Source organism: Homo sapiens, chromosome 13, assembly GCF_000001405.40.
Source record: "Homo sapiens chromosome 13, GRCh38.p14 Primary Assembly".
Lineage (NCBI taxonomy): Eukaryota > Metazoa > Chordata > Mammalia > Primates > Hominidae > Homo > Homo sapiens.
Window position 1 is genome coordinate 94959341 of NC_000013.11, and position 457085 is coordinate 95416425.

Consider the following 457085-nt stretch of genomic DNA (forward strand, 5'->3'; position numbering starts at 1 on the left):
AAAATGGGGCAGTTCACTTTAATAGGAAGGAAAAAGAAACACATCAGAATCACATCACTTAACTATTCAGTGAATTTGCAGCACCTCTAACTTAAAGAATATCACACACATTCACTCGCACATACACAGATTACACAAAAACCAAAGAACTGAATCCGTTTTGTTTTGTTTTTTTCTGATTTTTAAAAGACAGATTGGTACTACTGGAACTGAGGAGTAAGAGGTAATAATTGCCCATCCTTGATATGCATTTTAATGAATGTTCAGCAGCTTTGTGTGTGTGTTTGAATCCATGTATTATTTCTCTCTATTTTCCTTTGATGTCTTTCACAGTTGTGATGTATACAGAGTGGCAGAAACAGCAGACAATGCAGTATTCGGAAGATGTTAACCTGCTCAAGAGTTTAGTGAGCTTTGCCGTCCTCCTTTTCCCCATTACCCCTCAAGTCTGAGTAACAAACATTACCCAGCGCCAGTGTGACTGCTGCCCGGAAATTCTCTGATGAGGCTGCCTGATTTGAATCCTAACTAGCAAAACCAAAGGACTCTAGCTCAGACTCCAAGGGAAGATGAATAACATAAATGGCCTTCTCTGCTGGAAAAAAAAATCTAATTATATGTTTATAGATTTTTTTAAAGGTTGGCATTGAATACTCAGAAATATATTAAGATCATATTTACCCTCAATAGGAACACTGAAAAGGAAATGATATTCTGAAACAAAAGGCCAACTCTAAACCTTGGGAGATGGTGACAGTTACAAAATGCAGGCCTGTGAAGGAAGTGTGTCCATAAAATGCTGACACCATCTTCTTTCTCATCAGATGGGTAGAGAGAGTTTAGAAGCTCAAAACCACCATCATCCTTTCACTGTTCCTTTCTGAGTGTCTTCTCAGTAAGTGGAAGATCCTTTTCTCACCTTGAGCTTAACATAAAATCTTTTTGAAAGTGACAATTTTTTGTTGTTGTTAGTGGTAGTTATGGATTTGCTATAAGAATACAGCAATTGCTAATATATTGCCATCAAAACAATTAATATAAATAATAATATAGGATGACAATATAGCATATAACTAACAGTGTGAACCTTGGATTCAGAAAAGCTTGGCTTTGAATCCTGGGTCCATTATTACTAGCTGTGTGCAAATTATTGAAACCCTCTCACCTCAATTTTGCATCCATAAAATGGGATCATAATAACGATTATTCAAATTCAACTTAAAGGGAAGTCTGAATTAAATGTGAAAATGTATGTATAAATCACACAAGTACTCAGTAAACAGTCACTATTAACATTGTCATAAATTTGTAGCTGTTGTTTCATAGTCACAGTGAGATGATAAGGAAAAATCCCTATATTCAAACTAGAATTGATTTCTAGTTCAATATTCTGAACAAATGTGTTATATACATTCTATCAAAATCACGAATCAGTTGTATGTTTTTAATTTGTTTGTAAATATTTGTCATGTTGTCATTTTTAGAGAATTTAAAAGGAAAAATAGTGTCTTGACTAATACCAAGCATTCCACTTACAAGCATGTTTTCCTTTTAGCACTGCCTCTTGTTGCATATGGGTCCAATGCCCTGATTTTCAAAATGTGGTAGGAAACTAGTGAACTGGTATCAATGAATATCTTGTAGTTTGTCCTGTTCTCATTCAACTTGTAAGTTCACTGGATACATGCATGAGTATTTTAATTGGCCAGAAAGGCAGTTATTGATCTGGGTCACATCTCCACAAGATTTTATAGAGATAGGTTTGAATAAAGTAGTCCTAAGGCTTAAATATCAGAGGCATAAAGGGAAGAAGACATTTTGCCACACACTGTAAAAACAAATAATCTTGATCATGCAGACTCCATATCTTACAATATTGTTAATTTACATTCCACATCTTAGAACACTTAGACTCCACCACCTACTATGGCAGGCAGAAAAGGTTCATAACAATAAAAAGGATTCCTAAAGATGTACAATTGGCGTTTGCATAATATTGAAAAAAAACTCTTGATCAATGATTATATTTTGATATCTGTTCTTGCTATATAACTCATCATACCAAAATTTAGCAGCTTAAAACAACAAATATTTCTGTTTCTGTGGGCAGAAATCTAGGAGCAGCTTGGGTAGGTGATTCTGACTCAAGGTCTCTCTTGAGGTTTAGTCAGACCTGGGCCACAGTTTCATCAGAAGGCTTGACTGGGAGATCTGCTTCCAAGCTCATTCATGTGGTTGTTGGTCAGCCTCAGGTGCCCATTGGCTGTTAACAGAGATTTCCATTTTCTGCTCTGTGGTCCTCTCCTAAGTTGCCTGAATGCCTTCATGACATGGCAGCTGGCTTCTCCAGTTCCTCGTGAAGTATTGGACTGAGGGCTTCTGTTCTTTGCCATGTGGGTCTCTCCATAAGGCAGTTTGCAACCTGGCAACTGGCTTCCCCTACAGCAAATGAAGACAGACAATATGAGCCTGTAGCCACAGTCTAGGATAACCTAATCTAGGAGGTGACATGCCACCACTTCTCTGTATTCTATTGATCATAAAGAAAATCTGGTACAGTGTGGGAGGGGACACCAAGGTTGTGAAGACAAGGAGGTGGGGATGGTTGCGGGCCATCTTGGGGGCTAGCTACCGCAACCCCCATGGTGGTTAACAGAAGAATGGGCCTCTTCTCTGCCATAAGACTGATAGGGTGCCGTGGGGGGTTTTCTGGCTGAAAGAATTAGACAGGTCTTGGCTAGACGAGGTGGCTCATGCCTGTAATCCCAGCAATTTGGGAAGCCGAGGCAGGAGGATCGCTTGAGCCCAGGAGTTGGAGACCAGCCTGGGCCACATAGTGAGAACCCATCTCTACAAAAAAATAAAAATTAGCCTGGCATGGTGGCAAGTGTCTGTGGTCCCTGCTATTCTGGAGGATGAGATGGCAGAATCACTTGAGCCCAGGAGATGGAGGCTGTAGTGAGCCATGATCATGCCACTGCACTTTAGCCTGGGTGGCAGAGTGAGACCTTGTCTCAAAAAAAAAAAAAAAGATAATTAGACACCCTCATGCCTCATGGTTGTGGGAAGGGTCTCAGAACAAAAAATCAAATGGAAAGACTTAGGTGCAGATATTTAAATGTGAAGCCACTTGTGATAGTTAAGTTTCTATAAAGAAAACATTTCTCTTATGACTTTTCCCCAAGGAATGAAAGAAGAGATGATTTGGGAAACTCTACTTTTCCCTTAGTTACTACAGTCTCCAAAATGTTTAGTTTGTGAACAAATCCAGTCAGGTGACAAATTTTCAAGAATGTCTTCAATTTATAAAATCTTGGAGGTAGAAGCCACCTAGAACCATGCCTTCATGTTACAGATGAGGGAGGGGGACCCTGGGGACACTGAGAGACAGAAAGAGAGATGGGAATGGAACTCCCAAAGGGATATCACTTAGCTTTTTTTTTTTTTTTTTTTTAAATCCAGGGACAGCTTAGGATAAGATTTTGCCATACAAGGCTTATATTTTAATTCATTCAACACATTGGGAGGTACCTCCTGTGCCCAGGAAAGGGAAAATAAGACAAGACTTAGTTCCTGTCTCCAAGGAGCACATCTTCTCAAAGGGAGGAGGGAGAGCGAAAAAAATACGAAGCAAAATGTCAAGACAACGTGGTCAGTGGAGCTCAAGCATCTGATGGGTATCAGTGGAAACTAACAGTGCTGGAAGGTGATCATTTGTGCTTTACTCAGTATCTAATCAAATGGGGAGCAAATTACTCATCTATGGCTCTGTCTTTTAAGTTGTTTAGGAGAATAATGAACTTTTAGATAGAGTATAGGTAGGAAATACTGAAAGCCCTGAAAATATTGACTTTTCACCATAATTTAAATATTCAAGTTCTGGACTTACTAATGACACTTAAAAATCAAAATGACCTGGCAGTTCTCAAACGTTTGCTGTATCTGTATATTCATTTAAGCACATAGTTACTATCTGCTGTGTGCCAGGCACTGTGCCTGGCATGAGTGATAGAGCAATCAGTAACTCAGATGTGTCTCCATGCAGGCTTTATGAAGCTCATTATCTATTCATTATGTCCACTCTGCAGAAATGGTCACTTCTCTCTTTGCATCATGGGTGGCTTTATTTTTTAGTTTTTACTGCCACAATTGTCCCCAAGGCTACAGGGAAGCAAAGTCTTCAAAACTTAACAACAACAACAAAAAAATCTGGCCTCTCGAGGTGAAAAAATTGATGGAAGTATTTGCACTGTTGTCACTGGGTCCAACAGAGCCACCATTTCTTGAGGAAACCCTTTTGGGATTTGTTTCCTTAATGCAAAATGTACTTGAGATGTGACTCAACTTAGCGATGTCCCAGAATAAACTTTCACTTCCAGAGTCAGAGATAAGTACATTTTCCTTCTTCTTCGGGTCATGACAGATTGGCTTGGAAGGAAAGCTTGGGTCACGTCTAGGAAGTAACTGCCAGTCATTTGTGTGTGTGGTTCACTGGAACATTCAGGCTCTTCCAGGGACTGGCTTGTTAATGGCTGAACAAGCTAAATGCCAATCAGGAGAAAACCATTTGTTTTCCATGAATACTTCTACTTCTTGTGATCTAGAGCCTTCCCTCAAATCTCATCTATTTAGGAAGGATTCGAGGACAATGGATTAATAGCATTAATATTTCCCTCTCCACCTCCTGGAGGGCTCACATTTTTCAGGAGAAGATGACATCAGTGTGAAACTTGCCCTTCTTAAGCTTTCAGAAACATGTCTCCTTATTTAAAGATTAGATTATCCTTCTCTACTGTTTTCCATTAGATTTGCTTCTTTTCTCCTTTTTGGAGAAGGCCAGCTCACTATTTTTAAAAGGTGATGGACCATGTCAGGATTTAGAAAGTGAAAGGAAAGAGATTGGTTTGGATTTTCTCAGTCTTTGTCTGCTCTAAAGCTCAATAAACTTCGAATGGTGACTGCAGGTATAAGGGTAGAGGAAGGCTTTTATATCCTTAGAAAACCTACGTTTCAGTTGGATTACAGAGGTAGTCAGAAGATAGGGAAAAAGTTCCAATAGCATTTTGACTACTTTCCATGTCAAAGGATATATATCAGCCGTATTCCATTGCTATGAGAATCAGCATGTTTAAGTATTGATAAAAAAAATTTTAGGGAACACAATACAAGTTATCAAAAAATTGGATGAGTTTGTTGTAATAAAGACAGGACTGTATGTAGTTTATATTCAAGTTTATGGATTCTTCTGAATACTGAATAAATTGTCAAAATGGTACTGAAACTCTATGTGAAAGGCTCAGCCTAAATTCTGTTAATCTGGCTGATACATCTTTCTGTGATTTTAAAAAAAGATTCGGGAGTGGGGAGGGATAGCTTTAGGAGATATACCTAATGCTAAATGACGAGTTAAGGGGTACAGCACACCAGCATGGCACATGTATACATATGTAACTAACCTGCACATTGTGCACATGTACCCTAAAACTTAAAGTATAATAATAATAAAATAAAAATAAATAAATTTAAAAAATAAAAATAAAAAATAAAAAGACTCTAAGCAAAAATTTTAAGCTTATTCCAGCACCATGATAAAGATTCCTTGGGACTCGATTATATTCATTTATTGTGTGGATCCCATGTAACCTGTCTTTACATTTTACAATGTACAATTTACAAAATAACACAGCATACAGAGCACATCTAAAGCAGGTGGTAAAATGGAGATGTGCCACTCTCATTGTGGGTTTATATAACACATAGGAATCTCCTTAGTCTATGCTTAAAATATGAAACTGAGCAAAAGTCATTGGTCAATATTTTTATGAGCATAGATTTCCTCTCCAGTTTCTTTATCAGTAATACATGCGATAAGATCAGAGTAGCCTGTGGCCACTCAATGGTTAACATATTAATTTATTAAAACTTTCCAATTTCAACCAGTTGGGTCGAACTGGAGAAGTTAGGGAATTTGAGGAAGTTGGGGATTTTTTTTTTTTTTTTTGTGGGACGCTGCCAATTACGGAATTGATAAACTTGAATTCACACCCAGTGGTGGAGCTCAGTCACCTTTTTCACAAAGTGAGTTTTCACTCTTTATTTCTGTGTACTTAGCCTAGGGCTCCCTTTCCCTTACCAGAGAGTTTTGCATATCAGAAATGATTGAGAAAAAAATAAAGTTATTATGTGCACTAGGAACTGAAGACAATGCCTGCAGCCAAGGTTAAGGAAAGATTGAATGAGGTATGGTACCATTACTTGTGTATTATGACTACTCTCCAATTTGGAGAAATAAATACTGTGTAATAATCTATTATCAGATAGCCAGTGCTGCCCATCACCCTTTCTTCAGTCCTTTTTATTTGGGTACACAGATGTATCAAGGGAGGATAAATTAATTAACTATGCATAATTACCAAATTCTCTAAACACACGCAGACTTTACACAGTGTCTTTGCTGGACAGTGCAGGTTGTTGGTATAGATGGTAGATAGCCATCATCTAATGTAAATCTATTCACACAGCAGGGTCAAGTGAATTCAAATTCAAATGATGCACCCATAATATGTTCTCTAACGTGAAGCATTGTAAATTTCCTCACTGCAGAATGCAATAATGCCTTCGATATAAGGTATTCATCCCGATTATACTAATCACCATGGTGCATTTAGATATCCAAAGATACTGTATTTTGAGCATATAGGATTTATATAACTTTAAAATTTTGTGATTCGGTATTTTTACTTGGCTAGAGGTATTAATTTGATTAAATGCACACGAAGACTTTCTCCCAATACCCAAAGAAAACTATTTGCATTTTTTAAAATTATCACAGCTTGTTATATAATTACAGCCTCTGGGGCTAGATTTCTTTAACAATGCCCCAGTCTCCTCTCTACTGCTTCTCTAATGACAATACACTTTCCCTTCAAAGTTTCCCAACCTATTGCTTTCTATAACTTACCTCTTCCTGTAAGAAGCAAGTTTGTTAGCTCATTAATACAGAACTTACAGAGAGGGTTCACTACATATCGATCTAATTAAAACGTTTTTGAGTCAGGACAACAATAATAATGGGATTAACTATTGTAATTTGTGCAGCCAAAGTATATACATAAATAGGTAATCTTTATTTTTCTATATTACTGGTGGAAAATGAATTTCAGACATTAGGACCTGGGAGAGTCGGGAGCTACAGCTGCTGAGCTAGTGCCCCTCCCATGGTTCTGGCCAGCAGCCCTGACATCCCTGCACAAAGTAATCACAGATCACAGCATTTAATCACTGAAAACAAGCACTCCAGAGGACAGCGGTGTCAATATCCCACTCTCTCATTATCTGTTTGGATTGCACATCCACACTGTCAGATAAACAGAGTGGAAAATTAAGATTAAAAATATGGTAATTTCATTTCAGGCAGCAGGCACCACTCACTGCCCCTATTATGCTATTGATTACCTCTGAATTCAATTTTTCTTTCAATGCAAACTTTAATCTGTTTGCTACCCAGCAATTCAAGTCCCCAAGGGCTATTTGAGAGTAAGTAACCATTTAATCTGATGCTAACTGAAAAATCACCGTCCTTAATGAATTGTGTAAATCATTCAGCTCTAAAGCACCTTTGACTTCTATTTCATTTTTTATTTTCCACTCAATATAGGAAAGGATCGGCGTGTGAATAATTACAAAGTAGCAAGTATTTTTACATACAGCAAATATGATAAAAACCCTATTATAGTGGGGCATGTGTAATGAACAGTACTTTTTAATTTCAAAATAGCTATTCATTAAAAAAGAATGGGAGATTAAAAAGAGAGGCTCAAAGCTCAAGGTAAAAGTTGATAGACATTGTAATTACATGGTTAATTTCAAAGATTTATATGCTGTTATTTAAAAGGAATTTTTATGACCTGACATTTTCATTTGAGAAGATTTTTTATTTAAAATTAATCTTCGAGCTCCTATTCTTAATTATTTCTTGGCAAGCGATAAATGGTAATACAAAAAAAAATGCCCTATATCAAATTTTAAGCGGAATAAATGCATGCGAATTTTCGAAAAGCAATAAAGTGGTTTTTACTTATTTGAATTGCGTTACATTGAAATCCCCTGTTGGGGGAATTTGTGGGCGAGAGCTGGAAATTATTGGCCCATTTAAGGGAGCAGCAATCTTACTGCAGTGCAGCGTTTATGACACTTGAAAACAGATTGGAGAGTGGGTTTTGCTCGGGCGACTTGATTGTCTTTCAAGTTGGCGTTAAGAGTTTTCAACAGGTCTCCTTCCCTGCCAGCCGGGACCCCGGGGGTCCCTCGGAGCAGGGCGGGTGGGACCGCTCGGCCTCCTTCTCTCGCCCGCACGGGCGCCGCCGCAGACCCGGAGCAGGCACCCGGCGGCCGCCGCGTGGGCTGCAGCTTAGCCTCCTCTGCGGGCGCCCGGCAGGGCTGCGCGGCCGAGACTCGGGGCGCCGGCGCCGGGGCGGCCGGGAGCTCTGTCATTTGGCAACTCCCTGCAGACTGATGACACGGCGCTTTCCATGGTCGAGCCCCACAAAGTGTAGGGCTGCGGGGCGCACCTGGCTGGGCTCCTAATTACCCGGCCTGGGACGCACGGGGCAGCCGCGGAGGGTGGCGCCTGGGGTCGGGCCGGGGTCCCCTTCGCCGCAGTCCCGCCCACCCGCAGCCTCCGAGGGGTCCCGGCCAGGGCGTTCTCCACACGCTCGGCTACCTGCAGGGGTTCGCCACTGCAAGCCGGGCCAGTAGAAGTTTGGGGGCGAAGGCAGAGAGCATTTCCTTCTCGGCTTTTGGCGCCTCCACGCTGCACAGAGGCAGGGGCGACTCTGCAGGCCCCGTTTCCCCCATCCTCCCCTCCACCCCAGTTCCCCGCAGGACGTAGGCGCCGTCCCTAGCTCCCCCTTCTGTCCTCGCCCTAACACCGCAGGGCCTCTCCTGGGGATGTGGGGTCCTGCGTGCTTTTGGGGGCTACAAAAAGTGGGGGCCGTCGCAGAGCAGAGGGAAGCTAGGAGCGGGCAACGAATTGAATCCTGGAGACCCGGGAGGAGCGAGGCTGCTGCCGTCCCCGGGGAAAGGGCGACTTCGGCGGGGATACCCCGTGCCAGGCCCTGCAACTCCCGGGCCCTCGGGAATGGGATGGGGGAGGCGCGGGGTGCGCGCAGCTCCCGGTGATGTTAAGGCGTCCGATGGAGACTTGGGTTATTTGCTTCGCGTATCCTCCCCTGTTCCTCTGCACCGAGCTCCTGGCTGCCGCTGCGGCCGCTGTGTGCCCGAGGGGCGGCTCTGTAACCCGGCTCCAGGCATTTCTTAGGTTTCCCATCCCCGCCCTCCAAGCTCCCGGGAGCGCCTGCTCCGCTGCCCGCAGACAGGCGTCGTTCAAACCTCAGCTCTGCTCGGTCTGCATTCATGGACCCCAGATCTTCACCCTAGGATTTCCATCTCAGCATTTCACGTTCCCGGGGAAAAAGGGAGAGGGAGAATGAGAGATAACCGTGAGCGCCTAAGCAAGGGATTCCTTGCAGCTCCATTACGGGAGATGCCCTTTTGCTCTAACTCCCTGTAACTTAAGAAGAGGCTGCACAAAGCTCTGATCTCGGGGAGGAGTCTTGGGGTGGAAAGTACAAAAGTCAGTTGTGCCGGGCAAAAACTGAAGTTGAAATCTTATCCTGCACCCAGCTCTTGTTTTGAATTTCTGAACTTGAGCTAGTGAGTGTTATTTCAGGTTAAGAATAGTTCTGGGAGGGCGTGGGGTAGTGGGGAGGGTGCAAACTTCTTGCTTGATCCATTTCCACTCTTCAACCTTAAGGACTACCCATTTTAGCTTACAGGATGGTAAGCCCCCAAATCAAAACCCTTTCATTTACTCTATGGATTTCCACTTGCTCAGAGGTGTAACAGCTCTGTAGGCTTGGTTTTATCATTAAAAAAGAAAGAAAGAAATCAACATTAGCAAATACTTATTTCATTCACTAAATATTTATTGAGCACCAGACACCGTGCTAGGCAGAAGCCGGTCACGGTTCAGGCAGTTTTATAAAACATTTTATTTTGTTGGAAGCAATGAATGGCTGCATAACAATACTTAATGTATTTTAAATGCATGCATTACTTCTCCAACTGGCTATAATAGCTTCCCTAGAACTCATCTGAGCTGTCCTGTCAATGACGGTTTAAAGACCGTGAATCCTACAGATTATCAACTACTAGGTACTGTCCAGAAGGTGATCATCCGCCCAGAACTTGGGGCTCTGACCTTTTAAAATACATTCAAAACTATAACCTTTATAGGTCATAATGCTGGAAATGTTGATGCATTCAATGAAGAGCATATTTTGACTACTTTCATTTCTATATTGCCTACATTTTAAAAATTTTTTTATTTGCTTGTTCCAAAATTTCCAAAGGCCACATTCTCAGTGTGGTCCATGAGGCAGCATATTTTTCAATTTTAAAATATTGAATTATGTGCAGACCTCAAAAGAAACAGTAAACGTTTGTTCTGATCTTTGCTTTAAAAACGCCTGGGCCAATTAATTTTTTAGCTGTTGATTTTTAAAGTAACACTTTCACCGAGAAGGAGGTGGAATGTCAAGAAGCTGAGCCCATTAGGTTTGCATTTTCTCAGTCTGAAAATGCATGCAAAACAGCGCATTTGTAAATGCAGACCTGTGACAGTATATGTAAATGGAATATTTAATAAATGCAAAGCCCCTTTAAAATAGTAACCAACAGTCTGACCTGTCAAATGTGACAAAAATACAGGTTTATGTTTATCCCTCTGTCTTCCCTTATGTCCAGTGAGTTGTATTGAAGTCTTATAATTTTGAAGATAGACTATTAGCACAGAAAAACTAAAACAGGCTTCCTACCATTACCCCCTATATTTTCTTGATTTTTTAAAAATTATGTTTTTGTTGTTTAAATGATCATTTCTTCTGGCTTGGAAATTGGGAAATTGGGTGGCAGGAATCAAGGAGCAGGTTATCAGGAATACTAAAACCTTCCACGGAGAGGTTGCTACTCTGGCTTAATTCTTTTAATAGCGGGTGTTTTCTTCCCTCTGTTCCTCAATTACATTTTAAAAACAATCATAGGCAGGAGCATATATAAGACATAAATATCACTTTCCCTTGAGTTTTAAAATCTGACATTGGGAAATAGAGAATGGCATTAAAGAAGCTGTCCCTTCCAGTGTAACTGTTAGAGTTCATTTAGAGGAACGGGCCCAAATGGCTCTCCTGGTGAAACACTTCTGAATCAAAAGCTAGTCTGACTGTCAACCACTTGGACCAGGAATCACTTAGGGTTTCCCTCGGGAAAGGACTATGTTGGTAGCATTGATGGGAAAAGTAGTGACGGGATGGGGGGTGCATATAAGGAGTCCATATGGAGAAGCTGAGGAGCTCTGTGGAGGAAATCCCATGTATCAAAGCTACTAAGAGCTGAGGAGAGCAGTGGTTATGCACTGGAAACATGTACTGAAAATTAAATGAAGAATCTGTTCAGTGTTAGTTTAGATGAGGGAGTTCTCTTGACCTTTGACAAGGAGATAGGAAAATCCAGGAGAAGTACATGAAAAAAATGTTTAAGATATGGGTATAAATTATACAAATGCTGGACATAAAGGGTAGGGAAGAGAAAAGAGATCAGGTATTGGGAGTCATTTATTCATGCATTTGTTCTGCAAATGTTTATTGAGCACCTACTAGCTCTAGCCACTGATCAAACCTTGGGAATGAAGACCGTTCCTGAATGGAGTTACATTGCATTTATTAAAATTAATGCCTCTCATTGGTTGCTACTGCTAGAGAAGAGAAAGAGTAATTCATAATTTACTAGGTGCTGACTCAATGCTTTCCTTTAGGACTGCAGTGTCCCTCTGGCCAATGGAATCAGAGATTCCAAATGGCATTTTGTCCATTGAGTCATTCAAATTCAGTTCCCAAAGGTGGTCCAAACTCACCAACTTTCACATAGTTGAGAGGAAAATTAATATTTTCAAGGACCTACCCCTAGGCTGGGGGTATTTGAAATGTTAGTCCACTTAATCCACAAAATGATACCCATGAGGCCGTCATGCTTACTTTATTACAGATGAGGAAACTGCTCTCCCAGCATGAGACTCCATCCAGCTAATGTGTAAAGTTACCTTACAAACTGCAAGCTGTTATGTAAATGTAAGGTATCTCTGTTAAACTTTAACTCAATTTATTTTTAAATATCAATTCTGACAATGGTGAAGTGACAAGACATGACCCTCATTTCATTATTGGCAATGAAATGATTTCTAAGCATCTTCCTCTTACTTTTTTTTCAGGTGAATTAATGTTATAGAGATTGTTCAAAATAATAATAATTTATCTATCTATAGATGTCTGTCCTGGTATAGGTTCCTGTCTCCAGATGGTCTGTGGGAAGAATTTGTGTTTTCAAGCTAGTATCTCTCATCCAGGCTCTGTGCGTGTTATTCTACTATGTTAAAGACTGGGGCTGGGGACGGTGGCTCATGCCTGTAATCTCAGCACTTTGGGAGGTGGAGGTGAGAGGATTGCTTGACCCCAGGAGTTGGAGACCAGTCTGAGCAAGAGAGTGAGAGCTTGTGTCTACAAAAATAAAAAATTACCTGGGTACGGTTGTGAGTGCCTGTAGTCCCAGCTACTTGGAAGGCTGAGGTAGGAGGATTGCTCGATCTCAGGAGTTTCAGGTTACAGTTAGCTGTGATCATGCCAGTGCACCCCACCCTAGACAACAGAGCAAGACCTCATCTCAAAAAAAAAAAAAAAAAAAGGATTTCTTCCAATTAAACATTCTTTTCAAAATAACTCAGTTTGAATGAGAACATCATCTGAATCATTTCCAGCTACTTACAGATTGCACCTTCTATACAACCCCACAGTTACAAACTAAATTTTCTTTATAATCACTTTCTGCAACTCTCAGAATAGTTAAGCATTACCTGAATATCAAAGAGCAACCTTGGGACAGAAAGGATTTTAGCTATTTAATTGCCAAACTCTAGAAAAATACAAACAAATCTTTGGAACCCAGCAAATGATATTGATGCATGGTTTCTCTGCTGGGCACGTCAATTTGCATGCAGTGACGTCACTGCCTAGAGCAAATTAATGATGAGCTCCTTGAGTGAACAAACGCTGAGCTTCTTCAAACTTATTCCATTGATACCCTTTTCTGAGGAGGTTGGAATCAACCCAATTGAAAGAATCAACTATGGACATTGCCAGTTTTGTAAAATGAAGTTTGTCGAGGAGAATCAAATATCTCATAGCTAGTTTGAAAGGAAGGCAGATGTAATCTTGAATGATTCACATACATTTATAAGGTGTTAAAGGCATGAAAATTAATTTTAAAATATTTTTCTTTTTTGAAGTTTTCTTGCTGATTACATTCCTCCACATGTACTTGCGGTATGAAGTGTCCATAGTAAAAGTTACTTTGCAGGTTGATCCTTTTTTCTTTTTTTTTTTCTTGAGATGGAGTCTCGCTCTGTTGCCCAGGCTGGAGTGTAGTGGCACGATCTCGGCTCACTGCAACCTCTGCCTCCTGGTTCAAGCAATTCCCCTGTCTCACCCTCCTGAGTAGCTGGGACTACAGGCGTGTGCCACCACGCCTGGCTAATTTTTGTATTTTTAGTAGAAACGGGGTTTCACCATATTGGTCAGGCTGGTCTTGAACTCCTGACCTCAGGGGATCCACCCGCCTCGGCCTCCCAAAGTGCTGGAATTACAGGCGTGAGCGACCGCACCTGGCTGCAGGTTGGTTCTTAATCAGTGTAGTTGAGCCTTAGTCTAACAAGTCAGTCTGCTTCCAAAACCACATTAATCCTTTCCAACAGCCATCTGAAGCTAGGAGTTTTCTGTCAACCCAACAATATGTTCTCATGAAAGCCTTTAGTTTGTACAGTGTGTTGCAATTTACAAAGCACATCCACAAACATTCTCTTGTTTTGGTCCTTACTATACCTACTACGAAGTTTGAAGGGCTGCTGGTGTTTTCTTCCATTTGCAAGTGGAGACAGAAAGCACCTAAAATTCAGAGAGATGCCATGACTATTTTGTAGTAAGACAGCTAGGGAGTGCTGGAGCCAGTACATCTCCTCCCAATTCCAGTCATCTCTCCACTAACCACCCTACCTCTGCAAGGAAATCAGTTGCAGTTCTACATTGAGCTGTCAACATTTCCATTTAAAAGTTCCAAGATCTGCCCGAACATATAAATGGTGGCATTATCAAGCTTTACTAACAGAAAGAGAAAAGTTCAACTCTCCATTTCCCCTGAGACCTTTTAAAGTGACCTTTAGTTCTTCAAGTCATCTTTTATTTCTGGCCAGATAGCGTAATATACAATCAGTGCCTGAAGAAGCCGTGTTTATTTTCAGTCAGCTTAAACGCCTCCTTTTACTCTCTGGGATATTTCAGGTTCATGCCCAAAAGCTGCTTAGCTGTCCAGCTGTTGGTCTATTGGTCAGTGGGGGTCAGTGAATTATGCTAAAATAGTGCCAGCTTAGCAGAATGTTAAGGAATTATTCACAGGAACAAAAATATTTAAAGCCTGGATTCCACTGGGCATATGTATCTGATGTTGGATGTTGATTTTTTTTTTTTACAGTTACTTAAAGAGATTCTCCTTTTTCCTTTTCTTAAATATGCAACTTTAGCTGGTCTGTCTCCATCAATTTAACACTTTTGAGGAATATCCCATATCCCTGCCATAAGATGATAGACACTGCTGATCCTGTATCCAGCTGCATCTGTAGCATCTCGGCCTCCACCCGGGGTGTTAACCAGATTATTTTTCTATCACTCTTGCCCACACTGAATATGCTGAATACTGTATCTCTCAACTGGCTAGCCCACTCTCACAGCCTGAGTCTCTATTATCGGCAGCCACAGCATGCATATGTTTATTTAGTTTCCATTCCTTAGGGAATCCTCTGTGCTCTTCCTTGAGTAACACAATATTTGGGTTTTCCCTTTTCTGTTACATCTCCTGAAATACTCATCTTTGAATGTATATTCAGAATGGTTACAGAAAGCTTTCCCACAACAGTAACATGCCCCTGCCTGCTTTGAATTCTGGCACACAACAATGCAATTATTTTATGCATGCTTGCCTTGTGTCTCCTGGCTGCTTTTAGTCTCAGTGCATCTCTTGCTGCAGTTTCCATAAGCACAGCGGCTCACAAGCTGTTCTAAAATGTGCACCCTTCTTCATTCCAAATCTTGCCCTGTTCACTTCGGATGTGCATTTTTAGAGCAATCCTTTGGTGAAGCCAATAGTTAACAATTCCTCAGCTGCCAATAATCAGGACAGTTCTGTAAACCATCTTCTATGAAGTGGCAGATTTATATTTGAACGCTGAATCCTTTAGTATAGACAATAACAGAGGAGCTAAAATGCCATCGAGAATTATGGCTTGGATGTGGCAGATGTGCAGTAAACAGATTGGCTTTTGTATAAACAGTGTGTCTCATTACAGGGGCAAACTCAGGATTAAGAAAGACAGGCAGGAACTGGGGGTACCTCCTCTTAGCCCAAAATACCCCCAAAATGGTGCAATACATCTTTTCTTTCCAATGGAATCTGTAAGATTACAAACTTATTCCAGTGTTGTTTAAAAATAACTATTCTCTATTCCTATTTGTGTTTTTCAGACCCCTGTAAAATTGTTGTAGGCCCATGCAGGCTCGACTCTATTCACCCTGTTGATTAGGCTCCTTTGAAAGAGAGGAGTTGATGAGGTAGAGAGCTGAGATATGATTTTGTTGACTTTCTAGCTAAAGTTTCTTAGGAACAAGTGGGGCTTTTGCCAGCTGTGATCTACCCAGGAGAAGGCAGGACAAAAAATATCTGAAGCACAGGAAGCTTTCTCTGACTAAACACTCCAAACAGGGAACAGGGTTGCCTTCCCCAGCAGCAGATTCCTGCAAGGAGCTCAGCTTATTCTCTTAATTAGGGATAATTTGTACGTAGGCTTGGGAAGAGGCATGTCAAAGCCTTTGACAAGTCATTTTCAGGATTCCCATGTTAGAGGCAGAGTAAAGGAGGCACCAAAAGGTCAAGCGATTTGCCTAAGGTCATGGATGAAGTATATCTTTTCATCCGTGTTTTCACAGCACCTGGAACTGCAGGAACAATGATGTGTTCCCACAGAGCTAGGAGAAGGAGGAGAGGGTAAAAGGAAGAGACTGGTGGACACATTGCTAAGACCAGAGATAAAATAGCCAGGGCAGCTTGATACCAGAAAAAAGAGGTCCACATACAACCTGCTTTTAAGTGGGCAGTGACTCAGAGAAAGGAAATAACAGAATATTCACTGAATTATTCAATATATGTTTTACCAAATGACTGCTATGTAAATGGCATTGAACTAGGCATCTTGTGGAGAAGTGCAAAAAAAATATTAAATTGGTCTTCTAGGAGCTTTCCACATAAGTGGGAAAACAAGGCATATAAGCATAACCAAATAAGTGTATAGCACCCAACCATGAAGCCCCACTGCTGAGTGTAATTACTGGGGCATAGTAGATGCTCAATAAATGTTCCCTGAATTAATAGTTATTCACTCACTACCAAGCTTGAAATTAAACTCTGCCAAGGTATTTTTGTGTTTGATTTGATTGCCTAAAGTTTATATAGGCAGGTTTTAAGGAGAGGTAAAACTGACTTTTAGAGTAAGTTTTAAACACTTTTTTTACCTTTAATTTTCAAATAATTTCTGAGATTCAAAAAAGTTGCAAATACACTAAGACAATTCCTATATATCTGTCATCTTCAGATGTTAATATCTTACATAACCACAGAACTATTATCAAAGTGAGGAAATGAACATTGTTACAATACTATTAACCTATCCACAGATCTTTTTCAAATTCTACCAGTTGTCCCATGAATAAGATACAATTCAGGATCACACGTGGCAATTAGTCAGTTAGTAGTCACACTGTCACACTTTCTTACCCCTTTGCAGTCTGGTTCAGGCTTTCCTTTTCTTTCTTGTCCTTGATACTTTGAGGACTGGCCTGCTATTTTGTAGAATGCCCCTCAATTTAGATTTGTCTGATGTATCCTTTTAAATAAGTGTGTGTCTTTTTTGGCAAGAATGCCACAGAAGTGATGTTGTACCCTTCTCAGTACATCATATCAGGAGGCACATGATATCACTATGTCTCATAACAAGGTACAGTGGTATCTGCCAGGTTTCTCCACTAAAAAGTTACTATTTTTCCCTTGTAATTAGTAAGTTTCCTATGGGGATATTCTTTGAGACTATTCAAATATCCTGTTTCCTATTTTACTTTCACCCACTAATTTATCATCCACCTATATGATTCTTGAATGCAACAATTATTATGGTGTTTGTCAATGGTAATTTTCTATTTCCTCCCACATTCATTAATCAGAATTCTGCTGTAAAAAAAAAAAAGCTTTCTCTCACCCCATTTATTGAATGATTTTTAAAGAGTGGGATTTATGAAGGCACGGTGCATGGGGAGGAGAGAGTGAGCACCATGAGAGTCATGATGACAAGGTTGTTTGGGTGCAACAAAGAAAAGAGACAGGGCTGGGCATAGTGGCTCACACCTGTAATCTCAGCACTTTGGGAGGCCGAGGCGGGCAGATCACCAGGTCAGGAGTTCAAGACCAGCCTGGCCAACAACATCGGTGAAACCCTGTCTCTACTAAAAATACAAAAATTAGCCAAATGTGGTGGCGCGCGCCTGTAGTCCCAGCTACAGGGGAGGCTGAGGAAGGAGAATTGCTTGAACCCAAGAGGTGAAGGTTGCAGTGAGCCAAGATCACACCACTGCACTCCAGCCTGAGCAACAGAGCAAGACTCAATCTCAAAAAAAAAAAAAAAAAAAAAAAAAGAAGCGAGAGAGAGAGAGAGAAAGAAGCTGGGCCTGGGATCAGAAGAGTTATTTCTGAGAGTAGAAAATGAGAGAGAGAGAGAGAGAGAGAGAGAGAGAGAAGATGGGCCTGGGATCAAAAGTGTTATTTCTGAGAGTAGAAAATGAAAACCTTTTAACAGTTTCTGAGCATGCAAGAACACAATCAAAGGGATGGTCAAATACGGGCACATTAGGTAAAATGGATGAGAGAACCCTGGCAACTAGTACAAGGTACTTGAGGACAGGTGGAACTGGAGAAGAATGAGTTAGTTCATAAAAGGAGGAAAGGATTATTCTTGTAGCCCAATGACAATTTGTGCAAGAAGAATGGTGCCTGGTGGTGACTAGACAGGTGGAAAATGCTGAGGATTTTGTGGGAAAATACAAAGAATACCCCTTGAGTTAGAATTTGCTCAACCTGGTAAAGCACCCATGAGATGTTCTGGAATCTGAGAAATGAAGGAGAGTCAGCAGAGTGTTGGCAGGCAGGGCCTTCCTAAAATCAATCTTGGGGGACATTGACTATTTCTTGATGCTTCCTGAGCCAGAGTGAACCATGGTGTCATGACCAGGTAACGTTGGGTAGGCCAAAACTACTCCTGAGAGCGTTTAGTGATTTACCTAACTTTCTGCACTATTGTAAAAGAAGAAAGAAAATGTCCAGGTCTACTGCAATATGCTGCTTCCCCGACCCCACTGTCCTAATGAGCCTAGCACCTGGGCATCTACTGTGTGTGCAATCATCCCTGCAGTGAGCAGGGAACATGGTGAGTTGGAGGCTGATTCTCATTTAATCTTCTCCTCTGGCCTCTCCCCAGAAATCTGGTTTGATCAGCCCTTGTGTCTCTCTCCCAGTATCTTGGCAGGGCCAGTCCTAGTTCCCCATGAAAATATTTTTGAAATAATGGCTTGCGGGACAAAGTGAAACCACTTTCTGTTCTTTCTTTGGTTGATGAGGGTAGTGATCACTTCATTAAATCCCTGTCCTGAGCCTTGGAATGTCACCAGAGCATTAGCCCGTTTTCACCTTGAGCTAATGGGCAGTGGTGGCCTGAAGTGGCATCTCTCTCCTTTCTCTAATCCTTAATCAAGGGCTGTCCCTAATGAAGTGGCCGTAGAAGAACAGGTCTCTCAAACTGGCATCCTAGCAGCAGTGAGATCACCAGAGAAAACCTCCCAGAATCTTGAGTCATCAGCTCTGGGGGTACCAGGGTACTGGCCTGAGACCTGAAGCAGAAGAGAGAAACAGCTGCCTGACCACTGTACAGAGATTGAATTTTCTCTTCCAGAGATTGAATTTTCACTTTCTTACTGAGGGAAGGTACAATGCTATTGGTGAGCAACAAGTTTCCAGATTCAGCCCTACCTGTGTTCAAATCACAGCTCCACCATGGTGACCTCAGACAAGTCATGTATTCTACACCCCTTTTTTCCCAACAACAAAACAGCACTTGGGTAGCACTCGATGAATGGTGGGAATGACCAATATTATTGGTGAAACCGGACATTCCATGACAGTGTTTCGATGCTCCTTGGAGTATAGTCCAGTAATCTGTTTTCTTTTCTCATGATTACTCATCTTACCTTCTTGTACTACTGAAATTGACTTTAATTCTGTTATTCTCAGGAAATCAGATAATGTCTCTTAGCAAGAATATTAGGCATATAGGTACAGATTATTAAGATGACATCTATTTAAAATGTCACAATAGTGTATTTAGGTATTAGCAAATAAAAACCAAACTTCAACAAGCCAAAACCACTCACAACAGGCAAGTGAAACTGTGCTTGACTGCTGTTTCTCATTATACTCATTTGACCCTTGCCTAATTCAACCGGTGTCTTGGTGAATCATTCTGGAGGGCCACACTACAATATGTACTTTGTTCCTTTATTCTTACAAATGCAGTTTAGTTTTAACTGTTTGTGATAGTTCTTAATAGCATATATTATCTAAATAATGATGACCTAGTATGATGAGACCTTACTGAAGATCATTGTTAAGTCTTGCTGAGAAGTAGGATATGACTGCCAAACTTTTTATAAGACTTGTAGAGTTATGCGGCTAAAAGTAAGGTGTGCCAAGACTCGGTAGTTCAAGACAAATATGTAAGACTGTTAGAGACGGTGGATACTGGAGGAAGATCTGAGGAAAGAAGTCAGTGGACTGAAAGTGTTGTTGAGGGCACCAGTGCTAAGAATCTCACAGAATTTTCGTGAAAAGAAGCACTTGCATTAATCATGTACTGTGATTCCCTTAAACTAAGGGTAAAAGTTTTGTCTAACCCAAATATATGCCTCAACTGAAGGAGTGTGTGTGTTTATGGTTATTCTAATTACACACGGATGATCAGAGCAAAAACAGAAGGTGTAAGGACTGCTCCTAAGAACCTTCACCAATAAGCAAGACTCGAAAAAGCCCAAGCATGTACGGAGTTTGGAACCTTGCCCTGAATATTTTTCAGGATTCGATTGAAATATCCTCCTTGACAGCGGGTTTCTCTTACAGCCTAGAGAAGGAATTTATTGGCTTGGTTAATAGGACAGTTAATATCCAGAATGGCTCTGGGTGAAGAATGAGATATGCTCATCTCTTGAGTTTCTCCCTAAAAAATAATTTGTGGTGAGGTACTCTTGCTCGGCTTCTGAACATGTGCCCACTAAGCCCTTGGAGAGTAATAACTTAGGCCAGGCAGGTTGAAAACAATATTGTTTTCACTATTTTATTACATGTGAATGTCCTGGTGGGTGGCAGAGTGATTAAAACTTTCTATGGTCTAATTTATTTTCATAGCCATTTGCAAGGCTGCTCTGGCATCTCTACATTCCTTATAATTTGGGCGTTTATTCCATACTTTACAAGGCACTTGAGTAATATGAGATCAAACTTAAAAGTGGTATTGTATATATAGAAACTCTATTAATAAAAATTACTAAGTAGTGCTATTTGTTTGTTTATAGTAAAAGGAAACCAGCTTATAAGCAAGACGGAAGATTCCTCTGTGCATAATGACTTAATTAGCAATTTAGAGGTTAGTTTTTCTTGTTTAGGTATCTGAGTGACTGATTTCTACCAAATTCACTGGGCAAACCTCTCTCAATTAGTAATCTGTCCTCCACTGCCCCAACTCAGGTATTTTTGATTTGGACACATAAGTCTCTATATAAGTTTTGTAAAACCTATGTTAAGATAGGTTTTCAAATCACTGTCCTATAGAATGTTGATCTGGTCAATGCAAGCACCGTGTTGACAGTGACGACTGTATTGCAGCTATATCTCTCACCCCTTTGATAAAACAAGTGGATTAAGCTGAGCCCCAGTTGTCTCTCTGTGCATGTCTCTTTATTTTATTTTATTTATTTATTTATTTATTTATTTATTTATTTATTTATTTGAGATGGAGTCTCGCTGTGTCGCCCAGGCTGGAGTGCAGTGGCGTGATATCGGCTCACTGCAAGCTTCGCCTCCTGGGTTCACGCCATTCTCCTGCCTCAGCGTCCCGAGTAGCTGGGACTACAGGTGCTCGCCACCACGCCTGGCTAATTTTTTGTATTTTTAGTAGAGATGGGGTTTCACCGTGGTCTCGATCTCCTGACCTCGTGATCCGCCCGCCTCGGCCTCCAACAGTGCTGGGATTACAGGCATGAGCCACTGCACCCAGTCTGTGCAAACCTCTTAAAGCTTCATGTTCCATCAAATAACGTTTACTATTCCTCTCAAATACTGAACCTGGTAAAATAACTGGAATCTAGAGTGATCTCTTCATTTGACACGATTCACAAGCAATCAGCATTGCCATCCTTCCAATCTCATCACCTTTGCAAAAACTAAATGCACAAGTAATGCTGAGTGGACACTACCACAGCCAGTGGGGTGACTAGGAACAGATACAACCTGGGTTTGAAGTCCAGAGCCATTTATTTAGTGCACAATTGTTAAGTCCTCCTTGCAAAAGATTTAAAACAAACTGGTTCTCAAAGTGTGGTGCTCAAACCAGCAGCATCAGAACCACGTTAGAAATGCAAGATGCATGTCCCATCCTGGATCTACAGACTACAGAGCCCCTGGGATTGGGGCTCCACAGCCTCTGTGTGATTCTGGTTCACACTGAAGTCAAACTACTGATTTAGAGGAATATTTCCCCATAAGGTGCTAGAAGTAAATCTGTTCCTCGTTTGGACCTTTTCTAATGGCTTCTCTTGTTAGGGAGTATTTTGTCACTAAGATTTCTTTTTAATAGCAAACTAACCCTGTGTCCAAAAGCTAAGACCCTAGGATTAAAAAAAATTCACGTGAGATTTTGTCCACTTCTACGTGTTTTCTTAATACGCAGCTTATTGTACCCAATTCAAATTTATAATGAATTCATCTTGGCCAATTCCCATTTCTAGACTTTAAACACTTTCCAGAGAAATGTTGACCTAACCCATTGTTTTTTCTTCACAGATAGTTAAACATTCACCCATTAATTCTGTGACTAAGCCAACTCATTTTCCATCCTCAAAGGAAATTTAAAAAACAAAATTTAATTAAAGAAATAAATGGCAGAAAAATGTCACAGACCACATACATATTATATACTAACAGTCTAAGAATCAGAAAAATTTATCTAGGATCTTTCATGGAATTTCTCATCATCCTGTCAGTTTTACATGTTTATGTGTAACGTACAAAACCAAACATTTAGTTATTATACAGCTCAGTCTCGATGAGAGGTTATTTGAAGAAACACAGAACCTCATCAATGAGATCAGTAATCCCATTTCCTAGATGAGAAAAATTAAGGCACTCTAAGGTTCTTTGGACATAAACATTAGCCAAAATTCTCCCTTGGTTAACTCCAAATGAAAATCCCTTTAAGCCATATTTCTAACTCATGTACATGTGTACATCAGATAAATTATAAGAGACTCTATCTCTAATGTTTATGAAAAACTTCAGATTATTCATGTGCATGGTTTGAGATTTGAATGTAATCATTATTACTTATCAGTATTTATTAAGCAGCTAGACAGGACAAAACACTGACCTTTAGTTTATGGGAGTGACGAAAGAAGCAAAAGTTTTGATCTGTGGTCTGAAGAGTCTAGAGGAAATGGGGGCAAATGTAAATGAAATCTATATATAAAATATACATGCGACCTGTATACACACAAGTGATAATGCAAATAAGCATAGATGCATAGACTTGAGTGGCAGAGAGAGACAGTGCTCACCAATATTCTATTTCTGTGATGGTTAATATTGAGTGTCAACTTGATTGGACTGAAGGATGCAAAGTATTGTTCCTGGGTGCATCTGTGAGGGTGTTGCCAAAGGAGATCAACATTTGAGTCAGTGGACGGGAAGAGGCAGACCCACCCTCAGTCTGGGTGGGCACCATCTAATCAGCTGCCAGCTCGTCTGAAATAAAGCAGGCAGGAGAAAATGGAAGAGCAGGCTTGCTGAGTCTTCCTGCCTTCATCTTTCTCCCATACTGGATAATTCCTGCTCTTGAACATCAGGCTCCAAGTTCTTTAGGTTTTGGACTCTTGGGCCTACACCAGCGGTTTGCCAGGGGCTTTCAGGCCTTCAGCCACTGACAGAAGGCTGCACTGTCAATTTTCCTACTTTTGAGATTTGGGGACTTTGACGGGCTTCCTTCTCCTCAGCTTGCAGATGGCCTATTGTGGGACTTCATCTTGTGATCATGTGAGTCAATATTCCTTAATAAACTCCCCTTTATATATACATCTATCCTATCAGTGCTGTCCCTCTAGAGAACCCTGACTAATACAATGTCCTTCCCACATTCTCCAGGATTCCTTGCAGTTACACTGGCCACGTGATTGATTCTGAGTAGCTGTGGGCACGGACCAAGGCAGCTGAGATACAGGGTGGCTTCTCTATCTCCCTTTCCCTGTGCTTTGGTAGCTTTGGAGGCCACATATTACATGTGGTATATTTGCAAAATGCCCTCCCCTGAGCTGCCCAACCCACCTAGGATGAAACATTATTGTATTAAATCTGTGAGATGTGGGGATCTGTCTATTGCAGCACCTGGTGTTAATTACCTTGGCTAATTCAACCTGGAAGTGAGATGCAGTGCTGCACATTTGTGCTTACCTTCCAGTTCACACATCCCTCATTAGGAATGCCCTCCACCTCCTCCCTTGTTCATGTAACTGAATCCTAATCTTTTAGGACCTAAGGCAAATGCCAAGTCATTCATTCATTTATTCATTCATTCATTCAGCAAATATTTTTGCACATCTAGTATGTGTCAGGTATGCATTCATTCTTAAGAATTCAACTAAGACACACAGACTTATGCCGATTTCACAGAGCTTACACTGCAGCAGGGAAGAAGGAAAATCTAACAAGTAATTCTAATTCAGGCCCCAAGAAGTAATTTCTTTCTTCCCTGAGCTTTGGCAGGCAGTCTGACACACCCAACACGTTCTAACCCTGTTACTATTATTGTTTGTGGGCATTGTCTCTTTCCCACCAAGTGGTGAACTCTTTAATGGTAGGGATTTTATCTTCATTTTCTAAGACTCATCCACAGCTTTTTGTACACAATTACTGATGATATATATGGAGGGATATGTTACATGTATGAAAGCAATTGCTAGAATTATTTCTGAGAATTAAAATTAGTTGGGGGTATATCAAAGAAGGCTTTATGGTGACTTTTATGACGGTGCTCTAACAATTCATAATTAAGTATTTTTCTCTTGTGTACTTGGCACATAGGAAGCACTCTATAAATGTGTTGAATGGATAGACTGAATGAATGGGCTTCCCTGCTTTCTTATTGATTGATAGCTCTCCTGAGTGAATGAATTTCTACCGTAAGGTAACTTCAGTAATTGAATGAGGAGACATGCCATGCATTTTTGTGGCAAATAGAGACATTTCCAAGTCCATAGAACAGCAGGAATATTTGACTTTTTTTTCAACATCTTGAAAAATCAATAGGTTTATATTGTTTCTGGCCATTTAAATCAACTCAAATGTAATTTTCTTTATAAATTTGAACTCATTTGGCAAAGTTAAAAGGGATCCGGTTTAAAGTTAGTGAACTTATATAAAGTATAAATGGAGGTCTTCTTAAGATTCTGCTAACTTAAAAATCTTTTCCTAGATTGAAAGAATGTGTTGACTTTCATAGTGATTTAATAAGTTCAATTTTCCAAAGCTTCTATCTTTCATAAAGAGTAAACTAAAAACTAAAAGAGAATGAGATTGTTGTATTTTTACACTAAATTTAATTCCATTTCAGTTTACTAAAATGCTTTACTAAAATGATAAAACAATTGGGAAAAAATGTATTTTTACTTTGATTTTTTCCCACCACCTCTTAATTTCTGTTGAGGACCACCAAAGACATGCCATCATTTGGTATATTTTCTTATTCTGTTTTGTCATTGTTGTTTTAACCATGCTGTGATATTCTACATGAAATTTCTAACCATTAGGTAGTATCACATGGGGTATTGGTTAAATAGCCATTTGCATATATTGATTTATATTCCTAACACTAATGTTTTTGCTTTTGAAGCATTATTTACCCTGGATCTTAAATTTCTGTAAGTAGTGATTATGCTACTAAGATTGGATTTGTTCTTATATAGAGATTACCCTTATTCTCTAATAACACTATTTAATAAATATCAAATAGAAACTGCTGTTTAAAAAATAAATAAAAAGCTCAGATGAAGCAGAAAGTATAACCTGGCAAGATGAAGCAAATGTAAGTTAAAGAGATAATTAAAGAGAAATAAAAGAGAATACAAAGAGTATCCACTCATACTTCCATGAATATTTAAGTTGTTTCCATGTCTTGGCTATTATGAAACACGCTGCAATGAGCATGGAAATGCAGATATGTTTATGAGGTGGTGATTTCCTCTCCATTCGGTATGTGCCCAGAAGGCTCACTGGGTGGTATGGCAGTTCTGTTTTTCATTTCCTTAGGAACATCCATACTGTTTCCCATAACGGATGCAGCAATCTATGTTCCCCTCAACAGTGTATTAGGGTTCCCTTTTCTCCAGACCCTCACCATTTGTTATCTCTTGTCTTTTTGAGAATAGCCATCTGTATAGATGCGAAGATTTTTAAATGTGGTATATATGCACAATGGAATATTATTCAGCTTCAAAAAAGGAGAGTCTGCCATTTGCCACCACATGGATGGATCTGGAGGACATTATGTTAAGTGAAATAAATCAGACACAGAAAGAAAAATATTGCATTATCTCACTTATATGTGGAATATATATATTTTTTAAAGCACTCAAATGCACAGAGAGAGAGAGAGTTGTTATCATGAGAGGGGTGTCAGGTAGGGACAGGAAGGAAATGAGAGATCTAGTTTAAAGGATACAAAATAGCAGATATGTAAGATAAACAAGTTTAGAAGCCTAATGTACCACATCAGCACTAAAGTTAATACAGTTATATTGTATTATATTTCTAACACTAACGTTTTTGCTTTTGAAGCATTATTTACCCTGGATCTTAAATTTCTATAAGTTGTGATTATGCTATTAAGATTGGATTTGTTCTTATATAGAGATTACCCTTATTCTCTAATAACACTATTCAATAAATATCAAATAGAAACTACTGTTTAAAAAAATAAACAAAAAGCTCAGATGAAGCAGAAAGTATAACCTGGCAAGATGAAGCCAGGTTATACAATTATATTGTGTTAGGGATTTTTGTTAAATAAGTATATTTTAACATCATGTTCTAAACCTCAAATATATACAATATTTGTTAAAAAATTAAAAATAAAAAGATAGGGCTGGGCATGGTGGCTCACACCTGTAATCCTAGCACTTTGGGAGGCCAAGATGGGTGGATAACCTGAGGTCAGGGGTTCGAGACCAGCCTGGCCAACGTGGTAAAACCCTGTCTCTACTAAAACTACAAAAATTAGCTGGACATGGTGGTGGGGGCCTGTAATCCCAGCTACCTGGGAGGCTGAGGCAGGAGAATCACTTGAACCCGGGAGGCAGAGGTTGCAGTGAGCCGAGATGGGGCACTGCACTCCAGCCTGGGTGAGAGAGTGAGACCCTGTCGCAAATAAATAAATAAATAAAAATTTTAAAAAGATAGAATAGGAAGTAATAGTAATAATGCATGCTAATTACCTACACCTTTTAATTAATGGAGTTGTTTATCAGGCTTCCAATATCCAGGCAGGAGTCTCTTCTATTCTTTTTGGAGGCGTACTATCTTGCAAATTTAGTGTTAAGTGTGGAATGAACCCAGTGATCTCCACGTAATTCATAGGAGCCCTCCTAAGCCTAAAGATTCAGTTTAATTGAAGATGTTAATAAGATGTATATTTTGCCAGTGTCGGGCTCTGTCACCCAGACAGGAGGGCTGGAGTGCAGTGGTGTGATCACAGCTCACTGCAGCCTCAATCTCCTGGGCTCCAGCAATCCTCTCACCTTAGCCTCCCAAAACAAACAGCTGGGACTACAGGTGCATGCACTACATCCAGCTTTTTTTTTTTTATTTTTATTTTTTTTAGAGACAGGGTCTTGCTATGTTGTTCAGGCTGGTCTCAAACTCCTAGCCTCAAGCAATCTGCCCGCCTCAGCCTCCCAAAGTGCTGAGATTATAAGCAAGAGCCACCACACCTGGCCAACCTGGTCTTTGATGTTGCTTGATCTTTTCACAGAACTTGCTGTCTTGACTTTGGCCGTTTTCAACGGTGTGACATGGAATGAATTAAAACTATCTTGGGTGAATGTGCAGGAAACAAGTCAGATCTTTCTAAACACTTACTTCTATAAATACAGGAATTAAATTGTTTTCCTCCTGAAGAGGTCTACTGAAAGAGGCTCAATTTAATTCAGATTATTTCTATTCAAATCAATATAAAATAACTTTTGGCCGGGCGCAGTGGCTTATGCCTGTAATCTCAGCACTCTGGGAGGCCAAGGCAGGTAGATGTGCTGAGAGAGGGCAGTCCTCTCCTGTATGAATGATTGAGTCCCAGAAACTTTGAATGGAGGCTTGCCAAGAGATTCCGCACTGTAACTCTGTCCATTCCGCACTGTAACTCTGTCCTCAAATGCCCACCAGGTAGAGGGTGTGGCCTGGAAAAACGTTTGCACATAATCATTTTCCATTCAGTCATCATAATAAGTACAGTTCCCACAGTTGGTTGATTAGGGTTGTTTGGGCCACTGCAAAAGGGTTCTGCTTCTGCCTGAAAATGATCCCTAAGCTTCCTTTCTGGTCTTCCCCTTCTGTCCTGATCATGAAGCAAGCTAGCAGTCCTGGAACACTTTATGAGTTTCCTAAGGGTACTGTAACAATTGATCATGAATCTGATGGCTTGAAACAACGGAAATTTATTCTCTCACATTTCTGGCCAACATGGCGAAACCCCATCTCTGCTAAAATACAAAATTAGCCAGGTGTGGTGGTGCATGCCTGTAATCGCAGCTACTTGGGAAGCTGAGACAGGAGAATTGCTTGAACCTGGGAGGTGGAGGTTGCAGCAAGCCGAGATCGCGCCATAGCACTCCAGCCTGGGCAACAAGGGTGAAACTCTGTCTCAAATAAATAAATAAATAAATAACTTTTTAGGTACATACTATTTTTCAGGTGTTTGAGGAATGAATGGATTCATTAAAAGCCTAGATGGCCAAATCAGGCACTTCAGTTTAGTAGATCATAGAATCCCAGACTTTAAAAGCTGGAAGGAACAGTAAACAGCTAACTAGATCTGTGATTTATAGGTGAGTAAGCAGAGGCCATAGTTAAGCAATGACACATGTTAAAAGTCAACAGCTAGTAAGTCAGCTTGAACCAAAATCTCAGGCCCACACCAAGTCCAGGGATCTTTCCATAGGTCAGTCCTCCTTTTATATCTTGAGTAAAATCTGTCTTGTGTGAAGTCACCCTTCTAACTGTGTTTTAAACTCTCTGCTAATAGGGCCATGATTAACAATGACATATCCACTCAATGGAGTATTACGCAGCCATTAAAGATAATATTTATGAAGCTTGTGTAATAACATAGAAGAGTGGCCAGGGAGTAACAATACGGGAAGAAGCAGGAAATAAAGCTGCATGTATAGCTTAATGGCAATGCTATTAAAAGCCTTTACATAGAAACAAAAAGTGGAAAAAAATTAGAAAGTTATTTGCACTTATATTTGAATGGTGAGGCTAGCAAAAATTGTTTCCCCTATTCCTACTCTCCAATATTTTAAAACCTTTAGAGATATACACACTTTTAAGGTGGAAAAGTGAAAACAACTCTTCTGCCATATTCAAAGATAGTTAAGCCAAAGCCCTTTTGCTGTGGGTCTGAAGATGTTTCTAGAGCAGAATAAACACTCAAAACCAGAGACAAGCAAACCATCCACTGGAGGAGTTGGAGTGAGGGCACGAGTGGTGCTCTCCTGAGCTTTCTTTTGCAGGGAGACTGGGAGGGTATGAAGTAGTCGGGTCATTGGAGGCAGGAGGGCTTTCTCCACCCAGTGTTCAGTCTGAGCCATGGAAAAGAAGAGTGATTAAAAGGCACAACAGAGAGAAGCTCTCCCTAACACCAACCAACAAAGATCCTCTCCCAGCACCAGGGAGCAGACTTGAGCAACAAGCTCACTTGTGCGTGCACAGTACAAGAAGGCTCCTGACCCTAAGAAATGAAAGAGCCTAATTAAAATGGGGAAACCCTATGCTTCACTGCACCACTCAGCTACTCATTTAAATCACTATTATGAAATATGTATGAACTCTATTTCTCTGCAAATGCTGATCTAGAACACCTTTCCTGGATCACCCCTTTCAGTAAATACAGCATATTCCCACTAGAATCTACCTTAACAACTATGTTGAGGCATAAATGAAATAAACTGCACATATTTAAAATATGCATTTTGAAACATGCATTTTGAAGTTTTGATTTGTTTATACACCCATGAAACCACAGCCACTATTAAGATACCAACATTTTCGTCATTCCAAGTTTCCTTGTGCCCTTTCCCTTCAACTCTGTCTAAACCCTTCCACCACCCCCAGGCAACCATTCATCTGCTTTCTGTCACTATAGATTCTTTTTCATTTTCTAAATATGTATACAAGTGGAATTACATAGTATGTATTCTATGTCTGGTTTCTTTAACTCAGAATAATGGCTTTGATATTCATTCAAGTTGTTAAGGGTATCAGTTGGTGGTTTCTTCTGATTGATCATCAGCATTCCGTTGATCAGTATTCCATTGATCCATTAATTAATGATCTATAATATTTTGAAGGTATTACAAATTAAGCTGCTGTAACAATTCATTACAAGTCTTTGTGTGGACAAATGTTTTTATTTATCTTGGGTAAATAGCTAGGAGTGGAATAGCTGAGTTCCATACCTGTTAGGTGTATGTTTAACTTTTTAACTAAATACCAAACTGTTTTCCATTTTACATAGGCACAGCAGTGGTTGAGAGTTCCGGTTGCTCCACATCCCTGCCATCACTGGGTATATTCAGTCTTTAGCCACTCTGGGGGGGTACCTATGGATATTTTATTGTGGATCACACTTCTACATCCCATCCCAGTCTCTCTATAACAGAAAGCCCAGAGGAAGCCTTCTAGCACCCCCACTCCAACTTCTTGAGTGGACGGTTTGCTCTTCTCTGTGTTTGAGTGTTCATTCCGCTGCAGACACATCTTTAGACCCACCACAAAAGGGCTCTGCTTCTGCCTGAAAATGATCCCTAAGCTTCCTTTCTGGGCTTCCTCTTCTGTCTTGATCATGAAGCACGCTAGCAGTCATGGAACACTTTGAGTTTCCTAAGGCTGCTGTAACAATTGATCATGAATCTGATGGCTTGAAACAATGGAAATGTATTCTCTCACATTTCTGGATTTCAAAAGTATGAGATCAAGGGGTCAGTAGGGTTGGTTCCTTCTGGAGGAGAATCTGCCATGCCTTTTCTAGATTCTGGTGTTCCATGGCTTGTGGATACATCACTCCAATCTTGCCTCTGTCTTCTCAGAGGCTTCTTCTGTGTGTCTGTGTCAAATCTCTCTCTGCCTCTCTTATAAGGACACTTATAAGAGTCATTGGATTTAGGGTCTACCATATAATCCAGGATTACCTCGTTTTCTCAAGATCTTTAATCACATCTGCAAAGACCCTTTTTCCAGATAAGGTAACATTCACAGATTCCAGGAATTTGACACGGATATCTTTTGGAGGGTCATTTTCAACCTACTACGCTTGCTAAGAACTAGGTATGATGCTAGACATGGTAGTTGACTATCTGATTTCCTCATAAAAACCCTGTGTCATTATTCCTATTTTTCATGTAATCCAGGCTTAAAGAAATATCCTTTCAAAGTCTAGTGCCAGTTGGGGGTGAAATCAGTAATCAAACCCAGTTTTTCCAGCTTCCTATGGTGCTGTTTGCTTCTCTGTCACTGAGATTTTTAAACTTCCAGAATGCAGAAAATTCCACATGAAACATGTTTATTGAGTGGATTCATAGCATTAGAGCTATCAGTTTTGCTTCATTATTGGAAGCTCTAAAGTGGTCTTTGGGTCAGTGATTGTTAATTAACACTGGTTTTTATCAGATCACTTAGAGAGCTTTAAAAAAAATGCTCAGTTCACTCCTTGCCAATATTTTGGGGGTCTCAGATTTTTACAAAACTCCTCAAGTAAACCTTTTGTGCAGCCAGGATTGGGAAACTCTGGGATTCTCTACTCAACCTGTGGTTTCCATGCTGCCGACCATTTCCCTCAGACGTCCCTGGAAGTACTCTGAGGTAGGTTAATTCCATTCAATGATCAGAAATGACCTTCAATATCTTCCATTGTCAAAGCCCAACCCCTGTTCTAGACCTACCCACCAAGTCTCTGGAAATTGCAAGATGTCTGATTTAGATTCTATCAGCCCATTTGTTCATCAAGTTAAATTCTATAGGTCTGAAGAAATGAATGAGATTATTTTATGGTGCTGCCCAGTCTCTGGTTCTTTTTGTCAGTCACCATCCAGGTGCTTCCTGAAGAAATCGATCTTCCAGACCCTTATCTGTGGAAAGTAACATCTCAAAAATACATCACCAAAAACTTCACACACAGAGACATAGTGAAGGACATTGTTTCCATCAAAGGGATATGCAGTCAATTGTAATTTTTCTTTTTTATATTAAGCAGAGCATATTGTTTCCTTCCTTTGCATAATTAGAAGTGGCTGAATGGATTTCATCTGATTTTCTTTCTCTAAAAATTGCCTAAGTATTAAAAGCAAACATGGAAAGATTTATCCCCAAAGTAAATATTTGGGAGACAGTTATGGCACCTTAATCTTTGTTCCCTTGAATGCAATAATTAAGGAATTTAGATACCTATGTTCATATACTTCAATGTTCACTTAAAATATCTTAGTGTTCTGTGTTTTTCAGCACATTCTAACAAGCCATGTGCTATTGAATATGTCTATGATGTTTCCTTTTTTTTTCAATTTTTGTGGGTACATAGTAGGTGAATATATTTATGGGGTACATTAGATGTTTTGATAGAGGCATGTAATGAGTAAATAATCACATCATGATAAATGGGGTATAGATCCCCACAAGTATTCATCTTTTGTGTTATAATCCAATTATACTTTCTCTTATTTTTAAATGTACAATTAAATTATTGACTATAATCACCCTGTTGTGCTATCAAATCTATTGTGTTTCTTTGTATTTGATGTTTCATTATGATTTCTCTTACCTGACTCATTTGGTTGAGAAATTCCCAGTTTTCAGGTCTTTCTGTGAAAAGTGTATTATGTACAATGTTTATTGTTTTGCTTTCTTGTATTATATTAGAGTCTGTTTGCACATTTTCCATAGAGAACTAGGAGCTACTCAAAGCTGTTCTTGGAATTCAATTTTTATCTGTGCGATCTACACTCTTTAAGAAAACATAGGAAGAGATATTTGGCCCGACTGCCAAGTAATCTCTAAGACGCTTCCCAAAGTCTCTTTCTCAGAATACTCAACTAAAAGTAATAAGTTGTAATCAAATCAAATGCCTGAGTTTTGGGTCCTGCCAAATGGAAGAAAGGGTTTTGGGGAGTGTCCCTCTGCAGAATAAAAAGCCCCGAGTTTAAGAATGTGTCCTGGATTAATTCTGTTCTTGACCTCACAGCAAAATGAGCTGAGTTGTCTCATGTGGCATCATACAACCTTATTCCCTCACGCAGCTCCAAAAAATGTGAGTGGGTTTCCGAGAACAATAGCTCCCTGGGGGAGCTATTATCCGAAAGAATTGTGCAACTTCTATTTTCCACAAAGGACTCAGCAGGGAAATTTTTAAAATTTCTCCTCTAGATGTGCTGAGAGAGGGCAGTCCTCTCCTGTCTGAATGATTGAGTCCCAGAAACTTTGAATGGAGGCTTGCCAGGAGATTCCGCACTGTAACTCTGTCCTCAAATGCCCACCAGGTAGAGGGTGTGGCCTGGAAAAAAGTCTGCACATATTCATTTTCCATTCAGTCATCATAGTAAGTGCAGTTCCCACAGTCGGTTGACTGGGGTTGTTTGTTGTTTGGGCCATTGCAGAACTGACTGAAATGCCAGGCACTTGACCTGATCTGGTTGTTATGAAGTCCAAATGCAAGGGAAAGCCACTGACATTTTAGAGACCAGTGATTCAGGCCATATTTATCACTGATTCAGATGTCTATGAAGGATTCCGAGTGACCATTAGGACACCAGACTTTCTAATGCCCAGAAGTTGCTGATCAACCGGGAATATTAGTACAGTTACAGCCTTAATTGATCACAAACTATGGATATTTTTTCCACTTTATTTGACTTTTGAGAGTGTCAGCCAACAGCTATTGACACCCATTTTGGTGAAATACATTGCTTCCAGGGAGCAATGACTATTTGAAAAATGTGGTCTTTGCCCTAGGGGATTTCACAGCCTCCATGAGGGAAACGTTATTGGCTCACTGGCGGTGTTCAAATAAAGAAGAAAATGTAAGGCAGGAAGATCTTCCTTTGGGGGTCCCAAAAGGAAGCAATTGGAGAGCAAGCCTCCGTGTTCCCAGCCTCCAGAAAGCCATCAGTTGGATGTCATGGATGGATGGAGGGATCAGAGACACACAGAGTTTCAAAGCAGGAGGTAGGATTATGGCATATGGAAAGTACTATCTACATGTTTGCCAGATAATCATAACATCAAGCCATGTAGTATGACTCTTTCACTGTCAAAACCCCCACTTAAACATATTTAAACAAAAAAAGAGGGGAGGTAGGAAATTCATTAATATTCCTAAAAAGCTCAGAATTACATGCACGCTTTGCTGTATACAGGTATTCACATGATAGACTCAGGTTGCTGTCTTTCATCCTTTAAAGTTGAATATGACTTTGAGTAGCCCGTGTTGGGTGTTCTGTGATGCAGACTCTTAAGAGTTGAAAGAGACTGTAGAGATTACTTGGCAACCACTCCAAATTCCTCTTCATCTGTTTCCCCTAAAAAGTGTAAGCTAAACATGGCTCATTGGATCAACTTTGGGTCATGTCTCCATTCCGGTGCCAAGAATGGTGAGTGGGAGAGGTGAAATATTTTGACTGGTCGGGATTGATGACATGCTATCCCCCACCCCATACCCAGGGTGGTTATGCATGAAAAATACCATCTGTGGCCAGAAGATGAGGCAATGGATCCAAAGCCAGAATAAAAAAAAAAAATCTTCACTAAAAATATGATGCATTCTGTATTTACTATGTGTTAGGAAGTGTGCAAAAAACTTTATAAACGGTAAACCATTTCATCTGTCCAAACATCCTATGAAAGTGGAATGATATTCAAAATATTAACATAGGCATCTATGTATCAGAACATATGTTGGAGAATCCCTGTGCACCTGGCAGGATCCTGGAGGCCCAGAATGCACCAAGCATTAACCCTTTATTTCCTGGATCATGGGCACTTTGGGGGGAAAAGAGTTCTTATGGGAGAGGCCAGGGAAGTTGAATGGTGAAAAAGCACATGGGGGGGCTCAAGGCAAGAGAGCTGTGTGAACTCTTTCAGAAGTAATTTAGCATTTTCTAATGGCTGGGAGAGCCATGCTCATGCATATCAGCTGTATGATAGCCATAGAATTAAGGACTATCTCCAGTCTACAAATGAGGAAACTTTATCTCACAGAGTATAACTTGCTCAAGGCCACATTAGTAAACTGTGGAAATAAAGTCAACGCTAGTTCTGTCTCATTCTAAAGTCCATGCCATACAAAAAAAAAAAATTGATTCAGACATTTCCCCCATTTATTTTAATGTGTTTTTGCATACCCATGTCTTGCCCTTGAATGAAAAACAGGAGGCTTTCCTGAAGACTGCTGTGGCCTCAGTGCTTCCAGAGTGACTTTTATTGGTAAGACAGAACTCACAAAGATGCCCAGGATTTCAAACCGCCACCTTCGCGTCACTCACTCCATTACCATAATTACTATTCCCTCAAATGCTAATGGAGTGTCTAACATATTCAATATTTGCTCCTGAGAACAATAAGACATAAAAGCAATGGTATAAGCATGGATCTTTTCTTGTATCATTTAGATTACAACCTAAACTTTGCTGCAAAAACTCAAAGAAATTTTTTACTAGAAAGGTAAAATGTTTTTGGACATATTTTAGGAGTGATTAAGACTCACTTTTAATATTTTGTAAAAGTTGATTCTGGAATGTCAGCCACTCCCACCCCTCACCTAATTGTGAATTCCTCCATAGCAAGTATAAGCACTGGGGAATACTGCACTAGTCTTTTTGCTGCTTTTGACATTGAGAATGATTTTATTCCTCCCCTAATAACATTGTAGTAGTCACTGGAGAAGCATAGATGAGTCAAATAATGTCCTTAGACTATAATTATGTGGAGGAAACAGGTACAAAAAACCCCAAGAATTGTAATAAGTTGTTATTATTTGCTAAATATAAAGGAGTTTTGCATGATGGTCTTTGAAGTTGCATTGCTTGGGTTAGAATCCCAGCTCTAACTTGGGAGGCTGAGGTGGGAGGATCACTTGAGCCAGGAGGTTGAGGCTGCCACTGCACTCAGCCTGGGTGACAAAATGAGACCCTGTCCAAAAAAAAAGAAAAAACTAAATCCCAGCTTCAGCTCCACCACTGAAACACACTGAGGCTCAGTTTCCTAATCTGTGATAAGGGGACATAAAAATATCTCCTTCATATAGCTGTTGTGAGGATTATTAAAATGACCCTACCAGGAGCAGTGGCTCATGTCTGTAATCCCAGTACTTTGGGAAGCCAAGGCAGGCAGATCACGAGGTCAGGAGTTCAAGACCAGCCTAGCCAATATGGTGAAATCCCGTCTCTACTAAAAATACAAAAATTAGCCTGGTGTGGTGGCATGCGCCTGTAGTCCCAGCTACTGGGGAGGCTGAGGCAGGAGAATGGCATGAACCTGGGAGGCGGAGCTTGCAGTGAGCAGAGATCGCACCACTGCACTCCAGCCTGGGCAACAGAGCAAGACTCCATCTCAAACACACAAACAAAAAAAAAAACCACATTAAGTGCTTAGCATAATATCTGGTATATTCTATACCAAATACTCTGAGAAGAATCACAGAATAGGGACATGTCAATCAGACCACTGAATTAGAGGTAGCTTCCTGGAGGAAATATTACTTTAATAAATTCTGGAGGATAAATAAAAATTGGAGTAAGATGAAGGAAGTGGAAAAGTTATTGAGATAAGGAATGTTAGGTATTAAAGCAAGGTAAGAAATATTAAGATAAGAAGGCAGTGGACGCCATGTTATCAGGGTGTTAGAATGGAGTGAGGAGCTAGAGAAACAGATTATGCCATGATGTGTGGGCCTATGTGTCACATGTTTTGTGTTTATCACAGGGTCTGTAGCAGTATCTTGCACAGTGTTGTGTATATGAATGAATTCGTGAGTAAATGCGTAAATGAAAATACATCTTAGGTTCCTAGAGCTCTGGAAGTGGGGAGTGGAGAAAACCTTTGCTACTGAGCCACCTACATTTTCATCATAAAAAGGCAGATACTACAAAGATACTGGAGTGAAACCAGCATCTTTAATCTCTAAGAGTGAAACCTAGAAACTAGCAACAATGGAAAGTTGTCACAAGCATTAGACTGAAGTGACAAAGAGGAGAGATGGTGTCTGTTGCCTGGTGAAAGCTAGAGTGAGAAGGAAGAGGTGTAGCCACAAGGGGTCTGGAGGGGCACACAGTTGCTGCCAAAGATGCTTCCCTGAAGCAGGGAAGGAAAAGGAAGCCATGCCTCCACTTCCCACTTTTCCAGCCCACCAATCTCCTGCTGATGTCTTCTGTTGTGGAAGTCAGCCCTCAAAGCAGTTCCAGCAGGTTTCTCTCCTAGCAGGAGAGAAAACAGACAATGGATCGGGATGGGTCAAATGAGGGAATAACCACCACAGATGTTAAGGTCATTAACACATCTTAAGATGTGCTTGGTCCATTTTAAAGACTACTCACTGGGATTTAACTCCATGTGACTTCTTATTGTCTGAGGCAATCCAGAGGTGTTCAGCTTTGGTTCAAAAGTGGGCAGAGATGGGCCCATGTGAGACAATGGATGGGGCCAATCTAACTGCTTGAAACTGGGAATAAGTCAGTCAGAGTTCTGGAAGCTGAGAAGTCTAAGATCAAGGTGCTGGCTGATTTGATTCCTGGTGTGGGTCCTTTTCCTGGCTTGTAAACAGACATCTTCTGGATGTGTCCTCTCCTAGAGGCGGGGGTGGGGGTGGGGGTGGAGGTGGAGGTGAAGGTGGAGAGGGAGGTGGAGGTGGAGAGGGAGGTGGAGAGGGAGAGGGAGAGGGCATTCTGGTATTTTTTTTTATAAGGGCACTAATCCCACTGTGATGACAACCCCATCCTGATGACCTCATCTAACCCTCCCAAAGTCCCTACTTCCTCATACCATCATACTGGGGGTTAAGTCTTCAACATATGAACCTTGGAGGACACAAACCTTCAGTCCTTAACACTACCCTATGTCCTCAATAAAGTAACATAAGTACTTTACAGGAAGAAAGCCAAATCCAGGATAAAGAAATGAGGCAAGAAACAGTGATGAAGTCCAGAAATTGGGTAATGCATATTGTTAGAAGTTGGTAAATACTTACACTGATAAATTTAATTTCTGTAAAATAAAAAGCAACCAGTGCATTGTGTTTTTCTAAAAGGTGGAGTGTTTAATGAGACAACAATGAAAAGTCTTTATATCTAATTGATGTTAAAATTTAATTGGCCATTGCCTGATTTTTTTTTTCATGGTAGCTATAATTTCTTACAGCCTCAAGCATTACACAATAAACACTCATTTTCATGACCAGTTTTTTAAATAAATCTTTTATTTTAGAATAGTTTTAGATTTACAGAAAGTTGCATAGACCCAGTTCCCTCCATTGTTAACATCTTACCTTACTACCGTACATTTATTATAACCAAGGGACCAATGTTTGCACACTATTAACTGAACTCTATTGTTTATTTGGATGTCAGTAGTTTGTTGCTAATTCCCCTTTTCTGTTCCAGGATCCATCCAGTTTAACCTATTAAATTTAGCCATCATCTTTCCCTAACTGCAATAGATTCTCAGGTTGTCCTTGTTTTTGCTGACTTTGAGGGTTTTGAGAAACACTGGTCAGGTATTTTGTAGAACATTCCTCAGTGTTGGTTTGTCTGATACTCTCTGGTTGGACTGGGGTTCTATGTTTTGAGAAGAAGATCACAGGAGGCTCTAGGAAAGAGTCTGTTTCCAAGTTCTTTCAGGTGGTTGGCAGAATCCAGTTTCTTGCTGTTTGCAGACCAAGGCCCCTCTTTCCTTGTTGGCTGTCAGTGAGGCTGCTCTCAACTCCTAGAGGCCACCCACATCAAAGGCCGCATGGCTCCTGCCATTTTCCTCACATTCAGCCTGTCTCATACTTCACGTTTCTCTGGCTTCCAGGTTTCTCACTTCTAGACCCAGAGATCGAGCATACAAGCATCTCCCCATCTTAAGGCCAACTGATTTGGAACCTTAATTACATCTGTAAAATATTTTTACAGCAACACCTAGTTAGCGTATGATTGAATAACTATGAAAGGTATGTGCATATCAGAGCCAGGAATGTGAGAACATCTTAAATTCTGTCTAACAGAGAGAGAGAGAGAGGAAGGAGTGGGTGTGTTGAGAGAGAGAATGAATATCATGAAGCAGCATCATTTTGTGTTTGTCTCTCTGTTTGCTCTGGCTTTATTTCTACTTCTATATTTCTTTCTCCCAATCTCTCCCCTAACAAAAATTATGTGCATGGGTTTTACATTGTAGTAAAATTGAATTATAACATTAAAATACTGGCCAGGCACAGTGGCTCACACCTGTAATCCTAGCACTTTGAGAGGCCAAGGATGAAGGATTGCTTGAAGCCAGGAGTTCAATATCAGCATGGGCAATATAGTGGAATCACATCTCTACAAAAAACTAAAAAATTAGCCAGGTGTAGTGGTTCATGCCTCTGGTCCCAGCTACTTGGGAGGCTGAGGTGAGAGGATTGCTTGAGCCCAGGAGGCTGAGGCTGCAGCGGGCCATGATTGTGCCACTGCACTCCATCCTGGGCAACAGAGTGAGACCCTGTCTCAAACAAACAAACAAAACCCTAAATTAAATTAAAAATCAAATTTAAAAATTGAAATACCCTTACATTCATCTTGTCTGCAGATTTTCCAACTTTGTGAATAGTGGGTTTTTTAATGTTCCTAAAGAATGTGAATCTGCCTGACAAAAGGATTCTCAGACTGTCACCTTCATAGGTAGCTATTTTTTCTTAATTTGTATGCAAGGATATACAGTGGGGCCCTTTGTATCCACGCATTCCACATCCAGTTTCAACCCACCTTGGATAGAAAATATTTTAAAATACAATAAAAATAATACAACAATAACAATACTATACAATTTAATAAAAATACAGTATAATGATACTATAAAATAACAAATACAATAAAAATAATAAAATTCAAAAAATTCAGTATAACAACTATTTACATAACATTTACATTGTATTATATTGGGTCTTGTAAGTAATCTAGAGATGATTTAAAGTATGAGAGGACTGTATAGATTATATGCAAATACTATATCATTTTATATCAGGGACTTGAGCATCCATATATTTTGCTATCTACGAGGGGTCCTAAAACCAATCCCTCCATTGGATACTGAGGGGCGACTGTATCTTCTTCTAAAATGTATTTTTAAATTACATATGTAATACAGATCAATATTAAATATATTAATACAGAGAATACTATTAAAATATAATTAGGTCCCTTTTAAAAATGGTAGTGTACACCTGGGGAAGCCAGGCGGTCACCTGATGCGTGACTGCATGGTGCCTGTGGATATGCCAGCAACATTTGTCAGTTCATGGTGGTATGCTGTCTATTAGATAACTACCAGCCTGTCATTTCAGCACATATTTGTAGTAGTATTCAATATTCATTATATGTTAAAACATGTATTCTACTCAACTTTCCACATGGAGCTTTCTGAAAGATGGCAGTTTAAAATCAAAAGCCAACTTTGTGGCTCTGAACAAGCACAAAGTTGAACAGTTCAGAATGAAGAAGAATAATTTCAGCCCCAGATCCTGAAAAACTGGAAGGTGAGCTATCCAAGATGAAATAATTAATGATTTTTGGAGCACCCCATTGCAAGGGTACCCAAATATTGCAAAACACGCCATTTGTGTTCTCCTTCCCTTTGCTACAACACCCTCTGTGCGCCAACAAAAACAAAATGAATAGACTTGATGTTGCAGCTGATATGAAGTTCTGACTCAGTCCCATTGTTCCAGACATTAATACATGATAGAGATGTAAGATAGAGTTCACTAAATACCTATTCAATATGTTTGTGTTTCCTAATAAAAAGCATAAACCAAAAGATTATTTTATCTTTGATATAGTTCATTCTCAATCAAATCAAATCAAATCTGTTATTAATTTTCCACTATAATGTGTATTAAAAGCATATAAATTATCAATAATAAACATACAACTCACAAATTAAGCAAAAGGTTTGAACAGACCTTTCACTAAAAAAGAATCTACAAGGCCAGGCACAGCTATCACATGTTCCCACTCATATGTGGGAGCTAAAAAAATTGATCACCTGGAGGTAAAGAGTGAAGCGACAGACACCGGGGACTAGGAAAGGCGTGTGAGTGGAAGAGACGGATGAAGAGAAGTCAGCTATTGGGTACAAACAGATAGAAAACTAAGTTCTAATCATGGAAGAGTACTATAGTTAACAACAATGTATTATACTTTTAAAAAAGCTAGAAAAAAGGACTTGAAATATGCCCAACACATAGAAATGGCAAATAACTGGGGTGACAAATACCCTAAATACAAATTCCTGATTTGATCATTACACATTCTATGCATGTGATGAAATTTTACATGTACTCCATAAATATGTGCAAATATAATGTATCAAAAATAAATCCCTGGCCAGTCACGGTGGCTCACGCCTTTAATCCCAGTACTTTGGGAGGCTGAGGAGGGTGAATTACCTGAGGTCAGAAGTTCGAGATCAGCCTAGCCAACCTGGCAAAACCCCGTCTCTACTAAAAAGACAAAAGTTAGCCGGGCGTGGTGGCGCACGCCTGTAGTCCCAGCTACTCAAGAGGCTGAGGCAGAAGAATCACTTGAACCCGGGATGCAGAGGTTGCAGTGAGCCGAGATCGTGCCATTGCACTCTAGCCTGAACATTGAAAGTTGGTGAATTTCATTTTATATAACACATGCCTTAATAATCCCGAGTAGCTGGGATTGCAGGCATGCGCCACCACGCCCAGCTAATTTTGTATTTTTAGTAGAGATGGGGTTTCTCCGTGTTGGTCAGGCTGGTCTCGAACTCCCAACCTCAGGTGATCCACCCGCCTCGGCCTCCCAAAGTGCTGGGATTACAGATAGCAGCCACTGGTGCCCGGCCATTTTCTCCCCTTTTTTTGTCTCTCCTCCTTAGAATTTGTCATCAGCCACTATGAAAGGCTAAAATAATAATTCTACACCAAGACCATATTTGTCCAACTGACATGGCAGTCCTGGTTTTGGAAAGTCTGTAACTCCCTAGTCCTACAGAATTTTGTCCCCATGCCCATTGCCTCCATCTCTTAACTAGTGTCTGGCCCCCATCTCTCCCCATTTAGATCCATTCTCCATACATGCCAACATTACCTTTCTAAAAACCAAGTCTGATCATGTCAATTTTAGGTTTAAAAGTTAAACCTTTTGCTTGATTTCCCCCACTGTTAAAGATAAAGTTGTGTGTTGTGCCAGTTAGAATTCTTAACAAAAATTCTTAATTCTGTCTTCTAGCCTCATCTGCCGCCTTCCATCATGGACCCTCTGTTCCTTAACAGTGCATTGCCTGTTTCTAGGTTTTTGCCGTGTTCTTCCTCCTTTCCAATATGCCCTCCCTGCCATTCCCTTCCTTCCCATGTGCTGTCTGGCTTGGGCCCCTACTGCTCCTCTCTGAGCAAGGGGATGAGATTCCTCTGATGGTTTGGGTCAGTAGTTCTCAACTCTGATCAGAATCACCCCTTATTCCAGAGATCCCAAGTCAATAGATACAGGAGTGGCTGCACGTGAGAGAATTTCTTGAAGTTCCCAGCTGATTCTAATGTGCAGCCAGGTTTGTGAACCACTGGCCTCAGCCCATTCAAGACAAGTTGCAGCCACTGGTTGGGAGAGCAAGGGGTGGATGGATGTTGGAAAGGCAGACACAGTTCCCTCCACTAGTACCAGGATGCCTGTACCACTGGGCTTTATTAATAGGGCAAATGCCCCTGGAGGAGAGCCGCCCTGAATTCGTTAATATTTTAAAGTGAAATTGTAGTCTATGAATCCCATTTCCTATGTGAATTTGAAAAACAACACTACATGTTTTCTAGACATTCCATTTGGTTTAGTCTACAGGTGATGCCTGGTGAGCATATTTATCGAGGGGATGCTTCCGTCTCCACAGTTCTTTGCGGCTTTTGTCCACTAGATGGGAACCAACTGCCAATCTCCCTTGGCCTCCTGTAGAGATAAGGGATGGACCATCATAGTAGGTAAATGAGTGATCAGTCCACCTTCCTTGCAGCGCCCAGAGTCCCAGAAGGTTACCTGTGATTTTATGTGTGCACACACACACATGTACACACACAGGGCTGCCCTGGGTGCCTGCGGCTAACACGAGGGAAGGCGCTCAGGAGCCCACGAACCGCACGAGTGGGGAGTGGCGGCCAGGAGGGAACCAGGCAGCATCAGGCCCACTTTTGTGGGAGGACTGGATCCCTTTAAACTCTATCCAGGCCTGCCTTGCCACCTATTCCCTGCGCGCTTCATTTTCTTTTCTTGCGATCGGTGAACTAACAGGGTGCAGATGCAAAAAAAAAAAAAAAAAAAAAAAAAAAAAAAAAAAAAAAAAAAAGAAAAAGAAAAAAAAATTCTAGAAAATCCCACCCAGGCACGTCCCTGGTCAGGACTTTAGACCCGGTGGCTACCACGTGGCCATGGCTAGCTGTGTCCACACGGCCCCTCCGAAGCGCCTTGGCCCCAGCTGCACTCTCCTCGCCCCCTTCCTCCCAGTGGGAACGAGCCAGCCAGCGAGCCCTCTCCCCACGGGTGGCGCCCGCACCCCTCCTTGCCCCCGGGCCCCGGCCTGTGATCGCTTTCCAGGGGGCAGGCGAGCTCCCGGGCCGGCGGCAGAGGGCGGGCGCCTGTGATCCGTGGCCAGGGAGCGCGTGCGCGCCGAGCATCTGGGGGCGCCCTCCTGTGATCCCCCGCCAGGCCCAGCTCTGTGGCAGAGGCCGTACACTCGGCCTCCCGCCCGGCCCGGGGCCCGACGCTCCCGCGGAAAGCGGCCCGGGGCAGAGGATCGGGGAACCGGGCTCAGCCCGGTGACTGTGGCCCGGCGAAGTCCCCCCGGAAGCCTCGCGCGTCCACCTGCACCCAGCCCCTGACCTTCCCAGCGGGGAGCTTCAATGACCACTCGCTTCCCACGGAACCAGGGGGCACTGGGCCGCATGCCACAGAACAATCCCCTTGGGGCTGCTCGTCATATGCCCAAGAAAAAAAAGACATGTGTGGTATCTTTTCCTTGCGGAGCATGCGCCCCCTTGGAGTGGAAGACCTCTCTGGCATGGTATTTTAGTTCAGCAAAGGGTGGTTATCAAGACAGGTGTGAACAGTTTAGCAAGAAAGACACATTTGTCCCTTAAATGGCTCCCTGTGCAATCTGAAAGCAGACAAAAGCCTCACATTAGCATAGGTTGTGCAAAGCCACCTGTTCAAATAACTCAGGCCAATAGTGAAAAACAGCCTTGGAAAGAAGAAAAGAACTCAAAAGCAGTGCAAATACTTGAACACAAGTTGAAGGATTAAGCTTCATCACAGAAACAGGCAGGGAGGGGAGAGGCGTTTCCCGCTGGTAATAAAAACTTGTAGGGTTTATTTTTAGCAGCTGGTTTGATTCCTTCAGATAATGAAATAGCAGCTTTCATAATAGCCTTGTCAAAATAAAAATATGGGAGCAAAACCCAGTCCGCTCAAATCCAGCAAATATTTGTGTTTGGAAATCCTGATTTTGAGCCATGGGTGAGCAGATATGATTTTGTCCACAAACAACAGCAAGGCCCTGGAGAGGCTGTGTCTGCAAGTATTGTTACTGCTTGCTGACGGTCCAAGAAAACACAAACATGGTTTCATCAGCATTCACTTTTAATATTTTTGAAATGCTATTGTACATTTGATTTCTGGCGTAAGAGAAAAGCGGGGGAAGGAGGGGGGAGAAGGCGGAGAAAGGAGCCAAGAGAAACTTGACTTGGGGAGAGTGAGTGGGAGATCAAAGCTTGGCGGTGGCAAAGTGATGGGGAGGACCAGGGCACAGCAGTGTGGGAACAGAGTGCATTGATGCAATGGGGATGTGAGCAAAGGAGTGGCAAGAGGCCTCTGCCCTGGGACCCACAGGGTAGAGGACGCCCTTCTAGCTCTCCCCGAACCTTTTGGTCCCCATGGGGTGAAGTATCTGAGCGCCTGGAGAATATATCCAGCTAGAGACCATTCCTTCTAGGCACTTGCTGCCAAAAGTGAGGTCCACGAACAAGCAGCATCAGTATCACCCGGAGTTTGCTGGAAATGCCCTGACCCAGATTTACAGCATTTTGGTAAGATTTCCAGGTGGGTTATATGCACATTAAAGAAGCAATGATCTAGGCTCTGTAGTGTAGCAAGGATCCCAGAATGGCCTGCACAAAGGCCTCAGCCCACTTCAAGAACCTGTGTGGGCCTGTTGCCTGAGTCCATCCTCAAAAGGGTGACAGCACCAGGCAACACGCCCAGTGTGAGTAGCTCTGGGCCTGAGAGGGCTCATTAGTGAGGCTAGGGAAGAGTGGCAGAATTGCTTGTGTCTTCCGGATGTCTTTACTTGCATACATGAGGCCCTTCCACGTGGGGGCTGTGGGCATGGACAGTTCTCCCCATGCCTCCATAGTTCAGCACAAAACTTAGAGTCCAAGAATTCTAAATTCAATTTGAGCCTGCCAGGCAATTAGGAAGGATTGTCAAGGTAGGAGGCTAACACATATTTTATTCAACACTTTGTTAGCTTGGTTTATAGTTTTACTTATAGTTTATTTAGACATGTGATGTGTGGGCCTCCATTCCTGCTCTTGCCTTGGGCCAGAAAATAGGAGTGGGCCCTACCTATAGTAGACCCTTTCTACATTAAAGCAGAGAAAACGCAGAGAGAAAAAAATCAGCACACTTAGCACATAAATGCATAGTCTCTAATCAGTTGTCTAAAAGTTTAAACTACACCTTAATTTTTTGATGTTGAGATGTGACACTTGTTTGCCTGAAACAAGGATTAACACCAAGAACAAACAGAATTCAACTTGTTCAGCTAACACTCAGTATGAAAGCCATTCATTTTTTCAACCAACACTGATTATTCTTCCATTATGGTTCAGACACCATGTTTAGCCAGGCTCTGAGGAATGAGACCTGACTGCCCTCAAAAACTCCCTCAGCCACTTAAGCAGGTTAAACTTCTCTTTACCAAGCAGGTCTACTTCTTCAACTTCCTTCTCCCAAAAATGTTGAACTCCAAGTCAAATATTTCAAGATCCCTCAACCAACTTTTACCCAGAGAGGACCTGAGGGATAATTTGGCTTACTAAGCAAAATTGGCAGGTGGATAGTGTTCAAATTTGTGTATCTGGCTGCACAAAGTTGAATGGTTAAAAGACAAATTCAATGTTTTACCTATTGTTCACCTTTTTTCAGGATTTGGGAGATTTACTTATTATGATTTGATATTACTATGCAACCTGATTGTTGAAATATCTTTACTGATGAAGATTCTGTCATGTTTACCAAGGATGAGTTATTCCCTTCCAAAGAGATCAAAAACACCCACTCCCCCAAACCATGTATGGTATCATATTGCTTCTTCTGTTAGGGAGAAAGCAACTGATAAACTGACTCTCAGTGAAGTGTTGGTGACTTCATGTTTTGCATCTTTATAAAAATGCCGTATCTTATTTTTAAGAGGACCTCAAGAAAAGAGCACAAGATATCTGCATGAATAAATTACAAATGATGGCCCCTCAAGCATCAATAGGGAACATATTTTGCATCAAGGATTTTCCTAGGGCTCCTTAAAGCACAGTACCTGAGCAGCTACCTAATCAAAAGCCTAGCCTTTAAGAAGAGGCTCCTGGCACTGATGAAATCAATAGTGATATTAATCATGTATTCATTGCCACAATACAGAACTTGTTCTCAAAAATGCTATCTTCATTCCAAAAACCAGTAGTCAGGAATCCTATCTATTAAGCTGGAGTCATGTTCTAGGGGTAGGAGAGAGAACAAAAGTGAGGAAGCAAGGAAGAGAACAAAAATCTACCTATAGACAACTCACCTGTCCTCCTCCATGGGCTGGTAGCTCGGAGGCTGGGCTGGATTGTTGATACAGTCTACCTACCAGTCCTCACCCTGCAGGTGCTTGAGAAAGACTTGGAAGTCACAATTCCACCAAAATGAGTTCTTGTTTTGTTCCTAATTGTCATCTGCATTTCTGCCCCCACACATGTAAATCAGAAGCTCAAACATCATTACAATCTGGAGAAACACCGAATGTCTCAGGAAAATTTGCCTAACCATTTCTCATTGCCTGATAACTGATTTCAGGTGCCTCCCAAAAAAACATGTGGCAGCAAATCTAGACCCACGGTGCAATTTAGGAGCCATAATTGTAGTAAAAACTAAATCTGATCCAGAGTAGACCTTTATTGCGGCACTTTAGAAGTTGCATTGACACAAAGTAGGTTGTGTTCAACGCTGCTAACTCTTTGGCAGTGATATTTATGTATTTATTTTAAAATATTTCAAAGGTTTAGAAATTAAGAGTTATTTGTCCTAAAAGTGCCATTCAAAAATGGTTTTTGTATGTAGAGTGCCTAACTAAATCCAGTTCGCACATGGCCTGTCTTTTTAACGGGAATACATTGAGATTTGCCAGATACTGCTAGAGAACAGGAACAATGAAAAGATCATTCAAACCATGATACCAAACTTTTCTGAACAACCATTCAACTCATGTGCTAAGGGAGTGTCTGCAGTAAAGATATTGAAGCTAGGAGCTTCTTTGTGGACAGATAAGCCATTATTCATAAATACAATATAAATTTACATGTTCATTCTAACTGAAAGAGGCACTGTAACTTCTCCATAATTTCAGGACTTTATAATTAACCCATGCTCATTAATTTGGAAAATTTTAAAAACTTACAAAAATAAAAGCCAGTGATAATCACACTACTCAGAAATAACTATTGTTAACATTTTGATTATTAATTTCAGAATTTTAAAGATACAAATGTGCTTATAAAATACAATTTTTGGTAGTTTTTCTTATAAAAAATGGGTATTTACTTACCTCATGTATTAGTTCATTTTCACACTGCTATAAAGAAATACCCAAGACTGGGTAATTTATAAAGGAAAGAGCTTTAATTGACTCACAGTTTCTCATGGCTGGGGAGGCCTCAGAAAACCGACAATCATGGCGGCAGGCGAGAGACACCGAGCAAGAGCAGGGAAAACTGCCTTACAAAACCATCAGCTCTCGTGAGAACTCACTCACCATTATGAGACCAGCGTGGAGGAAACCGCCCCCATGATCCAATCATCACCTCCCACCTGGTTCCTCCGTCGACACGTGGGGATTATGGGGATTACAATTCGAGATGAGATGTGGGTGGGAAGCCGCTCCAATGATCCAATCATCACTTCCACCTGGTTCCTCCCTCAACACATGGGGATTGTTGGGATTAGAATTGGAGATGAGATTTGGGTGGGAGCACAGAGCTAAACCATATCACCCCACATCATTACATTATCTTTGGAAAAATTGTTTTATTGGTTATGTAATACTTTATTGCATGAACATAGCAAATTTTGACTGTGGAATTTAGCTTGTTCCCATTTTTGATATTATAAATTATATTGCAAAATATCTATTAATGTATAGTTTTGTTGGAATTTATATCCATAGGGTAGATCCCTAGAAGATAACTTTTTGAGTCAAAATATAGGAACATTTTAAGAACCTTGACATATGTACCAAACTTCAGAAAGTTTGTATCATTCACACTTTTGCCAGCATGTTTGATGGTGATTGTTTTGCTGTATTCTTGCTAATAGTGAATAGTGCCCGTTGGCAAGAACCCTTGCAAATTGGAGAATACAGTGTTCCCTCATTTTCACTGTATTCGCTATAAAACAACAAAGAAAAACAGGATATATTTAGCAAATGAAATTCGCAGATTTCAGTAGAACTTTAAAATGACCAGAAATGTTAACTTCTGTTTTGTGAAATCAGACATCCCCCATTTCTCAACATTTCTCAACATTATTTCAAATTGCCAAGGTGATTTTTTTTTTTTTTTGAAACTGTTTCCCATTTGGAGGTGAGGAAATGTAGTCAATATCCTTCACCTGGTTGCTTGTATGCTTGATTACTACATTTACAAGTAACAACGTCAGGTGCAGTGGCTCAGGCCTATAATCCCAGCACTTTGAGAGGCCGAGGCAGGAGGATGGCTGGAGCCCAGGAGTTTGACACCAGCCTGGAAAACATCGTAAGACCGTTTAAAAAAAAAAATTGGGGCATGTTGGTGGCATGCACCTATAATCCCAGCTACTTGGGAGGCTGAGGCAGGAGGATTGCTTGAGCCCGGGAGGTCAAGGCTGCAGTGGGCCATGATTGCACCACTGCATCCCAGCCTGGGCAAGAGTGAGACTGTGCCTAAAAAAAAAACAAATGAATAAATAAATAAAAGGTAGCAACTATGATGTTACTTTCTTAAAAAGTTCACTACTGGCAGAGTCAGATGAGTTAAACCAGGTCTTTAAGAAAACTGATGAAAAGGAGTTAGCTATTTTCATATTAGGAAAGTGCACAGCAGAATAAAATTGACGGGCACAACGCCAGGTGGGAACATCTGCTTATCATGGAAAAAAGAGAGCCTCCTGTATAAAATCAATTTCTACCAAAATACAGAATTCGGGATCATCCATATGGTTTCTGTTGAGCGGCAAGAGGCAGCGCTTTGCGCTTCAACTGTTGGTGAAGACACAAGGCATCTACTCCTAACTGCTCTATTATCGCTAGAACAGCATCATCCAGATCCCTTCTGTTAATAAAATTATTTTTGTCCATCTAGGCAAGATATGGCATCATGTGATTTTCCAAAGCATAGTAATGCCAAATGCAGAATCACTGATGAGCCAGATTTCCAGGATGGTATTATTCACTCCATTGTTGTTGAAGGGAGTGGCCACATGGATCTACCTGCATTCTGGGTCCAGGTTCTGCGCAGCGCTTGACTCCACATGCATTCTCCACAGAAGTATGCATATTTCTGTGCTTTGCCTAAAGCTAGATTCGAGCCCTTCAGCTTGGAGGGAGCTGTGCAAACCATACTCACAAAGTTAAAACTTGTCTGATGATTTTTATAACACCACCTATAGTCAACTCTTGCTTATCTAGATGTGAATTCTTTACTCTGTGGGCTGAGCTGTGGCAGACTAATGTTTGTCTTTAACTTTTTATTTTGAGAAAACTTTTAAATCTATACAAAACTTGCAGTAATAATACAATAAACTCCTGTGGAGTTTGCATTTAGGTTCACTCAGCATTTTTTCCTACATTTGCCTTCTCTCAGATAAATAGATGGTAGTTTTCTGATCCAGGATCATATATAAGTTATATATGTATATATGCGTTTATAATGTGCATATTGTTATATATAATGTGTGTACGTATATATGATGTGTGTGCATGTATACATATATATATAAAATCATTTTTGCTGAACCATTTGAAACCAAGTTGCAGACATCATAGCCCTTCTACCCTAAATACATCAATGTGTATTTCCTGAGAATAAGGACCTTCACTTACATAGTAGAATGAGTAAATTCAGGAAATTCAACATTGATACAACTTATGATCAACTACACAGTTATTCAAATTTCACTAATTGTCTCGGTTCTGTCCTTATTGCATGCTTTTGGATCCAGGATCACACAATGCATTTAATTATCATGTCTTTTAAGTTTCCATTTAATCTGAAACACTTTCTAAACCTTTAATGGTCATTGTCATTTTCAAAGCATACAGGCAAGTTGTTTTATAGAGTGCCCTTAATTTGGGCTTTTCTGTTGATTTGATCCAGGTTTGGCTTTTTTGGGGGGTGAGGCCAGAAAGAAAAACACAGAAATGGTGTCATTGTCATTGCCTTATACATCAAGAGACAAGGGTGTCTACTGGTCCTATTATTGATGTTAACTCTGGTCACCTGGTTAGGGTGATGTCTGCCAGATTCTTCTACTATAAAGATACAATTCCTCTCTTTTTTAATTAATACAAGAAGATACTTTCTGTCCATGCAAATACATTGTTCCCACCCAAACACTCACCCTATATTCATTTAGGAGCCAATGTTGAATTTTGTCTGAATTATTTATGACAATGATGGCTTCCGCATGCTGCTCTTTGTGTCAATCCTTCTATATTTATTAGTTGAAATTCTAAAAGACCTTTCCCTTCCATATGTCCGTCTATCCATCCATCTACTTAGCTACATATCTACCTATCTACCTAACTATCTATCATCTTATCTTATCTTCCTATCTATCTTCATCTGTCTTATTAGAATCAGTATGAACTCATGGGTTATTTTTAATTAATTATGTTATAAGATGTAATTTAAAAATCTTCAGTCTGGGCCAGGAGCCGTGGTTCATGCTTCTAATCTTAGCACTTTGGGAGGCTGAGAGGGGAGGATTGCTTGATCCCAGGAGTTTGAGACCAGCCAGCCTAGGCAACATAGTGAGACCCTGTCTCCACAAAAAATTTAAAAATAAAATTAGCCAGGCATGGTAGCATGTGCCTGTAGTCCCAGCTACTCAGGAGGCAGAGGTGGGAGGATCACCTGAGCCCAGGAGGTTGAGGCTACAGTAAGCCATGATTGTGCCACTGCATTCCAGACGGGGAGAGAGAGTGAGACCTTATCTTGAAAAAAAAAAAAAACAAAACCAAAAACCAAAAAGAAAAAAAAAACCACCTCAATCCTTTGTTGATTCTTCTTTTTACTGAAAATAATGTGATATAAACTCTGTTTCATAGAGACTCATTTTATTTTACTAATTTAATTTTTCAGACAGTCTTGCTTTGTTGCCCAGACTGGAGCGCAGTAGCACAGTCTTGGCTCACTGCAACTTCTGCCTCCCGGGTTCAAGCGATTCTCTCACCTCAGCCTCTGGAGTAGGAGTAGTAGCTGGGATTACAGGTGTGTGCTACCACACCTGGCTAAGTTTTGTATTTTTAGTAGAGACGGGGTTTCACCATATTGCCCAGGCTGGTCTCAAACTCCTGACCTCAGGTGATCCGCCCACCTCGGCCTCCCAAAGTGTTGGGATTACAAGCATGAACCCCTGCACCCAGCCTTGACTCATTTTAATTTTTCTCTAAGTAGTCTGCAAAATTTTATTTTCAAAAGGTTTCTCGTAATGCCCTCCAAAATCAAATATGAGTAACTTTTGGATCAAACGCCGTTTTGCAATACCCAAGGCTTTCCATCTATTGCTACGGATAATGGTGCATTGGTTGTTTTATGAGCATGCTTGCTGAGCAAAATACTGAATTTAGCCAGAACTTTCCAGTGTAAGCTTTCTGTAAAGTATCTGTATTTTATCTAAGTTTTTATCTTGGTCCTTCTTGAAAAACCATATAATCCCTATGTGGACCCCCCCCCTGTGATAAGTGAGATAAACCTGGAGTGTAAGTGAAGGTCTTTTAGGGCCAGGGTATGTTATCCTTTTATTATTTTTTAGTTCTAAGTTCAAATAAATATGTTTCTCTCAGCCTTCAATCTACACTGCTGCTTTATTTTTGAAAAGATGAGGTTATTTTCTTTAGAACATTACATTTAAAAAGCAAAACCTCAGTTAACCCACATTCTTTCTGTTTTTAAAGGAAAGTCAATACCCTGCATATCAACCCGTGTTCCCCCCCACTTTTCTTTTTTGAGACAGAGTTTCGCTCTTGTTGCCCTGGCTGGAGTGCAATGGTGCGATCTTGGCTCACTGCAACCTCCGCCTCCCTGGTTCAAGCAATTCTCCTGCCTCAGCCTCCCAAGTAGCTGGGATTACAGGCGCAGGACCCCATGCCTGGCTAATTTTGTATTTTTAGTAGAGACGGGGTTTCTCCATGTTGGTCAGGCTGGTCTCGAATTCCCGACCTCAGGTGATCTGTCTGCCTCGGTCTCCCAAAGTGCTGGGATTACAGGCATGAGCCACCGCACCCGGCCCCATGTTCCCCACTTTTACAAGTGGCCTGATGTGTACCCAGCTACCACCTTCAACATCAAGATCATGCTGTTAATTCAAGAATAGACTTGGTGTAAACATATGCATAGCATCGTTTTTAAAATACTTTTAGACTTTACACATCCCTAATTAACAATGAGCAGGATTTTGGCTTTTAATGCTATTTTAGAATATTGCTAATGTATAGTAGAGCATTTGGAAAGTCTGTGTAGCCTAATTTTAAACATGTAAGTCATGGTATAATTTTTCCCTGATTAATAAAGAGGCTTGTGTTTACTGAGAGCTAATTGCACACCAGGCATTGTTCTAAAATGGTGCTTCTCAATTATCTGGGGTTAAGAATAGGTTTTATTTAATTATTTTAAATTTTCAATCCATTGCAAACTAATAAGTAGTTCTACTGTGCATGGCTAATGTGCTACTCACACCACACATGCCTCATTATCCAGGTTCAACAAACTCTTGGCTGCTCCACAAGGAGTCCCCCAATCATGAGTTTGGATGTCATGGCAAAGTCAAAAGCCTATAAAGGTTTCTAATGGCTTTCCTGAAATTCCTGTACTTATTGTGGCCTGAGGTTACGAACAGTTCATGGCCTGGCACTAGCCCACAGACCATGCTTTGAGCGTCACTGTTGTAGAGTACGTCCTTCATATTTCATCCTCCCAACAGCCCTCTGAGAAAAGTACCACCCCAACCTCAATTTTACAGAAAAAGAAATGGAAGCATAGTGTGCTTCCCAACACAAGGGCCAACAATTAACAGGTAGTAGAACTTGGACTCAAACCCAGGCAGCCACTCCCACTGCACAGAGGAGCCAGCATTCGGACCCAGGAAGGTGGACTCCAGAGCTTGGGCTCCTTCTCGTGTGTGCTTGTTTCATTTTAACTCTATGTAAAGTAAGAACAGTTCGGTTTAGGCCATGGTGAGGACCTCCTGAAATACACCTTCTACAGTTTACAAACCTACCTTCATCCACATTTATCTTACTCTCCTCTCATGATGGAAGAAGGGACCTTCTTACTATACAAACTCAATGCATTTCCCTCTAGGTCCTAACCTTTCTGTTCTGTTGGATGCTCTTGGTCCACCAATCATCCCAACCAAAGCAACTGTGCAAGTTCAGGAACTATGTCCATTTTACAGATGAAGCAGTTGAGGTTCATAGAGACAGAAACTTATCCAAGCATGTAACCAAGGATACATGGCTATAGGGTGGCCATATCCCCATTTGTCAAGGACAGTCCCAATTTATTGCCCTGGCACCATGGCTGGTTAGTGCTTTCTTTTCACTCTCAAAAGTCTCCGACATCGGACAGCATATACTTTGATCACCCAACATTGCTAGGGAGTAGCTAAGACAGAATTGGCTGCCAGATATATGGGATTGACCCCCAAACTAGGGATCTTTCTACTACCCCAGGATACTCCCTTAAATCTCAGAATTACAGTTTAAAGGAAGGCTTCTTCCCAGTCATTATCCATTCACTCAGCAAACATTTATGAGCACCCACGATGTGACAGACATTGTGCTAGAAGATGCAGATTTTAAAATCAACAGGGCATGGTCCAAGTCCTCAGAAGCTCATGGTTTAGAGAGGAAACAGAACCACAAATACTCAGGGCAGCATATATAATTTATAGATCCCAGTGCAAAATACAAAAGCAGGGCCCTTTGTTTAAAACTTCAGAATATCTAGATGGCGAAAACAGGGCATTAAACTAAGTGCTGGGTCCTTCTAAGCAGGAGTCCTGCACACTGCAGACCCCAGCTATGATTCATTGTAATGAGGGGTGCTCAGGGTATTATCGACATACATAGGAGTTAGCCAATCCGAAGACTGCTCGTAAGATCACTTCCTGGAATAAATGAACACGGCTGATTTTAGAGAATAAAGACAACGAGGATATTTCCCCTGCATGGACCTTCTCTTCTCTTTTTCAGGTCATAGGTTGTTGAAGACAATCACTTCATCAGCCATCTCCTGTCAACTGGCAATTCATTTTGACTTAAATGCCAATCACCAGGAGTCTTCTGCCACTGAACACCTCAATAATCTCCCTCCAGAGCTGGAACATACACTGTGGTGGACATGGAGATGTGCCACCCATCACCCCCTTCAAGGACTTGTCCCAGCTTCTGGAGGTGTAGTTGCTGGGCAACCTTCTGCTGTCACCCCTTTTGGGGACAGCCCTCATGCAATGACTAATCAAGGTGGAGGGAGAAAGCCCTGGCCATTGGCACACAGGACGACCCTCATGGACCATTTTAGCTCCAGGGTTCCTGGTGGGATCAGCTGGTCTCTCTGGCTAGCACTCCAGCTCAATTTCTCCATCCACCCAATCCTGCTTCTTCCCTCTTCATTCCACAAGGATTAATTCCAAGGGTAACTCTGTAATAAACATCCGGAACACCAAACTCCATCTCAGAGTCTGCATCCCAGATAATCAAACTGCAGCACAGACCAAAGAAGCTTCTAGGGCTTGGGGAGGATTTTTACTTGAAAACTGTTAGTTATATTCGTAAGACTTATTTCTTCCCAACCCCCATCTAGCTTCTGCAGAATCATAACACTTATTTCTAAATCCTGAAATCCGATATAAAATAGTGGAAACAAGGACTCTGTATGTGAATGAATTACCCTCTGGGTTGAAAACTTCCATTTGATAAGGATCAACATATCCATTAAAACACATATAACATATTTTGTGGAAATTAAACCATGAGTTTATTACAATTTTTGAGGAAAACTATTTGTTTTTCAATCTATATTTGGGGAATAATGTAGTCCATAACTATACTATTTATCAAGTAGGGTGGAAGTATTTCATTGACACACATTTACTCAATTTTCAAAGAATGAGGATTTGAGAATTAGACCAGTTGGTGAATAAGTTGGGTTGAGCATAGACATGGCTTTTAGGATGAGCATTACTTGTTGAACATTCTTAGTTTTCTTTATTTCAGGTGATAGATTTCTCTCTTTGCTTTTAGTAAAATAAGTCCATTAGTAATGCATATCACATTTGTGGAATTATAAAGACATTATTTTGAGCTGTGATGGCCAGAATGTCATACAGTCTTCTAGGTAAAGGCAGATCTTGAAAACGCTCTAAAACAGAATTGGTTGTGGGAAGTGACTTACACATTCATTCAGGTGCAAAATCTAACATACTTCAGGGCATACATTAATCTTTTGAGAACAGGATTTGAAACAAATACCGAGATTTGAGAAGACAGGCTTCTAAAATCTCCACAGTCAAACCCTCTGAAAGAAAAACACGAATTTTCATTGCAGTACATAAGGACAAGTTAATCAGCTGATAAATTAATATTAACTCAACTCACTAAATTGAACAATACTACATAATAAATCTAATTCACTGACTCATTGAATTGATTAAAGTTGTTTCTTCACAAGACATCAACCACTTATAGTGTTATTAATAAAAGCACTTAGCATTATTTCTTCTATTGATACATAGTATATATTTTTAAAATTACATATTTATGGGATACATGTATTTGTTACATGCATAGAATGTGTAATTATCAAGCCAGGGCATTTGAGGGTATCTATCACCTTCAGTATTTATCATTTCTATGTGCTGGTAACATTTCAAGTCCTCTCTTCTAGTTACTTTGAAATATATAATGTATTGTTGCTAACTATAGTCACCCTAGGCTGCTATTAAACATTAGAACTTCTTTCTTCTACTTGTGTTCATACCCATTAACCAGCCTCCCTCTCTCACCCACCCACCCTTCCCAGCCTCTGGTATCTATGATTCTATTCTCTATTTCCAAGAGATTAAATGTTTTAGCTCCAATATGAGAGAATATGTGGTATTTGTCTTTTTGTTCCTGCCTTATTTCACTTAACAGAATGACCTCTAGTTCCATCCACATTGCTGCAAATGACATGGTTCCATTCTTTTTTTTATGGCTGAATAGTATTGCATGGTACATATATGTACATCATATAAAAAATTATTTCATCCATTGATGGACACTTAGGTTGATGCCATATTTTTGCTATTGTGAATAGTGCTATGATAAACGTAAGAGTGCAGGTATCCCTTTGATATACTGATGAAAGAAATATATGTTTCTTTTCCTTTGGGTAAATACACAGTTAGTGAGATTGCTGGTTTGTATGGTACATCTTTTTTTTTTTTTTTTAAGACAGAGTCTTATTCTGTTATCCAGGCTGGAGTGCAGTGGCATGACCTCGGCTCACTGCAGCCTCTGTCTCTCAGGTTCAAGCAATTCTCCTGCCTCAGCCTGCCGAGTAGCTAGGATTACAGATTACAGGCATGTGCCACGATGTCTGGCTAATTTTTATATTTTTAATAGGGATGGGGTTTCACCATACTGGCCAGGCTGGTCTCGGACTCCTGACCTCAGGTGATTTGTCTGCCTCAGCCTCCCAAAGAGCTCAGATTACAGGCGTGAGCCACCGCGCCCAGCCGTAAGGACTTCTATTTTTAGGTTTGTTTTTTTAGAAATCTCTATACCAGGCTGGTCATGGTGGCTCACGCCTGTAATCCCATCACTTTGGGAGGCCAAGGCAGGTGAATCACCTGAGGTCAGGAGTTTGAGACCAGCCTGGTCAACATGGTGAAACCTCATCTCTACTAAAAATACAAAAATTAGCTGGGCATGGTGGTGGGTGCCTATAATCCCAGCTACTTGGGAGGCTGAGGCAGGAGAATCGCTTGAATCCAGGAGGCGGAGGTCGCAGTGGGCCGAGATCATGCCACTGCACTCCAGCCTGGGAAACAGAGTGAGACTCCATCTCAAAAAAAAAAAAAAAAAAAAAAAAAGAAATCTCCATACTATTTTCCATAGGATTCTATTAATTTACATTCCCACTAACAGTATGTAAAAGTTCCCTCTTTTCTGCATTTTCACTAGGATCCGTTATTTATTCTCATTTTAATAATAGCCATTCTAACCAGGGGAAGGTGATATCTCATTGTGGTGATATCTCACTGTGGTTTTGATTTGAGTTTCCTGGATGGTTAGTGATGTTGAGCATTTCTCATATATTTGTTGGACATTTGTATGTCCTCTTTTAAGAAATGCCTGTTCATGTCATTTCCCCACTTTTTAATGGAATTATGTGGGTCTTTTACTATTCAGTTGTTGCAGTTCCTCGTATATTCTAGGTATTAGTCCCTTGTTGGATGAATACTTTGAGAATATTTTCTCCCATTCAACAGGTTGTCTCTTCACTCTGTTGACTGCTTCCTTTGCTGTGCAGAAGCTTTTTAGTTTAATATAGTCCCATTTGTCTATTTAAATTGCCTGTCCTTGAAGTCTTAGCCATACATCTTTGCCGAGACCAAGTCCCTGAAATTATTTTATTTATGTACCTCATCTCCTCTAATGGAGATTAAAAAATAGAAAATGAGCAGGTGGAAACTTTGAGGTGATGGACATGTTTATGACATAGAATGTGGTGATGGTTTCATAGGTGATATTTGTCTCCAAACACAAAGCATACACATTAAATATGTATAACTTTCTATATGCCAGTCATACCTCAGTAGAGTGGTTAAACAAATAGAATCCAGAAAAACCTTAGAGTTCCTTATTTTTGTACTTATCCTAAAATTGAAGAGGAAGTGAGATTTATTTTATTTATTGGTTAGAGAAAATATAGACCTTGGCTTCTCAGGTACCAAAACCATCAGACGCATCAGCTGTGATGGACCACAAAAGACAACCGTCAAAGAGCTTCTTATTTTAAGAACTCAGCAGAAGTAATTTCCTACGTGTAAATTATTCCCTTTTTGAAGACTGAAGCACTGAATCTGAGATTCTAAAGGAAAAACAAGACCAACTTTTTAAAAAGTTAACTCAGTGTGAAGTATGACACATAAAAGTGTTCAATTAATAACGATCTAATCACCACCCAGCCAAACAAAAATTTTTTTTTTTTTTTTTTGAGATGGAGTCTCGCTGTGTCGCCCAGGTTGGAGTGTAGTGGCTCGATCTCGGCTCACTGCAAGCTCCGCCTCCCAGGTTCACGCCATTCTCCTGCCTCAGGCTCCCGAGTAGCTGGGACTACAGGCGCCCGCCACCATGCCCGGCTAATATTTTGTATTTTTAGTAGAGACGGGGTTTCGCCGTGTTAGCCAGGATGGTCTCGATCTCCTGACCTCATGATCTGCCCGCCTCGGCCTCCCAAAGTGCTGGGATTACAGGCATGAGCCACCATGCCCAGCCACAAAAAGTATTTTAAGTATCGTAGAAGATTCATGTGTATTTCCCCTAATTACCAACACCTTCCATCTCCCCAAAGTTATGAACTGTTCTGGTGTTGCACTCCTTTGTTCAGCTGTAACATTTTTGAATTTTATATAAATGGGATCATAAATAATCTTTTGGGCCAGGTTTCTTTGGAATAAATATCATGTCTGTGAAACTCATGAGTTCTTCATGTAGTCAATTGCTTTCATTGCTGTAGAAGTATTTTAATACCTCATAATTTGTTTTCCTTCTGCTGCTGATGAGTATTTGGATTATCTCGTTTGGGCTGTTAGGAATTATGTTTCTAGGAACATCCTTGACAACATCTCTTGGTGCACATGTGTACACATTTGGAGTGCTACAGACAGATCGCAGAGTGTGCAGTTTGAGTCAATGCTGTCAAATTGTTTTCCGAAGATGGTTTTTCAATGTACTTACATGGCAGTACCTGAGAATTCCTGTTGCTTCATTGGCACTGGGTTGGTATTCTCAGTCTGTTACATTTTACACATTCTAGTGGGTGTCTAGTGGTATCTCATGGTGCTTTTAATTTGCATTTCCCTGGTAACTAATAAAGAGTGAGCACTTTTCCAGTTATTGGCCATTTGGATATTCTCTTTTGTGAAATACCCATTCAAATCTCTTGTCCATTTCTCTAATTGGGCTTTCTGTGTTTTTCTTAATGAGTTTTAAGAGTTCTTTAAGTTTATGGTACTGGTTCTCAGACTTTAGCCTGCATCAGAATCACACTTAGGGCGCTCGCTTCAGTAGCACATATACTAAAATTGTAATGATACAGAGATTAGCATGGCCCCTTAAAAAAAGTCACCCTATGGCTTGTTAAAACACACATTCCTGGCCCCCACCACCAGAGTTTCTGATTCAGTAGATCTGCGGTGAGGCACAAAAAGGTGCATTTCTAACGAGTTCCCAGGTGATGCGGTATGCTGCTGGTCCAGGGACCACACTTTGAGAATCATTATTTAATAGTGATTTCAGCGTAACAGCGGTAGATGTTTCTTGTTAGTTTTGGACAAAGTCACCTTAAAAACCAAAACCAAAAGCAAAAACCTCAACCATTTAATACTGCTCAAGCCTGAGGCATAAGCTAATACTCTTTCTTCCTAGAATGGTGCAAATGGACTTGCTTAAATAGCAACTGCTTCAAACTGTCTGAAACCCACTGAAATCTACCCGTTAGAATACTTGGTACACCTAATTTGCCAAGAGAACCGGTTGATGATAGAAGGTATCCTTTGATACTGTATTTTTCGATCTCAGGAAAACTCACTGGCATTCATCAGCAAGAACATGAGTCAGGAATCCCTTGAAGCACAGAAATACAGATCTCTGAATGGAGATGAAAACTATCATTTATTTCAATTGAATTTAGTTTCATTAAAAAATTCTATGATAACATTAAAACAGAAACAGGACGTTTATATGACTGTCTTTAACCTCAAAAGTCCAAATAAACATATAGACATTTTGAATATAGCTATCGTTTTAACAAACCTCATTATGATCACTGATGCAATTTCAGTCACCTAAAATACGAACCATGACTATTAATAAACATTTACTGTGTGTGGTTTGTTGGACTGAACATTAACCATACGTGTATTTCTAAGTACTAGGAGTTGAACAGCTACTACGGTCAATGTATTTTGGCAGTTAGCTGTGTGTGGTGTGTGCTTTTTAAGGCTTCACTCAATAAAACATCTGTTGCTCTCTGCTGATGAGCAAAAAACTTGCTATACGAAGGACAAATATATGTATACAAACAAATGCACACGTGTGCATGTCTATATACATATATGCAATTTCAGGGAGGTGACACCTTATTCTGAGAGGTCATGAGACTCCACTTCAAACCATAATAGTAAAACCTTTAGTAAACTGAACTCAACATATTACAGCCACCATCATCAGGAAAAATTAAAGACTCATAGTTCAAATAAAGTACAAAAGGTCCCAGGAAGTATTGTGGTTTGTTGATTCATTCAACAGAAAGCCCAAATGACAATGCTATTAGTGGTCAGGAGTAAACTAACCTGGACAGGCTCATGAAAATGAACCCCTGGATGCATCCTGAGAACGTACTGCATAATTATAGTCAATGCTTGCAATAATTTTCAGTTTGTCTCATCACGTTAGCAGAGCCTATTCATGCAATTTAGAAAGGATTTCAATACAGCCCAAACCAAAAGGCTTACAGTCAACAGAGGGTTAGCCTTCCATAAATGAGAAATCCAAAAAAGAATAATGCCACGTATTTCAGGAATGTCGGTTAGAGGTTTGGCCTTCTTGGGAAGTGTCACAATGCTGAGTCTAAAACTGCAACAGTTACCGTGTCCAAGTCATGCAACTCTAAAGGAGGATGGACGGTCACATTTGTGTCCTTCAGTATCAAAGCACCTTTAAGGGCTTCCATTTTGAGAAAGTAGTATTTTCTCTTCCTTCTCTTTTAGAACATATGATAAAATATTGCCCTTCTATCCTTTAACCATGTATCCATTTTTTTTTTTGATGGGGAGTAAGGGGTACACACTCCCTACTACAATGTCACAAACTTTTTCTTTTTGTTGTTCCTATTGGTTGTAACTGTACTATTTTCTAACAAGAAGCCTTCAGGGGAAATAATGGATCCTAGTTATGTCAAAGAAAACAATGAGACAAAATGGCAACTTCACAGTCTTCAAGTAAATAGAATCCCTGATATAAATGGAAATTAACATGTAATTTTGGGGGCAATAAAAACAACAACAAAAACCTGTGACAACTTTGTCCTACTCCTTTAAAAATGAGCTTTGACTCTGTAGTCTCTTAAGGCACAAAACCTGATAGACGGCATTTAACTGGTGGCCTGCACCTCTGATTTGGATTTTAAAAAACAACTATTGACATTTAAATAAAAATAAACCATTTTGTTAGAGCTGGAGATCCTTGGATAAGTTGGGAGAAATATTCAAATGAACTAGCATCTTGTATGTATAAATATTTGTTGCCAAAGTAAAAAAAAGTACAATGTGGTTTACATAGTCCAAAAACTAGTGGAAAATGCCTTCGGAACGGACTTGACATTTTGGTTGGATTCACAGTGCTGTCTCGAAAATAGTTAAGGTCGAGGGCTGTCCATTGGAAGTGTTTGTAACCATGTGGTCAGTGTGACCAATATGTGGATAATTTCTTTTGAAGTATACCTAGAAAAAAAAAAGGTAAGCATAAAAAGAATGTTTCAAAATTTTAAAGTCTCCTCCCTGAAACAATGCACTTCTGTGTCTACTTCTTCATGTGAAGCAAATCATATCCCTCACTGAGGCACAATTTAAGAACAGGGATGAATCTACTGTACAGAGAAATTAGCCCCACTAAAACCCTCAGCAGGGCTGGGCTGAATGCCAAACAACCTGTAGATCCATTTTAGTTCCGATCACTCTGATTCATAGATATGTTTTATCTCTGTATTAAATTGATAAGCGGAATCATTTTACTGACTCAAAACCTGGAGATAAATTAAAAACAGGGTGACAAAGAGGCTGGGAAATCTAGCGTCTGCATGAGGGTTTCTCATTTTCACACGTAAAATGAGCACAATAGATTTGGATGTTAATATCAAGTTGTAATCCCTATATTTTATAAACTCTGATTGACAAGCATTGAAATGCTGGCATATACGTATGAAACATCCCGGCGTTTAATTTGTGCGGCAAAGCAGTTATAGGGCCTATAGAAATGTGGTCTGTGGATAGTGGCCCACAATAATGAAAAGAGAAGCAAAAGCTTTAACAATGACTCAACCAAGCAACTTCTCTAAAATGTAAGATGATACCAAATAATAGGACAGTTCTTTGCCAAGCCTTTGAGTTCCTGAATTCTACCAATTTCTAGCTGAACTAGAAGAGATACAGGTTTTCTGATAAACGTATAATCAGAACATAAAGGAAATGAAATGCTGTCAAGTTTCTCTGTTCCACAATCATCAGTTTTTAGTAGCTGTATCGTATCTTGGTTCCTTGACAGATGCGCATAACAAAATGAAATAATGTCAAGACTTGTGAGCTCTTATCTCAAAACGTGTTTGGGTGAAAAAGGACTTCAAATGTAATTTTTTTTCCCCAAAGAAGAATGTGAAAAGTTTTGTTTGAATCTTTAAAACAGAAAATGTAGCAACTATCTGAGGCTGACACGTGTCACCTGGGTCTCTTAGTCATACGATTCTGGATCTATTTTATAAAACCTTGCTCTGAATATATTGGTGGGTGCTGTCAACAAAGTTATCACTGGAGATAATGGGATTCACGTACAAAAAAGAAAGTGCTGAGACACCTGCCTACATATTAAGTGTACTTTCTTTTTCTCTCACTTCTTGCACACTTGTTACTCCAGAAATATCATTACATATAACACACAATGTACTAAAATGTCACTTAAGGAGAAAATAAATTGTCCAATAATGCTGGAATGCCACCAGAAGAAATCTGAGGCTATTTCCATTATAATGCAAGTGTTCAAAAGTAAGACTTTTCAGGGGATAATTTCATATCATCTCCCTCTCCCACTTTTTTAAGCTAGCCATATTTTGTGTGGTTATAGATTTATGTACTCCAAAAAGGCTATTCTGTAGTGAAACTAAAAACAGCCAAAAGAACAAATAGACATTCACATCACTTTCTACTGCTTGATAGCCTTCCCCAAATAGGCTGCTTCCTTCTGTGTAACCCTCTTGATGTATTTTTTTAAATATATATAAAGAAAGTGTTGTTATTAGCAACTTTAAACCCAAATGGTCTTAGCTTCATGGTCTGAAATACTTAGTCAAAAACAAACTTCCTGTGTATATATTCTTTGATTTGACCTTTCTTTTTCTCTTCTGCTACCAGGTTTTATAACACACTATGGGTAACAGCACAGGTGAGATGAAACATCTTTTTTACAGTGCAGGTGATGAAGGGAGTTGAGATTACTGAACTACTTTTAGCAAAGCCCTCATGTTGTAAGCTATGTCTGGGATAGACAGGTCCAGTCTCAGCTCTCTCCTGGATTCACTGCTGATTCTGGAAAAATTACCTAACCACTCTCTCTACCAGCTGCCTCATCTGTAACATGAGATAACAATAGCTTACGTCACAGGAACTGATTAATGGCTACAAACTACAGGTTGAAAACCTGCTGCATTAGTGTTGGGTGTCATGATGAATGCTGCTCAGAGAAGTGGCCCCTAAGCACACAGAACGTGGAGGTATCGCCCAGCTCGAAGGATGAAGACAAAGCATTTAGGAATCCCTCTGGTGCATCTTTTATCTTTACAGAATCCCAAAGCTGTGGCTGAGACAATTTCAACTGAATGAATATGGTAACCTGGGAGGCAGAAAGGTAGAACTGAAAGATCATAGAAGATGGAGTATGAACACTTTTGAACTGGTGGCTTTGAAAACTTACTCAGGCTGGGCGTGGTGGCTCACACCTGTAATCTCAGCAGTTTGGGAGGCCAAGGCAGGTGGATCACTTGAGGTCAGGAGTTTGAGACCAGCCTGGCCAACATGGTGAAACCCCATCTCTACGAAAAATACAAAAATTAGCCAGGCATGGTGGTGCACGCTTGTAGTCCCAGCTACTCGGGAGGCTGAGGCAGGAGAATCACTTGAACCCAGGAGGCAGAGATTGCAGTGAGCCGAGACTGCAACACTACACTCCAGCCTGGGTGACAGAGTGAGAGACTGTCTCAAAAAAAAAAAAAAAAAAAAAAGTTACTCAGCTTCTTGTACTTTAGCATTTTCATGTGTCAAAAGGGGATAATAACAGCAGTTCAGAAGGACTGTGAAGCTTAAGGGAGACAATGCCATAAGCGTTCACGTTTGCGGCAAGAAGAGTATCAGGTCAGTGAGTATGGGAAACCTTGTCCCTCTTTTCCTTCTTCTCTTGAGTTTGCTCCATTATAGTTCCTCTAATGTAGGTTGAAACTAAGTTCATATTTAAACTCTAACTCATCAGTAAAGCCACCGTAACAGAGCTAGATTTTACTAAAATCAACAGAGCAATACAAGCTCCCGCACGTGGACAAAGGAGAGCAACTGGGCTTTGATTGACATTGCATTCCTAAGATACCATCTGATGTGTTGAATTCAGGCTCAAGACCCTGTCAGTTCATTTTTACTGATGTGTATGGCCCTAATTCAATCACAGTAACTCTCAAGGCCTCAAGTTCATCATTTTTAAAGCCAGTCTAATTTTGGTGTACATAATTGGCATGCATATTGTCAAAGAGTAATGGAGACTTAGAAAGGACTTCTGCTTTTAATATAATGGAGTAATGAATTTCCTCTCCTTTTCCTTTCAGAAACCACTCTGAACATCAAAGATATTCATTAATAAAAAATAAGCTAAATCTTTGTGAAATCAGGAGAGCCTGAATGGTAAAATATCATGAAGGGCTGCCATATGCAACTGGAACCAATGGGGCTGTGGCAAGGCTGAGAAGATGTCTATGAAGAGCAAGCCTCAACAATCATAGGAATTCTCCAGTTAATTGGAGGAGCGCTAAGGTATGTCAATAAAGAATCAATTAGAAACATCTTTGACTGACCTATGTACATTGGTGAGGTCCTGACAGAAGACAGATTGCAATTGCCCAATTCTGTAAGCTAAGGAGGAAGAAAGGCAAAACATGCACTCTCAATTTCACATACACACACACACCCACACACACCCACACCACACACCCCCACACCCCCCACACACCCCCACACACACCCATACACACACACCCACACACACACACACCCCCACACCCCCACACACACCCCCACACACACCCACATACGCCCACCCCCCACACACACCCACACCCACACACCCATACACACACCCACACCCCCACACACACCCACACCCCACACACACCCTCCCACCCCCACACACATACCCCCACCACACACCCATACACACCCACATCCCCTGACACCCACACACACACCCACACACCCACACACCCATACACATACACACTCACATCCCTCCCTGCATCCCCCCCACCACACACGCAGCCTCTCTGGGTCATAAAGTACTTCTACATTAAGCACAGAAAATTCCCTTTAGCCAGAAACAAGGCCCTAGCCACAACTATCCTGTAACTATCTGGTCTAGGAAGAGTTCGTTTTAGTCATAGGTGAGGAGTAGGAATAATAAAAATTATTATTATAATTTTAAGAGTAGTACAGGGCCTGGAGATTATACAAATAAGAAATGAAGTAAGATAAACACATGACAAATGTTGAGCACATAGAGTTTATGAATATAATTCATTCAAAGAAAATGCAGCAGAATGATCAGGCTGTGCATAACAGAGATACAAAAATACAGGAAAACATGGCAGAGCAACAGAAGATGCTGAAACATGAGTTGACAGTGGTCAAAAGTGAAGTGGAAAAGAAAAGTGAAAATATCAAAGAAATGGGCTAGGTGCAATGGCTCACACCTGTAATCCCAGCACTTTGGGAGGCTGAGGTGGGAGGATCACTTGAGGGCCAGGAGTTCGAGGCCAGCCTGGCCAACATAATGAAAACTTGTATCATATAATGAACATAATGAAATCTTGTAAAACTACAAGAATTAGCCAATTGTGATGGCGCACACCTGTAATCCCAGCTACTTGGGAGGCTGAAGCATGAGAATTGCTTGAACCGGGAGTTGGAGGGTGCAGTGAGCCAAGAGCACGCCACTGCACTCCAGTTTGTGGAATAGACGGAGACTCTGTCTCAAAAAAGGGAAAATAAAAAATAAAAAAATAAGTGGCATTTCTACTGAAGGCAGCACAAAGATTAGCCAATGCTGAAAAAACAGTGTGAGACACAGGATAGGATTGAGCAAACAAACAAAATAACTAAAAGTTAATAAAGAACTAAAAAGGATTAAGGAGAAAATAGCTTTACAAAATAGACAAAGGACATAAAACATATACATGATAGATATTTGTAAAGAAGAGAATATAATCAAATAAAAAAATTCAAGGATATAATTCAAGTAAACTTCCAGAAAAAAAAGAAAACTTGAATCAAAGTCTGAAAGACTGCACAATAATGTCCTAGGAAAACTAATGACCCTTTCAGCATACAAGAAAAAAGATCTGGCTGGGCATAGTGGCACACATCTGTAATCCCAGCACTTTGGGAGGCCAAGGTGGGATGATGGTTTAAGCCCAGGAGTTCAAGACCAGCATGGAAAACACAGTGAGACCTTGTCTCTATGGGGGGAAAAAAAATTAGCCAGGTATGGTGGCATGTGCCTCTAGTTCCAGCTTTAAGGGAGGCTGAGAAGGGAGCATTGCTTGAGCCTGGGAGGTTAAGGCTCCAGTGAGCTATGATTGTGCCACTGCACTCCAGCCTGGACAACAGAGCAAGACCCTGTCTCAAAAAAAAAAAAGAAAAAGAAAGAAAGAAAGAAAAAAGGCTGAGTTATGTCAAACATGGTCATAGATGTCTCCATATGAACAGACAACACGAGAAGACCTTAGAGCAAAGGCTGCAACATACTAAGTGAAAGAAGGTGTGACCCAATAATTTTATATCCACAACTTTTTAAAATTTTTATTTTTATGTTAAATTCCAGGATAACATGTGCAGAACGTGCAGGTTTGTCACATAGGTAAATGTGTGCCATGGTACAGCCACCACATTTAAATCAGAGGGGTAACAAAGATTTCAGACATGCAATAAGTCAGGGATTCTAAATTCCAAGGAACCTTTCCCTTTGAGATGGTATAGAGCATTGTTTTGCAACTTTTTTTTTTTAAACTGCCACCCACAATAATGGGTGGCACATTTCACTGTACACAGGGACTTGGTACGCATCCACTACCTATATCTGTATCTATACTGAAAAGCATTTCAAAAAATATTACCATTACTATGAAAGATACATGTTATTTTTCTTCTATTCCATTGTATTCTATTTTACATCTTAAAACACACTAGTCATGATGGACCAAATTGATTCCACAGCACCACTAGTGGGTTGTAGCCTGAGGTTTAAAAAGCACTGAAGGATAAACTTTAGCTAACTAAAAGATGGAGAAAGTATCATTTAAAGAAAAGCCAAATAACAGAGGCTTAAGTATATTTGGGGTTTGAAGGCAAATAGAAGAAAAACTAAGCTAAAATTTGGTGGTAGGATGGAGACAGAAGTGTATTTATATTGTTATTGTTTATAATGGGGAGTCAAGAAACAGCATTTAGAGGAAACAAAAGGAACACATGCAAAACAATATTCAAAGAAACAAAAATTATCTACTACAAATTAAAAGGTAAAAAGGAATACTAAAAACTGAAAGCATAACATGACAGAACTAAGACAAAACATACTTATAATCTCAATAAATGTAAATGTACTAAAATCATCTATTAAAAACAAAGGCTAAGATTAAACCTCAGAGTAAAACCTAACCACGCCATATACAGGAGACACACCTTTGGATATTCAAAGACAATCCCATATATAGCAGACAAAGAAAGCAAAGTAAAAGCACGCGACCCAGTCTAGTTTTGAACCAGTGTGGATTTAGGACCAAAACCATTACACGAATCAAAGAAAGGTGTGTTAAAATGGCAGGAAATATAATTCATAGTGGAAACCCAAGTTATGAACATCTGTGGACTGAAAACCATAGCATCAAAGTTACCAAAACAAAAATGACAGGTACTACAAAGAGAAATATGTACAGTGTGAAACTAATTCACCTCTAGATCCAAGTCACAGAAAATAGACCAATATAAATAAGGATTAATAAGAATGTAATTAACAAAGTAGAACTAATTAAACCTTATTAAACTCTATACCTTAAACAGATAACACCATCTTTTCAATGCCCAAAGAACATCTAGAAAAACTAGGACACAAAGAAAATTCCAAATGGATAGAAAGGATATGGATGACATGCAATGAAAATGAAACTGATGCGTAAAACAGAAAAGAAATGAACAGAAAAAACAAACCGCTACCACCAAAAAGTTTTAAAAACTTCCCTCTTCAATAATTTCTGGGCCAGAGAAAATTAAAATCCAAAATTGCAGAATGTATAAATAAAAAATAAACTATGAGTGAAAGCACTACATATCAAAACCAACAGAATACGAAAATTCACAGCGCTAAAATACTAAGGAAGAAAGAATGGACACAAATGCATTCAAGAAGAAGCAACGAGAAAAACCAAAAAACAAAGGTAATAAAGATAAAAGCAGAAACTGATCAACTGGAAAACAGAATATAAACTAGTAAATAAATCTGGTAAGTCATTCACCAGGAAAAAAACAAAAATAGCTAACTTAATTGGAAGTTAATTGGGAAAAGTGAAAAGTACAGAGTGGAAAAAGTATAAATACTAGGTAGCCATTAAAAAATGAGGTAACTGGCCGGTCATGGTGGCTCACGCCTGTAATCCCAGCACTTTGGGAGGCCAAGGTGGGTGGGTTACCTGAGGTCAGAAGTTCAAGACCAGCCTGGCCAACATGGTAAAAACCCATCTCTACTAAAAATACAAAAAAATTAGCCAGGCATGGTGGTGGGCGCCTGTAATCCCAGCTACTCAGGAGGCTGAGGCAGGAGAATCACTTGATGGAGACTGCAGTGAGCTGAGATTGCACCATAGAGGTCCAGCCTGGGCAACAGGAGTGAAACTGCTTTAAAAAAAATACATATATATATATATATATATATATATATATATATATATATATATATAGAGAGAGAGAGAGAGAGAGAGAGAGAGAGAGAGAGAGAGAAAGAGAGAGAGAGAGAGAGAGAGAACGCTAATAAAAAATACACATATAAAATAAAATGAGGTAACTATATGTATTGATATAATATGGAATATAATATTAAGTGAAAAACCGTAAAGAATAGCTATTATTTGTGCTCAAAAACCAGAAAAGCTATATATGCACAGATGCTTGTTTATGCACAGAATACATCAACAAAGTGGAGAAGAAGGTGCCAGGGCTGAAACCTGGCAGAGGAACTGCGTGATGAAGGGCAGGTGTGGCAGAGTGACTTACTTTTTACTTATTAAAGTTTTTTGCAAAACTATCAATGCTTTGAATTTTGTAACATGAGCATATATCATTTGGTAAGCTGATTCTTAAAAATAATTTGTAATTATTTAGTCTATAAAGCTACAAAACTTTGGATACTTCTTTTGCTATTATTGGGAGCTAAGAGTTCAGTCTACAGTCTTAAAAAAGTACTGAGCTTTTATAACCAATAGCTAGAATTCGCTTATATTTGTAAAACACCTTATATTCTTTGACTCACTTAAACATACACTATCTCATTTAATACATGTTAACAGTGAAGAAACCGGAGCAGTACTGCAATCCTGGCATGACAGGTGAGGCCTCTGAGGCTCACAGGCCTTGGGTGACTTCTGTAAGGCCATTGGCTGCTAAGTGTCTCCTCCACCTATTCAAACAGGCCCCAGGCTCCTAGGATCCAGGATGTCAGGACTTCTTGTCTATCTATCCATCCATCCATCCATCCATCCATCCATCCATCCATCCATATTTTTTTGAGACGGAGTCTTGCTCTGCCGCCCAGGCTAGAGTGCAGTCGTGTGACGTAGGCTCACTGCAACCTCCATCTCCTGGGTTCAAGTGATTCTCCAGCCTCAGCCTCCCGAGTAGCTGAGATTACAAGCATGCGCCACCATGCCTGGCTAATTTTTTTATTTTTAGTAGAGACAGGGTTTCACCATGTTGGCCAGGCTGGTCTCGAACTCCTGACTTCAAGTGATATACCCGCCTCAACTTCCTAAAGTGCTGGGATTACAGGTGTGAACCACCACACCTGGCCAGGATTTCATAACTTTTGAGTTGTATCTGGCAATTTCATGAGTGCATAAAATGGCACCTCTGTTACTCACTGGGAACCTCAAATTAGGTCGGCTTCATCAGGGAAGACAATGATTGAATTTACCCTGTGTTATGGGCTGATTTGCATCCCCCTAAATTCCTATGTTGAAGTCCTAACCCCCAAGTACATCAGAATGTGACTGTATTTGGAGAAAGTCTTTAAAGGTGTAATTAAGTTAAAATGAGGCCTTTAGGGTGGGCCCTGATCCAATATGACTGGTGTCCTTAGAGAAAGAGGTGATCAGGACACAGACATACACAGAGAAAAGACCCCGTGAACAGACCCCGTGAACATATAGCCATCTGCAAGCCAAGGAGAGAGGCCTCAGAAGAAAGCAGCTCTGCTGACACCCTGATCTCAGACTCCAGCACGGAAGTGTGAGAACATAATCTGCTGTGGGTTAAGCCAGCTAGTCTGTGCTACTTTGCTATGGCAGCCTGAGCAAACCAGTGCACCCTTCAGCTTTATGTACCTGAAATGTAATTATGCAATTTAAATTTACTTTAAAATATTAAAATACTGAGTCATCTGCAAAGGTCAGTCAAAAGAGAGACTCAGCTTTGCCTGCACCAGCATTTTCAGGAAAGCAACTCCGTGGTCAAGAATACGTGACTTGGAAGTACCTTTTCCCAGATGTTGAGTTTTCCTTCCAACAAATGAATTCTAATCTGTGAGAGCGAAAAGCTTGTTGATTTAGACTAATCCTCATGGTGTTACAGTTGTGAATGATGCATTGATATTTGATGCTTGCACATTTAAAAGGTTGACAATCTGACAGCTTGTTCTCCTAAGAGGACCAAGTGTATGCAGAAATGTCAAGAAAATATTCAACTTGGATGAGAATCAAGCTGTGTATTTCCTTATGTCTTTCTGTAGAGGAGGTGACCTGAGCCAGTGGTTAGGCAGGACTAAAATCCAGGAAGGAAATTCTGCCACTGTGTGAATTTGGGCGACTAGCTGCATCTTGGATACCAAATGAGACAAGGAGCAGCGTTTTCAGGCTTGACACAGAACGCTACTTAGGGGAAGACATCGGCCTCCCCCAGCAATCTACCTTCTGTTCTCCACGGACCAGCTCTGTGTCCACATGAAGACACATGACCCAACATCCTCATCAATACAGTAAGACTTACAGACTGCTGTGAGGATTAAGTAGAATCATACATGTAAGAACTATGTAAACAATGTAAAATAAATTATAAAGAACTATACGAACGTAAGTTACGATTAATATTGTTGAATTAGATGGAAGATTACTGGACCAGTAATTGAGATTTCAATTCTATGACCAATGTCCCTTTCTATATGTATGTTATACTTGCATTAAACATTGATTTAAAAAAAGATTCCTAATTCTGTCTCTGCTATAAATTAGTCAGGGCCCACTTACTTCTTGGGGCCTTAGTTTCCTCATCTGTAAAACAAAGGTGAACTATATTATCTTATGTTAGTTGGAACATGCTAAAATTCTATGACCTATTTCTTATTACTCCATGCCTTGATAATATATAACATATTTTTTAAATAGGTATTTTGATATATAGATAGGGACACATCTCTTTGATGTGAAATGCCTGAGGTACCAAAGAACAAAAAGGGTTTTTGAGGTTCCTGGCTCTTTTGTGACTAGATTATACAGGGAATCCCAAATGATTGATCGGGTTTTATGAGGGAAGCTTTGGCTGGGAGACACGCTAGAAGATAAAAGTATTCTGTAAATTTCAAGTATAAAAGAAATACAGTGCTTCAAGTACAGCTTCCCTCTTTATTCATACACAATGTGATTCTTATGAAAATTCAGAACACAGATTTTTGTCGATCCTAAAGCCAGGCTTGAATCCGGACTCTGCCTATAATTCTGCTAGCTATGAGATCATGGGCAATTTCCTTCCCTCTCTATGCCTCAGCCTCTTAAACAGGCATAATGAGAAGTGCACAGTGCACATCTGACACATATCATCATCATCATCATTGCCATCAGGGCTCACCACATCAATCAAATCTCTGCTCTGCTCTATTCTTTGGCTTATATTGTCAATGACTAGGGGCATGTTTAATGTATTTGTTAGTGCCCAGCGTAATACTGTGCACACAAAGGCATTTATAGAATCGTTTTGAGGATAAATGCAGGATTCAAAGAAATATCCTACAGACAGTGGCAAGGATAGTTCCTCACTTCTGTGGAGAATGAGATGAAATAGGAGCTGAAGGCAACCTAGGTTTTATTTGGATAAATCTTTAATACAGAAATACCATTAGATATGGGAACATATTTTCTTTTTCTTTTTTCTTTTTTTTTTTTGAGACGCAGTTTCGCTCTGTTGCCAGGCTGGAGTGCAGTGGCGCCATCTCAGCTCACTGCAACCTCCGCCTCCCAGGTTCAAGCTATTCTCCTGCCTCAGTCTCCCTGAGTAGCTGGGACTACAGATGTGTGCCACCACGCCCAGCTAATTTTTGTATTTTTAGTAGAGATGGATTTCACCATGTTGGCCAGGATGGTCTTTATCTCTTGACCTTGTGATCCACCCGCCTCGGCCTCCCAAACAAAGTGCTGGGGTTACAGGTGTGAGCCATCACGCCTGGTCTTTTTTTTTTTTTTTTTTTTTTGAGATGGTGTCTCGCTCTGTCGCCCAGGCTGGAGTGCAGTGTCATGATCTTGGCTCACTGCAACCTCCACCTCCCAGGTTCAAGTGATTTTCCTGCCTCAGTCTCCCGAGTAGCTGGGATTACAGGCAATCGCCACTTCACCCAGCTGATTTTTATATTTTTAGTAGAAATGGGGTTTCACCATGTTGGCCCCTATTTTCTTATTCTGTTGTCTGTAATAGATATTTAAAATATTACACACAAACAAGCAATTTTATTCTACCTACAGTGATGAAAACCTGAAAAATACAGAAAACAATGAAGGAAAATTATACCCATATTATACTGCCTATGGATGAACAGTTTTGATGGGAGCCTCACCATGTACTGCTAGAAGTCTCCTTCCACCCTAAGCCAAGAACATTGGATGTTCCTTCCCTCCCTCCATCAATACAACTCTCACCTCACAGAATTTTAAGGAAGAATTACAGGTGACCATGTGACATCTGGCTAAGTCCCTTAAATCAAACTGCAGTTATCACATCTGTAGAATGAGATACTTCCACATCACCATTGTTGGAAAGAGATCACGTAGCCTGCGTGTCTTTAATGCCTTATAAACATACTTCAAGGATTATTCAGGCTATAGCTATAACATATTATAAATTCTTGATTTGTCCTGATGGCAATTACATCTTTTTTTTTTTTTTTTTGAGACGGAGTTTCGCTCTTACTGCCCAGGCTGGAGTGCAGTGGCGTGATCTTGGCCCACCGCAACCTCCGCCTCCTCGGTTCAAGTGATTCTTCTGCCTAGCCTCCTGAGTAGCTGGGGTTACAGGCATGTGCTACCACTCCCAGCTAATTTTTGTATTTTTAGTAGAGACGGGGTTTCTCCGTGTTGGTCAGGCTGGTCTCAGACTCCCAACCTCAGGTGATCTGCCTGCTTGGCCTCCCAAAGTGCTGGGATTACAGGCATGAACCACCACGCCCAGCCTGACAACTGCCTCTTATAGAAGGTGGAGGAAGCATATGGGCTATATGGGCCTAATTCTAAACAACAAAGAATGAGGGGAAAACCCAGGTCAACAGTGAGAGTATTATGTAACAGTTTTCTTTACAAATAATAAAACAGAAACCAAAAGCAATCTAGGTAGATCTAGGTAGAACATTTTCTAGGTAGATCATTCTAGAACAATAAACAATATCCCACACTTTTTGCCCAAACTCTTAAATCTCCTGTATGTACCTCAACAGCATTTGCCTATCAATAAGAATGAAATGCAATGGGTTTGCAGAATATGAGTACTATGTGCTCTATGCCTTTTTCTATGAGAATCTGAACCCACAGAGTCTAAATGTGTAAAAAGTCTGGTCTAACACCTCTCCGCTTCTTGGGCACACGGCATGCACACATGTGTGCACACACTCGACCCCCCAACCCCTACCCGCTTCTGCCAACTCTTTGCAGACCTTACTTCAACCCGGGACGTGCCGTTAAGACCCACTCATGAAGCTTTGTCTCTGCAGGCTTATAATTGAAAAGGGTACACAGTGCTTGTTACCATACCCATGGTGCCAAATTGTGCGGAGGGAGCCGCTGAGACAAACTTTAATTACAACTCCTTGGAGCACGCTCACCTGTTTTGCTGTTTCAGTGAGGGCAGCGGCTTCTGCCTTGCCCAGTTGTTGCACCATCTTGTAAAATAGGCTCTCTTTATTTTGCAGCAAAACATACGGCTCATCATATTCTTTCAGTCTTCCTGAATCTAAAACCTGTTAATCAGCAGAAAGAAACCCATTGAAACACAATGTTTTGCAGTAACATATTATAACAGAGACAATATTTCGGAAAGGGGCAGGAGAGGGAGAGAATCTGTTTGGGTGGTAGGCCTGGATAGTATTTAAATGGTTTGATTACCCTGTTTTACGAAGCAAACAAAGGCCTAACCTGACCTTTTATTACTATAATGTTATAGGAAAGGAAGAAAATGAAAGTTCTAGACTATTATTCTGGGCACTCAGCAGTCCTGTGGCATTTTATATTCTGCCAAAGGCATTTTGGGTTCTTATCATTACTTAGTGCTTTTAACTCTCAGACTCTCAGCCTTGAGGGGTATTTATACATATGATCAGAGTTGGGAAACTTCTTGATTTAAGAAAGTCAAATTAAATTTATCTAAAAGGTAGGGTAATGTCATAAAAATCAGATGGGAGAGACCTGACAGTAAATTAATTGCCGAGCCAGTTTCATAGACTCTAAGCAATGGAAAAGAAGTAAATGCTTCTGGAATTTCTTTAAGGTTCTAGAACATGTCAGCTGCCAAGAGGGGCTAAACTCTGGATGGTGAGGTTAAGGTGCATTCTGAAATCGGCTCTGGGTGTACTTTATTATTCCGAGAGAGAAAGGCTAGCCGAAAAAGCTGTTACCTAAGCAGCTTTAGCATAATTGCTCTCTGCACAGAAGAAATCTCTAGAAATCCAATTTTCTCTTTGGATAAGACTAAAGAACCAATTAAGAAATTGAGCTCCAAATTCCTGTGATCACAGCCCACATGGCACACGGGGCAGCCCAGTCTGCATTGCTGAGGGCTGAATATCTGTTTTCCCAATCACCTTTCTTTGCTTCTTTCTCTTTCTTGAGCTGCTTGCCTTTTAGCTGCTTTATTGCTCATTAATATGTCCACTGGAAATTGAAAGAGGGAGGAAGGGGCTCTTAACTCTGCATTTCTACTTATTAGTGGCTTTGGTTAATGGTTTCAGAGGGAAGAAAGAGTCTGAACAATTGGCCCAAATGACGTACCTAGGAAAACAGTTCTGAGGTTAAGTGGCACTTAGTTCTTCAGTTAGGCCATATTTAGAGTAAATTTATCTTAAGAGAATATGCTGAACCTCCAAGCAGGACACAGGTTGTTTTTCTACATGTAGATATTGCAGTTAATTCCGTCCCATGGTATTTAATCGGACACATTTATTAAGCCTCATAAAGGGCATTTTCCTGTTAATCTTTTGTTTACTACTGTGAATCACTGCTAAGGGCAGCTTTCTCAAAAGAGTTCAAGAATAATTGAATCTGTCACATCCACATAACAATTAAAATGTCCTATAATTTGGCATGCCAATTTAGATACCCCAAATGTGTAATTTTACTTAAGCATAGCATTACAGAACATAACCACTCCTCCTGACGAGGAAGGAAAAAATCTGCAATTTAAAAATACAGGTCTCTCTAATGCTAAAGACTAAGTAAATAAGTGAACCAAATTACTTGCTAAAATGATGAAGTTTTAGTCTGCAAAAGCAACAAGTAAACTTTTAAAAATTATTCCCACAGAGTTGAGAGTGAGTGAGTTCTCTGTAAAGACTTTACATAATGTTTAATGGAAAGGAAGTCCTACTACTATTTGGTCCTTGTCCAAATTCCTACTAAATTTATTCACATTTGAGTGACTAGTAAATCTTTCCAGATTCCCTCTCATTGTCTGAAAACACATGAATGCCACTGAGACCAGGAGTTCTCAAAATTGACCAGAATCTAAAAAGGCAGAGCCAGAAAAAAAAAAATAATGTTCTCAAAAAGCATTATTATTATTAGATTAATAATAAAAATGACAGAAAGATCATTTGGTCAAAATACTTTAAGCCTTATAAATATCAACAACTTAGCAACTGCATTTTATTTGTTAGGAGAGTTTTTGAGTTTAGGGGTGATAGAACCATGACCTTAATAATTTACTAGAACTTAAAATTTTAACTTCTATAAGGTTTCACACTTAAAAAATATAAAATAAAACCGACCTCTTTAATATTTTTTTGATATGCATTAAAACAAAATATAGGCCAGGTTCAGTGGCTCACGCCTATAATCCTAGCACTTTGGGAGGCCAAGGCAGGTGGATCACTTGAGGCCAGGAGTTTGAAACCAGCCTGGCCAACATGACAAAACCCCACCTTTACTAAAAATACAAAAATTAGCTGGGCATGGTGGTGTGCAACTGTAGTCCCAGCTACCCAGGAGGCTAAGGCACGAGAATCACTTGAACCCAGGAGGTGGAGGATGCAGTGAGCCAAGATCATGCCACTGCACTCCAGCCTGGGCAACAGAGTGAGACTCTGTGTCCAAAAAAAAAAAAAAAAAACCCCAAAATCCCAAATAACCCCCCAAATATAGTATCTTATAATGAACTGGATTATTATAGCTGCAGATGAATCTGCAAGATTTGAGACAAGGCATCCTTGGCATATAAATATGACCTAACAAAGAGTATGGCTACCATAAAAATCAATGAAAGCACCCCATAACTAAAATATCAGTTTGTGAACTTGAAAAGGAAAATAAAATGGGTTGAACATGCTCTGCTTTTACAGTCATCCCAGAAAACTCCCAAAATAGAATGGATAAGGTAATTTCCTTCCTTCCATCCATTCATCCAATATTGAGTGAATGTCTATTTCCAAAGTATCATTTTAGGAATGGGAGATTCAAAGATGAGCAAGAAACAGTCTATCAAGATGCTGACAGCCAGAGATAAAGATGGAAGTGCAAATAAGTTAAACAACTTAGCCTAGGCTGCACAAATCGGAAGATGGCAGAGCTGGGATTTGAACCCGGGTGTAAACCTGTCTTCTTTCCTCTTCATGTGAGTTCCCAGAGGTACATTATTATTTACTTTCAGTTTCTTTGTTTTCAGAAGTAAAATATGGGCAATGAGAACTGTAAACAGCTAATTTTCTAAGACACCTTTTCATTTGGATAATAACTGCATATTTTAAGAAAAATATGCCTGTAAGCATAAAAAAGTTCACCTATTCACTTTCCACTACAATTTGAGTCCTATTACACCCAGGACTCAAAATTATTTACTGTGTGCCTGGCATATACTCACAGAAAAAGAAGACAAATTTTTTGTTGTTGTTGTTGAAATAGAGTCTCACTCTGTTACCCAGACTGGAGTGCAGTGGTGTGGTCTCGGTTCACTGCAACCTCCACCTCCTGGACTCAAGCCTCAGCCTCCCAAGTAGCTGGGACTACAGGTGCACGCCGCCAAAGCCTGGCTAATTTTTGTTTCTTTGTAGAGATGGGGTTTCGCTATGTTGCCCATGCTGGTTTTAAACTCCTGAGCTCAAAGCGATCCTCCCACCTTGGCTTCCCAAAGTGCTGGGATTACAGGCATGAGCCCCCACATATGGCCCAAGAAAACAAACTTCATTAAAGTTTCAGGATTAATAATGAGCAAGTGACACTCTGCCAAAACACATTGGAGGAAAATGGAAGTGAACCTTCATGAATTCCTGAATTTATTCAGCACACATTTATTGCACACTTACTGCATTCATGTCATTATGCTAGATGCTGTGGAAGAGGCAAAGATGGGTAAGTCCCAGCCCCTGCTTTTAGGAAGCCCATACTCAAAAAAAAAAAAAAAAAAAAAGACAGAAGAAAACACTCAAGTGACTAGAATGCCAGAAAAAAGGCAAAACAAGCGGGAGTTTAGCAGCAGCAGAAGTCACCTCTGGCCAAAATTTCTGAGGAGGAGCTTCAGGGAGGAGAAAATAGCAAACTGGGCCTTGAGGAATGGACAGACTTAGACACGTAGAAATGGTGGTGGAGGTGAGGGGTGGGAGGACCGTGGTCATTCCAGATGCCGAGAGGTCTGACAGCTCACCTATCACTTCCTCAAGGGCAGGGTTATGTGCTTGCTCTTGTTCACTGTTGCATCTCCATGGCCTGGCATTGCACATGACGTGTGAGCAGGCACCCCATGCACACTGCCTAAAAGTTAAATACAAAGGAAGGGAAATTCAGGGCACAATTGGGTGACTGACCAGTGGTGCAGTCTGGTAAGACCACAGAGTGAGATCCAGCAGAGAAAGAGTCTAGCTGGCCCTGGAAAACAGATATGGAAGGAGGTATAGGGATGCTAGGATTCAGGCTATAGCCTTGGAGGACCACATGCCTCAAGTTGATGGCTATAGACAAGAGAGAGAAAAAGCAAAAAGGAGACACAGCAGGAATGAGGGCAGAGGCTTGACTCACAAATTAAATATTGGAAAAGAGAAAATAAGGAACAATCTGATGCTACAAGGGCCAAGTTAGGATGCACATGAAAAAATGCTAAGAATAGAACTTTACCCACTTAGCCTTTATGCATGTTGAGTATACTTAGGAAATGCCTGGGACCAGAAGTGTTTCAGATTTCAGATACTTTTGAATTTTGCAATGTTTGCATTATACATACTTACAGATTCAGCATACTTAATCCGAAAATCCAAAATCTGAAATGCCCCAATGAGTGTCTCCTACAAGCTTCACATCAGAGCTCAAAAAGTTTCAGATTTAGGAGCATTTCAGATTTCAGATTAGGGGACTCAATCTGTATTTACTGATTTGACCAAAGATTCTAGATCTTTTACAACAAAATAAAGTGACTCTGAATTTTCTTTTTGTACAGAAAAAAGGGCATAATCTTGAATTTGTATCTTCATATCTTCTGTAGCTACATGAAAACAGTCCTGAAATCTCCTGCTTGGTCCTCACCTTTCCTCTACCCAAGTAAAACTGTAAACTAAGCCATGCATTGATGTTGGTCCCGTGGCCCCAGGATCTCTCCAGCAATGCAAACCTCAAATCACTTGCTGCTCTCTAGAAGGTCAAGGAAAAACACATTATACTGGAATGCATTAGTCAGTTACTCAGTTACATAAGCTCAATGAAGATGTGTTTATCAGGCCTAAATATCTGCAGATATTCCAGGTAGCTGTCCTAGATATAAAAATTAAGTGAACAAACTGCAAAACAATTTAATCCATTTAATTGGCAGGATGCCATCGCTGATAGTGGGGTGATCTCAGGAACAGGGGAAGGGCAGGGCAGGGTGAAGGATAAAGCCTGACCATAGGAAAAGAAAAGCTCGGAACAGCTTTCACTATGGCAGCAAGCAATACAGAGAAACCCCACTTAGCAACAGGCAGAGTGAGGGTGGGAGGGTTTCCATTTCAGAAGTCGTTTCTGGGCCACCATGATGAAAGGGGTGTACGGAGAGTCATCTGACGTTGGAGATTGGTTCCCTCACTGGTAAAATGGGTGCCTGTGACTCTTCTCTGGGACAAGATACTATGGCATGTGGCAAAGATTACTTAAAATCCTGCCTCAGGTCTTGAAACAGTAAATGATTCTTCTCACCTGGGGAAGATGAAGGGTAGGTCCCAGTGACCCACTCAGCCACTTCCCCAAAGCTCTGCAATTGTGTGTATTTATTCTCCCAGTGTGTTCATTTTTTATTTTTTGAGATGGATCTCACTCTGTCGCCCAGGCTGGAGTGCAGTGGCGCGATCTCGGCTCACTGCAACCTCCGCCTCCCAGGTTCAAAAGCGTCTCCTGCCTCAGCCTCCCGAGTAGCTGGGATTACAGGCACACGGCACCACGCCCAGCTAATTTTTCTGTATTTTTAGTAGAGACAGGGTTTCACCATGTTGGCCAGGCTGGTCTCAAACTTCTGACCTCTCAGGTGATCTGCCCTTCTCGGCCTCCCAAAGTGCTGGGATTACAGGCATGAGCCACCGCGCCCAGCCCCAGTTTGTGCTTTCTACCTTCACATTAGTTCTTTGTCCCCCTGAACACTTTAATTAAATGTCTCAGCATATTTTTCAAGAAGTAATTTTTCCTCTTCTGAAATGTTCTAATTGTGGCCGTTGTCGGTTTCTTAAAGAGAAGTTCCATGAAGATGAAACATAGAATTTAAATAAAACTCAGGTTAGCTTTGAGTTGTGTTTCTCCAGCTGGTTCTGCTAGAACGATTTCTAGTTTGTTTTCTCTGAGGAAACGCTACTAAAAAGAGATTTGGGTTTAGAAAGAAAGATATACATTATACACCCATAAGATTGCCTACAAAGAAAAGAGCTACAATCTGAATTTCTCAGGCCTGGTTTTGCTTCTCTGTAATTCACTCCCGAAGAATTCTCTAACTGCAGATTCGCTTATTCCTCGTTCACTCACACTACCAGGGAGAATCCAGAGCGTTGTAAGGACGGGTGTGCAGGGACTGGAGGAAAAGGCTGTGCTATTGGCTGAAAGGAAAACAGGTCACAAGTAACCAGCTAATCCTAAAAACTACAGGGAGGAAGCTGTCTTTAATGTGGAGATAGTGGTGCGTATTAGAAAAAAGAGGATTTCTAATTTGTCTGTCTTGCTCTACTGTTTTGTGGCAACTGAGCAAATGAAGATTAAATTAGCTGTCATTAAGACTACACCATGTTTAATAAAGTTAAAACTGGGAGAACATCTTCATAAAATAAAATTCTAAGCTTAACACATTGATGGCGCTTAATGAACCAAAACTGGGTAAATCCCTTTGGAGAGTCAACACATAAACAAAGCTATTAATTAGGTCGCAGTTGTTTCCCAACAAGCTTTTTGTTTGATTTACTTACAGTAAACAAAACTATATCTATCCGTCTTTGTGGAGAAGTATTCACCAATGCAACAAAACGTAATTATTACACCTTAAGCACTTGCAATTACAGGACTGCATGATGACAATAGTGTTGGTTATGTCCTTCATTAACATCTGTCACTTCCCCAGCCACTCCCTGAGCCTGCCTTTTGGAGTGCTGAGCTTTGCAGCTGATTCACTTGTCTCTATGTTTTCACAGCTTTCAGAATAACAGAACAGAACATGTGTTTTCTGGAACGGTATCTCTAAAGCAAACAAGGGGAAAAAACAAACAAACAAAAAAAACAAAACACCTCCAAAATCAAAGATCTGAGGAAGAATGGTATTTATGGTGTTCCCCCGAATTGAAAGCTGGCTGATGATCAGAAGCTCTAGAATACAGGAGATGCTTTCAGCTAGGGGTTGAGGGAACATAGAGGCCAGTTCCCAATCTCAAGCTACAGAATGCATGTCTCCTGGGTTCCCTGAGGCTGAATCCTGCCACTGCCTGTTAAGAAAAATTGGAAAATAGTTCTCACAAAGAATTCAGAGCTTGTAATAAGACTCCTTACTTAAATTTATACCTCCTGGTAGGACCTCCTGTGATGCCACTGATGACCTCGTGGCCAGGGAGCCCTAAATGGAAGCTCTCCCAATATCATTGGAGAGATCGCCATAGATGGAGACACTAATGGAGTTGGGAGTGAGAAGGAAAGCTCCATGTTGAAATGCAAGGTCATCTCAACAGTTACATCCTCCAAGGGAATGCTTGCCTTTCCCTCCTCCAAGTTTACTTCTTCCGGGTCTTCCTCATTCATCCAGATAGTCAGGTCCCAAACAGAGAAACCAGGACTGACTACCCCTGTCTTCCCTCAAATCTCACATTCAATCCATCACAGTCCAGTTGCTTTACTTTGCTATTTACTCCAAATCTATCCATTGCACCATCTTCACTGCTCACACCATAGTCTAAGCCGCCATTGTGCATGGTGTAGAGAGGGCATGACCGCAACAGTGAATGCTGCGTTTGATGAACTGAAGGACAATAACTAAAGGACTGTGGCTTTTACTGCAAAGGAAAGAGAGAGAACAGAGGGAGGAAAGGCTAGAAAGGTAGGGAGGGGCCAACTGTAAATTGCTTTGTAGAACCATGTTCAGAGTTTAGATAAAGACATTACTCAAGAGAGAAAAAAATTAAGGTTCTCAAAATCTACCTAGAGGGACTGGTATATAAAGCAATAAACTAATGGGCACACTTCAATAATGGTAACAGCGCTGATGGATCAAGAAGATGCTTGTGAACTAGACATTTATGTGGTCAGAAGCTGATTGATCAGATTTAGGAGTGACCAACTGACTTGTCTGCCAAGTTCTGTCCTTGCTTGCTGTCTCTCTAACTAATCAGACCTTCTAAGTTGACAGCACTTCCAAGCATTAGATAATAAAAGGAGTAGCTATCACCAATGCGGTAACAGCAAATCCCAACAAGAAGTCTATATGATACATTTAGACTACAGGCGCCTGCCACCACATCCAGGTAATCTTTGTATTATTAGTAGAGACAGGGTTTCCCCACGTTGGCCAGGCTGGTCTCGAACTCCTGACCTCAAGTAATCTGCCTGCCTCGGCCTCCTAAAGTGCTGAGATTACAGGCATGAGCCACCGTGCCTGGCCTTGCTTCCTAAAATTATCACTGTTTCCCTTCATTTTCTAAGCCCTCCAATTCTTATGTAACAAATTTCCTATGTTAAATCCTTTCTGTTGGAATCATTTGTTTTTCTGGCTAGGCCCTCTCTGAAAATAATTTGTGATGGATCTTCTCATCTCTTCCCCTGTGACACGTATCTTGTGAACGTCCCAACAGCATAGAAGTTCTGCAACCTTACCCAACAAGCCCCTTGCAGTATATAAAAACCTAAATCTTTCATTAAGGGGATCAAGCATGCTGAAACAACTGTGACAGTGACAATGACTGTGATCTTCTATTGGATACTACTCCGTAGTATGACAGTTAGCATCACAAGCTGAATCTTAGATTTGGAATATTTTCATGGTAAACTTTTAACATATGATTTTTGCATATGATTATATGCAAAGAGATACATTGGATATATTGTTAGTAGCACTGAGGGTGTAGTTAAGCATATGAATTACTGCTGGGAAGAGAGCCAAAATTAACAGAAAATTAACTTACTAGGGGTTTCTATCAAGTTTTACAAGGAAGGAATAAACTGAAAAAGTGAACATAATTGGGAGCAACAGGAATTCCGCAGGTGAAGGACTCACCATTATCTTGTCGCTGTCAATAATGGTGTTCAATCTGTGTGCAATGGTTAGCACGGTGCAGTGGGCAAATTTCTCCCGGATTTTTTTTTGTATTAACTCATCAGTTCTGCAATCAAAGAAGTTAAGTTTAATTTCGTAAAGATGCAAAAAGTAGACTTAAGACTTAAAAAGCTCTACTTCACAATAGAGATTTAAAAAAAAAAGATCATATCTATTTAATGTTTTAAAAATCATGTTAAAATGTTTTAGGACAATCTTATTCTTTAAAAACAAGTATAAAAATCTATGTAGTAATTTACTAATTTTCATAAAACAACGAAAAATGTCTTCCCTCCAAATTGCTTAAAGCTGATTATTGGGAGTGGATTTTAGGAATCTAGCTCTCCTGGGATACTGAATAATATCTCTGACACTGGAAAACACGTTTGGGTTTCTTCTTTTTTTTTCAGAATGAATTTATCCATGTTAAAATGTTATGTCTGGGGCAAACAGAGCACTTAGAAATATTTCTCAGAATCATTCCATGTTTCCCATTTACACACTTAAAATGTGGACTCAAGGTTACATGGACCTCAGCTTTATACCTTGGATCCACATTTGCCGTCGCTTCATCAATAATCAATATCTGATTTTTCCTGAGAATTGCCCTGGCAAGGCACACCAGTTGTCTTTGTCCAACACTAAAATTGGATCCTGATTCTGCTAATTCAGTATCCATTTTACCAGGAAGATCTTCAATGGTTTCTTTAAGTTGTACCTGTAGATGTACAAAGAAGAATGACTGCTATCATTCAAGCCGCTATGGAAGTAGTCAAGCCTCATAGACATTAGAACCTTCAAGTCCCTTCTCTCGAGAGATATAACTTAAGTGGACACACACATGAGGCTGAATTACCTCTAGTTAATGTTCAATGAGAAAGATGGTAGAGTCAACACAAAACGGAAATATTCTGACTTAAGAGAACAAACAATGGAACCCAAGATGCTCCTTTATCACCATCAGCAAACACAGTCTGTTCATGCAGGGTCACGTGTTAATACTGCCTGGGCCAATTTCATTAAGAAAAACACAGTATGATCAATAAAAGTATTCTGTAGGTAAAATACAGAAAGATAAAAAAAATTCCCTTCTTTTTAGTTAAAAGATTACAGAAATTTAGAGAGACAATAAGAGTGATGGTTGCCAAGGGGCTGGAGGATTAACTGTAAATGGACACAAGGAAATTTCTTGGGGTAAGAGAGATGTTTTAAAACTGGATTCCTGCAATGACTGCACAACTCTATAAATTTACCAAAATCACTGAATCACTTCTAAGGGGAGCATTTTCTGCTATGCAAATTAGACCTCAATAGAGTTGTTGGAAAAAAATCATATCAGTGTCCCCCAGCACCTGAACTCCCTTACCAATAACCAACATGACAGCCAACAAGAACCCCTCTTCCAGGTAGGGAAGGAAGTTTCTCAAAAAATGAAGCTCATGCTCCCAATATAGAGTCTGAAGAAAAGGTGAAAGGATCTTTCTGGTTGAGTCAAGTTTCCCAAAGCACATTTTGGAGACGAGTGAGTATAACTCAAGGGAAAATTTAAAAAGAAAATTACTGCAGGAAGTATGGTCCTCCAAAGATATCATCTTATAGGCACTTTACCATTTTGGAAGGTTTTTTAATCAACTGGAAAAGTTAAAAAAATACAAATGCAAACAATGGGAAACTGTGCCTCATTTGTTAGGAAATCAGGAGCTTATTCTTGGGCTGGTCCTTTCCCAAGTTTAAGCCCCTATGGCTATAAAGTAGGTCAGTACATTTTCTACAGTCTAATAAATGTTTTGCAGTGAATGAAAACTCACAAAAAAACAGGACACAATATAACATCTTGCCCCAGACGACGGGGATAGATGATGTTGATATTAATGTATCTTTATAAAATTGTAGCTATAAGATGATCTGATACTACATTGGGTGGTGGTTCAGTTCACTGATGTTTGTTTTGGAGAAATTTTATAGAACAAGAGCCAAACTCAGGTGACATTTGAGAGCTATAGAGGAACCAAGAGTCAATACATCTCCAATTAAGAGATCAGCAAGCAGATAGATGAGTGATGGCCAATAAGCAGGTGTACAGAACTACAATGCCCAACAACAAAAAGCCAAGAGTAAACGGGTAACATTGTCATGTACCTTAAACACGGAAGCACACTTCTATGAATGTGATCTTGAGTTGTACTCATGATGGAAGTCCAACTCCAAGAAACAGGAATTTTGAGTTAAGATTAAATATGGTATTGATATTTGGCATTAGCATGCAAGGTAGGAAATTAAAATCCGAAGTGTAAGATTTGGCTCGTGGTGCAAAATGTTACCCTGAAAATTATAGGATGGAATATGTCAGCTTAGTCAAACCCTCTCCATTACAAAGAAGAGGACTTGCTGAGTAATCTTTTTATGAAACATACTCACAGACCTATACCCCATGTGATGGAACTGATCAAAAGTAGATGTTAGCAAAGTTTTTATTAGCTTTTCCTTCTGAGTTGATTTTGATAATACTGGTAAGTGCAAAAAGGTCTTTTCTAAGACCGGCAGCCAGATTTGAAGAAATAATCTCACACTTGCCCTTGATTAAGGGGCCAACCCATCATTCTTCTGGGTTTTGACCCTCCTTGAGGTTATCCACATTGACTTGATGAAGAATAGGGTTGTGAGGTGAAGAATAATGAACACATTTCCCAGATAACAGTGTCTTCTGAGACTCTGTCATCATGATTGAATCGGGGATGGTTATGAGAATGATATGAATGTATGGCCAAGTACAGTGGCTCATGCCTGTAATCCCAGCACTTTGGGAGGCTGGGGCAGGCAGATCATCTGAGGTCAGGAGTTCGAGACCAGCCTGGCCAACATGGTGAAATCCCATCTCTACTAATAATACAAAAAAAATTAGCTGGGCATGGTGGCGGGCACTTGTAATCCCATTAGGAGGCTGAGGCAGGAGAATTGCTTGAACCAGGGAGGCGGAGGTTGCAATAAGCCAAGATCGCGCCACTGCACTCTAGCCTGAGTGACAGAGTAAGACTCTGTCTCAATTAAAAAAAAAAGATATGAATGTGAAGGCCCTCTGTAGTGTTATCATACATTCAAGTTATGGTTAAGTATTAGCACTGAGAAAAAGACAATGGAGGCAGTGGAACACAGTGACTAAGAGTGACAACTGGGGAAATTGAAAATATATTAAACAATGGTATTACATTACTCTTCAATTTCTTCAGTGAGGTAAATAACTGTATTATGTCATGTAGTTGAATGTTCTTGTTCTTAGGAGGTACACATACATATTTAAGGATGAACTGCAACTTCATGGAAATGTCTGCAACTTACTTTCAAGGGCTATAAGAGAGGAAGCAAATGTAGCAAAATACCGTATTAACAAATGGTGAATCTTGGAGAAGGGTATGTGTATGTTCATAATACTATTCATTTGACTGTTCTGTGATTTGGACATTTTAAAATAAAAAAATGGAGCCTTGAAGACACACAGCATGGGTATGAGTCCTGCCTGGCTCTGCCAACTGGGCAAGTTCCTGAACTTTCTCTATCTTAGCTTCCTAATTAACTTGTAAATAAGACCATACTAAGATTATTTTGAAGATGTTTATCTCCTAAAATTGTTGGAGTATAAAATCAGTCAGTATGTGTAGCATTTACAATAGTGCTTGGTACCAAGTAAGAGATCAATAGATAATATCTATTCTTTTTGTTTATTTTGCTCCTTCCTGGACAATGAAATACTGCCTATTCTTTTTTTTTTTTTTTTTTTTTGAGGTGGATTCTTGCTCTGTCACCCAGGTTGGAGTGCAGTGGTGCGATCTCAGCTCACTGCAATCTCTGCCTCCCAGGTTCAAGCGATTCTCCTGCCTCAGCCTCCCGAGTAGCTGGGACTACAGGTGCATACCACCACACCTGGCTAATTTTGTTTTTGTATTTTTAGTATAGATGGGGTTTCACCATATTGGCCAGGATGGTCTCGATCTCCTGACCTCGTGATCCACCCGCCTCGGCCTCCCAAAGTGCTGGGATTACAGGCGTGAGCCACTACGCCCAGCCGCCTATTTTTAATAATGCAGTCAGCTAGTTCTTTTCATGCACTGCTGTAGTTTTCTTCACTGCATTTACCAGTACCTAATATTATATTACATATGCATTTTCTTATTTTCTATCTTCCATACAAGAATTTGTGCCCTAAGAGGGTAGGGATTTTATCTCTCTTGATGACTGCTATAGCTCCAGAGTCTACAATGCCTATGTAAAAACCTCCCCACACATAATCTGTTGAATGTATGAAGTCACAAGGATACCTCATTTTGTGACATGTCTATTCTTATAAATTACAAAGTAAATCCACAAAGAAATAGAATTTACATACAATTTTCTTACTAAATGTCATTGTAAAAGAAACAGTCCTTATAAAATTAATTGGCTCCAAGATATCATAACATTATACTTTAAAATATAGAAAACTTAATGTTTTCTACATTTAATAAAGGTTGTAATTTCAGGAAAACAAAATCAAATCATACTATTTGAAACTATACATTTCAAACACAATGTATCAGGTTATTTTGAAGCTTAGAAAAAATAGGAAACTACAGGAAAAGTGAAAATAATGAACTGAACTTTCTAAGACAGCCCATTTCTATCATCATAAATGTTTTCAAAGCCTCAAAGAGACTCATGTGGATGTCAGATTCTGTTTCCATGTTTCTTTGAACTTTCTGACTTTTCATAAAGGAAGTCTCTGATGCCAGAGACTGAAATGTGATAAACAGCAACTCAACAGATGGGAACAACCTTTAACAAGAACACAGCTAAGTGTGAACGAAGCGAGCGGAAGCCCATTCTGGGCAATACAGGCCTGGGAAAAATGGAGGTGCAAGGTGTGGGGAATAGAAGGCCCAGAGGATGTGGACACTGCTGATGTGCAGATTTCTGTCTTATGGTGTCCTGAATACAAGACATCCTTGTATTCTAACAGCAATTCTATCAATGTTGAACATGATTAGATAATTTCTCCACTATTCCAACATGATATAACCTAGTCTTAATTGTAGATCCCAGTATTAAAGTCGTTTTTTAATTAACAGAAATAACGTGCTGCTGATTCATTTTCTTAGTTGTACCTACTGTGTGATCTTTTGACTTTTTTCTCATAAACGACTTCCATCTTTAATCATTACTTACGTTATATTTACAGAGTTGCTCTTATTTAGGGGCCCGAAGTGGCACTAATTCTAGTAAACTTTCTTCCATTTACAGCTGACTATTTTTCAGTATTTACGATAACTTTCAGCATTAGAAAAGAAACCCCAAAAAACGAGCAGGGTGTGGTGGCTCACGCCTGTAATCCCAGCACTCTGGGAGGCCGAGACAGGCAGATCACTTGAGGTCAGGAGTTTGAGACCAGTGTGGCCAACATGGCAAAACCCTGTCTCTACTAAAAATACAAAAATTAGCCAGGCATGGTGGGGCTTGCCTTTAATCCTAGCTACCTGGGAGGCTGAGGCAGGAGAATCACTTGAACCCAGGAGGTAGAGTTTGCAGTGAGCTGAGATTGCACCACTGCACTCCAGCCTGGGCGACAGAGCAAGACTCTGTCTAAAAAAATAAATAAATAAATAAAAATAGGCCAGGCGCGGTGGCTCACGCCTGTAATCCCAGCACTTTGGGAGGCTGAAGCAGGTGGATCACGAGGTCAGGGGTTTGAGACCAGCCTGGCCAACATGGTGAAACCCCGTCTCTACTAAAAATACAAAAAGAGTAGCCGGCATGGTGGCAGGCACCTGTAATCACAGCTACTCGGGAGGCTGAGGCAGGAGAATCGCTTGGACCCGGGAGGCGGAGGTTGCAGTGAGCCGAGACTGTGCCACCGCATTCCAACCTGGATGACAGAGTGAGACTCTGTCTCAAATAAATAAATAAATAAATAAAAATAAATAAATAAAAAAATAACCAAGATGACACAACCACATCCATAGGACTGTCTCCCTCCAGATGCCCGAACTTCTTTTGCATGTCAGGTATTACCCTTTCCAAGGGATCATGGGTAAGAAGAAATAAAAAAAACTTCCAAGAAATAAAAGGCATCTTTCCTTTTTATGTGGTTAAACCACCTTTTAAGTGGTTAAAGAGGAAAAAACTGACAGTGCTGTCCTAATCTCAAGCCAACCCTCTGAGTTTGGGTTCCCATTTCCAGTTTGGCCTCATTTATAAACCAAGTGACTATGTTTTTTGTCTGCTTTAAAGGGGGTTTCCAAATGACACCAGGTTTCCTACTAAAGAGCAAGATGAGTTATCCAGTTCTGAACTGGATATCAATGAAAGATGAAAACCATGGAGACAGCAGAGAGACAGAATGTGACAGAGAAGTCCAGAGAAACTTGAATGGCACCAGAGTCGTGGTGCTGAATCCCTTGTGTGGTATCTCTCAAGATAAACACACACACATAACTTCACGTTTACAATCACCAGGAAGTAAGATTTGGAATTCTCTACGAGAAGACCCTCAGACTCCACGGACCCCAGGGGAAGAATTCCTGACCTATCAGAATGCCCCCAGCCTCCATCAACTTGTAGTCATGAAACTTGTTGTGAAAAACTCACAATGCTTCATTTGTTAGGAGTGCTCAGCCTTTCCCCTGACCATCTAGAAGGTAAAAAGAATACAAGCACCCAGAAGGAAATTTGGAAAATCCAGGAAAACTGTAGAGAAAAGAAAACACTCTCCTCCAGTCTTTGTCTCATTACCCCCAAACGAGCAATGTAAATGCTCTGGTGTCTTTCTTAGGTCAGGTGTCAGAATATAAGAATGATTAAAAACAGCTGGAATCACACTGGAAATACAATGTTGTACCCTAATTTTTAGTAACTCTTCCAAATCATTCACAGAAAAACCTACAATGCCATAAAGAAGTAGTTCCCAGAGAAAGACAATGATGGGATAATTTTTCACTTCTGAGGGGGACCTACCACGTCTTCCACCTCATCATTTCTAGAATTCTTGAGAGGCTACTAAATTTTATTTTAATTTTGGCTATAACAAATGAAATAAGTATGAGTTACAGTCAAGTTCCATGATGGTTTTTGATAGGATCATCTCCCAATTAACATTTCTTCACTGTTCATAGAGAAATGTGTTTCTAAAAAGTACTTTTGCTCTCTGAGAATCTGTGACAAGGAATCTCAAGCTCTGAAACAAATAGAAAAACACTTTATGAGTAATTCTTGTTCTTTTAGGGTGTGTCACAATTTCACTATTAAACCTGTCCTGAGAGTTTAGGGGCACAGGATTGCCTTATCTTTCTTTACATTTGACAGTTAACTGTACCCACCTCTTCTCTCCTAGAATTTCACTGTACAGAGATTCACAAATTTAAATGAAATCAGAGGTCAATTGCTTATCAAGTATCAGGAGGTGAAGTAATCGACCTAATTTAGAAAAAGAAAATCCCCACAGTTGCTGGAAAGCAGGGTGGGTGTGTAAGGACTCGGCAATGACATGCCTTCAGAAACAAGAATTACTGGCAGGAAACTGTCAGGCCTCCAAGTCTACTTGCTCACAGTCAAAACCCATCTATAAATTAAAGATTTCAGAGCTATCCCTGGAAGGGCAACAATGACAAATGCACCAATTCAAAACAACAACAATAACAATGGAGGGAAATTAATCTCTGTCACTCAGGCTGGAGTGCAGTGGTGCAATCATGGCTCACTGCAGCCTCGACCTCCAGGGCTCACAAGATCCTCCCACCTCAACTCCCTGAGTAGCTGGGACTACAGGTGCATGCCACCACATCTGGCTAATTCTTTTTTTTTTTTTATTTTTAGTAGAGACAAAGTCCACCATGTTGTCCAGGCTCCACACTTCTTTGAAATGAAGAGATCAAACATATTAATACATACTTATTAAATGCTTACTTTTTTTTAACTTTTAATATTTATTATTTATTTTGGGATGGAGTTTCACTCTTGTTGCCTAGGCTGGAGTGCAGTGGCACAATGTTGGCTCACCACAACCTCCGCCTCCCAGGTTCAAGCAATTCTCCTGCCTCAGCCTCCTGAGTAGCTGGGGCTACAGATGCGCACCACCACGTCTGGCTAATTTTGGTATTTTTAGTAGACACAGGGTTTCACCAAGTTGGCCAGGCTGGTCTGGAACTCCTGACCTCGTGATCCATCCGCCTCAGCCTCCCAAAGTGCTGGGATTACAGGCATGAGCCACCGGGCCTGGCCAATTTTTATTTTTATTTATTTATTTATTTATTTTGAGACGGAGTCTTGCTCTGTCGCCCAGATGGGAGTGCAGTGGCACGATCTCGGCTCACTGCAACCTTGGCCTCCCAGGTTCAAGCAATTCTCTTGTCTCAGCCTCCTGAGTAGCTGGGACTACAGGCGCACACCACCATACCCAGCTAATCTCTGTATTTTTAGTAGAAATGGGGTTTCACCATGTTGGTCAGGCTGGTCTCAAACTTCTGACCTCCAGTGATTCACCCACCTCAGACTTCCAAAGTGCTGGGATTACAGGCATCAACCGCTGCACCCAGCCTTAAATGCTTACTTTTTAAAAGCAAAAGACTAAACTAGGTCCTGTGAGGGATTACCAGTTTTATGATATGGTTTCTGCCATCAAGTAGACTGGCACAAATTTGCAGAACTAGACTGAACACAGAAAATCAGTGTTAAAATACACAAACCAACAGCACCTTAATAGTCAAAGTCCTTTTTTCATGCAAGGGTGAGAAAATTTCAAGAAGTGGCCCAACAGGAACCACATAAATAATAGAAAAATCCTCTAGAAATCAACATATTAGTATAAAACCTTAGCAGAGGCTGCAGGGTTCTGTTATCTGCATTAAAATTACACGTTTGCCAATAAATAATTATTATCCCATTCCAACTGTATAATTTACCTTTATAAACACTTTCTTATAAAACTTAAAGCATTTCATAAATATGATCTATCTTTTAGTTAATGAAAAACGACTATGGTCTTCCCTTACTAGAAATTCCCTAAGAACAGAGCAGTAAAATAAATGGTGCAGAGTAACTTAGTCACTAATAGGATCTCAACTCATAAATACAACTTCTAGTTTAACGCATTGCTAAAGACAAATAAAACAACACCAAACTGTTTTGGACAACAGGAAGAAAATTAAAATGAGAACCAGGGAAATTTTATTTTTGGTTTTCATCATCATCAGTATACACATTATAGCATATCCACATCCTCAATGATCTCCTGGGTGGTGAACAAAGTTAGTTAAACCGCTAAGCTCCTCTTAATTTCCTGCAATGCTGTAAAGGTACATATACACATACTGAGGCTAACAGACTAAAGATAATTACATTTTATCAATTACCTCTTGTAAGGCATTCCACAGTTCCTCATCCGTGTGCTCATTAAAGGGATCCAGGTTTTTCCTCATTGTTCCAGTGAACAAAACAGGTTCCTAAGTGCCCAAAATAGTCACGGTCATTACCACAGACTCTTTTTTCATTTTATTCCAATGCTAACATCAACAATAGAATTAAGATACCAAAAAATAAAATTCATGATAATAATTATAGCGTTACAAATGCCTGTTTACAAAACAACATATCTATTAATGTTCCACTGTACAAAGCGTGCTCCAAAATACCTTCCAGACCACTGAACACTAACAAAACTGTTGCAATGTGCTATCTTAAGAAGAAAATGAAAAATACAGGCCTGATGTTTAAAACTGTTTTCCTCATATTATTAGCTTAACATGAAATATAAGGATATAATTATTCGAGGGTCTACATGAATAGAGCTATAGAAATTAACTATCAATCATGTAATACTGGAAAATACCGACAGCATGATTAAAGTTTGTGCTTCAAAGCCAAATTATTAAGCATTTTCCAATTTGCACTAAAGAATAAATTAGGATTATTTTCTCCGTTGGCAAAACAGTTTTCCAAGATTAAGAATCTCTCACCGGGCGCAGTGGCTCACGCATGTAATCTTAGTATTTTGGGAGGTCGAGGCGGGTGGATCACCTGAGGTCAGGAGTTCTAGACCAGCCCGACCAACATAGTGAAACCCTGTCTCTACTAAAAATACAAAAATTAGCTGGGCATGGTGGCACATGCCTGTAATCCCAGCTACTTAGGAGGCTGAGGCAAGAGAATCGCTTGAATCCAGGAGGTGGAGGTTGCAGTGAGCCGAGATCGTGCCATTGCACTCCAGCCTGGGCAACAAGAGCAAAACTCCTTCTCAAAAAAAAAAAAAAAAATCTCTCCAATGTCAGAATGGGACATCCTTTTTTTTTTTTTTTTTTTTTTTTTTTTTTTTTTTTTTTTTTGGCCAAAGGAGATCTAAACAACTGGGGCCAGAGGCACCTCTACTTATGAAAGGATTGCCTCTGATTTTGCATCAGTGAATCCCCACATTATCTCATCTGTGCATCAAGGTTACCTGGGTCACAGAACCTCATTATTAACTAAGAAAGCAGGGTTACCTGAAAACCACTGTGAAGGAGGTCATAATAAAATTACATCAATTTAAATAGCTGTTCCTATTCATCTGCTTCAGGAGGATCCCACAATTAAATCACTCTTGGAATATCAGCCTCTTCCTGGATTTCAAGAGAGACTCTTGAACATAAGCTTAGGTAGGCTGTGTGAAAGTTTTCTTCTGGTAGCTGGGTGCGGTGGCGGGCACCTGTAGTCCCAGCTACTTGGGAGGCTGAGGCAGGAGAATCACTTTGACCTGGGAGGCAGAGGTTGCAGTGAGCCAAGATTCCGTCACTGCACTCCAGCCTGGGCCACAGAGCAAGTCTCCATCTTAAAAAAAAAAACAACAAAAAAACAAAAACACAAACTTTTCTTCTGGAAGGCTCTAATAAGCCAGGCCATAAGGATATAGGAGCCCCATCAACTGCTTTCAAGGATAGGGGCAGAACAAGGGGATGCACAGATGTGGGAACAAGAGAAGGTGAGACTCTTCCACAGGTACTGGAGAAATGCTCAAGGGAACCACTGGCCTCAAATCTCACCTGGCTTTGGGGCAGGACTGTTCCTCCTCACTTCCCAAAAGCCTGAGAAGAGAGATAAAGGTGGTAGACTTCTTTTTTCTCCAGCCATAAAGAAAAATGATATCCAGGGAGGCTCTCATCCCTTTCCCTATCGTCTCCGTTTTAAGGCTGGTGAGGAAGAAATGGATGTAGAAGGCAGACAGGGTGCCACCAAAAACATAAGTCCTCAGCAAAATGCAAAAATGGAAACGACGGTAAAATGGGCACTTTGTGTGTATAAAGCTGATAAAGTGGCCAATATCCTTCCAAAAGCACTGAAAAGTCACTGGTCACATGATGTTTCTGAATTACCAAATGGAACTGAAAAATTCCAAGAGTCACAGGTAAGGTCTGTCTTAAAAGTACCCAACTGAAGACCAAAACCTGAACAACCATCTAAACAATGGTGGGAATTTCTTGTGAGGGGAATAACCATCATTCTGGTTATTTCAGATTAAAAGATAAAAACTTGACTTACTCTTTGTAATTATCAACTCTAAAATTCCAACCTCTGCAGGCAGAACATTTCAGAGTAGAGATTTATGGTAAACATACAATCTTCATGTAAAATGTAAAAGATTTAGTAGCCTAAGTACATATTTATTGATGGTATATATTTTAAAATGTCATTTAGTACGAGTTTTAACCTCCATTGTTAGCAAAACCAATGTTCTGTTCAACGTATTATTTTAAATGAAGCACCAGATCAAACCTGTTTTTCATTAGGGTTTAAAGGTCATACTTTTTAAAAATCTTTGCGCCATACTGAGTAGTAATTTTGTCCTCATTACTCACATAAGACAAGCTGATATTAAACATGTGACCAGGCTGGGTGTGGTGGCTCATGCCTGTAATCCCAGCACTTTGGGAGGCCGAGGCAGGTGGTTCACTGGTGGTCAGAAGTTCAAGACCAGCCTGGCCAACATGGTGAAATCCCATCTCTACTAAAAATACAAAAAGTAGCCAGGCAGGGTGGGGTGCGCCTGTAATTCCAGCTACTCGGGAGGCTGAGACAGGAGAATCACTTGAACCCAGGAGGTGGAGGTTGAAGTGAGCCAAGATAGCACCACTGCACTGCAGCCTGGGAGACAGAGCAAGACTGTCTCAAAACAACAGCAACAACAGCAAAAAAAAAACCCACCACGTGACCTAAAAATGGCCGCTCTGAATCAAAGCATTTAGTGCAGTAAATTGATAATCCCTCAGCAGGACTGCAAGACTGAAAATTACAGTCTTCCTAGAGCTTTCATATAAACTTCTGGAAGACAAGCCTCTCATTATCTCAAGAAGAAACTCTATCCACCAACCTTCAGACACTTAAAACGACCTGGGACCAAGACAAAAATCGCATGGGGAGTTACAAACCAGCAGGACAAAGCACAATACTTTACCCTAATCTTGTCCCAAACCAGGAAACTTCGCTCTCTTAAAATATACACTGCACAGTAGCTAGCCACAACTGCTGCTGCCTGATGTCCTCAGAGCTATGTGTGCATTTCAAATCCTGAAGACCTTGATTCAGGGCAGCTCATCTCCCTGTGTCAAGAATCAGGGAATCACCTGAAGTCACTTTAAATCTTGGTTTCCCTTCTTTTTTAAAAAAACCCTGTAGCCTCTGAATGAACTGATCATCATCCATTTTCAGAAGAAAAGAACATTGTTCACCAACAAAGGAAAAAGAATTTAAGTCGTGTAAAGTCTTCTTTAGATACAAAAAGGTCACCAGCTCCAGGGAGCAGTTCCATGGCCTTAATGAAGACTTCAGTGTGCAGAAACAAAGGACTGACTGCATTAGGCCAGAATCCAATTGTATTTCTTTACTAGTAACTGCATACCTACCTCTTTTCCCTTTGAATTTTGTTCTCAAAAAGAAGAAAAAAAAAAAAAAAGGAAAGAAAATCAGGTAATAAAAAAAGAAGTCTTAAAGAGACACACTCTGGTTAACCTTTTCAACTTACTGAAGAAAATTCAGGGAGTAGAAATACCAAGATAGCAGAAGTCTGAGCAGTGGGCTGCTTAAAAACTACTTAGCTTTTGCTTTGATAGAAAAACAAAAAAGTCCATCAAATATGAAAAATGAATCTGTTTAATCCTAACAAAGATTATAGCTGTTGATGTATGCCAACCGTTAGGGTGCTATCATAAATGTTGAATTTGCATGAAGTTACTCTTTAGTTGAAAACATTTATTTGTGCCAGTAGGATTGGAGGAGTAAATAATCCATCCTAAAAAAAGTTTTGAAATCCATTTTTCCAGATCCTTCAGTTAAGCAAACTCTTGTCTGAGTTATAGTATCACCTTGGTGTTCTCCTTGGGAAGTGCACTTAACTACCCTGTGTCATGAACACAAAAGAAGCATACATTTCAGCTAACTATTCTGTTTAGGGAAATTATTTAGGAAGTACTTTCACTGTTCGCTTCTTCCTGAAATTTTGAATACAAATTGAGGGGTACTTTCTTAAGAATTCAGTATTTTTTTTTTTTGAGACAGAGTCTCCCTCTGTCGCCAGGCTGGAGTGCAGTGGCACAATCTCAGCTCATGGCAACCTCTGCCTCTGGGGTTCAAGCAATTCTCCTGCTTCGGCCTCCCGAGCAGCTGGGACTACAGATGCGCACCACCACGTCCGGCTAATTTTTGTATTTTTAGTAGAGACGGGGTTTTACCATGTTGGCCATAATGGTCTTGATCTCTTGACCTCGTGATCCACCCTCCTTGGCCTCCCAAAGTGCTGGGATTACAGGCGTGAGCCACCGTGCCCGGCCCAGTATTTGTTTCTTAAAGTGACTCCAGGACTGGCCCCTGACTATGTATGTCATCATTTCTGTGCCCCAGTTCTTTCCCAGGTCCTTGCTGCTTAATCCTAACCACGAATTTGAGTTGCTAATGGTGTGGTCAAGAGTGACAGAGGACCCTGAACCATAAATGAAAGGGATAAGCCAGGAAGAGAGAGAACACAGAAACTCGTGCTCCACACAACCCCAGGAAGCCATGCAGGCTAGACTTGCCCAAACATGGCCATTCGAAGAAACAGCACTTGGTTCTGCTTTTGCTGTGTTTGCTCCCAAACTTCCTAGATTCCCTACATCAGTGTGTGGTGACACAAGCCATTTGGCTTTCCACTCACTTCTGAGGAAGAGGGGTGTATGCTTTCTGCACTGCAGACCAGTAACCTTCATGCAACCTCAAGTCTCCAGCCTTCTCCACCCTCTGCAGCCAGCGAGGCCTCGGAAGAAAAAGGGCTCTGAGCTCCCACAAGGTAAGGCTTGGAGGATCTTCTGACGCTCACTAGCCCACGACACATAAGTGAATACACTCTGTTTCCAAAATGATTTTCTTTTAGTGCTTAGTGTCACTTAAGGTTTTGGAAAAAATAAAAATAAAAATAAAAATAAATCACAAATGATTCAGTCTTTCAAAATGACCTAACTGTCCAAATGACAGATAAAGTTCAAAGAAAAGATACCTTTTGACTTTGCTGTATATTTGCTCTCTTTGGTTATGGCTTCTGGGAACCTTTTGTAAGTTGGGTAGACAGAAAAACAAACAGTACTTTGGGAGGCTGAGGCAGGCGGATCACAAGGTCAGGAGATCGAGACCATCCTGGCCAACATGGTGAAACTCTGTCTCTACTAAAAATACAAAGATTAGCTGGGTGTGGTGGCACGCACCTGTAATCCCAGCTACTCGGGAGGCAGAGGCAGGAGAATCGCTTGAACCCAGGAGGCAGATATTGCAGTGAGCTGAGATGGCGTCACTGCAGTCCAGCCTGGCAACAGAGCAAGACTCCATCTCAAAAAAAAAAAAAAAAAAAAAAAAAGAAAAGAAAAAGAAAAAGAAAAGAAAAACAATGAGTAAAATGTCTGATGAGATATCATGCTGTCCAACAAATACTTACTGAAAAAAAATTGAGCTGGATAGTTCTGAGTTCTGATTCTACTACTTATTAGCTGTTCATCTCCAGGTAAGTTATTAATCTCCCTGAGCCTTAGTTTCCTTCCTGGAGAATGGGGCTAACTTGACACACCCTGCAGGGCTGCAGTGACAATCACTGTGTCATAAGGCTCCTTGCACGGTGCTGCCAGGCAGCAGGAGCCCGGCCAAGCAGGGCAGCACAGTGAGGCACGCTGTTCTTCAAATGGCAGGTGCAACCAATGGATCATGAAATCACTTTTGTGACTCATGACCATCCTTATGTCTTTTATATGAACCAGAATAGAATGGATATAATAGAAAATATCAGGGCGCAGAAGCATGGAGTAATATCGTGTTGTGAGACTTTTGTTTCTGTGCGTGTGTGCGCACCTGCACAAGCCCACACTAAATCATGTTGCAAAGCAGAGTTCTGATCGGGGACTGCGCCAGCCAACATGGGTTTAAAGTCCCTAGGAGAGGGTTCAGGAACTCAGGATCTGGCATTGAGATTCGCCGTAAATTCCATTTGAATCCTGACTCTGCTGTTTACTTGTTAAGTGGGTTAAGCTCTCTGTGCCTCAGTTTGAAAATGTGTCAAATGAGGATGACACAGAATTGCTGTGAGGACGAAGTGGGAGATGGCAAGGAAAGAAGATAACCATGTTAAGGATTCTGCAAATGTTAGGAATTCTCACTACTTGTGTAACTTGTCTGGGACGCAACAATCACTAAAGCACTGGATCTAAGAGGGACAAGCCCCTGTTCTCACGCAGGGCTGAGAACCAGTGTCGGCTGCCTGCTCGCGAAATGCAAAGCATTAGAGGGGTACTGAGAGTGGTGAGGAATGCCGCTAAGACCGGGGTGGGGGAAAGCCAGAAAACAAAGTGATAGCCTCACCTTTTGTTCCTTGTGAGAAAAACATTAGATTTCTCTCTTAGGCTTTTATTGTGCACATTTTTTTTTGTTTGTTGCTGCTTCACTATTTAAATTTACATAAACAATTTGGTTAAAGGAATTCACCAAGGATCACAAAAATAGAAACAGAAGTTAATGAGCCAAGTCCTTCTAGAATAGCGAGTAGCAATAATGCCCTAAAGGCCTGCACCCCAATCCTTAATTAGAAATAGTTACTATTGAGCATTCCTCAGAACCCAGAGTAGGGCCACAAACATGTTCTCATCTAGTAAAATCTTCACAACAAATCTGTAAGTTAGTAATTACTAGGTTTGGTTTAAGGATGAGGAAACTGAAGCTTGGAGGCTAAGTGACTTCATTGAGGTCACACTTCTATCAGGCAGTGCTGGAATAAAAATGTGGGTCGTGTTGACGCTTAGAAGATGCTCTGAAAGATTCTATCCCAGGCAGTCTGCTGAATGATTTCCTGGGTCGCATTAAGTATTGCACAGTCCCTCTAGACTATGTTTCTTTTTTTCAACCAACATTGAGCCTTGGAGACAAAGCCATACAAAGTTAAAAAGGAAAGTCTCTCTGTTTACAATGCTTGGAGATCAGGATCTACATGGATACAAAGCTTAGCAGTGTTTTGTAAGCATGCTCCCTGGACTACATACATAGAGCATTTGCTCAAAAGTAGGGTGGAAACTTATGGAACTGAACCAAAACCTGGTGATGTCAAGGTATATTTAGTCTTTGCTCAGATGTGCTTCCAAAACATTACTGGCAGAGCCAAGAATCATCTAATGTTACTTCTTTATTTAGAGTTCTTTTATGTACACAAGCACACAACTATTTCTTATTAAGAATTCATTCAAAGTAATGCAGGGCACGTTCCTAGAACCTTTCATCCAAGGATATAAAAGCACTTTACAGACATGCCCATTATCTCTGCTAAGTAAACCTCATTTGGCCCATTTTTGAGATGGGCATAACCAAAATATAAAACTTGAGAATTTATACTCTCATTTTCTACTGTAAGCACTAAGTCATGCTTCTAATAGCCAGAGGGAATCTAACGTGCTAAACATTTCTTCCCATTTTATCCTGAAAGGGATACTTTTTTTTCTTTAAACTAAAAATAAAAATTGTGGTACAATACACATAGCATAAAATTTACTGCTTTTGCCATTTCAAAGTCAACATTTCAGTGGTCTTAAGGACATTCACACTGTTTTGCAGCCATCACCACCATCCATTCACAAGACGCTTTTCATCTGACAAAACTGAAGTCCTATGTGAAATAATGTAACTCCCAACCCCCCACCTTCCCTCAGCCCCTGGTGACGACGCTTCTCCTTTGTGTCTCTGTGAATTTGACTAGTCTAGGTATCTCATATTAGGGGAACCATCTAGTGTCTGTCCTTTTGTGACTGGCTTATTTCACTTAGCATAATGTCTTTAGGGTATATCTGCATTATAGACTGTCAGGATTTCCTTCCATTTTAAAGCTGAATAATTTCCCATTGTATGGATAGACCACGTTTTATTCATCTGCTCATCTGGCGATGGACACGAGCTATTTCCACCTTTTGGGTACTGTGATGATCATGGATGTACAAAACTCTGAGATCCTGCTTTTAATTCTTTCTGGAAGTGGAACTGCTGGATCACATTAGCTCTCATTTTTTGAGGAATCTCTACAGTGTTTTCCAAAGTGGCTGCACCATTTTACATTCCCACCAACAGTGCACAGGGTTCCAATTTCTTCACATCCTCCAAATTACTTAAGCGTGATTCCAATTGTTTTAGAGGTCAGTGCTAGGATAGCCATAACTGTACTTGGTCTAAGATAAAAATCACATTCTCCTTCCCTTCCGGTGGCACGTTCTCTATGCTTCCTACTAAACAGGCATTGAAGAGTTGTTTATATCCACATGCCCAGAAAGCTCATTACTGCCTGGGTTTTGCTCTTGTCTCCTCTCTGTGTTTCTCTTCTCCAGAATATGTGTTTGTGTGTGTGTGTGTGTGTGTGTGTGTGTGTGTGTGTGTGTGTTCCTCAGCTCCCCTCAATGACTATAGAGTGTTAAAAAAAAAAAAAACCCACATTAAAAGAAAACAAACAAAAAACCCAGCCATGTCTGGAGTTGAATATGTGGAGGTGTTAAAGTGAAGGACAGGATGGAACTGTGAGGTCCGATGGAAGCCATGAGGCCCCACAGCTGCAGACCCCATGCCGGTGGGGACAAGGTCTATGTTGCTCATGACTATACACCTGGAGAATAGTAATTACTCAATGAATACTTTCTGAATTTATGTTAAATATGAACCAAAGCAATGACAGGAGCTCTTATTGTACAAATAATCCAATCTCTAGAACACTCCTTGAGAGTCACTTCTGCAAAGGAGAAGAAAAGAAAATAGAATCAGAGTCCGGGAAAGGATGGCCAATTTAACCCTCCACCATCAGAGCAAACACTCACTGGGTCTGTGTGAAATACACCACACACTCTCACAATGGTGATCGTAAGGAAGATGAAGCAGAAGTGCAGAGAGATGGAATTCCGTCTCTCATGTTCTTCCTTGCTATTCTTTAACAACCTCCTGGTTAAAATCATTCACCAAGAGCTAGATTCTAAAAGTCACCACAAAGCCAACTATAAGTTTTTTAACTCTCACAGCCCACAGTTTCACAGAAAGCCCTTCATGGAGGTAATCACCTTTGAGAAGGTAGCTTTAGTTCCTACAGCAAAATTCCAACATTAAGACACTTAAAATCCACATCTCCCCATAGAAACCTCCCCAGTGCTAAACAAACAATGCATCATTTTGTTCTTTATGGTTATCAGTGGATAAAACTGTGGCATCTTAGTACAGAAATCTATCTGCGTAAGTTATTAAATATCACACACACACACACACACACAGAGAGAGAGAGAAATGAACAAAGCTGGATATCTGATGAAAATACCTGTTGAAAATATCTGCTCATAAAAACATGCTCTATTGGGTGAAAAAAAAAACAATCCTTTCATCCAATTAAAAAAAGCAATAAGAGTAAAAGCAATTAAACATAGTAGCTCTTATAAAAGGGGCAGGTAAGGACGCTATGACTTGCATACCTGAGGTATGATTGACATCTTCTTCCTTAAATCGTGAAGTCCAATTTCAGTTGTCAAGATCTTATCAATCCAAATTTTACCTTCGGGTTCTGACAATCTAAAAAGGGCTGAGATGAGGGAACTTTTTCCAGCTCCGGTTCTTCCCACAATGCCAACCTACAGAGAGATCCAGGCGGCAGGATTAAAAAAAAAAAGAAAAAAATCACAGGATGCAGCAAAACTAGGAGAAAACTTTCGGTTTTTGAAGAAGAATTAAGGACATTCTATATTGAGTGTAGTCTAAGAGTTTCCCAACCTCAGCACTGATGACCTTCTGAGCTGGATACTTCTTCATTTTGGAAGCTGCCCCAGGCATTGTGGGAGGTTCGCTAGCATCCCTGGACCCTACTGCATAGATACCAGGAGCACACTCCCAAAATGATACCACCAAAAATGTCACTGACAAACGTCCTCTGGGGCAAAACTGCCCCTGGTTGAGATCCACTGTTCTAAAAAAGAGTTGAAAATAACAGAATCTGTTTACTGGCATTGAAAAGTCAACAGTCTCCTAAGTGGCCCATGAAAAGGCAACTTTTAAATTAGCTTTGCTTGCAGGATCTGAGTAATCTGAATTTCTGAGATAATTTCACAGGGATATTAATTCAAGACAGAGGTGTCAGAAGTGACATAAACGAGTATTCATTTTTCTAGAGTTCTATTATTTAAGATAACATATTCTTTGGTAGAGAAACTTCCAAATATTAAATATCTGCCTATATTTTGTCTCAAAATGTTTCAAAATTCTGAAGTGAAGATTGCAATGTCTTAAAAGACAGTAGTAACCAGTAGCCAAAAAACACATAATGAGATCAACAACAACGCAAGTAACATTTGCTATTTACGTAAGGCCTTTCATCTGCACAGTTCAAAAGGCATGCTGCAAACTAATTAATACTTACAATTGCCCCTTGAGAAACATTTGTGTCAAGTATCACTCCTCTATTAAAGCCAAGACAGAGAGAAATGAAGTGCACTGCCAATACGATCAAAGAATCAATAAAATGCTGGTAAAAAGGTGGGGGCAATACGTCTATATTGTAAAAACTGGCTTTCACATGTGTGCATATAAATCTGTATGCAGAAACTGGCCTCTGCACCAATGACCTTGCACAACTGCAAATTTCCTGGTGGGAACTTCCCAAGAAATGACATCCTCCTTATTTAGAAATCTGGAGTCAACGAAGGACATAAAACATGCCTTCAATCATTTGTCCATTATTTAATAAATTTTAAAACTCACTGCAAAACTTTACTGGGCACTGGGTATGTGTTGGAAATGTGACATATTACCTCATTTGAACACCTCCATATCTGTAAAGTCAATAATGGCATTTCCACAAGGAATTTTATCTTTAAAGAGATACATGTACAAAATATAAAAATGTAAATGTTTAAAAAGTGGCTTTAGCTAATTTTATTAACTTTGGAGTCATATTCTACCTTATGGTAAATCCTAGTTTATACTTTATAGGTGGGCCATTTTCTGCACATAGGTACATCCGGGTGTGTGTGTGTGTGTATATATATATATATATATATATATATATATATATATACACACACACACACCAATTGAATTTCTGAGATAATTTCACAGGGATATTAATTCAAGACAGAGGTGTCACAAGTGACATAAACAGGTATTCATTTTTCCAGACTTCTATCATTTAAGATGACACATTCTTTGGTAGAGAAACTTCCAAATATTAAATACCTGACTATATTTTGTCTCTCTCACACACATACACACACACACACGTGTATGTGTGTATGTGTGTGTGTGTGTGTGTGGGGCTTATGTGTGTTTCTCAGTAAATCAGCACGTATCTAGACATAGACAAATGCTGTGTTTTTGAGAATGTGTGGACACTCATGTTATCAGCTCTATGGGAAACTGATCCATCTGTGCAAACCTGGACATTTGTAGGCCATTATTAGTAGATGGCCAGGATGGACCCCCTCAAAGGTAGGGAACACTGAGGGCTGCCTACAACCATAAGACTAGGCACTCCAAACTCAGGTGAGGATATAATCAGCAAAAGGCAACCAAAGAAAACCTGGCTCTGGTTAGTTCTCTTCAAAGTCATCAAAATTACAGTCTCCAAGTCTTTCATAAGTCACCAATGGGTTTCACCAAATCCTCTGGAGAATATCACTAATATCAGTAAGTTTACATTCATAACACGAAAGAGACACTTAGTTTTATTTTAATTGCTTTACAATTGACCCTTTTTGTTTCCCCAACTGGGCCAAGAGTGGTCTCTTTGGCCAAACATTAGACATTTGTACTTGGATCTCTCTTCATATATGAAACTCAACATGATTAATACCCAACAGCCCCCCTCCAAACAGCTGCTGCTTCTAACTCCTCCATTTTAATCTAATAAATTCTTCCCCAAGTTCACAGGCTCAAAACACCCATCTCCCAGGTTTTCTCAACTCCAAGCACTAAAAATATTACTTGTTCTGTTTCTTGACTCAATACCCTCACTTTAATTTCTGCAGCCATTACCTCAGTGCAAGGCTGCATTAACATTTGAAAAACAAAAACTCTTTTGCTAGTTATAATCAGTGCAAGTGAATTCGAAAAATAAATAAATGCTGGCCACAACCCCAGCAATCTGACAGAATCCTTGTCACATGTTAATACCTTTTCTTTCTGAACTTGAGTGTGAGTTATCTGTGTTCCTAAAGATATAATCTCATATATTTAGGCAAAATGAGAATATGCACAGAATATTATAATCTATTATTTAATAAAAGTATTTACTTCAGTAGCTACATAATATTACAGTATATATGATTATTTATTCAACAAATCCCCTATTTGTGGATGTTTAGGCTCCAATATTTTGCTATTGTAAATAATACCATGTTAAATATCCTTGAAGCTACATCTTTGCAAGCAATCTTAATTGGTTTCTTAAAATAAATTCTTAGATGTGGAATTGCTGAGGAACAGGTATGAACATTTTCAAAGGAGGCTGTTAAGTGATGCCAAACTACCCTCCAGAAATATGATACCAATTTCTACTCCCACCTGTATCCCTGCAAATTCACTAACCAGGGTATTATAACTTTGTTTTAATCAACATTAGTTTGATTCTACAAAGTGGAATCACTTGCCCCATCACATCTTGCCAGCAGTACATAAAATCAATTGGCTTCAGGCCTTCAGCGTCTTCCCCGTGCACTCATTTCTCAGATTAAACTTCCGAAGTACAGCTCTCTGCCTGGCACTCCACACTGGGAAACCTCCTCTACAAAACAGTCCCAACTAACCTTTCCATCCTTAGCTCCATGAGCAGGATTGAGTTTGCGGGGTGGCTGTGAGGACTAAGTGTGCACATGTGTGTTATTCACCTGGTAGTTCATGCCCTTGTATGCTCAGAGATGCCTAATTCTTCATATCAAATCACGGCATCGAGCCTTGGCATATGCCATCGTGCCTTTCACATGCATTTCGACCTGCTGAAATCCTAACCACCTTCTAAAGTCTGTTTCAAATGTGTAATTGCCTTAAAATCCTCCACTTGTCCCCTCGTGTGGATTTCTCCCACACTTAATGGCTGTCGTAACATCTTTTCTAAACAGCCATAAAATCTGCGAATTCCTTCTATCTTACGGAGCAGGCATTTATATACTACTTTGTTTCTTCTACTAGGCGACAGGTGCTGTGGGCAGGGCCTATATTGGAATTAGCTTTGTATTATTTGTATCACCTGTGGTGTCCTGCAAAAAAAACCAGAAATCCCCCAGAGAGTTAAGCATTTAACTCAGGCTTGAAACATTTATGGGAAATCTATTGCCATATTGTTCAGGTATACAATAAGCTAGGTGTTTTACACCTCTTATCTTGTTTAAGTTATAAAACTCTAATGGCTAGGCCCTATCACTTGCATTTTGCAAAAGAGAAAAATCGAGGCTTAGTAAGATTGATTAAACTGTTGAAATGACTGAGCCCCTAAGTGATGGAATGGGACGGAAACCCAAGTCTGCCTGCCTCTTGCCCATTCTGCCGATGGCCTCCCAATCACTTGGATAGCCTGGCTCTGTATTCCCTTGGTGTAGCTAGAAGGGAGACAGCGGGGAGAAGTGTGGTTGTCTTTAAAGGCACTGGCCTGCCATACTGGTCCTATTGTCATACATTTAATGCATGCTGTGGACATGCGTGAGTATAAGAAGGTGGCTAGGACAAGAAGCTGACTACTGTGAGCCAAGACAGTACCTGTATTAGGGTGGATTACAGCTGTTGACAGGAAGAACTGGCACCCACAGAAGAGGCTGGGAGAGAAGCCTGCAGCTACGTTGGACATGGGGCAACTGGGAAACAGGCCAGACAGACCTAGTGTACTGTGGGGCAGTGAGACCCATTTTGATCCCATCAGTAGTGAACGGAACTCAAATACATCGCTGTGCTGAGCTGGTATGAGGACAGAGACTGCTATTCATGGAAGGCTGTATGGTGGGATGAAAACTGTGATAGAAGACAGAGATGACCGGAAAGGTGCAAATGAATGCATAAATGGGGAATCACACAGAATTAAATTGTAATGTAAATTCATAATTTGCAGAATATAAAAGTAAAAAAACAAAAAACCTGTAGGGTGGCACTTGGCCCAGGACTATCCAGAGTCTCATGTTTAGTCACAAGAGGGGCTGGGGCAATCCACGAGCTCCACTTCAAGTTGTCAAAGGAAGTTTCTTGGAAATCACAGATTATTAGTCATCCAAAATTGCTTACCGGAGAGCAACGGCTTTAATGCAGGGGCAGGAGTGGGGGTGGTTCTTGTCCCAGTGCAATTTTAATCAAAAGGGTGGGGTGGGCCTGACAGTCTGCATTTCTAACATGTTTCCAAGCAGAGGCAGGTGATGCTGATCCCAGCCCCTGAGATGAGCAAGCAGGCAGGGCAAGTGGGACAATCTGGCTGTGAGAGGAGGGGTTTCTCAGCAAACATTAATGTAAAAAAGGAGAGAATATAAGAAACTAATATTTTTGCACACTATAGCAAGGTCTAGTACACATCTGTAAAAAGGTATTATCCAAGTAATAGCTTTGAGCAAGGAAAAAAAAATAACAAACCAAAATCAATCTACCTCTAGAGCTGAAAAATGCTTTAAAATGGCCCAGTACTCTCTAAAATGATTAAATCAACCACAAAACCATCTAAATGAAAAATGCAGCCAGTGTTTGGAATCTAACCAGGAAGGCTAGGGTGGTATATACCTCATTTTGGTTCATTCTTTTTTACTTGCTATTTCTTCTGTGAATTAGAAACCTACTTAGCGCCTATTACTTTTTCCTATTTGTTATAATGTCCAGGAAATCTGAGCAGATGAAGCAATTGAAAGAGAATGAAGCCCTGTTTCTGCTGTGTGGACACATTCCTACATCTCCACTGGAAACAATGCCCCTCTCCATCAGCTCCAACAGCAAAGGGACTGCCTGAGATCCTGGGGCTGCAGGCAGGTGTGGAGGAGACGAACCCTGAATATACACACAAAAAGTGGAACCAACTCACCACGATGTTGCCTGAATACACAAATGAAGCTAAAGGTGACACTGTGAGTGAACCAGGACACAAATCAAAAGCCAAGTGGGGCTCAGCGCAGTGGCTCATGCCTGTAATCCCAGCACTTTGGGAGGTCGAGGCAGGTGGATTGCTTGAGGTCGGGGTTCAAGACCAGCCTGACCAACATGGTGAAACCCCGGATCCACTAAATATACAAAAATTAGCCAGGCATGGCAGCGGGTGCCTGTAATTGCAGCTACTCGGGAGGCTGAGGCAGGAGAATCGCTTGAACCTGAGAGGCAGAATGAGCCAAGATTGCGCCACTGCACTCCAGCCTAGATGACACAGCGAGACTCTGTCTCAAAAGCCAAGTGGTTGTAGCTATAATTCAGTCTTCAAATTCAATTTACCCTCCCACATTTCAGATCTCAGGTAATCCTATGATTTGGGGGGGTTTTAAGATGGAACGATATCAATGTGGGGATATAGGTTGTTTTCTAATGTGTACAACAGAGGTTTGTAGATAATTCATATTTTATGGCTACAAGAGAAATTTACAACGTGGCCAAACTAACAGAATGATGTTGATCAGGTAGGACCTAATAACACATTGTCTGAGAGTAAGCAAACATCCCCCTGGCCCCATCAGGAACAGAATCTGAGAAACCTTGCTTTCAGCAAGAGCTACAGCTGATGCTGCCTGCAGAGTGGTCTCCACCTTCTTCACACTCACAAGGATGCTGGGTAGATAATGAGGAATCAGCTTTTGCTGGTTCCCTGGGTATCTTCTGGGCATGAAGCTGTATATTTATTTTTCATGGCACAAGGGTATCATTCATTCAATTGTGACTATAGCCCATTAAATGGGTCTGTGGTGGGAAGAGCTGAAAAGAGCAGTTCCGAAAGTATCTAACACTGACACCCAGAGAACGGGCTGTTGCGGGAGCTGTCGTGTGTGTTTTGTTACCGATTTCTTTGTATGTGCATATCCCTCACTCTCACAGGCACCCACCATGTGCCCTGCAGCATGCCATTTTCTGGGGGTACAGAGACGAATATAAAATGCTCCCTGACTTTAAGAGGCTCAGGGTACTGTGAGATGCTGACCCAGAATTATAAATCATGCCATCGTGCTATCTTCTTTAAAAAAAAATTGTGGTAAAATACACAAAAGGTACTTTATGTACTTTTCAAATTGTGGTAAAGTAACATAAAATTGATCATTGTAATCACTTGAAAATGTTCAGTTCAATTATATTAAATACATTCATGTTGTTGGGCAACCGTCACCATCATCCATCTCTAAAACTCCATTTATCTTGTAAAACTGAAACTCTGTACCCATTAAACACTAATGCCCATTCCCCTACCCCTGCCGCCCACCATCCTACTTTCTGTCTCCATGACTAACTACTCCAGGTACCCACATGTAAGTGGAACCTTATAGCACCGTCCTTAGGTGTCTGGCCTAATTCACTCAGCATAATGTCCTCAGGGCTCATCCATGTCAGAATCACACATGTCAGCATGTGTCAGAATCACCTTCTTTTTAAGTCTGGATAATATTCCATTATGCGTGCGTATCACATTTTGTTTTTCCATTCCTCAGTCAATGGACACTTGGGCTGCTTCCACCTACTGCTCACTGCAAATAATGCTGTTATGAACACGGGTGGGCCACAGATGTTACATTAAAGAATCTGGCCAGGCATGGTGGCTCATGCCTGTAATCCCAGGCATGATTTGGGAGGTTAAGGTGGGCGGATCACTTTAGCTCAGGAGTTCGAGACCAGCCATGGCCAACATGGCAAAACCTGGTCTCTACTAAAAATTCAAAAATGAGTTGGGTATGGTGGTGCACACCTATAATCCCAGCTACGGGGGAGGTTGAAGCAGGAAAATCGCTTGAACCTGGGAGGTGGAGGTTGCAGTGTGCCGGGAATGTGACATTGCACTCCAGCCTGGGCGACAGAGCAAGACTCTGTCTCGAAAAAAGAATCTATAAGATGATGTGGAGAATATAGTTTCAAAGAGGCAGAGATGCTTGAACTGACTGAAAAGGGTGCACACTAAGAGCAAGGCAGACAGGTGCTTGGGGAGAAGGAGGGCACCCTGAGTGCAGGGGATGTGTGTCCATATTGGGAGTTGTGAGGAGAGGGGTGGGAAGGGGAAGAGATTCTACTGTCTTGTTTGTTCTGGTTTAGTTCCTTCAAGAGGCTGTCCTAGTCCTAGCCAAGGGCCCCAGGACACATGTGAAAGGGACATTGCTGGCAGACTTAGATACCTGCAAAACCAGCTCACAAAACTCCACACAGCCTCCCAAGTCCCTCCTTGTTTTCCTTTCACTGACTTTGAGTGAGTCTCTGGTGCCTTTACTGCCTCCAGCTTGGGGGTCTGATTTCTGAGCACTGATGGGGTCATGGGATCTGGGTCTTCCCTTGGGGGCTGAGAGCCAGACAGGTCCTGTCAGGGTGGGCCTGGGGCTCATTAAGGTTGCAGCAGCTGCTCACCCAGGCAAGGAGCTGGCCACGTAAGGATCAGATCTGTGATCAAACTGTTTCAGAAAGAAAGAGTTTGCAGTGAAAGGGATGGGGAGGGAAAGCAAAGCACAGGTTAAAGGAAGGCAAGAAAGACTAAGGAAAGGGCCTGATAATGTTTGGCTGTGTCCCCACCCAAATCTCATCTTAAATTCCCACATGTTGTGGGAGGGACCCGGTGGGAGGTAATTGAATCATGGGGGCAGGTCTTTCCTGTGGTGTTCTCATGATAGTGAATAAGTATCATGAGATCTGATGGTTTTATAAGGGGAAGTTTCCCTGCACAAACTCTCTTTGCCTGCTGCCATCCATATAAGATGTGACTTGCTCCTCCTTGCCTGCCATCATGAGTCTGAGGCCTCCCCATCCATGTGGAACTTTAAGTCCATTAAACCTCTCTTTCTTCTGTAAATTGCCTAGTCTTGGGTATACCTTTATCAGCAGTGTGAAAACAGACTAATACAGGACCAAAGGATGGAGGAGGAGAAAGGCTGGAACAGAAGCTGCAGCAGTGGAGGGGAAGAGAAGGACTTGAGAAATGCAACAAAGTAAAAATCGACAGAATTAGACATAGGAGTGTTGGTGACACAAAGCCAGAGTTGACTTCCTGGAAAAATCCATGAGTAATTAGGTATCAAACAGAGTATCCTGGGTCACGTTAAGCTCCAGCCCTGAGGCCCGGGGCCCACCAACCACAGTAAAGCAGTTCACAGCAGGAAGAATGTTGGTATCCACATTCCATGGTTAGTTTCCAAGACAGGTTAACCTACGTATCACTGATCCCCTTCACACATCCACAAGGAAGACAACAAGCAGACATAGCACTAAATCTTCTGAAATTGAGAAGAGGCAAGATGCTTTAAACAAACCTTTTCTTGTGATTTAATGAGTGCTGTCAGATGCTTCAGTACCAGAGGCCCACCTGGACTGTACATGAAGTTCACATTGTCAAAGATTATCACTCCTTCATGGGGCCAGGCTGGTGGTGGGCGTTTCTGATATTCCCAAGGTGCTTCTTTTTCAAGGTCTGTGTATTCAATGACCCTTTCTACTGAGATCATCTGAAAGAAATATGACATCCCGAGGGGTTAGGAATGGAGGGTGTCATTTATGGATGTTAAGAGACTGTCAATGAAATGTTCTTCTTTCATACATAGTTGGTTAAGGAGAGAAGCAGGAGACAGACGAGGATGTTGATGACTTACAAATTTGGTTCATCATTGTGTAACACCTTCACTTACAACCACTTCCTTCAACATTAGGTTAAAAGAATGAGAGAAATGAATGCTTAGATTTTATTTATCCACTTCTCACACCTGTATTAAAGGCAAGAAAATTTTGTAAAGGAAAGGAATACTTAGAGCCACCAATCAAGAATCTTTTGCTGGCTGGGCGCGGTGGCTCATGCCTATAATCCCAGCACTTTGGGAGGCCGGGGCAGGTGGATCACCTAAGGTCAGGTGTTTGACACCAGCCTGGTCAACATGGTGAAACCCCATTTCTACTAAAAATACAAAAATTAGCTGGGCGTGGTGCTGCATGCCTGTAATCCCAGCTACTCAGGAGGCTGAGGCAGGAAAATCGCTTGAACCCGGGAGGCGGAGGTTGCAGTGAGCCAAGATCGCACTATTGCACTCCAGCCTGGGGTACAAGAGCAAAACTCTGTCCCCTCACCCCTACCCCCCAAAAAAGAATCTTTTGCTATAGAAGGATCACCTGATATAGGTCAGTTAAACTGGATGATCGTGAAACCTCACTGTAATAATTACTCAACTTTTGCTCTATGAGAAGAATGAAAAGATTTTTATGTTTATTGCTTTTCTCTCTTTAGGGGAAGGTGCAAATATTTAAAACATTGATTAAAGCCTCCTATACCACCATAAACTAATACCCTTTGACTAGCACATTCCAAGAGGAGGCTTTCTGTACCAAGAAGGCACACCAGCAAAGTTAAGGCCTTCCTCCCTTCTGTTCTTCACATAAGAGAGTAAACGCTAGAACTGGGAGAGGAGGAGACCTATTAATTAAATGTAAACAACCTCAAAATACTGAAGTCTTCTTTTAACAGGAATGAGGAATTACCCGTTAAGAAACAAAATTAAACAGGCTTCTAAGAAATTAGCTTATATCCTCTCTAGAATTTCAGAACCTCCCTCCTACAGAGACATTTATTACATCTGAAAAAGCTTGTGATGAATATAAAACCTGCTGACAGAGCAACCATAAGACTCAGAAAAAGATGTATATATTTTATTTTACATTAACTTTAAACAGATGGAGGAAGGATCTTAAAAAAAATCTGTTACCAAAGATGTAAAAATAACAGTTTTAATATTTCACATAAGAATGGCTTTTATACCATTTAATGGCAAGGAGATTGAAAAGGCAAAGAACGTGAAGGTAAATATTACCATATTCTCAACTTCAGCACTTTGTCGAACACACCACTGAAACATCCCCATGAGCGTGAGGGCATAGGACAGTGCCAAACCAACCTGCCCGGCATCCAGAGCTACGTAAGGAGGAAGAAGGGAATAAAGTCAGTCTCACTTCAAACCTAAGCCTGGCTCCTTCTGCCACTTACCAAGAGGAACCCTTCATAATGTTGAAACAATTCACATTTAATGACATTAATAGCTATACTTTTACCATTTGTTGCTTGAGATCAAGATACAATGGGGAAAACAACACTGTATATTTAGAAAAATTTTTAGATGATTTTATGAATTCCAACAGGATCGACATAGATTTAATTAACAGTATTACAAACGCAAGAAATAATGTCATTATTCAGACATTCATTATTATGGTTTCAAAGCTCATTACATTATTCCACTTTCTACGTGCAATGCAACCACAGCTGGAAACCACTAAAAACAAAGCAATAGGTTGTAAGTGCCAATGCTTTTGAGACTAAAATACTACTCTCCTTGTTCCATTATTAAGTATTGTAATGCACTGTTGTTACTGGGGTGGTGAACTCATGCCCTGCTTGTCTGGTACCCATGTGGCATTGAAGATAATACTCTCCTGCTGAGAATTTTTCTCAACCTCATGCACCAGGCAACTACAAACAATAGATTCAAGTAGTTGGAAGGCTAACACCCTAAGTTGGACAAAATGCTTCAGAATAAATTGGTTTTCTCTTCACAACTACCAGACACTAACAGGAATGTTCAGAATCTCAACTGCGCATATCTCAACCCATTCAAAGAAAGATAAACCCATCAAGACCCAAATGACTCCTTAAATGAGTCACACTGCTGAATCCTACCCAACCTGACACATCGTAAATGATTTAATACACTTCATTAGGACCAAACAGTATGTAGTAGTAGACAAGGTGGCAAGAGTTTAATAAATGTAAACACAGCTATAAATTGTAATCATACCATACATAGTTATTCACATCTGTACTTACTTTTTGCCAGAATCAGGGACCCAAAGGCAACGATGATGACAAACATGGCACAGATGGCATCCAGACGGACGGCAAACCAGCGGGACGTTGTCAAAAACAAGAACCAAGCCTCTGAATTTGAGAACGGTAATAAGCATGATGAATAAGTAGATGAATGTGCGAGTGTGTTTTGCTCAGTTGAGCTACAGAAGATTTTTACGTGGAGTAGGGCACCAAAGTTGCACACCCAAGGAACCTTTAGATTCCAGAAAGCTAAGTGATACAGGCAATATACGATACACATACACAATGGTACCGTGGCTTTCTGTGAGGATGCATGCGAATATGAAACCCAGAAATATGATCCTAATAAAGAACTGAGAAAAGTAGTCTCATAAGGACATCTCGTACAGTGCTGAGAAATACTTATGTGAAGTGCATCTCATGTGAAGTCCACCCACACACATGGTTGACTGGTCCAGTTCTCCAACAGCAGAGTGCAGCTCCCATTTTACTTCTCCCACCTTCCATACTTACCAGAAGGCCCACACACACTGACTATTGCTTAGGGGCTATATAAAAATGACCTCACTAACAGGATTTGCATGTGGTTTTTTGTTTGTTTGTTTGCTACTTCTTTTTTCCTTTTAGCATGTGGTTTTTAAAGTGCCATTTAATCAGCAAGATAAAATAAAGATTGGAATGACGGATCTGAATTTTGTAGATTTGGTGGAAATTCTGAAATTTCCATATTGAAAAAATCTTCACTGATGCAAGGGGTCAGCAAACTACAGCACGTGAGCCAGCACCTATTTTTGTAAATAAAGTTTTATTGAAACATAGTCACAGCCATTTGCCAATGTATTGACATCTGCTTTTGTGCTACAATGGCAAAGGTGATTCATCACAACAGAGACAATAATGGCACACAATGCCTAAAACACTTACTAGGTGGCCTTTTGCAGAAAACGTTTGCTGACAGAGCCACAGGCCATGCATGGTGAGAGAAAGACCCCACAAGCCAGTCAGGGGGCACAAAGAGGGAACGTGCAGCAGCGATTCCGAGAGGAGTCCAAGCCCAGAAGAAGGGGATGGGGAAGGAGACGAAGATGCGCAAAAAAAGCAGGATGTGGGGCTGGGCCCTGAGGTGCCTGCCAACAAGCTCATCTGACCAGGGAGGTTAAGCCAGAAAAAGCAGCAGATCCTGTCCTTTGAAACCATTTCCAGAAATAGACAGACCTGAATGTAAATCCTGGTGTGCATCAAACAGTTCCTGACACCTCTCTTCTGCTTTGTATGCCCGGATGGTCCAGAGCCCCTGGAGAGAAGATGATAAGTGGGAAAACACTGGACTCCGAGCTGGGGAAACAGACAGAGAAAACAGCTCAGTGAGGCTGGGTGCAGAAAAACCTGCGGCCTCCCAAGCTCCATGGTCACGTATCCACCAAACAGCACACGCAGGCCTCCTAGGAGGCTTCATGTTTCAAGGAAAAATAAATGTTCCCAATAGCCTGAGGGGACCCTGCCACTGGAATCTCAAGCTCCTGCTCAAACCACACCTCACATAAGGGGCCTGGAAATAAACGTCCTATTTTTGACCACATTCAAATCTAGTTATAATTCTTTCCTTCCTAACTCAGCCTTCCAGGTCTTCCTCCTCTCCATATTCTTCCCTGACATCTCTTTGGGCAGAAATGATATTTTTCTGATTTTTGAGCCAGTAGGATTTTAAAAAACAATTCTCTGTTAAGAGTACTCACCATACTGAATTACAATTAGCCATCTATGTGTCTGTCCCCACCTTAAATTGCTAATTTCTCAAGGGTCAGCTATAGCCATTGCACCCTGGTAACTGGATGGTACCTGGCACAGGACATGTACTCAGTAAGTGAGCTGAACAGACAGACTGTCACTTCCCTGCATCCTGGGGAATCTTCTGTGCCCACTCATGCTGGAAGAATCCTTTGTGATCTCCATGGACCTGGGTGCTGCAATGCCCTTGTGCCGTGCCCAAGGAACCTGCCCAGCCAAGATGTCTCTGAATGGTCTTAACATTGGCTCCAGGAACCGGACAGATGTTTTTATGACTGCCCCACTGCAAACTTGTCCTGATCTCTGGAGGTCTCTATGGCATGTGCCATTGCTTTTTTCAGAATCTGACTGTGGTCTCAGTGGGTTCTTCATCTCTACAGAATTTTAAGAAGTGAATTCTTTTTTGTGTGACTTCTTTTTTCTTTGGGAGCTGTATATCCCATGAGGTTCCCTGACCAGCTGCTCCTCCTTGAGCCATTGTGTTTTTGTTTGTGTGGTGTAGGTTTTTTTTTTTTTTTTTAAGAGGGAGTTGCCGCCCTGCCCCGACCTGCCCCCGTTCAAGCGATTCTCCTGCCTCAGCCCCCTAAGTAGCTGGGATTACAGATGTCCACCACCACGGCCGGCTAATTTTTGAATTTTTAGTAGAGACATGGTTTTGCCATCTTGGCCAGGCTGGTCTTGAACTCCTGACTTCAGGTGATCTGCCCACCTCGGCCTCCCAAAGTGCTGGGATTACAAGTGTGAGCCACCGCACCTGGCCTGTTGGGTTTTTTAGAAACAGGATTTCACTCTGTCACCGAGGCTGGGTGCAGTGGTGTGATCATAGCTCACTGCCACCTTGAATTCCAAGGCTCAAGGGATCCTCCCACCTCAGGCTCCCAAGTAGCTGGGACTAGACATGCACACCACCGTGCCTGGATAATTTTTGAGTTTTTCATAGAGATGAGGGTCCTCCTCCTGCCTTGGCCTCCCAAAGTGCTGGGATTACAGGCAGGTGTGAGCCACCATTTCCAGCAGGCCACTGTGTTTCAAGCACACCATTTGATGACTACCAGGACATACCTCCCTCCTGCATAGCAGCGGACATGAGGGCTAGCTACTTTTGGGCAGGGAGGAATTCCTGAGAGTTTCAATTGTCTACCATGAATGAGGCCATACTGGGGCAGGTGCATATTGGGGACACGTGACCTAGCACAATGTCTTTAGCATTCTTTTCTGAGATAAATGATTTGTGCTTTGCAATTAGCAAACACTGACTTTGCTACCTGTGTAGCTCCAGAGAAGACCCTGTTAGTAAAACATGGGGTGTCCGGGAGAAGTTAAGATAACTTTTTATTTATTTATTTTTTTCTGAGACAGGGTCTCACTCTGTCACCCAGGCTTGAGTGCAATGGCATGATCTTGGCTCACTGCAGCCTCAACCTCCCAGGCTCAAGTGATCCTCCCACCTCAGCCTCCTGAGTAGCTGGAACTACAGGTGTGCCACCACACTCAGCTAATTTTTATATATTTTTGTAGACACTGGGTTTCGTCACATTGCTCAGGCTGGTCTCGAACTCCTGGGCTCCAGCAATCAGGCTGCCTCAGCCACCCAAAGTGCTAGGATTACAGGTGTGAGCCACCGTGCGTGGCCAATCTATCTTACAGGCGATGGCTACATATGTTTTATAAAATGATGAGGGGGTAGGGTGGGGGTAAGGGGCGGAGGGAGTGGAAAATTTAAGAGAAAAATTCTAACTCATTTTCTGGGTCGGACTCTTAGTACAGCATCCCCATGCCGATCTGTGCTACAGCTGACTCAATACTGGTGTGCCCACTGTACACACAGACACTGCACATTTGGGGGTGCTGGGGTACCAGTGTGCCAAGACATGGAGGTTCCACATATATCAGAGTCCAGAGTCCACAGTTCCGTAAGTGAAGGAGGAGGCCGCCAGGTATGAGACACTGGGGTTCTGAGAAAGTGGGAAGCCCTGGGTTGGGGAAAGGCAGATGGAGCTGCAGGTTACTGACTGTCCACCCATCCTTGGGGCTCTTTCCTGACTGATACATCTGACTGGGGGCACTAACTTTTAGGGGCCCTCTCCTGTGATAGTGCTTTAAGAAACCAGACCTTCCCTGAGCATAGATTCTCCACCAGAATGTGATCTGGCACTTCCCTTATGTCTAATTCAGGCAGAGAGCCTCCCACGAGTCCACAGGGTTCTCTCTATTCTCTATCTCTGGCATCCACAATGTCTCTACTAAAAATACAAAAATTAGCCAGGTGTGGTGGCGGGCGCCTGTAGTCCCAACTACTCAGGAAGCTGAGACGGGAGAATTGCTTGAACTCGGGAGGTGGAAGTTGCAGTAAGCCAAGATTACGGCCACTGCACTCCAGCCTGGGTGACAGAGCGAGACTATGTCTCAAAAAAACAAAAACAAAAGCAAGAAAACAAAAAGATGACTCTTCAACACACAGAGTAACCTTTTACTCGTTATTTGTGTCAGCTCTCTATAACCTGTAACTTTGCACTGGGAAGGTGGCAGGTGACATGACCGTAAGAGGACTGAGCTGGTGCTTCTGTGAGAAAGGCTGGATGTTCTGCACAGGTCTTTTCTGCACGCCCCAGATGTTCTAGCCTGCACCCTGGAACTTGGTCAATCTGGAAACAGGGTGATATTAGGAATAACACAAGAGAATTCCAGGCCCCATTACCCTACAAAGAGTTTGGCTCCCAGTAGTTCAGAGAAATCACTAGAACCATGCTCTTACCTCCAGAGCAAGGGAGTGTTGTGACTGAACGCGTCCATCATATAGAGAATGCCACTGAGAAGGAAGGAGATGTGGCAGTCATGGGGACAGAGTCCTGGAATGAAATTCTTCAACATAGCTATTGTCATTTGCTTTCCTCATCAGGAGATCCAAGTCGCCACTGTTTTATCTCCAACTGGGTTTCAGGGCAGGGTCAACTTGAGAAATTAGGTACCATCCCAGTTTTGGAACACCCGGGAATATCATGAAGATCAAGCTACACACTTTAATTCACACCAAATTACCAAGGTATAGCAGGAATTTGTAACCTTTGAAAAGATAGTCCTTTCTCTTTCACACCCCACTTAGGGCTGAGAGGGCTGCCAGTGAGGGTGAGCTGGGAGGTCTGCAAAGACAACTAACTAGTACCGAGGGAGAGCGTATGTCAAGCCTCAGCTCTAACGTACTAGTCAGCAGTTTCCAGCTGACACAACCTGCCATTTGACAAGATCAATAGCTGTGTTTTCCACAACACAGAGAACTCTTTAGGATACACTCTACAGAGATTTTCTGTCTTCTCTGAAAAGAACATGAAAAGGAACTGCATGCAAAGATCTGGTCTACCAGTCTTGCTGCGGGGTACTGACGCTGTGTAGGACCTCTCAGGGTTATTACGGTTTTAATTCTCAAGGCTATAGTGCCTCTGGTAGTTCCCGTATGTTCAAGGTTTCCAAGCAGTCTCAGGCAACCCTCATAAGTATTATATCCTTGACAGAGGGAAAAACAGACTTGAGGCATTAAGAACACTGCCCAAAGCTGGGTGCGATGGCTCACGCCTGTAATCCCAGCACTTTGGGAGGCTGAGGCGGGTGGATCATCTGAGGTCAGGAGTTCGAGACCAGCCTGATCAATATGGTGAATCCCTGTCTCTACTAAAAATACAAAAATTAGCCAGGTGTGGTGGCGGGTGCCTGCAGTCCTAGCTATTCAGGAAGCTGAGACAGGAGAATTTCTTGAACTCGGGAGGTGGAAGTTGCAGTGACCCAAGATCACGGCCACTGCACTCTAGCCTGGGCAACAGAGTGAGACTATGTCTCAAAAAAACAAAAACAAGAAAACAAAAAAAACACTGCCCAAGGTTAAGTAAAGTAAGCCATGCAAGTGGTAGACTTGGGCATGGACTCATATCTGTTTTATTTCCAAGGCTGTGCTTTTAATCTGAGCCACAGTATCAGAGAGAGAGAATAATCAGAGTTAAAGGTTCTCATGCATCCTGAGGGCATTTTTCTCCAGACTTTGTAGCCCACGCTTTAAAAATCCCCTAATCTTACTTAGCTAATATCCAACAGCCTTCCCTATTCCTGTGCCGCTTATTAACCACCTTGCATTGAACAAAGTCCCTGGGAATCTAGGATGAACGAACATGGGACACATGGGTTCACACTCATGGCAGACATTGCTAGTGGATCACAATATCTTTACAAACAGAAATTGGATACGGCTTCACATTTCAGGCATTGCCAAATGAGTGGAGGTGGCTAGAGAAATGCAGCCAAATGCCATTCCGGTTTTTATGTACTTCTCTATGACTGACTGTTGATGTGGTGACTCTTGCAAACATAAAATGATCAACTGCAGATTTGTTTTTGTTTTTTGTTTTGTTTTGTTTTGTTTTGTTTTTTCAGTTTCACTCTTGTTGCCCAGGCTGGAGTGCAATGGTGCAATCTCGGCTCACCTCAACCTCTGCCTCCTGGGTTCAAGTGATTCTCCTGCCTCAGCCTGCCAAGTGCAATGGCACAATCTCAGCTCACTGCAACCTCCACCTCCTGGGTTCAAGAGATTCTCATGTCTCAGCCTCCCAAGTAGCTGGGATTACAGGCATGCACCATCACGCCCAGCTAATTTTGTATTTTTAGCAGAGATGGGGTTTCTCCATGTTGGTCAGGCTGGTCTCGAACTCTCGACCTCAAGTGATCCACCCACCTCGGCCTCCCAAAGTGCCAGGATTACAGGTGTGAGCCAATGCGCCCGGCCCAGATTTGTTATTAAGATTCATTAAATGCCGGCTATGACTCCAGGGGCAGTGAGGCAGTCCAACAGAGGCTTTGGAAATCCTTGAGGGCACAAGGATGAAGCTGGATTATGCCTCCCTGCCACGGCAGTCAGGCATCCTGCTTTCAGCTGGTGACTCCAGCAGTGGTCTCAAAAACCACGATCCACTGCTGCTGAGAAGAAACAGTGGAATTGTGACTTATGGCAGAGACCCACCACCCTGGACGAATAACAGTAAATAGTTCCAACCAACCAGCCCCCGTGGTTGGTGATCTGAGCGCATGGAGAAAGAATCCTGCATATTTAACTCATTGTTACAGCCAATCAGGGTACAGGAACACCCAAATATGCCTCAGGGGCCATGATAAGGTTGTCAGAATCTCCACATGAAAATGTTTTCAAGCTTTAAGGTACATGCTGAAATTCAAGAGAGAAAATCCTACACTGCTTCCCAAAAAGCCTTCCTAAGTCCCCCTTTTCTCCACATCCACATGGATCGGATGTGGCTGTTGACACAGACAGTCTACGTCAAGATGTTCCTTCTGGAACGGCTGCTTCCTTCAACATACCACAGACTCCCTTAAAACAAGACTCTCGAATAACTTCATTTCATGAGCGGGCCCAAACCATAAAATGCCTGCACAGCCTTGCTGTCCACACACAACACTGGCTAGGGCCAGTCATCTGCACAAGGAAGGTCTCCCAGCAATTATACTCTACCTTCCCTAGCAAGTCCTATTGGCCAAGTGTTACTCACATGTGGACTCCACTGCTCGGCCTGCCCACTGAAAACCTTACAAGACTAGACCTCATGGTAGCTTAGCTGGTTTTCTTGATGACTGAAAAGTTTTTCTACAACTTTTATGGACTGTCACCCCTTCTACTTCATGCAGACACTTAGGATAAATGCCTCTTAGAGTTCACTGTTGGCCAGGTGCAGCAGTACACACCTGTAGTTCCAGCACTTTGGGAGGCTGAGGCAGGTGGGTCACTTGAGGTCAGGAGTTCAAGACCAGCCTGGCCAACATGGTGAAACCCCATCTCTACTAATAATATGAAAATAGTGAGGTGTGGTGGTGCACACTTGTAATCCCAGCTACTTGGGAGGCTGAGGCATGAGAATCACTTGAACCCAGGAGGTGGAGGCTGCAGTAAGCTGAGATTGCGCCACTGCACTCCAGCCTGGGTGACAGCAAGACTCCATCTCAAAATAAATAAATAAATAAATAAATGTTCATTGTTAAAAGAGAAACATATATATGTCACAACCAAAAACTGCTTTGTCCTAATAAACTTCTATTTACCACTCAGTAGAAGATACTGAAAATGATGGGACTCAATGCTTCTCTTCTAGGCGTGGCTTCCAGAGAGCTGAGTTGGCATTCAGCTTTTCTGATACAAATATCTTCCTTCTTTATTTTTTGGCTATTATCCTTATACCTTTTATTAAAAAGTAAAGCAATTCTACTCTCCTTATGAGTTTGTGTTTAACAATGATGAAATATGTTAATTTGTGCATGCATAATGAGATGAACTCTGGATTATTTCATCTCTGCGATTACATGTGGAATAGAGTGATTAATCATAAAATGTCTTCCTCATGATTCCAAAACTAGGAAATTGAAGAGAGCAACAGACTATATGTTTTCTAAACTGATATATCTCCTTGTGATCTAAGGGGATTATTTTCAGTGTCCATATATATATAAACAGCCTGAGGGGGAAAAACCTCAAACTGTGACATTAGAACAAGCACCGCTGGTAACAAATGGAAAACTGAAAATAACAATGCTTATCTTTTCAAAACGTTTAAAACTGCAACTTCCTAGCCATTTTGTGAGTTTGCAAAAGTCATAAATTTACCAAATACATTGCTTCTGACACCTCTTTTCCTTTCTCCATCCTTCTCATTTCCTTGTCATTTTTAGTATCTTCGGGGAAAGATACTAAAATACCCTAATTATTTTCCTTCTATATTAGTTTCACCATGATCAAATATTTTATTTCTAAGAAAAATGTTTAATTAAGTGCCGGCTTTGTGTAAGAAAGTATGTCATAAACAAGACACGGAGAGTCCCTGTCTTCACAGTGCTGACATTCCTGTAGAATATTACTCCCCATATGGCCTTCACTCCTTCCTTATTCCAAATGCAAAGTTGCACGTTGCAGGCTATCAATTCCACATGCTCTAAGGGACACAATGATTCATAATGGCCAATACGTTCAATTACCTAATGTTAGAGAAATTCTGGAAGACAGAGTCTGCCGAATTTCAGGGGGTCTCTGTAATTTATGGCATAAATGGAAACTAGCTAGCATGTCTATACCAACCCGAGTTTCCATACTCACTTGTAGATTCCAGGCGCTTCACATCTCTTGACGTTTCCAAAAAATATCGCCGAAGAAAAATGAAAATGATTCCAAGGGGAACCAAGGGTATTGCGATCCAAGGAATCACGGCCACAGCCACAGAGACCACACCAACCACTTGTAGCAATGTCTGAAATAGCAGAAGTAGATGCAGGTTTTCCTTATCAAGTATTCTTTTCAAAAATACTTGCATGAGTTGTTGTTAGGATTACACTCCTTTCTCTGAAAGACTTATTGTAGTACCAGGGACTGCTTTTCCATACAAAGGAATAACAAAAGTATAGGTGGTCCTGATGATATCTATTACATGCCTGCCATGTGCCAAACACTATGATATAAACTTATCCATTAGGTTTTTTTTTCCTTTTTCTTTTTTTTTTTTTTGAGATGGAGTCTTGCTCTGTCACCCAGGCTGGAGTGAAGTGGTGCCATCTCCTCTCACTGCAGCCTCCCACTCCCGTGTTCAAGTGATTCTCCTGCCTCAGTTTCCTGAGTAGCTGGGACTACAGGTGCATGTCACCATGCCTAATTTTTGTATTTTTAGTAGAGATGGTGTTTCACCATATTGGCCAGGCTGGTCTCGAACTCCCGATCTCAAGTGATCTGCCCACCTCTGCCTCCCAAAGTGCTGGAATTATGAGCGTGAGCCACCACACCAGGCCCCCATTAGTTCTTTTGAAACACTCACCAGCCTCATGAGTCAGGCATTATTACTTTCCCTATTTAATGGATGAGAAAACTGAGATTTAGAGTAGGACTTGAATCCCAAACTATCATGAGTCAGTTGATGTTATGCGGGAAATGAGCAAGCAGGCATCATAGACAAGGAACCCAGAAGCCTCAGCTATGCACGGGATAAGGAAGTGACTAATTGCAAATTCAGTGCTCAGAAAAAAAGGAAATAATTTAAATCTTCACCTTTGGAAGTGGGGAGTCATCTCTCTTGGTATCTATCCTTTGCTAACATTTACTGAATGCTGATTGTATATCTGGCTGTATATTAAATACACATGTATCAACTCACTTAAATCTCACAATATCCCTATGAAGTAGTATTACTACACCATTTTACAGATGGAGACACTGAGGCACAGGGAGAAAAAAGTAACTTGATCAAGAACACACAGCACCAGTCACAGAGCTGAGGAGCATGCATTGTCAGCCACTACATTTTAGCTTGTCCCCAGCATACGGCTAGCTTTTTATTGGTCAGGATAAAATCCCTGAATTTTTCTCTAATTTTTCCCCTAAACACACTTACATAAGAAATTAGAGTTCATTAACATGCCCAATAAAGAATAGATAAGAGAAATGTAATTAAATTTTACATGTTTTAAAAGACCTGAGACTTTTTTCTTTTTATTACAATATATTGAATTTTATATTGTCAGAAATTTTTGTCTTCTATTTCTCTTACATTTAGTAGCACTGAGGAAGAGGTTTGATAACAAGAAAACAAGTCAAAATGTCTAACAGGGTTTTTTTTTTAGCTTTAACACTTGGATATGCATTAAATTTTCCACGATTAGGAGAGTATTTCAAACGTCTATTTCAGAGGCACATGATAACAATAGCAAATGACATGTATGAGCACGTGCAAGGCACTGTGCTAACGGGTCTGTGAATGTTCACTTACCCATCACCTCACCCAGCAAGGTGACATTATCTTTGGAAATTACCTTGGTCTAAAAGGTGAAATATAAAAACAAAAGCAAGAAGCATAAAAACCCAAGACACTGGATGATGCTCATTTCAGTATTCATCTTTATTAGGAAACATGTGATATCACGGTCTATGGCTTCGGGAAATATGAGTGCAACTCAAGTTAGTCCCTACCTACTCTGAAACCACAACGCTTGCTTCTTGAGAAGGATAGAACAGTGGGGGACGTGCAGATTCACGTTATACATGCTCTGAGGCCTCCAAAGTTCACTGTCTTACATAAAAGTACATGACTTCAGCAGAAAGTACAGAGTGCTATAGAAATATAAGGAGAGGCCAGTTGTGGTGGCTCACACCTGTAATCCCAGCACTTTGGGAGGCAGAGGCGGGTGGATCACCTGAGGTCAGGAGTTGGAGACCAGCCTGGCCAACGTGGTGAAACCCTATCTCTACTGAGAAAAAAAAAAAATAGCCGGGTGTGGTGCCGCATATTTGTAACCCCAGCTACTCGAGAGGCTGAGGGAGGACAACTGCCTGAACCTGGGAGCTGGAGGTTGCAGTGATCCGAGATGGTGCCACTGCACTCCAGCCTGGACGAGAAAGTGAGACTACATCTCAAAAAACAAAACAAACAAACAAACAAAAAGAAATATAAGGAGGAATACATGCACACTTTGTAGAGGTTTCTAAGGAAGACTTACAACTGATTTTCACAGGCAGGTTTAACAGACAACCAGAAAGTACAGCATAAATAATCACTTGCGGGTCGCAATCACAGTTTGCTTGCTGCGGGAACACAGGCAGTTCTGTGTGTGTCTTCTCAGCACCACCACCTGCATCTTGACCCACCAGCCCAGCATCTGGCCTACTAGGCCACCCACAATTTTCTGTACCTAGCTGACAGCCAAAGAAAGGTACAATTGCCCTGCCCTCCCAAAAACCAAGAAGAGGCAACATGTCATAAGCCTTGCTTATATCCAAACCTTAGTACATATGTATTTCGCATCCATTATCTAACTTCACTCTCATATCTAAATAGGAGGGATTATCATCTCCATTTACACAGGAGGAAACTGAGTCTCAGAGAGGTTCAGTAACTTCCTCAAAGACAGAAAATTCAGTCATACTGACCTTACACCTGTTCTCTTAATCACTGCAAGATACTATATCCTACACACGATTCATATTTTTAAAGCATTTAATACCGAAATATATCTGTATTTTTTATATTTTTGTTTTCTGAATTCTCTAGTTTTTAAGGTTATTGTGTGTGTGTGTGTGTGTGTGTGTGTGTGTGGTTATATCTGGTCTCTCAGTGAGGTGACCAATCCCAGCTCCCAGCTAATTAGGAAATAACAGACTTCTCAGCTCAAAAAGAAGAGCTGATCTTTAAAAAGTCTTAAAATATTTGCTAATAGAACATGGCAACACATATTGATTTAAGAATTATTGTTTACATCTAAAAGTCTTACAAAAAGATGAGTTCTAGACCCAGAAAACAAAATGACTTAAGAAAAAAAGAAGAACCACATTTTAATAAATATATAAAACCTCAGGACACAAAATGAAGGTTGAATACATTTCATATTCAATATCTATATTTGAATGGTAGTGAAAAATATAAAATTTCCCCCGGCAGACTCTTCTAGAATTAATTTTGTATCCGAACATTACAGAATGGAACATATTCTTTTAACAAGCATAATTTTAACTACAATGCCTGTTTGGCATTTAACCACCAAACTGCTTTGAGTCCTGGAGAAATTTTTAGGTATCTATCCACTATTTACTTTAAACTTCATTTTGTGGGATTCTGTTCCTGCTAGTCTTTGTGAAGCTTGTGCCAACGAACATGTTTTCTATAAACAGCAGTAAAAATGTATTCCTATTTTCTGCAAATAAAAATGCCATCCATCCTTCTGGCTCATTCTATTCCTCATTTGAACTCTCCCTCTCTCTGTCAACCTTCTATTAGGTACAAGATGAAATATGTATTTAATCATGAGGTCACTTAATCAGTAGATGGTATTTTCATGATTTGTTTATGGTATTAAAACATAAAATCAGGATCATTAAGGTTGCTAACACCTCACAGAAAGTGGAAAGCTTTTAATTCTGCTGTAAGCCACTGAAGAATTGTGTTCTAAGCTGTGATAAGTACAAATCATCCAGATTGCTTTAAACGATTACTGACTTCGCAGAAGACAAATCTTAGGTGTAATAAACAAAGCAGGGTTCACTTCTTGGTGAGAGACTATGGCAAGATTTTCTTCTGATTTAGAGAGAAAAAAATTGCCCACTAGTTTTTGATCAGTAAGGTGTTTACTGATAGGGTGGCAGAAGAAATTCTTCTACTTATTTATTTTGGGAACACATGAGACTAAAACAAAAAACAAACAAACAACAAACAAACAAAAAACTGGCAGGGTGCGGTGGCTCACGCCTATAATCCTAACACTTTGGGAGGTCAAGGCAGGCAGATTGCCTGAGCTCAACACCAGCCTGGGCAACATGGCGAAACCCCGTCTCTACTAAAAACACAAAAACTTAGCTGGGCGTGGTGGTGCATGCCTGCAATCCCAGCTACTTGGGAGGCTGAGGCTTGCAGTGAGCCGAGATCATGCCACTGCACTCCAGACTGGGTGACAGAGCAAGACTCTGTCTCAAAAAAAAATAAAACCTACTTCTCAATGAAATGACTAACATAACAGGTTGTGCTCCTGGCTAATACAGGATTTCTTCTGGAGCCACTAAAATTATGAACAGGGTATACAAACCGACAGGAATATTAAGAAATAAAAATGTAATTCTGTCAAATCATTATCATTACCTTCAATTACAGGATGAATAGAAGCAAAAGGGACAATATGGAAGACACTTAAATGTAAGCTCCTAAGCCCAAATACTGACAGCATCAGCACTAAGTCAGCAGATGTAAATTATGTGCTACTGTAGCATCTCACCTGCCTCAGGGAGTTCAGAGGTCAACTCTGGTTCCCAGGTCCCACCTGGGGAGATCTCTACTTTACATCTGTTTTTTTTGTTACCTCATCCAACCCAGTGAATGCCTTTAAATCAGAACTTTATGGAGTGTTGGTATGTCTTCTGTGTATGACAAGATCTAAACAAACATTCTCTAAGCTTTTCTAAACTTGTCCTTCCCTTGGGATACATTAATCACTCCTTTCATCCCTCATATGCTAATCTGATCTTTTGACATCCAGCGCTGGTACCTGTGTTGGACTTCGGTTAGTGCTTAATCCTGAGTCCCAGCTAACTCCAATGAAGAGTGAATGGTGTAAGGCATTAGAGCAATGTGGTGCACCTCTCCCTTCCTTTGTGGTCAGCATATCTCACTGACAGATGGTTTCCTTTGTACATTTTTTCCATGTTAATGTTTATTATGAAATTCAAGGCTGAAGTCCGTCTATATGCTACCTTAAAAATACACATCTTAGAAAAGGCATATAAAAGTGGAAATAAAAGATAAGTTTTAACCCACTTATCTTAATAACTGATATAACAAGCACATAAAAATCGACAGAGAAAATTTGAAAACATGATTAATAAACTTGACTTAATGATGACCTAAAGGCTACAATACTATAGCCAATAACTGCATAAACACACTTTTCAAGTGCATCTTTATTATGCCATAAAGCAAGTATCATCAAACTTCAAGAGACAGATATTATACAGAATATATTCTGACATAAGTGGATTTAACATGAAATCAATGTAATTAGAAATGTAACTAGAAATGTTAGGAATTCAGCAATATATTTCTATATAACACCTGTTTCAAATAAATTACAATAAAATTAGAAACTTTTCAAATAAAAGAAAATGAAAACCTAATAATATTAAAATTTCAGGACTGCAACTAATGCTGTTTACAAGTAAAATTATTCCTTCAAACTTTTTTTTAAAGACAGGTTAAAAGTAAAGGATCTAAAAATATACCTTACAAAGATAGAAAAATGAGTAGCATATTAAATTAAAATCTGAGAAAAATGGAAATTAGAAAAAAGGAGAAAATGATTAAATAGAAAACTAATTTGAAGGAGAAAAATCAACAAACCCAAAGCCTCATTATATAAAAAAACTGATGAAATCAATAAACTTCAAAAAGACTAATCAAGAAAAAAAGAGAGGAAAATTATCATTATCATGAATTAACAGGGAATAACAGAAGAGATACTACAGGCATTAAAAAGAATATATAATAAACACCGTTCCAATAAATTAAAAATTTTGATGCAAAAGGCAAATTTCTGGAAAAATGATGGGCAAAGACTGACATAATAAAAAACCTAAATCTGAATAATTCTATTATTGAATTTAAGAATATGAATTCATGACACAAAAATTTCCCATAGAAAAAACAAAGATGGGTCACAAGATGATTTTGCAGAAGTTTTATCAAATTCTTCTAGAGAATTGGAATCCAGCATTATCCTGATATAAAAACCAAAGAAAGGAAAATTATAAACCAAACTGTGTTAAGAACACTAAGTCCGGGCCCGGTGACTCACACCTGTAATCCCAGCACTTTGGGAGGCCAAGGAGGGCGGATCACAAGGTCAGGAGTTTGAGACCAGCCTGGCCAACATGGTGAAACCCCGTCTCTACTAAAAATACAAAATTTAGCTAGGCGTGGTCACGGGCACCTGTAATCCCAGCTACTTGGGAGGCTGAGGCAGGAGAAACACTTGCAACCGGAAGCTGAGATCACGCCACTGCACTCCAGCTTGGGTGAAAAAGCAAACAACAACAAAAAAGAACACTAAATAACATACTAAATACACTGAATCTAAGAACATAAAAAATAATTATACTTTATAAACTGTTTACACCAGTAATACAAGCCTGATTTAAGATCTGACAATTAATCAATCAATGCTATTTATCAGGTTAACGAAACAGGAAGAACCACATGATCATATAAATAGTGGCAAGAAAACACCAGGGCTTGAACCCAGGAGATGAAAGTTGCAGTGAGCCGAAATCATGCCACTGCACTCCAGCCTAGGTGACAGTGAGACTCTGTCAAAAAAAGAAAAAAAAAAAGAAGCCAATCCCAAGAGGTGGGATCATGGCAGACGAGAGGCAGGACTAGATTGCAGCTCTGACTCGGACTAACAGAGCAGTGTGCAGAGGCTTGCATGTGAACTTTAGCTCTGGATCGACTTCAAGAACAAACCAGCAATCCCAAGAGGAGCCACAGACCCTTTGAAGGAAGTGGACTGCTACTGCAGGACCTAGGAGACACCCCAAATACTCTGCAGCAAGACCCACCCAAGGAGAGTCTGAGCTCAGACATGCCTAGCCCTGCCCCCACCTGATGGTCCTTCCCTACGCACTGTGGTAGTGGAAGACAAAGGGCATATAATCCAGGGAGTCCTAGGGTCCTGTGCACTGCTAGTTCCTCTTCATGCTACCACAGCTAATGCTCTCTGCAAAGTGCCACCTTCCAACAGGAGGCCAACCAGTACAAAAATAGAGCATTAAACCAAAGCTAAGAACCGTCACAGGGTCCATTGCACCCCCCGACCACCTCCACCGGAACAGGTGCTGGTATCCATGGCTGAGAGACCCAAAGAGATCTCTGTGAGGTTCACATCACAGGACTCTCTGCAGACAACCGCCAGTGCCAACCGGGAACCAGGCAGACTCACTGGGTGGCTAGACCCAGAAGAGAGACAATAATCACCGCGGTTCGGCTCACAGGAAGCCGTATCCACACCAAAAGGGAGAGAGTACTATATCAAGGGAACACCCTGTGGGACAAAAGAATCTGAACAACAGCCTTCAGCTCAAGACCTTCCCTCTGACAGAGCCTACCCAAATGAGAAAAGGAACTAGAAAACCCACTCTGATAATGTGACAAAATAAGGCTCTTTACCAGCCTCACAAAATCACACTAGTTCACCAGCAATGGATCCAAACTGAGAAGAAATCCCTGATTTACCTGAAAAAGAATTTAGGAGGTTAGTTATTAAGCTAATCAGGGGGGCACCAGAGAAAGGCAAAGCACAATGCAAGGAAATCCAACAAATAATACAAGACATAAAGGGAGAAATAGTCAAAGAAACAGATAGCTTAAAAAAAATCAAAAATTCGAGAGACATTGGACACACTTACAGAAATGCAAAATGCTCTGGAAAGTCTCAGCAATAGAACTGAATAAGTAGAAGAAAGAAGAAGAAACAAGTAGTAGAAGAAAGAACTCAAAGACAAGGTCTTCTAATTAACCCAATCCAACAAATACAAATGGAAAAAGAATAAGAAAATATGAACAAAACCTCCAAGAAGTCTGGGATTATGTTAAACGACCAAGCCTAAGAATAATCAGTGTTCCTGAGGAAGAAGAGAATTCTAAAAGCTTGGAAAACATATTTGGGCAAATAATCGAGGAAAACTTCTTCAGCCTTGCTAGAGACCTAGACATCCAAATACAAGAAGCACAAAGAACACCTGGGAAATTCATTGAAAAAAATCATCACCTAGGTGCACTGTCATCAGGTTACCCAAAGGTAAGACCAAAGAAAGAATCTTAAGAGCTGTGAGACAGAAGCACCAGGTAACCTATAAAGGAAAACCTATCAGATTAACAGCAGATTTCTCAGCAGAAACCCTATAAGCTAGAAGGGATTGGGGCCCTATCTTCAGCCTCCTCAAACAAAACAATGATCAGCCAAGAATTTTGCATCCAGTGAAACTATGCTCCACATATGAAAGAAAGATACAGTTTTTTTCAAACAAACAAATGCTAAGAGAATTCACTACTACCAAACCACCACTGTAAGAAACTGCTAAAAGGAGCTCTAAATCTTGAAACAAATCCTGGAAACGCATCAAAACAGAAACTCTTTAAAGCATAAATCATACAGGACCTATAAAACAAAAATACAAGTTAAAAAGCAAAAACAAACAAAAAAAACACAAAGTACACAGACAACAAACAGCGCGATGAATACAACAGTACCTCACATCTCAACACTAATATTGAATGTAAATTGCCTAAATGCTCCACTTAAAAGATACAGAAGTGCAGAATGGATAAAAACTCACCAACCAATCTGCTGCCTTCTGGAGACTCACCTAACACATAAGCACTCACAGAAACTTAAAGGGGTGGAAAAAGGATTTCATGCAAATCGACATGAAACACAGCAGGGGCAGCTATTCTTATATCAGACAAAACAAACTTTAAAGCAACAGCAGTTAAAAGAGACAAAGAGGGACATTATCTAACAGTAAAAGGCCTTGTCCAAAAGGAAAATATCACAGTCCTAAACATATATGCACCCAACACTACAGCTCTCAAATTTATAAAACAATTACTAATAGAATTAAGAAATAAGAGAGACAGCAACACAATAACAGTGGGGGACTTCAATACTTCACTGACAGCACTAGACAGATCATTAAGACAAAAAGTCAACAAAGAAACAATGGATTTAAACTATACCTTGGAACAAATGGACTTAACATACATAAATAGAACATTTCATCCAACAACTGCAGAATACACATTCTATTCGACAGTGCATGGAACTTTTTCCAAGATAGACCATATGATTCAACTCCAAAAGGAATCTTCAAAACCATGCAAATACATGGAAATTAAATAATCTGCTCCTGAATGAGCATTGGGTCAAAAATGAAATCAAGATGGAAATTAAAAAATATTTCAAACTGAATGACAATAATGACACAACCTATCAAAACCTCTGGGATACAGCAAAGGCAGTACTAAGAGGAAAGTTCATAGCCTTAAACACCTGCATTGAAAAAGCTGAAAGAGCACAAACTGACATTCCAAGGTCACACCTCAAGGAACTAGAGAAACAAGAACAAACCAAACCCAAACCCAGCAGAAGAAAGGAAATAACTAAGATCAGAGCAGAACTAAATGAAATGAAACAACAACAACAAAACACAAAAGATAAATAAAACAAAAAGCTGGTTTTTTGAAAAGGTAAATAAAATTGATAGGCCATTAGCAAGATTAACCAAGAAAAGAAGAGAGAAAAATTAACTGACACCACTGAAATACAAAAGATCATTCAAGGCTACTATGAACATCTTTACACACATAAACTAGAAAACCTAGAAGAGATGGATAAATTCCTGGAAAAATACAACCCTCCTAGCTTAAATCAGGAAGAATTAGATACCCTGAACAGACCAATAACAAGCAGCAAGACTGAAATGGTAATTTAAAAATTACCAACAAAAAAAAGTCCAAGACCAGACAGATTCACAGCAGAATTTTACCAGACATTCAAAGAAGAATTGGTACCAATCCTTTGGACACTATTCCATAAGACAGAGAAAGAAGGAACCCTCCCTAATTCATTCTATAAAGCCAGCATCACCATAATACCAAAACGAGGAAAGGACATAACCAAAAAGAACACTGCAAACCGATATCCTTGATGAACATAGATGCTAAAATCCTTAACAAAATACTTGTTAACTGAATCCAACAACATATCAAAAAGATAAGCCACCATGATCAAGTGGGTTTCATACCAGGGATGTAGAGATGGTTTAACATATGCAAGTCAATAAATGTGATACACCACATAAACAAAATTAAAACCAAAAAATCACATAATCATCTCAATAGATGCAGAAAAAGCATTCGACAAAATCCAGCATCCCTTTAAGATTAAAACTCTCAGCAAAATCGGCATACAAGAGACATACCTCAATGTAATAAAAGCCATCTATGACAAACCCACAGCCAACATGATACTGAATGGGGAAAAGTTGAAAGCATTTCCTCGGAGAACTGGAACAAGACAAGGATGCCCACTCTTACCACTCCTCTTCAACATAGTACTGGAAGTCCTGGCCAGATCAATCAGACAAAAGAAAGAAATAAAGGGCATCCAAATTGGTAAAGAGGAAGTCAAACTGTCGTTTACCTTGGAAAGCCTAAAGACTCCTCCAGAAAGCTCCTAGAACTGATAAAATAATTGAGCAAAGTTTCCAGATATAAGATTAATGTACACAAATCAGTAGCTCTTCTATACGCCAACAGGAACCAAGTAGAGAATCAAATCAAGAACTAAACCCCTTTTACAATAGCTGCAAAAATTAAAATAAAATAAAATACTTAGGAATATACCTAACCAAGGAATCAAAAGACCTCTACAAGGAAAACTACAAAACACTGCTGGAAGAAATCATAGACAACACAAATAAATGGAAATACATCTCATGCTCATGGATGGATAGAATCAATATTGTGAAAATGACCATACTGCCAAAAGCAATCTACAAATTCAATGCAATTCCCATCAAAATACCACCATCATTCTGCACAGAATTAAAAAAAAAAATTCTAAAATTCACATGGAACCAAAAAAGAGCCCGCAGAGCCAAAGCAAGACTAATCAAACAGAACAAATCTGGAGGCATCACACTACTTGATTTCAAACTGTACTATAAGGCCATAGTCACCAAAACAGCATGGTACTGGTATAAAAATAGGCACACAGACCAATGGAACAGAATAGAGAACCCAAATACTTAACCGCCAACTGATATTTGACAAAGCAAACAAAATCATAAAGTGGGGAAAGGACACCCTTTTCAACAAATGGTGCTGGGATAACTGGCTAGCCACATGTAGGAGAATGAAACTGGATCCTTATCTCTGACCTTATACAAAAATCAACTCAAGATGGATCAGAGACTTAAATCTAAGACCTGGAAACTATAAAAATTCTAGAAGATAACATTGGAAAAACCCTTCTAGACATTGGTTTAGGCAAGGATTTCATGACTAAGAACCCAAAAGCAAATGCAATAAAAACAAAGATAAATAGTAGGGACTTAATTAAACTAAGGAGCTTTTGCACCGCAAAAGGCACATTCAGCAGAGTGAAGAGACAACACACAGAGTGGGAGTAAATCTTCACAATCTATACACATTTGACAAAGGAGTAATATCCAGAGTCTACAATGAATTAGAACAAATCAGTAAGAAAAAAAAATCTCATCAGAAAGTGGACTTAGGACATGAAGAGAAAATTCTGGAAAGAAGATATACAATGCTCACTATCACTAATGACTAGGGAAATGCAAATCAAAAACACAATGTGATACCACCTTACTCCTGCAAGAATGGCCATAATAAAAAAATCAGAAAACAGTAGATGTTGGCATGGATGCAGTGATCAGGGAACTCTTCTACACTGCTGGTGGGAATGTAAACTAGTACAGTCGCTATGGAAAATAGTGTGGAAATTCCTTAAAGAACTAAAAGTAGATCTACCATTTGATCCAGCAATCCCACTACTGGCTATCTACCCAGAGGAAAATAAATCATTATTTGGAAAAGATACTTGCACACACATGTTTATAGCAGCACGATTCACAATTGCAAAATCATGGAACCAACCCAAATGCCCATCAATCAATGAGTGGATAAAGAAACTGTGAGATTATCTATCTATCTATCTATCTATCTATCTATCTATCTATCTATCTATCTATCTGATGGAATACTCCTCAACCATAGAAAGGAATGAACTGACAGCATTTGCAGTGACCTGGATGAGACTGGAGACTATTATTCTGAGTGAAGTAACTCAGGAATGGAAAACCAAACATTGTATGTTCTCACTGATACATGGGAGCTAAGCTATGAGGATGCAAAGGCATAAGAATGATACAATGGACTTTGGGGGTTTAGGGGGAAGAGTGGGAGGAGGGCGAGGGATAAAACACTACAAATATGGTGCAGTGTACACTGCTTGGGTGATGGGTGCACCAAAATCTCTCAAATCACCACTAAAGAGCTTAGTCATGTAACCAAATACCACCTGTACCTCAGTAACTTATGGAAAACTAACAAATAAATAAATAAGACACTGAAATAGATACAGATTTTTTTAAACAGAACACAAAAATCAATGACCATAAAGGAAAAGATTGATAAGTATGTTTATGAAAACACAATATTACAGGGCTAAAAAGATAAGCATTAGTACAGAAGGAAGGTATCTGCAATTCAGAATACATAAAGAATTCTACAAATCAGTAAGAAAAACAAAACAAAAACCCAGAGTACTCAATAGAAAAATTGTTAAGACACTTAAATAGGTGCTTACCCAAATGATATTTAATTGGTCAATAAACATAAAAAGATGAAAAGTATAAGAGCAAAACAAATGAAAATTCTATAAACAAAAATTGAATATCAAAAAAACAACATTTAGCCAGGTACAGTGGCTCATGCCTATAATCCCAGCACTGAGGTTTGCTTGAGGAGGGAGGAGGATTGCTTGAGCCTAGGAGTTTGAGACCAGCCAGGACAACACAGCGAGATCCCATCTCTATGAAAGAAAAAAAAAAACATATTCAATGGGCTGGCAGCAGATTGGGATAAGAGAAAGAATCAATGACCCTAAAGACAGAGCAATACAAATTATCCAAATGAAAGACAAAAATAAAAAAGACTGAAAGACTGGAATGCAACACCCTAGATCTTGGAGCTACACCAAACAGTCTAACATACTATCATTTTCAGTCCCAGAAGTTAAGGAGTTAAAAGAGAAAGAAAAGAAAAGTGTATCAAAACATAAAGTACTCATAATTTTCCAAAATTAAATAAAAATACCAACCCATATATTGAAGCTCATTAATCCCAAGAAGGATACTAAACACATATAGTCAAACAGCAAAAACTCAAAGAGGAAATTGTTTTAAAAAGCAGCCATGAAGAGTCATAATGTATAGTGCAACAAGCATAATAATGATGGTTTCTCATCAGAAACAATGAAGGGAGAAGACAATGATGTGATATATGTACAGTGCCAAAAAAAGGAAAAAAAAAGAAAACTGTCAACCTAGAATCTTCTATCTGTTGAAAAGATCATTAAAAACAAAGTTGAAATAAAGACATGCTCAGATGGGCAAAAGCTAGGAGAAGGTCTCTAGCAGACCAGCCTGAAAGGAAGTTCTTCAGGCTTAAGGAAAATGATACCAGATGGAAGCTCAGACTTCAGAAAGAAATAAAGAGCACTGGAAAGGACAAATATGTGAATAAATATAAAACACAATTTTCTATAATATGTATGCACATACATGCATACATATGTATAAATTTCTTTAAAAGACCATTGGTTATTTAAAGCAAAATGGACCCAATATATCATGAAGTTTATAGCATATGTAGAAGTAAACAATATGACAACATAAGCCCAAAGAATAGCAGAAATAAATTATATAATAGTAAGATTATTCTATTGTTTGCAAATTTGGTAGGAAATTATTTGAAAATAGATTGCAATAAACTTAAATGGATATGTAAACTCTAGAGCAACCACTAAAAACAATAACATAAAGAGTAGAGCTAAAAATGTGATAGAAAAAATAAGAACATATATTCTATTCACTGCAAAGAAGGAAAAGAACATATGAGACTAACAGAAGACAAATACCAAGATGGTAGACTTAAAACCAACCATATCTATAATTACATTAAATGTACATGGATGAAACTCCACATAAAATGACAGAGAATTTCAGCTGAGCATTTAAAAAGCCAGACCTAATTAGATGCTGCTTACAACAAAGACTGTAAATACAGAGAGAGAGAGAGATACCAAGCAAAAACACCCCACTCTTAGTAAATGACAGAACAGTGGACAAAAATTCAGTAAAGATACTGAAGATCCAGATATTATAAGCCAACTTGACCTGTCATTTTTAGAACTCTATACTCCACAGCTACAGAATATACATTCTTTTTTTTTTTTTTTTTTTTTTTTCAAATGCACAGGGGACCGTTACCAAAGTAAAGTAAATACTGGGCCATTAAAGAAGTCTCAATACATTTCAAAGGTTAGAAATATTACAGAATATGTTATCGAATTACAACAAGGCTAATTAGAAATCAGTAGCAGTAAGGTTTTTTAAAAAAAAAAAATCCCTAAATCTTTAGAAATGAAGTTATATACTCCATAATAACTCACTACTAAAATATTACTTCAGAAAGTCAACTCATGGGCCAGGTACAGTGGCTCACGCCTATAATCCCAGCACTTTTAGAGGCTGAGGTGGGAGGCTCACTTGAGGCCAGGAGTTTCAGACCAACCTGGGCAACATGGTGAAACTCCATCTCTACTAAAAATACAAAAATTAGCTGGGTGTGGTGATGTGCGCCTGTAATCCCAGCTATTCAACAGGCTGAGGCACAAGAATCGCTTGAACCTGGGAGGTGGAGGTTGCAGTGAGCCGAGATTGCACCACTGCACTCCAGCCTGGGCGACAGAGTGAGATACTGTCTAAAAAAAAAAAAAAAAAAGTCAACTCATAAATATTCTGAACTGTAGATAATGAAAACACAACATATCAAAATCATTGGATGCAGCTAAGCAATACTTAGAGGAAGTATAACTTTAAATGCATATATTATGAAACAAATGAAAACCAACAGATTAATGTTCAATCTTAAAAAGCTAAAGAAAAAGATAAATTAAATCAATGTAACTTAAAAAATATAAGAAATTAATGAAATAGAAAATCTACCAACTACAGAGAAAATTACAAAATCAAACATGAATTCACTGGAAAAAAAATCAAAATTGATAAACTCCAAGCTAAACTGATTGACAGAAACAAATTATCAGTGTCGGGAATAAAAGAAGAAATTTCACTATAGATTATAAAGACATTAAATGGACAAATGTGAGATTATGAACAGTTTCATGCAAAAAGTTCTCCAGTGAAGACGAAATAAGCAAATGTATTAAAAACCACAATTTGCAAAACAGGAAATATTCACAAATGCCTAATATTAAACATATACAAATACACTTATGTATATTAAAAACTAAAAAATCAACAAGATTTTTAAAAACACGTTTTAAAAAGCTGGCAGGAGATCTGAACCAGTATTTCAGAAAATAAGACACTTGAATGGCCAATTAGCCTGTATGGAAAAAGCTCAATATTAATCATCAAGGCAATGCAAATGGATCATCTATACTCTACTAAAAAGAATAAAAACAAAAAGATTGATCATACTAAATGTTGGCGAGGATGTGGAGCAACTAGAATGCTCATATATTGCCACTGGGTGTGTAAAATAGTACAACCATTATAAAAATCCTTGTCATAGTTTGATTTTTGGTTTTTAAAGTGAACTTTACGAACCCAGCAATTCCACTCCTATGCATTTTATCTGAGATGAATGAAAACATATGTAGTGTACCCATAAACACTTCTATAAGAACATTCATTGCTAAAAACTGGCAACAATTCAAATACCCATCAATCAGAGAGTAGACAAATAAATGTTGATGTCATCATACAATGAAATATCACTCAGAAAAAGAAAACAAAGAAATGAACCACTGAAACATACACAGAACTCAAAAACATGGTGAACAAAAGAATCCAGCCACAGAAAAATTATTGGTTCCATTTATACGTAGTTCAAGAACAGGAAAACTAATTGATGTTGACAGAAATCTGGAAGAGGTGTAGAGGTGTGAAAATTGACTGCAGAGGAGCAAAGGAGACTTCCTGAGGAGATGGAAATGCTCTACATCTTGTTTTAGAGGGTGGATATTGGAATGTACACAATTAGTAAAATTCAACCTAAAAAAAACTGTCGATTTTATTGTATATAAACTATACCTCAATAAAAATAGATAGGGTAAAAAAAATATGACACTAGAATTTCATTCCCATCCCTTTGGCCATGTTCAGGCAGAGGTTGGGCAGTGTATCAATACACAACCATAACGCTAAGAGATGATCTCCTCAGGTGCATTGAGGGTGGGAAAGGGCAAATGTGAGAACTAATGGTAACCAGCCCATGTGCCCTAGAACAAAAATGGCTCCTGATCCATGTTTGATACGTGTCCCATAGGTGGCTGGCCCTTTGCTGCGATGCACAAGCGGCACTATCGGCTTCATGACTCAACGCAAATGAGAGAGAACACTAAGTCAATGAACCCAGGGAAAGGGCTGAAAGAAAACAAGTGAGTCACAAAACTCACAAGTAGAACAGATTACACTTACCCATGCCCCACATCAGATGGAAGTGATACATCCATATAGAAAATAGTGACTGCAAGATTTTAATAAAACTCAGGCAAGTTCTCCAGTCCAAACCTTTTTTTGTTCATCTTATCAAGAAAACTCAGTAGGTATACAGACAAAAATGAATGTAATCAATCAAGAATAGCATAGAGAGAATTTAAAGGTCCTCAATTAAGTAAACATTTGGCCATTTTCCTCTCCTGGGTAATAGCTGTCCATTTTATCATTACTAAGGATGCAAAATGACAAGAAGAGAAAGCACCACGAATGGCCACTATTGTTTTGCAATGGACATCATCCAATATGCCAGAATGGAAAGTTCTATGCTCTGCTGAATACCACCAGACTTGATAAAAATGAGACTCTTAATTTTTTTCTTTAGGTCTTAATTAGCTTCTTGTTAAACTACAAACATTATCATTGGAACACACATGCTGGGAAAAATTGGAACACTGGTTGCCAGCCTGGGAAGCCTGGGAGGGTCCCCAGTGATTAACTGTCACCACACTAATGGTGACAGTACTGCTTTCTACATGTGCTATCACACTGGAAAAAACCCAACCATTGCATCTTTCATTAAAAAAGAAAAGGTAAAGGAATTGTTAGAGTGGGCCTGTGTGAATCCTATCATCCTGATCTCAGAAATCCAGGGGTCAAGAGTTGGCAAATATTTCCAGTAACTCATGTCATCAACTGCCCTGTCTATTAACAAGGAAATCCACTTTAATGTGGCAGTTGGCATGAATCATTATCTCTAGGGCTGGCATTTTCACAGACTAGTCCATCCTTGTAAATGCAGTGACTAAAACTCTTTTGTTGACTTTGAAAGCATGAGAACGCCGTGATTCAGTTAAAATGGATGAGTTTACTTTTGAAAGACTCAGTAAAACAGAGATCTTTCAAATGACGGCAAGGCGACCTAACTAACGATCTCTTTTGTCCAATGGGGATTTGAGGGTAGGAGTTGGGGGAAGGGGTGAACAAACCTCAGAAATCTCAAAATGACAAAGTCATTGTTCAGTGTGCTTTCTACACACTTTCCCTGACATCTCTACACAATGAAATGTAAGGGTCAGTGGTACTGAGACAAGTCAAGGCAGTTCCACTCTTTTGCTTCTATAAAAGCGAGTGACCCAACCTATTATACTCAAGTCTTAGGATGGCTTTGTTCTCCACATCCAGATGCAGCAGCTTTTTCTCCTGCCCCTCATCCTGCCCTCCCACCCCCCTAGGGAAGAAATGACTGAGGACACCTCCTTCACATTTTCTTTTTCTTGGGCATTTCACTTCATAAAGCTGCAGTCAATGTGTTTTGTTTGTGGGAGGAGGGACTGGCACATTCAGTGGTGGTCTCCACTGCTGCCTGCATTGGTGGCTCAAGTAGCCTCAGGACTAGTCCTTTGTGTTCCATGAAAGGATATGAAAAGTCAGTTATTTAAGCTCAGTCAAGCTGCTGATTTTTTTTTTTTTTTAGATGAGGGGTGTGTAGGGAAGAAAGGTTTTGCAATTCCGTGTGCCTCAATATATTACAGTATTTTGCTGAGTGCAGCTGTGTGCAAGTTAGCACACTCGGAGCACTCCCAAATTTAAACAGAAAAAATTAAAATGCCTAAATCCAACCTCTGCATCTTATCTTCATTTTTCATTTGTTTTTTTCTAGTAGGAAGACTTCTTAGAGGCAAAGATTTTAGCTAGCAGAAGTCTAGATAACTCAGACTCTACACTCAATGTTATCAAGGGCCAAGGAAGTTTCAGCAATATTATGAAAATTACGTTATTATGAGATATTTAGTGCTCACTGGTTTATTCTGAAAACAACTGATTTTGATACTGTGGTTCCAGAAGAGAAAATAGCCATTAAAGCCTTCAGGGATAATAAACCTAATATCTGGAATACAAACTCATGTCCTAATACTTATGGGTCTGGTAACTGTCTGACAATTACCTTAATGCAGCATAATGTCATTGTCAGGCTATTTCTCCCACTTAAAAATATACGTAGTATTTAAAAAGTACCTTTTATTTAGTGAGCTTAGATGTTATGCTAAGAATGTTATTGAAATGACTTCATTTTATCCTCACAATAACCCTCATGGAATAGGTAGAATTTTCTCCATTTTACAGAGACGTAGCATGTGGCTTTGTGAGGAAAGAGAAGGTAAGCGGTAGAGCTAGGAGTCAAACTTAAGAAGGATGATTCCAAGCCTCTCCCATTCCATCCTACACTACACTTGAAATTTTTTATTATTATTTTTTGGTTCTTTTGAGTCTGGGTCTGGCTCTGTTGCTCAGGCTGGAGTGCAGTAGCACAACTGTGGTTCACTGCAACCTCGAACTTCTGGGCTCAAGTGATCTTCCGGACTCAGCCTCCAGAGTAGCTGGGACTACAGGCACGCACCACTACACCTAGCTAATTGTTTTATTTTTTTGTAGAGACAGGGTCTCACCATAATGCTCAGGCTGGTCTCAAACTCCTGGGTTCAAGAGTTCTTTCCAGGTCGGCCTCCCAAATTGCTAGGACTACAACCATAAGACACCATCTCTGGCAAAGTCTTTTATTATTTTTATAGAGAAGGGGGTCTCACTATGTCGCCCAGGCTGGTTTTGAACTCCTGACCTTGAGCAATCCTCTCACTTCGGCCTCCCAAAGTTCTGGGATTACAGGCATGGACCACCACACCTGGCCCCTACATTATACTTTGAAGTTATTTACTTACAAGTGATATCTAGTCACACCTTTTTTTTTTTTAGATCGAGTCTCGCCCTGTCTGGAGTGCAATGGCACAATCTTGGTTCACTGCAACCACTGTCTCCTGGATTCAAGCAATTCTCCCTGCCTCAGCCCCCCAAGTAGCTGGTATTACAAGGGCCCGCCACCACGCCCAGCTAATTTTTGTATTTTTAGTAGAGATGGGGTTTCACCATGTTGGCCAGGCTGGTCTCAAACTCCTGACCTCAAGTGATCCACCCACCTTGGCCTCCCAAAGTGCTGGGATTACAGGTGTGAACTACCACACCTGGCCCAGTCACATCTAATCTTATTCACAGTAGCACACTCAACACTCACACCTTTAAAACCTGAAGCTGGGCCGGGCGCAGTGGCTCACGCCTGTAATCCCAGCACTTTGGGAGGCTGAGGTGGGTGGATCACGAGGTCAGGAGTTCGAGACCAGCCGGGCCAATACGGTGAAACCCTGTCTCTACTAAAAATACAAAAATTAGCCTGGCGTGGTAGCATGCACCTGTAGTCCCAGCTACTTGGGAGGCTGAGGCAGGAGAATGGCATGAACCTGGGAGGCAGTGCTTGCAGTGAGCTGAGATCACGCCACTGCACTCCAGCCTGGGCGACAGAGCGAGACTCCGTCTCAAAAACAAAAAAACAGAAAACAAAAACAAAACCTGAAGCTTTTCCTAGAGAACCAAGAGCACTTGCAAAGGGAATTTTCATGGCTCTGATATCCTGAGGTAGAATCACCCTAAACAGACCACATAAATGATGCTGGCTTCCTTTTAATTTTGGAATTGAGAACAGCTCCAATTTTGCAAGCAACTATAATTTGACAGGATTGGCAAGATATCTGACAGCTTTAACAGTTGATCTAGTAAAGCATTCACGGAGGTGTGCAAACCTAACTGGCCTTCTACTGGGACACAGCCTTGTGAATGACACATGCCTGAGGGGATCGACTATCCTGCAGTGTGGGCCCCCTATTCAGAAGCAAGGGCTTTCATTAGCCACACAAGGCATTCTGACCTGGATGTCCTAAAGAGAAACTTGTCCAAACCAGTATCCTTTCTTGTTTTCCTGATGCTGGTACAACCCCATCTTTCTGACAGTCTCCCATTCCTCTCCATATCCTTCCACCCAAATCTCTAAACTCTAAATTCCTGTGCTTAAGAAACAAGCCTTCTTGTGATCTGGCCCCTCTGCATCTCTCCATCTGATCTCCTCTAATGCCTTGTCTCAAACCTCCTGATGCAGCTATTCCACACTGCAGTGTCCCTGTAGATATCCTAAACTCCTGCACTTCCTGCCATATGTGCCTCCTTCTCCCCTACATGGCTCAGGAATAACCAGGAAGCCTTACCAGCTTCCCCAAGCAGGGCAACAGACAAAGCCCTTTGCTGCTGTGATGTGAACTTGTATTTGGCCAGCATGGAAATAAGGGATACACAATACAAAATCCTTAAAGTTGGTTTTGAGGTTTTTTTGGTTTGGGTTTTTTTGTTGTTGTTGTTGAGATGGAGTCTCTCTCTGCTGCCCAGGCTGGAGTGCAGTGGTATGATCTTGACTCACTGCAACCTCCACCTCCCATGTTCAAGCAATTCTTTCAGCCTCCCAAGTAGCTGGGATTACAGGTGTGCACCACCACTCCCAGCTAATTTTTGGGTTTTTAGTAAAGATGGGGCTTCGCCACATTGGTCAGGCTAGTCTGGAACTCTTGACCTCAAGTGATCTGCCCTCCTCAGCCTCCCAAAGTGCTGAGATTACAGGCATGAAAAAACATGTCCGGGTCTGATGTTGGAGATTTTCATGGTCTTTCTTATGTATATATCACACACATAATACATCATCTATGAATTTTAAGACACATGTGAAGCTATTAGCACACAATCCTATTTTCCTCCAATTCTCATCTCCACCCCATTTATTCTCATCCACACATAATTTGTTAACAATTTTTTAAAGTGAAGATTTCTTTCCCAAGGCTTCGACTTGTCAAACAAATCTTTCTTGTGGCATTCCTGTTTCATCAGTTTATATGATAAGTATTGCCATCACAAAATTACAGTAACAAGGATAAGTAGCATGAATACGTTGAGGAAGAATCACAACTGACTCTGAGGAAGCATAATGAGGCCAAGGATTGGGGCAGAGAATGGGGTCCGCCAGAGGCAGCCCAGTGGCAGGCATGTGCTACAGGTGGAGTGGAGGGTGCTGTGAATCCAGAAGGTGGTGAAAACAAACAAGTGGATTAGAACACAGTCCTCAACCTTTTTGGCACCAGGGACTGGTTTCGCGGAGGACAATTTTTCCATGGATGGCGATGGAGGTAGTTTCAGGATGATTCAAGCCCATTACATTTATTGTGTACTTTATTTCTATTATTATGTGGTAATATATAATGAAATAATTATACAACTTACCATAATGTAGAATCAGTGGGATCCCTGAGCTTGTTTTCCTGCAACTAGATGGTCCCATCTGGGGGTGATGGGAGACAATGACAGATGATCAGGCACTAGATTCTCATAAGGTAGATGCAAGCTAGATCCCTAGCATGCACATTTCACAATGTTCACAGGGTTCGTGCTCCTATGAGAATCTAATGCCGCCGACGATCTGACAGGAGGCAGAGGTCAGGCGGTAACGTGAGTGATGGGGAGCAAGCTTTGTTTTCTTGTCCACCGCTCACCTCCTGCTGTGTGGCCAGGTTCCTAACAGGCCACACAGACTAGTACTGGTCTGTGGCCCAGGGGTTGGGGACCACTGGATTAGTCAACAAGAGTAGTTGTTCACTTCTTCATCCTCCCTAGAGCACTAATTAGCAAGAAAATTAAAGAATAAATTTAACATTTACCCCTGGAGGTTCAAGGACAAGTTAGAAGTTAATACCTTAACTTTCAGTTTCACTCAAATGTGCATAAAGCTCCATTAGTGCTGCTATTGGTTTCACTAACTCCATCCACAATTCTCCCGAAAACAGAAAACCTCATACAACAAAGCCAAACCTGAAACACAATCAGGTTTCCACCAGGCAGAAGTATGGTGACTAAGCCTAGTGGCCTCGGCACTGCTGGACACTGAATTGCAATGGGGTAAGTGAAGAGTTCCAAAGCCAAGGGAAGCCTCCCAACAGCATAGCTTGGAATGGAGTGATCTGCTGTCCAACCCCAAGATGCTGATGCAGATGATGATGATAACAGCAAGATAGAGGAGACATCCACTGCCACAAAGACCTTTTTCAGGTGACCGCAAAGAGCAGGGAGAACTCTGAAAACGACCCTTTTCAGGAAGCAACCAGGCACAACTCAGAGGACAACCACCACGTGTGCACAGGGTAAGCCGGTTACCGGCCTCGCTGATTTTCAGTAAAGCCCATCAACTGGGAATAACGTCTCTAAAGGAGAGAGATGCATGTGCACACATCACACATCCTTGTTTAACCTTAAAATTACAAGATGAGCTGCCACTTAGCTGCTCAAAGACCTTAGAGGGGTTCAGCTCTCTATAGGTTCAACTATGAATTCCATACACAAGTTTACAAGGCTGGCTAAAATGTAGACTCCGACTGCCCTAGAGCCCTACATAAATCATCTATTACAGCCACAAATGTTATTTTCCTCAATTTACAGTTTAAGATGGGCATCAAGCTACTTTAATTGGAAGATTACATATCAACGGTTTAATTGCTTCTTGAGGGGTATGTGCGTGTGTGTGCGTATATATGTGCGCGTATATATATATACATATATACGCACACACACGTATATTTTAACCAAAAAGTAACTAAGGCAGGTCTCAATCGATTAGAGGTTTATTTAGCCACAGATGAGAATGTGGCAGGGGCATCTGTGATGCTTTTTTCTAGAGGGAGTTTTGTAAACTTCAGTATTTAAAGAAGAGCAAGCAGAAGGGAAAAAAAAATAAAAAAAAGAAAAAGGGAGGGAGGGTAGACAGTGAGATGGTCACCTTCTTGTGAGACCCTGATTAGCCCCAGTATATCTACATTTTACATGTGAAAAGAGGGAGTAGAAGAAAATGTGGATTGTGCATTGTCTCACACTCAGTCGATCTGTATTTTATATTAAGATAAAGGAGGGAGTACAGGAAATGAGGCAGTGACACAGGATAGTAGGGTTGTGAAATCATGGCTGTTTGGGAACAAAAGAAAGATGGTACTGGTGACTCTGTTCCCAAGCTTAACTTTCCCTTTGGCATAGGGAGTCTGGGACCTGAGATTCTATTTCTCTTTCACACATGAAATAAGGCACCCAGACTTTGTTGTCTAAAATCAAATACATGGGGCTGTGGGGGAGTTCAGATCCTTTACAGACAGTTTTTAAGAGTATTCAGGCTGGGCGTGGTGGCTCATGCCTGTAATCCCAGCACATTGGGAGGCTGATATGGGTGGACCACCTGAGGTCAGGAGTTCAAGACCAGCCTGGCCAACATGGTGAAACCCCATCTCTACTAAAAATAAAAAAATTAGCCAGGCATAGTGGCAGTCACCTGTAATCCCAGCTACCCGGGAGGCTGAGGCAGGACAATCACTTGGAACAGGGAGGCAGAAGCTACAGTGAGCCGAGATGGCACCATTGCACTCCAGCTTCGGTGACAAGAGTGAAACTCCTCTCAAAAAAACAAAACAAAACAAAACTAGAGTATTCAAAGTATAAATTGTGACAGAAACATTCCATTTAATTAAACCATGAGGTGTTTTTATTTCACAAAAATATTTATGCTGTGTACTGTATATGTTTATAGTATTTAAATTTAACTCTTTAGTATACTTATGTAACTTTCTATAAAGAATGCACTTCCAGTGAATAATATTAGTACAATGTACAATCACCAGTTGTTACAAAGTTTTAATGTAAAGTTATTTTTTAACAGTAACTATAGAAATGTGCCTTTGCTTTTGCCACAGTTAATTGTTTTTCCTTGTTTATACAGTATTACCACAGAGCTATATATATCACAACCTGAACAAAGGTGCATCAGAATACTGTAGATAAAGATATAGGCTGGGCATGGTGGCTCACTCCTGTAATCCCAGCACTTTGGGAGGCTGAGGTGAGTGGATCACCTGAGGTCAGGAGTTCGAGACCAGTCTGGCCAACATGGTGAAACCCTGTATCTACCAAATATCTACCAAAAAATAAAATTAGCCAGGCGTGGTAGTACACACCTGTTGTCCCAGCCACTGTGGAGGAGTCTGAGATGGGAGAATTGTTTGAAGCTGGGAGGCAAAGTTTGCAGCGAGCAGAGATCACACCACTGCACTCCAGCCTGGGCGACAGAGCGAGACCCCATCTCAAAAAAAAGAAAGAAAGAAAAGAAAATCTAGTGTCCTCTCTCTCCTGAGCTTCCAGATGCTCATATCTAAAAAACAGTCACAGTTTCTCTGGTACCTGGGTTTGAGACCAGGTTTATCATAAAACCAGGAATAAAGTTATTTAAATGAGTAGTCTCCACAGCTGGGAATCTTACTGACCACTCAAAATGTCTAAAAGAATTTTGGGGAAAGGAAACTAAGTTTGTCTACCTTTAATTCTAAAGACACAGGGGGTAAGAAAAAAAGGCTAGTACCACAATTTCTGAAAGGTTTATATCTAAAATATCATAGGCTCATATTAAATGAGCATTATATGACTTTCTATAGGGAGATGGGTGGGCACCAGATGACAAATAATCTATTATTAGAGACTTAGTGATAGATATGGTTTGGCTGTGTCCCCACCCAAATCTCATCTTGAACTGTATGTAGCTCCCATAATCCCTACATGTTGTGGGAGGGACCCAGGGGGAGGTAACTGAATCATGGGGTTGGGTTTTTCCCGTGGTATTCTCGTGATAGTGAATAAGTCACATGAGATCTGATGATTTTATAAACAGCAGTTCCCTTGAACATGTTCTCTTGCCTGCCGCCATGTAAGACATGCCTTTGCTCCTCCTTCACCTTCCACCATGTGAGGCCTCCCCAGCCACATGGAACTGTGAGTCCGTTAAATCTATTTTCTTTTTTTTTTTTTTATTTTATTTTGAGACAGAGTGTGTCGTCCAGGCTGGAGTGCAGTGGTGCAATTTTGGCTCACTACAACCCAAGTTCAAGTGATTCTCCTGCCTCAGCCTCCCAGGTAGCTGGGACTACAGGTACCCTGCTCATGCTTGGCATCTCTCTGCCTGAGGAAATGCCACTTTGTTCCCTTCTGGAGACCTGGCACCTGTTCCTCCTCCATACAATGTGCCCCTCCCTCAACCTGCCCCCATATCTTCTTTGCACGGCTGTTTCCTTATTTTTCAAACTCAACGTCACCTCCTCCTTGACTATGCTGGTCCAGTCATTAGCAAACACTTTCCTTTGCTGAACACACTAGACCTATACTAACTTAGATTATTTATGTTTATTGGTCTGTTTATTGTCGACCTCCTGCACTAGAATGCCAATTCCTAGAAGCTGATACCCAGTTAACTGCTCCATGCTCTAGATCCTGGAAAAGTACTTGGCATACAGGAGGTGTCCAAGAAATACTGATTGACTCAACGACTATGAGTGAAGTTTAAATGAGATGGGGCAAGTGAAATATGCTCAGAGCAGTGCTCAGCCTGGTGTTATATGATCCCTTCTTTTTACAGGACCTAGAGATTGTTTTATTACAGAATGGAGTGGTAAAGAAAAGCATCACTAATGCGAAAGAGAGACTTTCGCTGGTCCTTAAAGGATGAAGAATTAGAAGGGTACATTTGAGGGTGAGCCACAGGTGTGCAAACACACACACACACACACACACACACACAGGTGCCAACAGTCTGGCATGCACATAGTTTCTTTCCAAAAGTTAAAGAGAGATTAGATTTAAGGACCAGAAAATTTGAATTTTGCTCTTTGTATGTCCTTTGTAGCCACAAATCAAAGGCAAGCAAAGCAAAACAAATCTATTTAGATATTTATTCTAACATATGGCTGCACTGTGAGAAGAGGGTTTGAGTCCTCACTCCAGCATTAGGTGTTGCATGGCCAGTCTTGGAGGAAGCCATAATTGAACTTAAAGTGAAAGAGCTAGGATTGGAAATTTGTCTCGTGCTGAGACCTTAACCATTCTCTCCTACAGTATCCCTTCTATTGTAAGTCTTATCACACAGCATGGTAACTGCTTTCTATCTGTCCCTCCCAATAGAGTAAACTCATAGAAGAAGGGAATTCAATTTCACTTAGCCCCATATCTCCAAGCCCAACATGGGGCCTAGTACACCCAAGATACTCAATAAATGCTTCTCAGGTGGATGAAGATAAAGCCTCTATCTTTTCCACCTCTGCATACTCAGCATATAGTAGGAGCTCAATAAAAAGCTGGTGGGAAAAAAAAATAAAAAGGAAGACATGTAATAAGAATGACACGTATTGGCCAGGCGTGATGGCGCACGCCTGTAATCCCAGCACTTTTGGAGGCCGAGACGGGCAGATCACTTGAGGTCAGGAGTTCCAGACCAGTCTGGCCAACATCGTGAAACCCCATCTCTACTAAAAATACAAAAATTAGACAGGCGTGGTGGTGGGTGCCTGTAATCTCAGCTACTCGGGAGGCGGAGGCAGGAGAATTGCTTGAACCCAGGAGGCGGAGGTTGCAGTGAGCCAAGATCGCCCCACTGCACTCCAGCCTGGGTGATAGAGCAAGACTCTGTCTCAAAAAAAAAAAAAAAAAATGAGATATATTGAAAAGAATTACAAATTATTTTCACAAGTCACATATTTGTAATAGAAATGTTTTCCTTTTGGGAGAAACTTTGAGATATTCCCAGATACATCCAGTTGTAAATATAGTCACAAAACACCATATCTCCCCATCAAATACTACAAATAAATTTGCACTATTAAAATTGTTGAAAACTACTGATTCCAAATCATTAATATTAAATTTCTAATTAAAATGCTAATAAGATATTATTAATACAAATATTACAGGTAGGGTACCTATTAATCCAATTATTGTTTTAAGAAAATGGAAGAAGAGATTCATGATGCTGGCATTGGTGCTGATATTAGGAAGTAATCAAGCACTTCTGGCCCAGCGCAGTGCCTCATGTCTGTAATCCCAGCACTTTGGGAGGCTGAGGCAGCAGGATCACTTGGGGTCAGAAATTAGAGACCAGCCTGGGCAAAATGGTGAAACCCCATCTCTACTAAAAATACAAAACTTAGCTGGCCATGGTGGTGCACACTTGTAGTCCCAGCTACTCGGGAGGCTGAGGTATGAGAATTGCTTGAGCCCGGGAGGTGGAGGCTGCAGTGAGCTGAGACTGCGCCACTGCACTCCAGCCTGGGCTTCAGAGCAAGACCCTGTTTCAGAAAAAAAAAAAGAAAGAAAAAAAAAAAAAAAACCACAGAAAAAAAGGAAGTAATCAAGCACTTTAAAATGTGAATGTTGACTATCATCTCTATGTTTTTGTTTGTTGATTTACGCAAACATACTATGTTTTGAATGCCAAATTCCTATTCAAAGAACATAAGTTCCAGATGAAGATCTTTATGCTATTTGTATTTCAATTCTTTATGAAAACAAGATATTCACTTTTAACCTGTGAAGAGCCATTCTATGTTCATAAATGACTTGGCTTTAGAAATATTGTAGATGTTCAAAGCTGTTACAAGTTTTGAAAAAGCAGACAAGAAAAACATGTTTGAACAACTCTTTATAAGCCAGATGTGCACTGCCAGCCTTGGCTAAATTATCTGATTAGCCCATGGCAACCTTGAGGTAACTTGCAGACTGTTCATTTGTATTCTATAAGTTATTTATTTCCAGTGATATATTTATATCTTATGATATATTCAAAAACTTCCCTTAATTCTGGCTTTCCTTCCAAAAGGCCTAATCAAAAACCTCACCTTTCTTTATTCACTACTGTTGCACACCTGAGCCAATCTGAGTTCCAAAGTGACACATTACCCTCGCTGCCCCTCTGGGTTTCTTCCCTTAATACAGGACAGCAAATGACACCCACTTTTAAGTTACCAGTGTCACTGTTCCCATCTGCAATGAGTGCCAACATCTAACTATATAAAAACAAATGAAAACTCACAAATACAAATATTTTATTGAAGTCCAAAAATCAAAGTTAGGTTAATTGCCTCTATCTGGCCAGCAAATCTGGTCACATGTAAACCAGAATTTCCTTATCTCAGCGATTTCATCGGGAGAGTAATAAAATCTGTGCATGGTTTCAGACTTGCTTCTACAGAGCCTACATTCTAGACACCAAGCCACAAGCAGAGGGTTCTCCTCTCAGATCTACCCCTCCAGTCTTTGGCAAACTCAATTGGAAACAGTTCAGTTCTGACCCAATGGTCCACAGTTCCAGACTCCTACTTACAAAACCAATAAAACGATCACCATCATACAGAAAACGTAATCAAACATGAATGCTCTGGATTAAAAAGGTCACATGAGGCCAGGTGCAGTGGCTCATGCCTGTAATCCCACCACTTTGGGAGGCCGAGGTGGGTGGATCACCTGAGGTTAGGAGTTCGAGACCAGCCTGAGCAACATGGCAAAACCCTGTCTCTACTAAAAATACAAAAATTAGCTTAGAGTGGTGGTGGTCATCTGTAATCACAGCTACTCAGGAGGCTGAGGCATGAAAATCGTTTGAACCTGGGGGGCAAAGGTTGCAGTGAGCTGAGATCGCACCATTGCACTCCAGCCTGGGTAACAGAGTGAGACCATCTCAAAAAAAAAAAAAAGAAAGTCACATGGATAAATGCAACTACATTATTTATTTCTATAGCTATTTGATTTTAAATCTCAGCTTTAGTAAGAATAACAACTCGACAGTCTTAGTCTGAATGTTCTGGTAAGTGTAGAATTTCAACTCCCTTTTTATGAAGATACCTAACTTTTCTGTGGATTTTAATCTTCATTCTATTTGTTACTATACATCCTGCCAAAGTTCTTTCTGGCTCAAGAATACCATCCGTAGTTGGTTCTGATGATACGTAGTTCCCCTGTCGATCAGTCAGCTAGATAACACCAAGGGTAACATCTTGACAAAGAAATTTCCAGTTTTTTTAAACTCAATTGTTTCAGTCAATCTCAGCTGCTGGGTTGAGAAGGCCTCACTTTCTGTGAGTTTCTCTGGGCTTAGGAGGAACTGCTAGTCACTGTGATTATTACCTATTGAACCTAACGAGAGCCATCAAAACCCAGGGCCCGTGATGTCAGCAGCATGTTTATTACCCATAGAACCTGATGACAGCCACAAAACCCAGGGCCCCAGTGTCCGAAGCATGTTTTGCTAAGGATGTTAAACACAAAGTCATCCAGGAAATTTCCTACTATCTGAATTTTGAAAGGGGCTAAATAAACCCTGTAGAAGAATTGATGCGGTAGACGAGGCCTAAAATTCAACTCCATTTCAGATGCCCATGCAATGGAGAAGGCTACTATCCACACAGATAACATCAGGCTTCCTGTATGGCTCACCCCACTGGCTCTAGAAATAAATTTTAAAAATGTATCACAGAACTGAGTCAAAGTAGACAAAATTTCCTTTGCAAAACAAAACACCTCCCTCCTTCCCCCCTAAAAGATCAACGACTTTAAGCAAAGCCATGAGGTGAACAAAGCTAACTGTCATTTTGACCTTGCTTTGCTTTAATTCAGGAGACTACTTAGAAATGTACCGAGCAACCCCCTTCATTCGGCTCAGCTAGCAGAGCTAATAGGCTTCTAATTAATTTCCAGAAGATTGCTGTTATAACTAACAGGTTTTAAACATTTGGTTGATTGGGGAAAATGAATTGAATATAATGTATTTGATTTGGAAAATTAGTTTTCATTCTATGTGCTTACCATAATAGTGTTTATTTTAAGTTTACATGATTCCATTAAGAGTCCCAGAACAGCACTGGGCTGTTTTCATCCTTACAGAGAGGCCTAGGCAACTTAAAAAAAAAAAAAAAAAATTACATTTAGATTTTTGTTGGCCTTTATTTGAGGGCAGGTTAAATGCATTTTTTTGGGTGGGTGGCTTTAATAAAAATTTTCACTTCCTAATATAGCAACAGGCCCAAATACTTTAAAATGATCCTGGCGATACCTCAGTCAAAAGCCCACTCATCGAATGCAAATCCCCGGGAGAAAGGCTCGGCACACAAAGTAAGATGAACCAGTTACTGCATTGTTTACCACGTTTCACTTGATTCTTCCTGACAACCATTTAAACAATGAATGTTGGGAAATGTCCCTCAAAGAATCAACAACAATGGCAGGGACCAGAGCTTTTATATTTAGCTAATACTATTTTTAAAAGGAGAAAATATTTCTTCCTGAAGGGATTATGGGAAGCCTTATTAAAGACACCTGCAAACAAAACAAGTGACAATAGATCTTTATCATAATTGATAACTAAGTTATCCTTTAGATAAAACTCCTTTCTTGGAGACAATAACATTAGGATTTAACCTTCGCTGTAGATTCAAGAAATCAGCTAATTGGGGCCAGTAGGATTCCACAACATTAAGTTTACCAAGATTATGTGAGTGGATAATAACAAACGCCCTTGTCTCTCTGGTTAAATAGAAGTACAACGAGACTAGAATTTTCCCTCCTCATGCTTCTAAGAAATGTTTTATATTGACATCAAGTAGCATCCATCCCTCTCCCTCCATATGTGAGACAAAGCACATAAGGGATACTAATTACGACCGCTCACTCTGCTAAGCACATAGTGGGCCAGCCAGCTTCGGAAACTCAACCTTTGCCTAGCTTCCTGTTGCAAAGAAACAGAAACTTTCACAAAATCTTCTTGAAGTAATTAACAATCCCTGTCAAAACGTGTACAGACAATAATCTGCATTCTATGTAAACGGGGCAACTGTTTTAGTGATGGCTTCTGAGGGATAAATAATATAGCTAAACCCAGGAGGGCACATTTTAAAAATGTTTGCAAAAGAAAAAAAAAAATCAGAGGTCCTTGTTTGCAGTAAAAATAATCCACCTGTGAGTCTCAGCTTACTTCACCTCCATAAACAGTGGATGCCTTCGCCCATGGGCTATACTGTTTGCAGTCACATGCTCATTTGCTGCCTTGCTGTGTGACAAACAGGAATTCCTATAAGCATTTCAAGCCTATGACTGATTTTTCTTACATAGCTAATTTTCCAAATTAAGTAATTTTGCTTCCTTTATAACTGTGGCTCCAGAGGAGATCTAAAGCATCTGAGCATTGAGAAAAAAGCAGGGGTAGGGGGATCACAGGATCAAGCCAAAATTGCAGACCCCAACTGTAGTATTTCTATTTAATGGCTTTAAATTCAGCTAATGATTACAACTATTCTAAGTTGGCACTTAGAAAAAGTCACAGAGGTTCAAATTTCATAAAGTGTTAGCAACAGCAGCTGAGATTTTGGAATATGTATAGCTTTTAATAGATGCATTTCCAAAATAAACACTTGGGAAAAAAAAAGTGCCCCAGCTTGAACCACTGACAAGTAGACAAAATTAAACAATAGGAAAAAATAAAATAAAACCAAACCACATGAGCAACAGTACTGAATAAGGAGATGAGAGATGACCCAATATTATTTTTTAGAGCCTCAAGTTCACAAACAAAAGAAAAGTTTTACAGAAGGTATTTCTGTAGGATTGTTGGTTTTTTTTTTTTAAAGACAGCTTAAGACTTAGAGCAATCAACGTGTGAAAACAAAAAAGACATTTTCTGAGTTGACTTTGATCCTGTACTCAAATTGGCTTAGATATCCTTGCCTTTAAAGGCTTTGTATCCGCAATAACTGCTCTCTATTGTCCTTGTTAATAAAGTATTATTTTCACCTTATTATTACTAATCTTTTCTTTGTAAGTAACCACACCTGGTTCTATCCAAAAAAAAAAAAAAAGTGCCTAAGTATTTGCCCTTTGTGGTAATACAATGCATAATTTAGTTAATCTAGGCTATCTTTCCGTGAGAGGTGATTGTTTCTGTATTATGAAATGTGTTCACAGTAAAGCAAAATCCACGCCAGATACCTAGAGGCAGACGGAGAGCCACTTACCAAGCACGAAGCTGCTTCAAACTAACCCTGACGCGACTGTATAGCCACTCCCACACACAAGGTATTACTCATGCCAACTTAGCCTCTGAGTTATAACCGCACCTTTCTTTTACAAACATGGCCCTTTATTAAGTTAACATTACACACAGCCAGGCCGAGAGTCCCACCCCCAGACCCCATGAAAAGGGCTTGAAAAAATAGGAACTTCCGTTTTCCATTTGAGATCCTGACATTACTCTCAACGTTACCTGGATGAAATCTAAAAACGTCAGCGGCAGCAAATCATCCAAGTGTCCAATGTCTTTGGAGAAACGATTTAAAATTCTTCCTGCAAGAACAGGATATGAAAAATTACTCATTTCCCCAGATAGACCCTTTAAGAGAAACAATTCGCAAACAAATCAAAACAATATTTTAAATGCATATGTATTTAATATATTATTCATATGAAATAAGCCGATGTCAGTGGTAAAGAAAAAGAAAATAGGACGATACCTAAAGAGAAACAAAAATATCATCAAATGGCAGCGGGCAGGGAGTTGAAATGTGGCCCTGATTTTAAAAGAATTAAGGGAAAAAAATCTTGTGACAGTATCAGGAAGGGTTGGTGGGTTCTAGAATGTTCCCTCCTTTTAAGACCCAATCTAGGACTTCCATCCAAGTGCAAAGTAGGTAGATGAACGTACAGAAATTGATCCTAATTATTTCACTAATTTTGCTTTATCAGAATTTCTTTTGCTAAGTGGTATATTTTTTATATAAACATAATGATAACCTCTGTATTTTTTTTTCCCCAGCCTGCTTGACTGTACCTCACATTTTTGGGGAAACTTGGGATCCTATCATTTTCCAGGCTGTGAGTTTACTACTGGCAAACAAGTTGTCATTTTCAGATGTGCAAACAGTATGACAAAAACAGGCTTAGTCTTATCTAAGAACACAAGAGGAAATTATGCAGGAAAACAGAAATATTATTTAATGACTGAAGATCACTGCTTAGCATCGACTTTATTTCCCGTCAAGTAGAATCCAAGAAAACAGTATGTCATAAAGGCATCACAAACAGATCAAACCTGGTTTCTAATAAATATCTATTCTTTCAAATGATTTCCTTCAAAAAAATGGAAGCTATACACACATAGCCTACGTGGATGCAGGTGACCCCTGAGAAGTGTGTGTGTCTAGGCCTCTGAACTTCTTTTCTAATCAACGCTTCCGGAAGCCCTGCTTACAGATGAGATGTGTGGCCTCCTAGGGTTTGTCAGGATTGACTTCGTCCTGGGGCCTTTATACCAGGCTGCAAGTGGACCATGAATGGTCAGAGGCTGTAGACGGAGCTGCCTCCCGCTGCTGGGGCTAATGCAGCCTCTGCAGTTCTCCTGAGGCATCCAGCTGGCCAAGAAGCACAGTGTGTACAAGTTGGAGCTGCACCTCAATTTTCTTGTCTCAGGCTTCGGACACACAGACTCCAGAAAGCATCATTCAGTGACACCTTTGGCAGGCCCAGTGACAACTTTTCTGAGCCTCTAATAACACCTCCTCTAGAGGGTTGTCCTAGGGATTAAACGGGCTCATGCCTGTTAAAAAAAAAAAAAAAAAGCCCAGGCACAACGCCAGGTACTTTTTCATGGCTGCTAGAAAACCAAAACCAAAAAGGTGCGATGATGACTATGACCCACAGGTTCTGCAGCATGCCACCGGGGAGGAAGCTCAACTTTTCAAATGCAGGTCCTGATGCAGTGGCCCTGGGGAGGAGCTGGAGCCTGAATTTCCAACCAGCTTCCGGGGGCCCTTCTGCTGTTTGCCAGACCATGCTATGCAGGGCAAGAGGTCAGGCTATTATTTTATCAGCTATACTTAAGAAACATTAAAATTAAATGAGTATTTTTCCGACAGATACTTATGGATTTTGTTTGTCGTCCTTCTTGTTATTTTTTCTCATCTCAGTGTATCAATACCAATAAAAGGAAAATATAAGTTAAAAAATTTAAGACATAATTATTAAAATATGAATTATTTCTTAAGTGGAAAAGTTAACATAGGCAATATTCAGAAACATTGCAAGTATGGTTCAGCTTTTAAAAAGTTGAAAGCAATATTCAAATTAAAAAAAAAAAAAAGATAGGCCAGGTATGGGGCTCACACCTATAATCCCAGTACTTCTGAAGGCAGAGGTGGGAGCATTGCTTGAGCTCAAGAGTTCAAGACCAGCCTGAGCAACATAGCGAGACCTCATCTCTACAAAAAAGAAAAGAAGAAAAAAAGATAAAAAGGCTACATAAATCATTAGTATGTGAAAACCAACCCTTTATCTTGACCATTTGGGAGCATCTTAAAATCTGAAAGACCCATGGTTGGAAAACAGCATAAAATACAAGGAAAACAAAAACAACTGAGAAAGCCCACCTCCTCACACAGCTACGCCAATAACTGAACTGAATGTCAAAGATCAGCTGAAATCAAAACTCTTATCAACAATGATCTCAGTGTAGAAAGTGTAAGATTAGAAGGTTCAATAGTTACTTCCTTGTTCTAAGAAACAATTCAAAGACTGGTGTTTGCAAAAAGAATAAAAGTTTTAATTTTTTTTTTTTTTTGAGATGGAGTCTCACTCTGTTGCCCAGGCTGGAGGAGATCTCAGCTCACTGCAACCTCTGTCTCCTGGGTTCAAGTGATTCTCCTGCCTCAGCCTCCCGCGTAGCTGAGATTACAGGCACATGCCACCATGACCAGCTAATTTCTGTATTTTTAGTAGAGACGGGGTTTCACCACGTTGGTCAGGCTGGTCTCAAGCTTCTGATCTCAGGTGATCCACCCACCTCAGCCTCCCAAAGTGCTGGGATTACAGGTGTGAGCCATAGCACCCGGCCAGAATATTTTCATCTGGCTTCGCAGTAAACTGTCATAATCAGAGCTGTGATGTCAAGTTCACAGTCTCACAGTCATTTTCCCAGAGGTCTCCAAATCAAACACTTATGATAAATTCCCTCCATGCACATGCCACACCTCTTCATCCAAATGACATCTGGCCCCTGCTGGAGCATCTCCAGGGATGTCGAGAGAAGAGGAGTCACTGTTTCCTGAGGAGACCCAATCTATTTTCGGACTGTTCTGTTAGACAAGGCTTGCTTACATTAAACCGAATCTTGCCTTCCGGGAACATCCAATCGTTGCTGCTGATTCTGCCCTTACAACCATACAAAGTGAATCGAATTTCTCTTGACAGGGCAGCTCTTCAACTACTTGAAGAAAGTTAATCACAAGTTTTCCAGACTTCTCACAGGCACCTATCCCTTGGGTACCTCAATTATCTCTCATAACACACAGGGTCCCATGTTGGCCATTGCCTCAGCACATAGTCAGGTAGCCAGCCTCTCTGAATGCCTGGTAGCCAGGATTAAAATAAATACCCTAGGTATTATCTGCATATCTCAGGGTCAGGATATATCCCATGACTAAGCCCACAATCACAGTAAATTCTTTGAGCCAGACCACATTTTGGACTCACATTTAATGTAAATCCACATCACTCCAATCCTGCATGATGGCACAGGTAGATTTTTGGGAGCTGGACAATAAACAACTATTGAGTGCATCCCCACGGACCCCAAAATTCAATTTTATAAGAAGTATCTCAAGGCATTAATAAGTGCATCAAAGATGGTCAATGTGGCATTATTTGGTAAATCAGAAGCAGGAAACAACCGAAATGTCTGAAAAGGGTCTATATTAAGTTATGAGCACACTAAAATTTTCCTCTGAGAGAGAGAGAGAGAGAAACCAAGCTCCTTTGAAGTCATAATATCACATACAGAGTCAGGTTGCTCCTAACTTTTTTCCACAACATAGAATATTATAAAAGGTGTTAATGAACTTTTTGTCAAAATACAAATTCATAAATGACTCTATTTTACAAACTGATTCTAGAATCTAATCTGAAGTTAAAGTCACCTCCGGAATTCTGATACGTCTCCCATGACGAAGACTTCCCAATTCCCTTATAACCGTACTACAATTTAAAACTTGTAAGTTCCCATGTCTACTGTGAGCCCCATTCTTTTTTGTAACAAAAAAGTACACTTAAATATGAAGATATTGAGGCATATTTGCATTGATACATATTTTACGTCTCATAAAACTCATCCATTTCAGGTATCCAATTCAATGAATTTTAGTAACTTTACTGAGTGATGCAGTCATTACCAAAAATAAGTTTCAAGACATTTTTATGCCCCCACTAAGATCCCTCATGGCACTCACAGTGCCTCCCTATGCCCACCCCAGCCTCAAGCAACTACTTTCTGCCTCTTTGCTTTTTCAGTATCTTTCATGGAAAAGGAATCACACAATATGTGATCTCTTGTGTCTGGCTTCCTTCCCGTATCTCAAGATTTTGAGGTTCACCCATGATGTAGCATGTGCCACTCATTCCTTCCTGGTAAGCCCATTCTGTACCACAAAAATGGTCTTAGGTGCCACATCTGACCTTGAAGGTAAAAGTAGATGTGTTTAGTGAACTCTTCAATTTTGTAAACTTCTTTATAGGTATCCACACTTATAGCTTCACTGATGGTTCTGAAAACTAATACTTTTGATAAGAATTGGCCTTTGAGCCAGGCGCGGTGGCTCATGCCTATAATCCCAGCACTTTGGGAGGCTGAGGCAGGTGGGTCACGAGGTCAGGAGTTCAAGACCGGCCTGGCCAAGATGGTGAAACCCTGTCTCTACTAAAACTACAAAATACTTAGGTGGGCGTGGTGGTGGGCGCCTTTAATCCCAGGTACATGGGAAGCTGAGGCAGAGAATTGCTTGAGCTCGGGAGGCGGAGGTTGCCATGAGCCAAGATGATGGATGCTACTGCACTCCAGGCTGGGCGACAGAACGAGACTCCGTCAAAAAAAAAAAAAAAAAAAAAGAATTGGCCTTAGATATTCCTGCAGAGAATTGGAAGCCAGAAGTACAGAGAGAGGGTGGACCCTCAGGTACCCATAGTTGATGGTAGGTGGAGTGTGCAAAGGGCAAAGGTAGGATGGGGGAACCACTATCTTGAGATGTGAGAAGTAGAATGTAAATGCAAGCAGTCTGTCCCAAAGAGCAGAGTCTATCAAATGGTGTCGAGAGAATTGACCTGTGCACTCCAGGTACAATGTGGTGCCACATGGCGGGGCACAGACTGGTCCAGAGTACAGGCTGTTGGGTGGAGCCTGGAGACAGTTGCTGGGCTGAAAAGGATGACAGCATCTATGACACTGTGATCTGGGAGGGGAGGAAGCCATTTGAGGGGATGGGCCAGCCTGGACATCCTGTATCACTCAGCTTAGACCAAAATGAGAACCAAACAGGAGATCTAGAAGTCCAGTATTTCAGTATATCTCATCAGAACAGGCCATCAACATGGCAGAGGCTCACAGAAGGCATGAAAGAGAAAATGAGGCAGGGACAAGACATGAGGTACTTATCCTCCTCGGAGGCTCAGTAGCAACAGGACTCAACAATACAGGGCAACTCACCCAACCTATACTGACACTCAAATTCCTGACCTATAAAATGGAGCTGATGATATTTGCCTGGACTACTTCACAGGGCCAAAGATCATGAGGATCAAAGAGATCATGATTATGAAGGGATCTTCTAAATTCTAGAGTAGCTCACATGGGTGAGACATTCTTTGTATTATTATTGTAGGATTATAGAGCTTAAATGGGTGCGAAGGATCCCCAGGGCTGATAACATTCAAACTTTATGGGGTTTTTTTTTGTTTTTTTTTTTTTGAGAAAAGGTCTCACTCTGTTGCCCAGGTCAAGGCTCACTGGAGCCTTGACCTCCCTGGGCTCAACTGATCCTCCTGCCTCAGCCTCCCAAGTAGCTGGGACCTCTGGTGCACCACCATGCCTGGCTAATTTTTAAATTTTTTTGTAGAGATGAGGTTTTGCCATGTTGCCCAGGTTGGTCTCAAACTCTTGAGGCTCAAGCAATCTGCTCACCTCTGCCTCCCAAAGTGCTGGGAATACAGGCATGAGTCACAGCGCCCAGCCTCAAACCTTGTCTTATGAAGATTCTGAGACTGCCTTGAAGAATCTTAAAGAATGAGACAGAGGATGAAGAGGAGGCCAAGCACACCCAACCCCAGACACCTCATCTCCTCCCTTCTCTGCCCTTCCCCTCTCAAACATAGGGCCTTACATCCATTGGGACCTTCACATAGAGATTGCCTCTGAAGAAAGGTTTCTGCAGGCAACAGAAATGTTCACAGCACTTTGTAGACCAAACTCCTCATGTTAGAGATGTGAAGACAAAAGCCAATCTTGCTCAAGGTGATGCAGTGTTTTCTAATGCGGTGGGAACTCTCTGCCAAGCCATTCTGGGATTTCCATAAGGCAGAGAGAAGAGGAATGAGAAACCCCACTCTTCAGGGCAACTTCCTTCAATATCCTTTGCTTCATCTTATTTTTTTCTAAGGATAAATCTGTTGACCATTTTTTCCTTTTTCTGATTCTCTTCTCGAACTTTGCTCACTTTCATTTCAAAGATTTCCTGTTTGCTTATACATCCCAAATCTTATCTGTACTCCTGATCTCCCAGCCCAGGGCTTACTCAGACACTCAGTTATCCTACAAAACATCTTACGCGTATCTAAATAAACTAAACAGAATCCTTTGAAATTGACCCACAACAACCCACGCCTAACTTCTCAAACCCTACCTTAGATCTATGCCTAAACATACAGCATGAAAACTTGTAAGTAATTTTTGACTTATCTTTATTTTACATAATTACCAGCATGTCTTTACTTTTCATTTAAAATAACCTCATTTACATCCTTATTTATTCATCTGTCAAATCAAAGCTATTAAGTTTTTAGAAACAGTGAGGAAAGAAGAGGTAGAAGAGAGGTCTCTTCCTAACCTCCCCTCCATTCCTCCTGGCCGTGTGTCCCTGTTCCCATCAGGGGGCCTTCCCTCTCTTCCATCCACCTGTCATGAAGGTCCTCAGTCCCTGCTTGCCTCCACCTACCAGGATCTCAGCCTTCGCCCTTTCTCCTCCATGAAACTCTTGCTGACAAATGTAGCTCTCAGGAACCTGCCACTAATGCGAGTGCCTTTATACTGGACCGGCTACGGATAACTGTGCTGCTTTTCTCAGAAACCCTCCGCAGCTAGGGAAGCTAACCCCGACTCTACCAAAAATACAAAACTTAGCCGGGCATGGAGGCACATGCCTGTAGTCCCAGGACTGTGTTGTGTTTTCAAAGTGTAGTTGTTTCTTGCCTTTTCATATAATTATGACATATTTTTGAAAAAGTAATTTCCAGGTTTTATTACATGACATGACAAATTGGAGAAAATGAGTTTCAAAAGTATGTATGTGTTCTTCCATTTTCTAATCAGATCCTTCTCATTTTTTTCCCCAACTGGAAGATGCTAGGTGAGACTGTCTACACTAAGTGACTTATAAAAACCCAAATGGCTTCAAGGCAAAAGGCAACCTCATCATCTGTTTTCCACATCCAGCTTCAAGTTTTCCTTCCTCTGGGTAACAATAATCTCCTACTTTGGACTCATTCCTTTCCTGCTGCTCACCCATCAGGTAAGACACCTATAATCACTCATCAGAACCTGCTAATTGGAATTAAAATTTTACTTGTTTCATGACTTAAAATTGATGCTTGTTTGATGTCGCTCTGGAGTGTTTTTTGTTTTTTTGCGGGGGACGAAGTCTCACTCTGTTGCCCAGGCTGAAGCACACTAGCACGATCTCGGCTCACCGCAACCTCCACTTCCCAGATCCAAGCAATTCTCCCGCTCAGCCTCTCAAGTAGCTGGGAATACAGACGTGCACCGCCACACCCAGCAAATTTTTGTATTTTTAGTAGAGACGGGGTTTCACCATGTTGGCTGGGCTGGTCTCAAACTCCTGACCTCAGGTGACCTGCCCACCTCAGCCTCCAAAGTGCTGGGATTACAGGCATGAGCCACCACACCCAGCCCTCTCTGAGTGTCTTATGATCACACTGGTAGCAGGTTAATAGATACATGTAAGTGAGCACAGCATGTAGAGTGACACAACCCGACATGAGCACACACGCAGGTGGCAGAAATAAGAAAGCACGGACCATGCCCAAGGCAGGCGGCAATGAGGAAGGCACAACAGCAGGGGGGCATCACCAGCTGGTGCGGGTTACCAGGGTGAGGCGGGGTCAGCCCTCATGGGAACAGGGCCTGAGAATTTGGAAAGAGGGAAGAGAATGTATTGATGAAGAATGTGGACTTTGATCAGGTGGAAGGAATGACATCCATCAGGACTGAGAGGCAGGAAAGGGTGACGGGATGACAAATATTTGCCTAGTTGATGGGAAGAGCATGACCTAAGGTGTGCTGATAGGAGAGGACTTGGGTGTGGAATGGGAGTGGAAAAGGATCAGGTGTTGAGGGCCTCTGCTAAAAATTCCTTGTACTTATGGCTCTTCAAAGCCATATTTGTAAAGAGGAAGCATTTAGGAGGGGCACAAGTGCAGTTTGGAGAGATGGACGTTTTACACATTTGACTTTGGCTGGAGAAAGTAGTCCACAGAAGATAGCCAAGAGATTGACTCGGCTTCTGCCTGTGTGTGCACAGACAGAGCCCACACTAACTCATCCCGGTGCCTTCCTCACTGAGAGCAGGCAACTGGACAAGATTTTTTCCTGAGGGTCATCTTGGTTCATTCACTCATGATTGGAGATGTCATCCCACTGCTGCCAGGCATGGTGGCTCAAGCCTGCAATCCCAGCACTTGGAGAAACCAAGGGGAGAGGACTGTTTGAGCCCAGGAGTTTGATGATGCAGTGAGCTATGATCACGCTAATGCACTCCAGACTGGGCAAGGGAGCAAGAAATGCCCCCTTTCTTAAAAAAAAAAAAAAAAAAAAAAAAGGCTGGGCACAGTGGCTCATGCCTGTAATTCCAGCACTTTGGGAGGCAGAGGTGGGGGGATCACCTGAGGCCAGGAATTCGAGACCCACCTGGCCAACATGGTGAAACCCTGTCTCTACTAAAAACGAAAAAAAAAAAAAAAAAAAAAGCCAGACATGGTGGTGTGTGCCTGTAGTCCCGGCTACTCGTGAGGCTGAGGCAGAATTGCCTGAACCTGGGAGGCGGAAGCTGCAGTGAGCCGAAATCACACCACTGTACTCCAGGCTGGGTGACAGAGTGAGACTTGATCTCAAAAAAAAAATAAAATAAAATAAAAAAATAATAATAATATAAAGGTACATCCTAACCCAGACCATTTTCTTAAGGCACCAAATGAGGCACACAAACCTAGAAGAGTGAACTCAACACTGTGTTTGAAGACCACCCCACAGAGCACTAAATTAGTGCCAGAAACCACATACAGCACCTCAAAACTATGACACAGATACTGTTCCCATTTTACAGAAGATACAGTGGAGGCTCAGAGACAGTAAGAAATTAATTCCAGGATGCCTGGCTGTCAGGCATCCAGGCTGTGACTCATACCCAGCTCCTGGAGGTTCAGAAAGGTGTGCTCATGTCAACACCTCCATGACATCAAGCTACTTTACTGGACACATTTGCAAGTTCTATTAAATGTCTACTAATAAAAATTAGCCAATAAATTTCCAGGCAGGGCTGACACAAATGACGATGGCCAAAGCAGCCGCTGACAGCCCAGGCCTCTTCTGATAGGCTACTGCCTGCTGTACTGGATGGTAAATACTTTGGCTATCACTCCTGCTTAGAAGGGTTTCAGGAACTCTCTCTTGGCTAATCATAATTAAAGTAAAACATTTAAAATAACTCCACCTCAGGATTAAATTACACAAGTTACAGGAGGCCATAACTTGTAACAAGTAAATAAATGAATGAATGAATGAATGAATGAATGAGGACATGCAGCCTAATAAAAGGCAGAATTAATTAGGAAAGTCCAGGGGCTCCAGTTCTACCTCATCCCAGACCTTAACATGCTGTGTGACCCAGGGCAAAGCCGAATCACTCATTGCCAGGAAGTATTGTAGGGGATTATCCTTGAAGCCATTGAAAACACCTGATAAATTGCCTCGGGAAACCATTTTGCTATAGCAGCTATGCATGCTTTGCTACAGCAAGTGATGATTATTTTACATTTGCTAAAAAGAAAAAAGTTAGGAAGACAGACCAGGCCATTTCCTTTACCCATGGATCTCAAGAATACACCAGGGAGGAGTGAACCTGGCCCAGCCTCACGTAGCATCCAGAAGGTACAGATCCCTGGACAGCAACAGGTAGAATCTCTAGGACGACTGCTCTCAAACACTGCATGGCCAATGAATGCCACAGAGTGTTTTCGCTTGGAAATGCACATGTGTACAGTTTGCATATGATTTCAGGGGATTCCTAAACCAGGAACCACAGGACAGCAGAGCTCTCATTAAGAACCTCTGATTCTAAGAGAGTAAGAAATCACCAATCTCTTGACCTCTTCTGGGAATGTACCACTTTAATCCCTAAGACATAGTTTTTACTGCTCCAGTATCCTGTCACTGTCGTTTGCGGCTAAATGCTCATGGAATATCTCCAAAAGAATGACTATTGGAGGGGTAAAAACAAGGGCCTAGACATACCAAGCGGTCTACAAGAATGTGTTCCCACAGAGATGGTGGCAGCAACGCATATTTATACAGCATTCACCTAGACAAGGAATTTCCACTTCCACAAAGGCAACTATCAAATTCAATCACTGAGATTACCTTGAATGGAAATTACCAGTCAGTGTGCAAAATCGGCTCTATCTCTAATCCACATACAAGTATATGTAATACTCAAAAATAGGACAGCAAAACATTCAGTGTGAGAACGTGACTGAACTTGAAGACAATGGGCCCTCCCACTACCCACCCTATGTAAAGCAACCAAAGGTGTGCTGGAAACAGATCAACCAACACCCAAATGTGATCGTCAGTTCCATCCCCGGCGCATCATTTTAATATCTGGGAACCGCCAACAGGTGTTACACCAAACTGTGTGCTAGGTTGTGTTCAATAAAAATGCATGAACTTTTTTTGGAATATATATATATATATATATATATATATATATATTCCAAAATATATATATATTTAAGTACACCAAATATATATATTTATATATATTTAAGTACACCATATATATTTATATATATTTAAGTACACCAAATATATATATTTATATATATTTAAGTACACCAAATATATATATATATTTAAGTACACCATTAAAAAGCTAGGGGGGAAATTTAACCATTGAATTTCTTCTTTAAAAATTCAGATAAAATTTTAAGAACTAGAAATATTACTATGATTCTTATAATTCTACCTAAGCTGTCAGTTATAAACAGTTTAAGATACACATTACCTCTTAGTCAAACCATCATCTTCATCTTAGGGGGAATGTTCACCTATCCAAACGCCCCACAACCCTCTGCAGTCCCATTCCTGCTCCTCTTCACACCATGGCGTTCACCAGTCATTTCTAAACGCAGCAGCCAGCTTTTCCCTCATCCTCATTGCTCTTGACTTTTCCTGCAGCATCTGATGCTGTTCATCATCGTCTTTTCGAGATATTTATGTATGCTGGCTTCAGGGATATAAATTTATTTTATTTTATTTTTTGAGACAGAGTCTCTCTCTGTTGCCCAGGCTGGAGTGCAGTAGCCCGATCTTGGCTCACTGCAACCTCCGCCTCCTGGGTTCAAGCGATTCTCCTGCCTCAGCCTCTCAAGTAGCTGGCAGGTGTGTGCCACCATGCCCAGCTAATTTTTGTATTTTTAGAGACGAGGTTTCTCCATGTTGGCCAGGCTGGTCTCGAACTCCTGGCCTCAAGTGATCCACCCGCTTTGGCCTCCCAAAGTGCTGGGATTACAGGTGTGAGCCACCGTGCCTGGCCTGATTTTCTTTCTTTTAATATCTGCCTCTTTCCACTCCTGCTACCCTGCCCATCTGCTAAGCACAGGTGGTCTCCCCTTGCATCTAGAGGCTCCACCTCTCAGAACTCTATCCCCTCAGTGGTGATCTCATGCCCTTGTGGTGCCATTCTCTAAGGATAGTGACTCCCAAACCAGACTGTGCAATCATTGACTTTCTTCTGCCTTACTCCTACTGTGCCATGCATCCTGCTGGCTGACCTCTTCTCCATGTATGGGAATGCGTAACATGTTTCAATTGTGAACTGAAGGAAACCTCAATAACTGTCACTGAACATGTTTAACACAGTCCAATAAATAACTTCAAAGGATTTCAACATGCAAAAAAAAAGCTTTACAAATTTATGCTATGAGTTGCCAAAACATTTTTTATATTCTAAGAAAAAGGTAAAATCCAGATTCTGTCTGAATTTTTGATCCTCAGGGATCTTCTGTGAGCTTTGGGCAGCCACAGAAGTTGGCCTTGGTAGTAGCAGGGAGTCCTGAGGGCTGAGCTGACCTCTCCAGCCCCATGCCTGTTCCTACATCAAATAACTTAATCAGAATACACACTGTTCTTAGATTTCTGTGGAGGTAATTAAATAACAATTCGATGCCAATTAATCACAGTCAAATAAGAGTCTGTCAGAGAAGAACTCTATACACATTGGAGTCTATTTAATGGTCAAATACTTGGCAGGATCCTAGTTAAACAATGATTCATTAAACCTCCTGTGCCACACAATGGCTAGGCTAAACTCAATGTGAAAGAATCGAAACTCTTTTGTTCTCCCATAAAAAGACATCAAATCTCTGTGCATGATATTCTTTTCTCCATTACTTAGCAGCCTGCTCAATTACATGATTCTGAATGTGTTCAGCTGCTCCTATGCACAGGGCGTCTGCAAGTCCTTGTTGGCTCTGAACATCATAGCTGTGCAACTCTTTCCTTCCCAACTGAAAAAGTAAAGAGCTGGACAGCTGACCACACCTACTTACAATATTTATTCACTCTGAGCAGGGAAAAATCACAGACTCAGAACCTACCTTTCACCCCGAAGGAGAGGCAAGCTGTGGCCATTTCCCTAGACGCAGACGATTAACCACCCTAAAAACCCACCATCCGTACAAGTTGTCAATCCAGCAAAAATCTGTTCAACATTTTTGGTTCCCTGAACCTACCTTATCAACTTGGTTCCTTTAAATTAAAAAGTCCCTTTTTAACACAACTCCCCATGAAAACCTAGAGATCCATTTTAAGTTTGGCTGATAATTCCCAAAGACTTTTAATCATGGTTCTCAGAAGGACTCCATTACCTCCCTGGAAGTTCATTTCTTCCTATGGTGAAAGAATCAAGGAAAACGGCCTAGCTCTGTATTGCTGTGCGTTTTTGCCTACACTAGCAATATAAGCACCTCCAAAGTTTCACTAATGCTGTCATTTTTTAAAAGCATGATTTTGGCACTTCATTGTAGATTTGAATCTGAATGAGAGATCACGAAGTTGGCTGAAAATGGGTTCTTTGGGGTTAGCTTGCAGATGCTGTTGACGATTGCATTTACCTCTCTTTAAAGGACTCCTAGCCAGTTTGTTAAATGCATTCAAAAGTAAATTTAAAAAAACAAATATTGCGTAATTATTAAAATATTATTTTACATGTTCATTGAAATTGAATAACCCAGATGGGTGCTTATTTTTACCTGGCACAAGTTTACTGGATAATTGCCAATCATATTAAAGCATAAAGGTAGCTAAAGCAATAAACATAATGATATTTCTGATGTGTTCATTTGTACAGGAAGTTATCCATTTGTTGGTCTTTGTGTATTATTTTTTCAGATGGACTGCAAATATAATGGACATGTTGTGGATATTCCAAATTCTCTTGTGGCATAGTACTGATTCAGGACTAAGGTTGTAGGCTATTTGATGATATTCAATTTGCCAATATTATATCCTGCTATCCTATGAAAAATAAGTAAAACAAAAATGTATAATATAACTAAAATGGATAGTATTTCTCTTATTTAAGAAAAAATACGTACTAGAAAACATTTGTAGAAGAAAAATGTTTCATGAAAAAAAATTTTTAAAGATGATTCAGCTTCCTTCCCAAATTAAATTTATTATAATAGAGCAAAGCTATATATTACATGACATTGCTTTCAAGAAAAACTTAAGAATCTTAACAGAAAACAGGCCAGGCGCAGTGGCTCACACCTGTAATTCCAGCACTTTGCGAGGCCAAGGCGGGTGGATCACCTGAGGTCAGGAGTTGGAGACCAGCCTGGCCAACGTGGTGAAACCCTCTCTCCACTAAAAATACAAAACTTATTTGAGTGCAGTGGCACACGCCAATAATCCCAGCTACTTGGGAGGCTGAGGCAGAAGAATCGCTTGAACCTGGGGAGTGGAGGTTGCAGTGAGCCGAGATCACACCATTGCACTCCAGCCTGGGCAACAAGAGCAAAACTCCATCTTAAAAAAAAAAAAAAAAGAAAAGAAAGAAACTTAACAGAAAACTTATCGTATTGCAAATGTATTTTGACTTTGCTTATACCTTGAACAATAGGAAATAAAGATCGACTTTTATTGGGTCTTCTTGGATAATAAATATTAAATTCACATGCAGACAATATCAGTGAATGTAGGGTTTACTGTATATTTACTATTTTTAAGAGATATACAAACTATGAACCAAAAACTGGAAAGCCTTAATACAGAAGCAAAAACAGAAAGCATTAAATAAGTGGCTTTAATTGTGAATATTAAATCTCTTTTTTGATCCCTGTCATAAAACCCACATTTTGTTTTCTGCTGCTCTGACAGTACACAATGATTACTGCACTGTGTGTATTTATTTGTCAGCTACACTATGATATAAAATGATTTTGAGGGGAGAAAAAGTCACACTGAGTCTGACATAAACATACCGTGGCAAAACAAATTTTCCTGCAAATATAAGCAGTTTTACAGTCTATCAAAGTGGTGCCAAAAAGTAGATTTATTCGCATTAAGTGCTGACAGGAACGAAACATTTCTGCAGTAAATAAAGTACATTGTAACCCAATCGTCAAATCAATAAAGTCATTAAAAATAGACTGCATTCTTCAAGGAAATGGTGAGTTTAAGGGGGAAAAAGAAAAATCTTTGGTTGCGATGGAGAATGTATCTCCAAACACAGCTGACAATTACCAATTTGAACTGACTCTTCTCCCGTGTGCCTACAAAGAAACATCTTTGGGTCCCTTATCTTTTTTCATGTGTATTTAGCCATGTAAACTGCTATATGGCATTTCCGGCTTCCCCACAGGCATCCTAGAAATACGAACAAGAAAATGCTTTTTTTTCTCCTTCTTCTTCTTTTTCTAGGCTCCAAACTGACAGAATATTATCACTTTTGTAGACTCTTGCAAATCTGTGCAGTGGTGTTGGGCAGAAATGTGCTGAGATTATAATATCCATTTATCTAAACTGCCAGCATGTAACAAAACTCAGGTGGGGTGCGTGCCACCTAAATTAATTTACTACTTGAAAAAGACTTCTTATGCCAAGCCTGTCAAAAGGCAAACAGGAAAGGAGTTAAGAAACTGTAAATAAATCTAAACACAGTTTGTGTTTGATCTAATTTTCAAGTGTAGGATTAAAAAAAGGGGAAGCATGCCAAGGAAAGGCGACAAGAGGGGACGCACAACAAAAACCCGCACAGGCTCCATCACATGGGCGCCTTGTTTTCAGGGAAGAGTTGCCCAGCCAGGCGCAGTGGCTCACGCCTGTAATCCTAACACTTTTGGAGGCTGAGGTGGGCAGATCACCTGACGTCAGGAATTTGAGAGCAGCCTGGCCAACATGGTGAAACCCCGTCTCTACTAAAAATATAAAAAATTAGCTGGGCTTGGTGGTGCACGACTATAATCCCAGCTATTCGGGAGGCTGAGGCAGAAGAATTGCCTGAACCCCAGAGGCGGAGGCTACAGTGAGCCGAGATCGCACCACTGCACTCCTGCCTGGGCAACAGAGCAAGACTGTCTCAAAAAAAAAGAAGAGAAAAGAAAAAGAGTTGCCCAAAGATGTCAGGCGACCTGGCACTCCCCACAATTAACAACTCAAAGCTGCCTTGTAGGATTCATTGATTTAAGAAAATAAAGGAAGTCACTACCTTACACCCAGGAGCATGGCTACTATCATAAAACCAGAAAATACCAAGTGTTGGCAGGGATGTGAAGGAATTAGAATTCTTGTATATAGTTGGGGGATCATAAAAATGGTCCAGGTGCAATGAAAAAAAAAATATGACAGGTCCCCAAATTATGAAACACACAATTACCGCATGATCCAGCAATTCCACCTCTACATATATACACAACAGAAGAGACTACGGGGGTCTAAAAGAGATATGCGCACACTCATGTTCACAGCAGCACTATGCACAATAGTCAAAGGGCAGAAGCAACCCAAGACATCAATAACAAATGAATGGATAAACGAAAGATGGTACAGTTGGTTGTCCCTCTCTATCTGTGTGGGATTGGTTCCAGGACCTCCCACCAATACCAATATCTGCAAATGCTCAAGTCCATTTGCATATAACATACAGACATCCTCCAATATAATTTTATTTTTTATTTGTTTACTTTTTGAGACAGAGTCTCACTGTGTCGCCAAGACTGGAGTGTAGTGGCGTGATCTCGGCTCACTGCAACTTCCGCCTCCTGGGTTCAAGTGATTCTCCTGCCTCAGCCTCTCGAGTAGCTGGAATTATAGGCATGCACTGCCAAGCCCGGCTAATTTTTGTATTTTTAGTAGAGACAGGGTTTCACCATGTTGGTCAGGCTGGTCTCGAACTCCTGGCCTCAAGTTGATCCACCCACCTCAGCCTCCCGAAATGCTGGGATTACAAGTGTAAGCCACCGCGCCTGGCCCTCCCATTTAATTTTAAATCATCCCTAGATTACTTATAATGCCTAAATACAATGTAAGTGCTATGTATTTGTAATACATTATTTTTTTGTTGTGGTATTATAATTTTTTATTGGATTGTTTTTCCAAATATTTTCCATTCTCAGTTGGTTGAATCTGAGCACCCACAGATACAGAGGCTGGCTGACTGTATATACACACCATGCAATATTATTCAGCTTTAAGATGGAAGGAGATTCTGGGCCATTCTACAACATAGATGAACCATAAGGACATTACACGAAATAAAATAAGCCTCTCAGAAAAGGAAAAAGACTGTTTGATTCCAGTTATGTCCAGCATGTAGAACAGTCAAACTCAGAGACAGAAAGTAGAAGGGTGAATGCCAGGGGGTGGAGAGAAGGGGTGGTGGGGAGTTAGTGTTTAATGGGTCCTGGGTTTCAGTTTGGGAAGATGGATAAGTTCAGGAGATGGAGGATGGTGACAGCTGCACAATAATGCAAATGTACTTAACGTCACCAAACTATATAGAGTACTTAAAATGATTAACATGGCAAATCTTACGTTAGGTGCATTTTACTATGATTTTAAAACTTTTTTTTTTTTTTTTTTTTTTGGAGACAGAATCTTGCTCTGTCACCCAGGCTGGAGTGCAGGGGCACAGTCTCGGCTCACTGCAACCTCCGCCTCCTGGGTTCAAGCAATTCTCCCACCTCGGCCTCCCGAGTAGCTGGGATTACAGGCGTGCACCACCACACCTGGCTAATTTTTGTATTTTCAGTATAGATGGGGTTTCACCATGTTGGCCAGGCTGGTCTCAAACTCCTGGCCTCAATTGATCTGCCTGCCCTGACCTCCCAAAAAGGTGGGATTACAGGTATGAGCCACCACACCCAGTCCCTAAAAACATTTTTTTAAAAAAACTTTCCAGCCATCCTTCTCTCAGCATCCAGTCTATCCATCACATGCATCCATTCCTGGAGACACCATCAGAGCATTCAGCTCGACGTGGACACTCAGCACCCAATTTGCCTGGGTCACAGAGGAGGTACCTGCTGTGGTAGCCCCTCTGTCACCAACTGGTGAGAGAGATGAGACAGTAACAGCACTTCTGGAGACCAGAGTCCCCTCCCACCTCCAACAAAGGAGAACTCTCCTTGTAGGATAAGGAGAGCAAAGCGAAGAACAACAACAGCGACATCTGAGGGGAGGAATGGCAAAGGAAGAGCCTGCCTGTGGTGGCAGAGAAGGGTGCTGAAGGGACACAAGAGCCACCTTATGCAGAGAAGAAAAGGAGAATGAAGAGGATGTGGGTAAGCATTTTACTCTGCAAAGCATTGGGTGACCCTTAGAAAACGCCATAGCAATTGACCTTTCTGAAAAATATTTTACACAATCAATATTCTTGATCCCCACTTTCCTGCCCAAGCCAAACACGTTCAGGTTAAGATGTAAATGATGAATATGAATGAAATGCCACCCCACTGGGTGACATGGCTAAGTCAACACAATGATATTCACTAAAGCCTTCCATGCGCTACAATTTCAAGAGGAGCCCATCAGAAGCTGATTGTTCCTAGGTCAGTTACCAATGCTCAGATGCATGAATAATGGTCATTCAGAGGCAGTAACCATCCTAGCCCTCTGTGAGCTTGTATACACTGAGAACCGAAGGCCAAAAGGAGGAGGGGGAAATGCCAAAAAATATATATGTTATTTTTTAAAAAGAGAGGATAGAGGATCTAAATGGAAGAAGACAGTGACGTACAAACATTCTCTATACTTCCAGGGGATGTGTTTCTAGCAATGAAAAGTAAAGATAAATACATAACGGGATCAAGGGAAGTGGAGAAGGGCGAGTCTTGAGTTTAAAGAAGGAAAATGCTGCAGACTATTCTAGAAAAGTGTTCTAAGAATATGTAGTGAAGGAAATGTGATCCCAGGAGCCATTTAAATGAAAACAAGAGAGGCCGAGGTAGGCAGATCAGTTGAGCTCAGGAGTTCGAGATCAGCCTGGACAACAGGGCAAAACTCTATCTCTACAAAAATACAAAAGCTAGCCGGAGGAGGTGGCACACACCTGTAATCCCAGCTACTTGGGAGGCTGAGGCAGGAGAATCACTTGAACCCAAGAGGCGGAGGTTGCAGTGAGCCAAGATCACACCACTGCACTCCAGCCTGGGTGACAGAGCAAGACTCTGTCTCAAAAAAATTTAAATAAATAAATAAATAAGGACAAGAGCCATAGAGAAGGAAATGATGCTCAGGGGAAGTGGGGGTCCTGGGAGGTGGGAAGAGGAGTGCAAGAGGGCAGTACCAAATGCCCAGAGGATCACCAAGCAGCGATGACACCCAGGAGCTTGGGGCCTCACTTTCAGGGTATCTGCAACTGATCTGATTAAGTCTGAACTTGGGGGGAAAAACAGACCCTAAATTACTAGTCTAGTGTAGAGTCTCCTGTCCACAGAGGTTCATGCCATGGAAGACAGCAAGTGACATCTGTTTTAATTTATATTTTCATAAGGCAGTAAGGAAAATAATTAGCTTAATTATTGTCTCCCTTACGCAAAAGCTATTTGAAAATCTCTGGATAAGCCTTGATGGTGGGTAGGAGAGACCAAATCAGAGACTCACAATTCATTCACTATTTCATCTACCATTTAGCTATCTGCAAGAGACACCAGCACGAGCTTGAGAATCCCACCATTTTAAATGGTTTCTAGTTTTGCTCATATTTAATTTAGACTCGTAAAAGTGAATAATGATATCAAAATCAGAAAAAGTTACAGAGGCATAAAAATTGTAATTTTGCAAACTCAACTAAAGTTTTCCGTGAAACTAAAGTTTTCAGTGAACACTCTACATTTCACGATCAGGTAAAATATAATAATGTCCATAATTCTTTTTTTTTTTTTTTTGAGAGGGTCTTGCTCTGTTGGCCAGGCTGGAGTATAGCTGTGCAATCACAGCTCACTGTAGCCTTGACCTCTCGGGCTCAAGTGATCCTCCCACCTCAGCCTCCCAAGTAGCTGGGACTACAAGCACATACCATCATGCCCAGCTAATTTTTGTATTTTTTTGTAGAGACAGGGTCTTGCCATGTTGACCAAGCTGGTCTTGAATTCCTGAGCTCAAGCGATCCACCTGTCTCTGCCTCCAGAAGTGCTGGGATTATAGGCATAAGCCACTGCACCTGGCCCATAATTCCTATATTAAAGATGTTGCTCACATTCTAAACACCCATATTAATAAGAGAAAATATTTTGACAAATATTCTCAGTTTGACTTTTCACTTATGTAATTTAAATCATTAGGCATAAAAACTACCTACTGTATGTAATTGTAGGAGATATGTTTGTAAATAGCAACATGAAACTATTACTTATCTCATAAACTATAGAAATATTATTTTAAAAATACACCACAGCTAGTCATTAGGACTGAAAGAATTCCAGTTTCAATCTCTAGTTAAATTTCAATCTAGGTTTTAAACTACATCTAGCAAAATTAAAACACAGTTTTTAAAAATGTTAGCAAATCATGATTTTTTGGATATAATTTAATATAAAATTAAGTAGAACAGTAATTAATGTTATTAATATTTAAGGGACAGCAAGGCTTTCATTGTGGGGAAAGATCTCAAATTTATTTTTATTTTATTTATTTAGTGTTTTGAGACGGGGGTTTTCACTCCCGTCTCAAAAAGTGAGTATAGTGGTGCAATCTCGGCTCACTGCAACCTCCGTCTTCTGGGCTTAGCCTCCCAAGTAGCTGGGACTACAGGCATGCACCACCACGCCTGGGTAATTTTTGTACTTTTTGAAGAGACAGTGTCTCACTATGTTACCCAGGCTGGTCTCAAACTCCTGACCTCAAGTGATCCACCCACCTTGGCCTCCCAAAGTGCTAAGATTACAGGCGTGAGCCACCGTACCCGGCCAGATCTCAACTTTGAAAAAAGAAAGAGAAGCATCTGGGTAACTTTGGTTTGGACTGACAGTAGCCTTTCTGAGGGTATTCCCAGCATGAACTAGTAGTGACAGGAGCCTAAGTTATACTCTTAAAGTTACGGATGAATTCCACAAAGGAGATCCAGTCTCAAATGGAAGCCAAAAGGTTCCTCTACAAATAGCATGCTAACTCGGAAAGACAGGAAATTCCACAGCCACACATCAATTCTCCTAGTTTGAGTGGAACTCCTTTCTACTCTCTCACCTAAGGGTGGTGGACACGCTGGGGAAGGACGGGGTGGAGAATCAAACACCTGATGATGCAACAAGTCCCTAGGAAGTGCCTGGGAACATGCCTGCCGAACGCCCAGCCTGCCCAGGCGCACACGGCTCGCCACTGCCAGCATGTGCTGCTATCTCAAAAAGGTTCCCACATTCATCACATTCGTGCAGAAAGCACAGCATACTTCTTGACACCCAGAGTTGGGCCAGGGATAGAGTAGCAGGTTTATGCAACATTTTACTTTACATGGTTTGCTCTGCAGAGAACTCTGGCAAATCACAGATGGTAGGCATAAAGGTAGATAGGGCCAGGTTCTTTTCAAGGTTGTCACTTCACACACCTATCTGCTCTGTCCCCTACCGGATCCACCCCAGCTCCCAGCCAGAAGAGAAGATCTGCAACAAGCAGTGGAAGTAGGAAAATGTCTATTGGCCGCTTTCATAACACTTTCCAATGATGGACTAAGCCAGATCACTGGTCTTTAAAACACTCAAGTAAGAGCTCTCACCAGGAAGGCCACGTGTATTGAGACTTTCTTACTCAGAGCACAACATCTATGCTTTGTCCTGCTCCAGCTCACAGGCCTCAGCTGCTACAGGCACTTCCCTTTCAGAGATATTAGTCACAGTGGCATTAATTTGTCACTACAAAAAAGTCTTGCTGTTTCCCATTTAGATGGTAGATACTGCATATTTTGAAAATAATATAGAAAATGAAACCCATATTTTTAATGGACAGTCTAAAATTCTACATGGTAGAATATTTAAGGGGGGGTAAAATCGTTAACTCCCATATTTTAAAGGAAGAAATAATGAAAACAAAAATAAAATGTGGAAATACAGGAAATGGGAGAGGCACCTGCGGGTCAAATGCAGCCCCACAGGAAGCTTTCCTGGTGGTGTCCCTCATTCGAAAGATGGGGGGGAACTCCAATTTGCACGGGTTCTTCAGGCCCCATCCAGAACACTCCTTAAAGCACGATGTGGACAGGAAGAGTGCTTATTTGGTTGTTTTAATATAAATCATTTTAGAGACTGGCCCAAATGTTGCAAAGGGTTCACAAGACACAGGTCTTTGATCTCTGTGGCTTTGCCATGTATGTTTTTAACATTGCTGGAATGCACCCAGGGAGGCAAACTGTTTGACAGAGAACACTATAAATATCTGAATAAATAAATACATACAGACATCTGGAACCCTGATTAAGCAGCAAAGTTTTATTTTCTTTGGGGAAAGTGGGCGGTGGGGCGGGGGGAACCAATACTGAACAGCATTTTTATTTTTACAGAAAAAGGACCAATTCTTTCCCTAAGATAAAGCCCTTAGAGTACTAATGAAACTTTTAGAAGCTCAAGTCTCCAAGTCTGTTGCTGCCTTTCCACACACAAGCACGTTACACTTTACCAATTAAAACTTTACTGCAATTCCACTTTTTAAATGACCAGTGGTAAATGAATATTTATGAAATATTGGTCATTATTTATAAGAAAATAAACCCAGGAAATATACTAATTTGCCCTGGAGTTCCAAACTAAATGTGTACATGTCCTTATGCAATAATTTTCTGGATTACAGAGATAATAAAATATGTTGGTTTACTCCTCTTTGGGAGGTGCTTGGAACAGGAACAAACAGTAAGAAGATAGACTTTGCTGCTATTATACTCAATGCAATTAAATGAAAATCAAAGAATCAAAATGGCCACAAACAATATGGTGAAATGTGAACTAAGTGTCAGATAGTTACAAAATTTGTGACACATTAAAATAAGTTCATGTTTAAAACAAACAAACAGGCCAGGCACGATGGCTCATGCCTGGAATCTCAGCACTTTATGAGGCCCAGGCAGTAGGATCACCTGAGGCCAGGAGTTCAAGACCAGCCTGGGAAAAATCGTGAGATCCTGATTCTAAAAAAAAAAGTTTAAAAATCCAAATGAGTCCCTATTTTTACTCTTAATAGGTTCCCTGATGAAATGGAGCTCCGGCAAGCACCGAAAGGTGACGTTATCAGGCATCCATTTTACTGAAGACAAAGCCTTCCTGCTCTAGGGATAAAGTTTAAAATCCTTTATCTGCCCTGCATGGCCCAACCTGGCCTGGGCAGGCCCTCACACCACCTGGCCTGCAATCACTCCACGCCAGCTGGGCAGCTCCTTTCCCTTACCTCCAGGGCTGCTGTAACCCCAACCACCCATCCCCATGACAGGTCCGTGAGAGATCCTTCAAGGCTCGCCCCACCTCAAATCTGGTTGGCTTGTCTCCTGTACTCCCGTGGCCCCTGGGCCTCTCCTTCCACGGAGCCAATCCCAAGCCCAGCCCTCTGCTGCTTACTGCGCATCCATCTTCCCCACAATTTTGACGACCTCTTGGCCTAGCTCCAAACACAGTGCCTAACTCAAGATAAGACTCAGTGGGTATTTCTGAGTGGATGGGTAGAAATTAAGTGAAAGTTTAGAAACTGGCATTTTCTGTATTTGCTCTGTTTACAAAAGAGACATGATGGGAACATCATTATGAGAACTGAGACCAGTGTTGTGGCTGGGCAGGATTGGCCGCCCAAAGGAGGGATGAAGGAGGTCACCAAACGTTGATGTCAATCAAAGGTGGGAAAATAAATAAATACCCAGTGGTCAAATTCAAAACAAGAAGAATGTGCCAGCTTGTTCCTGTGGCAGCTGTAACCCAGAAACTTGACCCTGTTACAGAGAAGCATGAGGGCAAGCTGTGTAGGGGGTGAGCAAAACACCCACAGCCCCAGGAGCCCCTCCAGCCTTGGCACCTACACAGCCCATGCCCAATGGGGCCGTGAGTGCTCAGAAATAGCACGCATATGTATATGGTGCTACTTGGCCTCTACCTCCAGGAAGGCAGGATCTACGGACATTGTTTAAATGCAGTTTAAATCATAAGATGAGAATTCATCTTGTTCTTTGTTCTATGTTCCTTCTTTGCAGCTTCAAGATATTTAACCATCCCAGAGTCATATTCAATGGTTCTTTCCCATGCAATTCATACCTGTATATCTCCCCAAATTGACAGCTGTCCTGGGGGAAAAAATTTAAAAAAGCAACAACAAACTCCAGTGCTAAAAGTCTGGGTGGTTAGTCAAACCTGTACCAATATGTGCTTCCATAATTGCCAGAACATCCCTTGGCACGAAGCTGGCAACCATGCAGATGGAAGGCTTCCCACTGATTCCATGCTGACCTCCTGATCTCTAGTTCTGGTTCTGATCTGGTCTAGGATCCACTGCCAAAGTCAGATTCTGTGTGTTGCCTTGACCATCTCCAGGCCTCATCTCTCCTTACTCTTGGACAGATCCACTTACTCAGTCTTACCTTCAGTTCTGCTTCTTCCAAAAGTCTCCTCACTCATGATGTCAACCACTGAAAACCTGAAGTTTCAGCGCTAGCCCAGGGCACTCCCACCACCCACCATAACTGGTACACCTACGGGGCTCTACGTTTCCTCAACTCTGGGGACTATCCCCAGTCTCTGTATTCCTTAGAGAGAAGAGCACTTCATGGACTCGGCATAGCATCTAAAGGAAAGGCAACAAAGACAGCCAAACAGGCTACAGATTGCCCAAGGAATTTGCAAGTGCATTAAAACCTAAAGTTTTCTCCAGACACAAATAAAATGGACAGCAAACCATCCTATTAATTCAAGCCACCAAAAACTGTACCAGGGTAGTGGCCCTAAGAATCAATATGGATATCTTTACAGATAGTTAAAAAGATATCAACAGAATAATTGCCTTTTATGCATTCTCTTAGCACAAAAATCTGGGAACTAAGAAGAGAGGAGAAATTTCTGTATAAGGAGAAAAGAGTTTCAAATCTATAAGGAAATCATTTAGTTGAACTTTAAAGGAAAAAAAAAGAAAACATCAGAAATTCTTTACTTGCAGGATCTGCAATAGTGTCTGTCAATCATTCTTGGGAAAACCCAGCTGACACGTTTGCAGTTATATTCTTGGCCTAGTATCTATCGATTTCTATGGCTAATTTTTTCATACTAGTTCTTCCCCTTTTTCCTCCAAATCCATATTCTGCCCGACATTTTCCATCACTCACAGGTTATGTCTGCTATTGTAACCTACAGGAACAAATATTCATCTCCTAAGAGCTATATTGCACAAGCTTTTCATGCCTATTATGGGAAAATCAGGCTTCTGCACGACATCAAAGTCCTTGCAGACCATGACCTTAACTGTGTTCTCACCAGCATTCAAAACCTGGTTGCATTAAATAATACTGGTGGAGGCTCATAATGAAATAAAACCACTACAGGATCCCAATCTCTCGGGCAGTCATAGACTCTGCATCCCTCAGATGAAAAGTCGTGTTGCTCATCACTGAAAGGTTTCCTTACAGCTGAACAGATCTACTAGTTACAAATCTGAAATTGCAAATATTTTCACCAGAAAGGAGTAAAAGAGCTTTAATCCTCTGACATTACAAGTCGGAGGCAAAGGCAACAGCCAGCACAGGCTGAAGGGGTCAAGATATCAAATGTCATGAGATGTAATCAAAACGTTAAATGTTCTTAGACTGTTTAGGTCGATTTACTTTTCACTGAGTTTCACTTTGTTTCTCTTTTTGTCTAGATGCATTATTTATCATCCGGGTGTTTTTGCCCAAAATTTGTCCTCAAACTCAGCAAAGAAAACGAAAAGCTTCAAAAGTCAAAGAATTTAAGAATCCTCTGAGGTGCAGTATAAAAGCAGAGAACAAAGAATGTACCATAAATATAAAGCTCCACATGTAATCTCTCTGACTAAGTTGCAGCTTACACAAGGTGGGGGGTGGGGGGTATCAATGAAGTTTTTAATAAACCTTAACATATCTTAGCCCATTTTTGAAAAGAACCTTAGAAGTGAGACTGAGGGGAAATGGTAAAAATACCATAGTTATTCTACTTTGGGCCAAAAAAAGAGAAGCTAATCCAATCATCCAAGGAGCCAGTTGCTCCCTCAACAGAAAATGGCTGTGTTATTCAGTAAACCTATTTGTGTGTATTGACTCTTTCGTAAGAGACGGGGTCTTACGATGCTGACCAGGCTGGCCTCAAACTCCTGGGCTCAAGGGATCATCCTGAACCAGTCTCCTGAGTGGCTGGGACTACAGGTGTGCACCACAGTGTCCAGCTCTATCTTTTTCAGAGGACCATCAATACATAAAGGAAACTGGAAACTGGTTTTCCCTGAAGCAACAGAAATAGTGATATCTCTGCTGGTGGGAATGTAAACTAGTACAACCACTAAGGAAGACAGTGTGGAGATTCCTTACATAACTAAAAGTAGAACTACCATTTGATCCAGCAATCCCACTACTGGGTATCTACTCAGAGGAAGTCATTACGCGAAAAAGATACTTGCATGTGCCTGTTTATAGCAGCACAATTTGCAATTGCAAAAATGTGGAACCAACCCAAATGCCCATCAACAAGTGGATAAAGAAACCGTGGAATATAGATACGACAGAATACTACTCAGCCATAAAAAAGAATGAATTAATGGCATTTGCAGTGACCTGGATGAGACTGGAGACTATTATTATAAGTGAAGTAACTCAAGAATGGAAAACCAAACATCGTATGTTCTCAACTCATAAGTAGGAGCTAAGCTATGGGGATGCAAAGGCATAAGAATGACACAATGGACTTTAAGGACTTGAGGGGAAAGGTTGGAAAGGGGGTGAAGGATAAAAGACTACAAATATGGTGCAGTGTATCCTGCTTGGGTGAAGGGTGCACCAAAATCTCACAAATCACCACTAAAGAACTTACTCATGTAACCAAATACCACCTGCTCCCCAATAGCCTATGGAAATAAAAAAAAAAATTTTTAAATTTAACAAAAGATCATGAGTAAACCAGAAAAAAAAGAAATAGTGATATCTAAGGTACACACTTAAGTTTTAGAACAAAGAACAAATAGATGGCTAGAATTAGGATTAGATCTTATCATCATACTACTTGTGAAAAGGGTATGAGTAAAAATCAGTGTCTCACTATAAAATATCAAGCCTTGTGAAGACTAAATTAGAAGATTTATGAAACGCTATTTTCCGCAAATTTCCAAATACTGTTTGACTTCTACAGCAAACAAGAAAGAAAGCAAATCTCTTAAATTACTGCCAAAAAAATATAATAATAAGAAGAAGAAACAAGGAATAAAATGGATGATAGAAGAATCTCTGTCTTTCTCATCACCATGATTTATGGGTGGAGGAGGGCAAGTAGCTAAAAAGTGGGCCATGTACTAAAAAGCCTAGCTATATAAATAAAACAAGGCAAAGAAATTTTTCAGCTGGGGTCTCACCTGGATTGGTACATGTGTGACTCTAGGCTCACAAGCTCTGAGCCCAAGCCAGGTTTGATACTGAACCATCAACATTACTAATATGGTTTCTTCTGAGTAGACCACCAAGAGAATTCACCAATCTTTCGATTTCCCACATTTTTTCAGGCCTAGAGAACAGCTGGATGGGATTTCCACAAGCTTGAAAGGCACTTGGCTGTGGTTCTTCTAACAGGAACCTCCTGAGATGCCCCTTCTGACCATGTTATTCTGTCATTCAAAGTCTAACAATGATGAGTCCTATTAAAAGTTCAACTGCATTTCCAAAATAGCCTACATGAAATGTTCTAGATACATTTATAATTAAATCTAAAATTTATGAGAATGACCAAAGACATCTTGAAATAGTTAACAGGACTTCTAATTTGGAAGGATTTGAGAGTTTATTCTCTGTCTCCTTTCCCTCTTTCTCTCCTTTTTATTAAAATATAAATAAAAAGTTCTCCATTATCACTTTGGAGAGCTAAAAAAGGAAAAAATGTTCATACCAAAGACAGAATTATTTCCACTCCCAGTAGGACACAAATGCCAAGGAATAGCTATGGTAGCACCATTCCACAGTATCTCCTATGACACCAAACACTACAAATTTCAGAGCTAGCACTCTCCTAACATATGACCGGTTAAAAAATTATAAAAACTTGATTTAGAAAGTCATGCCAATGTACTGCTAGAAGTCTAGAAAACGTATGCCCATGATAACAGGCAAAAGTGATCATCTAGTTTGCAGAAGCAGTAACATTTACTACATAGTAAAAACTTTTTTCTCCCATTGTGGGACTAACTCATTTTCAAATGCTAAATCCTTCTGAAAATTGATAAAAGCAAGTTTATGTAACAGCTGAGTAAACATTTCAGAAGGTGAAGAAGACAGAGGTTAAAATATTTCTTAGTTTCACACATGTAACTCAAATTGGAATTCTTATATCAACATTACACACACACATACACATTCAGACAGATAAACGCATCCATTAGATACACACTGTGACACCTGTTATTTGTGATGGATTTTTCCAGGTCACACAAATTTGTCAAATTTTTAAACATATGATTAATAAGATATCCACATTCATTGGAAAGGAAGTACTATATTAAACGTAACTTAACCCTTATCTGAGGGGGTGAAGCATGATGATAACATAAAATATTATACTATATAGGAATGGGCGACATAACTTTAGAAAATGCCCAGGGACAAAGGCTGGAAGCATTCTCCTTGATAACCAGTAAGACAAGGAGGCCTACTCTCACTACACCTATTCAATACTGGAAGTCCTAGCCAGAACAATCAAGCAAGAAAAAGAAAGAAAAGGCAACCAAATAGGAAAAAGCAAGTCAAACTACCTCTCTTCGTAGACGACATGATTCTATACCTGGAAAACCCCATATTCTCTGCCCAACAGCTCCCAGATCTGATAAACAACTTCAGCAAAGTTACGGGATACAAAAATCAATGCATAAAATCAGTAGCATTTCTATACACCACTAACATCCAAGCTGAGAGCCAAATCAAGAATACCACGGCCACAAAAACATAAAATATTTAGGAACACAGGTAACCAAAGACGTAAAAGATCTCTACATCAAGAATTAGAAAACATGGCTGAAAAAAAATCAGAGACTACACAAACAAATGGAAATATATTCCATGCTCATGGATAGGAATATTGTCAAAATGGCCATACTGCCCAGAGCAATTTACAGATTCAATGCTCTTCCTATCAACCTACCAAAGCCATTTTTCACAGAACTAGAAAAACTATACTGAAATTCATATGGAATCAAAAAATAGCGTCCAAAGAGCCAAAGCAATCCTAAGCAAAAAGAACAGAATCTATAAGGAACTTAAGTTTACAAGCAAAAAACAAACAACTCCAGTAAAAAAAATGGGCAAAGGACAAAAACAGTCACCAAGCATATGAAAAAAAGCTCAACATCACTAAACATCAGAGAAATGCAAATCAAAACCACAATGAGATATCATCTCACACCAGTCAGAAGAGCTATTATTAAAAAGTCAAAAAATAACAGATGCTGGTGAGGTTGCAGAGAAAAGGAACACATATATACTGTTGGAGGAAATGGAAATTCAGCCATTGTGGGAAGCAGTCTGGAGACTTCTCAAAGAACTTAAAAGAAAACTACCATCCAACCTAGCAATCCACTACTGGGTATAGACCCAAAGGAAAATAAATCATTCTACCACAAAGACACACATGGCTGGACACGGTGACTTATGCCTGTAATCACAACACTTTGGGAGGCTGAGGCAGGCAGATCACTTGAGCCCAGGAGTTCAAAACCAGCCTGTCTGGGTAACATGGTAAAACCCCATCTCTACCTAAAAAAAAAAAAAAGAAAAAAAAATTAGGTACCACATGCCTGTAGTCCCAGATACTTGGAAAGCTAAAATGGGAGAATCACTTGACTCCGGGAGGTGGAGGTTACAGTGAGCTGAGATCTTGCCACTGCACTGGACAACAGAGGAGACCCCATCTCCAAAAAAAAAAAAAAAAAGAGACACATGCACTTGTATGTTTATCATAGCACTATTCACAATAGCAAACACAAGGAGTCAACTTAGGTGCCCATCAATGGTGGCCTGGATAAAGAAAATGTGGTACATATACACCATGGAATACTACGCAGCCATAGAAAAGAACAAACTTATGCCCTTTGCAGCAACATGGATGGAGCTGGAAGCCATTATCCCAAGCAAATTAACAAGAAACAGAAAACCAAATATCACATGTTTTCACTTACAAACAGGAGCTAAACATTTAGTACATGTGGACTCTGAGAAGGAAACAACAGGCCGGGCACAGTGGCTCACGGCTGTAATCCCAGCACTTTGGGAGGCCAAGGCAGGAGGATCACCTGAGGTCAGGAGTTCAAGACCAGCTTAGCCAATATGGTGAAACCCCACATCTACTAAAAATACAAAACCAGCTGGGCATGGTGATATGCGCTTGTAATTCCAACTACTCAGGAGACTGAGGCAGGATAATTGCTTACACCCCAGAGGCGGAAGTTGCAGTGAGCCAAGATTGCGCCACTGCACTCCAGCCTGAGTGACAGAGCAAGACTCTCTCAAAAAAAAAAAAAAAAAGAAGGGAACAACAACAGATTCTGGGACCTACTTTATGGTAGGAGGAGGGCAAGGATCAAAAAATTACCTATCAGGTACTTTGCTCATTACCTGGGTGACAAAATAATCTGTATACCAAACCCTCCACCACATGTAATCTACTCATGTAACAAACCTGCATATGTACCGTCTGAACCAAAAATAAAAGTTGGAAGAAACAAACACAGGAAAATACCCAGACAGAATTCACAAGACAGTAACCGGTTACCTTATGCAAAATTCCCAGCACACTCCTGGCCTACCAAGATGCTTAATAAATGCTGTTATAATCTGCAGTCTGATTAATGATTTATGGCAATCATTTAATTTTCAATTACAGGCATCACATCCCTGCGGTTGCCACATAAAAACCGATAGGGACAATAACAAGAGTATTGGGCAAGAAGGCAAAGAAGAGGGTGGATCTACTGTGTGGATGCTCAGAGGCAGAGAGACTGCAACAGATTTCTTGTTGCTTTGTTGCTACTGCAGATGAAACAAGACAACGGAAGTGACAGAAGTTTTATAAGCTTAAGTTGTCAAATAAATTTATAATGTTGCTATAAAATTATAAGACACAGGGCAAGATTCCAAATGTATTGTACCTCTGGCTGATCCTCAATTTGGTAGAGAACTAGAATGCAACTGCCAGAAACCAAAACCTCTGTCCTACAACAGACCTCTAAAACATTCAAGGGTGGGGCAAAACTATTATAAAAATCCTCTGATGTCTTACAAACAACCTATTTTTGACTTTCTTAAGCTCTTATCAAATTATTTCTAAAAGAGTTGCACAGAATGAGAGAATCATCGCAGTTCAGAGCTGAGGGCCTTTCTGACATTACTGAGGTTGAATCCTAAGACTCTGGACTAGTTGGGTGTCTCTGCCTGAAGACACAACTATCTGGCAAGCAGGTGGAAAATTAGTAGGTGTCCTATCTTCATTTAGGTCTCTCCACCCCAAATTCTATTTTTTATATATCACAATGCTAGTATTATATCCAGTCAGTACTTTACGGCATTTTAATTGTTAGTTTATTAATGGTAATAGTGCAGTAACAGGAGTTATCTATGTTTGGCTTATAATTCCTTTAAATGTCTTAAAAACATAATTTATAGTTTACAAGAACTAACCAGAAATCTCATTTTCTTCCCAGGTTGCTTTAAACATATTTTGCGCAAGAGGAAGTTTTAAAATATCAGAATGTCCATCTGATAGAAATGTAGAAAGATTGCCCAGAATTAACTGGAGTGATCAAACCACAGACTGTCTCTAAAAACATCCCATGAATAAAATTTGAAGGCTCAACAATCTAAAACTGCCTTAGGTCAACTTTAACTTTCACTTGTGAAATTTGTCATTTTTCATGCTTTTTGAAAAAGGTGAATACATAGAATTTATACATTTGGACTAGTTATAGCATTTTTTAAAAATAATGTAAGTTTCTCCTACTCCTAAGAAGTATATCCACTTCTCTGGAATAATTCCAATATTCCATTTAAATAGAACTTATTTTACAAAATTTCAAACTCTCTTTCCTTAATTACACAATAGACTTCTGTACTCAACTTCAGCTGTATCGTTTTCAAACAAAAAGTAAACCAGATGTTTGGTACTTACATGCAAAATTGAGCTCTCATTGTAAAACCAAATTAAATTTAAAATTAACTCTGGAATGAAGCTAAGCCCCATTGAAAACACAACCAAAAAGAAAACATGCAAACAAACAAAAAAAATACTCTATTGATTTTCTTTTGTGGCTTGTTAGTCTTGGTCATTTATCTATTTTTCTTTGCATCCAGGAAAACACAGACACCCTTCCCAGACTCCTATTGTTTCATCAAAACTAGCAAATTTGGAATTTGTACATTTTTTAAGACTACTAAAATTTCATCATCTCAATTAGTCAAAAAAATCAATTTTTAGCTGTTAGGTACCATATCAAATGCTTTTCATATATTGATTCTCTTAATTGTCACTCACACAAAAAAAGGATTGTACTGTTAATATCATCGCCATACTACAAATAAGTTGAAGCAGAAAGAGTTTAAGTAATTCAGCAAGGAAGAGCTGAGATTCACATTTGGGCAGGCTGATTCTAAAGTCATGCTTTTTACCAAAAGGGTACCATGGATCCCAAATCATATAGTGATTTAAATCCCCTATTAGAAAATAAAGAAAAATCCTTCCATTTGCTGGTGGGTGAAGTCAAAGGACATCTTATTTGCTGATTAATTTTCAAATTTTAAATTTCACATATTATTAAGAGAATCCAAAAATATAATTCTTATTGTGGTGGGACAAGCTAACTAAAAAGTCTCTCTCTCCCTCTCCCCTACCCATCACAACACACACACACACACACACACACACACACACACACACACACACACAATCAATGCTTCTTAAGATAACTGTTTTGATCAAGAGGCTCTTAAATGACAACCAAAGTTCTCTCTCATTTGACATCAAATGAAAGTGGACATGAGAATTAAAGGGAGAGAAAAGATGAGCTGTATTAGAAAAAAAATACCCCATGTTTATCCAAAAATGATGAGGTACTTATTTTGCCATATAAAATTTCAAACCCTAATCTCATCTAGAACATTTAGCTACTTTGGTACAGCAATAACTAATGGAAGAAGACATACCTGAAGGCTAGGTCAATTGAGCTTTAAACTCCTACAGCTTCTCGTGTGTGAAAGGAGATGAGAGTGGTTAGAACATTTGGCATCAAGGGAAATTAAAGCTTCTTCTGTTCAGTTTTTAAAATTCTCTAACGTATGAGCTAAATCTATTCATCTGGTCTAAAGACTTGACAATTCCTTAACAAACAGCAGCTTATCTGATTGTACGATAAAACTGCTGATGGCTGGATTACACAGGTGTTCCCTTTTATTACCCCGGCTATTTATGTCAACAACTATTTATTTAATCTTAAAGTGAAAGAAGAACACTTTTCTAGTGACACTGATCACTCATGATCCTGAAATGTATGTGTTGATTTTCCTTTCATTTACAGGACCACGTCAAGACTAACTTTTCCAACTTGGCACCAATAAGAAATACTTCTGTCTACAATACAGTTCATTGGTAGAACTTATTAAACTATACTTGACTCCCTTTTCATTTTCATGCTAAGTAATAGGGAGTATATAGAGAAGATTTATATTCGCATGGGATAATTGTAAGATGTCACTACCATTTTATTCTCCAAAAAGAGAAGAAGAATACATTTATAGTTCCCCCAAAGGAAATAAATTTTATGCGCCCAGGCCATTCTGACACCAACAGGAGGAAAAAAAAATTAAAAATAATGACTACTTTTAAAAAAGCAACCATTTCCTTCCTTCTCTACTTTTAAATATGTAAAGGTAATGAAAAAAAATAATCCATGATTGTAACTATGCCTCAAAGCACTGCTGCTGATCAAGGCGTGTGGAATTGTATGTGGAGAAAATATATTTAAGGGTAAATCTGCTTCAACTATATTCCCTGTTCCAATATCATTGTGCGGAACACAGAAAGAACTGGGTATGCTATTTTTTCCTCCAACTCCCAAAATCTCTGAACTCTTCTATTATGTGCTTCAATCAGAGTGAGGAATGAGACCAGTCACTGAAGCAAAAGAACATTTCTATAAACTTCCACCTGAAGTTCAGAGAGAAGTCTGATTAGCTACTATCAGGCTGAAGATCAACCAGGGGAGATATACTGTTTTCTCAGATGTTGCTGCACAGTTTTAGAGACAGGGTCTCATTCTGATTCCTAGGCTTGGGGGGGCAATACAGTAATCATAGCTCACTGCAGCTTCTAACATTTGGGCTCAAGCAATCCTCCCACCTCAGTCTCACGAGGAGCCGGTACTATAGGCACACACCACTGTGCACAGCTAATTTTTTTTAGAGATGGGGTCTTGCTATTGTCCGAGCTGCTTTCAAACTCCTGGCCTCAAGCGATCCTCCTGCCTGAGCCTCCCAAGTAGCTGGGATTATATGACATGAGCCACCATGCCTGGCGAGCATGACTGTATTTGGAACACTGTCTGCCTAAAGATTTCTAAACACCAGAACAAGTCTAAGACAGGCTTTCCAGGTGTTCAAGAGGTGCTGGAACATTTGCCTATGTGATATAATCTATTAAAATGCAAATGCAAACAAGACATGAAAGGAAAATGTTTCCAGAACAGAGAACTTGTTTTTAATAAACTTCCTCTCAAAAATGTCCTGTTTTTTTCCTCCCCCTCCCTCCCCCTTCCCCACTGCCAGGGCCTCAAAATGTACTTTGAAGCTTGTCGAGTCTTTATTTGAGATATGAAAGAGCTTCTATTTAAACGAGGAAGAAATTTCTCAAACATTAATCCTGGTGACCAAGAATGAGAACACTCAGTGAATCATAGTTGAATTTCATGATAACATTACTTACAGGGAAAATATCATTACTTATGTTCTTTCTCCTATCAATACTTCTAAAAGCCCAAAGCGTGTACAGGTACTTGTAAAGGGCAACACTGGAAGTCCCTCCCCTTTCTCCAACACACTTTCCTAAGCTGAGCTGTAGCACTTAGACCTCCCCCAGTGGCTCAGAAAAGCATCTAGGCCCAGTCAAGAGTCTAGCTAGAAATTGTTGTGAGTCCACTTGAAGCTTAGAGATTATGATCTGAAATAAAGAATCATTTATTTTGTTTCCTGAACACCTCTGCTACTCCCACTGGTATGATTTCTTTTGAACACAATTGGTTTTGAAGTGCCAAAAGAACCATTTTTGGAAATTTTATAAAATCAAGGCCAATGAATTATGAAGAAGACATATCTGATGGAGCTATGCTCATGTGTGTTGTATCTAGAAAAGTATCTAGACTTCCATTTGGCAGCTGCATTAATTTTAATATGCATCTTTTTGATATGAGATCATAGATTCTGACACAGGATGGTTTTTAGAAGTAATCCATTGTTGGTCTAGTGTGGTGGCTCACACCTGTCCCAGCACTTTGGGAGGCTGAAGGCAGATCACTTGAGGTCAGGAGTTCAATACCAGTCTGGCCAACATGGTGAAACTCTGTCTCTACTAAAAATACAAAATCAGCCAAGTGTGGTGGCATATGCCTGTAGTCCCAGCTACTCGGTAGGCTGAGGCAAGAGAATTGCTTGAGCCCAGAGGGCGGAGGTTGCAATGAGCTGAGATCACACCACTGCACTCCAGCCTAGGCAACAGACCAAGACTCTGTCTCAAGAAAAAAAAAAAAAAAGAAGAAGAAGAACAAAGAGGAAAGAAGGAAGAAGGAAGAAGAATGAAGAAGGAAGGAGGAGGAGGAGGAGAAGGAGAAGAAGGAGGAGGAGAAGGAGAAGAAGGAGGAGGAGAAGGAGAAGGAGAAGAAGGAGAAGAAGGAGGAGAAGGAGAAGAAGGAGAAGAAATCATCATCATCATCATCCACTGTCGGCAACTATTTAAGTTTGCAAGTCCCTTGAAAACAGGTACTTTTGTTTCAATGTTTGGGACCACAACTGACGATGAGTAGAAGACCAAGAAATGCTTGATGAATGAAAAAGCCACTTTTTACCTGTTAGAACCCTGAGGCTAAGAGAAGTAATGTGACCGACTTAGTTACCACAAACTATGATCCTAGCAGAATTGGGGCATCTCAACACCTCAACTCCCTGTGCAAGAACAGATTTTCAATGTCTACTGATGATTTTAAATGGATTAATTCCTCTCTTTACTTCTTAAGGGCATGAAGTTTATGAAACAAAACTATACAGTACCAGACGCTTAACCCACAGAGTGTTAAAAGTCACCTTCAACACACAACTAAACCCCCAAAAAAGTTATTAGGTGTTTGACAGTTTCATTTCTTTGACTGGTAAACAACAGGAGAACTTGGTCTAGTTCCATGAATCACAGCTTCCAAAGAACCAATGTACGGTTTTTCTCTTCAGGCCATCACGTATCAGAAACAAAGTCCACCAAAGTAATCTATTACAAACTGTACTTTTGAAAAAGAAAATTGGAAGCAAGAGTTAAATTTAATATAAGTACCAGCTGTAAGACAAAAAACACTCTAATTTTATTTCAACACTGTAAAGTCCCATTGTTCTTTATGGGTGTTGCTTAAAGAGATGCAAATGCACTCTTGGAACTATTTCTTGTTCTGTCCAGCCAACAAATATTTACTAATCAGATACAGTGTATCCAATCCTGGGCTCAGGGGATTTAGCAAGGAAACAACAGATAAGCTCCAAGAAGACAAGGGGAAAACAAGGCAAGGAAGACAAGGGGGAAACAAGGCTAACATAAGACAAGGGTGGTAAATACGTAATTACCTAAATTAGAATGTAACTATCATTTTCATAAACACTATCAAAAACTTGATAAAAGCAAAAATGTTTTAAACTTCATGGAAAACAAAATGTCACAACCTCAGCGTTGTAAATATTCTGATTTTTTTTCCACTGTCTTCATGGCAATATAAATAATCATGTTTATAATAAAGGGGGAAGGAATAAAATAATGGAATAAGAAAACTCCAATTATAAGTGAAAATCAGTTCTCATATAAAACTCAAATTAAACTCCAGTTATAAATGGAAAACTCTCAAATTAAAACTCCAATTATAAATGAAAACCAGAGTTCTCATATGAGAACTTCAAAGTCAAATCTTTGAGGGGAAGCAGTTGGCCTTACAGTAAAACAGAACAGCGTTTCAAGCTAGCAAATCCCAACAACTTCCACTTAGTGTCCAAAAACTATGCTTTATACATATTAGGCTCTCAGTAATATACTTATCAATATTTATTCATGTTGAAATCGGCCACTGCAAGTGGCTAATGGAATATCATTAGGTTATTCCAGAAACAGTGTTCTATTTTCCCTTGAAATGGTTATCCAACAGCTAAGAACTAAGTCATGAAGATACTTTGATTCTTTTCTGACAATAAGGTCACAGAGAACTATAATGTTGATCTAACAGTGGGGGACAGTTTTAAATGACAATACTTGAATTACTATTATCAGTCACACATCCCATAGGCTAATGCCAAATTACTAAGCACACATTAACAGCAGATATTGGGATATGCTACAAAGCCCTGAGTTCCAAGTTAGCTAGTTCCAAGTTAGCCGAAGATAAAGATAAAGACAACACATATCAAATCAGTTAATGGGGGGGCGTTAAAACCATAGCCACGGACATTAGACTGAAGTGGAGAACTTACATATATCGAGAGAGACAGAGAGAGAGAGATACAGGCATATACAAATACATGCAGGTATCACATTATATACACTATAGGAAAACAATTTAACACAGTTAAGTAAAATGTCATCTTATAATTTCCTGAAATATTACATGATTATCACTTTGAACAAAGCACATTCTTCCCTAGTTTTTTATCTTTTTAACATTTTATTGGACAAACACAGTGCTTTCTCTGTTACTAAGTTGTCAGTATCTCCATGTATGATTTATTATGGAGAAAAACCATGAATCAGAACATTCTAGTAGATTAAAAATTATGCCAAAATGATGCAATATTTACCAGCTGTAGACAAGTGCTACAGTAATCGCTTACATACAGATTACTGACAAAATAACAATAGCAATCAAATATATGTAACTACGTAACTATTTAAACTCCTAACAAAGGCTTTTATGATACTATTAGCAGTAAAGGAGCAACTCCCATAAAATATGACTTCGTATCACCCCTGATAAGAGTTTAAGTACATATAACCATTGTTATGTGAAAAAAACATTATTTTTAATTTGTGATAACCCGACAGGATTTAATTACCACACCTACTTCAAACTCTTAGCTGTTTCATTCAAAGCTGAAAAAACAATATTTATGTGGCTATTGAGAATCATTATGATTGATGCAATCTTTTGTGTTATTCCCTTTATAGTCACTTGCATTTGTTATTATTAACAAGAAAAAATGAAAGGGGAAATGTGTGTTTTTGTTTTGCAACAAAGCTTTTCTGGTGATGACTAACTTCTTCCTTTGAACACAAAAAGCCTCTTAAACTAACTAATGTACATATAAATGTGTTCTTTACAATACGCATCAGGCAAGGGGGTGGGAGGGAAAGCCCGCAGGACTTAAGCCAGAATTAAAAGCAATATAGGCAAGATTGAGTACATGAAAGCTGTCAGGACGGTTGTTATTCTCAATTTCTTACAGCTCATCTGCTCTCAAGGAAGAAAAATCATAGTTTCTTTTAACCATATCCACAACAGATCTCACTTGAAAGGAAACATAGCGAGTGATTTGGCATCAATGGGCATATTACCAATTTTCCAGCATCACTACTGAATATTTATACTGGTGACGAATGATGACACTGAGGAAATATTTTAGCACGAAGCTTTGCCTTGTAAATTGTCTGAATGGTGCTGTGTCAAAACAACACCTACCATAAATCAGAGGTTTTAGGACCAGTATTTCTTGTTTAAACATGCTACCTGCTCAGCAGAATCACTTGTGTGAACAGGCATAGATTAATGTGTGCTGGGCAGAGCCATCTTACCCCCTAGCTTATAGAGCTATAATTTAACAAGCCTATTATTGTAGAGGTAATTTTGACAGTGCTGAAATATTATACTTGTTAAAAATGCACATTTAGCACCAACTCCAGTGGTCATTTGAACTGAATAAACAGATAAATAGGTATCCCTACAATTATGTTTCTTCTTTATTGATGACTCTTTTTTTCTGGCAAGGAAGTGGGATATGGACATCAGATTTTATAGAGTATCGCAAGACAGTCTTTCTGATCATATAAAAAGCTCATCATGGAGGTTGCTTTCAGTTCTCCACAAATTATTTAGCAACTTGTAGTGGATTCCAGAGTCCCTTTCCAGGTTTCAGAAACAGAACAATAGTTCAAACCACTACCACCCTCCTCCCCTCAATTCCTGTAGGATGCACATCCTAACTTCCCATTCAGTCAAGCTGGGAAGGAATCATTCTTTTTTTTTTTTTGGAGACAGGTTGGAGTGCAGTGATGCAATCACAGCTCACTGCAGTCTTGACCTCCCAGACTCAAGTAATCCTCCTGACTCAGCCTCCCGAGCTGCTGGGACTACAACCACGCCTGGCTAAAAGCTGAGAATCTTAATCACTGGGGCAACCCTCGATTTTTGATTAGGGAACATAGGAGAATATGTCTATCTTAAAATCTAGTACTAGCATTCGCATTCCATACCTCAGTGACCACAAGCATCTTCCACTGGATTAAAAAAAAGAAACATGGGAAGAAGTCAATATGTTTCTTTTTTCTTTTATCTAGTGTTTTAGCTCTCATTTACCTTAATCTATAAAGAAAAAAGAATGATATGAATCTGGTTTTTTTGTTACACTGTTGAAGGCATCGATGAACATAAATATACATACACACACATACTCCCCACGCACACACTGGAGAAAAACCAGTTGTGTAAAACACACTGGCTGTAACCCAATATTAACTTTTACTTCCCTGAGAGAGTAAACAAACACTTCTACCAACACCAGCTCTTGGGTTCTTAAAGCCAAATTAACAAATTGAAAGCAAGTAAACATTTATCTGGCACCCATTAGAGTCAGTGTACTTAGCTAAATGTTATGTCACCATAATTAGGCATGAGAAAACAGGACAACAAACCGCTCATCTTTTCTCCAAAACAAAGAGTGAAATTGTAGAGACCTGATAAGAATAAAATGTCTCTGCTAACTCTGTTGGCGTGGAAGAAAACTAAAGAAACTAACTGTGTAACTATCTTTCTCTGCAAACTCATGCTTACAAAGAAAACAGAAACATCATACAAGCAAATCATAATGTATGCTTCAGGAATTAAAATGCATCCAACCACTCAAGATGTCAGCGTCTGCCTATTCCAGTTACTAGTCAAGAAGGTGTAATTAGGAAATCCAAAAAAACCCTGTTTGAAATGCTAGGTATTCCAGGACAACATCAGAAAAATATCTTCCACAAAGACTTTCATGTTTCAAACATAATACGCCACAATATTACTTTTTAAATTTCATATTAACACATATCAAGATACAAAGACCCAAGCTATAAAAATAGAATTTCCAAGAAAGCTTTAAATTAAAAACCAGGTTTTGCAATGAGGTGCTCTTACATTATATCACTGAAATACTGCAGATCATGCTGCCCTCTTGTGCTGGATATCAAAAGCAAAATTAATTCTGCCCATGCCAGGAAAACAGGATTTACATTTAAAATAAAAATCATCTCTTAATTTCTGAAGACTTACTCTTGACCTAGGATTTGTGTTACCCATTTATTATGATTGGAACAGAACGGAAACAGGGCTAAGACACACACAAAAACTGACTAGGAAGAGGTAGATGCAGCGAACAGTACCAGAAAATATCTGCAAATGCCCTATTCAACTCAGGTCATAATCAAAATATGAAGGAGGTGTCCGAGGGCAGCTGAAAATGTAAGGCTTCTTAACAGACACACGTGATCCCATCACCAACCTACATCAAAAGAGGAAAGAATAAAAACTAGCAATGGGTGAGAGGAGGATAAAAAGACGAGAAAGGAAAACCGGCTCTTGGCAGGGCGCGGTAGCTCACGCCTGTAATCCCAGCACTTTAGGAGGCCAAGATGGGTGGATCACCTGAGGTCAAGAGTTCGAGATCAGCTTGACCAACATCATGAAACCCCATCTCTACTAAAAATACAAAAATTAGCCAGGTGTGATGGTGGACACTGTAATCCCAGCTACTCGGGAGGCTGAGGCAGGAGAATCACTTGAACCTGGGAGCCGGAGGTTGCTGTGAGCTGAGATCACGCCACTGCACTCCAGCCTGGGCGACAGAGTGAGACTCTACCACACACACACACACACACACACACACACACACACACACACAAACAGTCACCATTTGTCCACTGGTGGTCACCTTGGATGAATGTGTGTCCATTCTTGCTGGGGGCCCAGCCCGCTCCCAACAGCAGACAGAGCATGGTTGCCCCTCAGACCCAGCTCCACATTGCTCGTCAGTACTTGGCTTCTTGGGAAAACTGCTATCTCAGTACCAATAGGAGGTAAAACCCTGTCTCTACTAAAAATACAAAAAAAAAAAAAATTAGCCGGATGTGGTGGCAGACACCTGTAATACCAACTACTCAGGAGATAGACACATGAGAATTGCTTGAACCCAAGAGGTGGACATTTGCAGTGAGCTGAGATCATGCCACTGCACTCGACTGGGCAACAGAGCAGGAAGAAAGGAAGAAAGAGGAAGGAAGGAAGGAAGGAAGGAGAAAAGAAAGGAAGGAAGAAAAGAAAGAAAAGAGAAAGAGAGAGAGAACTGGCTCTTGTCATTCTAAGGCAGCACACTGGTTTGGCTCACATTTTATCCTGCTAGCTTAAGATTTATCAGGTTAACGAAAGGCCAGTAGATAAAAAGGTATTGTATTATATAAACAAAGATGAATTTCATGCAACCATAGGTGGGTTCGAAATGGAGAGGAACTTAATATCTGGCATGTTGGAGAAGCGTGGCCTTCCTAGAAACAGAAACTTCAGGCCGGGCGCGGTGGCTCACGCCTGTAATCCCCACCACTTTGGGAGGTGGAAGCGGGCAGATCACGAGGTCAGGAGATCGAGACCATCCTGGCCAACACGGTGAAACCCGTCTCTACTAAAAAAGTACAAAAAATTAGCCGGGCGTGGTGGTGGGTGCCTGTGGTCCCAGCTACTCTGGAGGCTGAGGCAAGAGAATGGCATGAACCCAGGAGGCAGAGCTTGCAGTGAGCCAAGATCACGCCACTGCACTCCAGCCTGGGTGACAGAGCAAGACTCCGTCTCAAAAAAAAAAAAAAAAAAGAAACAGAAACTTCGCTGCTGAGAAGAAACACAGACCTTCCAGGTTTACCTTCCCCTTCTCCCTAAATCCAAATAAGTGAACTTGGGACCACAGTGGGGCAGTCAGGGGGACCCTTCCAGAAGGTCTGGTTCTCTGAGTCACCAGCAAGGGTCGCCCATTCATTAACCACACAGATGAGGATCTGGGCAGAAGCATGATGAGGGGGATGGCACACTGGGGTGGGAGTGGACATAAAATAATGGAGAAGACATTTCTATGCTGCAGACCAGAGTCACTGAGAATATTCCAGCACAAGGGCACTGGAGATGGGGATATGAGGGACGTCTAGCCAGACCCCCGGTGTGAATCACCTGGAGTTTCTGTGCCAGTCACCATCCCAAGGTGAGCTTACTGGAAACTACATGCCAGCAGAGGTCCTCCCCGTTTCCTAAGTTTTCTAAAACCTGGGAGAATATCAGGATGCTGAGCTCATAGGAAACTCCCCCGGGGCTCTTCTAAGAGCTTGCTTTTAATAACTAAGTATTCAGACATGCTTCCCAGTCTTTCTACCCCACTCAAAGAACACTCTGCAATTCAGGGGGCACAACATCATGCCAGATACTTATACATATTTAACATGTATGTTTAAGAGTACTGAAAAATCGAGCATGCCTGCCTCACTATCATAGAGGGGAATTTTTATTTATATTATAAAGCCGGCTGGGTCCAGTGGCTCATGCCTGTAATCCCAGCACTTGAGGAGACTGAGGCAGGAAGATCCCTTGAGCACAGGAGTTCGAGACCAGCCCGGGTAACATAGTGAGATCCCATCTCTTCAAAATAGAATAAAATAAATTTTAAAAATTAGCTGGCCATGGTGACACAGGCCTGTGGTCCCAACTACTTGGAAGGCTGAGGCAGGAGGATCGCTTGAGCCCAGGAGGTCAAGGCTACAGTGAGCTGTGATCACATCACTGCACTCCAGTCTAGTCAACAGAATGAGACCTTATTTCTAAATAAATTTTATATATATATATATATATATATATATATATATATATATAACTATTGAAGTGCATACAATCAGTAATGTGAATTCTGAGGCGTAATTCACAGATTTTGTGTATCCTTCACCATTGTAAAAAGTGCAAAAATTTTATCTAAATGAAAATTTTAATTCTACCATTAAAAAACTTTTAATTTTTACATTTTTTCAACATCTACCACTAAAAAAAGTAAATAATTCATGACCTCTAAACATTTTGGACAAAGTAGACCTCTCTTGGGGTACTTATTTGGGCTTCTATTTTGTTGAAGGAATAAAGTCATGCTAATAGATATAGGAGGAGGAAGCAAGATAAACACTCAGGTGCTGCTGTAAGATTAGTCACCTCCAAGATTTAGACTGGGTCCCAAATCCCTGAATAATAAATAAATCAGCATGAGGAGAAGCCCACAGGTCTCAAACATGGAGAGGCTGGTTAATGGTAGTCATGAGCATTCCGAGGCCTGTGATAACAGAAAGGCAGTCCCACTTAATGCTCCAAATGTTATGACTGTAGTTTCAAATTAACTGGCAAAGTGGCGCAACGTTACAGCTGTAATAGCGCAGAGGTCCTCCAATGACTTTCTAATAACAGCTGAAATCAGACCGATATTTGTGTGGTCTCTGCAGTTTACAAATCCTTGCACGTTGCACAGTGCTTGGACTGAAAAGTATTTGTTAAATAAATCTACACAAGATGCTTTCCAGAACAGTCTTCTTTAATCTTCACAAAAATCATGTAAAACAGAGAGGGTAGGAGTAATTTCCACCCCACAGTGAAGGTGATTCAGTTCACAGATACATGGCTTCATTGTCACTAACATTCGTTAGGCACTGACCATGTTGCTACACCCAGTTTCATGTGCTAGGAATGTATTAACATGCTTAATTCTCATAAGATTTCAATTTGGTGGGTATGAATAGTATCCCTATTTTACAGATAAGAAAACTGTGACACAGAAAAATTAAGTAACTAGGACATGAATATGAATGTAACTATAATCAGCTATAACAATTAGTAACCAGCACCAGGATTGAACCCAGGTAGTTAGCTTGAGTTCACACTTTGAACTACAGCATCTGCTTGGAGACTTGCCTGTGTAATAGCACCTATGTGCTCTGGCCTTGGTCAAAAAGCTAGTCAATGGCCAGGCCAAAGCTGTGCCTGTGTTCTCTCCAGGCCACCTCCCTGCTTCTATGAGGGCAGTTATCATTTGCACAATGTCACTCAGGCCTCCCCACAAGTCCACTCAACTGAGCAGGGTGGGGACTTATAGGCACAACTAATTCTCCCTAGGAACCCAGGTCAGGAAGGCTAGCCTCAGAAGCAGGACAGATAAGAAGCGCATAGTGCAGAGGCATCAACCACTTGGAAAATACTGGGTATAGTTGGGTATACCTAGGAAACAAGCTACTGAAGATCTATATGGCAGGTTCAACAAAGTCTCTATTATAGAACCAAAAGTCTACTTCAAAACCACAGAGTTAGAAACTGTTCTTGAAGGGGAGTTTACATTTTATCAATCTTGGCTTTTAATTAACCACATATTATCTTTCAGGGAAACCTCACAGTCAGGGTATGTACAAAAACCCTGTGTTTCCAGAAATGAACGGGTTTCCCAATGAAAGAAAGAAATGCACGGCCTGTCTCACGTCAGAGCATTCCTGATTACAAAGATCCCTCTGAAAAATGGCATAACCTAACACTATGTAAACACAGCCAATGTTTAGCAACTATTCAACTACATTTAAACATGTTTACAGGGAATGCAGGATGCTTCACTTGCCTCACAGCAAATGGATTCCTAAAGCATTCTGCAAAGTGAACATTCATTTATTTTTCCACACACATATAAATTGGAATAAAAGATTGTATGCCCCCCCCTCCCCCCGCATATTTAGATTTTCTCTGGTAGGAGAAAAATATCAGTGAAGTTTCTTGTGGAAAATGAATCAACATGCATAGTGATTTTCTTCCCAGCATCCCTTCCATTTTCAAAGATGGAAATGTAATCAGATCCTAAATGTGTTGTTAACAAGACATACTTACTGAGAAACTTGGTGTCAGACTTACCTATTGGATTTCTATCAAAGAATAATACCGGAGCTTTCAGAATTGACTCAAACATTTTGTTGTGCAAAGTTTGTGAAGAGTTAACAAGGACGTAGAATACCAATAGAGATCTTGCTATGCCAAAAAGAACGGTAGCTACAGTTAAACCTGAAATAAAGAAATATCACTTAGAGAACACAGCATATCTCTGCATTTTCTTCAATAGTTGCTAAAGCAAGCCAGGTAGTTTATAAAGATGTTACTTAATTTATTCCATAAAGCATCTGGATTCTACATAAGTATAATGTATTTACAAAATACATTGACAAAGAAGGATTAAAATAGTTTATTTTTCTCTCACTGAATGGAAACTGCACAGAAAAGAAAAATCAGGTGTATAATACAATTTCATTCTAGGCTCTAATTCAATTGCAAGTTCTATTAAAAACTCAGAAGTAGGATAGATAATCATGAAGTGTAGTTGATCTTCTCCATATTCCAAATCTTATTACTTACATTATGTCCCATAATCTAAAAAAGGTGGTATGTTTTGATACCAACATGTGATATTAACAAGGAATAGGAGAAATGATTTACCTTTTCCTTGTAGAAAATGCCCAAGTAGCTTTAAAGAATTTAAAAATACCGTATTAAGTTGCATGTGGAAAACCTCTTGAATAATTGAATTGCAAGAAAACACAAATTATATTTTAACATAAGATAATTAATCTAAATAAGCAACTAATCCCCCACTGTTTTACATAGACACAAGACATTTTTAAATGAATAAAATAAATCATACATTTTATTAAGACATGAATGAGGATCCATTATTCACATAGAAATTAAAAGAGCTTTCCTAACATCTCTTCATTCACAATGCTAAATACAGTGGGGGTAACTTCTATAACAAATATTTCCCTTTCAGATGACATGTCACTGTTATTTAACCTCTGAAAGCAGCTCAAATTCCTAACTCCATCAACGGGCATTATCCTTAGCCTGCCATCCTACACGAACATAATAGAACATAATAGATTTCCTTCTTCCTTTAGTTTCCACATAGTCCATCAGTTGGAAGGTAAACACCTAACAGATTTAGATTTCTTAGCAAGCGATCGATGAAATAAACACCAAATTTCACTGAGTAGGTTCTTACAAAGATAACTCACTCTATCTCTGAGGAAAGCTTGTAGGAGCATTTCCTGTGGAAATATTTAAAATTTTAGATGAAGATTTTCTTTAAACAGTATGTAATGCTACATACATTCTAAGCACTCTTGTGAAAACAGAGTGTGGCGTTAATATTAGTCTGGCAAGCCAAATGTTAAATTAATCACACAGTTGGGGACGCGATAACATTGTGATCTCAAGGTAAGAAATAGAAGGCATCCTAATTCCCAGACACTGGATTTTTCCCTGCTCAGCTTCCCTCTTAAGTAATTAGTGAAGCCCAGGAGATGAGCAGTGCTGAAGGGAGCTTTGCATACCTGGGAGGGAATAATGCTTTTATTTTGGGGGCCTTGCTGCCAGAGGATTTCATCCAAGTTCAATAAAAGCCAGGGTTTATTTAGACAGAATTGGAACCATCCGAACCACAGGGTGGAGATCCGTTTCTAATCCCCCTGCCCATCCGTATAATGATATAAGATTTAGCTAAAGCAACCTATTAGAATAGACAATAGCCACATATTTCCAGTGGCTGATTTTCTGAATGCTCAATCCTGGTTTAACTTTCAAAATCCAGTACAGAGCAAATTAAGAGTCTTCAGTCAACCTCTCTTCTAGTAGATTTTTAAAATAATTATTCTAATTAATTCACAGAGTAAATTCGACTGAGACTCCTGATCTGTTAAGACATTACTGAATGACTCCTGGAAGCCCTAGTTACTCACACAGGCTCATTGTAAGCACCTCAGCCTCTCATACAATACACCAAATGATTAAACTTTACCTGAATAAATTCCTAAGTACCAGTTAAGATCTAGCTTCTCGGTTACATTTCCTCCTCCATTTACAGTGACATTTAGCATACTTTGTTTGTTTGCCCTATGGAACATGGGGAGAAAAAAATATTAAGCTATATATGAAATTTAGATAAATACATTTTTTTAAAAATGAACCACAATTTGGGAGAAACGCTTCATGCTGGAAAATGATTCTCAGCTCACTTAGTCTTGTGTATATCTACCTTATAAAAATTCAATTTAAATCACAACTTTCAGTTCCCGAAACTGTCTGTGAACATGATGCCGCGGATCAGACATGGGTGGAGACCACCGCAGTTTACACTCCACCAGCAAGCACTCTAATTTTTCTTCGGGTAAACGAAGTGAGGATTAGAAGAGAAGGATCAACAAACACCTCCCTCTAACTCTATGGAAAAGCGAGTCTTCTTACTGATTTTGGAGTATTTCATACATCAGACCAGAAATAACTTACCAGTATGAAAGCCACCAATCTTGAAGCACATAGGCAACCTAGGAGGGGAGAAACAACAAAGACAAAAATCAAACTTGGGCATGACTTACCAACTCAAAACTCTCAATCGCTAACATGGACAACCGAAAGAAAGCCCTCAAAGCCGGGCGTGGTGGCTCATGCTTGTAAACCCCAGCACTTTGGGAGGCTGAGGCAGGCGGATCAACTTAAGGCCAGGAGTTCGAGACCAGCCTGGCCAACATAGTGAAACCCTATCTCTACTAAAAATACAAAAATTAGCCTAGCTGGGCATGGTGGCACATGTGCCTGTAGTCCCAGCTACTCCGGAGGCTGAGACAGGAGAATTGCTTAAACCCCAGAGGCAGAGGTTGAAGTGAGCCAAGATCGCGCCACTGCACTCCAACCTGGGCAACAGAGCAAAACTCCATCTCAAAAAAAAAAAAAAAAAGAAAGAAAGAAAGAAAGAAAGAATAAAAGGCTCAGAGAACTCGCATAGTTCTTCCAGCTCAGGTCTGTGCCAAGCCCAAACTCCCAGATATCAAGGGTTCAAGAAAATGCATATTCCATTTTAAAATCATTGAAAGATACCCTTTTTTCGCAGGTCTTTGTAACGGACATGGAACACCAGTAGGCAGCCCTCACTTTGTTCCCCAAAGACAGCACATTTCAATTCAGACCCCAAGTGAACTGCAAGATGCAGTCATAATAGCATAAACATAGGTACTGTAAATATCATTTTGAGGGCGCAAAACAAATGTCATTATTTACCTGAGCTGCAGTGTTTAGGAGAATAAGGAAAATGAAGACAATCCAGTGAGCACCAGCTCTGAAGTAATTCTTATAGGCCTGAAAACCAACTTTTCCTTCAGAACGGTTCTCCTCTGATAGTGTAACTGGGACATTCTCTGTCTGCAGAGGAAAAAAGGTGGTAAGAGACAAAACAGTATACAAAACTGTTCCCAAAGATGACAATGCACTCTGTTGACAAAGCTGTGGGGAAACAGGCAGAAGTCCAAAATGATCCATCTCCTGTGGAGAAGGGTGTGGAAATAGCTAGCCAAACTATACATCCACTTATTTTTTATTTATTTAATTTTTTTTTGACTCAGAATTTTGCTCATGTTTCCCAGGCTGGAGTGTAGTGGCGCGATCTTGGCTCACTGCAACCTCTGCCTCCTAGGTTCAAGCAATTATCCTGCCTCAGCCTCCTGAGTAGCAGGGATTACAGATGCCTGCTACCACGCCTGGCTAATTTTTTGTATTTTTTAGTGAAGACAGGTTTTCACCATGTTGGCCAGGCTGATCTGGAACTCCTGACCTCAGGTGATCCTCTCACCTCGGACTTCCAAAGCGCTGGGATTGCAGGCATGAGCCACCACACCCAGCTATATGCACTAATCCTTGGACCCAGCCATCCCACTTTCAAGGTTCTACTAGAGATAAGGAAATATCATTTGGACATTGTGGCGTGGCTTGCTGGAAGGATGCCATCAGGATGTTCAGCACTTACCTAGCACACCCAAATTCAAGTGTCAATACAGAAACTTGTTCCAAAATCATATACAAAAAGATATGGAACTCTCAACTGCATCACTCAAGATGGAAACATAAAAGAGCAGGGGGTCAAAACATGAGCTCAACACAGTAACTGGGGTCAAGCAGTGAGTCTCAGTAACCAGAGTTTGGAAAGGAAGGGATAGCATATGATCCTAATCTATTTGGTTCCTGAGTTTCAGAAATTGACTCCTGATAATTTGGCATGTGAGGGCCTAATCTGAATATCTGCAAGAATCCTTCAGTCTCCTGGATTTGGATAGTCAGGGTTTGTGTGGCAAGGAATATCTATGCTTTTAAGTGAGCTCTGGTACATTTCTGCCCGGAGGACTTAGAAGGCATGAGATTCACATACTCTGAAGATGTATTGAGCAGCTCTATGCTGGCCACTGGGAACACCAAGGTGAGTAAGATGCAGCTCCTATTCTTGAAAGGTAAAGAAGGAAGTTGGGCTGCTGTGTGTCAGGAACTGTTGGGTCTTTGCACATGCTACTTCTGGCCTAACTAACATAAACCATCTGACAACAGGGCAAAATACCTCCATCAGCCACCTGCAGCATCAGAACATTCCAACATACAGGAAAAGTGGCTAATTTCATGTGGCCCACAGCAGGACTTTCTCTAAGGGGGTCTTCAAATTATGCCTCCAGATGCAAAGAGAAGTCGGGGGCCACCAGACTAAGTAGGATTTCACTACAGTAAATTCAAGAATTGTAGTATTAGTGTGAGTCACACACAGCTTAGGACTTGCACCAGCATACACACCCGCTACTCACCTCCTTGACATTCCCCAGCCTACATACAAAGGATAACTCCAACCAGGGTGGTTTGCCTTGGTTCCGTTTTAATCTACCAATATCATGGAATAGAGCCCTGAAACCACAGAATCCACTTTGGGACAAAAGATGAAGCTTTGAACAGAGTAGACCAAAGATCCATAAGGCCATTAACAGTGAACAAAACCAGGCCATGTTGTAACAGGAGGTGAACTCACATCTTGGCTCTCCAGAGCACCATCTTTCAAGGAGGGTCTAGAAGATTGTTGAGACCAAACCGAAGACTCTGAGAAGGTACGATTCCTTAGTGTGGGAGTTCCTGGAACTGGAGGTTGTTCACTTTCCTCATTATCCTTCTTTAAAAGGGAGCCAAAATCTATACCAGATTTTAGGAACTCAGTGTAAGTCCCCTTCTGCACCATTTTACCCTAAAATAAAAATAAAGAATTTCAGAGAGATACATGTGCAGGTGATAATGTTAACCTAATCTAATTCTAATCCAGAAAAAGTAACTGATCTTAAGTTATGATTATACTTAGGTCCGGAATCCTAGTTGACAAATCTAATACAATTCAACTTGATACACAACTGAGTGTTCTGTTCTCAGCCAGACTCTGTGTTAGGTCCTGAAGAATATTTTTAAAATGGTAATAGTGTGTTACAAATGGCGATTATTATCACACAGATGTTGGTGACCGTATTGGTAGTCTTATTACAGAACATGAAAACTGTGATAAACCTTATGCAATAAGAATTGAAGGAATGAGTAAATTGAGGAGGATATTCCAGGAAAGAAACCTAACACTGATAGGGAGGTAGGAACAGGCATATCTGCACAGGTAGGAAGCACTCCACAAGCCTCCACTGGCCATGGGCCCTGCTGGAAAAAGGCGTGTGGGAACCAGACTTGGACATAGACCCCATGAACTGCACCTTCACGGTCTTTACTCTAAAATTGCCCCACAGGCCAGGTGCAGTGGCTCACACCTGAAATCCCAGCACTTTGGAAGACCAAGGCAGGTGGATCACCTGAGGTCAGGAGTTCGAGACTAGCCTGGCCAACATGATGAAACCCCACCTCTACTAAAAATACAAAAAAATTAGCCGGGCATCTGTAATCCTAGCTACTCGGGAGGCTGAGGCAGGAGAATCACTTGAACCCAGAAGGCGGAGGTTGCAGTGAGCAGAGATCAAGCCACTGCACTCCAGCCTGGATGACAAGAGCGAAACTCCATCTCATAAATAAATAAATAAATAAATAAATAAATAAATAAATAAATAATTGCCCCAAAGACTCAGGGAGTTCCTAACTGAAAATTCGACATTCCATGGGACACAACCTTGCACAGTTTTCTCTCCTTACAAAGTCATAGAAAATAATGTACAAATATCTTTACTATTTGTGTACCCCATGAAATGAGACCCAACTGATTTCCTCAAACAGCAGCAAACAAAATATTAGGCAAACTCCCAGAATACAAAACAAATCAAAGGAGAGCAGCTCCTGGCTAAGGCAAGTCAGGTGGGGGAAGGTGGCCAGGACCCTCCCTGCTACCCCAATCCTCCCCACCCCCAAAAGGTGGGTCCACTGAGGAAAATCCAACGACACCTTGGGCCCTTTGGACCAGTTTGATAACTGGAGAATTCAAAAATGCTTCATGATACATTGTGTCTTCTTCCACACAGGAGGTAAAAGTGACACACCTAGTTTGATAAAATGACCACTTTTCACATAGTATCTGTAAGACACACAAGGAAACTCCTACTGGTACTGAGATGGCAATTTTCCTCAGAAGCCGAGTACTGAGGAGCAATGCAGAGTGGGTTCCGAGGGGGAACCGTGCTCTGTCTGCTGTTAGGGAAGGGGCTGGGTCGACAGCAAGAAGCAAGAATGGACACACATTCATCCTGGGTGCCCACCAGTGGAAAAATGGTTTGTGTGTGTGTGGTAGGGTCTCAGTCTGTTGCCCAGGCTGGAGTGCAATGGCGCGATCTCGGCTCACTGCAACCTTCGCCTCCCAGGTTCAAGTGATTCTCCTGCCTCAGGCTCCTGAGTAGCTGGGATCACAGGCAGCGCCACCAGGCCCAGCCAATTTTTTTGTATTTTCGGTAGAGATGGGTTTTCACCATGTTGGCCAGGTTGGTCTCAAACTCCTGACCTCAAGTGATTCCCCCCGACACCCTGACCTCCCAAATTGCTGGGATTACAGGCATGAGCCACCGCGCCTCGCCAAATGGTTGTTTTGGAGAAAGATTATTCTACCACCCACAGACTTTACTCTAATGTACCAGCATTCAGGTTTTGCCACACTAGTCTCAGCCCTCTGCATAAGAAATTACTTGTTTTCAAGTTTGAGGAACCCAGGCTCCCTATTCCTGGGGGAGTGGGGAAGAGCCAGCACACGGAACCACTTCTGAAGAGGCAGCAGTTCTGCCTTCGATAATCCTCTTAAGGGTGAGAATTCACTTGCCGGGACTTCAGTGGACAGATTCCTCACTGTTCTTTAGGCAGCAAGGAGGGGCTTACACACAAGACTTGCAAGAGCTTTGCTATCATTATATACCCCGTTTGTTGCAATAATGTGAAATTTATCTCCCTTGGAGAACGGTGCACACAGATCTTATAAAATATAATTAACACTCGTTTTTGTTATTTCCATCGTTTTATTAAGAAATTGCAGGAGGAGAAACATTAAAACATTTGAAGACACTAAGCGGGTTTCAGACCCACAATCAGGAATTTGACCAGGGCCTGGAACAGAGAAGGGTTAAGGACCAGGGTACTGAGGCAAGAGGCAACAAGCCAAGGAGTGCTGCATGAAACCACCGCTGGGCTGAGAAGTTCTCACTAACCTCCATGTCCCCGGCCACGCTAGCTCTTATAGGTTGAATGGTGACCATGACCCCCTAAAAAGATATGTTCGAGTCCTAAATCCTGTTACCTGTGAATGTGGCCTTTTTTTTCAAAACTGGATTTTTGCAGATACAATCAAGACAAGATGAGGTCATACTGGAGTAGGGTGGGCCCTAGGTCCAGTGACTGATGTCCTTATAGGAAGAAAGCCAGAGAGACACAGCGACAATGCCATGTGACAACAGAGGCAGAGACTGAAGGGCTGCACTGCCAGCCAAGGATCAACAGTGAGTGCCAGCAAAACCCCAGAAAGTGGGAGAGGCGAGGAAGGATTCTCCCCTGAAGCCTTCAGAGAGCGCGGCCCTGCGGACACCTTGATTTTGGACTTGCAGCCTCAGAACAGTGAGACAATACATTTCTGTTGTTGTAAGCTGCCTAATGTGTGGCACTTTGTTCTGGCAGCCCTAGGAAACTGACACACTAGACCAACCCCTTATTTCTGTCTTGTGAACCACTAAGACTTCAAATTACTTCTGCTGTAGCTCCTCCAGCCAACAACAAAGAGGATCTCTTAAAATCACAGATCAAACCATGTCACTCCACTGCTCTGGACTGTCCAGTAGCCTCTGTCCTAGTTCCAGGGCCTCTGACAACTGCTCTGAGCCCACCTTTCTCCAGGCTCTCCCTGGCTTGCTCTGCTCCTCCCTGATGTTCCTGTAAATGCACCAGGTAACTTCCAGCTTTAGGACCCCACTGCCAGTCCCCTGCCTCAGATGCCCTCCCCAGGTGACCGCATGGTCAGCACCTTCACGTCACTGTACCTCAAGTCCCAGCGAGGCAACCCCACCCCTCCATTTCCTTCCTTGCATCTATCTCCAGGAAGAATGTCAGCCCGACGATGGCAAGGACTTTGTCTTACTTATAGCTATACCAGCTCTCACACATATCAGGCACTCAAAAATTCCTGTGCAGTGACACTAACTGCTGGCTATTCCAGGAAAGTGGGTGCTGTGACTAGGGGTTGCTCAGTTATCCAACTGTGTTGCTGCTATTATTATTATTTTTTAATTTTTATTTTTTTGAGACAGAGTCTCACTCTGTAGCCCAGGCTGGAGTGCAACGGCATGATCTCGGCTCACTACAACCTCCGCCTCCCGGGTTCAAGTGATTCCCCTGCCTCAGCCTCCTGAGTAGCTGGGACTACAAGTGTGCACCATCATGCTGGGCTAATTTTTTGTATTTTTAGTAGAGACGGGGTTTCACCGTGTTAGACAGGCTGGTCTTGAACTCCTGACGTCAGGTGATCTGCCTGCCTCGGCCTCCCAAAGTGCTGGGATTACAGGCCTGAGTCACTGTGCCCAGCCATTTCTGCTATTAATAGAAGAGGATCTTTAGCCAAACTATGCATGACAATTAAAGGGATACAAACAGGTCTTAGAGTCTGTAATTTCCAAATAATACAATTTGAATTAAGTCATGGAAGAGGTAAACAAAAAGTTCTAAATTAAAACAGCATCATTTTCTTTAACAATGTAGTAACCTTGAGGTAGCAATTTTACATACTTTACGGTAATATGGTTTAGCATGTAATAATGACATTTCTACAAGTCTTTTGAGTTAATACTTAAAAACATGAATCCCAGCTCTGAGAAGAAAGGAACATGAAATGGAGGAAGAAGAAGGGGATTCAACACACCCAAGTACTTGCAAGTTCGGGAGACCTCTAGAAACTACTTACATCTTTCAATATCAGAATCTGACTTGCAGCTTTGAGGTACTGCAACTGATGAGTCACTAAAATTGTGATCTTCTCATGCAAAATTTGACAAATACACCTATAAATGTAAAAGGCACAGGGTGAAAAAATGCATGAATGGGGTGCTCCACATTGAAAAACATACATTTTGAAACCGTAGTCAAAGACAACACAGTAGTCAAAGATCTAGAGGTTAAATACAAACTAAATACAAATATAAGCCAATAAAGCCGGCTAGGTCCTCAAAACCACTAGCAGCAAATACGAGCCTTGCTGTGGTGAAATCCTCAAAAGTTTTCTGGGAAGGAGGCAATAAGTGTAATTTTTTTTCCTAAAACTTAGTTTAACATAGACATTCAAAAATTTGACTTAACTAAAACACTAATTATTTTATTGCCGTGTAGGATTGCAGGGGAGAAAGAAAGATCGAGGTCACGTAACGACGCGGCATTTTTCTTGGACGGTTTCTTAGATGATAATTTATAATGCACATATCAACGCCCCCCCTCCACCCCCCGCAAAAAGGCTTAGATTCTTGGTAACCTTTGCCAGAGTGCATTTTCCAGACTCTTCTTCAAAAATAATACTAGATACGAAAACAAATGCTAGTGACATGTGACTCTCCACAGTATTCTTGGTCTCATCCAGGAAGCAAAACTTCTCTCATTAGTCCTAAACAGTCTGAATAAGAAAATGGAAAAACAGAATCCAAACAGTCCAAACCATATGGCTCAAAGATAAGACCCACCTCAGTATTCAACCATCAAGTTTTCTGACGTTTGTTTGTTTTCTACGGTACCCACTCAAAGTTCTCCTACATTGTAAACGTAGACTCCTGGGAGCTACAAAAAAAAAAAATTAGCCGGGTGTGGTGGCACACACCTGTAGTCCCAGCTAGAAGGGAGGCTAAGGTGGGAGAATCACTTGAGCCCAGGAGGTGAGGCTACAGTGAGCCGTCATCACACCACTGCACTCCAGCCTGGTTGACAGAGTAAGACCCTGTCTCAAAAAGAAAAAAAGGAGAAAAAAAAAAAAGAAAAAGAAAAGAAAAGCATTAATCTGTAACAAGGGCCAAGAACATAACTCATGCTCAATAAGTGTTAGCCCTGTCCTCCAGTCTTCCTCATATGCAGCCACTGCTTTTAGAAATTCAGGACTGAGAAGTCATAAGCAAGTATTTTAGAGACAGTGCCTGTGATCAGAACCACAACTCCAGACTGCAGATATGTAAACTATCACTTCATCCTTTACGTCCAAAAGGATTATTTTTTCCCCTTTCACATATCTTAGTTTGGCTTATTTCAAAACTAAGTTGTTCAATCTAGTATACCTCTTCAGGTTTAGTACTTATACCCCTCTTCAGGTTTAGTACTAAAGCTTTTAATGAAACTGTTTCCCTTTATATCAAGATTGGCTGCCATTAGTCCTTTTATATACATATCTAAAGGGAGATGTTAATGATCAAATCTGATGGGTGCTATGTCCAGTATCAGCCAACTCAAAGGTTTCAAAATGTTTTCTTCCTAACATCTTCCATTGTAGATGAGATAATAGAAATAATTACACTAACATTGTAATTGATGGCTTGAAATTTTTTCTAAATTATGCTTCTTAGGCAAATCTCAAAAAATACTTTCCAAATTATTAAGAGTAAAAATCTTCCAGTCATGCCATAAAACAAACAAATAATAAGTGATTGATGTAGCAATGAGCTATTTAACTCTAATCCTACATAAAGACTACATTAAGAGGCCAGCCACGGGGGCTCACGCCTATAATTCCAGCACTTTGGAAGGCTGAGGCAGACAGATCACTTGAGGTCGGGAGTTCAAGCAACACGGTGAAATCCCATCTCCACTAAAAATACAAAAATTAGCTGGATGTGGTCACCCATGCCTGTAATCCCAGCTACTCGGCTGGCTGAGGCACAAGAATTGCTGGAACCCAGGAGGCCTGCAGTGATCCAAGATCATGCCACTGCACTCCAGCCTGGGCAACAGAGCGAGACTCTGCCTCAAAAAGGAAAAAAAAAAAAAAAAGACAACATTAAGAGCTGACACATACAATGTTGGAGGTGACACAAGTGAGAAAGATATAGTCAGTTGGTGCAGTGGCTCACACCTATAATCCCAGCACTTTGGGAGGTTAAGGCAGGAGGATCTTTTGAACCCAGGAGTTAAAGGCCAGTCTGGGCAACATGGAGAGATCCCATCTCTACAAAAAAACACGAAACTTAGCCAGGAGTGGTGGTGTGCACTTGTAGTCCCAGCTACTCGGGAGGATCACTTGAGCCCAGGAGGTAGAAGTTGCAGTGGGCCGTGATCATGCCATTGCACTTCAGCCTGGGTGACAGGGCAAAACTCTGTCAAAAAAGGAAGGAAGGGATGGAGGGAGGGAGAGAGGGACAGATACAGTCACTACCTTCATTCATTCAGTTAAGATACATTTGCTGAGCACTGACGAAGTACCAGGGACTACTCTAAGTGATGAGGATACATCCACTGGTCAAGCAAACAGACAACACCCTGAGTCGTGTAGGGACACTCACTACACAAACACAGAAAACACACTATTGGATAGTAAAGTAAACCATGAAGAGACAGCCAGGCAAAGGTTGTACTTTAGAGGGAGTGGCCAGGAAAGTCCTCTCTGCAAGGAGGTGATGTATGAGCCATGAGACTATCTGGGGGAAGCATTCCTGGCAGATACAGCAGGTGCAATGGTCCCGGGGCACAAATGCGCTGTGCAAAGGCACCTTCATGCATTCGCAGTCTAGTGCGGGGGCTGGAGGGAAGAACACATAGGTGGATCAAGAGCAGCTCATTGAGGGCTGTGGGAAGACAGAGAAAGCGCCATGCCCTCCGAGGAGCAGAAGAGAAAGGCAGGAGGTAGGATCTGTGTCTTTCATTTTTCTCTTTTGCCCAGGCAAACTATCCCTGGTTGTCCAACGGCAGGAAAAATACCCTTACAGACAGGCAGACGTGAGAAATTCACACCTCCTTCCAGGCACCCCAAAGAAGTGTGCATGGCTGGAGGACTGGTCTTGCATGGCAAGGGTTGGAAAGGTGAATGGGGCAGACTGCAAAGGGCAATTTGCCATTCGAGGACTTAGAACTGTAGCTTAAAAGTAGGGGAGTCCTAGAGGACCTGAAAGAGGGAAGGTGAACTAGTGCTGTGCCTGAATGTTTGTGGCCCTCCCCAAATTCCTACTGAACCCTAATCACCAATGTAATGGTATTAGGAGGTGAGGCCTATTTCATGAGAATCTGCCAACACAAATGGTATTAGTAGAAGGGGCCAGCCCAGGGAAGCTGCCGTACCCCTTCCACAGTGACAAGACAGCTGTCTATGAACCAGAGCGTGAGCCCTCTCCAGGCACCAAAACTGCTGGCGCCTTGATCTTGAATCTTGTCCTCCAGAACTGTAGAAACAATTTTCTATTGTTTATATGGAGTACCTAGTTTATGCTATTTTGAATCAGCAGCCTGAATGGACTAAGACAAATAGGTAGGCAACAGTGTGGGAGATCTGATTAGGAGACTCAAAGAGGCAGGGGTCTGAGAATTTGAGGCTTTCTAGAACACAACCACATCTATAGCAGGCAACAAATTGGATTAGCATCCTTTAATCTAAGTGACCCTCACTTTTTGTATGTGATAAAATCCACTTAGTGTTTGCAACATATAGTTGTAAAACACAACTCTTAACAACTCTCGATATATATTCATGATTGAAGTAAAACTGTTAATGGCAAATAGAAGCGTAATTCATTCACTTTTAATACAAAACACTTCACATTTCTAAGCTTCAACACAACCGCCATCTTTCATAGCATATTGTTCAATCCAATTTTCTAACTCGTTGAGAACATTCTCCAGTTGCTGCTGAGTGATTTCCTAAATTGCATTCGTGCTCCCTGCCCTAAGTTTCCCCAAAGAATGTGATTCTGATTAGCAAACAACAATTTTAACAAGCTTGCTTCTAACAAGCATATATCCAAAGTCATTAATCCTTAAAGGTGCAAGAGGACTTTATAAATACCTCCTGTGTTCAAATGAAAATCTGAGGGAGCTTGTGCGATACGCACACTGATACTCAGCAATGAAAATACCTTCCTCCTTCCCCGCGGCGACTCTAAACAGCGTCCCACCGGGAATTGTTGTTTGAGTGATAAAGAACTGGTGGGGCCTCGCGCAAGACTCAAGCAAGCCACAGAGGCCCTTCTCGGCGAAATGGAAAATTCATCAAGGCACAATGAGGAGGGAGCAGGAAACGAGGCTCTGATCAGACTGCTGCGGCAATGCCAAGTGCCAGCTTATCCTGCACTCTGCATTCAGAAAGATTCAATGCTGCCATCCACGTTTTTTTTGGTTGTGGAAAAATAGACAAGACATAACATTTACCATTTACACCATTTTTAATTGTATAGCTTGGTCGCGCTAAGTACATACACACCATTGTGCAACCATCACCATCATACACATCCACTTCATCATCCCATACCAGGCACATTTTGCATACGCACTCTGGTGGGTAAACGTTCAGGAACCCACGTAGAGCCCCATGCTCAGTGGATGACTTCATGTCCAAACCCCTGGAATCCAGAGCCCAGAGATGAGTTACTCTCACACAGCCGACTCGCTATCCACTTTGCTATCCAGGACTTGTTATGGACTGAACCATGCTCCCCTCAAAGTTCCTATGTTCCAGCCCTCACCCTAGCACCTTAGAAATTGAACAGAGAACCTTTTTTAAAATTTTTTTTTTATTATTATTATTTTTGAGACAGAATCTCACTCGTCATCCAGGCTGGAGTGCAATGGCGCTATCTCGGCTCACTGCAACCTCCACCTCCTGGGTTCAAGCAATTCTCCTGCCTCAGCCTCCAGAGTAGCTGGGATTACAGGCACCCGCCACCATCCACCACTGATTTTTGTATTTTTAGTAGAGATGGGGTTTCACAACGTTGGCCAGGCTGGTCTCGAACTCCTCAGGTGATCTGCCTGCCTCGGCTTCCCAAAGTGCTGGGATTACAGGCATGGGCCACAGTGCCCGGCCAACACAGAACCTTTAGAGAAGTAATTACACTAAAATGAGGCCATGAGGGTGGGCCCTACTCTAATCTGACTGGTGTCTTTTCAGGAAGAGGAGATTTGGATACAGAGACACAAGGAGAAAAGGGTGAGAAGGCAGCCATCAGCAGGCCAAGAAAGCCCTCGGGAGGAGCTGCACCTGCAGATGCATTGATCTCACACATGCAGTCTCCAGAACTCTGCAGAAACAACCTGCCGCTGTGGAAGCCCCCCAGCCTGTGGCATTTTGTGAGGGCAGCCCTGGCTGGCCAACACAGGACTTCCAGAGCTTTCTCTCACGGTACCTTCTCTATCCCCCACCACAGGAACAGGTGCCTGCCTGCTGTCCTTCCCACAGGCCTCACTCCTTCCCGTCTGCACACCTCTGCTTCTACTATTTCTTTCAAAGGAATTGAATCCTACTCTCAGCCACCACAAACCCTTACCAGCCTGCAGGACCACAGGCTACTTCCAGCCAAGCCCGGCCCTCAGTGACCTTTCCAATCTCTGCTGCCCACTTCTTCCATTTAAAAAAAAAGATTGTCGTATGCCAGGTGTAGGGGCTCACACCTGTAATCTCAGCACTCCAGGAAGCCGAGGGCAGGGGGGGGGGGGGGGGGGGGGTGGATCCCTTGAGCCCAGGAGTTCGAGACCAGCCTGGGCAACATAGGGAGACCAGCCTAGACAACATGGCAAAGCCCCCTCTCTTCAAAAAAACACTGAATGAGCTGGGCATGGTGGTGCTAGCCTGTAGTCACAGCTACCCGGGAGGCTGAGGCAGGAGAATCTCTTGAACCCAGGAGGTCGAGGCTGCAGTGAGCTGAGAATGCACCACTGCACTCCAGCCTGGGCAACAGAGCGAGATCCTATCTAAAAAAAAAATAATAATAAAATAGATTGTCCTATATTGAAATCCCCTAAGCCTTGGGGTCTGTTGAACTTTTCCCATGCACTTAGTCTTGATCCATGCAGAGACAAATTCCTTATGGGCAAGAATGAAATCTGAACTTGTCTCTCTCTCACTCAGCCCAGCATGGGTGCTTATCTTCTCTGTGGCTGACTGCCCTCCTCTGCAAGCGAAGATGTTTCATGCAGTAGCATCTGCAGGAGCATCTACCTCAGTGTGCGCAGAAGGGTTACAATGAGTGGGAAAGGCTCACTGACTTTAACAAGGCGAAAAACAGGAAGCTGACTGTGGGGCAGATGTGAGTGCTGTTTTGGCAAAACCAGTTCACAATGCTTTCAAAAAGGCCAGTCTAGACTATGTAGGAAGTGTCAGTCGGCACACATGAGTTTATAGAATATACAGAAAAGATTCCAGAGTAGTTCTACCTCCATGGCTCAGTGTCTAAGCAAGAGCCAAAGAAAGAAAATCCCAGAAACACCACGTAAGAGTTGGGAGGGAAGCCAGATTCTAGACAACTAGTTTCAAAGGCAAGCCAGGCCTACATGCCTGTGGGTTTTAAGTGTTCACTCTGGTAAGAATCCATGAAGCAACATTAGATTCTTGAAACCACAGTCTACTATGGAGCAAATCATTCTTAAATTCTAGATTTTACTAGTAGGTTATCTCCAAACTGACAGATTAGTATGTAAAGAGCAACAAAGCCTTCCCAAGAAAGCCCTATGTTGGTCCCAAGGACGTCACTTCTAACCTGTCATAGAGAAATGATGGAGGAAAAGAGCTGAAAGACAAGGCTCAGGTTGCCAAGTGCCACCCTTCCATTGAAAAATGGAGTACCATCTTTCCTATCTCCGGGGCCTGGTCCATCAGCAGTTTCTTGGTTATCAACTGTAATTACTAGTAGGGGAAAACTTGCAAAATTTGCCATCTGTTTCTCAACTCCCTAAAACATGATACACTCCACTCACTGCAACACACTGAAATCACTTTGTGTATTTTCCTACCTTGACCTTGTATTTCTGCAAAATTTCTCTAAAATGGATCTTCAGGGAAGCAGGGGACAGTGTGGGGAGGGGAGCGGACACCAGAGTAGGATGAGCTGAAAGCCATAAAGGCTTTCCTGAGCCAACTCGAAATGGCTCTGGAAAAGCAGAAATGACTTAAGACACAAACACACTCACAGTTCGAACAAGTGTCTGCTAACTTCCGCATCTACTGCACTGAGAGGATCGTCCAGGAGATAGATGTCAGCATCTTGATACACTGCTCTAGAAAATACAAAGAGGTATCAGACTCTCACCCAGGAACATGACAACTTTCAACAACTGGGATGTTCATTCAAATGCCAACAGAATAACCCAAGAAGGTGCTTCACACAGGACGCAATACACAGTAAGCAGGTCCTATGTGCTCACCACCACTGGAAGGTATCAAAAGACACCGGCATAGTGGCTGCTGAAATGCAACTTACCTTGCAAGGTTTACCCGTGCTTTCTGCCCTCCACTCAGCGTGGTTCCCCGATCTCCTATCACAGTCAGATCACCATCCTCCAACAGCTGTAAATCCTGTATGGACAAAGGAAAGAAGGGGGGAAAAAGAGACTTAAAACATGTTCTTCCTCTGTTCTTTGTGTTCTTCCAAAGTTATCCTAAACTTTGCACATTAGTTCTTCAGAAATTTACATGTATTTGATCAACAGCAATGGAAATATTTCATAGTAACTAAATTGTAAGTTTGAACCTATCAAATACACAGTCAGGGCACGTTATCTATTTTAATGCTGTAGCTTTTCATAGCATTTATGCACTGAGCCATTTTAACAGAAATTTTTTGAGCAGCAACTCCTTGTGAATTCAGCAGCGAAAGAGTTTCCACAGTGAGTGACCTGACAATAAAAGATTGACACAAATGTAAGAGGTGATAAGTGCTAAGAAGGAGAAGGAAGCTGGCTTAGGGAGACAGAGTGACAGAGGGAAAGTCCACTTTATATAGGGAGGTCAACAAGGGCTCTGATCGAGGGGGTCTGAGCAGAGACCTGTCAGGGGATGGACTGGCTGGCACAGAGTGCAGGAAGAGTGCTCCATAGAGGAATGAGCAAGCACAAAACCCATGGGGTGATACGTGCCCAAGGTGTTCACAGAAGAGCAATATGGATGCACACGGAACTGCGAGCACAGGATGATGGCAGGGGAGGGCAGAGACAGAGGCAAGAGAAGCCAAGGGCTCACACCCAGGGAAATAGGAGGAAGGACATGATCTGATCAAGGCAATAATTGAGACAAGAAACAACAGTAGCCGGGACCGGAGTGGGGAACAAGGAAGTGAACATCAGTGGTCATGTGCTGAACAAATTTTAAAGGTAGCACCTATAGGATCTGCTGATGAGATGGGTTTGTGTTGTGATAGAAAAAGAGGAGGACTGCATTGGTTTTGGTGTAAGACAAGGGAAGAACAGGGTTACCATTTACTGAGCTGGGGGAAATGAGGGACGCAGATTCAAGAGATAAAATCAAAAGGTTGATTATGGCCAAACTGAAATGCTGACCGGCTATCCTGACTTGCGGCTGGATAAGTGAGTCTGGAGGTCTGTGCTGGAGACCCAACCGTGAGGGCTGTCAGCATAAAGCCACGGGACTTACTAAGGAACAACTGTGTCTTCACAAGCCATTTTGCGACTTTTGCCTCAGCTTTCCATTCTCAGAGAAGGGATAACACCCGCCCCATCTTCACAGTGATGCTTAAGGCATCACAATAGACTGACAGAAAAAAAACTGCAAAGAATAAGAGCAGAAAGAGCAGCCCAGTCAGGAAAAGCCAAAGGGAAAGGAGCAGAGTGCTCATGAGACACTGCACAGACTGGTTGCACTAAGTAGACTCTGGCTCCATGCAAGACCCCAAAAAACAAAAGCTAGGAAGGAAAACAAGTTTTTATTTGAGGATCCAACCAAAGTTATATTTAAAAATTATTTAAGAAATAAGTTGACAAAGCATAATACTTTTTTTAAAAAACATGACAAGAACATCCCTGAAAATAACAGGATAATGATCAGGTTTAAGTTACAGGACATTACATTAGAAATCTTTACTTGGATGGCCTATAATTATCACTAGACAGATCCTAGCATAGACAAAAGGTGTGGAGAACATCGCTGGGTATTGACTGAGCTGCATAAGCATCAACCTAGGACACTACAGAGATAGCCCTCTTACAGATCAAGGTGTCATTTCTTTGTCTCTACTCTGACAAAGCCGGGGAGACAAAGCAAATGGCACATTGAGATCTCCATGACAAGCAAATCCTCTGACCTCCCTAAGTTCTCATTTTATCTCTTTTACAAAATATCCTGGAGAAACAAGAATTAATAAACTCATAGAATGCCGGAACAATCTAAAGTAAGGGTATGAACTCTCTAAGTGAAAAAAGGATCTGAGTTCATTATCATTTGCTATTGATGACTATGACATATTTTCTGATCAAACCAACAGCAGGACCCCATTCATAGCATGAATCCCACTAAATAAAGTACATCACCAAATGGAAAAAAACAGTATTTCCATTGGAACCCACTCCCTGGCAGCCCACTAAGACACACAGGAGTCCCCTAATACTCCAATCTGAACCAGATGGCATCAAATGAAAGGTAGCAAGTGCCCCATTATGAAAATTCATTATTTCACGTTATCTCTTTGTTGAGCTCAGAAGTTACACTATCTCTTCCTTTCAGTTTTCATAAAAAGACAACGCGGCCAGGCACGGTGGCTCACGCCTGTAATCCCAGCAATTTGGGAGGCCGACACGGGTGGATCACCTGAGGTCAGGAGTTCAAGACCAGCCTGGCCAACATGGTGAAACTCCGTCTCTACTAAACATACAAAATTAGCCAGGCATGGGGGTGCATGCCTGTAATCCCAGCTACTTGAGAGGCTAAGGCAGGAGAATCGCTTGAACCTGGGAGGCAAAGGTTGCAGTGAGCGAGATCGCACCATTGCACTCCAGCCTGGGCAACAAGAGTGAAACTCCATCTCAAAAAAAAAAAGACAATGCACCAGTTAACACTATCTCTTCCTTTCAGTTTTCATAAAAAGACAATGCACCATTTTAAGACAGGGTCCCAGCCTTCCACACAAACACAAACACACATTGTTTACTTGGCCTCATTCCATTGCTGATGGTCTTTATATAATGTGTTAAGTTTCTGTGCCTTGATTTTACATTGTTTTGTTTTCATTCTCAAAATAGCATCAAGTTGTAGCAGAGCAATCTTAGCCATTTTCTAGAAAAGACACTAAAAATATCTGTCTCATTTCATGCAGACAGGGAATAGGGAAGGAGCTCTCTCCCCATGCCTGGTAGTAGCACTTTGAGTACTACAACGACCTTGAGTGTTGTTGACTTGGCAAACTATTTATGGACACGCCTCAGACAGGGAAAATATTTCAAAGGATCTGAAGTACAATCTGAGTCAGGCTAATTTCCTAGCCATGATTTTCTAGTTTGGCTAAAGGGAAACAGTTGAGCAGAAAGCAGAAGTGCTCCCAATGGGAGGAAGGTATCTCATGCACGTTAGGTACCACTCAGTAAAATTAACCAATTATTTAATCTACCACCACCTTTACTGAAATGCAGACACAGAAACTAGAGAAAAACCATGACGTGGCTATGTGGGTTTGACGCCATCTAACCAGAATCCTACCATGTGCACATCAACCATGGTGACACTAAAGGCAGAAAGACCACTGAGGACACTATGGGGATGGTCACAGGGGCCAGGCCTGAGGCCCCAGCACAAGAAGAGGCCCCAGAGTCAGAGAGCAGGGCTCTCCAGCTTTGGGCCACACCTTGCTTCCATTTGGAATGGCCCTTCCTGTCATAGCTTATCAACATCCTATTCTTCTTTCAGGGCCCAGCTCAAACTCTTCTATGAAACTAACCTGCAGTCCCCCAATCAGAAAACATCACTCTCTCTTCTAGGTTCCTAAGGCTTTGTTTATATTTCTTAGGAAGGACCTGCCATATTCTGCCTCTTAATGTTTATGTGTGTACTCAGCTTCTTGCTCCACAGGTCAGCTCCTGGATGTAAGAGCTATGCACCAACCACTGTTCCTGATGCCTGGTGTTATCTCTAACCTTCATGACAACCTGCCAAGTAAGTAGTGACCACACTTCACAGATGAGGAGACTGAGATGAAGTGAGAGCACGTAACTGGACTGAGGACTCTCAGTTAATAAAGGAAGGCTGGAGTCTGAACCAAGCTCATCTCAGTTCACAGCCTGTTGCCCTTTCATATCATGCTTCCCCAAGTGCTTGCTAGAAGTTACTTAAAGGCAATACTGAAACAACTCAGAACTCGAAGTCTCTCTATCCATATACAGCACTATCAGTTCATTTAGTCACCCTAGTTAGATTCACCTCATTGTATCCCTTTTGTACTCAGCTTTAAAAAAAAAGACAGGGTCTTGCTATGTTGCCTAGGCTGGTCTCATACTCCTGGCCTCAAGCAATCCTCCCACCTCAGCTACCCAAAGTACTGGGATTACAGGTTTGAGCCACCACGCCGGGCCCTCAGCATTTATTTCCTATTATGTCACTAAGGAGTGATATGGTTCTCCCAACTGAGAGATTAACAACAACAACAAAAAGGCATAACAACAGTTATTTTATGATTGTCAAGGCAATCTAAAAAGAAAATGTCCAAGTTGGCAGGAATGTGGCAAATATGAGAAGAAATTATAAGATAGTGGGTACACCAAAGGGGTTTGTAGAGTCAAGTGAGCTATATAGAAAAACATTAAACTCCAATTTATCAATTCCATGCCTTTTTGGATACACACTGCTTAAAAGTGCTCAAGGATTAAAAGAAACTATGCAAAGGGTGACATAATATTAATACATTGCATCTATTAGGGTAACAATATTTTTATTATTCTCTTATTTACTGTACTATGTATAGAAACCCTATATAAATATCAATTCAAATAATGGAAGTTATATACTCAGATACATTCTTTCAAGCATGTCACATTTCATGTGATTTTACCCAAAATTGGTGGCTCTTATAATTAAGAAGGCCTGTTATGTGCCTAGTAATCAGATGCTTTAAGTTCATGATCAAATCTTATCCTCACAATAGCCTATGAGGTGAATAGTTTATTATCTCTATTTTACAGATGACAAAACTGAGGCTTTCTAAGGTTCAGACGATTAGCTAAAATCACACACCTACTGAAGAGGAACTGAGACTCAATCCCAGAGCTGTCTGACCCCAAGGCCTCGGATTTTAACTACTACCCACTAAAGTATCTAACATTAGTATGTTGTTTCCTGAGGTATGTCCTGTCATTTGCTACGATATCTCTTTGAATAAATAATTAGCCTAAAGCAATACTGCTAAATGTGAATTACTACTTCCTATCTTATTATTTTATCTCAAATATATTTTTAGCTCGATGAACTTATAAATTTACTTCAACTGTATCTAGTACAATATATCTAGTTGCTATCAACATATCTGAGAAATCTTGTTAGTTCCTATTTTTTCCTCTAGGACTTTTTTTTTTTTTTTTGCGGGGGAGGGTGGCCAGGAGGGGAATGAGGAACTATATAAGGCAAAATCTTTTATTTATCTTATTAACTGATTTAGAGAAAAGGGCAACAGCTACTATTTACCAAAAACCTGGCATGTTTGCATTTTACAGACATTGCCTGCAGTCTTTATAATCCTGCTGTATCTCCCCCATTTAATAAGAAATGAAACAGAGGCCAAACACCCAGAGACGCTCAGGACCATTTCTGTCCAGCAGGTTTTGATTACACATGCAATCTCTGTACCTACAAGCCAGAATAATTCCAGTATTGCTATTCTCTATGGCCATCTAACACCCACCATTGACACGTGGATTTGAAAAGGAGTCGGCAAATGATCTCATAACTCATTAAGAGGATCCCTGGTTTCTTCCAGTCCCCTGCTAAACAGTCATAAATGGCATTTGAGAATGGTAGCAAAATTTCTTGGAAACCATCTCATCCCATGTCCTTATTTCTCAGCAGAGACATCAAAAGCCCAAGGCAAGTAATGTGACAAGTCCAAAGTGGACACCGAGCTGGTCGTGCGCAGTGGCTCATGCAAATAATCCCAGCATTTTGGGAAGCAAAAGCAGGTGGATCACTTGAGGTCAAGAGTTCAAGACCAGCTGGTCAACACAGCAAAACCCCATCTCTACTAAAAGTACAAAAAAATTAGCCAGGCATGGTGGCGCACACCTGTGACCCCAGTTACTCAGGAGGCTGAGGCAGGAGAATCACTGGAGCCTGGGAGGCGGAGGTTGCAATGAGGCGAGATTACACCATTAGACTCCAGCCTGGGTGACAGAGCGAGACTCCATCTCAAAAAAAACCCAAAGTGACAGCGAGCAAATGACAAAGCTGGGCCAGACTCCTGCTCTGTTCGACTTCTCCACCACCGGAGGCCCACCGTCCTACCGAGGATGGAACCATGCACAGGGGGCCAGCAGTCCATGCTTACACACATCCAGGAAGGAACCAAGAAGTCGCCATGCAGCCCAGCCCTGAGGGGACCCCATTGCCACTGGAGTCTGCCTGCCACGCAGAAGCCCGCAGGTGCCTGGGACACTATCCGAGTTACTGGGCCAGTCCTCAAAGGTGGCTACGGAAGAGGCTGAATGGCAGCCACTGTCCTAACCCCCACTTTCCCCCAGAGACTTTCTGATGTGGGAAGGAGCAAGGCAGAGCTGGGTGACCTGGGACCTGGAGTCTCATGTGGGTATCAGAAGCTGAACAGGTAAAAAGGGAAGGCTTGAAAAACATTTTGTCCCACATTCTACCTTTTTATCAATCACCTAATTGTTAAAATAGTTTTCTACCTTATAAACACCCCCAACTGAGAGGTGCCTGGCAGAGGGGAAAATGGAATCTGGAGCTAGGCAGGTATGGCTTTGAACTTGAACTGCAAATGTTCAAGTGAGTCATTTTATCTCTCCAACCCTCCACTTTACCAGCCAGAAGCAACATTCAACTCTTGAAACCACAGTCTTGAACAAATCATTCTTAAATTCTAGAGTTTACTAGTAGGTTATCTCCAAACTGACAGATTAGTAGGTAAAGAGCAACAAAGCCTTCCCAAGAAAGCCCTGTGTTGGTCCCAAGGACCTCACTTCTAACCTGTCATAGAGAAATGATGGAAGAAAAGAGCTGAAAGACAAGGCCCAGGTTGCCAAGTGCCACCCTTCCATTGAAAAATGGCGTACCATCTTTCCTATCTCCGGGGCCTGGTCCATCAGCAGTTTCTTGGTTATCAACTGTAACTACCAGTGGGGGAAAACTAGCAAAATTTGCCATCTGTTTCTCAACTCCCTAAAACATGATACACTCCACTCACTGCAACACACTGAAATCACCTTGTATATTCTCCTACTTTGACCCTATATTTCTGCAAAATTTCTCTAAAATGGATCTTCAGGGAAGCAGGGGACAGTGGGGGGACACCAGAGCAGGACAAGCTGAAGTATAGTAATTATTTTAGGGAAATGTTAGCAATTCTGTACAAACTTTGAATAAAATGAAAATTTTACTTTAAAAAAGCGAGGCTAGCAATATCAGAAAAATAAACAAAATGAGGATAGCAATAGCAAAGGCACTGGGAAATCATGGCAAAAGATTAAAACTTTACACAGCTTTGTGTGTGCATATGTGTGAGCGTGTGAGACAGAGAAAAAAAAATAAGACCTGGTAGGATCTGAATAACTAGGAGCTTGCCTTAGCGCATCTTTTCCTATATAGTGTATACTATTCAATAAAAATCTAGCTCATTACTGCTAACTTAATGTCATTTCCGAAAATGCATCATCTCTCATTAACAATAGTCCAGGATGAAGAAACAGCCCATTAAACAAGCAATGATTTCTCTATCCAAATCGCCAGCAAATACTACTCACCTGATTGACAGACTCTGATATTCCAGCCATTGTTCAAGCAAAATTACTCATTCCTCACAAACCTGGCTGGAAGCCTTCTGCATCACACCTGTGACAGTCTGTGGCGGCCTTTTCCAGACAGCATAAAAGAACAGTAGGATGTCCAGGCCACACTGCACAGGGCCTGGGGAGAGCCCTTTAATGCCATTATTCACTGATTTTTATGGCCCAAAGAAGGTAACATAGTATTTATCAGTATTTACCATTTTTTCTATCTTCTAGAACTTATAGCCCTCTATTAAGTATGCTCAGTTTTCATCAACTATCCACCAGGTTTATGAAAACCTCAGTGTACAATCAAACACTTCATCTTTTCTGAAAACAATCACTCTCTTGGTGAAATGATACACAATGAAAAATAAATTTTAAAACAGTTTCCTTTAAATAATAAATTGCACTGTAAATTTATCCATGTAACCAAAAACCACCCGTACCCCAAAATCTACTGAAACAAATTTTCTTTTTTAAAGGGAGTGGAGAAGGAAACCTGTGGTTTGAGAGGGACCCAAGCAGGAAACATCAGCCAAGTGCACGGTGCAGACATCTTCCGGAGTCTGACGCAAACCAATGGGTAATGAGATACTAAAGCACTGTAATCTCTGCCTAGCCGGTTGATGATAGCAAGAAATTCTGGTGATTTTTTTTCTTGAGTGAGATGTAATTTTTTTTCAAAAGTGTTCTTATCTTCTAGAGATAAGTAATAAGGTATTACAGATAAAATACAATTACAGATAAAATACAATTGAGGCCAAGGGTATGCATCAGAAGAATCTGGGTTGGGGGTGGAGCTAGCAGAGGGCCAGGGGAGAGACGGAGTTGAATTGGCTACAAGTTGATCGCACTTGAACTTGAGCAATGGGTACAGGCAGGTTCAAGACACCCTTCTCTCCACTTTTGCAAATTTTTATAATTGTCCATTTTGAAAAAAAGAAAAGTTAAAAGTAAATAAAACTTCACAAAACCAACCAAACCCCCGAAATTCACCCTGTAAACATCATTTTCGCATCAGACGTAAAAGGACAGAGCGTGTGTGTGTTTATTTACTGGGAGGACCGCCTTAAAGTATTAAATAACATTCAAAGGTCTTTAAAAATTAAAAAAAAGTTAATAAACCTTGTTGTTCAAGTGAACACTAGTATTACTGGACATTCGAGTACATGAAATCCAAAAGTCATCACTCACCTTTTTCAGAGCACAAGCCTTTATGACTTTTTCATATCGTTCCTTTTCGTATTTCTTCCCAAATAAAATATTACTCCTCAGAGTTCCCGAGAACACCCAGGGCTGCTGAGACACATAGGCAATTCTTCCATGCACGCTGACCAGCCCGTGACTTGGGGCCAATTCCCCGAGCACGGCACTTAACAGTGATGACTGAAACAGATTGTAAAAAAGCACATGTTCAGTCAACACTCGAGACAAGAATAAGCCACTGCAATGCAGCCTTGCCCAGCCCTGGGAGCTTGAAAAACACCATTCATTCATTTAAAAGAGCACAGGAAGTTGTGATTAAAAATTGGAAATAACATAATGGTCCACATAAACTAGTAGTTTATAAGGAATATTAACAAAATAGAGTGTAACAATCTACTCTGCCCTAATGAGTTTCCCTAAATGAGTTTCATGCCCCTAAATGAAATGGTACACGGAACAAAGATCAACTAAGAATGTTTACAGCAACAGAGTAGCCAAGCATGACATATATAGTTCATATATCCAATACTGAATGCATTGTTCCTGCATGCGGGTATCTTTTTTGACAAAGAACTAATCCTAGAAATGCTGTATGTAAATAACATATCCTGGCCAGGTGCAGTGGCTCACGCCTGTAATCCCAGCACTTTGGGAGGCCGAGGCGGGTGGATGACTTGAGGCCAGGAGTTCGAGACCAGCCTGGCCAACATGGTGAAACCCCATCTCTACTAAAACTACAAACATTAGCCGGGCATGGTGGCACGCCTGTAATCCCAGCTACTTGGGAGGCTGAGGCATGAGAATCACTTGAACCTAGGGAAATGGAGGTTGCAGTGACTCTAGATCACGCCACTGCACTCCAGCCTGGGTGACAGAGCGAGACCATGTCTCAAAAACTAAATATACATACATACGTGAATAAATGAATGAATAAATAAAAATAAATAATAAATCCTGTGCACTAGGAAGGACTTTTATTTTTAAATACCCAAGAATCGTGTCTCTGAAGAGCAAACTTCAATTGTTAAACCACCCTATTTGTTATACACCTACAACTAGATTTATTGCGTTGCTTTAGAATATATGAGACTAAGTCTGTACGCACGTTTCCTTCACATCTTCTACAATGCACAGACATGACGTGTCTGTGCCCCCCACTATCAGAGCACTTACGACACTGAACTGAAATCACCTGTTTGTATATCTGTCTCACCCCAGATACCAGAAACTTCTGGAGGGCAGTGGCGTCTGGGTCTTGATTACAGGTGTATCTTTTACTCCTAACACAGGACTATACACCTGGCTACAGGTTTATTAAATGTGTGTTCATGTGACTTGGAGAAGTCATATCAAAACATGTTTAAAGCTTTTCAGACAAGCCTTCATAACCTCCAGATGTCTTGTAGCATCTAGGGTCCCCTCTGACAAAAAGAAGTTCCCACTTTCTTAGTCAATCCATCCTGCATAGTGGTCACATAAATAATTTCTTTCATGGAGATGTCCAACTTCTAGGAGTTCCCAATTGCTCAACTTGAAGAACCAAGGGAAACATGATATGCATTGTCCACATTTATTTGGTCATGTGACCCTTCTTGCAAAACGAATGTTCCATGCACTGAGAAATGCCGTGCCAAGTGTACCCAGTTCAAAATTGTGTTACACGTAGCCTTGGGCTCAAACCCACGAAGTTAATATGATAAGTGGGGTTGCAACAAGCTGCCAAAAGCCATTCTAACTCACCTTCCCTGCTCCCACGGGGCCGACCACAGCTAACAATTCGCCAGGTCTGACAGTAAAGGAAAGGCCTTGTAGAGTTGGGGTCTCTGATGCCTACAAATTAAAGTTTATAAAATGTGCCCATTTCAATAAAGTCACACAAATCACTTCAAAAAGAGAAGAAAACAATACAACAGTCATTGATACATGAACATAACCCAAATCTTTCTCCTTCCTATTTTAAGATATTGTATCCTAGAGTCCTTTTCATACAATCATATTTTTTTGGTGGGGTTTTACACAGTTTGGAGTCTTCAGTACTTAAGGAAGGCCCATTCCCTTTTACCAGATTTTCATGTGAACACAGCTCCAGACTTCCACAAAATTTAGATAGTAAAAATGACAAGACAAGCTTCTTGAAATGAAAACTCATGCTAACTTACTAAAACAATATATATATATTTTTTACTTTAAGTTCTAGGATACATGCGCAGAACGTGCAGGTTTGTTACATAGGTATACATGTGCCATGGTGGTTTGCTGCACCTGTCAACCTGTCATCTAGGTTTTAAGCCCTGCATGCATTATGTATTTGTCCTAATGCTCTCCCTCCCCTTGCCCCCCACCCACCGACAAGCCCCGTATGTGTAATGTTCCCCTCCCTGTGTCCATGTGTTCTCATTTAAAACAATATTCTTTTTTTTTTTTTTTTTTTTTTTTTTTGAGACGGAGTCTCGTTCTGTCGCCCAGGCGGGAGTGCTGTGGCGCGATCTCCGCTCACTGCAAGCTCCGCCTTCCGGGTTCACGCCATTCTCCTGCCTCAGCCTCCCGAGTAGCTGGGACTACAGGCGCCTGCCACTGCGCCCAGCTAATTTTTTGTATTTTTAGTAGAGACGGGGTTTCACCGTGGTCTCGATCTCCTGACCTCGTGATCCGCCCGCCTCGGCCTCCCAAAGTGCTGGGATTACAGGCGTGAGCCACCGCGCCCGGCAATATTCTTAATATAATATTCAGTATGGGAGCTTTTCAACCATTTGTAAATTTTCATTCTGTCCCTTGGTTTTAATATTCTATTTCATTAACCTCCACAAGGTGGCAGCATGAGTACATGGCATGCCCAGTCCTTGGCTAATGGATGACTTGAAATCTCCACTAATCTTTCCATTTTCACTTGATAAAGCATGAACCTCAGTTATGCCCAGCCAGCCAGAAGGCACTTTATACTATAAAGTCACTCTTGGCAAATGAACTTCTACAAATGGTGGTCAACCCTGTAACCAAGAGCTCTAATTTAACAATAACCAAAAACTGAAGAATAATGAAATTAAGTGTATGTTCATAGGTCAAAGTGAAAGTCTCAGTGTTACACCTGCAGCTTGTGTTACCCATCCTGGGAAAATAGGGACAGCATAGTAGTTCTACTATAAACACTGAGGTACCCACCACAGCATTCAATCCAGCACAAAGGGAGGAAGGGATGAAGTACTCATTAGGGTATCAGAAATAATGTTCCTAAACAATCTATAAATTCTATGATAAAAAGATTCAGGAGTATATGCATGTTTTTACATATACTAAATGTTAACAAAATTATCAATCACTGCTAATGTTAAAAAAAAAAAAGTTGTTTTAGGCAGGGTACGGACTGGTTCATGCCTGTAATCCCAACATTTTGGGAGATGGAGGTGGGAGGATCACTTGAGCCTAGGAGTTCAAGACAAGCTGGGGCAACATAGTGAGAAACCATCTCTTAAAGAAAAAAAAATCAGCCAGGCATGGTGTGTGCCATAGTCCCAGCTACTCAGGAGGATGAGGCAGGAGGATCCCTTGAGCACCGGAGGCTGAGGTTGCAGTGAGCCAAGATTGCACCACTGCACTCTAACCCGGGTGACACAGTAAGACCTTGTCTCAAAAAAATGTTATTTTGCAGTTTATTATTTAGGAGACCAAATCAAATTCATTACTTTTACAAAGAGCTTCTAAATATTTTCAATTGAGAGGATTAAGTGTGTATCAGGGAGAAGGGATAGTTTACCAGAGCATGATAGGGATAGTTTACCAGAGCATGATAAACCAAAATGAGGAGGTTTCCTCTTCTCATACAAGGACAATCAGTACTTTGAATTATCTATCTTTTAAAAAAGCAAAAGTCAGTTGGTACAAATAAAGAGAGGAATGGTTTTAAATTCAGAGTATAGAACCTCAACCGTAAAAACTGCCAACTCTAAGAACTTTTGTCCAAACCCAGACATCAACACTAGTAGACAAAAATTGATACTGTTAAGTAAAGTAAAAACAGCTACAATTTGGGAGGAATCCTAAAGGGGTTTAAGCAGCACATTTATAATCTTCGTCTGAATTTCTCGTGGATAGATTGGAGAGACTTGACCATGCATGTCTGGTGGGTAGGCATTTAGCAAATTTATTCAAGTCCCAAATCCTTTCGGAAGTGGCTATTCTTCTGCACGACACACTTTGGTAAATGCTCATCCATATCATAGAAAAATGATCAAGAATGAATCAAAGGCAATGCAGCCTCCTCAACTCTAGAAAAGGATTCTTCAAAATGAATCTGGCGTCCCTGAAGGGTGGAACACCCCTGGGATGATGGAAGAGGGAAGCACGCATGGAGTCAACCAACCCAAAACCTAAAGACACTGAGCTGGCGCAGCCCACAGTTACTCATCAACCCCTCTCCACATCTCAAGCGGGCATGTGCAATTAGTAAAATGCCCAAAAGACAGAAAGCACGGTGGGGGAATAAGAGATCAAGATAACCTTCAAAATGAAAAATTTACCTGGAAACGACTTAATGGTCACATATCCGAATAATCACAAATATTTCTATAAATGGTCAAATGCTAAAATATGTGTGTATGAAAACTGACCCCTTATGTGTCCCATACCACATCATAGGATGGCCGCAGACCAAAACGATCATGATCCCTTTTAAGCACAAAGAAATTAGCCCCAGATTTCATAGGAATTATATAACAACCACCCAGAATAGGTTTCTTTACTCCTTCATACATGCCTAACAACTATTTCTTTTTTAAAAAAGTAATACATTACCTAAACACTTGGAAAAATAACGTTAAACAAAATGTGACATATTTACACGATTTTAAGTGCAAACTTGTCACAAATTCACAAAGTCTTGCTTGACTTCGCCTTACTATATAAGGTGTTCCTCCTCTAAAATGTAACGGGTCTACTCTGTATTCCTGATTAAGTAACATCTGTCTCTTAAGACAACTGAAACCTACTTATTTCTGTGATTACAAAAGGATGAAAAAACACAACCGGTCAACCTGTCCCTTTCCCCTCCTTTGCAGTGTGTCTCTTTCCTAACAACTACTTCTGATTTTACTTCTTTTTATTCAGTTTTGGCTGCAAAAGAGTGAGCCACATGCAAAACCCAGCTTCCCATCAAGGCCCTGGTTCTTAGAGCAGGTTTCTGCCCCGCCGGGAGGCCTGGGACCCAGCACTGGTGGGCTGCAGCCAGAAGGGGGCAGCACTCGACAGCTCAGAAGGCTAGGCCCATTCCCTCTGGGACCTCCCCAGGCTCCAAGACACACTAAGGCAGGCAGACTGAGCCCCCACTCTGTGGGCCCTGGGGCCAGAGCAGTGAAGAAAGCAGAAGCAAATCCCTTCCCCATGGAGAGTCACAGGCTCTCACGGGGCCACAGACTTTACAGCTTCAGCCCAAGCCCCTGTTTTATAAATGAGACCTAGGCTGGTGAGAAGACCTTCCCTCCAATACCTGCTGGTCTATCCAGCAGGACTGCTGCTGGGGTCTCTGTCTTTCTCCGAAATCCCAGCCCAGCACACCCTTCTTTCCTCTGCAGCTTCTCTCCAGAAGCCCGTGTCTGTGCCCCTCCTCCCACCCCAGCACCCTCTCAGCCGCAGGACCTCCCTAATAATCCCTGCCAGTGTGAGGCAAAATCACCCCAAGACAAGGCCAGAAAACAGGATGGAGTGTTCTGTTTACAATGCAGCTGTCAATGTTATCTAGGAACCGAAAAACAACAAAACAGACCATTTTACAATATCGCAGGGTTTGGTACAAAAGAAATTTGCAAATGGGACCTACACAGTGTGTGGTAGCTACCTCAGTGCCTTCCTCTAGCTCAACAGCATTCACCTAGAGTGCTTTTTTCTAGTGGGATGTTCACAGAGCTGTCTGTCAATGCTTGAAGTGTATTAGAGCTGGGCACGGTGGCTCATGCCTGCAATCCCAGCACTTTGGGAGGCCAAGGCGGGCAGATCACTTGAGGCCAGAAATTCAAGACCAGCCTGGCCAACATGGGAGAAACCCTGTCTCTACTAAAAATACAAAAATTAGCCAGGCATGGTGGGGCGTGCCTGTAATCCTAGCTACTCACGAGGTTGAGGCAGGAGAATCACTTGACCCTGGGAGACAGAGGTTACAGTGAGCCGAAATCACAGCACTGCACTCCAGCCTAGGCAAAAGAGCAAGACTCTGTCTCCAAAACAAATAAATAAATAAATAAAGTGTATGAGGGTGGGAATGCCAGCAGATAAAGAGAAACTGTCACCTTGTGTGAGTTTCCATGTGCACAAGATGCGATGATGTTCTAAATATCTGGGAACACATTATTGTTTTGTTGGTAGAGATGGCAGAAATTACATCAGAATTAGGCAAACATGAAACAGGGAGTGCAATACTTAGAGCCAAGGGCATGTAGAGAAAGGAAGAGTCTGGAGTCTAGAGAGTTTTGACATTTGTCCCACAGGGGAGGACGGAGGCAGTGGGGCTGGGCAGGAGTGCTGCTCAACCGCCTATTGGCTCTTGGCTCCAGCAAACTACGCTACAACGCAAGGTCAGCCACAAAGAGCACCCGGAGAGGGGAGGAGCTGGTCACCACCAGCACTGCCCACCTGTTTTAAGCAGCCTGAGCTGTTCCAGTACCCTCAGAAGAGACCCTCGCCCTCTGCTCCCAAATCTTGCTGGCAGCTGGGCCACTGGGCTCTGCTCCTGGCAGACATCATCTCCAGCCCCGGGGTGCAGCTTCCTGCCGTGGCTGATCTCGGGGTGGCCTCCTCCACCCCTGCTTTCCCTTTGTGCTCTTTCTTTCATCACCTATGAAACGAATTCCCTGCACAAAATTCCCTCTCCCATGCTGTGTGTTCTGTTTTCCAGACTAACACAGACTGAGACAAGTGCATTTGCAGAGGACCCCGGACTCAGGTGAGCGTAACCGCAGAACCAGCCCAATCTGGTTCAACTTTGTGTAATAACATAGTAAACAGTTTTTCAGTCACCATGGATCCCAGGTTGCAAGTTACGTAATCTGAGCATTCCCAGATGAACCAAGCAGGCAACCATGGGCAGAACCCAAGTGCTAGGACCAAGGAAGGAGGAACGAGTTCAGAGGCGAACGCCTCATGGCATGATCCAGGATCCGATCAGGTCCAGCTCTGGCATCATGCAAGACCCAATCGGACCATGCCTCATTACCCTCTGCCTATAAAACCTGCCCCATCCCCCAGCTAGGGAAGACAAATTTGAGCGTTGCCTCCTGTCTCCTTGCCATTCCACTCACAATACAGCCTTTCTCTTCATGAAAAGCTGGTGCCATAGTAGTGGCGTCTATGAGCACTGGGCAGGGAGCCCACTGCTTCCTTGGAAGCATGAGGAGGGCACTGGAGTTGTGGATAACAGGAGATGCACCGAGCCTCAGTACTTCTTGTGGGTGGCCCCTGCTGTTGGTCCCATTTGCCTAAATGTTATGAGTAAACCAAGTGTTGAAAAATCCTTGTGGCCTTGCCAGAACTACCTGTCCACTTACCACACGGTGAAACCCTTCAGTCAGGAATCCATGGAGCTTGCTACGCCGGCCTGCAGCCTCCCCTCGGCCTTGGGCTGCCACCAAAGCAGCTGGCAACATCCAGATGCTTGGAATAGGGGAGCCCCACCCCAACCCCGTGGCAAAAATCCAAGTCATGGGCTTTCTCAATATGTAATAAGATGACCTGAAAACGCTAAGCTGAAAATGTGCACTGATACCCCAAAGTCTCCGTAATAATCTACAATGTACTCAGCAGTTAACCCATTCCATGCTGCACCCCTAGTCTGTCCAATCCTATAAAATCCAGCGTTGCCAATGTCCAAACTTAGTGACATTTAGTTTAGAACGAGGTAACACTTTCCTTGGTTTTTTGAAAATGAGATAAAATACAACTTGTCAAATACCTAAGTCTGATTTCATACCTACTTTCTATTAATTGCAAAACTTACTCCTAATTTTGAGAATCTTTGTAACATAGTTTCAGTAAATAAGCAAGCCATATTTTATACCATGTGTAACACCTCAAAATTCTCTATTAAATCAATGTCACTCATTATCTTCAGCAGTCATGATCTTGCATTAAGGATATGTTACCTTATCCCAAAAAGCAGTAAAATCCTGCACATGCACCATCTTTTTACCATCTGACGGCAGCTGACGGTTGCGCTGTGATATCTCATCAAGTAGCAAAAAGGTCTAAAGAAAATGGGAAAAACACAGATTGTTTAAATTACAGAAACAAAAGCACAAACAAAAGTCACTGCTTCCATGGAATTTGTAACATAAAACTTTATACAGCCTACAGATCATTTTACCAACCCTATTTAAAGTATCGGTTCACATCAGCATATGATATTTATTTAATAAATAAACATGTAAAGAGTTCATGGCCATGAACTATCTTTGTAATTTTAGGAACTATCTGTGTAATTTTTTTCAACAAGTATACTTGTTCCTAAATAAACCGAAAATACTGCTCTGAGACTGAGTGCATTGACAGCCTGCATAGTTCTACTGTTGTACTTTTGTGTTACTAATGGTGAACACGGGAGTTGGTTGGAAATGATCTGATGAATATTTCATGAATCCTCATCATGTGCCAAGCCCCGCGCTAGATGCTGGCAACATGAAAGTCAAGGCCATTCCCAGCCTTCAGGAAGCAAGTGAGCCCAGAAGGGTAGGCAGGAAACACAGGGCAGAGCCTCTGAAGGCAGCCCTGGCTCTGGCCAGTCACTTAGATTCAACTGGCCTTCTCCTCCCTCGTGCACGTCAAATTGACATACAACTTAATTCACTATCACTTAAGTCAGTGTTCTTTACCAAAATAAGAAAAAAGGTTTCTATCTCTTAAAACATATTTTATAAGCTTCTTTTCACAATCACCTATTATTATTGTTATTATTATTATTTTGAGACAGAGTCTCACTCTGTCACCCAGGCTGGAAAGCATGGCACGATCTCGGTTCGCTGCAGCCTCCGCCTCTCCGGTTCAAGTGATTCTCCAGCCTCAGCCTCCCAAGTAGCTGGGATTACAGGTGTCTGCCACCATGCCTGGCTAATTTTTGTATTTACACTGGAGACAGGGTTTCACCATGTTAGCCAGGCTGGTCTCGAACTGCTGGCCTCAAGCAATCTACCCACCTCGGCCTCCCAAAATGCTGGGTTTACAGGCATAAGCCACCATGCTACACCTACACTTATCTTTTTTCCTTAGTCAATGTCCCCTCCTAGACAGCAGAACGGACCAATCTCTCGCTTATTGCTATTTTCCACACTAGTTAGCAACTACACAATGCAATTTAACTGAATAAAACAAAGTCCTGTTAACCATAACAAACCTAACATAATGATATATGGGAAAACTCCCTTTTGCTCCTCAAATGGTAGGCATAATTCAGTGAGAGAAGCTACAGTGGCTTAGAAACAGAATAAACAACCTAGATCACCCCCACCCCATCCAAAATTTTGTAGATGTGGCAAAAACTGTCAGCTCTCCTCAAAACCTGCTCTAATTTTCTGTGCATTTTTAGCCAACGCACAGCAGCCTTGAACAAGGACCACTCTCTCCAGCCCCCAACACAGTTAGATGTAGCCACATGACTTTAAGTTCAGCCCAACAGAAAGTGACAACGTCCAGGAAACTTCCTATACAGTCTCCAGGCCTTGGAAGCTGCCTGGACAACTTCCCCTCCAAAATCCAGGTGGTGAAACTTAATGGCCAATGTGATGGTATTGAGAGGTATTTAGGCCATGAGGGCTCCTCCCTCATTGCACTCCAGCCTGGGCAATAGTGCAAGACCCTGTCAAAAAAAATAAAAGGAAAGGAGGAAAGGAGGAAAGGAGGAAGGAAGGAAGGAAGGAAGGAAGGAAGGAAGGAAGGAAGGAAGGAAGGAAGGAAGGAAGGAAGGAAGGAAGGAAGGAAGGAAGGAAGGAAGGAAGGAAGGAAGGAAGGAAGGAAGGAAGGAAGGAAGGAAGGAAGGAAGGAAGGAAGAAGGGAGGGAGGGAAGGAAGGAAAGAAAGAAAAAAGACCAGACCCAATTTCACAAGTTTACTGACCGGCAATCATTTGTGATACTGATACAATGTTTTCACTGGTCCCTTCTCCAGCATCCCCCATCACAACCAAACCGTTCCCAAACACCACTCCCTAAGGATCTTCTGAAAACACCTCTGATAATAACCACCATGCTTCAAACTCTTCCATGACCCAGCAGCACTGACAGTCACACTCCCAAAGTAGCCTTTGCCTTGATTCCCTGAGTATTAATCCCACCCTGTCTTTGAGGGCCCACCTCAAAGACTAATCCTGCTGGGAACCAGCTCAGGGTGGCTGCAGCTGGGACCGAAACTGAGTTATGTACAGGGCAGAGATGTGTCCCCCATCCTGCACTTACAAACACACTCACCTGCATGAACACTGCACTGCACACGGGGTCAGCTCTTCACAGATACATGCTACAGTCATAAACAGACTGTATGATCGGCTTAAATTATTCAAACAATCAGCTATGTCAGTTAGCACAGCAACAAGCAAAAGGTTATATATACATCTTCTTAACCTTGTCTAGACAGAATAAAATTCTGATTTTAGCTGAAGTGTACGACCAAGACATCAAATTCAGTATTCTGTATGTGCAGGTCAGAACAGAAGTTCCCCACCTTCAAAATAAAAAACTATGCACACAGTAAACCTATTGAGCACTGGTCAATAAACAACAGATCTGAGTGGAGACAGACATGATAATAGTTTAGTGGTTAAATGAGACTCCACTCAACACATGAACGGCTTGTAAAGATGCTGGAGGGGCTAGCTGGACTTTCTCTAGTCACTCAGGAGGGTGAAAAAGCTGAAATGACATTGCCAATACAGCAATGAGGTGCATCCCCAGAAAGTTCACTTGGGGAAGTATCAGACGGCAGAACTGAAGTCAAAGAGATTGACTTCAGAGTGGACGGTTGGCAAAAACTGAAGCAGCTTTGTGAACAATAAAACCTCAGAGACACATTTTACTGGATGTGGAAGTCATTGAAGACTTTCAGTGCTTTGCTGTTAAGATAAGATCTCTTAAAATCCTATTGGACTTGCTTAATGCCAAGACCATCAATCCTTTCCTTAATAAAAGAAAAACAGACGGAACTTCTTAGACCTAAAAACTTCGCAATAAAACCTTCATTTTCTGTACATGGAAAAAAGGAAATTGAAAAGTATGAGTAAGAAAGACAATAGATTAAAGACTTAAATATAAAACCTCAAACCATAAAAACCCTAGAAGAAAGCCTAGGTAATACCATTCAGGACATAGGCATGGCAAAGACTTCACGACTAAAACACCAAAAACAATGGCAACAAAAGCCAAAATTGACAAATGGGATCTAATTAAACTAAAGAGCTTCTCCACAGCAAAAGAAACTCTCATCAGAGTGAACAGGCAACCTACAGAATGGAAGAAAATTTTTGCAATCTATCCATGTGACAGAGGGCTAACATCCAGAATCTACAAGGAACTTAAACAAATTTACAAGAAAAAAAACAACCCCATCAAAAAGTGAGCGAAGGATATGAACAGACACTTCTCAAAAGAAGACATGTATGCAGCCAACAAACATATGAAAAAAAGCTCATTATCACTGGTCATTAAAGAAATGCAAATCAAAACCACAATGAGATACCATCTCACACCAGTTAGAATGGTGATCATTAAAAAGTCAGGAAACAACAGATGCTGGAGAGGATGTGGAGAAATAGGAACACTTTTACATTGTTGGTGGGAGTGTAAATTAGTTCAACCACTGTGAAAGACAACGTGGCAATTCCTCAAGGAACTAGAACCAGAAATACCATTGGACCCAGCAATCCCATTACTGGGTATATACCCAAAGGATTATAAATCATTCGACTATAAAGACACATGCACACGTATGTTTACTGCAGCACTATTTACAACAGCAAAGACTTGGAACCAACCCAAATGCCCATCAATGACAGACTGGATAAAGAAAATGTGTCATATATACACTGTGGAATACTATGCAGCCATAAAAAAGGATGAGTTCATGTCCTTTACAGGGACATGGATGAAGCTGGAAACCATCATTCTCAGCAAACTAACACAGGAACAGAAAACCAAACCCTGCATGTTCTCACTCATAAGTGAGAGTTGAACAATGAGAACACATGGACACAGGAAGGGGAACATCACACACCAGGGCCTGTCAGAGGGTGAGGGGCAAGGGGAAGGAGAGCATTAGGACAAATACTGAATGCATGTGGGGCTTAAAACCTAGATGATGGGTTGATGGGTGCAGCAAACCACCATGGCACATGTATACCTATGTAACAAACCTTCATGTTCTGCACATGTGTCCCAGAAAAAGTATAATAAAAAAATTAAAATAGAAATATAAAAATATTTTTTAAAAATTTAACAACACAATGTTTTCTAAACTCTATGTGTCTGCCAAGCTCTGGTCTATCTATGGTCAAGACTCACTTAGTTCCGATCAGTATATTGGGCAGAACTATTCCTCCTCTCCTGATGCCATTTTTCACCTTCTCATTGTTCATTAACACATCCACGAGAGGCAAGGAAGAAAGTGAACATTGGATCAATTCATTACACTCATCATTTACAACCTCCATTTTTAGAGAAATAGGAAAGGAGGCGGAACCAGGCAGACCCCATCAGTGGGTCTTGTAGCAAACATCTGCACAGTTCTAAAGCATCCCAGTCTTCAAAGCCAAATTCATCCCCAAATCTGGTCTTCTAGTATTCCATATTTCAGTGAACCCAGGTGATTTTGCAGCCATAAGGACGAAAGTAGCCCTGATCCCTCCTTCTGACTAATCCCTCCTCTTGCCCCACACCCAAATCAGGACATGCTCTCAATGGCTTTCAAATCTATCCAAGGCTGTCTACTTGGTCTGAGTCCAAATCCCATCATCATCTTCCGGGACTGCTTGCTGCATCAGCCTCCTGACGTATCTCCCTGCCTCTACTCTGGGCCCCCAATGCATTCCCCAGGCTGCAGCCAGGGTGAATTGAAAATATGTGGATTTTCTTGAACATTAAGAGCTTTCTCACATAATTACCCCCAGGGAAATGCAGGGCATCAGCCTCCTGGCTGCCCCAAGCCACCTCCCTTCCCAAACCCTTCCCCATCTCTCTCCACTACCACGCACACAATGCTGCAGGCTATTTCTTGAGCCTTCGCAGGAAGCACTACACCTCCACAATGGCATGGGCATCTCTACCAAAGCACCTCATGGCATCTCAGATATTGCCTTCCAAAGACAATGACACATGAGCACTGATTTTAATTACGTGGTTATTTATTAACCCCCACTTGATGATTCCCAGGAGGAAGTTCCCAGCAGGAAGGACTTCTGTGCATTGGCTTACCATTGTATCTAAGCATTTATCACAGTGCCAGCTTAAGCTAGGTGCTCAATTACATTGTAGAGTCAATGACTAAGTGAATGAATAAATTCCAAACTTAACCCCCAAAAGCCTAGCATAGACCAAAACAGGTGTCTGCGTGCTTCCTCTCAAATGATTTTAGTCTTAAGTTATCCTGACGTCGTTTCTATTTGCTACACATATTTTGACCTCATGCGTTTTTTTATCACACAACTAGGGCAAGGTTTCCCAAAGACAGCATATTTTCAGGGACACGAGGACACTTTCTAAAGATATTGATTGGGCTGAGCGCAATGGCTCACGCTGTAATCCCAACACTTTGGGAGGCCGACGCGGGTGGATCACGAGGTCAAGAGACTGAGACTATCCTGGCCAACGTGGTGAAACCCAGTCTCTACTAAAAATACAAAAGTTAGCCGGGTGTGGTGGTGCATGCCTGTAGTCCCAGCTACTCCAAAGGCTGAGGCAGGAGAATCACTTGAACCTGGGAGGCAGAGGTTGCAGTGAGCTGAGATCACGCCACTGCACTCCAGCTTGGTGACAGAGCGAGACGCCGTCTCAAAACAAAACAAAACAAAACAAAAGATATTGGGACCCAGCCAATGCCTGATGAAGCAGAATCTCCAAGGTGTAATAATTTAGTTTTAATCAGTGCATCAGGTAATTCTGATGAACTTGGGGACAAAATTTTAAATGGGTTACAGGAACCATCCAGGTTGAAAAAACACAAAGTTCTAAAGGAAGAAAAAACAAACAAATAAACAAAACAAAACAAAACCTCCAACAATGACTTCAACACCACCATGAAGGAGTTTACCATACGAGCGCCAACGCTTTCTTACCAGTCATGCCTGGCCATTTGTTTCTCCTTTACTGAAAATCACTACTGCTGAACTCTAGGCCCACCCTCCCACCAGAAACTATGTACATGAGGGGAAATTAAGGTTTCCTGCCCAAGTCAAAGATGCATCCTTTATCTGGACACAGAGCACCTTGCCAAAGTTAGCCACTGGAAAATGTAAAATTCCCAGCCGGTCATTTTATTTTACTACATGCATACATCTATCTACAGGAACAGGAATTTCAAGCCTTAGACACAGGTGAGTTGCATTTTGGTGGGAAAAAAATAAAAAATCCTAAGGATTTCTTCCCTAGCTGCATATTGGACCACAATTCCCTGAAAATCGTCTGCAGGATCCCTTTCATGCCACACTCTCTGATGTGTGACATAATTCAGCAGAGAACGACAGTCATCACTTCCCACTAAAATAATGCTCAGTTGTTAGGCATTTTCCAAATCTCATAGATGTAATGAAGCTGGAGGTTGACTTCACTTACACATCTTCTGAGCACCTGCAATCTATACGTAATATAAAGATGAATGAGGCACTGTGTCTGCCTTTTGTAAGTTTAGAGTTTAGGAAGGGAAAGAAATCTATAAACAAATGGCTTCAATAATAAGGGGAAAATGAGGACAAAGTCACGTATGGAGAGCCCAAAAGAAGAGATGAGGATTAAAGAGTGTGTGATGGGCCGGGTGCGGTGGCTTATACCTGTAATCCCAGCACTTTGGGATGCCAAGGCGGGTGGATCACTTGAGGTCAGGAATTCGAGACCTGCCTGGCCAACGTGGTGAAACCTTGCCTCTACTAAAAATACAAAAATTAGCTGGACATGGTGGCTCACGCCTGTAATCCCAACTACTCAGGAGGCTGAGGCAGGAGAATTGCTTGAACCCGGGAAGTAGAGGTTGCAGTGAGCTGAGATCGTGCCACTGCACTCCAGCCTAGCCGACAGAGTGAGACTCATCTCAAAAGAAAAAAAAGACTGTGATGGTGAATTTTATGTGTCAGCTTGGCTAGGCCACAGTCCCCAGATATGTGGTCAAACATGTCTGGGTATCAATGGGAAAGTGTTTTTCAGTTGAGATTAGCATTTAAATCTGTAGACTTTAAAATCCTACATAATGTCAGCGGGGCTCATCCAATCAGTTGAAGGCATTTAAGAGAAAAAAGACCTACAAAGAAAAGGGAATTCTGCCTCAAGACTGTCCTCCTCAGACTCAAGCTGCATCATCAGCTCTTCCCAGGGTCTCTGGCCTGCCAGCTGCCCTGCAGATTGCAGACTTACGTCACCTCCAAGTTGCGTGAGACAATTTTATCAATCAATCTACCAATCTCTCTCTGCATGTACATACACGTGGGCCCTATCAGTTCTGCTTCTCTGGAGAACTCTGACTAATACAGACGGTTTTCTAAATAAGTGAGACAAAATAGGAAATGACCTCCAGACACTAAGTCCAATCCCCTTATTTAAAGACAATAAAACCAAGGCCCAGAGAGTTGGTGAGAACCCAAGGTCTGCGTCCCACCCCGCCATACCACCTGTTGGGGCTGCTCTTTGCCCAATTATTTTTTATGGCTGCCGCATGGAAGTGAGATCTGCATTCAGGTTATGCTGTGCATGTGGGGATAAGAATGTGCACTTTTTTTTTTTTTTTTTTTTTTTGAGATGGAGTCTCCTCTGTCACCCAGGCTGGAGTGCAGTGGTGCAATCTCAGCTCACTGCAACCTCCACCTCCCGGGTTCAAGCAATTCTCGTGCCTTGGCCTCCAGAGTAGCTGGGATTACAGGTGCGTGCCACCATGCCCAGCTGATTTTGTTGTTGTTGTTTTATTTTTTGCAGAGGCGGGGTTTCACCATGCTGGCCAGGCTGGTCTAGAACTCCTGACCTCAAGTGATCCGTCCACCTAGGCCTCCAAAAGTGCTGGGATTACAGACGTGAGCCATCGCGCCTGGCCGCACTTCTGAGACAGATTGACGGCCTGGGCTAAAGCCCCGGATCAGCCTTTTATTAACTGTTAAAACGTGGAGGTGCTATTCACCCTCCTCAGGCTTCAGTTTCTTTATCTGTAATGTGGGAATGATAGGGGAGTTACACAAGTAAAAGGAGTGAGTATTCATAAGGCACTTGGGCCCCTCCTTGTTACCTAGTGGGTACTCACCAGCTATTACCTGTTCATATAAAGCCCCATGGTCTTGATCTTAATCTTCATTTATCTCATAATGGCCAGGAAGACAGACTAATTTTATTAACCAAGTAAGACTGTTTCTATTTCTCCACATGGCCCAAGGAAAGTCCATTTGTTTCACAGCCTGGAAGCCAGTCAGGAGGCTCTTTTTTTTTTTTTTTTTGGAGACAGAGCCTCACTCTGTCACCCAGACTACAGTGCAGTGGCGTAATCTCGGCTCACTGCAACCTCCACTTTTTGGGTTCAAGCAAGCCTGAGCCTCCTGAGGAGCTGGGATTACAGGCGTGTAGCTCAGGAGCTGGGATTACAGGCATGTACCACCATGCCTGACTAATTTTTATATTTTTAGTAGAGACGGGATTTCACCATGTTGGCCAAGCTGGTCTCTAACTCCTGACCTCAAGTGATCCGCTCACCTCGGCCTCCCAAAGTGCTGCGATTATAGCTGTAAGCCACCGCGCCTGGCCAGGAGGGTCTATATTTAATGTCAGACATGGCCCCTCTCTTACAAGAGCAGGTCCACCAAGTCCAAGAGGGTTTGAGATGCACAGAGGGACACACATAACGAGGCAGAGACTCCGATCCAGTCCACTCTGAAAAAAATCCAGCTCCCCAGAGTTAAGGACCCTCACACCCCCCTTGAACAAGGCCTGGTGTTCTGGGAATATTCAACTCGAGTCTGCTTCCTCGCTCGGCCTTCCTCTAGCTTCTAGTGCAGGCTGGGCCACCTTGGGTCTGTATTGGGCCCCAGACTTTTGCTAAGGTTGCTGCTTCTGTCCATCCAGCATTTGGTGCCCATTATGTGTCCATCAATGCTGAGCTGCACCGTACTGGCCTTGCTCGGCAGGAACAAAAGTACCACCAGGCTCCTGAGACCTGGCCGGAGGGCTTAGTAGCATTTGCTTAAATCAAGGACAGAAGGGAGGACACCCCAGCCACACAGAGCAAAAGACCCCAAAGTGGGAACAGAGACGAGTCATGTGCTGGGAAACACACACAGGTAAGCCCTACACCTAGGGTTCAAAAATAGGACTCCACAAGAAACAGAGAACCTTTCAAGGTTTTTGGAATACAACTAGATGAGTAAAAGAATACTGAAGGAAATATCCCACACCAGAGGATACTAAGGCAGCAACATAGGTGATACAGTTTGGCTCTGTGTCCCCACCCGAATCTCAGCTTGAACTGTAATCGCCATAATCCTCACGTGTCAAGGGTGGGACCAGGTGGAGGTAATCGGATCATGGGGGCAGTTTCCCCTGTGCTGTTCTAGTGATAGTGAGTTCTCATGAGATCTGATGGTTTTATACGCGTCTGGCATTTTCCCTGCTTGCACTTCTCCTTCCTGCCACCCTGTGAAGAAAGTGCCTGCTTCCCCTTCCGCCATGACTGTGAGTTTCCTGAGGTCTCCCCAACTATGCTGAACTGTGAGTCAATTAAACCTCTTTCCAATATAAATTGCCCAGTCTCAGGAAGTTCTTTATAGCAATATAAAAACAGATTAATACAACAGGCAACATACCATGGTTAAGAAATCATGGTTCTGAACAGATTCCTAGTTCTAAGATAGGCAAACTCCTTAACCTATTACAGGAGCCAGTTTCATTCTCTGTAAAGTGGGGACACTAATGCTTATCTCCTTCAATTGTGAGGATAACATGAAATAACATGTACAGGCTTCCAAGAGCCCTGGTCCACGGTACACACACCAACACCTGCAATCACGGTGAGGGGCAGCAACAGCAGTCAGAGAATTACAGCAGCACAATACACATGTGGCCCTTCCGTCTGAAAAAGGTGTCCTGCACACTCAGAAAGATACTCTGGTCAAAGTATACTCCTAAGTTCTTTCTTTCAAGATGCAAAAGCTACATGAAAAAAGTGTTACTGACCTGCATGGACCATCCCTTCACAGTGTTACCTGAAGCTGTTGTCAGAAAGAATGGGGATAAGAAATGACCCTGTATGGTCTGTTTTATAGGTAATATTTTTTATGAAATACAAACTTGCTAATCAGTAGTGGGAGTCTGCCTATGAATAGCCACTATGCTCCAGCCTGGGTAACACAGCAAGATCTCATCTTTAAAAAACAAACTTCATCATAAAAAAGAATCTTAGCTTTTATGACAACACCCACCCCATTCTCTCCCCTACCAAAAAAATAAAAATAAAAAAATAATCACAGCCAGTGTCAGCTAAGTTCACTCGAGTCTGTCCTTGGGCATCCATCTCTATTAAGAACCAGGAATAAAACAAAGCAGATTTTTGAAAAGCTTAGACAGTCAAGTTCTTGCCAAGCCCTCTCACAAAGCCAATTTATTTTAATTTTCAACTTATTCATAAACACACAAATACTTGAGCATACATTATGTGCCAGGACCTTACCTTGGTGATATAAATTATTTGCCCCTGGCAATTGAGTGACAGCGACTTAGGAAAAGGTGATGGTGTGTAAAGTGGATGCTATGGTTTGAATGGGCATGCCTGTTCTAAATTCACAGGTTGGAAGTTCACCCCAGCATCAGTGTTAAGAGGTGGGGCCTCTAAGAGGTGATCAGGTCGCTACGGCAGAGCCCTCCTGAAGGGGATTAGTGTCCTTACAGAAGGCTGGAGAGAACTAACCAGGCCCATTTTGTCCTTCTGTTTCCTCCACGATGGGAGGACACAGAGGTCCATCTGGGAAGCAGAGAGTGGTCCTTGTTACAGTCGTACAAATGGAGCAAGGCAGTAGAAATCAACCAATTGGAAATAAAGAAGTCTGGCAGAGATAGGTTCATCAACAGTAAGAAAAAAGTGAAAAGCGGACAGGAAAGAAATGGCAGAGGTCCTAAAGGCATGCACAGAAATTAACAAGGAAAACATCTACAGAGGAAAGAACTTATTTTCAAACAGGGATAGCTAAGTGAAGTTGAGGCCATTCTTCCTGACCAAGAAGCAGAGACCCCCAGCAAGCTCTTTCCTTCCAGCCCACAGAAGAATCATACTCAACTCATACTCACTACTTTCTCATTGGTGTTAACATAAGAGATGAAATCTATTTGCTTTTCCTGCTTTTAGACAGCTTAGACATTTTAATCACCCCTGCAGTTACCACCTGTACATCAAAAGCCCTGTGCCACTGCTGTTTATGTTGCTGCCAACAAATGAATCACAATGCTTGCATTGTCTTTACCGCGCTCTATCTAAGATAGGGAAGTACACACAACATTCTGGAATGGCGGCACGTTTTGGTTATGAGAGAGTTAAATGTCATTACACTGGAACATAGTGATGCTAAATAAAAGGAGACATCATTCTACTTCAAATGCACCTACAACTTTAAAATGGCATCTGACACCAACCTGGATTCTTCGGATGCTGACGATTGCCTCTGACACCCTCTCAATGGCTGAGGGGAAGAAGAGGGTAACCGTCAGCCGCACAGCCCCATACAGCGTCACTGCCACGAACACGCGGCTGGCTGTGATCACACTGCCGAGGAGCACGTAGGTGGTGAAGGTCACAAACACGATGATTTTGCTTGCACTGAAAAATGAAGCCAAATTCATCCCTCTGAGGCAGGAACTTCTCAGAATCTTGGAAATCTCCTTCCTGAAAGAGAGTACAGGTTTTTAAAAAAGCAGTGATGTCAACCAGATAAAGTGGCTCACGCCTGCAATCTCAGCACTTTGGGAGCTGAGGTGGATGAATTGTTTGAACCCAGGAGTTTGAGACCATCCTGGGCAACAACAACAAAAAAGTGCAAAGGTGAGAGGTGGCCAGGAACTACCCAAGAAATCATAAGAAGTATCATGTGCTGGAATGCAACAACTAATCAAATATTTAATCCAAAAGCCAAAAAAAAAATACATATTTTGTTTTTTGAGACAGAGTTTCACTCTTGTCGCCCAGGCAATGGTGCGATCTCAGCTCACTGCAACCTCCGCCTCCTGGTTCAAGCGATTCTCCTGCCTCAGCCTCTCAAGTAGCTAGGATTACAGGCATGTGCCACCACGCCCAGCAAATGTTTGTATTTTTAGTAGAGACAGGGTTTCACCATGTTGGCCAGGCTGGTCTCAAACTCCTGACCTCAGGTGATCCACCCGCCTCAGCCTCCCAAAGTTCTTGGATTACAGGCATGAGCCACTGCGCCCAGCCCCCTCCAAAATTTCTAATAAAACAAAGCACAACTAACAGTATTTCCATGCCTGTTTGGAATGAAAAATACTGATTCATATAGTTTGGTCCAATATAGATATGCCCAGTCTCTATAACTTGTCCATTTGGCTACATTAATATAAATTATAGTTTTATTTTAAACACCATTATTCTCAAATACTAACATCTTAGACTCATTGTTGGGATTTGGGATATTCAGAAACATTTGGAATTTCACTTTTGTATTAGTAAGAAGCATACATGCTTTCTGTTTAAGAACATGGTAAATGGAAGACCAAGTGAAAATAACGTTCTCTACCATTCTACTTAACCCAACTGCCAAGCGTGGGGACTGGGATGGATTGTACTGAACTTCCCATAATGTGAAAACATAGTAAAACTTCTAAAACCATCAACAAGAATAGCAAATAGAAAAATACAAAAATATGGTACAATGTATACAAAAACTTACTTTCTCAAATTGGTAATAAGATTTGAAAATGACTTTTCCCAGGCGTACATTTTTATTATCCTTATACCAGTTATAACTTCATTCATGGTCCTGATCCTGGCATCCGTGAAAGTTGCAGTTTTACTCCTAAGGGGAACCAGACACGGGAGATGAGCCTGAGCGATCACAGCCTGCCCTTATCAGCGGCAGGCACAGGCAGGGACCTGCATCACATGGTTCCCTACAGCGCTTTTGCTTCCGACAACACAGACAGGTCCTACTCAAAATACAAATAGAAAAAGACTTCGATTAGGAAGTCAACAATCTATACCAACTCAACAAGTATTTTGGAGAATTTGTAATATCTGCTGAGGAAGACATGAAAATGAGTCAGATGTCATCTGTCCCCTCGAGGAGCTCACAGGTGGGCAGGAAAGGCAGAAAGGCACCCGAGCCTGACGATAACACAGTGGTCAGAGAGTGCTAAAATGGGAATGAAGTGCTGGGGAGCAGAAAAGAAAGGGCTGTTTGTTAACTCCACCGGGAAAGAGGAGAGCAAAAAAAAAAAAAAAAGCTTCAGAGGACCAGGAGCATTTGAACGGGGCCTCAAAGGACAAGGACTATTTCTCCAGATGGCAAAGAGGGGAAGGTCCAAGTAGAAAATACACCATAAGCAAAAGCATAAAACAAAGAACTCAATGCACTTCCAACAGTGGCTCATCTCGATCCAGCTGACAACCTTGACAATGAACCATTTCCAATTCGTTGGAACCTGCTTCAAGTCTAATTTATTTTATCATCATTAATCTCTTGATCAAAAGCTGTATTTCTTTTTTTTTTTTTTTTTTTTTTTTTTTTTTGAGACAGAGTCTCACTCTGTCACCCAGGCTGGAGTGCAGTGGCATAATATCGGCTCACTGCAACCTCTGCCTCCTGGATTCAAGTGATTCTCGTGCCTGAGCCTCCCAAGTAGCTGGGATTACAGGCGTGTACCACCATGCCCAGCTAATTTTTTAAATTTAGTAGAGACGGAGTTTTGTCATGTTGGCCAGGCAGGTCTCAAACTCCTGGCCTCAAGTGATCCACCTGCCTTGGCCTCCCAAAGTGTTGGGATTACAGGCTTCAGCCACCACGACCAGCTAACAACCATATTCCTAACACATATGCTACTAGGACTGTGTGATTTTATAACTACATCATTAAAATTCACCTTGCCTTTGGGGAGCTTACAATTTAATGGAAATACTGAATTAAAAATAACACACATATATACACGTGAAAACAGCTCTAACACAAGCACGGTAAAGATGTATGCAGCTAGAATGGAGCCTATGAAACATTTCAATTTATCATTATTCATTATATGTTTAACTAACTTCTACATATGTGATTTCTGCTTAAGGACACTCTACTTATTGAGGCCACAGCGCCTGAAAAGCTGGCTGGGAGGAGCCAGTGAATGCCTTCACCTTTCTCCCTTGAAGATTTGCCTTCAGCATAAGGACAGAGGCCCCCTTGGCTGAGCCTGAAGAGCTGCAACATATGCAAGGAAGAGATAATAAAAGGCATTTAGTTTGTTTCTGAACAAAAGCATTGGGAAGACTGTGGATGTTACCAAATACATATGACATTTTTCACAGCAGTATTTCTCTTACCTCAGTGATGAGAACAACTTCCCAAAACAGCTTTGCAAGGGCAGGAGAATGATTAGAACTGCCATCCCAGCAAGGCACGATATTCCTATCTCCATCCAGAGTAGGGCAGTCACTGCAATCGCCTGCAGTGGTCCTGCCCACAGGAAGTGTAAGAACACTGTCACCTTTAAAGAAAAAGACAGAGCGTTCTTAGGACTCCAGAAAAGCAAAACCAGTAAGAACACAGTACAGAAACGATCCACTGGAAAAGAACAGGCAAGATCCTAAACAGAAATGGCCACAGTGGGTTTACACCTGCTAAAGCAGAAAGCCAAGCACCCACCACAGGTGAAGCCATTCTGGGGAAACAAAGAGTGGGTCTGGGAGACTCGCAAGAGAATCCGACCAGCGGCATTAGAAGAATGTCTTGATCGTGACTATCTTCACTGATGAGCTGAGCATTTTCCAGAACTCTCTGCCACAGAATTCAGCTCCCATATGCCCTGGGGCTCCCCAGTACCCCAAGAAAACCTGTACTACAGTGCCCACCACATACTCCAGTAATTTACTTGTGTGTTTGTCTCCCAGACAGGCAGTGAGCTTCTTCAGAACAGAAACCAAGTCTTATTCATTGTCCCTGACACTGAGCGGAGGCTTTAGTTCATTCTGATGAATGAATAATTGGAAAAAAGAAGTGGTCCTAGTGCAAAATGAATATGGCCAGCAGCTAGAATGCCCTGGAAAAATGATACCGCTACAAGGTAAGTATTAAACAATGGATACTGGGCGGGTATGGTGTTCACACCTGTAATCCCAGCACTTTGGGAGGCCAAGGTAGCGAGAATCGCTTGAGGCCAGAATCTTGAGACCAGCCTGCGCAACAAGGCGTGATCCCTTCTCTACAAATAATAAAAAAAGAAATTAGCCAGCAATCCTTTTGTAGTTCATGAGCATGATAATCGGGTGTTCACGCACTTGTGTGAGATGTGCCACCCTTGAATTTTGTTATGATGTTTCCACAATAGCCCATCTGACATGAAAATTCAAAAAAAAAGAAATTAGCTGTTCACGGTGATGCACACCTGTAGTCACAGCTAATCAGGAGGCTGAGACAGGAGGATCGCACATCACTTGAGCCCAGGAGTTCAAGCCTTCAGCGAGCTATGATCCTGCCACTGCAATCCAGTGTGAACAGAGTGAGCCCCTGCCTCCAGAAAGAATAAAAGGGGAAAGAGGGGTGTTTAATGCAATGAAAAAGGATCCCTGAGCTGCAGCTTACCTGATCAAACTTGTTCACATCATTGGACAGCAGATTGACTATCTGGCCTGTGGTTGTCTTCCCCATGGCCATGTTACTAAGACGAAGTGCCTGAAATAAAAGAGGTAAGTAGAGAATTGTATTCATGCAGTGATACTAAGTCAGGCTTAGGACACAGCAGACCTGAGGAAGTCTCGTGTGATGTCAAGACCAGATCTAAGCACAAGCATCCCCACCCCCCCACTGCCCCCTCTCTCTGCCCCACCAGCACCTTTAGTGGTGGCAGCTGTGTCAGGACAGCAAAGCGAGAGGTAGGAAGAAGAAAAATCTCCCACCTCATTTAATGAATTTGGACACGCCCCCAAGTACAAAAGGACATAAGTTTCTACTTAAGAGCCAACCAAAGTAATTTTGAGCCAAATTAGGGAAGAACAGAGAGGCTGTCAGAGGAACAAAATGAGAGGACGTGGACTATAAATCCGTACCAATCACTAATTCTCTGTGCAACATTATTAAACACATGGGGCCTTAGTCTCTTCACCCTGCCTGGATCACAGGGTTTCAATGTGTTCAATGGGAAATGACAAATATGGAGTATCAACTATCTGGAGGACACCAGGAGCCCCAGCAGATACAGTGACACAGTCATGTTTTCCTGCCTTGGGAGACAGGGCTAGGTATGTCCAGACACCTGTGATTCAACTGTGACCTGCACAGAGAACTGGGGACAGTTCGAACTGAGGGACACTGGGTGGGAGAGACCCTGGACGATGAAGGAGGGACTTTATGGAGGGAAGGGAAGGGCACTGCAGGGGAGGCCTAGCTAGGACAGAAGTACGGAGAAGGAGGATGTGGAGGCTGCTGAATAAAGAACACCCCAAACCTGGCTGAAGCAGGTGAAGCTCATGGAAGCGGGGCTGAAACAGGTGAAGCTTATGGAAATGGGGCTGAAGCAGGTGAAGCTCATGGAAGCAGGGCTGAAGCAGGTGAAGCTTATGGAAGGCAATATGGAACAGTACGTGTGGTTTTTCAAGTTAGAGGGAGAAACTCAACTTAAGGAAGGTTAAACAGTAGAAGCAATTGGCCAGGAGACTACTGGAAGGAGGAGAATGAGTTGCCGCTGGAATAACAGTCCAGGCAAAAGGCAACAAGACTGTCAACGAGGGCTATGTGAATGGGAAAAAAAGGGCCAGATAGAAGTGAAAACATTTTGAAAAGTTAAAAAATGGCCGGGCGCGGTGGCTCACACCTGTAATCCCAGCACTTAGTGGGGCTGAAGGCAGATCACTTGAGGTCAGGAGTTCGAGATCAGCCTGGCCAACATGGTGAAACCCTGTCTCTACTAAAAATACAAAAATTAGCTTGGTGTGGTGGTGTGCACCTGTAATCCCAGCTACTCGGGAGGCTGAGGCAGAAAATCACTTGAACCGGGAGGCAGGGGTTGCAATCAGCCAAGATTGCACCACTGTACTCCAGTCTGGGTGACAGAGTGAGACTGTCTCAAAAAAAAAAAAATTAAAAAATGCTATTATGCAAATATAAGTGAATCAATCGTAAAATACAAAGAAAGAAGAAAATGTAGGAGTGAGGGAGAAGAAAGGGAAGGAGAGAGACCAGCCCGCCCCTGTAGGAAAGAAACAGAACGTAATGTGCCTTATTGACTACAAACTATCTGTAAATATTTATAAAGCCAGTCTTACATACAAAATGTTAATCCCACATGCAGAAAATACCACATTTTTAAAGCATGTAAATTTGATACCTAATTTTAAAAAAATAAAAGCAAAATGTCAACACCAAACTCTAAGCCTAAGCTGACCCTTTTCAAGAAATCTGAAGTCAATTGTGCCCAACTTGAACTATCATCCACAGATTGTGTCTGAGGCCAACAATGAGGATTTAGGTAAGACAGCACAGATGCCAATTTGTGAAAAAGACAAAGTTCTTCTGGGTGCACCAGGAGGGCTACTTGTAAGTCGTGTATTACTGTGACCAGGTGTAGAGGTGGAATAAAAGGCTGGGCAGATACTCGGGTTGTAATAGAAGTTAACCCAAGTGAACGATAACTCTACAGTCAACACAGAAATTAAGGGCCTGCTGAAATTAAATCAGTCATACTCCAGATAGGATAAAAAAAATCATGAAGGGCCATGAATATTATTAATGAGGAAGACATGCCAGGTGCGGTGGCTCACACCTGTAATCCCAGCACTTTGGGAGGCTGAGGCAGGCAGATCACCTGAGGTCGGGAGTTCGAGACCAGCCTGGTCAACACGGTGAATCCCTGTCTCTACAAAAATACAAAAATTAGCCAGGCATGATGGCAGGTGCCTGTAATCCCAGCTACTCAGGAGGCTGAGGCAGGAGAATCACTTGAACCCAGGAGGCAGAGGCTGCAGTGAGCCAAGATCGTGCCATTACACTCCAGCTTCGGCGACTGAGCAAGATTCCATCTTAAAAAAAAAAAAAGAGGAAGACACAGCTGACAAGCAAACTACCAGGCTTCTGCTTCCAACCATGAGAGAGGACTTGCCCTCCCCTGGAAAACTGTAACGTTGGGCAAAACATATGACACAGCTGTTTTCAGGCACTGGACCACAGGTAACACAGGCTGTGAGCCTCAAGAGACGGGAAATGTAGGTGGTGGCCCGGGACTGACCTGGCTTTATGCCTGAGGACATTTTCTGCCCAAGCAAAACAGTTTCACTGAGCGGTGGAGGAAGAGATGGTTGTTCCAAGTTGTAGAAGCATCTGGAATTTGTGAGCCTGAGTAGCAGAGGGTTTGCCCCAGAAGTTTCAGTAGGGATTTACCCAGGGTACTTTGCCAACGGCTTCATAAGCAGGGCCAGACTCCATGAGGCCTAGGAAAGCAGCAGCTATGGGGCTGAGTGCTGACCGAAGATTCTGGAGGTCATGCAGTAGGAGATGCCGCCCGAGGAGAGGAAGGAAATCTCCACTGGGCCTCAGGCATTCACCTGAGACACCAGGAAGGCTATGTCTTAGTAATAAAGATCTCACCCTAGATTAACAGCTGTGCACTTGGAATAAGTTCAGAATGGAGCTACCTGCCCTATGATTAACTGATTGACAGACAGACAGAAGGATTCAATGCTAAAGGGGCCAATCTGCCAGGAATTTAACTACCTGCATGAACAAAACTCAATGCTCTTTAATCCAGACTCCCTATAGTATATCGATCATAATGTTCAACATAGTAAAACAATTACTAGATACACAAGGAAACAATAAAATGTGACCTGTAATCAAAGGAGGGAAATGGCAACAGAAATAGACCCTGAAATGATCCAGATTTTGGAATTAGTAAACAACAACTATGAAGCACCTATTATAATATGTCAAGGAGTTAAAGAAAAATATGGTTATAACAAGTAGATGTGAGTTTAGGAGCGAGATAGGTAATATCAAAAAGAACCAAATAGAACTTCTCAAACTGAAAAGGTAATACCTGAAATGAAAAATAAATTAGATATCATTAATAGCAGATACTTTCCATTGATTTATTCCCAGAGTCGCTAACCCTTCCTTCTATAGTTTACAACTGAAATCTGAAGAACAAACAGAAAAAAAGAGTTAAGAAAAAGAACAAAGACTGAATGAAGGTCCTTATGGAAGAATATTAAGCAATAAAATATTCATGTAATTGGAGTCCTAAAAGAAGAAGAAATAGGGGAAGAAAAAATATTTGAACAAATAATGACTGGAATTTTACCAAAGTTGGTAGCAAATATTAATTTACATAATGAAGAATCTTAGCAAGTTCAATGAAGGACAAAAACAAAGAGATCTATACCTAGACACACATTAAACACAGAGAAACAACAAAAACAAGCAGAAGCTGACACACCAGAAACAATGAAAACAAGAAGACAACAGAACAATATTTACAGTGCTGAAAGACAGACAAAAATAACTGGCCAGGTGCGGTGGCTCATGCCTGTATTCCCAGCACTTTGGGTGGTTGAGGCGGGCAGATCACTCGAGCCCAGGACTTCGAGACCAGCCTGGCCAACATGGTGAGACCCCGCCTCTACTAAAAATACAAAAATTAGCCGGGCACAGTGGTGGGCACCTGTAATTCCAGCCACTCCGGAGGCTCAGGCAGGAAAATCACTTGAACCTGGGAGGCAGAGGTTGCAGTGAGCCGAGATCGCGCCACTCCACTCCAGCCTGGGTGATAGGTGAGACTCCAATTCAAAAAAAAAAAAAAAAAAACACCTGTCAACTCTGAATTCTATCACCAACACAAAATGTCCTTTAAAATATGAGGGTGAAATTAGGACATTTTCAGAAAAAGGCTGAGAGACTTTATCAGCAATGAACCTGAACTGTAAAAAACAGCGTAAAGAATACTTTTCAAGCTATAAGGAGATGGTATCAAATGGAAACTCAGATCTACAGAAAGAATAAAGAGAAACCAAAATGACCAATGTGAGTAAATATAAGGACAGGCTGGGCATGATAGCTCATGCCTGTTATCCCAACATTTTGGGAGGCTGAGGCAGTCAAATTGCTTGAGCTCAGGAGTTCGCGACCAGCCTGGGCTCCACAAAAAATATAACAATTCTCCAGGCATGGTGCCACACACTTGTAGACCCAGCTACTCGGGGGCTGACGTGGGAGAATCGCTTGAACCCACGAGGCGGAGGTTGCAGTGAGCCAAGATCACACCACTCCACTCCAGCCGGGGTGACAAAGTGAGGCCTTGTCTAAAAAAAAATAAAAAATAAATAAAAAGAAGACAAATTACTTTGAAAAACAACTAGCTGCTTAGAGCAAAAATGGTAATGGTGCATTTTGGAGACAGAAGTAAAATATACGACAATAGCACACAAGATGGGGAAGGTAATAGAATTTTACTGTTGCATACTTCTAACTTTTAAGGTAAAATAGTCCTTATGTTGGGCCGTCAGTAAATTTCAATCAATATCTGAACATAAAAATGTTACACAGAATGTATTCTGGTGACAGCAGAATTAAATTACAGATCAACAATAAGACATCTCTAACAACTCAAAATATCTGAATATTAACAATATTTCTAAATAAGCATGTGTCAAAGATGACATCATAAGGGAAATCTGAAATATTTTAAAGTAAATGATAATAATTTGCGAGTTATAGCTAAAGCAAGTCTTAGAGTAAACTTTTGGCTTTAAGGACTTTGCATTTAAAAAGAAGGCATAAAATTGATAATCAAAGTTCTACCTAAAATCAACACCAAAGAAACAAACAAACAACAACAACAAAACACTGCTCACATCCTCAGAAGTACAATTAGTGTAATCATATATCTGTGTTACCCTCAGCAGCTACCAGAATATATAGACCAAGTCATATTCATTTATGTCATTATGATCATAAATCAAGCTACCATTTAGTAAGCACCTACTGTAAGCCAGACAACTGAACAAGAAAACAACTATGAAGTAAGAATTATTCCTATTTTGTAGATGAGAAGATAAAAATAAACTCAAACTACTTACATCTGACAGAGAACAAGCAATTATTTTTTCAATGAAGCAAAGTTACCAGTGTTTCTCATTAATGTAGAAAACTAAAGTTTGGTTCCAATAAAGTGTCCATGTTATAGTTTAAAAGAGTTCACATCCAATGTACAGAAAAAATCTGTAAATTAATGTATCATCGTTCTGCAAATATTTTGATTCTATGCTTCATTAACCTGACAGGTTATAAAAGGACACCATTAGATTAAATTTGTTTTCCCTGTGAAAACAAAATAGTTCTACCATGAGAACAAATAAAAGGCAACTAAAACAAACTGAAATCAAAACCTGTAGTACACATCCCAGACCCAAAATATCTTTAATAAATCAACGGCCCCTACATATCGATATGAATTATAAATGCCTACCAATTATTTTTTAAAAGGAGCAAAGAATGTGTGCAGGAAATTCACAAAAAAAAAAAAAAAAAAAAAAAACCAGCACAAATGGCCAAGGAAATGCAAATGCTGAAATCCACTATTACACAAAGCCATGTAAATTAAAACAACAATGCATTATTTTTCACCTATGAAAATTGGTGAGATTGACAGTGATTATTAAAATATAACATCAAATCTGGACTTGTAGGGAGCTCTCTCATTTCACCGGGGAAAATGTAAGTAATTAACAACTCTTGGGGAGGAAATCAATCTAGCATAGCAAAAGCCTTGAAATTTGTACGCCCTAGGAAATGAAGGATCTGTCCAAATGTTTAGCTTTAATCATGTCCATTAAAATGCTATTTGTAATATACAAAAACTAGAAGACATCTAACTATCTAATTACTAAAAACTGGAAAACATCTGAGTATCTAATTATTGGTTACTCTAGAATCCGCATGCCATTAAGAACAATACTGTGAATGGTGGAAGTAAACACCATCAGAGCAGGGCACCATTTGATAGCTGCTTACTACTGAAGGCAGGCAAGGAAATACATTTGAGATTACAAGAAAACTGTACTATCTAGAACAAAACATTAATTGTATTCAATTTCTTAAAAATAAATCATGTAATATCTAGCTTCATTTGAAAAATATAAACTGTTTCTTCTTTCTTGATTATTTTAATCAGTGTGGCCACATAAATATCACCATCAAAGGGAGGTGGAAGGAGAGAATGACCTTTTCATGGAACTGAGTTTTCCAGACTGGTGAGATGAATATCCCTTTTTGGATTAAATGCATTAATCCAATCTTCATTTTAACAGATGTCTTTCCCCCCTCTCTAATAGTCCTTTTAAAACAGAAGATGCGGCTGGGCACGGTGGCTCATGCCTGTAATCCTAGCACTTTGGGAGGCCAGGGAGGGCGGATCACCTTAGATCAGGAGTTCGAGACCAGCCTGGCCAACATGGTGAAACCCCGTCTCTACTAAAAATACAAAAATTAGCTGGGCATGGTGGCGCACACCCCTGCAATCCCAGCTACTGGGGAGGCTGAGGCAGGAGAATCGCTTGAACCCGAGAGGCAGGGGTTGCAGTGAGCCAAGATTGCGCCACTCCAGCCAGGGTGACAGTGAGACTCCTTCTCAAAAATTAAAAAAATAAATAAATAAAACAAAAGATGCAAACCGCAGTTCATCACCTTCACGATGCAAATTCCTCACAACAATATGGCTCTTACCCAGTGTCAATGACCCGGGGTGGACAGGGATGCTCCTCTCACAGAGTCCCCAAATGGCCACACTTTTCGGATTCGGGTACTTCCTGATCCATCTTGCCCCTGGCTGTCAGGCTATCAGGTATCTCTTTATTCTCATCAGAATGTCACACCATTACCTACTAGTGTTTTAGACTAGGATGTGGCTTTTGAGTGCTGTAAGTAAAGTCAGAGTAAAAACGTTCTGAATAAGCATATAAAGTAAGTATTATCTATCTTATTTATTTTATGTTTTGCTTACTTCCTGGTTCATGACCCTACCCCAGAGTTGAGTTTGTGAGGTAATGAAACTTCCAATTAAACTGGGTATTTCTGCAACAGGCAACTAGGATGAGTATGTTTAATCACTTGAAGCAGAAAATTGCCTGTATTTTTCCAATACTGTTGGCCAGAGTTGCTTAGTAACAACATATCTACTTTAATGACTGCACAATCTAAAACCAATAATCTCTGTTTCTGAGGGGATGATCCAAGGACTGGCTAATATCCTCCTTCCTCGTAAACATGATGGGTGACTACCAAAGTCACATTCCTTCTCTAATTCTGTAAAAGAAATGAAATTTAAGGAGATGAAAATGTCCATCCAAAATCAACAACCTGTATGTTCTTTATAATCTGACAGTTTCACTGCCTTCTGAGGCTTTTGTTTGTGTTTCACCTGATTTTTCATGGCTGGAATACAAGCCTGAAAACCTATACAGAAAGTTCTCCGTAGGCCAGGTAGGGTGGCTCATGCCTGTAATCCCAGCACTTTAGAAGACCAAGGCGGCAAGATCACATGAGCCCAGGAGTTCAAGACTAGACTGGGCAACGTAGTGAGATCCTGTCTACAAAAAAATTTAAAAATTAACCAGGCATGGTGGCACATGCCTGTAGTCCCAGCTACTCAGGAGGCTGAGGTGGAAAGATCGCTTGAGCCCAGGAGCTCAAGGCTGCAGTAAGCAGTAATCATCCCACTGGAATCCAGTCTGGGCAACAGAGCAAAACCAAGAAAGAAAAGAAAAAAAAAGAAAAGAAAAGAAAAGAGACAGACAGATGAGAGAGAGAGAAAGAGAGAGAGAGAGAAAGAAAGAGAAAGAAAGAAAGAAAGAAAGAAAGAAAGAAAGAAAGAAAGAAAGAAAGAAAGAAAGAGTGAGAAAGAAAGAAAGAGTGAGAAAGAAAGGAAGGAAGGAAAAGAAAAGAAAGGGAAAAAAAACCATTAGCGTTTCAATGAGTGGTGGGGCAGTCAATATACATTGAAGGAAATTAGTACAATCTAATTAGTCAATTCTACCAATACCCATGGAAAGAACATGTAACACAGTTTGAGAGTAATCTGTTCAAAGGGGGGCCACATCCCCCCACCATGGCTGAAAGACCCCTCAGCCCCAGACCCTGCTATCACCAGTTTCTTTGCCTGAAAAACAAGCCCCAACTGAACTGGTTTATCGACTGAGAGGGGAACAGAGATGAGCAAGACATACTGGCAGGGCAACAGGAAGAAAAAGGAAAATATGGAGAGGGTGACAAGCCAGGGAGTGGGTAAAGAAGGGACAGTGAGGACATACATGGGGACAAATACATGGTCTAGGGTTAGGTCAGAGAAGATCATCTTAAGGAGAATATAAATGCAGTATACCCCCATTGAAGAGGAAGAAAAAAACCAAACTTCTGTCATCTTTTTGTTGTGTGTGTGTGACAGGGTCTTGCTCTTTTTGCTGGAGTTAAGTGGCATGATCGCAGCTCACTGCAGCTTCCACCTCTGGGGTCCAAGCAATCCTCCTGTCTCAGCCTCCCAAGTAAGAGACTATAGGCATGTGCCACCACACTTGGCTTTTTTGGAGGGTAGAACAGGGAGGGCCGAGGCAGAGACAGAATCTCCCTATGTTGTCCAAGCTGGTCTTGAACTCCTAGGCTCAAGCAATGCTCCCGCCTTGGCTTCTCAAAGTTCTAGGATTAGAGGTGTGTTTGGCATCCATCATCATTTTTTAAAAATCTTTTTTATCATGTTTTTCTTCTTTCTGCTTTTTTTTTCCCCCCGAGACAGTTTCACTCTTGTTGCCCAGGCTGGAGTGCAATGGCATGATCTTGGCTCACTGCAACCTCCACCTCCCAGATTCAAGAGATTCACCTACCTTAGCCTCCCAAGTAGCTGGGATTACAGGCATGCGCCATCATGCCTGGCTAATTTTTTTTTTTTTTTTTAGTTTTAGTAGAGACGGGGTTTCACCATGTTGATCAGGCTGGTCTCGAAATCCTGACCTCAAGTGATCCACCTGCCTTGGCCTTGCAAAGTACTGGGATTATAGGTGTGAACCAACGTGCCCAGCCTGCTTTCTGCTTCTAAAAGAATATTATAAGAAACAAATAAGAAATGTGTTTATAATGTATCTTCTCAAATATGACATGTTTCATGTGCCGTCTTTAAGACTAAGAATACTTGGAGGAAGCAATCTTCACTCTACAGACTCACCAAAATTTTACTAAGAATCAGTCAAAATGAAAATATTTTACATACGTGATTTTCCTTTTTTCCTAATGTTGTGTATTTATCAAAGTATTGACCTTGAGTAGGCCAGATATTCAGTAATCCGAAAGTAACAGTACACAGTACTGTAATACTGCAAAATTCATTCCATCATTCATTCCCATTTCAAGATTATCTTTGAAGCTTTAAGAAAATGAAGAGATTTGTGCAGCAGGAAAAAAAATGACAGATGTCAGAAAATGTCTTACTAATGACTTATTCACTAACATACATTTTTACAACCAAACATACCAAATGCAGTAATGCCTTCATCTCTTTCACTGATGAGGATAAAGGAATTAGGAGAAAAATGCACAGAGAGAGGAGGGACAGACACTCTTTACCAAGGTACCTCCTTCCCACTTTCTCGACTCTATGATAAGCATATCAAATAACAGCCCTGTGCCCACAGCTATTACCCCCAGGAGAGATCCAAAAGAGAAAATGACCCTGTTCCTTCAGCTAATGGGTCCCAGAGGGAGTAGAAAGGAGAAGATGAGGACTTCAAAACACATCAGGACACAGGCAGTTGCTCAGAGCAAGAAGCCAGAAAAGGGTAGAATCTCAGAAATTCTTTCCTCTTCCACTACAGCTAAATAAAGGTTCAGCACCACAGTTGAGGATCAGGGTGAGGCAGAAGTTTTTCACTAAATGCTGAGAAAATGTATGACATAAACCCCAAAATTAAATTTACCTGAGGACATGATGCGAAGTGAGATAAGCCACTCACAAAAGGATAAATATGGTATGATCCCACTTGGATGAGGTCCCTTCAGTAATCAGATTATTACAGACAGAAAGTAAAATGGAGGACACCAGAGGATGACAGGCAAGAGCCACCATGCCTTGCAAAAATTACAAATTTTATGTGACAGATATTTTTTTGAGACAGGGTCTCACTCCAGTGCCCAGGATGGCGTACAGTGGCACAATCATGGCTCACTGAAGCCTCAACTTCCTGAGCTCAGGTAATCCTCCCACCTCAGCCTCCCAAGTAGCTGAGACTACTGGTACACACCATCATGCCTGGCTGATTTTTGTATTTTTTGTAGAAACAGGGTTTCACTATGTTGCCCAGGCTGGTCTTGAACTCCAAGGCTCAAGCGATCCAGCCATCTGAGCCTCCCAAAGTATTGGGATTACAGGTGTAAGCCACCATGCCTGACCGTTATGTATATTTTACCACAATTTTTTTTAATTTTTAGTAGAAAAAGATTAAAAACAAATCAATTATGTTTGAAGGCCTGACAGTAAATAAGCACAAAATACAAATTCTAAACCTAGAGAAATATGTTAAAAAAAAAAACGAGAAATAAAAACATTTTCAGGGCAGGGCAATGAAAAAATGTAAAAATTTGCTATAACAGGATGTCTTAGAAGATAGAAAAAAGGAAAAAACAGAAAAAAAACTAAAATTTAAAAACTGAATTAATATTTTTAAAAAATAAATAAATCATTGGCCATGATTTCAATATAAGTCCTGGGGAAAGGAATGCAGAGCCTCATGCGGCCCTTTCCCTTTCAAGGAAGCCACGTCCAGCCTCCCTCTCCACACCTGTTGTTCCCTTCGCCATCCTCTAGTACAGAAACTTCCCTGAGGCACAAATTAAATATACAGATTTCCAGGCCCTTTCTCTAGAAATTCTGAAACAGCAGGTCAGGTCTGAGATGGCCCCAGGATTGGGGTTTTTGTTAAGCACACAGGTGACATATGGCAGATGCTGGAGCCCCTCAGTCTTGCATATGCCCTCACCCTCCATCTATTCAGTAAGGAAGTTAAACAGGCATGTCCTACAGCTCACACAACCACACCCTATACTGTACACTTGGAGCTCCCAGCTCCACAGCTCATAAACATCTGGGCTATTCAACTAGCAGAGAGACTGGGCTCTGGCCACGGCTAAGTGGCTCATACCATAACGGCCCACTCCTCTGCCTCAGAACTGTACAACACTAGAAGGCAGATGTCTCCAGACACCAAGCATTGCCTTGGCTCTGAGCTAGGACACCACTTTCCGACTGTGGCAGTGAGCTGAAGTCCAAACACATCACAGCAGCCCTGCTGAGCAAAGGGGTGGAGGCCAGAGCTTGGGTTAGTTAAAGCCACTGGCATCTGCATGGCCCTGGACAGTAAGCAGGTATCAGAAGGGAAGGGCCCCAGAAGGCTGTGGGGTGGGGGTGCTACAAGTCCTTGGCTGATGCGCGGGCACAGGTCAAGGCCGCCCAAGCCTTAACAGAGAGCTGGTGCTGAGGAGGAGTGAGCTGAATAGAGATACTGAAGGTCAAGCTGAGGTGAGGTACTGAAATTCTCACCAGACCAGAGTGCGGAAACCTCATTCATATATCATTAACACACCTGGCATACGGTTGAAACACCAGAGAGATCATGTCTTAGAATTCAAGAGCACTATCCAGAGAAATAATTCTCAAACAGGGCAATTTTGCCTCCCAGGAGAGATGTGGCAACGACTGGAGGCACTACTGGTTGTTACAACTAGAGGGACGCTTTCGGTATCTAGTGGGCAGAGGCCACAGATGCTGTTCAACATCTTACAATGCACGGAGCAGCCTCTCCATCCCCAAAAAGAAATTATTTAGCCCTAAATGTCAAGTGCTACCCAGGTTGAGCACTAAAAAAGAGTTAACTCTAAACTTGCCCAAGAAAAAACAAGCACTACCTAACAGGGCCTGCAAATGACACATGTTTTGAATCTTGAGTCCCATCAAGTTAGAGAAGCTTGGAAAACACCTGAAAATTTCCAAAGTTCTGCCCTAACAAAGCATAAAAAACAGGCCTATGAGTTCAGCCAGTTAATATGGTATTGGAGTAAAATTCAATACTTTTTAGAATTATCAGAAGTCAGACATACAATGTATCATCCAAAATGTCCACAATAAAAAACCTTAGACATGCAAGAAAGAAAATTTAACTCAGGGCAATAAAGAAAGCAGTCTTCATAATAAAAACCAAACCCCTCAAATATATAAATAATAAAAGTAAATCCAAGTAGGCACACACATTGGATTTTAAGATTTACAGAAACAAGTATAAATGTACAATGGGTTAGTATGTTCAAAGAAACTGAGGAAAAATATGAGTAAAGAGATAGAGATTTTCAGCAAAAAAGTGTAAAGTTTTTTGTTTGTTTGTTTGTTTTTTGAGAAAGAGTCTCACTCTCACCCAGGCTGGAGTACAGTGGTGTGATCTCAGCTCACTGCAACCTCTGCCTCCCGGGTTCAAGCGATTCTCCTGCCTCAGCCTCCTGAGTAACTGGGATTACAGGCGTCCGCCACCACACCCAGCTAAATTTTGTATTTTTAGTAGAGATAGGGTTTCACCATGTTGGCCAGGCTAGTCTCAAACTCCTGACTTCATGTGATCTGCCCGCCTTGGCCTCCCAAAGTGTTGGGATTACATGCCACCGTGCCTGGCCAGTGTAAAGTATTTTTAAAAAGAGCCCAATAAACACTCTAGAGCTGCAATACTGAAATGAGAAATAAAGGAGAAAAGAAAAATCACTGGCTGGTCTTATCAGCAGTTTAAAAGCAACAGAGAAGATTGAATAAAAGTGAAAAAGACTGACTGTCCTATAAGACAATCTCAAATAGTTTAATATATATGTAATAGGAGTCCAAGAAAAACAAGAGTGTGAGAATAAGTCAAAAAAAACTTAAGATATAATGGTTAAATATTTCCTAAACTTTACAATAATAAAAAGAATCAAATCAAAGATCCAAGAAGCTCAGCAAACTCCGAGAAGTATAAATACCAAGTAAATTATACCTAGGATCATTATCAATCCTCTAAAAAATCAGTATCAAAGAGAAAAAAAAATCAACCCAAAAAAAAAAAAAGAGAAACATTACAAACAAGGTAATAAAGATACAAATGATGGCTAACAACTTATTAGAAAGAATGAAGGCCAGTTGACAATGGAACACCTTTGAAGGGAGAGGGGCAGACACCACCAGCTATCACCCAGAATTCAACATCCAGCAACCATGTGCTTCAAAAGAAAAAAAAAAATTTGTTCAGATTAAAGAACAAAATGAGAGAATTCATGGCCAGCAGACTTCTACTATAAGAAATGTTGGCCAGTCGTGGTGGCTCACGCCTGTAATCCCAGCACTTTGGGAGGCCAAGGCAGGCAGATCACTTGAGGTCAGGAGTTCAAGACCAGCCTGGGTAACATAGCAAAACCCCATCTCTACCAAAAATACAAAATTTAGCCAGGTGTGGTGTCACATGCCTATAATCCCAGCTACTCGGGAGGCTGAGACAGGAGAATCACTTGAACCCGGGAGGCGGAGGTTGCAGTGAGCCGAGATTGTGCCACTGCACTCCAGTCTGGGTGACAGAGTGAGACTCTGTCTCAAAAAAAAAAAGAAAATAAAGAAATGCTAATAGATGTTTTACATGCTGAAAAAAAATTATATCAAATGGAAACCTGGAGCTAAAGGGAAGGAATGAAGAGCACCAGAAATAGTAATTCAGTGGGTAATTTAAAAACTATTTTTTTCTTCTTTTAAATTGTGGAAAGACAACTGAATAATTAAAGCATAAATATTGTATGGCGGTGAAGATGAGGGGATATTAAATACAAATAAACCTTAAGCACAAATGAATCCAGTAAGAAACTTTAAATACAAGTGAATCCAGTAAGTCAGGATGCAAAAAGTTCATGATTAAGGAGAAAAAGAGACTAACTCTCATAACCGGAGATTTTAACTTCTCTCCCTTCTTCTCTCCCTCTCCCCCACTGTCTGTCTGTCTGTCTGTCTCTCTCTCTCTCACACACACACACACACACACACACACACACACACACACACACACACACAGAGTATATTTGTTTTTATCCAAAGGCATGATTATCTAAATAGCTATCCTAAGGAATCAGCCAAAAATTACTGCAACTTAACGCACTTTAGCAAGGTTTCAGGAAACAAAGCAAAAATACAAAAATCAATTGTATTTCTATATACTAACAACAAACGGTAAGTGAAAATTTAAAATACGATTTATGGCCGGGCACAGTGGCTCACTCCTGTAATCCCAGCACTTTGGGAGGCCAAGGTGGGTGGATCACCTGAGGTCAGGAGTTCGAGACCTGCCTGGCCAACATGGTAAAATCCCGTCTCTACTAAAAATACAAAAATTAGTCGGGTGCAGTGGCATGCATCTGTAATCCCAGCTACTCAGGAGGCTGAGGCAGGGTAATTGCTTGAGCCCAGGAGGCGGAGGTTGCAGTGAGCCAAGATCGTGCCACTGCACTCCAGCTTGGGCAACAGAGCGAGAGTCTGTCTCAAAAAATAAATAAAATAAATAAATAAAATACCATTTATAACAGCACAAATGCTACTTTGAATTATGGCATTCTTTTTTAAATGCTAACAAATATAAAAATATAAAAATATAAAATATAAAAATATAACAAATGATCTTTAAGACCTCTATCCTAATAATTACAAGGAGAGTTAAAGATCTAGGGCTTGGCGTGAGTGGCTCATGCCTGTAATCCCAACACTTTGGCAGGCTGAAACAGGAGAATCAATTGAGCTCAGGAAGATCATCCTGGGCAACATACTGAGACTCCATCTCCACTTAAAAAAAAAAAAAAAAGAAAAAGAAATGTATAAAGATGTAGATAACTGAGGAATAGGTAAATACACTATTTTCTTAGACTGGAAATCTAAATAATGTTAAGATGCCCACTCTTAACATTAATAGTCAGGTGGATAGAATTGCCCTGTTGGAGAATTACTTCTCCAACAGGGCAATTACTTCATCTGGAATTACTTCATCTGGAATTCTAAGACCATGTCTTAGAATTCAAGATGCATAACCCAACAGTTTCCTGTAAAACTTGAAAAGCTGATTCTAAAGTCAATATGAAAATGCAAGAGACTTAGAATAGTCAAAACAATCATAAAAGAAAAACAGGTTGGGTAACTTTCACTATTTGATTTATAAAGCTATAGTAATTAAGATAATTTGCTATGAAGAAAGAATAGATTCTATCCATCTGACTACTAAAGTAAAACAAAGAAAATATAGATCAACAAAACAGAATAGAGGATCCAGAAAAAGATTCACACATAAATGGCCATCTAATCTACATTTTCTCCAACTTAATTCAATGGGGAAAGAGTAGTCTTCAACAAGTTGTTATCAGGAAACTGGCCCTGGGAAGCGAATGTGCTTCTCTTAAGATTTTACAGCTTAGAAAATGACAGCACTGAGATGTGAACTCAGGTCTGACTGCTCTGAGTCCATGATTGCTCTCAGAGTCCACACTCAATCTCTACCCTTGCCAATCTGCCACTAGAGGACTTCATGGAGTCTTCTACAAAGTGCCTGGACACCTGACTCAACACCCGGGCTCTCCTGCATATGAGATTCCCAGACCAGATGGTAGGACACTCGGGCTGATGAACAGCTACCATGCTTGAGGTTTATACCTACAAGTCCGAAGGAGTTATTCACCAATGAGGGGGATTAAACCCGCAACCCATATGCTATCTCTGTGAACTGGAAGGTCTTAGTTATAAAGCATAAAATTAAGCTGAACACATATTTGAGGCCTATTAGTATCACATAGGAGCTTTTAAAATTTCCCTAAAGCAATTAAATCAGAATGTTTAGGGGAAGAGTCCAGACACCAGTGGTATTTTAAAGATTTCCCCTCATGAATACAACAGAGAGCAGTTTGAGGAACCACTGAGCTAAAGCATTTTCTTCCAGTTTGCACCCACACCCCAGTGAAGCAAATACAATTATCAGATGATGGGACGCATCTGACACTCCTAAATCTCCAGCAGCAGAAATTTCCTCTTGGAAAAATCCAAACAAAACAAGTCCTCCCTCCTTAACTTGCTTTCTTAGCTCAAACTCCAAGCTATGGAAAGTTAACTTGGCTCCTCTTAAGCTATTCCCTAGCAAACTAGAAGACTGACAAATTGTCCCTTGATGAGATTAATGTCTCACAAAATGCCCAGGTACAATTCAAGTTCACATCAGAAGTAAAACCAAAAACTGTGGGGGAGAAAAGTTTTTGAAACAAAAATTTTAACGTATTATGGACAATGTAAGAAGCACTACTGGGTCATTCTAATTTTGTCAGAAACTTAGAAAATAACATTAGAAGAGGAAGTCCAACCAAAGTATCACATGTGTCCAGGGAGATAACTTCCACACACACCACACAGTTTCACTTTGACAACACTGTCAAGAGGCTCTCTACGAATCTTCAGAAAGGAAACCGATCTACAGACTAATAGACAAAAGATTAGTTTGAGCCATATGAAATTGCTAGTTTTGTAAAAAGGCCCAAAGGAGTTGAATATATGTAATTTCTTTTTTTTAAAGAAGAGTCTTGTTCTGTCACCCACGCTGGAGTGCGGTGGCACGGATCTCAGCTCACTGCAACCTCCACCTCCTGGGTTCAAGCAATTCTTGTGCCTCAGCCTCCCAAGTAGATGGGATCACAGGCGTGCACCACCATGCCAGGCTAATTTTTGTATTTTTAGTAGAGATGGGGTTTCACCATGTTGGTCAGGCTGGTCTCGAACTCCTGGCCTCAAGTGATCCACCCACCTTGGCCTCCCATAGTGTTGGGATTACAGGTGTGAGCCACTGCACCCGGCCCTGAATATCTGTAATTTCATACTATTCAGTCTAAATATAAAGCAATATACAGTCTACAGTGAAATAAAAATAGCTTTAAATAAAAACAAAAGTTCTGTTTTAAAACTAAGACCACAACACTGTATGGCTCAGTTGCTGACAAAATTTGCTATCAATTGTCTGTCCACATCCACTGAGAAAACCCAGAGGGAGACGGGGTGGGAAGACTGGGATGCAGCCAGAGAGCTACAGGTGGCTGCAATCTTCTCACCATCAGCGCATGACGGTGCATTTATTTTTTTTACTTCAGGTTCTACTTATTGCATAGGGCGGCAGACATGACTTGGGAAGGGTGCACAAGCCCAGCCTCTCTGTGCATTATGGGAGGGCACCTTCCACTTCCTACTCAGTCTGTGGTAGAGGAGGCTGTCTGCTGCTCTGACCACTGACCTAAAAATATACCTGCCCTGCAGCAATGCCAAGAAAAGAGAAGGAAAAGATCAAGGCCAGGCGCAGTGGCTCACACCTGTAATCCCAGCACTTTGAGAGGTCAATGTAGGCGCATTACCTGAGGTTTGGAGTTCGCGACCAGCCTGGCCAACATGGTGAAATGCCGTCTCTACTAAAAATACAAAAATGCACCACCATGCCTGTAATCCCAGCTACTTGGGAAGCTGAGGCATGGGAATCACTTGAACCCGGGAGGCGGAGGTTGCAGTGAACTAAGATCATGCCACTGTGCTCTAGCCTGGGCGACAGAGCAAGACTCTGTCTTGAAAAAAAAAAAAAAGCCAGGAGTGGTGGCTCACACCTGTAATCCTGGTACTTTGGGAGGCCAAGGCAGGAGGATCCCTTGAGCCCAGGAGTTCGAGACCAGCCTGGGCAACATAGGGAGACCCTGTCTCTTTAAAGAAAAAAAAAGGAAATGGTCAAGAGGAGAGGGTTCTCAAATGAAAAGATTAAAAGAAACAGGAATTCTTCCCCCAGAAAGATGAAGAGTACCTGATAATATGAACTCTGGATGGAGCATCCAAGAGAATATATACATGTATTCCTGGAGTATCCATATTCCCTGCATACAGGGAATATGCATTTCCCCCCAAGTTACAGAATTCTAAAAAGAGAACCACACAGTATCACATAAATGGTTAAACAATACACTTAGGGTAACTACAAATATTTCTCAACACAGAAATCTATAGAGAGCACCCCTCTGAGATACACTACATACATATATTCCATATATTCTTCTAGGGCAGATCTGTAATAAATGATAAAGGAAAACTAGAAAGTCTGCAGGGACTCAACACACCTTAGAAGGTGGAAGATGAAGGACAGACAGATACTTTACCTCAAACTATCCTTCAGAGTAACTCTAAAGAAAGTGAAGACGAGCAGTTTTATCCAGAATAAAAAGTTTCCCCAAACTTTCTCAATTCTGCAAAAAAGTCTGCAAACAGCAGAGAGGAGCACCAGCAAGCAGGCTCAGGTACTGCTGTAGCTTTACCTGGCATTCAGGACAAGCCAACCCAACATCAAAATCCACAACTCAGAAGCCAACCCACTGCAGGAACCACCACGGTTCTTCAAATTAGATACAAAGTCAAGAAATCTTGAGCTAATTAGGCCACAGATCTTAAGGAAAAGTCTCTATGCCTAATGTATTTGATAATACAAAAGCTGGGATGACAAGCCCATCCTGATTAATGAAACTGTCCTCCATTCCATCGTAGGTCTAGCATTCAGATGTTTAGCATTCAGGCTCAGATCTATCCTGGCCCTAAGTCAAGGTAGGCAAGGGCAAATGGGAGATCCAGTCTCACTGGTGGCTGGGGCTGAAGATCTTCAGCTATCCTTAATCCAGGCTCAGTTTGACTAAAGGGACCCTCTTCCTCCAACATGGAGCCAACTCCCCAACTCATGTGCTCTAAGCTATAGAAGTAACCCCTTGAGACTTGAAGATGGACACATCCCCTGCTTCTGTGTCCCAGATAGCTAAAAAGTAAAAACAGGAGATAAGGCACTGTCCCCACTGCAGAGGTTATACGAACCCATGCTGGGAATATGACTTGTGACTGACGACATTCTAACATGAGCAAGTACAATGTTCAGCACACTATTGCCATGAGGAGCCCATATTCTTAATGCCAATCTGTTGACCTCACTTAAAATACAGCCTGTGCTGCACAGTCTTTTTATTTGGTAAAAGTTGTAAGAAATAACACAGAGTTCCGAGGAACCTGAACAAACCACCATGAACCATTTCAACAGACCACCCTTGGAGCCATCAATCCAAATTAAAGCTAGTCATGATTCATAAAAACATCTCATTTAGTTCTCAAGTTAAACAGACAAATTATTAAAGAATAAGTGGGAATGTAAAATGGTGTGGCCACTGTGAAAAACAGTATGATGGTTCCTCAAAAAATTAAACAGAATTACCACATAACCCAGCAACTCCATCTCTAAATAAATATATACTCAAAAGTATTAAAAGCAAGGACTCGGCCGGGTACAGTGGCTCACGCCTGTAATCCCAGCACTTTGGGAGGCCAAGGTGAGCAGATCGCGAGGTCAGTAGTTTGAGATCAGTCTGGCCAACATGGTGAAACCCTGTCTCTATTAAAAATACAAAAATTAGCCTGGCGTGGTGGCAGGTGCCTGTAGTCCCAGCTACTCAGGAGGCTGAGGCAGGAGAATCACTTGAACCCAGGAGGCAGAGGTTGTAGTGAGCTGAGATCATGCCACTGCACTCCTGACTGGGTGACAGAGCAAGACTCCATCTCAAAAATAAAAATAAATGAAAACTAAATGCAAGGACTCAAAGAGATAATTGTACATTCGTGTTCATAGCAGCATTGTTCACAATAGCTAAAAGGCAGAAATAACCCAAATGTCCGGTGGCAGATGAATGGATAAACAAAATGAGGCATATCCAAATAGTGGAATATTATTCACTCTTTCAAAGGAATTAAAATCTGGCATACAATACAACACAGATAATCCCTGAAGACCTTATGCTACATGAAGTGAGCCAGACAGAAAATAACAAATACTGTATGATTCTACTTCTATGAAATACCTAGAGTCATCAAATTCATAGAGCTGGAAAGCAGAAGGCTGACAACTGTGGAGAGGGGAGAGTGGACACCAGTGCCTAATGGGTACAGAGTTTCCACCTGGGAAGATGAACAAATTCTGTCGATGGATGGTGGGGTTGGGAGGCACAATGATGTGAATGTACTTAATGCAAACGAACTACTACTGTACACTTAAAAAGAGTTAAAATGGTAAATTTTATGTTATGCATATTTTATTACAATAAGAAGAAAAATTAATGATGAAAAGCCTAAAGTAATTTTACCAAAGCTGTGAAAAAGTAAATAAATGACGAGTCATTTTCAGACATCCTGCAAGATCATTCAATACCAAATGTCGACGACGGGCTCGGCAGTCATTCCATTTGCAACAGCCAACCTGATTTCTGCCAGACCGGGAATCAGGATATGGGGGCCTCAGTGGAAACTGCCAGTGTCGCAGAGGGACCTTTCAGAGTCCTGCTGCAGAGCCAGCCTCTGCCCCAAGGAAGCAGCCCACGTGTGAGGAGGAAGTGTCTTATTTCTTCACCTGGGCATGTTTCCACATACAAGGCAGGACATGAGGATATTCGTCTTTCCCACGTTTCTGGGATTTCAGGTTAAGTCTTATGGTTTAACCCAAGCAATTTTTGACTTCATAAAGAGACAATACTTCTAAGATAATCAAGCTGACAAATTAATACCTTTGGGAGATGTTTACATGCAGGCAAGCAAGTCTGCCGAGTTAGATCAGATTTCCCAAAGGCTATTTTCCAAAGCGTTAGTGGAAAAGAGGAAGAAAAACAGGTGAACAGTATCTCACTTGTACAAAGAGCTGTGTTTTACTGAACCACTACCTCAAACCGGACTTCATGTAGGGTGTTTTTAAAGTTTGCCAAGTGGAGTGTTAGTGAAAATTTTTATGAATTTATTAGAAGTATGATCTTGAAAGACAAAAATCTAGCTAGTTTATAGAAAAACCTGAGTATTCTTCTCCTAAATGGTAGAAGAGAGTACAGGAGAATAACACAGATGATGATGATGCTGCTGCTGCTGATGATGATGGTGGTGGTGGTGGTGGTGGTGGTGGTGATGATGATGAAGACCCCTTGACTAGTGTGTACAAGCCTTGTTATCATTTTCATGTCACACATGAGGAATCCGGGCATACCTGTTATACTGTACCATAGACACTAAGACACGAGGCCTCCAGGATTCACAGAATTATAAGATTGATTCCCCCATGTCAAAGGAAGACTTGGGGAGGACACCTTACGGACACTCTGGATAAGTGACAACGAGGTCAAAGAAGAATACTTTAAATTTAAATGGGCTGGGTGCGGTGGCTCCCACCTGTAATCCCAGCACTTTGGGAGGCCGAGACGGGCAGATCACAAGGTCAGGAGTTCAAGACCAGCCTGGCCAACATGGTGACACCACGTCTCTACTAAAAATACAAAAATTAGCTGGGTGTGGTGGCCCATGTCCATAATCCCAGCTACTCGGCAGGCTGAGGCAGAAGAATCGCTTGAACCCGGGAGGTGGAGGTTGCAGTGAGCAGAGGTTGCACCACTACACTCCAGCCTGGGCGACAGAGCAAGACTTCATCTCAAAAAAAAAAAAAAATTTAAATGGCTTAAAAAAACGGCCCAGGACAAAGAGATATCCAGGACTGATTTAATGACAAGTTCTTTAGCTCTTGACACTAGCATCTCTATGGCAACTTCTCAGCAAAGCAACCAGAAATCCCACTCCTTCTATAACAGTTAAGACCACAGCAAACTATGGTATTATTTATGGCATATCTCAATACAAAAGCACAAATAAAATAAGAAAATATCAAATCAGGTCTTATCATTATTACTGCCCTAATGGGAAAGAAAATACAGTCAGCCTTTCCTGTGCATGGGTTTGGCATCCCTGGACTCAACCAACCTGGGGTTGAAAATATTTGGGGGAAACAAAATAGGTGATTGTGTCTGTACTGAACACACACAGATTTTTTTCTTGTCACTATTCCCTAAACAGTTATTTGTTTATAGTACCTAATACAATGTATATTTACATTATACAATGTACAATTATATAATGTACAATTTACAATGTGCAATTAAATAATGTACACTTTACAATGTACATTATATAACTGTACACAATGTACATTGTATATTGTACATTATATAATGTATATTTACATTGTATTAGGTATTATAAGTAAACCAAGATGATTTAAAGTACATGGGAGTGCACCCATAAAAAAAAAAAAAATCATGTCCTTTGCAGCCACGTGGATGCAGCTGGAGACCATTATCCTAAGCGAATTAACGCAGGAACAGAAAACCAAATACCAGATGTTCTCACTTATAAGTGGGAGGTAATCATTGGGTACAGATGGACATAAAGATGAGAACAAAGACACTGAAGACTACTAGAGTTGGGAGAGAGGGAATGCGGCAAGGGCTGAAAAACTACCTATCAGGTACCACACTCATGGCCTGGGGGATGGGATCATCCATAACCCAAACCTCAGCATCACACAATACACCCATGGAAAAAACTTGCACCTCTACCCCTGAATCTAAAATAAAAGATGAAATTATTTAAAATAAATAAATAAATAAAATGCCATATATGGGAGGGTGTGAATAAGTTATATACAAATACTATGCCACTTTATATCAAGGACTTAAGCATCCTCCAATTTTTTTGTATCCTCAAGAGGTCCTGTAACCAATCCCCCACGAATACCAAGGGACAACTGTTTAATGTAAAAACTTACTTTGAATGAAAACCAACATAAAATAGAAACACTATAAGTTCTCTCCAAAATTGTGAAAAACAATCAACAATTCAAAGTGTTATCCCAAACATCCAACTATTTTCTTAAATACCATTAAAAACAACCACAACTAGATTTAGAATATAAAGAAAGCCTGTATCCGACGTGGATTCCATTTACATTTTTCTTCAGTTAAGAAAATTATATGGAATATGACTAAATGGTTCATTTAAAAAATATAAGAATTCCCTTTCTCAAATATATTCTTTTCTCCTAGATTTAATTTCATAGATCCAATTTCACTGAAGTTCACTTCTGAATACAACTGTGATGTAAGTGAAGGTTTTAATGAACAACAACAAAAATTTCCATAAATACAACTATGAGATTGAGGCAAAGAAACACTGAAAACCAATTTGATATTTTTAATTAGATTTCATTATAAATTTAGTATTCTGCAACAGCCTGTTATCAAAGGCAGCCATGCCCTGACAGCAGTAGAAAACTTTCATTATACACTGGAAAATTTTGCATAAAGAAAAAAAACATTGGCCTGATGCAAATAGCAAGCTTCTCTAGTAAGGTGTAAATGATTCTATTTACAGAAGTTTTCTTCGTTTTTCTTTTTTTAGAGACAGGGTCTTGCTCTGTCACCCAGGCTGGAGTGCAGTGGCTATTTATGCAGTATTTAATTTACATAAAACTTCCTCAGAATGCTTCTGATGCTTCAGGTGAGGTACATGTTTAATGCTGAATGTCACTTACCTTCCGATAAATCATATGGCACATGGCTACTCGTAACCTCATCCCAGCACACTGAACGTGATAAAAATATAAGTGATGCAGTATAGCCAAAATGAGCGTGCAAAAAGTCAGCACCGTGGCATAGGCGTACGCTGTGTTCAAAGCCACAGAATCCATGGGATCATAATTTTCAAAATAATTAATAATTTTTCCCAAAAATATGGGCTGGATTACTTTGGCACTTTCCTAAAAGAAGAAAAAGAAAAGCCTTTAATTAGACATACAGACCACACCATTTTTTCTTTTTACTTTCTCTTTTTTCAGATATTGCTTGCTCTGTCACCCATGCTGGAGTATAGTGGCACAATCCCAGCTCACAGCAGCCTCGAACTCCCTAACTCAAGCAATCCTCACACCTCAGCCTCCCAAGTAGCTGGGACTACAAGTGCACACCATCATGTAGAGCTAAATTTTTTTTTTTTGGTCAAGACAGGGTCTCACTATGTTGCCCAGGCTGGTCCCGAACTCCTAGCCTCAAGTGATCCTCCCACCTCAGCCTCCCAAAGTGCTAGGATTACAGATGTGAGCCACGGCACCTAGGCTCGTTTTTTCTTAACACAAGTTTTATATTTTCAAAGTGCAACATTCATCACTCATCTAAAAGAAAAGCAGAACTGTTTTCTTCTTTAAGACAAGCCGATAGGAGTTTTAACCTGAAATCAAAATTCTAATTTCAAAGTCAATAAAGTTTTAGTACATTGTGCTTGGTACACTGTGGGTGCTCTGTATTACAAACAGGGCTTTAAAGCACACTTGGCAAACTACCAAATTAAGTCTTGGCCTAAGGTGAATAAGGAAAAAAATGGCCCAAGAGGAGTAAGGAATTTGCTTACAAACAGACACCCCAGCTCTCACCCCACTTCCTCTGTACCCTTGACATCCCAGCCCACAGGCTCGTCTATGGGAGGCCAGCACTCTTGCCACCTTCTTCACAGTTAAGAGCCTTTGTGAATGGAGATATTGGCACAAACCCAGATCAGAAAATCAAACTCTCCAATTTTTCCCAATCCAAACTCCAAGAGTCGGTAGATCTAACACCACCAAGTCCAGCTTCAGTTGGAGTGGGGAAAAGAACCAGACTTGGGAGGATTCCAGGCTCTTGGACCCACAGGACATTGCTTCAGTATGTTTCTGCCCCCTACAAGCCCGGATGTGCCCAGAAGAACTGCCACTTTGGCTCAGGTAGTGTGGAGTCAAAAATTAAACACAGCAGAAATTGAGCTCAAAGGGAATGTCATCAGTGGCTCTCTTTATCAGCCATATTTTGAAGGTCCTGGTTTTGAAGCAATATTAATAATCATCTTTTCCCCAAGGCAAAATTAAAATCCCACACCAATGAGCTGGGAAGCATGCGGGCTTACCTTCTGAACAAGATGTAGGGAATGCAATTTTAACCTCCAAGACTAAAGGCAAAGAAACAGCAGAACGCAGCTTGAGCCACGGTTTGAGGTAAGCAAAGGAGCTTTCCTTTACCCTCCCTGCCAAATGAGCACTTCACCCGGCAACCTACTTCCTCCCTCTCGAACCCGTTGTAAGGGACCCTTTTCCCCCAACAAAGAAAACCAAACACTCATTGCAAATCCAGGTCACCAAAAGTAAACATGTAGGCCCTCGACATCATTTCCTCCTGACTTCTCAAAAGACAAAATGCAAAATGTTTGAAAATCTTTCAAGACCTTAACCTTGAAAAACAACTTTTCCTTTTAAGCAATCTCTCCTTCTTAACAAAGACATAATAAACACCTGACAGGTTTGCCATTGATAGCTGTTTTCTGTCCATCTGAAGTGAGAGAAGAACAATCAGTAAAAAACAAAAACAAAATTAACACACACTTTCATCCCAAACAACTAGCACGGGATCAGGATATTTACAGAAGACATTCCCATCCCTCAGATGGGTCATGATATTAAATCCCAACAAGCCTGTCTCGGCATGTGAACGCGCGCGTGCGCGCACACACACACACACACACTCTCTCTCACACACTTCACCAACTGCACTGCCTTCCATGAGGTCATGGAAGTTTTCCCCTATGATACAGAAATCAGAAAATACCATTTAGTTGAAGAATTATGAATAAGATGATCAGATATCAAGAATGCAGAGGCTCACCATTACATTTCCAGCATGGCCAATCATTCAAAAGGCACTAAGAGTTTATGGAAGAGCCCCCAGTACAATGGGTCATAACACGGACTGTTTAGAGTTTACTGAGATGAAAATCTGGACGTTTACATCAAGAAGCAAGACGGCCAAACTGTACACATGGGCAGCCCTGGCTCAGGAGTGCCAAGGGCAACCAGGGCCGCAGCAGACACACCTGGGCTATCAGCCAGACGCTCAGTGCTCTTTGCCTTTCTAAATGTTCCTGAAACTTCTCACAGTCCCTGGGAGTCACTGTTACCTGTTACACGCTTCTCCATTTCAGCCGTAGGTGAGTATGATTCAAACGGCAAGAGGGATGACCCCCAGAGGAAATAACAGATGCAATAAACCCAGCGAAAGAGAATGCAAAAGGCAGGTAGGTCACGACTACCTAATTGTCCAGATTTCCCTGCCGAGAGACAGCATTTAATAATCCAGTCAAGCAAATGGGCTCATTGGTGAGTAATGCTGGTTTTTGGTCCATGCTTTTCCACGGACCTCTCCATCTTAACCTTCAACTAATAAGAAACGAAACAACTGGGAAAATACTCATTATCAAAATTACAACTAACCAAATTTAAACTTTCTAAATATCAGTACCAAGGTCAAAAGTAACTCACATAAATTCTCCACCTTAGAGACCAACCAATCTATGACCTGGTGAAGAGTCTTTCCACAAACAAGCTAAGAATAGTCCTTACTCCTTCACAAGAATTCTCCTCGACTGTGAAACCATGGAGGTTTTTGAGAGTCCAGTAGGATACTTGAATGTTCCATACTTCAGGTTCTACTGGAGTCCCAGAGTACTTGAAGGCAGATACTTCTCAATGGAGTATTTGGTACTCAGCCTCCTGACATTCGAGCCCCATCCCTTGCTTTCTTGGAGTGACACATTACATGTCTAGGCCCAGCGGGCACGCGGCCTCCATGCTCCTGCTCCCCCACGCACTTCAGATATTCCTTGCCCAACTGCACCATACCAGATTGCATGGGAAGGAAAGAAAACACAGGAAATAGAAACAAGCTACCAAAGAAGATGTTTGAGTGAAAAATACAAGCAGAAAAGAGTGAGCTGTGGAAAAATGAGTAAGCAGTTTGTTTTAGAAATGGGGAAATACAGCCAGGCGCGGTGGCTCCCACCTGTAATCCCAGCACTTTGGGAGGCCGAGGTGGGCAGATCACTTGAGGTCAGGAGGTCAAGACCAGCCTGGCCAACATGGTGAAACCCCATCTCTACTAAAAACACAAAAATTAGCTGGGTATGGTGGCTCGCACCTGTAATCCCAGCTACTGGGGAGGCTGAGGCACAAGAATCACTTGAACCCAGGAGGTAAGGCTGCAGTGAGCCAAGATCGCGCCACTGCACTCCAGCCTGGAGAACAGCACAAGACTCCATCTCAGAAAAAAAAAAAAAAAAAAAAAGAAATGGGGGAACAGGGGACAAAACTAGGGTTGAGAAAGATCCAGAGATAAGGAAGAAAAAAGGTGAATCTGGGGAAATAATAACCATTAAGACTCCAGATATACCTGAAGTCCTCTCTGAATCAGTGCAGTCCTGACTGCATGTTAGAATCACCCAGGAGACTTACACGCTCACTGATGCTCAGGACCCATCCCCCACATTTAGGGCCAATTGATCAGGGTAGGGCCTGAGTTCCCCATCCCCGGAAGATTCTGGAGTGTAGAAACCAATGCCTGTACACATCACTATTCTCCTCTCCTGCACTCTCTGTGTCTGAGTCTGGAGGGGCTGGAGACCCGCTGTGAAGAGCTTTTTTGAGATGGAGTTTCACTCTTGTTGCGCAGGCTGGAGTGCAGTGGTGCAATCTCAGCTCACCGCAACCTCCACCTCCCAGATTCAAGCAATTCTCCTGCCTTGGCCTCCTGAGTAGCTGGGACTACAGGCACATGCCACCACGACCAACTAATTTTTGTATTTTTTTAGTAGAGACAGGATTTCACCATATTGTCCAGGCTGGTCTCGAACTCCTGACCTCGTGATCTGCCTGCCTTGGCCTCCCAAAGTGCTGGGATTACAGGCGTGAGCCACTGTGCCTGACCCTGAAGAACTTTTAAGACCACAAAGGGCTTTTAATCAGAACTGCTGCCAAATGTTAGGCTTCCAAGAAAATCCCTTAGGAAAAAAGGATGCTGAGATTTCAGTGATGAAACTAAGATCTTCCATTCTGCACAGCAGGGAAAATTAAATGTTCAGTAAAGACTGTACCTACCAAACAAAAGGATGAATCATAATTTGTTTTTTTAACTTTAAACAAAATAGTTTAACTAGTTTATTTGACTGTAAAAAAAAATAGTTTGAAAAGATAGTCCCTGCACATTATTATCTACCCTAAGGACAATGTAAACTGCAAAAAAAAAAAAAATTTAAATTATTTTTAGAAATCATATTATGGGTAATAGTGTTGATACTGTAAGATAAAATAAATGAATAAGTATGTTGATATCAAGAGCTGGGATTAGGCTAGGGAGAAAAAAGAACAGATGAAGGGAGAAAAGAGATACAGATGTAAGAGTAAAGAGATTAAGTCAAAACACTGGTGTCCTGAATCTGATTTGGAAATACCCACATAAATTCATGATATGTTTATCTTTAAATATAAACATAAAAGGAGTTAAAGCTGCTAGGAAAAATGGTTGATTCCACAGCTGGGGCAAAAACTGTTCAGGGAGCCTAAAACATCTGTCATACCAGAAAATGAGGAAGTTGCAAAGACTAATAGTATACATTCAAAAGACTCAGGGCCCAACTTCGATAGACTCCCACTAGCCAAAGACAGCCAAAGCGTGGCACAGGGATGATAACTGTAATGAACAGCACATCAGAACTGTTTAAATCCATGAGCTCACAATCATACTCATCAAAATATACAGAACAAGCAATAACAAAAAATCCATTAACTCCACAGGAAAATGCTGGAGAATCACTCATTATTTTGAAAATCGGTTTTAAAAAAAAATAACAAAATTAATCATTTCTCCTGCCTTTCCTATAGGTGTACTGTAACTCAGAGTATCAAAGAGTTGATAATGGCAAAGTTTCTCTTTATGCAAATATTTCAGCTAATAAATGAGGAACTGGAATATCACCACTTTGCAAACTCCTAACAAATTAATGCATCTTAAGCAATGATCATGAATGGCTCCAAATACCACACACACATAACCAGACCTAAGCGAGGTATCTCGAAGTGGCAGGTGGTACACACCCTCACCTACAAAGTACTCTTGCCAAAGGGAGGAGGGGGGAAAATAAAACCTGAATCACATCAAGCTTCTAGATCTAACTACTAACTTCTGGTACCAGATGGACATGTTAAATGATACAGCATGCAAGGATGTAGAGGGTCACAAGAGGGGAGGAGGGATATGCAATGAGCCCAATCTAGACCCTGGGAATCCGTGCAGGGCAAACAACACGGTTTCTTCAATTAGAAAGTACACACGCGGCTGGGCGCGATGTAATCTCAGCACTTTGAGAGGCTGAGGCAGGTGGACCACTTGAGGTCAGGAGTTCGAGACCAGCCTGGCCAACATGGTGAAACCCCATCTCTACTAAAAATACAAAATTACCCGGGCATGGTGGCAGATGCCTATAATCCCAGCTACTCAGGAGGCTGAGGCAGGAGAATCACTTGAACCCAGGAGGCAGAGGTTGCAGTGAACCAAGATCATGCCACTGCACTCCAGCCTGGGCAAGAGCAAAACTCCATCTCAAAACACACACACACACACACACACACACACACACACACATCTTCAGAGGGGGCAGTGAGCAGGGCTTCATAAAAATCAAGAGTGGTCATGAGTTGATAGTTACTGAAGCTGGCTTAGGGGTAGAGAGAGGCTTAGTATTCTATTATATTTTATATTTTTGAAATGATCTTTAAAAACCTAAGAAAGATCCCAGCATTTTGGGAGGCCGAGGCAGACGAATCACTTGAGGTCAGGAGTTCGAGACCAGGCTGGCCAACATGGTAAAACCCTGTCTCTACTAAAAATACAAAAATTAGCTACATGTGGTGGTATAAGCTTGCAATCCCAGCTATTCGGGAGGCTGAGGCAGAAGAATGGCTTGAACCAAGGAGACAGAGGTTGCAGTGAGCCAAGATCACACCACTGCACTCTAACCTGGGTGACAGAGTGAGACTCTGGCTCAAAAAACAAAACAACCAAAGAAAGAAAATACCACATGAGGCTTGGCCTTGGCCCTCATGTCAGGCAGCTGAACAAGAAATGTAGAATTGAAGTTATTAAAAACCACCTCATTGGCCAGGCACGATGGCTCATGCCTGTAATCCCAGCACTCTGGGAGGCCAAGGTGGGTGAATCACAAGGTCAAGAGATCGAGACCATCCTGGCCAACATGGTGAAACCCCATCTCTACTAAAAATACAAAAAAATTAGCTGGGTGTGGTGGCGCACACCTGTAGTCCCAGCTACTCAGGAGGCAGAGGCAGCAGAATCACTTGAACCTGGGAGGCAGAGGTTGCAGTGAGCCGAGATCGTGCCACTGCACTCCAGCCTGGTGACAGAATGAGACTCCATCTCAGGAAAAAAAAAAAAATACACATCTCATTTCTCAAAGAAACATTTAGATAATCTTCAACTATCTAAAATACAAAGACCAACAAGCAGCATAGATACAAATGGAGAAGCTGCCTGTGTCCTGGTTTGGCCCACACAGAGGATTCCCAAGCTCCTCCTTCCTCCTGCCCCCCCTGCAGGCTCTAAGTGGGTGGATACTTGCTCAGTCTCCAGTCCCCATCACAGTCTCCATGGAGGTGCACATAGGGGACAGATGTGCTGGAAATTTGCGGGCTGTTCTGTTCTAATTAGCATTTGCCTGGAAGAGCACCATGTTCACCATTAGACTAGTACTTGTTTCTCTGGGCATTATAATCATTCCTCAACTCTGACAATCGTTCCTAATCTCACTTGCATTACTTTGAAATTCCAACCTCAAAGACTCCCCGCAAACTGGTGTCACCATCTCTCTTCCTGCTGGTGCCATCATTAGTACCCAGGGAAGGCCCTGCTTGCCTTCAGCTTAGTTAAGAGTATATGGCTAGGGAGTTATGGATCCACTGCACAGTTGTTCTGTAACCAGAGGAATTAACCCATCTGTGCCTAGCATTCCATTATTGGAACACTAAGCTTGTGGGAGTTTATATTCTACTGTTCAACCTCATCGCCAAGGTCTGATCTTTCACACACAAAAAAAATTGGCAACCTCCGGCATAAGTGGGTTAAAAAAGGCCTGAAAGTCATCACAGAAGCTTTTTACTAAATGCTAGGTTAAGTTTAGAGCTTCCACTATCCAAAATACGAAGATCCACAAGCAGCACAGACACAAGACCAAAAAATGAAAAGCATCTTCATTAAATCAACTGTGAAACTAACATTTGTTCTAACTCCATAATTTTTTTTTTTGAGACAGAGTCTTGCTCTGTCACCCAGGCTGAAGTGCAGTGGCGTGATCTCAGCTCACTGCAACCTCCACCTCCCAGGTTCAAGCAATTCTCCTGCCTCAGCCTCCTGAGTAGCTGGGATTACAGGCGCCCACCACCATGCCCAGCTAATTTTTATATTTTTAATAGAGATGGGGTTTCACCAGGTTGGTCAGGCTGGTCTCGAACTCCTGACCTTGTGATCCGCCCGCCTTGGCCTCCCAAAGTGCTGGGATTACAGGCGTGAGCCACTGCGCCTGGCCTAATTTTCTTTTTTAGAGACAAGGTCTTGCTCTGTCACCCATGCTGGAGTGCAGTGGTGCAATCATAGCTCACTAAAGCTGGGAACTCCTGGGCTCAAATAATCATCCCTTGGCATCCCAAAATGCTGGGATTATAGGCATAAGCCACCATGCCTGGCCAATAAATAGCTTTAATGATTGAAAACCCAAAACAACACCTGAAATGCTTTTGAGATGTTACACTCACTACCTTCATCTTAAGAAATTATTTCTCTCCAACTTCTCCAAAACAGCCAAGTGTCAATAGGCAAGGCTGGGAAAACAATAGTATTTATACTAGAATTCAGGCTGTTTTCACTGCTAGAAGGAAAAGAAAAAAAAAAATCCAAGGATTACTTTGAGTTGAACTGGGAAGAGCTTTAGCTCCCTGAACTTCACTGCATCGGAACTAAAAGTTCTACCAGTTATTATGTTAAAGACACAAGGTTAAAATGAGCATCATCCACTAGTCACCATGATCCTCTAAAGAATAACTGACTACTGTCTAATTTTATACCATAAACCACCAAGATATTGGTGTAAACACAGGACCAACAAGTGCTCTCTTGTGAAAAGCCCAGGCTCCACTTTATATGAGAGGTGCCTGCCGCCAGCACTGTGTGGGTCCATCTTAACACCTTAGCCTGCCGCCCTAATACCTGGGGCCCACCTTGCTAGTGGGAGGGTTCAGATACCAGGACAGAAGAGCTGTCCCCATACTAGTGACTCATCTGGGGTCTTCATCCTTGCCAAGCAAACTGCACACCCACTTCACGATTCAGGCCAAAGGCTTCTGAAACTGCAGAGATATCATTGCTATGCAAGAAACCCAGAGCCTTTGATAAGTAAAAACAGGGAACTTGACATCCGCCCAGACCATCAGTCAATGTCGTGACCATGCAAGACCACAAGCTTCCCCCTCGTCCATCCGAGGAGGAGACAACTGGGAATGGTGTCTTAACAGCGTGGATGTTGATGAACTTGGGTCAGCAGGGCTGCACGCCTCACACATGTGGAGGATGGTACTCAGTGGGAGACAGGTTTCTAAAGGGTTCTTGGTCAGCCAGGCACAGTGGCTCACACCTGTAATCCCATTAATTTGGGAGGGCGAGGTGGGCCGATGGCTTGAGCTCAGGAGTTCTAGACCGGCCCGGACAACATGGTAAAACCTCATCTCTACTAAAAATACAAAAAATAAGCCAGGCATGGTGCATGCCTATAGTCACAGCTACTCAGGAGGCTGAGGTGGGAGGATTGCTTGAGCCCAGGGAGATGGAGGTTGCAGTGAGCTGAGATCACACCACTGCACTCCAGCCTGAGTGACAGAGTGAGACCCCACCTCAGACGAAAACATAAAAAAAAAAAAAGAGTTCGTGGTCAACCTGAATGTACCTTGGTGCTCTGACCTGCCCAGCACCCCAGCCACTCTCTAGCATGTCACCTGACTTTCCGGCACCAGGACACCTAGGAACCTAGGGTAATTTATAATCCCCAATCTGATTTCCCACAGCCATGCCCCACTGTTCCAGGGAGCTCTTAGCATCTGACTTATCCCTAGGCCAAGTTCAAGAAGCATGTGCTGGATACTCTGAAGACAGAGTTCTCAAGACACCTTTACGACAGTCTGGAGATGGTTAGGTCCCTAAGTCAGCGCTCCTGAGACTGAATCTGGGCTCTGTCATTTACACTTTGTGTGGCCCTAGGCACATTATATAACTACATGGCACCCAGTGTCCTCTTCCCAAAAGTAGGGTTAAAAGAATGCCTTCTGACTGAGCATGGTGATTCCTGCCTATAATCCCAGCACTTTGAGAGGCCAAGGTGGGAGGATCATTTGAGCCCAGGAGTTCAAGACCAACCTGGGCAACATAGTGAAACAAAAATACAAAAATTAACCAGGCATGGTGGCGTGCACCTGTGGTCCTAGCTACTTGGGAGGACTGCTTGAGCCCAGTAGGCCAAAGCTGCAGTGAGCCAAGATAGCACCACTGCACTCCAGCCTGGCAACAGAGTGAGACCCTATCTCAAAAAACAAAATAAAATAAAATAACATGAAAGAAAGAAAGAAAGAAAGAAAGAAAGAAAGAAAGAAAGAAAGAAAGAAAGAAAGAAAGAAAGAAAGAAAGAAATCATAGCAGTTCCTGGTACATAGTATTTTTCAAGTACTCACTGTCAGTATTATTACAACTATTGCTACTATCACTGCTGCTGCTACTACTACTACTGAGTACCAACCACTACTAATCCTGCTGCTGCTTCTACTAGCACTGCTGCTGCTAAGCAGTACTGAGCATGAGCCCCCATATTTGCCAGGTCCTCCACTCCCTACTTTTCTGCCATGACTGCCCAATAACCACCCCGCTAAAAGACCAGCTCTCCACCAACTGTACCCATATTAAAGCTCCCCTCGATCCGGGCCCCTTCCCACATGCCCACCAGCAGTAAAGATTACCATGCTCCTTGCACCAGAGTGGGGCCTGTCCTCAAGTCTCAGGAGAAATTCACGCTTCTACAGCCTCTACTTCTGTGCCTGCTTCTCCCAAAAGCTTACCCAAATCTCACTGTAGTCCAGTCACCATCTGTGGGTTAGAGACCCCACCCCAAGTGGCTGGCAGCCCATGACAGCATGGACAGCCCTGAGCATGACAAGCTCAGTTCCTTCTAAATCATCCTGTTTTCAATTTCATAAGCAGCTGGTGACAAAGGGAAACTAGAGAAATGGAAGTAGCTGAGGGAGGCATGCCTCGAAACCTATGTGAGGCCATTGATTCCCACTACACCTAACCAGACACCTGGCATGAGCCTTAGACACTTACAGAGGCTCCATGGCTACCAGACAACTTCTCTGAGGTTGCACAGCCAAACTGGGCCAGGAAATCCTGCACACACTGGCCACATTGACACCGACTTGTCATTCTATTTCTTTCCAACTGAAACTGATCGGGGCCATGTGGAAACACTATCGCTGGGACACCCCAGCACAGGTTGAAGAGGGGCTGGGAGAACCTGAGGGGCTCCTAGCCCTCTTCCACCCTCAAGTCAGTTCCACCGGTTATTCTGCATGTCCACCCCATCTGCCACAAAGCCACAGTAGCATGCAGGCAGGGCGGGTACCCTCTCAAAGGTGGCATTCACCATCTGGCACCCTGGCCAAAACACCTTTGTCACCAATGAGACCATTCATCTCCCAGGACCGTCCAGTCCCCTGTTGTCTGACAGATTCCTCTGGTGTAGGGCAGAGCTCACCTACCTGCCTCCCACTGCCCACCGTGCCCTCCACAACAAAAAGCATGTTCAACAGGAGCAAACCCCCCCACATACAAACCAACCCCCTCCCCCCACCCACCTCATTCCCAACAAAATGCACCGTGACAACTCCCCATCCTGCATTTAAAGCCACCCTTTTGTAACAACAGCAACATCCACCCCTCTAACTTTAATGGACCACTGACATCCCTAAGGTAGCACAGAGGACACAAGTCACCCAGCAGGACCCTCTGCATCTCCTCTAGCAGGCCAAAGACCAGAACGGACAAGCTACCTGGCAGTGTGCCTAGGCAGAACACTGTCTTTCTGCAGATCTCAAGAGAGGCCCTTCGGGGTAACAGAGGTTATTGCCCTTCTGGCTGTCTTTGATTTTTCATGGAATGTCCATTTATACATTCTCTGCAGGGCCAGGCACCAAGACTCTACCTTCCAACCAGCAATCCACTCCGACAACAAGGAAGACACACCGGATGGGTGTGATGAATCCCCTTGGGTGCACAGTCCTCGGACCTTCTTCCCAGAGGGGATTTTGGCTCCCAGCACCTGGGCCCACTGGGAGGGGGTAGCTCTTGGGTGCTTCAGCCAGCTCCAGCCTCTGGGGCACCACCGCCAGCCCAGGTGCAAGGCCCTCAGCTCTGTTTCCCCGAGAGGGGAGAGGTGACAATACCTCTCCAGAAGAGCAATTATCAGATTTGGCTTGGTGAACAATTATTTGTTGAGCACCTGTAAAATGTCTTACATTATTCTGGGCTCCGATCCAAAATCACTTCCTCTAAACCACAGGGCACGCACTCCTCAAGGCTGTAGGATCCTCTTTTGACCAGGAGTGACTCTTAGCATTTAAAACATTTACCGAGCACCAACATTGTCCTACCATAGAATAAAATACTCTTCTTCCATGACACTGCATTTTAATTGGTTACAAGAAAAACAATAATGACCTTGAACTTCAGTCACTTAAGTATTCACCTGGATAAATACGCTCACTGAACTAACTACCTAATACTTCCTAGACATGTTTAATCCTTAGACCTTAAAATACCTTCAAACCCCATCTGGCCACTTCTCCCTTCTGTTCCCCCATCCATTACAGCACCAGTCAATGGCGAGCACATTTACTCTATGTGTCCTGAAAAACAATTCATGGTATGTAAAAGCTTTTACCTCAATTAACGTAAAAATTCCCAAAACTAAATAAGATTTCCAGTAACACTTTATGATTGCTCTTGTTAAAGAAGGCTTCTGTGCGTCATTCTCAGCTCTTAAAACTTCTTTATCCCAGAACCTACAATGAGGAAAAAGCTTCGTAAATAAGAGTGAACCCTGCCACAATATAAAACAGGGGAGATGGCAGAGTGACAGGTATGCATTTAAGACAGGGCATTTTGTGACGATTTCATAAATGCTACTAATTGCTCCCAGGGCTCCTGAAGGTTATGTGTGGTACAGAATCTGGAGCATCAGAAAAACAGGCCTTGAGGGGAAGTCTGGGGAAACAAGTTACTGCCAAGCTTTACTGGATTGAAGCCCCATCAGTAGCACAGATAAGCCAGACAACCTCCTCCAACCACAACACTTCCACCTAGAGGGACAGACCTCAGGCATCTCGGGCCTTTGGTGCTGGCTCCCCTGACCTCTACGGAGGCACAGGCAACAGGAGTTTCCCCCAGGCCACCATGGTAGGCTGAGCCTAGGGGCAGCCTGAGGAAGGTGACACATATTCACCTTAAGGGTAAACGGAGGCTCCAGACAGGACCCAGGAAGGCAAAACCCACTCCCCACACACAGACACCCACGCTTCCTTAATGCCCACTTTACTGCCTCCGACTTACCCTTGCAACTCCTCTCCAAGGTGCTGTGAGCGGTCTTCTGGCAGCACTGAATACATATCATCTTCCTCTAATCTCCGTTTATGGCCAATTTTAAACAAGGGATTGAGCCACCTGTTAACAAGAGAAAAGAGACATATATCCAGAATTACACATCCGTGTTTAAGTAGACTCCTACCTCCATGGGTTTTGCTTAAACTTACCTTTAAAATACATACAGCTATATATAGACAGACAGATATGAATATATAGAGCTAGAGAGAGAAAAGTTAACATGTGCACACACACACACACACACACAGTCCCTAGCTCTATCCACAGACAGGCCCCAGAAGCAATGACACACCAGTAGCTGAGAGCATGCTGGTGCCCAGATCTTGGTTTCCAAAACCATTATTATCTAAAAGGAACCAGAGCTTCCTGAAGAAATAGCTGATTCAAAGGCTGGGGCAGAAAAAGATGGCCCATGAGATACCATACGATAAGGAAACATTCAAGGAATCAAGAGGATGGGCCCAAAGAACAGAGGACCCAGCTTGACGGGGTCCCACTAGACAAGTCTGTGATAATGGAAGCATCCAAATAAATCATGACAGCAATGAATTCTAACCCACTGAATAACAAAAGAATCCACGAATCCTTACTGAGACATAAATGGGGTAAGAAGGAAAAACTCTCAGATAAAGAATGATGAGGTTAGAAAACATTTTCAATGGGAGCTAAAACCAGTCAGTGAAGGTTTGATGGGACATTTACATAATCCAAAATTATCTAGGTACAAATTATTTATTAGTTACGAAAGGACAAAATAGTAATCTTGCAGAGGACAGAAAGAACTTATTCAAATATTTTGAGATTCTTTTTACTAAAAAAAAAGAAAAATCAAAATGGTCATCCATTAGGAATCACTTAAATGATATTAACATTATTAATCATTAAATGATAATAATTAACATCATTAATCATTAAATGATAATAATTAACATGCACCAGGCATAGTGGCTCACACCTGTAACTCCAGAGCTTTGGGAGGCTGAGGAGGGAGAATGGCTTGAGCCCAGGAGTTTGAGACCAGCCTACACAACATAGTGAGATGCCCACTTCTACTAAAAACTTATAAAGAAAAAGGCTGGGCAGTGGCTCATGCCTGTAACCCCAGCACTTTAGGTGGCTGAGGTAGGCGGATCACTTGAGGCCAGAAGCTCGAGACCAGCCCGGCAAAACCCCATCTCTAGTAAGAAAATATAAAAATTAGCGAGGTGTGATGACACATGCCTGTAATCCCAGCTACTCGGGAAGCTGCGGCACAAGAATCACTTGAGCCTGGGAGGCAGAGGTTGCAGTGAGCTGAGATCGATGCCACTGCACTCCAGTCTGGGCAACAGAGTGAGACTATCTCAAAACAATAAAAAATATAAATAATAATTAAAATTTAGCCAGATGTACTGGTGTAAGCCTGTGATCCCAGCTATTCCAGAGGCTGAGGTGGGAGGATGGACTGAGCTCAGGAGGTCAAGGCTGCAGTGAGCTGTGATCGCCACTGCACACCAGCCTGAGCAGAACAGCAAGGCTTTGTCTAAAAAAAAAAAAAAGAAGAAGAAACATATTTGTGCCCTATAAGGAAACCTCTAATAACTTTGATAGATGCAATTACTCAATTACACAAACTTCTTTCATCTTGGCTGTCTTATCTGGCCATGTGTCACCTTTAATAGGCATGTTTTATTTTAACATGGGGATTGTCTAATCTAGGAAGCCCTTCCCATGGGGAACCCACTGCCTGGTGGCTTCTGCCTGCAGTGAAATGGTGGGCTTTCAATGCCCCGTAAGATTGGAGCACACACTGCAGGGGTATCCAAGTTATGTTCAGGATTCCGGAAACCTCCTGCTGATCCAAACTAGCAATTCTAATTAACCCAATGGCAAGAAGAACTCATCAACTCACCTCTTTCTCCTCACCTCCTCCAAAATGTGTCCAGAAGACTGTAACCTAACCAGTCCAGCTTCAACTTAGGTGGGTTTCCCAGACATGCCTGAGATGACCTCTGCATGCCCGAGACCTCCCTTCCAGCAGAACCTCATACAGTATATTTCAGCAAGGACTTCTAAGTAAAATTCACTGGTGTCTTTTTGGACTAAAGAGGTTTTTTTAATCAGGGAATAAAACTGGCTCCAGGAAGTTAAAAAATTAAGGAAAGTGAGAATGGTAACTCTGTTCCACAGGCTGAACAGTTAACTGCATAACATTTAGAAATATTAACAAGGAGGGATGCCACTGTTGAGTTAAAGTATCTGCAATCAGAAGAGACCCAAAGCTTCTATTAGAGGATGACACAAATCAGTAAGGACTTAACAAGGACCCTCCTACTCTCTCTCATTGCCCAGATCTCAAAAAGCTGGGCTGAAAAGATGTGGGTACCAGCAAGAGCTAAAGGCTTTTGCCTGATGACAAAAGTCAACTTTGACAAGAGACTAAATTATCTTTGACCATCTATGTAAGGACTTTATACATGGAAATCTAAGTCAGTTGGCTCCTTAATACCAATGTGTCCCTGAGGGGGTCTAGTCAACAATTCCAGACCACTGCCAAATGAGCCATTCCTCCACCCAGTTCTGCCCCAGTAGCCCTTCTCTCCTCAGACTTAGTCTCTTCTCCCCCTTATCTCCCACAATACTTAGTACAGCAGCATCGCTTCCCTCCTAACTGTCCTACTAGGAGTACAATGCTTTCAGGGCAATGACTACTGCCATATTATTTGGAATCCCCATTATGCCTGGTATGTGATAGATACTCAATAAACAGTTATGGAAAGAATGAATGATTGTATTATTGAATAAGACAGATGGGTAGAGTACCTTGAGCAATGATCTAGGGTAAAATTCAATACAAACTCAATATAGCATAGTCGTGCTCAATGCCCAACACAGGAAGCCATCAGCTTCAGCAATACAGAGACATTCTCCACCCCAGGATCACAACCCCCAGCATCATTTCCAGCAAGCAGGAGTCTTAGACAAGGGTTAGTAGAGAGTTTTGTTATTTATTGTTGGTGGTGGTGGCATTTAGTTTTTGTTGTTTTTTCCCCCAAGGATTTGAGAAGTTCTGAATACTGGTTTCTTTTTTTTTTTTTTTTTTTTTTTTTGAGATGGAGTCTCACTCTGTTGCCCAGGCTGGATGGAGTACAGTGGAGCGATCAGAGCTCACTCAGATCCGATCAGAGCTCAGCAGTCTCAAACTTCTGAATTCAAGCAATCCTCCCACCTCTACCTCCCAAGTAGCTAGGAGTACAGGCACATGCCACTGTGCCTGGCTAATATTTTTATTTTTGATAGAGACCAGGTCTCTCTATGTTGCCCAGGCTGGTATCGAACTCCTGGGCTCAAGTGATCCTCCCACTTTGGCCTCCCAAAATTCTGGGATTACAGGCATGAGCCACCAAGCTTGGCCAATAGTGGTTTCTTAATGTGGTATAAGAGGGAAAACACAGGTCCCAGCTCCCTGTCTCTGTGACCCTGACCTGAGTCTTCAGTTTCTATGAGCTTCATGTTCCCCATAGCCACAAGTAAAGGAGGAAATAAAAGCTAACTTATCTTTGGTAAATCCCCTCACTTTCTCTTTCCCTCTCTCCTTTTGTCCCCTTTCAGCTCTCTTTTAGCCCTCTCTGCCTCCTTAAAGGCCCTTTCTATTTCTCTTCTCCTCCTCTTTCCTGACCTTTCTGTAACAACTGGCCATGATGGAACTAAAATAATTATTTCATTACTTGATACTCATTGAATCAAGATTGTTCTCTCTTTAATGGACAAGTTCAAAATTTTATATTCTTCAGAAGCCAAGCCTAATAAAACCTTTTTCAATGGATTATGCATTTGCATAACCCTAAAATTATAGTCTATCAAAGAAGAAAAGTTTCCCCCAACTTTATTAGAAATAAACAATACTAAAAGAAGAGACTAGGGAGGGAAGGTCCTCTCTGCTGTATACCTCCTGAACTTAGGCCTGGAATCACGGGATCCAGGAGGTAAGCGAGAAGGCAGGTTTGTGCTCAGACCTGCAGACAGCAAAGCTGTGAGCTAAGCTGAGAGTTTAGAGAACAAGGAAGGCTAAGGGCAGGTTGAATGAAATCCCCTGTGGCAGGCTACTGAAGGAGTTCACTTGTGTCTCTCGATGCTATACAGTCATCCCCCCATATCCACAGTTTCGCTTTCCACAGGTTGAGTTACCCACAGTTGACTGAAAAGATTAAATGGGAAATTCCAGAAATAATTCCTATGGCTTAAATTGCATACTATTCTGAGTAGCATGATGAAATCTCCCACAAACCCACCCAGGATGGGAATCCTCCCTCTGTCCAGCATTTCCATGCTACAGACGTCACCCACCTTTAGTCATTTAGTAGCCACCCTGGGCGCTCAGATCTATTGTCATGGCATCACAATACTGGTGTTCAAGTCACCCTTATTTTACTTAATAATGGCCCCCAAAGAGCAAGTACAAGGATGCTAGCCATTTGGATATGCCAAGGAGAAGCCACAAAGGCCTTCCTTTATGTGAAAAGGTTAAGGTTCTCAAGCCAATAAGAAAAGGAAAAAAAAATTGTATGCTGAGGTTGCTGAGATCTGGTTTAAGAGTGAACCTTCTATCAACGAAATGGTGAAGAGTATATTGTTGTAATTATTCTATTTTATTATCATTGTTAATCTCTTACTGTGCTCAATTTATAATATTAAACTTTACCATAGATATGTGTAAGTAGGGCCAGGTGTGGTGGCTCACACCTGTAATCCTAGCACTTTGGGAGGCCGAGGCAGGTGGATTGCCTGAGGTCAGCAGTTCAAAACCAGACTGGCCAGCATGGTGAAAACCCATCTCTACTAAAATACAAAAATTACCCAGGCGTGGTGGCAGGCACCTGTGATCCCAGCTATTTGGGAGGCTGAGGCAGGAGAATTGCTTGAAACTGGGAGGCAGAAGTTGCAGTGAGCTGAGATCGCACCTTTGCACTCCAGCCTAGGTGACAGAGCGAGACTGTCTCAAAAACAAAACAAACAAACCAACAAAGATATGTGTAAGTAGGAAAAAAAATCAGTAGGGTTCAGCACTATCCACGGCTTTAGGCAGCCACTGAGGTGAGGGTCTTCAATGAGGGTAGTTCCCCTGCCTCCTCGGACTGGGGGGACTACTGTACATCTATAAAGAGAGTGAAATAGATACACAGGACTTTAACTAGATGACCTTTATGTTTCCTTCCATGAACTTTCTCTATTTGGAAGCCACAAAATAGTAAAGGACTAGAATTCTGGTGCCAGGAATTCAACACTTATTTTAAACAGTATCTGCTGTCTGGTGACCACCCTAGACTCTGAACTTCTAATCTTGGTATCTTTAAATCTGAATGCCTTTTATTCCTCATTCAGTTTCCACTGTTCTTCCTCACCTTCCTGTGTTTCTAAGGAAAACACCTGAGAATGCCTCTCCCCTCCCCACGCCTCCACGATAGAAAGGTTAGTGCACGGCCAACCATGACTGCCCCGGGCTTTCTCCAAAACAGCTCCATTGAAGAAATGATGCTGAGTTTCCATTTTGCACACTGACCCTCCCATGGGGCTCACCCTCTGCCTTTACCTACGCTTAAATTTTCTCTGTAGCATCTGTCGCCATTTGAAAGGCTATTGCATTTCACTTTTTTTAAAAATCATGTTTTCCCCCCAGAGCATCTGGGTTTTTCTGTGTTGTTTGCTGCTAAGCCAACAACATGCTGGGCACATAGAAGGCACCTAGATTTGTCACATGAATGAGCACATCCTCCAAAAATCCCCAAATTTGGCCTGGCATGATGGCTCATGCCTGTAATCCCAGCACTTTGGGAGGCCGAGACAGGTGGATTACTTGAGGTCAGGAGTTCGAGACCAGCCTGGCCAGCATGATGAAACCCCGCCTCTACTAAAAATACAAAAATTAGCCGGGCGTGGTGGAGGACACCCGTAATCCCAGCTACTCGGGAGGCTGAGGTAGGAGAATCGCTTAAACCCAGGAGGCAGAGGTTGCAGTGAGCCGAGACTGCACACTGCACTCCAGCCTGGGCGACAGAGCGAGACCCCATCAAAAAAAAAACAACACAGAAACAAAAACAAATTTAATATAAACTCCAAAATCCATCTTCAGAGACAAGTCTCCATATAAACATAATACATGGAAGGTTAAGTGTTCCTTCAAATGTGGGCAATACTCTCATGCAAATTTTTGTATAAAGTGGATTTTTCTCTTTTTTTTGAGACAGGGTCTCACTCTCTTACCCAGGCTGGAGTGCAGTGGCGCAATCATACCTCACTACAGCCTCAACCTCCCAGGCCCAAGCGGTCCTCTCACCTCAACCTCCCAAGTAGCTGGGATAACAAGGCACGTGCTACCATGCCCGGCTATTTTTTTAAGTATATTTTTGTAAAGATAGAGTCTCATTATATTGCCCAGGCTGGTCTCAAACTCCTGGCCTCAAGTAATCCCCCCACCTTGGCCTCCCAAAGTGTTGGGATTATAGGCATGAGCCACTGCGCCTGGCCTAAAGGGGGTTTTATAAACAGAACTGGTAACACTTTACTTTCTACCTGACACTACACACAGAATTTCTCAGAGTATTATATGTTTTTTCTAAATCTAGTCTTAATAAGCTTTCAACCTCTTTATATATATAAAATAGTTTTCTGAAATGATGGTCATAATTTTGCTTAAAAAAAAACACAAAAAACATTGCTAGTGCCTAAGGGCACATACAATACCCCTGACTCATAACCAACTGCTGATTCAACACCTCCTCCTCTTGGGTGTCTGATAAGCATATCAAACTAAATAATGTCCAAACAGAACACCTTTTCATCCCACAAAAAAATCCTGCTCCTCCCAGGCTTCTCCCTCTCAGTTATCAGCCGTCACATCTTTCCCCTTGCCCAGATTTTCCAAAGAAAAGAAAACCTTCAGGTGACTCTGCAGCCCATCCCTTCTTTGTCACTCTTTGATAGGACACATCTAAGCCATCCAAGTCCTATTACTTCAACATGCAAAGTATATCCAGAAACAGTCACATTGACCCTATAAGGCTCACCCTCTGCCCCTGCCCAAGCTTAAATTTTCTACTCAGCACCTGTCAACATTAGAAGGGCTATTATATTTCACTTTTTTGAAATCATGTTTTCCCCTGGAGGCATCTAGGCTCCACAAGGATGGGGTTTTTCTGTGTTGTTTGCTGCTAAGCCACCCACACCTACAACATGCTGGGCACATAGAAGTCACCCAGATTTGTCACGTGAATGAACACATCCTGTAAAAATTACCTATTTTAACATATTTAAACTCCAAAATCCATTACGAGTCCATGATATCAACTTCTCAGTTACAAATATAAATATTAAATAATTTACAGATATAAGTAAGTCTGCAATAGCAAAAGTTTCCTAAAGGCCTGGATTCTGCAAATGGGTTTCAGAAAGAGGGTGCAAGGACACACACCAGTGCAAATGTGCATTTTCTCGTAGGTAAGTGACTGAGTGCTGGGGAGGAAGGAATGGTGTAGCCCACCGCCAGCACACTTCTCGTGTAACACTCCAGCAATTCTGCTCAGACCCCAAAACCTGAATGCCTAAAAGAAAACAAAATCCTTCCAAAGTTCACCAGGGCCTCTGTCCTTACAAAGTTTCCCATGGCCTGGCTCCAAGGGGAGCCCGACACACCTGATTTCTTCAATCTCCTCCCATTCTCTGTAGTCCAAAATAGCCATTCTCCATGCCCTAAAGTTCAACGATCACCAGACACTAAAGTTCAACGATCACCAGACACAGGCATCGCTGGAATGGATCTCGCGTGAGGGTAGAGCACCCACACCACAGGTGTTCTCAACATGGTCCCAACCCAGCTTATCTCGGCCCATGACCAAGTAAATTAAACTCAGGTGGCACCTGTAAAGCTGTGATCTTCTGTTATTTTTCCTCTAACGTTCCTCCCTTCCTAAAACACGCTCAAAGCCCATTTTCTCATCCCTTCCCGCTTCACTCTACTACCTGTTGTTTCTATGTCAACCTAAGCAACAGGCAATGTGGACCCTGTCCACCTCTCTTCCGGGTCCCCCAACCCCCCTCCACACCTGCACTCTGGGTTCAACATGGGTCCTTCCATGCCATAGGCACCTCAGAGATTTCCTACTACGGAGCTTCAAAGCCTTCTCTGGTTCATCCACAGCCTTCTTGTCTCCCTGTTCTCCCACCAGCTAATCCATGCCTTTCACTTCTTCACAGGGCCCTCACTTTATAATCCCATCTTCCCAGCACTTTCCCACACGACAACCAGTACCAAGCATCTACAGCCATTGTGCATGATTAGCCATCTTAGTCTTCTTCCTTAAAAAAAGATGCACTTGGCATATTTGTACACAATTTAGTAACAGAATAAAATGAAGAAATGTGAGTAAGATTTTTTTTTAAGAGACAGGTTCTCACTTTGTCACTCAGGCTGGGGTGCAGCGGCATAATCATAGCTCATTGAAACTCCTGGGCTCAAGCAACCCTCTCGCATAGCTGAGACTGGAGGTGCATGCCATCATGCCCGGCTAAGTGAGTAGGATATTAATTATTTCTGCAGCCCAAGTTATGCGGCTGACTCATAAGGAGATGAAAGCATTGTTCATTGCAACTAGCAAGTGAAGGATCTGACGACTAGCCAGAGATGCCATACTATATAGTCAGCAAGGCCCGTGTGGCCACCTGCTAGATGCAGGGCTCATTGTTGCCAAGATCCTTCTGAGCCCATCAGTGTATGATGTTGACTATCCTCTGAAAATCAGGCCATTGGCCGGGGACTGTGGCTCACGCCTGTAATCCCAACACCTTGGGAGTCTGAGGCAGGAAGATTGCTTGAGCCCAGTAGTTTGACACCAGCCTGGACAACATGGCAAAACCCTGTCTCGACAAAAACATACAAAAAACTGGCCAGGTGTGGTGGCAGGCACCTGTAGTCCCAGCTACTCAGGAGACTGAGGTGGGAGAATCACCTGAGCCTGGGAAGTCAAGGCTGCAGTGAGACGTGATCGTCTCATTGCCCTCCAGCCTGGGTGACAGAGTGAGACCCTGTCTCAAAAAAAAAGAAAAAAGAAAAATCAAAAAAAAAATCTGGACATTAATTAGTGCCTGTTCAAATCAAGCGCTTTCTTCCAAACGATTAAACTTCATCTCTCATAAGAGATGACATAGTTCTCTCTTGCTTCCAAGCTCAAATAAGCACTTGCCAGACTAAGGAATAAGACTCCTTAACAAAGCGAGCATCTGAAGCTACTCATTTAAGTTTGCGCACCAAGAAGCACAGAGAATAATATACAATTGATCCTTGAACAATGCAGGGATTGGGGTGCCAACCCCCTGTGCAACCAAAAAACCACATATTAATTTTTGACTCCCCAAAACCTTAACTAGTAATAGCCTACTGTTGGCTGGAAGCCTTACCAGTAACATAAAGTTGATGAACACATATTTTGTATGCTCTATGTATTATATACTACATTCTCACAATAAAGTAAGCTAGAGAAAGGAAACCGCCATTAAGACAATCATTGTGGAAAATCATTGAGGAGAAGATACACATGGAAGTGGATCATCAAAGGTTTTCATCCTCATCATCTTCACATTGAATAGGCTGAAGAGGAAGAGGAAGATGAGGGATTGGCCTTGCTGTCTCAGAGGTGGAAGAGGCTGAAGAAAATCTGCACGTAGGCCGGGCGCAGCACACGCCTGTAATCCCAGCACTTTGGGAGGCCGAGGCGGGTGGATCACTTGGGGTCAGGAGTTCAAGACCAGCCTGGCCAACAATGGTGAAACCCTGTCTCTATAAAAATACAGAAAAATTAGCCGGACATGGCGGTGCACATCCCAGCTACTCAGGAGGCTGAGACAGGACAATCGCTTGAACCCAGGAGGCAGAGGTTGCAGTGAGCCAAGATCATGCCATTGCACTCCTGCCTGGGCAACAGAGTGAGACTTCATCTCAAAAAAAAAAAGAAAGAAAAAGAAAAAAAAAGAAAATCTGCACATAAGTGGACTCTTGCAGTTCAAACCCTTGTTGTTCAAGGGTCAACTGTGCTTCACTGGGGTCAAAGAATTGCTCTGGAAGCTGAATTACATGCATGTGAACATGTAATTCACACTTCTCAAGGCTAAACAACTGATAGAATTTAGTCAGTTATCTTGATGCTTTCCCAGATTGCTCAAAGTTTATCTGTCCCTGGGAAATAAATATGAGTGTCTTTAATTTAAGACATGTGTCACGTAACTCAGCGCACAGCCATGCCCCACACATAAGCCTCACTTATGTGAGCCCACACATGCCTGCAGGAGCGCCAACATGCCTTTCCAGGTGCATTTGTCCCAACAAGAACCAGATCCCATTTGTCCCAACAAGAACCCTTTCTCTCTACACCTTTGCCTCCATCACTGTGGCCCAAGGCACCATGAATTTTCAGGACCCCAACAGCCTGCTAGCTGGCCTACCCACCTTCACCCTTGGTTTCCCTGTGATCTTTCAATAGAAAAGCCAGAGTGGATTCTTAAAAATATCATGCCATGCTGCTCTCCTGCAGTAGAAAAACAATGAAACTCATGGTGGGGTGCTGTGCTTGACTGGGTCCCCTTCGTTCAGTGTTCCAGCCACCCTGGCCTGATGTGTTTCTGACAGTCTCCCACATTCCCGTTTGTCCCCTTGCGTGCGAGCAAATGCTTTTCCCCATCTTCTCCCATGATTAGATCTTCTCTCCTGCAGGTCTCAATCCCCAGAAAGTCCTACCCTTGTGTACAAAAAACCAAACATACCCTCATTGTCGATCATTTATATCCTCATTCTCACTTTCTTTACCCATTTACTACAATCTATTTGTGTAGATACAAAAAAATGCACTTAATTACTTTGTCACTTTCCCCTCTAGAACAAAAGCTCTCTGAGGGCAGGATTTTTTTATGGTGTTCACTGGGCCAGGGACCAGGCGAGCCACTCAAAACTGCGGGGTGAACGAGTGAGTGACTCTCCACCCAGGCTGAAGAGCAGCAGCAGAGAACACCCACATCTGGGGCCCAGCAACCCTCTTTAAGCGCCTGCAGGAGAAGGGGAATGTGCAGGTCACTTGAGGTCAGTAAATGATTGAACAGATGCTCTAGCCTCACTCAATAAATCATTTATTATTGAAAGAATAGTGCATTGTAAAGTACTTTCAGGTGTGGCAAATTATTAATCATTGGTTAGTTTTCCTTGAAGAGTCTGCCAGCCCTGCCTGCGGGAGGCTGCTGGGCCCGGCCTGGGGGCTACATTGGGGCAGGGTGGAGAAGGAGGTAGGCTGCTCAGAGTCAGGGACTCTGGAGAGCAGGAGCTGGGTGCAGGGAGACACAATGACAGATCTCACAGGAAAACCCACTCTACCTCATTAGAAATGCCTTCCCCCGGCTGGGCATGGTGGCTCACGCCTGTAATCCCGGCACTTTAGGAGGCTGAGGCAGGTGGATCACCTGAGGTCAGGAGTTTGAGACCAGCCTGACGAACATGGAGAAATCCTATCTCTACTAAAAATTTAGCCAGGCGTGGTGGCACATGCCTGTAATCCCAGCTACTCAGGAGGCTGAAGCAGGAGAATCGCTTGAACCAGGGAAGTGGAGGTTGCGGTGAGCTGAGATCACGCCATTGTACTCCAGCCTGGGCAACAAGAGTGAAACTCCGTCTCAAAAAAAAAAAAAAGGAAGAAAAAAAGAAACGCCTTCCCCTAAGGCAAGGTTTCTCAGCCTCAGCACTACTGGCATTTGGAGCTGAAAAACTCTTTGTTGGGGGTGTCGTCCCGTGCACTGTAGGATGGTTAACAGCATCCCTGAACCCCACCCTCAAGAAGCCAACAGCATCCCCATCCCAAGTCCTGACAACTAAAATTATCTGAGGCATTGCCAGGGTGGCAAAATCACATGGATCAGAACCACCGCACTAAAGTTTTTTACAGCCTTTCTGGACAGGCTATAGAATCTTAAATCAAATGTTGACCTCAGACAGAAGTTGCAAGACAATGACAGCAGTCTTTTAGCCACGTTAGCAAATGATATAAACCCATTAGTAAATCCACCGGTTCAATTCCACTCCAAGAGTTCAAGGCATCTATGTTAACAAAGAATTACAGTAAGATGGGACATGTTACATCTGTGTAGTGTGGGGAAAAAAAAAAAAAAAAGATGGGACACATGTGGACACAGGCTATGCACAGACTCTACTTCTGGGCTTTCTAAGGGATCAACATCCCAGCTCACGAGACTCATCTTCTGTACAGCAGAGTTTCTCAAAGTGTGATCTCTGGACCAGCAGCACCAGAATCCCCTGAAGAGTTAGAAATGCAAATTCTCAGGACCCACTCCAGGTCTATGAATCAGGAACTCTGAGAGTGGGGCCCTGCAATCTGTATCTTCTGATGTTCTCCAGGTGATGCGGATGCAGGTTCAGGTTTGAGAACGTGCCATACAGCTTGCTTTGACACACCAAATGGGAAGCACTTGTCTGACATATACGCCAATACTCCCAACCCAACCCTGGCTCATTAGCAAAATCCCTACCTCAGCCTGGGGAGTTTTACTGGGGAGTTTCTTGTTTTGTTTTTCGGTAAACTTCAATATGTTACCCAATTATGCCTGGGGAATTTTAAAACAAAAACCCACAGACACCTAGAACCGCAACCTAAATGACTGAATCAGAACAAGCCAAGATGAAACCCAAGTGGCGGTCCTTAAAAAGCTCCCCTCACCCAGCACATCCTGGTTATCAGCCAGGTCTGGGAACCATCTGTACGGTAGAGAGAAGAAAGAGGGTATAGTCAGGTACCTGGGAAGTTGGAGAGGGTTTGGAGAAAGGGACACAGTTTGAGCAAACTTTAGGAAAAGAATTTGGAGTTTACCAAGAAGACAAAGGAGGAAGAAGGGACAAATTTTCCAGAAAAATGGAGCCACACAGCCAAGACTTATTGCTTGGAGACAGCAGAGAAAATGCTGCATGGGGTCTGGGGTGATAATGGGGTAATCAAAGGTCTTGTGTTCTAAACTCAGAAAGTTGGACTTTATCCTAAAGATAACAGGGAAATTGTGAATGTTTTTAAGCTACTTTGTATATGATGAACTGTGGAAGGCAAGGAAATCAGTCAGGAATTGGATTTGAAAGAAACTTCACCAATACAGTGACTTGCATCCTTTTATTCAAGCAAACTAGATCCCTTCACCCTCCCAATATCCCCAGTCTGCACAATTCTCACCTCCCCTGCTTGGTCGTAACTCTGTGACTCTACCACAAAAATAAGCAGATGCACAAGAAGTCAGTTTAAAATTCCACATCCTATTTCTCATTTACTCTAGGATCTCAAAACAAGAAAAACATCGCAACCCAAGTCATCTTTTCAAAAACAATTTTGTAAATGTCCTATTTCATAGAAAAGGAAGAAGCAACTCTAAATCAAATTTTTTACTCTGAAATTACCTAGAATTCCCAGGCCCAGTGGCTCACGCCTGTAATCCCAGCACTTTGGGAGGCCGAGGTGGGCAAATCACCTGAGGTCAAGAGTTCAAGACCAGCCTTGACCAAAATAGCGAAACCCCGTCTCTACTAAAAATACAAAAATTAGCTGGGCGTGGTGGTGCGTGCCTGTAATCCCAGCTACTCAGGAAGCTAAGGCGGAAGAATCACTTGAACCCAAGAGGCAGATGTTGCAGTGAGCCAAAATCACACCACTGCAACTCCACCCTGGGCGACAGAGCAAGACTCCCTATCAAAAAAAAGAAATTACCTAGAACTAGCATAGCAGTAACATAAAAAGCTGTATCTATGAGCAGCTCTTCTTATCCACAAAACATATCTTAAATTCATTGTCATTAAAACAAGATATTAGAAAGGAATGGCTTATCCATTTACTAGTATTAATGGTGACATGGCTATTGAAGAAGAAAAAAACACAAAAAAAAGTAATAAACCTTATATACAGAGTTTTACACAATTAGAACTCCAATCCTACATTGACTGAAGACAGTAAGCTAGCACATTAGAGGTGCAAGATGTACAATACCAATAAACAGTCAAAAATCTACTGCATTACTATATTCTAATGATACTGAAAACGTTAATAAGAAATTAACTTCAAGCCAGGCATGGTGGCTCATGCCTATAATACCAGCGCTTTGGGAGGCTGAGGCAGGGGGATCTCTTGAGCCCAAATGTTCGAGACCAGCCTGGGCAACATAGTGAGACCTTCTCTCCACACAAAAAAAAAAAAATTTAATTGGCTGGGCACAGTGGCACACACCTGTAGTCCTAGCCACTCTGGAGGCTGAGGTAGGAGGAATGCTTGAGCCCAGGGGCTTGAGGTTACAGTGAACAATGATCAAAAGTATCCACTAGGTTGGGAGGCCAGCCTAGGGCAACATGCCTGGGGGGCAGCTCTCAGCAAGTTCACAAGCAGCAGCCTGGGAGCACAGCCCTGGGGCCCCGCACACCAGGTCCCAGGAACACTCTCTGCAAGGAGATGGCCCACGTGGCTGGGGCCCTGGTGACAAACAAGAGGACTGAGCAAAGAAGTCAACGTGTTGAGGACAGCAGGAGTCAAGTTTCTCACTACTGAAGGATGAAGATACAAATATGGAAAGAGGGAGAACCAGAACAAAGCATGAGATTTTTGAACTGTGATTTGAAGCACTGGTGTGAAGTCTATCTAATTTGTTTCCTAATACAGATCTATATAAATAGATACCTAAATAAAGATAGAGAAATCAATATACACTGATCCTCTTTAGTGACAAATCCTGTATTTGTGAGTTTGCCTACTTGCTAAATTGTAACCCCAAAAATCAGTCCTCCAGGTGTCTTGCAGTCCTTCACGGACATGCACAGAGTAGCAAAATATTTGAGTCACCCAACATGCATGCTCCCAGCTGAAGTCAAACGAAATGACACTTAGACTTTTTTTTTTTTTTTTCCCAAGACGGAGTCTCACTCTGTTGCCCAGGCTGGAGTGCTGTGGTGCGATCTCGGCTCACCACAACCTCCGCTTCCTGGGTTCAAGCGATTCTCCTGCTTCAGCCTCCTGAGTAGCTGGGATTACAGGCACACGCCACCATGCCCGGCTAATTTTTTTGTATTTTTAGTAGAGACGAGGTTTCACCATGTTGGCCAGGCTGGTCTCGAACTGCTGACCTCAAGCAATCCAGCCACCTTGGCCTCCCAAAGTGCTGGATTTACAGGTGTGAGCTACCACGCCCAGCTGACACTCTGCCTTCTTATTCCCGCTCTTAGAGTAGAAACAACTGTCCTTCTTGTGGGCTGTTCAGTACCATGTTCTTCACATTTTGGGGACTTTTGTGGGTGACTTCGCTGTCTAAAGTGGCCCCAAGCATCATGCTCAAGTGCAGTCTAGTGCATCAAAGCGCAAGGCGGGTGTAATGTGCCCTACAGAAAAAAACGTGTGTTACAGAAGCTTCCTTCAGGCATGAACTATAGTGCTGCTGGCTGTTAATTCAAGGTTAATGATTAATTATATATTAAAAAAGGTGTCTCTAAGCAGACACATGCATAAAACAAGGTTATATATTAAATGGCTGACAAAAATGTGACCAAAGGCGCATAGGAACCTAACCCTGTATTTCGCCTGGAAGCAATGGTTCAGTATTCACTAGTCCTGTGTTTGTGGAGACTTTATAGAGCTCCACTAGTAACAAGAACCAACTGTATATGTATATGTGTGTGTATATATATACACATACACACAAATATATAAATAATATGTGTTGATCTGTGTATGCAAATACATTCTAGCTTTGTCCGCTTAGAGTTCCTAGAAGCAATGAGATCCCATAACAATAAATATGCCTAGGCCGGGCACAGTGGCTCACGCCTGTAATCCCAACACTTTGGGAGGCCAAGGTGGGTGAATCACCTGAGGTCAGGAGTTCAAGACCAGCCTGGCCAACATGGTGAAACCCCGTCTCTACTAAAAATACAAAAATTAGCCCAGCATGGTGGCATGCACCTGTAATCCTAGCTACTTGTGAGACTGAGGCAGGAGAATCACTTGAACCCAGGAAGCAGAGGTTACAGTGAGCCGAGATCGTGCCACTGTACTTCAGCCTGGGTAACAGAGACTCTGTCTCAAAAAAGAAAAAAAAAAAATGCATAGTACCCAGCACTCTTTCTAAATATAGTATCCACTTATGAAAAAGAATATGTAACTTTTCTTTTTAATGCAGAGGCTCTTTTGAGAAATGGCTGAATCCAAGATCGGGGCAGAAGAAGTACAAGACATGTCTGAACTATCTTTTTGTGCCACAAAAGTAATGAAATGTTCAAAGAATCCCGACAACATGTCCAAAGGACCCAGGAGCTCCCACTGGCCAAACCTGGGACAATCTGAGCACCAAAATAAATCATAAGTGTAATGGATTCAAATCTAATAAATAAAATTATTCATAAGTCCATAGTGCTATAAATAAATGAGTGAATAAATGGGGAAAACAGAATATTTCTTACTGTAGAATGCCAACCAATTAAGAACAGAATTAACAATAGAATCAGAAAAAAAAAAATCATCATTTGGCAACTTCCACAGTAATAAGTGATTCAGTTATTGAAAAGCCATCCACGGTTGCTAAAATCAGTGGGTAAAAGTTTCATGAGAAGCAAGATATTTTCATAGCCTCCAATTATCTCCCCATAAAACACTTACCTAAAAGCATAAAGTATTGCATAATCAACTTTAGAACAGGGAAACGTGGCAGACAAGACCTTAACAGAGTGATAACAGTTACCATCACCACTGTGTGCCTCCGGATACAATGCACTGAGGATACTGTATTTATTTTTATGGTATTTCTGCTATGAAGTCACATCACATTTTTTTGTGTCTTTGAAGAATATTCTAGAATGTGATGACCTGAATATTTTTCAAACTATCAAGGACATGAGAGACAATAAAAGACTGCAGAAGTGTTCGAGGCTGAAGGATACTAAAGAAATATGAGCGCTAAATACATTATAGGATCCTGGGCCCAAAAAATTAATATAGGGAAACTGGTTATGGAGTTTGAAGATAAATTTCTGAATTTTGTTGGGTGTTCTATAACTATGATGGAAAGTGCCTTTTTATTTAAGAAACATGCACTAAAATTTAGGTATAAGGGGCCTCAGATCTACAATCCACTTTTTTTTTTTTTTTTTTTTTTGAGACAGAGTTTTGCTCTTTCTCTCAAACTGGAGTGAAGTGGTGTGATCTCAGCTCACTGCAACTTCCGCTTCCTGGGTTCAAGCGATTCTCCTGCCTCAGCCTCCTGAGTAGCTGGGACTACAGGTGTGCACCACCACACCTGACTAATTTTTGTATTTTTAGCAGAGATGGGGTTTTGCCATGTTGGCCAGGCTGGTCTCGAACTCCTGACCTCAGGTGATCCACTCACCTCAGCCTCCCAAAGTGCTAAGATTACAGGTGGGAACAACCACATCCAGACTACAATCCACTTTCAAGTAGTTCAGATAACAAAGGAATAATATAAACAGAGAAAGAGACATTGACAACTATGGTAGAAGCTAACAGGAGGGAATCTGGATGAAGGATATACAGGAGTGGTATGTATGCACCACTCTTGCAACTTTTCTGTCAGGTTGAATTATTTCAAAATAAAAAGTTAAAAGACACTACCAGATGTTAAAGTATTTCAAAGACAATGATTAAAACTCTAGAGTACTGGTTTAAAAGCATGACACAATAAGAAAAAAAAAAAGATTAAAAGTATAAAAATAAAAGGTTAACAAGGTAAAACATGAAATTAGCCAGGTACAGTGGCTCATGCCTGTAATCCCAACACTTTGGGAGGCTGAGGCTCGAGGACTGCTTGAGTCCAGGAATTTGGGCAAGTAGGAAATTACTGAACAGCTGCTATCACAGACAAATGCCTAACATTGTGAAGTGCTACACAGGGGAAGGAGACCCACGCTAAGAGGAGAGCATGCACCCAGACACAGAACTCAGAGGACACAGTTCAAAACACACATACAAGAGGCTTAGGCACCTGTGGGCGTGTGTGTGCTCACAGCCAGCAAAATGAAAAAAAATCCCAGCTCTGAAGGAGAGGCAAGTGCATGGCTTCCGTACAGATTGAAAATATGTCTTAGCATGAAAATTAAATATGCTTACCCAAGGCAGACTTAGATAACTGTGAAGGGGGAAAGACTAAAATGGGGGGAAATAAGGGGCCAAGATTACACAAAAGGTCGGGCTGTATCTGTCCCCCCCAGTCGCCAGCACTAACAGCACTTAGTGTGTGCCAGGCACTGGTTCAAGCATTTTAACGCAATCCTCACAATCCTGTGAAGTAGGCTCCTGAAGGGGGTTTAATGGTGGCCCCAAAAAGATATGCCCAAGTCCTGACCCCCAGTACCTGTGAGTATTACCTTTCCTGGTAAAGAATTGAATGTTATTTGGGAAAAGGGTATTTGCACATGGAATTAAACTGAGGATGTTGGAGTGAAGACATCATCCTGGATTATCCAAGTGGGTCCTAAATCCAATGGCAAGTGTCCTTCCAAGAAAGAGGCGGGGGAGACCTGGGACAGACAGAAGAGAAGAGAAGGAGATGTAAACACAGGTAGAGACTCAAGTGATGCAGCCACAAGCCAAGGACACTAAGGACGGCCGGCAGCCACCAGAAGCTGGAAGAGGCAAGGAATATTGTCCCCACCATACCAAGGGAACACAGCCTGGATTTTTTACCTTCTGGCCTCCTGAACTTAAGAGAATAAATGTCTATTGTCTTAAACCACCAAGTATGTAGGAATTTGTTATGGCAGCCTCAGCAAACTCATACAGTGCTGTTATCACCATTCCCTAAGGATGGGAAAACTCAGGCATATGGCAGACATGTAGCTGTCCTGGGGCACGCAGTTTGCATGTGACAGGGCTGAGACTAGTCCAGACAGCAGAGTTCAGAGCCCTCGCACCAACAAGCGACAGGCTCTCGGGAGCCAGCCAGGCCATCTTCCCCCATTAGTAAATGGGGCATTATCCCTTTGGTGAGGTGCCTGGGTAGCATTGGCCCCTGGGCTCTCTCCTGTTTCTGTGCACTGCATTACCAGCTGATATGGTTTGGTTGTGTCCCTACTCAAATCTCTTTTTTTTTTTTTTGAGATGGAGTTTCGCTCTGTCTCCACTCAAATCTCATCTTTTTTTTTTTTTTTTGAGACGGAGTTTCGCCCAGGCTGGAATGCAATGGTGCCATCTCAGCTCACTGCAACCTCCACCTCCCAGGTTCAAGTGATTCTCCTGCCTCAGCCTCCCAAGTAGCTGGGATTACAGGCAGGTACCTGCCACCATGCCCAGCTAATTTGTTTTGTATTTTTAGTAGAGATGGGGTTTCACCATGTTATGTTGGAAAGGCTGGTCTCAAACTCCTGACCTCAAGTGATCCACCCACCTCGGCCTCCCAAAGTGCTGGGACTACAGGTGTGAGCCATTGCGCCTGGCCATCAAATCTCATCTTGAATTGTAGCTCCCACAGTTCCCCCGTGTTGTGAGAGGGCCTCGGTGGGAGGCAACTGAATCATGGAGGCAGTTCTTTCCCATGCTATTCCCATGATAGTGAATAGGTCTCACGAGATCTGCTGGTTTTATAAAGTGGAGTTTCCCTACACAAGTTCTCTTGTCTGCCACCATGTGAGATGTGTCTTTCCCTTCTGCCAGGATTGTGAGGCCTCCCCAGCCACATGGAACTGTCCATTAAACCTCTTTCTTTTGTACACTGCCCAGTCTCAGGTATGTCTTTATCAGCAGTGTGAAAATGGACTAATACACCAGCTCCCCTGACTTGTCTTCTGCAAAGCTCTACAGGCATGGTGACAAGGGGCTGGGTGGTCAAAGTAAACAGGGCCAGAGAAATGAAGAGTAAGGAGTGGAGGGGAAGGAAGTCATATAATAAAGAATTTGGCTGGGTTTTATCCCTGGTTCTTCTAAATCCTTGGAATGCTCCAAGTAATAGAAGTGTGGTCCCTGATGGTTTACACTAACATAAATTATCAGGGACATAATATAACATAGTGGGTCCCTAGCAGCTGATGCTAACAGATGACTCAGGATGGGGGCTGTGCATATCACAAAGACCAATCCTGTGATGAGAGGGCTGGGCTTGGAGCCAACTGCTATTGCCCAACCTCCAGGGCAGGGGGTACTGGAGACTGAGATCAATCCCACAGCCAATGAGCCCGTCAATCGTGCCGATGTAATGAAGCTCCAATAAAAACTCCAGACACCAAAACCTGGATGAGATTTCCTGGCTGGCAATACTCTGGGCATTGTCAGACACTACTATGTGGGGAGAAGAAAGAGAGATCAGACTGTTACTGTGTCTGTGTAGAAAGAAGAAGACCTAAGAGACTCCAATTTGTTCTGCACTAAGAAAAATTCTTCTGCCTTGAGATGCTGTTAATCTGTAACCCTACCCCCAACCCTGTGCTCGCAGAGACATGTGCTGTGTTGACTCATGATTTAATGAATTTAAGGCTATGCAGGATGTGCTTTGCTAAACAAATGCTTGAAGACAGCGTGCTTCTTAAAAGTCATCACCACTCCCTAATCTCAAGTACCCAGGGACACAAAACAGTGCGAAGGCTGCAGGGACCTCTGCCTAGGAAAGCCAGGTATTGTCCAAGGTTTCTCCCATGTGATAGTCTACAATATGGCCTCGTGGGAAGGGAAAGACCTGACCGTACCCCTGCCCAACACCCTAAAGGGTCTGTGCTGAGGAGGATTAGTAAAAGAGGAAGGCCTCTTTGCAGTTGAGATAAGAGGAAGGCATCTGTCTCCTGCTCGTCCCTTGGCCCTTGGCAATGGAACGTCTCAGTGTAAAACCCAATTGTATATTCCATCTACTGAGATAGGAGAAAACCACCTTAGGGCTAGAGGTGAGACATGCTGGCGGCAGTACTGCTGTTTAATGCATTGAGATGTTTATGTATGTGCACATCAAAGCACACAGCACCTTTTTCTTAACCTTGTTTATGACACAGAGACATTTGTTCACATGTTTTCCTGCTGACCCTCTCCCCACTATTACCCTATTGTCCTGCCACATCCCCCTCTCCGAGAAATAATGATCAATAAATACTGAGGGAACTCAGAGACCGGTGCCTGGGGCGCGGGTCCTGGCGCGGGTTCTCCGTATTCTGAGCGGCGGTCCCCTGGGCCCACTTTTCTTTCTCTATACTTTGTCTCTGTGTCTCTTTCTTTTCTCAGTCTCTCGTCCCACCCGATGAGAAACACCCACAGGTGTGGAGGGGAAGGCCACCCCTTCACTAATAGGCTAGGAAGTGACAGGTCTCAACTCCCTGGAGATGGGACAAGAAAGCTTTGTATTTGGGACTCTCCCTTTGGTTCCAATTGGCAGCCATTTGCTGTAGTAAAACTGTAATTGTAAGTGTAGCACTTTCCTGAGTTCTGTGAGTCATTCTAGCAGATTATTGAACCCAAGGGGGTCATGGGAAGCATAGAATTTGTAGCTGGTTGACTAGAAGTCAGGGTGGGCTGGGCCACCCTGATTTGCCATACCTAAATCTTCCAAATACAGAGCCTACAACCTGTCAGCAGCACAAGCAGCTCACCTGCTAGTCTGGTGGCTGAGGCAGGAGGACTGCTTGAACACAGGAGGTGGAGGCTGCAGTGAGCTGAGACTGCGCCACTGCACTCCAGCCTGGGTGACACAGCGAGACTCCATCTCAAAAAAAAAATATATATATATATATATATATATACACACAACATTGATCAAGATTTAAAAGTAATACAGACCACAAAGAGTTTGAAGTTGACTTTCAGTTCTTTCTGAGGGAAGGGAGGAGCCTGGAATTGAGACAGGACACAGAACAGGGACCAGCAAAATCTTATTTCTTGATCTGGTTGCTACTTACCAGGATGTTAACCTTATAATTTATTATCCACGTTACACATTTGTTTGTATAATATTCTGTATCTGCTTTATAACATAAAGGTTAAAAAATGTAGTGAGAAGGTACACAATGTGATTTCAATGGATAATTTAACAGTGTATATATAATCGTATACTGACCATTTCCTACAGATACATCTGAAAATTACATAACAAATGCATGGTGACAGTGTGGGGTTTTGCAAGAAAAGAAAAGAATAGAGAAAAGAAAAACAGAGCAATGAAATACCATTCTTCACTTCACTCATCAGATGTGCCAAAAAAAGTAACACTTCTAGGGCAGGAAATGAGTAGAAGGAGGGTTAAGATTGGCTGGGAATTGATCATTGTTGACAGACTGGTATTCAGGGGTTCATTACTGTTCCCTCTACTTTTGTACATGTTTGTAATTTTCTGTCATAAGAGAGGATAAAGGAAGGGAGGGAGGAAGACGACCAGAAAATCCACATTTGTATAGCTCTTCAACGTTGGGCATTTGATAGGCATTAGGTTTTCTCCATGAAAAGAGGGACAGTCACCCAACTATTAATATTGGTGTTATCTGTAGTTGGAAATTAAATTAATATATTTTGTTAGTATTTTCTCTAATCAACAATGACTGTGGGAAGGGGAAGAGAAAAAATGACTTTTTTCATCTTTTAATACAGTGATTTAAGAAAAGTAAATATTCCACATTACCAGGCTGTGAAAAAAAAAAAAAAAAAGAAAGAAAAGAAAAATAGGAAAGGAATAAGAAAAGGTGGGCGTAATAGTGACTGCTGAACTACAACCACAGCTTAGCTCACCTAATCCATTCCTTGGCCCATTTGTGGGTCTGACCCTTCCTTCTCCCATCATTCCTGGCACAGGGTTTGACTTTATTACCCACCTCCTTTGCAGTTTGGTGAGACCCTGTGGCACAGAAGAGAAAGGGAGGTCTACCAGCAGCAGCCCAGCGTCAACCAAGCACACAACAGGGGGCTGGCCAGGGCCCACGCATGAGATCTAGTAGAGATTCTGATACTAAGTCTGGGACAGAGCATGAGAACCTGTGTTTCTCCCCAGCCCCAGATGATGGCAATGCTACTGTCTGCAAACCACACTGAGTAGGGAAGCTACAGGCAGAGCCACCACGCATGAGTTTCTCTTCTTTCAGATGCCTCATAGATGGTGGCCAAATGGGCCGGGCACGGTGGCTCACGCCTGTAATCCCAGCACTTTGGGAGGCCGAGGCGAGACGATTATAAGGTCAGGAGATCGAGACTATCCTGGTTAACATGGTGAAACTCCATCTCTACTAAAAATACAAAAAATTAGCCTGGCATGGTGGCAGCCGCCTGTAGTCCCAGCTACTCGGGAGGCTGAGGCAGGAGAATGGCGTGAACCTGGGAGGCGGAGCTTGCAGTGAGCCGAGATCGCGCCACTGCACTCCAGCCTGGGGGACAGAGCCAGACTCCGTCTCAAAAAACAGATGGTGGTCAAATGATAAGCAGTGGAAAAATACACCCAAGACGACCCAAGAAATAGCCAGATGGCCTTTCTCTCTTGACCCATAACAAAGTTTAGCTCAGATCTATGATTAACTCCAGTTAGTGCAGCTAAATAATGAATACAGAGACAGCTGCCGACGGATTACATTAGTGTGCAATGTGATAGGGGCTGGCTGGGCTCTACCAAAAACATAATCTGCCACCCTGAGTCAGAGACAGGGCTGTAAACAATGAGATCTCCAAAGGCAGTCACTGCTGGCCTAGGAAGCAGAGGATAAGAAGGTCACACGCTGGCCTTTGGTTCGCAGAGGTCCCCGTCAGCTGTGCCATTCTTACAAAGAAGCCTACACAGAGGTTGTTTATTCTCTAAGGCCACAGCTATGATTAACAGATTATTACTCTATAAAACCACAGCAAGTATTTGCGTTACCTCAGCCCTCAATATCCTAGCAGTCCGGTATTTATGAATGTCACAATGTTTGTCCAAAAATTTCAGGAAGCGGAGAACTTGTACCAAACCTCAAGGATACGTTGAGACACTGATCTGTAATGGAACCTTCTTGGTTCCTTAGCTTTATGTTCCTTTTCTATTTATATAACAAACAGACATTGGTCCTAACAGAAACAGAGCACGCAGCGTGACATAGCTCTGCACGAAACTGGAAGGAGACAAGCAGGATTCCCTGGGCCTTTAATCACCATTAGCCAACAGCCTGGAAAACAGACGGGACTCAATCCAAAAAGCTCCTAACCACCCAAGAAGTCTGATCACATGCCTCTCCCCACCAACTTTAAGAAAAAGCCAGTTTGAACTCACAAAAAATCTAAATTATTGAATATACACAAAGAGGTGCAGGCTGATTAATCTCTAGTACCTGAGATAACTTCCTCAGAGGAAATGCTCCAGCATGTTCTTTAAGCACATATTTTTTTTTTTTTGAGACGAACTTTCGCTCTTGTTGCCCAGGCTGGGGTGCAATGGCACGATCTCGGCTCACTGCAACCTCCACCTCCTAGGTTCAAGTGATTCTCCTGCCTCAGCCTCCTGAGTAGCTGGGATTACAGGCACCCGCCAGCACACCCGGCTAATTTTTTGTATTTTTACTAGAGATAGCGTTTCACCACGTTGGCCAGGCTGGTCTCAAACTCCTGACCTCAGGTGATCCACTTGGCCTCCCAAAGTGTGGGATTACAGGTGTGAGCCAACACGCCAAGCCTCTTTGTGCACATAAAGTGTCTGTGGTAAAATGTGTTTACAACATTCTCTAAGCAATCTAATTTATACTGTTCATTTGCCCTAAAAAAACCTTTCACAGACAGAGAAAAAAGTACTTTCCAGCCCAGTTTCTGTTTAAATGACCACAAATTTCATATTCAAACATGAAATCTAAATTAATCCTGTGAATTAATCTAAATTAATTCAGTGGATTATAAACTCCACAAGGCCACAGATTGATTTTAGCATCTAGTACTAAACATGTGGGGCCGGGCACGGTGGCTCACGCCTGTAATCCCAGCACTTTGGGAGGCCAAGGCAGGTGGATCACCTGAGGTCAGGAGTTTGAGACCAGCCTGGCCAACATGGTGAAACCCTGTCTCTACTAAAAATCCAAAAATTAGCCAGGTGTGGTGGTGCATGCCTGTAATCCCCGCTACTCGAGAGGCTGAGACAGGGGAATCGCTTGAACCCGGGAGGCAGAGGTTGCAGTGAGCCAAGATGTCACCATTGCACTCCAGCCTGGGTGACAGAGCGAGACTCCGTCTCAAAAAATAAAAAAATAAAAAAATAAAATAAACATGTGCTGGACAAACCTAAACACCTGCTACCTAACACAAAATCATACACACACACACACACCCCCTACAGGACCCCAATGACTTTATATGACAAGAAAGAAAACAAACAGATATTTAGGCATAATTAACCTGGAAAACAGGTTGGGCTCATAAAAATCCCAGAAATTTTATCTATGGCAATTGATTTTTTTTATCCTAATTCAAAGAGCAATTTATGAAGAAGATGGTCCCTGCTTATCTGGAATGTTCCCTGAAACTTCCAAACCTTTTACCAAAGTCGCCAAACCAATAGCACATGTGTTACAATTATTTGGGGGCATTTTCTTTTCCTGACGTTTCTTTCAGCTTTGACAAGGTAGGGCCTCCCACAACGTCAGAGTGAGGTTCAGGTGCGAGTGTGTTTTGCTCAGCCTTACCGCAGCTCTGTCGGCCTGGATGGGCGTGGGGTCCCAAATAACACCCTCTAGGCCATGGCTTCCTTTCTTTCCTGGCCCCTTCCCTCAGGTTGTGAGTCTTTAGCCCACCTAGCAGACTCAGGGTGTGCCACCAGTTCCCTGGAGGAGCAGATCATTGAAAATACAGCAAAGTTAAAATTAAACGCAACAAGGCCAGGTGCATTGCCTTCTGTTCCATGGGGACTATTTGTCCTAAGACTTTGACTGAGCACCATGGACCCTCCTGCTCTGTCAAATGCCTCTTCCTGCTGGCTCCAGGTTTACACTACTGATATGGCTCTGTGTCCCCACCCAAATCTCATCTTGTAGCTCCCACAGTTCCCACATGTTGTGGGAGGGATCCAATGGGAGATAATTGAATCATGGGGGCGGGTCTTTCCTGTGCTGTTCTTGTGATAGTGGATAAGTCTCACGAGATCTGATGGGTTTTTTTTTTGGTTTGTTTTTTTTTTTTTTTTTTTGAGACGGAGTCTTGCTGTTGCCCAGGCTGGAATGCAGTGGCGCGATCTAGGCTCACTGCAGGCTCCGCCCCCCGGGGTTCACGCGATATCTGATGCTTTTAAAAATAAGAGTTTGCCTGCACAAGCTCTCTCTTTGCCTGCTGCCATCCACGTGACTTTCTCCTCCGTGCCTTCTGTCATGATTGTGAGGTCTCCCCAGCCACATGGAACTGTAAGTCCACTAAACCTCTTCTTTTGTAAATTGCCCAGTCTCAGGTATGTCTTTATCAGCAGCGTGAAAACAGACTCATACAACTAACAAGCCTGCTTTAGCTTTTCACTGTTCTGCCCAAGCAACTTTCCCCTTCAGCCAGGCCAGTAGATTTCTCATACAGCAGGGTGACCCTGTTCAGGGCCTTTGTACTGTTTATATTTTTTACTTTGTGCATACTATGATGTCTTGACGTTTTGGAAACCTCTCTGGCTGGGGAGAGACTGTCCTTCCCAGAGCTGGCCAGTTCTTAGAACCAGAAGGGCCCAGCCAGGAGCACAGCTCTGATATGCAAACCAACCAACCCAGAGCTATGCCGTCTTTATCTAGCCTGTCCACCCCAGGAAGCAGTATTTCTTCACCTATATCATGCCAGAGCCTGATAACAAGCAACTAGAAACCATGCCTGTAGCTTACAGCCTGCCAAAATTATTCAAACTAGCCAATTCTAAACTGTTCACATGCACTCCCCTGCCCTGTCCCTGAAAGCTCAAGAAAGACCATGGCCCAGGCTCTCCCCTCACTCCTGCCCCTTCAGGCTCCTACAGGGGGGACCAAGACTGATGCTTCCCCATGTGGCCCTGCAGGGCATGACATGCTTCCCGTCTCTAAGACCTGTGAGTATAATAACCTTGGCCTTCCTGAGCACCTCCTCTGCCTCCTCCTGTGGCCACATCTCACTGACCATCACAAAAAACAACATAGAATAAGCCAGGCATGGTGGCTTATGCCTGTAATCCCAGCACTTTGGGAGGCCGAGGCAGGCGGATCACTTGACGTCAGGAGTTCGAGACCAGCCTGGCCAACATGGTACAACCCTGTCTCTACTAAAAACACAAAAATTAGCCAGGTGTGGTGGTGGGTGCCTGTAATCCCAGCTACTCAGGAGGCTGAAGCAGGATAATCACTTGAACCCGGGAGGCAGAGGTTGCAGTGAGCCGAGATTGTGCCACTGCACTCCAGCCTGGGCAACAGAGCAAGACTCCGTCTCAAAAAATAAAATAAAACAGGTTTTCATTTTAATTTTTAACATATAAACCTCCACAGGAACATTCTGACACAGACTTCAGCCCCAGGCCTACATCACCCTATGATCCAAATTATTTTATAGTAAATGGTATGAAGTTTGGAGAGGAAGGGCAATTTGGCCATCATGCTGTGATTTTACTGCAGGTAAAGTAGAATCACCATGAAAGTGGTGGAGCCTTGCTTTTTCTTTAATTTTTATAATGCCACCACCCTACATTCTTAGGAGAAAAGGCAAGGAGTTAAATAAATAAGCACAGATTTAAGTTCACATTTCTGGTAATTATCCGCAAGCTAATAACTGAGATTGCTTAAGCTCTGTAAACAAAACACACAAAGCCCTTGTGGCTCTGCGCCAGAATCAAAGGTCTGATCCAAAACTCCCCCATCCCCTTGTTGGCTTTGAACATGAAACCAATTTTCTACACCAAATCAGGCCTACTTCTTTGTAACCATCCTTACCATCTCTCTTATAGGAAAATGTTTAGGACTCTTGGCGGTGACTCTAGAACTAGGAAATCAACTCTCTCAGCAGCACTCTAATGAGCAAAAACAACTGTGCCTCAAAATACAGGCTGCAGTGGGCAGAAATCTCTGTACTGCACTCCAGCCTGGGTGACAGAGTAAGTTTCTGTCTCAAAAAAAAAAAAAAATCAAGTAACAAAGAACAGCTGTCTAAAACTGTTAACACTGATTCAAAATATAATAACCTTTATGCCTGTTATTCAGAGTTAAAGTGGGTACGCTAATTATAAATCATACACTTTTCTAATTGTGCAATACTCTGTCAATGGGATAGATTTTAGGAAAATTCCAGCTGAACCAGTCCATTCTTTGAATCATTAGGTCAATTACAAACATGCCAATCCTTAGCCTGAATAGCTGCATATTTAGAAAGACCTAAAACATTCTTCAAAAAGCTGCCATACATGGTCTGTTAAAGGGCTTACTTGGTAGGAAATAAATCAAGAGGGAATACTCCATAGTGAATCTCAGGGCACTTTTTAAAACAAATCTCAGGGCTGAGCACAATGGTTCATGCCTATAATCTCACTGCTTTGAGGGGCCAAGGCAGGAGGATTGCTCAAGCCCAGGAGTTTGAGACCAGCCTGGGCAACATGGCAAGACCTAGTCCCTACAAAAAAATTGTTTTATTAGCTAGGCATGGTGGAACACGCCTGTGGTCCCAGCTATTCCAGAGGCTGAAGTGGGAGGATCACTTAAGCCCAGGAAGTCAAGGCTGCAGTGAGCCATGATCTCACCACTGCACTCGAGCCTGGGAGACAGTACAGGACCCATCTCCAAAAAAAAAAAAAAAAAAAGTGAACGAAGCTGCAATAAGCTGTGATCATACCACTGCACACTAGCCTAGGCGACAGAGTGAGACCCTGCCTCAAAAAAAAAAAAAGAAAAAAAGAAAAAACCAATTGATAAAAGAGTAACCTCCCAATCCCCAGCTGTGGAACCCAAGAGCAGAGAAGGCAGCCACCCGCCTCTCTTTCCCTCAAAGACACCAGAGTGCAATAGGCTCTTCCTCACTCATTCCCATGGGAAGTAGCCTTCAACCCCTCTCAAACCACAGCATATAGAGATGCCTTTATTAATAAAAAAGGATACAACCCACGGGCCAGCCGCAGTGGCTCACGCCTGTAATCCCAACACTTTGGGAAGCCAAGGCAGGCAGATCACCTGAGGCCAGGAGTCCGAGACCAGCCTGGCCAACATGGTGAAACTCTGTCTCTACTAAAAGCACAAACATTAACCGAGTGTGGTGGCACACGCCTGTAGTCCCAGCTACTTAGGAGGCTGAGGCAGGAGAATCGCTTGAATCCGGGAGGCAAAAGTTGGAGTTAGCCGAAGTCGCACCACTGCACTCCAGACTGGGCGACAGAGCGAGACTCAGTCTCAAAAATAAATAAATACAATAAATAAATAAACAAAGTATACAACCCACAACTCACTTTTTTTTCTAACCAGGAATCTCAACAACAGGACTATAGGGAAACAAGAATTATTAACCTCATTAATTCAAATTAACTCTTAAGCACCCACCACTAACAGGCACTCTTATAGGTTCTAGACCTAGGATCATTTTTACAGAGTTCACATTGGGGAAGGGAGAGGGGAGAGGGAAAGGCAATCACACTAAAAAGAGGGGGTCAGAGTAACAGTAAGATCCACACAGAAGGCCAGGCACAGTGGCTCACACCTATAATCCAAGCACTTTGGGAGGCCAAGGAGGGTGGATCACCTGAGTTCAGGAGTTCGAGACCAGCCTGGCCAACATGGTGAAACCTTGTCTCTACCAAAAATACAAAAATTAGCCGGGCATGGTGGCGGGCGCCTGTAATCTCAGTTATTTGGGAGCCTGAGGCAGGAGGATCGCCTGAACCCAGGAGGTGGAGGTTGCAGTGAGCTGGGACCATGCCATTGCACTCCAGCCTAGGCAACAAGAGTGAGACTTCTCAAAAAAAAAAAAAAAATCCACAAAGAAAGTAGGGAGCCATGGTAGTGAATGGGGGCGTTTACTCTAGATGGGTGGTCAAGGCAGAGTTTCCCAGGAGGACAAAGCCCCCAGTGACAAGAGCAGGGTCAACAAGTTCCAAGCAAAGAGAACAGCAAGTGCTGAAGCCTAAGGCTAATGCACTTACAGAAAAATCCTTAATGACTAAGTGTGTTGCCTCTGTTTGCGCAGAGATCACAAAACGTGTCCCGCAGAAGGGAGAGAAAAAGGGACCCCAGGAGAGGGTGGCGGGGCTTCAGGTCCTGGAGAAAGGCAGCAAGCATGGCTAACACATTCCTTGGTCCACCCTGCAGGGTAATACTGCACCTTCAATTGACTTATGAAGAAACTAGCTCAGATTGGAACAACAGCCAGGACAGTCACCACCAAGGGGACTTGCCCCACTGGAGAAGGCAAGTCTGACCCCCTACCCCACCGCGGTCAACCCAGGGACGGAGGAGAGAACGCCGCATGCCATTGTTCTTATGTATAAAGCACAGGTTACAGGTTATTTCTGAAGATGTCTGCTCAAGTGGAGATGCTACCAGGTTTTTACCAATCATTACTTTGGATAAAAGTTTAGCAAATATTTACATCACTGTGCCCACAGTTTGTGCTTATGCCCCATGGCTTTAGAGGGCCCGTATACCTTATGTATACTTCATATTATGTATAATATGAACTTCAGCTCCATTCATGGTCATATCATCTAACCTGGGATACTCTTAGGAGTGAAAGGGGGAGCTTAATAGTGGCAGTGTGATAAGGGATATAAACCAGGATTCTCCTGGGCCAACTGGTACAGGTGAAAAGGATGACTGAAACGGCAGAGGTCCTCCATTCTTCTAGATGGGTGATCAAGGCAGAGGTTCCCAGGAGGACCAAGCCCAGACAGAGAGGCAAGGGGCGGTGGCTCACGCCTATAATCCCAACACATTGGGAGGCTGAGGTGGGTGGATTGCATGAGCCAGGGAGTTTGAAAGCAGCCTGTGCAACATGGTAAAACCCTGCCTCTACAAAACAAAAACAAAAATTAGCCAGGCATGGTGGTGCATGCCTATAGTCCCAGCTACTCAGGAAGCTGAGGTGGGAGGATCACCTGAGCCCGAGCACAGGGAGGTTGAGGCTGCAGTGAGCTATGATCGCACCACTTATACTCCAGCCTGAGAGACAGAGCAAGACCCTGTCTCGGAAAAAAAAAAAAAAAAAAAAAAAAAAACACAGACTGACAACAACTCAATGAACTCAGATAATTAGAAATTCTATTAGTCTAATTTCATATGAAACCAAGGTATTTTTTTTTTCCTTCCTCAGAGACCGGAGTGGGAGAGAAACTGTTACAGCCAATCACTTCCTTCCAGGAAAAAAAAAGACGCAAATAACAACACAAAAAAACGTGATCTAATAGACAATCCAGATATAAAGAACACAAACCCTTTTCCCTACAATTTAACCAAATGCTAAAATGCACCAGGAAACACAGGATACTACAGAGATAAAGATTTGGCCAGCAGATTATCAACCCCAGGAAAAGAAATCCATTTCTGTAGCATGCTATGCTGTTGGAGGCACACGTCACACTTCTTAATTCAAGGACAGAAAAGCACAAACTAAAATGCACACTGGAGTATGACTCCCCCTTCTCTATCTGCTAAAGCGCTTCGCATGTGACTTTCAATCTCTAAGCTGGGAATCAATCAGGCAGCCCAGCCTCCTATATTTTCTAGTTGTATTGCTTTGAGCATCAAATTTAACCTCTGTGCACCTCAATTTCTTCAGCTGGAGACAAAGAAAGTGGCTGCACTGTGGCAGAGTGTTTGCAAATGTTAATCATGGTTATGGTAGCATTCTACCTTGTCTTACAGATGGTTGCCTAAAAAGGTAGGAAACTGTTCACGAAAAAGTCTCAACCGGTCCTAGAGTGATCAGAATGACAGCGCTGAAATAAGGAGGGCAGTACCTCTTATTCCAGAGAAGTGGGGAGCAGAGAGGAAGATGGAGTGGAAAGGGGCGAGGCAAGGCCCTCCTGAAATACCTCAACCCAAATCTTCAAGAAATCCCCAAGTCCTCACAGTGCTTTTTGTGGATTTTTGTGGAAACCGGTAAAAGGGGCTGATTTGCTGACCCCAGTGGGTAGAAAACAGAGACTGTCAAGAGAACAGAAGAGAAGGCAGAAAGGGGATGGGGAAGTGGGGTTCGCCATGTTCACGAGCTCCTGGAGCCACAGGGCCCCCCAGGAACAACAGAGCTGAGACTGGGTGGCCTTGTTTCTGGCCCAATTCCCTGGGACCACCACCCTGGAAGGACACTTGAGCCCTACTCAAGGACCCACCACAACATCTCAGCATTGTCGGTCCTTAAATGCCAAGGTTTGTGCTCACCATTTCCATCCTTAAGATTCTCACAGGGAAGAACCCACACAACAGCTTTGTCCCTGCGACTCTGGGTGAGTTTCTGACACTGGCCTGGGCTCCCGTTTTGCCCGTCACCAACTTCTCACAGTATAACTATCCAAGAGAAGTAGCATTTGATGTCAGGGAATCAAAAGGGCTAAGGCTCGGGAGGCCAAGGCAGGTGAATCACTTGTAATCAGGAGTTCGAGACCACCCTGACCAACATAGTGAAACCCCATCTCTACTAACAATACAAAAAATTAACCAGGTGTGGTGGCAGGTGCCTGTAATCCCAGCTACTCAGGAGGCTGAGGTAGGAGGATCACTTGAACCCAGGAGGCAGAGGTTGTGGTACGCCAAGATCATGACACTGCACTCCAGCCTGGGTGACAGAGTGAGACTCCATCTCAAAAAAAAAAAAAAAAAAGGCCTAAGGCTTACTCAGGGTCATCTATGGTTTGCCAAGCAGAGTTCAATCCAATCAACAAAACCCTCACTGCCCACTTTTCCAAAACCTGATATAGTCAGTCACTAGTAGCTGCCATTTGCTGTTTTGCCTTCTATTAAAAAAAAAAAAAAAAAAAAAACCATCCAATTCCCAGAAGTCAAAGGCAATTCCTTCCCTTTTCTGTGTCTGTGAGACGGCTCTCTGTGGGATTCCTTCCTGCTGCACCTCATCCTTCCTGGAAGGGACTCTCAGAAAATGTGCCTCCTCCTTACAGGAAAGGAATTCCTCCCGAGGAACTGTGGACATGAGGCAGCTTTGTGGAATTTCCCTTCCACAGACTTCAGCCTATTTTCTGGGCAAACTTAGCAGAAATGACCAAAATCCACTCGAGAGAGACAGCAACAAGGAGAGGGGAAGAGATCCTATTTTGGCTTCTTCAAATGGACCAATTTTCTCTTTAAAATATTTATTTTAAGGAAAAACAAGGACTACATTATATTTTAAAGGGGGAGAAGGAAGAGGATTTTGAGTTGCTAAGAGAACAGAGCCATCTCTTTTCTTTTAATACTGGATGCTAAGAACTTGCACAGGGTTTTCCCAAAAGCCAGATAGTTCAGGTAATTTGCATGTGGCTGTAAAAGAGAAAGTTCAGGCCAGGCACTGTGGCAACATGGTGAAACCCCATCTCTACTAAAAATACAAAAATTAGCTGGGTGTGGTGGTGCAAGCCTGTAATCCCAGCTACTTGGGAGGCTGAGGCAGGGGAATCACTTGAATCTGGGAGGTGGACGTTGCAGTGAGCCAAGATCACACCACTGCACTCCTGGGCGACAGAGACTCTCTCAAAAAAAAAAAAAAAAAAAAAAAAAGAGAGAGAGAAAGTTGAGAGCATAAGTCTGAGTGATTCTGCCTGAAAGAACAGAACAGCTTACACTGGACAGGCTTTTGCCCAAGACACACCTCATCTGGCATTGAGAAACGAACACCAACAATAATGAGTGACAGAATGTTAAGAACAATAATTATACAGACTTGGACCTCCCAGACTGCTTGTCTGTAGTAATTCAGAAGGAAGCAAAGTATTCTGAAGTGTTTATGAAGATTGGTTCCACATCTGAAGAATTTTAGTAATCTTACCCAAACTCAACCCAAGAAATATGAGGAAAAGAGGGAGTAGTTCTATAATAAGCAGGTGGAATAGAGGGTCAAACTCCTTGGCGAGTTCAGTCTAACAGAGGACACATTACTGCCCTACAAAGCAGCTCTGGAAAATGACAACCAGTGGCACTAACTCCAGGCAATATCTTTGTGAGGCTTGTGGGCTGTAATATAGTCTGCTCAGGCTGCCATAAAAAAAAAATCACAATCAGGCCAGGCACTATGGCTCACACCTGTAATCCCAGCACTTTGGGAGGCCAAGGAGGGCAGATCACCTGAGGTTAGGAGTTCGAGACCAGGCTGGCCAACATGGCAAAACCCCGTCTCTACTAAAAATACAAAAATTACCCGGATGTGGTAGCACGCACCGGTAGTCCCAGCTACTCGTCAGGCTGAGGCAGGAGAATTGCTTGAACCTGGGAGGGGTGGAGGTTGCAGTGGGCTGAGATCACACCACTGTACTCCAGCCTGGACAACAGAGCCACTGCACTCCAGCCTGGGCAACAGAGAGAGACTCCATCTTAAAAAAAAAAAAAAAAAATCCCCGTCTTCAAATACAATCACATTCTGAAGTACTAGAGATCAGGACTCCAACATGCGAACTTTGGGGGGACATAATTCAGCCCGTAATATGGGTGATAAAGGAGCAGGTCCAGACTTAGAGAAACAAGGACTCCCTGGGTCAAGCTCTGGAAGTGAAAGGCTTCTTCAAAGACAGGAAAGTCCCACTGAAGGTGGCTTTGGAAGTGCACCCTTGCAGCACAGCAACCTTCTTGATTTGCTCAAGAGCAGGGGTTCTGACAGGTCTCAAAGCACTTTGTTTAATGAAACAGAATCGAAAATACCAGTGTGTCACATGTTTCCTAAGACAGGACACTGTTTCTTGAAACTTTTACTAAAGTATGTTTTTCTTTTATTTTTTTATTTTTTATTTTTTTTGAGAAGGAGTCTTGCTCTGTCGCCCAGGCTGGAGTGCAGTGGCACAATCTCGACTCACTGCAACCTCTGCCTCCCGGGTTCAAACAATTCTCCTGCCTCAGCCTCCTGAGTAGCTGGGATTACAGGTGCACGCCATCATGCCTGGCTAATTTTTGTATTTTTAGTAGAGACAGGGTTTCACCATGTTGACCAGTCTGCTCTCAAACTCCTGACCTTGTGATCTGCCCACCTTGGCCTCCCAAAGTGCTGGGATTACAGGTGTGAGCCACCGTGTCCAGCCTAAAGTATGTTAAATATGTTATGTGTGAGAGAGAGAAAGAGAATATATCTCTTGGTCATTACATATGTAAAACTTGTAGAACGTGATCAAAATGTTTAAAAACTGGCCAGGCACAGTGGCTCAAGCCTGTATCCCAGCACTTTGGGATCCCAAGGCAGGTGGATCACAAGGTCAGGAATCAAGACCATCCTGGTCAACACAGTGAAACCCCATCTCTACTAAAAATACAAAAAATTAGCCTGGCGCGGTGGCACGCACCTGTAGTCCCAGCTACTTGGGAGGCTGGGGCAGGAGAATCGCTTGAACCTGGGAGGCGGAGGCTGCAGTGAGCTGAGATAGCGCCACTGCACTCCTGCCTGGGCAACAGAGCAAGACTCCAACTCAAAAAAAAAAAAAAAAGTTTAAAAACTGGTCCTGTGGCAGTGGGTCTCAAACATCAGCATGCATCAGAATCACTTGGAGGACTGATTAAAACACAGGCTGCTGCTGATGCTGCTAATCCTAGAGCCACCTTGAAGTTTTTCTGTGGTTTTTTTTTTTTTTTTTTTTTTTTTTTTGAGACAGGGTCTTGCTGTCTCCCAGGCTGGAGTGCAGTGGTGCAATGATACCTCACTGCAGCCTTGAACTCCTGGGCTCAAGCAATGCCCCCATCTCAGCCTCCCAAGCAACTAGGACTGTAGCTAGCTCCTAACTCATTCCCTCCATTCCTGCCCTCCCCTAACTTTATATTGCAGCCAGAAGGATATTTTTTCTGAAGAGCATCTCATGCTGAGTGGCAGCAGAATGCAGAGATTAAGAGAGGGGGCCAGGCACAGTGGCTCACACCTCTAATCCCAGCACTTTGGGAGGCCGAGGTGGGTGGATCACCCGAGGTCAGGAGTTCAAGACCAGCCTAGCCAACATGGAGAAACCCCGTCTCTATGGGCGTGGTGGTGCATACCTGTAATCCCAGCTACTAGGGAGGCTGAGGCAGGAGAATCACTTGAACCCAGGAGGCAGAGGTTGCCGTGAGCCGAGATCTCGTCATTGCACTCCAGCCTGGGCAACAAGAGCGAAACTCCGTCTCAAAAAAAAAAAAAGAGTGGCGCCAGGTGCAGTGGCTCACGCCTGTAATCCCAGCACTTTGGGAGGCCGAGGCAGGCAAATCATCTGAGGTCGGGAGTTCGAGACCAGCCTGACCAACATAGAGAAACCCCGTCTCTACTAAAAATACAAAAAAATTAGCCGAGCGTGGTGGCATGTGTCGTATGCCTGTAATCCCAGCTACTGGGGAGGCTGAGGCAGGAGAATTACTTGAACCTGGGAGGCAGGTTTTTTGTTTTTTGTTTTGGTTTTGTTTGAGATTTTGGTTGTTGTTTTTTGGGGTTTTTTTGAGACAGGGTCTCACTGTGTTGTCCAGGCTGGAGTGCAGGGGTGCGATCATGTGTCACTGCAGCCACAACCTCCTGGGCTCAGGTGATCCTCCCACCTCAGCCTTCCTGAGTAACTGTTACTACAGGTGTGCACCACCATGACTGGCTAATTTTTGTATTTTTTGTAGAGACAAGAGTTTCACCATGTTGCACAGGCTGTTCACAAACTCCTAGGCTCAAGCTATCCACCTGCCTCAGCCTCCCAAAGTGCTGGGATTATAGGCATGAGCCACCTTGCCCAGCCAACTGAGCCACTTTGTGCCAGGACTAGGTCAGGTACTTGGGACATATACAGGCAAGGACACTGCCCACAGGGAACTGACAGTGTCTAGCAGCTACACAGATGACACGGCCTTTTCGGCAGACACCCCTGTCCCCTGTGCTTGGCAAACAGCAGAGACTCAAAAATGTATATGGTTTGACTCCCACTGGAACATAAGCCCCTTAGGGCAGGGACCAGGGTCACTGTATTCCCAGCACCTATAATCAAGAGGTACATGACGCTGCAGCTGAGAGCAGGGACTCTGTGCTAAGTTACCTACCTGGTTTGAACCTAGGCTCTGCCACTCAAAGGCTGTGTGACCGTGGGAAATAATAGTACCCACCCCAAAGGTTTGTTATTAGTATTTAATAATATTTATTGGTAAGGTACTTAGAATAGCCCCCCTGCCTACAGGAAGCAGTACATAATTATAATGTCTAAATATACAGTAGTTCCAGGCCAGGCATGGTGGCTCATGTCTGTATTCCTAGCAGAATGAGAGGCCGAGGAAGGAGAATCATTTGAGTCCAGGAGTTTGAGACCAGCCTGGATAACATAGTGAGATCTCGTCTCTACAAAAAATAAACAAAAGTAAGCCAGACATGGTGGCACATGCCTGCAATCCCAGCTACTCAAAAGGCTGTGATTAGAGAATCACTTGAGCCCAGGAGGTAGAGGCTGCAATGAGCTGAGATCACACCACTGTACTCCAGCCTGGGCAACAGAGTGAGACTCCGTCTCTTAAATAAATAAATAAATAGGGGCCAGGCGTGGTAGCTTACACCTGTAATCCCAGCACATTGGGAGGCTGAGGCGGGAGGATCACTTGAGGACAGGAGTTCAAGACCAACCTGACCAACATGGTGAAACCCCATCTCTACTAAAACACAACAATCAGCTGGGCATGGTGGCGGGTGCCTGTAATCCCAGCTATTTTGGGGGCTGAGGCAGGAGAATCACTTGAACCCAGGAGGCAGAGGTTGCAGTGAGCCAAGATCACACTACTACACTCCAGCCTGGGCAACAGAGCGGGACTCCATCTCAAATAAATAAATAAATAGCAGTTCCATATCCTCTGAATAATGGACTAGAAGTTGGTTAATGGATGGGTTTTCAGGGAGAATTTTAGCAGCCGAGCTGAGAGGTAGGTACTCTAGCCAGGGTATATAACATGAGCTAAGGGAACAGGACAGCAAATATAAGGTGTGATCAGGGGAAAGGCATCATATATTGACTGTCCAGGAACAATGGATATCTGAGAATGTAGGAAAGCTAAGTTAGGACCAGGAAAAGGAGAGTATTAAATGCCAAAGAAGATGCCACCAAAGGTTCTGGAACAGAAAGCAGCAGAGCTATGCCTTGTAAAGATAAAGCCTGCAGTGTATTGACTGGGTTGGAATCTGGAATCATTGCGTGCCTCCAGTCAAGACGTGGCAACTGACCAACTACCTTTTATCACTGACCAGACTCTTCCCTACGTGCAGATAACTGAGGACGCAAGCCTTAGTTACTGGGTGTGGTGGTGCTATTAACGGAAAAAGGGAAGTCAGCCAGCAAAGGCTGACTGGGGCAATTTCAGCCTTGTTGCTCTGCTGTGAAACTGCTTTCCAGAAAAACTTTTTTTTTTTTTTGAGACGGAGTCTCACTCTGTCACCCAGGCTGGAGTGCAGTGGCACAATTTCGGCTCACTGCAACCTCCGCCTCCCAGGTTCAAGCGATTCTCCTGTCTCAGCCTCCCCAGAAGCTGGGATTACAGGCGCCCACCACCACACTCAGCTAATTTTTGTATTTTTAGTAAAGTCAGGGTTCCACTATGTTGGCCAGGCTGATCTCCAACTCCTGACCTCAGGTGATCCGCCTGCCTCGGCCTCCCAAAGTGCTGAGATTACAGGCATGAGCCACAGTGCCCAGCCCAGGAAAACTTCTTAAAGATGTAATAATAACGCACCTTATTATTTTCCAAGTACTTCCATAGATAGTGGCCCACTTCTGAGTATGAATTAAATTTCCCTTTGTGGCCTTTGTTTTTTTAATAGATCTTCATTTCTGGGGGGACTTACAAACAGGTGACTTCTCCATTCACCAGAGATGGGACATTATACACTGACCTACTTCCATATTCACTTTCCCTGCTTGATTGGAGGTGAGGGAGAAAAATTAGTGTATAAGGCCGGGCGCGGAGGCTCACGCCTGTAATCCCAGGACTTTAGAAGGCTGAGGCAGGTGGATCACCTGAGGTCAGGAGTTCGAGACCAGCCTGGCCAACATGGTGAAACCCCTTGTCTACTAAAAATACAAAAATTAGCCAGGTGTGGTGGCACACGCCTGTAATCCCAGTTACTCAGGAGGCTGAGGCAGGAGAATTGCTTGAACCCCGAGGCAGAGGTTGCAGTGAGCTGAGTCCATGCCATTGCACTCTAGCCTGGGCAACAAGAGTGAAACTCTGTCTCAAAAAAAAAAAAAAAAGAAAAGAAAAGAAAAATAAGTGTATAGAACTTTATTGTTTCATTGACCGGGCACGATGGCTCACGCCTGTAACTCTAGCACTTTGGGAGGCCAAGGTGGGCAGATTGGCTGAGCTCAGCAGTTTGAAACCAGCCTGGGCAACATGGTGAAACCTATCTCTAATAAAATACAAAAAATTAGCCCGGTATGGTAGCACATGCCTATAGTTTCAGCTACCTGGGAGGCTGAGGCATGAGAATCACTTGAACCCAGAAGGTTGCAGTGAGCCAAGATTGTGCCACTGCACTCCAGCCTGGGCAACAGAGCAAAACTCTGTCTCCAAAAAAAGAGAACTGGCCAGGGATGGTGGCTCACGCCTCTAATCCCAGCACTTTGGGAGGCTAAGGTGGGCAGATCACGAGGTCAGGAGTTCAAGACCAGCCTGGCCAACATGGTGAAACCCCGTCTCTACTAAAAATACAAAAATTAGCTGGGCATGGTGGCAGGCACCTGTAATCCCAGCTACTCAGGAGGCTGAGACAGCAGAATCGTTTGAATCTGGGAGGTAGAAGTTGCAGTGAGCCAAGATCACGCCATTGCACTCCAGCCTGGGTGGAAGGGCATGACTTCGTCTCAAAAAAAAAAAAACTTTTTCCTTAAAATACACCTCTTGGAGCCAGTCCCAGATACTTGGGAGGATCAGGAAGGAGGACCTCTTGAGGCCATAAATTTGAGGATGTAGTGTGCCTGTGAATAGCCACTACACTCTAGCCTGGGCAACACAGAAAGACCTCATAAATAAATAAATAGGCCAGATGAGGTGGCTCACACCTGTAATCTCAGCACTTTGGGAGGCCAAGGCTGGCAGATCACGAAGTTAGGAGATCAAGACCATCCTGGCTAACACAGTGAAACCCCGTCTCTACTAAAACTACAAAAAATTAGCCAGGCATGGTGGCATGCACCTATAGTCCCAGCTACTCGGGAGGCTGAGGCACGAGAATCACTTGAACCCGGGAGACGGAGGTTGCAGTGAGCCGAAATCGCACCACTGCACTCCAGCCTGGGCAACGGAGTGAGACTCTGCCTCACACAAATAATAAATAAATAAATAAATATTTTATAATGTATTTTTAAAATATAGTTCTTAAAACATGCCATGAGTAGGTTTAATTTTTCTAAATCATAGAATAGGATACTGAAGCCCAGAGTGGTCATGTGTCTTGCCTAAGGTCACACACAGCTAATATATACAAGATCATGGGTCTTCTGGCTCCAGTCTGAGGCTGTCACAATAACTAGCTTCTCACTTGGTCCTACCTAAGACACAGGTGTCAGCAACTCTAAATTCAAGAAATTGAGATTAAGACTAAAGTAATAGCTTATAAACATTAATTAAGCATATTAATTGCAAGATGTTAAACCAGTCACTGAGAGATTAAGACATTGAAGATACTGGTTTCTGCCTTAATAGAGCTAACAATTTAGTAAAAAAGTCGCAAATGAGTCAAGACTTAAATAAGACTTAAAGACTTAAGACAATAAAAAAGGCATGATAAAAGGGTAAATTTAGGCTGGACGCAGTGGCTCATGCCTGTAATCCCAGCACTTTGGGAGGCTGAGGTGGGCGGATCACCTGAGGTCAGGAGTTCAAGACCAGCCTGGCCAACATGGCAAAGTCCCATCTCTACTAAAAATACAAAAATTAGCCAGGTGTCATGGCACAAGCCTGTAATTCCAGCTACTCGGGAGGCTGAGGCAGGAGAACTGCTTGAACCCAGAAGGTGGAGGTTGCTCAAGAGCAAGACTCTGACTCAAAAAAAAAAGGATGGGGGATAAATTTAGCAAGAACCCTCATCATCCCATTTACCTACAGCCTAATATGTACTAGGAACTTACATATACAATAATAGGTAAAATCTATTAAGAATGTATTATGTTTTATAGTTGAACAAATTGTGTCGCTTAATCAACTTAGAATTCATGTAAATGCCACATTTGAGCTCTGTTACATTGAGAGCTCTCCAGGCCCAGCCTACCATGTTAAGCCATTGATAAACCTCCCTGCTACTATTTAAAACAAGATGGATACCTTTCTACTGTCTTTAAAGAGGAAGAGTACACACTGTTGGACTGTATGCACTCTCCGTCTCTCAAGACAGTAATCTGAGGGATTACTTCAATAGCAGAAGTTAAAAGAAGCGGTCAGTTGGGTTTATTACATAATCTCAATCACATCCTGACCAATAAAATGCACCAATAAAGATCAGCAAATAAAAGCAAGTGATTAGAAGAGCAATTTTATGCTCACGAGCTCTGAATTCACAAGTGTGAGATTTCCTGTCAAGTACTCTCATGAGCTCAATTAATCTCTGACCCAGGGTGAGAAAATAAACATAGTGACGCAGAGGCTGCAGCTCATGCTTTGGAATTTGTCAGACTTGACTCAGTTCCCAACTCCATCATGTCCTGCCTGGGTGACCCTCATTATGCTACCTGGACTCTCTCAGTTTCCTTCACCTGTATGTAACACAAGAGCAGAGCCACCCTCAACAAGGGGTTACTATAAAAATCGAAGAACCCGGCATCTCTAACAACATCCCTGGCACGGAGCAATCCCCCTTCTCCCTCAGCCACTGGCTGAGCACCCACAGAGGGGAGTAAGTCCTATTGTGGTAATGGTTCTCATGCTTTGAGATCAGACAAGTCCTTTGAGAGGAACCTGAAAAAGGGGCAGCGAACCTTTGGCCAGAAAAATGGAAATATGCACAGAAATATTTTTGACTTTGGCAAGCAGTTGATCAGTGGTTCTTGGGCTTCAGTGCCCATCAGAAACGTAGAGAACCTTTTTAAAATATTGATGTGCGGGGCGCGGTGGCTCACACCTGTAATCCCAGCATTTTGGGAGGCCAAGGCTGACGGATCACCTGAGGTCGAGAGTTCGAGACCAGCCTGGCCAACATGGAGAAACCCCATCTCTACTAAAAATACAAAATTAGCCAGGCATGGTAGCGCATGCCTATAATCCCAGCTACTCAGGAGGCTAAGGCAGGAGAACTGCTTGAACCCGGGAGGCAGAGGTTGCGGTGAGCCAAGATCACACCATTCCACTCCAGCCTGGGCAACAAGAGCAAAACTCTGTCTCAAAAAAAATAGATAGATAGATAGATAGATAGATAGATAGATAGATAGATAGATGATAGATAGATAGATGCGTGGATCCCACCCCCAGAAATTATTTTTCCAATTGGCCTATAAGGGGAACAGACATCCATATTTTTATGGCTGTCCAGGTGATCCAATCATGGTGAGGGCTAAGAAACTGCTATGTAATCTAAAAAGAATTTAGAAAAAATAAAGCTAATAAGGTTAAAAGAAATAATGCACATCAACAATCATTTGAAGGGAGCAATTTGAGAGTATATTCATGAAAAGCAGCACCAAGAGCCAGCTTGTGTTAAGAGGAATCATGGCCGGGTGTGGTGTCTCACGCCTGTAATCCCAGCACTTTGGGAGGCCAAGGTAGGTGGATCACCTGAGGTCAGGCGTTCGAGACTAGCATGGCCAACATGGTGAAACCCTATCTCTACTAAAAATACAAAAATCAGCTAGGCGTAGTGCCACATGCCTATAATCCCAGCTACTGGGGAGGCTGAGGCAGGAGAATCACTTGAACCTGGGAGGCAGAGGTTGCAGTTAGCCAAGATCGTGCCATTGCACTCCAGCCTGGGCAACAAGAGCAAAACTCTGTCTCAAAAAAAAAAAAAAAAAAAAAAAAAAGAGGAAATCGTGAGGCCAGGCACAGTAGCATCGCGCCATTGCACTCCAGCCTGGGCAAAAAGAGCAAAACTCCATCTCAAAAAAATAAATAAAAATAAAAAATACAAATACAAAAATTAGCCGGGTGTGGTGGCAAGCACCTGTAATCCCAGCTACTCGGGAGGCTGAGACAGGAGAACCGCTTGAACCCCGGGAGGCAGAGGTTGTACTGAGCTGAGGTTGCGCCACTGCACTTCGGCCTGGGCGACAGAGCAAGACCCTGTCTCAAAAAAAAAAAAAGAGGAAACCATGCCAAATGACTTTAACCCTTTTCTTGGTAGGGTTTCTGAATGACTGCCCAGGCTGGGCATGACGGTTCACACCTGTCATCCCAGCATTTTGGGAGGCCAAGGCAGGTGGATCACTTGAGCTCAAGAGTTCGAGACTAGTCTGGGCAACATGGCAAAACCCCACCTCTACAAAAAATTAGAAAAATTAGCCAGCTGTGGTGGCCCGCACCTGTAGTCCCAGCTACTTGGGGGGCTGAAGCAGTAGGATCACTTGAGCCTGGGAAGTCAAGGCTCCAATAAGCTATGAATGCACCACTGCACTCCAAGGCTGGCTGGCAAGGCAAGATCCTGTCTCAAAAAAAAAAAAAAGACAGAAGTGCCCAGGTGATCCAATACTCCAATACCTCTTGACTTCCATAAAGCAGACCTCCATATGACACGACCTCTCTTGACACTTGTGGCCAAGTTAATCTAGCAACCACAGTGTTGATTAGTGGATCTGCCACAACCTAGAGGACATTCCTAGGACCCATCCTTTCTAGCATTCAGACTACGAAAGTGTTCCAAGAACTTTCAACAGCAACAATGAGCTGCTAAACGTTAGCATCTACAAAATGAATTTGCATAGGGATAGAAGAGCAGTTACATGGGGACAAGCCCTGCGGACTGTGAGGTCAATTGGCCATGTGTCCAATATAGCTCAACTGCATGTATCACTGATGATGCCCAAATTGACATAAACTTCCTGACCACATTGGCCAACATGATGAAACTCCATCTCTACTAAAATACAAGTATTAGCTGGGTGTGGTGGCGCGTGCCTGTAATCCCAGCTACTCGGGAGGCTGAGGCACGAGAATTGCTTGAACCAGAAGGTGGAGGTTGCAGTGAGCCAAGATCATACCACTGCACGCCAGCCTGGGCAACACAGTGAAACTCCATTTAAAGAAATAATAATAATAAGATAAACTTCTCCATGAGCCCCAAACTCATGACCAATTGAATGCCTATTCAACATCTCCACTTGAATGTGTAGCAGGCATCTCAAACTTAACAGGGTCAAAAATAAACTCCTGTCCAGGCACCATGGCGCATGCCTGTAATCCCAGCACTTTTGGAGGCTAGGGCGGGAGGATCACTTGAGCCCAGGAGTTCAATACCAGCCAGGGCAACATGGCAAAACTTCATCTCTACAAAAAATATAAAAAATTAGCTGGGCATGCTGGCACACACCTGTGGTCCCAGCTACTCAGGGGGCTGAGGTGGAAGGATGGCTTGAGCCCAGGAGGTGAAAGTTGCAGTGAACTGAGATCGCACCACTGCAATCCAGCCTGGGTGACAGAGTGACACCCTGTCTCAAACAAAGAAACAAAGATTTAATGTGGCCATGATAGCTGTCTTTGAATACTATGAGGCGAGCATATGAAGGGAGGTAGCCAACTTGCTCTGCGTGTTGACAAAAAAACAAAGGAGAGCGGCTCTGAACCTATTTTGGTTCTAGGAGCTGCTTGATTCACAGATCATTCTTTGCTTCATTAAATTCTGTAATGCTTTTCTTAGAAGTAAGTAAACACAAGTAGAAATTGCATGGAAAGAAAACTGTGGCTCAATACAACATAATTCTGGCATTCGAATCTAAAGTCATGAGAGTCACATAATGCATTTCCCCACTGCCCAGTATCTGGAAGGGATTCCTGTACTGAGTGTGGGCTAGAAGATCTCTTCCTTTCAACCCACTAATTCTATGACACTAAGGAAAAGGGGAAGATAGGAGCTAGCGCAGAGAAAAGAGCAGACAGGGACTAGGCCTGAAACAGACCAGCACGGAAGTGGTCATGGAACCCAGAAATGGAACAAGGAGCTACGTCGCAGGCCACAAAAGGGCTGTAAGTACTCATGAGTAAGGGGCTGGAAGTGGGAGAAGCAAAGTCTGAACATCTGCTGGGATGAAAGAGGGGAGGGCAACCTTGGGTGTAACAAACGCTACCGGCTGGCAGGGACGACATAGCGACTGAGGGGTGGTCATTCGCCACACGTCTCAGGCAACACTTTCTCCAACTGCAGTTCTGTGACCTGGACATCTCATCCCCTGCCAGGAACGATTTCCCACCTTCTCCATCCAAGCTCCAACAGGAAGGTAAACCCCTCCCCAGAGATCTCCATCTTGGCCAACATGGCAAAACCCTGTCTCTAACAACAACAAAAAAATTAGCCAGGCCTGGTGGTGCACATCTGTAATCCCAGCTACTTGGGAGGCTGCGGCAGGAGAATCGCTTGAGCCCGGGAGGCGGAGGTTGTAGTGAGCCGAGATCATGCCACTGCACTCCAGCCTGTGCGACAGAGACTCCATCTCAAAAAACAAAAACAAAAACAAAATCCCCACCCTCACACAGCTTTTCCATACTTCTACTCCAGCACACCCAACACGGGTTCAGGATGAACTCCTGCAGCAGCGACTGCTGGACACACGGACTATGTTTTTTTGAGATGGAGTCTCGCTCTGTTGCCCAGGCTGGAGTGCAGTGGCGTGATCTTGGCTCACTGCAACTTCTGCCTCCCGGGTTCAAGCAATTCTCCTGCCTCAGCCTCTCGAGTAGCTGGGACTACAGGTGCATGCCACCACGCCCAGCTAATTTTTGTATTTTTAGTAGAGACGGGGTTTCATTACGTTGGCCAGGCTGGTCTTGAACTCCTGACCTTGTGATCCACCTGCCTCGGCCTCCCAAAGTGCTGGGATTACAGGCATAAGCCACCGCACCCAGCCTGGACTACGTTTTCTTTTGCTTTTTTTTTTTTTTGAGACAGAGTCTCATTCTGTAGCCCAGGCTGGAGTGCAGTGGTGCAATCTTGGCTCACTGCAGCCTCCACCTCCTGGGTTAAAGCGATTCTCCTGCTCGGTCTCCCAAGTAGCTGGGATTACAGGCATGTGCCACCATGAAAGAAGGCAGGGTGCCTTCTTTCTTGCCAGGTGCAAATCCATTACAATAAAGTACCATTCCTGTTCTCAAAGAGCTCACACAATGAGGGAGGCAGCCACTGTATCGTGCAAATAATGCTAGCTATTAAACAAGCCCTGATTCTCAATGGCTTAATTCAAAATCACCAGCCGAGGCAGTGGATCACATGAAGTCAGGAGTTGGAGACCAGCCTGGCCAACACAGCAAAACCCCTTCTCTACTAAAAATACAAAATAAATAAATAAATAAAAAATTATCCGGGCGTGGTTTTGAGCTCCTGTAATCCCAGATACTTGGGAGGAGGCTAAGGCAAGAGAATCGCTTGAACCCGGGAGGCAGAGGTTGCAGTGAGCCGAGATCACGCCACTGCACTCTAGCCTGCAAGACAGAGATAGACTCCGTCTCAAAAAAGAAAACAAGAAACCAAGACCATGCCTATTGTCATGCTATAGTCCCCTTTTGGGCCATCTAGGGTGGTGAACAACACCATACATTTACTCCTAGCTGGACTTTCACCATCTTGCGGCTCGGCCTCCTCTCAGTCCTCCTCCTCTCCAGGAGGCCTCTTTATTCAGCTGGAGAGGCGTTGCATGGGGCTGGTTTTTGTGTTCCAGTCGTGGAAGCGAGACACCTTTTGCAACCACTTCCTATTGGCCAGGTCTCAGTTTCATGGTCACCTCTGACCACAAGGTTGGGGTAGAAAACATAGTCCAGGCTGGGCATGGCGGCTCACGCCTGTAATCCCAGCACTTTGGGAGGCCCAGGTGGGTGGATCACCCGAGGTCAGGAGTTCAAGACCAGCCTGGACAACATGTTGAAACCCCATCTCTCCTAAAAGTACAAAAAATTAGCTGAGCATGGTGGCGCACATCTGTAGTCCCAGCTATTTGGGAGGCTGAGACAGGAGAATCGCTTGAACTCCGGAGGCAGAGGTTGCAATGAGCCGAGATCACGCCACTGCACTCCAGCTTGGGCAACAAGAGTGAAACTCCATCTCAAAAATTAAAAAATTAAAAACAAAAAATAAAATAAAAATAAGGCACTCAAATGTTTGCTAAATGAATAATCTAAACCGCAGAGGATCAAGGCAGTAACCTTGGCCTCCCAGACACCGATCAAGTAGAATTGGACACCAAAGACTGAGAAAGACCTGAGAAACGTGGCTCCCAAATCTCAGCATCTGAATCAACCAGGAAATAATGCTTTAAAAAATGCAGATTTCAGGATGCTCAACCCCAAGAGACTGTGATTCTGCAGACACAGAAATTTACTATTTGGCCGGCCACAGTGACTCACACCTGCAATGTCAGCACTTTGGGAGGCCAAGGCGGGAGAATCACTTGAAGCCAAGAGTTTAAGACCAACATGGGCAACACAGCGAGACCTGGTCTCTACCAAAAATGTATTAATAAAAATTACTGGCCAGGCACAGTGGCTCGCCCCCGTAATCCCAGCACTTTGGGAGGCCGAGGTGGGTAGATCACAAGGTCAGAAGATCAAGACCATCCTGGTCAACATGATGAAATCCCATCTCTACTGAAAATACAAAAATTAGCTGGATGCAGTGGCGTGCGCTTGTAGTCCCAGCTACTCAGGAGGCTGAGACAGGAGAATCACTTGAACCCTGGAGGCAGAGATTGTAGTGACCCAAGATCACGCCACCGCACTCCAGACTGGGCAACAGAGCAAGACTCCGTCCCCCGCCCCTCAAAAAATTAGCTAGGTGTCCAGGTGCGGTGGCTCATGCTTGTAATCCCAGCACTTTGGGAGGCCAAGGAGGGCGGATCACAAGGTCAGGAGTTCAAGACCAGCCTGGCCAACATACTGAAACCCCATTTCTACTAAAAACACACAAAAAAATTAGTTGGGCATAGTGGCAGGCACCTGTAGTCCCAGCTACTTGGGAGGCTGAGGCAGGAGAATCACTTGAACCCAGGAGGCAGAGGTTGCAGTGAGCTGAGATCACACCACTGCACTCCAGCCTGGGTGACAGTGAGACTCCGTCAAAAAAAAAAAAAAAAAACACTTTAGCTAGGTGTGGTGGCGTGCACCTGTAGCTCAGCTACTTGGGAGGCTGAGCTGGAAGGATCACTTAAGCCTAGGAATTTGAGGCTACAATGAGCCATGATTGCATCACTGCACTCCCACCTGGGCAACAGAGCAAGACCCTGTCTCAAAACACACACACACACACACACACACACACACACACACACACACACACACAAAAACACAAAATTAAATGGCCAGGAATAGTGGCTCATTCCTGTAATCCCAACGCTTGGGAAAACCAAGGCAGGAGGACTGCTTGAGCCCAGGATTTTGAGACCAGCCTGGGCAACATAGTGAGACCTCATCTCTACAAGAAAAATATTTTTTTTATTATAGAAAAAGAAAATATAAAATTAAACATTTGATGCATTGACTGAGGGCCTCACACACCCTTCCTCTCTAAGCCATCCCCTGCCCTCAGCCACTTGTGTTTGCTTCTATAGTCATGTCATCAGCTCTCTAGGGCAGGTCTCCAGAGAGTCTGTCTGGTCACCAGTGGCAGTTTCCACAGCAGCACAGGCTTTGCAAGATGACACTTCACCCACTGAGATATGGCCAGCAACAGGGGAGCAAGGATTTAACCACTTTCTGTGGGCCAGATGCATCTGGAGATCCCTCTCAATGCCCATATTTAGGGAAAAGTCCTTCGTTGTTAGCCTCCACCCTGCTGCTGACCCCAGATCACCTCTGGATCAGGTGTGGGCAGAGGAATGCAAAGTGCCTGCCGGGCACCAGGGGGCAGCAGGACAATTCCTAGGAGAGTCTCAGGGATTGACCCATCTTGTGCCCAGCTGGCCACAGTTCATAGGCTATGCCACTTATTTCCACTAACGGGAAAGAGGAGGAATTATTCAATAAATGATAATGGGGAAAACGAGCTGTTTGGGGAAAAAATGGGGACTATCTCATATCAAATACCAAAAGAAATTCTAGCTGCCTTTATTGTTAGAAATGAAACAATAGCTAAAAGAAAATGGAAGGCCAGGCACAGTGGCTCACACCTGTAATCCCAGCACTTTGGGAGGCCGATGCAGGTGTATCACCTGAGGTCAGGAGTTCGAGACCAGCCTGGCCAACATGGTGAAACCCTGTCTCTACTAAAAACATGAAAATTAGCCAGGTATGGTGGTGGGCACTTGTAATCCCAGCTACTTGGGAGTCTGAAGCAGGAGAATCACTTGAACCCTGGAGGCGGAGGTTGCAGTGAGCCGAGATCACACCACGGCCAGCCTGGCAACAGAGCTAAAACTCTGTCTCATAAAAAAAAAAAAGAAAGAAAAAAGAAAGAAATAGGTGAAAATACTACCTTTAAAAATCCACAATTGCCAACAGCCATAATGCATGACTCCTTTTAGACTCCAAGTCCAAATTATGCTATAAATACACCAAAATCCCGGGAAAATACTTTGAATAAAAGTCAGTAAGCCAGTTATTGGCATCATTTAGGTAGGCAGCTGCCAGTTCACAAGTTCAGAAAGCAGATGATATTTGAGAAGAAAAGCAAACACTCAACAAGAAGGTGAAAAAGCAGTTTTTCCCTACAAGGTGGGCCCTGTCTCCAGGCAGCCACTTCCTGGATGGGCTCATTTCAGCTTTCCACTGGCAGTGGGAAGGGTACACAAATACTGACCTAAAAGCAGGAGGCTAAGGCACAAAATATAACTCAAGAATTTACTACAGACCCAGTGTGGTGGTTCATGCCTGTAATCCCAGCACTTTGGGAGGCCGAGGCAGGCAGATCGCTGGAGCTCAAACTCCTGAGCTGTGGATTACAGTGTCCTTGGGGCACTGTTAGGTTAATCTGTAGCTATGTGGCAATATGAAGTACTTTCGAGTGATAAGTAAATAGCTCAAGGGGGTGGGAACTACGAGGTGACTGCTGTGTCATTTTAATGTCTCTCTGGGCCTGATAATTTAAAAGGACTCCGCATTCCTCAGATGATGATTATTATTATTTTCTCACTATGAGGCCTCAGACTTTAAAATCCCTCAAACTGGCCCAGGCACAGTGGCTCATGCCTGTAATCCCAGCATTTTTGGAGGCCAAGGCGGGCAGATCACCTGAGGTCAGGAGTTCAAGACCAGCCTGGCCAACATGGTGCAACCCCATCTCTACCAAAAATACAAAAATTAGCTGGGTGTGAGGGTGCACGCCTATAGTCCCAGCTACTTGAGAGACTGGGGCAGGAGAATCACTTGAACCCAGGAGGCAGAGGTTGCAGTGAGCAGAGATTGCACCACTGCACTCCAGCCTGGGTGACAGAGCTGAGCAACAGAGAAAGACTCCGTCTCAAAAAAAAGAAATAAAGAAATTTTAACAATTAAAAATAAAGAAAAGCATAATACTGTAATAATACTCCAATGAAAGGAGTAGCTGGAAGCAGTAAGCGCCTCAAATCAGGATCACCTGGAGCACTTGAAACCTCACCACCCCCACCCACACACCCAGTGTTTCCAGTTTTACTGAATCAGTCCAGAGTGGATGCTGGAGAATCTGCATCTCTTAGAATCTCCCAAGTGATGCCGATGCTGCTGCTCTGAGTGCTATGCTTTGAGAACAGCTGCCCTAAAGCACACTAATAGTTGTTACACATGCATCATCTCCAACTGCAGGTACTTTAAGAATTTCCCTTGAGAAACTCTAGCCTTCCAGAACAGGGAGCGCCTTCTCCATGCATTTCCGACAGCACCTGAACTGGAAGCAGCTCAGTACAGCAGCTCCAAAGAGGCTGGGGAGCCAGTCTGCCCAGCTTTGGAGCCTGCTCTGACACTTGATTGTTGTGTGAGTCCAGGCAACTTAACCACTCTCAGCTTAAGTGTCCTCGGAGTAAAACAGAGGTCTACTAGCTCCTTCCCTTCCATCAGGGAAACCGGAAATGAACACCTACTCAAGTCATCAATGGGAGCGCATCACTTCCTATTTCCCTGCCACCTACATTTTGAAAATGCAGGGGGAGAAAAATATAAGGAGGCAGGAGTCACATCTGTAATCCCAGACTTTGGGTGGCCGAAGCGGGAGGAACACTTGAGCCCAGGAGTTCAAGACCAGCCTGAGCAACAACATAGAGAGCCCTATCTCTACAAAAAAAATTTTTTTTTATTATCCGGGCATGGTGACACACACCTGGAGCCCCAGCTACTCGGGAGGCTGAGGCAGGAGGATTGCTTCGGCCCAGGAGTTGGAGGCTGCAGCAAGCTATGAATGTGTCACTGCCCTCCAGCCTGGGTCACAGCTTGCACAAAGCAAGATCCTGTCTCAAAAAAAAAAAAAAAAAGTTCCTTGCCCTGCCTGAAGTTGAGGAGACCATTTGTCTACCTCAAGTTATTATTTGCAGAAACCACACCCATATTCCTTCCTCCTCCACGTGCCCCTCTCCTTAAGAGAAAGGCCGCCAAACAACCAAGAGAAGTTCCTACACCCACTGAGTGTACCACAATCGAAACAAGAGTAAGCGACTCATCCTCTTGGAATCCCCTAGGTCAAGCTTGTCCAACCTGAGGCCCATGGGCTGCCAAATTCGTAAGCTTTCTTAAAACATCAGATTTTTTTTTGCGATTTTTTTTTAGCTCATCAGCTATCATTAGTGTTAGTGTATGATTAGTGTTAGTGTATTTTATGTATGGCCCAAGACAATTCTTCCAGTGTGGCCCAGGGAACCCAAAAAATTGGAGACCCCCACCCTAGGTTGTCCCATAATAAAAGGCAATATCAACATGTGGGAAAGATGAGGCGGCAGAGGTCAAGAAACAGAAGATCTAATAATCATCCAAGTGAGATTGAAGCCCTTCAAAGGTTCAGGCTTATGTAGTTAGCAGACGGAATTCCCCCACACACACCCGCCACTCCCCCAAGACGGAGTCTCACTCTGTCACCCAGGCTGGAGTACAGTGGGGCGATCTCAGCTCACTGCAACCTCCGCCTACTGGGTTCAAGCAATTCCCCTGCCTCAGCCTCCTGAGTAGCTGGGATTACAGGCGTGCTCCACCACACCCGGCTAATTTTTGTATTTTTAGTAGAGACGGGGTTTCACCATGTCAGCCAGGCTGGTCTCGAACTCCTGACCTCGTGATCCACCCACCTCTGCCTCCCAAAGTGCAGGGATACAGGCGTGAGCCACCGCGCCAGGCCAAGATGGAAATTTTAGTTACTACTGTCACCCGAGTCTTTCTCCGTTTGTTTCCTTGCACAAAATGGGTAGGGCTGTGGGCCCTCCCAGCTCAGGAGCCCTGGGGTGGTTTTAAGAAGGTAGAACTCCTGGTAGGAACCACCTGCATCAAGACCATGGATCACCTCTCTGAAGGTTAGCGATTCCAGGGACCCCACCTCCGAGCTGTCCTCCTACGTGGAAGTGAAAGTATTGGAAACAGGGGAAAGAAGCTGGTCAAAGACAGACTCCAGTCGTGGCGGTGCATGTCCCAGTTAAAAGCAAATCCTGGAAAATCTTGTTCAAGAACAGGGTCCCCATTCATAAATGAAAAATAATAATAGTGTTATTTTACCCACATGAAACTTGCCATAACTAGGTACCACGACCCACATGGACACACAGTGAGATTCCCACAAAGAGGCAAAAGGAGAGCCCTGGTCACTGAGACAAAAGATACAGAGACACCGGGACACAGAGAGGTACAACGGGACGTGGAGTTGGATCGAGCTGTCTCGTAAGGAATATCGGAAGGGGTGGGGACACTACTGGGAGATGGCATAGGTCCAGGACACTAATTAGGCTTTGGCTGAGATCAGATAAAGGAAACTGTTCGTAAGCTGCTTACTTAAAAAGAAAGGAAAAGGTGCGTTTGAGTTCAGGAGACTGCGAGTCCCAGAGCAGGAGGCGGGAGCCAGCGAAGGGTGGGCGTGTAAGGGGTGCAGTCGCTTCTCCCGCTGGGCAAGAGACTCCCCCTTTCGGCAGCCTGGGTTCCCCGCCTCCCCACCTCCTGCTCCTCCTCCCCCGAGCCCTAAGGGCCCGCAGGGCCTCCAGTAGCAAAGCCACTGGCCCCGCGTCCCCGCGTCCCCCTGCGCCGCGCCCCGGGGCGCAGGCAGGGACCACGCGGCCGGCGTGGGGGCGGCGCCACCCGCAGCAGAAAGCCCCGGCGTGGACCGCGTGGCGTAGGAAAGCGCTCCCCTCGCCCCCAGCCGCAGAGGGCTTGGGCAGCATCGGGCGCGGCCCCGGGAGAGTGCGTCCGCGGCGCCAGCGGCTGCAGGGTGACCTGTTTCGGGCGGGGACACTCACCAGAAGAACACGCGTGAGCAGAGGTTCGCGTCCTGCAGCGGGTTGGGCTTCACCTCCTGGTACACGGGCAGCATCTTGCCGGGCGGGGCGGGCGCGGGCCGGGGTCGCGCTGATCAGGCGGCGGTGGCCGCGGGCTCCGCTCCTGGACCTCAAGCAGGGATGCTGGGGCTCCGGCCGCCACGCCTGTCCGCTCGGCTGGAGCCTGTGAAGCAGCCGCTTCCGGGAGCCGGGCGCCGGCGGCACGCCCCGTCCCCGCCTCTCAGGCCCGCCGCCTCGGGGGCGCCCGCTACGCGCCGCCGCCTGGAGCCCGGGAGCTGCGCACCGCGTGCGAGCGCGGCCGGGACCGACGGGTGACGCGGCGGGAGGAGACGCGGCGGGAGGAGGCGAAGCTGGCGACGCCAAAGGGAGCCCAGAGCTACGCCCAGGGGTGAGGCGAGGGCCGCCTGCGCCGCTGGATGGAGAGGGTAGCAGAGCGCGCGGCAAGGAGGCCGGGTCCGGAGGTGCCCACGTGCACGAACCCGAGTGAAACTTTCCGAAATTCACTATCCGAGTCTAGGCGCCGACACAGAAGGTGGAGCAGGGAGGCGTCGGCTGTGCCCGCCCCTGCGCCGCAGAAACGCCCCCTCGGCTACGGGTTTGGGAAGACTGGGAGACAGCTGCCTCGTGCTCTAGCAGCCCGCCCCCTGGGCGCCTTTCCCTTCTCAGGACCAAACGACGGTGCCATGGGAGGCTCTTCAACCTGTGAGCCAAACATTTGACCTTGGACGACAGCAAAGTTTAGCCACAGATTATCCTTGTAGAGCTGCAAGACCTCAAGAAAGCCGGGTAACTCGAGAGTATGACCCAGATGAATTCGGGAGATGGATGAATGCTGTCGTCGATGGGGGCGGGCTTTAGGCATCTCACATGTTGCATGCTACGGTGGACCTCTGAGCTTTTTGCTGCCCCCTTAGATTGGGAAAGGAATATAAGAGGAAAGAGAGACTGCCTGATGATTTCTGTCGTCAAGCCCTAAAGCCTAACAGATAACAGTGGCAAACGACACGTGGGTTCCAGAATACCAGTGATGTTCATGTGCATTTCTGAGTGCGTAGCCTCACTAGTGTGTGTGTGTGTGTGTGTGTGTGGCAGTCTCACACACAGTGTCACGATTATGGCTCATTGCACCCTCGACCTCCCAGGGCTCAAGCAATCCTCCCAACTCAGTTTAAGTAGCTAGGACTACAGGCACCCGCCACCACACCCGGCTCATATTTTGTAATTTTTGTAGAGATGCAAAAATCAAAATCAAAGGCTCCAAGTTCAAATACTGATAATTTTTGAAGCCAAATGATTGTCATGGAGGTTTATTTTCTTCATATTTCATGCATGTTTGAGAATTTGGTTTTCTTTGTAATAAGATCATTTTATTGTTCCTTGATAATTTCTCACTTTGTTGCCCAGGCTGGTCTCAAACTCCTAGGCTCAAGTGATCCTCCCACCGTGGCCTCCCAAAGTGCTAGGATTACAGGCATGTACCACCACGCCCGACCAATTATCTCACTTTTAATTCTATCAGTGCCCCATTCAAGGTTATCCTTACTTTATAGATGAGGAAGGTGAAGCTGAAAGGCAGAACTTGTCCAGTCTTAGAGCCAAGAAAGGATAAAACATGATTTGCAATAAGCCTATGTCTAAGCATGGCCTGTCTCCCTGGTGGATGGCCAGTGTGCATGAGAAGTGCCCAGAATATGCTGGTTGAATGGCTGTAGGAATGAATGAACAAAATCTTGTTCCAAGCTTGTGTACTCCCACCTCTAAGTCTTCAGTCATTTCTGTGGCTACCTTAACAAGGTCAGCAGCTGCTCTTCATATCCACCCTGAATGAAAAAAAATGAAAGGCTCCAAGTTCATGGTGCTTGGAACAAGATCATTTTATTGTTCCTTGATAATTTCCCATGTATATTTGCTAAAATAGTATAGTTAATAGCTTTTAAAGAAAGCCTTACACAAACACATATTTAAAAGTCAAGCACAGGCTAGCCAGCATAGTGAGGCTCTGTCTCTACCAAAAGTTTTAAAAATTAGCCCAGGTGTGGTGGCGTACCCTTGTAGTCCCAGCTACTCGAGAGGCTGAGACAGGAGGATGGCTTTAGCCCAGGAGTTCCAGGCTACAAGGAGTTAAGAAGGTGCCCACTGGGCTGGGCACAATGGCTCACGCCTATAATCCTAGCACTCTGGGAGGCTGAGGCAGGTGAATCACCTGACGTCAGGAGTTCGAGACCAGCCTGGCCAACATGGTGAAACCCCATCTCTACTAAAAATACAAAAAATTATCTGGGTGTGGTGGTGGATGCCTGTAATCCCAGCTACTCAGGAACCTCAGGCAGAAGAATCACTTGAACCCAGGAGGCGGAGGTTGCAGTGAGCCGAGATCATCCCACTGCACTCCAGCTTGGCAACAAGAGTGAAACTCCGTCTCAAAAAAAAAAAGAAGGTGCCACTGCACTCCAGGCTGTACAAGCCCATAATCCCAGCACTTTGAGAGGTGGAGACAGGAGGATTGCTTTAGCCCGGGAGTTCTAGACCAGCCTGGGCAACATAGGGAGACCTCATCTCCACTAAAAATGTGAAAATTAGATGGGCATGGTGGAGTAAGTCTGTAGTCCCATGTAACCTGGAGGCTCAGGTGGGAGGATTGCTTGAGCCCAGGAGTTCTAGACCAGCCTGGGCAACAAAGGGAGACCTCATCTCTACTAAAAATGTAAAAATATGATGGGTGTGGTGGCGTGAGTCTGTAGTCCCAGCTGGAGGTTCAGGTGGGAGGATTGCTTAAGCCCAGGAGTTGGAGGCTACAGTAGGCTATGATCACACCACTGCCCTCCAGCCTGGGCTAAAGAGTGAGACTCTGTCTCAAAAAAAAAAAAAGTCAAGCACATAAGAATGGCAAAATATTGATAATTTTTGAAGCCAAATGATGTGTCATAGGGGTTTATTTTCTTACATTTCATGCATGTTTGAGAATGGTTTTCTTTTTGGAGATGGGCTCTCAGTATGTTGCCCAGGCTGGACTCAAGCTGCTGGGCCCAAGGGATCCTCCTGCCTCAACCCCTCCAAGTACCTGGGATTGTAGGCACTCGCCAGCATACCAGCTCATGTTTCAGAATTTCTGTCACAAAAAGGAACACAATATTTTAAGTTGACTACTGTGGGAAAGCTATGATCATTCAATAACCTACCTTTCTGATAGCTCTTTCTCAGATAATATAAGCTATAAACCAAAATAGTCAGCCTTCACCTGATTTACAGTGCCCTTTGAAACTTCCTAAGTTTTCTAGCCCAGTAAATGCTGAGCTACCAGTTCTACTTCCAAGCTAGAGAACCTGTTTACTAAAGTTAGAAGTCTAGTGACTTCCTCTGTCAGACTGTCCCAGAATGCTCTCCCTACCCCCAACAACTGTGTAAGAACCGTCATTAGCCATCTCCAAATTGCCAAAGTGCTCAGTCCCTTCGGCTCCTGCAGAGGCTTATTTTTTTCTTAATTAAGATCTTTTGGAACTTCTTAACATTCTTTTCTGAACATTAACAATGTGGTGTTTGGAAGAGATACTATAGAGCAGTGTCTGACTGCAGAGAGGAGTGGATATGGAACCAGGGGGCCAGGGCTTTATATCTTTTCACTTGTTACCTAACCTTTCTGACCCTTATTTTTCTCAGGTCTAAAATGGGGTCGGGGCGGGCGCAGGGGCTCATGCCTGTTATCCCAGCACTTTGGGAGGCGGAGGCAGACAGATCACCTGAGGTCAGGAGTTAGAAACCAGCCTCGCCAACATGGCAAAACCCCCTCTCTACTAAAAATACAAAAATGATCTGGGCGTGGTGGCATGTGCCTGTAATCCCAGCTACCTGCGAGACTGAGGCAGGAGAATTGCTTGAACCAGGGAGTCAGAGGTTGCAGTGAGCCGAGATCATGCCACTGCACTCCAGCCTGGCGACAGAGCGAGATTCTGTCTCAAAAAAAAAAAAAAAAAGATAAAAATTAGCCAGGCTTGGTGGCATGCGCCTGTAGTCCCACCTACTTGAGACGCTAAGGCAGGAGAATTACTTGAACCTGGGCTGCAGAGGTTGCAGTGAGCCATGAGCCAAGAGCTCGCTGCTGCACTCCAGCCTAGGTGACAGAGCTAGACTCCATCTCAAAAAAAAACAACAACAATAAAATGGGGTCAGGCAGGGCATGGTAGCTCACACCTATAATTTCAACATTTTGGGAGCCCAAGGCAGGAGCATCACTTGAAGCCAGGAGTTCGAGAGCAGCCTGGGCAATGTGATGAGATGCCGTCTCTACAAAAAATAAAAATAAAAAATAATAATAATAATAGTAATAATAATGTTTTTTAAATTAGCCAGGCATGGTGGCACACACCTGTAGTCCTAGCTACTCGGGAGGGTAAGATGGGAGGATCACTTGAGCCTAGGAGTTTGAGGCTGCAGTGAGCTCTGATTGCACGACTGCACTCCAACCTGGGAGACAGAGTGAGAGACCCTGTCTCTAAAAACATAAAAATACATGTAAAAACAAAATAGGGATCAGAATCCCCACTCTTCCTTCTTCACAGGATTATTGTGAGTCTCACAACTTGTGAATACACTCTGAAGGCAATATACAAATTAAAGGATGGGGGTTTTTTCCCATTCATTCAATAAATCGTTAGTGAACGCCTTCTGGATACATGACAGCTAGGCCAGGGAATGAGCCTGCAAAGACGAGGAAGATGTCTTCTTTTTTGTTTGTTTGTTTGTTTGTTTGTTTGTTTTTGAAACAGGGTCTAGCTCTCACCCAGGCTGGAGTGCAGTGGTGCAATCTTGGCTCACTACAACCTCCCGGGCTCAAGCCCATCCTCCCATCTCAGCATCCCAAGTAGCTGGAACTACAGGCACGCACCACCATGCCCAGCTAACTTTTGTATTTTTTTGGTAGAGAGGGGGTTTTGCTGTGTTGCCCAGGCTGGTCTCAAACTCCTGAGCTCAAGTGATCTGCCAGCCTCAGCCTCCTAAAGTGCTGGGATTACAGGTGAGAGCCACAGCACCCAGCCTAAAGATGTCTTAAGAATAGGCATGGGCAAGGACCTCATGTCTAAAACACCAAAAGCAATGGCAACAAAAGCCAAAATTGACAAACGGGATCTAATTAAACTAAAGAGCTTCTGCACAGCAAAAGAAACCACCATCAAAGTGAACAGGCAACCTACAAAATGGGAGAAAATTTTTGCAACCTACTCATCAGACAAAGGGCTAATATCCAGAATCTACAAGGAACTCAACAAATTTACAAGAAAAAAACAAACAACCCCATTAAAAAGTGGGCGAAGGATATGAACAGACACTTCTCAAAAGAAGACATTTATGCAGCCAAAAGACACATGAAAAAATGCTCACCATCACTGGCCATCAGAGAAATGCAAATCAAAACCACAATGAGATACCATCTCACACCAGTTAGAATGGCAATCATTAAAAAGTCAGGAAACAACAGGTGCTGGAGAGGATGTGGAGAAATAGGAACACTTTTACACTGTTGGTGGGACTGTAAACTAGTTCAACCATTGTGGAAGTCAGTGTGGCAATTCCTCAGGGATCTAGAGCTAGAAATACCATTTGACCCAGCAATCTCATTACTGGGTATATACCCAAAGGATTATAAATCATGCTGCTATAAAGACACATGCACACGTATGTTTATTGCAGCACTATTCACAATAGCAAAGACTTGGAACCAACCCAAATGTCCAACAATGATAGACTGGATTAAGAAAATGTGGCACATATACACCATGGAATACTATGCAGCCATAAAAAATGATGAGTTCATGTCCTTTGTAGGGACATGGATGAAGCTGGAAACCATCATTCTCAGCAAACTATCGCAAGGACAAAAAACCAAACACTGCATGTTCTCACTCATAGGTGGGAATTGAACAATGAGAACACATGGTCACAGGAAGGGGAACATCACACACCGGGGACTGTTGTGGGTGGGGGGAGGGGGGACGGATAGCATTAGGAGATACACCTAATGTAAATGACGAGTTAATGGGTGCAGCACACCAACATGGCACATGTAGACATATGTAACAAAACCTGCACGTTGTGCACATGTACCCTAAAACTTATCAAGTATAATAATAAAAAACAAAATAAAATAAATAAATGCACAGTTTAGCTGGGGGAAAAAGAAAAGAGACAGGGTCTTATGTTACCCAGGCTGGTCTTGAACTCCTGGGCTCAAGCCATCATCCTGCCTTGGCTTCCCAAAGTGTTGGGATTACAGGCACGAGCCTCCAGGCCTGGCCATAAGCTTTCTTTGAAGGCTTCTCTAGAGAGCGTCCTTTTCTTGTCTCCTGGTAGTTCTTGGTAGTGCCATGCAGGCCGCTGTCTATGGCTGTGAGTATAAAGGCCCGCAGGTGAGGGGACGAGGCATGGGATGGGTGCTGGGATCCTGGGCTCCTTGGCCAAGCTATATGCTCTGGGTATGACTGCCTCAGCCCCTGGAAAGGGCACCTTTCTGTCACTCACTCAAAGGTGTTCTCTCTGGCATGAACACAGTGGCCACCTCCCTCTCATTTTTCGGCCTGCTTCAATTAATATGTGACTTTTGACTTCCCTGTCTACAATTCCCTTCTCCACTAAGTGAGGCTAAAGCTTTGCTTTTGGTGAAACATGACAGCATTCTACTGCTAATTCCATCATGCCACCTGTAAGCCTAACCCTTCCTCTGGTTTCCTGTGTGACATGCTATATGATACTGGGCCAGTCACTTCACTGTGTTGGCCTCAGTCTCCTAATTTGTAGAATGGGGGACAGGGGTTGCATTAGACCTGGGGATACTATGATTATTTCTGAATAATGCCTTTTAACCAATCGAATGTTGCCTTTTGCGATACTACCTATGGCTTGCCTGGGCACACCCACATGTGCACTGGGGGAATGGGGGGGATCCACCAGGAATTTGTGCCTTATGCAGGGGAGGGGCCTGGCCTCTTCAGCTCATCCATGGTAGCCCTGGTATTCAACTGTGAGGGGGAAACCTGCTTGGAGAACCCCTCTCTTTGCCAAGAGCTTTCCTTTCGCTTAATAAATTCTGCCTGCCTCACCCTTCAAAAAAAAAGAAAGAATGACTTGTCAAAGGAAAAAATATTAGGGCCACTTCAAGCTGGGAACTGCTCAGGGCAAATCTGCCTCCCATTCTATTCAAAGTCACCCCTCTGCTCACAGAGATAGATGCATATTCTAATTGCCTCCTTTGGAGAGACTTATCAGAAACTCAGAAGAATGCAACCATTTGGCTGAGCACAGTGGCCTGTAATCCCAGCACTTTGGGAGGCCGAGGTGGGTGGATCACCTGAGGTCAGGAGTTTGAGACCAGCCTGGCCACTTTGGTGAAACCCCGTCTGTACTAAAAATACAAAAAAGTAGCCGGGCGTGGTGGCAGGTGCCTGTAACTCCAGCTACCTAGGAGGCTGAGGCAGGAGAATACTTGAACTTGGTAGTTTCACTCGTGTCCATGTAAAGAGACCACCAAACAGGCTTTGTGTGAGCAACAAGGCTGTTTATTTCACCTGGGTGCAGGCGGGCTAAGTCCAAAAAGAGTCTGCGAAGGGAGATAGGGGTGAGGCTGTTTTATAAGATTTGGGTAGGTAAACGAAAATTACAGTCAAAGGGGGTTCTCTGGCAGGCAGGGGTGGGGGTCACAAGGTGCTCAGTTGGGGAGCTTTTGAGCCAGGATGAGCCAGGAGAAGGAATTTCACAAGGTAATGTCATCAGTTAAGACAGGAACTGGGCATCTGGACGTGTACATGCAGGTCACAGGGGATATGATGGCTTAGCTTGGGCTCAGAGGCCTAACAGATAGAGGTTGCAGTGAGCTGAGATCGCACCACCGCACTCAAGCCTGGGCAACAAGAGCAAAACTCCATCTCAAAAAAAAAAAAAAATCATGAATAACTTGGCCAGGCGTGGTGGCTCACCCCTATAATCCCAGCACTTTGGGAAGCTGTGGTGGGAGGATTGGTTGAGCCCAGGAGTTCGTGACCCAACCTGGACAACATAGTGAAAACCCATCTCTACCAAAAGAATTAATAAAATTAGCCAGGAATAGTGGTGGAATCCCAGCTACTTGGGAGGCTGAGGCAGGAGGATCGATTGAGCCCAGGAGGTCAAGGTTGTAGTGAGTTGTGATTATGCCCCTGCACTGCAGCCTCAGTGACAGAGTGAGAACTTGTCTTAAAAAGAAAAAAAAAAAGGAAAAGAGAAAAAAATACCAATGGATAACTTATTTTAAGGAGGGATGAGAAGATGTTAAACATGAGGCCTGCAGTGGCAGACCATCCACATCAATTTTTATGGAAAAAAATCATCTTGTTTGTGCCCTAATTGAAGAAGACCAACAATTAACAGCAGCCAACACCATATTAACAATAGCAAACACCACAGACGTCTCAATTGGTTCAGCTTACACAGCTCTGACTGAAAAATTAAAGTTGAGCAAACTTTTCACTCAATAGGTGTCAAAACTGCTCTGCCCAGATCAGCTATGGAGAAGAGCAGAGCTTTCAGTGGAAGTTTTAAACAAGTGAGATCAAGATCCTGAAGTATTTTTTTTCAAAGAATTATAACGGGAGATGAAGCATGGCTTTAGCAGTACGATCCTGAAGACAAAGCACAATCAAAGCAATGGCTACTGAGTGGCAGAAGCGGTCCAGTCACAGCACAAACAGAGCAGTCAAGAGCAAGGGTCACACAACAGTTTTCTGAAATGCTCAAGATATTTTGCTTGTTGATGTTCTGGAGGGCAAAGAATGATAACATCTGCTTGCTATGAGTGTTTTGAGAAAATTAGCCAAAGCGTTAGCAGAAAAATGCCTGGGAAAGCTTCACCAGAGTCCTTCTCCACCACGACAATGTTCCTGCTCATTCATCTCATCCAACCAGGACAATTTCCCAAGCGTTTCAATGGGAAATCACTAGTATTCACATTACAGTTATGATTTGATGCCTTCTGACTTGTTTTTGCTTCCTAATCTTAAAATATATTTAAAGGGCACTCATTTTTCTTTAGATATTACTGATAATACTGTATGGTTGAATTCCCAGGACTCTCAATACTTTTTTTTTCTTTTGAATCAGAGTTTTGCTCTTGTTGCCCAGGCTAGACTGCAATGGCATGATCTCAGCTCACCACAACCTCCACCTCCCAGGTTCAAGCGATTCTCCTGCCTCAGCCTCCTGAGTAGCTGGGATTACAGGCATGCACCACCACGCTCAGTTAATTTTGTATTTTTAGTAGAGACGGAGTTTCTCCATGTTGGTCAGACTGGTCTCAAACTCCCAACCTCAGGTGATCCACCCGCCTCAGCCTCCCAAAGTGCTAGGATTACAGGCGTGAGCCACCACACCCGGCCAGGACTCTCAATTCTTTAGGGATGGACTAATGACTGGTATCATTGCTTACAAAGGTGTCTCAAACTTGATGGAGCTTACACTGAGAAATAAAGTTTATATTTTTTATTTTTATCTGTTAAGTCCATTTTTTTCATGAACTTTTTTTTTTTTTTTTAGGCTAGTCAAGTGAAGCAGTGGGAGTGGAAAAGGAGCAAAGAAATCTGTAACTGGTTGTGATTCCATGAACTTTTTGAAATCCCCTTGTATTGGCTTCCTTCCCTCTTCTGTCTTACTTCTCTACTCCCTACAAGTGTTTTCTGGGATCACCTCCAAATAAACTACTTGCAATCTAATCCTGTCTCAAGTCTGCTGCTGTGGGAACCCAAACTAAGACACCTGCAAAAAATATCCTTCCAATTACTGAAAAATATGTTCACTTGCACCCATAAAAGTGTTTGCTAATACCGTAGACCCTTGGCTGTACAATATGGTAGCAGTATCCACATGAGCATTTTGGGACTTGAAATGTGGCTGGTCCCAGTTGAGATGTTCTGGAAGTATAAAACACACTGACTTCAAAGACAGTGTCAAGAAAAATGTGTTTAACGTCTCATGAATGATTTTTTTTACATGGATTACATGTTAAAATGATAATATTTGGACACATTAGTTAAAAACAGAAAGTCAGCCCCCCAACATTTCCAGGTAGAGAACCTATCAAAGGAGACTGAAGTGAGAAGAAAAATAGAGTCACAGAAGTGAAGAAAATGTTTCAAGAAAGGAAAGCTGGAGCCCATGCTTCTGAGAGGCTGGGAAATTGAGGACAGAAGAGCAGCCACTGTATTTAACAACGTGGGGACCTTTGGTGAATTGATCAAATCAGTATTTTAAAGAGAGGGAGACAGACCCTAATTAAAATATATTGAGGAGAGAATGGAATGTGAAGATGTAAAGACAGAGGTTATACACAACTTCTCTGAGAAATGTTGCTGTGAGGAGAGAGAGAAAATATGTAATTGTAGGAGAGAAATCCTTGGGAAAGCAGTCCTCCACACCGTGGACTATTCCATAGCCAATTTTAACAACATAGGTGATAGGGTTTGGCTCTGTGTCTCCAACCAAATCTCATCTCGAATTGTGATTGCCACAATCCCCACATGTTGAGGGAGAAACCCGATGGGAGGTGATTGGATCGTGGAGGCAGTTGTTACCATGATAGTGAGTATTTTATAAAGGGCTCTTCCCCCTTCACTCCTTGCTCCCCTCTCTCCTGCCACAATGTGAAGAAGGTCCTTTTTTCCCCACCTTCTGCCATGACTGTAAGTTTCCTGAGGCCCCCTCAGCCATGTGGAACTGTGAGTCAATTAAAGCATTTTCCTTTATAAATTACCCAGTCTCGGGTATTTCTTTACAGCAGTGTGAGAATGAACTAATATGATGGGTGTAGTAGATGTTGTCAGTGCCTGACCAGAACCCCCAGGCCCTTACCATTTCACACTAGCCTGACTTCCGGCATCTCTGCCTCAAATCCTTCTGCTCCACCAGAGTTGGTTTAGCCCAAGTACAAGGCAGGCCAGGGAGTTAGTGTCTCCCTCTGCCCTCCTCCAGCAACAATCAACTAATAGATAGACAAGAGCTGGTGTATAAATAACGGCACTCACTCACTCACTCCTCAGGTAACTGAGGTTTGCGTTTATACTGTCTCCTAAATTTCCTCAGCAGGATTACTCTCCAGTAGCCCAGACTGGGACATGTCTGATGATATACCCTTTATTGGCTTCATTCCCTCCCCTGTCTCACTTCCCCACTCCCTGGTGGGTGTTTCCTGGGATCACCTACCAATAATCTCTTGACATTCGAACTCTTGTCTTAGGGTCTTGTCAAACAAAGACAATAGAAAATATTCATATAATGATATAAAACCATTATACCTATTATGTACAAGAATGCATGAAACTAAGAAAGACTGGAAGAAAACATTCCAAAATAATAACAGTGATTAGTTCTGTATTGTGGGTAATTAAAAATCAAAGCAAACCTTTCTTTTCTAAAATGAGTTCATTAATTTTTTATTTTTTATCTTTTTGAAATAGGGTCTTGCTCTGTCACCCAGGCTGGAGTGCAGTAGTGTGATGACGGTTCACTGCAGCCACAACCTCCTGAGCTCAGGTGATCCTCCCACCTCAGTCTCTGGAGTAGCTGGAACTGCAGGTGTGCGCCACTACACCTGGCTAATTTTTTGTATTTTTTGTAGAAATGGGGTTTTGCCACATTGCCCAAGCTGGTCTCAAACTCCTGGACTCAAGGGATCCTCTGTCCTCAGCCTCCCAAAGTGCTGTGATGATAAATGTGAGCCACCGCAACTGAGTTCATTACTTTTTTTGTTTTTTGATTTTTAGTTTTTTGTTTTGTTTTTTTAGAGACAGGGTCTCTCTGTCACTCAGGCTGGAGTGCAGTGGAGTGATCATAGCTCACTCAAGCCTCAAGGGCTCAGGTGATCCTCCCACCTCAGATTCCCAAATAGCTGAGACTATATGCACATGCCACCACAGTTGGATAATTTTTTAAACTTTTTTTGTAGAGACAGGGTCTCATTATGTTGTAAGGCTGGTCTTCAAATCCTGGCATCAAGCAATCCTCCCACCTTGGCCTCCCAAAATGCTGGGATTACAGGTGTGAGTCACTGAGCCTGGCCTAAAGTGAGGTTTTTTTGTTTGTTTGTTTGTTTGTTTGTTTTTAATTAAACATTTGTTTTAAAAAAGAAGTACTGTAATTACAATATACAGATTAACAGGTTTTGTGAATTCCAGAAGTCTATCTTCAAAAAAACAAACCTGTTCCTAAACAAAACCATCACTGATGTTAACTTTCTCAGCAATACATAGCAAATGAAATATCAACATCTGGCTGGGTACAGTGGCTCATGCCTGTAATCCTAGCACTTTGGGAGGCTGGGGCAGGCGGTTCACCTGAGGTCGGGAGTTGGAAACCAACCTGACCAACATGGAGAAACCCCATCTCTACTAAAAATACAAAATTAGCCAAGTGTGGTGGTGCATGCCTGTAATCCCAGCTACTTGGGAGGCTAAGGCAGGAGAATCGCTTGAACCAGGGAGGTGGAGGTTGCAGTGAGCCAAGATGGTGCCATTGCACTCCAGCCTGGGCAACAAGAATAAAACTCCGCCTCAAAAAAAAAAAAAGAAAAGAAAAGAAAGAAATATCAACATGTATATGAAAAACATAACAGGCCAGGCACGGTAGCTCATGCCTGTAATCCTGTCACTTTGGGAGGCGGAGGCAAGAGGATCACTGGAGCCCAGGAGTTCAAGACCAGCCTGGGCAATATAGCAAAACCCTGTCTCTACAAAAAAAAAACCCAAAAAATCAGCTAGGCATGGTGGTATGCACTGGTAGTCCCAGCTACTCAGGAGGCTGAGATGGGAGGATCACTTGAGCCTGGGTGGTCGAGGCTACAGTGAGCCATGACTACACCACTGCACTCCAGCCTGGGTGACAGAATGAGACTGTCTCAAAAAAAAAAAAAAGAAAGAAAAAGAAAAACATAACAAAAAATCCAGGATCCCAAGAAATTAGCTTCAGTTTAGAATTATGCTTCAGACCAAATATTATATCATAGAAAGGAAATGTATAAATGTATGGCAAAATATGATTTTTTTTCTTTCAGTAGCTATACTTCACTGAATGAGTAATTGTACCTTTTTACTGTTTCACTAAATCCTTACAATACTACTCTGAGGAATGTATTATTGTCTTTTTACAGATAATAAAGCCCAGAGAAAGGTGAAGTACATTCTCCAAAATGGAAAAAAAAATAAGATTTGCCAATGCCCATGAACATTGTACCACTTTGGTCTGCCTCTCTCTCCACTTCAGATGTCATGTTAGAGTCAGCAGCAGATCAAGGAACAGTCACTGAGTAAACATTTCTGATGTGGTTGATGTAATCTAGCACCACGAGGCTGGACGTGTATGAAGCCAGATTGCAAAAGCAAACAGGTGCCTTAGGGCAACTAGAAATGGGGACACCACAGCTATGTTGGGTAGAATGACAGGCAGGAAAGCCATGGCCCTTCAAAACCTACAATATAGACATTATAATCAGAACAGTAGAAAAAATCAACTTGTCTAGCAGAGACATCCATTTTTTAAAACTGCCAAGGCTCTGATAATTGTAATTTTAAAGTATATCTGACCTTGGCCAGGCACGCTGGCTCACACCTGTAATCCCAGCAGTTTGGCAGGCTGAGGCAGGTGGATCACCTGAAGTCAGGAGTTGGAGACCAGATTGGCCAACATGGTGAAACCCCGTCTCTACTAAAAATACAAAAATTAGCCTGGCGTGGTGGCATATGCCTGTAGCTACTCGGGAGGCTGAAGCAGGAGAATCGCTTGAACCTGGGAGGCAGAGGTTGCAGTGAGCCAAAATTGCACCATTGCACTCCAGCCTGGACAACAAGAGCTAAACTCCATCTCAACGAAATAAAAATAAATAAAGTATATTTGACCTTAAAGGACTAAAATTGGCACAGATTACATAGACACCTATTGTAGAGAAAAATTAAATTAGAACTAGATTATTCAATGACACATTACATAAGAACAACAGCTCTTATGTACCCATCAGCAGTATTTGCTGAATGTGTACAGGAAGCCATCACTCACAATTTTATTTACAAATAAAATGTAAACTAATCTTCAAGAGATAAGGGAGAATCTTGTGCCTGCTAGTTCAATCTGCTGCTTAAAAAAAAAGAAAAGAAAAGAAAAAAAAAAGCTGGCCAGGCGCGGTGGCTCACGCCTGTAATCCTAGCACTTTGGAAGGCTGAGGCAGGTGGATCACCTGAGGTCAGGAATTTGAGACCAGCTCGACCAACATGGCGAAACCCCATCTCTACTAAAAATACAAAAATTAGCTGGGCATGATGGCAGGTGACTGTAATCCCAGCTACTTGGGAGGCTGAGGTAGGAGAATCGCTTGAACTCAGGAGGTGGAGGTTGCAGTGAGCCGAAATTGCACCACTGCACTCCAGCCTGGGTGACAGAGCAAGACTCCATCTCAAAAAAAAAAAAAAAAAGTATTATTTCTGAAAGCAAGTAGAAAAAGGAATGTCTCCATCTGTTTCTTTCTTTTTTTTCCTAATAGAGACGAGGTCTCATTGTGTTGCCAGACTGGTCTTGAACTCCTGAACTCAAGTGATCCTCCTGCCTCAGCCTCCTAAAGTGCTAAAATTAGAGGTGTGAGTCACCATGCCTGGCCTCCATCTCCTTTTGATGCTGTTTTTTGTTTGTTTGTTTGTTCGTTTCTGAGACAGAGCCTCACTCTGTTTTCCAGGCTGGAGTGCAATGGTGTGATCTTGACTCACTGCAACCTCTGCCTCCCAGGTTCAAGCTATTCTCCCAGCTCAGCCTCCCAAGTAGCTGGCATTACAGGCATGCGCCACCACACCTGACTTTTTTTTTTTTTTTTTCTGAGACAGAGTCTTGCCCTGTCACTAGGCTGGAGTGCAGTGACACAATCTCGGCTCACTGCAACCTCCACCTCTTGGGTTCAAGCCATTCTCCTGCCTCAGCTTCCCGAGTAGCTGGGACTACAGGCATGTGCCACCACGCCCAGCTAATTTTTGTATTTTTAGTAGAGATGGGGTTTCACCATGTTGGCCAGGATGTTCTCTATTTCTTGACCTTGTGATCCACCCACCTCGGCCTCCCAAAGTGCTGGGATTACAGGCGTGAGCCACCGCACCCGGCCTCTTAGGCTGTTTTATGCACTCTTGGTGTGTAATTCTTAGTGGAGCAGTGGGCTATAATGTGCCCAGTCAGTCCCCAGTGTGCTCTAAGGGTTGAGGTCCGAGCTTTCCCTGCCAGCTTGGGTTGGCAGTTCTTTAGCTACTGAGGGGAAGGTGGTGCCGGTGAGCTGGTCTAGAAAGTGAAAAATCCTAGAGATTACAGCTCTAAGAAGACAGTGCCCAGAGTATCCTGAAACACACGGTGCCCTGAGGATGATGGAGGAGGCTCGAACCCTGTGCTTCACAGTTACCTCCAGGGCTGGATGGTGCTGTTTTAGAGTATCAGATGATGGCTTTCCTCCAAGTCAACCTGGCCTGAGTACACATACTGTGGAAAAGCCACAAGCATCCACTGTTTCACCTCGCAAACCTAACTGTGGGCAAAGGATTACTCAGGTGCCGAGGCAAGAGACTGAAAGCACAAACTGTTTCAGTATAATAAAGAAAATAGTTAGAATAAGAATAGTCATAATACAAATTAGATATAGAGATGATCATGGACATTATCAATCATTAGTATAAAGATTATTAATCATTAGCTTTTAATATTACTCTTTGTTGTATTACTAATATAACCTAGGAATAACTGGCAGGTATAGGGTCAGGTGCTAAAGGGTTATTGTGAGAAGTGACCTAGAAGGCAAGAGGTGAGCCCTCTGTCATGCCTGCATAAGGGCCGTTTGATGGCTCCTTGGTCAAGCGGTAACGCCAGTGCCTGGGAAGGCACCCGTTACTTAGCAGACCGTGAAAGGGAGCCTCCCTTTCCTTGGAGGAGTCAGGGAACACTCTGCTCCACCAGCTTCCTGTGGGAGGCTGGATATCATCCAGGCCTGCCCGCAGTCATCTGGAGGCCTAAACCCCTCCCTGTGTTGCTGTGCTTCAGTGGTCACGCTTCTTGTCCACTTTCATATTCCTCCCATACTCCTGGTTCTTCTTTGAAGTTCTTAGAAGATAGTGGTAGAAGAAATAGTGAAAGTCTTAAAGTCTTGGATCTTTCTGATAAATGCATAGAAGAAAACACTGACATATGCTGCCTTCCCTCTCTGCTTCGGCTACCTAAAAGGGAAGGGCCCCCTGTCCCAGGATTACATGACTTGCTTGACCTTATCAATCACTGGATGACTCAGCCTCCTTACCCTGCCCCCCTGGTCTTGCAAGCAATAAATATCAGTGTGCCCAGCCATTCGGGGCCACTACCAGTCTCCATGTTTTGGTGGTAGTGGTCCTCCAGCCCCAGCTGTTTTCTCTTTATCTCTTTGTCTTGTGTCTTTATTTCTTACAATCTCTCGTCTCCGCACCCAGGGAGAACACCCACTAAGCCCTGTAGGGCTGGACCCTATACCTAACCACTTTCCTTAATACTGGCCAGCCTCTGAAGGGCTGTGTCTGGAATGTTCTGGAGTCTGTTGCCTCTCAGGCCAGACCCACCTTCCCCCTGCCTCGCTTCCTCCACAGCAGAGACTTGAAACCACTCAAAAGAGCAAAAGTCTAATTATTAAACTTTATTCCCTGAAACATGGGTCCAGTCATCCTACATAATAACATTCTTCTTATTATTATTATTTTGTTGTTGTTGTTAAGATGGAATCTTGTTCTGTTGCCCAGGCTGGAGTGCAGTGGCATGACCTTGGCTCACTGCAACCACTGCCTTGCGGGTTCAAGCAATTCTTCTGCCTCAGCCTCCGGAGTAGCTGGGATTACAGGTGAGTGTCACCACACCCAGCTAATTTTTGTATTTTTAGTAGAGACAGGGTTTCACCATGTTGGCCAGACTGCTTTCGAACTCCTGACTTCAAGTGATCTGCCAGCCTGGGCCTCCCAAAGTGCTGGGATTTCAGGCATGAGCCACTGCACCCAGCCACAAAAAACTTTCATGTTTTTATATAATTAAGAGACACCAATCATGTGACTCTGCTGAACAGTGGAGATAATTCCAAGGTAAATATAGTCATATGCTGCATAAAGAGGTTTCAGTCAATGACGTTTTGCATAAATGACTGTTGTCCCATAAGATGATAATACCTCCGGTAATTGGCTACTGAAAAAATTATAATACCATATTTTTACTGTGCCTATTCTATGTTAAGATGCACTAATACTTACCATTGTGTTACAATAATCTCCAGTATTCAGTACAGCAACATGCTTTACAAGTTTGTAGCCTAGGAGCAAAAGGCTACACCTTGTAGCCTAGCTGTGCAGTAGGCTACACCATCTAAGATTGTGTAAGTACACCTGTGATGTTCGTACAATGACAAAATCAGCTAAGGACACATTTCCCAGAATATATTCCTATCATTAAGCCATGTATGAGTATAATCTTTCTCCCAGGACAATGAAGCCTACCCATTTACCTAAGAAGTAGTTTCACCCGGCCGGGCGCGGTGGCTCACGCCTGTAATCCCAGCACTTTGGGAGCCCGAAGCGGGCGGATCACGAGGTCAGGAGTTCCAGACCAGCCTGGCCAACATGGTGAAACCCCGTCTCTACTAAAAATACAAAAATTGGCCGGGCCTGGTGGCGGGCGCCTATAATCCCAGCTACTCAGGGTCTGAGGCGGGAGAATCACTTGAACCTGGGAGGCGGAGGTTGCAGTGAGCCAAGATCCCACCATTGCACTCCAGCCTGGGCAACACAAGCAAAACTCCATCTCAAAAAAAAAAGAAGAAGAAGAAGTAGTCTCACCCTGCAGGGGTAAACCTCCAACAGGAATTACTGATAGAGTTGGGTGTGGTGGCATCTGTTTGCACACCCAGCAGTTCAGGGGGCTGAGACTGGAGGATCACTTGAGCCCAGGAGTTTGAGGTTGTAGCAAGCTATGATTGTGACACTGCAATCCAGCCTGAGCAACAAATCAAGACCCCCAACTCTAAAAATAAAAAGATATACTAATAGCACATGAATATTAGCACCTAATCAGGTTTCTGGTCTGCAACCTGAAACTGTAAAAGTACTAGAAGAAAACATAGGGGGCCTGGCGCAGTGGCTCACACTTGTAATCCCAGCACTTTGGGAAGCTGAGGTAGGTGGCTCATGAGACCAGCCTTGACAACATGGTGAAATCCCGCCTCTACTAAAAATAAAAAAATTAGCCGGGTACGGTGGCACATGCCTGTATTCCCAGCGACTCTGGAGGCTGAGGAAGGAGAATCGCTTGAACTTGGGAAGCGAAGGTTGTAGTGAGCTGAGATCATGCCATTGTACTCCAGCCTGGGTGACAAAGCGAGACTCAAAAAAAAAAAAAAAAAAAAAAAAAAAGAAAAGAAAATAAAGAAAAAGAAAACATAGGGGAAATGGTCCAGGACATTGGCCCGGGCAAAGATTTCTTGGACATCATCCCAAAACCACAAGTAACAAAAGCAAAAATAAACAAATGGAATTGCATAGATTAAAACACTTCTGCATAACAAAAAAATCAATTAATAGAGTGAAGAAAAATCAATTAATAGAGTGAACCCACAAACTAGGAGAAAATATTTGCAAACTCTACATCTAATAAGGGGCTAATATCCAAAATATTAAAACTGCATTGAGATATTACCTCATACCTGTTAGACTGGCTATTATCAAAAATGAGAGATTTAAAGATTACATTACACTACATTAAAGTGTTGGCAAGGGTGCCAAGAAAAGGGAAACTTTGTGCACTGTTGACGGGAATGTGAATTAATACCGCCATTATGGAAAACAGTATGGGGTATGAAAGTTCCTTGAAAACTAAAAGTGGAATGACCATAAGATCCAGTAATCCTACTTGTGTATATATACCCAAACAAACTGAAAGCAGTATACCAAAGAGGCATTTACACTGCCGTATTCATTGCAGCACTGTTCCCAATAGCTAAGGTATGAAAGCAACTCGGAATCCATCCTGAGTTGAATGGATAAAGAAAACATGGTATACATACACAATGAAATGCTATTACCCTTTAAAAAGGGTGGGAGGGGTGAATCCCATCATTTGCAACAACATAGATGAACCTAGAGGACATTATGCTAAGTGAAATAAGCCAGACACAGAAAGACAAAGATGACACGATCTCACTTATATTTGGAATCTTAAAAAGCTGAACTCATGGCCGGGTGTGGTGGCTCACACCTGTAATCCCAGCACTTTGGGAGGCCAAGGGGGCAGATCATGAGGTCAGATCGAGACCATCCTGGCTAACACGGTGAAACCTCGTCTCTACTAAAAATACAAAAAAATTAGCCAGGCGTGGTGGCGGGCGCCTGTAGTCCCAGCTACTCTGGAGGCTGAGGCAGGAGAATGGCGTGAACCCAGGAGGCGGAGATAGCAGTGAGCCAAGATCAAACCGCTGCACTCCAGCCTGGGCAACAGACTGAGACTCCATCTCAAAAAAGAAAAAAAACAGTTAAATTCATGAAAGTAGAGAGTAGAATGATGGTTACCGGAGGCGGGGGAAAGAGAAACTATTGATCAAAGAATATGCAAAGTTTTAGTTAGACAGAAAGAATAAGCTTGGCCGGATGCAGTGGCTCACAAGCATAATTCCAGCACTTTGGAAGGCTGAAGCTGGAGGATTGCTTGAGACTAGGAGTTGGAGACCAGTACTGGCAACAGAGCAAGACCCTGTTGCTACAAAAAATCCCATGTTTTTAATCAGCTGGATGTGGTGGTGCATGCCTGTAGTCCCAGCTACTCGGGAGGCTGAGGTGGGAGGACTGCTTGAGCCCGGGAGTTCAAGGTTGCAGGAAGCCATGATCGCACCACTGCAGTCCAGCCTGGGTAACAGAGCAAGAGCTTGTCTCAAAAAAAAAGGAATAAGCTTTAGTGACCTATTGTACAGGATGGTGATGACAATAAACACAATGTACATTTCAAAATTGCTAGAAGAGTAGATTTTAAGTGTTTCATCACACCAAAAAATGATATGTGAAGTGATAGATTTGTTAATTAGCCTGATTTAATAATTCCACATTGTCAATACATATCAAAACATCATATTATACTGTATAGATATGTACAGTTATTATTTGTCTTGAATATCATGTTGTATTGTAAAAGAAGAAAACAAAAAAACAATTACTTGTCAATTAAAAATAAACCAGGCACAGTGGCTCACGCCTGTAATCCCAACACTTTGAAGGCTGAGGCAGGAGGATCACTTGAGCCCAGGAGTTCCAGACCAGCCTGGGCAACATAGTGAGATCTCATCATTACTAAAAACCAAAAAACACATTAGTCGTGTGTGGCAGTGTGTGTCTGTAGTCCCAGCTATTTGGGGAGGCTGAGGTGGGAGGATCACTTGAATCTAGGAGGTCAAAGCTGCAGTAAGCCAAGACCATACCACTGCACTCCAGCCTGGATGACAGAGTGAGACCCTGTCTCAAAAATATAAGGCCAGGCATGGTGGCTTACGCCTGTAATGCCAGCACTTTGGGAGGCCGAGGCAGGATGATCATTTGAGGTCAGGAGATTGAGACCAGCCTGGCCAACGTGGCGAAACCCCGTCTCTACTAAAAACACAAAAATTAGCTGGGCTTGGTGGCACACGCCTGTAATCCCAGCTACTCAGGAGGCTGAGACAGGAGAATCACTTGAACTGGGGAGGCGGAGGTTGCGGTGAGCCCAAGATCGCGCCATTGCACTCCAGCCTGAGAGACAAGAGTGAAATCATCTCAATAAAATAAAATAAAATAGCCCAGCACGGTGGCTCACACCTGTAAGCCCAGCACTTTGGGAGGCCAAGGCGGGCAGATCACCTGAGGTTGAGAGTTCGAGATCAGCCTGGCCAACATGGTAAAACCCCCATCCCTACTAATAATACAAAAATTAGCCAGGCTTGGTGGTGCATGCCTGTAATCCCAGCTACTCGGGAGGCTGAGGCAGGAGAATCGCTTGAACCCAGGAGGCAGCAGTTGCTGAGTGAGCCAAGATTGCCACTGCACACCAGCCTGGGCAGCAGAGTGAAACTCTGTCTAAAAATAAATAAATTAATTAAATATAATAAAATGTTAAAAAAAGTTCATGGCATTCTCTTATTAACAATTTATCTCTGAATATGTTCTCCTTAATTCCTTATCTTGCCATCTTTGCTGCTTTTTTATTTTTTTTTTTTTTTTGAGACGGAGTCTCGCTCTGTTGCCCAGGCTGGAGTGCAGTCTTGGCTAACTGCAACCTCCGCCTCCCAAGTTCAAGCGATTCTCTTGTGTCAGCCACCTGAGTAGCTGGGACTACAGGCATGCACCACCATGCCTGGCTAATTTTTGTATTTGTAGTAGAGACGGGGTCTCACCATGTTGGCCAGGTTGGTCTCAAAACTCCTGTCCTCAGGTGATCCACCCCCTTCAGCCTCCCAAAGTGCTGGGATTACAGGCGTAAGCCACCATGCCTGGCCAAGGTCTGGCTTTTCTTTATCAACCAATATGAAAATTTCTGTTTCTTATTTGATAAGCTTAGTCACTTTTAACTTAATAAATTATAATTTGGACTTATTTCAACCCTGTTATATCAACCTTCCTATTTATCCTGATTGTACCATGCCATTTAAGAGGAAAAAGGACAAAATTAAATATATAATATGGGTATATATTTTCTTTCTTTTTTTTTTTTGTTTTTTGGGATGGAGTCTGGCTCTGTCACCCAGGCTGGAGTGCAGTGGCGTGATCTCGGCTCACTGCAAGCTCTGCTTCCCGGGTTCACGCCATTCTCCTGCCTCAGCCTCCCCAGTAGCTGGAACTACAGGCACCCGCCACCACACCCAGCTAATTTTTTGTATTTTTAGTAAAGACAGGGTTTCACCGTGTTAGCCAGATGGTCTTGATCCCCTGACCTCGTGATCTGCCCGCCTCGGCCTCCCAAAGTGCTGGGATTACAGGCGTGAGCCACTGCACCCAGCCAGGGTATATATTTTCTACACTTCTAGGTAAAAATGAACAATATTGTGGAAAAGAGACCAGAAAAAACACACCCAAGTATTAATGATCTAGTGGTTTTTCTTCAAGAAATAGAATTATGGGTCATTTCTTCTTCTTTCTATTTTTTAATATTTTTCTAAGTTGTCCATGATGAACATACATACATATATATGTCACCCAGGCTGGAGTGCAGTGGTGCAATCTCAGCTCACTGCAACCTCCGCCTCTGGGTTTAAGCAATTTTCTGCCTCAGCCTCCCGGTAGCTGGGATTACAGGTGCCTGCCACCACGCCCAGCTAATTTTTGTATTTTTAGTAGAGATGGGGTTTCACCATCTTAGCCAGGCTGGTCTTGAACTCCTGACCTCATGATCCACCCGCCTCAGCCTCCCAAAGTGCGGGGATTACAGATGTGATCCACCGCGCCCGGCCAATGAACTTATATATTTTTCTTTTGAGACAGAGTTTCGATCTTGTTGCCCAGGCTAGAGTGCAATGGTGCGATCTCAGCTCACTGCAACCTCCACCTCCAGGGTTCAAGTGATTCTCCTGCTTTAGCCTCCTGAGGAGCTGGGATTACAGGCATGTGCCACCACGCTCGGCTAATTTTGTAGTTTTAGTAGAGACTGGGTTTTCCATGTTGCTCAGGCTGGTCTCGAACTCCCGACCTCAGGTGATCCACCCGCTTTGGCATCCCAAAGTGCTGAGATTACAGGCGTGAGCCACCGCGCCTGGCCTGATGAACATACATTTTTAAACAAACAAACAAAAAACTCATGAGCCAGCAAATTAAAATAAATGTTATTGAAGTAGTAGAAGTGACGAAGATGGTAATGAGCCCACATCTTTCTAATGCCCAGCCTTCCCTTCGTACTGCCCGAGGACCACTTGGACTTCATCCAGAGGGAGTACTCACTCACCAAGCCTTACCCTGAGCTTTCCTTTCATATCCAACAAATGGCAGAGTCCTCACCTGGCCCTGGCAACTCCTCAGGGCGTGGGAGAAAAGCTGCGGCTCAGGGCTCAGTGTGGCCGACCGAACACTCAGGGCCTTATCCTGCCATTGAGCCTCTCAATGATATCAGCAGGATGTGGCCCGAAGGTTTTTCCTCCCCTGGTTTCCCCAAACAGAAAATGCTGGCCTTTGTTTAGACAGTACTTTGATGGATTGTGGATAGGACCATTTTAAAACTTTATCTAAATTAGATGAAAATGTCCTACAGCCACTTCAAATTTAATTTGTGGAGGTAATGCTTGTTCACTCTTGGTTCCTAGCCTGGAAGCCATTTGGACCTTTTGAAGTGCTTAGCCTGGATTTAATTTTGAAGTACATTTTATTTTTCGTAAATTCTTGTTGCTGTTTCTAATGCCTTAGTAATGTGGGTCTGTATCTTTGCTTAGGAGTTTTGTCTTTCTATATAGTACAGTAATTCCCTAACTTTTAAAATCTAGCTACTTTGTAAAAAACACAAAATCTCACACATTTTTCAAGTGAATTAAACACAGGACCTAAAAAACAAACCTTTGTGTTGCAAAGGGAAGCAACACAGCTTTACTGGATACAGAGCTCCACACAGGGCTGTTTTAAAATCTTTGTAAAGTCTGGACAGGACCAGCTACGTAATTTGTAGGGCCTAGAGCAAAATAACAATGTGTGGCATGGCCAGGTGTGGTGGCTCACACTTGTAATCCCAGCACTTTGGGATGCCAAGGTGGGTGGATCACCCGAGGTCAGGAGTTTGAGACCAGCCTGACCAATATGGTGAAGCCCAGTCTCTACTAAAAATACAAAAATTAGCCCGGCATGGTGGTGGATGCCTGTAGTCCTAGCTACTCAGGAGGCTGAGACAGGAGAATTGCTTGAACCCGGAAGGCGTTGGTTGCAGTGAGTTGAGATCACATCACTGTACTCCAGCGTGGGTGACAGAGTGAGACTCCATATCAAAAAAAAAAAAAAAGAATGTGTGGCTCATTGTTCAAAAATTACGAAGACTTCCAAGGCTGGTGTGGTGGTACATGCCTGTAGTTTCTGCTACTCTGGAGGCTGAGATGGGAGGGTCACTTGGACCAAGTAAGTAGAGGCTGCACTGAGCTACATGGTCACACTGTACTCCAGCCTGGGCAACAAAATGGGACCCTGTCTTGAAAGAAAGACAGAAAGACAGACAGAAAGAGAGAAGGAAGGAAGGGGAGGGGAGGGGGACGGGAAGGGAAGGGGGAAAGGGGAAAGGGAAAGGGGGAAGGGGGAAGGGAAGGGAAGGGAAGGGAGAAGGAAGGAGGAAGGAAGGAAGAAAGACTTCCAAGATGAGAGCAGAGCATTAAACCAGTCTCGGGGCCCTTATGAACTTGTGACCTCGTGCTAAATGCACAGGTCAGTTGCCTGCAAAGCTGGCCCTGGCTCTGGATACTTTCAGTGGGTCCCACTGCATGTTATATCACATGTCATAATCATTTACATCCTACACATGTTTTTTATTAGAACAATTTTCTTTTTTCTTTTCTTTTCTTTCTCTTTCTTTCTCTCTTTTTTTTCTCTCTCTCTCTTTCCCTCCCTCCCTCCCTCTCCTCCCCTCCCCTCTCCTTTCCTTTCATTTCCTTTCCTTTGTTTCCTTTCTTTTTTTCTTTTGAAACAGAGTCTTGCTCTGTCACCCAGTCTGGAGTGCAGTGGCCTGATCTTGGCTCTCTGCAACCTCTGCCTCCCGGGCTCAAGCAATTCTCCTGCCTCAGTCTCCTGAGGAGCTGGGATCACAGGCGCCCGACAACACACCTGGCTAATTTTTGTATTTTTAGTAAAGATGGGGTTTCACCATGTTGGCCAGGCTGGTCTCCAACTCCTGACCTCAAGTAATCCACCTGCCTCGGCCTCCCAAAGTGCTGGGATTACAGGCGAGAGCCATCATGCCTAGCCTACAACCATTTTCTCTTTTTTTTTTTTTTTGAGACAGAGTCTGGCTCTATTGCCCAGGCTGAAGTGCAGTGGAGCGATCTCAGCTCACTGCAACCTCCGCCTCCTGGGTTCAAGCGATTCTTCTGCCTCAGCCTCCCAAGTAGCTGGAATTACAGGCACGCAGCACCATGCCCGGGTAATTTTTTGTATTTTTAGTAGAGACAGGGTTCCACCATGTTGGCCAGGCTGGTCTCCAACTCCTGATCTCAAGTAATCCACCCGCCTTGACCTTGAAAAGCGCTGGGATTACAGGCATGGGCCACCGTGCCAGGCATACAGACATTTTCAAAGAGATTTTGCTTTTGAAATTATGTGGCTACAAGTAACTCATGTTATGATTGGCTCTGATTGCTCTACAAATAGTGTATATGTTTAAGAATTTTTGTGCAGTGAGAAAATCAGAACTTTCAAATTGCTTTCCAAGGAATCAATACATTTATGACTATTAAAATTGGCAATAGATGAAAGTGTCATTGGTGATGTCCTATGAATACTTAACCACACATTATAAATCAATATTGTAGTGAGACAGCCAAGTATCATGGGGGAAGGTGCCTGGAAAACCTCCGCCCAGCCGGTACACTGGGAGAATGGGGTGGAGTGGCGGGAAGTTCATGCCCTTTGCAGCAGAGAGGAGCCTGGCCTTTCTCTCCTGTTCCTGAGGTGTGGTACCCGAGAATTCAGTCTGTATGAGGTGGGGCCAGTTGACAGGAAACTCTCTCGCTCTTCTAAGATTTTTTTTTTTCCTTTTTGCCTAATAAATTCCACTTTTCTCACCCTTCAAAGTATCTGGATGCCTAATATTTCATGGCCATGTAACAACGACCCCGTTTTTAGATGAACTAAGGAAAAAGTCCTATAACGGTAGTTGTTTTTCTTTTGACATTTTGAGGCTGATAATTATGTTTTGAACCCACATATTTTCACAGGCCCTTGAAGTACCCACAGGCTCCATGTGCTGTGTCTGTAGCACTTGATTGAGAAAAAAAATGGTGCTCAGCTCCCCGCTCCTATTCTGACATGGTCCCTCACAAGAGCAGGCCCGCCTTCCCGGCATGATGTTCCCACCCTCAGCACTCCCCACCACACAGTGAGGGAAACTCATAAATTACAAAGCTCTGTTTAGTACAGAGAGTTCTTGGGGCTTTGTTCCTTTGTTTAGTTTACTTAAAAATAGAACTGTCGCCAGGTGCGGTGGCTCACGCCTATAATCCCAGCACTTTGGGAGGCCAAGGCGGCCGGATCACGAGTTCGAAAGATTGAGACCATCCTGGCCCACATGGTGAAACTCTGTCTCTACTAAAAATACAAAAATTAGCCGGCGTGGTGGCGCACGCCTGTAATCCCAGCTACTCAGGAGACTGAGGCAGGAGAATGGCTTGAACCGGGGAGGCGGAGGTTGCAGTGAGCCAAGATCACGCCATTGCACTCCAGTGTGGGCAACAGAGTGAGACTCCATCTCAAAAAAAAAAAAAGAAAATAAAATAAAAGAAAGGAGAATTGTCTCAGTGTCTAGGAAAGTCTCTGAGTGAAGAAAATGTTGCTTTATTTCATGGTAGGAAGTCACAAAGGACTGACTGAAATCTTTTTGCCATTAACGATTTAAGTGAGATGTAATAAGTGCAGACGCACCTGGACAGCCCATTTGGGCTCATGCAGAAGTCGGCTTCTCATCCCTTAATCCTCCCAGACTCTCAGCTGGAGCTGGTTTGGGGAGTAAGGACTTATCCTTATCAGCACCATCCCTCCTTTGGCTTCTAAACAGATACAAGCAGCAGAGATGGAAACAATACGGCAGAATAGGAAAGTATGGACTTGGAGCCAAGTATCATAAATAACAAGTAAAGTGGCCAAACTTGGTATCTGTGATCAAGTTGCTCTCTCAGACAGTGTTTCCTTACCTGTAAAATGGGGATATTAATATGTACCTCACAAGACTGTTAGGAAGATTAAGAAATATTCATATGGCAGGGCACAGTGGCTCACGCCGGTAATCCCAGCACTTTGGGAGGCAGAGGCGGGCAGATCACTTGAGCTCAGGAGTTCGAGACCAGCCTGGGCAACATGACGAAACCCTGTCTCTACAAGAAATACAAAAATTAGCTGGGCGTGGTGGTTGTGCACCTGTGGTCCCAGCTACTTGGGAGTCTCAGCCGGGAGGATTGCTTGAGCCCAGGAGGTAGAGGCTATAGTGAGCTGTGATGGTGCCACACTGCACTCCAGCCTGGGTGACACAGCAAGACTCTATCTCAAAAGATATATGTGGGTGTGTGTGTGTATACACATGTATATTGATATACACATATATAAACACGTATTTATCTACACATGCACACACACATAAAGTTTGGGCTATTGGCACTAAGTTAATGGCAACTTCTACTGTTGTTATTTTTATGATTATTAATCACACAGAGCATGAATTTATGGCAGCCTCCCTTAAAAAGAAAAAAGGGCTCTGCAAAGAGGCTTTTCTTTTGAGACAGACGCCTCCGAGGTTCAAGCGATTCTCCTGCCTCAGCCTTCTGAGTAGCTGGGGTTACAGGCGTGTGCCACCACACCTTGCTAATTTTTGTATTTTTAGTGGGGCGGGCGGGTGGGGGCAGCTGACCATGTTGGCCAGGCTGGTCTCGAACTCCTGACCTCAGGTGATCTGCCTGCCTAGGCCTCCCAAAGTGTGGGGATTACAGGCGTGAGCCACCGGCCGTGAAGAGTTTTAAATTATTTATATTGCCGGGCGCGGTGGCTCATGCCTGTAATCTCAGCACTTTGGGAGACTGAGGTGGGTGGATTTTTTGAGCTCAGGAGTTCAAGACCAGCCTGGGCAACATGGCAAAAACCTATCTCTACAAAAGCACAAAAAATTAGCCAGGTGTGGTGGCACACACTTGTGGTCCCAGCTACTCAGGAGTCTAACGTGGGAGGATCACTTGAGCCCAAGAAGTCAAGGCAAGGCCTCAGTGAGCCACGATTACACCACTGCATTCTAGTCTGGGTGACAGAATGAGACCCCATTTCAAAAAAACAAAATTTATATTATTCCCATAAAATTTGGTTATTAATTTTTTATACCAAGAGGCAGAATAGATTATTAATTTGTTAGTACATTTCAAACTCAGTCATGTGTCAATTTTTCCTGTCTATATTAAGCAGGTATTGTGCACCTTATACTGTGATAAACCAGGGGAGCTATGGACCTGCCCTCAAAGAGCTGAACACTGGAAAAACAATCAGAGAATAATATGACCCAGTGTATAACAAAATGCTAGGAGGTATGGTGCAGGTGCTATCTACTGTTGGATTTTAGTAAAGGAAATAGTGACAATCAGGGGCTCAGATGCTCAGAGCAAACTTCATAAAGAACACATACACATACCACTATTAAAGGAAAGAATTTACTTTGTATTAAAACAAAATTCTGTGATTTTAGCAAGTTAGTCAACACATCTTAGTCTTCTGTCTGCAAAATGGAGAGGATGAGTTTTCTTGTATTGGATTGATGCTTTTGGCTACAAATTACTCTACCTCAATTAATGGACTTAAGCAAAATAGAACATATTATTTCCAGAGGCACAATTATTATGGGGATTATTCAATAAGCTCTTTGAGTAAACCCAGGTCCTTTCTGCTTTTCCTCTGTCATCCTCAGAATTTCAATTACCTTGTCTCCTGGTCACAAGATGGCTGCAAAAGCTCCAAGCTTTTGCATCCATCACACCAATATATGGAGGTGGAAAGAAAAGGGAAGGGAAGGGAAGGGGAAGGGGAAGGGGAAGGGAGGAAAGAGGAGGTGAGGGGATGGGGAGGAGAAAGGAGGAAAGAGAAGGAAAGGAAAAGAAAGGGAAGGAAGGGAACCACTACTTCTGACTTGTGTCTCTTTTTTTAGAACAAAAACAAAAACTTTTCTCAGAAGTGCCCCCGTAACAAACTTATCCTCAAATCTTTTTTTGAGACAGAGCCTCACTCTCTCACCCAGGCTGGAGTGCAGTGGCACAATCTCGACTCACTACAACCTCTGCCTCCCAGGTTCAAGTGATTCCCCTGCCTCAGCCTCCTGAGTAGCTGGGACTACAGGCATGCACCACCACACCCAGCGAATTTTTTGTACTTTTAGTGGAGATGGGGGTTTCACCATATTGGCCAGGCTGGTCTCAAACTCCCAACCTCAAGTGATCCACCCGCCTCGGCCTCCCAAAATGCTGGGATTACAGGCTTGAGCCACTGCACCTAGCCTATTCTCACATCTTATTGGTTGAGATTGGATCGCATGTCCCTTCCTAAGCCAATCACTGGCAAAAGAATAGGATTTTTGAAAGGCCTAGATTCATCCTTGAAGTAGTTAGAGCCACCTCTTCTGAAGCATAGCACTGCATGGAGTGTAGCCACCAGAATAAAATTGGAAGACCAGGCATAGTGGCTCACGCCTGTAATCCCAGCACTTTGGGAGGCTGAGGTGGGAGGATTACTTGAGGCCAGGAGGTTAAGATCAGCCTGGGCAACATAGCCAGACCCCATCTCTACAAACAATTTAAAAATTAGCTGGGTGTGGTGGTACATAGCTTTAGTCCCAGCTACTTAGGAGGCTGAGGTGGGAGGATCACTTGAGCCCAGGAGGTTGAGGCTGCAGTGAACCAAGATCATGCCACTGCACTCCAACCTGAGTGATAGAGTGAGACTCTGTCTCTAAAAAAATAAAATAATATAAAATAATTTTGAGGCTGGGCCAGCAGTGTCTTCTCACCTACCTTACAGAATTGCTTGAAAGTGACATGACATTTTTTATGAAAAGCATGAGCCCATAACCATGCACACACAAGAAAATCTTTAACAAAGAAATCCTTTTCTCTCTCAACACCAGAATTATCCTTCCAGCATATCCCATCTTGAATTTCCTGTAGTGAACATCAGAATAACCATACTTGGGCTGGGCGCAGTGGCTCATGCCTGTAATCCGAGCACTTTGGGAGGCCGAAGTGGGTGGATCACCTGAGGTCAGGAGTTCGAGACCAGCCTGACCAACATGGTGAAACGCTGTCTCTACTAAAAATACAAAAATTAGCTGGGCGTGGTGGTGCGTGCCTGTAATCCCAGCTACTCGGGAGGCTAAGGCAGGAGAATGGCTTGAACCTGGGAGGCAGAGGTGGCAGTGAGCCGAGATTGTGCCACTGCACCCCAGCCTGGGAGACAGCATGAGGTTCTGTCTCAAAAACACACACACACCACACACACACACACACACACACACACAAGAATAACCATACTTGTCCTTATCCTCCGGAGTAAGCAGCTCTTACACACCGCCCTCACTGATCATTCCCTTTTGTAATCCCCTCCCCTTGAGTGTGGGCTGAACATATTGACTTGCTTTCAACAAACAGAATAACCAAAAGGGATAGAATATCATTTGTGTGATTAGATTACAGAAGAGCGTGACTTCTGGCTTGCTATGCTGTTTTATTGTTTTCTTACTTATTACACTTTGATGAAGAAAGCCACAATGTTGGAGAGACCCACTCGGCAAGGGACAGAGGGTGGGCTCCAGCCAACAGTATCTGAGGACCTGAATCCTTCCAACAACCACATGAGTAAGCACAGAAGAGTGCCCTTCTCCAGTCCAGCTTTGAGATGACACTGCACCCCCGCCAACACTGTCATTGCAGCCTGTGAAAGACTCCAAAATAGGAGACCCAGCTAAACCATGCCTGGATTTCCAACCCATGAAAACAATGAGATAATAAATGTTGCTTCACGCCACTGTGTTTTGGGGTAATTTGTTGTGGTTGTTAATTTTATGTGTTGGCCGGGCGCAGTGGCTCACACCTGTAATCCCAGCACTTTGGGAGGCTGAGGTGGGTGGATCACCTGAGGTCGAGAGTTCGAGACCAGCCTGGCCAACATGGTGAAACCCCATCTCTACTGAAAATACAAAAATTAGCTGGGCGTGGTGGCGGATGCCTATAATCCCAGCTACTCAGGATGCTGAGGCAGGAGAATTGCTTGAACCCGGGCGACAGAGGTTGCAGTGAGCCAAGATTGTGCCACTTCACTCCAGCCTGTGCGAAAGAGCGAAACCCCGTCTAAAAAAAAAAAAAATTATGTGTCAACTTGATTGGGCTAAAGGATGCCCCAATAGGTGGTAAAATATTATTTCTGGGTGTGTCTGTTAGGGTGTTTCCAGAAAATATTTTCCTTGGCATTAGTAGACTGAGTAAGGAAGGTCACCTTCACCAACATGGGTGGGCACCTTCCAACTCACTGAGGGCCCAAATAGAAGAAAAAAGTGGAGGAAGGGCAACTTTGCTGTCTCTGTGTGAGCTGAGACATCCATCTTCTCCTGCCCGCAGATATCAGTGCTCCTGATTCTCCGCGCGTTTGAACTTAGACTGGGATTCACACCATTGCTCCTGCCCTGTCCCTATTCTCAGGCCTTCAGACTCAGGCTGGCACTACTCCACTGGCATTCCTGGTTCTCCAGCTTTCAAGTGGCAGACTATGGAATTTCTTGACCTCCATAATTGCATGAGCCAATTCCTACAACAAATTTCTCTCTCTCTCTCCCTCTCCTACCCCCACCATTGGATCTGTTTCTCTGGAGTACCCTAACTAATATATTTGTCATACAGCAACAGATAACCAACTTATCTTTATTTTTTTTTTTGAGACAGAATCTCACTCTGTCACCCAGGCTGGAGTGCAGTGGCACAATCTCGGCTCACTGCAAGCTCCGCCTCCTGGGTTCATGCCATTCTCCTTCCTCAGCCTCCTGAGTAGCTGGGACTACAGGTGCCCGCCACCATGCCCAGCTAATTTTTTTGTATTTTTAGTAAAGACAGGGTTTCACTGTGTTAGCCAGTATGGTCTCGATCTCCTGACCTCATGATCCGCCCACCTCGGCCTCCCAAAGTGCTGGGATTACAGGCGTGAGCCACCTCACCCAGGCTTTTTTTTTTTTTTTTTGAGATGGAGTCTCGCTCTGTCACCCAGGCTGGGTGCAATGGCGTGATCTCAGCTCACTGGAACCTCCGCTTCCCTGGTTCAAGCAATTCTCCCACCTCAGCCTCCCGAGTAGCTGGGATTACAGGCACGCACCATCATGCCCAGCTAATTTTTTTTGTAGAGATGGGGTTTCACCATGTTGGACAGGCTGGTCTCGAACTCCAGACCTCAGGTGATCCACCCACCTCGGCCTCCCAAAGTGCTGGGATTACAGGCGTGAGCCACCAATTTATCCTTTAAGAGAAGGAAAATCTTAAAACTCTGGTGCTAGTTTATTTATTTATTTATTTATTTAGAGACGGAATCTTCCTCTGTCACCTGGCCTGGAGTGCAGTAGCGCAATCTCAACTCACTGCAGCCTCTGCCTCCCAGGTTCAAGTGATTCTCGTGCCTCAACCTCCTGAGTAGCTGCTATTACAGGCATGTGCCACCACACCTGGTTGATTTTTGTGTTTTTTTTTTTTTTAGTAGAGACAGGGCTTTGCCATATTGGCCCAGCTGGTCTCAAACTCCTGAGCTCAAGCGATCTTCCTGCCTCAGCCTCCCAAAGTGCTGGGATTACAGGTGTGAGCCTGGTGCTAGTTTATAGAAGAAAAAATAATAATACTAATAATAGGTAACCTTATTGTGCACTGATTATGTGCTCAGCATTGTGTTAAACACTCTACACCTGTCAACTTGTTACAACAACCCTAAGAAATGGGTGTTATAATTGTCCCTACATTTTAAATGGGGAAACGGAATCTTCAAGAAGTTAGACAACTTGCCCAAGGTTACACAGTAAGTAACACAGGATTTGAACAGCTAATTATTGTTGTCATTCATGGATGCCTGTCAAATGTGAATAGAGTTGAAGGAAATCTAGGGAGTTCTACTCTAGTGCAGTGACCATGGTACCAAGGGACACCCTGGGCCAACCTGTGGCCTGTGGGCAGGCCTGTGGAAGAGGAGGTATGTGGTATAGCTGCTGTGCCCCATGGGCCCCACGTGTAAGGCCAGCACTGGGGCAAGTAGGGTGGTTCCATTTAGTGTGTTTTGTAAAAAAAAAAAAAAAAGATAAAATATATGTAACATAGAATTCATCATTTTATGGCCGGGTGTGGTGGCTCACACCTATAATCCTAGCACTTTGGGAGGCTGAGGCAGTGGATCACTTGAGGTCAGGAGTTCGAGACCAGCCTGGCCAGCATGGTGAAACCACATCTCTACCAAAAATACACAAATTAGCCGGGCGTGGTGGCACATGCCTGTAATCCAAGCTACTTGGGAGGCTGAGGCAGGAGAATTGCTTGAACCCGGAGGCAGAGGTTGCAGTGAGCCAAGATCATACCACTGCACTCCAGCCTGGGTGACAGAGTGAGACTCTGTCTCAAAAAAAAAAAAAAAAAATTCACCATTTTAGCCATTTTAGGTGTACAATTCTGTAGCATTAAGTACATTCACAATGTTGTACAACCATCACCTCTATCCATTTCCAGAACTTTTCATAGATGAGTATGCTTTTCAATACCAGGAAAGCTTCTGGTATCAATACCCAAATGCTAGCTGGGTGTGGTGGCTCATGCCTGTAATCTCAACACTTTGGGAAGCCGAGGTAGGAGGATCACTTGAGTTCAGGAGTTCAAGACCAGTCTGGGCAACATAGGGAGACTCCATCTCTTCAAAAAATTAAAAAGTTAGCCAGGTGTGATGGTGCACACCTGTGGTCCCAGCTACTCCAGAGGCTGAAGTAGGAGGATCACTTGAGCCTAGGATGTTGAGACCAGCCTGGGTAACACAGTAAGGTCCTGTCTCAAAAATAAATAAATAAATGAAAACTGCACACCTCAATACCACCAACAGCATTCTCACTAGCTAATGTTAGGCTTTTTTTTTTTTTTTTGAGACTATCTCTGTCACCCAGGCTGGAGTGCAATGGCATGATCTTGGCTCACTGCAGCCTCCATCTTCCAGGTTCAAGGGATTCTCCTGCCTCAGCCTCCCCAGTAACTAGGATTATAGGTGCACACCACCACGCCCAGCTAATTTTTGTATTTTCAGTAGAGACGAGGCTTCACCATGTTGACCAGGCTGGTCTCAAACTCCTGACCTCAAATGATCTGCCTGCCTTGGCCTCCCAAAGTGCTGGGATTACAGGCGTGAGCCACCATGCCCGGCTTTTTCTCTCTTTTTTTTTTTTAGACGGGGTTTCGCTTTTATTGCCCAGGCTGGAGTGCAATGGCACAATCTCGGCTCACTGCAACCTCTGCCTCCTGGGTACAAGCGAGTCTCCTGTTTCAGCCTCCCAAGTAGCTCAGATTACAGGCATGTGCCACCACGCCCGGCTATTTTTTTTTTGTATTTAGTAGAGACAGGGTTTCACCATGTTACTCAGGCTGGTTGTGAACTCCTGACCTCAGGTGATCTACCGGCCTCAGCCTCCCAAAATGTTGGGATTACAGGCATGCGCCACCGTGCCCAGCCTGCCCGGCTATCTTAAAGGACTCAAGAAGCAAGGCCTTTCATTCCATAGTTAAAGACAGATTGAATGTGGCTACCCCTGGGAGAGGCACTACTTTGCCTTATATTAATTCACATGGATGAGTAACAAGAGTGGCATTTGTTGTTCTTGTTGGCCACCCAACCTCAAAACACCCTTAATCCATTCGGGAACTCCCGTGCTTTTGGTTCTTGGGATACTGGGGTTGCTCACCTCTGTGGGAGCTGGATACTGTCTTTTCCAGCCTTACAGCTAAGTCAGATACCTGCCCAAAGCCCATACTCTGCCAATTGGACTTACCCATGTAGGATTTTCCTTATTTTATTTTTTTTTTTTATTTTATTAAGCCAGTCAAATTTAGCAGTGGTAGGCTGTATACCAACCTTAGGGACATGAATGTTAATAAGTTCTGATAACCCACTACCATCGGACCAGTCCCACATAGGATTTTGACTCAGAAACGAGTGCTGCAAAGAGCAGTGCCTAGGTGGAATCCTTACTGGTGTGGGTGGCAGTACGATAGCCAGTTTCCAGAGGTGTGGAGGTAGAGACAAGGACCACAGGATCTGGGGGCCAGCAGCATTGCAAGGGACCATGTCTGTGTCTAGTGGCAGCAGCAAGGGAATCTTCATTAGCCGTTTGGTGGCACAGTCTTGGCTGTTTTTCCTGCAGACATAGCCTCCAATCCTGGTTATCCCTGCTTTTGGATATGTTGTGAGCAATGCAAAAGTATACATATATATATATATATATATATTTTTTTTTTTTTAGACAAAGTCTCACTCTGTCGCCCAGGCTGGAGTGCACTGGGGCAATCTCAGCTCACTGCAAACTCCACCTCCTAGGTTCAAATGATTCTCCTGCCTCAGCCTCCTAAGTAGCTGGGATTACAGGTATTCACCACCACACCTGGCTAATTTTTGTATTTTTAGTAGACATGGAGTTTCGCCATGTTGGCCAGGCTGGTCTCGAGCTCCTGGCCTCAGGGGATCTGCCTGCCTCAGCCTCCCAAAGTGCTGGCATTACAGGCGTGAGCCACGGCACCAGCCACAAAAGCCTTTAATGTTTTTCCTGCTTAAGGTAGTCAGGATTGGATTCTGTTTCTTGTAACTCTGAACTTGATTATGTGTCTCTCTCTTCTATTCGAGGTGAAAGGCAGAGCCAGATTGCCACCTGTGAAAAGACCATGCAGAACTTAGATGAGGAAGGAGAACTTCGTATCACTGATGCTATTTTACAGCTTGATTGTCCAGGCCCTCCTCAGTTTGGCCTTTAACATTCTCACTTGGATAGCACAAAACTGACCTTGGAAGCTTCCATTCTGCTTTTGTGGGAGTTTTGATTTAAATCCTGCAAAGAAAAGAATGACCTTGTGCTCTGAGCAAAACAACTCCTTCTTCCGGCTCTGTAACTCCTCTCCTCCCTATCCTTGGGAGTGGCTTTAGGGGACCGCTTCTGGGAGGCAAGATGGGGAAGTTCCACTGTAGCTAAAGACAAGCTTTTCCTATTTCATAATAAAGCCGAGTTCCTGGCAGGCAAGGCACGGTGGCTGATGCCTGTAATCCGAGCACTTTGGGAGTCTGAGGTTCGTGGATCACCTGAGGTCAGGAGTTTGAGAGCAGCCTTGCCAACATGGTGAAACCCCATCTCTACTAAAAATACAAAAATTAGCCAGGCATGGTGGCGGGCGCCTATAATCCCAGCTACATGGGAGCCTGAGGCAGGAGAATCGCCTGAATCCGGGAGTCAGAGGTTGCAGTGAGCTGAGTTCATGCCACTGTACTCCAACCTGGACGACAGAGCAAGACTCTGTCTCAAAAGAAACAAACAAAAAAAAGCTGCATTTCCATTATTACTTGACCCACTCAACAAAGATGTGGTTGCATTTTCCTCACATATGGGTTGTTTGGGCTTCTCAGGGTATGATGAATCTGTGTATTTGTTGGTGTTTAGATGCTTTTGAGAAACATGCTATGTTATGGGCAGACTTATGAAAACATTGTACTAATAATAGAACAAGACAGAAGTCTCTACTGACCACTGACATACATCCATGAGTATTATGGGCTGTAGTCTTGATTTGGCATCCTCAAGTGATCTCGGTGGAATGTCATAAGAATAGGAGGCAACCCATACACCCATGAAGAAATACCCACGTGGAATGGTCACATGGACCTCTAGAAGGCTATGGTGAGGCTGGGCATGGTGGCTCACACCTGTAATCCCTCGGCCTTGGGAGGCTAAGGCAGGAGGATTGCTTGAGCCCAGGAGATCAACAACCACCTGGGCAACATAGTGAGATCCCTACTCTACAAAAAGTTAAAAAAGTAGTCGGGCATAGTGGCACGTGCCTGTAGTCCCAGCTACTCAAGAGGCTGAGGCGAGAGGATTGCTTGAACCCAGGAGTTCAAGGTTGCAGTGAGCCATCATCCTGCCACTGCACTCCAACCTGGGCGACAGAGCAAGACCCCATCTCAAAAAAAAAAGAAAAATAGGCCAGGCATGGTGGCTCACACCAGTAATTCTAGCACTTTATGAGGCCAAAGTATGTGGATTGCCTGAGCTCAGGGGTTCGAGACCAGCCTGGGCAACATGGTGTAATCCCATCTTTTTTTCTTTTCTTTTTTTTTTTTAATTTTAAAGAAACATAAATCACACAAAAAAGAAGATAATTTTTTTTTTTTTGAGATAGAGTTTCGCTCTTGTCGCCCAGGCTGGAGTTCAATGGTACAATCTCAGCTCACTGCCACCTCCGCCTCCTGGGTTCAAGTGATTCTCCAGCCTCAGCCTCCCGAGTAGCTGGGATTACAGGTGCCCGCCACCGCGCCCAGCTAATTTTTGTATTTTTAGTAGAGACGGGGTTTCGCCATGTTGGCCAGGCTGGTCTCAAACTCCTGACCTCAGGTGATTCACCCACCTCGGTCTCCCAAAGTGCTCAGATTACGGCATGAGCCACCACGCCCAGCTGAGAAATTAAAAAAAAAAGAAAGAAAGAAAGAAAAAGAAGACTATAGAGTACCTGAAGTCTTCAGGCGTCTGGATTTATTATGAGATAGATTTTGGTTAAAGGGCAAGGATGCCTGCATATGCTTTAGAGGCAAGGTCATGGGTCTCGTGCTGCAGGGACATAGACTTTTCCATTGAAGGAACTCTCAGAGTTCAAATCCCCTAAACCCATCCTCTTTCCCTGTCTTGGCCTGATGCCTGGTGATCATAACAGTGTCTCTTTGCTGTTTCAGTCCTCCACTCTGTTCCAGAGGAACCACACAGAAAAACAGTTCCCCAAACTATAAAAGTCGTAAGACTCATTCTTTGAATAAACTGTTTAGATTTGCCGTCAGGCATGGACACCTGGCTAATATTCATTTGGAACTCTGAGTTCTAGAAGTGTTCTCATTCTTCATATAACCCATCTACAAGCCTCAACCAAAGAAGAATCATAGTAATAACACCAGGAAATTAAAGTCAAGCAAACCCTATAAACAGTTCTAATATATTTGTGCACACGCTAAGTTCCCCAGCATTGCTGTAAATTTGTCCTCTTTGCTGATTAAATGATGCAAAAATTTAGAGCTCCTCTTTTAATCGTCAACGCCATTTCCTTTCTTATCCCATCAGAACTGGGTGATTTAACCTGAGCCCTTTGGTTTTTCTTTTTTTAAATATTAACCTGTATTGTCCCCCAACAATGTGAATTTGCTTCCTGCTCAATATGTCTATTACTGACTAATGATGCTTTAAAATTCTTCCTCCTGTGGATTGATTCAGATCCAACTAACTTTTACTAAATTCATAGAATACAGCGACAGTGCTTGGCTTTCTTAGGTGTGAAATTTCAGTTAATCCCAAACATAATTCTGTGAGGTGGGAGATATCATCCGAATTTATAGGAAAAGAATCTGAGGCTCAGAGAAGGTCCCTGATTTGCTGAGGCCACACATGTTTTCAGTGACAGTAATAGAGCTGGGCATACACCTGCATTGTTTGATTCAAAGCCAGTCATCTTGGCTTTTCACCAGCCAATAGGCCGTTCACTGTCCAGATGTGGCTATATTACCTTGGTGATGGTCAGTTTCATATGAGACCAAGCTAACATTAACATCAGAGGGTACTATCACATTTGGGATTAAGTTAAAAAAGAAATCAGAGGGTAAATTTGTTGAGGGTTTTTTTTTCTTTTTTCTTTTTTCTTTTTTTTGGGGGGGGGAGGCGGTGGGGGAAAGAGCTTGCTCTGTTGCCCAGGCTGGAGTGCAGTGGTACAATCTTGGCTGACTGCCTCCTCCACCTCCCAGGCTCAAGAGATTCTTATGCTTCAGCCTCCTGAGTAGTTGGGATTATAGGCAAGCACCACCAAGCTCAGCTAATTTTTTTGTATTTTTAGTAGAGACAGGGTTTCACTATGTTCTCCAGGCTGGTCTTGAACTCCTGGCCTCAAGTGATCGTCTCACCTCAGTCTCCCAAAGTGCTGGGATTACAGGCGTGAGCCACCACGCCCTACCGATTGAGGAGCTTTGTCAGCGAAACCCGAAACAAGATGCGGAGAAAATGGAGACACAGGTAAGAGGGGTGCAGGATACCTGTCCTGGGTTCCTGGGGCAGGGAGGTTTGGCAGGAATAGGATTGGAAATAAAGAAAGAAACAAATAACCCCTAGTCATCATTCTGCTGCATTGAGCCTCCCCAGAATGTTGCCCAGATAGGCCCTTGTTGCTTATGTATGATTTGGACCTCCCTTCTACCCACACAGTCCTGTGAAGCTTCACATCTGCTGGCCTGGGCCTAACACACATAAGCCCATCTCTCCCAGTTCCCCTGTGTTAATCCACCCTTGCATTCCAGAAGCTGAACTCCAAGTTGAAGATGAATACTTTGTGCCCTGTAACCCAGATTGTCTAGATTTATATTCGTATCTTCTTTTACAGCTGGACCACCCTGGGAAATTTACTTATGTTTGCTGAAATTGGTTTCTCATCTGTAATATGGATACAAAAAGTAGTACCTAACTCATAGGGTTATTGTTTGTTTGTTTATTTGTTTGTTTGTTTTAATGAGACAGAGTCTTGCCCTGTCGCCCAGGCTGCAGTGCAGTGGCATGCGATCTCAGCTCACTACAATCTCTGCCTCCTGGTTTCAAAGGATTCTCCTGCCTCAGCCTCCCGAGTAGCTGGGTTTACGGGTGCCCGCCACCACACGCGGCTAATTTTTGTATTTTCAGTAGAGATGGGGTTTCACCATATTGGCCAGGCTCATCTTGAACTCCTCACCTTGTGATCCGCCTGCCTTGGCCTCCCAGAGTGCTGGGATTACAGGCGAGTCACTGCGCCCAGTCTCACAGGATTATTGTTTATGTGACAGTGTTTATTACAATTCCTGGAACATAGATGTTTAATGAGAAGAAGCTATTATGGCAAGATAATTTATCAAAATATTAAATTCAGTCGTTCCTATATCTCCACCCTACCTCTCCAACTGCAAATAAAATAAGTGGATAGCTAGATTGCAATTTCTTTTTTTTTTTTTTTTTTTTTGAGACAGAGTCTCCCTCTGTCACCCAGGCTGGAGTGCAGTGGTGCGATTTCAGCTCACTGCAACCTCTGCTTCCCGGGTTCAAGCAATTGTCCTGCCTCAGCCTCCCCAGTAGCTAGGATTACAGGCATGTGCCACCATGCCTGGCTAATTTTTTGTATTTTTAGTAGAGACAGGGTTTCACCATCTTGGCCATGGCTGGTTTCAAACTCTTGACCTCAAGTGATCTGCCTGCCTCGGCCTCCCAAAGTGCCAGGATTACAGGCATGAGCCACCGGGCCTGGCCGCAATTTCTTAATTCAGGAATTTTGGCACCAGAAAAAGGGAGGAGGAAGAGGTCTGTGAAAACCAGAACATACCAAAATCCCCACACAAGCATTCCAAACATCTAGAGCTGTGGCTCCCAAATGGGGGTGATTTGCACCCCCAGGGGACATTCGGCAATGCTTGGAGGCATTTCTGATTGTCACTACTGTGGGGAGGGTGCTGCTGGTATGTAGTAGGTACCGATTGGGGATACTGCTAAATATGTAACAATGCACAGGACAGCCCCTCAAATGTCAGCAGCACTGAAGTTGAGACACCCTGATCTAGGGCCTTGAGGCTAACTTGCTTGGCTGACAGGTGAGAAACTTGAGTAGGATGTGAGATTGAAGTTGTAAGTGAACAGAGCTGAGCCTTATGAACTGAAAAAAATATAGAATCACTTTGAGAATTCATTAAGGGAAAGAGGATAACATAGACCAGTTTGGGGATAACAAAGATCATAGGCAGCGTTTAGGGGGAAAAAACACTTTATGTATTTACCCCAAAGTGCACAAATCTTAGTATTGTAGCTGTTGATGAAATTATTTTGGCTGGGTGCGGTGGCTCACGCCTGTAATTCCTACACTTTGGAAGGTCAAAGCAGAAAGATGGCTTGAGACCAGGAGTTCGAGACCAGCCTGGGCAACATAGCGAGACCCCCATCTCTAAAAATAAAAATTAATTAATTAAAATTTATAAAGAAATTATTTTATCAGGCAGGGTTACTTTCCTTTTGCATCTCATTTTTTTTTTCAGTAAAAACTCTGTATATATTTCTTGTGCTGCTTTTCTGCAGGATATAAAAGAAGTCATTGGTGCCCATGTTCTTATCCAGAATGTATGGTGGCAATAACAATCAGGAAGAGAAAGTGGACCTTCTCTTTCCTTTGACACCCTTGGAAAATCCGAGTTGCAATTTGCTGTGTTCTACATACAAGATAAGGCAACAGGCTTCCTTGGAAAAATGGATTCTCGTGGCTGATATCAGACACTGGAACCCCCCAGCAGTGGGCCCTAGAGCCCTAGAATCAATTCAGACTTAAATCTGCTCAGCTTGTCAAGTGCACCCATTGGGCATCCGAACCCAAGTGTTGCCAAACAGAGTGGCATGACCACGGACCATGGACCCTTAAAAAGACTGTTTACATTCTGTTTCATTACACATGTTCACTCCAAATGCTCCCCTAAATATTTTTAAAATGAAAAAACTAATAGCTATATTCCTTTATTATTTATTTATTTATTTTTGAGACAGAGCCTCGCTCTGTCGCCCAGACTGGAGTGCAGTGGTGCGATCTCAGCTCACTGTAACCTCCGCCTCCTGGGCTGAAGGGATTCTTGTACGTCAGCCTCCCGAGTAGCTGGGACTACAGGCACATGCCGCATGTCTGGCTAATTTTTTGCATTTGTAGTAGAGATGGGGTTTCACCATGTTGGCCAGGCTGATCTCAAACTCCTGGGCGCACGTGATCCACCCGCCTCGGCCTCCCAAAGTGCTGGGATTACAGGCTGAGCCACCACGCCCAGCCTAGCTATATTCTCTGAATCATATTTATTCCTAATATATAAACACCTTGTGTTTTTTTCCTCTTTCAGAATTTCTGTTCATGACTAACTCTGATTTATCTAAGTTTTAAACTGTTAGACAAACTCTCATCTAATTTTTGCTTTTTTTACTTATTTTATTTTATTTTATTTTATTTTATTTTATTTTATTTTATTTTATTTTTTTGAGGTGGAGTCTTGCTGTCTTGCCCAGGCTGAAGTGCAGTGGTGCCATCTCGGCTCACTGCAACCTCTGCCTTCTGGGTTCAAGCGATTCTCCTGCCTCAGTCTCCCGAGTAGCTGGGATACAGGCGTGTGCCACCATGCCTGGCTTTTTTTTTTTTTTTTTTTTTTTTCTGAGACGGGTCTCACTCTGTCGCCCAGGCTGGAGTGAAATGGTGTGATCTCGGCTCACTGCAACCTCCGCTTCCCAGGTTCAAGTGATTCTCCTGCCTCAGCCTCCCAAGTAGTTGGGATTACAGGAGCCCACCACCAGACCTGAGTAATTTTTGTATTTTTAGTAGAGATGGGTTTTGCCATGTTGGTCAGGCTGGTCTAGAACTCCTGACCTCAGATGATCCGCCTGCCTTGGCCTCCCAAAGTGCTGGGATTACAGGCACGAGCCATCGTGCCCGGCCTGCCTTTTTTTTTTTTTTTTTTTTCAATAGGGAAGGGGTTTCACCCTGTTGGCCAGGCTGGTCCCGGACTCCTGGCTTCAAGTGATCTGCTCGCCTTGGCCTCCCAAAGTGCTGAAATTACAGGCGTGAGCCACCATGCCTGGCCTGCTTTTTTACTTTTGAAATAGTTGTTGGATATTCAACTTTCCATACCATCATCAGTTAATTGAATCTTTAACAGAAATGTCATCTCTGCATCCTCATGCATCATTTCCTTGTATTGTCTCTAATAATACAATACAGCCGGTTGAAATCCTTAATGCAAGGGCAGATTTAGTACTCAAGTTATGTTTTCATGGTGCTCTGCCAAACTTTGGGGTGAGCATTGACCTACTAAAGAGTCAAGGGGCCTGAGATTAAATCCTGACATCATGTTTTGGCAATAACATATTTTTGGCAAGGCATCAAATACCTCTGTGCTTTAATCTCCTGCCTGTAAAACAGGGGTCATCATTCCGACCCTGCTTACATAAAGGAAGATTCATGTGCTGCGCCTTGAGGGATGGGACACCTTCTAAATGTGATGGTAGAGAAATGGCACCCTGGGGGAGAGAACAGCACGTGCGAAGAGGAGAGACTGTACAAGGACACTAAGTGTTATACCTTTTACTGAAATGTAGAGTATTAATGAAAGAGGAATGACAGGCCAGGCATGGTAGCTCATACCTGTAATCCCAGCACTTTGGGAGGCAGAGATGAGTGGATCACCTGAGGTCAGGAGTTCAAGACCAGCCTGGCCAGCATGGTGAAATCCCATCTCTACTAAAAATAGAAAAATTAGCCAGGTGTGGTGGTGGGCACCTGTAATCCCAGCTACTTGGGCGGCTGAGGCAGGAGAATCACTTGAACCTGGGAGGTGGAGTTTGCAGTGAGCCAAGATTGCACCATAGCACTCCAGCCTGGGTGACAGAGTGAGACTGTGTCTAAAAAAAAAAAAGATAAAAGAAAGAGGAATGACAGCAAAGACAGGGAAAGTGGGCTGAAACTAGATTTTTAAGGCAGTTGAATGACATGCTAAGAACATTTCTGCTGGACAGGCCAACTCCCTTCCTTTAAAAAAAAAAAAATGTTGGCATGGCACGGTGGCTCACGCCTGTAATCCCAACACTTTGGGAGGCCAAGATGGGAGGATCACAAGGTCAGGAGTTCGAGACCAGTCTGCCCAACATGGTGAAACTCTGTCTCTACTGAAAAATACAAAAATTAGCCAGGCATGGTGGTGTGCACCTGTAATCCCAGCTACTCGGGAGGCTGAGCCAAGAGAATTGCTTGAACCCAGGAGGCAGAGGTTGCAGTGAGCCGAGACTCCGTCTCAAAAATAAATAAATAAATAAATAAAATAAAATAAAATAAAATAAAAAAATTTATAGAGACAGGGTCTCACTATGTTACCCAGGCCAGTCTTGAACTCCTGAGCTGAAGTATGCTCCTGCCTCAGCCTCCCAAAGTGCTAGGATTACAGGCGTAAGCTTCCACGATCAGCCCCAATTCCCTCCCTAGAAGCCTCAAAGTACTGCCAAGAGTCCCTTCTGAGTGGGTCTTTACACACGGATGGCCATCCAGATGGACCACCACCTAGCCAGACAATGGGGGGACCTGACACATCATCCTTTATGGGGTGGCCAGTAGCCTATGGGTACAGTGGCCTGAAGGCTCTTCCTCATAGGGCCCCTTATGTTAAGTGATTGCTGGTGGGACCACTTGTTCTCTTTCAGTGGACATATATTGAGTGCTTCAGTAGAATCAGTAAAAATAGAGAGGAGCTGAGTTACTAAGAAGCGGTAGGTACCTGTTGATGGGTGTAACAGCTCAACGGCTGGCTCAACTGTGCTACAACCTGAATGATCTTCTGCTTCTCGATTACCCATGAGGGCTACCTCTGCGGGGGTTTTTTGTTTGTTTTTTCTTTTTCTTTTGTTTGAGACAGTCTCAGGCTGGAGTGCAGTGGCGTGATCTCCGCTCACTGCAACCTCGGCCTCCTGGGCGATTCACCTGCCTCAACCTTCTGAGTAGCTGGGAGTACAGGTGCACACCACCAGGCACAACTATTTTTTTTTTTTTTTTTTTTTTTTTTAGTAGAAGCGAGATTTCACCATATTGGCCAGGCTGGTCTCAAACTCCTGACCTCAGGTGATCCACCCACCTCGGCCTCCCAAAGTGCTGGGATTACAGGTGTGAGCCACCACACCTGGCCGCTTTTTAAATTTGTGGTAACAGCTGTGTTCTGAAAGACACTCCCCCACCCCACCGCCCCACCATGAGCAATGACATATAAAGTGAGAGGTGCAGCCAGTGACCACAAGGCATTTATTTTGCCTGAATGTATCCAGCTGTTATACAGAGCAAGCCTCACTTCTGCCTATTAGCAGAATCCTTTTCTACCCTACCTGAGCTCAATGTTGAATTTCAACCTTCATCTTATCCTTGAGTTATTCTTGGAGTTTCAGCTTTTCAAGACCTTCATAATCCTTGGTTTTCTTCTCAAGTAAAGAAAAAAAGGCAGCATTTTAATTTTTTTAAACAGAGGGATTTCACTATGTTGCCCAGGCTGATCTTGAATTCCTGGGCTGAAGCGATCTTCCCGCCTTGGTTTCCCAAAATGCTGGGATTGTAGCCATAAGACACTGTGCCCAGTCGTTTAAGTTTTCTTCAAATTTTTTTTTTTTTTGAGACGTAGTCTCGCTCTGTTGCCCAGGCTGGAGTGCAATGGTGATCTCGGCTTACTGCAAACTCTGCCTTCTGGGTTCAAGCCATTTTCCTGTGCCTTTATTATTTATGATAACTTTTTTTTTTTTTGAGACAAGGTCTCTGTCACCCAAGCTGGAATGCAGTGGCGCGATCGTGGCTTACTGCAGCCTCAACCTCCCAGGCATCAATCCTCCCACCTCAGCCTCCTGAGTAGCTGGGACCACAGGCATGCATCAGCATGTCCAGTAGCTTTTCTATTTTTAGTAGAGCGCCTAGGCTAGTTTTGAACTGCTGAGCTCAATGAATCCAGCCGCCTTGGCCTTCCAAAGAACTGGGATTACAGGCTTGAGCCATTGCACCCAGCCTTATTTATAGTAATTTTTAAGTGGCCTAGGTCAGTGCCTCACAATCTTTAACAATCACATGAATCACGGGGGAGTCTTGTTGAAATGCTGATTCCACATTAGGCGCAGTGGCTCACGCCTGTAATCTCAGCACTTTGGGAGGCCGAGGTGGGCAGATCACTTGAGGTCAGGAGTTCAGACAAGCCTGGCCAACATGATGAAACCCCGTCTCTACTAAAAATACAAAAATTAGCCAGGTGTGGTAGTACATGCCCGTGATCCCAGCTACTTGGGAGGGTGAGGCAGGAGAATTGCTCGAACCTGGGAGATGGAGGTTGCAGTGAGCTGAGATTATGCCACTGCATTCCAGCCTGGGCAACAGAGCAAGACTCCATCTCAAAAAAAAAAAAAAAAGCTGATTCCAATTCAGTAGGCCTGGGGTGGGCCTGAGAGTCTGCATTTCTCATACCACCCAGATGGTGATGGTGCTGCTGGCTTACAGACCAAATGGGGTATAGAGCATTTTATCTACCTGTAATAATTAATAAACTGATTTTTTTAAAAAAACTCTCCAAAAATTAAAACAACAGCTATTGATGTTTTCCTCTTACTACTAGGATCTTATGTTGCTTACGATATATTAAATAGTCTGTCTGTTTGTGGTTATCAGTATTCTTGTCTAGATTAATAGTACTTACTAGCACAGGAATCTGTGCTAAATCTCTAAAGCTGATTTAGGTCTCCATGGCAATTTCGTAGCTTTGCCACCCTCGCTGCTGGGTAGGCTAGCAAAACTCCAGAATAAATACACTTTCCAGGCAAATTTTTTGGATCAGTTCCTCCACTTCCAACCTGGCGGACCCAATGGCTGATGTTCAGATTGTGCTTACACACACACAGTGCCGAGCAGGGCACTGAAGACCCGGGTGGGCTAAATCCTGCTTGGCAGCTTGCTGTGATGTGTGTGTGGTTGTGTTAGAGGATTTTATTTTTTCCCCTTCAGCAGTTTTGATGGGATCTTCTGCCTCCTTGCACCGTTTCTGAAGTTCCCAGGCCTGCTGTTTGACCCAATGTGTCTCACACTCATCTGCATCATGCCTGTTGTCTTCTTTGGTGGCAATGGGAATGCCCTGGTGTCAGAACCTCGTGCCCCTGACATAAACAGTGTGGTATCATTTTTGCGTCCCTGCAATCACTTTGTTCCACTGTTCCACTGTTGCCCTTCCTTTTTTTTTTTTTTTTTTTTTTGAGACGGAGTCTCGCTCTGTCACCCAGGCTGGAGTGCAGTGGTGTGATCTCAGCTCACTGCAACCTCTGCCTCCTGGTTTCAAGCAATCCTCCTGCCTCAGCCTCCCGAGTAGCTAGGATTACAGGTGCATCACCATGCCCAGCTAATTTTTGTATTTTTAGTAGAGAGGGGGTTTCACCATGTTGGCCAGGCTGGTCTCAAACTCCTGACCTCAGGTGATCCACCCACCTCAGCCTCCCAAAGTGCTGGGATTACAGGTGTGAGCCACCACGCCCAACATTTTTGTTGTTTTAGTCACTTGGTGTGGAACCCATAGGAGGCCACACAAAGTGCTGAAAAGAATGAAAGAATGGAATTCTGGGATTTTAGTCTGGAGGGCAATGGTGCTTGCATAAACTTTGGAATTAACAAGAATACCCAGCTGACCAAGTTTTCCTCCATGGAAGAGAAGATGAAAACCTTCCCAAACTGGACAACAGCAAAGGTATGGGGAATACAGGCAGAAAGTTATATATAGTTGGGATCTCTGTCATCTGAATTGTCACTAACTCCAAACTTAGTGGCTGAGGGCCCTTCAAGTACAGCTCTTGCCTCACCTCCCAATAGAAGCCAGGTGAGTTTCATAGACCTACTTATTCCTTAAGTCTGAGTCTTAATCAGTTTCTTGAACTGCTCAAAGGCCAGATTCTTGAAGGAAATTCATCATTCTGGAGACCCACACTCACACTAAACCAAGGAGCTGATAGCATGAGAGCATGTTCCCTTTCAGACCCCCCACACTACTGATCTGTGCCCCAAGGAGTGCCCCACCACCATGATCTAGACATGAGACTTGCACGAATTGCTGGAGGAAAGGAGATGGATTTCATAGTGAGACCCTTCATGGGAATAAGCCTTCCCTAGTAGGAGGCTTAGCCAAGGGAGATGTGTAGAGATTCCACATGAAAAGAGCTGAAGGGGGGCCCTGAATTTGAAAACAAGGGCAAAAGGAGAGATTTTGGGAATAGAGAGTTCCCATGGAGGAAACTTTTTGCAAAAGGCCCAACTCTTTAAGTGATTTCTGTCTTGGAACTTGGGAAAAGACAAGTTGTCAAAAACTTTAGGCATTCCCCTCCTGCACTGCCCTTTTGAATTTATCCCAACTCACATAATTTTTAGATTTTTTTTTTAATTGAGATAGGGTCTCACTATGTAGCCCAGGCTGGTCATGCATATCCCAACCCTCCAGTTAACTACATTAGAATATCCCAGGCTATGTCCAGTCTGCTGTTGCTATTTGCTATTTCAGGAAAGCTGATAGGAAAGAATGATGAAGTGGGAAGGACGGCCAGCCTCCTCCCACCCCGTGGCATCCCCTCTATTGGCCTGGTAGGAAGGCAGCATCATCTTCTCAAGTGCACTATGACTCAGCAACATGGGTCTTGACCAACAGTCCTGTGAGGGATGACAGAGCTGGGGGGTGAAGGGAAAATTCCATACAATATCTAGGAGCTCTCCTTAGAGGTCAACTCAAAGACTCCAGTAAGAATGAATGAGGTTGGCCAGGTGCGGTGGGTCACGCCTGTAATCCCAACAGTTTGGGAGGCTGAGGCGGGCGAATCATGAGGTCAGGAGATTGAGACCATCCTGCCTAACACAGTGAAACCCCATCTCTACTAAAAATACAAAAAATTAGCCGGGTGTGGTGGTGGGCACCTGTAGTCCCAGCTACTCGGGAGGCTGAGGCAGGAGAATTGCTTGAACCCGGGAGGTGGAACTTGCAGTGAGCCAAGATTGCACCACTGCATTCCAGCCTGGGTGACAGAACGAGTCTCCATCTCAAAAAAAAAAAAAAGAAAAGAAAAAAAAAAGAATGAATGGGGTTGGCCAGGTTCAGTGGCTCACCCCTGTAATCCCAGCACTTTGGGAGGCCGAAGTGGGCAGATCACCTGAGGTCAGGAGTTCGAGACCAGCCTAGCCAACGTGGTGAAACCCAGTCTCTACTAAAAATGCAAAAATTAGCTGGGTGTGGTGGCCGGAGCCTGAGGTAGGAGGAGCTACTCAGGAGGCTGAGGTAGGAGAACTGGATGGAAGTTGCAGTGAGCTGAGATTGTGCCACTGCACTCCAGCCTGAGCGACAAAGTGACACTCTGTCTCAAAAAAAATAAATAGGCATGGGCAAGGACTTCATGTCTAAAACACCAAAAGCAATGGCAACAAAAGACAAAATTGACAAACGGGATCTAATTAAACTAAAGAGCTTCTGCAAAGCAAAAGAAACTACCATCAGAGTGAACAGGCAACCTACAAAATGGGAGAAAATTTTCGCAACCTACTCATCTGACAAAGGGCTAATATCCAGAATCTACAATGAACTCAAACAGATTTACAAGAAAAAAACAAACAACCCCATCAAAAACTGGGTGAAGGACATGAACAGACACTTCTCAAAAGAAGACATTTATGCAGCCAAAAGACACATGAAAAAATGCTCACCATCACTGGCCATCAGAGAAATGCAAATCAAAACCACAATGAGATACCATCTCACACCAGTTAGAATGGCAATCATTAAAAAGTCAGGAAACAACAGGTGCTGGAGAGGATGTGGAGAAATAGGGACACTTTTACACTGTTGGTGGGACTGTAAACTAGTTCAACCATTGTGGAAGTCAGTGTGGCGATTCCTCAGGGATCTAGAACTAGAAATACCATTTGACCCAGCCATCCCATTACTGGGTATATACCCAAAGGACTATAAATCATGCTGCTATAAAGACACATGCACACGTATGTTTATTGCAGCACTATTCACAATAGCAAAGACTTGGAACCAACCCAAATGTCCAACAATGATAGACTGGATTAAGAAATGTGGTACATATACACCATGGAATACTATGCAGCCATAAAAAATGATGAGTTCATGTCCTTTGCAAGGACACGGATGAAACTGGAAATCATCATTCTCAGTAAACTATCGCAAGGACAAAAAACCAAACACCGCATGTTCTCACTCATAGGTGGGAATTGAACAATGAGAAAACATGGACACAGGAAGGGGAACATCACACTCTGGGGACTGTTGTGGGGTCGGGGGAGGGGGTAGGGATAGCATTAGGAGATATATCTAATGCTAAATGATGAGTTAATGGGTGCAGCACACCAGCATGGCACATGTATACATATGTAACTAACCTGCACATTGTGCACATGTACCCTAAAACTTAAAGTATAATAATAATAAAATAAAATAAAATAAAATAAAATAAAATAAATAAATAAATAAAAGAAGAATGAATAAGGCACCTGTTACTACATAGCAATCCACCCTAAGACACAGGTGATTAAAAACAGTCATCGTTTACTTATTTATTATTTAGCACAATTGTGAAGGTCGATCGGGTAGCTCTGCCACTCGCCTCACGTGAATTCACTCCTACAGCTGCAGAAACCTGAGGGCTCAGCAAAAGCTGGGAGTCCACAGTGGTTTCACTCACATGTTCAGGCTTCAGGTAGGACAGCTGGAAGAGCTGAGATGGCCTTTCTTCCCAGGCTACTTCACAGCGTGGTGGTCAGGGAGAGATTCGGTGACGTAGTAACCTTTGAGCTGAGGTCTTCTGAGGGGTTCAAAGGCTGTTGTAAGTAGGCAAAAGGGGAGAGGCTGGTAAGAACGAGGGAACTTATTTACAAGAAGGAATCACATGAGTTGAGAACCCATGAGGTAGGAAGAAGTATGATGGTTTCTAGAAATAAAGGAATAGTCAGTTTGGCTACTACACACAAGAAAAGAGGGAGCGTGGAGGATGGATCGTGCATTTTCAAGGAACTATGGATTTTTTGTTTTAATTCTCATACTAACGTTACCAGAAAGGGGTCCCAATCCAGATCCCAAGGGAGGGTTCTTGGATCTCGCACAAGAAAGAATTCAAAGGAAAACCTCAGCAGAGATTAACTCAACAGTATCTGGGTAGATAGAGTGAAGTGAAAGGAAGCTTATTAAGAAAGAAAAGGAATGAAGAATGGCTACTCCACAGGCAGAGCAGCCCCAAGGGCTGCTGGTTGGCTAATTTTATGGTCAGTTCTTGATTATATCCTAAACAAGGCGGGGATTATTCATTCATAAGTTTTCTGGGAAAGGGATGGACAATTTCTGGAAACGAGGGTTCCCCCCTGTCAGATTATATAGGGTAACTTCCTGATGTTGTCATGGCATTTGTAAACTGCCATGGCGCTGGTGGGAGTGTCTTTTGGCATGCAAATCCATTATAATTAGTGTATAATGAGCAGTGAGGATGACCAGAGGTCACTTTTGTCACCATCTTGGATTTGGTGGGTTTTGGCCGGCTTCTTTACTGCATCTTTTATCAGCAAGGTCTTTGTGACCTGTACTTTGTGCCAACCTCCTGTCTCATCCTGTGACTAAGAATGCCTAACCTGGCAATGCAGCCCAGTAGGTGTCAGCCTTACTTTACCCAGCCCCGTTCAAGATGAAGTTGCTCTGGTTCAAACACCTCTGGCACCAAGAATAATAGGAAACCACTGAGAAGTTTTTTGTTTGTTTGTTTTAATATAGATGGTATTTTGCCATGTTGCTCAGGCTGGTCTCAAATTCCTGGGCTCAAGCAATCTGCTCACCTCAGCCTCCCAAAGTGCTGGGATTATAGGCATGAGTCATGGTGTCCAGCCTGAAAGGTTTTAAGTGTAGGGAAGTTTAAACTTTCCCTCTGAAGGCTCAAACAAACTGACAATAGGCAGCTAACAAGAAAAAAGGCATACAAATTTATTAAAGTGCCCATGAACACAAGAGACTCAAAGAAGGGCCAGGTAGTTGAGGCTTAAATAGCACCCTTTTCATAGGGGAAAGGGAGATGGAGGACATAGGTGATTGTGAGGGAATAATGAATGAGCCCAAAGAACAGAAAATGTCCTGGGACAAAGGTTTTCTGAGCTCTGAGGGAGGTTTCGGAAAGCTGAGGGGTGGAACTTCACTGAGAAAAAAGGTTGTCTTATTATGTAGATTAAGTCTCCCAGATAATGTCTTAGAGCTGCCCTCAGGAGAATAGATGAAGTCTGTTGGATATGGTGATGGTGATGACTTTTAGTCTTTTCTCTGGTGGTTAATCATTCCTGGCTATTTGATGAGTTTCCTAGGGAGGGGTTTTTTATTTATTTATTTTTTTTATTTTTACTTTTTTTGAGATGGAGTTTTGCTCTTCTTGGCCAGGCTGGAGTGCTGTGGCATGATCTTGGCTCACTGCAACCTCCGTCTCCCAGGTTCAAGCAATTCTCATGCCTCAGCCTCCTGAGTAGCTGGGATTACAGGTGTTCACCACCATGCCTGGCTAATTTTTGTATTTTTAGTAGAGATGGGGTTTCACCATGTTGGCCAGACTGGTCTCAAGCTCCTGACCTCAGGTGATCCACCCACCTGTCCTCCCTTAGTGCTGGGATTACAGGTGTGAGCCACTGATAATTGCATTTCTTTTGGAAGAAGCTTTCCTCAGTGTGATAAGGTAACTTCCAGGGAGAGCTCCTCCCTGCACCAGGGGGAGAGAAACAAGAGGTTAGAGAGGCCTTGATTCTGAGCAGCTTCTAAGGCCCTTGGATTTCCATTCATTTAAAAATGCTCAGCATGCCCAAGTATCATACTTTGGGGTATCATTCTCTGTGCCCTAACATAAGCAATAGAGTGACATGATCTGACTTACCCTTTCAGGAAACATCATGGTTCTATATATGAGGTATTGCAGGGGAACTAGAAGCAGAGCTTCTCAACCTCAGCACTACTGACATTCGGGGTTAGGTAATGCTTTACTGTGTGAGGTTGTCCTGCACACTGCAGCATGTTTACCAGCATTTCTGGCCTCTACTCAGTAGATGGCATTTGCACCTCTCCCCACTTAGTTGTGACAACCAAAAATGTGTCCAGGCTGGGCATGGTGGTTCACGCCAGTAATCCCAACACTTTGGGAGGCCGATGGAGGAAGATCACTTGACCCCAAAAGTTCAAGACCAGCCTGGACAACATACAGAGATCCTATCTCTACAAAAAGTAAAACAACCAAAAACCAAAAAACATTAGCCAGGCTTGGTGGTGCATACCTATAGTCCTAGCTACTCAGGAGGCTGAGGTGAGAGGATCGCTTAAGCCTAGTAGGTCAAGGCTGCAGGTGCCATGATCATACCACTGCACTCCTGCCTCGGTGACAGAGTGAGACCTTGTCTCTGAAAAAAATGAAAAAAGAAAAAAAATATGTCCAGACATTGGACATGTCCCCAGGGGGAGCCAAATTACCCCTGTTTGGGAACCATTGTGCTAGAGTGAATACAGGGCTTCTTTCTCACTATTACAGTCATCCAGGAGAGAAATAATGATTACTTGGACTTGAGTGGCCAAGGTGGAGCTGGGGATGAGCAGATAGGATTTGAGAGACAAGGTGATGAACTCAACAGTATCTGGGTGGACAGAGCCATCACGGCAGCCCTGTCCTCAACTCTCCTCTCTACTTTCTTCCTTCCACATTCTACCTGCTCTGAAAAAAGAATCCAGTCTAATTTGTGTTGAGAAATACTCATAGTCAGATGGCAAAAAGGATAACATGAGGAAGAGAGCTCATTTCCACCCTTCTGCTGTTGGTTGATACAATGTGCATGGAGGGTTAAACTCTGACCAAGGAATTGATTGAAGATCAGCGAGGCAGTGCGTTTCCAGGTTTATGTTTGAACAAGGGAAGTCTAGATATGTGAATAGCAAACCATGAGAGGTGACAACAGCAGAGGGAGGGTTCTGGAATGAAGTTATATGAGAGACTGCCAACAAACCTGGACCAATGAGGGCTGCAATTGTCCAGCCTCCCAACCCTCAGCCTGCCTGTCTGCAGAGACCAGCTTGTTCTCTTTCATTTCAGCAGTGCCCCCACTCCTTGGTTTTTACACAAAGAATAATAATTCCCTATCCCTTGCCTGCCTGTAAGGAAGCATTGTGAAGAATGGTGAATTCCCAACCCTAAAACACTTGGAATTCATTCAACAAAACATCCTGCCTTTATTTCATTACCTATAGAGTGCAGTTTTCTGTAAGAAAGGAAAGGTTGCATTTTTCGCTCCTATGAAGGAAAAATAGAAGCCATAGCCCCTTTCAAATCAAAGTTTTGTTCTTGAGTCAAAGGCACTCCTGAGGCTCCTGCCAAGTCCAATGAAAAGGCTTTGTTTGATTCTCTAAAGCTGTCAGGGTTCATAAAGGTCATCATTTCATTCACGCTGGGTTTGAGGACAGTGTTCTTTCTCTGCTTTTGACAAGCAGCTGGAATTGAAGGCTAAGTTTTCTTTTTGTTGCTACCTGGCCCTCTTTCCTTTTTTTCTGACTTAATGTATATCTAATCACCCAGAAGGTAGTCAGTCATGTTATGATCTATTTTACTTAAAAAGTGTCATAATTATATAAGTTCATGGCAATGTAAGCGTATCAAAACTCATAGAAAAATGACAGAAAACTGAAATCTAATTCCTTTCTTCAGGGTCAAAAAGCTGCTACCTTTCCACGGGCCTTCTAATTTCTCCCCTGGACAGAGGCATCCATGAATCATCATCACAAACCAGCCAGAACACAGTCAGAAAACAGTCAGCCCCACTCTCACTTAAGAGTGAGCAGAAGCCTCCTTTATACAGGAAATTCCAGTCAATAAACGTAGAGGCGGAGCTGGGGACACGCAAATGGGATTCAGAGACAAGGAGATGAACTCAAAAGTATCTGGAAAGAAACTTAAAACCCCTTGTGGCAAATACCACCATAATAATAGTTGCAGGCGGCTGAGTGTGGTGGCTTATGCTTATAATCCCAGCACTTTGGGAGGACGAGGCAGGAGGATCACTTGAGCTCAGGAGTTCCAGACAAGCCTGGACAACATGGTGAAAACTCATCTCTACAAAAATTAGCCAGGCATGGTAGCATATGTCTATAGTCTCAACTACTTAGGGGGCTGACATTAGCCATGATTGTACCACTGCACTCCAGCCTGGGCAACAGAGCAAGACCCTGTCTCAAAATAATAAAAATAATAATAGTTGCTAGCAAGAGTAAATGGCAAAATTATTAGTAAGCAAAAGCATGAAGGCAAACAGGATATTTGCATAGACTCAAAGTATACTCCGATAAGAGTCTTCCTAAATTCAAAGGGAAAATAGTAAATTTACAGTGGAGAAATGTGTGATGGAGTTAATATCACCAGTATTGAAACATATCTACATCATGTATCTCCTAATATGATATACTGACAAGGACACAATATCATGTCTGTGGTATTCTGGCCAAAAACCCATAACCTTGAATTTTTTCTTTTTTTTTGAGACTGTTTCATTTCTTGTTGCCCAGGCTGGAGTGCAGGGTGTGATCTTGGCTCACTGCAACCTCCACCTCCCAGATTCAAGTGATTCTCCTGCCTTAGCCTCCCAAGTAGCTGGGACTACAGGCGCCTGCCACCACACCCAGCTACTTTTTTTGTATTTTTAGTAAAGACAGGATTTCATCGTGTTAGCCAGGATGGTCTCGATCTCCTGAACTCATGATCCGCCTGCCTTGGCCTCCCAAAGTGCTGGGATTACAGGCATGAGCCACCACGCCCGGCCGGCACCCAGGTTCTTGTCTGGCATCCAGGAAGAATCAGGTCACACAAACAGATTGAAGGGTAGTGTATGTGGAGTATTTTATTTGACGATGGAAGTGGCTGTCAGTGGGATAGGAGTTGGAAAGGGGATGGTGCAGGAAGGTGATCTTTCCCTGAAGCTGCACCATCTGAGGTTAGCGGTGTCTATCCACAGTCTCCAAGGTTCAGTTGCTTCTCTGCTCGCCACTCAGCTGCTTGTGTTGCTCTGCCAGCTGAAGTCTTTTTATGGGCACAGGATAGGGGCATGGCAGGCCAAAAAGTAAACATTTGGATAGAAAAGTAAGGATCAGCTCTTTTCACTTAGGGCTGCAGTTCCAGGCTTAAGGGTGGGGTTTAGCCAGGAGCCCAGCTATTTTGATATCTATTGGTATCAAAAGGTCAAACCAAGCACTTGGATCTCTCAAGTCAGCTGCTTGGCCCTCTTCCAAGGGTACTTTACTTCCTTTTGTTCCTGCTCTAAAACTTTTTAATAGAACTTTACTCCTGCTCTGAAACTTGCCTCAGTCTCTCACTCTGCCTTATGCCCCTCAGATGAATTCTTTCCTCTGAAGGGGCAAAAATCGAGTTACTGCAGACCCGTATGCCGCAGACCCGCTGCTAACACTGGACTCAAGTTATCCTACTGCCTCCCAAAGTGCTGGGATTACAGGTGTTGCAACTGCCCAGTGGGTTCACCTTGCCCAGTGCCTAGACAGAGTCAATTTATCAGTACAGGGGAATTGCAATATAGAAAGAGTAATCACATAGAGCCAACTGGATGAGAGACCAGAGTTTATAATTACTCAAATCAGTCTCCCCGAGCATTTGGGGACTGGAGTTTTTAAAGATAATTTGCTGGGTAGGGGCCAGTGAGTTGAGATTTGCTGATTGCTTGAGTTGGAGATAAAATCATAGGGAGTCAAAACTGTCCTCTTGTGCTGAGTCAGTTTCTGGGTGGGGGCCACAAGACCAAATGAGCCAGTTTCTTGATCTGGGTGATGTCGGCTGATCCATCAAGTGCAGGGTCTGCAAAATATCTCAAGCACTGATCTTAGGTTTTACAATAGTGAGGTTATCTTCAGGAGCAATTTGGGGAGGGTCAGAATCTTGTAGCCTTTGGCTACATAACTCCTAAACCATAATTTCTAATCTTCTGTCTAATTTGTTAGTCCTACAAAGGCCAAACTGGTCCATAGGCAAGAAGGGGGTTTGTTTCAGGAACGGGCTGTTATCTCTTTGTTTCAAACTATAAACTAAGTTCCCCACAAAGTTTGTTCAGCCTACACCCAAGAATGAACAAGGACAGCTTAGAGGTTAGAAGCAAGATGGAGTTGGTTAGGTCAGATCTCTTTCACTGTCTCAGTTATGATTTTGCAATGGCAGTTTCAGTGTGAGCCACCAAGCCCAGCCTAGACTCTTTCTTTACTGCGGTGCTGAGGTCTCAGTGAATTCATTTTGTCTGTGCAGTCGGCAGGAAGAATCCATTCGGTGATTACACAAAGGAAACCCTCACAAGACCAACAGAGCAAAATCTAATTCCTCCAGTTGTGGAAAATTAGGAGAGACCCCTAAGTGTCAGGATCTGTCCTTAGGGAGGTTCAAAGACCTGCCTCCTCAGTCATGTGTGACTGCCTTTCCACCACCTCTCCCTGTTTTTGTCCTGGTAAAACCAAAGACAATCCCAGGAGTGCCTTGGAGACTATGCAAGAAGGCAACTTAAAGGATAATGAAAAAGAAAGAGAGCTGGCCCACATTTTGCCTGGGTGATTATGGAGGGCTTTATGAAATCATTGATCGTAATAAGGGTCCTAGAGAAAGTGACCACACTGGGTCCCACCAGTGGGGTGGGAGTGAGGGTGTTGTTGGGGCCCAGGACATACCACCCCGAAATACCCAAACTATTCCTCTTTGGCATATTATTAGCCTGCTTGGCTTGTTGTCTTTTTTTTTTTTTTTTTTAGAAACTGCAGACAAATGAGCAGCTCTGAAAACCTGCCCTTTTGTAAAGGAAATTTACATCTATGAAGGAAATTTTCATTAGTAAATGTGCCTGTACCACGAAGAAAGCTGTTCCAGGCAACTTTTGACACCTGAAAGACTTTTATCTGCCTAACAAGGCAAATTTTATTTACCATACATTTCTCCTCCTGCTCTCCCATAATTTGTTAACCCTGCCCACCTCCCATCAGAAGCCCCAGGCCACTGTTCCTGTTTGTAGCTCAGGATGTTATATAAGCTTCAGTCATCTGGCCCTTCAGTCATTTTTGTGGGGTTCCCATGCAAGTACATATAATAAAATGACTTTTCTTTTTCATATTTTTTTTGAGGCAGGGTCTCACTTTGTCACCCAGACAGTAGTGCAGTGGTGCGATCACAGCTCATTGTAGCCTTGATCTTCTGGGCTCAAGCGATCCTCCTGCCTTTTTTTTGTTTTTTTTTGTTTTTTTTTGTTTTTTTTAGAGATGAGGTCTCATTATGTTGCCTAGGTTGGTCTCGAACTCCTGAGCTCAAGCTGTTTTTCCCACCTTGGTGTCCAAATGCTGGAATTATAGGCATAAGCCACCGTGCCCAGCTACAATATTTTTTCTCCTGTTAATCTGTCTCATGTCAATTTAATTTGTAGCCCAGTCAAAAGTCCTAGGAAGGTGGATGAAAGCCATTTTTCCCTCTCCCCTGCCAGTGTGGTGGGAGGGGAGGTTGACCTGGGCCTGAAGGGTCCCCAGGAAGGGCAGAGAACACAGTGGAAGACACTGATCACTAACCCCAGATCTAAAGCATTGAGGGACAAAGGCCATTGCTTTGTTTCCTGCACAGGGTACTGCATTGGAAGTTTGTCCTCTCTTTGTTTTTTTTTTTTTTTTTTTTTTGAGACAGGGTCTTACTCTGTTGTCCAGACCAGAGTGCATGGAGTATAGTGATGCGATCATAGCTCACTGCAGTCTTGACCTCCTGGGCTCAGGCAATCCTCCTCCCTCAGTCTCCCAAGTAGCTGGGACTGCAGGCACATGCCACCACACCTGGCTGTTTTTTTTTTATTTTTGTAGAGATGGGGTCTCACTATACTCTCCAGGATGGTCTTAAACTCCTAGGCTCAAGCAAACTTCCTGCTTTGGCCTGTCAAAGTGCTGGGTTTACAGGTAAGAGAGCCATCATGCCTGGCCCAAGGAAAGTTTGCCCTTTTGTGAGGGAGGATCTAGGTCCACAAGCTTTGTCTGCATGAAGACAGGGATTTGGAATGTAGCATAGTAAGATGGTATAATGCACATGGTGTGCTGGCCCAGTCATTTGTACCTCTGTTTATGTCCTAGAGGGTAGCATTGACCTGAAAGAAAAGCACTGCATTTCTTCAAAGCATGGGCAGCAACTCTGGACTGAGTGTCTAATGTATTGTTACTGGTAAGGAGGTCCCAATCCAGGCCCCACTGGAGGGCTCTTGGATGTCGCACAAGAAAGAATTCAGGGCAAGGCCATAGTAAAGTGAAATAATGCAGCAAAGGAGTGAAAGAATAGCTACTCCATAGACAGAATAGGGTGTTCCTGACAGTAAGAGGAGGAATGCACCCACCCTGGGTGCAATGCTTGTTTACATATAAGATAACAAACAAATCATGGGGAGATGTGCTGACTACAAGGTTCATGATAAAGGATTAATCTTTGTAATTACCACCTTTCCGAAGAATCGATATTATTATCTTTAAACTTATTCTTGGACTAGGAATGCTTTTGTTCTTGAGATATGGGGACATCAGGACCTTTCTGGGTCTGTTAAGTCCTGTGTCTGTTTGGTAAACATTATTAATTTGTTTCTTAACCATAAACAGCTTGTGACTAAGAATGCCTAACCTTCTGGGAATACAGCCCAGCATGTCTCAGCCTCGTTTTTCTCAGCCCCTATTCAAGATAGAGTCACTCTGGCTGAAGCATTTCTGACAGTATTAATAGGAGGGTGCCTCCCCCCATCCCTGTGTGAGTTTTTCCTAAAGCTGAGCTGGAAGGACAACAAACACAGTTTCCACCTCAAGTGGCAAGATACCATCACAACACCCCCGGGAGATACATGCTGTCAGCAGGTGACTGCTTGACTACAGTTAAACTACTTCTGCAAAATTTATCGGAGTGAGAAAATTATGACAGCAAAAGGGATCTGACCTGACTCACTCCATCTTGCTTTTCTTTTCTTTCTTTCTTTTTTTTTTGGAGACAGAATTTTGCTCTTATTACCCAGGCTGGAGTGCAATGGCACGATCTTGGCTCACCGCAACCTCTGCCTCCCGGGTTCAAGCGATTCTCCTGCCTCAGCCTCTGGAGTAGGTGAGATTACAGGAAAGTGCCACCACGCCTGGCTAATTTTTTTGTATTTTTAGTAGAGACGGAGTTTCCCTGTGTTGGTCAGGCTGGTCTCAAACTTCCCACCTCAGGTGATCCGCCCGTCTCAGCCTCCCAAAGTGCTGGGATTACAGGCGTGAGCCACTGTACCCGGGCTTTTTGTTTTGTTTTGTTTAGTTTTTGAGACAGAGTGTTGCTCTGTCGCCCAAGCTGGAGTGCAATGGCACAATCTTGGCTCACCACAACCTCCACCTCCCAGATTCAAGCAATCCTCTTGCCTCAGCCTCCGAAGTAGCACCTGCCACCACGCCCAGATAATTTTTGTATTTTTAGTAGAAACGGTGTTTCACCATGTTGGTCAGGCTAGTCTCAAACTCCTGACCTCAGATGATCCACCAGCCTTGGAACTCCCAAAGTGCTGGGATTACAGGCATGAGACACCACACCCGGCCTCCATCTTGCTTCTAACCTCCAAGCTGCCCTCGTTCATTGATGTAGGCCAAACTAACTTTAGGAGGAACTTAGTTTACAGTTTAACTTTGAAACAAATACTGACACAGAAGGTAGAAAGAAATTATATGGGCAAATAGTGAAGGCAACAGAGTCCTCAGCAGAACTTCTCTTCTGACAAAAGCAGCCCCCAAATCATTTATTTTCTAACAAAGAGCAGCCTGAAAAATCGAGCTGCAGACATAGATAAGGAAGCTAGAAGCTTGTGTGGGCAAATGCCAGCAACTGTGCCAATAGAAAAGGGCTATCTGGGGGCCAGGCATGTCCAACATCGAGGCTTCATCTTCCTTTTTTTTGTTACCACATGTGCAGTAATAGAGAAAAGGGCAACATGGCACAGCTCAGGCAGAGAACCTGCCTGCATAAAAAAGATTAGGGTGGGGATACAAGAAATTCACGCCCTATGCAAATGGCATAACCAGTTTTTTGTGCCCTATGTAAATCAGGCACCACCTCCTCACAAGCTTATCTATAAACCCCCCTGCATTTCACAATGGATTTGGCTACCCATTTTTCCAGGACCCTTCTCTGCAGCAGAGAGCTCTTCTCTTTCTTTTTCTTTTTAAACTTCTGCTCTTAACCTCACTTTTTTGTACCCATGTCCTCGTTCTCCATGACCATGGGACAACAAACCTTGGGTATTACTCCAGACAACAAGGCCATTTCAATATGATAACAGCCCTTTCCCAAAGCAAACCCCTTTCTTGCCTGAGGACCAGACTGCCTTTGTAGGACTAACGAATTAGACACAAGATTAGAAATTATAGTTTAGGAGTTGCCCAGGTGCAGTGGCTCACATCTGCAATCCCAGCACTTTGGGAGGCCGAGGCAGGTGGATCACAAGGTCAGGAGATGGAGACCATCCTGGCCAACATGGTGCAACCCCGTCTCTACTAAAAATACAAAAATTAGCCAAGCATGGTGGCATGCACCTGTAGTCCCAGCTACTTGGGAAGCTGAGGCAGGAGAATTGCTTGAACCTGGGAGATGGAGGTTGCAGTGAGCTGATATCATGCCACTGCACTCCAACTTGGGCAACAGAGCAAGACTCCATCTCAAAAAAAAAAAAAAATCATAGTTTAGGAGTCATGCAGCCCCAGAGGCCACAAGATTCCAAACTTCCCCCATTGCTCCTAGGGATAATCTCACTACTGTAAAGTCTAAGATCAGTGCTTGAGATATTTTCCTGACCTTGAATTCTGATGCACCAACTGACACCATCCAGTCCCGTAATCTGGATCAACCAGTTCTGCCATCCCACCCGGGGACAGAAGACAGCAATAAGTACCCACTTTGACTCCGTATAACTTTATCTCCGACCTGACCAATCAGCACTCCCCACTCCCTGTCCAAATTATCATTTAAAAACTCCAGTCTCATAGGAAATGGATGGCTCAGTATTATAAAAATTAAAAAATGAGAAATGAAGAAAATTTTAATCATTTAAAAAAACTTAAAAAGTATGACTGGGCATGGTGGCTCACGTCTGTAATCCCAGCACTTTGGGAGGCTAAGGTGGGCAGATTGCGAGGTCAGGAGGTTGAGACCATCCTGGCTAACACAGTGAAACCCCGTCTCTACTAAAAACACAAAAAAATTAGTCAGGCGTGGTGGTGGGCGCCTGTAGTCCCAGCTACTCAGGAGGCTGAGGCAGGAGAATTGTTTGAACCCGGGAGGCAGAGGTTGCAGTGAGCCAAGACTGCACCACTGCACTCCAGCCTGGGCAACAGAGCAAGACTCCATCTCAGAAAAAATAAAATAAAATAAATAAAATAAATTTAAAAAACAAAAACCCCAGTCTCTGAATTTTGGGGGAGACTGATTTGAGTAATAAAACTCCAGTCTCCTGTTTAGCTGGCTCTGCGTGAATTAAACTTTTTCTCTATTGCAGTACCCCTGTCTTGATAAATTGGCTCTATCTGGACTATAGGCAAGGAGAACCTGTTGAACAGTTACAACCGGAGGAGAGCCAAGGCTACTCATGAGCACGGGTGATGCTGTTCAGGAACAGCCTTGGAAACTTGGAGGACAGAGGGATTTCATTGATGTTCAGAAGGAAGCTGGGCAAGGGACTCATAGATGGTCTCCCATGAGTCCCTGGCACATGGAGACCACTAGTGGGTCTCCATGACCTTACTTCACCCCTAAGCTAAAGTGGCTGGACAAACAGCTTCCTTGGCTAAGTGAGCCTTGGGTTCCCAGCTCCATTTCCCCTTTCTCAGTTTCATTATCTGTCTCTACAACAGCACCCACAGTTCAATGACAACAGGGACCCCAGCTTTTGCTACTGGAGGAACAGCTCATGGAAGTGTGCAAGGGAACATATTTTCTTTCTTTCTTTTTTTTTTTTTTTTGAGATGGAGTCTCGCTCTGTCACCCAGGCTGGAGTGCAATGGCGCAACTTCGGCTCACTGCAACATCTGCCTCCCAGGTTCAAGTGATTCTCCTACCTCAGCCTCCTGAGTAGCTGGGATTACAGGTGCCCAGCTAATTTTTGTATTTTTAGTAGAGACAGGGTTTCACCATTTGGTCAGGCTGGTCTTGAACTCTTGACCTCGTGATCACCCGCCTCAGCCTCCCAAAATGCTGGGATTACAGGCATGAGCCACTCACTGTGCCTGGCACAAGGGAAGATACTTCTAGAGCAGATCCTGGCCTCAGGCTTTTGATTACCCCTAAACTACAGGATACTTATTGGAATCCCAACTGTGAGGACAAGAACATGTGGTTATCTTGCTAGAAGATGCAACTATAGTTTTTTTAAATTTAATTAATTTTTTTGAGACAGGGTCTTGCTCTGTTGCCCAGGCAGGAGCACAGTGGCATGAACACAACTCACTGCAGCCTCGACTTCCTGGGCCCAAGTAATCCTCCTGCCTTAGTCTTGCCACCTCAACCTGTGTAGTTGGGATCACAGGCACAAGCCGCCATGCCTGGCTAACTTTTTGATTTTTTTGTAGAGATGGGGTCTCACTTTGTTGCCCAGGCTGCTCTCAACCTGAGCTCAAGCAATCCTCCCACCTTGGCCTCCCAGAGTGCTGGGGTTATAGGTACGAGCCATTGTGTCCGACCTAACAACTATGATTTCTTTAGGACGTCAGAATTTACATAATGAGGAGAATGTTGGATATTCACTTTGGCATTATAGGCTTCTCAAACCCCTGAACTTGTTTTCCTACCACTAATTGGAGGCCATTCTGTTTTTTGTTTTTTTTTTGTAGGAAAAGAGTCTCACTATGTTGCTCAAGCTAGTCTCTAATTCCAGGCCTCCCAAATTGGTGAGATTACAGATATGAACCACCACACCCAGCCAGGAGGCCATTCTTGACAGCCCTCCCTTTATTTTTCTTTCTAGCTGAGATTCTAAAGTAGTCATCTTTGACACATACCTTTCCCTTCCCTAATTTAGTCAAGCAAATATTCTGTTTATTTCCCCTTTGCAAATCTTTTTATTTTTATTGATTTTTAAAAATAATTTTTAATTAATTTTATTTTTATAGAGATGGGGTCTCGCCATATTGCCCAGGCTGGTTTCAAACTCCTGGTCTCAAGCAATCCTCCCCCCTCGGCCTCCCAAAATTCTAGGATCACAGGTGTGAGCCACTGTGCCCTGACTCTCTTTGCAAATCTTTTCAACTTCGATGTTAAAACTAAAAGAAAACATAAGATTCAGTTCCTGTGATCAAGTTGTTACTGAGTTCTGAGCTACATGTAAAGATGGAATAGTCTGTGTGTGGTAGCACACACCTGCAGTCCCAGGTACTCAAGAGGCTGAAGTGGGAGGATCACTTGAGCCCAGGAGCTGGAGACCAGCCTGGGCAATATAGCAAGTCCCCGTCTCTTAAACAAAACAAAACAAAACAAAACACCTGTATGGTTTTGGTAAAATAAACTGCAAGTGTGTTGGTTGAACAGTTTTCATTTTTGCTTGGCTTGATTTTATGTATTTATTCATTCATTCATGTATTAATCCTCACTAAAACTCATCTTTACTAATTTAGCTCTGCAATTCCAGTCTTAGAACCTCCCATGAAGCTCAAAGGAAGATATAGGAAGAGGTGAGGATGTTGGAAGTGGACGGGTAGTTCTCAACTTGGGGCCCCAATTTTGCTCTAAGGCAAAAAACACAGGCCCTAGCAAAGAAAAAAGTCACTGTGCCTGGGGATGATTGTTCAGATGGTAAAGGAGGCCCTCAAGAGTGGTCGAATCAGTATATTCAGAAGGCAGTGCTAGAGTCAGCCTCATGAACCAGGGGACTTCTTTTTTTGGCATCCAAGTCCTTTTGAATTTCTTCAAGTTCCTTTTTTTTTTTTTGAGATGGAGTTTCAAAAATTTATTGTTAATCTCCTTTTATGTACCAGGCTCTGCTGTAGATGGCAAACAAAACAAGGCAAAGTCATACCTCCTACAGAACTCATGTTCTAGTGGAGAGATAAAATATTGTCAATAAAAATATTGTCACCCAGACTGGGGTGCAATGGCGTGATGTCGGTTCACCGCAACCTCTGCCTCCCGGGTTCAAGCAATTATCCTGCCTCAGCCTCCCGAGTAGCTGGGATTATAGGCATGCACCACCATGCCCAGCTAATTTTGTATTTTTAGTAGAGACGGGGTTTTTTTCCATGTTGGTCAGGCTGGTCTCGAACTCCCGACCTCAGGTGATCCGCCCGCCTCTGCCTCCCAAAGTGCTGGGATTACAGGTGTGAGCCATCGTGCCTGGCCGAATTTCTTCAAGTTCTTTAGCCTGATATGGTATGTCATAGTTCTGAGCCAGATGCATTCCAACCACATTGTCCAAAGTAAATCCAAACGGGAACCAGAACATGATGTTGGGGGGCAGGCAAAGAGGGCGCAAAGGGCAGCTGGTTTATATTTTGATGGGATGCTACCAGTTACGCTTTTTTTTTTTTTTTTGAGATAGAGTTTCACTCTTGTGGCCCAAGCTGGAGTGCAATGGCACGATCTTGGTTGGCTGCAACCTCTGCCTTCCGGGTCCAAGCGATTCTCCTGCCTCAGCCTACCGAGTAGCTGGGATTACAGGCATGCGCCACTACGCCCAGCTAATATTTTGTATTTTTAGTGGAAATGGGGTTTCACCATGTTAGCCAGGCTGGTCTTGAACTCCTGATCTCAGGTGATCCACCCACCTCGGCTTCCCAAAGTGCTGGGATTACAGGCGTGAGCCACTGCGCCCAGCCGAGATGCTACCAGTCATTCTTTTTTGTTTTTTGTTTTTTGTTTTTTGAGAGACAGTTTCACTCTTGTTGCCCAGACTGGAGTGCAATGGCGTGATCTCCGCTCACCGCAACCTCTGCCTCCCGGGTTCAAGCGATTCTCCCGCCTCAGCCTCGCGAGTAGCTGGGATTACAGGCATGTGTTACCATGCTCGGCTAATTTTGTACTTTTAATAGAGATGGGGTTTCTCCATGTTGGTCAGGCTGGTCTCGAACTCCCGACTTCAGGTGATCCACACAACTCGGCCTCCCAAAGTGCTGGGATTATAGGCGTGAGCCACCGTGCCCAGCCAACGCTACCAGTCATCCTTAAGGAAGTACTCTTCCAAAACTGTAACTGCCCAATGGGTTCACCCTGCCCACTGCCTATGTTACCAGTGGAAGATATCCGAGTTACCCCGAGTTACCAGCAGTGTATCATATGGGTCTGCAGCAACTTCAATTCTTGGCTCCTCAGAAGAAAGAATTTGACTGAGAGGAATAAAACAGAAAAAGAGACCAAGGCAAGTTTCAGAGCAGGAGTAGAAGTTTATTTTAAAAGGCTTTAGAACAGGAAAGAAAGGAAAGTTCACTTGGAAGAGATCCAAGACGCGCCTGAAGGTCAAAAAGAGCATTTAACATTAATTCCAGGACTTCATAGGCTCACCTCTTTACCATGGTTCTTCCCTTAGTGGGCACTTCCTGCTTGCACAGCGCTCCCTTTACCCTGGGGAATTGAGCATGTGCAGTGTGTTTAGGAGGGTATACTCATGCCATCTGAGGCTCTCTTCCCTTTTCTGGTGAAGTATCCCCGGAAGGCCATATTTTGTCATTTTATCTCTTAGTGTGCATGCCCAGGAAGTTTCTTCTCCCGGGCATCTGCATTCAATTAACACTTTAATGTTAACAGCTGTGGATCATCAGGAGACCGTCTCTCCCAGGTGCCCTGGCACCACTGCAGAGTTATCATTTTTAGAAAGACAGTGTGATAATTGTCTAATCACCTGACCTTCCTAGTGGATGGGAAGAGAGCCCTCTCCTGCCTGGCTCATGCCTATCTAACTACCTGTAACAACTAGACAGAGATGATTTATCAAGACAGGGGAATTGCAATAGTTCACGAGATTCTCCTGACTCAGCCTCCCAAGTAGCTGGGATTACAGGCACTGGCCACCAAGCCTGGCTAATTTTTGTAATTTTAGTAGAGATGGGGTTTCACCATGTTGGCCAGGCTGATATTGAACTCCTGACCTCAGGTGATCCACCCACCTTGGCCTCTCAAAGTGCTGGAATTACAGGCATGAGTCACCACACCCGCTCCCAGAGCTAGGATTTGGACCAGAATCTGGCTTCAGAATTTGTGCTTTTGGGCCAGGCGCGGTGGCTCACGCCTGTAATCCCAGCACTTTGGGAGGCTGAGGCAGGCAGATCGCGAGGTCAGGGGCTCAAGACCAGCCTGAGCAACATGGTGAAACCCCATCTCTACTAAAAATACAAAAATTAGCCAAGCATGGTGGTGGTGTAATCCCAGCTACTCAGGAAGCTGAGGCAGGAAAATCACTTGAACCTGGGAGGCAGAGGTTGCAGTGAGCCCAGATTGTGTCATTGCACTCCAGCCTGGTGACAGAGCAAGACTCTGTGTCAAAAAAAAAAAAAAAAAAAAAAAGATTTGTGCTCTTACACACACACGTCACAGAGTATGAATTAATACTTTTTTTTTTTTTTTTTTTTTGGAGACAGACTCTTACTTTGTGGCACAGGCTGGAGTGCAGTGGCATAATCATGGCTCCCTACAGCCTCAAGCTCCCAGGCTCAAGTGATCCCACTTGAGCACCTTAGCCTCCCTAGTAGCTGGGACCACAGGTGCACACCAATACACTCGGCTAATTTTTTATTTTTTGTAGAGACAGGGTCTCCCTGTGTTTCCCAGGCTGGTCTTGAACTCCTGGGCTTAAGTGGTCCTTGAAACTGGACCTCCCAAAATGTTAGGATTACAGGTGTGAGCCACCATGTCTGGCCCTTAATATATATTTTTTCTTTTTTTTTCCCCTTGTGTTTTTTTCTTTATTTTTTGTTATCTTTTTTTTAATAGTCATTTTAAAATATTTTCTCTAGGTTGGATTTAGTTTTGCCATTTGTAGTTTTCTGGTATGGGTGCAGAAGCAACAGAATTCTTCCCTGAATTTCCTGCAAAGATGATTTGGCATCATGGAGAACAGGATGGACATACTCTGTGGTCAAACAATCCTATTTTTTTCGTTGAACTAGCTCTGTGAATTCTAGCAGAATTCTAGCCAATAAATGAACTTCATCTTAATCATCAAATTGCTCCAATTTTGAGTCGTAACCATATGCACACAGCAAGTCAATATGCTGAGACATTGGGTTGCAGCAGAGAAAGGGTAATCATAAGTTCACCAAACGGGGATGTGTTAGTCAGTTCTCACACTGCTATAAAGAACTACCTGAGACTGGGTAATTTTTGAATAAAAGAGGTTTAGTTGACTCAGTTCTGCAGGCTTAACAGGAAGCATGACTGAGAGGCCTCAGGAAATTTACAATCATGGTGGAAGGAGGAGAGGAGGCAAGCACCTTCTTCACAAGGCGGCAGGAGAGGGAGAGTGTGCAGGGGAAAAGCCAGACAATGATCAAGCAACCAGATCTCATGAGAACGCACTCACTATCACAAGCACAGAAAGGGGGAAGTCCACTCCCATGATCCAGTCACCTCCCACCAGGTTCCTCCCCTGACATGTGGGGATTACAATTTGAGGTGAGATTTGGGTGGGGATACTGAGCCAAACCATATCAGGGGAGATGGGAGGAAACCTCAAATCCATCTCCCTGAGGAGCTTGGGGGTAGGGTTTTTAAGGGTTTTAGGGTGGGCTGAAGTGTAGAGATTGTTGATTGGTTGAAGAGTGCAGGCTGAAGTTATGGGAAAGAAGGATGAAGAAGCTGTGTTCTCATGCTAATCCTGTTCCACAGTGGAGGTCTTCAAACTGGTTGCTTGAATGCAGTATCCAAAAACCATCTTAAAGAAGGCCAGGCACAGTGGCTCACATCTGTAATCCCAGCACTTTGGGAGGCCAAGATGGATGGATCATTTGAGGTCAGGAGTTTGAGACCAGCCTGGCCAACATGGTGAAACCCTGTCTCTACCAAAACTACAAAAATTAGCTGGGCATGGTGTCACACGCCTGTAATCCCAGCTACTCAGGAGGCTGAGGCAGGAGAATTGCTTGAACTCAGGAGGTGGAGGTTGCAGTGAACCAAGATTGCACCAGTACACTCCAGCCTGGAGGACAGAACAACACTTTGTCTTAAAAATAAAAATGAAAAACATCTTCAGGGATCCTTAAACAAAAGACCCTTAAATTAAAATTAAATTAATACAGAAATGGGGGTCTCACTTTGTCACCCAGGCTGATCTCGAATTCCTGGGCTCAAGTGATCCTCCCACCTCAGTCTCCCATCAAATCAATTCTTAAACAGTCTTATGACCCTAATGCCAGAAGTCCCCTCTATAGGAACAAGGGGTGTATGCGAATGGTCAGTCTCTAGTAACTTTTAGCAACAAGAAAGTAGGCTAAAGTGCAGCCTGATCATTGCTTAATCATAGCTATATTTCTGTCCAGAACAAGACATGCAATTCTTATCAACCCTGTGGGGACAGTTTTAGAATTACTAATTTATAGAGTTAAACATAGTAACATATAGAAATGATCTTATACTAATAGTTTGATTCGTATTTTTCACATAATTTACTGATTGGACTTCATAAAAACTTACAAGATGTTACAGACCACAGGCTGTTTGACTCCCCATGTAATAAAAACGTAACACTGGGCCAAGCAGATTTCCTAGACACGACTTTTATTTTGGGGCTTGTGCTCAAGCGCAAGGGGAACAGCACAGCGCAAGGATCCTCAGACTGACTCTTCGAAAAAGCTGGTAGAAAATTTTTTTTGAGACAGTTTCACTCTGTTGCCCAGGCTGGAGTGCAGTGGCGCGATCTTGGCTCACTTCAACCTTCGCCTCCCAAGTTCAAGATTCTCCTGCCTCAGCCTCCCGAGTAGCTGGGATTACAGGCACCCGCCACCATGCCCTGCTAATTTTTTCTTTGTTTTTTGAAACGGAGTTTCGCTCTTGTTGCCCAGGCTGGACTGCAATGGCGAGATCTTGGCTCACCACAACTTCTGCCTCCCGGGTTCAAGTGATTCTCCTGCCTAAGCCTCCCGAGTAGCTGGGATTACAGGCATGCACCACCATGCCCAGCTAATTTTGTATTTTTAGTAGAGACGGGATTTCTCCATGTTGGTCAGGCTGCTCTCAAACTCCCGACCTCAGGTGATCCTTCCGCTTCGGCCTCCCAAAGTGCTGGGATTACAGGCATGAGCCACCGTGCCCAGCCTAATTTTGTATTTTTAGTATAAGAGACAGGGTTTCACCATGTTGATCAGGCTGGTCTGAAACTCCTGACCTCAAGTGATCCACCCGCTTCAGCCTCCCAAAGTGCTACGATTACAGGCGTGAGCCACCATGCCCAGCCAATTATGGCATATTTAAAGAATAGAAAACAAATTGGCTTCAGTTAATGGAGTTTGTACAAAATGCATTTGTAAGAACCAAGTCAGGATCCCAAATTGATGCTATATTTATAGAATAAAGACAAGAAAAGTTGATTACTCAATTAAAGCAATCCCAATATTAAAAGATATAAAAATTTCTCTTTTTTCTTTTTTTAAAGAAGAGAGCTCATCGTGTTGCCCACACTGGTCTCCAACTCCTGGGCTCAAGTGGTCCTACCACCTCATCCTCCCAAAGAGCTGGGATTATAGGCATGAGCCATCCATTGTGCCTGGCCAAGAATTTCTTTAAGGAGTAATAATCTGTACGAGTGTCACAGATAAAAATTCCAGCATGTTTTGCATTTTCTCAAAGTACACTCCAAAGACATGATATTCAGCACATCATGCTCCAAGTTAAGCTCTATTGTTGATTCCCCCCTTCCTTAATATTCTGCCATATTTCTCCTGTTCTTTCTTATTCTTTTTCTTTTTTTTGAAACGGAGTTTCGCTCTGCCGCCCAGGCTGAAGTGCAATGGCGCAGTCTCAGCTCGCTGCAACCTCTGCCTCCTGGGTTCAAGCAAATCTCCTGCCTCAGCCTTCCGAGTAGCTCAGACTACAGGCACTTGCCACCACACCCGGCTAATTTTTTTTTTTAATTTTTGTTTGTTTGTTTGTTTGTTTATTTATTTATTTATTTATTTATTTGAGACGGAGGTTCACTCTGTCGCCCAGGCTGGAGTGCAGTGGTACGATCTCAGCTCACTACAACCTCCGCCTCTCAGGTTCAAGCGATTCTCCTACCTCAGTCTCCCACGTAGTTGGGATTACAGGCTCCTGCCACCATGCCTGGCTAATTTTTGTATTTCTAGTAGAGATGGGGTTTCACCATGTTGTCCAGGCCGATCTTGAACTCCTGACCTCAAGTGATCTGCCCACCTCAGCCTCCCAAAGTGCTGGGATTATAGGTGTGAGCCACTGCGCCCAGCCTCTCCTGTCCTTTCTCATAATTTAGTAGATGAGCTCCTTGCATTTTGGATGCAATGAACAAGCCCCACCAAAGGGAAAGATATTTATTTAGGGCTCCCAGGGACAGGGACTGGTGAGCCATCTATGTCTGAGGCTATTCAGGGGCCAGGCAGCCCTGGGGGGTTCTCACTTGCCCCTGGTTGCCCAGCTTGCTTGCTACTCAACACTTCCGCCTCATGCCATGGATGACTTCTGCCCTCCTTGTCTAATAACCAGCCAACTCTTTCTGCTTTCTCCAGCCCAAGAGGGAGCCCATCTGCTTTGTTCAGCCAATTGCCTCATCCTTGCTGGGCAGAATTCATTACTCCAAGCTGCTCATGCAAAAGGATAGATGACCCTGCGCTGAGCTGCCCAGGCCTGGTTCAAATCCTGGCTTGACCTTGGGTAAGTCATTTGATGTTTCTGGTTTTACTTTCTCCCATGTCTAGCTACAAACACAAATCTCAGTGGCATTGCTTTGAGAATAAAATGTGCTGGCCCCTGAACTGCAAAATTTGTATTCTTCCAAATGACTAAGGAGAAAACCAAAAACATCCAAGAGCAGCTTTCTTCAGCCGGAAACTGTAAACTGAGTGAATTTAAGGTCATCTGGTAAAGGGACCTTAAAAATAAGCACGGAAAGACAGCAAGCGTCCTTTTTAAAAGTTATGAAACATTGTACGCACACACAGTTTATTTTAACCTTAAATTTCAGATCTGTACCTTGTTTTACCTTCTCCTTTAGAATTCTTTGTTTGTTTGTTTGTTTGTTTGTTTGCCGGGCATGGTGGCTCACGACTGTAATCCCAGCACTTTGGGAGGCCAAGGTGGGCAAATCACGAGGTCAAGAGATCGAGACCATCCACTGCCAACATGATGAAACCCCATCTCTACTAAAAATACAAATAATTACCTGGGCGTGGTGGCACGTGCCTGTAGTCCCAGCTACTCAGCCTGGTGACAGAGTGAGACTCCGTCTCAAAAAAAAAAGAATTATATATATATTTAATACCCTCTACTAACACCCTTTTTCTAAATTTAAAGTAATTTTTTAGATTGTTAGGGGTCAGGCATGGTGGCTCACTTCGGGAGGCCGAGGCAGGCGGATCACGAGTTCAGGAGTTCAATATCAGCCTGGCCAACATGGTGAAACTCCGTCTCTACTAAAAATACAAAAATTAGCCAGGCATGGTGGCGGGCACCTGTAATCCCAGCTACGCAGGAGGCTGAGACAGAGTCTGGCTCTGTTGCCCAGGCTGGAGTGCAGTGGCGCTATCTTGGCTCACTATAAGCTCCGCCTCCCAGGTTCACGTCATTCTCCTGCCTCAGTCTCCTGAGTAGCTGGGACTACAGGCGTCCGCCACCATGCCCAGCTAATTTTTTGTATTTTTTAGTAGAGACTGGGTTTCACCGTGTTAGCCAGGGTAGTCTCGATCTCCTGACCTCGTGATCCACCTGCCTCAGCCTCCCAAAGTGCTGGGATTACAGGTGTGAGCCACCACGCCCAGCAGGGTATTTTTAGTAGAGACGGGGTTTCACCATTTTGGCCAGGCTGGTCTCCAACTCCTAACCTTGTGATCCGCCTGCCTCAGCCTCCCAAAGTGCTCAGATTACAGGCATGAGCCACCATGCCCAGCCTCTTGCACTTCTAACTCTACCTCATGTCTGCTTCCCAGAGGACTTGGATCCACACAGTCACTTTTGAGGTGACCTGCAGTCTCCATCCCTAGGTAGGAGAAGTTGAGAATCTAGTTGTAGTTTCTTCTTCTTTTTTTAAGAGCCTTATTGAGATATAATTCGCGTACCACACAATTTACCCTTTTAAAGTGTACAATTAAATGGTTTTTAGTATATTCACTGATACGTACAACCATCACTACAGTCCTTTTATTTATTTATGTTGAGACAGGATCTCACTCTGTTGTGCAGGCTGAAGTGCAGTGGTGTGATCATAGCTCACTGCAGCCTCGACCTCCTGGGCACAGGCGATTCTCCTGCCTCAGTCTCCCAAGTAGTTGGAACCACAGGTGCATGCCACCATGCTTGGCTAATTGAGTTTTTTTTTTTTTTTTTGTAGAGACAAGGTATCCCTATGTTGCCCAGGCTGGTCTTGAATTCCTGGGCTCAAGGGATCCTGCCCCCTCGGCCTCCCAAAGTGTTAAGATTACAGGCATTAGCCACTGTGCCTGGCTCCACAGTGCATTTTAAAACATTTTTATCACCTCTAAAAGAAAGACTGCTTGCCTTCCACAGTCACTTCCCTGCTAGGCATCCCTCCACCTCAGCCCCAAGAGACCACTACTCTACTTTTTGTCTCCACAGACTTTCCCAATCTGAACATTTCCTATCACACAATATGGGGTGTTTTGTGTGTGGCTTCTTTGCTTAGCCTAATGCTTTCAAGCTTCATCCATGTTGTAGCATGTGTCGGTACTTCATTTCTCTTTATGGTAAAATCATAATCTATTGTATGGATAGAGAAGTCGTTTCTCACAGGAGCCTGCTGCCTCCCTCTGTTATTTACCATTGGCCTCAGTCACTTGGGGCCTCCTTTCCATTCTTTGCATTCCCACTCTTGCCAAGCTTGATGCTGGCATCTAGCCTGTGGAATCACTGTCTCTTCCACCTGCACACCTGCAAGGCCCTTCACCCAGATCCTTACCTCCTTCTCATTCAGATTGCAGGTATGAAGTCATCTCCTGAGAGAAGCTTTCCCTGACCACAACAATCTCACACCTTACAACATCCATAAACTCACCACCCAATTTTACTTTCTTCAGATCTCTAGTTATTATCTGAAATTATCCGTGCGTCTTCTTTATTGTCTATCTCTCCACTAGAACATGAGTTCTGTAGGAGCTATGACTTTGCCTTGTTTTGTTTGCCATCTACAGCAGAGCCTAGTATATAAAAGAAGATTAACAAATATTTGCTGAATGAATGAATGAAAGTTATCTTCAATTTATAAGGAGAACTACGAAACACTGCTGAGAGAAATCATAGATGATACAAACAAATGGAAACCCATCCCATGATCATGGATTGTAAGAACCAATATCATGAAAATGCCTGTACTGCCCAAAGCAATCTACAGGTTCAGTGCAATTCCTATCAAAATACCAATATCATTTTTCACAGAATTAGAAAAAACAATTCTAAAATTCCTATGACACCAAAAAAGACCCCAAATGCAAAGAAATCCTAAGCAAAAAGAACAAATCTGGAAGCATCACATTACTCGACTTCAAATTACACTACAAGGCTATAGTTACCAAAACAGCATGGTACTGATATAAAAGTAGACATATAGACCAATGGAACACAATAGAGAACCCAGAAATAAAACCAAATACTTACAACCAGCTGATCTTCAACAGAGCATACAAACACATAAATTGCAGAAAGGACACCCTATTTAATAAATGGTGCTGGGAAAACTGGTAAGCCACATGTAGAAGAATGAAACTGGATCCCTGTCTCTCACTTTATACAAAAATAAACTCAAATCAACTCAAGATGGATCAAAGACTTAAATCTAAGACCAGAAACCATAAAAATTCCAGAAGAAAAGCCTAGGAAAAACTCTTCTGAACATTGACCTATGCAAAGAATTAATGACTAAGACTCAAAAGCAAACGTAACAAAACAAAAAATAAACAAATGAGACCTTACTAAACTAAAAAGCTTTAATACAACAAAAGAAATAATCACCAGAGTAAACAGATAACCCACAGAATGGGAGAAAATATTTGCAAACTATACATCTGACAAAAGACTAATATCCAGAATCTACAAGGAACTCAAACAAATTAGCAAGGAAAAAAAACAAGTAATCCCATCAAAAAGTGGGTAAAAGACGTGAATAGATATTTCTCAAAAGAAGATATACAAATGGCTAACAAATATATGAAAAAATGCTCAACATCACTAATCATAAGAGAAATGCAAATTAAAACCACAACGAGGTACCACCTTCTGCAAGAACAGCCATTATTAAGAAGTCCAAAAACAATAGATATTAGCATGAATGTGGTGAAAAGGGAACGCTTATACACTGTTAGTGAGAAAGTAAATTAATACAATCTCTCTCTCTTTTTTTTTTTTTTTTTGAGACAGAGTTTTGCTCTTGTTGCCCAGGCTAGAGTGCAATGGTACGATCTCGGCTCACCGCAACCTCCGCTTCCCGGGTTCAAGCAGTTCTCCTGCCTCAGCCTCCCAAGTAGCTGGGATTATAGGCATGCACCACCATGCCCGGCGCCCGGCTAATTTTATATTTTCAGTAGAGTCAGGGTTTCTCCATGTTGGTCAGGGGGATCTCAAACTCCCGACCTCAGGCAATCCACTCGCCTCGGCCTCCCAAAGTGCTGGGATTACAGACGTAAGCCACTGCACCCGGCCAATTAATACAATCTCTATGGAAAACAATACGTGGTCGGGCATGATGGCTCATGCCTATAATCCCAGCATTTTGGGAGGCTGAGCTGGGTGGATCACTTGAGGTCGGGAGTTCGAGACCAGCCTGGCCAGCATGGTGAAACCCCATCTCTACTAAAAATACAAACATTAGCTGGCATGAGAGCATGCGCCTGTAGTCCGAGCTACTTGGGAGGCTGAGACAAGAGAATCGCTTGACCCAGGAGGTGGAGGTTGCAGTGAGCCAAGATCACGCCACTGCACTCCAGCCTGGGAGACAGACAGAGACTCTGTCTCAAGAAAAAAAAGAAAAGAAAAGGCAGATTTCTTAAAAAATAAAAGTAGATCTATCTGCCTTTGGAGTCCAGGAGAATAAAATAAAAAAAGAAAAAGTAAATCTATCCGTGGGATTGATCCAGCCATCTCACTACTGGATATCTACCTAAAAGAAAAGAAGTCATTATATAAAAAAGACAGCTGCATGTGTAATGTTATTGCAGCACAATTCACAATTGCAAAAATATGGAACCCACCTAAGTGTCCATTGACCAAAGATGAAGAAAATGTGGTATATATACAACATGGAATACTACTCAGACATAAAAAAAGAATAATATGTCTTTTGTAGCATCTTGGATGGAGCTGGAAGCCATTATTCTAAATGAAGTAATTCAGGAATGGAAAAGAAGAGAGTAGGAAGGGCATAATCGTTTATAAAATTATCTTTGGGAACCTGGTTTAAGGATGACTTTCCTGCCAAATTAGATGACTCTTGCTCCATTTTGATCTCATTAATTTATTTTTATTTTATTTATTTATTTGTTCTTTTCTTTGAGACAGGGTCTCACTCTGTTGCTCAGGCTGGAGTGCAGTGGTGTAATAATGGCACACTGGAGCCTCAACTTCCCAGACTCTAGCAATCTTCCCGCCTCAGCCCCCCAAGTAGCTGGGACAACAGGTGTGCACCACCACGCCTGGCTAATTTTTGTATTTTTTGTAGAGTCGGAGCCTTACTATCTTGCCCAGGCTTGTCTCAAACTTCTAAACTCAAGCAATCCACCTGCCTCAGCCTCCCAAAGTGATGGGATTACAGGTGTGAGCCACTGTGCCCAGAATTTTTATTCTTTTTTATACTGTTTCCTCTAACTGCACAATATATTTTTTTTTGAGCCAAGTTCTCTCTGTCACCCAGGCTATAGTGCAGTGGTGTGATCTCAGCTTGCTGTAACCTCTAACTCCTGGGCTCAAGTGAAGTGATCCTCTCCCATTCAGCTTCCTGAATAACAGGGACTGCAGGCACCAGCCACAATGCCCAGCTAGGTTTTTTTTTATTTTTGTAGAGACAGAATCTCGTTATGTTGGCCAGGCTGGTCTTGAACTCCTGGCCCCAAGCGATCTTTCTCCCTAGGCCTCCCAAAGTGCTGGGATTACAGGTGTGCCACTGTGCTCGGCCAAGCTTTTTTTTTTTTTTTTTTTTAACCAACTCTTGGAAAGAAAATTTGTGAATGTGCTTCCAGAAAGTAATATTTCTCATTAACTTAGTCCCTCCCATAATTGTGCACTTGCCTGGTTATTTCTCACCAAAGAAATTAACAGCTAATTTGTCAGCAAAGTGGCTAAATTGCCAGCTTTACAGACTGCCTTATTAACACTTCTAAAATTTATTATTAACATTTTACAAGATCCTAATCTGTATTGTCACAAGAACTCTCCACAGTGGCCTAACAAATCCAATGTTTTCAACCAAAATATATACTGCCATTGTAAACCATTTACACATTGCACACCTTCTCTACACAAAATAAATGGGGACGTGCCCTAAATTGCCTTGCATTCTAGAAATTGTTGATATTCAGCCTCATAACTGCCATGCTGTAATCTTTCCTTTACCACTGAGGCTGAAAGTATGCAAACTATATGTCTCAGACTCACCTGACCGGTGAATTCTGATGGATGCCATGAGAGGCATCCATCCAGATTAGAAAGTGGAGGAAGGTTGTGCAATTCTGTTTCTGGCAGAGGTGTTGGCAGGAGTTCTGGGCCATGGGTTGCTGTTGGGTATCAGTAACAGGGAGCAATCCCAGGCTCCAAGTGTCCTGCCCTGTAAATATAAAGGGCAGCTCTAGCCTGGCTGTAGGCTTGGGGCTCTGGATAACACAACTGTCCCTGTAAGCTCCTCCAGCCCAGGAGCAGTAGCAGCTGCCTGCAGGGTGACACCACCCTTCCCCATTTGTTCCTATAGGTCTCCTAACCCTTTTTGTAACCAATTCCCTGTTTCAAGTGCTCCTATGCTTGAAAGGCATGTGTGTCAGGCACCAAAGGCTGGATGAGACAAAAAGAGCAGGAGTAATTTATATGAAAGAGCTTGACTCAGTGGGCCTCCAGTATAGGAGGCAAGTTGTTGAAGGTGTCAAGTCCAAGTACAAATACAGTCACACCACTTTCGTTTTTCCATCAAAACACTACTCCGTTAACCAGAATGGAGTACCCACCTATTCCATTAACCAGAAGTCCAGTGTGCCCTGCTCTTCTTGGAATAACTTCACACACACTCTCCTACCAGCCTGCTGCAGTGTTTAAGAAACCTGGGATTTTAATATTATTCAGTGCAGAAGAATGGTTTTTGAAATACATATCGTCAGGTTTTTCTGGACTGGATACTAACTGATACAGTGTTTGGTACCAGAATGGTATAAAAAGAAATGACCGGCCGGGCACGGTGACTCATGCTTGTAATCCCAGCACTTTGGGAGGCCGAGGCAGGTGGATCACCTGAGGTCAGGAGTTCGAGACCACCCTGGCCAACATGGTGAAACCCCATCTCTACTAAAAAATACAAAAATTAGCCAGGCTTGGTGATATGCCCCTGTAGTCCCAGCTACTCGGGAGGCAGAGGCAGAAGAGTCTCTTGAACCCGGGAGGCAGAGGCTGCAGTGAGCTAAGATTGCATGACTGCACTCCAGTCTGGGCAACAGAGAGAAACTCCATCTCAAAAAAAATAATAATAATAGTAATAATTTGTTCGGCCAGGTGCAGTGGCTCACACTTGTAATCCTGGCATTTTGGGAAGCCGAGACAGGCAGATGACAAGGTCAGGAGTTCGAGACCTGCCTGGCCAATATGGTGAAACCCCGTCTCTACAAAAAATACAAATTAGCCGGGTGTGGTGGCAGGCACCTGTAGTCCCAGCTACTCGGGAGGCTGAGGCAGGAGAGTCGCTTGAACCTGGGAGGCGGAGGTTGCAGTGAGCCGAGATGGTGCCATTGCACTCCAGCCTGGGTGACAGTGCGAGATTCCACCTCAAAAACAAACAAACAAACAAACTCTGGTTTCTGGTAGCCATAGGACTAATAAAGACCCAAGTTTTGGTGGTTTGGGTTGCAGAATTAATTTTTTTAAATTTTTATTTATTTATTTATTTTTGAGACAGAGTCTCATTCTGTCGCCCAGGCTGGAGTGTAATGGCACAATCTGGGCTCACTGCAACCTCTGCCTCCTGGGTTCCTGCCTCAGCTTCCTGAGTAGCTGGGATTACAGGCACGTGCCACCACACCCAGCTAATTTTTGTAGTTTTAATAGAGATGGGGTTTCGCATGTTAGCTAGGCTGGTCTCAAACTCCTGACCTCAGGTGATCCACCTTCCTCGGCCTCCCAAAAGTGCTGGGATTACAAGCGTGAGCCGCTGTGCCTGGCCGAGGTTGCAGAATTATGATAAACTGATTTAGAAGCTGATGCAGGACAAGGAACCCCCAAAACTGGGGCTTAGCCTAGGAATGTTCTTGGCTTCCTCCAGGAAAGAATTCAAGGGCAAGCCGGTAGTATCAGATGACAATCTTTTATTGAATGGTCTTGTTCCTTGTGGAGCAGGGATAACTCATGGGCAGTGTCCCCAGCCTCTGCAGAGTACGGGCTGTTGGGAACTATATTTATGCCCACTTTCGACTATATGCAAATTAAGGAGTGGGTTAATGCAAATTGAGGAGAGCGTTGTTTAGAACTTTCTAGGAAAAGGGCGGTAACTTTTGGGTCCTTGCCCTGGCATTTGTAAGCTGTCATGGGCTGATGGGAGTGTCTTAACGCTAATGAGCAGCGAGGGCAGCCAGAGGTTTCCTTTGGTGCCACCTGCTGGTTCCTGCCAGCTTCTCCCTTTTTTCTCATGTGGAAACTGGGGCATAAATTGAGAACTGAGACCTTGAGAAATTTTTTTTTTTTTGAGACAGAGTCTCGCTCTTTCAGGCTGGAGTGCAGTGGCGAGATCTCAGCTCACTGCAACCTCCGTCTCCCTGGTTCAAGTGATTCTCTTGTCTCAACCTTCCAAGTAACTGGGATTACAGGCGAGGGCCACCACGCCCAGCTAATTTTTGTATTTTTAGTAGACTTTACCAGCTTGGTCAGGCTGGTCTCAAACTCCTGACCTCAAATGATCCACCCGCCTCGGCCTCCCAAAGTGCTGGGATTACAGACGTGAGCCACAGCGCCTGGCCAATTTTTTTTTTTTAACATTTTTTCCTTTTTTTTTTTTTTTTGTAGAGACAGTCTCCCTGTGTTACCCAAGCTGGTCTCTAGAACTCCTAGGCTTAAGCGATTCTCCCACCTCCGCCTCTCAAAGTGTTGAGATTACAAGTGTGAGCCACTGCAGCTGGCTGAGAATTGGGGATATTTGTGTGGATTTGGAAGAATATAAAAATCTTGAGAAACACCAAAGGCCCTGAATACCCATTGCAAGTGGAATCACGCTTCTCTCCCATTTCTGAGAAGACTAGGCTCCTTTTCCAGGGTGAAAACACCCCGTTAGTTGGAGTCTGTTCTATGTGATGGGGCATGTGCTTTGAACCAGCAATCAAAATAATATTTCTCTCATAGTCAGAATACAGGTCCAGGAATCAAGTGGTACAAGTTGGAATAGCTCCTCTCACTGTTAAATTTAGTAGTCCTAAGTTTTGCTTCCTGCTCCTGAATATTTTTGTGTTTTTTTACATCTTTTTTTTTCTTTTTTTGAGACAAGGTCTCACTTTATCTCCCAGGCTGGAGTGCAGTGGCACAATCTTGGCTCACTACAGACTCAAATTTCTGGGCTCAGATGATCCTCCCACCTCAGCCTCCCAAGTAGCTGGGACTCTACAGGCACACATCATCATACCCAGCTAATTTTTTAATTTTTTGTAGAGACAAGGTCTCGCCATGTTGCTTACGTTAGTCTCAAACTCCTGGACTCAAGCAATCCTCCTGCCTTGACCTCCCAAAGTGTTAGGATTACAGGTGAAGGCCACTGTGCCTGGCCTTACGGGTCATTCTTTATTTCCAAGAGAAGAATGCTTCCACCAAGGGACACATTATTGGTTCCAAGTGAACCAACTATTTGGGACTCTTTATGTCACTGAACCAATATGCAAAGAAAGAGGCAAATTACTGACTGGAGTAATTAATTCCAATTACAAGAAGACGTAGAGTTGTTACTACATAGTGGAGCAGGGAAGACTAAGTCCAAAAACCTCTCTGAATGATTTTTTTTTTGAGACAGAGTCTCAAAAAAAAATTGAGCAATCTTGGCTCACTGCAACCTCCATCTCCCAGGTTCAAGTGATTCTCCTGCTTTAGACTCCTGAGTAGCTGGGATTATAAGTGTGCGCCACCATGCCCAGATAATTTTTGTATTTTTAGTAGAGACAGGGTTTCACCGTCTTGGTCAGGCTGGTCTCAAACTCCTGACCTCAGGTGATCCACCTGCCTCAGCCTCCCAAAGTACTGGGATTACAGGCATGAGCCACCGTGCCTGCCCTCTGAATGATTCTTAATACCTCCAAGTCCAGTAGTAACAGTTAAAAGAATTATTGCATCAACTCAATGAAGCCTGAGTGACTAGGATTCTGATTCATCAAGAATGAAGGTTTATGTCACACCATAAGGTAAAGAATCCCAGCTAGCTGTGTTCCTTGCTGTGGTCAAAGAGAAGACAAAATTGGTAGTTGAAAAAATTATAAATATCAACTAAAGCCTTATGCTCAGTTACAAAAATGAGGACTGTAGCAGCTATGCATATTTTCTACTTTGCTTGTTATACACTTATTATTTATATAAGAATTATTGATGGAGTTTAAGTTTATAATCTATTCTTTAGGTAAAAGAATATTCCAGGCTGGGCGTTGTGGGTCATGCCTGTAATCTCAGCACTTTGGGAGGCCAAGGAGCCCGCATCACTTGAGTCCAAGAGTTTGAAACCAGCTTGGCCAATATGGTGAAACCCCATCTCTACTAAAAACACAAAAATTAGTCAGGCGTGGTGTCACATGCCTGTAGTCTCAGCTACTCAGGGAGGATGAGGTGGGAGGATTGGCTGAGCCCGGGAGGCAGAGGCTACAGTGGGCCAAGATTGTGCCACCGTACTCTAGCCTGGGTGACAGAGTGAGACTCTGTCTTAAAAACAAAACAAAACAAAACAAAAAACAAAAGAATATTCCAGTGGGATGATGACTGAACTAGAAAATAATTAACATAAACTAGAGACAGACTGAGTTATTGTTTAATGGGTACAGAGTTTCAGTTGGGGAAAATAAAAAAGTTCTGGAGATGGATGGTGGTGATGGTTGTATAACAATGTGAATGTACTTAATGCCACTAACATGAACATTTAAGAATGGTTAAGATGAGCTGGGCGTGGTGATGTGCACCTATAATTCCAGCTACTCTGGAGGCTGAGGTAGGAGGATCCAGACCAGCCCGGGCAACATAGCGAGACCTCATCGCTAAAAAGAATAAATGGTTACAATGGCAAATTTTATGTGCTGTATAATTTACTACAACTTTTTAAAAAGCACAAAACTATTATAGGATGCAAATTGGGATTCAAATATGAGTAGAAGGGTATGGCATAGTCAAAGGAGAAGGGAAAATTAGTAATCTAGTATCTCTTAGCCCTAAACCCACCCTTTCTCTCTCTGTTACCCTCTCTAGCATGTTGGGGCTGGAGTTCTGTACACCAGGCATCCCAGCCCCTGGGCCACTGGCCAGTTAGGAACTGGGCTGCACAGCAGGAGGTGGGTGGTGAGCTAGCAAGCGAACCTTCATCTGTATTTACAGCTGCTCCCTATCACTCTCATTACTGCCTGAGCTCCGCCTCCTATCAGATCAGCAGGGCATTAAATTCTCATAGGAGCACGAACCCTATTGCAAACTGTGCTTGTGAGGGATCTGGGTTGCCCCCTCCTTATGAGAATCTAATGCCTGATGATCTGTCCCTGTCTCCCATCACCCCCAGATAGGACTGTCTAGTTGCAAGAAAACAAGCTCAGGGGTCCCACTGATTCTACATAATGTTAAGTTGTATAATTATTTCATTATATATTACAATGTATTTTTTACTTTTATTTTATTATTATTATTATTGATATGGAATCTCACTCTGTTGTCCAGGCTGGAGTGCAGTGGCACGGTCTTGGCTCACTGTAACCTCTGCCTCCCAGGCTCAAGCAATTCTCCTGTCTCAGCCTCTCAAGTAGCTGGGATTACAGGCACCTGCTACCATGCCTGGCTAATTTTTGTATTTTTATTAGTGACAAGGTTTTGCCATGTTGGCCAGGCTGGTCTCAAACTCATGACCTCAGGTGATCTGCCCGCCTCGGACTCCCAAAATGCTGGGATTACAGATGTGAGCCATCGCACCCAACCTAAAATGGTAATTTTTGAAGAGAAATTGAGCATGTTCCAGAAGTGAAGAAAAGCAGGGGCTCCCAGGTCAAATAAGATTTAAAATGACAATAAATCATGATAAACATAATTATGCCGGAGGTAGAAAGAAATTATTTGGGCAGATAGTGAGGGCAACAGAGTCCTCACTGGAATTTCCCTTCTAACCAAAAGCAGCCCAAGACATAATTTTTTTTTTTTTTTTTTTTTTGAGATGGCGTTTCGCTCTTGTTGTCCAGGCTGGAGCGCAATGGCGCAATCTCGGCTCACCGCAACCCCCACCTCCCAGGTTCAAGCGATTCTCCTGCCTCAGCCTCCTCAGTAGCTGGGATTACAGATGTGCACCACCACGCTGGCTAATTTTGTATTTCTAGTACAGACAGGGTTTTCTCCATGTTGGTCAGGCTGGTCTTGAACTCCTGACCTCAGTTGAACCACCCTCCTCGGTCTCCCAAAGTGCTGGGATTACAGGTGTGAGTCACCGTGCCTGGCATCTATCCAACATTTAAAACCAAACAATTAAAACTAATTTTAAGGGAGGCCTAGAGCATTGGGAGGGGTGGTCATGGCAACTTTTCCTACCTGTCACAATTTTAGGGGGCCTGGTTCTGGCAAAAACGCTATGATGATTGTTTTTGCATCATGTTCCATGCCCCATACCCCAATTTAAAAGCAGAGAGAAGTAACAAATCAATACCTCTGACCCTCATCCCATTTCTGTCCCCTCCCCTCCTTCACTTGCTCTTATGGGTAAAGCTGCTCAAATATCAAGAAACATACTTTTAAACCACGTATAAGTTCACTTCAGAATGATTTTGAGTCTGTGGTAGAACTCTGGAGAAGTCCTGAATCCATTTGAAGCCCACGGGCAGGATACAAGGGCAGATGGGAAGAGAAGGGCGGAGATGATGGCAGAAGTGGACAGGGGAGGATCTGCTAGGAGGCTTGGGAGCTCTCATTCAAACTCTCTCCATCATTGTCTCCCACTCTTAGGCATAAGTCCACTCAAACATCAGGAGGCTGGTTGCAGAGGCATGGTGATCTTCTGCTGGCCTCAGCCTCGATCTTCTGGGGAAGGCAATGAGGAATTTGCTGTATCTCTGAAACCACCCTTGCAAAATTATGACAGTGAGCAAATCTGACATGGTTGACTCCATCTTGCTTCTGACCTTCAGGCTGTCTTTGGGCATTCCTGGGTGTAGGCTAAGCCAACTTTGGGAGGAATTTAGTTTATAGTTTAACTTTGAAACAAGGATGATGACAGTCCACTCTAAAATGAATCCTCTCCCTGTTTTCAGGGCTGAAACCACCTTTGTAAGACTAACAAGAGGTCCTAAAATAAGTGTGGTTTCTGTAAGCCCTTACTGCTCAGGTCATGGCCAGAGGTCACACGATAGGAGGACTTTTTATAATCCTTTGCTGTTCCAGGGGCATGTGGCCAGAGGGTCAAGATTGGTGACCTTCTCAATTTCTCCTATAAATAACTTCATTATTGCAGAACCTAAGATTGGGTTTTTGTGAGATGTTTTTCAGACTGACCCCACCCAGACTTGTGAGTCATGACTCAGCATGTGAGTAGAATCATCCAGTATTTGTCCTTTTGTGACTGGCCCCATCCAGAGGTAGACTTGGCACATGAGGACCCTTTCCTACACCCCTATGATTTCATCCCCAACCAATCATCAGTGCCCATTCCCTAGCCCTCTGCCCACTAAATTGTCTATAAGAACCTCTAGGCTGGGTGAGGTGGCTCATGCCTGTAATCCCAGCACTTTGGGAGGCCAAGACAGGTGGATCACTTATGGTCAGGAGTTTGAGACCAGCCTGGTCAACATGGCAAAACCCGTCTCTACTAAAAATACAAAAATCAGCTGGGTGTGGTGGCACATGCCTGTGATCTCAGCTACTCGAGAGGCTGAGACAGGAGAATTGCTTGAACTCGGGAGGCAGAGTTTGCAGTGAGCCAAGATTGTACCACTATACTCCAGCCTGGGCGACAGAGGGAGACTCCATCTCAAAAAAAAAAAAAAAAGAACCTCTAACACCTGAACCTTTGGTAGGCGCTGGGAGGGAGGAGAGACAGATTTGAGTAATAACTCCAGTTCTCACATGTGTGCTGGCTTCATGTCAATTAAACTCTTTACTGCAATGCCTCAGTCTCAGTGGGTTGATCTGTCTGTGCAGTGGGCAGGAAGAACTCATCAGGTGCTTACATCTCTGTAGGAAAAAGGTGGTCATAAATGGGTGAGTAGGATACATTCCCCAAAGTCAGGAACAGCCCTTGGTGAGGTTTGTAGGAGTCTCTTTTCTCCATTCTCGGTGTGGGAGGCATTTTGCTGCAGCTACTAGCAATGTCTTTGGCACGTTCCCATGTGATCCTTGCATCAAGTTCTTATTTTTCTTCCTTTTTAAAAATGTATTTTATTGGTCAGGCATGGTGGCTCACACCTTTAATCCCAGCACTTTGGGAGGCTGAGGTGGGTGGATCACTTGAGGCCAGAAGTTCGAGACCAGCCTGGCCAAAATGGTAAAACCCCATCTCTACTAAAAATACAAAAAATTAGCCGGGCATTATGGTAGGCACCTGTAATCCCAGCTACTTGGCAGGCTGAGGCAGGAGAATCACTTGAACCAGGAGGCAGAGGTTGCAGTGAGCCAAGATCGCATGATTGCACTCCAGCCTGGGCAACAAGAGTGACACTTCATGTCAATTATATATATATATATAATTTTTTTGTCTCTATGAATTTGATTACTCTTAGGTACCTCATGTGAGTAGAATCATCCAGTATTTGTCCTTTTGTGACTGGCTTATTTCACTTAACATAATGTCATCAAGGTTCATCCTTGTTGTAGTATGAGCCTCTGTTGCTTTTTTGGAATTGCAATGAAGAACACAATATAAATTTATCTTTTTAACAATTTTAAGTGTTCAGTATTGTTAACTATAAACACATTGTTGTAAAACAGATCTCTAGAACTTCTTCATCTTGCATGACTGAAACTCTACACCCATTGAACAACTTCCCTTTTGCCTCTCCCTCTGGCCCCTGGAAACCACCACTCTACTTTACTATATGTGTGTGTGTGTGTGTGTGTGTGTGTGTGTGTGTGTGTGTATAATATTTATTCCAGTCTAGGTTCACAATATTTTTTTTCTTTTAAAAATGTTTTATTTTGTTATCTTTATTTAATAGAGACAGGGTCTTGCTATGTTTTCCAGATTGGTCTTAAACTCCTGGGTTCAAGCGATCCTCCTTCCTCAGTGTCTCAAAGTGTTGGGATTACAGGCATGAGCCACCAGGTCTGGCCTAAATCAAGTTCTGAATTCATTTGATCTCCTTCCCTAGGGAGCTCTGCTGCATGGATTTTTTTGTGTCAGCTGATTTCTCCAAGAGATGTTCCTGTACCCTGCCAAACTCTCCCACAGCCAACTTGGGCAAAGGCCAAAGGAGATCTTCAATTAATTCCATTCTTTCTGTGTTTTGGATTTATTGTAGAAATCAAGATGTTGTTTCCATATTGAAATTGGAAGCTCTGTTATTATGAATGAAAACAGAAATAATCTGTTAACAACACCAGTTCTTAATTGCCTGTTCTTTAGTTTGGCAAGCTTTCCTGCAAGAGAAGAAAAACGACGTCTGCACACAAAAAACACAGGGGGAGCGGTGGTGGGGGAAAGCTAGTGCTCATGGAATCTAGAAGGTTTTCTGGCTCCAAACCGAATGAGCTCAAGACAAGGAATTACCAGACATGGAAAGTGATGGGGATGGGCAGAGTGTGGTGCCTATACCTCGCTTCTTCCTGCTATTTTGTATTTTCTCTGCCATCTATAAATCGTCTCATCTAGGCTTTCTGGAGGGCCTCCACAGTTTTGTTTTGTTTTGTTTTTCCTTTAAAAAAATTATAGTAAAACATACATAATAAAATTTTTCATTTTAACCATTCTAAGCTTATGTTTCAGTGGCATTAAGTATATTCATAGTGTTATGCAACCACCACTGCATCCCTCTCCAGAACTTTTTCATCTTCCCAAACTGAAACTCTGTACCTGTTAACTCCCCATTCCCCCTTCCCTGCATAAATAACTCCCCATTATCCCTTTCTGCTAGTCCCTGGCAACCACCCTTCTACTTTCTGTCTCTATGAATTTGATTACTCTTAGGTACCTCATGTGAGTAGAATCATCCAGTATCTGTCCTTTTGTGACTGGCTTATTTCACTTAACATAATGTCATCAAGTTTCATCCGTGTTGTAGTATGAGCCTCTGTTGCTTTTTTGGAATTGCAGTAAAGAACACAATATAAATTTATCTTCTTAACAATTTTAAGTTTTCAGTATTGTTAACTATAAGCATACTGTTGTAAAACAGATCTCTAGAACTTCTTCATCTTGCATGACTGAAACTCTATGCCCATTGAACAACTTCCCTTTTTCCTCTCCCTCTGGCCCCTGGAGACCGCCACTCTACTTTTCTGTTTCTGAGTTTAATTACTTTATACATCTCATGTGAGTGGCTTTATGCAGCACTTATGTTTTTGTGATTGGCTTGTTTCATTTAATGCCTTCAAGCTTCATCCATGTTGTAGCTTATGACAGGATTTCTTTCTTTTCTAAAGCTGAATATTATTCCATTGTATGAACATACCACATTTTCATTATCCATTCAACCATCAATGCACATTTGAGTTGCTTCCACCTCTTGGCTATTGTGAATGCTGTTGCAGTGAACAAAGGTGTGCAAATATCTTTTTGAGATCCTGTTGTTGCAATATATTCAGAGGTAGAATTGCTGGATCATGTGGTAATTCTACGTTTAACTTGAGCAACCTCCATATTGTTTTCCACAGTGGCAGCACCATTTTGCATTCCCACGAACAGTGCCCAAGGGCTTCAATTTATCCACACACTTGCCAACACTTGGTATTTTCTATGCTTTTGAAAATGGCCATCCTGACATGACGTGATGCCTCACTGTGGTTTTAGTTTGCATTTCCCCGATGATTAGTGATGTTGAGCATCTTCTCATAGGCTTGTGGCCACTTGTATATTCTCCATCGATTTTTCTCTCACCCCACCCCTGACTTTTTCTGAGCTTTTTCCTTTTTCCACAATCATACATCCATGCTAACGACAGATGAATCTGTTACTGTATTTGTTCTTATCAAGAAGAGGAAGCAAGAGAACTGAAAATAAAAAGATATATTTGAGAGACCAGCTAGAAAAAGAAAGCAGGTAGGAAAAATTGGAAAATGCACAGTGGAGGGGCAGGAATGGGAGGGAGGGAGCAGCAAAGCAGAACTGGGGGTGACAGGAAGGGACGCTGACCACCATGTCCCCAGAAAATTCGGAGTCAGAGGTCTTCCTGATCACCTGCCTTACCTCCAAGCAACCTGAAGAGCAGAATCCCCATCCCTTGGTGCCATCATGACTCTAGAAAAATCTTTTGAGAAACTGGGCTACAAATAAGTCAGGACTCACATCCTGGTGTCTCTTAGGACAAACAAGTGTTGTCCCCAAACTGCTCCATTCATCCTCTGATGTCATCCAGTTCCCATCCTCATCACTCTTCAACCCATCCACTGAGTTCCTGGAATACCTGCTCTGTGTCCAGCAAATTTCTATACATTCCCACCTTTTGTCCCATAGAGCCCTCACCTCATTTCCAGAACAGCTAGTTCCTTCATAATCATCTCAAGAGATTATCTTTCATTTTTATACACATCACTCATCTCAGGTCCCAAGATGGGCTCAGCGCCCTTCCTCCCAGCCTTGCAGACCTTTCTCTCTTTTAAAATTTTTATGTATTTATTTATTGAGACAAGGTCTTACTGTGTCACCCAGGCTGGAGTGCAGTGATGTGATCATGGCTCACTCCAGCCTCGACCTCCCAGGCTCAAGCGATCCTCCCACCTCAGCCTCCCAAGTAGCTGGGACTACAGGCATGTGCCTCCTCTCTGCCTTCATCTTCACATGGGCATTTTCTTCCTGTTTCATTGCATCACCTTCTGTCCGTGTGTGTTGGGTTCAAATTTCCCTTTTCTTACATGGATACCATATAACCTGTTAGTGTGGATATGTAAATGTGGAAAAAGGAAAAAGCTCAGAAAAAAGTCAGGGGGTTGGTATAATATGCCACAATGCCCAGCTCTTTTTTTTTTTTTCTGTAGACGGGGTCTTATTATGTTGCCCAGGCTAGTCTCGAACTAATGGGCTCAAGAAATCTCTCCTTGGCCTCCCAAAATGTTGGGATTACAGAGGTAAGCCACCATGCCTGGCCTCTCCCTTTCCTTATTGCAAAATGATCCCAGCTCTCCTAATGCTCAGATCATCAACTACACCCTCCTCTCCCCTTCCGCCTTCTGTATCAAGCAGCTTCCCAGACACTGTCCCCGATCACTGAAAAGTACACTCCTGACTGCCTTTCTGCCCCAATTTCTGCTACTATTTACATGCCAGCCCCACCTTTCCTTAGCCATCTCATCAATAGCAACCTTTTCTGTCACTCCATCTATCTCAGCCACCCAATGCCATTGCCAAACCCTGGATCTTGTCATCACCAGAAAGTGTGCCACCTCAGAAATCTCAAAGTCAGACATTTCCTTCTCCATCCCATCTCCTATCCTTCCAATTTATTTGCTCCAGGATACCTACAAGAACAATTCTTTTTAATTTTTTTATTTCATTTTATTTTTTGAGATGGAGTCTCGCTCTGTTGCCAGGCTGGAGTGCAATGGCACAATCTCAGCTCACTGCAACCTCTGCCTTCCAGGTACAAGCAATTCTCCTGCCTCAGCCTCCTGAGTAGCTGGGACTACAGGCACTCGCCACCACGCCCAGCTAATTTTTGTATTTTTAGTAGAGATGGGGTTTCACCATGTTGGCCAGGATGGTCTCGATCTCTTGACCTTGTGATCCACCCACCTCAGCCTCCCAAAGTGCTGGGATTACAGGCATGAGCTACTGTGCCTGGGTACCCACAGGGACAATTCTTGGGCCTCATTGAGATGTCTCTTCATTAATCCATCATCTCATTCTACAGTGTCCAGCCAGGATTTTGCAACCCAGAGTTATAATCACTCCCTGGCAAACACTCTCAACTTCCTCTCTTTCCCTCTGGAAGAAAAACCCAATTCTACGTAACAGCAACTCCACTGTGTCCACGCCTGCAGATGAACTTTAATGAAAAATTCACCCATCTGGGCAGACTGATCTTATTTAGAAACACAGTCATAAACTTTACATGGGCTTTAAGTAGCCAGAAATTGTACAATGCTTCACTAATAAGTTCACTCTCCCACTCCCTAAAGTAATTCTCTCAGGCCTTTTCTTCTCTCCTCAAGCCTTCACATGCACCCCCATCCCCTTCCTCCCTTATCCTGATGTCTGCAATTCACATTGTAAAACTCCCATATGATCAATGTGATGTTATGCATGTGCCTGTCAGCTTAAACTTCATTCTAAGTGTGGTTAGTAACATGCCATCTTGCACAGTCAAGGGGCCCAGACCTGGTTGTGGTGGGCATGAGGAGCGCTGACGGGATGTGGTGGAGAGAGGGAGGCATGCAGGCACCAAGACACACACCACCTGGTCCCCAGAAGCTGGCATAGCCTCAGGACCTCCAAACCCTGCTGGAGTCATCAGACTCCTGTGCTGCTGATGTTCACATTGGAGTGGATCCATCCATCACCTGGAGAATTTTTATTCTTGGCCTTCCCATCTTCACTCCCTCCCTTACCCCCACTCCCTCCATGTGTTGCTCTGTATGGCCTTCCTACTGATCATGGTTTAGGTCAACCACGGAAGGCATAGACCCATGTCTCTGCAGATCAATGAAGGTTGTATCCTTTTCCTGTGGCTGCTGTAGGAAAATACCAAACACTTGGATGGCTTAAAACAACAGAGACCAGCCTGGGTAACATGGCAAAACCCTGTCTCTACAAAAAATACAAATAAAAACTAGCCAGGTGTGGTGGCATTTACCTGTAGTCCCATCTACTTGGGAGGCTGAGGTGTCAGGATTGCTTGAGCCTGGGAGGTGGAGGTTGCAATGAGCTGAGACCAGGCCACTGCACTCCAGCCTGAGTATCAGAGCAAGGCACTGTCTCAAACAAAAGAAACAACAGAGAATTATCTCCCATTTCTGGGGGCTAAAAGCCTGAGCTCAAGGTGTCAGCAGGACGACACTTTCTCTAAAATCTACAGGGGAGGTCCTTGCGTCTCCTGGTTTCTAGCATCTCTCTGTTTCTTAGATTGTAGATGCCTCATTCCAGTCTCTGCTTTCATCTTCACTTGGGCATCTTCTTCCTGTTCCATTGTATCATCTTCCCTGTGTGTATCTAGGTCCAAAGTTCCCTCTTATAGGGATACCAAGCATACTGGATTAGGCACCTCCCTACTCCAGTTGCATTAGTCTGTTCTCACATCGCTATAAAGAAATACCTGAGACTGGGTAATTTATTTATTTACTTACTTTTTTTTTTTTTGAGACAGAATCTTGCTCTGTTGCCCAGGCTGGAGTGCAGTGGTGCAATCAGGGCTCACTGCCATCTCCACCTCCCAGGTTCAAGTGATTCTCGTGTCTCAGACTCCTGAGTAGCTGGAATTACAGGCATGCACCACCATGCCTGGCTAATTTTTGTATTTTTAGTAGAGATGGGGTTTTGCCAAGTTGGCCAGGCTGGTTTCAAACTCCTGATTTCAAGTGATTTGCCCGCCTCAGCCTCCCAAACTGCTGGGATTACAGGCATGAGCCACTGTGCCTGGTCTGGGACTGGATAACTTATAAAGAAAAGAAGTTTAATTGGCTCACTGTTCTGCAGGCTGTACAGGAAGTGTGGTGCTAGTATCTGCTTATCTTCCTGGGAGGCCTCAGGAAACTTACAGTCCTGGTGGAAGGCAAAGTGGGAGCCGGCCAGTCACATGGCCAGAGCAGGAGCAAGAGCGCGAGGTAAGAGCTACACACATTTAAACAACCAGATCTCACAAGAACTCAATCATTATGGCCAAGGACAGTACCAAGGGGGGTGGAGCTAAATCATTCATGAGAAACCTGCCCCCATGATCCAATTACCTCCCACCAGGCCCTACCTCCAACATTGGGAATTACTTTTTTTTTTTTTTTTTGAGATGGAGTCTTGCCCTGTTGCCTAGGCTGGAGTGCAGTGGTACAATCTCAGCTCACTGCAACCTCCACCTCCTGGGTTGAAGCAATTCTCCTGCCTCAGCCTCCCAAGTAGCTGGGACTACAGGCACATGCCACCACACCCGGCTAATTTTTGTATTATTATTAGAGATGGGGTTTCACCATATTGGCCAGGCTGGTCTTGGACTCTTGACCTCGTGAGCCTCCCACCTCAGCCTCTCAAAGTGCTGGGATTACAAGTGTGAGCCACTGTGCCCGACCAGGAATTACATTTCAATATGAGATTCGGGCAGATGCACAGACCCAAACTATATCACTAGTATAACCTCATTTTACCTAATTACATATGCAATGACCCTATTTCCAGATAAGGTCACATTTGAAGTACTGGGGGCTAGGAACTTGATGTGTCTTTTGGGAGGACACAAATTAACCCATTACAAAGCTGAAGACACCAATGAAGTACATTTTCTTACTCAGCTAAAGCTGTGGAAAACCACAAAAATGAATTTATTGTTATTCCTGAACTAGGTGGAGCTCAGTGTGAACCAACAGAACAGAATCTGGCAAAACTTTTCAGTTAATACCTAGAGATCCTAATAATCTCTCTGAGGCTCTTCTGACATTTACCATTGGGCTCAAAAGTTCCAGCAGAGCTATTAAAATGAAACCCAGGGGGAGAGTTGTGGACCCACTGGACATCTAAGTAAAATAAGTATTGGTATTAGGGAAAAATTGGGCTCCATATCTTTGAGCAATTACTTCAAGGAATCCCATAATATAACTTATGGAGGCCATTACAGTGGATGTTATTACATGCTGTCACGGAGCTCCAGAAGAGTGGAGTGAATATGAATGCAGCGGTGAAGGGAAAGCTTGCCCTTCACCCTTGGAAGCTTTGCTGAAAAATCAACTCACAAAAGCCGGGTCTATTGGATAAAAGGCATATAAATTTATTTGATCACAGTTTTATGTGGCATAGGAGCCTTTAGAATGAAGACCCAACTCCCCCTTGGAGTCTAGAAGTTTAGATACCATCTTGAGGTTACAAAAAAAACGGGGGTTTGAGTCCTGGCAAAACAGGTTATGGGAGCAGGAGAAGGGGAGTTCTGTTGCAGGGCAATGCATGATTCCTAGGGAGGATTTGGCGGGCTGCAAGAGTATACGGTGGTCTGGGAAAAGTCTGTTGGGCCCATAGAGTGGATAATGGTTGGTGACAAGAGTCCATCCAGGTTTGTTGACAGACTTTAATCTTCATTCCTGTTCTATGGGTTCAGTTAATGAAAATCGAGGGAAGCAGCCTGGTGTGGTGGCTCACACCTATTATCCCAACACTTTGAGACACTTAGATGGGAGGATCGCTTGAGCCCAGGAGTTTTAGACCAGCCTGGGTAATGTGGCAAGACAATGTCTCTACAAAAAAACTTAAAAACTTAGCTGGGTTTGATGGTGTGAACCTGTGGCCTCAGTTATTTGGGAGGCTGACATGGAGGATTGCTGGGCTTGGAAGGTTGAGGCTGCAGTGAGCCACATTTGCACCACTGCACTCCAGCCTGAGTGACAGAGTGAGACTCCATCTCAAAAAAGAAAGAAAGAAAGACAGAAAGAAAGAAAGAAAGAAAGAAAGAAAGAAAGAAAGAAAGAAAGAAAGAGAGAGAGAGAGAGAGAGAAAGGAAAGGAAAGGAAAGGAAAGGAAAGGAAAGGAAAGGAAAGGAAAGGAAAGGAAAGGAAAGGAAAGGAAAGGAAAGGAAAACCAGAATGCTTCTGGGGGAAAAACTTCACGGAAGGGACTAGAGTTAATTGTTTTCTTCTTTGTTAGGTCCAGAATTTAGGCAAATAAGGGAACTCTAGAGAACAACTCCGTCCAATGCTTTGGGAGAGATGGAGGAGGGTTGGGGGAGAGGACAGAGAGATCTTGAAGTTTTTTTTTCAGTTCAGCATGTACAAAGCACCCTATTTTCAGTTCAGCATGTACAAAGCATCCTATTTTGGGGTATTGGTTTTTGAGCCCCAACATGAGCTTCTCCTTTTTGAATGATGCCTATCAAGTGTGTGTGGAAAATGGCAAGACAGTTCTGTGAGCCATGTGGTTGGAACAGGTCCATAGAGGCACTGATCTTTCTGGGATGCCACCCGCACCACCCCACACCAAGATGACTCCCAGCCTGAACCTCACAGAGGCATCGGTGCTGCTCCTGGAGGATGCTGAAGCCTCAAACTAATGGAAATATTCTTTTTTCGAGATGTAGTCCTTTTTTAATGGCTACTCATTAGAAAAATGCCACGTTTGTTTAGGGTAGTGGAAAGGAAGACTAGCATCAAAATATTTCCATTTAAAAAATGATGGACGTAAAGGCCCAGCTGGGACAGATATGTTAATAAAGAAATGGCATTTTAAAATGATCTGCGTCGGCCGGGCATGGTGGCTCATGCCTGTAATCCCAGCACTTTGGGAGGCCAAGGTGGGCGGATCACCTGAGGTCAGGGGTTCCAGACCAGCCTCACCAACATGGCAAAACTCCGTCTCTACTAAAAATAAAAAATTAGCTGGGTGTGGTGGCGGGTGCCTGTAATCGCAGCTACTTGGGAGGCTGAGGCAGGGAGAATTGCTTGAATCCGGGAGTTGGAGGTTGCAGTGAGCTGAGATTGTGCCACTGCACTCCAGCCTGGGCAACAGAGTGAGACTCTGTCTCAAAATAAATAAATAAATAAAATAAAATTATCTGTGTCAACATATAATACATTTTTGGTGTTGTCAACTATTACTCATGTTGTACAACAGATACCTTATTTTTTATTTTTATTTTTAATGTAGAGACAGGTCTTGCTGTGTTGCTCAGGCTGGTCTCAAACTCCTGGGCTCAAGCAACACTCAGTCTCCCAAAGTGCTGGGATTATAGGCATGAGCCACCGCTCCCAACCAATAGATACTGTTTATTTTTGTTGCTGATAAAGGGTTACAGAGCTCCTAAGCAAAAAAGGCCCAGTGCAGCACGTCCAGAATTATATTTGAGAGGGCCATACTCCAAGGTGACTACAACAAATTGTTATATTGTCCCTATCTTAGTCCAGAGCTGACCCTTCACTAATGTATTAGATGTCAAGAAGAGGGATTTTGTTGGCAAAGCTATTGGCTTGTTAATTAGGGTGATAGATGTTAGAAAGGGCTGCTTTTTGGGGGACGTTAAGGTATACAAGATGTGTGGACCAAGTAAAACAGCTAAAAAAGACCCCTGACACTCACACCTATATGCCTTACATGAATACAGTAAAAGCATCCACTGAAAACTTCAGCCTAAAGCTATTACAGATGGGGCTCCTGTAAAAAGTCCCATTGCAAGAGGAGACATTCCTGTGTCCAGCCAATGGATCAGGGGGCTTTCTGATTTCATGATACCAAATAGAAGGCACAGAATGTTGCCTGCAGAAAGTTGTTCAAGTGAATCCTTCATGGAGTTGGAATATACAGTTTGGAATTCCTATGTATCAGTCAGCCTTAGCTAGCTTACGCTGTGGTAATAAACAGTCCTCCAATTCAAGGTGGCTTACAACAACCAAAGTTTATTGCATGTTGACTGCAGGTCCACCAAGGCCCTGCTCTGTGTCCTCTTCATTCTACATCCAAGGCTGAGTGAGCAGTCCCTCTCTGGGAAATGCTGGTCTCAAGGCTGAGGGCGAGGATGATGGTGGAACCAAGAGAAGGACTTTAAAGCCTCCATTTGGAAGTGACACATATCACTTCCACTCACACTTCACTGGCCAAAGCAAACCACACCCAAGCCTGGAGTTGATGGGCCAGTAGCAAGGAACATGGACAAAAATGCAGCTTCCTAATCCTACAGGGCCAGGGAGCCGGGAGTTGACTGAGTTTGCAAAGCTGGTGGCGTGAGCTGCTTTGTACCTGCTTGGCTAGTGACTGTCTAACAAATGTCTCTATCAGAGGCTTGCTTTCATTCTGCCTTTGTGTGTGGGGGTGGTGGGCGATTGGCTAGCCCTGACCTGGTGTAATTTCTTTCAACCAAGATTGTGCATAACCAACTGGCTCAGGTGAGTTTGCCACAGCCCCTCCCCATATTCCCTGACAAAGGCCCATTGCCTCCACAAAAGCTCCCAATAGGAATCCCACTCCTTCTCGCCTGTTCAGAGTTTGGCTTTTTCTAAAAAAGAAAGAAAGAAAGGCCAAATGCGGTGGCTCAAGCCTGTAATCTCAGCACTTTGGGAGGCTGAGGCAGGCGGATCACTTGAGGTCAGGAGTTCGAGACCAGTCTGGCCAATATGGCGAAATCCCATCTCTACTAAAAGTACAAAAAATTAGCCAGACATGGTAGCAGATGCCTGTAATCCCAACTACTAGGGAGACTGAGACAGGAGAATCGCTTGAATTCAGTTGGCAGAGGTTGCAGTGAGCCGAGATCACGCCATTGCACTCCCAGCCTGGGCAACAGAGCGAGACTCTGTCTCAAAAAAAAAAAAAAATAGTTTGGCTTTTTTTCCATTTTCCCCAATCTCTCTTCTGCATCATCACATTCTTCCCTTTTCCTGAATCATACCCATGAGCACACAAACATGGAGAAGTTTTTCTTGTCTTAAAACAGAAACAAACTCTTTTAAATGTACAACCCTCTTTGGTCACTGCCTTACGTCTGTTTCTTTCTTAAGTTTCTTTCTTTCTTTCTTTTTTGAGACGGAGTCTCACTCTGTCACCCAGGCTAGAGTGCAATGGTGCAATCTCAGCTCACTGCAACCTCCGCCTCCCAGGTTCAAGTGATTCTCCTGCCTCAGCCTCCTGAGTAGCTGGGATTACAGGCGCCCACCACCACACCTAGCTAACCAAGTTGCCCTGGTGATCCACCCACCTCGGCCTCCCAAAGTGCTGGGATTACAGGTGTAAGCTACTGCACCCAGCTTCTATCTTTTTAATGGAAACATTTTAAATTAAATTCAGCCTCAAACTGTCTTAACTCTGCCTCTCTCTATTGCCACCACATGTCCTGGGCTGCCATCATCTTTCACCTACAGAACTACAACAGCCTCCTAAAAGAGACTTAATAATCTGTACAACAAACCCCCATGACACCAGTTCGCTTATACAACAAATCTTCACATGTACCCCAAACCTAAAATACAAGTTAAAGAAAAAGGACTTGTGGCTGGGCATGGTGGCTCACAACTGTAATCCCAACACTTTGGGAGGCCTAGGCAGGTGGATCACCTGAGGTCAGGAGTTCGAGACCAGCCTGGCCAACATGGTGAAACCCTGTCTCTACTAAAAATACAAAAATTAGCTGGGTGTGGTGTCACATGCCTGTAGTCCCAACTACTCAGGAGGCTGAGACAGGAGAATCGCTTGAACCCAGGAGGCAGAGGCTGCAGTGAGCAGAGATTGTGCTACTGCACTCTAACCTGGGTGACAGAACAAAAGTCCATCTCAAAAAAAAAAAAAAAGGTCTTGTTTAACTATTAGTGAGAAAGGATGTCGAAATCCCCAAGAGGTTTGCTCTCGTCCAAATTTGAAGAGCTTACAATAATATCACTATTTTGAATTTGTGATTTGAACAAAGGATTAAATAAAGTTGTGCTTTGCTCAATAATTTCTGGTTAAGCTACCAAGTTAGCTCCTTTATTTTATTTATTTTTTATTTTTGAGACACATTCTCTCTCTGTTGCCCAGGCTGGAGTGCAGTGGCACCATCCTGGCTCACTGCAACCTCTGCCTCCTGGGTTCAAGTGATTCTCCTGCCTCTGCCTCCTGAGTAGCTGGGATTACAGGCGTGCACCACCATGCCGGGCTAATTTTTGTATATTTAGTAAAGATGGGTTTTTACCATGTTGGCCAGGCTGGTCTCGAACTCCTGACCTCAAGTGATCTGCCCACCTTGACCTCCCAAAGTGGTAGGATTACAGGTGTGAGCCACCGCGCCCAGCCCAAGTTAGCTCCTTTAAAAACATATTTTGGGCCAGGCACAGTGACTCAAAAAATATTTTTAAAGGAACTAACTTGGTAACTTATGTTCCCAATACTTTGGGAGGCCCAGGTGGGAGGATCGCTTGAGCCCAGGAGTTCAAGGCCAGCCTGGGCAACATAGTGAGACCCTATATTTATGAAAAATGAAAATATTAGCTGGGCATGGTGGTGTGTGCCTGTAGTTCCAGCTCCTCAGAAGGCCGAGGTGGGAGGATTGCTGAGCTCAGGAGGTCAAGGCTGCAGTGAGTTGTGATCGTGCCACTGCACTCGCAGCCTGAGGAACAGAGTGAAATCCTGTCTCAAAAACTTTTTTTTAATTAAAAAAAAACGTACTTTGAAGACACCTACACACAGATACATACAGCTGTGTACTATAGGCATAGCTTCCATTTGAACCAAGTCTTTTTTTTTTTTTTGAGACGGAGCCTCACTTTGTCACTCAGGCTGGAGTGCAGTGGCACGATCTCAGCTGACTGCAAACTCCACCTCCTGGATTCAAGCAATTCTTATGCCTCAGCCTCCAGAGTAGCTAGGATTACAGGCGCCTGCCACCACACCCGGCTAATTTTTGTATTTTTAGTAGAGATGGGGTTTCACCATGTTGGCCACGCTGGTCTTGAACTTCTGACCTCAAGTGATCCACCTGCCTCCGTCTCCCAAAGTGCTGGGATTATAGGTGTGAGCCACCGCACCTGGCCTGAACCAAGTCTTTAAGAGGGAGAATTCTGGGTGTGTTGGACTGGAAAGGAAAGGAAGTAGTTCTGGGCTTTTCCTTGGTGATCTTGGGGAGCCCACCCCTACCCTGGCAAGGGCCTTGGCATCCAGCTTCAGGTAGACCTCAGACCACAGGGGATACAGCATGGAGTTCCCTGTGTCCACCTGTGCCCTGACCTCTGGGTAATTCTCAGACAAAACCCACAGTACTTTAGGGGCCAAGGGCAAGCTTCCCCTTCACCCTCTGAAGGCTCATGGAAAAGTCAACTGACAAAAAGCAGGTTAAGAACAGAGAAGGCATACAAATTCATTAATATGCATGGGAGTCGTAAGACCTCAGATACATGGCTGGATGGCTGATGCTTCTTTTTTAAAAGTTTTTTTTTTAATTTAATAGCTATTTTTTTAGAGATGGAGTCTCACTCCATCACCCAGGCTGAAGTGCAGTGGTGCGATCATAGCTCACTGGATCTTTGAACTCCTGTGCTCAAGCGATCCTCCCACCTCAGCCTCTTGAATAGCTGGGACCACAGGTGCACACCATCACATCTGGCTAATTTTTTGTTTGTTTGTTTGTTTCTGAGACAGGGTCTCACTCTGTCACCCAGGCTGGAGTGCAGTGGCTTGACCATGGCTCATTGCAGCCTCAACCTCCGGGCTCAAGAAATCCTCCCACTTCAGCCTCCCAAGTAGCTGGGACTACAGGCATGCACCAGCACACTGGGCTAATTTTTATATTTTTAGTAGAGATGGGGTTTTGTCATGTTGCATATATATATACATATATATGTGTATATATGTGTGATATATATATGTATACATATATACATATATATATGTATATATGTATACATATATATATATATATATTTTTTTTTTTTTTTGTAGAGACGGAGTCTTACTTTGTTGCCCAGGCTGGTCTCAAACTCCTGGCTTCAAGCAATCCTCCCACCTTGGCCTTCCAAAGTGCTGGGATTATGGTCCCACCTTGCCCAGCCTGGTTGATGCTTTTCTGTAACCATCTTGAGGTTTCAGAAAAAACGAGGGCTTGGAGCAAGACCAGACAGGTTATGGGAAGGAGAGAAGAGGGGGCTTGGCTTACAAAGGTCATCTTGTTATGTAGATGAAATCTCACAGGTAGCAGCTCTCAGAGAGAAGAGATGGTGAATGTTCTTTTCAGATGTTTAAAGGTGTCGGACTCTCAGTTCATCTTTCCCAGATTGGACAATGGAAGGCCTCAGGGAAAGCCTGGTTGCACCCGTGTGGATTTTCTCTACAGGTGCAAATCTCCCCAACAAAGGGTAGCTTTGCAGCTTTTCCTTTATTTCCAGACCTTCTGAATAGCCATGTTGTACCATGTCAAGGAAATCTATTTTGGGGTGAAATATTTCAGTTTCCTTCAGTAATTTTGGAGGTGATGTTGAGTTGTAGGAGGGGGAGATAAGATTATTATTTTTCCTACATAAACTACTGTCATTGAGTACCATTTTTCTATTGCCTCTACCACACAGAGAAGAATGTATCAAGCACTCTAGTAGGCACTGCAGTATTTACAACTGAGAAAATAAGCAACTGGAAATATAAAAATTGTTACCTAGGGACGGGCAGGTGGCTCATGCCTGTAATCCCAGCACTTTGGGAGGCCAAGGCGGGTGGATCACTTCAGGTCAGGAGTTTGAGGCCAGTCTGGCCAACATGGTGAAACACTGTCTCTACTAAAAATGCAAAAATTAGCTGGGTGTGGAGGTGCATGCTTGTAATCCCAGATACTCGGGAGGCTGAGGCAGGAGAATCACTTGAACCCAGGAGATGAAGTTTGCAGTGAGCCGAGGTCACGGCACTACACTCCAGCCTGAGCAACAGAGCAAGACTCTGTCTCAAAAAACAAAACAAATTAAAATACAATAATAAATGAATAAAAATTGTTACCTATTTATTTTGGAGGAAACATATCTTGCCTAAACCCTAGCTTTCATTCAAAATGAATGATATATCAGAATGTCAGCCAAATTATAGCTAAGATTCATTTTCCCTATGAGTCTCTGTTTTGTTATGATTACAGCCTACAGCACCACTCAATTGTTAATGGTAACTGAAAAAATATATATATAATCCTCTGCTTCCCAGGTTCACGCCATCCTCCCACCTCAGCCTCCCAAGTAGCTGGGATTACAAGCATGGACCACCACGCCCACCTAATTTTTGTACTTGTGTTAGAGGCAGGGTTTCACCATGTTGGCCAGCTGGTCTCAAACTCCTGACCTCAAATAATCTGCCCGCCTCAGCCCCGCAAAGTGCCGGGATTACGGGCATGAGCCACTGCGCCTGGCCACTGAAAATATTTTAAAAATAATTTCGAAATGTAAAAATGATCTATAAATGATCCATTATGTGAAGCTAATTGCTTCTTTGCTTTTATATACATTCAAAAAAAGAAGCCAGTGTCATTGTGGATTAGACTCATGAACTTCCCCCCCACCCGCTTTTTCTCCTCCTTTTCACCAAAAAATTAGTCATTAGACTGATAACTGACAACAGAATGATGCCAAGTTGGTCAACTGCTGTCAAGCAACTCTCAATCTTCTTTTTCTTTTTTTGTTTGAGATGAAGTTTTGCTCTTGTCACCCAGGCTGGAGTGCAATGGCATGATCTTGGCTCACTGCAACCTCTGCCTCCTAGTTTCAAGGGATTCTCCTGCCTCAGCCTCCTGAGTAGCTGGGACTACAGGTGTGTGACACCACACCCGGCTAATTTTTGTATTTTTAATAGAGATTGGGTTTCACCGTGTTGGCCAGGCTGGTCTCAAACTCCTGACCTCAGGTGATCTGCCCGCTTGGCCTCCTAAAGGGCTGGGATTACAGGCGTGAGCCACTGCACCCGGCCTCAATTTTCTTTAATAAAAGATTAATTGGTGTCAGGTTGCTTAGGGAGAGGGGAGCAAAAACTCAGTCTTCAGCAACTGTGGGCTGTTTCTGGTGAATTAGTACCTCCTCCTGGCAATACTTTATCCAGCAGTGTTGCTGACAAATGGAAGTTGCTGGGGTGGGTGGAAGAGAAGGAGTAAACAGGGGGTCAGTTTTAGTGGCTTTATGTACCTGCTGTGGATAAATCAGTTCAGTGGATTTTTCATTTCCTTTTTCCACAAAGTGAGAAATAGTAGAGAGAATTAAGCTAAAAGACCGTTTGTAAATACAAAGTCACTGCATCTTCCCCCTCCACCAACATGATATATTCTCGAGTTTCTATTGTGTTCTAGGCCCTTAGATGAGTACTATGTGCTTAGTGTGTGCCTGTCCTCAGCAGGGTAATTCCACTTGCATCAGCCCCTCCTCGCATTGCTATAAAGAAATGCCTGAGACTGGGTCACTTATAAAGAAAAGAGGCTCAATTGGCTCCTGGTTCTGCAGGCTGTGCAGGAAGCATTATACTGGGATCTGCTTCCGGGGAGGCTCCAGGAAGCTTCCAATCATGTTGGAAGGTGAAGGGAGAGCAGGCGCCTTACATGGCCAAAGCAGGAGCAAAAGGAGAGAGTGGAGATGCCACACACTTTTAAACAACCAGGTCTCAGGAGAACTCACGATCGCCAGGACAGCACCAAGGGGATGGCGCCAAACCATTCATGAGAGACCCACCCCTCCTCCCGCGATCCATCCAATCACCTCCCACCAGGCCCCACCTCCAACGCTGGGGATTACAATTCGACAGGAGATTTGGGCGGGGTCGCACATCCAAACCGTATCCCCACTTGTTTCCCACCAAATGGTCTGCCCTTAGCCAGTCCCTCTGACTTTCTCAGTAAGAAAGTGCGAACTGAGGTGCCTGAGTGGCAGAGCTGGGATTGGAAAGCAACGTAGTGGATCCCAGAGTCAACATTCCGTTTTTGCGGGGTGGGGGTTGGAGGAGTTGGGAGGTCTTACTATATTGCCCAGGCTGGTCTCGAATTCCCATAGGCTCAAGCGATCCTCCCGAGTGCGGAGATTACAGGTGTGCGCCACGGCGCCCGGCTCCAAAGTCAACGTTCTTAACGTCTGCCTTACACTGTCTCCATGTTCTTACCTTTCATCCATTTTCTCTGGCTCATCATCTTGTCCATTTCCCTTCTCAGGGTCACCACCTCCCTCAGACGTTTCTGGGACAGATCCAAGCCAGCAGAGCAGCTGCTCGCTCCAGAGCCGTGGTGTCTTCCTGGTGCATCAGCGCCACCGCGTGGCAAAACAGGGCAACTGTAGGAATCGACTTTCCATCTATTTGGAGCTCATCAGTGCTTTTCTTTTAGGTGACAACAGAGTTGTCCGGCAGGTTTTTCCTTTCTTTTCTTCAAGTAGGGTAACATTAGTTCACATCTGCTCAAAATAATTTATGTTCGTATTCTAACAGACTCATATGGCAGGAACAAGAAGTGCACATGCCAAAAGAAAGGCAGAGGACTGCAGGAGCAAGACGGGTTGCAAGGGGCGTGATGACTAGCACAATCCTGGCCCCTCTTCTTCCAGCATTATAAAGACACAGTAGAATAATAGTGCATGAGTTATTGTGACAGTAGCACTTTTCAAAAATATATAGCATTGTGGAAACAGACGCCTCCAAATATATATTCCTCACTGCAATAAATGTCTATGTAAGAGTAATATCTAAATCTGGTTACGTATGTGCTAGCCCTTACTTGCACATCTGATAGTGTTCCACGATTCCTTTGCAGAAGCTGTGGCTGACTTTCCCACCTGGGGTGATTTCAGGACAATATTAAGGTGCTTTGTTCTCCCTGTAAGGAAGCAAGTTGGATAATGTACACAAAACTAAAAGCATATGTTCAGTATAGTTAATAAGTAAATTGGTGATCTGTAAGCCATATTAAGATAAATGGAATAAACAGTATAATGGAACAGACAGCAATGTTCCTCAAAGATAGAAAATCACTCTGCACCTTATAAGCTGACAGCTGTGTCATGTCATGCCTAAGTCAACCACACATTGGTGAGACCCAGTGTGGTCCCATTCTGGCCCCATATGCACTCTGCCCAAGAAAAGGGAGATAAGCCCAGTGCTGCTCAGTGGGCTGACCAGCCAGCTGCAGCGGTGGGCACGTGTGCGTGCTCTGTGTCTTCTGGTGGAGGAGGGGATGTGTCGGCTCCAGGTGCGGCCATTTCTTGGGTCCCTCTACTGGAACTTCCATGCTGGTCCTTACATCCGTGCTACCATGAGGCTGATATAGCTGAGAAAGGGATAAGACATGTAAACTTTGCGTGATCTGGATCCAGACAGTGTGCTCCTTCTGTCCCACTTGCATCCTATCCTAAGCTTGTTAACCTTTTGGACTGTGTGTCTTTCTGCTCCGCGACCCTGGGATGGCTCGCCTTGGTGGTGCTCTGGGAGCTACTGGTGCATCTAGGTAATTTTCTACACAAGTACAGGTAAGGGTTAAGCTGTTTGGGTGTCAGAAATTCTATGTAGGAGGGTCATAGGGAAAACAGTTTATTTGGAAAAAGAGGCTGGAAGGCTGGTCTTGAGGCTGTATTTTCTTTTTTCTTTTTCTTTTATATTTTCTTAGAGATGGGGAGTTTCACGCTGGTCACCTAGGCTGGAGTGCAATGGTACGATCTCGGCTCACTGTAGCCTTTGCATCCTGGGGTTCAAGCGATTCTTGTGCCTCAGCCTCCCAAATAGCTGGAATTACAGGCATGCGCCACCATGTCCAGCTAATTTTTTGTAGTTTTTAGTAGAGATGGAGTTTCACCATGTTGGCCAGGCTGGTCTCGAACTCCTGACCTCAAGTGATCTGCCCACGTCAGCCTCCCAAAGTGGTGGGATTACAGTCATGAACCACCGTGCCTGGCCTGAACCTGCATTTTCTTAGTGTATTAGTCAGCTCTGGCTGCCCTAACAAAAAGCCACAGACCCAGTGGCTTAAACAAAAGGAATTTATTTTCTTACAGTTATGGAGACTGAAAGTCCAAGGTCAAGGTGCTGGCAGGGTTGGGGTCTGGGTTCTCTCTTTGGATTGCAGACGGCTGCCTCCTTGCCATGCCTCATGGCCTCTCCTTAGTGTGTGTGGATGGAGAGAGGAAGAGGAACCAAGCTCGCTGGTGTCTCTTATAAGGGCACTGATTCCATCATGCAAACTCCACCCTCATGATCTCATCTAGGCTTCATCACCTCCCAGAGGCATCACAATGGGGTAGAGAGAGCTTCACCATAATGACTTTTAGGGGGACATAATTCAGTCCACAGCATTTAGCAAACACATTTTTTATTTAGAGTGACGGAGGTGGGAGGGGGCAGCTCTGAATTAGCCTTCACTGAACTGAAAAACATTTATTCCTGGGAAACGCAACATGCCAAGTGAAATCCACACTAACCTGCAGGTGGTAGCGGATCCCTGCCTGAGAGCAGCTTGGGGTTGGGGGCGAGGAGGGAAGGGAGTGGGCAGGGGGTGCTGATGATGGTGGACTCATCAAAGAGGGGAGGAAAAGGGAGAAGAGAACACAGTCATCCTTAGGTTGCGAACCAGGGCAAAGACAAACTTCTGCCTAAATCACAACTCTGACTCATGGAGGTCCTGCTAAGCATCTGGCAAATTTTATAAAGAAAAATGTTCTGGGCCTCCCAACTACAGGTTTAAAAATCTACATTTTCTCTAAGGCTAGTAAAATATGTGTTTCTCATCTCAAAGAGACGTGGACATTACTTCCGCCATTGCTTCTACACATCACCTTCCCCACATCCATCAGAGGGTGTGTACGAAGCACTCACCCTGGACCCCAAGGCTTGCCTGCGACAGAGCTCGCTCCATCTGCAGAGTCCGTTAAACAGATTTTGCGGCAAATTCAAGTTGATCCACAGCAGTTATAAATCCAGCACTCCAGGCCGGGCACGGTAGCTCACACCTGTAATCCCAGCACTTGGGGAGGCCGAGGTGGGCAGATCACTTGAGGTCAGGAGTTCAAGACCAGCCGGGCCAATATGGCGAAACCCCATCTCTACTAAAAATACAAAAATTAGCCAGGCATGGTGGTACATGCCTATAATCCCAGCTACTTGGGAGGCTGAGGCATGAGAATTGCTTGAACCTGGGAGGCAGAGGTTGCAGTGAGGCTGAGATCACACCACTGCACTCCAGCCTGGGTGACAGAGTGAAACTGTTTCTCAGTAATAATAATAATAATATAAAAAAACAAATTCAGCACTACTCAGTTCAGTCATCAGCCCAGGAGGAGTCCAGGACAACGGAAAGCTAGAACAAAGGGAGCAGTACTGAACCCCTTCCAAGCCCTGGAAAAACTGCACGCACAGACCAGGGCACCAGGTGATACTTGGTACACAGGTAGGTGACTCCTATTTATCAGATGGGAGGCTGACTGCTCTGTGCTCATTGGCTTCCTGGTGGCATCTCTGATTTACTAGCCAGGCTGCGCATGGTGGCTCACACCTTTAATCCCAGCACTTTGGGAGGCCGAGGCGGGTGGATCACCTGAAGTCAGGAGTTCAAGACCAGCCTGGCCAATATGGTGAAACCCCATCTCTACTAAAAATACAAAAATTAGCCAGGTGTGTAATCCCAACTACTCGGGAGGCTGAGGCAGGAGAATTGCTTGAACCCAGGAGACAGAGGTTGCAGTGAGCAGAGATCGCATCAGTGCACTCCAGCCTGGGTGACAGAGTGAGACTGTCTCAAAAAAAACAAAAACAAAAAAAAAAGCCAGGCATGGTGGCAGGCACGTGTAGTCCCAGCTACTCGGGAGGCTGAGGTGGGAGGATTGCTTGAACCTGGGAGGCAGAGGTTGCAGTGAGCCAAGATCATGCCACTGCACTCCAGCCTGGGTGACAGAGCGAGACCCTGTCTCAAATTAAAAATAAATAAATAAATAAACAAAAGCAAATCAGGCCCAGTTTGAAGGTAGAGATGGGGTCATTTATATGGATGCAACTACTGGCCATTGATTGTATGCCAAGCACTGTGCTTGCTTTCCATATTTTTTTCTAGGTTTTTGTTTTTGTTTTTGTTTTTTGGTCTGTCGCCTGGCATGGAGTGCAGTGACACCAGTGCGACTCACTGCAGCCTTGACCTCCCGAACTCAATTGATCCTCCCACCTCAGCCTCCCATAGCTGGGACTACAGGCTCACACTACTATGCTCAGCTAATTTTTTAAATTAATTATTGTTTTTTTAAATTAATTATTATTTGTAGGGATGGGGGTCTCTCTATGTTGCACCTGGCCAAGACATCATTCTAACTGAACTACGCAAGTCACAAAAGGACAAATACTGTATGATTCTGTTCAAGTGAGATGCCTAGAATAGTCAGATTTATAGAGCCAAAAAGTAGCATGGTGGTTGTCAGGGGTTGGGGATAGGAGAAATAGGGAGTTATGGTTTAATAGGTACAGAGTTTCAGTTTGGAAAGATGAAAAAAACCCTATAGATGAATAGTGGTGATGGTTGCACAACAATGAGAACGTGTTTAATGATACTGAATTAATAAGATAAAAATGGTTAAAATGAGGCCAGGCATGGTGGCTTAGACCTGTAATCTCAGCACTTTGGGAGGTCAATGCAGGAGGATCACTTGAGTCTAGAGGTTCAAGACCAGCCTGGGCAACATGGCCAAACCCTGTCTCTACAAAAAATACAAAAATTAGCAAGGTGTGGTTGCACACATCTGTAGTCTCAGCTACTCGGGAGGCTGAGGTGGGAGGATGACCTGAGCCTGGGGAGGTCGAGGCTGCAGGACAACAAACCAAGACCCTGTCTCAATAATAAATTTTATGTTATGTATATTTTACCATAATTCTTTTTTTATTTTTAGTCTTGCTCTGTCATCCAGGCTGGAGTGCAGTGACATGATCTCGGCTCACTGCAAACTCCACCTCTCAGGTTCAAGCGATTCTCCTACTTCAGACTCCTGAGTAGCTGGGATTATAGTCATGCACAACCACGCCTGGCTAACTTTTGTATTTTTAGTAGAGATGGGGTTTCACCATGTTGGCCAGACTGGTCAGACTGGTCTTGAACTCCCGACCTCAAGTGATCCTCCTGCCTCGGCCTCCCAAAGTGCTGGGATTACAGATGTGAGCCACTGCGCCCAGCACCCCTCCTTTTTATTTTGAGACAGAGTCTCGCTGTGTCTCCCAGGCTGAAGTGCAGTGGCAGGAACACAGGTCACTGCAGCCTCAACCTCCTGGGCTCAAGCAATCCTCCTACCTCAGTCTCCCATATAGCTGGGAGTACAGGTATGCACCACCACACCCAGTTAATTTTTTGATTTTTTTTTTTTTTTTTTTTTTGTAGAGACTTGGTCTCACTTTGTTGCCCAGGCTGGTCTCAAACTCCTGGGCTCAATTGATCTTCCTGCCTCAGCCTCCCAAAGTGCTGAGATTACAGGCCTGAGCCACTGCACCTGGCCCACAATATGTATTTTTTAAAGTTTAAAATAAGTAACTTCGTCTTAGATAGCACCTGCTGAAAAGTTTCTGGCCAACACAGCTTTTCCTGGCTCCAAAGCTCCTATCTGTTCTTTGTCACCACAATACCTCACTCCTTAAAGGCAACGTCTGTCCTAGGCCCCACTCATAGAAGCAGAGGGTGGACAGGGCTGTACCCGTCGTTTCCTCTTCTTCACCCGAGCATCCCCAGCCTCTTGCTCATAGTCCATTGCTGTAGGTGTTTTGACAATGGGGCCAGCCTCAAATGGCAACTCGACTCCATATAAAATATAATTATGTTTTTTAAATTTTAGGTCAAGCTTTGAATCATTGCAAAATAATCAAGAAAAGGCAGTGGTGGCACAAAATGATGATATAGTTATGAAATTGTCATCTGAAATCTGTCTAGAATGTATTGAAATCCATATTAATTTGGAAAGACGTGGAGAGAGGATGAGGTTTTGACATGTCATCTGGAGTTGAGGAATCACTTTGGAAGGAGCTGTTGAGGGCTACAAAATATTGAACTAGCATAAATATTTGCTTTGAATGATCTTTCATCTTCCTAAAGACGTCAGGAAGTTTCTCAAGGGAAGTTAAGGTGGTTTGCTATAGGCTAGCAACCCGACCTCGATCCATGCCATAATTCACATGGCTTCTCCTTCTGCTCAGGGAGGTGTAGATGCCACAGATGATTCTGGAGTAATCTCTGTATGTTTAGATCCTATTGGGGTGAGTTGGGGAGTCAGTCTGAAGTGAGATCCAATAATATGTCAACCAATAACAAGAGAGGATTCTGGAAAGGAGGTCTGGAATGTGTTTAAAAATAAAAGTTAAGCCTACATCCATACAGAGAAACAAGAAGATAGATGCTTGGGTGAGATAACTAACCATCTAGCCTGGGCACAGTGGCTCACACCTGTAATCCCAGCACTTTGGGAGGCCGAGGCTGGTGGATCACTTGAGCCCGGAGGGTCAAGACCAGCCTGGGCCACATGGCAAACCCTGTCTCTATAAAAAGTACAAAAATTAGCCGGGTGTGGTGGTGCATGCCTGTAGTCCCAGCTACTCAGGAGGCTGAGGTGGGAGGATGGCTTGAGTCCAGGAGGTTGAGGCTGCAGTGAGCCATGATGACACCACTGCACTCCAGCCTGGGTGACAGAGCAAGACCTTGTCAAAACAAAACAAAACGACAATATCAAAAAACAATCTAGAGGTGATGGTCAAAGGGTATGAAGTTTTAATTATGCAAGATAAATAAATTCTGGAGATCTCTATACACATAGTGCATATAGCTAACAATTCTGTATTGTATACTTAAAATTCTCTGAGAGGGTAGGTCTCATATTAAATACTCTTACCACACATACACACAAATAATAATTATAATAGGAGTGGAAGGAAGCTTTGGGAGGTGACAAATATGTTTATGGCCTTGATGGTGATGGTTTCATGGGTGTATACTTATCCCCAAGCTCATTGGCTTGTATATGTTAAATATGCACCGCTTTTTACGTGTCAGTCATACAACAATAAAGTGGTTTAAACATTTTGTTTTTAAAGAGAACAATTTGGAATTAGACATGGAATATGAAAACAAATGCATGAATACAAATTTGCAGGCCATTAATGAGAATTGAGTAAACTAGCTCTCTGAGTGGAAACAGCTGAAATTCTCCTAGTAAGCATGTTATCCACACCCAGTAATGTTGTATGTTACGTTTTACTCTCTTGTGTGGTGTTATATTTTACAATAAAGAGAAGAAAAAGTGCACTGTCTGAGCATAAGGTGGGGGGAGGACGTGTCTATCATTGCTTCATGTCGTCGTCCCTGCTGTGTGTGATCTTCACCATGTTGCAGTTCATTTGGGAGCTGAAGACAAAGGCTAGTTGCTGTTTTAATGTTCTGCCGTCTCTGAAGTTGCAGGATGGTTATGTTAATGCTGTGGTTTGAAAATGGAAGCCTGAGATGGCAGCAAAATTCCTGGCTCCCACCCGCCCTTCTGGGGATGCACAGGAAGAATATCCCACAAGGATCTCCATCCTGCACATTCCAGGGCAGATCTGGGCAATATCAAACAAGAGAACCAGCCGAGCTCACACTTGTCTGGACCCAGTGAAAGCTCTTGCCCGACTTTATAGCAAACAAGAGTGCTTAGAATAATTGCTCCTAATTTTGTTTGTTTATTTATAAGTAGAAAGGCATGAGTCTTTCTATCCTGGGTAAAAGCCAAATCAAGCAATTTGATTCATTATTCATGGTGCCACTGACCAACTTGAAATTAAGAAATAAGAGCTGGATGAAAGCCAGGCACAGTGGCTCATGCCTGTAATCCCAGCACTTTAGGAGGCCAAGGTGGGCAGATTGCCTGAGTTTAGGAGTTCGAGACCAGCCTGGGCAACATAGTGAGACCCCCCCCCAGCTCTCCTAAAAAAATTAGCCAGTCGTGGTGGCACGTGCCTGTAGTCCCAGCTATTTGGGAGGCTGAGGAAAGAGAATCATTTGAACCCAGGAGGCAGAGGTTGCAGTGAGCCGGGATCACGACACTGCAATCCAGCCTGAATGACAGAGGAAGACTCTGCCTCAAAAAAATAAAATAAAGTAAAATAAAATAAAATAAAATAAGAAGGAACTGCATGAAGACAACAGCTTTCTGTAAAATTCAGTTCAAACCTATAAATCTGAACTATCTGAACTTTCTGGTTCTTCCTGTGTGCCTAGTACCGTGCATCAGAGCATTTGTTGAATAAAATGATAAATATTCAGCAGCATGTTTTTATACCACCACACTCTTTGATGGGGTTGTTTGTTCACTGATCCCAGCACTGGTTGCTTTAGCATACCTCCACTCAATTTTCTGTCTATAATGAGTCCATTCTATTTGCTTTGAAAGCCACTTTAAAATAAGTGTGCCAAAGTGAAAACACATTTGGCCAGGCAACGCATTTTATAATTTCCTGCAGCAACTGTTATCATGACTTGTGATTATGTTAGTATAATCGCAGAGAAATAGATGCAGGATAGCAGTCCTTCCTGATGTTAGATACTTTTCAGTGACATGGTGCAAAAAATACAGTTACTGTTAATAATGAGTTTCTCCAAGGGAGGTAGGTGTAGGAATATGCACGGATAATACTGTAAACCTCTACTTCTCTACCTGCTGTCAGCAAGCTCACTATTTTTTAATTGGACTTCTTTACTCAAGAATATCTTATACTGTGATTTTTTTTTTTGAGACGGGGTCTTATTCTACAACCCAGGCTTGAGTACGGTGGCATGATCATAGCTCACGGAAGCCTCAAACTCCTGTGTTCAAGCCATCCTCCAGCCTCAGCCTCCCAAGTAGCTACACCTACAGGTGTGTGCCACCATGCCTGGCTAATTTTTAAAATTTTTATTTATCTTTAGTAGAGATGAGGTCTCACTCTGTTGCCTAGGCTGGTCTTGAACTCCTAGGCTCAAGCGATCTTCCCACCTCAGCCTCCCAAAGTGCTGGGATTACAGGTGTGAGCCACCACTCCCGGCCTAAACTTAAGTCTAAGCACAATCAAGAGCATTACATTTGGTCGGGCACAGTGGCTTACGCCTGTAATCCCAGTACTTTGGGAGGCCAAGGTGGGCGGATCACGAGGTCAGGAGTTTGAGACCAGCCTGGCCAACATGGTGAAACCCCGTCTCTACTAAAAATACAAAAAATTTAGCAGGACATGGTGGCATGCACCTGTAATCCCAATTACTCAGGAGGCTGAGGCAGGAGAATTGCTTGAACCCGGGAGGTGGAGGTTGCAGTGAGCTGAAATCACACCACTGCATTCCAGCCTGGGTGACAGAGCAAGACTGTGTCTCAGCAAAAAAAAAAAAAAAAAGCGTCACATTTTTTAGGTAATTTAAGACCTAAAATGAAAGCATATATATCTAGAGATTTACTTTATTTCTATTCCCATGGTCTCTTTTCTTTATCTTACTGTTGCCTAAAAATGCTAAAATTGTATTGTGTATGTTAGAACATTATTTGGAGGCGGAAGCCAGGTGACAATGTTGTACATCGTGAAACCGGAGGTGAGCAGCCTCCTGGTGAACTGGAGTGTATGGGCCGGGGACAGATTATAGGAGATAGAGGTAGATTGGGAAAGGCACGGGCAGTCAGGGAAGAGCTTGGTTCTAGGGTTTTGGACTGAACTGATGAAGGAGCACAGGAAATTCTACAGGCCTTCAGGCCGTCCAGTGCAAGGACCCTTTCTGGGAAGTCACCCCGCCTTGCTGTTCTCAGCTTCACAGTGAAGCACACAGGGAACCCTGGCACAGCCAAGCCATTGAGTTGCCACCTACGTTAGTGTCAAAAGGTGTATCTCTCCTCAGTGTCCACTTCTCCTGATGGCAAGAGACAAGTCCTAACCAAAAATAAACGCCTTGAGAAATCTTCACTCTGTAGCCACGCGTGGTGGCAGGTGCCTGTAATCCCAGCTACTCGGGTGGCTGAGGCAGGAGAATCACTCGAACCCAGGAGGCAGAGGTCACAGTGAGCTGAGATCTCACCACTGCACTCCAGCCTGGGCAACAGAGACTCCATCTCAAAAAATAATATTAAATAAATAAATAAATCTTTGCTCTGTTTAAAAGTTCTGATCATCTCCTGAGCATGGTGGCTCACACCTGTAATCCCAGCGTTTTGGGAGGCCGAAGTAGGTGGATCACCTGAGGTCAGGAGTTCGAGACCAGCCTGGCCAACATGGCAAAACCCCATCTCTGCTAAAAATACAAAAATTAGTCAGGTGTGGTGGTGCACACCTGTAGTCCCAGCTACTCAGGAGGGTGAGGCAGGAGGATCATCTTGAACTCCGGAGGCGGAGGTTACAGTGAGCCAAGATCATGCCACTGCACTCTAGCCTGGGAAGCAGAGCAAGACTCTGTCTCCAAAATCAAAACAAAACAAAAAAACAAAAAAACTGGGGGGTCAGCTAGAAATAAGGTGAGGAAGAATTAAGCCGAAAAATAAGCTCCTTTAACTTTACCATGAAAACTCAAGATCTGCAACTCAAAGAGACCCAGAGGCTGCCAGACTTCTCCACGCTTACGACAGAAGCTGCCTGCAGGGCTCATGCAGCTCAATGTGGCAGGAAAGCATGTCCCCAGTCAAGTTGTTCCATTTTTTTTTGAGACAGAGTCTTGCTCTGTCGCCCAGGCTGGAGTGCAGTGGTGCAATCTCGGCAATGTCTGCTTCCTGGTTCACGCGATTCTCTTGCCTAAGCCTCCCAAGTAGATGGGATTACAGCCATGTGCCATCACGCCTGGCTAATTTTTTCTGTATTTTCAGTAGAGATGGGGTTTTGCCATGTTGGCCATCCCGGTCTCAAACTCCTGGCCTCAAGTTATCTGCCCATCTTGGCCTCCCAAAGTGCTGGGATTATAGATGTAAGCTACCACGGCCAGCCCCCAAATTTATGTAAAGAGTAAGAGCTTTCTAGCTTAATTTCTGAAGCCCATGTAATCTTGATTCCAAATCACAAAAGGGACATTCAGGAAAAGAAAATTACAGGTCCATCTCATCTTTATATTAGGATGTACAAACATTAAATAAAATTTTAGAAAATTGCACCCAACAGCATATTAAAATAATACATTATGATCAAGTGGGGCTCAACCTAGAAAAGCAAGAAGCCTTGGCCATTAGAAAATCTGTCAATATCGTCCATCACTTCGATGGACTGAAAGGGAAAAATCATATGATTAACTCAATTTTTCCAGGAAAAGCAATTGATAAAGGGCATTATCTATTTATGATTAAGGGGAAAAAAAAAGAAACTCAGAGCAAACTAAAAATAGAAGAGCACCTTCATAACTTGGTAAAGGCCCACTGCCAAACCCCAGAGCAAATATTATACTTCACAGAGAAATTGTAGATGCATTTTATTAATATTAAGACTAGTAACAAGGTATTACTGTAGATATGTAGCCTTGAACTGGAGAGCTGAAGAATGCTATAAGGCAAGAAAAGGAAATAAGAAGCTTTAAGCTTGGTAGAAAAGAGTCAAAACTGCCATAATTGGCCAGGCCTGTAATCCTAGCACTTTGGGAGGCTAAGGCAGGTAGATTGATTGAGCTCAGGAATTCGAGACTAGCCTGGGCAACACAGAGAGATCCCATCTCAAAAAAAAAAAAAAAACTAGCAGGTATAGTGGCATGCACCATAGTCCCCAGCTACCCAGGAGGCTGAAGTGGGAGGATCGCTTGAGCCTGGGACGTTGAGGCTGTAGTGAGCCATGATTGAGCTACTGCACTCCAGCCTGGGCAACAGGGCAAGACCCTGTCTCAAAAATAAAATAAAATAAAATAAAATAATAAAACCTGGCCAGGCACAGTGGCTCATGCCTGTAATCCCAGCACTTTCGGAGGCTGAGGCAGGCAGATTGCCTGAGCTCAGGAGTTTGAGACCGGCCTGAGCAACACAGTGAAACCTCATCTCTACTAAAATACAAAAAATTAGCCTGGTGTGGCAGTGTGCACCTGTAGTCCCAGCTACTCGGGAGGTTGAGGCAGGAAAATTGCTTGAACCCGGGAGGTGAAGGTTGCAGTGAGCCGAGATCATGCTACTGTACTCCAGCCTAGGCAACAGAGTGAGACTTTGTCTCAAAAAAAAAAAAAAAAACCTGTCATAATTTGCAGACTACATAAACATTCATCTAGAATAAACTAACAGAATCAAACTATGAGGACTAATAACAGAACCTAGGTAAGA

General features: G+C 42.8%; 1 protein-coding gene, 4 long non-coding RNA genes, 1 other non-coding gene and 4 pseudogenes across 13 annotated transcripts, besides 27 other annotated features; 6 read left to right on the top strand and 4 right to left on the bottom strand.

Moving 5' to 3' along the window:
• The first annotated feature begins 700 nt into the window (after window positions 1-700).
• Window positions 701-1979, top strand: LINC00557 (long intergenic non-protein coding RNA 557). Its single transcript, NR_047487.1, has one exon. It is a non-coding gene; the product is annotated as a long intergenic non-protein coding RNA 557 (long non-coding RNA).
• Window positions 6870-8225: an enhancer, noted in NCBI's record as "VISTA enhancer hs341". NCBI's record gives its function as "enhancer in: neural tube[7/9] | hindbrain (rhombencephalon)[7/9] | midbrain (mesencephalon)[5/9]" and the evidence as "EXISTENCE:transgenic organism evidence [ECO:0001131][PMID:17130149]".
• Window positions 6870-8256: a biological region, named in NCBI's record as "VISTA enhancers hs189 and hs341".
• Window positions 6922-8256: an enhancer, noted in NCBI's record as "VISTA enhancer hs189". NCBI's record gives its function as "enhancer in: neural tube[10/13]" and the evidence as "EXISTENCE:transgenic organism evidence [ECO:0001131][PMID:17130149]".
• Window positions 36881-37669: an enhancer, noted in NCBI's record as "OCT4-NANOG hESC enhancer chr13:95648475-95649263 (GRCh37/hg19 assembly coordinates)". NCBI's record gives its function as "activates a minimal SCP1, AML or CMV promoter by ChIP-STARR-seq in naive and primed H9 embryonic stem cells {active_cell/tissue: H9 hESC(naive and primed)}" and the evidence as "EXISTENCE:reporter gene assay evidence [ECO:0000049][PMID:30033119]".
• On the top strand, window positions 59895-59996 carry RNU6-62P (RNA, U6 small nuclear 62, pseudogene; annotated as a pseudogene).
• On the bottom strand, window positions 60495-342111 carry ABCC4 (ATP binding cassette subfamily C member 4 (PEL blood group)). Of its 7 annotated transcripts, none has more exons than NM_005845.5 (31): window positions 341901-342111; window positions 288303-288413; window positions 287635-287755; window positions 275270-275494; window positions 251352-251441; window positions 250094-250257; window positions 248460-248585; window positions 247192-247441; window positions 235496-235597; window positions 229113-229202; window positions 227361-227552; window positions 218657-218751; window positions 218367-218453; window positions 211192-211288; window positions 206818-207027; window positions 205038-205178; window positions 204270-204307; window positions 203782-203876; window positions 201849-201995; window positions 156582-156661; window positions 123800-123950; window positions 116092-116211; window positions 114874-114984; window positions 113864-113964; window positions 112322-112513; window positions 103364-103519; window positions 93755-93844; window positions 84926-85098; window positions 84342-84447; window positions 75265-75399; window positions 60495-62342 (listed from the first exon to the last, which is right to left on the bottom strand). In NM_005845.5, exons 1-31 carry the CDS (start codon window positions 341972-341974, stop codon window positions 62235-62237), a joined length of 3978 nt encoding a protein of 1325 aa, NP_005836.2. In that variant the 5' UTR covers window positions 341975-342111; the 3' UTR covers window positions 60495-62234. The 7 variants fall into 7 exon arrangements, with proteins under 7 accessions (NP_005836.2, XP_047285990.1, NP_001288758.1 ...); XM_047430034.1 differs by lacking the exon at window positions 341901-342111 and adding an exon at window positions 306772-306878; NM_001301829.2 differs by lacking the exon at window positions 205038-205178.
• Window positions 91880-92069: an enhancer, noted in NCBI's record as "active region_7867". NCBI's record gives its function as "activates an Ori minimal core promoter by ATAC-STARR-seq in GM12878 lymphoblastoid cells {active_cell/tissue: GM12878}" and the evidence as "EXISTENCE:reporter gene assay evidence [ECO:0000049][PMID:35858748]".
• Window positions 215103-215604: an enhancer, noted in NCBI's record as "NANOG hESC enhancer chr13:95826697-95827198 (GRCh37/hg19 assembly coordinates)". NCBI's record gives its function as "activates a minimal SCP1, AML or CMV promoter by ChIP-STARR-seq in naive H9 embryonic stem cells {active_cell/tissue: H9 hESC(naive)}" and the evidence as "EXISTENCE:reporter gene assay evidence [ECO:0000049][PMID:30033119]".
• Window positions 222232-222281: an enhancer, noted in NCBI's record as "active region_7868". NCBI's record gives its function as "activates an Ori minimal core promoter by ATAC-STARR-seq in GM12878 lymphoblastoid cells {active_cell/tissue: GM12878}" and the evidence as "EXISTENCE:reporter gene assay evidence [ECO:0000049][PMID:35858748]".
• Window positions 234093-234593: an enhancer, noted in NCBI's record as "H3K4me1 hESC enhancer chr13:95845687-95846187 (GRCh37/hg19 assembly coordinates)". NCBI's record gives its function as "activates a minimal SCP1, AML or CMV promoter by ChIP-STARR-seq in primed H9 embryonic stem cells {active_cell/tissue: H9 hESC(primed)}" and the evidence as "EXISTENCE:reporter gene assay evidence [ECO:0000049][PMID:30033119]".
• Window positions 244583-245083: an enhancer, noted in NCBI's record as "H3K27ac hESC enhancer chr13:95856177-95856677 (GRCh37/hg19 assembly coordinates)". NCBI's record gives its function as "activates a minimal SCP1, AML or CMV promoter by ChIP-STARR-seq in primed H9 embryonic stem cells {active_cell/tissue: H9 hESC(primed)}" and the evidence as "EXISTENCE:reporter gene assay evidence [ECO:0000049][PMID:30033119]".
• Window positions 250048-251247: an enhancer, noted in NCBI's record as "BRD4-independent group 4 enhancer chr13:95861642-95862841 (GRCh37/hg19 assembly coordinates)". NCBI's record gives its function as "activates an origin of replication core promoter dependent on BRD2, P300/CBP, MED14 and CDK7 cofactors, and independent of BRD4, by STARR-seq in HCT116 cells {active_cell/tissue: HCT116}" and the evidence as "EXISTENCE:reporter gene assay evidence [ECO:0000049][PMID:35650434]".
• SNORD13G (small nucleolar RNA, C/D box 13G) lies at window positions 251004-251108 on the top strand. Its single transcript, NR_145733.1, has one exon. It is a non-coding gene; the product is annotated as a small nucleolar RNA, C/D box 13G (small nucleolar RNA).
• Window positions 267255-267549: a silencer, noted in NCBI's record as "tiled region #4491; K562 Repressive DNase matched - State 5:Enh". NCBI's record gives its function as "represses a minimal TATA promoter and a strong SV40 promoter by Sharpr-MPRA in K562 cells {active_cell/tissue: K562}" and the evidence as "EXISTENCE:reporter gene assay evidence [ECO:0000049][PMID:27701403]".
• Window positions 285633-285712: an enhancer, noted in NCBI's record as "active region_7869". NCBI's record gives its function as "activates an Ori minimal core promoter by ATAC-STARR-seq in GM12878 lymphoblastoid cells {active_cell/tissue: GM12878}" and the evidence as "EXISTENCE:reporter gene assay evidence [ECO:0000049][PMID:35858748]".
• Window positions 302776-302835: an enhancer, noted in NCBI's record as "active region_7870". NCBI's record gives its function as "activates an Ori minimal core promoter by ATAC-STARR-seq in GM12878 lymphoblastoid cells {active_cell/tissue: GM12878}" and the evidence as "EXISTENCE:reporter gene assay evidence [ECO:0000049][PMID:35858748]".
• Window positions 302956-303005: an enhancer, noted in NCBI's record as "active region_7871". NCBI's record gives its function as "activates an Ori minimal core promoter by ATAC-STARR-seq in GM12878 lymphoblastoid cells {active_cell/tissue: GM12878}" and the evidence as "EXISTENCE:reporter gene assay evidence [ECO:0000049][PMID:35858748]".
• Window positions 303596-303715: an enhancer, noted in NCBI's record as "active region_7872". NCBI's record gives its function as "activates an Ori minimal core promoter by ATAC-STARR-seq in GM12878 lymphoblastoid cells {active_cell/tissue: GM12878}" and the evidence as "EXISTENCE:reporter gene assay evidence [ECO:0000049][PMID:35858748]".
• Window positions 315244-315343: a silencer, noted in NCBI's record as "silent region_5436". NCBI's record gives its function as "represses an Ori minimal core promoter by ATAC-STARR-seq in GM12878 lymphoblastoid cells {active_cell/tissue: GM12878}" and the evidence as "EXISTENCE:reporter gene assay evidence [ECO:0000049][PMID:35858748]".
• On the top strand, window positions 318749-322094 carry LOC124903192 (uncharacterized). The gene is made up of 2 exons (XR_007063838.1): window positions 318749-318822; window positions 319589-322094. It is a non-coding gene; the product is annotated as an uncharacterized LOC124903192 (long non-coding RNA).
• Window positions 322865-322914: an enhancer, noted in NCBI's record as "active region_7873". NCBI's record gives its function as "activates an Ori minimal core promoter by ATAC-STARR-seq in GM12878 lymphoblastoid cells {active_cell/tissue: GM12878}" and the evidence as "EXISTENCE:reporter gene assay evidence [ECO:0000049][PMID:35858748]".
• Window positions 337284-337373: an enhancer, noted in NCBI's record as "active region_7874". NCBI's record gives its function as "activates an Ori minimal core promoter by ATAC-STARR-seq in GM12878 lymphoblastoid cells {active_cell/tissue: GM12878}" and the evidence as "EXISTENCE:reporter gene assay evidence [ECO:0000049][PMID:35858748]".
• Window positions 340394-340453: an enhancer, noted in NCBI's record as "active region_7875". NCBI's record gives its function as "activates an Ori minimal core promoter by ATAC-STARR-seq in GM12878 lymphoblastoid cells {active_cell/tissue: GM12878}" and the evidence as "EXISTENCE:reporter gene assay evidence [ECO:0000049][PMID:35858748]".
• LOC102724149 (uncharacterized) lies at window positions 341611-351534 on the top strand. 2 transcript variants are annotated; one of them, XR_429273.4, is made up of 3 exons: window positions 341611-341923; window positions 342606-342986; window positions 351495-351534. It is a non-coding gene; the product is annotated as an uncharacterized LOC102724149 (long non-coding RNA). The 2 variants fall into 2 exon arrangements; XR_007063837.1 differs by lacking the exons at window positions 341611-341923; window positions 351495-351534 and adding an exon at window positions 342270-342327 and having other exon boundaries at window positions 342606-342882.
• Window positions 341647-342286: a silencer, noted in NCBI's record as "silent region_5437". NCBI's record gives its function as "represses an Ori minimal core promoter by ATAC-STARR-seq in GM12878 lymphoblastoid cells {active_cell/tissue: GM12878}" and the evidence as "EXISTENCE:reporter gene assay evidence [ECO:0000049][PMID:35858748]".
• Window positions 341647-342830: a biological region, named in NCBI's record as "H3K27ac hESC enhancer GRCh37_chr13:95953650-95954424".
• Window positions 342056-342830: an enhancer, noted in NCBI's record as "H3K27ac hESC enhancer chr13:95953650-95954424 (GRCh37/hg19 assembly coordinates)". NCBI's record gives its function as "activates a minimal SCP1, AML or CMV promoter by ChIP-STARR-seq in naive H9 embryonic stem cells {active_cell/tissue: H9 hESC(naive)}" and the evidence as "EXISTENCE:reporter gene assay evidence [ECO:0000049][PMID:30033119]".
• Window positions 342317-342376: a silencer, noted in NCBI's record as "silent region_5438". NCBI's record gives its function as "represses an Ori minimal core promoter by ATAC-STARR-seq in GM12878 lymphoblastoid cells {active_cell/tissue: GM12878}" and the evidence as "EXISTENCE:reporter gene assay evidence [ECO:0000049][PMID:35858748]".
• Window positions 342557-342616: a silencer, noted in NCBI's record as "silent region_5439". NCBI's record gives its function as "represses an Ori minimal core promoter by ATAC-STARR-seq in GM12878 lymphoblastoid cells {active_cell/tissue: GM12878}" and the evidence as "EXISTENCE:reporter gene assay evidence [ECO:0000049][PMID:35858748]".
• On the bottom strand, window positions 351493-351555 carry RNY3P8 (RNY3 pseudogene 8; annotated as a pseudogene).
• Window positions 376769-376859, bottom strand: RNY4P27 (RNY4 pseudogene 27; annotated as a pseudogene).
• LOC124903193 (uncharacterized) lies at window positions 392082-445748 on the bottom strand. The gene is made up of 2 exons (XR_007063839.1): window positions 444985-445748; window positions 392082-392373 (listed from the first exon to the last, which is right to left on the bottom strand). It is a non-coding gene; the product is annotated as an uncharacterized LOC124903193 (long non-coding RNA).
• Window positions 421383-421432: a silencer, noted in NCBI's record as "silent region_5440". NCBI's record gives its function as "represses an Ori minimal core promoter by ATAC-STARR-seq in GM12878 lymphoblastoid cells {active_cell/tissue: GM12878}" and the evidence as "EXISTENCE:reporter gene assay evidence [ECO:0000049][PMID:35858748]".
• Window positions 421713-421762: an enhancer, noted in NCBI's record as "active region_7876". NCBI's record gives its function as "activates an Ori minimal core promoter by ATAC-STARR-seq in GM12878 lymphoblastoid cells {active_cell/tissue: GM12878}" and the evidence as "EXISTENCE:reporter gene assay evidence [ECO:0000049][PMID:35858748]".
• Window positions 427187-427306: a silencer, noted in NCBI's record as "silent region_5441". NCBI's record gives its function as "represses an Ori minimal core promoter by ATAC-STARR-seq in GM12878 lymphoblastoid cells {active_cell/tissue: GM12878}" and the evidence as "EXISTENCE:reporter gene assay evidence [ECO:0000049][PMID:35858748]".
• Window positions 434709-435114, top strand: MEMO1P5 (MEMO1 pseudogene 5; annotated as a pseudogene).
• Window positions 445749-457085: the final 11337 nt, after the last annotated feature.

What these genes read in the sequence shown, in the direction of transcription:
- ABCC4 (NM_005845.5), bottom strand. Translation starts at nt 341,974, where the DNA reads ATGCTGCCCGTGTACCAGGAGGTGAAGCCCAACCCGCTGCAGGACGCG. An exon ending in TGCTCACGCGTGTTCTTCTG is followed by an intron (nt 288,414 to 341,900) that starts GTGAGTGTCCCC and finishes TCTTGTTAACAG; the next exon opens with GTGGCTCAATCCCTTGTTTA. An exon ending in GATTGGTGGCTTTCATACTG is followed by an intron (nt 203,877 to 204,269) that starts GTAAGTTATTTC and finishes CATGTTCCATAG; the next exon opens with GGCAAACAAACAAAGTATGC.